Source organism: Elephas maximus, chromosome 9 (genome assembly GCF_024166365.1).
Source record: "Elephas maximus indicus isolate mEleMax1 chromosome 9, mEleMax1 primary haplotype, whole genome shotgun sequence".
Classification (NCBI taxonomy): Eukaryota; Metazoa; Chordata; class Mammalia; order Proboscidea; family Elephantidae; genus Elephas; species Elephas maximus.
The window spans coordinates 81,532,494-82,046,400 of record NC_064827.1 but is presented as its reverse complement, the minus strand read 5'-3'; the positions used below and the strand labels follow the sequence as shown (position 1 = coordinate 82,046,400).

General features: G+C 45.5%; 7 protein-coding genes across 16 annotated transcripts; 2 read left to right on the top strand and 5 right to left on the bottom strand.

Moving 5' to 3' along the window:
• Positions 1–2,740: 2,740 nt before the first annotated feature.
• LAMC3 (laminin subunit gamma 3) lies at positions 2,741–83,630 on the bottom strand. Of its 3 annotated transcripts, none has more exons than XM_049896163.1 (28): positions 83,189–83,630; positions 68,079–68,383; positions 62,674–62,804; positions 57,216–57,382; positions 54,756–54,944; positions 54,559–54,676; positions 52,257–52,355; positions 46,622–46,758; positions 44,177–44,287; positions 41,713–41,905; positions 41,408–41,526; positions 35,510–35,728; positions 33,310–33,498; positions 32,248–32,493; positions 31,116–31,269; positions 30,325–30,467; positions 29,537–29,715; positions 27,363–27,504; positions 26,148–26,353; positions 25,626–25,702; positions 24,096–24,230; positions 22,768–22,915; positions 20,558–20,707; positions 12,593–12,695; positions 9,665–9,864; positions 8,254–8,400; positions 8,067–8,166; positions 2,741–3,540 (listed from the first exon to the last, which is right to left on the bottom strand). In XM_049896163.1, exons 1-28 carry the CDS (start codon positions 83,559–83,561, stop codon positions 3,416–3,418), a joined length of 4,605 nt encoding a protein of 1,534 aa, XP_049752120.1. In that variant the 5' UTR covers positions 83,562–83,630; the 3' UTR covers positions 2,741–3,415. The 3 variants fall into 3 exon arrangements, with proteins under 3 accessions (XP_049752120.1, XP_049752119.1, XP_049752121.1); XM_049896162.1 differs by having other exon boundaries at positions 3,447–4,264; XM_049896164.1 differs by lacking the exon at positions 33,310–33,498 and having other exon boundaries at positions 3,447–4,264.
• A 59,560-nt stretch (positions 83,631–143,190) lies between these two features.
• Positions 143,191–180,618, top strand: FIBCD1 (fibrinogen C domain containing 1). The gene is made up of 7 exons (XM_049894998.1): positions 143,191–143,262; positions 153,430–153,909; positions 158,728–158,887; positions 159,393–159,529; positions 173,139–173,235; positions 179,561–179,740; positions 180,359–180,618. The coding sequence occupies exons 1-7, from the start codon at positions 143,191–143,193 to the stop codon at positions 180,616–180,618; spliced, it is 1,386 nt and encodes a 461-aa protein (XP_049750955.1).
• A 12,984-nt stretch (positions 180,619–193,602) lies between these two features.
• Positions 193,603–194,013, top strand: QRFP (pyroglutamylated RFamide peptide). Its single transcript, XM_049895143.1, has one exon. The coding sequence runs from the start codon at positions 193,603–193,605 to the stop codon at positions 194,011–194,013; it is 411 nt and encodes a 136-aa protein (XP_049751100.1).
• Positions 194,014–199,935: 5,922 nt separating this feature from the next.
• On the bottom strand, positions 199,936–395,733 carry ABL1 (ABL proto-oncogene 1, non-receptor tyrosine kinase). 4 transcript variants are annotated; one of them, XR_007518784.1, is made up of 12 exons: positions 394,129–395,733; positions 237,710–237,883; positions 236,829–237,124; positions 229,328–229,600; positions 216,837–216,921; positions 216,007–216,184; positions 213,749–213,933; positions 208,539–208,691; positions 206,673–206,762; positions 206,157–206,321; positions 200,755–203,712; positions 199,936–200,340 (listed from the first exon to the last, which is right to left on the bottom strand). XR_007518784.1 is itself a non-coding variant. In XM_049896982.1 (11 exons), the coding sequence occupies exons 1-11, from the start codon at positions 394,262–394,264 to the stop codon at positions 202,019–202,021; spliced, it is 3,429 nt and encodes a 1,142-aa protein (XP_049752939.1). In that variant the 5' UTR covers positions 394,265–395,733; the 3' UTR covers positions 199,936–202,018. The 4 variants fall into 4 exon arrangements, 2 of the variants coding, with proteins under 2 accessions (XP_049752939.1, XP_049752940.1); XR_007518785.1 differs by having other exon boundaries at positions 199,936–200,270; XM_049896982.1 differs by having other exon boundaries at positions 199,936–203,712.
• A 1,600-nt stretch (positions 395,734–397,333) lies between these two features.
• Positions 397,334–407,672, bottom strand: EXOSC2 (exosome component 2). Of its 3 annotated transcripts, XR_007518786.1 has the most exons (10): positions 407,515–407,672; positions 405,836–405,937; positions 404,311–404,356; positions 404,001–404,090; positions 402,806–402,871; positions 402,223–402,291; positions 401,008–401,184; positions 400,503–400,631; positions 399,503–399,803; positions 397,334–399,180 (listed from the first exon to the last, which is right to left on the bottom strand). XR_007518786.1 is itself a non-coding variant. In XM_049897005.1 (9 exons), exons 1-9 carry the CDS (start codon positions 407,634–407,636, stop codon positions 399,723–399,725), a joined length of 882 nt encoding a protein of 293 aa, XP_049752962.1. In that variant the 5' UTR covers positions 407,637–407,672; the 3' UTR covers positions 397,334–399,722. The 3 variants fall into 3 exon arrangements, 2 of the variants coding, with proteins under 2 accessions (XP_049752962.1, XP_049752961.1); XM_049897005.1 differs by having other exon boundaries at positions 397,334–399,803; XM_049897004.1 differs by lacking the exons at positions 397,334–399,180; positions 399,503–399,803 and having other exon boundaries at positions 399,817–400,631.
• A 6,909-nt stretch (positions 407,673–414,581) lies between these two features.
• Positions 414,582–427,726, bottom strand: PRDM12 (PR/SET domain 12). Its single transcript, XM_049897002.1, has 5 exons — positions 427,504–427,726; positions 425,545–425,735; positions 423,800–423,955; positions 416,411–416,522; positions 414,582–414,997 (listed from the first exon to the last, which is right to left on the bottom strand). The coding sequence occupies exons 1-5, from the start codon at positions 427,724–427,726 to the stop codon at positions 414,582–414,584; spliced, it is 1,098 nt and encodes a 365-aa protein (XP_049752959.1).
• Positions 427,727–454,130: 26,404 nt separating this feature from the next.
• On the bottom strand, positions 454,131–513,235 carry FUBP3 (far upstream element binding protein 3). 3 transcript variants are annotated; one of them, XM_049896993.1, is made up of 19 exons: positions 513,000–513,235; positions 500,223–500,328; positions 482,601–482,631; positions 480,083–480,132; positions 479,603–479,674; positions 478,265–478,322; positions 476,022–476,184; positions 472,877–472,975; positions 471,265–471,369; positions 470,716–470,818; positions 469,610–469,710; positions 467,114–467,255; positions 462,986–463,146; positions 462,163–462,236; positions 461,758–461,838; positions 461,441–461,517; positions 458,063–458,134; positions 456,586–456,713; positions 454,131–455,436 (listed from the first exon to the last, which is right to left on the bottom strand). In XM_049896993.1, exons 1-19 carry the CDS (start codon positions 513,081–513,083, stop codon positions 455,428–455,430), a joined length of 1,716 nt encoding a protein of 571 aa, XP_049752950.1. In that variant the 5' UTR covers positions 513,084–513,235; the 3' UTR covers positions 454,131–455,427. The 3 variants fall into 3 exon arrangements, with proteins under 3 accessions (XP_049752950.1, XP_049752949.1, XP_049752951.1); XM_049896992.1 differs by having other exon boundaries at positions 454,132–455,436; positions 482,601–482,634; positions 513,000–513,233; XM_049896994.1 differs by lacking the exon at positions 458,063–458,134 and having other exon boundaries at positions 454,132–455,436; positions 482,601–482,634; positions 513,000–513,232.
• Between the last annotated feature and the right edge of the window lie 672 nt (positions 513,236–513,907).

The following is a 513,907-nucleotide window of genomic DNA, read 5'->3' as shown; positions in this document are numbered from 1 at the left end:
GGAGAGATGAGCAGGGCCTTAGGTCACAGCACTCAGTTAAAGGGGGATCTGGAGGTCAAAAAAAGGTGCAGACTTAGAAAACAGTTCCCAATCCAGGCTGAGCTGGCCTGTTGCCCTTGTCAGTTGAGCTGATTAGCCCTGGCCAGCCAGGGGACCACCCCACCTTTCATTGCTCAGCCAGTGGGCTACATTGCTAACCAGATATTCAATAGCTGCCACATTCCACCCCCAGCAGCAGCCCCACCTCTGGGGCTGGAGAGTGGCTCAGCACGGACTAGTCATGATCACGAGATGTCAGGCATGTCAGGTATGAGATGTCAGGCCTGAGATAACGTCGCTGTAGAATGGAGAGGAAACCTGTTCTCCAACCGTCGGGGATGCTGGGACTGGGCTTTGCTGAGCCCCATGACTTGGGCAGATAAAGGTTGGATGCCAAGAGCAGACATCAGAATGCTGTGTACCCCTGTTAGTCTAGAAGCTGGGTGGAGCCCATCAGACCCCGCCCCAGAAATCTTCAAAGAATCTTCATTTCCTCAGCACCACCCAGACCAAATGTCAATCATCAGACTCACTGTAGAGCAACTGCTTCCCTGTCCTCACACCCCCCTCCATCTACCAAGTCACTCCCCAGGTCAGTGATGTCCACTATGTCAAACCTCTGCTCCCACCTGCCTGCTTTCCGATGTTCTCTGAACCCTCTCCTCCAGCAGGTTGGGGAGAGCACAACCCTGTATCTCATTATATGGTTCTAGGCTCTCCCCCACTCCCCCCCCCCAAAAAAAGTTGCCATGTCATTAATTCCAACTCACAGCAACCCTATAGGACAGAGTAGAGCTGCCCCATAGGGTTTCCAAGGCAGTAATCTTTCTGTTGTTGTTGCTGTTGTTGAAAACATATACAGCAAAACACACACTAATTCGTTTCTACATGTACAGTTCAGTGACACTGATTACATTCTTTGAGCTGTGCAACCATTCTCACCCTCCTTTTCTGAGTTGTTTCTCCCTCTCTGACATAGACTCACTGCCCCCTAAGGTTCCTATCTTCCAAGTTGTTGTTGTCAATATGATTTCATACGGATAGTTCTTAAAAGAGTATAATGCTCAAGGCAGACCTTTTTTACTAGTTAAGCTAAACTATTGTTTGGCTTTAAGAAGACTTCAGGGGATAATTTTGGTTTAAGATAAAAAGATTATCTCAGGGCAATAGTTTCAGGGGTTTATCTAACCTTCGTTGTTCCAGGAAGCCTGGAGTCTGTGAGAATGTGCAATTCTCTTCTTCATTTTCTCCTTTTTGATCAGGATTCTTCTCTGGAATCTTTGATCAAAATGCTCAGTAATGGTAGCCGGGTACCATCCAGTTCTTCTGGTCTCATGGAAAACAAGGCAGTTGTTCACAGAGGCAATTACCCACACAGTCCATATCCTCCTCCTATTCCTGACTCTCTTTCTTCCTCTGTTGCTCCAGGTGAATAGAGACCAATTGTTGTGCCTCAGATGGTCAGTTGCAAGCTTTTAAGACCCCAGGAACTACCCAATGAACTAGGAGGTAGAACAGAAGCACTAAATACCAAGGCTGTAGTCTTTATAGAAGCAGATTGCCACATCTTTCTCCTGCAGAGCAGCTGGTGAGTTCAAACCACCAACCTTTCAGTTAGCAGCTGAGCGCTTAACCACTGTTGACCAGAGCTTCTTCCTAGCCCCAGAGATCTGCATGGTTCTGAACGGAAGGACCAGACCTGAACAAAGGGGTCAAATGTATCCCCTCTCCCAGAAAGCTGGAACTGGGATGGTGTTTCCCACTTGCCTCTGTCAAGCACTTGGACTGATGATATATAAACCTGAGGGTCATGGTGGGGGAAGTCACAGCAGAGGGCAGTAAGCGGTTCTCTTCACCGAGTGGAAGAAGGGCAAAGAAAGCTCCTGTGCTTGGAGAAAAGAAGGAAGCAGAGGCAGAGACCAAAGGGAGGGGGAGGGAGATCGTCTGTCCCCTCCAGCCATGGGCCAGGCCGCCCAGGCAGTCTCCAAGGAGGCCTGGCAGCCTTTCTGCCCCAGGCTTCCAGGAGACCCTCCCATGTCCTCCCAGTGAACTCTTTTCTGCTTACACCAGCTTGGGAGGGGTTTAGTCCTGGTGGCTCCATACTCCCATCCTGGGTTCTCAGTGTGACCCCATGCTGCAGCAAGCCAGGCTCCCGCCCTATACACCCCAGTCTGCTGCCCACCCTCTTGCCTGGAATGTTCCCTTCCTCTGTGTCCCCACCCTTGGAGCCTAGCCTCAAGCCCTCCTCCTCCTCTATGTGGCTCTCCCTCTTTCGTCACTGGTGTCCTCTTCTGCCCCCACTGTGTCACTTGGTTGAGTTCATCGTTTCCTGTCTTAATGTCTCCAGACTGAGGCTCCTCCCTCCCCTTACCTCCAGCCCCAAACTCTCCTACCCCTAGACTTTGACTGATGAGCCCCCAAAGCAGAGAGGAGAGAACTGTGCCGTTGGTCACAGGACCCCTGCAAAGCCCACCAGTGGGAAGAGTTGCTGGCAAAGCCCGTGAACAGAAGAGACACTGGGACATCCTCCAAGTACTCCCTGGGCACTGGGTGTGTGCTCACACTCAGGTGTGCTCGTGTGTGCACCCTGCCCCAGGCTCTGTGTGGGTGGGGTGTAAGTCTGCATCCAGGGTGGCGCGTCTGTACCCACAGCAAGGACCTCAACCAGCATGGGAGGATCAAAGACACACCCAGCTCAGCAAAGAGGGCCTTTATTTCCATTAAACAGAAGAACTCCACACTGTCACCTGTCCCCTCTAGCCCCAGGTGCACTTTGGGGAATGGGGTACACTTGTGACTCAGGTAGGAGGAGCTGTGGAAGTGGGGTCCCAGCACCAAGACCCAGCAGCCTGGTTCTGTTGGCAGATGGCCCAGGAAAGGGGAAGGAGGAAGCGCCAGGAGGAAATGCTGAGACTCCTGGGCAGAGGCGGGCACAGGGCTGGCCACTGGAGGATTCCCCAGGCAGGACAACCTGGAACATCAGCCAGGACTCCCCACCCCTGGCAGCCTCCCTGGCAGCAGGTTGTTGAGGAAGTGGCATTCAAAGGCCAACCAGAGTCAGTGGGGTCACAAAGGGGTGGTCTTGGTAACCTATCTGAGCCCCTCAGGCCCCTGTAGTCTCCACTCTTTGGACAGGCCACAGGCTGAAAGGCCCAGGGCAGGGCAATTTCTTTGGTGAGCCTGGTCCAGTCCCAGGGTCCTGAGAGTGAGGCAGCTGATGAAGCCAATGGCACCCCTGCCAGGGGTGGGCCTTGCCCCTGGCCGACCTAGCAGCCTGTACCACATTACATTCCTTGGCCTGTCTGGTCGCTTGGCTGTGGAGGGCTGCTGGGTACGCGTGGTGGGTGATGGCTGTGTGTGTGGGTGGGGGGGGGAGCTACAGCAGGACAGACAGGGTCACTCTGAGACTGGGGGCTCTGGCTCTTGCTGAACGCATCCCAGATCTCTGTGCATGCTGTCCCGCAGCTTCCCAGGTGCCAAGCCTGCATGTGTCCTTGCTTTCTGGAATAAGAATGGGTACATTAGAGCCACAGAGTATTTAATATAAAAACTCACCCAGCATCCAGAGGGTGTGTAGCACAGAGCTGGCTCCCAATAAATACCTGTGGATTGACTGTAACGTGTGCGTATGCATGGATGGGCTTTGACACCTGTGCATCATACACATAGGCATGCATGCACAACAGGTACACGTGCGGGTGTGTACCTATTATTGACACTGGGTGAGGGCGCGCGCTGTGGATGCCTAGTGAAGCATGTGTGCACACTCACTCTGGTATGCTCATACTCTGCTGGCAGGACAGTGCTATGGGACAGACTTGGAGGGCATGTGAGTATTCACACGGGAGGGGAGGCAGCAGCAGGCTCTGGTAAGTGTGCCTGTATGGGTACACCTGTGGGGTGTGTGTGCATGCCCTGGGCCGCGTACACAAGGGGGACAGGTGAGGAAGTATGCACTGAGGTTTGGGTGGCCCTCACTGCCAGCTGGCACAGCCCTCAGGCAGGCTGTGCAGGATGGCTTCCAAGTTCTGCTTGTCAGCACGGATCTCAGCAAGGTCACTTTCAAAGTCCTGGATCTGCAGCTCCTGCTGCTCAGACTCCTGCTCCAAAAGCCTCAGTTTCCCCTGCAGGGCCCCTAGTGAGCCCAGCTGAAGCCTCAGGTGCTCCAGGGCTTGCTGGGTCTCATTCAGGGCCTGGGCTGGGGCTCGGTGGGTGTCCAATGACCCTGCAGAGGAGCAAAGGGTAGTCTTAGGATGGGCCAGCCCCCTTGTGGGCTCCAGGAGCCCATTTAGCCCTGAGACTTCCCAGCTCGAACCTTCCAGAATTCTGACTGCCGAGGCCTGCCAGAGAAAGCAGGGACCAAGAGGGCAGTGTGGTGAGGGTGGAGAGGACCGGGTCTGGGCATTTGTCCAGGCTCATATGCAGACTCGGCAATGTTGCCCCGGGTGGCACTGGGCCACTGTTAATTTTTGCTGTATCATTACTATTATTGTTAAAAATGGCAGCCTTGGGTGGGTCCTCAGTGAGCCCCAGTTTCCTTATGCATAAAGTGGTATGTGTGAGAGGTCCCCATGATTTCTGCTGGCTCAAGCATGCTGTGTCAATTCACCAAGAGCCACATTTACAGGCATGGCCTGAGCGCTGGGATGTAGGAGGATACCAGGCTGGACAGAAGGGTCTCTGCCCCAGGGAAGTTGGCTTCAGAATGATGGCTGGGCAGCAGATAGGGCAGGAAAGACTGTAGGCCTGGCAGCCAGGCAGCAGGGTTCTGGTCCTGGCCCTGCAGGTATTAGTACCATCTCTTGGGGTTAAGGACTTATCTGAGCCTCCCCAAGTGTAAAACAAGGAGGTAGGCAGGTGCTTCATAGGGGCCCTCCATAATTCATACTGGAAGTTGGTGGTGGCAATAATGGATTTTCCTGTACCTCAGTGCTCCCCAAGGCCCTGAATTTCCTGGGCATTGAAGGCCAGTTAGAAGGCAGGCCAGAGCCAAGCCAGAGGGCAGGAAGAGGCAGAGAGGAAATTGAAGTGATGGTAGGTGGGAACAGAGGTGATGGTGACTGGGAGTGGGGGTAATGGTGGGTGGGAATGGAGGTGATGGTGTGTGGGGGTGAAGGTGATGGTGGTGGGGAGTGGAGATGATAGTGACTAGGGGCAGAGGTGATGGTGACTGGGAGCAGAGGCCATGGTGGGTGGGAGTTGACATGATGGTGACTAAGAGTGGTGGTGGTGGTGGGAGTAGAGGCATGGAATCCACCAGCTGCCTCCCCCCTCTGGTCTTTGTTACCTTGTCACGAAGTGTGACATTCAGCAGAAAGATAGCTCAGCCACAATGGGGGAGGGGGAGTCCCAAGCTTCTAACCCCAGGGGATTTGCCTGGACCTCAGTGCTCCCCAAGGTCCTGAATTTCCTAGGCATTGAAGGCCAGTTAGAAGGCAGGTCAGAGCCGAGCCAAGGGGCAGGAAGAGGCAGAGAGGACGCTGAAACCATTCTCTGAAGTCACCTTTAAACTAAGAAACAGCCTGAAGAGTAAAGATTGTCACCCTTGAGTATTGCATTTAAAAAAAAAAATTATCTATATAATTTACCAAAGGGTCAAAAGCTATTTTAAAGCATACCTGAGAAGGCTGGGAGGCAGGGAAATAAAATAAATACGAGTGAAACAACTAGAACAGAAATAACGAGAATTTTGACACAATGTGAGGAATGTAACCCATGTCACTGATCATTGCATCTAGAAACTGTGGAATGGGAGCAGGTTTTGCTGTGTGTATTTTCATCAAAAGTAAAATAAAAACAAAATAACCCTATGGAGCCCAGCTTTACTCTGACACACATGGAGTCATCATGAGTCGGAGTCAACTAGAGGGCAACTGTTTTTTTTATGCCTATTTGTGGTGGACACACCTAAGGTGACCCCCCCCCCCCTTGTACAATCCCCTCCCTTTAAGTACGGGTGGAACCTGTGACTTGCTATTAACCAATAGAATATGAGGGAAATGATGGAACATCACTCCCTTGATAAGGTTATATTAGAGACTCCCTTGCTGGCTTTGAGAAATTGTCATGTAGTGAGGGCCACATGGCAAGGAGTGCAGGTGGCCTCTAGGAGCTGAGGGAAGCCTCAGCTGAGAACCAGCAAGAACTCAAGGACTCAGCTGTTACAACCACAAGGCAATGAATTCTTCCAACGACCCAAAGGAGCTTGGAAGCAGCATTTTCCCCAGTCAAGCCTCTGATGAGATCACAGCCCCGACCAACACCTGGACTACAGCCTTGTGAGCCCCTGAGCAAAGTACCCAGCTAATCCACACCCACACTTCTGACCTGCAGAAACTGTGAGATAGTAAACATGTGTTGTTTAAGATTTTAAAAAAGAAAGAGAGGCAGAGAGATGCTGAGGACCTGCTGCACCTGGGCAAGTCCTGCTCCCAGCAAAGACCTTGAGGGGTCTCACCACCCGCAGGGAAGTCTAAACGGCCCGACCTTTGAGGAGTTTCAGAATACAATCAAATTATGAAAACCTGTTGCTGTCAAGTCAATTCCAACTCATAGTGACCCAATAGAGCAGAGTAGAACTGCCCCATAGGGCTTCCAAGGAGTGCCTGGTGGATTTGAACTGCTGACCTTTTGGTTAGCAACCATGGTGCGCCTGCGTGGTGTAGTGGTTAAGTAACACAGCTGCTAACCAAAAGGTAAAAAAAAAAAACCAGTGCCGTTGAGTCGATTCCGAACTCATGCAGTTCATATCCACCAGGCACTCCTTGAAAACCCTATGGGGCAGTTCTACTCTGCCCTATAAGGTCGCTATGAGTCGGAATCAACTTGACAGCAATGGGTTTTTTTTATTTTGGTTTCACATTACAGTCAGTGCTCTACCTGCCCAGACCAAGGTTCCCAGGGGGAGGGGCCAGGTGTGTGTGGTTCACTCCCACATCTCCAGGTTAAGCACAATGCAGGCCCAGAGTTTGCTGAGTGAATGAATTAATAACGAGTGACAACAACAACTGCCAGGGTAGAACATGTGCCAAGTTCTTGAGTTAGGGGCAGTCTAATGGCCACGAGCACGCACTCTGACTCATGGCAGTGACTCACTGGCTGTGTGAGCCTAGTAATGCTGTGCTTTCTGTAAAACGAGCAAGAGAATAACAGTCCTCACCTGAAAAGGTTCTTATGAGAATTCTATAAGATCATGTGTGTGAATAATAGCTTAGTGTAGGCCTGGTGTCCAGACAGAATGCAGAACACAGAGATTCTTCCTCTTATTAGTAATAATAAAAACTAAATGTGTATGCTATTCACTTCAGCCCAACTCCTCTGACTATCGCCCCCTTCCACCCCGTCCCACACACCAGTGCCTCCAGAGCCTAAACACCTTGGCAGGTGCTGTCCCCTTCTTCTGAAATGTCTCCTTGTGAAAGTCAATCTCCAGTTCTACCTCCTCCATCAGAATTGCTATTTACTGAGTTTCTCATCACATACTAAGCACTGTGATTGCACTTTCTAAATCATTCTATTGTTACTCCCACTTTACAGATAGGGGAAGCGAGGCTCAGAGGGGTGGAGTGACTTGCCCAAGATCTCATGGGCAGGAAGAACAGAGCCAGCCTTGAATCCTAGTTTGTCTGATTCCAAAGCCAGCACTTGATTGTTGATGCCACACTAGCTTAATTGACGTTCTCTCTCTTTTTCTCAGGCCCTTCCTCACGGAGTATTGACCTGCTCATTGGGCACATAGCTCTGTACTTGTATGTGGTGGTTTTCTGTGCATCTCTCCCCCACCAGGCAAAAGCCTCTGGAGACACAGAGAATTATTCAAAGTGAATTCACTTCTGGATACTCACCCTGCGTCGTGTAGGGTACCTGGGGCAGCTACGAATGCTTGTGATTGACCACAGAATGGGAATGGCGGAAGCCATGGAGATGACAAGGAAGAAATCTTCCCCAGGACTGGGTGCCTTGCAGAAAGCTCCCAGGGGTGTCCCAGGGGCCCAGGGGTTCTGGACCCAGCCTCGGAGTCTCCTTACCCAGCCTGGCAAGTAGCTCCGACAAAGCCTTCATGTCCATTTCCAGGGATATGCGCGACTCCCGGATCTGCCACGCCAGCTCGCTCAGCCCGGCACCCACCTTCCGGGGAGAGGGAGGAACAGATGAGTGGTCCCCTCCTGGCTGTGGGGTAGGGGGAAATAGGGTGGGGGGCCTTGGCAAACATACCCACTCAGCTTCCTCAAGCTCCTGTCGGCGCGCTCCAGAGGCCAGCGCCTGCTGGGAGGCCTGGCAGAGCGTTGCCTTTGTCTGGCTGGTCAGCCGGCTGGCACGACGCCGCTCCTGTTTCCCTTTCCTCAGCAAAGCCTTGGCAAGCTATGGGGTGGGTGGTAGTGGCAGGGAGAGAAGGCGAGTTGAGTAAGTCCTCTACCTCGGGGGGTAGAGTGCTCTTGTGGCAATAATGCCAAGCAGGCATCTGCTTTGTGCACCAGATCATTAATTCATGCATTCAACACATACACACTGGATGCTCACTAGGTGCCAGGTGCTGTGTAAATTGCTGGATCTACTCATGTGTCCCCAGAGGAGAAATTCCAACTATTTTAAGGATGGGGAAACAGAAGCACAGAAAAGAGTAGGGGCTAGCCAAGGCCGAAGTGGCAGGAGCAGATATCAGTCCTCAGTATTCATACTTCGAATTCAGCACTTCCTCTAGACAACCATGAAGGAAGTTTACTTAGGGCCTGAGCAACAAAGTCAGTGACAGCACCAGGAGACACACATCATCAGAATTTGGCCCTAATTAAAAATGAAAGAAACTCTATGGGACAGCTCTACTCTGTCCTATAGGGTCGCTATGAGTCGGAATCGATTTGACAGCACTGGGTTTTTAAAAATGAAAAGCCTAGAAGTTTAGGCAGTCAAGTCAAACATTCTGGTGTGAGTCCTGATCAGGTGATTTAATTTACTGAATGTTCTGGGCCTCAATGTCCTTGACTGTAACATGGGCACAGCAACAACATATTTCATGAGGAATCAACAAGATCACCCATGTGAAGCCCCTAAGCTCAGAGCCTGGGATCCCTGAAAACTTGTAAGTGTGGAATAAGGAAGACTGAAGAAGAATTGATACCTTTGAATTATGGTGTTGGCAAAGAATATTGACTATACCATGGACTGCAAGAAGAACAAACAAGTCTGTCTTGGAAGAAGTACAGCCAGAATGCTCCTTAGATGTGAGGATGGTGAGACTTCGTCTCATGTACTTTGGACATATTAACAGAAGGGACCAGTTCCTGGAAAAGGACATCATGCTTGGTAGAGTAGAGGGTCAACGAAAGAGAAGAAGACCCTCAGCAAGACATATGGACACAGTGGCTGCAACAATGGGCTCAAACATAGCAACAACTGTGAGGTTGGCTCAGGATCAGGCAGCTTTTTGTTCTGTTGTACATGGGGTCACTATGAGTCAGAACCAACTCAATGGTACCTAACAAGAACAACATCCTGCATCAGACACAAGAAAGGGGGCAGATCTGCAGGGGCAATGTTTGTCCTACAAAAGGGTAGCTGTTATATGACAGTCCTCCCACAGGCCAAGGGGTAGGAAAGCTGCTGCCACCATGTCTGCAACCCTGACCTTAGCACTGTCCTTAGCCAGCAGCTCTGCTTCTCTGCCCTTCTTCTTGGCAGTAGAGGAGACAGATGCCACATTTCCCAGCATCCTCTCCACCTGCTTGGTCTTCTTCTTCGTGTCTGAAAGGAGCCGGTCCTGGATGATGCCTGCCTTCCTCCTCAGTGTGGCCTGGTCCTTGGGCTGAGGAAACTGCAGCTTCATTTCTGCAAATCCAGCAGAGGCTATGTCAGGAGAGCTGGGATCACATCTTAAGGGCCTGCCGGATGGTCACTGCAGATGCCTGACCAACCCCAGACCCTCAGACAATGTGATTCAAGATGCATGAGATCTGTGTGTAAACTTCTCAGGCTAATCCAAGAAACAGTGAGATATCATGCTCAATGTATTTAAAGATTTGTATTTTATTATAATACTTATTAAAGTCATGAAATTTTATGATGGCCAATGCCTGAGCTGGTGGCAGGAGTGGGGAGCCACAGTATTAATCCATCCAGTTCTTTATTTTTATATACTACCTATTTCTAAAAAAAAAAGGCTTTAAGGCAGCTTACAGTGACAGATAAATCAGTAATTGAATCATTAAAAAAAATAACAGTCATATATAATTGGGAGGATGGGGAAGGGAAGAGGAGAAGTGAGAAGTACCAGAAACTTAGGATATGACATTGCAGGAACCAAATACACTATTTACCTCTGAGCTTCCTAGCAGCCAAGACAAAAATGGAAATTCTACAATTCACATAGGTTTTATTGTCTAATAAGAAGTCATTTTCCTCTGTGTAAAGAAACAAGGATTTTTTTTCTTTCAGTAAATTCTAAGGGAAATTTATCATAAAGAATACTGAGTATAGTAGACAAAATCAAATTTTAAAAATAATCAAGCCTTCTAATTTTTAGGGACATAATAAGTGATCTACGAAGATAATTCAAAAATTAGATCTAATTTGATTTTTGTACAACAAATTTGTGTTTCTTAAAGTACATTCTGTGGAACACTAATTCTCAAAGTGTTAATAAATATTAGGGAGAAATGTCAGTTAAGTTTAAATAAAGTGAACCAGGTTTCTTTATAACAGGACTTCTCAGAGCCTTTAATATTCTAAAGCGTGCACTATGAGGTCTCCAGAGGGCGCTACAGCATGCAGCATTTCCTAAATTTCCTGGAACACAAACTCTCTCTTGGCAGAGCATACCAATGGCTAGGGGACTCCAGGCCATAGCCTGGGAAAGGCACCTCTAGGTTCCTTTTATCCTGAACAAGAACCGAGCACATGCCAACTGGTGGTACGAGAAGGTGTCTCTGAAATGGAGTGGGAATGGAAAAAGGAGGCTGTGGTTAGAGGATCAAGGTTGGTCCTTGTGTGGATTACTGCACCGCACCAGGTAGGCAACTTTCTGTTCAGAACATGTAAGAGCTTTCTCATTCTTAGAGCCATCCAACGATGAAAAGGTGATATTGTGTGAGACAGCTAATACTCTGTCACCAGAGGCAGGCAAACCGAGGGCAGTGAGCTCCATGCCTGGTGTGGGGTTATAGAAGGCGACTTTAAGAACCCTTATAATTCTAATGTTGTTGTGTGCCATCGAGTTGATTTTCAACTCACAGCGACCCCATGTGACACAGCAGAACTGCCCCGTAGGGTTTCCTAGGCTGTGATCTCTACAGAAGCAGATCACCAGGTCTTTCTCCCAAAGGTTGGGTTCAAATTGCCAGCCTTTCGGTTAACAGCCAAGGGCATAACCATTGCATCACCAGGACTCCTTGGTGCAAATTGTTAAGCGCTCAGCTACTGGATGAAAGGTTGGTGGTTTGAATCCACCCAGTGGCGACTCGGGGGACAGGCCTGGTAATCCACTTCTATAAAGATCACAGCCTTGAAAACTCTATGGAGCAGTTCTACTCCGCATACATAGGGTCGCTGTGAGTTAGAATCAACTTGATGGCAACTAATAGCTAATTAAATAACTCTAATGTTCTAAAATTCTGACATTTGCCACTACATATCTCATTTTTCTAGACCACTCTAGAGATGTAAAAGCATGTCCACACCTTTCCCATCAGAAGCCCCACACCAGTGGGTGACTAGGACTTCAATTCACCGAGGAAACTGGTGACTAGGAGGCACTGACCAGCTCACCTTCTGCACTGGAAGCCCTGGGTCCTTGGCTGGATCTATGTCACTGATGGGCGGGGAATAGAGGGTAGGGGGAAACTGTTGATCCAAGAAGATGACAGAGACTTCATCTGGGGCTCAGGGTGCATTCCTGCCTTACCCAGTGCTTTGGTACAGAGCCACAGATAAAGGGGGTGGACTTCTCTCTGAAGCAAAGAAAGCTTCTCAGAAGCCCATTACACAGGGGCACACTGAGGCTGAGAAATGTAATACTGCTGGTGTCTACTCCTGGCTCAGGTATGACCCAGGGATGTACATTAATTCCTTTCCTTAGCCTACTTATCTGTTAAATGGGGACATTTGACCTCATTTTCCCAAAGCTCAAAGTAAACCTTGACTGGCATCAGTCCATACCCCCTGTTAAAGAGAATCTCCCTTTCCCTCCTCTCAGCCCCAATTGGAGATTGGACCAGGGCAGCCATATTTGTACCAGGTAACCTGACCCTGGCCAGAGTGGACCAGACCGGGGGTGGACAGCTGACAGCATCAGATCCTCTTCACATCACGTCCTGAGGGACTCTGAACTGTGGTCTGATGACACTGGGTTTTGGAGGGAATGGCCACATGGGCAAGTCCTCAAGTGAGTGGTGGTATGTGAGGCCAGGAGAGATGAGCAGACATGGCAGAAGTCCTGAGAGGTGGAGGGAATGGACTTCTGTCCCTGGCAACCAAGCCTGCCCTGGCTAAGTTGAGACTCTAGGTAGCTGTCATGAATACCTGTGGGCCACAGAACCCGTGGCTCGGAAGGCACTCATACCTTCCAGGTCAGCCAGCAGTGTCCTGGCTCCCATGACGGTCACTGTGGCAGCCTGGACAGATGAGGAAGCCCGCGTCAGGGCGGCTCTGGCCTCCTGGTGCAGCTGTGCAGAGGAGAAGAGAGTGGCTCCAGGTTAGGTGACCACCTGAAAGCTGGTCAGGTGTGCACCAAACCCACATGTGGGGTCCCAAAATTTCACCAAAATACTGAAACTGTTTTTCAGAAGTACCTGATTTATTTTATTTTACAAATGTTAAACCCTTGAATATGTCTCCCAAGACATTACCTATCTCAGAAAAGCTCAGAAGAAAACTGGAGCACAAATAGTGAATCTGTTTATTAGGCAACATTTACTCTTAGAAAATCAATTTCTTTCCCACTCAGTAGCCTACACCAGTTGTTGTTGAGCCAATTCCGACTCACAGTGGCCTCAGAGTAGAACTATCCTCCACAGAGTTTTCAATGGCTAGTATTTGGAAGCAGATTGCCAGGCCCTTTCTTCCCCCAGTAAACTAGTGTAGACTAGGTATATAAAGAATGTGGACTTGACCAAGAGACAGAAAGAGCCACATAAGCCGGAGACTACATCAGCCTGAGACCAGAAGAACTAGATGGTGCCCAGCTACAACCGATGACTGCCCTGACAGGGAACACAACAGAGAATCCCTTAAGAAGCAGGAGAACAGTGGGATGCAGACCTCAAATTCTCATAAAAAGACCAGTCTTAACGGTCTGACTGAGACTAGAAGGACCCCAGAGGTCAAGGTCCCCAGACGTTCTGTTAGCCCAAGACAGGAACCATTCCCAAAGCCAACTCTTCAGACAGGGATTGGACAGGACTATAAGATAGAAAATGATACTGGTGAGGAGTGAGCCTCTTGGATCAAGTAGACACATGAGACTATGTGGGCAGCTCCTGTCTGGAGGGGAGATGTGAAGGCCGAGGAGGACAGAAGCTGGCTGAATGGACCAAGAAATACACGGTGAAGAGAAGGAGTGTGCTGTCTCATTAGGGAGAGAGCAACTAGGAGTATAGACTAAGGTGTATATAAGTTTTTGTGTAAGAGACTGACTTGATTTGTAAACTTTCATTTAAAGCACAATAAAAATTTAAAAAGAATATGTTCTGCATTGGTGAGTGGTGTCTGGGTCTTAAAAGCTATAGAGCAGCCATCTAAGATGCATCGATTTGTCCCAACCCACCTGGAGCAAAGGAGAATGAACACAAAAGACCCAAGGAAAATATGAGCCCAAGAGACAGAAAGGGCCACATAAACCAGAGACTCCACCAGCCTGAGACCAAAAGAACCTGATGGTGCCCAGCTGCCACCAATGACTGCCTTGACAGGGAACACAATACAGAGTCCCTTAAGAAGCAGGAGAAAAGCAGGGTGCAGAACTCAAATTCTAGTAAAAAAGACCAGACTTAATGGTCTGACTGAGACTGGAGGGACCCCAGAAGACATGGTCCCCGGACTCTTTGTTAGCCCAGAACTGAAACCATTCCTGAAGCCAACTCTTCAGACAAAGGTTAGACTGGAGTATAAGACAGAAAATGATACTCGTGAAGAGAGTGCTTCTTAGCTCAAGTAGGTATATAAGACTAAATGGGCAGCTCCTGACCAGCGGCGAGGTGAGAAGGCAGAAAGTTTCAGGAGCTGGTTGAACGGACTTGGGAAATTCAGGGTGGAAAGGAGGAGTGTGCTGTCACATTACAGGGAGACCAACCAGGGTCACATAACAACGTATGCACAAATTTTTGTATGAGAAACTAACTTGAATTGTAAACTTTCACTTAAAGCACAATAAAAAATAAAATATATATATTAAAAAAAAAAAAGAATGTGGACTTGAAGAGCCAGCATATGATGAGCCCTGAACACTTGAAGGATGCGAAAGACAGGAGGAAGGTGGGAGCATCATGGCGAGCTGGAAGAGCACTGGGCAAGCAGGCATCTGCACACCTGGAATCTCGACCTGACTCTGCTACAGCTCTCAGAGCAGCTGCGGGGATGAGGGCACCTCATCCACAGAGCAGGGTGTTGGACCAGATCGTTAGTACTACCTGTCTTAGCTATCTAGTGCTGCTATTGCAGGAAAACCGCAAGTGGATGGCTTCAACAAAAGGAAATTTATTCTCTCACTGCCTAGGAGGTTAGAAGTCTGAATTCAGGGTGCCAGCTCCAGGGGAAGGCTTTCTCTCTCTGTTGGCTCTGGGAGAAGGTCCTTGTCATCAATCTTTCCCTGGTCTAGGGGCTTCTCAGTGCAGGGGCCCCAGGTCTAAAAGACATGCTCTCTCCCAGCTGTTTCTTGGTGGTATGAGCTCCCTCTGTCTCTCTGCTCACTTCTCTCTTTTATATCTCAAAAGAGATTGACTCAAGACACAACCTAATCTTGTAAATGGAGTCCTGCCTCATTAACATAATTGCCTCTAATCCTGCCTCATTAACATCATAGAGGTAGGATTTACAACATATAGGATAATCACATCAGATCACAAAATGGACAACCACGCAATATTGGGAATCATGGCCTCACCAAATTGACATGCATTTTGGGGGGACACAGTTCTATCCATAACACTAACCCTGGGGACCCAACACAGCACAGTTCCCCCACTATGTGCTGAGCACTGGGCCTAGCTCTTCAGATAAAATCTCTCATAATCCTCACGAGGAGGGTTATACCCTATTTCCTAACTTTAAGGGAAAAGTAAAAATGGCTACCAAATTTTTCCTCCCCTGTTAATATAAATTTGCTGACCCCTAAGTTTCCTATCTAAAGTTTTGAGTTGCTATTGTCAATTTGATCCCATACAGATAGTACTTTAAAAGAGCTCAATGCTCAAGGCAGACATTCTTCACTAAAAAAAAAAAGCTAAATTGTTTGGTTTTGAGAAGATCTCAGGGGATATTTTTGGTTTAAGTCTTAGAGAGATCCATAGGGTTTTTATTGGCTGATTTTTCAGAAGTAGATTGCCAGGTCTTTCTTCCAAGTCTGTTGTGGTCTGGAATCTCTGCTGAAACCCGTTCAACATCATAGCAACATGCAAGCCTCCACTGACAGACGGTTGGTGGCCGTGCTTGAGATGCAGTGACCGGAAATCTAACCGGGGTTTCCCTCAAGGAAGGTGAGAATTCTATCACTGAACCACTCGAAAAGATCAGGGGCCGCAGGGGGATGAATAGGGAAAACAAAGAGCATTTTTAGGGCAGTGAAACTATTCTGCACAATACTGTAATGGTGGACACGTGACATTATGCAGTTTTCAAAACCTACAGAACTATCCAATACAAAGTGAGTCCTAGTGTAAACTGTGCACTTAAGCTAATGATAACGTATCAACATTGGTTCATCAATTGTAACAAATGTACCACATCAATGCAAGATGTTAATAATAGAGGAAATTGTGCTTTGGGTGGGGTCACAAAGGAACTCTCTATACTTTCTGGGCAATATTTCTGTAAAATTAAACTGCAGTGTATTAAAAAAAAAAAAGGCTACCAAATAAACAATCCCTGCAACAATTGACAGGATATGAATAAGGTGTATACACTAGTCTTTCGATTTTAATATTTACCATATTATATGCAAATAACACACACCTTCCATGTTTGTTTGCTAACTGTGCCCTCCTCCCTCAAGGTATTTTCGTAAGCATACTACGCTGAATTTTTTTACAGCAACATGTGAAAGAAAAAAAGTGGCATAGCAGCGCTTATGAAAATACCTTGTGGGGGGAGGGTGCAGATGGCAAACAAACATAGAAGGCACGAGTTATTTGTATAAAAGTACGATAGTTGCTGAGTTTAGGTAAAATGCCAATTTAAGGGGAATCTGGTGAAGAAGGGGGTAGGCATTCCTCACTTTATTACGCCTCACTTTATTGCTCTTTGCAGATACTGCATTTTTTACAAATTGCAGGTTTGTGGCAACCCTGCATCGAGCAGGTCTCTTAGTGCCATTTTTCCAACAGTATGTGCTCACTTCATGTCTCTATGTCATATTTTGGTAATTCTTGAAATATTTCAAACATTTTCATTATTATTATATCTGTTATAGTGATCTGTGATCAGTGATCTTTGATGATATTATTGCAATTATTTTGGGGTGCCATGAACTGCACCTATATAAAACAGTGAACTTAATAAATGTTGTGTGTGTTCTGACTGCCCCACCAACTGGCTGTTCCCCCATTTCTCTACCTCTCCTCAAGCCTCCCTACTCTCTGAGACATGACAATATTGAAGTTAGGCCAGTTAATAACCCTACAATGGCCTCTAAATGTTCAAGTGAAAGGGAAGAGGGGTAAATCCCTCAACATAAAAAAAAACCTAGAAATGATTAAGCTTAGTGAGGAAGACATATCGAACACCGATAGGCCAAAACTAGGCCTCTTGCACCAATTAGCCAAATTGTGAACGCAAAGGAAAAGTTCTTGAAGGAAATTAAAAGTACTACTCCAGGGGGACATCTAGCTCAACTGGCATAACACAGTTTATAAAGAAAATGTTCTACATCCTATTTCAGTGGGTAGCACCTGGGGTCTTAAAAACTTGTAAGCATCCATCTAAGATACTCCACTGGTCCCACCCCATCTGGTGCAAGGGAGAATAAAGCAGACTGAAGACACAGGGAAGGATTAGTCCAAAGGACTAATGGACTGCAACTACCACAGCCTCCACCAGACTGAGTCCAGCACAACTAGATGGTGCCTGGCTACTACCACCAACTGCACTGACAGGGATCACAGTAGAGGGTCCTGGACGAGCTGGAGAAAAATGTAAAACAAAATTCAAACTCACAAAAAAGACCAGACTTATTGGTCTAACAGAGACTGGAGAAACCCCAAAGGTATAGTCCCAGAATACTCTTTCAACTCAGTACTGAAGTCACTCTTGAGGTTCACTCTTCAGCCAAAGATTAGACAGGCCCATAAAACAAACAATAATATGTGTAACTCAACCATATGTGAGACTGAATGGGCACAGCAGCCCAGGGGCAAGGACAAGAATGCAGGAGGGACAGGAAAGCTGGGCGAGTGGAAATGGATAACCCAAGATCAAGAAGGGGAGGGTGTTGACACGTCACTGGGTTGGCAACTAATGTCAAAAAACAATATGCGTATTAATTGTCTAATGAGAAACTAATTTGCTCAGTAAACCTCCATCTAAATCACATTTTTAAAATAGTCCTACTCCAATGAACACACAAATGAAAAGAAAGTGAAACAGCCTTATTGATGATATGGAGGAATTTTTAATGCTCTGAATATAAAGATTAAGCCAGTCACAACATTGCCTTAAGCCAAAGCCTAATCCAGAGCAAGGCCCTCACTCTAACTGTACGAAGGCTGAGAGAGGTAAAGAAGCTACAGAAGAAAACTTGAGGCTAGCAGAGGTTGGTTCATGAGGTTTAAGGAAGGAGGGCATCTCCATAACATAAAAGTGCAAGGTGAGGCAGCAGCAAGATTTTCAATGCAGATCAAACAGCCTGGAAGAAGATGTCAGTCTAGGACTTGTATAGCCAGAGAGAAGTCAATGCCTGGCTTTGAAGCTTCAGAAGACAGGCTAATTCTCTTGTGATGGGCTAATGCAACTGGTGAATTTAAATTGAAGCCGTTTGGAAAATCCTAGGGCCCTTAAGAATTATGCTAAATTTACTTTGCCTGTGCTCTACAAATGGAACAACAAAGCCTGGATGACATCACATCTGTTTACAACATGGTTTACTGCATATTTTAAGTCCGCTGTTGAGACCTACTGCTTAGAAAAAAAGATTCCTTTCGAAATATTACTGCTCATTGACAATGCACCTGGTCACCCAAGAACTCTGTCTGATGGAGATGTACAAGGAGATTAATGTTTTCATGTCTGCTAACACAACATCCATTCTGCAGTCCATGGATCAAGGAGTAGTTCCAACTTTAAAGTCTTACTATTTAAGAAGTACATTTTGTAAGGCTGTAGCTGCCATAGACAGTAATTCTTCTGCTGAATCTGGGCAAAGTAAAGTGAAACCCTTCTGGAAAGGGTTCACTATCCTAGATACCATTAAGAACATTCATGATTCATGGGAGGAGGTCAAAACACCAACATTAACAGGAATTTGGAAGAAGTTAATTGCAACCCTCATGGATGACTTTGAGGGGTTCAAGACCAGTGGAGGAAGTAACTGCAGATGCGGGTGAGAATAGCAAGAGAACTAGAACTAGAAATGGAGCCTGAAAATGTGACTGAATTGCTGCAATCTCATGATAAAACTTTAACAGATGTTATGGATTGAATTGTGTACCCCCAAAATGGGTGTCACCTTGGCTAGGCCATGATTCCCAGTATTGTATGGTTGTCCACCATTTTGTGATCTGATGTGATGATACCATATGTTGTAAATCCTAACTAACTTGTATGTTGTTAATGAGGCAGAATTAGAGGCAGTTATATTAATGAGGCAGGGCTCAATCCATAGGATTAGGTTGTATTTTGAGTCAATCTCTTTTGAGATATAAAAGAGAGAAGCGAGGAGAGAGACCTCATACCACCAAGAATGAATAACCAGGAGGGGAACATGTTCTTTGAACCCTAGGTCCCTGCGCTGAGAAGCTCCTAGACCAGGGAAAGATTGATGATAAGGACCTTCCCCCGAAGCCAACAGACAGAAAAAACCTTCCCCTGGAGCCGGCACTCTGAATTCCGACTTCTAGCTTTCCAGGCTGTGAGGGAACAAATTTGTTAAAGCCACCCACTTGCGGTATTTCTGTTATAGTAGCACTAGATAAATAAAGATAAATAAGACAATGGAAAAGGAGTTGCTTCTTGTGAAGCAAAGAAGGTGGTTTCTTGGGATGGAATCTACTCCTGGTGAAGACGCTGTGAACATTTTTTAAATGACAACAAAGGATTTAGAATATTACATAAACTTAGTTGATAAAGAAGCGGCAGGGTTTAAGAGGATTGACTCCAATTTTGAAAGATGTTCTACTGTGGGTAAAATGCTAACAACCAGCATCGCCTGCTGCAGAGAAAACTTTCAGGAAAGGAATAGTCAGTTGATGTGACAAACTTCACTGCTGTCTTATTTTAAGAAAGTGCCACAGCCACCCCAACCCTCAGCAATCACCACCCTAATCAGGCAGCAGATATCAGCATGAACAACGCAAGACCCTCCACCAGCAAAAAGATTACAGCTCGCTGAAGGCTCAGATGATGGTTAGCATTTTTTAGCAATAATGTATTTTTTAATTATGGTATGTACATTGTTTTTTTAGACATAATGCTATTGCATACTTAACAGACTACAGTATAGTGTGAACATAACTTTTATATGCACTGGGAAGCCAAAAACCTCACGTGACTTGCTATATTCACTTTATAGCAGTGATCTGAAACTGAACCCACAATATCCCCAACGTATGCCTGCATATGGGAATTCTTTGTACTCTTTTTGCTACTTTTTTTGTTAAGTCTAAAATTATTTCCATCTGAAATGTTAAAAATAATTTTTAAGAGCAGGCCTGTATATTTTAATAGGCTGGAAACCACTGGACTAGACTAAATTCACCCTGTAATTCTTGAATTCCCATGATTCCCCTGCTGGACTGTAAATGTCAAACTGTGGTGTGGCACTATGAGCCCCAGTGACAGCTCAAAGTAGGTGCTCACTAAATATCTGGTGAACGAAGAGCCATGCTAGCTGTAACAGAGGCTGAATAAGTGTAAGGCGTGGTCCTCGAATGTCCTGGTGCTGCTGTCTGTCTGTCCCCACCCACCCGCCTCTCACAGTTCTACTCCCTTAATCTCAGGAAATCATAACTCCTGCCTTGGCTTTGGCTGCCTCTGAGGTTCCCTGGAGTTTTGGGGGAGGCACTGGAAAGAGCCACTTCCTGCCTTTGCTCCTCACTCTTCTGCAATCCTCCACCCCCCAGATCACCCGTGGCAGTCCTCCTCCAGGTTCCCTGCTTCAAACCTGTGTGAGGGGTTCTGTCTTCTGCAGCGCCTCCTGGGCAGTGGCTTGGAGGTCTTGGACAGCTTTGGTGGTCACACGCTCTCTGGCTGTAACTGTGTTCTCCAGGGTCTGCACCTTCAGGCCCAGGTCATGGGCCAGGGGCTTCTGAGGCTGCAGGGAGATGGGACGAAGCTCAAGCAAGGCCTTACAGGAAGAACTGCAGGGCAGATCCTCTACTTGGTGGGCAAGAGGCGCCATGCTGGGCTGCAGCTGAGGGTCTGCTCCTGGCTGCTGGCCCAGAACCCAGGCCTTCTCCCCCCTGAAAGCCCAGGGGGCTTCCCTGATGCCCCAGACACATCAGCAGCACCAGGGACAGGGGAACTGGGAAGGGGGCTGAATGTGGACTCAAGAGGCTGAGGAGCCAGGGCAAGAGAGCCCAGTTGGGGAGCCTGTCACTTTAGACTCAGATTCCATCCCCAACAATTTCTAGCTGCATGGCTTTGGGGAATTCCCTGAGCTATGGTTTCCTCACTGCAAGGTGAGACTCCTTGTCCAGGTCCACAATCCCTTGGGGCTAAAACCTTGGGGCCAGCTGTACTTCAGAATTCAGAACTTTCTGGAGATCAGAGAAGCAGGACTGAGCAGCTACTGCATTCAACATCCCCAGCAGGATCTGGGGCAGCACCTGGAAGCAAATACACTAATACTTGGGTATTGCCCCTCACATCCAGTGGGACAAGCAAAGACCATGAAGAAATAGTCTTAGGCCAGTCAGGGTCAGGTTTTGCCCCAAATACATTTGTAACAAGCTTCACCAGTTGCCATCAAGTCAATTCCGACTCATGGCGACCTCATGTGTGTCAGAATAGAACAGTGCTCCATAGGATTTTCAATGGTTCAATGGTTGATTTTTTGGAAATAGATTGCCAGGTCTTTCTTCTGAGGCACCTCTGGGTAGATTTGAACCAGCAACCTTTCAGTAAGCAGCTGAGCACATTAACTGTTTGTACCACCCAGGGACTCTGTATCAAGCTTAGCCTTTTCTTAAAGCTCAGTTTTCCTCAGGATTTCAGGACTACTGAGAGGGATGGTGGGCCCGACTTTTCCTGGAGGATGCACTGATGGCCGGAGGAAATGAATGCAGGGTGATGGGCAGCCAACAGGCATGAGGTCACCCTGTGCCAGAGCCCAGCTGGTGCTTTACATGCATTATGTGTGAATCCCCGCCACCATCAGTGCAGCCCTAAGATAACATTATGGGCGAGCCCCATCTGACAGACCAAGTAACTGAGGCTCAGGGTGGGAAAGTCTCAGCCAAGGTCACGGAGCTGAAGTGGAAGAGCTGGGATCTAATGCCATGTTCATCTGACTCCACCAGTCGGTGCTGGTACCTTTACCAGTGCCAGTATAATGCAGAAAAGGCCCTGTCTCAATATTATTATCAACAATAAGGACTGGCTGAGCCAGGAGGTACTCCACTGGGCTCTATAGGTAGATGACCTCATTTTAACCAACTGCTTTATAGTCGGTTAAAAGAAGCCACATCCAACTACCTGACACTTCAGAGAAGACAAAAAACTGTAGAAGCAGTAAAAAGATCAGTGGTTGCCAGGGGTTTGAGGTGGGGGGCAGGAGGAGGATGAATGGGAGGAGTACAGGGAATTTGTAGGGCAGTGAAACTATTCCACATGATACTGTAATGCTAGACACATGACACTATGCATTTGTCAAAATCCATAGGATTGTACCACACAGGGAGCCCTGGTGGTGCAGTGGTTAAGAGCTACAGCTGCTCACCAAAAGGTCAGCAGTTCGAATCCACCAGGCACTCCCTGGAAACTCTATGGGGCAGTTCTACTCTGGCTTATAGGGTTGCTATGTGTCAGAATAGACTCAGTGGCAATGGGTTTGGTTTGGTGTGGTACCACACAGAGTGAACCCTAACATAGACCACAGATTAGTTAATAATGACGTATCCATAATAATTCATCAATGGTAACAAGTGGACCACAATAGGAGAAACTGTGCAGGAGGGAGAGAGAGTATGTGGGAACTCTCTGCACTTTCTGCACAATTTTTCTGTAAACCTAAAATAGCTCTTAAAAAAAAAAGTCTAATCAAAAATAATAATAATAAACCAAGTCATCTGGCTCTGGCTGGGCCCCACCGGTTTCTCCGCTGCCAGATCCCCATCCCACCCCCAGGCAGAGCTCCAAGGAGGCCAGGCTGACCAGTGTCCCCGAGGCAGACAGTGAGACCAGGCTCAGGGCTCCGTCTGTGCTGACTTGCCGCACGGAGGCCAGCACCTCCTTGGCTTCAGGCAGCACCTCTGCCACAGCTGTGCCCAGTGCATTCTGGGCTCCCTGGACCTCCTGGTACCTAGGAAGAGAGAGGCAGGATGGCCCACAGAGCAGGGCACAGGGCCATTTCTCCCCATCGGTGCCGGGCTGGAGCTTCTCCCAACTTCTCTGGCAGTCACCCTCTGCAGGGTCAGTAGCCAGCAGCTGGCCTCAGAAACCGGCTGCTACTCTGCAGCTTTCAAATGAACATGAGAGGTAGTGAAGGGCCACTTCTTTTTCCATTCATTCAATTCAATCACACCATTCTGAAAGGCCTCACACTTCGTTTCCACTTGGGAATCACACATTTGGCAAATGGTTGGCTCCTCTGGATGAATCATGAAGAGGAGAATGGGGGCAGGGAGGGGCTGTGTGGTCTTATGCAAAGGACAGTGCCCAGGCCCTGGTCTGGGCTGGGCCACGCCCTTGCAGTGTGACCTTGGGTATGTCACTCTCCACGTGTAAATGGAGACCTGTGGACTAGACGATGTTGATGGGCCCCTTTAGCCCCGATGGCCTGTGGTTCTGAAATCGACCAGCTAGAACAGGTTCCTTGTCCTGTCCAGTTGTCCACATCCTGCTCTCCTCCCCACACCATGGGTATAGCTGGGGTGAAGACCTCCAGGTTCCTTGCCATCCTTCATTCCTTCTCAGAGAGCCAGTACCCACTGCCCCAGCAGGGGGTCATGTGACCTCATCCCAGCCATGCCGACTGGCTCTGGGCTGAACACCTGATCTGAGCTGGGCCAATCAGATCTTTTCAGAAACGTCAACTTGGGGCTCAGAGACATTGGTGGGTTGACCTTGAAATGACAGGGCTATAAGGGGGCCACCCAGAGCAGAGAAGCAGAACAAGCCGGTGCCAGAGAAAGCTGAGAGGAGATACTCCGTACTTGGGGTGGGGCTCAAGGGATGTTGCAAAGGGGAGAAAAAGGGGTCCACTGCTCTAGACCCTCCTGGTACAGTTCTTGTCCCCTTGTTCCAGAAGCTGAGCTGCATTCTCCAAGCATGAGAGGGCTCCTGTAACTCACCACCAAGAGGGCCCAAGATCCCATGGTTCAACCCTGAGTGGAATGCAGCCCCAGGCACCCCAACTAAACACCAACAGCATCAAGATGCAGGGAAGGAAGATGGTTCTAGAACCAGCAGCCTCTGGCCAGGCCCTGTAAGATCCCGGAGGCCAAACCCCAGTTTCTGCACCCACCTAAGGGAGGTCTCACCTGTCCTCCAGTTCCCGCTGAGTCTCCATGGCCATTCTACCCTCCACCAGATTCCAGAGGAGCGTGTAACTGGTGTTGGAGGCAAGCAGGGCCCTTTGAGCAGTGGCCTTGATCTTGATGGCGGTATCCCAGTGGCTGTGTGAAAATATCCACCTGACCATCATCGGGAATTCACAAAGAAGGAGGTCTAGGGTCTAAACCTACAATCCTGTCTGTATGGGCCTCTTGCCATCCCCTTCTCGGCCTCTCTGCCTGACACACAGGGAGAGCTTAATAGGAAGGGGGACACATACCCCCGTCCCTGTAATTATGATTAATGCCTGATGATTAATAATGATTAATAGGGTTTTGGGTTTTTTTTTCACCTGTAAAGTCATCCCAGTTTGGACAATGAATTATATGATCACCCTAGTAAAGACAGAATAAAAGAATGAGTGGTTATGACAGCCTGGGTTTGAATCCTGGTTCTATCACTTACAAACTGTGTGTTCTTAAGCAAGCAACCTAACTAACTTCTCTGAGCCTGTTTTCTCATACGTCTGACCTAAATGAGTCTAAGATCCCACAGTACAGCTAAAGGGGACAACTTCTGCAGACCTTGTGCTTTTAGAGTCTCGAGCTGCTTTTTAAAAGGCAGTGGGTGAAACAATCCAGATGTCCACCACCTGGTGAATGGATAAACAAAGTGTGGTACTATGCATAACAATGGAATATTATTTGGCCATAAAAAGGGAATGAAGTTCTGATTCCTGCTACAATATGAGTGAAACTTGCAAACATTATGCTAAATGAAGGAAGCCAATCACAAAAGACATTATGATTCCATTTATATGAAAGGTCCAGAACAAACCCATAGAGACAGAAAGTAGATTACTTGTTCCCTAAGGCTGCTAGGGAGGAGCCCTGGTGGTGCAGTGAGAAATTTCTTGGCTGCTAACCAAAAGGTCAGCAGTTCGAATCCACCAGCTGCTCTTTGGAAACCCTATGGGGCAATTCTTCTCTGTCTGTAGGGTTGCTATGAGTCAGAATTTACTCGACAGAAACAAGTTTGGTTTGGTTTTGGTTTTTAGGACTGCTGGGGGGCTGGGGGGAAAATGAGGAGGAAAATGGGGAACGACTGCTAATGAGAATGGGGATCTCTTTTGGAGTAATAAAAATGTTATAAAACTGTGATGGTCGTACAACTCTGAATATACTTAAAAGCCTTTGAATTGTGTATTTTAAATGGGTAAATTGTACGGTATGTGAATTCTATCTCAACAAAACTGTTATAAAAAAAGGCAGTCAACCTAGGCTTGCTTCCCCCACCTCAGGCAGTCTCTGGGCTCACGCTACCTCCACACACCTTTCCTTCCCATGACTGGTGACATTTCCCTCTACCAGGAAGCTCTTCTAATCATCTGATTCCACTCCTGGAGTGGGGGCCCATGTGGGCTAGCCCCGCCCCTGGAGCCCCCTGGAGAAGGGCTCTAGCTCCCTAGAAGATTGTGTGAGCAAGACCTCACCACACCCTGGGACCTTAGGGCTCACCTCCTGGCTAGAGCTCGGGCCTCTGTGGCCAGCTGGCTCCAGTTGGTAAGCTGACCGGGCCCTTCCTGAGGAATCACCTTTAGAGAAAAAAAGGAAAAGAGAAGGAAATTGATGGCCCATCCCTGAAGGGCTCTGGGCCAAACTGGACAGCATCAGTCATTTTATAAATGGAATGGAATATTTTTTAATTTTATAAATGCACAAAGCCAGTGCCAAAGTCAGCATCCAGTGAGCGGGGTGCACATAATGACAATGCCACTGACCGCTCACTGAGGACTCACTGTCAACCCAGAATGTGCCTCATTCTGTGCAAAGTTTACCTCCCAGAATCAACAAGGAGGAGCCACTGTATAATCCCCATTTTGCAGATGAGGAACTTGAGCCTTAGGCAAGGGGAAAGGTATGCCCAAGGTAACCAGATCAACAGCAGCACTGGGCAAGGACCTAGTCTCTCACTGCCCTGTCCAGAGTCCCTTCCATTGGCCAAGCTCAGTGGTGAGTGGTAGGGGGCCCCTGGGGTACCAGAGATGAGAGAACGGTGGCTGCGTGCAGAATCTCCTCCTCCGAGGACTCCAGCACCGCTGCAAGATCAGCCAGCTGGACGCAGGTCTTCTCAGCTCTGGCCTGGGCACAGCAGGCACTCCTGCTCAGCACCTGCAGCTGCTCCCGGGCAGCCTTCACAGAACCCTTGAGGTCTGTCATCTGCTCCAGAAAGGCTTCCCGGGACCCTGGAGGAAGCCCACAGCCCAGAGGTCACAGAGTGCTCTAGATTTTACACTGAAGACGCCACCCTCCTTAGCCCCATTGCCTGCCCTGAGCACCACGAATTTCAAAGCCAAAGCCTCCACATTTTACAGATGAAGACAGTGAGGCCTAGAGAAGGCAACCCATGACCCAAGCTCCTGAAGTAAGTCAACCACAGATGAGGGACTGGAAGGAACCAAGGCCTTCTAGGGCCACCACAAAAATTTCTTGAACCTGGGACAGCAAGGAAAACTCTGCCTCCAGTTAATTTTGTAATTTGCAACATGGCTAACTAACATCTAGGCATTTTAAAGATCGTTCCCTATTTTGAAACTATTCTTGCTGACAGGTGCTCACCTCACCTGTGACTGGCTATTAAAGGTGTACAGGTGCTTACAACACATTTCAGTAAAGAATCAATTCCCTTTTGCATACCTCTAAATTTCAATGGTCCAGGGCAAAATTGCAACCACTTGGCTTTAGTTATAATTCTCTTTCCCTTTTTTTTTTTTTTTTTATTTACTCATTTATATTCTACATGCTGAGCACTGTGCAGGGGATATGGCAGTGAGCGAAACAGCTAACAATCAAGGCGGTGGGTCTCTACCTATTCAGCACCTGGGACAGAGCCTCAATAATCATTTATTGGATGACAGAATAAATGAATGAATCCAGCCCCTGGCCTTACTGATCTTACACTCTTGTTGGAGCAATGGGGCTGGAGGATAGAAGCTATGGGCAAAGACTGGCATTCACAAAGCTACAAGTACGACTGGGCTAGGGACGTGAAGGAGAGGTCCATGGGGTAACAGGACTGTATCACCAGGGGCGCCCACTAGCCAAGAAGATGAGGCTAGCTTCCTAACCAAGCAAGCAGGAGGCCAGGGCCCTCAAAGCATCCAGGCAAGATGAGACTGAAGGGTTCCCTAGGGAAGCCTGAACCACCAGCCCTTTCCTTTTCCTCCTGGTCTTCTGGTCACTCTCCTGCCATACCTTGCACCAGGTGATGGCCCTGGTAGACATCTCCCTGTGGGGCCTCTCCCTGAAGAACATCCAGTGGTTCCCAAGGGATGCCACAGCTTGGCCCCTGCAGCCACCCCTCCATCAGGGTCAGCCTGGCCTTCAGCTTGGCAGCCTAGAGGCGAAAGGGAAGGGAGTGTGAGGCTGGGGACCTGGAAGTTCTGCCTGGACATGCGCCCCAGCTTCTGCCTGGCCTGCCTTCCCCAGGGGCTCCCTTTTCCAAATTCTACCCTGGACTTCAAAGCTAAGGTCACACCACACCTCCGAGAACAATGCCTGCCCACCTGCCGTAGCTGGCCCTTCCCATGCTCATGGCACTGTTGACATTCAGCCGTCCATATCTCTGTCCTAGTGAGGGAGGGCTGAAGGGAGCAATGGGAACAGAAGCTCCTGAGGATTTCTCCCCGTACCTGACACACAGCAGGTGCTATGTTGGACCCTTGCTGGTTGAGCAAGTATGGTCTGCAACGTCTCCTAGCACTGGTCTTTAATCATATGAACAAGAGCTGCATTTATGGGGCTCTTGCTAAGAGACAGCTGTGGTACAAATGCCTGCCACTTTGTAGCAACCCTAAGTGGCAGGGACCACAAGTCCCGAGCCCTCTGTTCTACTCAAAGTCTAAAATGCTTTGAAAACCTCATGGCTTTCTACTCTTTACAAGATGACAACAATCTGACCTGACCTGAACTCATCTAGAAGTAAAGTCTGTTTTGAAAAAGATTACTGTGGCCTTTTTTTACCCGCTTGATGTGAACATTCATCTGTTCTCCCACAGAAACATCAATGAGTTTGATTATGGGGGAACCCTGCTGGGGGTGTGAGGGTGAATTTTATGTGTCAACTTGGCTAGGCTGTGGTGCCCAGTTGTTTGGCCAAACACTAGTCTAGATGCTGCTGTGAAGGTATTTTGTAGATGTGATTAACATACACACAATCAGGTGACCCTAAGTAAAGGACATTGCCCTTGATGATATAGGTGGACTTCATCCAGTCAGTTGAAGGCCTTAAGAGCAAAAACTGAGGAATTCTGTGTCAAGACTGTAGCATAGATGCTATGGATTAAATAAAAATATGTTTTGAATTCCTTACCCTTGTTACTGTGGAAGAGACCCTATTTAGAAACAGAGTTTTAATTTGTTATGTTGATAAGGGCATACCAGTATAGGATGGATCCTAAGCCTAATCACTTCTTAGTTGTAAAAAGACACAAAGACACACACACACACACACACACACGGGGGAAGACAGACGCCACATGAGGACCCATCTACAAGCAATGATTGCCAGCAGTCACTAGAAACTAGAAGAGAGGGCCACAGAAGGAAATGATACAGCCAAGGCCCTGATTTGGACGTTTAACCTTCAGAACTGTGAGAAAAGAAATTGCTGTCCTTGAAAGCCACCCAGTTGTGGTATTTCTGTTACTGCAGCACTAGGAAGCCAAGACAAGAGATACCTTCTAGAGTTTCCAGCCTGCTGCTTGACCTACAGAGTTTAGACTTGCCAGCCCCAATAACTGTGTGAACAAGTTCCTTAAAATTAATCTCTCTCTCTCAATCTATACATATGTATACACACATATACATATAATAAAGTATATATGTCTATTATATACATGTATAACCCGCTGCTGTCGAGTTGATTCCGACTCACAGCGACCCTACAACTATTACCAGTTTTAGAATAGAGCAGCAACTCTGAGGCTTACCAAGGCTGTCACCTAACAACTAATGAGGCTAGTGGGGAGGAGGGGTAATCTAAACCTAGCACCCCTGACCCCTGCACCACACCCCTCCCCACAATTCTACTTGTGCCCCAGAAGTGGCATCGCCCTCCTCTTGACCCTCCCCATGAAGAAGTTATCAATGGTCACATTCCCACTGAACCTGAGAAACCCAGAGACCGGGACCCACAGAGGCATGGAAGGGCATGTGCCAAGAGGTGCCTTTTTCCCACCCTCCCAGGTAAAGGGGAAGGGCAGAGTGAGAGGTTGAGCTGGGCTGGAACAGGCCAGGGGTCTGGCTGGGCCTAGGAGGAGGTGGAGTGGACTCAGATCTGGTGCTCGCTGGGGCTCCGTCACTGTGTGTTGGTGAATGGGAAGGCGGAGCTGGGTGAGCCTAGGGTGGGAAAGGGTAAGGGGACTCACCTCCTCCTTCACCAGGATGTAGCAGGACGGGCACTCCTGGCAGTGCAAGCCACCGCCCGTGAGGAAGAAGTTGTCCTGGCAGCGGTCACACTTGTAGCCTACGAAGCCAGGCCTGCACACACACGTGCTGTTCTCATAGCACTGGATGGAGGCAGCGCCCAGCGGGGAGCACTTGCAGGCTGTGGGGGCCATGGCAGGGCCGCTGGGTGATGTGGGCTCTGCAGAGGTCTGGCTGGCACCTCCCAGAGACCCCCTGCATCGTCTGGGTTGCTCCTCTAAATTCTCATATCCGGCAGCTCCCCAGAACCCTCTGGGTAGCCTCAAATACAGATTCCTGCCCCTCCTGGGAGATTCCATTTCAAAAGATGGGAGGTGAGGACTAACAACCTAGCCTTATTTAAATACTCCCTGTGGTGGGAGAGAGGAGGGGACATCTGAGGACCAGCCAGATTCAGGAAGTGCCAATGCAGGCCAGCTGTACAAATGAGGAAACTGAGGCCCAGAGAGGGGGCATGATGGTTCCGGGCACACAGGGATTGCGCAGGAAGTCTGGAGCTAGATGCCCAGGCCACCATGAGGATGATGCCATTCTTCCCAGGCCTTGGGCCTTACTCGCTCTGCTCATGGCTGTTCCCAGGAGACCCACTTGGAGTCTAACCTTTCCCTCTCCTGCTGCACAGTCCTCTTCCCCTCAGTCCTCTGCTCAGAAACCTTCAGGCCTCAACTTCCATGCAGCCTCCCTCCTGCCCTCTGGAGCTAGAGCAGCCCAGAAGGACCCAGCTCCTTACCCCGGCAGCCCTTGGCGGAGAAGCCGAAGAAACCCTGCTGGCATATGTCACAGGCCTGGCCCCCCACGCCTGGTCGGCACGGACACTGCCCAGTCTTTGGGTGGCACTGGTCCTCCTGGGAGCCCAGCGGGTGGCACTTGCAGCTGTGATAAGGGATAGAGCCGGGGTCTGAGGCGAGCTCTGGGCTGCCTCACAGCTGGCAAGGGGCCTTCAGACCACGGCCCTCTGCTGACCGAGCCCGTTTTAATGGTGGTGCACGTGAAGTGATTTTCCCCAAGCCATGCTCTGGGGAACACAAGGTACTTGCAAAAAAAAAGGTTTTATGAATGAGTCTGTCCTGGACTACACCCCTTTGTTGGAGAGTCAAAATGCAATCAGCATATTAAAGGCTCTGAGCAGTCCTGCAAGGAAGAAACCTGTTTGCTTCACTTGGCATTTCCCTGGAGTCCTCTGCTGTGCCCTGAAGGCACTTGTCCAAGGTGCTATTGTGGCCAAAAAGGCAGCCCAGTGACGATGGTCACTGAGAAGGGAATCAGAGGTCAAACCAGCCACCTGTCCACCTGGATATCCCTTAGAGCTGCTCTTGGCTGGAATCCTGGGCTGGCAGGGGCTTGAGTTTGACCCCAAGGGACTGTCCCTTTGTTCCCCTTTGGTGAAGGGCACAGTGTCCCTGGCAGCGGGTTTGGGACAACCCATTCCAAATCAGGCTCCTCCCTGGATGCTCCTTGGCTCCTTCTTCCAGCCTAGCAGACACCCAGGTGCAGGGGCACCCATAGCCTCACCCCACCTACCTCCGGCAGCCCCTCCTGGGCTGAAGGTCATAGAAGCCAGGGCTGCAGTGGCTGCAATCCCGTCCAGTCACATGAGGCAGGCAAGAGCACTGGCCGGTCACTGGGTCGCAGGGTGGCTGCTCACTGACCGAGCCCCCCAGGGTGCAGCTACAGGCTGGGGAGGCGGGAAAGAGTATTGGGGAAGAAGGCAGATCATCAGCTGAGCCCTTGGGGGTCCAACAGAGGTACAGACGCTGGGAGAGCCCACAGAGATGCCTCCCATTCAAACCATCTGCTAAGTTCTTTCTGGAAGAAGGTTCTAGGGCAGAGCACACATCTAAACTCAGTTGCTATGTCCTTGAAGAAATGGCCTAGAATACTTGTGGCAGGATGGCCCTTCCCAGCTGCCCTCAGCCCTCACAGGCAGGAGAGAAGGCCAGAGACTCCCAGTGCCCCCCCTCACCCTCAGCCCTGGCTCGGTCAGGGATCACAGGCAGACCCTCTGCAGCCACTGCTTTGAGTCATGTGACCCAAGGGCAGCATCTAGTTCTGGGCCAGTACAGCATTTCCAGAAGGGGGTTCCATAAAACAAGAGGTCAGCAGGATGCCAACAGATGTTATGTGAAAAAAGGGTTCAGGGAGCAAATAAGTTTGGGGTGAATGCTAAGTGTCTGCCCTGCAGGACTTCTGAGAGCCTTCCAGAGGCTGAGGGGTGCTACGGCTCTGAGAAGGGTGCAGAGGTCTCAGTGGTAAACCAGCAGGTGGGGAGGAGGGAAGAGGAAGAGTGTCCTGAGGGATAGGGCACAGCTTGACTAGAAGCCCAGGGAATCCCAGGACCAAATATGATGAGGGCCTCTGTCTGGGATTGTCTTATGTGTTAACCGTGGAGCGTGAGATAAGTGTTAAATTATCAAGGAAGGAAAGAAAGTCACAAGATCACAGTTTATAAGATTTCAAGATTGAAAGAGATCTTGGAGAAGAGCAAAGCCTTATATTTCCTGAATGTGGAAATACAGGCAGTAAATAACCTGCCTGGGGTTGTACAGCCTCCCGGAGGGTTCCCTGGTCACTGTCTCTGGTCCCTGAGCCAGGGCAGGGGATGGGGGCCCACCATGCTCCACCCACCCCCGTGGCCCCGGGCATGGATACTCACGCACACACTTGTCTGCAGGCCGAGGGGCCAGGGCGCTCCCGTAGAAGCCCTCTTGACAGTGCTCACAGTGTGCCCCTGTCGTGTTGTGGAGGCAGCGCAGACAGCGGCCAGACAGGGGGTCACAATTGCCCACGGCGTTGGGGTCTATGTTCTCGCTGCACTGGCACTGCTGGCAGGGCTTGGGGGGCCCAGAGAGCCCCAGTGGGTCCCCAAAAAAGCCATCATCACAGACCTCACAGCGGCGCCCTGGGGAAGGAGAAGGCTGTGTGTGGAGGCAGCAGGTGCAGGGGCTGGTTATGGAAATGGAGGGGCAGTACAGTGGTAGGGTGGGGAGCAGGGCCCCAGCGGTGGAACTTGCTCCCATCTCCCAGCCCTGCCAGGCTGCTGGGAACTGCTTCTAGAGGGGGTCCCCTGGGAAGCTGGGCGCCAGGCAGTATCAATTCAATGGGCTGCTCTGATGCAGCCACAGGCACAAAATGTAAACCAGACGTCTAGGATGTCCCCGAGCTCCGGAGCGGGACTGAAGAGTGGGAAAAGACTTGGGAGGGGGTATATCTGTTTCACACACTACCTGATGACTTTTTTTAAAGCTGAAAGTTTAATCAGAGGTTTTCTACCTTAACTGGAGATTGGAAGCATCTAGGGAAGCTGTTAGGAATACAGGATCCTGGGCTCTGTCTCAAGCTACTAAGTCAGGCTCTATGCGACAGGGACCCATCTATGCGACAGGGACCCAACGTGGGTATTTTTAAAAGCTCATCTATGAGCTCGTTCTAAGGCATGACCATGTGGAGGACCACAGGGCCATGGTTTGTTTTTTAGGCCCCAGCAGTGTGCCTGGGTCCAAAGGTCACAGCTAGATGTGGTCAACGGTTTAAGCAGCCCAGGGCCCTTGGCTATAGGACTCAAGTGCCCCTAGAGGTCAGGCCTACCACCTATAAGCAGGGCCCACCCCCACCTGGCACACCCCAGACACGGGACCCACCCCTAGAGCCTGGTAGAAGCAAGGTATCAGGGCTTGGTCAACCCATGGGCCAGGGTTCCTGGGTACAAGCCACTCACCTCTCTGGCCTGGGGGGCAGTGGGTACACACCACCTCCCTGCTCTCTGGGATTGTCGCACAGGCCGACTGCCCAGGGCATGGACAGGGCTGGCAATCGTCGGCTTGGCCTGTGAAGGGGTTGCCATAGAAACCTGGCAGGCAGCGCTCACAGGATGGGCCCTCAGTGTGGTGGCCACACAAGCAGGTCCCTGAAGGGTATGACAGGCACCTGGTTACCAGCGCCTGAGCCCAGAACACCCCCGAGACAGCAGGCAGTGTGGGAGAGGGAGACTCCTACTCCTCCAGTATCTTGGTGGTGAGGTCATGGGGTGCATCCCAGGCAGACCTGGGAGGGGAACCCTTCCAAGGTGGAGGCAGGGTGGACCCAGGGATGAAAAGCCCAGGCCTGGAGCCAGACCACCTTCACATCCACTACTTACTATGTGAACCTGGGCAAATTGTCTAAGGCTTCTGGATCTCAGTGTCCTCACCTACCAAATGGATATAAGAACTAGACTGACTGCAAAGAAAGGGTTTTTGTCAGCATTCAGTGAGAGCATTCATTCAAAGTGCCTTTCATAGTCTCCAGCACACAAAATTACTATTATTGTCATCATTAGTATCTTGTATTCCAAAATGTATAACTGAATCCACAGTCAACAATGTTGGATTGGGGAGCCTCCTCCAGACTCGATTAGTGATGTCTGCCACAGGCAGGAGAAGGGAAGAGGCTCCACACCTTGCATGTGGTTGCCCTCCCTGGTTGGGTCTGCTGACTCCCGGGTTATGGTCCTTTCCACTGCCCTCAGCTCCATTGTTGACCCCAAGAAAAGCTGAGCAGGCATTTCCCTTCTAAGAGAGATCACATCTGCTCAAGGAGAGCCTCCCGCATCCTGGTGTGAGATGCCCATGAAGTAAGGGTACAAAGAAGCCTGCATGCCAGCCCCTGTTCAAAACCTTCCAACTGCAAGGCCTTGGGCAAGGTTTCCTGAGTTTCCTCAGCTGCAAGAGGGAACAACAGTAGTAGCTGGTTGTGAACAGTCAGCCTGGGAGTCCACAGATTTGTGGGAGGAGAAGCTCTGCCACCTACTGGCCATGGGACCTCTCTACACCTTACTCTGTCACCTGTACAATGGGACAACTATGGTCCCAGCACACCCAGGGGTTTTTTCGGGATTCAATGATGCATTATATGAAAAGGTACCTAATACATGGAGGAATACGGTGACATTATTTTATTAGTGTTGTCTATAGTGATCGCTCACACGTGCACAAAGCATCACTGCATACATCCACCAGTTTGGATTTCCCAATAGTCCTGTAAGGGAGGGACTTGCACTGTCTGCATTTTCCAGGTGAAGACCCTAAGTCTTACCCAGATAGTGATGGCTGAGCTTTGAGGCAAACCAGGTCTGTTTCAGAGCCTGGGTTCTTGACCTCTTGGTGGCCTTACTGTTATTATCCCCATTGTACAGGCTCAAGGAAGGGAGTGACTTCTCCAATGCCACAAGCCAGTAAGCAGTGGGGGTGGCAGGTCTCTGGCTCTATGTGATCCCTGTGTGCTGTGTGACCCTCACGAGAGCCCTCCTGCCATCACCTGGCCCCTTTCTCACAGCATCCCCCTGCATGGCAGGATCCCCCAAGGTCTTTTTCTGGTCTGTCCTGGGACCTTCCCTAGTGGGGGGACAGAGGGTGGACTCACAACACGCAGCCTACAGAGGGCTCAGCTTAAGACTCTAAGCTGATGCTACTGGGCAGCATCTGTAAACGAGGAGAATAACAGTAGCCAATAGGGGCAGAGTGGAGATTCAGTGAGAAGCTGTGTGCCCAGCTCTTCCCACAGTGCCTGAAATTCAGCAAGGGCCTATCCACCTGGTCATTACACTCTTAGCTGGGTTAAGAAGTAATTTTCTTGATCTTTGAGAGCTTCAACATTGGAATGATAATTATCTTAGGCCACAGAGTCATGTGAGGAGTTGAGATCCAGCATACGAAGTCCTAAGCACAGAGCCTGACACCTAAATAAATTCCAGTTACCACTTTTATAGGAATATAAGATGCCCAGGCAGCAGCTCGAGGGTGGTCCAGTGCCTGTGCTTCCCCACAGCTTCACAAACACTCCAGTGCCCATGCAGGCTGACCCTGTCCAGGTCAGTACCCATCTTGCAATTCTGGATGTAGCCCAGGTGGCTTTAAGATGGGGGTGCTGGGGTGGCTCACCTGTGTTGGGGTCACAGGTACCATGCTGGTTGCAGGTACAGGGGACACAGTTGGAATAGGGACCCCCCATTGGTGTCTCTCTCTTGTATCCTGGAGCACAAGATTCACAGAACTGGCCCACATACCCCTTGGGACATGAGCAAGTCTCCACCCAGGAGGCTGGGGGGAAACGTCCCTGCTGGGCTGACGTGAGCCGGACCTCAGTCAGGACCACTTGGCCTGTAGGGGGAGAAAAGAGAGAGGGTAAGAGTTACATGTGCATGTTTTTCCCCCAAACTTTCCCATTCACAGGTGTACCAGGCAAAGGGTTACTGCCCCACATATATAAAGGCAGACTATGAATCAATTGCAATTAAAAAATAAAAACAGTCTAGGGCAATGGAGACAAATAGGTAATTTTCAGAACAAGAAATAGATATGGTGGAGAATCTTGTAAAAAGACATCTTCTCTCACAGGTAATCAAAGATACGTAAATTAAAACTATTTGTACAATGGCATATTACTCTGCCATAAAGAGAAATGAAGTCTTGATACATGCTGCAACATAGATGAACCTTGAAAACATGCTGAGTGAAATGAGTCAATCACAAAAGGACAAATACTGTATGATATCACTAATATGAAATACTTAGAAGAAGTAAAGGTCTAGAGATTAGCGCTTAGTAGTGGCTACCAGGTGCAGGAGGGATGCAGAACCGGGGAATCATTGTTTTTAGGTAGCATAGAGTTTTTGTTTCTGGGGATGGAAAATTTGGCAATGGATGTCAGTGATGGTGGCACACATGACTGATGTGGTTGGTTTTACTGAACTGTATGTACATGTGAAAAATGCTGAACTGTAAAATGTTGTGTTCTTTATACTTTTATAACAACAACAAAAAAAAACTATAATGATAGCATTTACAGCCTTCACACTGGGGAACACCATAAAGCTCAGTTACAGTGAAACATGAAAGTCTGGGAAATTCACACATGTGCATGTATTAATATAAATTGGGAGGTAATAATAGAATAGTAATAAAGTAATAGAAGAGTAGCTTCTCTCAGGCCGACCTTCCCACAGATGGCAACTATAAACTCTGGACAAAATATAAAAACAACTGTCTGTAAACACTGGGGAGCAACCAGAAGCAGGCAGATAAAGGAGGAAGGTTGACACCTGGAAGAAGGGAGCAGCACTGGGCGATTTTCTGGTTTTTATGACTTTTAGCCAGAGGGAAGGCTCCAGACTGCACCATGTAGAATGGATAAAACTTAGAAACCCACAGTCTGACTGGATTGAAGACCCAGTAACAGAGATTGGGTGACTACAACAGCTAGAAAGTTGGGGAAGAAATTCCAGAAAGGAGAGAGCAAGAGATGGGGAGCCCCCAAACTCTGTATACAAACTCTACCCAAATCTCTGGCTGACTTCTGAATCACGTATGTACAAGACAAACTCCAAGCAGTTCAGCTAAGCCTAAAAGAACTGAACAGAAATTTTTGCTGCTTTCTATTCAGGGGCGATAAAGTCTACAGTAATTTAGTCAGATGTTGTATTGTACAGTTTGTCATTTTCAGTCAGAGGTTGTATTGTGCAGCGTATCGTTCATAATGACCAGGATACAATCCAAAATTATGTGACATACAAAGAAACACGAAAAAGCCACTCATACTTAAGGAACCCTGAGATGACCCAGATGTTGGAATTAGCAGACAAGGATTTTGAAGCAGCTATTATAACACACTTCAGGGACTTAAGAAGATATATGCTGTAATGAATGAAAAAAAAATCTCAGCAAGGAAATAGGAACTATAAAAAGGAATCCCACGGTTCTCCAAAGAAGATACACAAATAGCAAACAAGTACATGGAAAGATGCTCAACATCATTGGGCATTAAAACCAAGCCTGTTGCCATTGAGTCAATTCTGACTCATAGCAATCCTGTAGGAACCCCGTAGGACAGCTAGAACTGCCCCATAGGGTTTCCAAGGAGCGGCTGGTGGATTTGAACTGCTGACCCTTTTTTGGTTAGCAGCCATGTTCTTAACCATTACGCCACCAGGTAAATGCAAATCAAAACCACACTGAGATATCACTTCACCCCTACTAACCAAAACCAAATTCATTGTCATCGAGTTGATCCTGGCTCACCCCTACTAAAACCAAACCCATCGAGTCAATTCCGACTCATAGCGACCCTATAGGACAGAGTAGAACCATCCCACAGAGTTTCCAAGGAGTGCCTGGTGGACTCGAACTGCCGACCCTTTGGTTAGCAGCCGTAGCACTTAACCACTATGCCACCAGGGTTTCCTCACCCCTACTAGGACGTCTATAATCAAAAAAACAGAAAATAAGTGTTGGCAAGAATGTGTAGAAGTTGGAACCCTCATACGTTGCTGGTGGGAATGTAAACTGGTGCAGCCACTGTGAGAAAACTTGTACACAAATATTCATATCAGCACGAGTCACGATAGCCAAAAGGTGGAAACAGATCAAGTGTCCACCAAATTGATGAATGGATGAACAAAATGTGGTATACCCATTCAACGGAATATGATTCAGCAGTAAAGAGAAATGAACTTCTGATACATGCTATGACATGAATGAACCTTGAAAACATCATGCTGACAACAGACAACTCCTGAGGGAGCAGGAGACCAATGGGATACAGACCCCAAATTCCCATAAAAAGACCATACTTAATGGTATGACTGCGACTAGAGGAATCCCGGAGGCAATGGTCCCCAGACCTTCTGATGGCACAGGACAGGAACCATCCCCGAAGACAACTCATCAGACATGAAAAGGACTGGTCAGTGGGGGGGAGAGAGATGCTGATGAAGAGTGAGTTAATTAAATCAGGTGGACACTGGAGAGTGTGTTGGCAACTCTTGACTGGAGGGGGGAGGGGAAGATAGAGAGAGAGGGAAGACGGCAAAATTGGCATGAAACGAGAGACTGAAAGGGCTGACTCAATAGGGGGAGAGCAAGTGGGAGAAGGGAGTAAGATGTATGTAAACCTACATGTGACAGACTGATTGGAATGGTAAATGTTCACTTGAAGCTTAATAAAAATTAATTAAAAAAAAAAAGACCAGACTTAATGGTCTGACTGAGACTAGAAGGACCCCAGAGGTCACGGTCCCCAGATCTTCTGTTAGCCCAAGACAGGAACCATTTCCAAAGCCAGCTCTTCAGACAGGGATTGGACTGGGCTATCAGACAGAAAGTGGTGTAGTGGTTAAGTGCTACAGCTACTAACCAAAGGGTCGGCAGTTCAAATCCACCAGGCGCTCCTTGGAAACTCTATGGGGCAGTTCTACTCTGCCGTATAGGGTTGCTATGAGTCGGAATCGACTTGACAGCACTGGATTTTTTGGTATAAGACAGAAAAGGATACTGGTGAGGAGTGAGCTTCTTGGATCAAGTAGACACATGAGACTATGTATGCAATTCCTGTCTGAAGGGGAGATGTGAAGGTCGAGGGGGACAGAAGCTGGCTGAATGGACATGGAAATACAGGGTGGAAAGAAGGATTGTGCTGTCTCATTAGCAGGAGAGCAACTAGGAGTATACAGCAAGGTGTATATAAGGTTTTGTAGGAGAATCTGACTTGATTTGTAAACTTTCACTTAAAGCACAAAAAAAATTAAAAAAAAAAAAAACAACAAAAACATCATGCTGAGTGAAATAAGCCAGACACAAAGGGACAAATATTTTATGATCCCACTTACGTGAAATATCTAGAATAGGCAAATGCATAGAGACGAAGGTAGATTATTGGTTACCAGGGGTGGGTAGGAGGAGGAAATGGAGAATTCTTGCTCGATGAGTACCAAGTTTCTGCTTGGGTGGTGAAAAAGTTTTAGAAATAGATAGTGGTGATGGTTTGAATATAATTAATGTCTCCAAATTATACACTTAAAATGGTTAAAATGAAAAAAGGTTAAAATGGCAAGTTTTATGTTATATATATATATGTGTGTGTGTATGTATATACATATATATATGTATGGTTTTGGAAAGCCGGTGGCGTAGTGGTTAGGTGCTATGGCTGCTAACCGAAAGTTCAGCAGTTTGAATCCACCATGCGCTCCTTGGAAACTCTATGGGGCAGTTCTACTCTGTCCTACAGAGTCGCTATGAGTCGGAATCAACTTGACAGCAGTGGATGTATGTTTTTACAAAACAATAGAACATTACCAGAGAGAAGAGGAGGGCGTTCAGGCGTGGGAGTGGGATGAAGGCTCACAACCTTCACCCTGTCTACATCTCTAAGATTTACAGCATTCTCCACCAGCATGCTCTGATGCATCTCTTATGCCATTGAACTGTGGTTACCCTGTACCCCATCCATAACATGAGACCCCAGCAACTGGTAATCCCACCCAGAGAACCCCTCATGCGCTGACAGGAAAAGATGTCCATAATATGGAAGTGAAAAAAACATTTTTTTTTTCTGTACAATATACTCAACGGGATTTCATTTTGGAAAAACAAAACCTGTATGTGTGGGCCCACATCTGTTTTATGTCCTTGGATACACCCAAACTGTTAACTGTGACTCTCCTCTGAGGGGTGGATCTGGGGACAGGGGCTATTCGCTCTTAACTTTATAAAATGAAAACACAAGATATCACATTGGAGAGATGCCATTAAAGCAGTCCTTTGGGATGGGGAAAAATTATAGATTCAAATGCCTATATTGGAAAACAAGGTCTCAAATCCATGACCTCAGCTTCCACCTTAAGAAATTAGAAAAAGAGAGCAAATGAAGCCTGAAGTAGGAGAAAGAAAATAACTAAGATCAGAATGGAAATCCATGACATAGTAAATGAAAAAGCAATATTGAAAGGCAATGGAACCAATGCATTTATATCTTTAGAATTTTTACATGAGCCTGTATCGCTTTTGTAATTAAAACCAATGATCGAAAAAAAATTAAAAAGAACAATCAACAAACAAACCCATCCTGGGTTCTATTTGCCACTTCCACTGCAGACGGTCAAGGCCGTTTCTGCAGAGTGAAGACGTGCCTGGTCTGGGCCTCCACGCCAGCACTTGGCTGGGGAGGGATCAGGAGGAACAGGGAGAGCCCAGAGCTCCTGGCTGAGGCCCCATGGGATCCCTGGCCTAGGTACATACAGCTGTGGGGGGTAAGAAGGTGAGCTCGCAAGGAGGAGGGAAAAGTGCATGATGGGGAGAGGAAGAACTAGGGACAGGCCAGAGGACAATGATGTCAGTAAAGAATGGGATCCCTATGTGACCAGTTGCGAGGTGGGGGCAAATACTGGTCAATGATGTGGGTTGACTTAGCACCCTGCTTTGGGAAGAGGTACCCGTCCAGTGGCTCCATGGAATAAAGGCCTGGCAAACTGCTTCTGCAAAGACTACAGCTAAGAAAACCCCATGGAGAAGTTCTACTCTACAACACATGGGGTCACCATGAGTTGGAAGGAATCAGAAAGTGTAGAAAACCAGACCTGCTCATGAAGTGATTTAGATGTCATCCCACCAGTGACCAACAGGGGGACCGGCTCTTTCAGGGGAATCTTGGCTTGCCCCTTGCCATTAGCACTGACCAGGGCTCCCAGGGATCCATCCCCCTGGCAATGTGGATTCTGTGACAGTGGAGTGACTGCATCCAATGGTTCTTGGCTGCTTTGCTGGCCATAGATCTGTCCCTCTGAATCGTCCCTCCTCAGTACCCTCACCTGCCTAGTCCCCGCCTCTGTCCTCAGCATCCACCTCCACTGCCTGTATTGATTATAGGGCCTTGGGTAAGTGAGCCTGGGTAAATATGGGAAATAAGCACCCCGCTGTGAGGTTTCTACAGGACAGGGCCAGGAGGACCTGCTCCGAGGACCTGGTGATGCTCAGTTCTCTGGAGGCATCGTTATCATTACTGACCAGGAGGGTTTGAGCTTTGGCTGCTGGCCTGGATGCGCAGAACGGTGAGATTGGCGAGGAGCCGCTGAAAGTGGAAGGCGGGCAGCAGAGGGTTTGCGTCCTCAGAGGTTTCCTGCAACCTGGCAGGGAGAAGGGTCAAAACAAGAACTTGAGCATGGGGGCAGGGAGGGCAGCGGCCTTGGAATCATCACCGGTCCTCCAGGCCACAAGATGAATGTGAATTGTGCCCGAACCTCAGAGACCAGCTGAACACCCTGCCTCCCTTCCCACCACCCACCCCCCCCAGGGCAGAGGAAGACACTTACTGGAACCTAAGCTGCACCTCCCTGGGCTGCCCAGTATCCTGGGGGCTGGACAGGCTGAAGTGCCGCAGAGACAAGGCCAATCCTGCCCCTTCCAGCCACAGTTGCATGGGGAGTAGGGAGTGCCCAGGGGGCACCCTGAAAATCACTGTGAGGAGCTGCCCGTAGCTGAACCGCTGGTCTCCCAGGAACTTCTCTGCAGACAAAAGAAGGTGGCTTTAACGTTCTTATTTAATTAGCTTGACATTAAATGTCTATATTGGTTTTATTGGCAATTAATCATTCAAATAAGATAAAACTGCAGCAAGGCAGACATGAAGACTCCCTGCCCAGCAGTGTGAAGGGGGCCCACCCACATATCCTGGTCATAAATGTGAATGAGGAGCAACACACTGGGGTCATGCTTATTACATGTATCTCCTGCTCACTTGCATATGTGACAATCACACAGGGCCCCCATGCTTGGTTTAATGCTCTCTTGACACTTTTAGTAATTTTATCTTTGAACTTGTGTTTTGTAAGTGAAGTCCAATGAGACAACAGAGCGTGCATGTGAGTGAATATGTTAGGTTACATGGCAAGGGGGGATTTAAATTTCAGATGGAATTGAGGTTGCTAATCAGCTGACCTTAAAATAGGGAGATTATTCTGGATTATTCAGGTGGGTCCAATGTAATTACAAGGGTCCTCCAATGTGGAAGAGGGAGGCAGAAAAGTCAGTGTCAAAGGAACACAGCCTGAGAAAGGCTCAGCCCAGCACTGTTTTGAAGATGGAAGAGGACCACAAGGCAAGGAATGAGGGCAGCCTCCAGTTGCTGGAAAGGGCAAAGAAACAGATTCTTCCTTAAAGCCTCCAGAAGGAATGCAACCCTGCCAACACCTTGATTTTGGTCCAGTGAGACCATTTCGGACTTCTGACCTCCAGAACTGTAAGATGATAAATTTGTTGCGTAACAAAATGTATTAAGAAAACGTTCTGCATCCCACTTTGTTCAGAGGCATCTAGGGTCTTACCCATCTAAGATGCATCAATTGCTCTCAACCCACCCAGAGCAAAGGAGAATGAAGAACACCAAAGACATATGGTAAAGACGAGCCCAAGAGATAGAAACGGCCACATAAACCAGAGACTGCATCAGCCTGAGATCGGAAGAACTGGATGGTGCCTGGCTACAACTGATGACTGCCCAGACAGGCAACACAACAGAGAACCCCTGATGGAGCAGGAAAACAGTGGGACGCAGATCTCAAATTCTTGTAAAAAGACCAGGCTTAATGGTCTGACTGAGATTAGAGGGGCCCTGGAGGTCATGGTCCCCAGACCCTTTGTTAGCCCAAGTCTGGAACCATTCTCGAAGCCAACTCTTCAGACAGGGATTTGATAGATAGATAATGATACTGATAAGGAATGAGCTTCTGGGCTCAAGTAGACACATGAGACTATGTGGGCAGCTCCTGCCTGGAGGCAAGATGAGAAGAGGGGGACAGGAGCTGGATGAATGAACACGGGGAATAAAAGGGGGAGAGGAGGAATGTGCTGTCTCATTAGGAGGAGAGCAGCTAGGAGTACATAGCAAGCCGTGTGTAACTTTTTATAGGAGAGGCTGACTTCATTTGTAAACTTTCACTTAAAACCCTTAAAGTGCAATAAATAAATAAGAACTTTTTTCCAAGGGAATATAAGATTCATAGCATACCAATTAATTTGAAAAAAATCTTGTTGAAAAGGTCAGCAGTTCGAACCCACCAGTCGCGCTTCAGGAGAGAGATGTGTCAGTCTGCTTCAGTAAAGATTTACAATCTTGGAAACTTTATGCGGCAGTTCTACTCTGTCCTTTAGGGTGCCAATGAGTCATAATCAACTCGACAGCAACAGGTTTTAGATGAAATGGGCATATTTCTAGGAAAACTTTGAATATCAAAATTTATATAAGATGAAGTGGGAAGTTTGAATAGATCAATAATGAGAGGCTAATGTAAAGATTTTGAAAGATTTACATTAGAAAAAGTACAAGCAAGCTGGATTTATAAGAGAATTCGGTCAAGCCATCAAGGAACAGCTAATCCCTCTCTATATTATTCAAACTCTTCCAAAGATTAGGAAAAGACAGAACACCTCTCAAATTACTTTGTAAATCTAGCCTATCCCAGATTCAAAAACTTGATAAACATCACAAAATAGAAATTGTAGACCAAAATCATTTATGAATTCAGACACAAAAATTTCAAGTTGGCAAAGAGTCATACAACGCATTATGAAAATGAATCATGACTAAACTAGGTTTACTCCAAGAAGTTTGGATCAAAAGAAGCAACAAATGGTATTACTTTTATTTTTACTAAATGTTTTAAACAAAACGAGATGATAAATTTGTGTTGTTTTAAGCCACTGGTTTGTGTACTTTGCCACTGCAGCAAGAGGACACTGACACAGGGCAGTTCTGCCCCTGCCTGTGGCCGGTGGTACCTGGTGCTGTGAGCTCCTCCCCGGATTCTGGGCTCAGGATGATCCCCCTCGGGGTCCATCGTGCAGGGTACTCCAGGCCCCCCGCATTTCTGGCTCCCCAGCCCTCGGGTCCTAGGCAATAAACACAGACACACACATGCCCATCAGTGTGAGGCATGGAGCAGAAGGACACATTCAACAGGGCCCTGCCTCCCCTTCCACTTCACACCCTTCCCAGGGCCCCAAGGATGGCAGCCAGAGGGTACCCAGAGGGCCTTCTCTTGGACAAAGCCTGAACACAACACTGGGGACACAGCCTGGAGATCCCAGTATGGGGGTGTTGGGACATCAGGGCCATTTCAGAGAACTTTCTCACCTGTGACCTCACCATACCCATCATTCAAGATCATTTGAGTGCACGTGCCATTAGCCCCATTGTCTCCAGGAAGACCACCTGGTTAGGAAGTAGCAGAACGAGGACCAGAACCCAGCCCTTCTGGTCCCCAGTCCAAGTTCAGCCCACCCTCCCTCTGGCAACAGCAGGGTATGGAGCACAGGCCTCCACAGAGCAAATAATCTAAAGAGGGTGCTCTCCAGGGGGCAGCTAGGGAATGGGGTAGAGGTCAAATATCTGGGGCACCCAAAAGCTGAAAAAAGGAGAGGTCAGAAAGGGAGACACGGGGCTTTTTCAGTGCTGCACTAGCCTCTGTGACCTCCTGGATATGTACGTAACCCTGGGCAAGTTACTTAACCTCTCTGAAGCTGGTTTCTCGTCTGCAAAATGGGGGCAATGGTGTTCTTAAAGCCCTGGGTAGCAGTTCTCAGAGTATGGTCTGGATGCCCTGGGAGATCCCTGAGACCTTTTTAGGAAGCCTGTGAGTCAAAACCATTTTCTTAATAACACCAAGATGTCACGAGCACTTTTCATTCTGTCTCTTTCACAAGTGTACAGTGGAGTTTCTCAAGAGGGCAAAGTGTGTGATTTCGCAACGGATCTAATGGCAAGAGCCAATTGACTTCTATTAAGCCAGACCTTAAAGAGATTTGCAAAAATGTAAAACAAATGCCGCTTTCCTCATGAAATGTTTTGTTTTAAAAAAGATAGTTATTTTTCATAGAAGTATGTTATTTTCGTTATAACGTGATAGGTTTATTATTGTTCTTTTAAAATGAATTAAGAACTAAACATTTTTAAATGACTCGGGTTTGATTTTGAATACAAAAAATTTCCGTATAAATAATCACATGAACAAGAGCTCTTTGGGGTCTTCAACAATTTTCAAGACTGAATATAAAGGGATCCTGAGGCAAAAGAGTTTGATCATTAGGATAAAATAAGGTGATTCGAGTGAATTGCCAAACCCAGGAACAGGCGCAAAGTGAAAGGAGATAATAATGTTGTCCTTATGATCCTAAAATGAATTTCATGTGACAATAATATCCTAGACTCTATGGCCGTGCCCTGATCCCAAGCCCCTCTCGGGCTGGCTTTCCACGCGGCGTCCAGCAGAGGGCGTGCTGACCCTGTGTCTGGGGCACCTCAGAGCCTTCAACTAAATTTGTACCCAAGGCCAATGCCAGTTCCCAGGAGCCCAGTGGGGCCCCTGGTACCTCCCTAGGGCAGAGCCACCCTCCCACAGGCTCCTGTTAAACCAAGGTGAGTGGCTACTCCAGGGCAGAAAGGTGAGAGGGAGAGAGGGAGGGGACGATCAGCACACGTCACCCTCCGAAGACCCCTGGCCCATGGCAGGCTGTGACTTAATGCAGAGCTCAGAGCTCAGCCACTTTCCTGTGCCATGGTCTCACTGCCAATGCTCCAAAGTTGTGGCTGTGCCACCCTGGAGTCCCGGTCCCAGGTCACCACAGCACCCCTGGACTAGAGAGAGTCTGCATGTTGGTTAAGAGCAGAACTCAGGAGTTGACGGATCCAGGTACCAACTGAGTTATATGACCTCGGGCAAGGGACCTCCCTTTCCTGTGTCTTGGTGGCCCCATCTATAAGTATCTACCTGCCAGGGTCTCTGCGAGGTTCCACGCATGAAAAGAGCTTAGTATAGTACGTAGCATGAAGCAGGTGCTCAATAAATGGAGGCCGGGGGGTTGAGCTTGAACCTCTAGCATTTAGATACACCAAGGGAGGCCAATCTTGACAGGGTGATTGGCAATTTCTCTACAGGATACAAAGGATGGTACCCAGCCCCCAAACCTGCCAAATATAAACGCTGCTGGAGGCTGAGAACAAGGGCAGAGGCTGCGGAGGGAGCCAAGGGATGGACCACTCACAGCTGACTCATACTAAGTGTGCTCTGTGTGGGCATATGGAGACACTGCCTATCCCTCGGCTGTGGCCTTGGCTATTTCATGGCCACCTACACCAGCAACATAGGGTCCTCCCCAGGGTGGATCACTTGCCCACTCGGGTTAGAAGCAGACCCCTCCAAGGAGGCAGGAGGAGGCACCTCTTACCCTGGCGGAAGTCGGAGAGGACGTGGTGCTCTCGGAACTGGGTGGCGGCTGCACACACCTTGGAGTGGCCGTAGCAGAAGCAACTGCTGCACCCAGCTGGGTTGTGTGGCTGCAGGTTAAACGTCCCTGGGCGGCATCTGAAACAGAAGCAGGACAAGGCCACTGGGGCCAAATGAATAGGCCAGGGGTGGGGAAAGGGATGGCCAGACTGGCAGGTTTTGTGATCTCAACTAGATTATTGTCCAGAATCACTGGAAAAAAATTTTTTAAATAATTTTAGATTCACAGAAGAGTCACAAAGATAGTCCAGAGTTCCCATATACAGTCAATCCTCATCGTTCATGGGTTCTGCATTTGTGAATTTGCCCGTTTGTTATAATTTGTTTCTAGACCACAAATCAACGTTCATGGCACTTTTGTGGTCATTCGTGGACATGTGCAGAGCGGTGAAAACTGAGTCACCTGACGCACACGTTCGCCACTGATGTCTAACAAGGCAACACTCTCGTGCCGGTAAACAAGTGTCCTTTTTGTGAGTCTACTTAGTGCCACACTTTTTTGTATTTTTTTGCTTTTTTGGGTGATTTTGCTGTTTAAAGTGGCCCCCTGAGCACAGTGCTGAAGTGCTGTCTAGTGTTCCTAAGTGCTAGAAGGTTGTGATGTGAAAATATACATGTTGGGTAAGTTTCATTCAGGCATGAGTTACAGAGCTGTTGGCTGTGAGTTCAACGTTGATGAATCTAAAACATGCATTAAATAAACCAAACCAAACCTGTTGCCATCAAGTTGATTCTGACTCATAGCAACCCTACAGGACAGAGTAGAACTGTTTATAGGGTTTCCAAGGATTGGCTCGTAGGTTCAAACTGGTGACCTTCTGATTAGCAGCCAAGCTCTTAACCACTGTGCCACGAAGGCTCCATATATTAAATAAGCTATCTCTAAGCAGAAACACACACAAAACAAGGTTATGTAATGATAGGTTGACATAATTATTGTGACCAGAGGCTCTCAGGAACCTAACCCTGTATTTCCCTCGGAGCAATAGTTCAGTATTTGCTAATTCAGTGTTTGCAGTGACTATACGGAGCTGTTAACTGTGAATGATGAGAACTGACCGTACTCTTCACCCAGTTTCCCTAATGTTAACATCTTAACAACCATGGTACGTTTATCAAAGGTAAGAAGTTAACACTGATACAATGCTTTTAACTAAACTCCAGGCTTCATTTGGATTTCACCCTTTTTTTCCCCACTAATGTCCTTTTTCTGCTCCAGGATCCAATCTGGGATATGGCATTACATTTATTATCATGTTTTCTTACTCCCCTCCAATCTCTGCCAGTTTCTCAGGCTGTCTTTCATGACCTTGACTCGAGTACTGGTCACTTATTTTGTAGTCTGTTCCTCAGCTTGGGTTTGTCAGATGTCTTCTCATGATTAGTCCAAGGTTATGGGCTTTGGGAAGAATACACAGGGATGAAGCGTCCTCATCACATTGTATCAGGGGTATAGGATATCCAACGGAGCCCTGGTGGCACAATGGTTAGGCGCTCCACTGCTAACTAGGAGGTCGGTGGTTTGAACCCACCAGCCACTTTACAGGAGAAAGATGTGGCAGTCTGCTTCCATAAAGAGTTATAGCCTTGGAAACCCTATGGGGCAGTTCCACCCTGCCCTATAAAGTTGCTACGAGTTAGAATTGACTCGATGGCAATTTTTTTTTTTTTTACATATATGATAACCACATGATATCACCAGGGATGTTAACCTTCATCACTAGGCTAACCCTTTCATGTTCATGGGTACCTCTGGAGGCCAACTCCTTCTTCTGCCTCTGAAGGTTTACTGGGAAGCTGCTGTACCACTGACAGTGTGTGCTGCTTCAAGGCAGGGGCCTTTATGACTGTTTGAAACCAAAGAAACAGACAGGTGTGTACCACAAGCTACTGTTTTTACAGGGTATTGTATGAGGTGTCTGAATTTTTGGTAGGAAAAATAGAAATTTTGAAAATTTTAATTTGTTACACAGGTGTACCAATGGAAGCGCTGGTGGCGTAATGGTTAAGGGCTATGGCTGCTAACCAAAAGGCTGGTAGTTCGAATCCATCAGGCGCTCCTTGGAAACTCTATGGGGCAGTTCTGCTCTGTTCTATAGGGTCGCTATGAGTCAGAATCAACTTGACGGCAACAGGTTTGGTTTTGGTTCACGTACCAATAGACCCCGGTAGGGACACTGGGGTATAATTAGTGGTACTTTATATGTAACACTAAACACTTAGGGTAGGCTTGTGGGAGGGGGTAAGAAAAAAAAAATCCATACTACCTACAAAAATTCAAACACACTCAATGATTCAGCATGCTTCCATTAATGAAAACACATGGTATCAACAAAAAATTCAAAGCAGAAAATAACTGGTTCACAAAAGGGTTAAGGTGATGCCTGCCAGTTTTCTCCACTGTAAAATTTCTATATTCTAATCATTAGGAAGAAGCAAGTCACTAAGTCTAGCCCTAAACCAAGAAACCAAACCAGTTGCCATTGAGACGATTCAGACTTCTGGCGACCCCATGTGCTTCAGGGTAGAACTATGCTCCATCGGGTTTTCAATAGCTGCGATCTTTTGGAAGGAGATCTCCAGGCTTTTCTTCTGAAGTGCCTTTGTGTGGATTCAAACTGCCAACTTTTCAGTTAGTGGCCAAACGCTTACCCATTTGCACCACCCAGGGACACCAAACCCAGTCCAAAAGCAAAAAAAAAAAAAAAAAAAATTCCCGTCGAGTTGATTCTGATTCATAGCAATCCTATAGGACAGAGTAGAAATGCCCCATAGGATTTCCAAGGCTGTACATCTTTACAGAAGCAGGTTGTCAAATCTGTCTCCCTCGGAGTGGCTGGTGGGATTGAACAGATAACCTTTTGGTTAGCAGCCAAGCACTTAACTATTTCGCCACGAGGGCTCCTAATCCAGCCCAAGGGGAGGAGAATATAGCTCCCTCTCCTTGAGTGGGGGGAGTACAAAAAAATTGTAAATGTATGTTAAAACCATCATAGTAATTAATAAATCCTTTGAGGGAGATATTTTGAGTCTATGCAAATGTCCTGTTTCTCCTTAAAGTTTGGCGCATTCATTTTAACGTTCATCAGGGTGGTCTTGCCTGGAGCGATTATTACTGTGATGTTATAACAGTGATCTTCTATTTCACTCATTCCTTCCACATTTATTATTTGGAATTCTTCTGGAAGGAAGATGTGTCCTTTTGTCCCCAATTATTTATTTATTCAATAATCTATTTATATCAGTATGGACTCATGGGTATTTATTTTATTCTTTGGGCTATAATGCAATGCCATATCATTATTTATTTTGTGGCTTAAATTGTTCCAGCTTTGAGAACTCTTTCAGGTTGGCTCCTGTGTCCCTTTGACATGCCCCCATCCTGTTTTGTTGTTGTTCATTTGTTCTTGTTTGGTTTTGTTTTTAAGCACTTCCTTACTTTGTGGCTCTACAAGATGCTCCAGGAGCGTGTATTTTCTCTGCCCCAGTTCTAGAATCAGCCATTTCTCCAAAGAGCCCTGGGGAAACTTTTTTTGTTTTTAAATAATTTTTATTGTGCTTTAAGTGAAAGCTTACAAATCAAGTCAGTCTGTCACATAAAAACTTATATACACCTTACTACATACTCCCATTTACTCTCCCCCTAATGAGTCAGCCTGCTCCCTCCTTCCAGTCTCTCCTTTCATGAGCGTTTTGCCAGTTTCTAACCTTCTCTACCCTCCTATCTCCCCTCCAGACAGGAGATGCCAACACGGTCTCAAGTATCCACCTGATACAAGTAGCTCACTCTTCATCAGCATCTCTCTCCAACCCATTGTCCAGTCCCTTCCATGTCTGATGAGTTGTCTTTGGGAATGGTTCCTATCCTGGGTCAACAGAACATTTGGGACTATGACTGCCAGGATTCTTCTAGTCTCAGTCAGACCATTAAGTCTGGTCTTTTTATGAGAAATCTGGGGTCTGCATCCCACTGTTCTCCTGCTCCTCAGAGGTTCTCTGTTGTGCTCCCCGTCAGGGCAGTCATCGGTTGTGGCCGGGCACCATCTAGTTCTTCTGGTCTTAGGATGATGTAAGTCTCTAGTTCATGTGGCCCTTTCTGTCTCTTGGGCTCATAATTATCTTGTGACCTTGGTGTTCTTCATTTTCCTTTGATCCAGGTGGGTTGAGACCAATTAATGCATCTTAGATGGCCGCTTGTTAGCATTTAAGACCCCAGACACCACACTTCAAAATGGGATGCAGAATGTTTTCTTAATAGAATTTACTTTGCCAATTGACTTAGATGTCCCCTGTAGCCATAGTCCTGGGGAAACATTTTACATATACAGATTCCTGGTTTCTACTCCTGGAGGATCAGTATGAACAGGCTTGGGTGGAGGAATCTGATTCGTAAGAAGCTTTCTGACGACCCTGATGTCTAGCCAGTTCAGATGAACATATCTCAGCAAGCCCTCCCATTTCACAAATGTGCAAACTGGGGCTCAGAAGGGGAGGACCTACTCAAGGTCACAAGGCACTCGGGGCAGACTTGTGATGAGAAGCTTCCCAGCCACACTCTGGAGGAAGTTAGCCTCCCTCCCCACAGGCCCGTAGCCCACACATTTACAAGATGAGAGGGCAGCCTGGGTCTGGCCAGGGGACAGATAAGGCCAGTGACAGTTGAGACCAGGGACCAACCACACAGCTTTGGTACTGGCTTCTTCTTGAACTGGTAAAGCACCAACACATATTAATAAGAATAGAGTCCATAATAGAATACTATGTCAGGCACTTTACACACAGGGTCTGTGGCCAGCTCTGACCCTTAGGCTCAGTCACAGGACATCAAAGAGCTCCAGGCAGACCTAAGCTGGGTGCATTAAGGCTTCAAAGGTCCAAGACAAAGCCAGGAAGAGGAGATAGTGTATGTCCAAGGAGGTAAGCCCATGTTTGTTTGCTAACCCCACTGCTGGAGTAAGGAGGCCAGCTCCTGAATGCTTGAAATAGGAAGTTTAAAGACTGTGTGACCTTGGAAAAGTCCTTTCACCTCATTGAGCTTCAGACATCCCATCTGAAACATGATAGGGTTGCAAGGGTGGCAGATAGGCTTAACTCTCAGCTCAATTGGTAGGGCTTCTTAAAGTAGGAGATTAAGAAGGATTCTGAGGCTATTAGGGCTCATTGTAAAGACTGCTATGCTCCATTAGTGATGTCTGCCATGGGTATGAAATGGGAGGGCTGTGGTAGTGCTCCATTAGTGATGTCTGCCATGGGTGTGAAATCAGATGGTTGTGGTGCAAGTGTTACGTATTTGTTATCGCTGGATTAGATTCTCTCTCCTGTCCTTTCAGCTCTTTCTTTTTCAATATATTTTCATAGCTTATGTACTTACCAATGGTGCAGGGTCAAAGTATAAACAGTGTCATAAAGCCTTTGTATAACTCCTTGGATGGCAGATTCATGGGGTTCTAGGAAGTGTGTAGGGTGATGGGGATGTCCAAGTCTGTGACCTCCCCTGGCCCCACAGTCAATTGGTGCCTCCTCAGTGACACCTGATGTCACTTCCAGCAGGCTTTTTATCAAATCAGCTCACCCACCTGTCACACAGGTTGCCTTCCACATTCTCTTTGCAGGGGCAGTGTCCACCGCGGGGGTCACAGGTACCCAGACTGCCAGCAAGATTGCAGGTGCAGGGTCTGCCAAAGAGATAGGACAACTGAAAAAATGTCCAATGAGCAAGTCCAGAGTGGCAATAGCCCATTCTCCCTGGAAGAAATCTCCCTGTCCTTCACTGATCCTGAGAGGACCAGAAGCAGACTGACTGAAGAGCCTACCCCTGGCTTTATTATTCCCACCTTGCCAAGGAATTGACCCATCTACTAAGCCATATAGGGATCTATCTGCCCACCCACCCACTCATCCATCCATGCATCCGTCCACCCAGCCACTCATCCTTCCATCTATCCATCTACCTACACACACATCCTTCCATCTACCCATCCATCCACCCAACCACCCACCCACCCACCCTCTCACCCATCCACCCACCCACCCATCCATCCATCCATCCACTCATTCATTCACCAGGCACCCATTCATCCACCCTTCCAGCCATGTACTCATCCATTTATCCACCTTTCCATCTACCCATCAAAAAAGACACAGCTCCTACCCTCACAGTGCACACTGTTCAGTGAGAACAGACAGGTAAACAGGCAGACACTATACTGTGATACGTGCTATTGGAGGAGATTGTGGCAGCACCAAGGAGGCACATGTGCCCTGGTCTAGGAGTGGGAGCAAAGGGCAGGTGGAAGGGAAGACTTCCTGGGGGAGTGGCACTGTGGCTGAGAACTGAAGAACAAGTAGGAGTTTGCTAGACACAGATTGGGAGAGGCTTGGAGGATAAGGGGAGACCACTCCAGGCTAGGAAGAACAGCAGCAGTGTCACGGATTGAATTATGTCCCCCCAAAAATGTGTGTATCAGTTGGGCTGGGCCATGATTCCCTGTACTATGTGATTTTCCTGTATGTTGTAAAGCCTGCCTCTATGATGTTAATAAGGGAGGATGGGAGGCAGTTGTGTCAGTGAGATAGGACTCAACCTACAGGATTGGATTGTGTCTTGAGGCAATCTCTTGAGATATAAGAGATAGAAGCAAGCAGAGAGACAGGGGGACCTCCTACCACCAAGAAAGCAGCATCAGAAACAGAGCACATCCTTTGGACATGGGGTCCCTGTGCCTGAGAAGCTCCTCATCCAGGGAAAGATTGAGGACAAAGACCTTCCTCTAGAGCCAACAGAGAGAGAAAGCCTTCCCCTGGAGCTGCCATCCTGAATTTAGACTTGTAACCTACTAGACTGTGAGAGAATAAATTTCTCTTTGTTAAAGCCATCCACTTGTGTATTTCTGTTATGGCAGCACTGCATGACTAAGACAAGGCACAAAGGCCTAGAGACAGAGAGACGCTGGGGAATCAGACAGGTCCCCATCCAGTGGCCAGTTTTCTACCCAGAACCACTGAGTATTTTGCAAAGGATTGAAACTTCCCACACATCCCCAATACCATTGCACTGACTTTCAAACATACAAGGAGAGTGATGCAATTAATCAAAGCCAAATTCATTCAAAAGTGGTTCTGAATTTATAATAGCTGTACTTTTTTTGTCATTGTGCATTTTCTCAATCAAGTGATGACAAACGTCTCCTGTTAGACCCCTCTTCTGAGGGTCAGACCCCAGTAGCCCCCGTCCATCTCTCTCCTTGGATGTCCCATAGGCACCTGCTGACTCAGCACACCCCAGACTGCACTCAGCATCTCCATCCCCAGCTCCTTTTCTCATGCTGCCAGGATGCCTGAAGTAGAGCCCTGAAGTTGGCCTTGTCCCTCCTCCATCCTCAGCCTTCTGTGACCACATCCTGCCAACTCCGCCTTCCGAGAGGGGCTCTGGAATCTGTCCAGTTCTCTCCCTCTCCATGGCCAAACCCTAGTCCAGGCTGGCACCACTCCTAGGTGTTACTGCTGCAGCCCCTGCCCTGACCTTCAATCTCATCCCCTCCTGCTTCAGGTCAATCCACAGCTCCTCCTGAGACCCCTGAGGCCTCGCTGGACCCGGCCTCCTCTGCGCACCCTCTCTTCTTGCACTCCACATTCAGCTGTCAAGACCTCCCCCTGAAGGGCCCTGAGTGCACAAGGCTTGTTCACTTCAGGGCCTTCGCACATTCTCTGCCCCTGCCTGGAACACCTGCCCCTCCCTCTGCCCCTGCCTGGCCCTCATTCATCAGGTCTCAGGTAGAACTCAGCACCTGTTACGGGAAGCCTGTCCTCAACCCCCAAGACCAGCTGGTGGGCCAGTGGTGGGCCACCCATGCCCTACTCCTCCCCGGCCACCCTCACCTGCAGCCTCCCTCGCTGAGTGAGTGGAACCCAGGCAGGCAGCGGTCACACTTCCAGCCCGTCACAGTAGGTTTGCAGGTGCAGGCGCCCGAGCCATCACACTGGAGGTGCAGGGAGCCTGGTGGAGGGAGGACGCAGGGCAGCATGGACCGGGACAGGCAGGAGTGGGGGGCGGGGAGGGGCGGGGGCCTACTCACCTGCCAGGTGGCAGTCACAGGGCTGGCATGCCATCTGTGTGTCCCAGCGATAGAAGTTCTCCTGGCAGCGCTCGCAGTGTGGCCCGGCAGTGTGGTCGCGGCAGTGATGGCAGCGCCCGCCATGCCCTGTGCTGCGGAAGAGTTCCAGGTCAAAGGTGCATTCCTCTGAGCGGCCGCTGCACTTGCAGGCTGCAGGTGGGGGACAGGGGAGAGGGGGTGTGAGGGCCTGCCCAGCTCTCCCTTTGGTAGGTGCCTACAACAGCCGCTGGCACATGGTAGGAGGAGAGTGAGTGCCAGCCAACCTCCCTGTGCCAGACAAGCATGCAGCTCCATGGAGGGCAGGGTTCAAGCCTAGCTTGATCAAAGATTTGAAGACCAACTAATTGACCATCCAAACCAGGACACACTTAAAAGCAAAGGAGACACCATCAATAAACACACCAAAACATCAGGCCTAGACAGGACACCCCAGGGAAACCAGGATGTCTGGTCGCTGGGTCATGGATCGCACACTGACCACCTTCTAGAGATGCACTGTGGCTCACTCCGAGATGTCCTGCAGACTCTCCAAGACATGATAATTGTGTGAATCTGGTCTCCAGCACTTCAAAAAAAATCCCAGGTTATGCAGGCTCATGGAAAGCACAAGTCACCCTTCATTCACTCATTAATTCATTAAGAAAAAATACGTCCAAGGATCAGTTCTGTGTGGTGAGCCCAGGGGGATGTGCAGTGATAGACAGGGACGTTGTTCCTGTCCTGGAGTGACCCAGCCCTCACTCCTATGGTCACACCTCTGTCCAGAAGCCAGACACAGGGAGCGAGTGAAAAGCCCCATGGTGAGGCTCTGTGATAGAAGCATAGAGTGGGACTGGGGGGCTGGGACCTGAAAGGAGAGGAGGGGCCCCTACAACTGTCCTGGGGGTGATGCACCGAGCCTTCCTGGAGGAAATCATAGCTAAGCTGAACCTGAAGGATGAGCAGGAAATAGTTACCAGGTGAAAGGGGAGGGGATTTTCCAGGCAGGAGGTGAAAGCCCAGAGGATAAATAAATAAGATGTGCCCAGTGTCGGGGTGGCAAGCAGTGCACTACGGGGACACTGTGGGCGTGGCACACTACTGGCTATGAGCCAGGCTGGGTGGGGGTGGTATGCAGTGTGATGGGGCACAGAAGGGGGGCAGCTGTGAGGTCAGAGAGGTCAGAGAGGTCAGCAGAGCCTGCTCTGGGGAGGCCAGCAACGTGCTGAGTGGACTTTGCCTCTGAGCAAGGGGCCCATGGAAAGGTTTTGAGCAGGGGATGGGCATAATCTCCACTTCAGAAGGAGCCTCCAGCTGCAGGTGAAGGAGGACTAGAGGCAGGGAGATCAGGGAAGATGGGTGTACAGGCACCCAGTGGGGAGGCGATGGGGCCTGGACCAAGGACACAAGTTAGATGGATCAGAGGAATGCCAACAGAATCTGGGGCTCTGGGGCTGGCTGGCCTGGTGGGGGGGAGGGGGTGGCGCGGGCTCAAACACGAAGCCCTGGCTTCCAGGCTGGGTGGCTGGAGGACAGAGGTGTGACCACTGAGATACGGATGCGGCATAAGCCGCCTGGCCTTTTGTATCCCTGCTGTGGAGCCAGCCAGCACGGCCACCTGGGCCTGGAGGGGGCCCTGGTGGAGGCGGGCCAGAAAGGGCAGCAGGAACCCATTACGGCCAAGGCAGCACGAGGCAGCTCCTGCTGACAGCATTGCGTCCCAAGGAACAGGCTGTCCCTCCCCATCCCAGCCCTGGCCGCCAGCAGCCCAAGCCCAAACCCAAGAGGACAACAGGGACTGGAAGCCAGGCCAGTCAGAGGCGCCTCCGTATGAAAATACTTTTCCTCCTGGCAACAGTGCCAGTGCCTGGCGACAACAGAATACATGGGAGAACCTAAAGGAAACCAGATGGTGTCTGGGGAGAGAAAGGGCTGGGCTGGGGGTGGTAGAGGGCGTATGGGCAGGCCGGCACGCCAGGTGGCGGTGGGAAGAAGGCGGTGGTCCCCCACATGGCCCCATGTCACTGGAGAAGGTATGACGGCACCCTCCTCTCCTTGGCGCGTCTCTGAGGTTTGGCTGGCAAAGCCACATCACTCAAGGGGGTGTATATCAAAGGGCTGCCTGGGGCCATGGGAAAGGCTGGGGTGGGCAGGTCAGCACCCCCCTTGTAACTGGGGTGGCCTGGCTTTGATTAGCAACTGGGGTTGGAACAGTGAAGACAAAGGAACAAGTCGTTGGAGCCCACAGGCGCCTCTACTGGGGTGGACTTGGGTGGGGAAGCGGGGCTGCTGATGGGGGAGACAGGAGCTTAAAGGTCCCCCCAGTTTCCCCTCATCCCTGCAGTGGTGCGGAGGGCTCAGAGCCCCAGCTGTCAGCCAGGGCCACCCAGGCGCAGTCCCCACAGCCATGTTCAGGGGAGTCTGTCCTGCCTGGACACTCACGCAGACACTCGTTGGCAGCCTCGGCTGCACCTCGGGCCCACGGGCGGTCCTGGAAGAAGGGCAGGCAGCGCTCACAGTCTGGGCCGGTGGTGTTGTGCTCGCACCGGCAGGCTAGCTGGCCCTCCTCACTGGGGCCACACTCGCTGGCATGCCCATTACACTTGCACCTGGGAAGAGAGCATGGAGGAGGGGTATCCCAGGTTAATAGTCAGGTAGCTCCTGTGGGTGTGCGCTTTATTGAATGAATGCCTGCTATGTGCCCTGGGTAACAATACTAGAGAAATGGCTGCACTGGGCACTCGCTGTTCTAAGCTCTGTACTTACATAAACCCATTGTGTCTTCACAGCCCCTCATGGTCCCCACTTAACATATGAAAAAACTGAGGCACATTGACCAAGGCCACCAGCTAATAAGGGACAGAGTTAGCAAAGCTGCCACAAAAGGTTTCTGCCCGAGAGGAGCCCTCCTAGGAGCCAAGAGGGACCCAGGGAGAAATCATCTCTGTCTCCCATGGGGAAGGATGGGCTGGTGGTCTCGGGGTGGTGGGCGTGGGAAGGGGTGGCTAAGGAGGCTGCCTCATGTAGTTCTCTTTCAACTGTGTCTAAAAGGAGGAGAAAGAGGTTGTCCCTTACAGGGAACAGCTTGTCCCAAATCCCCAACAGACTCTGTCTTTGAGAGCAGCCCTGGGCCATGTCCCGACCCCCTCCTACCCTCTCACAGGATCAGGAGATGGGTGGACCCAGCAGGGACAAAGAGCTTTTCCGGGAACTGCATGACACGCTTCGCTGGCCTGAGCCTGTGTGGCCATTACCCCGTCCTGAGCAGCCAGACTGAGAAACTTAGAGGATGACCACAGCTCCCAGCTTGTGGAATTATTCTGTGCCTGGTCCCAGGCTGGGCAATCAGCTCACATCTTCTCTCTCCCTGGAACCTCACCACCAAGGCAGGAGGGGCTGTTATTATGCCCATTTCACAGATGAGGAAACTGAGGCTCAGGCCTGCAAAGTGACAGACACCAGGCAGCAGAGCTAGAGTTTGAACCCTGTATTCTGACTTCACACTGACCCTGAGCTCCTGGGCATGTCTCTGTAGTCATGTGGTAGCTCCCTAAAGTGGGTTGAATAGTGTCCCCTCCAAATTCATGTCTACCTGGAACCTCAGAATGTGACTTTATTTGGATATAGGGCCTTTGAAGATGTAATTAGTTAAGATGATATCATATTGGATTAGGGTGGGCCTAAATCCAATGACTGGTATCCTTACAAGAAGAGAAGAGGACAGACAGAGCCACACCGAGGAAAGACTGCCATGTGAAGATGGAGGCAGGGATTGGGGTCATGCAGCTGTAAGCTGAGGAACACCAAGGATTGCCGGGAGCCAACAAAAGCTAGGAAGAAGCAAGAAAGGATTCTCCCCTACAGCCTTTGGAAGGAGCGCAGCTAGGCCGACACTTCGATTTCAGACTTCTGGCCTCCAGAACTATGAGGAAGTAAGTTTCTGTTGTTTTGAGCCACCTAGTTTGTGGTGCTTTGTTAAAACATCTCCAGGAAACTCATACATTCCCCACAAGCCATATTCTACACTGTGTCCCCAGTGGGTGTTGAGGAATTGCTAACTACAGCCAGGACCCTGTGCTTTCTCTAACATGGGAAGACAGGGCTGGGGAAGGCTACGGGGCATCACTCCAGCAGGAGCCTGAAGTAGGGAGGCAGCACTCAGCACTTCTGGCACAGGTGAGGTGGGTGTCAGGCAGTCGTGGGGCACAGAAGCCCAGGGCAGTGACAAAGGACCACCCATGTCCTTGAAGGGGTGCTGCAAATGCCTCCCTCCTCCATTAAGCCCTCTGACCCCAAGGGAAGGAGAGTAAAATTCCTGGAGGCCACTGTGGAACACAGGCTGCTCGGGCCACCTGCACCCACCAGTGAGCTGCCTTCCCCAGCCAGCTGCCGGGCTGAGGGTGGTCCAGCTCCTCACGGCTGGGGCCCAGATATTCTCTGGCTCAAAGCCCCTGACAGCAGATGCTGGAGCTCACTGCTGCCTGCCAACCTTGGAGACCTCCCGTCCCAGGAGGTTAGAGCTGAGCCAAATGGGGCTGGCAGGGAGGAGAGCAGAGAGGGCCTCACCAATACCTCCCTTCACTCCCAAGCCCCAGCGTTCCCTGGCAGATGTAGACACCCCAAAGTTCAGGCAGTTGGGCCCATGGTCCACTTCCTTGCCTTCCGCATCTTGCTGAGCACCATCACCAGAATATAGAAACGGGAAGTATGGACATCATCCTGAGACTTCCTAACCCCATAGCCCATCACTTACACAAAAGAGCAGATTTTCTGTCCTAAATAGGTTTTGGACCTCTGTAAATACCCACCCCCCCAAGTCAATACCACTCCCTTCTTCCACTCCCCCTCACACTACCTTCACTGCCTCCCTGGCCCAAGCTGCCCTCATCTCCCAAATGACTCCTACGATGGCTGCCCCCGTCATCCAGGCTTCCTCTCATCTCTTACCTTTCTCCACACACATCAGGGGATTGAGATGCTTAAAAAATGTGACTCTGTTGCTTGCTTCTTATTGTTAGTTGCTGTCAAGACAACTCTGACTCACGGCAACCTTACATATAACAAAATTAAACGTTGCCCAGTCCTGTGCCATGTTCATGACTGTTTGCGTCCATGGTTGCAGCTATCGTGTCAATCCATCACATTGAGGGTTTCCCTCATTTTTGTTGGCCCTCTACTTTACCAAACATCATGTCCTTTTCCAGCAAATGGTGTTTCCAAAGTAAGTGAGTCAAAATCTCGCCATCCTCAATTCTAAGGAACCTTCTGACTATATTTCTTCTAAGACTGATTTGTTGGTTCTTTTTTTTTGGTAGTGGTGTGTCATTAAGTCGACTCCAACTTGGTAGTCCACAATATATTCAATGTTTTTCTCCAACACCACAGTTCATGCATCAATTCTTCTTTTTCATGGTCAAGTTTTCACATGCATTTTAGGTGAATGAAAAAGGCCATGGCTTGGGTCAGATGCACCTTATCATCAAAGTGATATCTTTGCTTTTCAAAACTTTAAAGAGCAACCCAGTTGCTACCCTGATCAAATCCTTCAACAGCTTCGCATTAACTGTGGGTTAAGAATAAACTTGGCCTGTGGTCCACAAGTCCTAAAAGTCTTCCAGCCTCATCTCCTGCCCTGCCCTGTACCACATCCTCACTCCAGCCACACCAACCATTTCCTAGCTCCTCAAGCCCCAGGATTCACACATGCTGATCCTCCTGCCTGGAATGCCCACCCCTCACCTCTGGCTCAGGCCTTGGCTCCATTCCACCAGCCTCCCTATTCTCATCATTCTGTACGTGTTTACACTTTTATTGGGGAGATACTCGGATTTGTGTCTGTTGCCCCAGAAGACTGGGGCAGGAACACATTCTGTCTTACTCTCTTAGGATCTCAGCCCCGGGCACTGGACTGGTGCACAGGAGGCCCTGGACAGATGTGCCCTGGATGTGCAAACAGGGCCGGCACTGACCCTCCTGGCTGCAGGGCTTTGGGTAAGTCACTCAAGCTCTCTGAGCCTCTGGTCTTTTGGTCGTAAAATGGGGACGATAACAAGTGATGGTTGTGGAGGTTCAAAGAAACCGTGGCTGCAAAGTGCTCAGCACGGGACCTTGCGAGCAGGATGTACCCTACAAAAACTGCTGGTTCATATGAGGAACGTGGCAGCGGCAGTCATCAAGGGTAGGCTTTTTCTCTCTGTTCATTCCATATTTTCCTTCCCCCAATGCCAAGAAGGCAGGCAGGCCTTGGTGTTCCTGGCTTTAGGGAAGCAGAAGTTACCTGGGGCTGCCACCATGCCCAGCTTTTGTATGCAGAAGTAGAGAGCAGGCTGAGGCAGGAAAGGAAAGGGGTTCTGAAGGCATAAGGACCCTGGTGGGCAGGGCTATGTGGGGCCCTGGGAGACGGGACCCCTGGCCTGGGATACTAAGTCTGGGTGTCCAAGCAGTCACCTGCCTCCCACCATGAGGCTTGCAGAATGGGCATGTCAGAGACCCAGAGTGGGCTGGGGGCTGGTAGGACCCCCCAGGTGTTCTGCTCTGGGTTCTTGAGAGGTGAGGGGCCTGAGAACCACCTGAGGCAGGGTGGCGTCTGGGGTGAGTAACCTGGCCCCCCCTTGCACATGGCATTTGTGGGATAAAATTCATGTGGACTGGGCATACCGCATTCAGTGGGCTGGCTGAAGTCACCGATGGAGATCAGGGCAGAGCTGGCCGGGACCAGGGTCTGCCAGCCACAGGGACAGCGTGGTGCCCCTCAGGAGAGGGGGAGATGAGCATCCCGCAGCAGGTCCAGCAGAGGGCAAAGTGGAAACAGCCTACATTTCCCAATAGCTGCAAGATGTGGCTGAGGGGCAGTCACTGGCACAGCCCTTCACCTCCTGCCCCAGCTAGTGGCTGATCAGTCGCAGCAGTAGGAGATACTGGGGGAGGGCTCATACAAGGGGTCGAACCCAGTCAGAGGGACTCTGGTGCCACTGGGCTGGGGGGAGAGGGGTGATAGGTGGCTCTTCAGGAACAAATGTCACACTCTGACCCACCCCCTCCACCTCCCCTCCTCCCTACCCCCTGCCCAAGCCCCCTGCCCAGGCAAAATCTGCATCCAGCAGACTTGTCTCCCACAAAGAAGGCGAGAGTTCCATCACTGAACCACCATTGCCATTGGGTACATAGCAGGTGCTGGACTAATGTTGCTTGTACAAGTGAATGATGAATGTCAGGGGTATGGGGTAGGGGCTTCCTCCATCTCTCTGACATGCTGTCAATCTTCTTCTCAAAGAAACAGGCTGTAAATGTTTATGGTGAAGACCACTGTCTGTGCCTTCACTCATGCCATGCCCTTATAGAGCCCCCAGGATGGGCAGCTGCATACATACAAGACAGGCTCTGGGGTGTAGAGATGAGAACCACCAGCCCCTGCCTTCTGGATAGCCCCTGCTTCTTGGAGATGGAGAGTCTCAAACAAACTACAACGTGCAGTGACCAAAGCTAAGAGAGGAATCTGGAACCCCGGGTGCAGACACAGAGTCCCTCTCTCTGGGGGCAGCGGGTAGGGGGCAGTAGTAGTTCCCACATGTGAAGAGGGAGGGGGAACTCCAGGCAGAAAAAGCAGCAGGGCAAAAGCCTGGGGTGTCTAGCCAGCAAACAGGGAGTAGCTCCATGGGGGGTGGGGAGGGGAGACACAGCTGATACCCCAGAGAAGCAGCAGGAAGCACACATCTGGGGTGGTGGGAGGGAGCCGGGCGAAGGCCTCAAAAGCCAGAGTCCTGGCTCCCTCCTCTCCCCTGGGGCACCAGAACTGGCTTCTCTGCCTCTCCACAGCTACCGCCAGGTGACTCCCACGTGGCCAGCCACCTCGCTTTACTCCTGCTTCCCCTCTAGGCCTCGGCACCCTGCCCTCACCTACCTGCCGCCCACGGAGAAGTCGGACACGGCATAGTAGTAGGACTGGAGCACTTTGGGGTCCTTGAAGATGTCGTCCCCAAATGTGTTGAGCCGGTCTAGGGAGATGAGGAGCTCAGTGCTGGTGACCCAGTCCTGGTGAGACGAAGGCGAGAAGAGATACCATTAACAGGTTCTTGAGTATATGCCCCGACCCCGCTCTGCTGGCAGGCCCGGCTGGCTGTGCTGGGGGGCTCCTGGGGCACAGGGACAGGCCAAACTCTGACCCTGAGAACACTGCAGAAATAAGCAGCCCGTGATTTGGGGTCATGCCAACCTGAGTTCCAGGCCACTCACTGGCTGTGCTTAATGTCTTAGAGCCTCTGTTTTTCCCATCTGTGAAATGGAACCAATGTGTCCACCCCACCAGGATGTTCGAAGGAGTAGATGGATGGTGAATGTAAGTGGTGGAGCTGTTGCTAGGGGGGCCAGGAGACCATATAAGATCCTGCCTGTGCTGGTCACCTGAATTCTCCTAGTGGCCCCCGAACTCCCATTCTAGAGCTCTGTGAGGGAGGGCATATCCCAGCACCCTTTTCCCCTGCTCCACGGGGCCTGGCTTAGGACAGTCCCCACAGACAAGTCACCTGCCCCAGGTGACATCTAAGCCCCAGGAGAGCAGGGACTTGGAGCTCCTTGATCTCACTACATCCCAAGCCCCTAGCCTCTGTCTGCCTGGCACGTAGCAGGCACTTGATAAATACTTGCTGATCAAACAGCTTCCCCATGGAAGAGCTTGATGGGGAAGTGGGGGAGGACTCACGTGAAGGCTGACATTTTGATCTGCCTGCTGTTATAATCAGAGGTAGCTCCCGCTGAATTTTAATCAACATTTTAATTCAGCCCAGGAGCCCCTGGTTTAGCAATCAGGCTCATCAGTACAGAAAAGGAGCTCCTGGAAACGTCTTTCTTCTCTCCCCAGCATAACTGGGACCAGAGGGGTCTCTCCAGCTCCCCCTGAGCTTGGCAACATGACAGCCCACTGCCTGGGATGGAGGGCCTCTGCCTGAGGGTGGGTGCTTTGGCGGGACCAGAAACCTTCAGTGGGCCTCTCCACACTGAGCTGAGTTTGTGCTTGAGTTTGCAAGTCCCCATCAGTCCTTGAATCACCTAACGCCGAGTTTTGTAAATGTTAGTGTACATTCAGCTCACCCAGGGAGCTGGTAAAATGCAGGTTCTGATCAGAGGTCTGGGGTGGGGCCCGAGATGCTGCCTCTCTAACAAGTGTCCAGGAGCTGCCGAAGCTGCTGCTGTCTGGATCTAAGGCCTGAGGTGGGAAAACCCAGCAGTCCACAGCTGAAAGCACTGCTGTTCTTTTCTTTCTCTAGAAAAAGTGCCACCTAGAGAACTCAAACCAGTTGGAAGTCAGAGTTGGACGACGCAGTAGCAGTGGCTGACGCTTACTGCATGGTTACTATGGGTTAGGCATGTTGCATTCTCCACCTCGTTGGGTCCTCACAGCAACCCTATGCGGCAGGTCCTGTTGTTATCACCATTTTACAGACAAGGAGACTGAGGCTCAGTGAGGGAAAGTATTCCGGTCCAAATTGCCCAACTTACCTGGCAGAACTGGGATTTAGCTCTGTCTGACCCCAGGGCCCAAGTCTTCACCACTAGACTAGCCTGTCTTCCAGCATCTACCCCAACATCCTCATCACACCAGTGGGGCCCAGAGATGGCAATGGCCTGCCCAAGGTCTCCTGGCCTGTGAGTGACAGAGCAGGCAAGTGCCCCTTCCTGCATCTGCTTTCTGGCCTGTGACCTGCTCTATCAGTCTGTAAAGAGGATGACATTAAAGGAACGAGGTAAAAGACACCAGGATGGGCGCTGGGAAAGAAATGAGCTTTGCTCCCTCAGCCCACATTGTAGAGGGCACTCCCGATGCCTTAAAGGTAAAGTCATTTAGGCAGACCGAAGCCCCACTGTACAAAGGCAAGGGCTTTTGCAATCTGTAATGGCCCAGCCACAACCATGGTGGGCTCAGGGTTTATCGTGGACAGATCCCTGGCTGCAGAACGTGGGGTTAAGGAGATGTGGAAGGTGTAGCACTTGGGTTCTAAGGAGCTGTGATTTTGCCCCATCCAGCACCACAGGGAGCCAGCCAGGGATGCTGCTGTTGCCCCTCACCTCTGGTGGCCTGATTATGGGTCGGCCAAGTAGACCTTCTCTCCAAGATCCCTGTACCCTCTGTGGGGGACAGAGGGACATGAGACCCAGCAGCCACATGCACACATCCTTTGTTACCTCCCAGCCTCCCACCCAAAAACACTCCACATCCTCGGAGAAAGCTCCATCCCTTGTGCCAGGAGGCGAGGACAAGGGAGAAGTGCCCGGGGTAGGGGTTGGGGGCTTGGCTTTCTTTGTCCTTCTTTGCCCTAGGCTTCTGCCCGGGAACAGCAGGGGGGACACTTCGATTTTCCAGGATGTATGTGGCAAGAGCTTCCGGTTAGAAACTGCCCCCTGCCAAGGGTCTCAGGTTAAGCCTGTCCCCGGGTGACAGCAACACAGATACACGCTGAGCAATAGCCTGGCCCTTCCTGCTTGCCCGCATCTGACCTTGGCCGATGTCCTCTACCCTAAAGAGCCTGGAGCCCCGTGGAGGAGAGACTGTAATTCTAAACAAAACCACGGCAATGACATGTGAACATTTTTAATGGGACAACAGAGCCTGGGCATCTAGAGATACGATCCAGGCAGGAGTGAACTAACCAGTGAACACACTATACACAGGCTTACAGTAAGCAAAATAGGCACCGGCTGAATCATGTTTACTTACTAATCTGTAGTGCACAATTTCACACGGGTTCCACCACATCTTTGATGTGAAATTGTGCACTACAGATTAGTAAGTAAGCACAATTAAGCCCATGCCTGCCTTGTTTATTGTGTAATCTGTCCCTGAATTGTCAAGTCTTGCTCTGCTGTGCAGCCCAGGCAGGGTACAGCTTCTTTCTGGGCCTCAGTGTCCCCTCTGAAGCCAGACAGTGCTCTAACCCCAGCCCCCTGGCTATCCCAGATAGGCAAATATATTCGTTTCCTAGGGCAGCCATAAAAAAACACCACAAACTGGGTGGCTTATAAAAATGGAAATTTATTGTCTCAGAGTTCTGGAGGCTGGAAGTCCAAAATCAGAGTATCAGCTGTGTTGATTTCTTCCTGAGGCTTTGAGGGAGAATCTGGTTTATGCCTCTCTCCTAGCTTCTGGTGGCTCCAGGCATTACCAGGCTTACAGCTGCAGCATCGCACGGCACCCTTCCTCTGCTTCCCATCTCTGTGCCCCTTCTCTTTTATAAGGACACCACTCAGGTTGAATTAGGACCCACCCTACTCCAGTATGACCTCATGCTAGCCTAACTGGTAACATCTTCAAAGACCCTATTTCCAAACAGGGTCACATTCACAGGTACAAGGTTTAGGACTTCAACTTATCTTTTGTGGGGGACGCAATTCAATCCATAACAGCAAAGAAATGCTTTGAAAGTCTCGAGGGAAGGAAGTGGCAGTTTTACTTGGTCAGAGGTCTGTTGGAACCCAGGGAAATGGACCAGAGGGCCTTCCAGCCCTTGGCTCCCTAAGAACACAAGCAACATCAAGCAGACCAACACGTCTGTAGGTGACGGAATTTAACACACATGAATGTAGGCATCTGTGGGTGCAGCCACCCATAGGGCCACAAGTCTGAGTTGACTCCCATGGGCTGGGCTTGGAGGGTCTGTATTGCTGGACACAGCCACAAGCCCACTGCTGTCTCTGCCGTGAGGATGAGAATGGCAAGTGCAGTGAACTCTCATATTCAAAGCAGGAACGAGCAGCTCCTGTATGCCCAGTCCTGTGCTGGCCACTGTGTAGACACTACCACTATCCCTTATCATGCTGGCCACTGTGTAGATACTACCACTATCCCTTAGCATGCTGGCCACTGTGTAGACACTACCACTAACCCTTAGCATGCTGGCCACTATGTAGACACTACCACTAACCCTTAGCATGCTGGCCACTGTGTAGACACTACCACTATCCCTTAGCATGTTGGCCACTGTGTAGACACTACCACTAACCCTTAGCATGCTGGCCACTGTGTAGACACTACTACTATCCCTTAGCATGTTGGCCACTGTGTAGACACTACCACTAACCCTTAGCATGCTGGCCACCGTGTAGACACTACCACTATCCCTTAGCAGGACTCTCCACAGAGCTGCTAGACACATATGGCTTGAAAATGAACTAAAATGTAAAGTTCAGTTCCTCAGTGTTATGGATTAAATTGTGCCTGTCCCCCCCCCCCCACTACCAAAGGTATGTTGACGTTCTAACCCCTGGTACCTGTGAATGTGATCTTGTTTGGAAATAGGGTCTTTGAAGATGCTCTCAATTAGCATGAGGTCATACTGGAGTAGGGTTGGTCCTAATCCAATCTGAGCGGTGCCCTTATAAAAAAGAATGGACTCAAAGACAGAGACAGAGAGGGAGGATGCTGGGTGATGAGGGAGGTAGAGAATGCTGCGGCTACAAGCCAAGGACTGCCTGGGGCTACCAGAAGCTGGGAGAGACAAGAAAGGATCCAACCCCCAGAGCCTTTGGAGAGAACATGGCACTGCCAACGCCTTGAATTCTGACAACTAGCCTCCAAAACTGTGAGACAATAGATTACTGTCATTTTAAGCCATCCAACTTGTAGTACTTTGTTCCAGCAGCCCTGGGAAACAAATACAGCTAGTCACATTAGTGACATTTCGGGTGCTCTATAGCCACCTGTGGCTGGTCGCTATGATACTGGACAATGCAGATATAGACCAATTCTATCATCACAGAAAGTTCTGTTGGATAGCGCTGCCTTACTATATTGAACCCAAGGCTATAGGATTCCAAAGCTCATGTTCTTTTCATGTTCTCCAGTTTATCCTCATGAAAGTCCTTGGAGACACACAGGGCAGGCGCTGTTAGCATTTCACAGAGGGAGGAAGGAGCTCTGTAGTATGGCATTCCAGAAGAGGACCGCCTGGGAGCCTGGAGACTCAGGTTCTGGTCTGGGCTCTTCCACCAACTCATGTGTTCCCCTGGCAAATCCCTTCCCTCTCCAGGCCTCGGTTTCCCCATTCATTTAAGGAAGGTTGCCACAGGGCTCCTGGGAACTGCAGGGCTCCGCTACAGGAGACAAAGGAAGGGGCACTTTTTATCTATTTCATTATCAGGTGTTCACAAAAGATTTAGACACAATAAAGATTCTGTTGCTTAATGTTTGGAAACCAGAAGATCTCACAGGGGCCCTGGTACATGACTAGTGTAGACTTTCCTGTGGTCCCCCTAACCCAGGCATCCCACCCCAAGCCCAGCTCCCATCCCCTCCCAGCCCCACTCCTCCCTGACCTGCAGCACGGGGCTCTCCTCGAAGTTGTAGGCGCTGGGCCGTCCCTCCAGGGTAGAGAAGGCCACGTTGCCTCCACTCAGCGGGGAGATGTCACTGAACTCGGAGGTGCAGAAGGCCACATGCTCGTCCTCGCCGGGGCGCAGGTCCAGCCTCTCGGGCCTGCCGTAGGTCTTCTCGCAGGAGGCACTATAGTACTGGTAGGGCTCCCACGGGCCACCGGCACGGCTGCGCTTGTAAATGGCAAAGCTCTCAGGGCGACTGGTGTGGAACTTCAGCCTCACATAAGTGATTTCATAAGCCTTCCCTGCAGCCAGGAAGAAACAGACCCCGTTTACAGAAGGGAAGGGAAAGTAGGAATCCTAGTCCAGGGGGAGTGGAAAGGCTGCATTGTATAAACTAACTTGGATGGATTGTCAGAGGCTGTCTCTTCTCTCTGGCCCTTAAGCCTGCCACACTGCTGCCACCTCTCACGGTCCACAGTCTTCCTTACATGCTGAGGAGAATCACTTTAGTTCTCTGCTTAAAAATCTTGGCCCTATGCAAGTGCTAAAACTACAAAACTCTTAGAAGAAAATACAGAAGTAAATCTTTGTGACCTGGGGTTAGGCAAAGCCTCCTTAGCTATGATACTAAAAGTGACAAAAGAAAACAGAAAAACGTGACTTCGTCAAAATAAAAATACCCGTATTTCAAAGGATACCACTGAGAAAATGAAAAAACAACCCACAGAAAGGGAAGAAATATTTGCCAAACATATATCTGATAAGGCACTCCTTTCTAGAATATATAAAGAACTCTTACAATTCAATAATAAAAAGACAAATAAACCAATTAAAAAACGGGCAAAGGATCTAAATAGATCTTTCCCCCAAAAATGATATACAAATGGCCAATAAGCACATGAAAAGATGCTCAACATCATTAGCTATCAGGGAAATGCCAATCAAAACTATAACAAGATATCACCCACTAGGATAGATAGAATCAAAGGATAATAATAAGTGCTGATGAGGATGTGGGGAAACTGGAAGCCTCAGGCACTGCTGGTGGGAATGTAAAATGGTGCAGCTACTTCGGAAAACAGTCTGATAGTTCCTCAAAATGTTAAAACACAGAGTTACTATGTTGTTGTTGTTGTTGTTAAGTGCCATCGAGTCGGTTCCGACTCATAGCGACCCTGTGCACAACAGAACGAAACACTGCCCAGTCCTGAGCCATCCTTACAATCGTTATGCTTGAGCTCATTGTTGCAGCCACTGTGTCAATCCACCCTGTTGAGCGTCTTCCTCTTTTCCGCTGACCCATCTGCCAAGCACGATGTCCTTCTCCAGGGACTGACCCCTCCTGACAACATGTCCAAAGTATGTAAGACGCAGTCTCACCATCCTTGCTTCTAAAGAGCATTCTGGTTGTACTTCTTCCAAGACAGATTTATTCATTCTTTTGGCAGTCCATGGTATATTCAATAATCTTCACCATCACCACAATTCAAAGGCGTCAACTCTTCTTTGGTCTTCCTTATTCACTGTCCAGCTTTCACATGCATATGATGCGATTGAAAATACCATGGCTTGGGTCAGGCACACCTTAGTCTTCAGGGTGACATCTTTGCTCTCCAACACTTTAAAGAGGTCCTTTGCAGCAGATTTGCCCAATGCAATAATACATTGTTTGAGTTCCTGACTGCTGTTTCCATGGCTGTTGATTGTGGATCCAAGTAAAATGAAATCCTTGTCAACTTCAATCTTTTCTCCATTTATCACGATGTTGCTCATTGGTCCAGTTGTGAGGATTTTTGTTTTCTTTATGTTGAGGTGCAATCCATAGTGAAGGCTGTGGTCTTTGATCTTCATTAGTAAGTGCTTCAAGTCCTCTTCACTTTCAGCAAGAAAGGTTGTGTCATCTGCATAACACAGGCTGTTAATGAGCCTTCCTCCAACCCTGATGCCCCATTCTTCTTCATATAGTCCAGCTTCTTGGATTATTTGCTCAGCAAACAGATTGAACAGGTATGGTGAAAGAATACAACCCTGACGCACACCTTTCCTGACTTTAAACCAATCAGCATCCCCTTGTTCTGTCCAAACAACTGCCTCTTGATCTATGTAAAGGTTCCTCATGAGCACGATTAAGTGTTCTGGAATTCCCATTCTTCGCTACATTATCTGTAATTTGTTATGATCCACACAGTTGAATGCCTTTGCATAGTCAACAAAACACAGGTAAACATCCTTCTGGTATTCTCTGCTTTCAGCCAGGATCCATCTGACATCAGCAATGATATCCCTGGTTCCACGTCCTCTTCTGAAACCGGCCTGAATTTCTGGCAGTTCCCCGTCGATATACTGCTGCAGTTGTTTTTGAATGATCTTCAGCAAAATTTTGCTTGTGTGTGATATTAATGATATTGTTCTATAATTTCACATTCAGTTGGATCACCTTTCTTGGGAATAGGCATAAATATGGATCTCTTCCAGTCAGTTGGCCAGGAAGCTGTCTTCCATATTTCTTGGCATAGACGAGTGAGCACCTCCAGCACTGCATCTGTTTGTTGAAAAACCTCAATTGATATTCCATCAATTCCTGGAGCCTTGTTTTTCGCCAATGCCTTCAGAGCAGCTTGGATTTCTTCCTTCAGTACCATTGGTTCCTGATCATATGCCACCTCTTGAAATGGTTGAACACTGACTAATTCTTTTTGGTATAATGACTCTGTATTCCTTCCATCTTCTTTTGATGCTTCCTGCATTATTTAATATTTTCCCCACAGAATCCTTCACTATTGCAACTCAAGGCTTGAATTTTTTCTTCAGTTCTTTCAGCTTGAGAAACGCCGAGCGCGTTCTTCCCTTTTGCTTTTACATCTCCAGCTCTTTGCGCATGTCATTATAATACTTTGTCTTCTTGAGCTGCCCTTTGAAATCTTCTGTTCGGTTCTTTTACTTCATCAATTCTTACTTTTGCTTTAGCTGCTCGACATTTGAGAGCAAGTTGCAGAGTTTCCTCTGACATCCATCTTGATCTTTTCTTTCTTTCCTGTCTTTTCAATGACCTCTTGTTTTCTTCATGGATGATGTCCTTGATGTCATTCCACAACTCATCTGGTCTTTGGTCACTAGTGTTCACTGCATCAAATCTATTCTTCAGATGGTCTCTAAATTCAGGTGGGATATACTTAAGGTTATATTTTTGCTCTTGTGGACTTGCTCTGATTTTCTTCAGTTTCAGCTTGAACTTGCACATGAGCAATTGATAGTCTGTTCCACAGTCGGCCCCTGGCCTTGTCCTGACTGATGATATTGAGTTTTTCCATCGTCTCTTTCCACAGATGTAGTCAATTTGATTTCTGTGTGTTCCATCTGGCAAGGTCCATGTGTATAGTCGCTGTTTATGTTGGTGAAAGAAGGTATTTGCAATGAAGTCGTTGGTCTTGCAAAATTCTATCATTTGATCTCTGGCATTGTTTCTATCACCAAGACCATATTTTCCAACTACCAATCCTTCTCCTTTGTTTCCAACTTTCGCATTCCAATCACCAGTAATTATCAGTGCATATCAATTGCATGCTCGATCAACTTCAGACTGCAGCAGCTGATAAAAATCTTCTATTTCTTCATCTTTGGCCCTAGTGGTTGGTGCATAAATTTGAATAATAGTCGTATTAGCTGGTCTTCCTTGTATGCGTATGGATATTATCCTATCACTGATAGCGTTGTACTTCAGGATAGATCTTGAAATGTTCTTTTTGACGATGAATGCCAACACCATTCCTCTTCAAGTTGTCATTCCCAGCATAGTAGACGATATGATTGTCCTATTAAAAATGGCCAATACCAGTCCATTTCAGCTCACTAATGCCTAGGATATTGATGTTTATGCATTCCATTTCATTTTTGACGATTTCCAATTTTCCTAGATTCACACTTCATACATTCTAGGTTCTGATTCTTAATGGATGTTTGCAGCTGTTTCTTCTCATTTTGAGTCGTGCCACATCAGCAAATGAAGGTCCTGAAAGCTTTACTCCACCCACATCATTAAGGTTGACTCTATTTTGAGAAGGCAGCTCTTCCCCAGTCATCTTTTGAGTGCCTTCCAACCTGGGGGGCTCATCTTCCAGCACCATATCAGACAATGTTCCGCTGGTATTCATAAGGTTTTCACTGGCTAACACTTTTCAGAAGTAGGCTGCCGGGTCCTTCTTCCTAGTCTGTCTTAGTCTGGAGGCTCACCTGAAACCTGTCCTCCGTGGGTGACCCTCCTGGTATCTGAATACCAGTGGCATAGCTTCCAGCATCACAGCAATACGCAAGCCCCCACAGTACGACAAACTGACAGACACGTGGGGGAGAGTTACTATATGACCCAGCAATTCTACTTCTATGTGGAGGAATGAAAACATAGGTCCATACAAAAATCTGTGCACAAACGTTGATAGCAGCATTATTTATAATAGCCAAAAAATGGCAACAATTCAAACATCTGTCGACTAATGAACGGATAAATAAAATCCGTTCAACCATACAAAGGAATATTATCTAGCAATAAACAGGTACAACCATACAAAGGAATATTATCTAGCAATAAACAGGAATGAAGTCCTGATACATGCTACAGCATGGAAGAACCTTGAAAACATTATGTTAAGTGAAAGAAGCCAGTCACAAAAGGTCACATATTGCATGATTCTATTTACATGAAATGCCTAGCATACGCTGGTGCAGAGTGAAGCACTTGACTTATAAATAAAAAGTTGATGGTCCAAACCACTGAGAGAAGCCTTGGGAGACAGGTTTGTCAATCTGCTTCCAAAAGGTCACAGCCTTAAAAAGCCTATGGAGTGTAGTTCTCTCTGCACACATGGGGTCACCATGAGTTGGACTGGACTCAACTCAACGGCAACTGCTTTTTTTTTTTTTTTTTTAGGGCTGGGAGTTGTTGGCTGGTAATGAGGAATGCCTTTTAGCAAAGACGTCACATTGAGGACTAAGGTACGTCTGACCCAAGCCATGGTATTTTCAGTCTCCTTATATGCATGTGAAAGCTGGACAATGAATAAGGAAGACCGAAGAAGAATGGATGTCTTTGAATTACATTACCGTGTTGGTGAAGAATATTGCCAGAAGAACAAACAAATCTGTCTCGGAAGAAGTACAGCCAGAATGTTCCTTATAAGCAAAGATGGCAAAACTTCATCTCACATACTCTGGGCATGTTATCAGGACGGACCAGTCCCTGGAGAAGGACATCATGCTTGGTAAAGTAGAGGGTCAGCAAAAAACAGGAAGATCCTCAAGGAGATGGATTGACACAACGGCTACAACCACGGGCTCAAGCATAACAGCGATTGTGCAGATGACGCGGGACTGGGCAGTGTTTCGTCTGTTGTACCTAGGGTCACTATGAGTTGGAATCAAATGGACTACTCCTAACAACAACAACAGTGAAAAGTGACTGTTAAAGGGTGCAAGGTTTCTTTTTGGGGTGAGGAAGATATTCTAAAATTCATTGTGATCACCGCAACTCTGTAAATATACTAAAACCCATTAAATCGTATACTTCAAGTGGATGCATTGTATGCTACATGAATTTTCTCTCAATATAGCTGTTATATTAAAGAAAAAAAATCTTGGCCCTTTGGCAAGGCAGTTGGGCAACACGGATGAAGAGCCATACAAATATTCCTGGCCTCCGACAGAGGAACTTCACTTCTGGGAATTCAAACAAGGAAAGGAGTCTAAATGCATGAAGATGCTCATAAAGGCATTTTTATACTAGGGAAAAATTGGAACCATAGGGAATAGCTAAGTAAATTGTAGGACATAAAGTCATGTGATGAGCGTAGCCATTGACACCGCTGGCAAAAAATACTTCAGAAAAGCTTAAGTTAAAATATTAAATGAAAAAAAAAGGCACAAGCTGATACACGTGGAATCACCAGATTTATATTTTAAAAATCCCAAGAGAATAGGCAGAAAAGAAAGACACAAACTGGTAGGTGCGGTGCTCTGCAGGGCGCAGGACTTTGAGTGACTTTTCTTCCCTTTTCCATTTTTCTACATTTTCCGAATTCTCTCTCATTAAGCTTGTTCTAATTTAAAAACGGAAGAAAACATTTTTTTTTTTAATTTTAAAAAAAGTAACTGCCTTGTCATGTTCTGTTTTAAGATGTTTTTTAAAGTGAAGTTGCAGCCCAGCTTGGCACTCTAAGTCCCTTAAAACAAAGCATGTGTAGCAAACGGAGCCAGTGTCTGGGAGTAGCGTGGTGTCTGCTTCGGTGACAAGCAGGCTTCAGGCCCCTGATCAAGGCAGGCTGCTTTGCCCCAGGTTCACATTCACTGAGGAGGCTGCTGTGGGGTCGCAGGCACAGACTGCTCAGTAAACATCTAGCAGCCAGACACCTCTCGGGAGGGGAGCTTGGAGCCACTTAAAAGGTAGCTGGCAGCTAGAAATCGCTATCGGGAAAAAGGCAGTCACTGGGATTTCATGCAAACAAGCAACATCACGTGCCATGAAATGGCTTTTCTTCTTCCCTGCCAAGCCAAGAGGTGAGAGAAGATACAGCAACATCACAGAGACACGGCAGGGACTTTTTGTTACAAGAGTTAATTAGACGGGCCAAGGCAGCATCTTAATCCCCGCTTTGTGATGAAAAGGTTTCTAGGGAAGGCAAACCAAAGGCTGAGGAAGCAAACAGCCTCAAGATCCTCTAAACAGCCACAAGAATTAGATTTGCAGCTCCAACCCAGACCCTCGCAAGTTCCAGGGTAATTTAGACAGATGCATTCCATAGGGAAAGTTGGCCCAAAACATCATCCCCAACTGTTAAGGGGGGGTGATGCTGCTTGGGAGCATGTAATTGCCTAACCGCCCAGCCACCCAATTCGCTGTTCCCTGTGCCTCGAATGCTTTCTGCCACTCCTCACCTGGCTGGCTCCCACTCATCCCTGCTCATCCCCCAGCTTAGCAGACTGACCAGATGCCCCAGCCTCACTCCTTGCCACTGCCCCCTCCTCCCGCTCCATGCTCCAGCCAGACTGAACCATGAAAAGGCCCTGGCTCTGGCAACACCTGGCCCAGCCCAGAACGCCCTTCCCTCTGCATTCCCTGGCTAACTGCTACTCATCCTTGCCACCTCAGCTCACGGAAGCCTTTCCTGATAGGTTTATGTAGCTCACCAGGGCTCCCAAAGCCTCTCTGTGATTCCCATGGGGCAGGGGCTGTGAATCCTTAGAGCTGAGCACAGCACCTAGCACACAGTAGGTGCTCAATAAATGCTGCCAATGAGCCAGCAAGGATGAAGCACAACTTGTAACTTTAAGGAACGAGTTGAGACAGGCAGGCCTGGCAAAATGGCTAAAACCGTAAGTGTGTGGACCAGTCACGATCTCCCAATGAGTCTATTTAACAAGAGTCAATATTTAGTGAGCACCTACTGTGTGGCAGGTAGCTGGATAAGAACTTTATGCCACTGTATCACTGAGATCCCCAAACAGTCCCATCACTGTGTGCATTTTCCCAATGAGGATACTGAGGCTCAGGGAGGAGAAAGGGAGCCGCCTGACGTCCTGCAGAGCACAACTGAGCCTCTCCTCCACCTTTAGCTTGTCTGCCCCAAAGTCGCTGCTCCGACTCAGGTTATCCTCCTATTCTCGCTGTGTATTCTCAGCGAGAAGGGGCTGCTGGGAAGGGGGTGCTGGTGTCCATGGAGACTGTGAAGGTCCCACTTTGCTCCCCAGCCTTCACCTGCCGCCTGGTCCAGCCACTGGCATGGTAGAGGCACACCCGAACCAAGCACTGGGCATGGCAAGCCATGTCTTTCCAACCAGCTGGGACATAAAGCCCATCAAGAATGACACGAGGGCCGGTCATAAAAACAAGCCGCCCACATCCGGCACTAACCAGAGAATGAGCTCGGAATGGGAGAGGCTTATTTTGAGAAGATGGAAACAAAACAAAGCCCTTTAATTGGAGCCATCTGGGGATCAGTGGCCTGGGAGTGGGGCTGGAGGGGGCAGGGTGGGGAGCAGATTGAGAATGCGTGGGCAAGGCCACCTTGCCCTCTGTGGGCATCAGGAACAGGCCAGGGAGCTGCTCCCAGCCTGTGGGGAGATCACACCGTGCTAGTCCTTCTCCTCGCATCCTACCTCTGGGTAATTCTGGGCATGATGAACTGCTGTCAGGAGCTGGGGACTCCCCATGACCATGGTGTCCAATACCACAAAAGCCTGGCTGAACTTAGGCTGAGCCCATTTCAGCCCTCCAGTCTCGAGATCAAGAGCCTGAGCCCCAATGAAGAATCGAGATCATCGAACCTATTGTCTCTCCTGGAGAGAGTACACAGGTTTCATCAGATAGAGTACTGCCTAGGGTTTTGTGTTGAGAAGGATTCAGAGGTCCAGTCTGAGCTGAGACATGACTGGAAAAACTACAATAAAAGGTAGCAGGGTATTCAGACCTGCACTAAGCCTGGGGCCAGATGAGGGGTTGAGTGGGGATAATGGGGAGGAGGAGGGCACACACAAGGGAGATTTCAGAGAACAATCTAGTTGTCTGGTGGATGCTAGAGTCAAAGAGCTGAAAAGAGAAAAGAATCACATTTGACTCCCAGGTTTCTGGCTTCAGTGCATGGATAGATGGGAGCGGGGAGGGAGGGACGAAGCCTTTCTTTGCTTTTGGACTCTAAGTCTAAGGCCCTCTTCTGACACTCAAAGTCTGATGTTTAGGAGGCTGCTCGAATACCTGGCCAAGGGCTCAGGTGGCAGACTGCATCTGGGCATGAGGTGCAGGTGGAGTCCTGAACGTTAGCCACAATTTCAACTGGTAAAGCCAAGGGCATGAGATAGGGTGAGGGCATGCCCGATGGAAGGCCTGGCACAGAGATGAGGGAGAGCGAGGAAGGGCGGTGGATGAAGTGGCTGTAGCCTGGGATGAGTGTGGGTGGAGTGTGGACAGGAAGGACAAGAAGGCCAGGAAGAAGACTGAGGCTATTTGGGAACACCACTGCTGAGGGGTCTGGGATATATCTGGAAGACTAGGGAACTTCATTCATTCATTCACTCATTCCTTCGCTCCTGGTGAGGAAATACAGTGTAGCTGTGTCGTGCTGGGGTTCACGTTTCAGTTCCACCACTTACTGGCTCTGGGGTAAAATTTCTAAAGTCCCTTGGGTTAACTAGGCAAGTGATTTGAACGTGATGCCTCAGTTTCCCCATTTGTAAAACCGCCAGAATAATGTTGCTTTTAGCTGCCATCGAGTTGGTCCCCAGCTCATGGCAACCCCATGCACAACAGAACAAAACACTGTCCTGTCCTGCACCATCCCCACAATCAGTTGCAGGTCAGGCAATTGTGATCCACAGTGTCTGCACTGGCTGATTTGCAGAACTAGGTCACCAGGCCCTTTTGCCTAGTTTACCTTAGTCTGGAAACTCCACTGAAACCTGTTCAGCATCACAGCAACACACAAGACTCCCCCTGCAGATGGGTGGTGGCACTTGGGGTGCATCTCTGGGCAGTTGAACCCGTGTCCCCCATATAGAAGGAGAGACATCTGCCACTGAACCACCACTGCCCTGAAAGGGCGTAATAACCGAGCTAAGTGAGCAAACACTGCAAAACACTCTCGAGAGCCCCAGGTATGGGGCATGCCAAACAAAAAACAAAACAAAACCCATTGCTGTCAAGAGGATTCTGACTCACAGCGACCCTATAGGACAGAGCAGAACTGCCCCACAGGGTTTCCAAGGCTGTAATCTTTACAGAAGCAGACTGCCACATCTTTCTCCTGTGGAGCTGCTGGTGGGTTCCAATACCAACCTCTGGTTACCAGCCGAGCACTTAACCACTGTGCCACCAGAACTCCTCATGAGGGGAGCATGCACACAGCAAAATTTGATCTGTTACTCCATTCACCCACTCGACAAATACTTATTGAGCACCTACCGTGCTGCAGGCCCTTTGCTGGGCACTGGGGGACAGCTGTGAAAACAGGCTCTCCCTCTGGTGGCTTGGAGCTTGTGATAGACACAAACAAACCCAAAACCTCAACAGAGCATGACCCGAACTGAGATGGGGGCGGGCAGGCGGGTGGCTGAAAGATTGCATGGGCGGGGCCTCTGCCTGATCCTGGAGGGGTGGGGGTGGGGAGCTGTCCAGAGGTGGTCACCTCTAAGCTGAGTGGGGCCGACAGGAGCTCATCCACTGCTGCCTCCCCAGGGATTGGCACAGGGACTTCAGCACAGTAGGTGCTCAACTGAGTTTTGTTGAGTGAAGGGGATATGGGCCAGCCAGAAGAAGGTGGGAAGGGAAAGGGTCCCAGCTGAAGCAGCAGCAAATCTAAAGGCCTGGAGGAAGGGAGGAACAGCCCCTCACAGCCCTGCTGAAGTGCATTTGGCTGCAGCCAGAGCGGTAGGGAGAGCAGAGATGATCCCAAGGCTGGGAAGGCCGACGGAAGGCCAACCTCCACCTGGTCAGTCCATACAGATGCCTGCATTTCCCACCTCTTTTTTTATAACTCCTGGGCCAGTACTCAGGGAGGCCCAGGGAGGGGCCAGGCAGCGAAGGCCACCTGGGCCCAGGCATCTTGGGGGCCACTTTTGTGGATGGAGGCTAACCAGGGCTGCTGCCTTGACCCCTCCCACTGGCCTGGGGCCCAACGTTCCAGACGGAACCCCCAGGGACAAGGAAAGAAGACTCGGCCCCCCAGCGCTGGCCCTAGCCAAAAGAAACAGCCTCCCACTCGACAGGAAGATGCAATGGTGCTAAAGCTCAGGGGACCCAGCTGGCTTTGGGGTGCCTCAGGGGCTGGCAGGGTCCTCTTGACATCCAGCCCTGCCTCACTGTGGCTGGCCAGGCCCCATTCTTTCCTCACTCCCTATGCTCCAGCGGTCAAGGCCCTGGGGATTCTAGAACACACCGAGCTGTCTCCTGCCTCCCCACATCTGTTCCCTTGGCTTGGAATGCCCTTCCCTCTTCTGTCAACTCCAAGCATCCTTCAGATCTCAGCAAAGCCCTTCCTGACCCCCAGACAAGGCTCCTTCACCCCACTATGAGCATCAGCCCTCATTCACAGAATTCCTGGGTACGACTTGTCTTCCAGGAAACTGTGAGCCCCACAGGGCCGGGACTGTGTGAGGGTCTTGCTCACAGCCATTTCTCTGTGGCCAGTGCAGTCGAGGTTCAGCAAATACTGAGTGAATGAGTGAAGGATACAACAAAGAAATCAGTTCTGCACATGGGAAATTAGGGACATGGGGCTGAGCCCACCCACCTTCTTCTTTGTACCTTCCTCTCGGCTCAGGGGCTCAGAACTCATCTGCTGGGGGACTCAGGGGTCTTTCTGATATTCTAGGAGATTCTTACGAATCCAAGCAAGCAGGATGCTGGGAGGAGAAATAGCCTCCCCCCCGCCCACCCTTGCCAAAAAGCCAAGACTTGGATTTGGTTCTTTCCAGGACCGAGGCTTGAATCACATGAATGCTCATCATTCCTAAGTGAAGCATAGTTAGTGATAGGGGCCCTGGGTCAGACTAGGCAGGGTTCAAAACCTGGCTCCATCATTTACTGACTATGTGACGCTAGGCACCTGATTTCATCCTCAGAGCCTCAGTTTCCCCATCTATAAAAGAATGAACTCTGCTAGGTTGGGGTACTGACTCAGTAGGGTTCCTGACATGTGTTGAGTGGCCCCCTGATGACCATTCACTTCCCCCTACTCCCCCTGCCAGTCACCTGGCCGCAGCCCAGCCTGCTTCCCTAGGCCTCGGTGGAGGCTAGGAGCAGCCAGACCCCACTGCTGCCTTTCATCCCAGACAGGAAGGCTCAGCTTAGCAACTCAAGGATTTAGAACAGATGTCTGGGAGCTCGCAGGGGGCTGGGAAAGCAGTGACCTCCATCCCAGCTGACCGGCAGACTCTCCCTCCCCTGCCCTTCACCGGACTCCCTCCAGGGCACCCCCAGCCAGAGCAGACCGCCCACTCTCCCTTCCCATGAGCCTTCAAGGAGTGGGGAGAGTGGGGGATGGAGCGAGTAGAGGTGGCCTGAGGACTGAGAGGAGAGGGCCTCCACTGGGGACAAGGGTCCCATCGCCAGGGGGACAGTGGCATAGCAGAGGGGATCTGGAGATAACCCTGACAGCCTCAAACCTCTCCTTCGCCCCAAAGTTATGCAATCCCTGGCTTAGCTTAGAGCTGACCAAAGTCATATGGAACCAAAAATGGGCTGAGTCTGGGGCTGCGTGGATCCCCAGCTCCCCGTGTGCATAAATGGGGCCCAGGGTCAGGGCGTCTCTTGGGGGCCAGGTTGGCCAGGTCCAGCATTTCTCAATCCTGACAGTAGAGCCTACCCTGCAGCGGAACCTCAGCTCTGAGCTATTCTCAGCAGAGTGACATTTTCCACACACAAGAACTATCACGGCACCTGTAAGTACTTGGCTGACCCAGCCAGGCTCATGGAACCCACACAACCACCTTGGGAGGTAATGATTCTTATCTCTATTTTACAGGTGAGAAAATTAAGGTGCAGAAAGGCAAAGTTGCTTGTCCAGTGGTGGCTGAGCTGGGCCTGAGTCCAGAGCCCTTGTTTTGTGATTTCTGTCCTATTCCATCTCCCAGAATAAGCAAAATAGAACTCTGAGCTGGGCCTAAAAGCCCCAGACAGGTGAGGTGACACCTTTATTTACTCACTCACTCATTTATTCACTCTCGCATTCCTCCATTCACGTACAAACACCCCTGGAGCATCTCCTGTGTGGCTGGAGCTGTACAACGTAATGGAAAGGACACCGGCTTAGGGTAAGACACGTCGGGGTGAAGTCTTGGTTCTGACCCTTACAGTGAGTGGCCTCTCTGAGCCTCAGGTTTTTTCGCTTATAGAGGGATAGGAACCACCCTGCCTCCAAGGGTTCTAGACAGAGTTCAACAAGGTCACCAGCTAAAGAACAGGGCCCAGCGCACAGCAAACACTTAGTAAATGGGACCCATTGATGTCAAGTCAATTTCAACCCATAGCTCCCCTACAGGAGAGTAGAACTGCCCCTGTAGGGTTTCCAAGACAGTAATCTTTACAGGAGCAGACTACTAAATCTTTCTCCCTAGGAGCCACTGGTAGGTTCGAACCACCAAAGTTTCAGTTAGCAGCCAAGGGCTTTAATCACTGAGCCACCAAATGACAACTGCCCCCAAATACAAAAACTTGGACGCCTCCCTCCCTCACCCCGCCCCTGCTTTGTTAGTGCCGGCCTGAGCCCCTTTCCCCTGCTGGCTCTGGATTCCACTGACACATGTAACATATCAGCAAAACCCACACCCTCTGCCACGGAACAATATGTCTCCCTTGCAAGCCCCCACCCTATCTCAGATTCCTTCCCCTGTGGCCTTGGGGTCCTGCCAGCACCATCCAGCCAGCACCTTCCTTAGCCTCTTCCCCCCATTGGCTTCCTGTCACCTCCACCTGGGTAGAGACCCCACCCCATCCAGAATTCCCACCTACTGGTCCAGACAAGTCAAGAGAAGTTGATGACACCCCAGGAAGTGAGCTTCACCAGCACTCCACCAGCAGCTGCCTGCTCTGACGAGGAGGGTCATGCTCCCCCCACTCCAGTATCACCTCCCAGTCCTCCCCATGGCACTGCCCCCTGGGCTAGGAACAGCCAACTTTGCTGACGAGTGGTGGAGTTTGTGTTAAGGACTTTGTACACAGGTTCATATCAACTCTCGAGTAGCAGCTGTGTGTCTTTGGGTAAAATACTTAACCTCTCTGAACCTCAATTTTCGCATCTGAAAAACGGGGATACAGTTCCAAAACGCCTTACCCGAACTCTTTGGATCCAGGTATGTTTTAGAATTCAGAATTGCTCAGATTTTAGGAGGATAATGCACTGCATTTATCATAGATTGTGTTAACACTCCCAGCAGGGTGTGGGGCTGCAGACTGTACTCAGATGAGATTTCAGTAGCAAATTGTATGAATATTCACATGAAGTGGGCTAAAATAGACTACAGATAGCCTCGGGTCAGATTTAGCAGTCAAAATGAGTTATTAAAAAATTTTTTTTTGGCTTTCAAAGCTTTGGGGGACTTTGACATTGCAGATAAAGGAGTGCGTGCTTGTGAAAATACTCCCTCCCCGGGACAGCTGTGGAGACTGCAACCAATACGATGCTTAGGGCAGTGTAGGGTTCAAGGAGGATGCTTGACTGGGCGGGTCCGGGGCGAGGGGCATTCCAGTTCCCTAAAATTGGGGGTGGCTGGAGAGTGAGGGCTGGACGCAGGCCTCTGAATTCTAATTCGCGGGTACGAAGGGGTAAGTTTTTGCCTACTAGCCAAAAGGTTGGTGCTTCAAATCCACTCAAGGTCACCTCAGAAGACAGGCCTGAGAATCTACTTCTGAAAAATCACAGCTTTGGAAAATCTATGGAGCACAGGTTCTACTTAGGGTCACCATGAGTCTGAATCAATTTGACGTCAATTGGTTTTAAGGCTCTCTGCACCTTAGCAAAAGGAGCCCTGGTGGCACAGAGGTTAAACACTAGAATATTAACTGAAAAGTTGGTAGTTTGAACCCACCAATGGCTCCTGCAGTTGGCTTCGGTAAAGATTACAGCCTTGGAAACCCTTTGGGGCAGTTCTACTCTGTCCTACAGGGTTGCTATGAGTCGGAATTGACTCAACGGCATTTGTTTCTTTGCACCTTAGCATGGGGTTGGGTGGAGGGAGGCATGGGCAGAGCAGAGGCCATGCCACCCAGTCAAGCTACCCAACAGCAGGATGAAACTTGGTCCTTCTACACAGAGGCTCAGCTTTTCTGGGTGATGAACACTTGGACTCCTCTCACCAGAAAAACACCCAAAGACTGCATGCAGCCATCACAGGGCACTGTAATTGTACGCAGACTCACCTCTAGGCAAAGAGCTCCTAGAGGCTTTAGGGCCCCTCTAGGCCCCAGGGGCACCCCCCAGTCAATCGTACCAGCCACTAAGGTGCACATGTCCTATTCTTGGGTCCCCCCATATCTTGGTCCTCCAACCGGGCGCACAGCAGCTGCTGCCTCTGCCTTCCGCCCAGGATGAGGACAGGGAAAGAGGTGGCTGTGCGCCGGTGGTGCTTACCCAGGCGGAGGGTAATGTTGACCGAAGTGGGGTACTGCACGCCAAAAACCATGGACGGGCTCTGCCACCAGGTGCTCTCATCCTGGCTGTGGAAGTCGGTGAGGTAGGAGGCGTTGTGGTGGCGATCAGGGTCTGCGGCGTCACAGCGCTGGCACTGAGCCGCAGCGCCCGGCGCTCCCACGTGCGGGCAGAAGTCCTCCGGAGGGTGGCCGCACGTGTGTGAGGCTTCCGCGCTCCTGCCAAAAGCCGCGTTCTCGAACACTGGCAGGCAGCGCTGCGGGCGCCCCTGGCCGTCGTAACACGCACCCATGCCGGCGCCAGCAGCCGGTGGAGCCAGCAGCGCCAGGCCGAGCAGGAGCGTGACCGCCCTCATGGTCAAGAGCACCGACGACCGCTCGCGCCCGGCTGTGCGCGCCTGGCTCTGCCTGCCGGGCTCCGTTCGGGTGGGATGGACAGTGCGCCGGGGTCCAGGACCCGCCTCCCCTGGCGGGCGGGACCGCGGCAGGGCTGGGAGCGCAGGAGGGAGGGGCCGACGACAGGCAGCACCCCTTGGGGGGACCACCTCCAAACTGCTCCGTCCCTTCGAGCTCACCCCCACCTGGCGGACGTGCTGGAGAGTGCCCGACTTTGGAGTGGCCCGACTTGCCTTCTGATCTTGGCTCTGCTAGGGGACCCTCGCCTCTTTCAGCCTCAGTTTTCTCATCCGTAAAATGGGGCTTGTAATGGCCAAACGGAAGGCTGGAGGCCAGACGATGTGGAATGTTGGGTGCCATGGCGATGAGCTGGGGCCCTGTCCTCTAGCGGTTTGCATGGGCTCTAGGCTGTGAGCTCCTGGCGGGCAAGGATGATATGTGCCTCATCCTGGTGCCCTCACGGCCTGTGCCAAGTGGAGTTCAGGAAATGTTTATGGAATAAACAGGATCAGGAGCCACACGGCTGGCAGAGGCTGACTCTATAAAGGTTGGACCAGAAGCTCCTTTAAGAGGTGCCGGTGGTGGCTGACATCACCCAGTTTCTGCCACAGCCCTTGGAGGGACCATCCTTTTCTGGCTAGCAACTTTAGTTGAGGTCTTTGACCACCTCCTCCCATACTCTTCGCTTCCTCCTGGATTCCCAGTTTCCCTTAGGCCTAGTGGTGAAGTGGTTGTAGTTAAGTGCTACGGCTGCTAACCAAAAGGTCGGCAGATTGAACCCACCAGCTGCTCCTTGGAAACCCTATGGGGCGGTTCTACTCTATGGGTCAGAATCGAGCCAACGGGTTTGATTTTTCCAGTTTTTCCCTATGCTCAAACCTCTCACTGAGCATGTTCACCCACTAGGTGGAGGCATTGGCCACCATACAGGGACTGGCCCTTTCGCCCCCTAGTGGCCAAGGACACCACCGGGAGCTGACCATCCTGGTCAGGCAAGGGGGCTCAACCGCCCTGACTCTCCTCTCCGCCTCTCTTTCCTTCAGCTGCCTTTAGCCCCAGACTGTTGTGTGTGGAGCAGCCAGGTCGATAGGAAGCCCAGATCTGGGTTGAGGGTGTAGGGGTAAGGCGCTCAGAGCAGGAGTGACTCCCAAGAACACACAGTGAGTAGAGGCCAGAGCCAGGACTAGAACCCAGGTGTCCCGCCTGCCTCAGGGCTCATTCTGCACTTGTCCAGGCCAAGGGATAGGGGTGGGGAGTGGTGGGGGAGTGGGTGGGACAGATACAGTGTCAGCCCCTCATGGGGAAAGGGAGGGAAAGAGACCTTGCCTCGCTTTGGGTCCACCCCTCTCCAGGTTCCACATATCAAAAAAAATCATTGGCCCCTCTGCCTTGCACCTGGGTGGCAGGGCAGCAGTCCCCTCAGCCCCCTCCCCTGAGTGCACCCCTGGCTCCATACAAGTGCTCTCTCCATGTGCCCATATGACAGCCACACTGGCACAGGGTCCCCAGACTCAGTAAGTGCCACACTTGGCACACTGGCTTTGAGTCCACAAAATGGGTTTGTCAGAGACCCGCTGGCTGAGGGTACTTGGACCAGCTCTGCCAGGAATGCCTTTCTCTGAGATCTTTCTGGATGCAGCCCATTGCCGTTGAGTCAATTCTGACTCATAGCAACCCTGTAGGACAGAGTAGAACTGCCTCCATGGGGTTTTCCAAGGCTGTAATCTTTACGGAAGCAGACTGCCACGTCTTTCTCCCTCAGAGCTGCTGGTGAGTTTGAACCACCAGCCTTTTGGTTAGCAGTCAAGTGCTTAACCTCTGCGCCACCAGGGATCCTTCTGGGCACAGAAGCCCCTAAACATTTTTGTGGCACTTCCATGGGGCAGACCCTGCCAGGCGCTAGTGCTTCAGGGAGTGCCCATCTGGCCTACTACCAGCAGAGAGAGCTGGGAAAATGGGCCTCGGGGTGGGAGGCGGGTGAGTGGAAAGGGCATGGCTGATGAAGTAACTGTGTGTGCAGAGCGGGGAGGTGGGAAGCATGGATTCTGAGGTTGGCGATTGGCAGAAATAAAGCCAACAGGGCTGGAGTTCTAGGTGAGGGGCTTGCCCTTTGCCCTAGCTGTGGCAGGGAGCCAGGGAAGGCTCTTGAGCAGCAGAGAGCCCCCTGCCAGAGTTTCTTTTAGGAAGATAGATGAAGTGGAGTCCAGGAGGCCTGCATGGAGGTGGTGAGGCCAGGGAGAGGAGACACTGCCCTCGCTGGGTTGTACTCTAGCTGGGGACTTGGGGAGTCCCTGCAGAGGCCTGGCCTCCCGCTTGGAGCCATGAGCTGGGTGGTGGGATCCCCTCCCTGCAGCCCACACACCAAGGGTTAAAACCTTCTGGGAGAAGGAAGGATGGAGGAAAACCCTGTAGTTCTGATTTGCTTAATGAACATTAATTAAGAAGACAGAAGATTCCTTCGGGACAGAGATGAAAGGCCCTTTAATTAAATCTGGGGAGAGGCAGCCAGGGCCCTGCTGATCCCACCTGACAGCCCCTGCAGCAGCCCCTTTGGAACCCAGAGTTGGGGAGGGGCACTCATCTGAGGGGAAAAGCAGGCCTTCAAGCCTTGGGGTCCAGACTCTGGAGGCTTAGGAAGGAGCCTGGGCTGGGACCAGCTTCACATTTGCTGCTAAGGTACCTTGATGGGCTCTGCCCCTCTGGGTTGCCTCGGTTTACCCATTGGACAGTGAGAGTGTTGGTCGAGGTAGTTTCTGATGACACCCTGTGGTGCAACGGACTTTCTAGCCGTGGTCTTATAACTCCTACCATAGGATTGGGTGAGACTGCTCACACAGGGATTGGCCAGCTTGCTAATAATGCAAACAAGGTGCATGGCACCCTTGTGGGGGGTGGGACCATGCAAATAAGGTATTTGGAACCCTAATGAAGAGATTGGTCAGTTTTGCCATTCCACTAGGCTTAAAATGAGCCATCCCAGAGGCAGAAAGGGGGGACTTTACTACCAGCAAGAAGAAGAGACAAGAGCAAAGTGCATCCTTTAGATCCACGGTTCCTGCACTGACCTAGACCCAGGAGACAGAGAGACAGCTGTAACACTGGAGATAGCCCCAGGCTGTGAGAAGCAGTGGCAGAGAAACAACAGACAGCCAAACGAGGAGACCAGTGAGAAAGGGCACAGTGAGCTTCCTCATCCACAGAGTAAGGCAGTTACGGTGGGCGTGCCGACCTATGGAACAACAGAACTGAGCATGGTTGCAGAGACTTAGTGGTGGAATGGGGTGCCCTGGGCACTTATTGGCAAAGTTAAAGAACTTTGTAACCTTTGCCCAAGCAGAGGCTGTTGAGGGGCCAAGAGGCCAAGCGCCAGAGAGGGGCCTGCCTGCAGGCACGGCTGAGAAGAGGCCGTCCTGATCGAATAACTGTATCCTGAGTCATCCCTGATCTTGAATTGTAATCTGTTACTTCCCTAATAAACCCCATACCTGTGAGTATGATCTATGAGTTCTGTGTGACCATTGCAATGAATTATGGAACTCAGCAGAGAGTGCCGTGGGAGGGATGGTTGGTGTCAGAATTGGTGAAGATGGTAGAGAGAGGAGGCATGTCTGACCTCCTCCTCACAGGAGTCAGCCTTGGGCTGTTGGTGTTGATAGTGATTCTCTCTCCTTCTCCATGTGAAGTCAGATGAGGAGGTCAGAGGCCTCCGCCTTGCCATTTTTACATACTCTATATGGCTCCAGGGTTGCGTAAGTCTGTGTTCTCTGTCCACATCCTGGACCTCAGTTTTGCTTCTGTCAAGTGGGGAAACTTCACCCACTTGCCAATAGGCTGCAAGGGCAGGAGGGAGGAACCAGGGATCTACAGAGGGTGTGTGGGGAACTGTGGGAAGAGGGAAGTCAGTAACTGACTATTCCCCAGCCCCCACTCCCTAGACCCCTGCTGCCATTCCTGAGCCTATCTGCATTGACCTCTGGGGTTCCATCTTGCATTTCTGAGCAAGGACACGGTGCTATCACAGAGGCTTGCTGGGCACCAAGCCTGGGCTGAGTGTTCCACCTGGATTAATATAATTATCGTTATCCCATATTGCAGCCAGGGAAACTGAGTCTCAGCCCAGGACCACCCAGCTAGTCAGCGACAGCCTGGATTTGAACCTGTGTGCCTGGCCCCAGAGCCGGTGCTCGTTTCTGCTTGCCTCTCACCTCATTTCATTCATTTACTCCATTAGCGAGTGTCTTCTCTGGGCCCACTCTGTGCTGGACACCAGGACACGGGTTCGCTAGGCCACGACCTCATGGGGCTTCCCCATGAGGCTCCTCTGGGGATCAAGGAGACAGAAAACAAACTGATGAATTAGGTAGTGGCTGATCATGATAAGAGCCACATAGGAAATAAACAAGGGGTCAACAGAGATAAACTCTGGGAGGGGGTGAGTTCAGTTTGGGCAATCAGGGGAGGCTTCTTGGAGGAGGTGACAGCTCAGAGAAGACCTGCAGGATGAGCTGGGAGGCTGGGTGTAGAGGGAGGGAGGGCTCATGCTGATGGAAGCTGACAAGGGGCCCCTCAGCTGTCACCATCACAGAGCATCTTCCCAGAGCACACATCCCCCAGGAGTTAACAAGTTCAGACAGGCTGAGGGACATGACTGGCCTTGGGGCATGCCACCACTCAGTCCAGCAACTTTCCCAACCCCCCTGCTGTGCCCAGCCAGAGTTGGACTCAAACCCTGGGATGGGTTAGCCCTGGGCAGCCCTTCCCATCAGGAGGGCCTAGAAGGCTAAAGAATGCCCCCCTTCTAGGTGGTGCAGGGGCCAGAGGCCAGGCTGGGGACGAGGGAACAGAGGCTATCCACTCATTCAGGGACTCACTTATTCCATCACCGGGCAGACATGCCAGGCCCTGGGCTGGGCACTGGGGACAGAGTGATGAATGACAGCAAAATTGTCCCTGCACTTGGGGGAGAGCCCAGACGATAAAGCAGTGATTTTAACACGGGGGGTGATCAGAGTAAACACCAGGGCTGTGAGAGAAAGAGGAGATGCCTAACCCAGCCTGGAGAGGTCAGGGAAGACTTTCCAGAGGTGATGGGGTCTCAGCTGATAGCTGGAGGAAGAGGAGGTAACCAGGGAAAGTGGAAGAGTGTTCCAGGTAGAGGGAACAGCATATGAAAGGCTCAGAGGCAAGATAGTGAGGAATTGAAGGAAGCCCAGTGTGACTGGAGCCTGGAGTTTGAGGAGGCAGGGTGGGGACAGGTAAGGGGTGAAGCTGGCGGGGTGGGTGAGGACCAGACCACAAAGGCCCCATGCCCTGGTGATGAACCCTGACTTTATCAGGGAGCCTCGGGAAGGTTTTCCGCAGAGACATGACCCAAGCAGGTTTGGTTTCGGAAAGTTCCCCCTAGTTGCTGTGGAGAGAACGAGTTGCAGGGAGCCAGCATGGAAGCAGAGTGACGGTGCAATGGTAGTTGCCGAAGGAGCCTTGGGAGACAGAGTGGTGGCCTGGCGCTGGTGATGTGGTCTGGGGCAGGGGCAGAGTGGCAAGTTCCAGAGATGGGAGCAAGAGTCCCCAGTTGGGCTAGGGGTGGGAGAGTGGGGGAAGATCAGGGTGGTGTCCAGGCCTCTGGCTGTGGCACCTTGGAGGGGCTGCCATCCTGAGACAGGGAGCCCAGCCCAAGGAGCAGGCCTGGGGAAGTCGGGGAGGTAAATTTTAAGCGTGTGCCCAGAGGTCATTCGGAGGAGGTATCCAGGAGGACCATCTTCTCCCAGCTTGGCCCCTCCCTCAGTGTGTCCTTGGGCAAGTCCCTTCCCCTTTGAGGGCCTCAGAATTCCCATCTGTACAATAAAGAGGTGGCAGAAGGTGGCCTCTGAGGCCTGTCTAGAGCAGCCTCTCCTCCCCAGACCTCTCCCAGGGGTCCAGGCTATCCGCTCCTCTGTGAGGGCCTCCAACCCTAGATCCAGCCTCTGGCCCCTGCTAGTTCCAGCTTCCATCTCCTCTGGGCACCCAGGGTCCTTGGTCCCCGAGAAGAGCTTGGCCCACATAGACATGGCCATGCCAAGGCCCAGAGGCTGCCCACACGCAGCCAGCATGTACAGATGGGCACAGGTCCTCTAGGCCTCAGCGTAATGTCATTTCCTGGGATGTCAGGAGCAAGGAGCCCATTCTGTGGGCAGATCAGACATCTTAGCTTCCCCACTGTGGGTTTTCTCATCTCTCCAGTCAGACTGTGAACTCTTTGATGGCGGGGGCTGGGTTGGCCTCGTGAGGCTGTGCCCCTCCACCCTCAGCACCCTCTGCACCCTGTGTAGACACTCATGGGCTGAATGATCTGAGGTGCAAGCAAGCAGCAGAACAGGGTGCAGAGTTCCCAACAGAGTAACCAGTTCCCAGAGGACACTGGCCCTCGCCGGTAGCTCTCACTCCAGGGAAGCTGTCCTCAAACAGTAATTTTGTTTCCGAGCTCTTTCTGCTGAGGACAAGGAAACAGTAGTTATAAGTCACCAGCAGAACCTAATGAGGGAGAGGAAGGTGCGAGAAAACAACAACCATACTCCAGCCGCCCTTGGGATTCTCAAATCTGAGTACCATGAGATCCCCGGGGACTGTTGGAAGGTCCAAGCCTGAGCCAGGCCGCTGTCCGTAACTCTAGCCACTCTTAAGGGTCCAAGTCTGGGGGTGCCTGCCTTGGCCTCCCCACCTCTGCTCATCCCCCTGCAATGCATCCCCACCCAGCAGGCAGTGGAGCTTTCTGCCCACCCATCTGCCCACCGAGGGTCTGGCACAACCCTGCAGGGACTCCTATGAGCCTTGAGAAAAGGCGACCTCTCAGGCCTCAATTCTTAAGACCCCTCCCAGAGCTCCTGTCTCACTGGCTGCTTCCTGACCTTCCAGTGCACCAGGGCTTTTGCACCTGCCAGTCCTCCTTCCTGAAATGCTCTTCTTCCTTTTCTCACCTCCTGCTGGTCCTCTCAGGCCTCAGCATAATGTCACTTCCTCAGGGAAGCCCTCCCTGATGCCCCCCTCTTTATTGTACTTCTAACACTCCTCATTCCCCCTTTCCCACCAGACTGCCGGTTCCAGAGAACAAGAACCCGTGGTTCCTACTGTGTCCCTGACATACACCCAGGCAAGGTATACACTAGGTGGTCAATAAATAGTGTGGAATGAATGAATGAGTAAATGAGTGAGTGTATGAAAGAAGCTGGGGAGGAAGAGGGCAGGGAGGGAAGGACAGAGGAAAGCAGGAAGGAAAGAAGGCAGGAAGGGAGGTAGGAAGGGAGGGAGGGAGGAAGGGAGAAGGAGAAGGAAGGGAAGGAGTGGGGTAGAAAGCAGGCGGCAGGCAGAGAGGAAGAAGTCTGGCAGAGAGAAGGGGGCTTGTGGTTGGGTTGCCACGATGGCGCTGGCCCTTTAAGGGGGAGATGAAGGCCAAGGGCAGGGAAAGAACTGGGAGGAAAGCCCAGGACAGGAGTGATCCATGAGTGCACCTCGCCTGCCCTTCACGTGGCTTTATTTTGAAAACGTGAACTTTACAAATGTCAGGGAAAGGCGGATTCTCGGCCTGGGACCATGCAGAGCTGATTAGCATTCCTGTATCCCCCACTAATGGGGCTCTGCAGAGGCCGTGGGAAATTTATGCTGCCTGCTGGGGCCTATGCAGAAGGCCATGGCAAGGCAGCCTAGAAAATAAAACCATAAGGATGCCGAATATATGCCTCCCCCAGGAGGGCCTGGGACAGTGGATATAGCATAACCCCCATAGATGGGTGGAAGCAGCGGGCCGACAGGGGGCGCTGTAGGGTGGGGAAGTCGGGTTGGAGGATATCTCTTTACTGCACCCCCTGAGACTTGGAGGGGTGTGTTGAACCTGGTGATCCCTCACCCCTACTCCTCTCCCTGCTCCCCCCCAAACGCATGCATTGGGTCAGGCTCTGTACCTAAGACCTCGCTACAGAATCATCTAGATTCACCCTCAGGACATCCTATTCAGGAGAGGGCATTAGCCCCATGCTACAGGTGAGGAAACTGAGGCTCAGGAAAGGGAAGTGATTTGCCCAAAGTTGCATGGCTGGAGATGTCAGAGCCAGGATTTGATCCCAGTTCTCTCTGATGTTCTTACCAACCTCTTTGTCCTGCCCACCTCCCTTATTTCTAGCATAAACCAGATTTCGGACGGTCTACACCATTGGTGCCTGATAAGAATTCCCCCTGCCAGTGCTAAGGGAGCTCTGCATAGGTCTTGGAGCCTTTATGCACACGCCATTCCCTCTGCCGCACACGCCATTCCCTGTGCCTGGAACACCCGTCCCTACGCACTCCTTTCCCTGGTTGTCTCCTCTTCTGTGTGTGCATGTGTGTGTGTGTGTGTGTGTGAGTCGTGGGCTGGGTGAGGACCCAGAAACAGCCTGAAGGCTGCAGAGACCTGTGGAGACCTGAAAGATCTGGGGTGAAGAGAGACCTGGCCTGGGAGTCAGCCAGGAGGAAGCTTCAGTGTGAGCCTGAGGGGGAACAGGGTTGGAACTGATGAAGAGGTGAGGCCCACAGAGCCTGGACCCCCGGGCGTAGCTGCGGGGTTGTCATAGATCCCTACATCCTGACCTGGACAGGGCACTGGACTTGGGGGAGCAAGAACACTCTTTGAGATGGGGGAGACCCAGAGTGTGGGAGCATCTGGGGGTGGGGGCCTCTAGGACGGAGGTTGGCTGGTGGCATCTCTCCAGGACAGTGTCTAACGGGGCACAGAGCAGGGGCACTCGAATCACAGGGTGCAGGAGTCAGCATGAGATGGGGGCCATGGACTGGCTGTGGAGGGCAGCCTCGAAGTCTGCCCCCTGAGCTCCGCAGCTGTGTCCTCCTCACAGGCTGGGGTCCTGCTGCAGCACGAGATGGGGACCTGTGTCAGCCACTGAGCCTTTCTGTACTCTCAGCACGGGGACTTATGGAGGCCAGGGACGATGTGCACTAGTGCCGCCACACCCAGCCCCTCCACAGAAAGTGCCCTGAACATATTTGCTGAGGAGCAGACATCTAGCCCCATGCCTTTGTTGTGCGCAGGACCTCCTCCCATCCTCCCTGCAACCCTGGGATAACGGCTGCTACACCCATTCTCAAGATGAGGGAACTGAGGCTCAGGGATGAGGTGACTTTCCCAGGGTCCCAGAGCCTGGACGTGCTGGCGCTTGGCTTTGAAGACATGGTCTGACTCCAAAGCAGAACTTGGTGGCCTGTCATGGAAGCAGGAAGTCATGTGGGGGTTCCCATGGGAGAGCTGGGTGGGGATAGACGTCTGTCGTGTTCTCTGAGAGCAGAAGAGCTGAGACACCCCTCCTGGGCCATGGGCAGAGGGAGGCCTCAGCGGTTCCTGCAAGCAAGTGGCAGAGCAGTGAGGGCTTGGTCCGAGTAGGGACTGTGAGGCCCAGTGGCAGGCAGAGGGCAGGGAGGGCAGCCTGCCAACGGAGGCCCCTAAATAACGGGGAGTGACCGGCACGTCTGCTCCCCATCCCAGCTGGGGGACAGGCTCCGGCTTCATAACGTGTGATGGATGGGCCTAATATGGGACTGGAGATGGTGGGCTGGCAGCCCCGGCCCGGCCTGCAGGCTGCCATTTGCCCATATATTTATTTATTTATGCATTCTCCTCCATGGCAAAAGCCCAAAAACAATAAAAGAAATTGAATTGCATATCAGATGGGACATCAGAGGGAGATACGGCCATAAATTGCATCGTATTTATTCCATAAATATCAGTGCCTCCCGAATAGCTAGGGCCCGTTATGAAGTTATAATCAGGGATCTGGTCCCATGGTGCTAGTTGCCAGCCCCTTACCCATTAGATAAACAAGCTGGGTCCCCAAAATAAACAACCACTTCCTCAGGCCACCTGTCCTCATTGAAGCAGGCAGCTGCTTACCCAGGCTGTCCCCACCCAAAGTCAGGGGCAGGGGCCTAGGGAAAGGGCGAGGTGGCTGGCATCACAAGGCAGTGAGGGCTGGTTCGCTCAGGCTAGAGGCAGAGAGCCAGGTCCTCTCCCTTCTCCCCAGCCCCGGGGGTTGCTTCAGGTTCCCCAGCCCCTCCGAGTCAGGCCTCTCTGCCCCCCACCTACCCACCTACCCCACTACTACCTGGTTGGAATCACCATTCTCTCTCTATGCCACTTTTCCCCCATATTACTGGTATTCATTTATTGTACTTTTTTTTTATTGTGGTAAAATACATATAACATAAATTTTTTCATTTTAATCATTTTTAAGTGTAAAATTCAGTACACAGTGTTGTGTAATATCACCCTCTATTTGCTTCCAAAACTTTTTCATTACCCCAAAGAGCAACTCAATACCCAAAGCAACGTTCCCCATTCCCCTGTCATGGTAACCACTACTTTCTGTCTCCATGCATTTGCGTATTCTAGATATTTCCTATAAGTGAGATCATACAATATTTGTTCGTTCATGTCTGACTTTTTTCACTCAGCATCATGTTTTCAAGGTACATCCATGTCATAGTATATATTAGAACTTCATTCCTATCCTTGGCCGAATAATATTCCATTGTGTGGATATACCACACTGTGTTTATCCATCTATTCATCTGCTGAAGGACACATGGGTCATTTCCACCCTTTGGTTATTATGGATAGTGCGGCCAATGAACATTGTTGTTGTTAGGTGCCGACGAGTCAGTTCTGACTCCTAGCCACCCTATGTACAGAAGGAAACACTGCCCAGTCCTTGCAATTGTTGTTATACTTGAGCCCATGGCTGCAGCCACTGTGTAAGTCCATCTCCTTAATGGTCCTCGTCTTTTTCGCTGACCCTCTACTTTACCAAGCATGATGTCGTTTTCTAGGGACTAAAAAACTAGCTCCTCCTAATAATATGTCTAAAGTATGTGAGATGAAGTCTTGCCATCTTTGCATCCGAGGGCCATTCTGGGTGTACTTCTTCCAAAACAGATTTGATCGTTCTTCTGGCAGTCCATGGTATATTCAGGCATCAATTCTTCTTCAGACTTCCTTATTCATTGTCCACCTTTTACATGTGTATGAGCCAATTGAAAATACCATGGCTTGGGTTAGGTGCACCTTAGTTGTCAAAGTGACATCTTTGCTTGCTAACACTTTAAAGAAGTCTTTCGCAGCAGATTTGCCCAATTCAATTTGTCATTTGATTTCTTGACTGCTGCTTCCATGGGCGTTAATCGTGGATTCAAGTAAAACGAAATCCTTAACAATTTCAATATTTTCTCCGTTTACGATGACTTTGCTTATTGGTCCAGTTGCAGGGATTTTTGTTTTCTTTATATCAAGGTGCAATCCATACTGAAGGCTATAGTCTTTGATCTTCATCAGTTAAGTGCTTCAAGTCCTCTTTGCTTTCAGCAAGCAAGGTTGTGTTATCTGCATATCACAGGTGATTAATGAGTCTTCCTCCAATCTTGATGCCTTCTTCTTCCTCACATAGTCCAGCTTCTCAGGTTATATGCTCAGCATACAAATTGAATAAGTACAGTGAAAGGATATAACCCTGATGCACACCTTTCCTGATTTTTAGCCACACAGTATCCCCTTGCTCTGTTTGAACCACTGCCTCTTGGTCTATGTACAGGTTCCTCATGAGCACAATTAAGTGTTCTGGAATTCCCATTCTCTGCAATGTTATCCATAATTTGTTATGATCCACACAGTCAAATGCTTTTGCATAGTCAATAAAACACAGGTAAACATCCCTCTGGTGTTCTCTACTTTCAGTCAAGATCCCTCTGACATCAGCAGTGATATCCCTTGTTCCACATCCATTTCTGAATTTGGCTTGAATTTCTGGCAGTTCCTTGTCAATGAATTATCTTCAGCAAAATTTTACTTGCGTGTGATATTAATGATATTGTTCAATAATTTCTGCATTCTGTTGGATCACCTTTCTTTGGAATGGGCACAGACTGGATCTTTTCCAGTTGGTTGGCCAGGTAGCTGTCTTCCAAATTTCTTGGCATAGACAAGTGAGCACCCCCAACACTGCATCTGTTTGTTCAAACATTTCAACTGGTATTCCATCAATTCCTGGGGCTCTGTTTTTCACCAATGCCTTCAGTGCAGTTTGGACCTCTTGCTATAGTACCATCAGTTCTTGATCATAAGCTACCTCCTGAAATAATTGAACACTGACCAATTCTTTTTGGTACAGTGACTCTATGTATTCCTTCCATCTTCTTTTGATGCTTCCTGTGTAATTCAGTATTCTCCCTGTAGGATCCTTAGTATTGCAACTTGAGGCTTGAATTTTTTCTTCAGTTCCTTCAGCATGAAAAACACTGAGCTTGTTCTTGGTTTTCTAACTTCAGTTGTTTGCGCATTTCATTATAATACTTTACTTTGTCTTCCCAGGCTGCCCTTTGAAATGTTCTGTTCATCTCTTTGACTTCATCATTGCTTCCTTTTGCTTTGCTTCCTACTTTCAGAGTCTCTTCCGACATCCATTTTGGTCTTCTTTCCTGTCTTTTTAATGACCTCTTGCTTTCTTCATGTATGATGTCTTTGCACAACTCTTCTGATCTCCAGTCATTAGTGTTCAGCGCATCAAATCTATTCTTCAGCTGGTCTCTAAATTCAGGTGGGATATACCCAAGGTCGTACTTTGGATCCGGTGAATTTATTCTAGTTTTCTTCAGCTTCAACTTGAACTTACATATGAGCAATTGATGGTCTGTTCCACAGTCAGCCCCTGGCCTTGTTCTGACTGATGATATTGAGCTTCTTCATCATCTCCTTCCACAGATGTAGTCGATTTGATTCCTGTGTACTCCATCTGGTGAGGTCCATGTGTAGTCACCGTTTATGTTGTTGCGAAAGTTATTTGTACTGAAGAAGTCGTTGGTCTTGCAAAATTCTATCATGTGATCTCCAGCATTGTTTTTATCACCAAGGCCATGTTTTCCAACTACCCATCCTTTGTCTTTGTTCACAACTTTCACATTCCAATTACCAGTAATTATCAATGCACCTTGGTTGCATGTTTGATCAGTTTTAGATTGCAGAAGTTGGTAAAAATCTTCAATTTGTTCATCTTTAACTTCGGTGGTTGGTGTATAAATTTTAATAATAGTCCTATTAACTGGTGTTCCTTGTAGGCACAGGGATAGTGTCCTATCATTGACAGCGTTGTACTTCAGAATAGATCTTGAAACATTCTTTTCGACGATGAATGCAAAGCCTTTCCTCTTCAATTTGTCATTCCCAGCATGGTAGACCATATGATTTGTCTAATTCAAAATGGCCAATACCAGTCCATTTCAGCTCACTGTTGCCTAGGATGTCAATCTTTACGCATTCCATTTCATTTTTGACAACTTCTAATTTTCCTAGATCCATACTTCGTACATTTCATATCCCAATTATTAATGAAAGTTTGCAGCTATTTCTTCTCATTTTGAGTCGTGCCACATCAGCAAATGAAGGCCCTGAAAGTTTGACTTCATCCATGTCATTAAGGTCAACACTACTTTGAGGAGGCAGCTCTTACCCAGTTATATTTCGAGTGCCTTCCAACCTGAGGGGCTCATCTTCTGGCACTATATCAGACAATGTTCTGCTGCTATTCGTAAGCTTTTCACTGGCCAATTTTTTCAGAAGTAGAACACCAGGTCCTTCTTCTTAGTCTATCTTAGTCTGGAAGCTCTGCTGAAGCCTCCTCCACCATGGGTGATCCTGCCGATATTTGAAATACTGGTGGCACAGCTTCCAGCATCACAGCAACCTGCAATCACCACAGTATGGCAAACTGACATTGGTGTACACCTATCTATTTGAGGTCCTGCTTTCAAGTCTCTTGGGTATATACCCAGGAATGGATCATATGGTAATTTTATGTTTAACTTTTTTAGGAAGCACCAAAAAAATTTACAACCACAGCAGCTGTACCATTTTACAGCCCTACCAGTAATACGAATATTTCAGTTCCACCACATCCTCTTAAAAAAAAAATTTTTTTTTCTTGACATTTTCCATTTTTCTGATAATAGCCATCCTATTGTTGGTTAGTTGTTGCTGAGTCAATTCCAACTCATAGCGACCCCATGTGTGTTCCATAGGCTTTTCAAGGCTGTGACATTTTGGAAGTAGATAGCCAGGCCTGTCTTCCAAGGCATGTCTGGATGGGCTTGAACCACTAACCTTTAAGCTAGTAATCGAGTGCTTAACTGTTTGAGCCACCCAGGGACTCCTAATAGGCACCCTAGTGGGTGTGAAGTAGTATCTCATTGTGGTTTTAATTTGACCATTTTTTTAGATCAATTTTACATTCAGTAAAATGCACAAATTATAATTGTAGAGCTTAATGAATGTCTACATATGTATGCACATGTAAAACCACCAATAATATCAAGATAAAGAACACTTCTGTCACCCTAGAAAGTTTTCTTGTGCCTCCTCCCTGTCCACTACCACTCCAAAGGAATCTGCAATTCTGTCTTCTACCACCATAGAAGACTAAGGTGCACCTGACCCAAGCCATGGTATTTTCAATCGCATCATATGCATGTGAAAGCTGGACAATGTATAAGGAAGACTGAAGAAGAATTGACGCCTTTGAATTGTGGTGTTGGTGAAGAATATTGAATATACCATGGACTGCCAAAAGAATGAATAAATCTGTCTTAGAAGAAGTACAACCAGAATGCTCCTTACAAGCCAGGATGGCGAGACTGCGTCTTACATACTTTGGACATGTTGTCAGGAGGGATCAGTCCCTGGAGAAGGACATCATGCTTGGCAGAGTACAGGGTCAGCGGCAAAGAGGAAGACCCTCAATGAGGTGGATTGACACAGTGTCTGCAACAATGAGCACAAGCATAACAACGATTGTAAGGATGGCTCAGGACCGGGCAGTGTTCCGTTCTGTTGCGCATAGGGTCGCTATGAGTCGGAACCGACTCGACGGCACCTAACAACGACCACCACCACCACCAGAGATCACTCTGCATGTTCTAGAACTTCAGATAAATGGAATCATGTAATATGCACGCTTGTGTCTGTTTTCTTGCTTGACATTAACGTATATGGGATTCATCCCTGTTATTATGTGTATCAGGGGTTTGCTCTATTTCATTGCTGTGTAGTATGCCAATGTGTAAATACACCACAATTTGTTTATGCATTCTCCTGTTGATGGATATTTGGCTTGCTTCTAATTTGGGGCCATTGTGAATCAAGCTGCTAAGAACATTCTTGTGCAAGTCTTTTTGTGAATATAAGCACTCATTTTTCTTTGGCATATACCCAGGAGTAGAATTGTTGGGTCATACGTTAGATGTATGTCTAACTTTATAAAACACTGCCAAATGGTTCTTCAAAGGGGCCAGTGCCATTTTATTCTCCCATAGCGGTGTTCCCAAAGGCATTCGACTGTGTGGATCATAACAAATTATGGGTAACTTTGGGAAGAACGGGAATTCCAGAACACTTAATTGTGCTCATGAGGAAGTTTTGCACAGATCAAGAGGCAGTTGTTCAGACAGAACAAGGAGATACTGAGTGGTTTAAAGTCAGGAAAGGTGTGTGCCAGGGTTGTATCCTTTCATCATACCTATTCAATCTGTATGCTAAGCAAATAATCTGAGAACCTGGACTATAGGAAGACAAACAGGGCATCAGGATTGGAGGAAGGCTCATTAACAACCTGTGTTATGCAGATGACACAATCTTGCCTGCTGAAAGTGAAGAGGACTTGAAGCACTTACTAATGAAGATCAAAGACCACAACCTTCAGTATGGATTGCACCTCAACATAAAGAAGACAAAAACCCTCACAACTGGACCAATGAGCAACATCATGATAAATGGAGAAAAGACTGAAGTTGTCAAGAATTTCATTTTACTTGGATCCACAATCAACAGCCATGGAAGCAGCAGTCAAGAAATCAAACAATGCATAGCACTGGGCAAATCTGCTGCAAAGAACCTCTTTAAAGTGTTGAAAAGCAGTTACCTTGAAGACTAAGGTGTGCCTGACCCAAGCCATGGTATTTTCAATTGCATCATATGCATGCAAAAGTTGGACAATGAAAACGGAAGACCGAAGAAGAATTGATGCCTTTGAATTGTGGTGTTGGTGAAGAATATTGAATATACCATGGACTGCCAAAAGAACGCACAAATTTGTCTCAGAAGAAGTACAACCAGAATGCTACTTAGAAGCAAGGATGGCGAGACTGCGTCTTACATACTCTGGACATGTTGTCAGGAAGGATCAATCCCTGGAGAAGGACATCATGCTTGGCAGAGTGCAGGGTCAGTGGAAAAGAGGAAGACCCTCAACGAGGTGGATTGACACAGTGGCTGCAACAATGAGCTCAAGCATAACAACGATTGTAAGGATGGCTCAGGACCGGGCTTTTCATTCTGTTGTGCACAGGGTAGCTACGCGTCGGAACAAACTTGATGGCACCTAACAACAACGACATGGCAGTGTGTGAGAGTTCCAGTTGCTCTATTTCTGTGCCAACGGTTGTTGTTATCTGTCTTTTTAATTCAGCCATTCTGGTGGCTGTGTACTGATACCTTTTTGTGGTTTAATTTGCATTCCCCTTCATTGACTATTATCTAGTTGGCTGTGTTGGCCACCCACCTGGAGTCCCTGTACCGGCCCTCGCCTCCCTACAGTCCATCCTGCACCCAGCAGCAGGGGCATCTTGTTGTCAGGTCACGCCCTTCCTCTGCTCTCAGCCCACTGAGAGTAAAATCTGAGGTCCTGATGGGCCCTGCTGTGCTGTCTCTGCTTCCGCCACACTGGGCCTCCTTGCTGTTTCAAGGACAAGGCGGGCACCTTCCCATTCCTGCCTCCGCACTTACCCGGATGTGTTTTCCTCCTTCTAGTCTCAGCTCAGATGTCACCTTCTCGGTGAGACCTGCTCTGGTCCCCACTCCCAGCCTCCCTTCCCTGCTTCGGTTTTCTCCCCAGCACTTAGCACCATCTAACATATCAGGTGGCGCATTTATTGTCCGTCTCCCCCTCTCTGAAGTCAGCGCCCAAGGACAGGATTTTTGTTTTGTTCATTGTTACATCCCAGGGTCCAGATCAGTACCTAGCACATAACAGAGGCTCAGTCAATACAGGTTGAACAATTGAAAACACAGGTAACATGGCATTACATCTTTTTTTAATAGAGGCGAAATTCACATAACATGAATTTAACTACTTTTTAGTGTGGTAAAAAGATATATAACAAGACATTTGCCATCTCAACATAAAATTAACCACTTTAAATTGAACTATTTAGCAGTATTTAGTACATTCATGACACTATGCAACCACCATTTCAATTTAGTTCCAAAATACTGTTATCACCCCAAAAGGAAACCCCATACCCATTAAGCAGTCAGTCTCTATTCGCCCTCCCCACAGGCCTGGCAACCACTAATCTGCTTTCTGTCTCTATGGATTTACCTTTTCTAGACATTTCATAAAAATGGAATCATACAATATGTGACCTTTTGTGTCTGGCTTCTTTCACTCAGCATGCTTTAGAGGTTCAGCTACACTGTAGCATGAATCAGCACTTCATTACTTTTTTGTGGCTGAATAATATCCTATTGCATAGATACAACATGCTTTTGTTTATCTATTCAGCCATTGATGGACACTTGGGTTGTTTTCACCTTTTAGCTATTGTAAATAACACTGCTATAAACACTTATGTACAAATGCTTGTTTGAACACCTGTTTTCAGTTCTTTGGGTATATGCCTAGTAGTGGGATTGCTGAGTCAGATGGTTATTCTATGCTGAATTTTGAGACACTGCCAAACTATTTTCTACCGTGTAACACGGCATTTTGACAGAGATGTTTTGACGTGGCCTCATCAGCCTCTAATGTGACCTGAATACTCTCTCTTTCCCTTTTCGCAATTAAATGTCTCTGAGCTTCTTTCCGACTCCCTCCCAACCCTGAGTCTTGCCACATCCGTGAGCCTCTCTCCAGCCTACAGGCAAAATGTCCCTCCTCCGTGGAATTGGGGTTGGTTGACCAGGCTTCCCATCCCAGTTGAGTGCCCCACAGCACCCCTCCCCATGTGACCATCCCTGGGGCCTGATCAGGAGATGGGGGTGGGAAGTGGCTAATCAGACTCTCTTCCTCCGTTAGGCACTCTGCCTGGGCCCACGGGTCCCCTGGAGGTGGGACAATCCCAGGTGTCACCCCACACCCTGGCCCCTCTCCCTTATGCCCCCTCGTCTCCCTCCTCCAATACACAAGAATCTTTCCTCTCCCTTAGCTAATAAGTGGGGGGAAGGGGAGATGACCCAATTTATGTGACAACAAATAAAGAGCTGCCATGATGGGGGGGGTTAAAGGATAAAAAATACCTTGGGTAATGCCATCTTCTGCATCTTTATTTTTTGAAATGGATCGTTCTGGACGCGGGCAGAAGGCCTGATTTAATATCCTCATGGAAAATACTGCACCTGATCCAATTACCACGGGAATTTTGATACAGTCAGCAGTCAAGATGAAAGATTCAGAGGCGCTCACTGCAGGAGTAAACACGGAGACCGAATTACTTGGGCTCCTCGGGGAGGAGTTAGGTGGTTCAGGTCGCTGTGAGGGTACCTCAGGCCATGCTGGGGGGCATGACTGGGGCTGGTTTGCCACAGCCTCTGATGGGGGCTCAGGGCCCATGCTTCTGTGTCCCATGGCCAGCCCACTGCACTCCCATCTGGGAGCTGGGGCTCAGGTGTGGCAGGCCAGGGGGTCCACGAGGAGAGATACCTGTGGCCCAGCCTGGCCTGGGGGTCGTCCATGATGCCTACCCTTACCAAACTCTGTCCAGGCTGCTTCTTAAACCCCTCTCTAGTGGAGCCACCCCACTCAGTCTCCGAGCTACCAGCCTAGCCCAGGCCCCAGACCCTCCCCTAGACACCAGTGGCAGCCCCTCTAACTTCCCTGTCTCGTCCTGCTGCTCTCCAATAAGGGGTCGCTTATAACCGCACGTCTGATGACCTCTTCCATGCTCAAATTCCTTCTGTACCCCCCAGTTGTTCTCAGGAGAAAGTCCAAAGTCATGATACACTTTCCTGGGGCTGCCAGACCTGGCCCTGCCCCTCTCCAGCCTGTCCCTCGCCTTGCTCCCTGTATCTACCTGGCCTCCACCCATGCTGGCCCCCCTCCAGCACCTTCCTGCCTCTAGGTCTTCACAGGTGCTGTTCCTCTGCTGGCACGGATGTTCTGCTCTCATACCTTTGTCTGTGCACATGGGTGTACACCCACACACACCTGTATGTACACATACACTCACGCACACACATACACTCTCATACACCGATATATACACATACACTCACACACACACACCTATATATACACATACACTCACTCACACACACACACACGCACACCTATATATATATATATATATGTATATATATACACTCACACACACACACATACACATACACACACACACACATTGCCCGGCAGGATCACAGTTGAAGTCTCGGCTTAAACACCACCTCCTCAGGCACACCTCCCCGAACCCAGACCAGACCAGGTCTCTCTGCTCTGTGCGCTCTGAGCCTCTGCCTTTTCCCTGCAAGATGCTGGCCACGGCTATAATCACAAAACTCTACAAGGAATGTCTATTGAAAGTCTGTCTCCCCCCACTGGACTCCTGCTGCACAGACATCAGAAGGACCAGAAGCTCCTGGTTCTCTGCCCTCCGCTGTCCCATGCTGGTCATACCACTTAGGGTAAGGTTCTAGACTCTGTGAGCCTCAGTTGACTGATCTGCAAAATGGAACAATAACATCTAGTTCACAGAGCTGGACGAAGTGAGATGCTGAAGAACAGGAGCGTGATGAAAAGCGTAGGTTCTACCGCCAGGCTGTTCAGGGTCACCTCCCAGCTCTGCCACACCCCAGCTCTGTATCTCAAGTTTCCTCGACTGAGAAACGGTCGTTATGAGGATTGCCTGAGTTAACTGTATGCAAAGCTTCAGCACCATAGCAATGTTAGCTGTTGGTATCTTCTTCAGTACCCTGAACACTTCCTGGATATTGTTCAAGTTCAATGACTTCCCCTGCTTGAATGGGACGGTTAACTAACGGCTCCTGGCAGAGTCCCCCCATTAGAGACCTGCTGGCTACCATCAGAAGGCCCTGATCGTTAAAGACCAAAGTGTTTCCCTCCGAGGCGAGATGTGGGCCACACGCCAATGCCTGAGGCTGAGTCTGTCCCCGGAGCGCACTTACCTCTGTTCCGTACACAGGAGCGGTAAGTTTTGAATAGGGACGCGAGTATGTCACGTGAGAGTTTGATGTTCCCTGGGGTGGCTTTTGTGCACAGAAAAGATAACTCAGACGATGACTTTGATTTTGAAAATTAACATTTGATTCATGAATGTTGCACATTCAAAAACGCTGTTCTTTCTCACGTTTTATATTCCCTCTACGTAGCTTGCTATTCTATTTATAAATCCAGCACAGCCAACAATCCCTTTTAAGGGCCGTTTGATTACTGCTTGGTCCCATTTACAGAACTAGCTAATAAACCCCTTTCAACATTTTAGACTACATAAATACATTTAATATATTCAGTTTTCTTTTTAAGTACTTCGAGTGCTTGACAGAGAAACCAACCTCTTTCCAGATTTAAGTACGTCTTTTGTGCTTCTAATAAACTGAACTTATCAATGTGGTGATTTCCTACACTGTTTACAAACTTCCTAAGGGTTCATCTTAAAATCCCAAGTCTAAATCAAGTAGTCCATCTCACATTTTAAATTAGAATCACAAGGCCGATCTAGTACTTCAGGTCAGCAAAAATCTCCTGAACGTTACAAATATTAAAACCCCCCAACGTGCACACACCTGAATAAAAATATTAATATTATTGTTTTGAGTCTCTTTAACATGTCTGTACAGTACTTGGTTCTAATATTTCCTGGGCTGAAAGATGCTTACCTACCATGGAAGTGTTTTTGTCATAGCCAGCAATTTTGGGGTTGCCCCCCCAGCTGGCTGAAGGTCATAAGGACCAGGGTAACCCACATCCTCACCCACAACCTCCAGTAGCACTGGAGCCCTGGTGCAGTCAAAATGTTGACATCCTCCAGAGAGGAGCTCCGGCCCTCCAGGATGAGTTCCCCAGCCCTTCATTCTCCTATCTGCTCACACCAGCTCACAGCCCCCTACCTGGACCCTCCCCCAGTTGATTGGATTCAGCTAATCGGTTTACTGCTTCATTCTGTCCTGAATTCTTTTCATATTCCTCCTCTCGGTTAGGGCCACCACTCTAGAGGACATTTCATGACGGGTGATTGGATTCTGTGTCTCTCCTGGGGTTTTGTCTGCGGCTGTGGTTATAGTTCTGAGGTCACACCAAGGACGGGGTGAGGGTAGGAAAGCATGGTAGGAAGAGGCCTGGAGGGAGGGGCGGCCGTGAGGAGCATGGGGCTCTCCTAGGGCTGCAGGGTGAAGGGGTGCCCCAGTCTCCTCACTTTTGCCAAGTGCAGGCTCTGCAGCAGGCTGCCACCAGGGGGCAGGAAAGATTTCTCTTCCCCAGTGGATGTGGTTTAGGGGAAGATCAGGGCCTTTGAATCAGGCTGGGAGCTGGCTGAGAGAGAATCGCACTTGCCCTACTTGCCCCGCCTTTCCTGCTGTGTGCTGTTGGGCAAATTGCTCGCTCTCTCGGAGCCTCACCTATTAAACAAACCAACGACACACAACCAAACACCAACCTCTTAAAATTAAAAAAAAAAAAAACCTGTTGCCATAGAGTCAATTCCAACTCATAGCGACCCTATAGGACTGAGTAGAACTGCCCCAAAGAGTAAGTCAGACATAAATGGACAAATATTGTATGATCCCACTTATATAAAGGCAAAAGTAGATTAGTGGTTACCAGGGCCATGTGGGAGAGCAAATGGGTTATTGCTTCAGTGGCTCTGAGTTTCTGTTTGGAAAACGGTTTAGAAATGGATAGTGGAAATGGTTGCACAACATGGTGAATGTAATTGATGTGGCTGAATGGTATGCCTAAAAGGGGTTAAAACAGCAAATGTTTTGTTGTGTATTTTTTTACCACAATAAAATTGAAAAAAAAAAAAAACAACCCTCACTTAGCACTGCCTCCTGGGCAGGGCAGGGGTGAGCAATGAGCTTAGGGCCTGGCGCCCTGTAAGCCCTTCATATATTCCAGCCTCCTTGCTGGGAACAGCTTCCTCCAGAGATCTGCCTATGGGGAGGCTGCAGCCGAAACAGACCTTACAAATGGTTAATGTGTTGCAACCCAAAAGGTTGGAGGCCTGAGTCCACCCAGAGGCAACTCAGAAGAGAGGCCTCATGATCTACTTCCAAAAAATCAGCCACTGAAAACTCTGTGGAACACAGTTCTCTTCTAATACATATGGGGTCACCGTGAGTTGGAATTGATTTGACGCAACTGGTTTTATTCCACAGCAGCCTTCGTTACTGAGCACTCACCAGGCGCCAGGCTCACAGGAGGGGCTGCCCATGCATTCTCACGTTTGATCGTCACCAAAAGCCTAGGAAGGCAGCATTAGTATGCGCTCAGTACTGGCACCCAGAGAGATTAAGTAACTTGCCCAAAGTCACACAGCTTAGAAACGATAGAGTCCAGGTTTGCACCCAAGTCAGTCTGATTCCTCAGTCCCCTCATCTTGGCCCCTGTCCTGTCCTTTCCCAGGGCTCTGGGACCCCAAATGCAGGCCTGGACTGAAAGAGGCAGCTGGAGGTAGGAAGAGGCAGGCGTGACCAAGCCTTTTCCACAGCGGAGAGGATTCCGTTCCATCTCCCGTCACTCCCTCCTCAATTATCTCGCCACAGGGAACCTGCAAGTATCAAATCCTCTGGGAAGGCAGCTTCTTACAGATGAAAGCCAAAGCCTGCAAACCCAGACTGACAGCCCTGTGGTGGGGGCACCACCAGCCCCTTGTCCGGCCCAGTCCGGCCTCTCCCTGTGTGACCGAGGGAAAGATGGGGGCTGTGGAGTGGGCCGGATAGGGTGGGGGTCTCCCCCACCTCTCCTCCTGTCCCCGCCACCAGTGGGAAGGGGAGGTTGTCTTGGTAACTCCGGCTAAGTTGACATTAGTCATCTTACCAGGGATTCTTTCCTGTGATGAAAGGTGCAGCGAGGAGGGAGGGAGGGAGAAGAAGGGAGCCTACGAGCCTAGGGCCCCCCTTCCTTGGGGCTGCTGATTTAATAAGACCCAAAGGCAGCTTTGAGGATTGTTTTCTGCAGGAAACCTCAACCTCAGGTTTGAGATGTATCCACAGGGTCTGGGGGAGCCAGGTCCGAGCTGGGGAGGGGGGTTGGGGTGCTTGTAGGGATGGCCTTTTCTGCCTCAGGCCTGGACCCCATGGGAAGGCATTCGGGTCATAACCCCCTCAAGAGCCAGGGCAGAGTCTGGGAAAGACCAAGTGTGGGTCTATGGCTCTGAGGTGGGGACAGGGAGAGGACCCTGGGAGGGTGGCCCCAATGGCCGGTGGTTGGACCTCAGGCCCTGAGGTGGGCTTGAGTCTCCTTTGATCTGGGCAAGTCACTTCCTGTTCCTCCTCAGTAAAGAGGGGAATAACACCTACCTGCCGATGCTTGTAAACAAAGGCCCTCCGCTCTCACAGATGGCCACTGTTGGCATTATCACAGATGAAGTGGGATGGCCAAGCCCAGCCTAACTAAGATGTCCACCCAAAGAGCTGAGCAGAAGGGAGACCAGGTCCCTTTTTCCTTCTCTGTTTTTAATCAGCTCACAATCACCTAACTCCCTTAGATTCGGAAAGAGATGCTGAGAAGAAGCTGGGCTGTGTCCTGGGCTGTGTCCTGCTCTCGGGCAAGAGTCCATTCCTGTCACTATCCATTATTCATTCGAGTGGGTCCTCTTTCACTGAAGCTCAGAGAGGTGAGGTGACTTGCCCTGGGCTGCCATGCCTAGGGGAGTGACTTGGGGGGGTAAGGGTGAGGAGGCATCTGCTGGCTGGCCCTTCCTCTGACAGCTCAGCTCTGTCCCCCCATGTGGAGAGACCCTCTGGTTTCCCCTGTAGGGGGGATGGCTTCACAGGAAAATGTCCGCACACTCTAATCCAATCCTTTTCATGATCTAGGCCACATCTCCAGGGAAGTCACTGTGTCGGAGACCAAACTTGGTCTAATAACTGATCACCCCAAGGCACCAGCCCATGACCTGAGTGGCGTGGGAGTTGTGTTATAAGCACAGAGCTGAGGACCAGCCGCCTGGGAGTACAGAAGCTTTCTAAAGTTGCTCTACTGTGCCGGAGACCCAGGCCACCCCCCACTGCCCCAGGGGCAACGCTTCCTTCCTCAGCGTCATTACTGACAAGGTTGCTACGAGTTCCATATTAATCAGAAGAGATTTCATTTACTGAGCACTTGCTACGTGCCAGCCCCTTTGTGCAATCTGCATGCTCTACAGAATGTTATTTCCATTTTACAGATGAGACACGTGGGCTCAGAGAGACAAAGTCACTTACTGTCTTAGTGAGTTTTCCCAGAAGTAGACCTGCATCAAGGATTTCAGGGCAAGAGACTTTATTAAAAAAGTGCTCCCAGGAGAAGCCTAGAAGGAGGTGAGAGAAGTCCAACAAGGGCGCAGTTTCAGGTGATGCCCCAGGCTTGGCCTGATCACCTGAGGATCACCAGAGCATAGGCTGCACCCTCAGCGTTTGTCCCATCCGGAGGCCAGAGCATAGGCTGCACCCTCAGCGTTTGTCCCATCCGGAGGCCAGAGCATAGGCTGCACCCTCAGCGTTTGTCCCATCCGGAGGCCAGAGCATAGGCTGCACCCTCAGCCTTTGTCCCATCCGGAGGCCAGCATCTGGCCATTTCACAGTTAGCAGCAAAGCCCTGAGATGCCGGGGGATGGTCTGCAACCCCAGTTCAAAAACCAAAGACCAAAACTGACTCAGCCTGTATCAGTTTCCTGGGGCTGCTGCTGCTGCAAAGCACAGCAATCTGGGTGGCTTAAAACCCCAGAAATACATTGTCTCATAGTTCTGGAGGCTAACTGTCTGAAATCAAGGGTCATGGTCTGGAAACCCTGGTGGCATAATGGTCAAGTGCTATCTATGGCTGCTAGCCAAAAAGTTGGCAGTTCAAATCCACTAGGCGCTCCTTGGAAATTCTTTGGGGCAGTTTACTCTGTCCTATAGGGTGGCTATGAGTTGGACTCGATAGCAATGGGTTTTTTTTGGTTTTGGTCTCTCTGAAGGTTCTAGGGGAAGGTCCTTCCTTGCCTCTTCCAGCTCTGGTGGTTCACTGGCTGGTAGATGAGTCACTCCAATCTCTGCTTCCATCTTCACACAGCTGTCCTCTCTCTGCATCTCTTTGTCTCTCTGTCTCTCCTCTTCTTATAAAGACACCAGCCATGGATTGGAACTCACCCTACTCCCTTTTAACTGATAACATCTTCAAAAGACCCTATTTCCAAACAACGTCACACTCGCAGATGCTGGGGTTAGGACTTCAACATATATTTGCGGGGGGCCGGGGCGGGGGGACAAAATTCAACTCATAAGAAGGACTCAAGGGGACCTGTGAGGGACACCAAAGGTCTCTACTGTACTTGCTCTAAGTCACACCTAGTAAATGGCCAGCCCTGCAAGGATGCTTAACCACTGCCCTACACCGCCGCTCCCTGGAGCTCGTTCACTGTCCTCACTCAGACCCCAGGCTTTCTCTTGGTTTCCGAATCTCTGCTTGGAAGCCAGCAGGCGTATTCTGGGTGCTGAAATGACAGGGGCATATTTTGCATGCTTTTATGATGCCATGTATTGTATCATACTCTAATGCATGGTCTCATCACAGAAAATATCGCACAGAAGCTCTCATGTATTATTTATGCTGCCAGATTCTTGGCTGGGGTAAAGGAAGGGCAGTCTTAGATATATACCCATGAGACTGCAAACTCGGAGAACTCCCTGTGCTCAGAGGAACAATTAGACATGCCTAAATTAGAGCCCCTCATCTTGGGTGGCAGAACAAACAAACAAAAAATTGAGATGGTTTAAAGAAAATGATGCTGTAAATGACACTGCAGTTGGCCCATGGATCTCGCCAGATCTAGACAGGGGACTGAGGTTTGGAAAACACTGACCCACATCAAACTTTCCATTTGAGGGATGAGGAAATGAGGACCACAGAGGGGGAGGCGGGTACAGCAATGTACCCCTATAATAATCACTTCTGCCCTTTACTGAGTGTCAATTATGTACTGGTCAATTTCATCTACAGTATCTCATTGGCTGCAATGCTCACAATAACCCTGTTGCTGTTGTTAGGTGCCATTGAGTCGGTTCCAACTCATAGCAACCCTATGTGCACGAGAATGAAACACTGCCCAATCCGGTGCCATCCTCACAATCGTTGCTATATTTAGACCCACTGTTGCAGCCACTGTGTCAATCTCTCTTGTTGAGAGCCTTCCTCATTTTCGCTGGCCCTCTACTTTACTAAGCATGATGCCCTTCTCTAGGGACTGGTCCCTCCTGGTTCCTAGGAAGTGGGATTCATTGAACCCACTCCTGATGGTCATTTCCACTCCCTTTATTATTCCACTCCCTTATTCCTGGAAGGAGCCCTGGTGGAGCAATGGGTAACGTTCGTTTGCTAACCTAAAGGTCAGTAGTTTGAACTCAGTATCAGTTCCGCAGTAGAAAACACCTAGCAATCTGCTCCCGTAAAGATTACAGCCTGGGAAACCCTATGCGGCAGTTCTACTCGGTCACATAGGGTCGCTATGAGTCAAAATTGATGTGACGGCACACAACAACAGTAACTAGTCCCTGAACAGTGCAAATGGTTAAGTGCTAGACTACTAGCTAAAAGGTTGGCAGTTCAAACCCACCCAGAGGCCTCAAAAGACAGGTATGGTGATCTATTTCTGAAAGGTCACAGCCTTGAAAACCTTATGGAGCCATTCTACTCTGCACACATGGGGTTTCCATGAGTCAGAATTGACTTGATGGCAGCTAACAACTACCAGGCACAGGAAGGCTCTTACTTCCTGGCCCTCTAGAAGTTGGGCATGGCCATGTGACTTGCTCTGACCAATGAAATATGGCTGTGGTGGGTGCTTTCTGGGCCAGAGCATTTAAGTGTTGGTGTGGGACCCTCGGACTCTGGTCTCCCCTCTATGTGGTAGACCTTCTGTGAGCCTGGTTCCCAAAGCTGATGTGGCATGGTTGTGTAGAATGAGCAAAGAACAGACCTTTGTGGTTCTAAGCCACTGAGATTCTGGGGCTGTTACCCAGCCTATTGGACTGATGTGGCATCTTAGAGCTATGCAAACAGTGAGATCCAGAGACACGAAGGGACTTGCCCAAGGTCACACTGCTAAGAAGTAGAGCAGCGGGGACTCAGAATCAATCCCTTAACCATCACCCCACACTGACTCCCTTCTATCTTTGGGGATAATTGGTTTTTCAAAAGACCAACCCGTTGCTAAGACCTACCGAGCCACATCTTAGCCTCTCGAGCCTCTCCAATCACCCCCATCTGCTCAGGCTTAGACCTCTGGGCCTGGGTGGGGGGGTGTGGAGGAGAGGAAAGGTCTTCCCTGGCCTTATCAAGGGCTTCTCCCCCATCTCCTGCTCCCCAAAATTCATTCTCTACAAGGGAGCCAGGATTATCTTTCCAAATTCTGAGTGTGCTTGCACCACTCACTGTTCAAAACCAGTCAGTGGCTCCCTAGTACCCTGAGGACAGAGTCTAAGCTCCCAGTGTGACTCACCAGGCCCCTGCTGGCCTCTAATCTCCCCCTCATCACTCCATTTCTTGCCAGATGCCACACTGGCTTCTTTCAGTCCCTCAGAAACACCACACTTGTCCTACTGCGGGGCCTTTGCACATACCGTTCCATCTGCCTGGAATGCTCCCCCATGCAATCTTAGCCTGGCTCACTCCTGCCCCTCCCTCAGGCCTCATCTCAAACACCGAAGAGGCCACTGCAGTACCAACTAATAAGTGTGATGGTGGAGGGTCCCCAGGAGCTTCAGAGTCCAGAGTCAGGGGTCCAGGAACAAACAGGGGTGTGTGTGTATGTGTGTGTGTGAACACCTGTGTGTGAGCTCCATGTTCCCCAATATCCCTCCCCAGATGCTCCAGTCTCTGCCCAGGTGCCTAACCCTCCTGTATCAAGCCATGCTATAGCTATTTGATCACGCCCATCTCTCCTACTAGAACATAAACTTGATGCAGGTGAGGACTTTGCCTTACTACTGTGTGTCTCTAGTACCTAGCCCAGTGCCTGGCATAAAGGAGGCATATTGCAAATAGTCACTGAATGAAAAAATGAATAAATGAATGAAGGCTTTCCACTGGTTGACACCATGAGTGGCCTTGAATCAATGAAGGTATATTTGAATATCTCTGCCTGTTCCAGTCAGGACATAAACCCAGCAGTCCCTCTGTTGTGGTCCACACCCAGGCCAAGGCTACTCATGGTCAAGCCACTGCCCTTCATGGGGTGACACAATGGGTGAACTCATTGTCCTTCCTGCCCACAGGCCTGGCTGCACCTGGAGCCCCTATGCTCAGGATCTGGGCTCCTTCGGGGTTCACGTTCAGAAAACTTCATCCTCTTCCAGGAGTCAGGTTTTGAGCCTGTCTCCCACTGGTGCAGTGCCATGGATGGTAAAGACTTTGGTCTTTGAGCCAGAGAAACCTCAGTTCCAGTGCCTCCTCCTAGCTGTGTGACCTTGGACAAGCCACCGAATGTCTTGGTGAAAACCTCACTTTTCTTCTCTGTAAACTGGGTATAATAATTGCACCCACCTCTAATGGCTGTCATGAAGATTCAGGGAACTGCCCAGAGCCTGTAGCTGTTACTGCTATGAAATCGGCCACCCAGCGCTGCCCTCTGGACCTGTATGCCCTACACTGGCACTGATGACTAAGAGATTCACAGGGTGTTAAAGATGGGTTAGCTCTCAGTGGAGACTTTCTCCTCAACAGAACTAACCAGAGGAACTGAAGGAGCCTTGATAAGGGAGTGTTTCCCACCTGGAAGAAACTGCTCACCTGTCTGCATTCCTGGGAAGGACATATCTATCAGAGGTGCAACAGCAGTGCCACTTGAGATTTGCCCACCCCCTGAGAGCCTAGAGGTCCCCACCTTGGAAGAAGTGGCCTGGTGTCCCACCAGGCTGGAAGCTGTCTCGAGCTGGGCTGTGTAGGGGGTAAACAGCAGTGTTTGGGGGTGAGAACCTGATGACCATTAGGTAAATGCTCTCTCTTCTCCCTAAGTTCGGGGAGAGGCTTGGCATTTTTAGACTGTCATCACAACTGTTTATATTAAAATCTGTTGTGGGTTGAATTGTGCTCCCCCAAAAGATATACTCAAGTCCTACTATAGTACCTGTGAATGTGGTCTTTTCTGAAATAGGGACTTTGGAGGTGTAAACAAGTTAAGATGGCATCATACTGGATTAGAGTGGGCCATAAATCCAATGACTGGCGTCCTTATAAGAAGAGAAAAATTTGGACACAGAGACCCAGGGAAGATGGCTATGTAGCCATGGAGGCGGAGAGTGGAGTGGTGCAGCCACAAGCCAAGGAACGCCTGGAGCCATCAGAACCTGGAAAAGGCAAGGAAGGATCCTCTCCTAGAAACTTCATAGGGAGCACAGCCCTGCAAACACCTTGATTTCAGACTTCCAGCCTCCAGAACTGTGAGAGAATAAATTTCTGTTGTTTGACGCTACCTAGTTTGTGGTCATTTGTAACAACAGCGAATACAAACTTCTTGCCATGTTTCCACCCCTGTGGCCCTCTTGCGATCATTAAGTAGAGATGATCTGAAGTCCCTCGAGGTTGGAGAGACGTGAGTGTTACTGGGAGGTGAGCAGCTGGGATTGCGGGGTGGGGGTAGCCTGAGCGGGTGCCCCATTGCCCTCATTCCTGCTGTCCCTGTGGGAACTCCCCTTGTGGCTGAGAGCCTGGCTGGAGTTGGCTCTCACACCAGGCACTGACATGCCCCAGGGGTGCTGGTAGTCGTAGGTTCTGTCCTCTGTGTCTCTCACTCCCTGCCTCCTCCCGCTCACCTGCACGTAGGGAGCCAGGCGGGAAGGATTGCTCTGCTCAGGCATCACAAGTCCCCTGGGGACGGAGGCAGACCCTTCCACAATGAGCTCAAAAGGCATTTCCATTCCTTCTCCAAAGAGGTCCACTCTGGGCCAGCCAGCACCACTGGGGATGGGGAGAAATAACAGGGAACCACACAGACAAGGTCTGGCCACCACAGCCCAAGGGCGGCAGACAGGCAATCAGATTTGTGGCCTGTGCTGTGATGAGAAGCTCCAGCCTGCACCTCAGAGCCCAGGGTCTGAGTCAGCTGCGGCAGGCAAGTGGGGGCAGGAGGAGAGTGTTCCCGGCAGAGGGAAGAGGGAACAGGTTGTGCAAAGGCCCAGGGGTAAGAAAGAGGCCAAGTGTTTCTGTCTAGGGAATGGAAGAAAGCCAGGGTAACTGGTCGCGGGGCCAGATGGAAGCGGGTGCTGGACATGGGAGCATGGGTTGCCCCCCAGGGCACCAGGAAGGAATTGGGGCTTTGAGGTGGCAGTGACCCAAGGAGGTGACACTATCTGCTTTGCCCTTCCTGTCCTGTCTGGGCAGGGGTCAGGGCCTGCATTGTCATCCCCCAACCTGGAGTCGCCCACTCCCTCTCCTCATCTCTAGAAGGTGGAGTAGGTCACTTGGAGCCCCTCGGAAGTCCCCAGAGAATAATGCCCACCGCAGTGTCCCCAAGCCTCCCAGGCCTGAGGGAGGAACTGTCATTTAAACAGCCATGGGATACTCAGGTCTGTTTGATGGCTGCTGGAAGTGGGGGCTCACCTCCTCCCTCCGCAGCCTGAGCTAGGATGGGCAGCTATGCTCGTAAGAAACACTGCCCTGAGGCTGGGCTGTGTTGATCGCTGTGTGCCTGATGCTCCAGTGCCTCAGTTTACCCATTGGGTGCCCACAGAACAAGGTTAATCCCCCTTCCACATGGCATAACTGAGTGGGGGTCAGACCCGGGGGAACTGTAAGCAAAACCCCAGCTGTGGTGGCAGGTTCAGTGACCACTGGGGACTCTCGGCCACACCACTTCCTCCTATAGCAATGCTTCCCAGCCCGAAGCTGCTCGAAAAGGAATGACTGCCTACATCCTGGGAGTGGCAGGAGATGGCCAGGTCTGGCGTCTGCACAAAGTGGGAGTGTGAGCTGGTCTGGGCAGCCCCCTCTGGTTGGGCCCCAGTGGACTGTGTGGCCTGAGCAGCCCAAGGCACTGGCCCAGGCCTGGCCCATCTGCCAAGATGGTGCAAAGGCAAATGTTCTGAGAAATAATGGGGCCTAATGAGCCAGGCTGATCGATATGCCATTGAAGAGGAGGAAGGGAGGGAAAGAAAGAGACCTAGAGAAACACAGAAAGAAACATATTCATACACAGAGACAACACAGCGGTAGACAGAGACGTGGAGAGAGGCAGAAACACAGTGAGAAAGCAGAAAAGAGAGAGACAGAGATAGATACAGAGACATATAACTAAACAGAGACAGGCAGACGAGAGACAGACACACACAGCACAGAGACATACAAAGACGTACACACAACAGAGGGGAAGAGACCAAGAGAGACCCCCCACACAGACACAAAAACAGACACACACAGCAGCAGCCAGACAGAGACACAGAGAGCACCCAGAGAATGGGAAGAGATCCAGAGGCTGTGTGGGGGGAAGCGTGGGAAGGAGCGGGAGGGAGAGCCTTGGGGTCTGAGCTCCTCAGGCGTTCAAGTGAAGCTGCTAAAGTTCTGGGCTTGCTGTCACCCTCACCCACTGGGCTTTGTCTTTGGTCCTCAGGCCTCTCAATGTGGGGTAGGGGAATATGTGGGTCACCCCATGTCCTGGCGCTCAGGACACACAATAACTGGGGCCTGGCCAGAGGGACTGGGAGGGGCCACCTCCCGCCCTGAGTAAGCCCTCCACCTCTTCAGCCTCAGGGTTCGTATATGTAAAACAGGGTCCCCCACTCCTATCATGAAGGGTGGCATTGAAGGTTAAATGAAATCAAAAGCTGTAACACTGAAAACAGCGACAGCTACCCTTTCTGGAACTTTCCAGTGTGCTAGGTCTATCCAACAACCCAACAATTAGCAACGAGTTAGGCATGGAAAATCCCCATTTTCCAGATGAGAAAACAGAGGTTGACACAGGAGAAGTGACTTGCCCAAGGTCACATAACTGGCCTTCCCAGAGATGGGATTTGGACACAGGCCTTTTTTGTTTTTTTTACAACTTTTGTGTGTGTATGTGCTTTAAGTGAAAGTTTACAATTCAAGTCAATTTCTCATACAAAACTTATACACACATTGTTATGTGACCCTAGTCGCTCTCCCTACAATGTGACAGCACATTCCTCCTCTCCACCCTGTATTTCCCATGTCCATTCAACCAGCTCCTGTCCCCTTCTGCCCTCTCATCTCACCTCGACAGGAGGTACCCATTTAGTCTCCCGTACCTGCTTGAACCACGAAGCACACTCTTCACCAGCATCATTTTATGCCTTATAGTCCAGTCTAATCTTTGTATGAAGAATTGGCTTCAGGAATGGTTTTAGTTCTGGGCTAACAGAGAGCCTGGGAACCATGTCTTCTGGGATCTCTCCAGTCTCAGTCAGACCATCAAGTCTGGTCTTTTTACTAAAATTTGAGTTCTGCACCCACTTTTCTCCTGCTCCATCAGGAACTCTCCGTTGTGTTCCCTGTCAGGGCAGTCATTGGTGGTAGCCGGGCACCATCTAGTTCTTCCGGTCTCAGTCTGATGGAGTCTCTAGTTTATGTGGCCCTTTCTGTCTCTTGGGCTCATATTTTCCTTATACCTTTGATGTTCTTCATTCTCCTTTGCTCCAGGTGGGTTGGGACAAATCGATGCATCTTAAATGGCCGCTTGCTAGCTTTTAAGACCCCAGACAGCACTCACCAAAGTAGGACGCAGAACATTTTAATACTCTGTTATGCCAATTGACCTAGATGTCCCCTGAAACCAGGGTCCCCAGAGCCCAGTGCCTGCTGCTCTGTCCCTCGAAGAGCTTGGTTGTATTCAGGAAACTTCTTAGCTTTTGCTTTAGTCCAGTTGTGCTGATTTCCCTGTATTGTGTGTTGCCTTTCCCTTCTCCTAAAATAAGTCTTGTCCACTATCTGGTTAGTGAATATCCTTCTCCCTCCCTCCCTCTGGAAGGCATTACACTAAGTGAAATCAGTCAGTCACAAAAGGACATACAATATTTGTCCTTTTGTGACTGACTGATTTCACTTAGTGTAATGCCTTCCAGATTCATCCATGTTGTTTCTCAGATTCATTGTTGTTCTTTATCGTCGCGTAGTATTCCATTGTGTGAATATACCATAATTCATTTATCCATTCGTCTGTTGGTAGGCACCTAGGTCGTTTCCATCTTTTTGCTATTGTGCACAGTGCTGCAATGAACATGGATGTGCGTATATCTATTCGTGTGTTGGCTCTTATTTCTCTAGGATATATTCCAAGGAGTGGGATTGCTGGATCGTATGATAGTTCTATTTCTAGCTTTTTAAGGAAGCGCCAAATCGATTTTCAAAGTGCTTATACCATTTTACATTCCCACCAGCAGTGTATAAGTGTTCCAGTCTCTCCACAACCTCTCCAACATTTATTATTTTGTGTTTTTTGGATTAAGGCTAGCCTTGTTGGGGTGAGATGGTATCTTATTGTAGTTTTGATTTGCATTTCTCTAATGGCTAATGATCGTGAGCATTTCCCCATGTATCTGTTAGCCACTTGAATGTCTACTTTGGTAAAGTGTCTGTTCATATCCTTTGCCAATTTTTTAATTGGGTTATTTGTCTTTTTGTTGTTGAGGTTTTGCAGTATCTTATAGATTTTAGAGATTAGAAACTGATCAGATTTGTCATAGCCAAATTTTTTGTTCCAGTCTGGCACTGGGTGTTGTTTTTTTTTTTTTTTGTAGTTGTCTTTTTACTCTTTTGGTGAAGTCTTTGGATGAGTGCGAGTGTTTAATTTTCAGAAGCTCCCAGTTACCTAGTTTCTCTTCTGGTGTTTACACATTGTTAGTAATGTTTTGCTAACTGTGTATGCCATGTATTAGGGCTCCTAGCATTGTCCCTATTTTTTCTCCCATGATCCTTATCATTTTAGGTTTTATACTTAGGTCTTTGATCTATTTTGAGTTAGTTTTCATGCGTGGTGTGAGGTATGAGTCTTATTTCATTTTTTTGCAGATGGATATCCAGTTATGCCAGCACCATTTTATTAGAGACTGTCTTTTCCCCAATGAATGGACCTTGGGCCTTTGTCAAATATCAGCTGCTCATAAGTGGATGAATTTATGTCTGGACTCCCAATTCTGTTCCATTGGTCTGTGTTTCTGTTGTTGTACCAGTAGCAGTTTGTTTTGACTACCATGGGGGTATAACAGGTTCTAAAATCAGGTAGTGCGAGACCTCCTACTTTATTCTTCTTCAGTAATGCTCTACTTATCCAGGGCTTCTTCCCTTTCCATACGAAGTTGGTGATTTGTTTCTCCGTCTCATTAAAAAATGCCATTGGAATTTGTATCGGGATTGCATTGTATCTATAGATCCCTTTGGGTAGAACAGACATTTTGACAGTGTTGAGTCTTCCTATCGATGAACAAGGTATGTTTTTCCACTTACATAGGTCTCTTTTGATTCTTGCAGTAGTATCTTGTAGTTTTCTTTGTAAAGGTCTTTTATATCTGTGGTTATATTTATTCCTAAGTGTTTTATCTTCTTGGGGGCTGTTGTAAATGGTATTGATTTGGTGATTTCCTCTTTGTTGGTGTGGAGGAATCCAAACGATTTTTCTATCTTTATCTTGTATCCTGATGTTTCACCGAATGCTTCTATTAGTTCCAGTAGTTTTCTTGTGGATTTTCTGTGTATAAGATCATATCATCTGCAAATAGAGGTACTTCCACTTCTTCCTTACTGGTCTGGATGCCCTTTATTTCTTTTTCTAGCCTAATTGCTCTGACTAGGACCTCCAGCACAATGTTGAACAAGAGTGGTGATAAAGGGCATCCTTGTGTTTTTACCACTTTTCGAACTTGAGTTTCTAACACCCAAGTCTGTGCTCTTTAAAGCTGTAGGTAGTCAGATCAGGCAGCAAAAACTCCTTTGTTAAGGATGGGCCATTGTCCCCCACTAGGGGGCAGAGCCATTCACTCACTCACTCATTCATTCATTCACTTTTAGAACATGTGTGAATGTTCTCGTACAGTGCTTAATTGTTGTAGATAATATTCTGAGTGTCCTTGTCCCCCCAGAGAGAGCTGGACCCCAGGCCTCCTTCTCCAAGGTCAGAACTCACATATATCCTCTGCTATCCAGGAGACCAATGCAGAGCAGCCAAGGCTGGGCTAGGAGGTGGGCATTCATTCTCCTGGGGGCCTCCTGGCACCACCAATCAGATCCACACCTGAATAATAGCCAGGGTGGTTATTATTCCAGCCACTACCAGGGACACTTACTGCATGCTTACCACATGCCTGGCACAAGGCTGCCTTCTTTAACCTTTGCCAGCACAGGAGGGAGGGCATTTTGGTGGCTTCATTGTAATGGCTGGGAGAGCAGGAGTGAGTCTGAGGATTTTGAACCTGAATCTGAACCTGTGTACTTAGCTGCCTTCTGGACAGGCTGGGCCCCCTCAAGAATCCCTGCTTCCCACCTGTGTGCCTGTATGGCCTCTCTCGTGGCTGTACACAGATGTGGCCACTCCAGGAGCCTCTCTGAAGCTTGGTTCCAGGGTGTTGCTCCACACAGTCAGAGGTCTCCCCAGTCTCCAGCATCTATAAATTGCCACCATCTCCTGTCAGAGCAGGATGCCACTTGCCCTGCCCTTTCTCGGCAGAATGCTGGACTCTTGAAAGCCCAGGTCTCCTATCTCAGAGGGCAGTGTCTACACTGCTGGGGGCCACTTGGCCACTGTCAGGCTGTCCACAATGTCCAGTGACCCACGGCCTTTCCTGCCTGGCTCCTGGGCTTAATAAAACAGAGAGTTTTAGACAAAGTGCTGTCCTCATTGTCCCATTTCAAACCAACCCTCATTCCTGAACCTCCTCTTCAAAACTTACCCTTCCTGAGAGCCATTCCCACAAGTTGCTGCAACCCAGCCTGACAATGTCCAGTACCAGCTATACAGCAGAATCACCTGGATGTTGTTAGTTACTGTTGGGTGGGCTCTGATTCATGGTGACCCTGTGTGCAACAGAATGAAACATTGTCCAATCCTGTGGCACCCTCACAATCATTGGTACGTTTCAGCCCACTGTTGTGGCTATTGTTCCAATTTGTCTCATGGAGGGTGTCTGTCATTTTGCTAATTCTCTACTTTACTAAACATGATGTCCTGAGGAAGATTCAAAACTCCAGATTCTTGGGTCTCACTCAGCAGATTCCAATTCAATCAGCCTAGGCATCTCTAGGAGCCTTGGTGGCCCAGTGGTTAAGAGCTCGGCTGTTAACCAAAAGGTCAGCAGTTCAAATCCACCAGCCGCTCCTTGGAAGCCCTATGGGGCTATTCTACTCTGTCCTGTAGGGTCGCTAGGGATTGGAATTGACTCCATTGCAATGGGTTTGGGCTTTTTTTTTTTTTTTTAAGGCATCTCTGTAGCATTGTTTCTTTTTTTGTTAGATGCCGTGGAGTCAGTTCCAGCTCATAGCAACGCTATGTACAACAGAACGAAACACTGCCCGGTCCTGCGCCATCCTCATAATCGTTGCTACGCTTGCGCCCATTGTTGCAGCCACTGTGTCAGTCCATCCAGTTGAGGTCTTCCTCTTTTTTGCTGACCCTCTACTTTACCAAGCATGATGTCCTTCTCCAGGGACTGAGCCCTCTTGATAACATGTCCAAAGTATGTGAGACGCAATCTCACCATTCTTGCTTCTAAGGACCACTCTGGCTACACTTCTTCTAAGACAGATTTGTTTGTTCTTTTGGCTGCCTGTGGTATATTCAATATTCTTTGCCAACACTACAATTCAAAGGTGTCAATTCTTCTTCTGTCTTCCTTATTCATTGTCCAGCTTTTGCATATACATGAGGCGACTGAAAACACCATGGCTTGGGTCAGTTGCACCTTAGTCCTCAAGGTGACATCTTTGCTTTTGAACACTTGCAGCCGCTTTGCACAATGCCGTGTGTCTTTTGGTTTCTTGACTGCTGCCTCCATGGGTGTTGATTGTGGATTGTAATATGAAATCTAGTATTTTAAAATGTAAAACTCAGTGGCATTTAGTACATGCACAATGTTGTGCAACCATCACCACTATCTAGTTCCAAAAGGAAACCCTGTACCCATTAAACAGTCACTCACCACTCCCTTTCCCACTTGTAACCACTACTCTCAGTCTCTGTGGATTTGCCTCTTCTGGACATTTCGCACAAAAGGAGTCATACAAGATGTGGCCTTTTGTGTCTGGCTTCTTTCATATGGTATGTTTTCAAGGTTCATCCATGTTGTTACATGTATCAGAACTTCATTCTTTTTTATGGCTGCATAATATTCCATTGCATGTGTATACCTCAAATGTGATCCAACAGAATGTGGAAATTATTGAACAATATCATTAATACCACACACAGGTAAAATTTTCCTGAAGATAGTTCATTGACAGGGAACTGCCAGAAATTCAAACCTGGATTCAGATCAGGGCATGGAATAAGGGATATCACTGCTGATGTCAGAGGGATCTTGACTGAAAGCAGAGAATATCAGAAAGATGTTTACTTGTGTTTTATTGACTATGCAAAGACATTCGGCTGTGTGAATCATAGCAAACTATGGATAACATTGCGAAGAATGGGAATTCCAGAACACTTAATTGTGTTCACGAGGAATCTGCACATAGACCAAGAGGCTGTCGTTCAAACAGAACAAGGGGATACTGCGTGGTTTAAAATCAGGAAAGGTGTGTACCAGAGTTGTAACATTTCACCATATTTATTCAATCTATATGCTTAGCAAATAATCCGAGAAGCTGGACTATATGAAGGATTGGAGAAAGACTCACTAACAACCTGCAGTATGCTAATGACACAACCTTGCTTGCTGAAAGTGAAGAGGACTTGAAGTGCTTACTGATGAAGATCAAAGGCTGCAGCCTTCGGTATGGATTACACCTCAACATAAAGAAAACAAAAATCCTCACAACTGGACCAATGGGCAACATCATGACTGAAGTTGTCAAAGATTTCATTTTACTTGGATCCACAATCAATGCCCATGGAAGCAGCAGTCAAGAAATCAAATGACATATTGCATTGGGCAAATCCGCTGCAAGACCTCTTTAAAGTGTTAAAAAGCAAAGATGTCACTTTGAAGACTAAGGTGGGCCTGGCTCAAGCCATGGTATTTTCAATTGCCTCATATACGTGTGAAAGCTGGACAATGAATAAGGAAAACTGAAGAAGAATTGATGCCTTTGAATTACGGTGTTGACAAAAAATACTAAATACACCAAGGACTGCCAGAAGAACAAACAAATCTGTGTTGGAAGAAGTACAGCCAGAATGCTCATTACAAGCAAGGATGGCGAGACTTTGTCTCATATACTTTGGATATGTTGTCAGGAGGGACCAGTTGCTGGAGGATATCACGCTTAGAAAAGTAGAGGGTCAGTGAAAACCAGGAAGACCCTAACAAGATGGATTGACAGTGTCTGCAACAACGGGCTCAAACATAGCTACAGTTGTGAGGATGGCGCAGGATTGGACACTGTTTCATCCTGTTGTACATGTGGTCACCATGAGTCAAAAGCGACTCAATGGCACCTGACAACAATAACAACATCTCACTTAATTCTCACGACAGTCTTTTGAGGCCCTCTTTGTGCGTTCATTTTATAGGGAGAAAACAGAGGCCCAGAGATGTGAGGGTCCCAAAGTAAGGAGCAGAGTCAGGAGGGTCCCAGGCAGATAAGATTTAGTTGCAAACACCTATTCTGATTGGCAGAAGCCAGAGGGACACAGATTGTTAAACATTTTCAATGTCACTGCTCCTGGCCTGTCTCTGTCTAATTCCAAAGCCCCTTTACTCCTTCCTCCCTTTCCAGGCAGGGTGTCTTAACCCCCAGGGGGTTGGCAAACTATGGCCCATGGGCCAAATCCACATTGCCTGCTTTTGTTCAGACTATGAGCTAAGAATGGCTTTTACATTTCTAAAGAGTGGTAAAAAGAAAACAAAGAGGGATATGTAACAGAGTCAAAATTTTTCGTGCTGCAAAGCCTAAAATGCCCATTGTCTGACCTTTTACAAGAGTTCCTGGGTAGTTAAGTGCTCAGCTACCAACCTAAAGGTTGGCGGCTCACACCCACTGAGAGGTACCTCCATAGAAAGGCCTGGCAATCTGCTTCCAAAAGATCACAGCCATGAAAACCCTGTGGAGTGCAGTTCTACTCTGCAATACATGGGGTCACCATGTGTCAGAATTTTTTTTTTTTTTTGGCCCTTCACAGGAAAAGTTTGCCATCGACCCCTGCTTAGCCCAGTGGGTAACTCTGATGGCAAGACCTCCAGCAGGAGGAAGTGAAGGGGCCTGAGGTTTGGGGCTTGGTCCCACCATACAGGCATCCCAAGCTGGGTCTTCTCCAAGGCCATGGTGGCCAAAGGGAGCCTAGCCAGGATCCCCCCAGCCCCAGCCCCTGCCTAGACCCCTAGTGCCACATCTCAGGCTCTCAGCAGCTCAACCCTCCCACATCCCAGGAGGAGGTGGAAAATGTGACACCTCAAAGTGGGACATTAAAGTTTAACAGGGGCTGATGCATATTTAATAGGACTTAACAAAGCATCTTTAAAGACATCCCAGACAGCCCCTGGGGGTGTGGGCAGGCTGCCTGGAGAGCCGCCCTGCCCAGCACAGCCGCAGCCCCGCTTGTTCATCTGTCTGCAGTGGCATCCCCGGGCTGACTTGGCATTCCACCTCCTGCCAGAGCTAAGCACGGCGCCTGCGGTCTCCAAGGGGGCTGCCCTTTCATTATTAATGTTATGAAGATGACTGATGTGCCATAAGAGCAGGGCCACAACTCCGGCTGTCTGGCGCCACTCCAAGAAGCATCCCCTCTGCAGGACAGACGCCGAGGCCTGCTCGTGTCCCTTTCTCCCTCCACCACTCTGATCTCCCTGCCTGTGTTAAGGGTCTCTGCTGGGGTGTTAAGGGTCTCTGCTGCACATTCTAAAGAAGCCACATTAGCCATAGGACCCTCATTTTGCTGACTGGGGCCCAATCTATACCACTTTGGGGCTGTAGCCTACACTCCAAGCCACCCTAGATATTTCTGGGGGTCCCTGAGAACGTCTCACAACAAACTCATCAGCCCTTACGATGTCCTCCCCGGGTCCCTTGACATAGGAAGCTTCTCGGTAACCGAAATTCTCAAGCTGCAAATCCCTAAGCCACCACCCATCTGTCAGTTTGTTGTACTGTGATGGCTCGTGTGTCCCTATGATGCTGGAAGCTAGGCCACCAGTATTTAAAATATCAGCAGGGTCACCTGTGCAACAGGTTTCAGTGGAGCTAAGACAGACGAGGAAGTAAGGCTTCGTGATCTACTTCCAAAAATCAGCCAGTGAAAGCCTTATAGATCATAGAATATCGTCCGAGACTTCGACTAGCCTACTTTGGATGTGTCATCAGGGACCTATGACTAGAGAAGGACATCATGTTTGGTAAAGTGGAGGGCTGTTGAAGGTGAGGGAAACCCTCAATGAGATGGACTGATACAATGGCTCCAACAATGGATTCAAACATACTGACAATCACAGAGACGGTGTAGACCAACCACGAAGTGTTTCGTTCTGTTGTACATGGGGTTGCCATCTTAAGTCTGTGCCGACTCAACAGCAGCTATCAATAAAGTCCCTGAGACTCAACTTTGACCCCGTCATTGTCTCATCCAGGTCCGTCACATCCTCTTTTGCCCCTTGTGCAGAGACACCTGTAGCCCGGCCACCTCCTATTTCCAGACCTTCTTGACTTCCCCTGTGTTTCAAAGGCTCCCCTTACCCAATATGTCCAATGTAGAACTTTGGGTCTCCTTTTCCAAGCTGGGACCTTGCCCAGGGTTCTCTGTAGAGGTGAATAGCACATTCATCTAAACGCTTGGACCAGAGGCTAGCCAAGGGGTTACCCTCGATGCCCCCCCTCCACCCATTTCAGGACCATAGCATGGTCCTTCCTAAGAACCCACTGACTCTATCCTTCCTGCTCCCTTGGCTCCTCTCCATCATGGTCCAAACCACCATCACCTCTCCTAGCCCATCACACTCAGAGTGAACTTCCTGTAGCACCCATCAAATCACATCAGCCCCTGTTTAAAACCCCTCAGCAGTGTTATGAATCGTGTTCCCCAAAAAGATAGCTTGAAGTCGTAACCCCTGGTACCTGTGAATGTGACCTTGTTTGGAAATAGGGTTTTGAGAATGCTATCAATTACCATGAGATCATACTGGAGCAGGGTGGGTACTATTCCAACCCAAGTGATGTCTTTATAAAAGAAGAGAAGAGACACAGAGAGACAGAGGGAAGATGTCCATGTGACTATGCTGTAGCCACAAGCCCAAGAATGGCTAGGGCTCCAGAAGCTAAAAGAGAACAAGACAGGATCTCTCCCCAAAACCTTGGGAGAGAAGACGGCTCTGCCTCCATTTGGACTCCTTGCCTCCAGAACTGCAAGACAACAAATTTCTGTTCTTATAAACCACCTACTTTCTGGTACTTTTTTATGGCAATCCTAGGAAACTAGCACAAGAAGTTCCTAGTTTGGGGACACACATCTTGCCGCTTCACGCCCTCCTCTCCATCACAGCTACACTGTCCTTCTTGTGCCCCTGTCTTCACCCTACCCCTCTTCCCACCTTGTTAACACCAGGTAGCTCTTTCCATCTTGTCCTTGTCACTTTGTAGGGGAGTAAGCCCTCCCTGACCAGGTCAGACCCCCGAGGGAGCTCCCCCAGCACCAGGTCTCTCTCCCTCAAGACAACTCATCACAGAGGCAACTTGGCCGCTCGGGGTGACCAGTGATTACGGTCTGACCCCTGGCACCAGACGTAAGCCCCGCTGACGCTCCCAGTTCTCAGGGACTCTGAACTCACTGCATCATCCAGGAGCCTGGGGTCAGGCAGAGATGCACAAGATTGGCTACCCCATGTCAGTGCCATCTACTCAACTGCTGTTTGTGGAGCACCTGCTGTGGGTTGGGCCTGGTCACCTGGACCCCAGAGCACACTGCATGGCCTCATGGGACCCAGAGTCCACCCTCAGAAGGGCCCCTTCACTGAGCAGACGACCCCACACCTCACCTTCTCTGATCTCTACACCATGCCCATGCTCTCCCCAGGAAGTAAGCACAAAGCTCTCTCCCCAGGCCACCCTCCCCACACTGTGGACACCTCCCCCAGGCCACCATCTGAGGGCCAGGGCTCAGCCATTTGTAGACACGGGCAGAATCTGAAGGTCCCAAGGTGGGATCCCAATTTAAGGATCCAAAATCAACATTCTCTGACTCGTGGGAGTTTGGGATGGCACCCCTACAGAGCGTTCATCTAAGCAGTGCTTAAAAATGCAGCCTGTGGTTTTAGGTTTCATGGAGCAACTTTGGGGTGCTGAAGGCAGGAGGGGCTGAGGAAGAAAAGAAACTGGGGGGTTAGCTGGGGGCCCTGGGCCCTTTAGCAACCCCCATCCTCAACTTGCACAGCTCTGGTGTTAGCCTAGGTAGTTCTGTATGAGATCTCGTTTGAACAGGGTATTACAGCTAATAAGGATTTGCAAGCCATTGATGGACTCCAGACACCTCATTGGACAGATGGGGAAAGTGTAGCTTCGAGGTTGCTCCTCCAGGTCACAGCAGAGTCCCAAGCTAGTGTGGACCCAGCAGCAGGGATGGAAATTAGCAGGAGAAAGTGGAGGAACTCGGGGACATCTGGAGTGGTGTGTCACATCTCTGGGTTCTTGCTCAAGAAGAAGCAGGTGTCCTGGCAGCCTCTAATGTCTCTCCAGCCCCCTTCATGTTCCCACTCCCTACCAGATACCCCACACCCACCCTCTGAGACGGCACAAAGAAACCAGCCGTCTTCACAAAGAAACCAGCCGTCTTCACATTTGGGAAGCATTTTCAAATTCTTTTGCCATTTGTTATCTCTCTCCCTCCCTGTTTTTTTTTTTTTTTCCCCTTTAATTTTCTCAAACATCCTGGGAGGCCTGTGATTTCATGATTCTAAGTTTCTCTGGTCCTGAGATTCCGATTCTAAGACTCTAGGAGTCAGAGATTCCTATTTCAAAGTCTAGGGGGATGGGCGGCCGCAGAGAAGTCAGTGATTCATCCAAGGCAAAAAGGCACATGGGCAGCGGAGTGCTTCCAACCACTCCCATGAGCTGAAAGAAAGTTCCAGGGTGAGATCCCAGCTGCTGGCTTTGGGACAAGGAGTTTGAAGACCTCCACTGCTACTTTCCCCATCCAGGGCATGGAAGAAACCTGTCCAGTCATCCAGACAGGCAGGTCCCAGGCCCTGGATGGAGCCACCTTGCTTGAGGGCAGTCACCGTGTATTGAACTGTCAGAACACACCACCACAGTTCTCCTCTTTTCCTTCCTGGGGTTCGAGAGTCCCCAGACTCGCATAAAGATTGAGGCCGTCGGCCCAGATGGGTGGTTCCAGGCAGGAGGGCAAAGCCAACCATCTCTGGCCTTAGTTCTCGGGCCTACTTCTCTTGGGGCCTATGGGTAGGAACTGATGCAAAGTGGGCATCTGGAGGTCAGGGAGCTGAGCTGCCTCTGGGCAGATTAGGCCTCAGTTGTTTGAAACTAGACAGAACAACGGCCAAGCCCCACTTCACCTCCCTGTCACTGTCATTGTCTCCCTCCAGGCCTGGATGACTCCCAGTTTCCTGGACAAACCATATCTAACAGTCTCACTCCTTTCTGTGTCCCCTGGGTCTCATCTGGTGCCTATCAGTGTCTTTGGGGTGGAACCATGGGCTGGTGATGACAACAGTTGATTCCATCCCGCCCTTTGTGAGCCTCCTCAGCGCTGACATCAATAATTTATGGAGAAATGTCAGGGGCACAGAGTGGTAGGTGGCGGTGTCAGTAGCAAATCTGGGTCAAAAATATGCACCTGCTTCATAATCAGGTCCCTCATGGGTGGGCCCAAGCCAGGATGGCTTTGGGGAGCCCAGTGATCAAGAAATCAATGGCTGGGCCCTGGGAGCAGAGCAGGGAGTTTTAACTCTTTGGGCACTGCTTGAGGGCCTGCTCAGGTTTGGTCCAGGCCCTGGGAGAGCGTCTATCTGAGAGGGGTCAGGGTGCAAGATGGGGAGTCAGGACCTTTTTGTAAAAGTCATGGGGAGGCGGTAATACTGGTGGTAGTGGTGGTAGTAGTAGTGTGACACTGACAGTGGTGACGGTGGTGAAGGTGGCAGTGGTAGACGTAATAGTAACGGGAATGGTGGTGGTAATGATAATAGTAGTCAGCGTTTATTGAGCCCTTGCTATTTGCCAAACCCTGTGCTTCTGGCATGTTCATGGCCACCCAAGGGGGTTTATTATTGTGTTATTATTATCAACTCCACTTCCAGATGAAGAAACTGAGGCTCAGAGAGGTGAAGTCACTTGCCTAAGTCAGGTAGTAAGTAGCAAGTCTGCGAATAGAGCCGACTTCTGTCTGCCTACACGGTACTGTGTTAACCACTCACATCTAGTCTGCGCTGCAGGGACACAAAGGGGTAGGCCCACTGGAGGAAGCTGGCACACCCGTGTTCCCAACCCTTGCAACTGACATTCCCTGGGCAATCACAAACACTTGGTCACCTTCCTGCCCTGTCAGCATCTGAGTCTGTGACTCCTCACTAACCCATTTGCAAAATGATCTCATGTCTCTATCTCTACTCACCTCCAAAATGGCCCTAAGGGGTAGGCCTGATTAACAGATGGGGAAACTGAGGCCAGAGAGGGGACATGACTGGATGGAGGAGGTCACAGAGCACATCTGAGGGGGTGATTGGCTAAGACCATAGTGCTTGATTCTCACCCAGGCTCTTCCCACATCCCTACCCAGGGCCATCGGCTTGACAGACTGTTCACTGTAGGGAGGAGAGATGCCCTGGATGGGGGCAGCATAAGGTAGTGATGAGGACACTTCTTGACTGTGCAACTCTAGACAAGTGTCTCAACCTCTCTGAGCCTCAGTCAAGATTCAGCAGGGCCTGGCACATGAGAAAAGCTCAGTCCACTGCAGCCTAGGAGGGGACACAGTGATGCCAGACACAAGCGGTGGTGACCCAGAACATCGGGATTGGTGAGGGCAGCCACCCCCGCCACTCCCTGCCCAGGATGGAATGTGCCCTCACTCCAGGAGGAGAGCAGTCCCAATATATTCCGCTGGGTGGCAGTTTTGTTGGCGACCATGCCCAAACTCTCCCTCTGGTACCAATTTTACAGGGGAGGAAACTCGGAGATAAAGCAAGCTTTCTGTGCTCACACAAGGAGTCGAGAGTGGCTGAGCCACAGTCCATGGGGACCCGGAATCACAGGGCTTTGCCCAGCCTGCTTGGAGGAGGTGAGTCCCCTTGTCCCACCCTAGTGGCCAGGCTGCCTGGCAGAACAGAAATCCAGGCTGGGCTGCAGCCCCTTCCACAGTGCCCAAGCTGTAGGTGATGGAGGAAATTAAGAAAATACAAAACCAGATGCTTCTTTGAACATTTCTGGCACTCAAAAGACAAGGAGTTTCATCCCAAATGCAGCTCGCTCCCTCCCCCCGCTGCCTCCGCCCACTGCAGGCCCCAGCCCAGAAGCATGGGCCTGTACCTCCCTGCAGTCTCAGTGGCCCACCTAAGCCTACAACCCCCATCCAGCCCCCAACTCTCTATCTGTCCATCCAAGTGCTCCATCTCTGCAGCTCTGATCTGGCTCCAGCCTCCCCCGGGAGCCACATTCCTGGCCAGTTGGTCTGCCCCTGTGCCTGGGCCCACATTTGACTGCTCCCCCCTTACCTGCCCCCTCCTCTGATCCAGAAAGGCCATGGCCTTTGCCAGCCCCCGGGGACCTCCTGCAGAGCAAATGGGGCCCTGGCTGTGCTCTGGAGAGAGGTGACTCATGACGTGGGGCTCTGGCTGCTGGCCCCCTTCCTGGGCTCAGCACAGCCGCAGAGAAGGGCCTGGGCCTCTGGGGACTTCAGCCTGCCTGCCTGCCCGGCACATTAACTTGGAGGGAATTTGAGTCGCCTGCCAACTAGCAGAGGGGCAAACACTGGGGCTCCAGGTCTAAAGCCTCCATAAGGCCCCACCCCAAGGTTTTCCTTGACACCCGTCCCAGGGTCTGGACTAGGAGGAACCGGGGAAGGACCCCTGCTGGGCATGCCTCTATCTCCCACCTGAAGGGGCTGAGCTACATGTCGCTAACAGCCCTTCCAGCCCTGCTACTGCAGGATTTTAGAAGAGTCCACCTCTCCACCATCGCCACCATCACTCCATCTCCATTACTAAAGAAAAATAAAAGGAAGGAAATAACACCCACCCCATCTAATCCTTTCCCAGCTTATACCACGCAGTTCAGCTCTCTCGCCGGCTCCTCTGGGGGATGATGGAAATGTGAATTTAAATAGAGTTATGTTGAAAGAACATTACCCAGCGCAGTCCCAGCAGGGAGAAGTCCTGCAGAGGCCGGGGCGTGTTTATGAGTGAGGCCAGCACCTTCGGACAATTACAATCAGGACAGCTTGATTAGCCTTCTTCCCCTCCTCACCCCCTCCCTATGAATCTCCCTAACAGCCTGCTTCCTTCTTTCCGGGCGCTGGGGCTGGCTGCTGGGGACTAGCTGGGTGTGGATAATCTCCTGGGTGGCACCACAGCACCATCCAAGACTAACCGGCACTCCAGACCTGCTCTCCTGGTGGCTAGTTCGCCCTCCCCGTTGGGGGTGGCCACCAGCCTGGGATAGGATTATTGCACTGTCTGCTCTGAGCTGAGGGCTCAGACTCAGGGCTCTGGGCAGAACAGAGCTGGTGCCAGGGAGCTGAGGGCATCCAGTCGGGCCTGAGCTGACTCCTTACGGCCCCTAGCTCATCACTGTCTCGTGGCCTGAGCATGGGAAGGGACAGAGTTGGCCTTGTTCACTGCCTAGGACAGGGTGGGAAGTCAGGGCTGGGGTGTTCCTCCCCGGCCCCATTTTGGAACATATAACTCAGCAAGATGGGCTACGGAGAGGTAGACAGGGCTGACAGGGTGGGCTGTCTTTAGAGGTGCACTCCTGGGGGCTTCTGACACTTCCAAGCTCAGGCCAAAGGGGCATGGCAAGCCCCCAGGAGGAGAGCCAGGAGCTGGGGCCCCATGGCATTGTGCCTGTGTGGACAGGCAGGTTGGAGCTGGGCCCCAGAACAGCTAAAAAAGGGGGAACAGGAAGAGAGCAGGTAAGCCCCAAGGACTGGGATTCTTACGGCTGTCAGAGCAAGGGTCCTCTGTCCACACGTGGGGTCCAGATGGGCACGGGTAAGGCCAGGTCTCTCAAGTAAACCCTCCCACAGTGCTTCCTGACACTGCAGGGCCTTCAGGGTGCCGCCAGCCCTGACATTTCTCCGCCGCCCCCTGCCTGCGGTTGTCCAGATGTTTTCCATTGAGGAGGCTCATGCCAGTGTGGGAAAGAAGGTGGGAAATTTCAAAAAGCAAGGCCAGAGCTGGGCAACAGGGATGAAGAATCTTAAAGTCATTCCTGCCCTTTGACCCAGTAATTCTCTTCCTGGGAATCCACCCTAAAGAAATAATTAGTGAGGCTGAGAGCAATTGAGGGCAAGGCTGTTCACTGCATGCTGTTTACAATAACCAGAAAATAGAAATAAATGTCCAAAAATAAGGAAGATTTACAAACACCACCACCCTCTGCCCCAACTCTGGAGTCAAATGACCTGGGTATAAATCTCCAGTCCACTAGATGCGTGGCCTCTGTGCCTCAGTTTCCTCATCTGTAAACAGGAATAAAAATAGGACTTAGCTACGGGTGGTGCAAATGCTTTGCACTTGACTACTAACCTAGAGGTTGGTGGTTTGAACCTACCCAGCAGCATCACGAAGTAAGGCCTGGCGATCTGCTACCATAAAGATTACAGCCAAGAAAACTCTATAGATCAGTTCTACTCTGAAACACACAGGGTCATCATGAGTCAGAATCGGCTCAACAACAATGGGTTTGGTTTTTGGTTTTATGGAGTCGCTGTAATGACTAGATGAGTCTGTATATGTAACACGCCAAGGTTAGCTCCTGGCATATGATAAGTGCTTGATACATATTAGCTAATTGTATTATTAAAAGGGCTTAACTTTTGAAAAACCAAACCCAAACTCACTGCCACCGAGTCAATTCCAACTCATAGCAACCCTATAGGACAGAGTAGAACTGCCCCATAGGGTTTCCAAGGCTGTAAATCTTTACGGAAGCAGACTGCCATATCTTTCTCCCATGGAGCTGCTGGTGGTTTCAAATCACTGAACTTGCTGTTAGCAGCTGAGCGCTTTAACCACTGCACCAAGGAGTTTATAAATTTTTAATAGCATGAGAAAGTTCTCACAATCAGGTCATAAGATGGTGTCTATTGTAGAACCTCAAGCTAATAAATCTTGATGTGTGCCAGAAACAACCACCTCTGCTTTAGCCTGAGGCCCTTCTATGGGTCAAGGGCAAGACCCGGTCCCTGGGGCACAAACACAATGTGGCCTCTATCACTACACCTAGAGTGGCTGGTGTCTGGCACATGGTAGCAGGAGGTGCTACAAAAACACAGGTTAGGTTAGAAGTTGGTGAATGACTGTGAGAAGGAATGGGAGATGTATGGAAAGGCTAGTGGCCTCATGCCAGCTTCCCCAAGAAGCAGATGCTGGGACAAAGATGTAAATACAAGTGGTTTACTTGGGAAGCAAATCCAGGAAGCAGTAGAGGAGGCGTGGGGGAGTGAGAGAAGGGGAAAAGCCAATATTGGGTGTTGTGTATCAGACTGCACCTGTGGGCAACTGGGGCTCAAGCCCACTGGGGGACTCAACATTGTAGAACACGCCCCTCAACATTATCCCACCCAAAGGGTGAGGAAGCTGACCTATTTATCCTCTAACTCTTCTAACACTCTCCATCAATGGCCAAGTGTTGCCCACAGGGGATGGGAGAGACAATTCAAGTCTTTACATGCTCTGGAATGGTGAATGCCAAGGGGATGTGGGCAGAGAACCAACAGTGTCTGCTGCACTGGTACATGGTAAATATTGAATAAATGCTGCTGATACTTTCCCATCATAACCCCAAAGGCTTGCCCCCAAAACTAACATCAAGATTCCCTTCCCCATTTATGCTGCATTTTAGAACATGCAAACAGATTCCCCAGAAGTCAACTAGGGCTGCAATAATGTGTGACAACCACCCCTATCACTCAATGTCGTACAACAGCATTTACTTTTCTGGCCTGTGGATCTGCTGGGTTCAGGCCTACACCACATGTTTCTCAAACTTCTGGGACAAGAGGCTTCCCAGGGCATGTTCTTCTCATGGCTCTGAGGGAAGTGCAGGAGGGCGTGCCTGTAAGTGTCTGGGCTCAGAATGGCATTCCATGCTACTGCCCACATTCCATAGGCCAAAGCAAATCACAAGGCCAAGTTCAATCTGATGGAGTGAGAGGCACAGTAGTCACCAGACAAAGGATACGGGTGTGTAATTTTCTAACAGGGTGAGAGGAATTGAGAGCAAAAATTCCATCTACCCCAGAGCCATAAAGAAAATAAAAATCCTCACTACTGGGTGAAGGATTTCATATTACTTTGATTCACAAACAACGCCCCTGGAAGCAGCAGTCAAGAAATCAAATGACCTATTGTGTTGGGCAAACCTGCTGCAAAAGACCTCTTTAAAGTGTTAAAAAGCAAAGATGTCACTTTGATGACTAAGGTGTGCCTGACCCAAACCATGGTGTTTTCAATTGCCTCATATCCATGCAAAAACTGGACGATAAATAAGTAAGACTGAAAAAGAATTGACGCATTTGAATTGTAATGTTGGCAAAGAATACTGAATATACCATGGACTGCCAGAAGACTGAACAAATCTGTCTTGGAGGAAGTACAGTCAGAATGCTCCTTAGAAGCAAGGATGGCAAGGTTGTCTCACTTACTTTGGTCATGTTATCAGGAAGGCCCAATCCCTGGAGAAGGACATCACGCTTGGTAAAGTCAGTGAAAAAGAGGAAGACCCTCGTTGAGGTGGATTGACACAGTGTCTGCAACAATAGATTCAAACATAGCAATGATTGTGAGGATGGCGCAGGATTGGGCAACATTTCCTTCTGTTATACATAAGGTTGCTATGAGTCAGAACTGACTCAAGGGCATCTAACAACAACAACAACAACCCCAGAGCCACCACCCACCCATCATCTAGTCTCACGGCTCAGAACTGATGAGGCCTCAACTTGTATCTCCAGGCTGGATCTCCCCGAGCCCCAGGCTCAGGTATTTGACTGCCTACTCCATGCCCTTCCTAGAGGTCTAATAGGCTTCTCAAACTTAACATGGGCAGAATAGAACTCCTGATTGCAGCCCCTCTTCCCCAGGTCAGTAAGTAGAACCCCAATCTTTCTGTGTCCTGGGACCTAAACCTGGGCATCATCTTTTTTCTCTTTCTTCACCCTATTCCCAACATTCACTCCATCAGCCAGACCTCTTGGCTCTACTTCAAAACTTGTCCCATGTCAGACCACTCTGAAACCTACTGGTAACAGCTCAGTCAGAGCTGCCTCCATCCTTCACCACGATGGCTGCGGCAGCCTCCTCACTGACCCTGCCCTGCAAGCCCCATGGACTCCATCCTTGACGTGGCAGCCAGAACGAACTTGCAAAAACATCAATCAGATCACCTCTGCGCCTGCCTACAATCCTCCAGTAGTTTCCCACTGCAGTCAGTGTGGAATCCAAATTCATTCCCTGGCTTGCAAGGCCCTGCATGCTCCATCCCTGCTTCCCTCTCTGACCTCACCTCCCTCCCCTTCCCCACTGAGCCCCAGTCACATGGTCTTTTGTCAAGTCCTAAAATATGCCAGTCTTGTTCCTGCCTCAGAGCCTTTGTACTTGCTGTTCCCTCAGCTTGGAGAGCTATTCCCTCAGAACCTCCCCCAGCGCCTCCTTCTTGTTGTTCAAACACCACCTCCTCTGCAGCTCCCCCACCAACTCTGTATGGCAGCACCCTGTTTCATTTCTCACAGCACATATCAGCATTTGAAAGTACCTTATTTGTCCACTAGAATTCTGCTCCGCATAGTAGGCGCTCAATGAGTACTTGCTAAAAGAGGTTGCTGGTGGATTGGACATGGAAAGTGAGGGAAGAGGTGAGTTAAGGATGGATGCTACAAGAGGTGAGAGATGGAGAGCTCTCCCTGGGAGCTCAGAAGGTGGGGGAAGATTCTGGTAAGTCTCCAGGACTGAGTATTGACTCCATGAGAGGCACAGCTCTTCGGTGCTAGGCCTCCCAAGGAGAGGTCCTAATTCCCATTGAGGCTTAGGTCTCACCCCGAGGAGCAGTAGAGGTGGGCTCTCACCTAGGCCAGCCTGACTGCCTGGCCCTCACTACACGGCCTCACCTGTCCCTCCAGGCAGGAGGGCCTGAGTGAGACCTGGAGCTTGATGTCCTGGATGTCAGTAAGTGCTGGGCAATGAAGCTGGCAAGGGGCTGAGCTGGGAAATATAATGGTGATTGGCAGCCCTTTCCATAGCACTGACACATTTCTGAGGTTTGACCAAGGCACCAACTTCCTTGGAGGCACAGATGACAGCCAAGCTTCTGCACCTGGAGACAGGCTGTCTCACCGACCCGCAAGCCTGGATTGTGCTCTGGCAAGGCAGGGTGGGCTGGCCTGCAGAGGAGGCACTCAGAAAATATTTGTGGAATGAATAAGTGAGTGAATGATGGGACACTTGGCAGACACACCATAACACCATCACTCACCATGGCACTCAAAGGAACACTGGGCAAAACTCAGTGTGAGATAAGGGGCACCTGGAGCCCCAGGCATTGCTAGTGGGACTGTCAAACAGTACAATCACGTTGGAAAGCAATCCGGCTGTTTCTTATAAAGCTAAACATACTCCCACCCTATGAGCCAGCCCAAACACTGTATACACACGTGCACCAAAGGATGGATATACAAAGGTTCACAGCATCACTATTCTTAACAGCCCCAAACTAGGGAAAAAAAAAAAAAAGTCCATCAAAAGGAAAATGGCTAAACAAATTGTAGCACAGCCATACAATGAAACACCATTGGCAATAAAAAAGAATGGATCACGGATACATAAAACAACGTGGATGAATTTCACAAACCTAACGTTGAGTTAAAGAAGCCAGACACAAAAGATGACACACTATCTGATTCCATTTACACAAAGTTTAAGAAATGGCAAAACTAAGCTATGGTGAAAGAAATCAGAACAGTGGTTACCTCTGGGGGTGCGGAGAGGTGTGACTAGAAAAAGCGTTAGGGAACTTTGTACCTACCCACTGCCATTGAGTCCATTCCAACTCGTAGCAACACTGTAGGACAGAGTAGAACTTCCCCCAAAGGATTTCCAAAGCTGTAAATCTTTATGGAAGCAGACTGCCACATCCTTCTCCCATGGAGCAGCTGGTGGGTTCTAACTGCTGACCTTTTGGTTAGTGGCCAAGGACTTAACCGCTGTGCCACCAGGGCTCAGGGAGTTTCCTAGGCTGATGGAAATGTTCTATATCTTGATTGAGGTCATGGTCAAGGCTCATTAAACTGTACCCTTAAGATCTGTGCATTTTATTATATGTCACTCAGACATTAATTATTTTTTAGGTTAAAAAAAGAAAAGAAAAATACACATGAGAGAAGAAGGAACTTTTGTTTTCGATAATATAGTAAACTAGACACCCACAACAAAAAACTCTACTACAACTGTTGGATATCACAAATATTCTTTTAACTGTATAGCTAAACTCACCAAAAAAAAAAAAAAAAAAAAATGAGAGAAATCAACAGAGGCCAGAAAACAAAGAAGGGGTCAGAAACCTGCTGCCCAGTGGCATTTGCCAGTTATGGGAACCATGTCTTTGTGTTTTCAGGGTCTAGGACACAAGACCTTAGGCTCCAACAAGGCGGGGAACCAGAAGTCAACACAAAGCCAGGGCTACACCATCAGTGAAGGGGCAGGGTAGGAGGAAAATTCATCTGCAAAAGAAGGACGATGACAAAGAAAAAATTCTCCCTACAAATTAGTAATCACAGGTATGTTCTCATGAAGATCTGGAGTTTGAATTTATTCTATGTGCAAGGTGAGAGAGCTCAACTTAGAGTGGTCCTGGGTTCAGAGTGCCCTGGGGTGCCTAGCAAAAACAAAAGAAAATCCCCCATGAAAGGACAAATTCCTGGCTCAGAACACACTGGATTCCCACAGATAAAGCACTGACAGTGATGAAATTCACAACCCAAAATTACAAATCATGTCAAAACTATGACACCATGAATGAAAGTCAGAATAACATTGAACGGGATTAGCACCTCAGGGGCCTCACACAGTATATCACAGTACATGGAATGTAAAAGAAGTATGAAACTAAGGCATGCTGGTTTTGAAAGCTTGTTCACTCGTAGGTTAGGATGTGGTCAATGGTTGCATCCAGACCTGTGAGTAAGGTTTTTGTTTTCTATGTCCAGTTCCTTTCATTCAACAGCAACATTGGTAACCCAAGTGTTTGCTGCCCAGGGTGGTACCAAATTCTGCAGTTATGAGGTTAGACTGGGTTCTAGAGTCAGATTTTAAGCTTTGAGTTCAACTTCAAGCTTTGAGGTTATGACACGTATAACCTTGAGCAAGGTACTTGACCTCCACATACTTCAGCTGTCTATCTGTAAAATGGGGATAATAAATAATAGGATTTGTTTCTTCTATTCTTGGGAGGATTTCAATGAGAATATCCAAGTACCGTGTACGGCACCTGGCACAGTAAAATGGCAGCTGTCATGATGCCTCTAAAATGTAAATTAAAAGAGCTCATGCTCATGTGTTCGCTCGTTGCCTCCTGGTCGGATTTCCTGCTTTCACTGTATCCTGGACCTCTGCAGCATCCCTCCTGTCCCCTGTGCTGACCTTGCTATGGGGCAGGGCCCTCTCCTTTCATTTCCCCAAAGCACCACAAACACAAGGCTGCCGGGCAGAGCCAACTTCTATGGAAGATTAGGGGATAACAGATGGGATTCCGCTGCAGCACAACACTGAAAACCACTTTCAATGCAGGCGCAAACATCTCTCTGCTCACCAGCACTGTGGTTCTCACTGCCCAGCCTTCTTCCCAGCCCCCCCCCACCCCCAGCTGCCTGGCCCCTTCCTCTCTCGCTCCCTCTTAGCCTCTCTTCTCTCTGCTCCTGAGCCCCTCCCCCTCCAGGTGCTTTTACCAAAAGCAAATTCCTCCCTGGGTTTCTTGCCTCACCCCTGTGTTCTGCCCTCTCCTCTGGGTCAGGCTTGAGCCTCATCTTTCTACACCTAAATAGTCCATCGGGCTGTTCTGCTAGATGAAAAACAGGTTTCTCCCTGAGAGGAACTCTGCTTCCAGCCTTTAGAACCACAATTTTTTCTTCCTACTACATATTTATTGAACACTAACTATGTGTCGGGAGGACCCGTGCCAACCGCTGGATCACAAAGACGAACGAGGTGGTTTGGTCCTTGTCTCTAAGGACCGCGCAGTCCTGCTCCTGGGTTCCAGTGTTAGCCTTGACACGGCCTGGCCTTGGCACACGTTTCTCCGGTTACATCTGGCAGACATGCCACAAGGTGCCACAGGTAGCTTCCCAGTGGACTCGGGGAGCAGGCCCACCACCCATGCACAGCATGTCAACACAAAGGCATGTGCGCACACACACACACACACACACTCGTTCACTCCACGCTAATTCTCGCCTTTGATTGTGGCCTCTAGTCTGTCATCATCAGTGTTGACAAAGCAAAATAAAAAATAAAAAGAAAGAAATTCACCCTGTCACTTGGACTCCCACCCCACTGGCCCCCACCTCGGGCTTGGCAGCCCCCACCCCGCCCCCGCCTTTGTATTATGGGTTTATGTCAAGGTATGTTGGATTCTAAATTAAATGTCAGCCCACTGTACATTTCTGGCTCCAGCCGCAGAAAATGAGGAGCTGACGTTGGAGACCATCCAGTTGTTCAGCTCCCCGTGCCTAACCGTGAGGGGTGACAAGCCCATTGAATCACTGCACAGTAGCTTTCCATGCCACAGGAAGCCAAGATAAATTTATTTTTAATGATAAATGTGACTGTCAGAGTTAAGTTGAAAGAGCTTTATGGTGAGAGCTGAGTGCCCTTGGCAGTGTCGGGCAGAGGCTGAGCAAATGAGGGCCAGAGATCCTGACCTCCTGGCCAGCTAGTTCTCCAGGCCCCAAGAGACAAGCGCATTCAACATCTGAGCCACGCTCGCTGAGCCTCCGCTGCACATCAGCTCGGTGTGTCTCAGCTTGGCTCTGGCAGACTAACAGGCATTTGAGAAAGAGAGATGGGATCTGGATGTACACACACCTGATTCAAATTCTGACCTCACTGATTGCTGTGTGACCTTGGGCAAGTTACATAACCTCTCTGAACTTCAGTTACTTCATCTATAGAATGCGGATATTCATAACACCCATAGGTTTTTGGTGAGGATTATGTGGAATAAGGTGGTGTCAGTATCCAGCACATGGAAAATTCTTATTGGATGGTAGCTATTAGTTATACCATATTTGTGATATATCACTATTACCCAAGTTACGTAACTTACTTTTCTGAGTCAGTGTCCTCATCCATAAAATGGGCATAACAACAGCTCCCAATTACTAGGGTCACTGGAAGATGACGCATGCCTAGCCCAGGGCTGAATACAGGAGTGAAGCTCAGCAAATAGGAGCTGGTCAAGTGGCCAGCATCCTGTTGTCACCCATCTCCAGCTGTTTTCTTATCTCTTTCACTGGCTCCCTTCCTTTCCATCTCCCAAATGTGGGCACACCTCACTACCTGCTCTGCACTTGCTCCCTGCTAAGGAGGGCGGTGTCCTGAGCCAGGCCCAGGACCCCAGAAGCCATGCTTGTAACACATTCTGCCTCCCAGCATTGGACCTGGATGGGCACCTGACAAAGACAGCCAACTCTGGTTAGCTGTAACCTATGATCAATATGCCCTAGCTCAAAATGAGGACCGGGATGGATCACAGCCTTTCTTGTTGGAATTTAAACTAAAAATCCCTGATGAGAATTGCCTGTTGATGGGGTCATCATGTCTAGGTGGTCACAGACAGGCAAGTTAGGTGGGTGCAGAATCTGCAAGCTAGAGAAAGGAGGAGGGTGAATGTGTAGAAAGCAGCCAAGGACCCAGGGCAGCTGCAGGTCTAACTTCATGCAGCCTAAGAGTCCTGGGTTTCAACTCCCCTGAGGTCGTGGCTGACCCCTGTCTTGGGCTAGCTGGAAAGCCCTGATCTTGCCCTGGGGAGACTGCCAAGCACAACTGGGCTCATCCCGGGTGCTCTGCAGCCACCAGCCTTGTCAAAGACAAATCAGAGCGTGGGAGACTGTTCGCTCTGTGTATCAGCGGCATCGTCTCTCACACAGATCTCAGGGTGGAGGGTAGAAATGGGTTGGGTCCCTGCCTGGGATCGAATTCCATCTCACTCCCTCTCCACCATGCCCCTAGGGTCCCATGAACAGGAGGCAGCCTTCCTCCTCTCCTGGAGGCAAGGCCCCAGGTGTATCAGGTGAGTGCTGCGTAAAGCACTGAGCAAATGCCAGAGCCGCGTCAGTGCTGTCCGTTCTCTTAGGGTACTGAGTAGAGGCATCACCACAAAGCGGGTGACAGGGTGAGAACACCCTGCCCACTCAAACGCATATTCACTACATTCCTGCTGACAGGAGAGTTGAGGAAACTGCAGCTGAACAGGTGAGATGACTGGACAGCAAACACTGCCAGGAGGAGCCGCTAGATGGCTCCAGCTTACCTGCCTACCCTCCCTTCTGCAGGCCTGAGAGATCTTCCAGAGAGTCCTTCTGTTTGCACCCTGCCTGCCCACCTCGCATCTTATCATTCCCTTTCTCTGCCTTTGCTTTGCAGCCCCACACCTGACGAGCCTGTTTCCTTCTCTGTCCAGAGACTCCTGGCCCTCACACTCTGGCTCATGCCCATCTCCTCCGGGATACCTTCCCTGACCATCCGGGAGCACAGCACACGAGACCTCCACTGGCCCTTCCCTGAATCCTCAGCTCAGGGTCTCCCCACCTAGACCGTCGGCTTTATGAGGCAGGGGTGGAGGGCAATCTCCTACTTGTGCGTAGGGCATGTCTGGCGTTTACATCCTCTCCCCAAACTGTAGAATCACAGCTTTACGGCCTCGTGCCTGCTTCTCACACTGGGCAGGGGCCTGCCAACCTCACATATCACCAGTAAGGGGGAGGGGAGGCTGCCGTTCCTTGTTTGAGGAGGAAGCGAGTCTCAGAGAGGCCATGAAATCTGGAAAGCGTGAGCTCTTACTTTGCACAGGCACATTGCTGAGTTGTTTGACCCAGTCTCTGAGAACCTCACAAGAGCCCTTCTGAAGAGGCCGCTGTTAAACCTTTGTTATACATGTGGAAACTGAGGCTCAGAGAGGTGCAGTCACTTGTCCCAGGCCACAGAGCCAGGGAGGTGTGCTTTCCACCACACCCCTCTGCCAGAGCAGGAAGGCCCTACAGCTCAGGAAAGAGGAAGAGGGCAAGAGAGCGTAAGGGCAGGTACCGTCTAGGAAGAGCTCTGGGGCACAAGTCTGCTGACTCTCAGCCAGTGTCCCCTCCCCCTGGGTAGCCCCCAAGTGGGCAGCCAAGCTGGGGCTGCAGATGAGGGAGATAAGGCAGGCAGGACGCCCTCCGAGGGGAGAGAGGGTTGTGGACAAACAGCAGGAGGGTGGTAAACCGAGCAGCTAGCAGGTGGTGACAGCCTCCTCAGAGGACATGGGACCACCCAACCCAACCGGCCTAGGCGCAGCACCACCACCTACCCCCCGCGCCCCGCGGCAGCCTGCACCGCCGGTATGGGGCTGAAAGGGGCCGGGAGGGATGAAGATGGGGCGACAGACTGGCAGCCGGTGGGGGAGAGACGAAGACAGTGCCAGGGAACAGCGTGGCGGGCCAAGGCGCCCCGGGAGTCGGAAAACATCTTTGGGGAGAAGCGGGAGGCGGAGAACGGGGGCGTCTATTCTAGAGGTAGAGGAGCAGTAGAAGATAGGGGGCTGCAGAAAGGGGCGCGGGAGGGGAAGTCGGCCAGAACGCGGCGTTGGACCGTGTGGGCGCCTCCGGTCAGAAACCACAATAGCAGCTCGTTAACAGCGCAGATTAAGGATTTTGTCAATTACCTCGGAAGGCTGCTCCCGGCGGATTAAACGTTTTTAAAAGTGCTGCGGACGGGAGGGGACGACAAACCCCCCCCTCCCGGCACAAATCCCTCCTCTCCCGGGCCGAGGAGGAGGCGGGGGCTGAGACGGCGCGGAGCGCGCCTGGGGAACGCGGGCAATCGGCCGGGAGCGCGGGCAGTGCGCGGAGCGGCTCGTACTCGAGACCGCCGCGGCCGCAGCTGTTGCAGCGACTGGGGGTCGCCCGTTCAGTCCGCGGGCTGGCTGGGCACGGAGGCGTCGGGGGGGCTCTCTGTCCGTGTGCGCCCGGGCGCAGGTCTAGGGACGCGGGCCGGGCTGCTCCCAGAGCTGTGGCCTGGAGGGAGGAGGGTCCCAGGGGCTGGAAGCTCCCAGGCTGCGCGCCCTTGCCCCGGGATGAGACTGAGACCTTGGAGACCCACAGGGGACGTGCCGCCGTCGTCCCACCTCCACTGCCCAGCCTGAGTCTCGGAGTGAGCACTGCGCCGTGAGCCCGTTGAGAGCTAGGAGGAGCGCGGTGCGAGTCGGCCTTGGGAGGAAGTTTGTGCAGAGGCGTCGCCGGGGGTTTCAGGCCCCCCCCCCAACCGCGAGCCGGCGAGAGCCCGGTCGCCGGCGGTTGTTTGCTGCCCTCCCGGGCTGCCGGGTGTGCTGAGGTAGGTGTTCTGCCCCCTTTATCCTGACCTTTTTGGAGGTGGAGTTTAACTCGGCCCGCGGGGTGTGTGTGTGTGTGTGTGTGGTGGGGAGATCGGGAGAGAAATAAAAGGCAAAGAGAGTCCGAGATAAAAAAGACAGCGAGATTGAGAAGAAGGGAGGGAGGGAGAGAAAAAAAGGAGGGAGGGAGAGGAGCGCGCAGGGGGAGGCGCGGGAGCGGAAAGCGGGGACCGCGCACAGCGCGAGCGGCAGGCGGGCAGCCGGCCGGCGCTCTAGCGCTCCTGCTGCCTCTCTCGCCCGCACTCACAGCCGCGCACACACTGGCGCACACGCACATTCACACACACCCTCACCCGCGTGCTCGCACGCCCAGGCCGCCCCAGCCTGCGCCCACTCGGCGCCTTTGCGCTCTGCAGCGGCGCGCCTAGCCGGGCGCCCCCACCACTCCTGCCGGAAGATGGTCAACGACCGGTGGAAGACCATGGGCGGCGCTTCCCAACTTGAGGACCGGCCGCAAGAGAAGCCGCAGGTACGCGCGGGCCCGGGGCACGGGACATGGGCCCGCGCGGCTGGCGAGGCGATGGCCGCTCCAGCCGGCGGGGCGGGCGCCGAAGCGCGGGGGTTGGAGTTTGGGGCGCACCCACGGAAGGCGCTGGAGGCTCGGAGCGGGCACTTTCCTCTCTTCCTCCTTCCACCGAGGCTTGAACTCAGGGTGCTTGTGGGCGGCGCCCGCAGCAGAGACCTCTGGTGCACGCGTGTGCGGAGGGGGAGGGGTTGTAATACTGGCCCTTTAGTTCACTGTGTTACCCCAGACAAATCACACTCCTTCATGAACCTCGTTTTCATCGCCTCTGTAATGGGTATATTAGTCTCTCACTAAGTCCCAACTCTGGGCGCAGTCTTGCGCGAGGCGCCTGGCATGGGTTACCTGAGCTTCAGGACCAGGACCTGACCCCTGTATCTCTGAATACTCAGGTTTTAGCCAACGCCCCCGCATACAGGAGGGATCAATAAATATTTGTCTTGTGTAAGACGCGGTGTATTGTGATTCTCTAGCTTTCACAGTCAAGGAAAGGGAGTCTTAGAGAGGGTTGGCTCCTGCCTGAGGCCACTCAGCTCTGCTGGGATTTGAACCCAAGTCTGTGTCTTCCAGGGCTGGTTCATTCCATACTTCCTGCTGCCTCTTCAGGGGCAGGGGAGGAGGGCTTGGAGGGTGCCTAGGGCAGTGTCCCACAAGGGGGTGAGAGCAGAGCACCAGGGCTGGCCAGAGAGGAGGCTGGAGAAGGGAAGCTGAGGTGGAGGGGCTGCCCTGGGGCTGCCCCAGGCCAAGCGCTAGGGGACGGGGGCAAGCAGGCAAAATGAGGAGGCCCTTTTTTTTTACTCGCTAAGGAGAAGAAATAATGGGCCTGCCCGTTTTAAATTTTAAATTTCTCCCAGACAGATGTCACTGGGGAAGGAACAGTTCGTGTTTGCAGAGGCAAGAGGGGGGCGGTGGTGTCGGGGCTTCACCACCCCTCATTCTCAGGAGCTGCAACCTGCTCATTCTTTCTGGGCTGACGCTGCCACGGTGTGGGGGGCCCAGGCCTCTACAGTTTGTAAATCCCTTTCCTATCCATGTGCACCACCTCCCTTCCCACAGCAGCCTGGGAGCTAGGCAAGGATGCACATTCTTATGTCACAGACCAGGGAATGGTTGCTCAGAGAGGTCATGGGCTGTGCCCAAGTCACACAGCATGTTAGAAGGAGAACTAGGATTCCAACCTGGGCTGAAGCCAAGCCTATCTCTCTGTACCTCCCAGGAATAGTCTGTTCCTCCTCCACTTCAGGTCCACACCCAGGCTGTCCCCAGATAATAAGTCACCCCCGACTGAGATCTGACTTTCTCCTCCCTTAGCAAAAGCAGTCTCAAATCCTGGACTTATCTTTCGAGGCTGTCCCTAGCCAGGCACATCCGTCCTTCCCGTTAGTCACCTTATATGTAGTGACTCCCTGGGCCCCACATCAGGCTGCCCCACCTCCAGATCTTTGCTTATCCTGTTGGCCCTATCAAGCTCCCCAACGTGCACACCACACACACACACACACACACACACACACCCCTTCACTCGGAAACTCTACATATACTTCAAAACCCAGTTCAAATGCCATCTCCTCAGGGAAGCCTTCCTTGATGCCTGGTGCCTGTGCCTTAATGTCCCTGGAGAGTTTAACCCTGCCTTTTGGCTGTCTTTATCTTATTGCCGTGTCCCCTAGTCCTGAGGCCCTGCCATGATCTGGAGCTCCTTTTGGACACTGCCCATCTCTAGGTCTCTACCTGGGCCCAGACTCTAGCCCTTCCATGCGCTCAGGTAGGGAACGGAGGGGTATTTGCAGAACTGAACTGTATGAAACCCGGGCAGGAGGAGCCTCAGGAGAGAAGGCAGCAATCCCTGCTCTGTCTGAAGGGAAGGTGGCTTCTGAGGAATCTGTTTGAAATGTGGCTTCAAGGCCTCTTGGGCTGGGCCCAGCCTCTCCCTGCTGCTCCCTGGGGGCACAGATTCCACCTGCCACCAGTCCAGAGCCCAGACATCTGCCCCCTGGCATCAGAGGTAGTCAAGAGCTGTGGCCCCAGGGGCTTGGGCCAATATCAACCACCCACCTCCCTTCCCCACCCCCTGGTGACCCAGCATTAGACAGGCTGTCCTTTATGCCAGCCCCAGGCTTGTATAAAGCTTCAGACAAGAGGCAAGGCCTTTCTTTTGCCCTCTTTTGGGCCAGCCCTTTCTTGGGTCCCACATTCTTTCCTCCCTTGCTTCTAGTTTCATCTCCACCACTGACAGGCTGTGTGACTCTGGGTAAGTTATTACTCCCCCTCCCTGGGCCTGGACCTGTAAAATGGGAACAGCAGTCCCTGCTTCCTCTTTACTTCACAAGGGCTGTTACGAGGGTCAAGGGAAATTCGCATGTGCTTTGCAGACTGTAAAGCACTTTGCACCTGTGAGGAGGACAGAAGCAGCCTGTCCCCTTTCACCAGCCATCAGTACGCTGGTCGCCCCTCCCCCCATCAGGGAAAGCAATGGATCCAACCAGCCAGCTCCCAGAGGAAGGACCTGGCAGAGGTTCTTTAAGGGCACTTCCTCTAGGGGAATAAAGGCCAATGCCCCACTCTGCACACCAGTTGGCCACACATCCACATTTGTCATTTCTTAGTCATAACCACTCTGGGAGGTTGGTGGTGCGATGATTAACCCATTTGGTAGATGAGGAAACCAAGGCTAAGAGAGCTGGAGCCAGGGCCCATGGCTCTGTGGGAAAATGTGGAAAGATGAGGGAAGAGAGGCTGGCTGTCCTTTCTCTATCCAGCCTGCGTTATGTAATTCATGAGGAGAGCCTTCGGTGTCAGGGCTGCGTGGTTCTCTGGGCACTCAGCACCACTGCCACAGAAGGGCCTGTGTCCAAGTGCTCCCACTCTCAGGAACTGCCTCAGGTCCGCTCTGCCCCACCCTGTCCAGCCTCAGCTACTCCTTTGCTGGGTGACCTTGGACAGGTTGCCTGACTTCATTAGTGTTCCTTCTCCACCTACAGAAGGAAGGGGCTCTCATACCCTTGGAGCAGGGAGATGACAGTGAAGTGATACTTGCCAGGAGTCTGGGGTTGCTTAGATGAAAGGATCTAGAAATAGACAGGATTATTCTACTCCCTGAGTTCGGGGCAGGAGTCATCCTGTAAACACCTCCTCCAGAGCCACCTTGTTTCTGAGCAGGTCTCAATCCACGCTACCTATAGGAAGTCAACCTTAGTGGTCCAAGACCACCCATCCCAAGCAGTGTATTTCTGATACATTTAAAACTTCTAAAAACATTCCAGAAAGAAAAAAAATCTTTTTTTTCTCATTGGGAAGTTCTTCCTGATGTCGAACTAAATCCCTTCTACATTTAATTCACTCAACTATTTATACAGTCCTGGAGCCCTGGTGGTACAGTGGTTAAGAGCTCAGCTGCTAACCAAAAGGTTGGCAGTTTGAATCTACCCGCTGCTCTGCAGAAGAAAGTCGCGGCAGCCTGCTTCTGTAAAGACTTAGAGCCTTGGAAACCTGATGTGGCAGTTCTATCCTGTCCTATAGGGTCCCCATGAGTTGGAATAGACTGGTTGGCATTGGGTTTGGTTTTGTTTTATAGAGTCCCTACCTTGAGCTAGGAGATACAGCCGTGAATCTGGTGGATATGGTCTGTGCTTCAGGGAACTTAGAGTCTCATGGGGGGAACAAATAAACCCACAAGTCAGGTATTACAAGCTGTGATGAGTGCCATAAAGAAAAAAATATGTGCGTCTTTCCTCCTGGTCCCTGTGGTTTGCACTGAGGTCACCAAATAGTCGTGAAATAAGGGAAGCAGAGGCCCATGGGGGATTAGAAGCCAAGAGTGTCTTCCTTCACTCATCATTACCCAAATGTCTAGTTCAGTGGTGTGGGCTGTGATGGGGGAGGCTGGGGAGGCCAGAAGCCCAGCTAGGGGCAGGGTGCACAGAAGGCTTCCTGGAGGAGGTGATTTCTAAGCTCAGCCAGAGTCTGGTTGGGTGGAGGGGGCCCCAGGAGAGAGAATAGCATGTGCCGAGTCTATACTCGAGGGAGGTCCAGGTGTGTTAGGGGGGAATGAAAAGAGATCAAGGCAGGCAGAGAGAACAAAGTAGGGGTGGAAGGTGAGGCTGGGGCTGGGGAGACTGAGGGTGCCTTAGGCCTTGCGGACAAACAATGCCTGCTCCTGAGGCCTTGGTAGCCCCAGAGGGGTTTAAGCTGGACAGTGTTCTGATCTGCTCTGCTTTTAGGAAAGGCCCTTAGGGGCCCACTAGAGAATGGGTTGACATCGCTAGGAGGCAGTAGGGAGCCAGTGGGGAGATGGTCCAAGTGATTTAGAGGCCAGTGATGTAGAAGCAGATGAGGGGACCTAGACCAGGGCAGGAGCTGGGGCCATAGGAACCTCTTTGACAGGGAATTGGAGGAGGTGGAGTGAACAGAACCAGGTGACTGGCTGGGCTTGGGGGTTGCAGGAGTGGAGTACAGGGAGGTACCTGACTTTGGAGGGGTAGCTGGTGGGTGTTGGGGCTATCCCCAGATTGGGAAACTCAGTGGGGCTCATGTTTCGGGGGAGAAATGCCTGGTTTGTGGGCATGAGACCCAGCTGGGCCATCCGGGAGGTCAAGTGCTGTGATGGCGGGGGGTGGAAGGGGGGAGGAAGGGGTGGGGAAGGTGGACAAGACTCTCACAGGAGACATCTGGAGACCCCTGAGAAATGGGCCTGGAGCCGACTGCTCCCTGGAGAGGGAGAGAGCTCGGGGAGCTTGGAGCCTCCAAGGGGGACAGCTCCCCAAGCCCTGCCTCTTTGTCCCCTTGGACACCTGCAGCTACTTCTCCCAGGACCCACCCTGGGACCTGAAGCTTCAGATGTCCCTAATTATCAGTTCCATTTAAAAGGCCCAGCAGGACAGGGGGCTCTCCCTCAAAGGCCTACAGACCCTCCCCCCTTCAGTCCCTAGGACCCTAGGATTTTGAGCCAGCCCCTCACTCTCAGGGGCTCTCCAGGACCTCCCACTGGGGCCCAGGGGCTCGGATTTCAACCAGGGTTCCAGCCATTTGTCCAGGGAGAGGTGAGGAAGAACCCCAGGAGCATTGGATTGGGGCAGGGATTGGTGCCCACCCTCCCCACTGATCCCACAGGCCATGCCAGAGTACCTGCTCAACCCCCTTAGTTTTCCAACCCAAAGCCCCAAGATGTGTTTTTGTTATGATGAGCAGCTATCCTGCCCTGGCTAGGGTACTCCTGGGAGACAGAGCGGGGAGGTGTTCAGATCAGCCTGCACCTAGATCAAACCTTGCCTGGCCTCCCTTTCAAGGCCAGCAGGGGGAGGAGACTTTCTTCTCACTTGAGTCCAAGGAATTTGATCTCTCAGTCCTGCCCAGGGGGATACCCAGCCCAGCTCCCTCAGAAAACAAGGAAGAAGGGGAGGGTGTGGGGCTAGGTAGGATTGTTTAGCAGGGCACTTTGGTGCCCAGTCTCTTTCTTCTGAGCCCTCCCTTCCTTTGCCAGACCCTCATGGTCTCTGCTGGAGGCTGGGGACTCAGAGGAGGCAGCCTCTGCAGATGTCATACTGCAATTGAGGACCCTCTGGGGATGCCTGCCTCTTGCCTCCACCCTGTCACCAGCTGCCCTTGTCCTTACTAAGACCAGGGTTTCCTGGGGAGCTGTTGACCCTGGGCCAGGGGCTGGGGGTCACCCAGGGAACAAAGCCAGGCACCCCCAGCTGGGAGCTCAGGCAGGAGTGGTAGGAATGGGTTTTGAACCCAGGGCTTCTGACTCCTCCCACGTCACGCTGCCTCAAAATGCCTTCCTGGGGAGGCAGAGTGTTTTGTGTGCCTCCCCAAGACCCCAGGCTGTGCACCTCGCTCTGCTGAGGCCGAAGGCTGATTAATAAGCTCCAGACTCAGTTGGGCTGCAAACCGCAAAAGCCCCCCCTTATTATCTCAGGCAGATTTCTTTGCGAGGCACGTAAAAGCCTATAAAAGCGAACAGTACTTCATCTTTAAGGTGGTCTCCAAAGACTAATTCTCCTCTGCTGAGTGGCCTGTTTCATCGCCAATCTCTATCATCCTCTGCTCACCCGCCTGCCCCTCTACAGACCCCCTGTGGCTTTCTCCAGCCCCTCTCTTCCTCCTCACCCTCTGCCCGTCCCCCAGTGGCTGGGATGGAGGTGGAAAGAGGACACCCGATAGGGCTGGCATCCCAGAGATGGAGACAGAGAGGAGAGATGCTGGCCCCTCTGCCAGCCCAACCCCTGCCTCACCGGCCGGGGGACCTTAATGCCATTCAGTCTGAGGATGCGCTCAGAGCCGCTTGCTCGGGGCAAGGTGTCTCTCTGGATGGACATACCTGGGGAGCGGGCACAACAGGGACTTGCTGACACAGAGCTTTGTCACTCAAATCCCAGCCATACGTTAGACAGAGGAGATAGCTCGGCAAGCAGCCCTGGCATAGATGGGCATGATTCCAGAGCCACCCAGCCTCTGGTTCAAGTCCCGGCTTTATCACTGGCTCCCAGTGTGACCTTGGGCAAGGGCCTTCCACTCTCGGAGCCTCAGTGTTCCTGTCTGCAAAATGAATTCAGCTGTAGCACCGACCGCAGAGGGTTTTGGAGGTTTCAATGGTGGGAACATAGTAATTGCCCAAGGGATGGTGGCGAGATTGTGATGCCAGCCTGTCTGGAAGCTGCTGTCTTGTGGTGGTTGGGGACTTGGGGCAGCCTGGAGGCTACCTTCATTCCATGCCATGCCATCTGGGCACAGAGTCAGAGGTGGCTTTGCCTGGGAATCCAGGGCTTAGCAGGGAGGTCCTGAGCCTCTGCCATGGCAAGTGCTGCAGGTCCCAGCAATGCCTCCACCTCCACCCCTTGCCAGCATCGTCTAGGAGACATGACCTAGTCCATCTGCTCTCTCTCCCTCCCTCTTTTCCTCTCTTTTTTCCATCCTTCCAGCAAACAGCCCTCAGGATTGCTCTGTACCCAGTGGTGAGCAGGACAGTACTCACCAGGTCTCTGCCCTCGGGGGGCTCACAATATATGGCCAGGTTCTTGGACCTGGGATTCACTGGCCTTCAGTCCCCAGAAATTGTGTCCACAGTCTTCATCAGATTTCCAGAGGGATCCACATTCCCCAAAAGGTTAAGGGTCACGATCCATGGGATATAAACTCCCTCAGGCAGGGGCCAGATCTGACTTGTCCACTGCTACCTCCTCAGAGAGTGGCCTAGAGCCTGGTTCATGTGAGACCCAGTGAATGTCGAATGGATGTTTGAATGAATAAACAGACAATGAATATCAGTCTTGATAAGCACCGCTACGCGGAAGCACAGAGGGTTGTGATCACAGAGGAGGAGTCCCTTATAAGTTGGGGAGAGGGATGATGAGATAGTCAAGGAAGGCTCCCTGGTAGAGGTGATATCTCGTCAACTGAGACCTGAAGGAAGAGAATAAGTAGGGCCTGTGGCGGGGGAATATGGAAACGGGCATGCTCCGGGCAAAGGATGCAGTGTGCAGAGCCAACCGAGGGAAACCGTAACATGTTCTGGTCTGGCTGGTGTAAATTGGTTGGTACCAACGTGGGCCCCAAGGAACCTGGGCAGTGTGTGGAGAGAGGAGGAGTGGAGCACTGAGCCAGGGGGCACTATCACTGCAGAGACAGGCCAAGGGATCCCCTCCCCTGCCAACAAAAAGGACCCCTTCCTTGGGGTTTGCTTGTCCCCTTCACCTCATGCCCCATCCACCTCTGGTGCCAAGTAGGGGATTCAGGAGAGACTTGTACAATTCAGATTTACGAAAGGAAGCTGTCTGTGCTACCGTATTTCCTCAGTAGTAAGCTGCGATGATGTAAGAGGCATTACTATTTTACGTCTCCAAAAAAAAGCTGCCAGTTGCAAGTGTAAGGTGCTCCCCAACATTGGGGATGTGCAAAAGAAGAAGGTGCACTCCAGCATCAAATACACACAGAACTAACACTTTGGGTGGAAAAAAAAAATCCCCTCCAGATGTGCTGTAAACATTGATCATGAGATAATAAAAACCGCTAATATTTATCGCTCACACACAATGTGCTGGGCTCAGCTCCAAGTGTTTTAATATACTAACTCACTTAAAGATGCATCTCGGATTCAGAAAGTTTAAAATGTGGGTGGAATTGTGTGTCTTAGAATTGAAGAAATAGAGCCTGGCCCTGGGAGAGAGGCAGGAGGCGTGGGGCCCAGTCTGAGCTCTGCCTCCAATTTTGCTGTGTGACTCTGGACAAGCCCCTTGAGCTCTCTGGGCCTCAGGTTCCTCAGGTGCCAAATGCTTAGTAGCTGCTCTCCACGCTCCCTTTGGGCTGTGAGTGATTCAATCCAGTGAATCTGGGCCCCCAAAGCATTTGCTTCCACATGTGGTACTGCCTGTAGATCGAGCTACCTGCTACATGCTTTGGGGACCATCCATAAACCCACTGCCATTGAGTCAATTCTGATACATAGTGACCCTGTAGGATAGAGTGGAACTGCCCCATAGGGTTTCCAAGGCTGTAATCTTTATGGAAGCAGACTGCCACATCTTTCTCCCTCGGAGGCAACTGGTGGGTTAGAACCACTGACCTTTCAGTTTCAGTTAGCAGCCAAGCACTTAACCACTGTGCCACCAGGGCTCCTTTTAGGGGCGACACCTAATTTAATTGCAAGTTGCATTTAGACTTCCTTTGCTGTTAGGGCCCATGTAAGCCCTGCCAGTCCCGGGAGCCAGTTTTTATCACGCCTGCACTGCCTCCACTCTCCCATTTTGCCTCATTGCTCTGTTCTGGGATTCCTGGTGCTCCACTGGCCAGCCCTGGCCTGGATGGAGGTGGGGACGCCCCTTTCTCCACAGTGGCCATAGCGCCACTCTGCCCAGCCCTTTGGTATTTGTCCTGCCAGGGGCATGCTCTGTGAAGGAGAGGAGGAAAGTGAAGGAAATAGGGGTTCAGTCAGCCACACTGTGCCCACGGGACGGGAGAGCCAGCCTCGGGGGCCTGCTGAGGCTGCTGGGGATTCCTGGGACGTGGATACCCCAGGTTGGAAGGGACCTTCAGTGATGGGCGCTCACTACCTCCAAGGCAGTCATCCTGCTGTGACAGTGTGATGGCTTTAACATCATCACCATTCCTGATCTCTTTTCCTGAGTCTGAATTACAGGTACTCGTGGGTTCTCAATAACCCGGAGAGGTGGGTATCATTATTGCTTCCATTTTACAGGTGAAGAAATGGAGCCTCAGAGAGGTGAGGTCCCTTGCTTGAGGTCACACAGATGGAAATGGGAGCGCAGGGTCCTAAACCCAGTCCCATCTGGCTACAGAGCCAGAGTCTTCACCTCCAGCCCTTACCAGACCTGGTAGGGCTCGAGGGATAGCTTTAAACCCATGCCTGCCTCCTGTCCACCCTCAGAGTTCCCTGGCCTCTTCCTGGCTTCCTCAAACCCTCAGCTCCTGTACACCTGCTAGGGACGCAGCCATTGCAGAGCACCTGATGCTCTTGGTCCCTACTGGCCACCTAAATACGTCACAGGCGCGTGCCCGTCTTCCCACCCAGCAAGCGGGGCTGCTCCTGCGTGCAGACACTATGTCTGCAGTTTTGTGTTTCTTCCCCCAATATCTGTGGCCTGCAGGAGCCAGAAGCAACAAAAGGGAGGGGAGGGAAGGGGTCACTGTGCTCACACCATGTGGGACACACACGGGGCAAGGCAGGTGCATCTCTCTCCATCGGTCTCCCTGTCTCTCTGCCTCAGTCTCTCTTTTCCGTCCCTTTCCATCTCTGCCTCCCTGTATCCCTCGCGCAGGATTTTTCCCTTTCTTCTCTGTCTCTTTCCCTCTGGGTGTCTCTCTCCATCTTCTCTGTCCACCTGTGGTCCTGCCTGCTCACTCTTGTTACATCCTGGTGTGTGGCCCTATCTGTCTCCCTCTGGTACTCTCTCTCTCACCTCTGCCTTTTCTGTAACTCCTTTCCCCTACCCCCAGGAAGGAGGTCCTCTGAGCCTTGTCCCGGCCTCACAAAGGCCAGAGGCTCATCCCTGGGGCTGCCTGCACCCTCCTGAGTGGAGCCAATGCCCAGCCTGCCTCTAACGTGGTGTCCCTTCTCTCCATCTGTCTGTCTGTCTGTGTGCCTGTGCGGGCCCGTAGCGGCCGAGCTGCGGGTATGTGCTGTGCACTGTGCTGCTTTCACTGGCTGTGCTGCTGGCCGTGGCTGTCACAGGCGCCGTGCTCTTCATGAACCACACACACACGCCGGGCACGGCCCCCCCACCCATCGTCAGCACCGGGCCGGCTGGGCCCAACAGTGCCCTGGTCACCGTGGAGAGGGCCGACAGCTCACGCCTCAGCATCCTCATCGACCCGCGCTGCCCTGACCTCGCTGACGGCTTCACCCGCCTGGAGGGCGCCCAGGCCTCGGTGCTACAGGCACTGACCGAGCACCAGGCTAGGCCACAGCTGGGCGGTGAGCAGGAGCAGGCGCTGCTGGACACGCTGGCTGACCAGCTGCCTCGGCTGCTGGCCCGGGCCTCGGAGCTGCAGGCAGAGTGTGTGGGGCTGCGGAAGGGGCATGGCATGCTGGGTCAGGGGCTCAACACCCTGCAAAGTGAGCAGGGCCGCCTCATCCAGGTAAGGGACAGGCTCTGCACCTCTGGGTCTTGGCGGGGGCATGGGGTTGCTGTCACCGCATGCTGGCCCTGTGCTGGCACCTGATGTCCACAACTTCCCTAAATCCCTAAGTGCTTGGGCACTGGGCTGGGGTTATTCCCATTCACAGACGAGCAAATGAGGCCAGAGAGGTAAAGACTCTTATCCAAGGCCACACAGCTCCTGGTTGGCAGCGCCAGCACTCAAACCCAATTTCTCTGCTCTCATGCTGCCCTGGTGGCCCTGGGGCATTCAATAGTCAGGCCAACCCCAAGGTCTGCTCCCCAGGTGCCCCGAGATGCAGGTGAGGGGGACAGTGACCCATCAATAGGTAAGTAAAATTGAGGCCCAAAGGGGAAGTGACTTGCTCAAGGACACAGGTTGGGCAGTGGCAAGCCCTCTTCCCAATGTCACCATACCAGAGAGAGCTGCACCCCCTCTCCCTTGCTCCTCTTGTCTACTGCCAAGTGATGCCCACGGTTTTCCAGGCAAGGAGAGACCAGTTGAGAGAGCCCAGCTGGACCCTTAGCCAGTCCTAAACTATCCCCAGCCCCACTCCTGAGCCAAGCCAGGGTTCTGGCAAGCATCAGGTGGGTGTAGGTGAAAGGTTTCCAATCTTGGCTCAGAGACCACACCAAAGTGCTAATAAGTTTCCCCTTCATGGAATCAGGGGTTTAGGATCATCTCATTTGCCTTCCCCATTTTCCAGAAGAAAACACTGAGGTCCAGATAAAACCAAATACCAAACCTGTTGCTGTCGAGTTGATTCCAACTCCTAGTGACCCTATAGGACAGAGTAGAACTGCCTGAACTGCTGACCTTTTGATTAGCAGCCAAAGCTCTTAACCACCACGCCACCAGGGTTTCTAAGGCCCAGGTAGGGGTGGTGATTTGTTCAAGGGTCAGTGGCTAGGTCAGCCTAGAATCTAATCTCCCGGCGCCCTGCCCAGCCTCCAACCCTGCACCCTGTCATCCCTCTAACTTGGATTCTTAGAGGGTGGGAGGCTTGCCTCCCACATTGCCCCGCAGTCCTGCCAGCCCAGCCGCCCCATCCTTTTCTGCCTGCCCCCTGCCTCCCCACCTAGACACTCTGATGACCAAGCAATCTGGTCACCCAACAGCTGGTGAGCAATGAGGCCTTTCCCCCCTTCTGAAGGCTACAGCTGGAGAAATTACAGTCCTCATCACCCTGTCTGAGTGACGGATGGGAAGGCGGCTTCCCGCTCCTGGGGTGGGGTGGGGGTGTTTAGTCGGCCTTTTCGCTGCCCCCTCCATCTGTGACTTCCCCAGGCATTGTCAGCAAGGCTCAGGGAGACCTCCAAACTTTCTGGGTGATCTGAGTCCCCACCATTCTCTCCAAAAGCTCATTCCCAGGTCAGCTTGAGGTCAGCCCATAAATGCTCACTCTTAATGATGGATGGGTGATGGGAGGGGTGGAGCCTTGGAATCCCCAGCCCCATAACCTATGAAAAGGCCTAGAACTATTCTTGAAAGACTAATGTCTTTTCTGGGCCACAGGAGTGCTCCGGCTCACCTGATGTATTTATTTCTCAAGGAATGTTTAATTTGACTCATTTCGCACAGACTCAGGATGATTTCAGAGACAGTTTGTCTTTGTGTCTCATTCAGAGGCAGCCAGCCAGCTCCTAACTCCTCTACTTCAAGTTTCCCAGACCCTCAGCTGATTGAGACCTGGGCTCCTCCAAGATATGCCCTTGGGTACCCTGGGCCAAATTGCCAGGGGTGCTTATTAATAGGCAAGTTCCTGGGCCTCATCCCTTAGATCCTAAGTAGGGGAAGAGGGCAGGAATCTGCATCTTAACAAGAGCGCCAGGTGATTCGTATATGCACTAACCTCTGAGGCCACTGCGAGTTCAAGTCAGCACACGTGGGATCCGATCCAGGCTCCAGCTGTGGGACCGCGGGTAGGTCCCGTCTCCTCTCTGGGCTGGGTTTTCCCACCTGTAAAATGGGGATGACGTGGTACACCTCTGATGAGATGCTCTGAGCACCATACTGTGCCAATGGGTTTGGCCAGCGTCTGGCCAGGGAGAGACGTTTCCTGTCTGTTATTATTTTCTATTTTCTGTTCTTAGGGTGGAAATTGTAAGCTGAAGTTTAGAGCTATGGGGAGATACCATTTAAAATCTCTTTTATAAGACCAGTTTACTAGTTGCCGCCGAGTTGACTCCGACTCACGGTGACCCCCTGTGTGCCAGGATAGAACTGTGCTCCATAGGGTTTTCAGTGACTGGTTTTTTGGAAGTAGATCGCCAGGCTTGTCTTCTGAGGCACCTCTGGGTGGACTCAAACCTCCCACCTTTCAGTTAGCGGCCGAGTGCATTACCGTTTGCATCACCCAGGGACTCCTTCGATTTTATAACAGTAATGGTGAAAATTACCACTTAAGAAAACCCTGGTGGCATAGTGGTTAAGTGCTACGGCTGCTAACCAAAAGGTCAGCAGTTCAAATCCACCAGCCTTTCCTTGGAAACTCTATGGGGCAGTTCTACTCTGATCTTTAGGGTCGCTATGAGTCGGAATTGACTTGGCAGCAACGGGGTTTGGAGCCCACACCATGTATTATACTCTTTGCTGCACAGTAACCCCAGGAAGTAAGTAGAATTATGGCCCCCATTCAATGGAGGGGCAGACTGAGGCTCCGAGCAGCAGAGTATCTTGTTTAAGTTTGGCCCCACAACTAAGTGCCAGAAGCAGTGATTCTGACTTCGCTGCCTCCAGAAGCCTTATCAAAGTCCACAGCTCAGCACTCAGGGACTGACTTCCCCATTAATGGGGTCATGCTTATACGTACATTTTCAAGTTTAATCATTTGCTTGTTTAAACCGAGGTCTTTCCTGCCCGTTAGCAAGAAGGGGCTGTGCCTGAGTTTCTAGAATGTGTCTTGGCCAAGCTCCTCCTCTGTGGCTGAGTCAGTTCAGAAGGATGGTTCTCAGACAGGAAAGGTGTAGTGGAAACCACTGAATCTTGAGCCCGAGGAGATCTTTGCCACCCACGCCTTGTAGGCTGGCTTCACCCCCAACCCACACGCGTCCCTCTGCAGGGCTCCCCTGAGGGCCTGTCTACAGGACTGTGCAGTGAAGCCCAGGGAGGAACCCCACCTGGCCAGGCTCTCCCTGTCCCTGTGCACACCTCTGCGCCCCCAGGCTCAGCCCTCACTGTATCACCTGCTCAGCAGAGGGGAAACTGGCAGGGAAACTAAAAGCTTTGCAGGGCGCCTGCCTGCGATAAGCTGGAGTATTATATTTTGTAAACTGCCGGTACTGTGTATTTCTAGTCTCCTTCCTCGGATGGGCTATTATCTGCCCAGTGACAGATCTGGTGTGTAAAGACCCAGCCAGCTCCATGCTCACTGGCCAGCCAGCTGCGGTCTGCCCGTGACCCTGCCTCCCCCTGCTGCTTCCTGGGCCCAGAGTGGGGAGGCAAGAGTCCCAGACCCCTCGGGCAGCTGGCACAGCTGAGAGGCCAGGGAGAAACTGTGCTGCACTTTGTGAGAAGAGACAGGCTCCGGTGATGGGAGGGGGCCGCAGTGGTGGGAGCAATAAGATAGGTAACGCTGCTGAGCACAAAGGCTCCAACACAGGTTATCATAAATCTCTGCCCCCCCAGAAAAATAAGTCTCATTATTCTGGTATATGGGAGGAGGAAAGTGAGGTGTGGAGGGCTTCGTTCACGCTCCCAGAATCACATGGGTAGTGAGTGAGGGAAGGAGTTGGAGTCAAAACCCAGGTGACCAACACTAGGGTCTGGCTCGAAACCACTGCCCCCAGGCCCTGTGCTGCCTGGAGCCTGGACTCGCTACACAGTGACCTCAGCCCTGGGTTCCGTTTCTACCAATCAGCCCTGGGGAACTGGTGTGAGTCCTGGTCCCGTGTTGTCCTTCACTCTCATGGCCTCTTCTTCTGGGCCTCAGTTTCCACATTTGTATCAAGGAGACAACTTAAGTCCTACCTGTTTAAAACATTGTGGGGGCGGGGGTGGACTGGTGAAGTCGTGGACATCAGAAAGCGGAGGACAGTCAAAGTGAGGTTTGCATGGGAGTAGATGGGATATCGCTGTCCTCATTTCTGGGCCCAGCTTGAGCACAGGGGCTGCACTAAGGCCCCCGCCCTCCCAAACCTCAGGGTTCCCATCTGTCAGGTGCAGATGAATCACCCTGCCTTCATGACCTTGAATGGGGCCCAGAAAGACCAAGGAAGGGAGGATGCTTCGTAACCTGCAGAGTGCCGTACAAATTCACATAACGAGATGGACTGTGGCACCAGCGCTATGCCAGGCACCACCCCCATGGTGTCACTGGTCCCTGTAGCAATTTGTCCAGGGAAGTCACATTACCCCTGTTTGCAGAGGAGAGAAGCCACCCACCCCAAGTCATATGACTGGTACAGGGATGAATTAAGGTTTGAGCCCACGTTTACCTGGTGCCAGGTGCTGTCTTAGCTGCACAGCAGCCCCCTACCAGTTTATTCTCACCTGGGCTGTGCACAGAAATGGCAAAAGGAACAGAGCTGGGGGGCAGCAGGAGCAGCAGGTGCCTGTTGGAGCCACCTTGTCCCTTTTTACCTGAGCCGTCTGTCCTCGGAGTGCTCACTGTCCCGACAAGTAGGCTCCATCCCAGCACAGCTGGCCCTTCAGACCCAGAGCAGGGCCAGGGCTGTTGTTACACCTGGAGTCCACATCTGTCTCGGGGAGGGCACAGAAGGCACAGGAAGACAGCCTGGGAGGTGATATGCTGTGGTCCCTGAGGTCCACCAGAGCCTCACCCCCTGTGCCCTGCAGCTTCTCTCTGAGAGCCAAGGCCACATGGCTCACCTGGTCAACTCCGTCAGCGATGTTCTGGATGCCCTGCAGAGAGACCGGGGGCTGGGCAGACCCCGAGTCAAGGCCGATCTTCAGAGGGCGCCTGCCAGGGGAGTTCGGCCCCGGGGCTGTGCCAATGGTGAGTGGGGGGGCTGCCTCCCTGGGGGCACTTGGGTGCCCAGCCCTGGGGAGCTGGAAAGCTGGGGTGATGGTTGCCCTGTCACAAGACATGTGGAGCCCAAACTTGGGTCCCACGGCCATCCACATTTTTACCCTCTAGCCTCCCCAACCCACCCCACAGCCCTGTGTTTTTTACTGAGCATTGACTACGGACCAGGCAGTACTTGAGCACATTATCTGCACCCTCCCATGGAGCCTCTCCCATACCCTACAAGGTGGAGTCATGATGCCCATTTCCCAAATGAGGAAAGCAAAGCTCAGAGAGGGTAATTCACTCACCCAAACTCACATAGGAAATGGCAGAGCCAATGCTCCCAACCCAGGCCTGCATTTTCAGCCACTCAGGACATTGCCCAATGATCAGACAAGTCAGAGAGACTCCAGGACAGTTTCAGAGGGAGGGGGGTGGGCAGGCACTCAGGAGCCTAGGCCCAGTGGCCCCTGACCAGTCTTCCCTGCTGCAGGCTCTAGGCCCCGTGACTGTCTTGACGTCTTCCTGAGCGGACAGCAGGAGGACGGCATCTACTCGGTCTTCCCCACCCACTATCCCGCTGGCTTCCAGGTCTACTGTGACATGAGCACTGACGGTGGCGGCTGGACGGTGAGTCTCCCTGCTGGTGGCAGCTCAGCCAGACCTGGCTTCCTCTCGGCTCTGCAGACAGTGGGGGCCCTGGAGGGGCCTAGAAGGCCATGCAGTTGGACCCAGGGTGTTCTGAGCAGCCTCTTCCCCAGTGTTTCTCCCTTGGTCGGGCTTTGCGCAGGTACTACTGCCCCAACCTCCACATGGCTTGGTCATAATCTCTCCAGAGAGCTCTGAAATGGAAAGAGTGGAGGGGTCTGCAACCTCTGGCTGCAAAGGGCCAGATAGTCCACATTTGAGGCTTTTGGTCCACACAGACTCGACAGTCTCTGTTGCAACTACCTACCTCTGCCGTGGTAGTGGCAAAGCAGCCAGAGACAACATGGAAACACGTGGGCCTGGCTATGTTCAGTAACACTGTATGTACGGACACCGAAATCGGAATTTCATATATTCTTTCAATTTTTGAAAAGTCATTTTAAAAAATGGTAAAAACCATTCTGAGCTCACAGGCACTACAAAAACAGGCAGCATGTAAAGGATATGGGGTTTCTTTTTGAGGTGATGAAAATCTTCTAAAACTGGCTGTGCGGATCATTGCAAAGCTCTGTGAATATACTGAGGGCCATGGAATTGAACACTTTAAATGATGAATTTATGGTATCTGAATTATACCTCAATAAAGATATCGAGATAAACACGCAGCAGGCAGGATTTGGCCCATAGGCGGTTTGCAAGCCCCCTTTGAAAGCCAGAGGATTCCTAACAGGGATGTGAGGAATTGGTGGGCTTCTGACCCTCTTCTGTGGCTCAGGCTTGGAGGTGGACCTACCACTGACCATCAGGTGACTTTGTGCACATTTTTAAAAATCCATATCCCTACCTTTGGGCAGGAGTAGACCATACTCAGTGCATGGCTTGGCAAGGAGGCAGATGTGGGCCATATTTGAACCCACTTTGTCCCCTGTGCCAAGTGCCCTTAAGCAGTGAACAACCTGTACCACCATCCCCGGAGGCCCGTGCACCACCCTGAAAGCTGTTTACCACCCCCCAACCCAAGGTGGCTGTGGCTGGGATACCCAGTGACAATGGGAAGCAGGACCAATAGGAACTGGTTCTTTAATGATTCTCAGCTTCACATGTAATTTCGACTGGACATACATGTTTGAGCACCTACTGGGTACCGGGTCCTAGACAAGTACAGAAATAGGGAAGCTCAGTCCCGGTTCTTCCAAGAAACTTAGAATCTTTGGGGATTTGGGGTACAGGAAGTCACTGTTAGCAGACGTGGGGGAGGCTCTGAACCCACTTCCTGGAGAACGAGGTGTTTCTGATGAGCCTTAGAGGGTGGGGAAGGTTTCTGAGTGTGCAGGAAAAAGAAGATATCCCAGGAAGAGGAAACAACATAATGAGGCCATGGGAGTCAGAAAGCACATGGCGTATTCAGGGAACAGGGAGTCTTCTGGGATATGTGGCGCACAGAAGGGATGAGGGTACGGTGGTCAGTATCCCAGGCTGTGGGGTTTGGGGCAGACACTGGGGAGCTATTGAGGGTGCTGGAAAGAGGAAAGATGGGATGAGAACTGTACTTCAGAACCATGACTGGACTGTGCCTGTCCTAGAGTGGTGAGAGAGAAGGGGAAGAGGCAGTTCACTTGTTCAGCTGACAGGCATTTAATAAGAGCCCTTCCACCAGAGAGGTTTACACACTTGGGCTCCATCATCCACGGAGAGAACGGGCTGTGGCTCTCAGTCCTGCTGTGTGAACTTGGGCAAGTTACTTAAGTTCTCTGAACCTCAGTTTCCCCAGCTATGAAACGGGGATACCCACTTACATCAGTTAGATGTTTTAACTGCAAGCAACAGAAAGTGGCTGATTTAATCAGAAAAGCAATGTACTTCAGGGAGACTGAGAAACCAGCTCAGGGCTATGCAGCCTGGAGCAGAGCCCCCCATACCAGGTCACACGTTGGTCTGGTGAGAACCCCACTTCCCCGGGGCTGCTGCCACTGAGCACTGGACACAGCTGACCCTGGACACGAATACCCCCACCAAGATTGCACCTGGGGCAAAATCTCACAGTTCTCTTTGGAAGGGATTCCCTTTGTCACTGCTTCTTAATTCAAAGTCAGTGGGTGTTTCTGATTGGTGCCTAGGTCACATGACTATAACCTTCACTGCAAGGCAGGCTGGGAAGGCAAGTGGCTGGTGTTTTTAGCAGCTGCAGTGGAGCCCTGGTGGTTAAGAGTTCAGCTGCTAACCAAAAGGTAGGCAGTTCGAATCTACCAGCTACTCCTTAGAAACCCTATGGGGCAGCTCTGTAGGGTCACTATGACTCAGAATTGACTTGATGACAACGGGTTTTAACAGTGGGGGTTGGTCTCTGCCTCCCACCAATCCTCAGAAGATGGGGAATTCCTCATAGGAAGGACAACCAAAAAGACACTTGTCCACTTTAGAGGTCCATAGGGTTGACCTAGGCTTCCATTACCAAATGTTTGTGGAGCATTTAGCATAGGAGCTGGTAACTGTTCAATTATGATTTATCACAATGAGCCATGCCCTGTGCAAGACACTGGCAACCCAACCATGACCAAGATGCATGTGACCCTGCCCTCACAGAGCTTTTACCAAGCAGGAGTCTACAGTGCTCCAGGGAACAGTCCACATTCCTCACAGGGGACATGAAGAGATGGGAGTTGGGGGTTCACTTGCTTCCAGAGGTGTTCAGTTAGAAGTTTCCGCAGCCTTCCATCTTGACACTTTGGGCATGAGGGAGGCCAGCAGGATGCATCACCTTCTCACCAAGGATCTTGGTGTTGACTATTTTTAGCATATTGATTTCCAGAGGAAGAGTTTAACTTCAGATAAAACAAGTGACTGAGAAGAAGAGGGGAGAGGGAAGCCTTGTGAGAGGATTACATGGTGGGATGCTAGGGCGAGGGCAGCCTGGGTGAGTTTTGAAAGGGGTTAGCTGGTCTGAGCAGGGGTGAGACATGAGTAAGGTGGGCCGCAGGGGCGAGGTGAGCTGACAGGGCAAAGCCAGCCATTTAGGAGCCAGTGAAAGAGCAGATGAGAATTCCACAAAGACCCCAAAGATAGACATATCTCTAAACTTGTCTTCAGACTCCAACGGAGAGCTTTTAAATGTGCTGGATCTGTGTCTGGGGGTTAAAAGCTCTTTGTTTTCCTAACTCTGAGAGCATCTGAGTTACGGCATTTGCCTCCGGAAAGCCCTTGGTGGGTAGAACAGTGCAAACATACCAGCTGGAGCCCAGACATCAGAGTTGAGGGTTAGGATAGACTTAATGAAGGACCGAGACACCAGTCAAGGCCATGTGTCTTCCACTTGGGTGGACTTGAAACTAATCTCTGGGGAAGTCAATCAGGATTTGGGCCAGGAGGTGGTAATTCTGACGGCCCGGGCTTCGGGGTGGGTAGAGAGGAGCTGATGAGGAACAGCACCCCACCGAACCCTGGTGCTCAGACACCTGGATCAGGGGCTCTGGGCCCTGAGTTGCCACGGAAGAAGCGCCATTACCATCTGAGAAGTGCTCGCACGGCCGATAAACGTTAATATCCATTTGGGCTTCTGTCAAAAGCAATCTTTTCCCAGGTACCTACGGGCATCTGTCAGCATCACTGCCCTGCCACATGGAATCTCTTGGAAACTCAATTGTTGTTTAGGAGGGAGTGGGCTGCTGCCTTTCTGAACCCCAATACCATCTATCCCCATTAGGCCTCATGTCCAAACTGCCTGGCCTCAAGTGCCCACACCAGGTCATCCTCCCTAGTGGACAGGCTGCCTAGAGCTGTGCCCCAGAGACCATGGGGCTGCTGGACACCTGCTATCCAGTGAGACTGAGTGGGCAAGGACAGCCGTGAGCCTCAGGCAGGCTAGCAGTCCTGTCAACCCAAGGGACCCTTTATACTTCATGTATCATTGTCCTTCCTGGCATTGCGTTGACTTCCCTCCAATCCCTGGAGGCTGGCAGGGCAGCCTTAGAGAGGGCAAGAGATTTGTCCAAGGTCACCCAGCAAGCAAGTGTCCAGGCTAGGGCAGCACCCAGGCCTCCTCCAGTAGAATTAACTGTCACATGGTAGGGGTCATTTATTTGGGTGTTCAACCACTGAGTGCGAGCAAGGTGCCCAGCACAGGGGATTCAACGGGGGATAAGGCGGACCAGTGAGCTCCCTGTCTGGTGGGGAGAAGGACAGGTTAGCTGACAATTTCCAAGTAGTGTGATGGCTGCAGGGCTGGGGGCCATGAGGGCTGGAAGAGGGGCCCCTAACCCAGCCTGGGGCAGCCAAGAGAGGCTTCCCAGATGAGCGGGGTCTTGCCACCCAGGGATGAGGCCGACTGAGATGGGGAAGAGTTTTCCAGGCAACGGGAACAGCAAGTGCTGATGATGTAGCTTGTTCTGGGGCCGTGGGTGGTTGCGTGCTGCTGGTATGTTGAGTATGAGGGGGCTTCTGATCTGGGAGGCAGGCAGGGGCTGGGGCATGTGGGTGATGCAGGCACGTTAGGAGTTGGGCTTTCTCCTGAAAGCAGAGTGGGCTCCTACTGCCCACTGGATTTCCAGTAGAGAAAGTAACCCAGACAGACGGGGCCTAGGGGTGCTGCGGGTGAGGGGGCAGTTCAGGAAGTGTGAATTCCACATCTCCCTGAGTCCTGGCTGCAGAGAGTAGGAGCTGCCACGTGGGAATGGGGCCACATATGGCTCCTTGGGGTGGGGAGTCCTCAGGGCTAATGGACAAACGCCTTAAGGTGGCCTTTCAGCCAATGTGGCTGCTGACCTTGGCTTAGCCGAAGCCCCCTCTCCAAACTCATCAAAGGCCACAGTGGCCCAGGCCCCACAAGTCACGCCGCTCATCAAGGCCACCCCTGAACTTGACATTCCCACCCGTCCCACCTTTGCCCCAGGAAGGGAGGAGGGAGAGGGGCCTGCTCCTCTTGGCAGAAGGCACCCTGGCCTCGAGTAGTAAACCCTTCACTCCTGCATGTCTGCGGCCAGGCTGGGTGTGTGACCCTGGGCAAGAGGCTTTCTTCTCCAGGCCCAGCTTGGTCACCCATCTGTCTGTGTGTTTACCTGTCTGTCTCCTAGCCAGAGTGTGAGTTCATGGAGCAGGGACCCCATCATCACACGGCCGGTATAGCATAGAGGTCAGCACTGTGCCTGCACACCATTAAAACTTATTGCTGTCGAGTCGATTCCGACTTATAGCGACCCTATAGGACAGAGTAGAACTGCCCCATAGGGTTTCCAAGGAGGACCTGGTGGATTCAAAGTGCCAACCTTTGGGTTAGGAGCCGAGCTCTTAACTACTGCACACCATTGGTACTCCCTAAACACGTGCTGGATAATATTGGCATCCTTTGGCAGTGCGACTTCATCTCTGTAAGCCTTACTTTTCTTATCTGTAAAATGGGGTAATACAGTGCTGTTTCACAGATGTGGGGAGAGTCTGAGTTCTCAGGCTGCTCATCTGTGAGGGACAAAGAGGAGGAGGGAAGGCCATGCTGAACACAGGGAATTTCAGTTAACCCAGCTCCACCCTCAAGGATCTTGCAATCTAGCTGTGTTCTTAAAGCCACAGGGAAGATTTCCTCATTTGCAGGTGATGGTGGGATGAAGTGGGCCATTTCCACCTCACCTCCTGCCAACTGTGTGAGACTGGGCAGTCATATCCCCTTGCAGAGTGTCCCTGTCCTCGGTCCTCCTCTGGCCACTGGGATAGCCTCATGCCCTGCGCTGCCGACCCGGAGGGACTGGGGAACAGGGTGGCTGTGCTCAGGTGGAGTTGCAGGTGTTGGGTGGGAGGATGGAGGATCTCTGCTCTGCGTCAGTGGATGCCCCACCACCCCCACTGCCCTGCCTCTCTGCCCCAGGGCCTGCCAGTCCCATTTTCTGGACTGCAGCACAGCCTACCCCTGCCAAGACCCTCCCAAGGCGGCAGTGCTAGCACCGGGGCCTAATTGCCAAGCCTTCGTCTTTGCATAATCACTGGCCAGGGTCACACAGATCAGGTCCATTTCCACATCGCTTTACAGCAGGGATTTGTGAGCGGAATCGATACGCTTCATGCTGCAGCTCGGTCAGCTTCCTTGTTGCCAGTGGCCCCAGCCCTCTCTGCACAGCAGCTGTGTCTACTGGGCGTTTTATTTTCGTGTGGGGTCAGCAGGTTCATATTCTCCTCTAATTGGTTATGTGTGAGCAAAGCGCCCTCCTCATGGCCCCCCAGCTCCCTACCTGGCCTCTCCAGGAGGGGAGGAAAATCCTTCTCTCACTTGGAAAACATCAAAGGAGCCGCCACTAAGCGGAGCCTGGCCAGCCACTGCTGTAACCAGGCCCTGGAGGTAAAAAACTCCCCAGCCCAGGCAGAGGCGGATGCAGACTCTGCCACATGAGACCTTGGCTTTCCCTGCTCAGGCCGAGGCTGCAGCTGACCCTCCTTGTCCTGAGGTTGGGTTGGGAGAGGGACCTGGTGTGACAGTAAGGGCCATGGTGTCCCCACACTGCTGCCTGGCTCTACACTGGTCCCTCACTGCTCTGGGGGAGTGGTCCTTGGAGCCCATACTCCTTAATAATGACCACGGTGACCATTGACAACACCCCACGTTCCTTGACCAATCCATGCAGAGAAAGCCAGCCTCCGTGGAGAGTGGTTTGGATTTTTCAAGCTTTTAGCGTAAATGGGGTAACATATGTGAAGTGCTCAGCCCAGTGCCTGGCACGTGGCTCAGTGTTTGATAAATGGCAACTCTGATGGGTACTTTGCCAAGAGCCAGCAGGCACTGGCTGCCAAGCCTGGGAAGTGTGGCAGGGTGCCAAGCCTGGGGGTACCATTTTCAGTCAAAAACAAGGAGTGGGCCTGATTTCCTTCTGGACTTGGCAGCTGGTTCTGAAGGGATAGGAGGGGGACATTAGTTAGACCTACTGTGCGCTGCCCAGCTGACTAAACCTTTGGTGCATCCTCACTGCAGCCCTGGAGGGGCTGCTTATGGTGCCTTTTTGTAGAAGGGAAACTGAGGCTCAGAAAGGTTCAGTGACTTGTCCAAGGTCACACAGCCAGTGAGAGGCAGAGCCAGGATTTGAATGCAGTTCTGCCTTATTCCGGAACCTGTGCCCGTGAAGACAGCCCAGCGGCCTCCAGAGGGCAGTTCCTAGAGGTGTCCAGGAAGGATTTAAGGAGCAGCAGCCTTCCAGGAATATGGGCAGAGCATCCTTGGGGGCTGCCTCTGAAGGACTGTTTTTGCCCACATGTCCAAGTTCTTTGTTCCGTAAAAAACAAGAATCTGCCTCTGCATGGTCTCTCCACCTCCCCTCCCAGAATCGCCTGCCCAGGAGGCCTGAGAGGCTGGTGGCCTCTGCTACACAACCAACATGGTCCTGCCTGTAACTGGTTTCTGCAGCCACTTCATCAGATCTAGGAAAAAAATCCCACACGCTGCCTCCTGGGGACCCTCCTAAGCTGGCAGTGACCCCCCAATCCATCTCATAGGGCCTGGACCTACCAGCCCCTGTCCCTTGGGCCTCAACGACTCTGACCACCGGCAAGCCCCTGCTCACATTGCAGTCCAGCCTTCTCAGAAGCCCTCTGGGACCACCCGCGCTCACCCCAGCAGGATGGCTCGCTCCTCCTCTGAGCTCCCGGCAAACATGGTTTGCCAACAAGGCTGGGACCTTTATGAAGAGTGGGCCAGCCCAGTCATTTAACCCTTACCATACCCTTCTGAGTAAACAAAACCAAACCTGTTGCCGTGGAGTCAATTCCAGCTCATGGCGACCCCATGTGTTACAGAGTAGAACTGCTCCATAGAGTTTTCTTGGCTGTAATCTTTTACAGAAATAGTTCTCCAGGCCTTTCTTCCAAGGAGCCTCTGAGGGGGTTTGAACCGCCAACCTTTAGGTTAGTGGCTAATCAAAAACTGCTTGCACCAAGCTCCTTACCTTCTGAGTAGAGGCTGTTACAATCTCCATGTCACAGATGAGAAAACCGAGGTGCAGGGGAGTGGGGACCTGCTCTGCTGTGTGATTAGCTGGTTTGTGTGTCCATCTGTCCTGGGGCAGTGAGCTTTCTGAGGGCTGGAGTCATCCCTGTAAGCCCAATTATGTACCCAGTGCCCTCTGGTTTGCAGAAGGGGAAGTCAAGAACTCAGTCACCCAGCCTTTGGCTGGAGTCTTGATAGAACTCGAGTCTTCTGGGTGCCACCCAAGGGCTTTCTGGGACCAGCTGGCTTAACCAACGATGAGGACTGGGATGGGCTCAGTGGGAAAAAAAGAATCACAGGCGTGGGGGAGCACCATCCATCCCTACTGAGCAGTTGGGGACCCCTCAGCTGCCTTCAGCTGATGCATTTCTGCACCTCCAGTACCGTTTTGTCCTTTTAGCCTTTTCAGGCACCTCCAGTTATGCATAAGTTGCCCTACCTCTTCAGGCCTTAGTCTCCCTGTCTGCCAAATGGGATCAAAACCCCTCCCTCAGGGACTGTGCTGGGGAGGGGTGTGGCTGTCTGTAAAGCACTGGCCAGTGCCTTTGATGACCGCAGACCCCGGCTCAGGCACTCAGCATCTCCAAGTCCCCTTGGCCCGCGGGCCCGTATGGCAAACACGGACGTCAGCTGCTCCTTCCTTTGAAGCCGCCCAGCACCATCTGCAGCACCATGTGGGCCCAAGGCTCCCTTGGCAGAGCCCCCCAGCAGGCACTTCGAAGACACGCCGGGTGGCAGGTGGCTGGCTTTTGAGAATCCACACCAGGAGAACACACACTGTCTGTCTGCCCACTCGTGGCTCTGGCCCAAGAGGGTGGTGGCGGTGGTGTCCAGGACAAGCACGTCTGCAGCGGGTGCTTTGTAGCAGAACCCAAGGGAGAAGCCCCCAGGCTGGACAAGTGAATATTTTAGCCTCAAAACTCATAATTATGTTTTTTCCTTTTTTGCCTAAGCAAACATTTTATGGGCAGGGCAGAGGAGGGAGAGGTGAACACGCTGGTCATTACTCGCCCCTCTTTTGGTGTCTTCCTGGCCGGCTGATTGCTGCTGTAATTAAAGGCCTTCCCACTGGGTGACATCCTGACATCCAGCATCACATCCAGATGTTTTCCGGAAATCAGAAGCCACAGCTGCAGTTCACCCTGGGCCTCGGAATCAGACAAGGCATGCCCATGTGCCTGGGAGCCTCGGAGAACCCACCTGACCTTCTGTGGGCACTGAGGCACCTGGTACTTGTTGGGTCACATTGGGCCATAATTGGCTGGAGGGCAAACCCAGGGTTTGCGGATTCTGAGATCCTAGCGTGGCGTCCAGCACGCTGTAGCCACTCAGTGTTTGAACCAATGAATGAGGACAGCTTGGTGCAAAGGTCGGCCACATGGAATACAGTGTTTCTCAAACTGCAGGTCGTGATCCATTGGAAGGTAGTGAACTCAACTTGATGGGTTGTGATCAATGCTATTTTTTAAAATAAAATAGAGCAGAATACAAAATATTAGAGGGTGTCTTTCTGAATACACTTAGTAAGGTAAGTATTTCGGGAAGCTTTTGTTTCATATATAAACGTCTGTGTGTGGTGATGATGATGATGTAAACTGTATTTTAACTCTGGGTCATGGTCAGAAAGTTTAAAAGTCATGTCCTGGATGTGGCTCAGCCCCTTGAGGAGGGTGGGTCACAATTGGTGCCCACACTAGCAAACAATCGCTATGGTTTCTAAGTTGAGGTAGAGTCAAACTATCTCAACAAGAATGTATATCCTGCTCATTTGATTTCAGATGTACTTTCTTAGGTGGGGAGCCCTGGTGGCACAGTGCTTAAGAGCTTAGCTGCTAACCAAAAGGTCAGCAGTTTGAATCCACCAGCCACTCCTTGGAAACCCAAGGCGGGGCAGTTCCACTCTGTCCTATAGGGTCACTATGAGTCGGAATCAACTCGATGACTACAGGTTTGGTTTTTGGTTTTTCTTGAGTGAAGGAGAAAAGCTGGGAGGCCCAGGCGGCCCCCAAGTATGTGCCCACGCTTATAGATCACGCACCTCCCTTACATGTGCCAAGCCCCAGAGGGGATTCAGGAGTCATGTTGTGGTTGGAACCCACCCCAGGACTGCAGGCTTGGAGGTCAGCTCTTGGCAGAGAGGCCTGGGCAGGGAGACAGGCCCCAGATTTCAGACACCCTGGCCAGTGGCAAACACGGGCAAAGACTTGGGTGGCAGGACTTGGGTCTTCAGATGCTGGCAGTAAGGACAAGTCCAGTCTGTCCTTAGGCTGAGGACCTGAGGTCCGAGTCTGACCATCCACTCCTCTACTCATGGCCACCTGTGTCTAAGCTTCCATCTGCTCACCTATAAGGGGGCACAGGGAACAGACCCCCAGCTCTGTTTGGTGAATGCGTGCACATAGTGAGGGAGGTTCAACCCTAGCTGCTGCTGTGATAGGCTCTTGACCACTATGTCCAGCAAGCCTGGCTTGAGCTCCCTGACCTGGAAGGCCCCTCCTGCTGCTTCATTCAGACTCTTAGACTGGGCTCATCAGAGGGAATATGTCCCTGGGTGGTACAAAGTTGATGGGATTGGCTGCTAACCTAAAGGTTGGCAGTTCAGGTGTGCCCAGAGGTGCCTCCGAAGAACCTGGTGGTCTACTTCTGAAAAATTAGCCACTGAAAACTCTATAGAGCACAGTTCTACTCTGACATACATGGGGTCCTCATGAGTTGGAGCCAACTCGATGGCAACTGGTTTTGGTCTATAGGGTCTGGGTGAGTCACCTGGATTACAGCATCGTAAGAGGCCCAAGCCTCTTCCATTCATTCACACTTTCCATTGAGCACCTCTGTGCCAGGTGCTGGCAGGGGAAACAAGTCAGAGGGCATGTGGCCAGGACCCTTTCCTCAGAGACCATAGAGGCAGAGGAACAAAGGGGAGAGATGGCAAGGGGTAAGGAGCCAGGCCTCCACTGAGCTCTGAGTAGGAGGCACAGCCCTGGAGGCTCAGTCTGGGACTACCAGGGCTCCTTGCCCTCTTTCTGGAAGGCTACACAGTCACCCTGAGCCTTCAGGAGGGCACAGCTGGACACCCGTGTAACCGGGTCCTACCTGCTCACAGCCTTGGCTGGGCATGGTGCTGGCTGCTGCAGACCCCCATTTGCCCTTCTCAGCCTTACCCCTCCATTCCCCTCACATCCCCTGTGTTTGCCTGTCTGGCTTGGACTTCCCAGTACCCAGGGTTCATCCCTTGCCCTTGCCTGGAAGCTAGTACACCCCTTTCTACTTTGTAACAGTAGTAGCAGGAAAAATAATAACCAATGACAGCGGTACTAATATCAGCCGTGTGCTGTGTGCTTTACACATTTCCTCATTCAATGCTAAGGAGGCCCTGAGAGGCTTCTCAGTAAGTGAGGAAAGTGAGGCTCAGAGATGAAGTGACTCACCCAGTCACATGGCAGGCAAACTTGGGATAGGACCCTGCCTTTCCTCCAGGTTCACCCTGGACTCCCTCCCGAAAGCCTGGCACCCTGAGCTTTCTCCTCACCCCCCAGGTCTGTCCTGCTTCCCACGGGGTGGGAGGCCCCCTGAGGACACACCTCTCCCCTCCATTCCTCTGCCTCTAAGATCCCTAAGGATAGGGCTCTGGCTACTTGTCCTCTGACTCAGTTTCCCCAGCCAGTGCCTGGCACGGAGGTGCTCAATGGAACGTTTGAATGAATGAAGAGGCTTGGATGGACCCCTCAGGAAGGCCCAGGGAGGGGATATGCAGGGCCTTCGGGGTCGGGGAGCTCCAGCCTGGCTGGTCGGGTGGAGCGGTGAAGAGCCACTGCAGCAGCTGCCTGTGGTTTGTCATCGATTCTAGAAGGAGGAGTAGGGTGTGACCTGGGTCAGGGGGCTGAGGGACCGGGAAGGAGAGGGGACCAGTGTGCCTCAACAGGGCTGGGCCCCATCAGCAGCAGTGGCCAGGCCTTCATCTCCATGATATTGATCATCAGCTCAAATTTACTGAGTACTTACTATGTACAGTTATGTGCAGTGTACTTAATCTTGGAGGATTATCAAAGCCCACAAGGATGTGCTTGTGACCCCCACTTTACAAATGAGGAAACTGGGACTCAGAGAGGTGGAGTGACTAGAACCCAAGTCCTTAACCGCTGTGATATTCCACCTGTCATGGGCCTCCGTTCAGCACCAGGGGTGCTCAGAGGCCTGACAGATGCCAGGAGGGCCGGAGTCCCCAGGACAGTGGCCCTGCAGCCCCGCTGGTCCCTCCAGCTCCCCTCCTCCGGCCAGGAACAGCCCTGGCTGCCTAGTTCCTTCTCCTGGGAGCACCTGAGTCTCTACCAGGATTAGGCCTTTCAAAGGGCGCGTGCTCAGGGTCCCAATGTGCAGCCATCAATATGGCTCTCCACTGCCTCTCAGATCTCACCAAGCCTTATCGAATTTCCTTTCGCGCCCGCCGAGCTGGTCCCTTCTGAAGACTTTCAGACTCCAGGGCTGGGCCTCGTTTGAGGTAGTGGAGCAAGAAAAAAGAGGTGTCATCTCCCTCCAGCTCCTTGACGTCAAAGCTGCCCATATGCTGTGACTGACATGTCCCCGCGGATGCGAAGCATCCGGCAAACACTCACCCAGCAGACATTGCTGGTCAGACTAGCACCCGGGGCGGTTCCGAGCGACTGAAATCAGGCTGCTTAGTAACGAAACTGGCAGCTCATTGCTGCCACAGCCAAATCTCTAAGACATCAAACACTGACACAGGTGGAGGCAGGTCAGGCTGAGGGATGGGCTGCTGTCTCGGCAAATGAGCTTGTTAAACAGGGAGTTTGCGGTGGCGAGGGGGCGAGGAGACAGCCGGAAACAGGACTGTCAGCGAATCTTGTAAATACTCAAGGCAGCTCTGGCCTGGACCATCATGGTACTTATTTCAAAGCAATTTAACCGATGGGATTCCTGACTCCCAAATCAAGAATGTTATTAAAATGAAGAACAGAGGCAGCTCAGAGGCTCATTGGCACCCGAGTCACAACCCAGCCCGGCTGCGGACGCCTCGTCTTCCCCCGAGAGGTGGCATGGGCTCTGGTTTCCCAAGCCCCCACTCATCCTTTTGCCTAGACTTTAAAAATTTTTTTTTGTGTGTGTGTGGGGGGGGGCGGTTATGACGCTGATGGACATGTGGAGAGATGGAACTCCGGAGGCCAAACTCAAGGGGTGTTTTTGGTTTTTAAAACCTCAAGAATGGGTTTTTGTTCACTTTTGTTTTGACCTGGAAAAAAAAAAACAGGATTCTTGCCCACCCCACCCCCCACTTCTCTTACAAGTGCAGAAATTGAGGCCCAGAGCAGGGGTGGGACCTGGATGGGTCCCATGGTGGGGCAGCAGGGGGGGGCGGGTTACCAGGTCTCCACCCCAGCCACAGTGATTCCTTCCTGAGAAGACATTTCAGGGACTTGGGGGTATCCGGTCAGTCCCACATGGGGCACCACCAGGCTCCTGAGCCCCTCCTCTGTCCCAGGCCCTGTGAGTCACCCAGCCCCTGCCCTTGCCAAGCAGGCAGGTGGGGAGTAGAGTGGGGGGAGAGTATGGGGCAGAGTGGGGGCTGGGGTTCCTAGGATGGTTAGCATAACTGTCCGCCTCCATCTTCTCCCCTGGCAGGTGTTTCAGCGCCGGGAGGATGGCTCTGTGAACTTCTTCCGTGGCTGGGAGGCGTACCGGGAAGGCTTCGGCAGGCTCACCGGGGAGCACTGGTTGGGTGAGACCCCTGGACCACCCCTTCTCCCGGTGCAGCAGGGCAGGTGGGGGGAGCAGGACCATTCCTGTCTGACTGAAACCCCCTCTATCAGTGTTGTGCATGTGGGTTTCTCCGGCCTTGCCATACCAGAGTCAGCTCAGGTGTGCTGCGTGTAAAGGTGAGAAATAAGTTTGATATGAATGAGGTCAATGAGAAAGAAGCCAAAGGCAATATGGCTGGTGGGGAATGAGCTAAGGGTGATGTGTGACTATAAACATGAACGGGGGAAAGGAAGATGAGAGCGTGAGGATCTCACACCCTCTAAACTGGGTGGGAGCTGTTGGAGTGACCTGAAGTAGAAAGCAGTGGGATCTTTGCCTGTTGGGGATGCCCTGGGATGCAGTCACTATCCTGGATCAAGTGGGCTATGGACAGATGCAGGCATCCTCCCAACAGCTGGAGGCCCCTGATGACCCAGTACTGTTCTGTCCCCAGGGCTCCTGCTGGGGAGCAAGACCTAAACTTGGGAGAATGTGCAGTGCCTGGTGGCTCAATGGATACCAAGGGCATAGTGGCCAACAGAGGGGCTGGACGGTGCTCTCACTTGGTTCCCAGCTCAGCCCGTCTGCACGTCCCCACATAGTCTGTGCTTGGCACTAAGCAAGGGCTCAAGAAGTGACATGAGTGTTACTGCAATTATTACTATTATTTACTTCATATTTATCTTTAAATTCATTATTGAAACATTTAAATGCCTTATTTAATTTCATTCTAAACAAGAATGTCCTAAAAAATCATAGGTCTGAGGTCCTAATTATATATAGGTGTATTGGGCGGGGGAGTTGTGGCTTGAACTGAGGTGGGTTTTTTGGAGATTGAATCATATATAGTACAATTCGTCATTTTACAATATACAATTCAGAGATGTGTAGTATATTCGTGAGGCTGCACAACCATCACCATGGATTCCAGGATATTTACCGCCAAAAAAACCCCATAAGCAGTTACTCCTCATTTATATATATATTTTTAATCATACTTTAGATGAAGGTTTACAGAGCAAATTAGTTTCTCATTAAACAGTCAATACATGTATTGTTTTGTGACATCGGCTGCCAGCCCTACAATATGTCAACATTCTGCCCTCCTTGACCTTGAGTTCCCCATTACTAGCTTTCCTGTGCCCTCCTGCCTTCTTGTCCTTGCCCCTGCGCTGGTGTGCCCATTTAGCCTCGTTTTGTTTTCTGGACCTGGCTTATCTTTGGCTTAAGGGTGAACCTCAGGTGTTACTTCAGTACTGAGTTAAAATGGTGTCCAGGGGTGCCATTTTCGGGGTTTCTCCAGTCTCTGTCAGACCCGTAAGTCTGGTCGTTTTTTGTGAGTTAGAATTTTGTTCTACATTTTTCTGCAGCTCTATCCGGGACCCTCTATTGTGATCCCTGTCAGAGCAGTCAGTGGTGGTAGCTGGGTGCCATCTTGTTGGGCTGGACTCAGTCTGGTGGAGGCTGTGGTAGTTGTGGTCCATTAGTCCTTGGGACTAATCTTTCCGTTATGTCTTTGGTTTTCTTCATTCTCCCTTGCTCCAGGTGGGGTGATCCCCATTTATATTTTTAATAGACATTAAAATAAATGCATAGGCCTTGGAATGAAATATTTGCCCGAGCCTCATGTGAATCACCTCCATGTCCCACGTGCACCTCCCACCCCACCCTCTTGCTTCCCCACATGGATATCTGGGAAGTTCCCCGATGAGGGGACGGGCAGAGGCCATTGTGGCTGCCAGGAAGCACCAGCTGGAGGGGCTGAGTAAGAGGTCTGGGCACCAGGTGGGGGCTTAGGAGTCCTGGTCTGTGGGATTTAACAGAAACCCCTGGGAGAGAGGAGTGGGTGGTCCTCACCCCTCCCCTGCATGCGCAGAGGTTGGGTAGTGATTTGTGCTGTCGTTTGCTTAATGCTCATCTCCCCTGGCCTGGGGTCCTTGAGGGCAGGATCCTCTCTGCCCTGACCTCCACTGTGTCCCTGGTATCCACATGGGTACCAGCTATAGGAGATGCCAGACACATAAATGTGTGACCTAGTGATCCCTGTGTGAACTCACTGTGCACCTACTGTGTCCCGTTTTATAGGTGAGGAAACTGAGGCTCAGAAAAGTGCTAGTGAGCGTGTATGTGTGTACATGTGTGTATGTGCTTATGTACGTGTACGTGCCTTTATGTGTATGGTATATGTGTGGGAATATGAGTGTGTACGTGTGTGTACATATGTGCCTTTGTGTGTATAGGTATGTGTCTTTGTGTGTATAGGTATGTGTAGGGGATATATGTGCCTATATGGGTATATACACATGTGTGCATATGTGTCTGGGTATAGGTGTGTGTGTATATTTAATGTATGCATGTGTGTATGCACTCATGTTGGGGTGGGGAAGTCAGGTAGGGTTCACACACCAGAGCCCAACCAAGCTTTTACCCTGTACTGAATGAATGAAAAGCCAGGGTAAGATGAGGGTCAAGGGAGAGAAGCTTCTCTGGTGGGGATATTCCTTCCCCTACCCCACCCAAGTGGGTGTGTAAAGACAGGGAGAAGATGGACAGGTGGGGGCTCTGTCCCCGCATCGCCTCCCACCCCCTTGGAGGAGTGTTGGTGTCTCTGTTGCTCCTTGTCATCTTAACTGAAATCTCTCAGCAGCCACAGAAGGTACAGGAGGAAGCATTTAAGTGGGTCCTTTTTTTTTTTGATTAGCTCCTGGCAGATGCTGCTAGAAGGGGAGCCCTGACAAGAGTGTCAACTCAAGACCCAGCCCTTCAATTTCCCTGCACTGTGGCCTCCCTTCTGCTTTCCACATTCCCCTGCCACCTTCCCACTGAGCATTTTGTCTTTTCCTATTGAGTTATCAGAGCTCTTTATATATTAAGGTTATTGATTCTTTGTCTGATACACATGATGTACACGTACTCCCAGCCATTCATCTTTCAGCTTTTTCTGTTTTTTTTTGTAACATTATTACTTATTTCCTAGAAGTTTTAAATTTTTATATGGTCAATTTGGCCAGTCTTTCTTCTTCATATCTTCTGGGTTTTTGGCTCTGCTTTCCCTTTACTGGTTTTATTAGAAAATATCTCCTATTGTATCTTTTTACCCTTTCTTATTTTTCTTTTTTAGGTTCAGCTCTTTAATCCATTAGAAAGTTCACCTGGGGTGATGGTGTGGGGAATGCCATGGGTCTAAGGGTTTTTTTTTTTTTCTCTCTTTTGGTCTGCCCGCTGGCTCTTCCCTCGCCCTCTATAATTTGAACTCTCAGGAAGGGTGGGGACTGCACTCTGCTCACCATCCAAGGGCCTAGGGAAGTGGGGAGATGCAGTTAACATGGAGGGTAGTAATCCTGGCAGATCAATAAGGATTGGAGAGACCTGGGACTCAATAGATGGTACTGGATAGAATGGGAGAAAAATGTAGAACAAAAATTAGATTCCTAAAAAACGTTCAGACTTATTGGACCAGTAGACACTAGATGAACCCTTGAGACTATCACCCTCAGATACTCTTTAAGCTTGGAACTGAAACAACCAGAGGTCACCTTTAAGCCAAATAACAGATTGGCCCATAAAATAAATACCACCTGTGAGTACTGTGTTCCTCAAAATAATCATCTAGATGAAACCAAATGATTAACATTTACCTTAGACCAAAGATGAGACGGCAAGGGGGGGACAGGGAGGCTAGATTAATGGAAACAGAACAACCAAAATGGAAATAACAGGAATGCTGATATATTGCAAAGAATGTAACCAATGTCACTAAACAATAAGTATAGAAATTGTTAAATGAGAACCTAATTTCTTATGTAAATGTTCACCAAAAACACAATAAAATACTAAAAAAAAAAGGACTGGAGAAACCTCCCACCTGGAGGAAGGGTGGAGATGAGAGTGAGCCCTGAATCATAAAGGAACCTGGAGGCCCCAGCATCTCCATCCTGCCCCTCCCTCAGGGGACACAGCCTGGCAGCCCCTCATGGAGACTGGGGAGGTACGTCAGGAGAAGGGCACTGCTTAACCCAAAGGAATTGTGTGCTAATGGTGCACCTTTGGGCACCAGCCACCATTTACCATTTAGTGGTGAGGAAAAGAGTCTTCCAGAATCCTCTCTGGGTTAGTCTCCCTCTTGCCCTATTCGTGGATATCATCTGCCCTGTGTACAAATGGAATACAAGCAAGGAGTCTGGGCCATTCTGCCTGAGTTCAAATCCCAGCTCTGCCACTTACCAACTGTGTGTCCTGGGCTGGTCACTTAACCTCCCTGTGCCTCAGTTTCCTCAGTGGCAAAAAGGGGGTAATAACAGCACCTGCCTCATCGGATCATAATGACAGCAGCAGCAAACACTGGGATCACACGTGTGATGGGCCAGCACAGTTCTAAGAGCTGTGCAGGGACTCTTTAATTAAATTTGACTCATTCTAATTCGCTTTGATTAATCTGCGTGAAGTACTCAGCACAGTGCCTGGCCAGCCTAAGTGCCAGCCGCCTGGTTGTGGTTGTCATCGTTACATCCTCTCTGCCCTATACAGTCTGTGAAGAAGCCCCTCTGGCCCTTCCCACCTTCCCCCCTCCCTTCAACCCTGTGAGGCACACTCTACAGGTGTTCGAGCTGGGGGCCCAGAGAGGGAGAGCAACTCGCCTGGAGACTCCAGCCTAGAGGGTGGCAGGAGAGGCAGGGAGACAGGGACCTTGACAAGACCCTTATGTTCTCCAAGTTATGTCCTCACTACCTGGCCAGATGCTAGGTGAGGAACCTGGGAGTGCAGGGAGAGTGCTGGGTGCAGTCTGCTGTTATCCCTGTTACTGCTCACAGCTACCTCTCCTTCTCCTGTTCCCTGGACTTAGAGGATGGGACAGAACAAAGACTTACTTCCTTCAGTGGCTGGGGGACGGGACGGGTACACACTGCCTTCACACAGGGGCAGACTATCCAATAAGCAAGGTAAGCACAGGCTTACTTGTGCTTACTTAATCATCTGTAGTGAACAATTTCACATTTTTTTCACCACATCAAAGTCTCTGCTTCTAGGTATAGCTGGCATCTGTCTCTCTCCCAACCCCACAGCACTTTCCTACAGAATCAAAACCGCTTTTCACATTTACAGTCCCTGACAGGGGCGGATGACTCAGTAAACAAGGTAAGTTCGGACTTTATTGGGCTTACTAATCTGTAGCGAACAATTTCACATGGGTTTCACTTTGATGTGGCGTGGCGAAACCCACATGAAGCTGTCCACTATGGATTAGTAAGTAAGCACAAGTAAACCCATGCTTACCTTGCTTATTGAATAATCCACCCCTGCCTTCACGCCCCTTGGGGATGCACACGCTAACCCACGGGGGGCTTGGAGCTTGGGAAAGGCAGGCAGTGGGGAGAGGCTGATGAAATGTCACTCACTGCTGCTAACTCGTAAGGCGTTTAATTAAATACCCTCTTAATCAAGAGGTAATCAGACCCACAGGGAAGTACCTTGAGAGAGCGTGTATGGGTTGGGGGGGTGGCTGGAGTAAGAACCCTAGGATGGGTATAGGATTGGTGAGGAGCAGAGGGAGAAGGGGGAGAAAGTGGATGGGGGGTGGTGGGGGTGCAGAATCAGCCCCTGGAGACAGCAGGAGGCCTTCCACCTCTCCTCCACTAAGCCAGCAAGCATTTATTGAGCACCTGTAATGTGCTGGGTCCCACCCCATCAGCAACATAGGACAGACATGCTACTCTGATGGAGCGTCCAGCCTGGAGGGAAGACAGACACAGAAACAGGCAGCTGGGACACCTAGGGGAACACCTGGATTGGCAGAGGGTTGGCAGTCTTCCTGAGGAGGTGAGACCTGGAAAATGAACAGGAGGTAGGCAGGTGGGGAGGAAGTGTCCCAGACAGAGGGAACAGGATGTGCAAAGCCAGGTTCAAAGCCAGGTTCAGGGAGGTGCAAGTACCAGACCTGGTCTGGCTGGAGCCCAGAGTGTGAGGGAGGATAAGGGGCAGTCACCCCCAACGCAGAAGATCCTCCAGACTCCTCCTGCAATCTTTCCACCAGCAATCAGCTAGGGACCCCCACGTTTGGAAAGCATAGCTCAGCTTAAAGAGAACAGAGAAAGCCAAAAACCATCAACTGTCAGTCCTCAGTTTTTTGCCAAACACAGACCTGCAGCAAGAAAGAAGTAGCTCAGGAACAAACTCACGCACCTGGTGGTGGTTGTCCCTTCCTGTCACCAACCACAGATGCATAGCTCTCATCTCTCCTCTGTTCTCTCCAGGGGGTCACCTTCTGAGCTCCCCAACTTCTCCTGCCATTCTCTCCCCTGCTGCAGGGCTCAAGAGGATCCACGCCCTGACCACACAGGCTGCCTATGAGCTGCACGTGGACCTGGAGGACTTTGACAACGGCACGGCCTATGCCCGCTATGGGAGCTTTGGCGTAGGTTTGTTCTCTGTGGACCCGGAGGAAGACGGGTACCCACTCACTGTGGCCGACTACTCAGGTACTGCAGGTAAGGCTCCAGGATGTAGCAGGGAATGGGGGAAGGGAAAAGGGTAGACCACCAGTCTCCTCACCTGGGAGGACAAAAGAGGTCCACTGAACCAAGCATCTCTGCCCTCTGGGGTCAGGATTAAAGCCTCTCACTCAGAGAGGCTGGTCTATACCTCAGCGACATGAAGCCACAAAGCAGAGCCAGATTGTTCACCCATTTTGCAGATGAGGAAACTGAGCCCAGTGGCAGGAATCAGGAGATGTGGGGTCTGGGCTTTGCTGGGCTTCTAAAGTGCAGTAGCTCAACCTCTTTGGACTGAGGTTTTTCATCTCTCAGCTGGTGTCAGGAAAGCAGGAAAGGGAGTGTGTCAAAGTCAGGAGGAAAAATCGAGGTTGCCTAGACCCCAGGGCTCCATTAGGACACCGTGTGTGCATGTGAGCCTGCATGGACACACTCAGGTGTGGAATGCAGGTGTGGGTGTACATTTGTGCAGTGGTGTACATGTCAGTGGGGCATGTGTGTACACACGGTGTGCCTGTGCTCATGCATGTAACAATGTGGGAGTGCACATGTGTCTATGCTGGCATGTGCGTACATGTGCCCCATGTGATCACACCTGTGTGCGTGCCTGCATAGGTGACTCCCTCTTGAAGCACAGCGGCATGAGGTTCACCACCAAGGACCGCGACAGTGACCACTCAGAGAACAACTGCGCTGCCTTCTACCGTGGCGCCTGGTGGTACCGCAACTGCCACACGTCCAACCTCAACGGGCAGTACCTGCGAGGCGCCCACGCCTCCTACGCTGATGGCGTCGAGTGGTCCTCCTGGACAGGCTGGCAGTACTCTCTCAAGTTCTCGGAGATGAAGATCCGGCCGGTCCGGGAGGACAGCTAGACTGGCCCCTCCCACCTTTCCGGCTCCGCCCACCTTCGGGTCCCGCCCCGACCCCGCCCACTCCGTCCCGACCCACCCCTTCCTGCTCGTCTGCCCTCTGGTCCATGCATGGCTGAGCCACTTTCCAGTCGGGGTGAGGCAGGCCAGCCCCCGACACTAAGACCCCTGGGTGGGTAAGGTCACACCTCACCTTATCACTGCTCTCATCCTGCAGTTTGGCAGCAAGCATTATCTCTTGCCTCTGTTCGTGGGAGGCAAACTTGACTACCAAAATTTTCTACCTGGCCAGACTGACTGCTCCGCGAAGTGTCTGACGTCTCCCGCCAGGACAAACAGGTCTTCACATGGCCAGAGGCCGGTGCCTCCCCCTCCCTTCCACCTCCCGTGACACCTTCACTTTGCCAGCCCATGCACTCAACATTATGGGGGTACAGAGAGTAGGGAGTGACCGCACCCCCGGACTTCCTCTAGCAAATTAGAGAGGGATTGTTTGGGCCTCGCTTAGGCCAGGCTTCTTTGGCTTTCACGCTCAGTTTCCATGGTACCTGGAGATCCCAACTCACCCTGGAGGACTGTGGAGTGGCTGGTGCTGAGGGCCACCAATGGTGGCCGTGGACTGGGCTGCCATGCCCCACCATGCCCCTAAAACGAGGCCGGGGCACAGCTGCCTGTGGGGACACAAGGTGGAGGCTGGTTCCCTGGAGCCCACCCACCCCTACGTCCTGCAGGCCAGGGAGGTCTCCAGCCTACTTGGCTGCTGTACCTGTCAACTGAGATTTAAGTCAGCTCCTACCCAGCCTCCTGCCTTCCTCCTGCCTGGGGCAGCAGGGGACCTCAGTGCCATGTTTTTCCTCCTCCCTCTGGAAGGCAGGGGCAGATCCCGCCAACTCTGGTCTGGCCTGAACCGTAAGGAATCTTTTGATTTTCCGGGCTGGGGCAGGGCATGTACCACCCCTCACCACTGCTTTAAAGGGGTTCCAGAATCCTTGGGAGCACAAGCCTGGAGAGTGGAGGCCTGGGCCTGGAGGGTTTCGTTGGTTGTTATCCCCCGCTCCCCACCCCGACAGGCTGCTGTGTCTGCGAAGAGGCTGCCCCCTGCTGGTGGCTATGCGCACTGCCACCTTTGCCAAACCTGGCCCAGTGGTCAGGGGGAAGGGAGGGCCCCACTGGGCAAACGGGGCAGGGGTGGTGGAGGGACTGAGGCACAAGGCCAAGCACCCCATAGACACTCTCTCATTTAACGCTTCCAACACCTGAGGTACTGTTATTGCCACCCACATAGGTGAGAAGCAAAGGCTCCAAGGGGGAGTGACAAGGCCACCAGCCAAGGACAGGACTGGGATCCTGGTCTGAGTCCAGAACTCCAGCCCTTAATCGCCTGCCCAACAGCCTTGGGTTCCAGCTTGTGGAGACCTGATGTGAAGGAGAGGCAGGGTCCCCAACAATGGGTAGCACCAGCTGACCCCTCTGCAGGCAGAAGGGAGTGAGTGCTGTCCTTTAAAGGCAAGTGCAGGCAGGTGGGGGGGGGGGGGGGTGGTGGCAGTGATGACAGGTGGTCCTGCTCTCCCTACCCTCCCATCAGTTTGTGCTTACATAAGAATAAGAATAAAATTGGGGTCGGCCAGAGGCACCAGGAAAGACCCAGGGTGCCTCTGCCTCACCACGGAGCCTGGGCAGTCCCTTCAAGCCCCGCCTGGTCATCAGTGTTAAGCAAATATTTGCTGGACATGTGCTGTATCGGGCAGAGATCTGGGTGCTGGACAAGACAGTCCCTGCCCTCTGGACACTCACAGCTGGAGGCAGAGATGGCCAAGGAACAGGCGATTACAGACCACTGTGACCAGAGCGGGAAGAGGGGAGAGATGCCCAGGGGCAGATGAGGTGGGAGTAGAGGCAGGGGAAGGTGTGTGCAGAAGGACCACACAAGGGCCAGAAGAAATTCCCACCCTCTGGCACCTCTCTTGTCTTCTAGAAAGCAAGAGAGACAGCCCAGCTTGGCTGCCGGCACCCTGTTCTCATCACAGAGCAGAGGTTAGGTGGGCCCCCAAGTTCCTGTCCCATGAGGTTGTCCTGCCCCTGGCCCTAGGCTGGAGCTGTCTGCTGCTGCCAGCTATGTCATGCCAGGTGCTATTTTGGAAGTACCAAGTGTTTTCTGATCTGTCATCAAACAAACTCCTGGTGAGTGTGATGCTAATGAGTTCACAGATGTGTGTTGCATCAGGAAACACAAAGTGGTGGTGCCAGGGTCTGGCTGTGGAACAGGCGTGCTGCAGCTCTGGGCCTGGCAGAGGGACGGGTGGGGTGGCCTTCAGGGGCCTGGGATCCAGATCTAGCTGCATAAGACCCCCATTCCTTCCAGAGTCCAGAACACCAACCCCACTCCCAGCTCAGGGCCAGCACCACTAGGGCCAAACGCTGGTTGGATGAACATATTCCCCCATGTTGTGGTGGGAAGAGCCAAGGCCAGGGGACCCACACCCCGCCACCTTCCTAAAGGGCAGTCCCTTCAGGGCTGGTGCTGAGACAAATGTTCACCACACACCTGCTCTCAGCCAGAGAGGCTGCAGCGAGCAAGGCCAACCTGGACCTTGGTTGACCTGGAGCTGTGGTCAGCACAAATGGCAGTCACCTGAGACACTCGAACACATGAGTTCTGCAGAACACAGCTTGGGAACCAGGGCCCAATCCTCTCGTTTTACATCCAAGGAAAAGGAGGTGCAGAGAGGGTCCAAGGCCTCACAGTGCGTTGGTGACCCACTGCTGGCTGCAACCCCTGGCTAGCCCTGCCCCATCCTCTGACCAGGAGGAAGAAGGAGATTCTAGGATAAGCAGGGAGGGAGGAGGAGCTCCACTGAGCCCTGAGGGATGAGTACTGGCAACCAGGCCCAGCAACCTGGCTCACCTGGGACCACGGTCACCGCTCCCAGGCTTTGTCTCGCTGGGCCCAGTCGGACGTTTAATGATAGGGCAACTGTGGTCCCCTGACCAAGTCCCCTCCCCCTTTCCTTCTTCCTCTGATGTCGAGAGCACACCAAGGTGGTGGTGGGGGGCTCCATACTGAGATCTTGAGGCGATGCACTTAGCCCCCTCCCCAGAAGCTTCCTCTTGACAAGCACAGGTATGGTGTTCAGAGTCAGCCAGTGTCCTCATTCCTGCCCCCAAACTTAGCACACACCTCAGAGTTGAACCAAAGCCCATCAGCTAGCTGGCTGAGCTCCAGAATCCAGAGGGTGGAGGGACCCTTAGTTTCTACCCTGGTGGCCTCAGTATGGGAGATAAGGACAGAGCTCTGAGTGGCTTTAAAATTGCGTTTTCCCCCTGAAGCTGCACGTAAATAGGTTTTATAATGTTTTTCTTCAGGGCAGAAACAATGTCATGCCCGCCCTCACCCATGCAGGCCCTCTGGCTGTCTGGGAGTTGGGAACTGGGAGCACGATGCCCTGTCATCCTGGGGGATGTCTTTGAGCAGGCAGAGATTTGGAGGGTTAGTGGGGGCGCGTCAACATGAACCACCAACCCGCATCTGCCAATGCAGCCTGGCACCTGGGAGGGGAGGGAGGAGGAAGGGAGCTGTGGCTGTGAGATGGTGGGCAGGGGGGATGTATGCAAGGCCCGTGGCCTAGTCACAGAGCTCTAACCTGTGGAGTTTTGGGAGGAGGGCACACAGAACCCAGAGCAAGGAGATGGGACACTCAGGTTACTGGGGCCTTAGTTTCTTCATCTCTTTGCAGGGACATGTTTCTCTCAAACCACTCCCCAAACTGTGAGTGGGCCAAGCAGCTGGCAGGACTCTGCTAACTCAGAAAAAAAAAAAAAAAAAAAAACCTCAGAGCTGAGATCAAATCCCTGTCGGGAAGGATGGAGGAGGGGCTCTGACCCGAGACCCATTACTTAAGCCTTCCCAAGGCACCAATGGGAGTGCCTGATCCTGGCCACACAAGGCCCGTTGGTGCATGGGGTGCAGGGCTGGTGAGGAAGTTCCAGGGCCAGGACAGCACCTGAGGCCCAATGGACAGATGGATGGGTGGAGCTGGCATGGAGCAGTGTTTAGTCTAGGCTGTGTGTGCTTGGTGTCTGTTCCCATCTCCAATAAAGTCTAGTGGTGATCTGTCTCTGCTCCCTGCTCTAAGCCCGCTTGGCACCCACATCAGAGCCCAGGTCAGACTCCCTCATGTTCCCAGACTGCCTTCTCTCTTCCCTAGAAATTTTTACTACAGCATCCAAACAAACTTTCCTAGATAGTTTTCTACCCCCAGGACTGTCCAGGATCCTCTGGCTAAGCCAGCTCTGGGTTTTGTAAAGGTAGATGGTGCCCAGGCCTGGCTGGCAGCCCAGGGGCCGCTCTGGCAGGTAGAAGTGAGGTCAGCCTTCTACACTAGCTGCACTGCAAGGGTTAATCCTCCTGAGGCTGGGCTTCTGGGATGCCCAGCTGTGCATCTGATCAGTCCGAGGGCAATAAACTGTCCCTGTGGGTCTCTCTTGTGACCAGGGCTGGAGTTCTGAGGAGTTAAGCCTTGTTATTAAGAACTAACAGTCCCTAATGGCTATTTATTCATAAAACCAATCTGAAGCTTAAGGACAAAACAATCCCCTGAGTTTATTTAATAGAATCCAATATTTATCAAGTGCAGTGTTGGAGGCCCTGTGCAGAGCCGGGGGGGAGAACCCATGACGAGTGTGTCATGAGCTCTGCCTGCCAGCAGTCTTGACGTCCTGGCCTCTGCTCCGCACCTGCATGGGGAGGGGCAGCTGGAGCCTCATCTTCACACCCAACCCTGCTGCGCAGAGAGGCCTCAGTCTGCACTACAAGAGATTCAGGAACCAAGGTCAGCAGTTTCCAAGTCCAGGTTCAGAGAACATTAATCCCACTATCTCTTCCCCTCCATGACGTGCTCTCGGTCAAACAAGTGTGGAGAGCCACATGGGCAGACATGTGTTCACAGCTCTGTCGGGGAAAGAGCCGTGTGGCTGTTTCATCTGGCATCTACCAGACGCACTTGACCGTGACTGCTCTCCACATGGAATGTGGAGAGGTTAGAGACCCAGCCAGGGAGTGATGGACATTCGCGCCACCACATCTCTCTGTCCTTCGCCAGGATCTGCTGCTGTGTGTGCAACATGTCACCAAACACTGCGCTCCTCACCCTGAGGCAGCCCCTTCCCTACATCTCCAGCCTCTGCCACTCTCCTACAGGCACTGGAAGTTTCCACTGGAATAAACCCTCTGCTCACACTGCATTCGTTCACTCCTGCTCTTTCCCCAGCTTCTTGGACTCCCTTCTCCTTCCACCCACCACCATGTTCAGCATTCTGCCTGCTCAGTGGCTCTGGAATCTGCCCCGTCTCCACCTCCATGACCAGCAGCCTCATCCAGGCCCCTCCTCTCTCACTTGGGTAGTTCCCCCTCTATCCTAACTGGTCCCCTGCTTCCATCTCAGGACCCCCTACTCTCCATCCCTATATGACAGCAAGAAGGATCTTCTCAAGTAACTCTGACCTTGCTCTGCCCAAACCTCCCGGCCATCCAGTGTCCCTGGGTGAAGCCCACTCACACTCCACTCTGGGCACCTCCCTGGCTCTTGCCGCTGTGCCTCTGGGTGTTTAGACTTGCAACTCTTTCTGACTTACCCAAGAGGCAATTTCCACAGCTCTGCTGAGGAGGCTGACCAGGTCCCTCTGCCCTGCTGCCTGTTTTCCTCTGAGTTCCATATGGGCTTACAAGGGTCTGATGGGGCAGATACAGGACGCTTGTGATGGGGCCCTGAGCCAGCCCACTGGGACTCACGGAGGTGGCCACTGCCACCAGCACCCTCCCTGGCTCTACCTCTTCCAGGCCACACCCACCCTGGGGGGGGGCAGTCCTCCCTTGCCCCCACCAGACCTTCCCCACGTCAAATCCAGAGCTAATTGAAAAGATTCAGTAAACTCAGCCACATGGAGGTTGTTACAGCTGGCAGGGGCTACCCCTCTCAGGGGTGCCAGCATTTTAGCCACAATATATAATACAGCATGGTAAGAAATTGCCCAAGGCGGGAAGGGGTTCAGCCAGCACAACAGGAGCTCTAAGAAGGAATGGCAGTTGCTAAAAGACCCCAGAAGGCTGGTGCTTGCCATGAAGGGCTGTCTGGGCTCTGGGTAGCAGCAGCAGCAGTCACTGACCCATGTGCCCATGTGCCCACCCCTCTCTGCCTCCCTAGGCTTATTCAATCCTCACACTCCAATGACGTGGGCGCTGCTGTCACCCTGTCCACAGGTGGAGAAGCGCAGCTCAGAGTGTGGAGGGATGCGCCCAGAGTCATAGCAGGTACATGGCCAAGTAGCACAGCCAGACTGGGTCAACCCAACAAGCCCTGCCCTCAACACCAGGTCTTGGCTCTCTCACCTGGACAAGCAAAGGGACAGAACTTGACAGGCCCAGGCTGCTGGTCAGCTTGGACATCCTGGGACTCACCCTGATGCGCCTCTGGAATGGCCACCACTGGACCCCCTCCCTCAAAGTGGCTTCCTGCACAGGTCTCAAGTCTTCCCTTGTGTTACCCTGATAACATGAAAGGCCTTTTTCCTGGAAGCTGGCCCTGAATGAATCCTGCCGCTCTGACTGACACAGCCTCGGCCACCCATGAATTTCCTGGAACCCAGGCCTATCCATCAGCTGCCACTGGAGACCCAGCATCTCAGGACGCACAAACAGTGGCACAGTTCTCATCTTCCCAGCTGCTCAATAGTGGCAGGTTCGTTCCCTGGGTGGGGGGCAGAGGCGTAGAAGATCCTAGGAAGTGCATTTGAAAACAATCTCTCAGGCCAGGTGGTCGGGTGGGGGGACACCTGACAAGCCCCTGGAATCAGAAAGTTTGGCACCAAATCAGGCATCTGTCTTGGTTCCAGGTACCCTTACCTGGAGGAGAATGGGAGTGGGTGGGGCTGATGTTGGGCTGAGGAATAGGTGAGGTACATGGTGGGGGGGCTCCTCATACTCACTCCCGAGGGGCCTTATGTTACTCAGCCCCCATTCCAAACCACACCTACCACTTGGGACTTTCTGTGGGCACTTCCAGAGCCACAGGCTTCAGTTCTGAATGGGGCACAGTGACCTGGGCCAGGGCTCTTTCCTCAACAGGGCCTTTTCTTGGAGCTTCTCTCCTGGGGGCAGTGGCCCACAGGGCTCGACCTCCTCACCTGCCTGCAGTCAGAGGAACCCTGCAGAACACAGGTTGGGAAGATCACTTTACATCCAAGGAAACTGAGATACAGAGAGGGCCCAAGGCCTTGCAGTGTAGTAGTGACCCACTGCTGGCTGCATCCCTGGCTAACCAATGTCAGTAGTAGCCCATGTCACAACCAACCAAAACTAACGAAGGCGATAAAATGACACCACCCATCACACACACACGTACACACACACACACACACATATACACACGGGGCTGAGAGAAAACTGGGAGGGAGCAGCAGGCACCTCAGAGGCAGCCCTTGCAACTGTGACAGGAGCCGGTTCTGGCCAGCGTGGCTCTGGTATTCCCTCTGCTTGGCAGACAGGTGTACCCTCTGCCCACATTCTGCCCAAGCTGGCCTCTCGCTCTCCAAAAAAGACGCCAGAGTACAACCCAAGGAAGGAGCCCAAAATCAACCCATGGCTGCCTGTCCTTTTCTTGACCCTGCTCTCTCCAGACAGAGGCATGGGGGAAACTGCTGGGGACAAGAAACGTGCTCACACTTTGTCAGGAGAGGGCGTCAGGCCTGCTGCTGCTCTGCCAGGTGCTCTAGCCCTCCGAACCTCCGTTTCCCCCAAATGGGGGGGGGGGGAGAAGAGAAAATCCAGCCTGAGCAGGAGAGATGGGTGTCCTCGAGGCTCCCTGTGTCCCAGGCTGAGGTCCTGAGGTGTGATTTTTCCAAACCCTCCCTACAGAGCTTTGGTGACAGGTCAGCTGGGTAAGCCCCCCGGGGAAAATCCTGTCTTAGTCCGTGGCCTGGTATGTGCAGCTGCCCTCAGACAATCCCAGGGTGGCGGCAGCCTCACAGCACCTGCTCACATGGCCCTGCTGTGTGGAGGAAAATATAGGTCAGAGGAGAAGCGGGGAAGAAATGCAGAGGCTGGGGTCACAAACTGGTGTCACTCCAGCTGGGCGTCCGCCATCTTGGTACCTCCTGCTGGTCTCCCCACAGGTGCTCCTCAGACACCACAGGGGGCCACCCAGGGCACAGGCCCAGCAGGACACCAGTCTGACAGGAGGAGGGGAGGGGGCTGGGGATGCCTCCTGGGCCAACCACCACCCAGGGCTCCCGCTTGCCCCTGCACTGGGGCCCCTCACCCTCCCATCCCTGCTGTCTGCTGAGGCCCCTCTGCCTGGAGGGGGCCCAAGGGGCGCTCCTGTTATCACACACAAGCAGGAGGAGGACACATCTATGCAAGAAACAAATCATGGGCCAAGCACCCCAAAACCTCTGCAGGATGCGTGGTCCGTGGCCCTGCCATGGGCTGTCAGCAGAGCTGGAGTGGATTCCACAGGCAGCTTCCACAGAGTGGTCCCCAATGACAGTTACGGGGTCCACAACTCAGGCCCCTCAAGCCCCATACTCCTCTGTAGAGATGCAGAGCAGATAAAGATATGCATCACTCCCCACCCTGGCCAGTGAACTCACCTGGGAGTAACTACCTGGGACAAGACATGATGTGTTTGTCAAAAGCCATAGACTGTACAACACAGTGAATCCTAATGTAAACTATGGGGTCTAGTTAATAATGATGTGTCAGTATTGGTTCATTAACTGTAACAAACATACCACCAAGGGAAGGTGTTAACAACAGGAGAAATAGTGTGAATGGTAAACGCTGGTGTCCTCCGCTACGGGTTCCCGCCTGGGGAGAGCTGGGAGCCAATAATCATCACAACCTTTACCACGCTCTTCCGGTGCTCCAGCACCGGACTAATGACAGCCTTGTCTCCTGACCTATCTCAGCCCAGCGAGGTGAATGCCGTCACTCCCCGGCTGAGGTCCGGAAACACAAAGGCACTGCCAGCTGGCTGAACACTGAGGGGAGAATATTCAGTCTCTAGTCTGTCCTTTCCCAAATGGGCATCAGGCACTGAGCTGGGCACGGGGGATGCCATGGTGAGGAAGACAGAGCAAACGGACTTGCTGATGGTGAGGCCATGGGCTCAAGACAGAGATGGCCTTGCTCCAGCAAACAGCCCTGTGCCCCGCTCCCACACACAGTGGATGTCCGCTCTCTCTCCAGAGCCCAAGCCTTACACACCTCCTGCCCAGGTCTTTGAACATCTGCAAGGGAACATTTGAGGATGATAACATCAGCTCTCACAGAAGCACGTGTCCCACTGCTGGGGGCAGCCACTCAGTGACACGTGCCTCTCGTGGATCCTGAGCAGGTGAAATATGGCCCCAAACAACAACTCTTCAACTTACTAAAAAGTGAGTGGCACAGCTGCATTCATAATTGCCCAAGACACGAAGCAACCAAGGTGTCCTCCAATAGGTGAATGGATAAACTGTGGTACATTCATGTAATGGAGTATTAGCCAGTGATGAAAAGAAATAAGCTACCAAGCCCTGAACCTTAAATACATATCACGAAGTGAAAGAAGCCAGTCTGAAAAGGCTACATACTGTATGATTCCAACTACATGTAGTCCTCGACTTATGACGTATTCAAGTTACAACGAACCACACGACCATCTTTTGTTTTGGGCACATCTTTAGAAACATGTACGACATACAATGTTGTCGTGCATAATTTGCTTTTTTTTTTTTTTTATCATTCTCAGGTGTTCACTTGCAGATGTTCAAAGATCAGATTTATAGATAATGATAATGCAAATTGAAAACTAAAAAATAAAGAGGTATTCGACTTATGTCAGAACCAACTTATAACACAGTCATCGGAACAGAACTTGTCATAAGCGGGGGCTACCTGTGTATGACATCCTGGAAAAGGCAAAACTATAGAGACAGTAAAACGATCAGAGGTTGCCGGGAGTTAGCAGGTGAGGATGCGCATAGGTGTAGCCAGGGGCATTTTGGGGGCAATGAAACTATCATGGATGATACTGTAATGTGGACATGAGACATTATGCATTTGTCAAAATCCACAGAACTGTATAACACAGAGTCCTAACGTAAACTATGGACTTTAGTTAATAATGACGTGTCAGTAACAGTTCATCAATGGTAACAAACGTATCACTAGTGCAAGATGTTAATAACAGGAGGTACTGTGTGCAGGGGGATTAGGAGGCTATGGGAGCGCTCTGAACTAGCTGCTTATTTTCTGTAAACCTAAAATTGCTCTAAAAAAATAGTCTACTAACTAAAAAAAAAAAGTGAATGGACTACCACTGGCTTCACAGGTATCAACTCAGACCATGAGAGTGGTCACGCTAGCTGGGCAGGAGGTGTGTAAGGTGTGGGCAGCCTCTCTGGAGAGTGAGGCTGACCCAGCAAAGGCAGGCTCATTAGGATCATTAAAGGTGGGCATCGATGCCTCCTCCAAGGGACTCAAGGGCCCAGGGGCTGCAATTCACAGTTAAGGGTGCTGCCAATCTTCTCCAAATGAGGCAGCCCGCTGGGCAAAGGGCAGCCCCACATGTCCCTCTCATCATACCATATCCTGTTTGTGCTGCGTCTTTTATCAACCCAATCAGCACTGCCCCCTCCTTCACCACCAGCTCCCCAGTGGAATCCCAGGGTCTGGAATGTGCAGCAATCAGGACACACAAGTGGCAAGTATACTCAGGAGGCCTATTTAAAGCAGGGAGAACCCAGGAGCCACATTTCCTGGACGAGAACACAGAGCAGCTCCACCCAGCCCAGCTGAGTCCAAAGATCCACCATCTCACCTGGAGAGGCCAGTAGCATGGTGAGTACAGCCACCCAGTCTCCAGTGGGAACCCTGGCTCCAGCCTTTGTCCAGATCAGGAGCTGGACACGGCCAGTCAGAGGGTTCACAGATCCACAGGGCTGGGGAGGTCCAAAGAGATAGGGACCAGTCCCTTATCTTGCCAACTGCCCGAAGCAGTGCAGATTGGCTCAAGGTACCCGCCAGGGCTGGAACCCTGGTCCTGTGCTTTTCCTTCCACATTGTGGACTTTGGGATCTGAAGCCCTGACTTGTGCTGGGGCCTGATTTTCAGTGGTGAGTGTCCTTAGCTTCTTTTAGATTCTCAAAGGGGCCCATGACCCCTCCAAAAGGGGAAGCCTGTTCCTACTAGCCTTTCTCAAGAACCAGAGGCCAGCCCTGGAGTGGATTCATCCACCAGGGTGGAACACTCCCCAGTCCAAGTGAAGTGCTTTCCATGGGGAGGAAGGGGTGACTCCCCCCAACAGAAAGCTACCTTTTGAGAAGCCCAGTCCCTCACTCCGCCCAGGTCCTGTGGAAAGGCTTTCCCCACAGCGGGCATCCTGGGGACCAGAGGGGCTTAGAAGGGCTGTGTTTGGGTAGAGACAAGGGCTGCTTTTATTATTTTTTTAAAGCTTTCTGGCTGAACTCACTTCTTTGAAAGGTTTTCAAGGGAACCGTTTCTGGAAATAGCTCTGGGGAGCCCTGTGCTATCGTCTTCAGAACTGGCTCTCTTTATTACAGCCTCAGTTTTACTCCTCAGAGGACGAGCCAGCTCCCATCTACTCCCTGGTCATTACCAAAAAGGCTTCTTTTGCAAGGGAAGGCAGCAATTACTGCCGAGGCAGGGGCACTCTGGGAAGCTCTATTTCTGTTTCAGAACCCCTAGGGCCGCCACACATGGTATAAGGTAGCGGTTTAGAGCAGCATCCTGGAGCCAAGCCCAGTCAGGTCTGGCCTTGAATTCCAGCTCTGTCACTTTAAAGCTGTGAGATCTTGGGCAAGTCACCTGCCCGTCTTTGATCCAGATTCCTCCTCTGTAAACCAAAAACCCAAACCAAACCCGTTCCATCGAGTAGATTCTGACTCATAGCAACCCTATATGACAGAGTAGTACTGCCCCATAGGGTTTTCAAGGCTGTATGTAAATCTTTACGGAAGCAGACTGCTACATCTTTAAGGCTGGTGGGTCTTTTGGTTAGCAGCTGAGTGCTTTAACCACTGCACCACTAGGGCTCCTCTCTTCTGTAAAGTGGGGATAAAATACTCCCTTCTGTAGGATTTTGCAAACGTTGCATCAGATATGTACAGAAAGCATTTCGCACAAATCTGGTGTGCCAAGAATCCCTCCCCACTAGAATCACGAATACCTGCCCCTCCACTTCCTAGCTGTGTGACCTGGGCAGAATCTCAGCCTTTCTCTCAGTTTTCTTGCCTGAAAAATGGGAATAAGAGTACCTATGAATTAGGTTTGTTGTGAAGGAGTGCAGTCACGCATGTCAAATTTGGGTCCACTCCCCCTCCCCCTCCCCCGTGCTCCCATGCTCCCCCCTGCCCCGTGCACATCTCTGAGTTAGGTCAGAACCACTAACTCTGTTTCCTGTGGTCAGGAGCAACTTGTTTCCACGTTAGAGACATTAGCAGAGTGTCCCAGCAAAACAGCTTAGCTAGACCTATTTATTACCAAGTTGAAAACTAAGAGAGATTGATGCTTTTAAAGCATTTCTATCTAATGCCTCTGAGATGATACGGCCCAAGAGTCAATAATTATAATAAAAGGAAAATGAATCCAGATTCGCTCGGCTTTCCCAGGAGCAGCCTGCGCACGGCTGTAAGCCATTCCGGCAGCTGTGGTATTATAGGGCTAAGCTGCCAAGGCAGCCAAATCCCGGGGATTTCAGGAGAATGAGAACCAGCCTAATTGGTGCAATCAGCTGCTGAGCCTGCTAAGAAAATAAAGGCCTGGTCCCAACCTAGAGACACTTCCTAATGCTCGCTGGAAGTCGGGCTCAGCGGAGTCACTGGCTTACGCCTCAATGGCTGCCCAAGTCTGGGGAAGTGCTGTTGACCAGCTGTTGTACATGGCCCACGTGTACAGCCTGTAACCTCCTCTCCTTTCTCCCTCTGGGTCAGATGATGCACCCTTACCCCCTGTCCTATCTCCTCCTCCTGCCGCTGGGAGTCTGCTTTCCTCTAGCAGACAGAGAAGAGTCTGGAGACACCCTGGGTGGCATCAGAGCCAAGACGAGCTGGGCTCACCTGGCCCAGTGGCACCGACCTAACTTTCGGTGGGGCTCCTCTTGGCAGCCAAGAGCTCCCCAGCCGCTGGCCCTGCTTGTCGTAGCTAAGGAGCTGCAAACGTCCGGCAAAGAACGTGCGGGCTTCAGGTTCCGGTTCGGCAGGCAAGATGATGGCGACGAGGCCACCAGGTTCCTCCCAGCAGATGGCGAGAAGACCAGTGGGCCACTGGGAAGCCTGGCTGAGGAGCTCACTGGCTACAGTAGGAAGAAAGGTGGCTTCAGCTTCCGCTTCGGCCGGCGGTGAAGGGACCGTGGCATGCTGGAAAGGGTGCCTCCTCGGACCCTCACCCATCTGATCTCACTCCAGTGTTCTCAAGGTTCAAAGACCAAAACATTGAGAAGACTTCAGTATTATTATCACAAGTCATCAGCAGTAGATTTGGTTAGGCGGGTGCTTACTTTTGATTTCCAACTTTGCTGAAGCAAAAAGACAAAAAGCAGATGGCATCACAAAGGTGACTAAAAGGAAGCGGTGTCCTGTTTAAGATAAAATGCCACCGTTGTTCCAGTTTGCCCGTGAAGTCTGTTGTCTTGCCTCTGCCTCCTCCCTCCCCTAGTGGTCTGATTCTGAGAGTAGTCCCCTGGCCCCAGCGGCAGGGAGCTGAGGATGCTGCTCAGCAATGAATAGGAATAGGCAGGGCTGGCTGTGCTGGCTCCACGTTGAAGGTAGGCAGACTGAGTGATTATAGTGGGGTAATTCAAGTTTTGACAGTCTCCACAGGGACGTCTGTAGGCGACATCCTCAATGCAACTGTGAGTGAGTACATTCCACTGGGTACAGAGTACGGTTCTGAACAATACAAATGAAAAAAAAAAAAAAAAAACCCTGTTCTCCATCCCATTAATGCAAGGTCCCTCTAGCAAGAAAGCACAGCTCTGGTGTCGAGATACCACTCTGACCAGGCTGCCCATCCCTGTCTGATAACCATCCTTCTCTGGGCTATGGTGTGTGCCAAGCCCAAAGTCCCCTGGGAGATGAACTAGGCGGGAATACATTTTTTGCTACTGCGAGGTTGCATTTCATATGTTCAAAACATGAATGTGTTGTGTGTGTCTTTTGAAATAAAAGTTGTAATAACTGCAAAACCATAATGGGAAGTTCAACTGACTTAACCACAGGTCTTCAGAGCCCTAGGAACTTCATTTTCCCGAGCTGCAAATGCCTTAACTTTGGGGAGATGGAAATTGGGCTGCATATACCCACACACCTCTCAGCAGCCCCTTAATTGGCAGCTGGTAAAATACACATGGTCAAAAGGTACAGGGAAGCACAGTGCAGGGTATGGTTTTCTCCTCCACTTGACTGCTCCTTCCCTGGTCTTCGCAGAGCCAAGTAGCATTTGGAAAACAACTTCTCTACCCGAGGATAGCTGCAGCTCGGCCTGGAGTGGCTGCAGGCCTGGGACGAGGCAGAGAAGCCCTTTCAAACTTGACTTTGGTGTCTCCTGCATCCCGTCCTGTGTCTGGTGCCAGTCTGATGCTACTCCACTGCTGAGATGGGAACTTATATTGATGTTACTATAGCAACATTTTCCCTCCTCTTTTCGAGCTGCAGCTTGCCCCTGTTCACAAATGAATAATTTTCTATTGAGCTGGCACAATTAATTGGTGGATTTTTATTAGCCTTTTAGAACCACACTGGGTTGGGCCCAGCTTGGCACCTCAGAGTATTTCAGTGTTTTCCATTCCATTAGTGACTTGCTTTCCCCAGAAACAGCTCTCAATCCTCAGCAGCCAGAAAGCCACTTCATTAGGGGGTGACAGATCAGAGCCACAAAAGGACCAAGCTGACTGGGGAGCAGAAACAGGGGTGGAAAGATGGGAGAGGAACACAGGAATCAGAACATCACCCTCAGTTAAAGCAAGCTGCCTTCTCGTGGAGCGTCTTGCTGCTTGTTACACAAAAACAGGGCTTCCCTATGCCTTGATACCTGTGCCGTGGGTCTTGGGGTGCTGGAATGGGGGCAAGACAATGGTACCAGTCTGGGGGGGCACATGACCTTTCTGGGATGATTCAGCAGGTCTCCCGCATAGGGGTGCTGTTACCACCTGCTAATGTGACATTCTGACAGGGATGGACACATCCCAGGGTTGTCTGTTGGTTAATAAGGCAAATGCTTGGCCCTTAAACCATGGAGGGCAAATCTCTAAGAAAACTAGTCCGTTTGTCAGTAAAAGTCAGCTCAGGCCCTGAATGCAAAGGCAAGTGGGATGCCAGCTGATACACTCGGCTGTGTGTGCTCACACCCGCTTTGTTTAAGGAAGGGCAGGAACCAGATCCACCCCTCCCTTAGCTCCTTCCCACACAAAGAAGCCAGATAACATGCCCAAGAGAAACCCAGTGAAACACAATGGACCGAAGACCAACAGAGGGACACCCTGGAGCAAGGGCCCCGGCCCACCTACTCTTGCCAATTTCCAGCCTTGTAGAAAAGGAGCTGCCCCATGGCCAACGGTTAACAGCACTTGGAGGCCACCTTGGCTGAGCTCCTCCTGCTTATCTTTACACACACCTCAGATATACACTGGCTGGTTTTTAATTTAGCAGCATTAGGTTAACCTCAACAGAGAAAACAGAGATAGAGGAAAGGAGGGATGAGACACCTTCAAAGCAGTGGATATACCGTCATTAGCCTTTCATCATTACAAGAATCAACAATGGAGATATTCTTTCCAGTTTGCTTGTACATTCATGCCCAATAACCCTGAAAATCCAGAACAACCAAACTGTTAAGTGCATTATCTGTTGAATCAACTCCCACTATATCTGGCTCAATTTAGTCTTTCATCCCCTGCCCCACTCTGTATCAACCCGCCTGGTTTCTGTCAAGGACTTTGGGCCTCCTCACACCACCCCACCGCCTCCCTTTCTCCTTGATGAGGAAGATGACTCTGATTAGTGCATTCATTTTGGAAGCAGAGATTAAGCTCCGAGTGACCGGTGCTCACTCCACCTCGAGTGGCGACTCTCACTCTTCCAAACCGGAGCCACTGGAGAGCTGTTTGTATCTGTTCGTATTTACTCAAGACACGAAAGTCTTCATCTTAGGTGGGAAAATCTAAAGGTATTTAGCTATTAAAAAGGGAAGAGAATATTTTTCTCTTTGTTGAAGTATGTTTGAAGTGTGAATAAAAACGTTTAAGAAAAAAGGGGGAGTACTGCCAGGGCCACTAAGCCGTAGGCAACCATTGTAGAAAACAGGGAAGCCACCTTTGTCTAGAACCCTGCTCCAATGCCACAGTTGCATGACAAAGCTCACTGAAGACCCCCACCCAACAAGGTGCTTTTCACCCCAAGGGCAGAGCAGGGCACTCGTCTGTGCTGTCGGTGCTGCTGTAACTGAAACCTCCCTCAGCTCCTTGGGGATGCCCTTGCAGGTTAATACCTGAGGTTTCTCTGATGATGTCGGTAACATTAACTGGACCAGGGGGTCCTGCCCACAGTGTTGGGTGACCACCAGGAACAAGGACATGCGCTGACAGGGACACACTCTGGTTACTAGTTCTCTCTTCACCTCATGTCTTCTGTACCAAGATGAAACGTAGAAACTGATTCCCCAGAGCGGCCAATTCAGGAACCCCTCGTCTACAGTATCTGAAACACCTGGAGAAGTTGGTCTAGCTGTAATTCTTGGCTTGTTTTCTTCCGTGACTGAGGGAGAAACCTGGTCCTGGAGCACAGATCTCTGCAGGTCATGTTGTGGCCATCTGCACTGTATACAAATCAGTCCAGCACAGTGGCTAAGGGCTTGGTGTCACAGAGCCAGACAGGCCTGCGGCAGGTCACAAGCTGTGTGACTTTGGACAAGTTGCTTCACATCTGAGCCTCAGTTTTCTCACCCATCAGATGAGGACAGTGACGTAACCTCCCTCGTAAAGGGGAGTGAAGGTTTCCTTGATGATGTAGCATGCCTGAAAATGCTGAAAGTGCTCAGATGTGGCCTAGTATTTTAAGGAAACTTTCATTAAAATGTAACATATATCTATGCACGAATTCTAAGTGTGTAGTTTGATAAATTTTCATCAAGTGACACACCCATCACCCAGTATCACCCAGATTAAGAAACAGAATATGACCTGTCCCCAAGTCCCCTTGTGCCCCAACCTGGCATGGCCCTGCTCCACCCTGGGTTATCCTCCATTCTGATTTCTAACACCACAGATGAGTTGTGTCTGTTTAAATAAATTGAAGCTTACAGCACAACTGTTTTGTGTCTGGCTTCTTTTGCTCAACATTGTTTATGAGATGCACCCATACTGTTTTGTGTGGCAACAGTTTACTCATTGATGTTGCTTATAATATTCTACTCCATGGACACTCCATAATTTATCCTCTCTTCTTTGATGGACATCTGGACGGTTCTCAGTTTTGGGGTTTTGTTTTTTATAGCTTTTTTAAAAAAAAAAAATTAGACACATTAGGTTCTTATTTTGTGATAATCACAATATCCACAGTAACCTGTTGGCCCTTTGGTGGACTTGGTCCTTGGAAACCTCCCTTGGTTCAGGACCTTGAGGGCGAGATTCAAAATTATCTAAAAACTGTTGTGTATGTGCACATGTGTTTTCTGGGGCTAGGATCCACACCTTCTATTAGATTCTCAAGGGGTCTGTGACCTAAAAAAGACTCAGAGCCACTGCCCCAGAATGGCTAGACCACACTAAGTTTCTTAAGCTCAGTTACATACATGGACGATTCTTATTTGGGAGACAAGGAATTTATCTCACAGGAGTGCGGCCAGCGTCCACTGCGCATTTGCCAAGGTGACTTGCGTTGTGTGTGGGCTGTATCCTGGTCTTACCACATGTGAGCTTTGACTCTGGACAAGGAACCTTGCTGCTGAGCCTTGTGAAATGGGATTACACGTACCCTGCCTAGGAAGGCTGCTGCGAGGACTCCACGAGTGGTCCACGTCTACCATGGAGGACGGACGAAGCTCGCCAACAGTTGCAGTTGTTGCTATAATCGTTCTGTGTCTTCTTTCAGTCTTGGGAGTAGTCACTCAGGGAAAGATCCTCTTACCAGTGGAAAAGCCCTGGACTTGAACTCAGGAGATACAGCATTCAGTTGTGCTTCAACTACATACCAGTGAACTACGTGACCCCAAGCTGGCTTTTGTCCTTGTGAACTGAGAGGGAAGACAATCTGGTCTCTAGTGCTGCCTGCCGCTGTTGAGTCTGAGCACAGTAACGTGGGTCCCCCAGCTCTCGTCCGGGGCTGGCGTTTCACCCCTATCTCCAGATGTTCGGCAGATCTTGCTGCCGAGGTTTCCTGTAAAGAGGCTTCACTGAACCGTGCTCTTCAATATGCTTTGCTGAGCAGGATCCACATGTGTCCTTGGACAAGTCTGCTGGCTTTAAGTATCATTATCAGAGGGCGCTACTCACTTCCCCAACTTCCACTTTCCAATCTGTCAGCTGGCGTTAAGTGGAGACCAAGCTGAGGAAGAGGCTGCACACCCTACCTGACAGTCCCCTTGGGGGCTAGGAGAGGTCCCAGCATGGCCCCCCCATGGCATTTCCAGCCTTCACAGGCCAGCACACCTCTGTTCCTCCTTGTTCACACAAAGAAATAAGATGCCCAGCCTGTAAAACACAAGTGAATGAAGGGCGCTTTAGCTGCTGAGGGCAGTGACAGGAAGTGCGTTCTAGGACGGAGAAGAAAAAAAAAAAATGCACTTGTGGAGGTAATTAACTCTTTCAGGCCAGCAAGGAATTCAGGACACTATCTCCTCTGCCCATTTAAATGACACTGTGATGGCCTGGAAGTCCGCACAGCCCGTGAGGCTGATCTTCCTGTCCACTGCCAGACAGGGTGGCCTGTACAGAGCCCCACTCTCAGTGAGCTAACAGGAGCCCGGGCTGCGGCAAGTAAGCACCAAGGGTGCAGGAAGGGCCTGAGCTCAGAGCAAAATTCTTGAGAAGTGGCTGCTAATGACGTAAGACCTGGGCAGGAAATCCCAGGCTCCTCAAGCTGGGAAGCCAGCATGGCTCCTGCCGCAATCTTGCTCTTGTTCTCTTCTGTTCTGCACACTGAGCCTCCAGCTCTGTCAGGAAAATAAGAGCTTTATCCCTTCCCCACACAACAATGGCTCTGAACAACACTGAAGAATTACAGATCAAAACCATCTGCCAAAAATTCTAAAGTTGTAAACACTTTATTTATTTAAAAAATACTACAAAGGAAAGATTGGATTCAAAAAACAGAGTCATATACAGAAACAAAATGTACTGGACCAAAGAAAAAAAAGACACCATAGGCATTCCCGAAGGGAAGACAGTAGAAAGCTATTTACACATCATTTATAAAAGACGAGGTCTATAAAATAGTGTAATACCAAGATATAAATGCAAAATATAGTGGCACATCATGTTAACAAAAAGAGACCAGTACCTCATAGAAAGTCAGTCTGGGGGAATCTGTGTGGCGTGGTTTTGCTTTGCTCTGCAATGCCGCTGGCGGTGTTCTAGCACCTCCCTCAGTCTGTGCAACACAGCAGTCTGGGGGGGCGGGGGGCAAAGAGGTGACGTGCTGTGAGAACAGCATAAAATGATCCAGAGGAAACCATCTCTACCAGAAAATAAAATACAAGTTTAGGTGAGTAGCATAAAAATAGTGCCTGTGTTAGTCACAGGCATGAGAAGGCAAGGGGAGCAGAAAGGGGGTCTTCTCCTGGTTTCTCTAAGGGTTGTTTCTAGACATCCGTGAGGCTCAGGTGGTTGCCTGCCTGCTTTTCAACTACCTGCTCTGGGTCAGGGTCAAGGAAACCAGGAGCCCTGCCCCACGAGGCACAGTCGCAGCACCTCAGCTCTGTTCCTGGGCAGTCCAGGGGGAGAAATGCATGACACCAAACGATGAGGGCTGCTCTCTGAAATACTTTCTGGGGCTTCATACTTTTGTGGTTTTCTGAACAATTCCTGACAAACCCCCCAAATATTAGGCTAAGTGTTGTTCATGGTAATTAAATAAAAGACATTTGCCCACCTCCAGAGTGCAGCCGCCACTGTTACGGCCTCGGGGCCAGCAGCTCTTTTCTTCCTGTTTGCGCTGGTGCCTGATGGTGGCTCATTTCTGTATCACAGGCAGCTGTGCCCAGTGAGGACAGAGCTTTGAAATGCTTCAAGAACTCCAGAAAACTGAAGACTGTCCTGTCACAAAGGAGAGGGCCTTGGAAGAATCTGTCTCAGAGGAGGAGTATAGCGAGGGGCAGAAGGCAGGGACAGGTCAGAAATGAAGACCTTTCCAGGACACTCAGGAATGTGAAAGGATGGTAACCCCAGGCCGCTGTGGAGCTGCTATGCCCAGCCCAGGGCTATCTCAGCACCAGGCTCCCCACCTGCCTAGCTACCTATCACCCACTGCCCTGCCCCCATTCTGCTCTGAGGTCTGCAGTGACAGCGACCATGCTACCCTTAAGACTCAAGCTTTCTAGCCAGGATTAACACTGTACTTCAAAAGAGCACAAGGACCTGGGCTTCAGGGATGTGGAGACAATGGATGACAAGAGCACTGGCCCACACTACAGTCCTCTTCAGCTTCCCTACCTCTGCTTGCTCTATCACCCTGCCTTATGCCCCCAGTCAGGAGCTGTCCTTCACATGAGAAAGTGGGGCCCTCAGACACCAGTGGAGGGGCAGAGTGACCACCTGGTAGCACAGGCTGGACACCCCCTTCTTCAGGATGTAGTTCTTGAAATGCGTCTTGACCTTATGAGGGTCAACTTGGGTAACTGAGTAGAAAGGCTTCCTCCACGTGGTGGGCAGGGGTGACTATTCACAAGGCCTTGGTGGAAAGGCTGAAGCTCAGGATGCTCACTCTTGGTTGGGGAGAGGGGGGCAGGGAGGGGAGTGGAGGGGGAAGATGTAGCCAGAGAGAAAAATAAAAACAAAAATCCTTATCTGCCATTCTCACTTGCCCTGAAAACCTCAGTTTTAAAGCAGTGTGTGTGAAAGAGCCTGGCGGAACCCTGGCACGCTGACTTCAGTCCACAGAGAAGGAACTCCACAGATACAACTCAGGGGACAGAGAGGGCTCAGGGAGCCGGGGCTGAGGAGGAGGAAAGTGCATGTGGACAGTTGGTGCACACATAGGTAGTAGGGCTGTACTCCATGGCGGCCTCTCAGCTCCGCCTGCGCAGAGCTCCTGGGCCAAGGTCCCAGTTCACTGGTCCTTCGTCCGTTACCATCACGGGCACGGGTAACCCTCACACGCTGCAGGCAGCTCTAGTTGGCTTGACACCTGGCTTCTGCTACCTCTGTACGATGTCACTGATTTCTTTCACTGAGCTGAGGAGTTTGCTAAAGTCCTGAGTGGCGGCTGGGCCACTCCCCGCAGTCGCCGGGCAGATCTGAAGCTCCCGGAGATTGTTCTCCAGTTTGTTGATGGCCTCACGGAAGGCGAATTTGTTCCTCATTTGCTGGATAGAATCCACGTAGCTCACACAGAACGTGTAGAGGTTTTTGCCAGCTTCCAGCACTGCACTGTGGCTGGCCATCTGTTCAGAGTTCTTGGAGATGGTGAGGCACAAGGCATTGGTGCTGTCCAGGACCACACCCTTGGTAATGGTGCCACTGGCAATCCGCTCCGGAAGCTGCCGGGTTTTCCGAAGAGAGACACGTGTAGAGATGAGAGGGATGAAGGCAGTGGAGGACTGCTGGTCGCCTCCCAGGGATGAGGATGCTGACGGCAATGATGAGGAAGCAGGGGCTGGGCTGGTTGGGGTCCCCGATGGCTTGGTAGATGACTGTGGCTTTGGTATGGAAGGGAGCACAGGCTTTTTGATGCCCTCTCCTAGCTGGTTTGGCTTGGTAGCCTCACTGCTCACAGCATCCACACCCAGGGTCATGGATTTTGCTTTAGCACCGGCTCCTGCCTCCCCAGCTGCTTCATGGCTCGGGCTCTGAGAGGACTTTCCAGCTTTCCCAACAGAGGCTGGGGGTGGGGGCGGTGGGGCAGGTTTGAGCCTGGACACTTTCCCCTTGTCTCTCCCCGGAGACTCGGAGGGCTGCTTGTGCCTCCTTACTCTGGACTCCTCAGTAGGGGCCTTGGTGCCACCTCCAGATGCACCTGACCCTGCTCTGCTGGTGGGGGGAACTGGCTCAGCTGTGACAGAGGTCCCTAAGGCACTGGATTTCCCGGCCTCCTCCTTCTGGGGGTGGCCAGAGGAAGGAGCCATCATGACTTGCCTGCGAACAAGTTTCGGAGTCAAACTGGGAGGACTGGAGCCTGGGCTGGACTCTGTGGTATCTTTGAAGACCTCATCAGCTGTTTCCTCGTTCTTCTTCACCAGTCTGGGTGGGGGTGTCACTGTGCCCCTGGTCACCTGGTCAGACCTGTTCTCACTTGCCCGTTTCCGAGGCAAGGCTGGCTTCTCACTTTTGTGCCCTCCAAAAGTGGACGAGTCAAACTGTCTTCCTGTGGACTGCAAATCCCGAGGCAGTGTGACTGACCTCCACTCTGTGTCCTTGGCTCCGTGGGGCACACAGGAGGCAGAGCAGGATCTTAGGAAGCGCTTGCTGGAGCTGCTGCCACTCTCCTCTTCACTGGCTGCTAATCGGTTGCTGGTCAGCATGTTGGACTTTTTCCACAGATGAGGAGACCGGAAGGCTCCATTGGGGACGCTGGTCCCATTGCTGGGCTTTGGGGACTTGCTTGGCTCGGTTGTGTCTGAGGGCATGACAGCCAGCGCCCCGTTGCTGATTTCTTGGCCCTCTTCCTCACCGCCCCCCTTGCGCTCTGGCTGGCCGTCCATCTCACGGAAGGAGCTGCTGCGTTTGGGAGGGGTGGGGGCTGTTTTCTTCTTCTTTTTGATTAAGGCGCTGAACAAGTTGGTCTTTTTGTCTTTGGGGAGAAGGCGCTCATCTTCATTTAGGCTGGCATCCTGGGGACCTCGCTCTTTCCGAGGGAGCAATGGGGACACAGTGGGCTCATGGTCCAGAGGATCTGAAAAATAGTGGGAAGAGTTTAAGAACTCCAGACCAAAGGCTCTTGAGTGGCTAACTTCAGGCTGGCCACCCAGTTCTCTAGGGGAGCAGCTAAGAGTTTGGCCTCTGGACTCTGATAGGCCTGGTCTGACTGCCAGCTCTGCCACTTGCTATAAGCCCCAGGCAAATTACTTCACTTTTCTCATCCTCAGCTTTCTCATCTATAAAATGGGGACCATAAATCTATCCATAGGATTGTTGTGAGAATGTAAATGAGATAATGAATGTGGAGTATTTATCATAGTTGTTGGCATATAGTTTCTCAATAATTGTAAACATCATTATTACTACTATTTGGAAAGGCTTAAGTTCACTCACTGAAGACAGAGGAACAAAAGCTGAGATGGCCCCAGCCTCCTTATCCTCTCACTAAAAAAAAAAAAAAAACCCATTGCTGTTCAGTTGACTCTACCTCATGCAACCCTAGACAGAGTAGAACTGCCTCATAGGGTTTCCAAGGAGTGGCTGGTGGATTTGAACTGCTGAGCTTCTGGTTAGCAGCCTGAACTCTTAACCACTGTGCCACCCCTAGTTTACTTTAAATCAGCACAGCCCCCCTCACCCTCTTCAACATCAGTATCTGGTGGATAAGAAACAATGACCAGGCCAAGCAAAGGATCAGAAACTGCGATGTTCAGACCACCTGGCCCTGTTGGAGGCTCCTACAAGGTATAATCTGGGAGGGATGGGGTCCTATGCTACAGGTGTGCAGCAACAATGGGCTATTATGCTTGGGAAACAAAAAGGGAACCTCTGAACATTTTAAAATGGAGACTCTTTAAATATGAATAATAGATCTTTTGGTGCTACCAAGCTCCCTGCTTAAAAAAAAAAGGAAACCCTGGTTGCATAGTGCTAGGCAATGACTCCCTGCTAAAAAAATTTCTCTCTCAGGGTTCGAGCTACAAGAAAAGGGGTTTCCTGTCAGCACTCTCTACTTCAGATCAGAGGTACAAGTGGGCATTTATCACAACATCAGGCATCACATAGGACACCTGAATTAGGGGAAGACAAAGACTACTAAAACTTTAATCCACTGGAAGAATGCAGAGAAAGTGAAATGTAACAAATTATATCCAGCTCTATTTCAGCGCTGAGCAGCTAACTGACACTCTTGGCTCCCCATGAGATTAGGTATCAAAATATTTCTCAGATGAATACTGACGGGCATAAACGAACATGATCGCTTATCATTAGGCTTTTCATAAGCACGTTTCCACAGCTGCCTCTCCTCCTCCCAGTGATTGGCTACCTGAAATCATGGCGACTAACGCAAGGACGAAGGGTGGAAGATTACAGATAGTCTGGGTGCCACAGCCTCCAAAGAGGGGTCAACCAAGATTATCCGGTAAGGTTTGAAAAGTATTATAATTTAGATTTATTTCTTATGTAAACCTTTTCAATGTACATCTTGGGTATATTTTATAACACACATAATGTATTTGTTTAGTAGTATATGTTTATAAATAAGTGCGTTAATACATAAATAAATAGGGGGCACATGTTCAGCTTTTTATTTTTTTACTAATATGGATACATGATTAAAAAAAAAATGGAGAACCACAGATCCTGCTGCAGCTAAACATCCCATAATTCCATATTAAAACTTAGTCTGTCCTGTTCCTTTCTACTTCCACAACCTGCAGTCCATTAGAGTCGAGTCTATCATCAGCATGCCCTGAGGAGCCTTTACAAACCCAGACGCTTGGCCCCACCCTCAGATATTTTCACTCAGCTGGTCTGCAGTAGAACCCTGACCTCTGGTTTTGGGGGGCAACCAATGTGTTAGAACAGCTTAACTCAGAAAAGAGCTAGGCACACAGGAAGCACTATATAAATGTTAGCGAGTTATTATTACTGATAGTATCTTGAGACCCCTCCTGAACCAATCCTATTTCCCTTGCTTGCCCAGGGAACAGCACCAGAAAGACACCCTTGCTAGAAGCCACCAGAAGACACTAGCTCTGTACACAGGACTCTCCTGGCTCTAGCCAGCCCCCGTGGGCTTTTCAATACCAGTGCTTTTACAAACTACTTTTCATTTGGTTCAATATTTATCATTGTTGTATTTGTCCCGAAAGAGCAACCACAAATGCTTTGAATAACAGATGAGAAGGTGGATTCATTTCTCAGTAGATTTCATAAGCCCCCTCTGCCTATTTGACCAAACTAACTGCCAAAGTCAATGGATCCTAGGTGATTCCCAGGAGGAGGGGAAGGGAGGTGTTGTGGGGGATGAGAACCTTCCTCTTTCCAAAAGATGGATCACTAACGTGGGATCTGCCTGCCCTTCCATGCAGGTTCCACTTACTGCTTTCCTTTTGCCTACACTGGCCCTTGAACCTCTGGTGAGAGGAGAGAGAAGAGCTGATGAGGGTAGAGGAGGTGGGAGGAGAGACATACCACTCTCTCCCTGGCCCTTGGAGTGGGGCGTCTCAGGCACGTCAGCCGAGTCTTTGTGCTCTGCAGCTCTCCTGGAGGTTCTCGTCTTGGTGGGCAGCTCTGGGGCCTGCAGCAAAGTACTTGCAACACCTCGTACGCCTTTTTTCCCCAGTTCCTTTTCCACTTCTGAAAACCACACACAAAACACCAAGGAGCCATCAGTAATGGTGTCATTTTGGTATGTTGGTGTTCTTTTTCTTTTAAAGATAATAATGGTTATCTACATAGTTACAGAAAAGAGACAGAGGTGCTGAAGAAACAGCATTTATTTTTCAGAAGAACTCTGCATGGTTATAAAAGACAAAGAGCTCAACACTTCACACCTCTGCCCAGCTTTCTGGTCTCAGATAACTTGCTTGCCCGGGTACTTCCACTGGGAAGTGAACTGAAGGACCAGAGACTTAGTCCCAACATGGCCACCCCTCCTGTCCCAACCTTCTATCCCACTGCAGAGCACCCTGGGAAAGGCAACTTTACCATCCGATATGCTGGATTCCTGAAACATTGTTTCAAAGGCTTGGTGGATTTCAGCAAAGGAGGGCCGGTCAGAGGGATTCCACTGCCAACCTAGATAGATGAGACCAGAATCAGACACCCATGAGGCCTTGTTAATGAGCTTAGGGCTAGCAATCCTCAAGGAGAAGTCTGAAAATTAAAGAAGCATACCAATCTTGCTAACCACCTTTTTCTGCAACAAGTTATAAGTGACAAATACTACTGTGTCCTATTACAGACATTAGGCATTCGAAAAGACTTTAGATACTGGTAAGAATATGGGTTGTAAAACCCCAGAGAGACATCTGACAGCAAGAACTTCATTTACAAATCTATTTTCCCCAACCCCACTGCCACTGGTGCAGGGAATTACTAAACCAAATAAATTGCCTTCTATTCCACCCTTACTTCATGGTTATCAAAGTCTGAAATCCTTATCAGGAAAGAAATGCTAATTAAAATGATTAAAAGGCTTGATTACACCTAGCTTCAGTGAAGATGTAGAGAAAGTCACTCATATACGCTTCTAAAAAAAAAACCAAACTCATTGCTGTCGAGTTGATTCCGACTAATAGTGATATAAAAAAAAAAAAAAAAAAAATAGCGACCCTATAGGACAGAGCAAAACTGCCCCCACAGGGTTTCCAAGGAGCAGCTGGTGGATTCAAACTGCTGACCTTTTTTGGTTAGCAGCCAAGCTCTTAACTACCACCCATGAGGGCTCCATACACTTCTGGTAGGAGTACAAACTGGTGCAATCTTTTTGGAGTATCATTTGGCAAAAATCTATCAAAATTTAAAATACACAAACCCCTCTGAATCAAGAAGTTAACTTTTAGAAATATTGGCATAAGTGGGCAGAGATATATTTACAAGGATGTTCATTCCTGCCTAGTTTGCAATGGGAACAAACAAATGTGTAAAACAATCAAATGCTCGTCGAAAGAGGACTGGACAAATGAATACATCATTTAATGGAATTCTCGGCAGCTATATGAATACGAAAGAGAGACCTAAATATACAAATATGAAAAGATACGCTTGCTATTCTAACAGGTGGAATAAGTTGAGAAAGTAACACAAAATCATACAAATATAATACTATAAATAACACCAGGAAGATAAGCATTACTTGGCATGTTTACCTACTATATTAGAATGTCTAGAGGTATGGCCCAGAAATCTGTATTTATTAATAAGAACCCTGGGTTTGGTATTGATCAATCCAATTTTTGCTTAAAAAAAAAAAAAAAAAACCAAAACTCTCACATACACAGGCAGTCTCCAGATTACAGACGTCCAACTTGCATACAACCCGTAGTTATGAACCAACCCATGTAAAAAGCCTATTATATTAAAAATGTGAGGTACATACAGTGGTTTATAACAAACGGGCGCTACTTTTAGACGCACATCAAAACATTATTATTATCACCACTGTATTCTTATGTTAATGATGTTTTATCTGGAAGTGTTTCTTTAATAGTTTTTATGCATAGAAAGGTACACTATATACCATATACTAAGGCAAACATTTGACTAATTAACATTAAATATGAACCATACCTAACTGTTCAGACTTATGTACCAATTTGACTTAAATACAGACTTAGGAATGGAACTCGTTTGTAATCCAGGGACTGCCTGTATATACCTATAAATAAAGGAACACAGAAGCACTGAAAAGAGTTTGGAAAAATAGGTACCAAAGTATTTTACTAGTTGCCTCTAAGAAGTAGGAATGAGGAAAGAAACAATACTTTAATTCTTCATGTGTATATTCCAGCATTGCTGAAATTTCTTAAAATGCTCATGCATAATTTTTAAAACTGGTTGGGGAAGGCTCACATGCTCGCATGAGTTCATAGACTTTGTCTGGGCAGCCTTCCGGGCGTTCCATGCGATAGTCTTTTTCCAGTAGCTCATACACCTGGGACAGGTCAATTCCTGGGTAAGGTGACATGCCATAGGTAGCTATTTCCCAAAGCAATACTCCAAATGCTAAAAGGAAAAAGAATGAAAAAAGTTGTTGAAGATGTGTAAGATTTAACTATTCTGCATTTAAATTTAGTTACCTGTGCAGAAGGTGTCAAAAGTTATACTTCAGAAGCAGTCCAGGCACTGACAGATTTTAACAGGCTTCTTAATTAGCCAACCCAGGACAGAACATGACAGTATTAGATTTTCAGTTTATTTACCACCACAGAGCAAATGCACTGAAAAAAATAAGAGGACTGTACTGACCAACCCCTATGTGGTCTTTTGGGTAATGTGACCATCTTGCTGGGATATGTCATGGAAGAAACATAGGGCTGAAAGTTAGGAGGTCAAGTTCTACTCACAGCTCTGTGTCCAACTAGCTATGTGACTAAGACAGGCCTTCATTCTTTCCTGGGTATACAAGATTATCTCTAAGGCCCCTTTTGATGCTAAAAAAAAAAAAAAAAAAAACCTTATGGAATATTTGGAAGTTTTCAATCAAAGTAAGTGTATTTCTTTCTCTCATGGTCCCCTATGTATATACAAAGCAGAGTAACTGAAACGATATATGTCAGGAGTCTAACAAAATCTAACACTCATTCATCTTAATAGGATCTGATGATACTTCCTTAATATAATTAAATATATGTACCTTAGACCAAAAGTAAGCACACTAATTAATAAGGAAAGACTAGAAGCTTTCCCATTAAAGTCAGGAACTAGACAAGGATGTCTTTTATCTCCTTTTCTATTTAACACTGCATGGAGCTATTATTCAATGCAATTAGACAAGAGAGAGAAACTACAAGTATAAGACTTGGAGACACAACTATCTCTATCTGCAGATGACATAATTATTCATCTCAAAAACACCAAAACATCAATGGAAAAACTCATACACACAATAGGAAAATTTAGTAAAGTACCAGCTTATAAAATTAACATGCAAAAAATCAGTAGCCTTCACTAGAATGAACCCTGCTGTACTAGATTAGGACCAGAGATATCAGTATAAACTCATGTTTAGTTTAATATACATACAGATGGAGAGATACAGAAGCAATTATCAATGTGTCTATACATAGGTTAGTTTACACACATTTATTACCTAGTTCTATACGTTCAGCAGACCTAGAAGGAGTGACACTCCAGGAGCAACAAGCACACCCAGAGTCCAGATCTTGGTTTCTAAATACCATTCTCCAAAAAAAGGAACCAGGGCTCCTTGGAGAAATGGCTGATTCTAGGGCTGGGACAGAGAAATACAACATGAGCCTGGATCATCCTATAGTACCAGAAAGTAAAGGAAGTACTCAAAAGCCAAAAAGATGGGGACATGTCACAGGGACATGGGAGGACAACCTAAATGAGCTTCCAAAAATCAAAGCTGGAACACTATGAACATGAAAAGAGTGTAGCATTGGAGTATAACCCAAAGTGTAAGTATACATGAGTTCATACTGACATAAATAGATGACTGAATAAATAAATGAGAAGACAAATTTTTACAGAAAAATTTCAAATAATATATATAAGTACTCTTCCAGGAGGTAAAGCTTAATCTCCCTACTCCATTAAGGGTGGGCTGGATTTAGTGACTTGATTCTAATAAACAGAGAAGGGAAAGGAAAACTGCTAACTTTACAGTGAAGAACCCTGGTAGTCCTTAACCAAGTAATGAAGGTTAACATAACCAGTAATGTGGATATCATGTACTCCTTCATATAATGTCACTTCTGCTATAGGCTTTCCAAAAACCCGTAATCCCAACCTAATCACAATAAAAACATCTCACAACCCCAGACTGTGGGATATTCTACAGTATACCTAGCTAGTACTCCTCAAAACTGTCAAAGTCGAGGAAAATAAGGGAAGACTGGAAGACCAGAGGACTCTAGGGAGACATGACAACTAAATACAATGTGGTACCCTAGAGGTGCCCTGAACTGGATTCTGGAGCAGAAAGAATATTAATAGAAAAACTGGTAAAACCCAAATAAAGTCTGGAGTTAAGTAAGTAACCAATGGTTATGACACACGTACTGTGGTAGTATAAGATGTTAACATCAATGGAAACTAGATGAGAGGTATATGGGAACCCTCTGTACTATCTTTGCAACTTTTTTATAAATCCAAAGTTATTCCACAGTAAAAAGTTTATTTAAAAAAAGCCAATAGCCTTCATATATAAAACAAATCAGACAATATGATGGAAGAGAAGACTCCATTTATGATAGCAATAAACAAATAAAGTACCTACACGTAAATTTAATAAGAAATGCCCCAAAACAGACTTAAACAAAGACAATATGTTCTTGGATGAGAAAATTCAAACTCACAAAGAGGTCAGTTCTCCCTCAGATAACTTATAAATTTAACATGATCTCATAAAACAATAAACTATGGTTCACCCACACAACAGAGTTCCATAAAACTAGAAAAAAGGAACCAGAGATGCTTCTACATACTACTATGAAACGATCTCCAGAACGCAAGGGAAAAAAGCACAATGGAGATAATTATGTCTAGTTTGCCACTGTTTCTAAGAAAGGGGGTCTATGAGTACACATACTGATCTGGACCATGAAAAAAAAAAAAAGATGGAAGGATAAACCTAAGTAAATAAACAAATGGATAAGTATGCATGTATGTTACCTACAGGGCTATGATGAAAACAGGATGAAGGGGTCAGGGATTGTTTTACATAATCATAAAACAAAATTAAATGGAAATTAATTTAATTTCCATTAATTGGAAAAAAAAATCCTTGAAAATAAAAATGAAAGTTAAGCAAATGAACCTAAATCTGTATCCAGTTGACGGCATATCCATGACAGATGACCCTGGCAAATAATTTTTCAACAAGTAATTTGATGGTACAACCCTAAGAGAATACACTTTAAGGATAAAAACTGCTGAAACAAAACAAAAACATCAAAAGCAAAACTTAACCTGCATAGTGTAACCATGCTGCTGGGAGCAGTGCTGGTATTGGTATTTGTGAGCTGTTGCATGTGTATTATGGGGATACAGCAAATGAATAATTCTATCTTTTCTGGTGATACTGAGAATCAGAATTTTTGGCATGGAAGAAAGGAGGTAAAGACAGAAGAGGCTAGATAAAAAACTATAATCCTAAATCTGAATTGAGAATATCAACATGAACTCATGACATACTTTATCCTTTTTAAAAAAAAAAACAAAAACTTCTTAAAAATAGAAAAGAAATCCTAAGTCTGGCCTCTGAAAATGCCCAGAAACAATATGGCAATAAGTACCCCTAGTGTCCAAATTATGGTCTTGAAATTACACTTTCCCTTAAAAGGAACCAGGACTCCTTGAAGAAATGCCTGATTCCAGTTCTGGGGCAGGAAATGTACAAGATGAACCTGGAACATTCCACCATTCCAGAGAGCACGGAAGCTATCAAAGACTACCAGTGTCTCGTCAAAAGGAGTAGGGGCTAATTTCAAGAGGTTCCCACTGGCCAAAGATGAGACAATTTGAATACCAAGAAGGAAAATAACCACAGTGATTGAAAGATATCAAAATAGTTAAAGCCCTGAGTTCATAATAATACTACCAAAGAAAAACAACTACAAAAACTTAATTGGTAGCCATTGGAGGGTATTAGGAAGCCAGCTCATTTTGAAAACTGGTACTTAAGGTGAAGAAGCAAGCCTTTATTCTTTTTTTTTTATCTTATATGAATTGTACCACTGAGTAACCAAAGCGTAGGTGAGGAGAGCTCCTTTTATAGATGTACTCAGCTAATAAGTAAGGAATGACAGGATTACAATATTACTACATTGAGACTTCTAATAAAGTAATGGATGTAGGCACTGGGTATCAACAACTGGTAAATCACAAAAAAAGAGAGAAAACCAAGCATTGTACACCTGATGATAAAAGAGCACACCACCACCTATGACATAATTTTACCAAAAGAAAAAATCAAATCTGAATGTGATCAAGCTGTCTGGACCCAACTACCAATTTACTAGAAACGTTTAAGATAAAAAAAAAAACCCGTTACCACTGAGTCGATGCCGACTCATAGCAACCCTATAGGACAGAGTAGAACTGCCCCATAGGGTTTTCCAAGGAGTACCTGGTGGATTTAAACCGCTGACCTTCTGGTTAGCAGCCGATCTCTTAACCACTGTGCCATCAGGGCTCCAAATGAAGATACAGGAACATATGAGATTACACCATCAAATTACACTCAGCAAAAATACAGATGTGGGAAACTTTAAAGGACAAATGACTGGGCTTCTTCAACAAATAAAACAGCAAAGGAATAAAGAGATGGAAAGAGAACCTAAAAGAGGCTTAAGAAACATATCAACTAATCACATTGTATGAACCATGTATGAATCAAAATCAAACTGTAAAAAAAAAAAAAAAGTGTGACTGTTATGATTCAATTAAAAAAATTAAACACTGGATATTTGATAATATTCAGAAATTACTGTCGATTTTGGGGGAGGGTATGGTGGTTATGCTAATTTTAAAAGTCATCTTTAAGAAACACATACTAAAATATTTATGGACAAAATAATATGTTGTCTGGGATTTCCTTCAAAATAATTAGTGTCAAGATGGGATATAGATTATTAAAGCTGGGTGACAGGCATATGAAAGTTCACTATGACTGTCTTCTTTAGCACATGCTTACAACTGTCCACAATAGAGTTAAAAAAACAATAAAAATAAATCACGTGAGGCTTCAGAGGGTAGTAGCCTGAAGACCAAACCAAGCTAACCAGCATTCTCTGCATAACCCAAGCAGCAGGCTTAGGATGAAGACATAAAGATGGTAAATGAAAAAAAAAAACGTTAATCTGCATCTGAATTACTCTGGAAAAGAAAGCTTACTTTTACTTCATTTTGGAGAGAAAACACAGGGGAGAAAAGATTTTATAATGAAAAAGAAAAAAAAATAATGAGTAGGAAAAAGGAAATAAAAGACGGCAAGAAAGAAGAGATAAAAAAGCAGGGAGAGGAAGAAAAAGAGGGAGAAAGGCACCCCACCCTGGCTGGCCCCGACTGTACAGAGCAGCAGCAGCAGCCCTTACCCCAGACATCAGACTTAATGGAAAACTTGTTGTAGGCCAGGCTTTCTGGGGCGGTCCATTTGATCGGGAACTTGGCTCCGGCGTGGGCTGTGTAGGTATCACCTGTCATTAACCTGCTCAGGCCAAAATCAGCCACCTTCACCAAGTGGTTTTCCCCTACCAGGCAGTTTCGGGCAGCAAGATCCCTGGGAAAGGAAAAAGTTCATCCATGAGAGCAGATTGACCACCATTGAGTAAAGGTATGATACTGACAAAGGGAAAATCCAGTCTGGTCGCCTGGAAACTTATGTTAACTCCCCACTGGGGAGCAGTGCTGTTCCTCAACAAACATACACTGAGCTCCCGCCACACTGAGAGGTGGCAGAGTATGGCACTGGAAGTGGGCTCCCAGCCCCATGACCTAGCAAATTAATACCCTGGGACTCAGTTATCTCATCCATAAAATGAAGGTAGTAATAACAGCACCTACCTGTTGTTATAATTAGTAATGAATTAATATGTAAAATGGTTCGACTGATGCCTTGAGCACAGTAAATGTTGGGGAGTTTGTGCAGTTATTACTAGTATATGCCAGGCATAGGGGAACGAACCTTACCCCAGTGCTTGATTAGAAGAAACTTAGAGCAGAGCGAGTCTCTCCTCTTGTCCCATCTAGAACCTAAAGCCCATGACATTTTTTTTTTTTTAATTTTTATTGTGCCTTAAGTGAAAGTTTACAAATCAAGTCAGTCTCATACAAAAATTTATATACACCTTGCTATATACTCCTAGTTGCTCTCCCCCTAAGCAGACAGCGCACTCCTTCTCTCCACCCTGTATCTGTGTCCATTTAGCCAGCTTCTGTCCCCCTCTGCCTTCTCGTCTCCCCTCCATACAGAAGCTGCCCACAGTCTCATGTGTCTACTTGAGCCAAGAAGCTCACTCCTCACCAATATCATTTTCTATCTTATAATCCAGTCCAAGCCCTGTCTGGAGAGTTAAACCCATAGCATTCTTAACCCGAACTCTGTTTCTTACTTCTTTCTTCCTGATGCTTACCCAAATGTATCCTAAAAACTCTGTCCTGTATAATCAGCTTCCTCTTGCTTCCTGATTCTCCCAGGGAGGTAGGAGTCTAATCTTTGGTTCATGGACATTTGCTGTGAAATCACAAGGCCAACTGGACAGAAGGAATGAGAAGTAGCAGTGGCTTACAGCGATGGCTGTGTAAGATAGCTTGATCATCAGCAATCAGAGAGAAATTAAATGCAGAAGAGTTGTGCCTAACAGGATTTTGGTAAAGCATTTTAAGTGTGCCTGAATGCCACGCTAGGCAAACCAGAAGTCAGGAAATCTCAATTTGCAGCATCAGAGGGCTCGCTCTCTTGAGTGACAGCAGCATCTGAATCGGGCTCTCCTGGAGCACAGAAGAGCTGTCTTAACAGGAACCGCCGACATCTCACACATGGTACTTACTCCTCACTATGAAATCTCATGCACAGATTTCATACTTCAGTTAATTGGGTAGGAAAGGTCACAACTGTGGTGTGGAGAACATCTTATATAAAATACTCCGGCAAAGCTCATCAGGCTCTGTCCTGTAGATGCCGTTACTTTGGTAGGAAGCCATCTCTACCAGCAAAGAATGCAAAGGCCAAGATAATTGTGGCACACTTGAAGGTCAAAACACTCCAGCCTTTAGATGCTTAATTTAGGCCTACACACATACAATTCTGACAATAGTGGAAACATCCCTGAATCAGATGACCGCAAGTGGAGAATGAAATGCTAATACAGAGAAGGAAAAAAAAAAAGCCACACACACACCACCCGCCCCCACACACACCCCTATAGTTTATGTAAAAGCAATGCCAACCGCTCCCAGGAAGAGGTCATTACTGATGAACACTGGCCTCGAAGGAACAATGAGCACTCAATTTCAGAGGGAGCTATGACTATTAGGAAGGATATGTTTTATGCACTTCATTTAATATGCCACTTAGTCCAAAATGGTTCAGAAGTGAAATACTTCTTACCCCAGGGATTAACTGCTTCACTGGTCCAGGGTCTAGGCCAGGCTGAATTGAGTCCTGGGTCCATGCCCAAAGCTGGCTATGTCAGGGACCTAGCGTTTGCCTTTGTTCCAAGGTCCAATGTGTTGCCAGCACTAAAGTCAGAAGCTGAGCCATAAAACCACGTAGGCTGGGGCTTTTTCGTAAAAGGACGCCCAAGTTCCACACACTGCCTCTGTGGGGAGGGATGCTTTGCCAGGCTCCTACCTGTGGATGAAGTTTTTCTTCTCCAGGTACTCCATGGCTGACGAGATCTGAGTGGCCATATACAGTAGCACCACAGCATTCACCTCCTGCCGATTGCACTCCCTCAGGTAATCCAACAGGTTCCCATAGGTCATGAACTCGGTGATTATGTAGAACGGGGGCTCCCGGGTACAGACGCCTGACAACAAGACACGAAGGGCTTCAGTGTGCTGCTTGGTTCCCGACTAAACAAGCACCAGAAAGGACAGGCACTAAAGAAAATGGCTTCTGAAATGGATTCTGACTCTGCTCCAAAGTCCTAGGCCCAGCCTCTATACGGTTTTGAGCACTTGTGGCTTGAGACTGTGCTCCTACGGGAGGGACACAAACCACCTTTTCGTTCTCCCAAGCCAATGAACTTGGGATTGTCATAGTAAGAGGCACTGCCAATGAGTTCAGAAGCAAAGACCAGGCCCCACACCAAATGATGTAAACCACTGTCAGGTTCACCCCCATCTGAGCTCTGATGGTTACATCTACTTACAGAATCATCGGAGCAAGAGAACTCTTGAAAATTCTTAAGTTTCAGAAACCAATTTGAGATTTGCATTCTCTGATGGCTTCTAGGTATCGATATGAAGTAATAACACTTTCCTCTCTCTCACATACACGTGTACATGCACACGTCCATACCATCCCACACAGACCTTTTACCCGGAGCTGAGTGTTGGTAAACGTGTCCAAATCAGAAATCTTAACGTAGTAAGCTGCTTATCTCTTTTTTAACAGCATCTGCATCACCTCAGAGGGTTTAATTAAAAGTCCCTCTCTTCAGAGCTCTGCACACCTACCGAGTAACTGCACTAGATTAGGGTGTTTGATCTCTTTCATTACTGCAGCTTCTTTCAAGAACTCTTCCACCTCCATGGTATCCTCCTGTGGAAAAAAGAAATAGTGACATTACTTCAGCAAGGAAAATGTTTAAGCGGGAGAATATGACTTGATTGGCTAATACGAACTGAAGCTTCAACATATGATCACCCTGGGCGACCATCTCCACTGCCGTGCCACTCTGGACATGTTCAGTGACAGCCGATCATCCCCCCAATGGCAGAGACTTCTCGCCTTCATTACTGAACTTTTTGAATGCTCACCCAGGGCAACAAATCAAAGTTGGTTTGTACATGCTGGCGACTTGTCTCTGGTGGCTCCTATGCAGAATGTATTTGTTTCCACCATTGTGTGAAGTTGGGTGTGGGGCGCGTGGAGGAGACGTACACGCAACACCATACACATGGTACTACTTTCCCTGAGATCAGCTTTGGCATCAAATCAACTAAGAAATATGATTTCCAAGGAGTCCTAACATTCTTAACATAAAAAACCAAAATGAAACAAACAAACAACTTGAAGAATCTGAAACATCTCCGATTTAAGAGAAGAGACTAGCTATGCCCTGGTGACACAAAAATATGTTGAGAAACTAATGAAGAATGATGTCTCGAAATACAGCAGAAACACAGGATGCTGAACTGCTTAGGAATGTGGTGTCATTGGACTCTTAATGAAGCAATCACCATTACCTGTCAGGTGAATTACTCAGATTCTAAAATCATCCTCACCAGCGGCTCCCTAACAACGGATTCGTAAGTATCATCAGTACATGTCATGTTTTAGCAAGTTCACAGTATTCAAATGCCAAGGGGGAGAAAAAGACATTAGTAAATGCCCAGAGCAAATATGCTAATATTTTTATATTTCCTCACTTATTTTCAGGCTTGACTCAAGTCAGAAGAGCTGTGGCCTGGTCCTGTGTAGACCCTATCACACGGGAGCCTTTGCTTCGGCTACAGATAGCTATCACTAAGGCTCTTTTTCACTTAAAAAAAAAAAAAAAAAAAGACAAGAAAGAAAACTGCTGTCCTATGAGCTCACCATCAAAACAAGAAGCAGGCGGTTGGTAAATAATAGGGTTTCTTCAGCTGTGAGAACCTGGCTATAAGGCCAAAGAAGGAATCAATATACCGACCCCCCCAAGTTTCACCATGGAATGTGTTTGTCTGAAGAGAAATGGGGGTTGGACTTCTTGAAAATTAGGCTCCCTGAGAAGGAACACTTTATCAACTTTATTTTAAATGTGTAACCCTATACATTGTACCTGCCTCTTGGGGGACAGCAAGTTAAAGTGTCCTTACTAAAGCACTTGCTGTGGCTGCTCTTGCACGTAGGAAAGACTCGCAGAGGACAGGTCAACCTTTACTTAGAACTTTCTTGCTTTGATCAATCATGTTTATAAGTGAAGCATGACCAGTGAGGATACGCATCAGCCTACTATCACTTAGCTTAGGGCTCCGTGAGACTGAAACTTAGCAACAATTTATTGCTCTTTCAAAATGGCGAGCTGCTCTTAATGTCAATTAAACATCGGCGGTAGTCACTGTGTCAAGCTGTACGGGGAAAGAGAACTCATCCCCGCAGCCACTCCGTTGGCTACTTAAGTCTTCTGAGTCCTCTCTGCTCCTTAACGTGCTCAGCAGACCATGCTGTTTTCGGCGTGGATGCTCTGATTTACCAGGTGACACATGAATGTCAAAGGCTGGAGAGAAGGCCTGCCAGGATCGGGGAATTCCATGCTGTTCACGTACAGAACTGGGGGCCTTGAGGGATTGTGCCTGGTCAACAATATGTTCAAAAAATAGTCCTGAAATGAAGCTTTCTAGACAGGTGGAGTCTGTTTTTTAAAGCACCACATAATAAACCACGTACAGTGAAATAATTTCAGAAACATCATTTGTTCTTAAGGCTACTGAGCCTTTCCTAAAAGAACTATGTTATAAATCTTAAGACGGTGTGGACAAGCAAAAGAACAATATGGCTCTGAAAGGCATTTCTCTTCTTTTTGTCTTTCCCATACACACACACACACACACACACACACACACACTGACAGTGTACATAATTTCTTATTTTTTTCTTTCAGGAAAATCAGTGTGAACTTGTCTCCCCCTGCTGGTATCAGACCTAATTCAATTATAATTTAAACTACTAGTAGCAACTTATGTTTATAGCTGTGTTAAGACTAGAAATGTCCCTGATGTTACCCTTTTACACTCCTTTACTTTAGTTAAAAATTTTCCATTATCCTTTTGAAGAGATTTTGTCTATCTAATTGGAAACACTGCAAAATCAGATTAATTAGGGTGAACAGAACACACTGAATTTTCGGCCCTTGTCTCTTCTGAGTCTGTATTAGGAAAGGAGACAGTTCACAAGGATTGACTGGCCGTGCCTAGATGTAGACAAACGTTTTTGATGATACAGTGAAGTGGTTAAGAGGGTAGCTTGTGAAGTACAGTACACGGAACTTAGCTCTGTTGCTGTGTGACCTTGGAAGTTACTTTCCCTCTCTAAACCTGTTTTCCTGTCTGCAAAATGGAGAAAATAGCCGTATCTACCTCATTCACTAAGAGTGCTGAGTACAGTACCCAGAATATGGTCAAATTCATCAGTGGTATTCACTTTTATTTTTAGTAAGACAGCTGATCTCTACTCCTGAAAGGTAGACTAAACATACTGCTTGTATATAAAGAAAGGATGGTTCTCAAATTAATATTGTGTTTGTTTCTTTCTTACAGATAAATTCTCCCAAACTCAATGTCTCATAGGTATTCTTTAAGTAGCTTCACCCTTTTTGCTCACTGGTCTCACCACGAAGTGTAGGTACATGAAAAAGGGAACTTTCTTAAAAAAGCCTCGGCATCCTCATTTTCTGCACAGGCTTTAGATAAACCTATAGACTCATCAGTCTCCACATCTGCTCTGCTTCTTAACCAAACGTTAGGTGAATGGTGCAGCACCATCCTTCACTGATCAGATGGACGAGCATCAACATGTTGAAAAGCACACTGTAGAGATGGGCTAGATGAGAAAAGGGTTCACAAACCAGATGTGGGACTTGAAGCCCAAGTTAAAAGTCCACAAGGAACAGCTTCACAGAAGAGCCCCAGAAACTCTGGTCCCTGAATAGTGCAACTGTATCTAGATTCACAACCAGAAGGCAACTCACTGCAAGGAAAGATTACTTTGCAAAAGCCAAGTGCTATATGGCAACAGCAGGCTGCTCTCTCCCTAATAAACAGTCCCCTTTGTAAAATCAGAGAAACCACTGCGACCGTCGAGTGTTAACGCTGTCATGGATCCCTTTCTCTCTGCTTCTTTCTGGAGCTCTCCAATAAAACCAATTTCCTGGGAACAAAACCAACAAAAAACACACTGTGTTGGTGACAGAAGGGCAAAAAGGCACTTTTCTAACACTGCCGAAAGAGTGCAAATTGGTACAAGTTCCTGGAAGGCACTTTGACAATGCTGATCAAATTCATAAATGCTCCCTGATCCAGTGGTTCCACTGTGGTTGGCCCACCAGGATACCCTTACATGGGTGCAAAGAAGGATAATCTCGGTGGTACCATTTATAACAGCAAAGTACCAGAAGCTACACAAATGCCCATTGAGGACTGCTGTTGTTAGGTGCTGTCGACTTGGTTCTGACTCATAGCGACCCTATGCACAACAGAATGAAACACTGCCTGGTCCTGCACCATCCTCGCAATTTTTGCTATCCTGGAGCCCACTGTTGCAGCAACTGTGTCAATCAATCTCATTGAGGGTCTTCCTCTTTTTCGCTGACCCTCTGCTTTACCAAGCATGGTGTCTTTCTCCAGGGACTGATCCCTCCTGATAACATGTCCAAAGTATGTGAAACTAAGTTTTGCCATCCTTGCTTCCAAGGAGCATTCTGGCTGTACTTCTTCCAAAACAGATTTGTTTGTTCTTTTCGCAGTCCCTGGTATACAACACTACAATTCGAATGTATCAATTCTTCGATCTTCCTTATTCATTGTCCAGCTTTCACATACATATGAGGAGACTGAAAATATCTGGTGCACCTTGGTCCCTAAAGTGACATCTTTGCTTTCGAACACTTTAAAGAGATCTTTTGCAACAGATTTGCCCAACGCAATATGTCATTTGATTTCCTGACTGCTGCTTCTATGGGCATTGATCGTGGATCCAAGTAAAATGAAATCCTAGATAACTTCAATATTTCTCCGTTTATCATGATGTTGCTTATTGGTGCAGCTGTGAGGATTTTTTTTTATGCCGAAGTGTAATCCACACTGAAGGCTGCGGTCTCTGATTTTCATCAGTGAGTGCTTCAAGTCCTTTTCACTTTCAGCAAGCAAGGTAGTATCATCTCCATAACGCAGCTTGTTAATGAGTCTTCCTCCAATCCTGATGCCCCATTCTTCTTCATATAGTCCAGCTTCTCAGACTATTTGCTCAGCATACAAACTGAATAAGTATGGTGGAAGGATACAACCCTGATGCACACCTTTCCTGACTTTAATCCCCTTGTTCTGTTCAAAAGACTGCCTCTTGGTCTATGTACAGGTTCAATATGAGCACAATTTTCCTGGCAGAATTCTTTGATATTACAACTCGAGGTCTCAATTTTTTCTTCAGTTTTTTTTTTTTTAAAATCAGCTTTAAGTGGAAGTTTACAAATCAAATCAGTCTCTCATACAAAAACTTATACATACCTTGCTATATACTCCTAGTTACTCTCCCCCTAATGAGACAGCACACTCCCTCTCTCCATCCTGTATTCCCTGTGTCCATTCAGCTAGCTTCTGTCCCCCTCTGCCTTCTCATCTCCCCTCTAGGCAGAAGCTTCCTACATAGTCTCATGTGTCTACTTGAGCCAAGAAGCTTACTCCTCACCAGTATCACTTTCTACCTTATAGTCCAGTCTGATCCCTGTTTTAAGAGTTGGCATGGGGAATGGTTCCTGTCTTGGGCTAACAGAAGGTCTGGGGACCATGACCTCTGGGGTCCTTCTAGTCTCAGTCAGACCATTAAGGCTGGTCTTTTTACGAGAACTTGAGGTCTGCATCCCACTGCTCTCCTGCTCCATCAGGGATTCTCTGTTGTGTCCCCTGTCAGGGCAGTCATTGGTTGTAGCCAGGTACCATCTAGTTCTTCTGGTCTCAGGCTGATGCAGTCTCTGATTTCTGTCTCTTGGGCTCATAATTACCTGTGTCTTTGGTGTTCTTCGTTCTTCATTCCCCTTTGCTCCAGGGGGGTTGAGACTGATGGAGGCATCTTAGATGGCCGCTTGCTAACGTTTAAGACCCCAGACGGCACTCACCGAAGTGGGATGCAGAATGTTTCCTTAATAAATTTTATTATGCCAACTGACCTAGATGTCCCCTGAAACCATGGTCCCCAGACCCCCGCCCCTGCCACTCTGGCCTTCGAACAGTTCGGTTCATTCAGGAAACTGCTTTGCTTTTGGTTTAGTCCAATTGTGGTGACCTCTCCTGTATTGTGTGTTGTCTTCCCTTCACCTAAAATAGTTCTTGTCTACTATCTAATTGTGAATACCCCCTTCCTCCCTCTCCACCCTCACAACCATCAAATAATATTTACTTCTGTGTTTAAATTATTTCTGGAGTTCTTATGATAGTGGTATCATAAAATATTTGTCCTTTGCAACTAGTTTCACTCAGCATAACGTCTTCCAGATTCCTCCATGCTATGAAATGTTTCACGGATTCATCACTGTTCTTTACTGATACACAATATTCCACTGTGTGAATATACAATAATTTATATACCCATTCATCCATTGATGGGCACCTTGGCTGCTTCCATCTTTTTGCTATTGTAAACAGTGCTGCAATGAACATGGGTGTGCATTCTTCAGTTCTTCCAATTTGAGAAATGCCAGATGTGTTTTTCCCTTTTGGTTTCCTATCTTCATGTCTTTGCACATCTCAGTATAATACTTTACACTTTGTCTTCTGTAGCCGCCCCTTGAAATCTTTTTCGCTTTAGTTACTCTACATTCAAGAGGAACTTTTAGAGTCTCTTCTGACATCCATTTTGGTCTCTTTCTGTTTTTTTTAATGACCTCTTACTTTCTTTTTGTATGAAGTCTTTGATGTCATTCCACAACTCATCTGGTCTCCAATCATCAGTGCTGAAAGCATCAAGTCTATTCTTGAGATGGTCTCTAAACTCAAGTGGGATATATTCAAGGTCCTAGTTTGGCTCTCTGGGCTTGTTCTAATTTTCTTCAACTTTAACTTGCATATGAGCAATCGATGGTCTGTTCTGCAGTCGGCCCCTGGTCTTGTTCTGACTATACTGAACTTTTCCAATGTCTCTTTCCACGGATGTAGTCGATTTTATTCCTGTGTATTCCATCTGGCGAGGTCCATGTGTATAGTAGCTGTTCATGCTACTGAAAAAAAAGTATTTGTAATGAAGTTGTTAGTGTTACAAAAACTTACCATGCAATCTCCAGTGTCGTTGCTCTCACCAAGGCCATGTATTCCAACTACCAATCCTTCTTTGTTTCCAACTTTTGTATTCCATTCTCCAGTAATTATCAATGCTTCTTGATTACATGTTTGACCAATTTCAGACTGCAGAAGTTGGTAAAAATCTTTAATTTCTGTCATCTTTGGTCTTAGTGGTTGGTGTATAAATCTGAATCACATTTGTATTAACTGGTCTTCCTTGTAGGCGTATGGATATTATCGTATCACTGACAGTGTTATACTTCAGGATAGATTTTGAAATGTTCTTTTTGATGATAAATCCAAGGACTTTCCTCTTCAATTTCTCATTCCCAGCATAGTGGGCCATATGATTGTCTGATTCAAAATGGCCAATAGCAGTCCATTTCAGTTCACTAATGCCTAGGATATCAATGGTTATGTGTTCCATTTCATTTTTGAAGACCTCCAATTTTCTTAGATTCACACTTTGTACATTCCACATTCCAATTATTAATAGATGTTTATAGTTGTATCTTCTCATTTTGAGTCATGCCACATCAGTGAATGAAGGTCCCGAAAGTTCGACTCTATCTATGTCATTAGATCAACTGTTTTGAGGAGGCAGCTCTTCCCCAGTTGTACTTGGAGTGCCTTCCAACCTGAAGGGCTGATCTCAGACAATGTTCTACTGCTATTCATAAGGTTTTCACTGGCCAATTTTTTCAGAAGTAGACTGCTAGGTCCTTCTTCCTAGTCTGTCTTAGTCTGGAAGCTCAGCTGAAACCTGTCCACCAAGGATGACCCTGCAGGTATTTGAATATAGGTGGCAAAGCTTTCAGTATCAGAGCAAGACTTAAGCCACTACAGTACAACAAACTGACAGACGCATAGCGGAACTGAGGACTAGTACAAATTAAAATATATCCATACGAAAATGAAACCGCCTTATAAGTACTAATAAGGAACAACTGCTCAGAAGTACGAAGTGGGAAATGGAAGATACAGGGCAGTGGCTACAGTATGCTGCCATGTGGGGTTAAAAAAAAGAACATACACACATGTGGACTGTCTCTGGAAAGGCAAAAATCAAGGGTGGGAGGATACTACAGCATATATTACCTATTTGAAAAGCATATAAAAAACATGAAATTTTACAACAATGTTACTTTCTACTATTTTGATGGTAAATCTGTTAGCTCATGTGTCAATCTTGATGCCACAACTAGGATACACTGTAAATCAAACCAAACCTACTGCTGTCCAGTAGATCCTGACTCATAGCGACCCTATAGGACAGAGTAAAACTGCTGTATAGGGTTTTCAAGGAGGTAATCTTTACGGAAGCCAACTGTCACATCTTCCTCCCGCGGAACAGCTGGTGGGCTCAAACCGTCGACCTTTTTGTTAGCAGCCAAGCACTGTAACCACTGCACCACCAGGGTTCCTAGAATATATAGTAGTCTTCTCTAAATTCTATTAATTACAGAACTGTTTCATAGAAAAAAACTGACTTACAAACTTTGAAATATAGCTGTTAAAAACAGAGGCTTCTTATACTTGAGAGCTGACTCTCTTACATACATCCTGCCTCTACATCCCAGTGCCGTCGAGTCAATTCCATAGACAGCACAAAGGTAAAGTTAAACCTAGATCCTGCTGAATATTGTCAAAATTCAAACTAGCAGTTCCAAATCAGTGGGCCTTGCTGTAATTCCAGTTTCCCATCTGTAGGGGTCAGTCTAGTACCCTCGTTTTTTTTCATGTTCTTTATGGTCTTCCTTATGTTCTAAACAAATATGACCCAATGCTGCCTAATGGTTCAATATAGTCATGTTTAAAAGTGGGGCCATCCTCCCCCTGGTGGTTAAACAGGATTCTGGTTCTGCCCACTTGGTTTCTTTTCTTTGCCTGCCCTTTGAGGTACCACCAATACAAATCAGGCAGAAAAGGGAGGCAGGGAGGAGACCTGGTAAGGGACCAGGCACCAAGAGGTACTCAGTGAGACTGTTGAACAAATGAAGGACTGAGCTAGAGCTGAAAGGGTTTCTCAAGGTGTTCTGAAGAAAAAGGTAGACTACAGCTACAGCTTGTGAGGGAAGTGAATGGCAGGGAGGAAGTGTTTTTTTTTTTAAAGATGCATAACTGCGGTCTATACGTATTTTTCATGGTGTTTGAGGAATAAGAATCTGAGTTACAACTAAAAAAAGGAGGAAGAGGAGGAGGGGGAGCAGGAGCTGTTAGGCTTTGGAGCCAGGTGCCTGGGTTTGAGTCCTGGTTCTGCCACTGCTAGCTGTGCAACCTCAGGCCAATCATTTAACCTCTCTCTGCTTCAGTTTCCTTAACCTTACGATGGAGATAATACTAGTACCCTTCTCTTAAGATGTTGTAATAATTAAATGAGATGCTATATGTAAAGCTCTCAGAACTCTGCGAGGCATACAGTAAAATCTGAACAAATGCTAGCCATTACTGAACCTTAGAGCTCACTCAAAGTTCTTAACTTTTTGAGTGGCGATTAAAGTCCCATACACATTGATGTTAATATTATTTGGCAAATGGGAAACACTACTGTACCGATGTTCTTGAGCTTGGTGAGGGAAAACGCGGGATAATTTAGCAGTTGCTTGGAACCATATTTTGGGATAACACACCTCTAGAAAGTGATGGATTCTCTTTTTCCCTAACTAGATACCACCTGGGGCGACTACTCACAGAAATCTATGCAACCAGATGCTCTGATCTCCGCAAACTGTGGGACCATTAAGTTAAGGCTCTTGGGAATATAAGGTTAGGGGAAAATCATTAAAAGTATAATAAAAAGTATAACAAAACAACATCAGTAAAGTATATTCTAAAAGATAGCCACTTCCAGACAATTCTGATTCACTGGCATAAGAAAACCACCACAACCGCTGGGTTCCAGTAGGTCCCCCTTCTCTGGAATCCCTTTCTTTGGTTGTTCAGAAAATACAGCAGCAGCATCTGCTAAGGTGGGTTTTTCCCCAATTTCAAGTTGTGCAAACTCTCTTTTTTAAAGTTTTAAATCAAGCCTTTACCAGGCTGAAATTTAGCATATTTTACGCTTTTACTTTTCCTTGCTCATTTTTGCAGACCTTAGAAAATGCATGCATAGTGCCTAGGCCTTTAACAGTTTATCGAGCTAGTCAAAACCACATTTTTCTGGACCTGGTCCTCAGCCCTGCGTCAGCTCGAGAAATTGGAGCACAAGTAGACCCCATCTCCCTGCACTTGCATGATCTGTGGGAGGTAGGGTGATGGGTGTTTTGTTCTTTCATTTAAGGAGATTGAACTAAACTGCAGATCTAAAAAGACAGTAACTGATTTAAAAAACTTGGCGTATGAGTTTAAAAACCTGTTATCTGAAAACCACGGGTAACTGACACTTGTGAGGAATTACTATATTATAATTCACTAGCCACAAGTGTTTTCCAAAGGAGTGATCTTTATTAAACTCAGATCTAATCAAGCTATTCCTGTGCATCAAACCCTTCAATGGCTCCAACTGCCTCCAGGATACAATCCCAGCTCCTTAGCTGGTGTTTGATGCCCTCTGTGATTTATTGGGCCACTCTGCCATTCCAGCTTCTCTCTCCCTGCCTCTAGTCCTTTGGTTAACTCCTGATCTTTCACAAAGGCCCCAGTTCACGATTTCCTTAGTGCTTTCTCCCCTACCAAGTGGCGTTCATCAGTCCCTCCTTCACTCACTCCGTTGCAATGCCGCGGTTCTGAGCACGTCTCTAATGCTGCACTTATCACACTGTACTACAATTGTTACACATCTATTTCTCCTACTACCTAGACTGTAAACTGCCTGAGACGAAGAACTCTAATTCATTTTCATAATCCCAGTGTTTAGCCAGAACCTAGCAAATAGAAGGGAGGACTCAGTAAGAGTTTACTCAATTTTAAAAGTCCTACCTGGAAAATATCCAACAGCCCTCAAGGCGACCCCAGGCCATGCCACAAAACCCACCAACAAACATCTGTCCCACCTCAGTGACAATCTAAGGGGATGCATTCAACATGACCATCAGGAAGCCACTTCTGGTTTTGGTTTCTAGGACTGAAGAATGTGATATGTCCTCTTGCGGTGTAATAAATTGCTTTTATATGGCCTTTCTAGCCATGGTCTTGCAACTACAATTAAATGACTGGCTGGGACTAGCAAATGAGGTGTGTGGAACGCTTGTGGGGACTGGACAGTCTGCTAATGCAAATAAGGTGCAATGGAACCTGTGGAGAGGACTGGTTAGTTGACAGTCTTGCGGGCTGGGGGTGGGGGGGCCATACCTTGAAATTGATAAGGAGCTTGCTATATAACCAGCTTTCCTGACAGAGGTTTTAAAGAGATATACAGAGAGAAAGGAGGAGCTATAACACTGAAGACAGCGAGAGACAGCCCAGCAGCAACAAGAGCGACAGTGACACAAAATAGTAAGAACCAGGAGACTGGTGCGAGACAGCTGCAGTGAGGCTTGCCAATCCATGGAGCTAGGAGCTGTAACACTTGCCCAAGCAGGGACCAGTGACAGCAGGTGAAAAAAGGCTGTACTGATCAAAATATTGTATCCTGAGTTGTTCCTGTTACTTCCGAGTTGATCCTGATCCTGAGTTGCAACCTGTTACTTCCCTAATAAACCCCATAATTTTAAGAATGGTCCGTGAGTTCTACGTGGCCATTGCAACAAATTACTGAACACAGCAGAAAAGTAGAGAGCGCCATGCGAGGGATGGCTGGTGTGACAACTGGTAACAAGGCTGGAAAGTGGAAGTATGTCTGACCTCCACCTCACAGGAATCAGCTCCCCACCTCCTGAAGTTAGAGGACCTCTGATGCTATGATTGTACAGCTCTAAACAGTAATTTTGTATCAGCCAGAAATCATTTCTCATTTTACTGTGCCTTTTTTTTTTTTTTTTTACGTGAGGGCATGAAGTAAGCAACTGAATCTCTAGAAAGGCAAGCGTGTGGGCTGTACCAGTTTCAGAGTGTGCTCCTGACTTTTTAAGAGGCATGCCCAAACCTGAGTCTTTTTCCCAGAGGTGGATGTGTCTTTTTTTTTTTTTTTTCACTTTTCTTTTCTAAATAAAAGCTACAGAAAGTGGCTCCCTCTCTCAATTTTCGCACACAGGTCAATGTAATCAGGCTTCATTTAGAAGTGAAAATAATGCAGGCCAACACTAGAGGACACTCTTGTCATAGGCAAAAGCATGGGACACATTCTGAAGAAAGCAGAGAGTTAAAAGTTAAAACTTCCTTCCCTTGAAGGAACCAACCTAACCATTTCAAAGAACTTCAAAAAAAAAAATTTTTTTTTTTTTTAAATCAGAAACCGTAACCACTATTTGTTAGTTGAGATGGTGAAATGACAGTTAACAAGAACGAATGGTTAATAGAAAGCTAGTTTCCCTTAAGCATTTTTAATGGGGGCACTTCTACATTTCTATTTCTAGAAGTCTGGGCACACATGCAGAGAAGTCAGAACCTGCCAGGAACACTCAATGCATTTGTCTTTCAAATCTGCCAATAAAAATCCACAGAAGAATCAAAGGCATTTTAGTTAAACATTTTTTTTTTTTTTTTTTTCAAAATGCAGAAAGCATTTCTTCTTTTTAACTCTCAATGGGAAGCAATCCCCGTGTCACATGGTCAAATCCTAATGGAGTAGAAACCCACGTCTTTAAAATAATCTTCCCATAGAATGAAAATAACTTCTCCAAATGACTAATCTTTTAACACCAAAAAACCATAGCACTTTTCAGCTCTCACCACATGTGGAAATATACTAAAACTATGTGAATGATTAGACCTGTACAGACAGACAATATTTAAGATGAAAGAGTCAATTGCCAGGCACTGATGAGCCCCTAGAAAGGCATACTACTGAACACCAGCAGACAGCTAACCATATGTGAGACACCATCAGCAGCGGTGGTTCTAACTGGGTGCCCCAACTAGGTGGTTCCCAGGCTTACCTTCAAGGTCTTTACTGCCACCGTCAGGCTATATTTCTTCCACACTCCTTCATATACCTCCCCATACTGGCCTCCTCCCAGTTTGTGCTTCATGGTGATGTCTGTGCGTTCCATCTCCCACTTGTCATAGTTGGGGGACACGCCATAGACAGTGGGCTTGTTGCGCTTGGGGGCTGGATAATGGAGAGTGGTAATCAGCCCGTCTGCCACTGTTGAATGGTGATGAACCAACTCGGCCAAAGTATTAAAGCGGCTCTCTGAGGAGACGTAGAGCTGAGGAAAATAGGGAATAATTTCAGTCCACAGACCAGATGTGAATTCAAACAATTCCAATAAACTAGCTTTGCTGAGGCTGCATTTAGTGCACAGCAAATCCCAGATAAACAGCTTTCCATGTAGGACTGAGCTTTCAGAAAATCACCTATATTGTCTTTCTCTACATGTGTTGTAATTTATTTGCTAAAGCAGGAAGATGACAATAAAATGTCTCAGGTCCTTTGCATCTGCTGCACTCCCTGCCTGAAATCCGCTACTCCTGTAATTTTCATATTCCCAGTTCTCTCTTATCATTCGGAGCTCAGTTTGAATGTTTATGAAATATTCTGTAATCATCCAATTCAAAGTTGCTGCCCACCACTAGTCATATCACCTGTTTTACTTCTCTGTACTGTACTTACCACTAGCAGATAATTTATTGATTTGCCCACCAGACTGTAAGCTTATGAGAGCAGAGCCCTAAACTGTCTTTTTTAAATCTTGTATCCCCAATGTTGAGAACAGAAAATGAGCACGTAACAGGTACTCAGTAATTGCTGATTAAATTAATGGATTGTTGATGTTGACTGCTGTCGAGCTGATTCCAACTCATAGGGACACCATGTGACAAAGTAGAACTACCTCACAGGGTTTTCTCTGCTGAAATCTTTACAGAAGCAGATCACTAGGCCTTTCTCCTTTGGAGCCTCTGGGTGGGTTTGAACTGCCAGCGTTGCAGTTTGCAGCTGAGTGCTTACCCGTTTTGCCACCAAAAACTCAAAAACCAAATCCACTGCTGTTGGGTCAATTCCGACTCATAGTAACCCTACAGGACAGAGTAGAACTGCCCCTTAGGGTTTCCAAGGAGTGGCTGGTGGATTCGAACTGCCTGACCTTTTGGTTAGCAGCTGTAGCTCTTAACCACTGCGTCACCAGGGCTCCTTAATGGATAGTAGAACTGAATACCTCTCTGCTGACTGGAAAAGAAAATCATTTATTTCATTTATATCATATTAAATGGATAAACCTAGAATGAACAGTGATCAGAAGATGAAAATCACTAAAAAACATAAGTCTCCTTTGTATTCCTACCCCGTCGCTTTGAGCCAAGTGGGAAGCATCGGAGGCCAAAAACTTGCAAATCCCAGGGTATGCCCCTGTAGAATGCTCCCATTAGCACTCTCGAGAACAGAGTGGAAGCATTCCTGTCACACAGTGGGGGCTTGCAGTGCCAAACAAGGAGATAATACACCCTTTTCCATCATGGGCAAATAAGTAGAAGGGCTTAAAACAGAGCACTTGAGTCTCAGATGGACAGCAGTGAGCCCCTCCACGTACATCCTGTCTGGATACAAGGGTAACAGGGAGGGAGGGAAAGGAGCAGGCTAGCTTTTCTTTTTTTCTTTCTCTCACTTTTTGTGTAAGTGATGTGGTGAGAGAATGCTTCCTTATCAGAAAATAATTGCAGATTAAACCCCACACAGAGTATCTAGCTCCAGGCACGAGACTGAATCTATTGGCTCACTAAGAGCAGCCAACGACCTTGAAGGTAGAAAGGACACTCAACATCATGACTAGGAGTTCAGAAGACCTGACCAAACTGCGAAGACATGGGATGATGAATGCAGATTTGGGACAGTGATGACACCTGGGGTGGGAGGGAGGGAAAAGGAACAGGGTCAGGACTCAGCTATAGCTGTAATGTTTTACTACTTAAAAAACAAAAAGAGAAGAAAAAGCCTGAAACACACGGCAAAATGGATGTGATAAAGCTGGGCCAAGGCCTTTGGCTGTTGGTTATGTTAGTCTCTATCACTTTTTTGTATAATAATAAATAATAAAAATATTTTTGCAAAGAAATAATGACAAAATACATAAGCTGATCCCATCTATAACCCTCAAGGGGGTAAAGAGGATTCATTAGCAAAGAGGTTTTACTTTCTTCCTTTGTTTTTGCTTGGGGAGGTAACAAAATCAAATGAATTTTTAAAAATCAGAGAAGTCAATGGCAAACTTTGTTGTTAGAATCTTTTGGTAACAATTTTACTAAAATAAAATTCTGAGAAATCCAAGACTGGTCCAGAAAGATTTCTTTGCTCTGGGGAACTTGCTCCTTATGCAAAGACAGTGGTCCTGAAGACATGAACTTGCCCCTCTGCAAGATGGTGTCTTTGAGTAGCAGGACCTTCCAGGAAAAGGAGGAGGCCACCAGGAGGCCCCACTTTTATACTTGAGAGCACCAAACAGAAACCACTAAGTGAACTTCTCTAGAAATGTTACGGGTCACACAGACCCAGGGAGATGCGTGGATATACGTAAGTGTGGGGTCGGCGGGGGGGGGGTTAATATCCACACAATGATATACACAGCACTCTCCTCAGTGTTGGCTGCCAATACAAGTGCAGCTGTCACAAAAAAAACTGAGTGGGACATGGGGACAGTTCCTAATCATTCCCACTGTTAGTCGCCCTATTACTTCACCGCAGGTTGCAAATACTCCAACCTCTCTTCTCTCGGGTTAGCTGAGGTAATGGTGTTCCATACCAAGAAGCGCAGAGGAGAGAGAAAAGCCATTCCAAGAAGACATTCCCTAGAATCAGAGCACCCCTCTTGACTGAGAAATCATCAGCATAGTATAGGGCAAAAGAGTCCATTTTGCTTGCTGGGCTCCTGGGGCAGGTTCACCTGGAAGCAAGGCCCATTACCCAAACCCTCTCCATCAGGGCATCAAGCACAGAGTTGGCTTGAGAGGAGCGCTTCAAGGTCAGAAGATCAAGTCCTTCTGACCATGTGGCATGCTAATGGCTCCTCCAAGCCCTAGTTTATGCAGAGTTCGTTCCTGGTCTCATATGAGTCCCTCTCAGGCTGCTCTGTTAGAGACTTTAAGAGTTTCAGGAGGTTTTATTGAATGGCAAACATTATCCCAACATAAAATTTACATACTGAAACTTATTATTAAAACTACTCTCCCTTAAATGCACAATATATTCAATTCACAGTCCTCTTTTAGCAGTCAAGTCTGGTGGCCTCCTCCTGATTAGTTCTAGGTTTTGAGCAGCATTATGCCAGCGACCTGGGTAATCTTCATCAGGAATTCATGGCATGTTCAGAGAAGAAAGTGAAATCAGCGTTATGAATGGCATGTCATCATGCTATGTACCCAGCTATATAAACACGCAGGGCGCTCGGCCAGGGCCGCTGCCTCTTCCTAATCGTGTAGGACTTGCCAAAGAAACTCACCAGAAACTGCTGTCCTCCTGACAGCCAGACCCACAGGCTTAACTGAGCCTAGATGTATACAACCTTTGGGTCCCTCAGACCCTGAAGTCCCACACACTACAGGCCACCTGGCCAGGAAGCTATGCGCCGCCTCCCCCCGCCCCCGCCCCCCACCAAGTGCTTCTCATAACCAGCAGGAAGGCAAAAGCCCAGCAATACTTAAATAATGTTCCAAGTCTCTTCTACCAGGGAAGATTAGCTCTGTTTTAGCAGGCTTTTCACCAGGATACCTGCACCTGCTAAGCCACTTTCAGCACCGGTAAATCTTTAAAAGTCAAGAAGTTGGCCCATCCTGCCACCTCTGCTAAAACTTAAATCCAAATTCCACTCTTGTCAACCTGAACCTGTTGAGGTTTTCAGCAGATCATGAAAATAAATGTCCACTGAGCCTCTCTGTCAAGAAAAACAAAGACTCTATCAGGGGCTGTAAGGACTTGTGGAACTTGACAGTGGCATCTCAAAGAAGTAAATCAGGTACAGGCACAACTAACCAGAACGAAAGATTTAGACGGGGCTGAGGAGAAAAAAAGTCTTTAATTCCACTACAGTGGCAGAGGATTACAAATTTTGAAAGAGCATCAGAACTACAATCAAATCCCAGGATATTTTAAGGTTTTTAAGAATGTCAAGGGTCCTAGAAAACAGGTATGGCTCAATTTGGTCCTTTCAAAAGTCCAGCTCAAAATTCCCAGAGTCCTCTGCTCTGGGCCCTTGAGCTGATGACCCTGGGATGACTGACTGGCCATGAACAGGAGGAGAGTGGTAAACAAAAGCCAAGAGGGTGGAGGCAGAAAGAAATTCTTTGAGGGCTTACAGAAGAAACTTCTAAATTCAGTTGTGTTTTCTAAAGATTAGCTAATACGAAAATAAGAACTAAACTTATTCAACCCCAGCCTACCCCTCCTACCAACCTTAAATTTTCCCTTTAGAAATCCAAAAAGGATTGCATCAAAGCTCTGCTATGTGAGAAGCATTTTTTCAATGCCGAGACACACTGTCCCACACGTAGTTTTAATACCCCCCCATTCTGATGCTGTTTCACTCGGCCCACTCAAATGTGGCCCTCACAGTGAGGAACTTCCACAAATGGTGAGCCTAATAATCCTACGGGCTGAGAAATCTCCAGGTGCTTGGATAACTGAACGGGGAGTCTTTGCTCAGGAGGGAGAAGAGCAAGATGTCCAGGGAAGTTTGATGAGTTGTCCAATGGCAGATACTGCTTGATAAAATGTGTTCCCTACGCTCTGCCTGGACTGAAAAGAGCCCACTTGAACATTTCTGGCTTTTAGACAAAGGGCTTGACTTCCTCTATGGATGAATCTCAAATTCTGCAAATCATGTATCCCACATATAGCCTCCCCCTCCCTTAACAGTACTTCGGTCCAACCCCCAGCTAATGGCTTGACAAAATAGATCATGCCTGTCTGCACCTGTTCCAAGGATGCTGATTAGACAACTCCTGGGAAAAGAAACCAATAACCTATTCAGTACAAACCTCAACTGATTACCCTGGTGCAGCACAATTTGCCTTAGATAAATTGTACAGATGGGAAGCAAGCTGTCAGTTCCAGAAAATTACCTCCCCATGAGGGTTACACCCTGAAGATGATTCACTACAAAGGTACCCTTACAGTCTGAAGGTTCTTTCAAAAGGCCCCACCACCCCAGAGTACATCCTACAAAATGGAATAACCTAGCCCAACATTTGGGATAAGAACAATGACCCAAAAAGTAAGCTGACTGATAAGGATCGTCTCTAGTCACCTATGAGCAACAGTCTGTGCTGCCTGTTGAATAAACCACAGCGTTGGTAGTAAAGACATGAGCAGTAACAGAAAGCATCAGATACTGGTATTAAGGACTTTAGCCAGAAGACTGAGACAAGTGAAGAAAATACCAGATAAGAACATTAAAAAAAGGAACTGTATGTATGTTCATATAGCAAAAATGAATGTGTTGGACTAGCCAGGAAAATGCTAAAAAGTTTAAGGGACTAGCCCTACCAGATATTAAAACATATTATAAAGCCAGAGCAATTATAACACTTTGGTATTGGCACATGAATAGACAGATCAATGGGACAGAACAGAAAGTAGATCAACAGACCCATATACATGTGAGAATTTGGTGTATTTCAAATACGTAGGAAACATGCATTTAACAAATGGCAGAAGGATAACTCAAAATATGACATATGCATATTAAATACAATGAGATTTCATTCTTTACCAGATTGATAAAGATGTTTTTAAAAGTCTGATAATATACTGTTGATGAGGGTGAGGATAAACAGGTACTCTCATATGTTGCCGGTGAGAGTATAAATTTGCACAGTTTTTTAGAGGCTAATCTGGCAGTATCTGCACAAATTTTAAATGCACATAACCTTCAATCCAGCAATTCCAGTTCTAGCAACTTACCCTGCAGACACTTATACTGCACACAAAGTACGTATAGGGTGTTTTCAAACTGCAGGCCATGACCTATTAGTGCGACCATCAAATAAATTTAGTGGGTTATGACCACAATTGAAAAAATAAAAAAGAAAGAGGAACAGAATGGAATATAAAATATCAGAGTGTATTACATACAATAAGGGTACCTATGGTTTCAGGAAACTTTTGTTACTAGTGTGAGTATTGGGTGGTGATGTAAAACGTTTTTCTTATAGTGGGCTGACATTTTTTAAAAAAGGTTTCAAAGCCACCTCCTAACAGTAGGATTTATAATAGCAAAAGATTGGAAACTGCCTAAAAGTCACCCAGTAGGGGACTGGTTAAATAAATGATGGTCCAGCCATCCTATGCAGTCATTTAGAATGAGGCAGCACTAACCATACTGCCATAAACCACCTCCAAAATATATTATTAGGTGCAAAAAGCAACACGCAGAACAGTATGTACAGAGCATGCATCATTCATGTGTGTTTTTAAATATAAACAAACATACATACATTGGGCAACTCTGAAAGAAATTAGTAACAGTGGTTACCTCTGCAAAGGGGAACTAAATTAGGAGACAGAATTGTTTTTCACTGTAGCACATTCTGTTGTATTGATTTTTTTTCTAACCATGTGCATGTATTACATATTATATTAAAAAAGAAATACATACACAATCTCATCTCCAACAATCCACATCTATAGACTCAACTACAGCATGGTGATACAGTAGACAGCGAGGTCAAAGTTTAGTTCCATCAGTTACTCACTATATGACTCTGGGCAAGAAACTTGACCCTCTTAAGCCTCTAGTTCCTTAATGCAAAAATGCAGATTACAGCAATACCTGTCCTGAAGACTGCAAAATGCCCCTGCAAGCAGGAGCTCAGTAAATGTGAACTCATCCCTTCCTCTTGGACTCTTAGGGACTGTTTATAAAAAAAAGGAAGACCACAAAACCACGAAGAAATAAATGTCAACTCCTTTATAAAACTATGATCTAGTTTCTTTTTTAAAATTGTGTGTTTATTATACATGAATGCAAGCATACATGCACATACATAAATGTGATTTTATCCACAGGAAGAAGGCCATATTCCAGACTTACTGTGGACAGGAGCTTTAAAAATATCTATTGTCTGAATTTTTCTTATTGAGGATGAATTTCTATCACAACAAGAGAAGATTTTTTTAAAAGGAAGAATCTTAATGTGGACAGTATATCCAAAACCCCAACAGATATTCCAATCTTAAGAAACTGCCAACAATGAAACTCCAGAGGAACAATAAAAGAATCACACCAGGTCCATGGACTTGTAATGGTCACATGGCTGGTACTTAGTAAACAGTCCTTCCTAAGGCTAATGGAATGATTATTGCAGTTTACTTGAAAGATTACTCAAACATCTTGGTTGCGTTATGTTGCAAAAACTTATCAACTTGGCAATAAGACCTCTGCGTTTTCCTGGCCAAAGACTAACTTCACCCCAACAACCTCCCTAAGCCCTTTCTCTGGGGTTCCCTACCTTGCCATCAGATGCAGTGTTGATCCTGTAGTGGTACACCCTTCCTTCATATCTCAGCGAGATGGACCTCTGGCCAGGACTGCTCTCGCTCTCTCGCACCAAGAAGCTGCCATTTATTCCGCTGCTCAGTAGGTATTCAGCAGCATTGCGTGACACAGGCCCATGGTACCAGGAATGTTTCTCCAGACTGTTGACAGGCGTGATGTAGTTGCTTGGAACCCACCCTTGGCCATTTTTGGTTTGGGCTTCACACCATTCACCATTGTGATTGTAGCCTAAGACCCGGAGCTTTTCACCTTAGAAAGAAGAACCAAATCAGACATGTTGGCTTTTTTAAAAAGCCTTTAAGGCTTAGTTCATTTTCATTTACTCTTGTGTGACTACTAAAAATCTCCAAATTCCTAAATACCTGCATCATTCTGAACAAATTCATATATATACACTTATAAGTGTATAAAAATATAAAAGTACACATTTATATACAAAAAGCTTTCTGTTTGTGCTGAATATACAGATAAATATATAGCCTCAATTTTTATAAATCTATTATGTTTATTCAAGTGTTCTACTCCTAACATAAAGAAGCTTTTGCAGAAAAAAAAAGCTTTTTCTGATACCTTTTCTTTCAGAATTTGGCCCACGTGGTCTTTTCCAGTATAAAATTTAAGGAAAGCTCTGCTTTTGTTAAGGACCACTGTACAGAAACTCTTCTCCTTCGGGAGACGTGACTCTCTTAGAAAGATGCTTTTATCTTTTTGGATGCCTCCACCATTCCAAACTTTAAAGCTGTTCTTTCAATTAGCAAAGGGTGACCAGCCAAGCCACAATCCACCCTGATTTCTGTCTCTTGCAACCACTACCAGCTGCCCAAAGCCTTTTACCTTTAGTTATGCTTAGAGTATTATCCCCACTGGCCACAAAATCATACAGTGCAACGAAAAGGTTGGGGTCATTTTCACTGGGACCAGCAAGAAGGTTTTCCTTGGAGTTCCAACGAGCTGCTTCGCTCAGACCTTGGGGCTCAAAATCTGATGCTACCGGCCTCTGAAGGGCTTCTGGAAAAGAAAGACGGGGGCAAAGAAGAAAGAGAGAAGAAGATTGGAAAACAAAATTAGTTCTACTCTCAGGAGCAAAAGAATCTGCGTTTCCAGCATTATATATTCCTAATTTCTCATTTTTTAACCTCTGTAAAAACATACTATATATTAAGAAAAGTGGTAAATATGGACTCTTCCTTTACCAAATCTTGTGGAAAAGAGTAAGTATTTTCATTCTGAGGTGGTAATAACCATTCCTAAACAGTTTAAGCTTTTCAGAGTCACTAATTCAAAATGAATTTAGTCAGGAATTCAAATCGTCCACCCTTATATGTCTTTGCTACTGCTTATGCTGTCACATGAACTAAAAACTTCTTGCTTTAAATATTTTTAAATGATCAAAGTTAATATATTCACATAATTAAAAAACCAAATAGTACAGAAGGGCTTGTGATAACAAACATTTTCTATCCCCCAGAGGCAACTTCTATTTTTTTGATGATCCCCTCCATCTCTCTACATATGAATTATATCACTCCATCCTCTACACACACACACACACACACACACACACACACACACACACACATACACTGCTTGGCATTCTCAACTCGTTACCTTTGTAATTTTAAATAATAGACTTACACCTTTATTTCCTGTTCTACCAACTAGAGACAGTCTCTCTCAACAACTGACTTCACAAATTAAGGATATTAACATCCCATTCTTGCTTCCATCTTTTCTACCCCTTCACCCACCTCTCAAATATGGTCTCTTCTTCGTATTTTCTTTAACCTTATGAAAATTAGTAATGGTTACTTCTATTCTGTAATAATAATAAAGTCTTTCATGTTTTGGGTCTAGGTAGATTCTAGAAGTTGAAAATCAATAAAGAGCTATTATAAAATGTGTGAATACTGCTTACTACAGGGTCTAATAGTTCATTGTTTTCTTCCTTTAACTTTTTCCTTGAACCATGTTCAAATTTTCTATAGAGTTTCTTTGTTAAAATGGCAATATACACAAAGGTTCTTCCAAACCAGCAAGTATACTCCAAGTAGACCTTACAGTTGCAGGACACTGTAAGTGAAATCTGTATGCTCATTTAAGAAAGCCATCATAAGAAATAAAACTTAAAAGGGGGGCGGGGGGAGAAAATTCTAATTTGAAAACACAGAAACAAAAAAAACCAAACCAAATCCACCGCTGTCGAAGTCAATTCCAACTCACAGCAACCCTACAGGACAGAGTAGAACTCCTCCCACAGGGTTTCCAAGGCAGTAAATCTTTAAGGAAGCAGATTGCCACATCCTTCTCCCTTGGATCAGGTGGTGGGCTCAAACTGCCTACCTTTGGGTTGGCAGCCAAGTGTTTTAACCACTGCGCCGCCAGGGCTACTTGAAAACACAGAAAGGGTCTACCATATGCTTCAGACAAACACAAAGGGTACCACAATGATAATTTAATTTTCCCTGTCTGTGGCTTTAGAGGACCCCCAGGCATCTTTTTCCTGGGTGGTACCCCCAATATCAGGGATGGGCTTGATTCTGCATTGTTGCCTAACAGCAACCCTATGTACCAGAACAAAACACTGCCTGGTCCTGCGCCATCCTCACAATTGTTGCTATGCTTGAGCCCACTGTTGCAGCCACTGTGTCAATCCATCTCACTGAGAGTCTTCCTCTTTTTTGCTAACCCTCCACTTTACCAAGCATGATGTCCTTCTCCAGGGACTAGTCTCTCCTGATAACATGTCCAAAGTACGGGAGACAAAGTCTCACCATCCTTGCTTCTAAGGAGCACTCTGGCTGTATTCCTTCCAAGACAGATGTGTTCATTTTTCTGGCAGTCCATGGTATATTCAATATTCTTCACCAACACCGTAATTCCAAGGCATCAATTCTTCTTCAGTTTTCCATATTCATTGTCCAGCTTTCACATGCATATGAGCCGAATAAAAATACCATGGCTTGGGTCAGGCGCACCTTAGTCCTCAAAGTGACATCCTTGTTTTTTTTTTTAAAACACCTTAAAGAGGTCTTTTGCAGCAGATTTGCCCAACGTCAAACATATCTGATGTCCTGACTGCTGCTTCCATGGGTGTTGATCGTGGATTCAAGTAAAATGAAATCCCTGACAACTTCAATGTTTTCTCCATTTATCATAATGTCGCTTACTGGTTCAGTTGTGAGGATTTCTGTTTTCTTTATGTTGAGGTGCAATCCATACTGAAGGCTGTGGTCTCTGATCTTCATCAGTAAGTGCTTCAAGGTTGTGTTATCTGCATAACACAGGTTGTTAATGAGTCTTCCTTCAATCCTGATGCTTCGATCTTCTTCATATAGTTCAGCTTCTTGGATTATTTGCTCAGCATACAGACTGAATCAGAATGGTGAAAGGATATAACTCTGATGCACACCTTTTCTCATCTTAAACCACAGAGCATCCCCTTGTTCTGTTCGAAGGGCTGCCTGCTGGTCTATGTACAGGTTCCTCATGAGCTCAATTAAGTATTCTGGAATTCCTATTCTTTTTAATGTTATCCCTAATTTGTCATGACTCACACAGTCAAATGCCTTTCCCTAGTCAATAAAATACAAGGTAAACATCTTTCTGGTATTCTTTGCTTTCAGCCAAGATCCACCTGACATTAGCTTTAAAAAAAAAATCAAAACACGGGAGATACCTGAAAGGCTGGGCTAAACTTGTAGAAATATTACTGGAGAGCTTTTAGAAATCGACATTCTTTTAAACATCTGTTTGGAATAAATCAACAGAACATAAATAACAAAGGTCTTTTAATTCTAGCTTTTCAAGTATTAACTGAAGTAAACCTTCGGAAAGTATTTTTCTAAAAGAGGCAAAGATAATTTCAAGGAAATGGGTCCTGTACCACTACCATTCCCTAAAATATGGAAAAGGCTTAGTGACATGTTAGGCTTTGCTCTCTGAATATTTACACTGAATAATAAAAACACATTATTATAAAAGTATGTCTGGCACAATCATGATCAGGGATTGATTAGCTAACCAAAAACAAACAAAAAACCTGGTTAAAGCAGGGAATGTTTCTTTTATTAGGATATGTGACCCCTCACCTCCACCTGAATGTCCTTCTGGTGTGCAACTGGAACTTGATGTTGTCCTTTTCTGGAAGTCCTATCTATAATGCATCATTTCACTTCTAGCTGCAATTTCCTTCAGGTGGAAACAGAACCGAGAGCCATCCGCTATGTAACTTCAGAGCAAAAACTCTGAGATTTTTACAATCCCTTCTAATCATTTATAGCTGTCTCACTCATGTCTAATTTAGCAGCAATTTTTAAAAGGCTACCTGCTGTTACTGAGTCTTTCTGAAACATTTCTCTTAATTTTGATAAAAACAATCCTCTTTTCACACTTGCATTTCATTGTTTTTTTTTTTTTTCCAATTAACCAAGAAGCATATCTAAACTAAACAGGTTTTGAAGCAAACACAACTGGCTCTTGGTATAGCTTCAACTTGGTCAACAGGAGCAGTGTGCAGACAGGGTAGAGTGGCTGCCCTATCCCATGTGACATGAGCACTAATGAGGCATATTTTATGAAGGAAGTGGAGCGTGCTGGTCAAGTTGAGTGGAAGCTAGTCAGAAGAGCTCCTATTGTAATATTGAGGACAGCTACTAGGCAGACGATTCTTAACATGAAAGAACTGTTTACATATCAACAAGAAGATAAATCCCTTGACTATTACAGAATGAACAAAAAACATAACTCACAGAAAATTAAAATGAACATGAAACATGTTAACTTCTCTAATAAAGGAATGCACATTCTTTGTCAAATTGGCAGAAACATTTTCTTGGGGACAACAGCCAATGTTGATAAGACTTCAATGAAACAGACACTCTCAGACAATACTAGTAGCTGTTAGCTGCCGTCCAGTCGATCCCCACTCATGGCGACCCCATGGATTCAGAGTAGAATCGCAGAGTAGGGCTGTGATTTTTCAGAATCAGACTGCCAGGGCTGTCTTTCGAGGTGCCTTTGGGTGGGTCTGAATCTCGAACGTTTTGATTAGCAGCCAAGTGCTTAACCATTGGCACCACCCAGGGACTCCCTATGGTAGTACTAGGTGCATAAATTGCTAAAACATTTTAGGAGGGCAACTGGAAATAGAAACCAAGAATCTTTAAAAATTTTCATAACCTTTGATCTACCTCTAGAAATTTATCCCGAAAGATCCACACAATGATTTGTACACACTGGTGGGTCTTGCAGGATGACTTTAAATAACAGCACTAAAGATAAAAAATACAAAATATCAAACAATATAAGTTAGTTTATGGATCATGCATAAAATAAAATATATTCATAAAACCATTCAAAATATTTTTTGGAAAAAATATTTAATGGCCTGGGAATATACTAATAATACATTGTTTAAGTGTTTACATCACAACCAGTACATACAGCATGATTCCAATTTTGTAAAAACTGAAAAAAGACCAGAAGAAACTAAACCAAAAGGTAAACAGTAGTTAACTTAGAGTGGTGGAATTTTAAGTATCTAAATACTTTTTTATATTTTGGAAACCCTGGTGGTGTAGTGGTTAAGTGCTGCTGCTGTTAACCAAAAGTTTGGCAGTTCAAATTCACCAGGCGCTCCCTGGAAACTCCATGGGGCAGTTCTACTCTGTCCTGTAGGGTCACTATGAGTCGGAATCAATTTGACGACAGTGGGTTTGGTTTTTTTTTTTTTTTTTTAATTTTGGCATATTTCTCACAACAAATATGGATTGTCTTTATGAGCAGAAAACAATTATAAAAACAGGAAAACTGCTATCATAAATAAAAGCCAACTGACACATAATTGATAACATAAAAAAGTATGTGTCGGGGGGGGTGTGGATCTCTTCAAGTTGCCCTGAAAAAGTATTTGTGCATTTCCTTTTAGTGTCCCAACCTCATGGCCACAAGCATACAACTTTGGCAGACCTGGTCCACACAGGAAATTAAACCAAAGTCATGAATACAGACATGCTTTTCTTCTGAAATGCCATTTGACCTCTCCTATCAAAACATTCTGTAGCATCTGGATTTGATCAAAGTTACATAATCAGGGGAAGTGGCCTAGAAAACACCTGGAATAAGCAGAATGCAGACTCGCCCAGAGGTAACTATTAATTTAAAATATGGGTTAAAGTGGGACTGTCCCTAAAAAGTAGATAGATGCTGGGAATTTTGTGCAAGAGATGAGATCTTTGTTAGGCAGGAAAGGGCCTCCCACTACTTTTTGATTCAACAGGACGTCAGGAAATCCAAGGCAGTCTCTCTGATTTTCCTCTCCAGTTTTTGCTTCATTCCACAAATTAATGGCCAAAACCCAAAGGGAAGTATTGCTCATGCATGCCTCTGGATCAAGACACTCAACTGTAGCCACAATCCAACACCAAAACCTTCCAGTCAATTCCCAATCCAGGGTGATGTCAAAATTGACTCACAATGTATAAATGCCAAGTTACTTGCTTCATCTCATAATGAACTATGCTCGCGAACCTTTAAAACGATCACAGCTTAGGAAGCCAAAGCTGCAGAATGTACTTAAATCTTCCTTGTTTAATACATGAACTTTCTGCAAGCATCAGTGTCAGGAAGTTATACCCCTAAAAGAAGTCCAAAGGCTTCATTCAAAAAAGATGCTCAAAATAACTCTTCTCTTTTGTTCTTCTGGGGGATCCTCTGGCTATTGTTAAAATCGTAGAAAATAAATAAATTTTCACATCTGTCGTTATTCTTAAATTTTTTAGTGAACATTTTCTGTAGCATCCTTTCTGAGTCATATTTTAAGTATATTAAAGATCTGTATCTTCAAAAGTGCCTCTAATCCCATTTAAAACCATTTTGTTATTTCACCATGTCAATGAAAAGGTTTCCTTTCCGCCCACCAACAGAACTCAGGAAAAGTCATTAGCCAGTTGAGCACCATGAATGGTGAAATCTAAAAAATGCCTCCAAACCTCTAAAAAGCTATGGCGCCAGATATGAGAATATCAAATTTTTTTCAGTAAGAACCATGCCACAAAATTCACTAGATCCATGCATGATTAACCTGTTGGAACAATATTCTAAGAAAATGGTTTGAGTCTTTAGGGTACAATTTAAAGATCATTTTATACAAAAATAATCCTTTCTTAAAGTTATGAGTCACTGATCAAAAATGTTTACAAAAGATTCTCCGACATGGCGTATCTGGTCTAGACTTCCAGGGGTTGCTGTTCAACCCAACACTGGCAACAGTGAGGGAAGCAGATTCTCATAAATCCCAGGGGCTGGCTACCTTCATGGAAACCCTGGCGGCACAGTGCTTAAGTGCTACTGCTGTAACCAAGAGGTCGGCAGTTCAAATCCACCAGGCACTCCTTGGAATCTCTACTCTGTCCTATAGGGTCACTATGAGTCAGAATCGACTTGATGGCAGTGGGTTTTGGTTGGTTTGGCTACTTCATAGTCCCAAGGGGAAGGAAGACTTCACCTCCAGGAAAAACATCCCAGCTAGTTCCCACTTCCCTGTTGGTACTTCTGCCCAAGATTGGGGTTTCCTCTGAAAGGCAGAGTTGTCAGCTAGGCAGCAGCCATTACTGTCCACTCTGTGGTCTCTCAGATCCTCATCAACATTTCAGTGTGAGGGAGGGGCAAGAAGGCAGGGGAGAGTCAGACAGGATAAACATTCCCTTTCCTTTTGGTCACATTTAATTATTTAAACTCTTGTTGCTTTATACTTATTTCTTCTGTGGGTCCTTTACTATTACCCTCTAGTTCAAGGAATCTCTGTAATTTAAAAATCTATAAAACAGATTCTTCTAAAAAGAAGGAAGGTTTCGTGTTTTATTTCATACTCTGTTCCAACTGATGAGATCATGCTCCAACTATTCTCAAGTCAGTTTGTAACGGTCTCATACAACTTTTTATAATATGAGCTTAGAGAAAAAGTATTATTTCCCACAAGTTGAACTTGATGAAAGTCATTTTATCTACATTCTATCCAGTCCTTTAATGTGTAATTTACACTCTCAGAGTTACTTAAAATTATTTAAAAAAAAAAAAACAAGTTTAGCTAGACACAGCCTTCACGTTAACTTCACATTTCTGAACAAAACTGGCAGAATATTTGCCCAGCACCCTAAAGCACTGTGTCAGCTGCTGGGGTGTGGGGTACAGCAGGGTGGTAATAACACAAAACATCATCACTCGACCTCAACTCCAAATGAGCGGATCACCTTGTGAGAGAAACACAGTTAATGAAAGTATGCATGGCCTCAAAGCAAAAGTCTAATAGATGGCAAGTGCTGCCTCTGAATTAATTTATAAATTACAGAATACAGACACTGAAGGCCAGGAGTTGGAGAGGGAGAGCTCACTGTGTTGGAAAGGAGGCAGACCATGAACAAGACAGCGCCTGGCAAGGGAGGAGGAGGACATGCAGATCCAAGGCTGGCCTGACACAGCGGCAACCAAGGCAGGGCTCTTCATCTGTGCAGTGCTGTGGATGCCTCCTGTGAAGCCTAGGGACTCCTCAGAATAAAGTTTGTAAATGCATAAAATACAGAAGGTTACCAAGGAAACTAATTATACTGAAATAGTCATGGAAATGCTTTAACGAATTTGTGATACAGCACTTCTTTATTAACGCATTAAATAGAAGCTTCTTTACTCACACACTAAGTAACAATGGCAATTGCTGTGTGCCATCAAGTCAATTCCAACTCATAGTGACCCTATATGACAGAGTTGAACTGCCCCATAGGGTTTCCTAGACAGTAATCTTTACGGGAGCAGATTGCCAGGTGGGTTCAAACTGCTGACCTTTCAGTTAGCAGCTGACGGCTTAATCACTGCGCTGCCTAACTACTACCATTTCAAAGTCCTGACCAGTGTAAATGACGCCGTCAACTGTTAGGTGACATGAAAGTATCTGAGATTTCTATTGGTGACAAAGTCACATGTACTGCTAATATTACTGTAGCTTGTTACCTATCTTTATTAAAATAAAAAAAAAGGAAAGAAAATGCTAAATTTCAGACAGAACTCAATAAAACAAAATTTTTAATTTTTTTCCCATCCAAGGACATGGAGTCCCTGAATTCTATCCCGGACTCCAAAGGTCTTTCAATTTGGTTCAGTAGAATCCCAGTAACCTTACAGGGAAAGGAGTCTAGAAATGAGGCCAGTATGAATTTAGGGAGAAGTCTGAATTATTTAAGTTTCTATTTAGAGAAATCCAGTTTTATTACTTTCTACTTAATGGCATTATAGGCAATAAATAGGTTTCTAGATAAATCTACTTTAAAAAATAATATTTGAATTAGCTCAAGTTTTAAGTATTTCCCCCTACATTCATTTTACATTATAATGTTCTTAGCCAGTCAGTTTTAAAAACAGAATCCTCCATCCTAACCCCTGTTCCCTATTAGCAGTTCAAACATTAACCTTTCTGATGACATACAGTCCCTATCCCCCTCCCTCTACCAAAATATAAAAAACTAAAAGGAATTCTAAGCACCCAGGAACCCTGGTGGCACAGTGGTTAAGAGCTTGGCTGTTAACCAAAAGGTCGGCAGTTTGAATCTACTAGGCGCTCCTTGGGAATGCTATGGGGCAGTCCTACTATGTTCTATAGGGTTGCTATGACTTGGAATCGATCCATGGCAATGGGTATGGTTTGGTTTACTATCAATGTCTATAATTACTGGAAACACCCTATACAATGAACGCCACCATCATCAAACCACCCTAAATATCTGTCATTCAAGCCTGCCAGAAACAGGTTTGAGGTAATCTTCATTGCCCCTCTAGCTCTCACCCCAGTTGTTCACACCCCACATCCTGGCCATTTTTCCTCTCAAATCTCTCCAATCTTTGATCTTCACTGTCCTTTTCATGCCCCACCACACCCTTGACTTCCCACTGGCTTCCCTGACTTTGACCCTGCCCCCCTTCACTCCACCCCCACATTGACACCAGAGGGATCCTTCTAAAACGCAAACCTGATCAAGTCACTCTCCTTTTTAAAAATCCCACTGAGATGGCTGGCGGCCGAGAGGCAGAAGAGAGAATGGGAGTCCTGTGGGTCAATGGTTCGTCACCATATACTGGCAGTGTCACCTGGGGCAATGCTTGAAGCCTCTGAAAACTACAGTTTCCTCTTTTGAAAACAGAAATATCATGTGTCTTGCACGGTAGTTGGGAGTTCGCAGAAAAAAAAATGGGAGACGCTGTGCTTCTGGCATGTAACAGACCACCAAAAAAATGGTAGGGGCTATTATTACCATTCCAACTACAGGAAACTCAGAGCTCCTGAAGTGGGCACAGAGATCCTTCAGGGTCTGCTCTAGAACCATCTTCCCCTGCTCTCCCTGCTTTTCATTCAGCCTCCTCACAAGCCTTGCAGTCTCCCCTATGGAAACTTGGTGCCTCACCTGTCCGTACCTCTACCGGTGCCATTTATTCTCCCTGGAATGTCCTTCCCAACCTACTCCTCATCCTCCTGGCCCTACCATGCCTATAAACCTTTTCTAACTGGTCCTTTTTCCTCCTCACCCTCAATTAATTACCTCCCCTTCACTCCATTTGTGTACTTGGTGTCAGTTTCTATTATCACCATGGCAGGGTATGGAATGTGTCAACATGTGACTTGCAGTACAATAAGCATGTGCTCTGAGGTGGACAAAGCTTACTCAAATCTCAGCACCACCATATCTTGAATGCTGCTGTTGTTGTTAGATGCCGTCGAGTCAGTTCCAACTCATAGCAACTCCACGTACAACAGAACGAAACACTGCCTGGTCCTGCACCATCCTTACAATCACTGTTATGCCTGAGCCCACTGTTGCAGCCGTTGTGTCAATCCATCTCATTGAGGGTCTTCCTCTTTTCTGCTGACCCTGTACTTTATCAAGCATGATATCCTTCTCCAAGAACTGATCCCTCCTGACAACATGTCCAAAGTATGTAAGACACAGTCTTGCCATCCTTGCTTCTAAGGAGCATTCTGGTTGTACTTTTCCCAAGACAGATTTGTTCGTTCTTTTGGCTGTCCACGGTGTATTCAATATTCTTCACCAACACCACCACTCAAAGGCGTCAACTCTTCTTCAGTCTTCCTTATTCACTGTCCAGCTTTCACATGCATATGATGTTACTGAAAATACCATGGCTTGGGTCAGGTGCACCTTAGTCTTCAACGTGACATCTTTGCTTTTCAACACTTTCTAGAGGTCCTTTGCAGCAGATTTGCCCAATGCAATGCGTCATTTGAGTTCCTGACTGCTGTTTTCATGGGCGTTGATTGTGGATCCAAGTAAAATGAAATCCTTGACAACTTCAATCTTTTCTCCGTTTATCATGATGCTGCTCCTTGGTCCAGTTGTGAGGATTTTTGTTTTCTTTATGTTGAGGTGTAATCCATACCGAAGGCTGTGGTCTTTGATCTTCATTAGTAACTGCTTCAAGCCCTCTTCACTTTCAGCAAGCAAGGTTGTGTCATCTACATAACACGGGTCGTTAATGAGTCTTCCTCCAATCTTGATGCCCTGTTCTTCATACAGTCCAGCTTCTCGAATTATTTGCTCAGCACACAGACTGAATAGGTATGGTAAAAGGATATACTTCTGACACACACTTTTCCAGACTTTAAACCACTCAGTGTCCCCTTGTTCTGTCTGGTAATATCTTGAATATATTATTTAATTTCTGAGCCTCAGTTTCTCAGTTGCAAAACAGCGGAAAAATGGTACTGACTTAAGTTGGATGGTTAGGTTGGATTCAATGGCATCCCGTACGCAAAGTACTTTTGCACAAGTGTCGTGTGTACCTGGCACTAGCACTAGCATACTGCACGACAGCGCAATTACTCCCTCTCTTACTGTTATAACAATGAAAACTCCTTTGGGGAGGAGATCAAGTCTTTTTTATCTCAGCATCTTCAGCACCTGCCTTGTTCAATGCAGGGCATATAGCACTGCCTGGTGTTTGTTAAAATGAACTCATTTGTAGAACACTCTGCACTTGTCTCTTTAGCAACAAAACAAAGTATTAAGTTGACCGAAAAGGGCACCTTAATAATCTGTTAACTTGTAATAACAGAACTAGAAATGATAGGCAATAAAGATGAAAAGCAAATGCAACTTGACTAGAAAAACCTTTATAAAGGTCTAGGAAATTCAATAATTTTTTTTTCCCCCAACGTATTGTAAACCATGGTCAAGATCCTTTAAAAAAGAAAAAAAAAAAGTGTAAAGTAAAAGTACATTTCTCTGTGCTTTCAAAAGAAAGGGGATTTGTTACAGACTCCTAAAGTAGCATAGTGAGGTCCCTGGATGGCTCCATGTACTTTCCCATCATTTCAGGAATCTCTGTGCAGGCCATAGATTCAAACTGTCCCCATGAGCCTGCTAACCATAAAAGCATTTTCATTCTGTCATAGGCCATTTGCAACAGACTAAAAAGCCTTTCCATCTGCCTGTCAGGCATGTGATGGTTTGAAAGCATTCGTTTCACATTTCTTGTGCTCCTTTAATGTTTCATCATGGACTCACAGGTCATCTTAGATCTGAGTCACTAGAGTAACGTTCCCAGAATATATTGTTATGTGGGTATTCCAAGGTGACCAAAAGGAGGAATTCTGAGTAAAGCAATAGCTAATGCCACTCACAGCCCACCTACAAATACAATTTTAAGGTATTTAATACACAATGCTATTTGCTAAATTTGAGAACTGGTAAGACTGATAAGGGTTAGGTCTCTAAAAAGAATTTAAGAGTAATGAGGATAAAATCTGTACAATTTAATGTGCTAAAATAATAGCTAATATGTATTGTGCCAGGCACTTTGTGTAGAATCCTCACCACCCCATCATGTAGACTCTATGATGACTCTATTTGATAGGGGAGGAAATGGAAGCAGGGACAGGTGAAGCTACTGATCTGTCTCTCCCTCCACTTGTCCATCCATCAGCTGTCTGGCTGTCCATCAGTCAGTCACTTTCACTCAGTCTCTTGTGCTCGTCTCTCCTCTCTCACGATCTGGCTCTTTCTCTCTTCTCATCTACCTGGATCTCTTTCTCAGCCCACCCTCTCCTCTGTCCCTGTCCCTTCTCCATCTTCGTTTTCCTTTTCCCATCTCAACATGTCTTTCTGTCTCCCAGTCTCTGTCTCATCCCCTTCTCTCTCTCTCTCCCGTTTTTCCCTCTCTCCCTCTCTCTCTACCTTCCATCTGTTTCTCTGTCTCCCCCGTCTGTCCACCTGTCCCCCTCATCAACACAACCTAATATGCACAATATAACAAAGTACCTATGGTATGGGTTAAGAAAGAAGAGTTTTAAGACCAGTTTCGGAGAGTAACAATGCTCAATATCTGAGGAAAAAGTTAAAATCTCAAAAAGAAGTAACTAGCAAGTTATTCTTCCTTATGGCTTTGAACCATAATTTTACTGTGGAAGAAAACAACCTCTAAGCTTGTTGAGATTTACTCCAAAATAATGGGGGGGGGGGGATATAGTTAAAATAAGATTGGCTATAAGCTGATAATTGTTAAAGCACGGTGATGAGTACATTGGAGTTCATTAGGCTGTCTACTTTTGATACAGGTTTAAAATTTCCCATTTAAAAAAAGTTTAAAAAAAAAAAACCTAAGAATTTATTTAATAAATGGTTCTGCAGTGTGTTTAATTATGATTCACCATTTACAGAAGAAAAATTAAATCCTTCCAATGTCCAATTTGATCTTAAGTTCTTGTTTTATACATATATATACATATACACACATATACATATGTAAAACCTATCCATTGATATTTTTTCCCGTTTCTATTTCATTTGGCAAAAATACAATGACTTGATTTCACAAAGGTATTAAGTAATGTAAGATTATCAGTTTTCATGTTTGGGGCTTGTGGAAAATTGCCTCTGGAGAAGAGAGATAAAATATTGATACCCATGAACCAATGGGATTTTTTTCTTCCACAATGAAAATATTCACCACAGAATAAGAGGGTCAGAGGAAGGGAAAATATTTTCCTGCTTAAAACCAAGCACGAAACCAACCAAACCAAACCCACTGCCGTCGAGTTGATTCTGACTCATAGCAACCCTACAGGACAGAGGAGAACTGCCCCGCAGAGTTTCCAAGGAGTGTCTGGCAGATTCAAACTGCCGACCTTTTGGTTAGCAGCCATACCACTTAACCATTACGCCACCAAGGTTTCCAAAAACCAAGCACAGGAAGTATTAATTATATGCATCAAAACAAATTTGAAAATGAATTGTTTTATAAAAAAAAAAAAAAAAAAGCTATGGGTGGGTTCAGCTCAATTCTATCGTTACCTCAGCCATTAGAGAAACTGGCAAACCTGACATTTTAGATTGCTAAATATTTGTTTAAAATAACAGCTAACATATGCTAAGCTCTTGTTCTATGCCAGACTCTGTGCTAAACAATTTATTTAAAATCTCTCATTTAAATTTCACAACAACTCAGTGAGGTAGGTGCTATTATGATCCTTATTTTAGAAATGAGAAAACTAAGGTTCAGAGAGCAACCTGCTCAAGATCATCAGGCAGCAGGCAGCACAGCTGGTATTTGGAGCCAGGCTGGCTGGCTCCAGAGTTGCCCTATCTACACATGAAAATGGTACCCTAACAATACTTGAGACAGCCATAAAACCGCAGAGATGCAGGGCATTTCGAAGGAATCTCATATTGATATAAATACATCTCCCAGTTTCTCAAAACAGTCCTGTCAGGGGGCTGGAGAGAGGATGTTATCTGTCTTAGAGGTAAGGAAATGGAAGCTCAGAGAGGTCAGAGGAAAACTTGGATCTCCTAACTCCAAATTCAATATTATTTCTAACCAAAGTGAACTGGAGCCCTTCTTCCTCCTCTTCTATAAAACAGGGTAGTATTAGAGTAATACCTAAACCTCCTAGCGTTCGTATGGAAATTAAAGGTACACCAAGCATTCGGTGCCAAGGCCCACCACATCAGAAATCAATAATGTGAATATAATCCAGAACAAAAAGCACTGACTGACTGTCTATGAGGTTACAGAAAAAGCCTTAAGTTTTCGTTGTTACTAAACCTGGGAGGTATCTGATGACCTCAGGAGAGCGTATTTAGAAAGACAGTATAAGCTTCTTCAAGCAAAAGTTCTAAAACTGTATCTGTGTGGCTGGCACCACATAAAGCAGTCACCAGAAAGCTAACTGCTGAAAAGAAGCACTTAAATAAAGGGTCCTTAAAATAAATGTTGAAAGTTCAAGAAGAGTTCATTTCACAGACATTACTTTTTGAATCCACACTATGGAACTAACACATTCATGTACAACATTTACGCACAATGTACTTAAATACAAACATATGAACAAATCAAAGTAAAATCGAATTCAAGTGCCTAACGTTCACGTTTTCTTTCACATCTCTAGGGGGAAGAAACAGAAAATTGAGTGTGTTCAATGTGGACCAAAGATCATAAAGCTAAATGTGGTCAAAGTGAACAGATACTGCTAAATATACATTTTCACAAAGTTGGATGGCAAGATTAAAATGTTATAATGCTTGTATATGCATAAAATATTTCTAGAAGCACACATAAGAAACGCCTGAGTGACTGCCTGTGGGTAGGGAAACTCAGTATGAAAGAGAATTACTTTCACTAAGTGATCTTTTAGAATTTATCATGTACAGGTGTTTTTTCATATACATTAAAAAAATTCTTAATTCTACTCTAAAAGTAACCACTTTACCAGCATTTCCAGAAGAGAAAGAGAGGGTGCCCTTTTTTCAGTCATTACTTGAGGTGTTTCTGAGGATACCATTGTAATATCCACAGTGAGTTCCAAAGGAAACAAATAATAACAGCTGGTAGAGGGGCTAAGAGTGGGCTCTCTGGAGCCAGACAGTACAGGTTCTAATCCCAGCACCAACACTTGCTAGCTCTGTGACCTTTTAGACAAGTTACCTAATCTTTTGGTGCCTTGTCTCATCTATAAAATTGAAATAACCATATGGTGAACATGAAAAATAAGTGAATTAAATCATGTGAAGTGCTTGGCATACAATGAGCATTTAATAACTGTTATCTATCATAAGGAACCCTGGTGGTGCAACAGTTCAGCACTTGGCTGCTAAATGAAAAGTTGGCAGTTTGAATCCACCCAGCAGCTCTGTGGAAGAAAGACGTGGCAATCTGCTTCCACAAAGATTACAGTCAAGGAAACTCTATAGGGCAGTTCTACTCTGTCCATGGGGTTGCTAGGAGTTGAAAATCAACTCGATGGCACCTAACGATAACATTGTCACAGTTATGGAGGCTTCCTGGACATATCCAAACAGCTTGAGGGATTGGTTTACTGGGTTAAAAGGCTTGGGGCCACAGTATCCAGGGACAACTTAATCAACTGGCACAACATAATTCACAAAGATAATGTTTCTACATCCTAGTTTGATGAGTAGTGTCTGGGGTTTTAAAAGCTTTAGAGGCCATGTAAAATACAACTATTGTTTCTACTCGTATAGAGCAAAAGAGAATGAAAGCAATCAAAGGCTCAAAGAAGAAACTAGTCCATGGGACTAACAGCCCACTACAGCCTCTGTTAACCTGAGACAAGAAGAACTAGATGGTGCCCGGTTCCCACTACTGACTGTTTTGACTAGGGACATAGAGAAGGTCCTGGACAGAACGTGAGAAAAATGTAGAACAAAATTCAAATTCCTAAAAAAAAAAAAGGCCAAACCTATTGGACTAATAGAGATAAGAGGAACCCCCCAAGACTTATTGCCCTATGATAACCTTTGAACTTAGAACTGAGGCTTTTTCTGCAGGTCACCTCTCAGCCAAATAATAGATTGGCCTATAAAATGAACAGTATCACCCGTGAGTAATGTGCTCCCTCCTTAAACAATTAACTCTGTGAGACCAAATGGCCAACATTTACTCAAAAGCAAAGATGAGAGGGTATGGAGGGGAAGGGAAGCTAAATCAATGGAAACAGAGCAAACAAGAATAGAAATAATGAGAATGCTGACACAGTGTAAAAATTGCAGCCAATGGCATGGAACAATTTGTATAAAAATTATTAAAGGGGAACCTAATTTGCTGTGTAAACTTTCACCTAAAACACAACAAAATATTATTTTAAAAAAACATTGTTATGTTTATACTATTGTTGTTTTGACAGCTAGGCCTGGTAGCAGGTAGCATGCTTGATCAAACTGGATTGATAGCTAAACCTTCTTCAACAGAACAAGGGTAAACTTGACAATATTTAACTCTCTATGACCTGGGATGCCTGGGCTCCAAACAGTTGTCAATTAATGTTGATTGATTAATTTAGGACGGCAATGAAAATGGAAGGCTGGATTACTTATCCAGATGTTGGCGATTGTTTTTCCGTAGAGATCAGAAGCACTTCCAGACCTTAAGAAACGACCACTGAGGTTTGTTAAATTCTCTCAGCTATGAAACAATAATTCCATTTATATCTTCTGATTAAATGTAACAGTGAAATAAGGAAAACTTATAACAAGAAAGAACTCTTAATAGTGATACTTTTCTAAAGCCTTAACCCAAGGGAATATGCTGTACTGGATTTTTTTTTTTTTTTGAAGATTTAAGCATAAACAATTCATTTTAAGACACCAGGTTGCTGGAGTAAGACCCTTTAGATTAATTTTTTTTTTTTCCCAAAATAGTAATTAAACCAATCAGGTATGCCCTAAATCTCCAATATACCCCCTGGAAAACAAAACAGTGTCGCAGCCAAGCTGTGACCTAAACTTTTCTCCAGTTCTGCAGTTATAAAAGTCCATTCATCAACTCCGCCTTAGGCATCCATCTGCAAAATGGAGATGATAATGGCTAACACTAACTGGTTACAGATGTAAATGAAAATGTGTTCAAAATTTTGAGCAACTTGGAAAATAAGCAACGTATTAACTTAAGAAGATTTTGGCTCTCAACCACCAACTTTCAGAGACAAATAAGCCATCTCTTCCCTCCAAATGCTCAACTTCTATGAGCCCACTCCATCTAGAAAGATCTCTGAGGCACTGGAAAAAAAAAGTCCTTAAAATTCCAGAGAGGAGAGGAGAGAAGGAGGTAGAGGTCTTGTGGCAAGAAGAGCAAACAGGTTTCATCTATATCACTGGCATTTATGGTCTGAGCTGCATATGCGACTCCAGGCAGCCCCTCAACTCAAAAAGTGGCAAAGGAAAGTAGATTAGAAAATTAACAAGGCTTCCGTTTATTTCTATTTCATTTCGAAACAGAAAAACATTAGAACTTCATTCATGGCACTATAGCAGAAATCCTACTCATTCGTTTACATTTCTTTTCCTATTTTAACTCCTAAATGACAAAGAAATCCAAGCATGATTATATCTCTGAAGTACAATTAGCCTTTCTGCTGAAGACAATAGTCCGAGGATGGCCAGTGCCCAAATCAAGTAATTTCATATACATCTTGAAGCTACAAACATGACGACCATTCATCATTCTCAATTCACTTTTCCAGTGTCATCTTATTAGAATGGGTAATTAAAAAAAAAAAAAGGGAAAAGAAATAAATGGGATTAGAGAAGAAAGGGAGAGTAGGGTGGAAGGAGGGAAAGGCAAAATGCTCCTGGTTCTAAGTTTTATAGAAGGAACCTAACATGAGGGTTTTTTCCCAAGTACTCTACTGGACTCACTGGAAATACCTTCTTAAATTTTGTGAAATTTCTCTTCCTCCCCCCCAAAAGAGAGAAAATTCCTAAGACCTATTCATGGTCTGTAGATAAGATTGAGTAGTCTGGTTGGGTGGGTGGGGGTGGTGGTGGAAGATCACTTGAAACTCTGTATCCATAAATGGTAGGGCCATGTTCTCTTTGTACACGATACTTAATGAAAATCATATGTTTTCCAAACGCAGATCGACCTTTTTGACACCTAATTCCCAATTAACAGCAGAAATTACACACGTGGAGTAACAAGAACATTAATGGTCTGTGAAGTTCGCTTTCTCAAACTATCTCCGGGAAGCCCGCTCTTAGCGGCTCCCTGACACCTCCAGCACAACGTCAACGCAGCAGCTAGAGATCGTGGGCTGCAGCACGCACTCTCTCCGTTCAGCCAGCAGCGCCCAGGGACTTTCGAGGGAAAGAAAGAGAAAGAAAGCGAGAGAGGGGGAGAGCGCGCGCGCGCGCAAGCGAAAGAGCGAGGCCTAAGCAGAGTCCCAGACGCTTGCCGCGCAGGGCAGGCCTTCCTTCAGAATTTACTCCGAAGTGCCTGGGCCTGAACTTACCTTCCAAGTAACAACTGGAGGACGAGGAGAGGCCTTTTTTTGATTTACAGCCTACCAACTTCAAGCAAATCTCCAACATCTTCGTGTGCGGACGGAGTCGCCGTCTGGCGGCGTCCGGGTCTGGCGCCCCCTCTCCCCACCTCCGCGGGCGTCGGGCAGGACCCGACTCGGGCCGGTGCCGCCCCGCTCCCCGATGGCGCTCTTCGCCCCGAGCCCCGCTGTGCTCTGCGCTCACCGCGGGTGACCGCGCCCGGACTCGGCCATCGCGCCCGTCCCGTCTCCACTCCGGGACGCGGCCAACAAAGGGCCCTGAAGCTCCGGCGCGCGGAAGGCCCGCCCCCGGCCCTTAACCCTCTCCTGGCCGGGCCGCCCTCCTCGCGCTCCCTCCCGAAGCGCAGCCGGTCGGAGTCTAGGACAGACTGAAAACTGAGACAGGGAGTGCGGACGAAGGTTCGCTTCTACGTTTTCAAGAGGCAAAACCCATCCCTAAAACAGTACCGCTTTCAACAACAATTCGACAGACAAATCCTATTTTAGCAGGGAGGGGAGGGGTGCAAGCCCAGCATTGAGGTGTTTCCAACGTTGGTAAAACAATCGTAACACCCAGAGAAAGACGTGGAGTTACTCAGCCTGTGAGAAATGCTGTTGCCCTCAGGGAGCACATGCTTTCCCGTTTCCAAGTTTGAAACATCTTACATCCCCGTTGTGACACAAGATTTCCCCAACCTGCCCCACATAAGGTCAAGTTGCACCACGCTCTGTGCCTAGGCAAACCCTATATTGTATATCCCAAGAATGCCGGTGAATAATGCAAATTCCTCTGGAATTACCTCTACTGCTCTCATTTATATTCACTGAGCTTACTGTGATTAAGGCCTACTCAATGGGTGTCTGAGGAATGAATAATCAAACTTGGACCCACAGAACAACTACACAGATATGCAGACTTGGAGAGGGCTGGTAACAGAAGAGTTGTGAGTTCAAATTCCAACATAATTTCCGATTATATGGGACAGAAATTTTGTCTCCACAATGAGAATTCATCAGAGGCAAGAAGTGCATTCCTTCTTTGCCTCATTTTCTTCAACAGAGAATGTTTTCCAGCCCTTTGGTGACTGTCATTCGGTACCATTGTTTAAAATCCATTTCATTGTGGTGTTGGGCTCAAATCTTTTATAACTCTGGGTAGGGCTAATCATAAACATTATAAAATACGATAAAATAACAATAATCAAAACAATGTATTACTGGCACAAAACCAGTAATCTAGATCAGTAGAAAACAATAGGGAACCCAATCATACCAAATAATTAAATAAAATCAGGTAAGTTCCAGTAACAATAAGAAAAGTTTATTAAATCATGTCAAATACAACAGGGAGAAAAATTAATTTAGTCCATCTTATAGCATATAAATAATAAAACCTAACATGTATTGAGATCTTACTATGTGCCAGAGATTTGTTTTAAGCATGTTACTTTCATTGCTGCATCACACTTTCACAACAATCCTGTGAGGAAAATAATTATCCCAATTCTTCAGGAAGAAAACTGAAGCTCAAGGAGGTCAAGCACCTTGCCCAAGGTCCTACAGCTGTAAACAGACAGAGCAAGACTCAAACCCTGATCTATCAGGCTCCTGACCAGTGGATTATGCTGACTCCTCACCCTGGTGGTATAGTGGTTAAGAGCTATGGCTGCTAACCAAAAGATCAGCAGTTTAAATCTACCAGGCGCTCCTTGGGAACACTATGGGACAGTTCTACTCTGTCCTATAGGGCTGCTATGAGTTGGAATCGACTTGACAGCAATGGGTTTTGGTTTTCCCACCAAGACTAAATTTCAAGTAAACTGAAGCTTTGGAGATGTATATCTGTATCTTTGGTCAAATAACTGAGATTGTCATATGTTTTGAGTCCCTGGGTGGTGCAAACTGTTAATGTGCTCGGCTGCTACCCAAAAGGTTGAAGTTCAAGTCCACCTAGAGGTGCCTGGGAAGAAAGGCCTGATGATCTACTTCTGAAAAATCAGCCACTGAAAACCCTATGGAGCACAGTTTTACTCTGACACACGTGGAGTTGCCACGAGCCAGAACCGACTCAACAGCAACTGGCCGGATGTTTCAGAGCGGATCTTGGTTAAGAGACCCTGACTACTGGGATCAGCCCCAGAAACCAAGTAGGATTCGCTTGTTATACTTTCCAGCCTATCCTGCAATGACAAAAACCTGAGTATCTTCAGTACACCAGGAATGGCTAAGTAACAAGATCTTCATTTAAGTTTGCCAAAAAATAGCGCACAAAAATTCAAGACTCTCAGCCACGGTGTCATTAAACTTTTAGAAGTGTCCTGCCAAATTCTGATCAATATACAAAATGTATGTTTACTTCAACTAATGGATCTACTGTTAGAGTGAGTAGGTCACATGTTGTGGTACCAGGTCAGAGAAGTACACAGTTCCCATCACCCTGAAACATAGGGCTACAAAACTACCAGGTGACAAGTGTGACTGTGAATGCTTTCTGCATTCTGGGAGACTCTCATTCTGCTGGACAGCTTGTGCGTAATGTGTACTGACTGACTTGTTTTGTGTTGTTTTGAACTCCAAGAGTAATGCCAAAAATAAAATTCAAAAAGGTGACCAACAGGAGCTAAAAAATATATCCTCTGCTATTATACAGTGTTTCAGATTTAAAGGGCTCCATTCAAACTGGCAGCTTAATGCCAATAACTGCACATTAATAGGCATTTGTTGGCATTTTAACCATATCTTTGAATATTTTCAGTTAATATAGGACAAGATATTTATCTGCAGGTACTGCACTTTTTATTGGAATATAATCTTATTTTAAAAAGCTGATAACTGTTACTAATATTCTGCTCTTGAGTCTAAAATGAAATGACCTTCATATCCCCTTAAAATGTGTAATGCTTATACACTGTGTCCAAATCTTTTAAAATTTAGTTATAAAACCACGCATTAACAAGGTTTAGCAAAACACTCAGAAGTAGTGGCAATGAATATTCAAAATATCAGCAAACTGTACACTACCATATCAAACCTGGGCTAGTCATGATTTCCAGAGCCAACCTGTTGTGTTTTGAAACTTACACCAAACAAAAAGCATTCTGTAACAAGCAAATGAAGGAGAGCTGAAATCATCTTAGGAGAGTGAAGAAAGGACCCAACAAAGATTTCCTCTTATCAACCTAAAACCTAAAAGCCATTAACTTAAAAAGAAAAAAGATCCTGAGCTCATTCAGTTTGGAAAAGGAACTGTCGTTTAATGTGTTCCTAGTATGTGCCAGACACTCTTAAGCCTCACAACAGTCCTATGAGTTTTGTGTAGTGTATTTCCATTTCTCAGGTAAGGAAACTGAGGAGTGAGCTAGGAGGTCCACAAACTCTTGAACTTTCCAAAATGTCACATAATTTCCAACTGAAGTGAATGGTGGATAATATGAGCAATACTAGAGGATGGAATAAAAATCATTAAATGTTGGAAAATGTTTTTAAAACAAAATAATTCAAGGGATTAAAGCTACGTAAGAGTATTTTAAAATATATTACGAATATTAAGAAAAAATAGAAAAACAACCCGTTGCTGTCGATTCCAACTCATGGTGACCCTAGAGGACAGAGTAGAACTGCCCCACAGAGTTTCCAAGGAGCAGCTGGTGGATTCAAACTGCAGACCTCTTGGTCAGCAGCTGTGCTCTTAAGCACTGCACCATCAACATTGCAAGAAAGAATAAACAATAAAGCTTCTTAATTATATTAAGGTATCTCAGCAGTGTTTCTAAAAGCACGATCCATGGACAACCTACTTAGAATCACCTGTGATTCTTGGTTTCCATTCTAGGCCTACAGAATTAGAATATCTGGAATGGGGCCCAGGGATCAGCATTTTAACAAGCTCCCCAGATGATCTGTGTGCATACTTCAGTTTGAAAACCACTGTTTTGGATGAGGAAAGAGAATTGGTTCTTCTTTTCACTTGGAATAGGACAAATAGGAATGGATATTTCTAAAACTTATTCATTTGAATGAAATTTCTGAATTTGAAATGTGTGACCGTTGAAGAAGTTATCAAAAGAGAACTCTTCTCTGAAGATTTCAGGATAAAGACTGAATTTTTTTAAAGTTTGTCATTCAGGTCAATTAAAAAAAAAAATAGAGCAGGGGCCCACAATAGAAGTGGGTCAAGGGAAAGATGCAGGATCCTGAGTACCACCACAAAGCAGCAGGATAAGGGAGTAGGGGGTGGGTATGGAAAGGGAGGTGGATGAGTGTGACACGAGGCCTGGTTTGGGGCCCTCCCCCCGCCCCCTTCAGATGACCCTAAGGCTGACTGACTTCTTCACTGTTTCCGGCTCAGCCAGTAACTTTACAGGGAAAGAGCAAAGGTCTTCAGGTAAGTGCATGCTATTTCACATGCACATCCCAACAAAATCCACTTCATCTGATTCTGCAAACACTGTTCAGTGCGAACTTGCCCAGTTCTCTAGCTCTGTGGGTACAGTGTGTGTCTAACTAAAGATAAGGTTACAGCTTAAAAGAAGACCTTGTCAATCATATCCATTTTTGCCACTGTATAAGGACGCATATGCATCCCTTTAAGTTATCTTAATTATTCAGTCAGATAGCCCCGCTTACGGGTCACAAAGGTCTGATGAATCTGGCCTGGGCAGACCAGGCATCGGGAGAGGCAACACAGTGGCGGCTGCATGGGCCGTGACACCACACAGCCTAGTTCTGAGTCTCAGATTTGCCATTCACCGTGGTGACTTAAGCAAGTGACTTTACCTCTCAGAGCCTCAACTTTTTCTTCCGCAAATGGGCGGTGGTCATAAGAGTAGCTATCTCACCGGGTTAGGAAGATTAGAAATAATGTATGGAAAATGTCCTGTGCATAGTAGGTACTCAAAAAAAAAGGTAGCTATTGTTATTTCCAAAAGAGGACTATTACTATATCAGGTGATGGTCTGTGTTCCTGACTAAGTCTTATTGGAACTAAGTCAAGAGCTAAAATTAACAAATGTGATACGTGAAAATGATTCCAGAAAGCACAGTCTGAGGGAGTGAAAGCAGAATCTGGAGGTTTTCCAAGGGACAAGGAAATTATTTGATTAAGGGAAAGAAACACTAGCTATGGGGAAGGAGTAGCAACCGAGGTTCCAATGTCGCAGAGAGTCCTACCTTTAATCCTAAAGCCAAGGTTCTGCAACCACAGCTCTGTAGCAAAACCCAAACTCCACACCCCCATATCTTTAATGGGAGCCTATTTCAGGCCCAGTACTTAGTGTGCAGAATGCATATACAACTGTCTTTCAGACCATACTGATTCTTTGTTAGTCCCCTTAGTATTTCCAAGGCTATAATTCTCAGTTGGGGCCCAAATCTGAACTGCCTTAGATCCACAATCTAGAATCTGAGCTGCCTTTTACTTTCCAGAAAATCTCATTATAGTAAGACTCTACTATATTTTTATAATTAACAAGTCTAAACATAACTGTTGAAAAATTTTTTCTCTAGAAAGGAACTGGTATTATTATGCACATTTTATTTTTTATCAAATGTTTAATGGTTAAAAATCAAATGATACTAAAAGTCTTATATAATAAAAAACAACAGTTCCCTGACTCCATTCCCAGACTGTTTTCTCAGAGGTAGCCTCCTTCAGATTTCTGAAGAATATGCTCAGATTGCTGTTTCTGGATTCATCAACTTTACACATTATCTATTAATTTTTTGGTAGTATCGGAATCAAATCGATGGCAGTGGGTCTGTTTTTTTTTTTTTGGTTTATTATACTATCTCCATTCCCAACCTCCAAAACAGTAACATCACAATTTTTGGTTAAGTAGAGTCAGAGTTTACACAACTATAACCATGTAAATATTGTTCACTGCTGGGCCAACAATACACTACGAATGTTTTCTTTATTACAAAACTTTGTTTATCCTGGAGATATTAACTGCCTATTTTTTTTTTCATTTGATTAGTCTTCTATGTACTTACTACTATTTTTCCCCAAATACTTCAAAGATCTATCAAACAATATTTTTTCAAACACACTTTAAATAGTCTCACTTCCATTTATTGATTTATTCTCATTTTACTGGAGAATAAATAAGTAACTTCCTTGGGAGGCAGCGAGAAGGAGGAAGGTGGATATCTAAAAAATGTCTTCCTTATATCTTGACAGTTTGGCTGGGTATAGAATTCTAGGTTGAAAATAATTTTCCCCACTTGAATTTTGAAGTGACTTCTCCACTATCTTCTATTTCCAGTATTTTTGTTTAGAAATGCAATTCCATTCCGATTCTTGATCCTTTACACAATAACTTGCTTTTCTCTCTGGAATCTACCAGAATCTTCTAATATTCCTGGTATTCTTAAATTTCACAATGATATGGCTTGGTATAAGTCTTTTTAGATATATTATGCCAGGGACTCAGAGGGCCCATTGAATCCAGAGATTTAAGTCATTTAGCCCTGGAAAACACTCACTTCAGTAAACTCTGATTTTTTTCCTTAAACTTTATCTGCTAGCTTCCTTTCCTCCATTTTTTTTCCCCCAGTTTTTTCTTTCCGGAATTCATAAAAGCAGTAACCAGTTCCTGTCAAGTTGACTGGGACTCTTGGTGACCTCATGTGTGTCAGAGTAGAACTGTGTTCCATAGGTTTTCAATGGCTGATGTTTTGGAAGTAGATAGCGAGGCCTTTTGAACCTCCAACATTTCTTGGTTAGCAGCCCTATGAACTGTTTGCACCATCCAGGAACTTCTCTGGAATTCTTACCAGATAGATACTGAAGTCCTTGGATTGAGTGTCTAATTTCCTTAACTTTTCTCTCTTACTGTCTACTTCTTTGTCTTTATGTTTTTGCTTTCTGAGACAGACTGTTTTCCAAGTCTTCTGTTGAATTTTAAATTTTGGCAACAATGTTTTCAATACTAAGGAGCTCACTCTTATTCTGATTGTTATTGTTCTTAATAGCATTCTGTTGTTTGATGGTTGCAATAGCTTTATCTGAGGAAAGCAAACATTAGTTTTTTGAACTCTTGTTTCCTACATTGTCTTTATTTCCACCAAGTTCCTGTTTTCTGTTTATTTCTTTTATCCTTTACCTTTCATGTTAGAAACTATTCTTTAATATCTAGAGAAATTTGGCTGTCCATTAAATAAATATATGAGTGAAGCACTAAAAAGTTAACTGGAAGCTCTGTATTCATAGAAGGGGCATACCCAAATAGAAGGGGCATAACTGGTGGATTTCAATGAAAAGAAGTGCTGAGCTCATTTTTCAACAAGAGAATCCCCAAATGTTAGTATATGTAAGGCTTTTCTCCAGGGCTGTTCAATCTCTTCCCCCCCAACCCCACCCCCTCCCCACCCACATAAGAGAATTTTCCCAACTCCTCTGTTAGGGTCCTGGCTAACAGGCATTAGAAGAGGGTTAGGAATCCGACTATTCAGTATACAGGCTTTTTTTTTTTTTTATTCCACTCTTGCCTATCCCACTGTTGTTAGCCCAATGCCTTACCCAGTCCCAGGCAGGGTAATGCCTGAGTCCAAAGCCTTTAGTGTCCAATTTCTCAATGTAATAGCTCTAGTCTCCTGCAGGTAGGAAAGAGACATAGGGTTGGGGAGGGGGTTGAGGAATCTAATCACTTTCAATTGCTCTCCCTGTTTTCAGCTACAGGCCTCACTCCCCGCTTACTGATGTCTCTAGTTTGAGCTTTTCCAAGGTTCGCAGGAACAAATTAACTCACTTCTAATCAATCTCTCTCTCAGAAGAGGTTAGGCTTTAGCTTCCTCAATTCTGCTAAGCTCTTTCGATTGTTTTCCATTTTCTAAAAATGTGTTGAACTTTCTTATGCACTATTTTCTCCTTCTGGGTCCTATAGGGTCGCTATGAGTTGGAATTGCCTCGATGGCACTGGGTTTTTTGGGGGTTCTTGTTGCCCTTTCGGAAACCCTGGTGGCGTGGTGAAGTGCTACGGCTGCTAACCAAGAGGTCGGCAATTCGAATCTGCCAGGTGCTCCTTGGAAACTCTATGGGGCAGTTCTACTCTGTCCTTAAGGGTCGCTAGGAGTCCGAATCGACTCAACGGCAGTGGGTTTTTTGGGTGGTATTGCCCTTATGCATTTACACCAAAAAAAATCTTTTTATTGTCATTTCAGTGGGGTCTGGGGTAGAAAAAAAGACAAATGCAGGTTTTCTAACTTTAATCATTTTTAATCAAGATCTATTTCGCCCATTTTACAGATGAGATAACTGACCAAAAAAAACAAACAAACCCATTGCCGTTGATTCTATTCTGACTCATAGTAACCCTACAGGACAGAGTAGAACTGCCCCACAGGGTTTCCAAGGAGCACCTGGTGGATTTGAACTACCAACCTTTTGGTTAGCAGCTGTAGCACTTAACCACCACACAACCAGGGTTTCCAGATAACTGACAGGTTAAATAATTTGTACAAGTTCACACAGCAAGTTAGCAGCAGAGCCAGAAGAAGAACCCAGGATCTCCAAACTCCCTGGTAAGATTATTTTCCATTACATGACACATACTAAAAAATCAAACCAAACCCACTGTCATAGAGGCGATTCTGACTCACAGGCAAGATTTAGGATACCAGGCTGAAAATTTACTTAAAATTTGTTGCAAATGACAGCTCTCAAATCTTAATTTTGCTGCTAGTGAAATCAGACAACTACACCCTGAATTCTTATATACAGTCACAACACTGTACCTTAAAGTTAAATTTTAAACAGAAATATTACTAAACAAAAAGTTTAAGATATTCTTATTAAGCTTTAAGTGCTTGAATTCAATTTAAAGAGGTTTTGCATGCTTTCGTGAAATCTTTGTCCCTTTGGTTAACTTTTGAAATAAATGCCAAAGAATTTCATTTTAATCACTGAAAGTCTTGTTTGTTTTTAATTTGAATATTGAATAATGATTAAGGCAGCTACAAAACAAACAAATAAAAAATTGTAGTGTCTCAACTTTGAAAAACCTTGAAGGCTTCAAACTATTACCCTGAAGTGTAACAAGATTTATAAGAAGATAAACTAAGCACACTAGAAGAAACAATGGATAAAGAAAAGCACAAGCACGGACTATTCAAAAGCACGACTTTAGTTTTGAAACACCAGCATCACTTCTGGCTTTTAAAGTTTGGTTAACTTTAAACCGGTAAGGCAGTAGTTAATCCCCGCCCCCCCCGCCCCCCCCCCCCCTTCTCTAAGACTACAAGAATCTGCAAAAGCAGCAGACCAGGCCTAGGAGATCACATTACATTTGGGGGTGAAGGGGGCGGGGTGGAGAAGGCAGCTGGAGGGGAATGTAGAGAGAAAGGCTAGAAGGGAAAGAAAACAAGTTGTCTGAACCTCCCCACAGTGTAAGACCCAGCAGGGATTAGGAGGTATGTGGAGGAGCCCATGTTTACCCAAGTTATCTCTGGGGCAGTTGAAATGGGCTGTAAAAATATAGGCTCCCTCAGTATTCAGATCCTCTCAGCAGCCTAGAGCTGTAACCGAGAAAGCAAATTTCTTGTTAATTGTTACCAACGCTTGAAAACCTAGAAATGAAAATGAAATACTAAAGGAGCCTGAGTGATTATTTCTTCAAAACATTCAGTATCAATTTGTTTTGTTGTCAAGGTTTTACCCATACACAAAGGGCAAATGGAACCCGAAGGTTTCTTCCGTACACTTGTTAGAAATCACTGTTATTCTTAGAGAAACAATAGCACCTCCAAATGAAACGGTACCTCATTTTTTCTTCCTTAAAGCAACAGATCTGGCGTATTAACCCAGAACCCAACCCATTGCTGTCAAAGTCGATTGTTAACTAGAAAAGAACTGCTGTAGTGAACACTGGCAAAACTGCTCATTTAAGTGGCATTATGGTGATGTCAAGAGGAGAGAGGCAGGTCCCTGGTCCCTGGACTTGAAGAGAAAACTACAAACAAAGGGACTGCTTTCAAAGTCAACCTGGAAGAAGCTATCCTCTTGTCTGCCACCCTTCCTATCAGCTGGCATGTAAGATCTATACACGGCAACTCCAAAATCTAATTCAATCTCTGAGTTATTTCCACATTCCCTAAGCAACAATAAGAGGAGCCCTGGTGGCAAAGTGGTTAAGCACTCCGCTGCTAACCAAAAGGGTGGCAGTTCAAACCCACTAGCTGCTCCGCAGAAGAAAGATGAGACAGTCTGCTTCGGTAAAGATTTACAGCCTGGGAAGCCCTATGGGGTCGTTCTACCTTGTCCTATAGGGTCACTGTGAGTCAGATTCAACTGGATAGCAATGGGTTTGGTTTGGTCTAAGCAACAATAAAGGAGCCCTGGCGCAACGGTTAAGAGCTCTGCTGGAAAGGTCTGCAGTTCAAACCCGCCAGCAGCTCTGTGGGAGAAGAGACCTGGCAATGCTCCCATAAAGATTACAGTCTAGGAAACCCTACAGGGCAGCCCAACTCTGTCCAAATGGTCCCTATGAATTGGAATCGATTCGACGACACAAAAACAACACAAGCAACAATAATTCATATTTATGGCTATTTCAGATAAAGAACATCCTGGTGTAATTCTAAAATAATTGTAAAATTAACTTCTCAAGAAGGTTTAGGTCAACAATTGCATATCAACTAGACTTTCTTTGATGAAAAATGAATGAGAACCATTTACAGGAACCTTCAAGCCCAACAATGGCCCTCAATATCTGTTCTCCTTTCCCACCTTCAATCCCTAGGTTTTAGGCCTTAACCCCTAAGGCTTACATGGACATATTGCCCCAGAAAAAATGACTAATTCTCCCAGCCTCTCTTGTAGCTAGGCATGACTAAGTTCTAACCAATGGTGTGTGAACAGAAGCTATGCATGCAACTTCTAGGTTAGTGATGCATGCAACTTCTGGGTTAGGGGTTTCAAAGGAAGGGGTATGCCTCTCTTCCCCCCTTTCCGCTTCCCACTGTCTATAAGGGGATTTGATGGCTGAAGTAGCCATTTTGGATCTTAAGGATGACAGGGTAACCAAATAGGAGCCTGACCTTACCCATCCACAGCCACCACACCCATCAGGGACTGTTAACATCAGCCTGTTAGAGGAGAGGGATATAAACATCTACCAGCTTAAACCGCTAGTATTTTGGATCTGTTGTAACAGCCATATGTCTATCCTAACTAACATATAGTCCTTGTAGTAATAATATTAAAAGACCAGTTGTAACTTGCATATATCTAAGAATTCCCAAATTCAACTGTTTTCTGCTTCTATATACTGATAATTAAAGAACAAGATTTGAAACTGTCCTAGAACTTTTAAAAAATGAGAAAATGGCTTAAGTAATCCTTGTGAAGCACTTAGCTCAGGTACAGCTCATAATAAATACTCAAATATTAAACATTAATTATTACTACTATTAACTGTCCCTTCCCCTTTCCATGATCTCTGGTACAAGTGTGAGCAAGATAAAAATCAATGTGTTCTATCATATATCTGATATAGAACTTGTATCCAGAAGATAAAGAGCCTACCACTCAATAATAAGATGATGCACAAATCAATTTTAAAATGCAGAAAAGATCTGAATTGGTATTTCACCAAAGAAAAAAAATGTAAATGCCTAATAAGCACATGAAAAGATGTTCAGCATCACTCCTAGGCATATATCCTAGAAAAATAAGAGCCGTCACACAAATAGACATATGCACGCCCATGTTCACTGCAGCACTGTTCACAAGAGCAAAAAGATGGAAACTACCTAAGTGCCCATCAACAAACGAATGGGTAAACAAATTATGGTACATACACACAATGGAATACTACGCAACAATAAAGAACAATGATGAATCCATGAAACATCTCACAACACGAATGAATCCAGAGGGCATTATGTTGAGTGAAGTAAGTCAATCACAAAAGAACAAATACTATACAAGACCACTATTATAAAAACACATGAAAATGTTTCCACACAGAAAAAAACAATCTTTGATGGTTACCAGGGAAGGGAGGGGTGGGGAGGGAAAAACAGTAACTAGATAGTAGATAAGCGCCAACTCTGGTAAAGGGTAAGACAGTATACAGTACTGGGGAAGTCAGCACAACTCGACCAGGGCAAAGTCAGAGAAGCTTCACAGACACATTCAAATGCCCTGAGAGACAGAGCTACTGGGCTGAGGGCCAGGAACCATGATCTCGGGGGACATCTGGCCCAACTGGCATAACATAGTCTATAAAGAAAATGTTCTACATCCAATTGTAATGAGTAGTGACTGGGGTCTTAAAAGTCTGCAAGCGGACAGTAAGATACATCTACTGGTCACATCCTGGCTGGAGCAAAAGAGAATGAAGAAGACCAAAGACATAAGGAAAAGATTAGTCCAAAGGACTAATGGACCACAACTATCACAACCTCCACCAGATTGAGCCCAGAACAACTTGATGGTGCCCATTTATCACCATCGACTGCTCTGGCAGGGATCAAAATACAGGGTCCCAGGTAGAGTGGAGAAAAATGTAGAACAAAATTCAAATTAAAAAAAAAAAAAAAAAAAAGACCAGGCTTGCTGGTCTGACAGAAACTGGAGAAATCCCAAGAATATGGCCTCTGGATACCCTTTTAACTCAGACTGAAGTCACTCCTAGGGTTCACCCTTTAGCCAAAGACTAGACAGGTCTGTTGGGCCAACAATAACACATATGAAGGACGTGCTTCATAATTCAACCATGTATACAGGACTAACGGGCACACCAGCCCAAAAGCAAAGACCAGAAGGCAGGAAGGGACAGGAAAACTGGATGAATGGAAACACGTAACTGGGTGGAGAAGGGGACAGTGTTGACACATTATGGGATTGGCAATCCATGTCACAAAACAATTTGTGTATTAACTGCTTAATGAGAAACTAATTTGCTACATAAACTTTCACCTAAACCACAATTAAAAAAAAAAAAAGTTCAGCATCATTAGACATTCAAGAAATGCAAACTAAAATCACAATGGGACTACTTCATACCCACTAAAAAAAAACTAGAAAGGCTATAATCAACAAGATGGGCAATACCAAGCGTTGGTGACGATGCGGAGAAATTGGAACACTCTCAAATGTTCTCACATAAAACTGTACAGTCACTTTCAAAGACAGTTCGGCAGTTTCTTTTTTGTGTGTGTGTGATTTAGGTGAAAGTTTACAGAGCAAATTAGTTTCTCATTAAACGGTTAATGCATAAATTGTTTTGTGACATTGGTTGCCAACCCACGATGTGTCAACACTCTCCCTTTCTCCCCTCCAGGTTCCCTGTTTCCATTTGTCCAGTTTTCCTGTCACTTCCTGCCTTCTGGTCTTTGCTTTTGGGCTGGTGTGCCCATTAGTCTCGTATACATGATTGAACTATGACGCACGTCCATCATGTGTGTTATTATTGTCTAATCTTTGGCTGAAGGGTAAACCTCAGGAGTGGCTTCGGTCTGAGTTAAAACGGTGTCCGGGGGTCATACTCTTGGGGTTTCTCTGGTCTCTGTCAGACCAGCAAGCCCGATTCTTTTTTTTTTTTTTTTTTAATTTTGTTCTACATTTTTCTCCCACTCTGTCTGGGACCCCTTATTGCAATCCCTGCCACGACAGTCGGTTGTGGTAGTTGTGGTCCATTTCAGCAGTTTCTTCAAAAATTAAAGACAAACTTTTTTTTTTTACCATAAGATCTAACAATTATACTTCTAGGAATCTGCTTAAGAGAAATGAAAATGTATCCACACAAAGGCTTATACACTAATATTCATAGCAGTATTATTCATAATGGTCAAAAATCAGAAACAATGCAAATGTCCATCAATTGGGGAATGAAGAAACAAAACATAGCTCCAAACAACAGACTACTATTCACCAGTAAAAAGAAACAAAGTACTGACATGTGTAGCAATACAGACAAACCTCAAAAGCACAAGGAGAGAAAGAAGCCAGTGACAAAAGATCACATACAATGTGATTCCACTTCCATGAAATGTGCAGGAAAGGCTTTCTACGGAGACAGAAAGCAGCTTCGTGACTACCTGGGAATGGGCATGGGAGCGAGGACTGACTGCAAAGGGGCACAGGGAATCTTCAGGGGGTGAGAGAAATGTTCTAAAACTGGATTGTGGTTATGGTTGCACAACCCTATAAATTTACTAGAAATCACTGAATTGTACACTAAAATGATACAACTTTATAACATGTACATTATATCTCAGAAAAACTGTTAATAGAAAGAGGTGGAAAATGAATGTATTCTGTAACACCTTTAATTGCTTGTCAAACAAAGGATAAGACAAAGGATTTTGAGTACACTCAGTTTGGGTCCACAATTCCACGCTGTGAACCTAAAAAGATTTTTATACATGCTGCTCCACTAGTCATCTGTCTGTTGTGCTGTGGTGGCTTGTGTTGCTGTGACGCTGGAAGTTATGCCACCAGAATTTCAAATATCAGCAGAGTCACCTATGGTGGACAGGTTTCAGCGGAGCTTCCAGAATAAGACAGGCAGGCTACGAAGAACGGCCTGGCAACCTACTTCTGAAAATTAGCCAATAAACACTCTATGGATCACAATATAATATTGTTGGATACAGTGCTAGAAGACGAGCCCCCTAGGCTGGAAGGCACTCAAAACACACAGTGGCCACAGCAATGGGTTCCAGCATACCAACGATCTGAAGATGGTGTAGGGCCAGGAAATGTTGCGTTCTGTTGTACACAGGGCTGCCGTGAATCAGAGCTGACTCAACAGCAACTAACAACAATATGTGTTGCTAGTACTTGGCATTTTATTTAGAGATGCTTCTAATGAGATCCATGTTCCTGGAGTAAGCATGGAACTATTCCATGCAGGTCTAATACCTCCTGACTCCCTGCATAATGTGTCTTCCAGCTAATGAGTATGTGTGGTGGGAGGTTTAAGGCAAAGACTACATGCAAACAACTAAGATGATCAAGACCTGGATGGGGGTGGATGATGTAGCTCAGGCTGATTAAAATAAAGACATCTGGGAAGCCACCAATCTGGTATACCAAATACCAAAATGCACAGAAACACAATTCCCATCCATTGGAAGCATGTGGAACTCTCACAAGCAACCTGCAGCTCTGTCTTCTTAGAAGCCTGCAGGGCTGTGACTTTGAGAGTTCCCAAATATACAACGTGGCCCCACCTGCACGTCCTAGACAATACAGTCCGAAACAGTTAAATCTCTCACAGAAATCAACTGCCATGGTGAATTGGTTGAGCTTAAAAGGTTAAGGAAGAATATTTAAGATGCCTTGTAGGAAAATTTCTAGGTGGTAAAAATTTATGGTTCTAAAGTGCTGGGAGAAAGAGAAGTAATCAATTACGTATTAGAATTAATTAACAATAAATACTTCATGAGTCTCAAGCTCCAATAAACACAGGAATTTCAAAAGTTAGTCAATCAGTAATTCTCAATACTGTCCAGCCTTTTCCCTTACATTTTCTCATTTGATTTCCACCACAACCAATGGATAGGAGGTAGGAATGATTCATTCCCACGGAAGCTGCAGTGACTGAAGCCCGGCAAAACGTAGTCATAAGGTAGCACAATATGGTGAATGAAACTAATGTCACTGAGTTGTTATACACTTAAAAATGGTTAAAATGCCGAACTTTTTGTTTCATATATATGTTGTTGTCACGTGCTGTTGAGTTGGGTTCGACTCACAGCAACCCTACGTACAACAGAACAAAACACTGCCAGAATAAAACATTTGGTATGTTTGAGCCCGTTGTCACAGCCACTGTGTCAATCCATCTGGTTGAGGGTCTTCCTCTTTTTCGCTGATCTTACACAAGCATGATGTCCTTTTCTAGGGATTGGTCCCTCCTGTTAACATGTCCAAGGTATGTGTGACCCAGTCTTGCCATCTTGCTTCCAAGGAGCATTCTGGCTGCACTTCTTTCTTCTAAGACAGATTTGTTTGTTCTTCTGACAGTTCATGGTATATTCAATACTCTTCGCCAACACCATAATTCAAATGAATCAATTCTTTAGTCTTCCTTATTCATTGTCCGGCTTTTGCATGCATATGAGGCAATTGAAAATATTATGGCTAGGGTCAGGCACACTTTAGTCCTCAAAGTGACATCTTTTCTTTTCAACACTTTAAAGAGGTACTTTGCAGTTTTTTATATATATGTATATGTTATGTGTGTCTATATATATACACACACACAATAAAATTTAAAAAAAAAGAAACAGGATGGTAGGAAATACTATCTGTTGACACTAATAGGGAGCTATTGGTATGAAGGCAAATTGATGTGAATTGCTGGTGGGAATCAGAATGGGACGTTTACCTTGACAGTCTGACAGTTTCTCGTAAGTTAAGTATATATGCTTAATATATAAGCTAGCAATTCCACTCCTAATTATTTAACCAAGAGAAATGAAAACCTATGTACACACAAAAACTTGTAGGTGAACATTTACAGTGTCTTTATTCATAACCATCAAAAACTGGAAATAATCCAAATGTCCTCCAACAAATGAATGGATTAAAAAAGTTGGTACCTGAAAACAACTAAATACTACTCAGCAATAAAAAGGAATGAACCACTGATACTTGCAACAACATGAATGAATCTTAAATGCACTATGACTCAAAAGTTCATACACAATACTTTGTAATTCTATTTATGTGACATGCTGTAATACGTAAAATTCTAAGGACAGAAAACAGAACAGTGGTTGCCCAGGGGTGGGAGGAGGGGTTAACAACAAAAGGAATGAAATAATTTTAGCGGTGACGGAAGGATTCTATTCTGTATCTGGAGTATGGTGGTAGTTACATGACTGTATGATTGTTAGAACTTATAGAACTGTACACTAAAATGGTGAATGTTAATGTATGTAAATTGTTGTTGTTGTTACTTGCCATCAAGTCAATTCTGACTCATGGGGATCCTATGTGTGCAGAGCAGAACTGCTCCACAGGGTGCGTGACCTTTTGGAAGCAGATCTCGAGGTCTGTCTTCCAAGGTGCCTCTGGGTGTGTTTGAACCGCCAACCTTTCAGCTTGTAGTCAAGTGCTTAAACGCTACTACACCCAGGGACTCCTCCTATGTAAATTATACCTCAATAATAATACTATTTTCCTTCCTCGAGGCTCCATTCTCAGGGCACTCTACTGCTAGGGCACAGGCTTGGGTGCCTCCCTATGAATGGTACCTCTCAGGGACTGAGAGGGTACTGCATTACTAGACTTAGAGCGATAAACTGGTAGGAATTATATTAACCATCTGAGGAGGGGTGCCTGTGGCCTATACCATTTAGTTTCTGACCCTCTGCTTTCTTCTGCCCTATAAGACCTTAAGTGGGATATAGACAAAATGTACAAACAGCACCAGTTAGCAGCTTTATCCACTGTTACTCCAATGTGTTAGAAATCCATCCTATGGGTTGTCTTTCTCTAATACAAATCTCCCTCCAATCTGGATGGAAGAACACTGGTGGCTGTGGAGAAGACGCAGCTGCAGATAATGGAGAGAAGCCCTGGAGGGAACTGAGGGCCCTAGGTTCTAGAGGGTTCTGTTAATTTGCATTAAATTTTGTATATGGTGTGAGGTATTGATAAGAGTTATTGTTTTGCATATGGGTGTTTTGAGTGAGGTACTTCCCTACTCTGAGCCTCAGAGCTCATCTAACAGAGGCTGAACCTGATGGCCGTTGTAATTTGTCCTGGCTCTGAGTCTGTGATCCGATTCAAGGTCTGTTTCTCTCCTCGTCAAGGGTTTTTATTTTTTTTTTTAAATTGTACTTTAGATGAAGGTTTATTGAGCAATGTATTTCTCATTAAACAATTAATACATATATTGTTTTGTGACACTGGCTGCCAACCCAACAATATGTCAACACTTTTCCCTTCTTAACCTTGGGTTCCCCATTACCAGCTTTCCTGTCCCCTCCTGCCTTCTCATCCTTGCCCCTGGGCTGGTGTGCCCATTTAGTCTCATTTTGCTTTATGGGCCTGTCTTATCTTTGCATGAAGGGTAAACCTCAGGAGTGACTTAAGTACTGAGGTAAAAGGGTGTCCAGGGGCCGTACTCTTGGGATTTCTCCAGTCTCTGCCAGACCAGTAAGTCTGGTGTTTTTTTGTGAGTTATAAATTTTGTTCTACATTTTCCTCCCACTCTGTCTGGGACCCTCTATTGTGATCCCTGTTGTCAAGGTTTTTTTTAAAAAACTACCATTGCAAAAAGATGGAAACAACCTAAGTGCCCATTAATGGATCAATGGATTGAAAAACTGTAGTATATACATATGATGGAATACTCTGCAACTATAAAGAATAATGACGAGTCCTTGAATAACATGGACGAACCTGGAGGACATTACACTGAGTGAAATAAAAAAAAAAAAAAAAATTTTTTTTTTTTTTTTTTTAATAAGTGAGCCACAAAAAGACAAATATTGTGTGGTCCCACTATTATAAAAACTCAAGAATAGATATACACACAGAAAGCAAAGTTCTTTGAAAGTTACCAGGAATGAGAGGGTGTAGAAGGGGGAATCACTTTGTAGATAGTAGACACTTGTTACTTTTGGTGATGGGAAAGCCAATCCTAAGTATGGGTGAAGTCAGCACAATGTAGCCAAGGTAAATGAAGTCACTAAGAAGTACAGGAGAAAAAGGGCCAATTTTGGTAATTGCTTTAACATATACAATTTTGCAACAATAGTAAAACCAACCAAAAAATACGTATATGATTACACAGGTAGATATGGATGCATATATGTGTCTAGGAAGGCAAACGTGAGGAAATGCACATGCATGTATAAATGTATCTGCAGGCGTATGTATACACACATTTGTGTGTGCCACATATATAACAAACTACATAGGGGGCACAGTTACAGAGGCACCCTAGACATAGCCAAACAACTCACAGGATTGGTTTACCAGGTTGAAGGGCTTGGGACCATAGTCCCAGGGTACAACTTAGTCAGTTGGCATAGTGTAGTTCACAAAGATAATGTTCTACATCCAAGTTTGGTGACTAGCATCTGGTGTCTTAAAGGCTCGTAAACAGCCATCTAAGATACAACTATTGGTCTCTACTTGTATAGAGCAAGAGAATGAAAGAAATCAAAGGCTCAAAGAAGAAACCAGTCCACAGGACTAAAAGCCCACACGAAACACAATTTTTCAAACCTGGGACTAGAATAACTAGACAGTGCCCAGCTAATATTACCAACCGTTCTGACCAGGGACACAATAGAAGGTCCTGGATAGAATGGGAGAAAAATGTAGAACAAAACTGCTATGGATTAAATTATGTCCCCCCCAAAATGTGTATCAACTTGGCTAGGCCATGATTCCCAGTATAGTATGGTTCTCCTCCATTTTGTGATGTGATGTAATTATCCTATGTGTTGTAAATCCTAATCTCTATGATGCTAATAAGGCAGGATTAGAGGCAGTTATGTTCATAAGGCAGGACTTAATCTACACGGTTAGGCTGTATCTTCAGTCAATCTCTTTTGAGATATAATAGAGAGAGGTGAGCAGAGAGGAGTGGGATCTCATGCCACCAAGAAAGAAGTGCCAGGAACAGAGCGTGTCCTTTGGATCTGGGGTCCCTGTGCTGAGAAGCTCTTAGACCAGAGGAAGACTGATGACAAGGACCTTCCCCCAGAGCTGACAGAGACAAAGCCATCCCCTGGAGCTGGTGTCCTGAATTTAGACTTTTAGCCTTCTAAGCTGTGACAGACTAAATTTCCGTTGGTTAAAGCCATCCGCTTGTGGTATTTCTGCTATGGCAGCTCTAGACAACTAAGACAGAGACTCATATTCCTAAAAAAGGCCAGACCTACTGGACCAATAGAGATTAGAGGAGATCCCAAGACTATATTGCCCTGTGATAATCTTTGAACTTGGAACTGCAGGTTACCTTTCAGCCAAATAATAGACTGGCTTATAAAATAAACAATATCACCTGTGAGTAATGCTCTCCCTTAAACAATTAACTATATGAGACTTGACAGTCAACATTTACCAAAAAAAACACATGAGATGGCTAGGAAGGGAAGAGAGCTAGAACAATGGAAACAGAAACAAACAGAATGGAAATAATGAAAATGCTGATACATCGTAAAAATTATAGCCAATGGCACAAAACAATTTGTATAAAAACTGTAAAAACCAAACCGGTTACTATCGAGTTGATTCCGACTCATAGAGACCCTATAGGTCAGGGTAGAACTGCCCCATAGAGTTTCCAAGGAGTGCATGGTGGATGTGAACTGCCAACCTTTTGGTTAGCAGCTGTAGCACTTAACCACTACGCCACCAGGACAGCTATGTAAACTTTCACCTAAAACATTAAAAAACAGAACAAACTACCACTGGTGGACATCTTCTTGACTAGAAAGAGTAAATTTGCTAACCCACAAATACCAACATGGAATCCAAAGACTGACTTCCTCTTATCAAGTCTGTATCCACAACCAAGCATATGCGAAGCTTCACAAAGGATTTAGGAGCCGTTGGGCCACAGGAGGATGAGGGGCAGGTCTCCGGTAAAATACACAAAGAAAACAGAAAATCAGCCCTAGGTGGCTGCAATCAAGAATCCTGACTCATATCTCATCACTTCCAGAGCAAGTGGGCCAGAAAACCTTAGGAAAAACAGTGTCCAGAACCCTGAGTGTTCATCTTTCTGCTACTAAGTAGCATAAAGACAGGGGAGAGAGGAGCTATCGGGCTTGTACAGGGTCTCTTAAAGACTGAAAGAGCACCACCTAATTAATTCCTTGGCTTTCCACTAAGATTACAAAAATGTCTTTAACTTTGTCCAACAGCTGCACATCACAAAGGGAAAGAGAGTTCCTGATCCCCCTTAGTGTTTGTTTGCATTTGTAATTCCCTGCTCTCAAGAAGACCCCACAGGGGAAATTTGGCAATATTCAATGTCTAAATTGCAAATACATGCACCCTTTGTACTCAACAATTCTACTTCTGGGGATTTACAGGCTTTTCAACATATATACAACTTTGGTATATATAATAATATATAAAAAGTCCCTGGGTGGCATAAGCAGTTGAGCACATGACTACTAGCTGAAAGGCTGATGGTTCCAACTCACCATCTGCTTACACAAGGTCACAACCTTGAAAACTCTACGGAGCGGTCCTACTCTGCACACACGGGGTAGCCCGGAGTCAGAATCAACTCAATGAAAACTAACAACAACAATATATGTGTGTGTGTGTGTATCTCCTCATTGTGACATTGATTAACTAGCAAAAGTTTCCATCATTAGATTAAATAAACTCTGGTTGTAGCCTTCAAACTGGGGTATACTGACATCTGGATGGGGACACATGAAGCTTCCCAAAAAGTATACAGGTTATTTTTTTTTTTAAGGAGTAAACTTTAAGGTCCTCAATTTCTGTACATAATTGTTTCTAAGAATGCTTTGCCTCAGAAGTCCTCTGCTAGTTCTCTTTTCCTAATGCCACTTTCACAATCATTCCCTCTCTTCCTCCCCACAAAGGATAGGAACATCTCTCACATATGCTCTTGGACACATGGATTTTAAAAAACTCCTATGCATCAAACTATGGGACAACCTGAGCATACATCACTTCTGAGGGAAAGTTTTGTTTGAGAGTAAAAACAACATCGTTAAGAAATAAACATTAAACAGTCTACAAATATTTATTGAATACCCAGTAAAAGCTAGGTACTATTCTAGGCTCCAGGGTTGTAACAGGGACAATAAAGGGGGGGAAAAAAAAAAACTACACTCTCCCCTAACTCACATCCTAGTGAAGGGAGACAAACGATTAACAAAACAAACTAATAAATTATAGAATATATAAGAAGGACATAAAAACTGCTAGGGAGAAAAAAGCAGGCAAGAGGGACAGGGATGCTGGGGCTGGGGAGTGGGGATGGGGATTGGGATTGAAATTTTAAGTAAGGTGATCAGAAGGCATCACTCCAGGCAAAGACACCGCAAAAAAAGAATATGACAGACCAGTATCTCTCATGAATATAAACACAAAAATTCTCAACAAAATTCTAGCCAACAGAGTTCAGCATCATATCAAAAAAATAATATACCATAACGAAGTAGGATTTACACCAGGTATGCAAGGATGGCTCAACATTAGAAAATCAATCGATGTAATCCACCACATAAATAAAAGGAAAGAATCATATGATCATCTCAATCAGTGCAGAAAAGGCATTCAACAAAGTCCAACACCCATTCCTGATTAAAAAAAAAAAAAAAAACTCTCAATAAAATAAGTATAGAAGGGAAATTTCTCAACATAACAAAGGGCATCTATGCAAAACCAATGGCCAACATCACTCATAACAGAGAGAGGCTGAAAACATTCTCCTTGAGAACAGCAACAAGACAAGGATGCCTTTTATCACCACTCCTATTTAACATTGTGCTGGAGGTTCTAGCTTGAGCAATGAGGCAAGAAAAAGAAATAAAGGGCATTCAAATTGGTAATGAAGAAGTTAAACTGGAGGCGGAGCCAAGATGGCGGAATAGACAGACGCTTCCCTCGAGCCCTCTTTACAACAAAGACTCAAAAAAACAAGTATATTTGTGACAAGCTGGCAGCCCTGAGCATCAAAGGCAAGCTTAGACAACGAACTGAGGGGCAGGGGAAGGAAGAGACCGTTCAGAAGCGGAGAGCAGTTGCCGGACCTGAATCACAGGAAGCCCTCAGCCACCATTCCCAGAGCGGCTGCAGCGGCAGCGCCGGCGGGCTGGTCCTAGCGTTTGGCCGCAGTTTCCTCAGGAAGCAGCAGCCAGCCACACAGCCCACTCACACCTCCGGAACCTGAGCAGAAGGGCGCTCTCAGCAAAAGGTAAGTACTTGCGTATATTTTACCGTGACCCCCACCCCCACCCCCAAGCCAGCTTCAGCGGCTGAATCCCTAGGCCTGAGATAGACCCTGGTGAGCACGTGGAGCCGTCCTCCCTGCCTTGGGGAAAGAAAAAATTTGCAACTGGGGGGAAAAGATAATCTGCCAGCTCCATTAACTGGGGGAGCTCAGGACAGAAGCGGCTCCTGTCCAGGCATAAACCGTCCGCGGACCTTGAGCACCTTTCCCTTCTGCATGGACCTGTGTGGGCCTATTTCGGAAGAATAGGCCCTCGCTGGCAAACTCCAACCATTTCAGCAGTGCGGTGGAGAGGTGGGTGTTTGATGTTTGACATTGCTTTCCCTATTAAACAACATCCTCACCTACCCACAACAGGGACCTAAGGACTGGTGGCTCCACTTGGGTCGCCCAGCCACCCGCAACAGGGGCCCAGGGATAACTGGTACCTCCCAGTCCTTAAAACAAAACCTTTGGATGCCCATGGTCCCTCTGCAGAGCCCACCCACCAGCACACTCTAGGGAACAGAGATGTGTTTTCCTCAGAGACACTGGGGGTCGGTTCTCAGCCCCCTGCCTTGCTCAGAGTGTGACCCCCTGCTGCAATCAGATACGGGTATATACACCAATCACCCCTGCCCCTCTAAGACTGTAGGACAGAGCCTGTATCACACACTTGATATCAGCTACCTGGAAACCTGAGCTGAATTCATACAAGAAAACTGAATGGACTCCTAGACTCATATACCTGATAACAGCTCTAGCCAGCTGGGGACAGGACACCAGAGCTCCAAAGGTGAAAATCATCAAGCTAGCTCACTCAAGCAGCCCACAGGGGTATACCAAAACAAAAGAAAGCAAGCACCTACGACACAGTAAGCGAGCATAAACTAATACAATAACTTATAGATGGCTCGGAGACAACAGTCAATATCAAGTCATGTAAAGAAACAGGCCATGATCACCTCAACAGGCTCTCAAAACAAAGAATCCAGGGATCTTTTAGATGAAAGTGCATTCCTGGAATTACCAGATGCAGAATTCAAAAGTTTAATATACAGAACCCTTCAAGGCATCAGGAAGGAAATGAGGAAATACGCAGAACAAGCCAAGGAACACACAGATAAAGCAACTGAAGAACTCAACAAGATTATTCAGGAACATAATGAAAAGTTTAATAGGCTGGAAAAATCCATAGACAGACAGCAATCAGAAATTCAGAAGATTAACAATAAAATTACAGAATTAGATAACTCAATAGAAAGTCAGAAGAGCAAAATTGAGCAAGCAGAAGCTAGAATTTCTGAACTCGAAGATAAATCACTTGGCGCTAATACATTTGAAGAAAAATCAGATAAAAGAAATAAAAAAAAATTGAAGAAACCTTAAGAATCACGTGGGACTCTATCAAGAGAAATAACCTACGAGTGATTGGAGTACCAGAACAGGGAGAGATAACAGAAAATACAGAGAAAATTGTTGAGGATTTGTTGGCAGAAAATTTCCCTGATATTATGAAAGATGAGAAGATATCCATCCAAGATGCTCATCGAACTCCACATAGGGTAGATCTTAGAAGAAAGTCACCAAGACATATTATAATCAAGCTTGCCAAAACCAAAGATAAGGAGACAATTATAAGAGCAGCGAGGGATAAAAGAAAAGTCACCTACAAGGGAGAGCCAATAAGAATAAGCTCGGACTACTCGACAGAGACCATGCAGGCAAGAAGGCAATGGGATGACATATTTAAAAAATTGAAGGAAAAAATTGCCTGCCAAGAATCATATATATCCATCAAAACTGTCTCTTAAATATGAAGGTGAAATTCAGACATTTCCAGATAAACACGAGTTGAATGGATTCGTAAAAACCAAACCAAAACTACAAGAAATGCTACAGGGAGTTCTTTGGTTAGAAAATCAATAATATCAGGTATCGACCCAAGGCTAGAACACTGGGCAGATAACCTGAAGTCAACCCAGACAGGGAAATCCAAAAAAAAAAAAAAAAAAACCAAGATCTAAAAAAAAGCCCAACACAGGGTAACTGCGATGTTATTATATAAAAGAAGACAACATTAAAACAACAAAGAGGGACTGAGAAATGTAATCACGCACCTTCCATATGGAGGGGAAGATATGGCGATACAAAGAAATAAAAGTTAGTTATAAATTTAGAAAAATAAGGGTAAATAATAAGGTAACCACAAAGGAGACAAACTATCCTACTCATCAAAATAAAATACAGGGGAAAAATACAGACTCAGCAGAAACAAAATCAACAACAACAAATATGAGGAAAGGACAATATAGAAAGAAAATCTACTCAGCACATAAAATGAAGTGGGAAAAAGAGGCTGTCAACACACAAAAAAAGACATCAAAATGATAGCACTAAATTCATACCTACCCATAATTTACCCTGAATGTGTAAATGGACTAAATGCACCAATAAAGACACAGAGAGTGGCAGAATGGATTAAAAAACAAGATCCGTCTATATGCTGCCTACAAGAGACACACCTTAGACTTAGAGACACGAACAAACTAAAACTCAAAGGATGGAAAAAAATATATCAAGCAAACAACAATCAAAAAAGAGCAGGAGTGGCAATATTAATTTCTGACAAAATAGGCTTTAAAGTTAAATCCATCATAAAGGATAAGGAAGGATATACTGTCCCTATATAATGATTAAAGGGATAATACGCCAAGAAGATATAACCATATTAAATATTTATGCACCCAATGACAGGGCTGCAAGATACATAAAACAAACTCTATCAGCATTGAAAAGTGAGATAGACAGCACCACAATAATAGTAGGAGACTTCAACACACCACTTTCGGTAAAGGACAGGACATCCAGAAAGAAGCTCAATAAAGACACGGAAGATCTAAATGCCACAATCAACCACCTTGACCTCGTAGACATATACAGAACACTCCACCCAACAGCAAGTATTCCTTCTTTTCCAGTGCACAAGGAACATTCTCTAGGATAGACCACATATTAGGTCATAAAGCAAGCCTTAACAGAATCCAAAACATTTGAAATATTACAAAGCATCTTCTCTGACCATAAGGCCATAAAAGTGGAAATCAATTACAGGAAATCAAACACTTGGAAACTGAACAGTACCCTGCTCAAAAAAGACTGGATTATAGAAGACATTAAGGATGGAATAAAGAAATTCCTAAAATCCAATGAGAATGAAAACACTTCCTATCAGAACCTTTGGGGCACAGCAAAAGCGGTGCTCAGAGACCAATTTATATCAGTAAATGCACACATCCAAAAAGAAGAAAGGGTCAAAATCAAAGAACTATCCCTACAACTTGAACAAATAGAAAGAGAGCAACAAAAGAAACCCACAGGCACCAGACGAAAACAAATACTAAAACTTAGAGCTGAACTAAATGAAACAGAAAACAGTTGAAAGAATTAACAAGACCAAAACCTGGTTTTTTGAAAAACTCAACCAAATTGATACACCATTGGCCAAACTGACAAAAGAAAAACAGGAGAGGAAGCAAATAACCCGAATAAGAAATGAGATGGGTGATATTACAATAGACCCAACTGAAATTAAAAGAATCCTATCAGATTACTATGAAAAACTATACTCAAACAAATTTGCAAAGCTAGAAGAAATGGATGAATTTCTAGAAACACACTACCTACCTAAACTAACACAAACAGAGGTAGAACAACTAAGTAGACCCATAACAAAAGACGACATTGAAAAGGTAATCAAAAAACTTCCAACAAAAAAAAGCCCTGGTCCAGACGGCTTCACTGCAGAGTTCTACCAAACTTTCAGAGAAGAGTTAACATCACTACTACTGAAGGTATTTCAGAGCATAGAAAACGATGGAATACTACCAAATTCATTCTATGAAGCCACCACATCCCCGATACCAAAACCAGGTAAAGACACCACAAGAAAAGAAAATTATAGACCTATATCCCTCATGCATGTAAACGCAAAAATCCTCAACAAAATTCTAGCCAATAGAATTCAACAACATATCAAAAAAATAATTCGCCATGACCAAGTGGGATTCATACCAGGTATGTAGAATGTAATCTACCATATAAATAAAACAAAAGACAAGAATCACATGATTTTATCAATTGATGCAGAAAAGGCATCTGACAAAGTTCAACACTCATTCATGATAAAAACTCTCAGCAAAATAGGAATAGAAGGAAAATTCCTCAACACAGTAAAGGGTGTTTATACAAAGCCAACAGCCAACATCACCCTAAATGGAGAGAGCCTGAAAACATTCCCATTGAGATCGGGAACCAGACAAGGATGCCCTTTATCATCACTCTTATTCAACATTGTGCTGAAAGTCCTAGCCAGAGCGATTACGCTAAATAAAGAAATAAAGGGCATCCAAATTGGCAAAGAAGTAGTAAAAGTATCTCTATTTGCAGATGACATGATCTCATATACAGAAAACCCTAAGAAATCCTCCAGAAAACTACTGAAACTAATAGAAGAGTTCAGCAGAGTATCGGGATACAAGATAAACATACAAAAATCAGTTGGATTCCTCTACACCAACAAAAAGAACATTGAAGAGGAAATCACCAAATCAATGCCATTTACAGTAGCCCCCAAGAAGATAAAATACTTAGGAATAAATCTTACCAGAGATGTAAAAGACTTACACAAAGAAAACTACAATACACTTCTGCAAGAAACCAAAAGGGACTTACATAAGTGGAAGAACATACCTTGCTCATGGATAGGAAGACTTAACATTATAAAAATGTCTATTCTACCAAAAGCGATCTATACATTTAATGCAATTTTGATCCAAATCCCGACATTCTTTAAGGAGATGGAGAAACAAATCACCAATTTCATATGGAAATGAAAGAGGCCCCGGATAAATAGGGCATTACTGAAAAAGAAGAACAAAGTAGGAGGCCTTACTTTACCTGATTTTAGAACCTATTATACCGCCACAGTAGCCAAAACAGCCTGGTACTGGTACAACAACAGATAAACATGGACCAATGGAACAGAATTGAGAATCCAGATATAAATCCATCCACATATGAGCAGTTGATATTTGACAAAGGCCCCAAAACAGTTAAATGGGGAAAAGACGGTCTTTTTAACAAATGGTGCTGGCATACCTGGATATCCATCTGCAAAAAAATGAAACAAGACCCATACCTCACTCCATGCACAAAAACCAACTCAAAATGGATCAAAGACCTAAATATAAAATCTAAAACGATAAAGATCATGGAAGAAAAAATAGGGACAACGTTAGGAGCCCTAATACATGACATAAACAGTATAGAAAACATTATAAAGAACGTAGAAGAAAAACTACATAACTGGGAGCTCCTAAAAATCAAACACGCTCATCCGAAGACTTCACCAAAAGAGTAAAAAGACCACCTACAGACTGGAAAAAAGTTTTTACCTATGACATTTCTGATCAGTGCCTGATGTCTGAAAATCTACATAATACTGCAAAAACTCAACTGCAAAAAGACAAATAACCCAATTAAAAAATGGGCAAAAGATATGAATAGACACTTCACTAAAGAAGACATTCAGGTAGCAAACAGATACATGAGGAAATGCTCACGATCATTAGCCATTAGAGAAATGCAGATCAAAACTACAACGAGATTTCATCTCACTCCAACAAGGCTGGCATCAACCCAAAAAATACAAAATAATAAATGTTGGATAGGCTGTGGAGAGATTGGAACACTTCTACACTGCTGGTGGGAATGTCAAATGGCACAACCACTTTGGAAATTGATTTGGCGCTTCCTTAAAAAGCCAGAAATAGAACTACCATACGATTCAGCAATCCCACTCCTTGGAATATACCCTAGAGAAATAAGAGCCTTTACACGAACAGATATATGCACACCCATGTTTACCGCAGCACTGTTTACAATAGCAAAAACATGGAAGCAACCAAGGTGCCCATCAAGAGATGAATAGATAAATAAATTATGGTATATTCACACAATGGAATACTACGCATCGAGAAAGAACAGTGAGGAATCTGTGAAACATTTCATAACATGGAGGAACCTGGAAGGCATTATGTTGAGTGAAATTAGTTGCAAAAGGACAAATATTGTATAAGACCACTATTATGAGAACTCGAGAAATAGTTTAAACTGAGAAGAAAACATTCTTTTGTGGTTACGAGAGGTGGGAGGGAGAGAGAGTGGGAAAGAGGTATTCACTAATTAGATAGTAGATAAGAACTACTTTGGGTGAAGGGAAGGACAGCACACAGTACAGGGGAGGTCAGCACAACGGGGCTAAGCCAAAAGCAAAGAAGCTTCCTGAATGAACTGAATGCTTAGAGGGCCAGTGTAGTTGGGGCAGGGGTCAGGGGACCATGGTTTCAGGGGACATCTAAGTCAATTGGCATAATAAAATCTATTAACAAAACATTCTGCATCCCACTTTGAAGAGTGGCGTCTGGGGTCTTAAACGCTAGCAAGCAGCCATCTACGATGCATCAATTGGTCTCAACCCACCTGGAGCAAAGGAGAATGAAGAACACCAAGGACACAAGGTGATTACGAGCCCAAGAGACAGAAAGGGCCACATGAACCAGCAACTACATCATCCTGAGACCAGAAGAACCAGATGGTGCCCGGCTACAACCAATGACTGCCCTGACAGGGAACACAACACAGAACCCCTGAGGGAGCAGGAGAGCAGTGGGATGCAGACCCCAAATTCTCATAAGACCAGACTTAATGGTCTGACTGAGACTGGAAGGGCCCTGGTGGTCATGGCCCCCAGACCTTCTGTTGCCCCAGGACAGGAACCATTCCTGAAGCCAACTCTCCAGGCATGAACTGGACTGGACAATGGGTTGGAGAGGGATGCTGGGGAGGAGTGAGCTTCTTGGATCAGGTGGACACTTGGGAGTATGTTGGCATCTCCTGCCTAGAGGGGAGATGAGAGGGTGGAGGGGGTTAGAAGCTGGTGAAAAGGACACGAAAAGAGAGAGTGGAGGGAGAGAGCAGACTGTCTCATTAGGGGGAGAGTAACTGGGAGTGCGTAGCAAGGCGTACATGGCTTTTTCTGTGAGAGACTGACTTGATTTGTAAACTTGCACTTAAAGCACAATAAAAATTATTAAAAAAAAAAAGTTCAACTGTCCATATTTGTGGATGACATAATAGTATACGCAGAAAACCCAAAAGACTCCATGAGGAAATTACTGAAACTAATAGATTCAGCAGAGTTGCAGGATAGAAGATAAATATACAAAAAACAGTTGGATTCCTCACATCAGTAAACAGAACGATGAAAAGGAAATCATGAAAACAATACCATTTATAACAGCCCCTAAAGAAATAAAATACTTAGGAATAAATCTAACCAGGGATGTAAAGGAACTATAGAAAGAAAACTACAAAACACTCCTTAAAGAAACAAAAGAGATTTACATAAATGGAAAAACATACCATGCTCATGGATAGGTAGACTCAACATTGTGAAAATGACAGTTCTACCCAAAGCGATTCTCAAATACAATGCAATCCTGATCCAAATACCAACAACATTCTTTAAAGAGATGGAAAAACTTATTGTTAACTTTCTACAGAAAGGGAAGATGTCCCGGATAAGTAAAGCACCATTGAAGAAGAAGAATAAAGTTGGAAGACTCAGACTACCTGACCTCAGAACCTACTATACAGCTACAGTAGTCAAGACAGCCTGGTACTGGTACAACAACAGATACACTGACCAATGGAAAAGAATTGAGAACCCAGATGTAAATCCATCCACCTATGGTTACCTGATCTTGGACAAGGGCCCAAAGTCCAGCAAATGAGGAAAAGACAGTCTTTTTAATAAATGCTGCTGGCAAAACTAGATGTCCACTGGCAAAAAAAAAGAAACAGGGCCCATACCTCACACCATATACAAAAACTAATTCTGAATAGATCGAAGACATAAATATAAAGCCCAAAACTATGAAGTTCATAGAAGAAAAAAATAGGATCAATGCTAGAGGCCCTAACCAAAAAAAAAAAAAAAAAAAACAAAAAAAAAACCCACTGCCATGGAGTCAATTCTGACTCATAGAGACCCTAACAGGACAGAGTAGAACTGCCCTGTAGAGTTTCCAAGAAGCGCCTCGCAGATTCAAACTGCCAACCTCTTGGTTAAGAGCCATAGCACTTAACCACTCCACCACCAGGGTTTCCAGAGGCCCTAATACATGCCATTAACAGGATACAAACCACAACCAACAACACATAAACTCAGAAGATAAGCTGGAAAACTAGAATCTTCTAAAAATTAAAGACTTATGCTCATCGAAAGATTGCACTAGAAGAGTAAAAAGAGAACCAACAGAACGGGGAAAATTTTTTTGGCTATTACAAGGCAAAGGTCTAATCTCTAAAATCTACAAGAAAATCCAACACCTCTACAACAAAAAGACAAATAATCCAATTAAAAAATGGGCAAAGGAAATAAAAAGACACTTCACCAAAGAAGACATTTAAGTGGCCAACAGACGCATGAGGAAACGCTCGCGATCACTAGCCATTAGAGAAATGCAAATCAAAACCACGATGAGATACCACCTCGACCCAGCATTACTGGCACGAATCAAAAAAACAAGAAACAACAAATATTGGAGAGGCTGTGGGGAGACTGAAACACTTATACACTGCTGGTGGAAATGCAAAATAATACAACTATTTTGGAAAATGATATGGCACTTCCTTAGAAAGCTAGAAATAGAAATACCATAGGATCCAACAATCCCACTCCTAGGAATATATCCTAGAGAAATAACCGTCGTCAAATGAATAGGCATATGCACACCCATGTTCGTTGCAGCACTGTTCACAATAGCAAAAAGATGGAAACAACCTAGATGCCCATCAACAGATGAATGGATAACCAAACTGTAGTGCATACATACAATGGAGTATTACGCAACGATAACGAACAATGATGAATCTGTGAAGCATCTCGTAACATGGATAAATCTGGAGGGCATTATGCTGAGTGAAATAAGTCAATCACGAAAGGACAAATATTGTATGAGACCACTATTGTAACAACTCATGAAAAGGTTTGCACACAAAAAGAAACAATCTTTGATGGTTACAAGGGAGGGGAGGGGTGGGGATGGAAAAATACTAAATAGACAATAGATAAGTAACTTTGATGAAGGGTAAGACAGTACGCGATACTGGGGAAGTCAGCACAACTTGTACAAGGCAAGGTCACGGAAGCTTCATAGACACATCCAAACTCCCTGAGGGAACGAATTGCTGGGCTGAGGGCTGTGGGGACCGTGGTCTCGGGGAACATCAAGCTCAACTGACATAACAATTGTTCTGCCTTCTACTTTGGTGAGTAGGGACTACAGTCTTAAAAGCCTGTAGGTGGCCATCTAGGATACTCCACTGGTCTCACCCCTTCGGAAGCAAGGAAGAATGAAGAAAACTAAATATACAAGGGAAAGATTAGCCCAAATGACTAATGGTCCACATCTACCCGGCCTCCACCAGACTGAGTCCAGTACAACTAAATGGTGCCTGCCTATCACCACTGACTGCTGTGACAGAGATCACAATAGAGAGTCCCAAACAGAACTGGAGAAAAATGTAGAACAAAATTTTAACTCGAAAAAGACCAGATTTGCTGGCCTGACAGGGACTGGAAAAACCCTGAGAGTATGGCCCCCGGACAACCTTATAGCTCAGTTATGAAGTCACTCCTGAGGTTCACCCTTCAGCCAAAGACTGGACAGGCCCATAAAACAAAACGAGACTAAAGGGGCACACCAGCCCAGGAGCAAGGACTAGAAGGCAGGAGGCAACAGAAAAGCTGGTAATAGGGAGCCCAAGGTTGAGAAGGAAGAGTGTTGACATGTCGGGTTGTTAACCAATGCCATAAAACAATGTATGTACTAACTGTTTAATGAGAAACTAGTTTGTTCTGTAAACCTTCATCTAAAGTAGAATAAAAAAAACTATAATATCACTGAACAATTCGTACAGAAATTGTCAAATGGAAACTTAGTTTACTATGTAAACATTCACCAAAAACACAATAAAAATATTATTAAAAAAAAAAAGAATCATGCTCGTGATATTGCATCTAAGAAATCTTTGCCCAGTCCGAGGTCACAAAGATTGTCTTCTCTGTTTTCTTTTTGTTGAAAAGACTATCTTTTCTCCATTGAATTGCTTTTGCACTTTTGTCAAAAATCAACTGAGCATGTATTTGAGGGTCCATTTCTGGGCTCTTTATTCTGTTCCACTGACATTTTTGTCTATTTTGATGCTAATACCACACTGTCTTATTTTAATCTATAGTTAAAAATAATCAATTTACTTTTAGTCAGTATAAATCTTCCAAATTTTTTGCTTTACTTCAAAGTTATTTTAGCCACTCTAGGTCCTTTGCATTTGCTTATGAATTTTAGAATCAGCTGACCAATTTCTACCAAAACTCTCCTGGGACTTTTGATTGAGATTGCATTGATTTTATTGTATTAATTTGAGAACAACTGGAGTCATCAATCCATGAATAGAGTACATCTCTCCATGAATTTGAAGCCCTGGTGGCTAACCAAAAGGCCAGCAGTTTGAATTCATCAGCCACTCCTCGGAAAACCTATGAGGCAGTTCTACTTTGTCCTATAGGGTCACTGTGAGCTGGAATCAACTCGACAGCCATGGGTTTGGTTTGGGTTTTTGTTCTCCATTAATTTAGATGCCCAACAATATTTTGTAGTTTTCATTATGAAGGTCTTACACTTCTGTCTTAGTTATCTAGTGCTGCTATAACAGAAATACCACAAGTGGATGGCTTTAACAAACAGAAATTTATTCTCTCACAGTCCAAATTCAGGGTGCCAGCTCTAGAGGAAGGATTTCTTTCTCTGTTAGTTCTGGAAGAAGGTCATGTCATCAATATGCCCCTGGGCTAGGAGCTTCTCAGCGCAGAGGCTCCTGGTCCAAAGGACGTGCTATCCTCCTAGCTCTTGTTTCTTGGTGGTATGAGGTCCCCTTGTCTCTCTGCTCGTTTCTCTCTTTTATATCTCAAGAAATTGACTTAAAACACAACCTAATCTTATAGATTGAGACTAGCCTCATTAACATAACTGTCTCGAATCCTGCTTCAGTAACATCACAGAGGTAAGATTTATAACAAATAGGAAAATTATATCAGGTCACAAAATGGTGGACAACCACACAATACTGGGAATCATGTGGTAGCCAAATTGACACACTTTTGGGGAACACAATTCAATCCATGACAATGTCTTTTGTCAGAATTATCTCTTAAAAGCATTTCTTGTATGCTATTGAAAATGATACTTTAATTTTAACTTCCAATTGTCATTTTTTTTTTTTATATCTGTTGCTGTTGAATCAATTCCAACTCACAGAGACCCTACAGGATAGAGTAGAACTACCCCCATAGAATTTTCAAGGCTATAATCTTCATGGAGGCAGACTGCCACAACTTTCTCCCATGGAACAACTGGTGGATTCGAACTGCTGGTGGGTGGAAAGGCTGGTGGCTTGGATAGCAGCCAAGTGCTTAACCACTGTGCAACCAAGCCTTCTGTTTGTTAGTATATAGAAATACAATTGCTTTTGTATATCTAATCTATATACCACAACTTGTTAAAACTTACTAGTTCTAACAGCTTTTTTTTTTATAGATTCCATCAGATCCATTCAAGCATAAAGACAATTTGCTTTTCTCTTTCAATATTGAAGCCTTTTATTCCTTTTTCTAGCCTTATTAGACTCTCTAGAACCACCAGTACAATGTTACATAGAAAAACGTAAGCAATGATATCCTTACTTTGCTTCTGATATTAGGGTTGGAAAGCATTTACTCTTATCATCAAGTATGATGTAAGCTGAAGGTTTTTCCACAGATGCTCTTTGTCTGGTTGAGGAAGTTCCTTTCCATTACTAATTTGAGAGTTTTTACCAAAAATGGTTATTGGATTTTGTTAAATGGTTTTTCAGTATTTATTGAATGATCCTAAAAACCAAAAACCCACTGCCGTTGAGTCGATTCCGACTATAGGGATGTATTTTCAGTCTGTTAAAGTGATAAATTACAATGACTGATTATCAAATGTTCGCTTCGACATGAGGTACTGTTCTTTTTATACATTATTGAGTGATTTTATTTGTTAAAATTTCGTTAAGAATTATTGAATCTCTGTTCATGAGGGATACTGGTCTCTAGTTTTCTTTTCCTATAATGTCTTTGTTTAGTATTAGTATCAGAGTAATAGTGACCTCATAGAATGTGCTGGGAAATGTTCCCTCCTTTTCTGTTTTCTGGAAAGATAGTGTAGAATTAATACTATTTTTTCTTTGAATGTTTGGTAGAATTCATCACCAAAGCCATTTGGACCTGGAGTTTTCTTTGTGGGAAGATTTTTAACTATAAATTTAATTTCATTAATAGATGTGGGGCTATTCAGGTTATCTACTTCTTCAGTAAATTTTGATAGTTCGTGTCTTTCAAGGAATTTTTCAGTTCCTTCCAGGTTGTTAAATAATATGCACTTACTATACTGTTTTATACTTTTAATATCTGAAGAGTCTGTAGTGATGTCATCTCTTTTATTCCTGATGTTGCAGCTTTTTTTACCTCAATCTTTTTTCCCTGATTACTCTGGCAAGAGGTTTATCAATTTCGTTGCTCTTCTCAAAGAACCAGTTTTGGGTTCACTGATTTCTGTATTGTTTTCTATCTCTTATTTTTCACATTAATTTTTATCATTCCTATTCTTTTGCTCAATTTGGATTTCACTTGCCTTCATTTTTTCTAGTTTCTTAAGGTGGAACCCCAGGTCATTGATTTGCAACCATTGCTCTTTTCTAATATAGGTGTTTAGTGCTATATAAATTTCTTTCCTTGAGCTCCACCTACAAACTGGCTATATTTTCCTGCTTCCTAGCATACCTGGTAATTTTTTATTCGGTGGCAGACATTGTTAATTTTACCTTGTCGGGTCCTCAATATTTTTGTATTCCTAAAAATATTCTTCAGCTTTGTTCTGAGATTCAGTTAAGTTACTTGGAAACAGTTTGATCCTTTTAGGTTTGCTCTTAAGCTTTGCTAGGTGGCACCAGAGCAGTAAGACGTCTCGATGTATAACTTTTTATACTATATTAATTTTTTAACTGTTGAATGCATTTTTTTTTAAAGTCCCCACAGAAAATATGGCTGGTTGGCTTACTAATATAAGCATGGGAATCCTAACATTCTATAGAATGCTGGAATCCACTATAGGCTATCTCTGAGATTAAAGTCTTATTGATGCAGCTACTTTACAATAACCACCTTGGATTGAGTCCAAGGCAGATTTATCTTATTATGAAGGCAACAACTTCATGGTATTTTGCTCAAAAGAAAAGCTAGACTGTAAGCTCCTCAAGGGTTGATACTATGTATGATCCATCTTTGTATAGCTGGGGCCTAGTCCTGTAAGCAGCTTCTCATTTTTGATTGGTTGGGTTTGTTGAATGAATGATCTAATTCTACTGTGAAGCAAATGGTTTTAAGCCATGGGGTTAATTAATGGTATTAAGCTCAGGGTTCCATAAGCCCTGTTTTCTAAGGATTGTGATAGACACCTCTTGTTAGAGGGTTCATTGGAATTTGCTTGGTGATGTCTGATCTTTGACCAGGTTCTAAAGACATGAGGTTTACATAAGCACCGTTCTCAGGGATTGTTGCAGTTCTCATGGGGTCTTCTGTCTGGTGCCCTGGACCAAACACCTGTTCCCTTCATATTTTAACTCACATGCATCTCTCTCTCCAACTGGTATAGCTCCACCAAACAATCTGAAATTGCAGTTGTTCATTTAAGAGATATACTAGATTTAGGACAGAAAAGGAAGAAGCCTTATGAGGAGATCCTTTGTCTTTCCTGTCCAAAAGACAGATCACACAGCTTAACATGGGAGACGGCCTTCATTTTTTCCTTACTTCAGGGATTAATAAGTATCAGCTTTTTAAGAATACAGCTTGATGGACTTGTCGAGGACCTGAATTACTATTTAAAGGAACTGTACTGACTTTAGCTCTTGTGCGCTTCAGCATGCATTTCAAAGTGGGTTTTCTTGCATCTAAGTCTTCTCCCTTCCTCCCAGAGGGAAGATACTTAGCCTTTCATATCTATATGAAGCCAGCTTCCTCTCACTTAGTTCTTCCTCTCTTTTCTTGGAAAACTATGGAGATTAATTAACCATAGACAATTGTTCTGTCATTATGACACAGTCAAGAAATATCTACTACAGATAAACAGTCTGAAATTTCCATAGAAAAGAGAAAAACAGTAAATTGTACTGCTTTTATATACTTTTCCCTTGCTAAAACTTAAACTCAAAAGAAAAATTTAGATGTGAAGTTGGGTAATGGTCTTGGTTCCAATGCTTAGAGCTGCTCACATGAATCCAAAAATCTTAAAAATACTTTTGGACGTATGATTATAGAAGGTTTACTTATATTAAAATGTTCGTGTAATATTCCTGATAATGAGATGACTCTTGGGACAAATAAGAGTGAATTACTGTTAGGTTAAAAACATGTTTCTTCCTAATTTTATCACAACGTAAAAATGTTAACACAAAAATTAATGCAAGGTTTGGGTTTAACGTTTCATGATTTAAACCTTTTAAATTAACTACATTAGTTACATGGATCCAAAAAGATCTCACTGTTTCCATAAATCATTTAAAATTACAAATATACAAAATTGTATTTAATTAAAAGAAATTATAAAAAATATCTTTTAAAAATGATGTAATCTTGAGAATTCTTATAATGCTTCAAACCATGAAGACTTACTGTATTTTTACACAAATGATGCACATTTTCTACGTTTGTTTGCCAACCACTCCATCCGCCTGTGAGGTATTTTCATAAGTAGCACTATGCCCAATTTTTTTACATGTTGCAGTAAAAAAAATTTTAGCATAGCACACTTATGAAAATACCTCACGGGGGAGGGTGTGGTTGGCATGCAAATGTAGGAGTACACATTACCACTGTAAAATATGGTAATGTGTTCACCTAAATTATAATTTCTAGATATTTTCCTAGCTTTAAGAACTCTTAAACTAATAATAAATTGAGTTAATTAATAATCCTTGGATACCTGGACAATTTCTAGTTAAGCAAAAGACACAAACACTGGCTACTGTACACTTTAAATTAACCTTACTCCATATTTTTATATTAAAAAAACACCCGGGGTCACCATGAATTAGAAACTACTCAACAACAACTAATAACAACAATGCTTTATTAACTGGATGTGCAAATTTCTCTAAATGATGTTACATTTATGCTTATTTGCCACCTTAAAACTTGTTACAGTGACATTAAAATATATGCTCATGAAAAAAAATTCCAGACAACCGGTTTCCTGTCTTCTAGTTTTCTCTTATCCAGAAACTTTAACTTTAGTTAAAGTTGGTGATTAATATAAATGGTTACAAAGAAATAGAAATATGTATATAAAATAATAAATGTGGTTTGTTTGTTCCTTAAGGAAACTGTTAAGTACCAATATAATATATATGTTTTTATTTAATGTGCTGATATAATTAAAGCTTGAATCATATCATCTATTCACAGAATTATATATTTTTGGTATATCTAAACACATACCCTAAAATGGTGTATTAAGATTAATTCAAAGCATTATAAATGATCATAGATAATAAAAGACAAATTTGAGGGTAAACTATTAATGGTAAATACAACAGGTTTGAGGAAAATGAATTGTTTGTCTGGATTTATAATACCTACAGATGGTGAATTTCAAGAAAATAATGTTAAAAAAATTTAGCAAAATTGGCTCAATATTAATAAATTTATTCATGAAGAAAAGGACTTACGAATCTTTTATTGCGAACTGTTGCATGGATGATATACAAAAAGTAAAATTGGAATCTGGGTTTTCTTTCTGTAAAATGACTGAGTTATTCCACTCCCAAATAACAGATTCCTTTCCTTTTTATCATCAAAAAATTATGTTAACTGTCTGAACTTTCTGGCATACTCAGGATCATTTTGACAAAATGTTACTTTTTTTTTTTTAAAGAAAGTTAATTTCCTATAATCATTATTACTTATTGCTGGGTGACTTCAAATTATTGCCTTTAACAATTTCTCATCTTTGGATACTGCGATTTATGTTGCACAAAGAGATGGTAGGGTAAAACATAGAAAAACTCAAAGTATTTCTGGCTTGGTAAACCAGAAGAATGAGGCTGGGAAACTATGAATGCTAAAGACAGTAGGGTAATCCCAGAAGGGACAAAGACAGGGAGATCTCTAAAATCTATGTGCTCACATCTCTGACTGACCCTTGAGCCACTAATGTGTGGAAAAGACTCAAAGCGGCTTGGTTAGAGACTAAAGATCTAAGTGACTAGAGCTTTGCTCTAAGAAACAAATTTGTAGTTCAAACCTGGCCAAGAAAATTACCTGATAAAACAACATAACACATATACAATAAAAACTACAGAATCTAGAATTTCCACAATTTGACATTCATAATATCCAAGACACAATTTAAAATTACCTAACACACAAAGAACCAAGACAATGGAACACATTTTAGTTCAGCCTCAATTCTAACCTATTGCTAAAACTACTGTTTTAAAACAGCTAAAAAAAAAAAAATATGACTATCTCGATGAAATGCAATAAAACTTGTTTTCAATGAATAAAAATCTCTAACAACAAAGTATGAAATCTCAAAAGAGAAACAAACACAGCAAAAAAGAATCAACTGGGAGAATACAAAATTCAATCATTTTTTATTAAAACAGCCATGTTTATAACCCATAAATGAGTCAGTCTGGAGAATGACCAATTTAATAATTTTTAATACTCTACTTGTTTTTTGTTCTATAAACCATTGCACGTTTAAAGATCTAAACATTTCTAAAACGCTTTTCTTCCCTACACTAGAACCTCTTTGCGCCTCAGTTTCTTCTCTAAAAAAGGGCTAATACATTAGCGTTGGCCTGGGAGTGTTTGAATACCAATGAGTTACACATGTGAATCACAGTAAATGCTAATTACAAGTGGGGGAAAAAAAGAATCAAATGGAAATTCTAAAACTGAAAAATACAAGTTTTGAAATAAAAGAATCACGAAATGGACTTTAACAGCTGAATGACAAGGAAAAGGAAAGAGTATGTGAACTTCAAGAAAGATAAGTAGAAATTATTCAAGAGGAAGAACAGAGGGAAAAGACTGGTGGAAAAAATGAAGAGAGACTTAGAGACTTGTTCCAAAAAGAAAACACCAAACCCTGTTAGAAGATGTCAAATGGTCTAACATGTGTAATTGGAATACCAAAATAAGAGAGACAGAATGGGGTAGGAAAAAAAACTGATGAAATAATGGCCAAAAATAGCCCAAACTTGATGAAATACAGAAATCTGAAGATGCAAAATACTAAATGAGTACTAAAAAGAAACAAAATAGTCTGCATATCATAATCAAATGCTTAAAAGCCAAAGGTAAAGAGCAAAGCTTGAAAGCAGCAAGACAAAAAGGGCTTATTAAATACATGGGAATGAGGGTCCAACTGATGACTGACTTTGCATCAGAAAACATGAAGCCCAAAAGAGAGTGGAACATCTTTAAAGGACCGAAACAAAAAAAAATTAAACTGTCAACTCAGAATTCCATATCCAGAAAAAATATCCTTTAAGAATGAAGGCAAACCTCCAAGACTGTTGCTCTGTGACACCCTTTAAACTTGGAACTGAAACCACTCCTAGAGGTCACCTTTCAACTAAGTAACAGGTTGGCTCATAAACAATATCACCAATAAGTACTGAGCCCCGTGTATAAATCATCTATATGAGACCAAAAGGTCCACATTTACCCTAAAGCAAAGATGAGAAAGTAAGGGGAGAACACAGAAGCTAGGTTAATGAAAATGGAACAACCAGAATGGAAATAATAGGAATGCTGACACATTGTGAAAAATGTAACCAATGTCACTGAATAATTTGTATAGAAATTTTTTACTGGGAACCTAATTTGCTGTGTAAGCTTTCACCAAAAGCCCAATTAAATATTATATATATATATATACATATATATATTAAAAAAAAAAAAAGAATGAAAGCAATAATTGTCTACATGAACCACAGTACCTCTACTACCCTGAGATCAGAAGAACTAGATGCTGGCTGGCTACCACTAACAAACATTCTGATCAGGACCACAACAGATGGATGGATCCTGATAGAAAGGGAGAAAAATGTGAAACGGAACTTCAAATTAAAAACAAACAAATAAACAGTAGATTTACTGGATCCACTGAGACATGAGGAACCCCTGAGACTACCACCCTGAGATAGTCTTTAAGCCTTGAACTGAAACTATCCCCTCAACTTACCTTTTAGCTAAATAGCAGGTTAGCTCATAAAGTAATGAAAATCACCCTTGAGTACTGTGCTGTTTTAAAAACCATCTATATGAGACCAAATGGTCAATGAACACTCTAAAGCATAGATGAGAAGGTTGGGGGACTGTGAGACTAGGTTAATGAGAATGGAACAACTAGAGTGTAAATAATGAAAATGTTGATTCAGTGTGAAGAATGTAACCAATATTACTCAACAATATGTGTAGAAATTGCTCAATGGGAGCCTGTTTTGCCATGTACACTTCCACTGAAATTAAAATAAAATATTATTAAAAAAAAGAATGAAGGCAAAGGAAAGACATTTTCAGATCACAAAGAAAAAAAATTCATTACTGGCAGATGTGCACTATAAAACATACTAAAGGAATTTCTTCAGGCTGAAAGTAAGTTATACCAGTGGCAAATGCAAATACTAAAAAAAGAATGATGAGCTTCAGAAATTGTAACTATCTTGGTAAACCCAAGAGTTTGTTTTGTTTTGTTTTTTTTACTTTTTCCTCTTAATTTCTTTATAAACCATTTGTTTAAAAGCAAGAATTGTAACAGTGTTGTGGGGTTTATAATGCATGAAGATGAACAAAATGTAATAACTATAGCATAAAGGACAAGAGAGATATGCATGTATATATTGAAAATTTCTATACTAAATATTAAATAGCACACTATTAACTATAAGTGGAACTGTGAACAAGTAAGGATGTATAATCCATAAGACAACTGCTAAAAAAATAATGCAAATAAGTAAAGCTAAAAGACAAACAGGAAAATTTAAATGGAAATCTAAAAACCATTCAAATACTTCAAATAAGTATACCCACTGCCATCGAGTCAATTCCGACTCACAGAGACCCTATAGGACAGAGCAGTTCCTCAGGGTTTCCAAGGCTGTAATCTTTATGAAAGCAAAGTGCCACATCTTTCTCCCGCGGGATGGCTGGTGGGTTCCAACTGCTGACTTTTCAGTTAACAGTTGAACACTTAACCACTGCGCCACCAGGATAGTACAGGAAAAGAAAAACAGAGAAATAAAGCAGAGAAAACAAGTAACAACAAATTAAAATGGTAGCTCCAAACCCAACCATATCAATATTTACATTAATCAATAATAGACTAAATACTCCACTTAAAAAGCAAAAGTTGTCAGAATGGATAAAAATACAAGGCCAATGTTATGCTTTTTGCAGAGATTAAATGTAAAGGTACAAATAGGTTAAAAGAAAACAAACAGAAAAAGAATATGCAAATATAGGCAAAAAAGACTAGAGTGGTTATATCAAATGCAATGATTTCAAAACAAAATGCATTGTCAGAAATAAAACAATAAAAGGGTCAATTTATCAAGGAGACATAACACACCTAAGTATGTACATACCTAACAACAGATTCAAAATACATGAAGCAAAGCTGAAAAATTAAAGGGAGACATAGACCATCCCACAATCACAGTGGGAGCTTTTAATTCTGTTCTTTCATCAACTGATAGAACTAGACAAGAAAGTCAGCAACTACATGGAAGATATGAGCAATGCTATGAAATACTGTGGAAACCCTGGTGGCATAGTGGTTAAGTGCTACGGCTGTGAACCCAAGGGTCGGCAGTTTGAATCCACCGGGCACTCCTTGGAAAGTCTATGGGGCAGTTCTACTCTGTCCTATAGGGTCACTATGAGTTGGAATCGACTTGACAGCACTGGGTTTGTTTTTTTTCTGGGTATGAACCACCTGGACTTAATATTTTTAGAACTCTATTCCCAAAGAAGGAACCCTGGTGGCGCAACAGTTAAGTCCTTGGTTGCTAACTGAAAGGCTGGTGGTTCGAACCCACCAGCGGTTCCATGGGAGAAAAGATCTTGTGATCTGCTCCCCTAAAAGATACAGCCTAGGAAATCCCACGGGGCAGTGTTACTCTGTTATACAGGGTCGTGATGAGTTGGAGTAGTCGATGGCACACAGCAACAACAAATTCCGTAGAACAAAAAGAATGCACATTCTTTTCTAGGGTACATGGTATATTTACCAAGACAGACCATATTCTGGGCAACAAAACGAGATCAGTAGATTTTCAAAGATTAAAATAATACAGAGTATGTTCTTTGACTACAATGGAATCAAACTACAAATGGAAAATAATAAGATAACCAGAAAAACTCCTAATATTTAGAAATTAAACAAAATGGTTCTAAATAATCATTGGTTCAAAGAAGGAATCACAAGAGAAATTAGACAGTATTTTGAACTGAATGATAATAAAAATTCAACCCACCAACTTTGTGAGATGCAGAAAAAGTTGTGTCTATAGGAAATTTTATAGCTTTAAATGCCTATATAAACATGACAATCCATATTAAATGGACAAATCCCTTGAGCAATGAAAATTACCAAAATTATCCAAGAAAAAATGGCGAGCTTCAACAGCTCTGCATCTATTAAAGAAATTGAATTTGTAATTAAAAAGATTTCCACAAAGAAAATTCCAGGCCAAGATGGCTTCACTGATGAAGAAACAATGCCAATCTTACACAAACTCTTTCAGACAATAGAGAAGGAAACACTTCCAAACTCTTTTTATGAAGCCACAATTACTCTGATTCCAAAACCAAAAAAAGGCATCACAAGAAAAAAGAACCACAAACCAATATCCCTCTCATCACCATAGATACAAAAATTCTTAACAAAATATTAGCAAATCAAATTCAGTAATATATTAAAATGATTAACATATCACAACCAAGTGGGGTTTAGCCTGAGAGTGCAAGGTTGGTTTAACATATGAAAATCAATATAATTCACCATATTGATAAAGAAAAACCATATGATCACTTAAATACTCAAAAAGCATTTGCCAAATTTTGACACCTTTGCATGATACAAAAACTCTCAATAAATTATGAGAAAAAGGGAATGTCATTAAGGGCATAGAGCTCAGCTGCTAACCAAATGGTTGGCATTTCTAATCCATCAGCTGCTCCTTGGAAACGCTATGGGATAGTTCTACTCCGTCCGATAGGGTCACTATGAGTCGGAATTGACTTGATGGCAACAGGTTAGGTTTGGTTTTGGTTTATAGCTAACACTATACTCAAAAGCGAAAGGCTCAAGGGTTTCTAGCTAAAATCAAGACTAAGGTAAGGATGTCCACTCTCGCAAATTCTATTTAATGTTGTATTCTTCTAGTGCAATAACATAAGAAAATGCATAACTATCCTTATTTGTAGATGGCATGATCTTTTATGTGGAAAACCCTAAGGAATCTATAAAAAACTACAAGAACTAATAAGTCAATTTAGCAAAGCTGCAGAATACAAGGTCAATATACAAGTCATTTGTATTTCTATACATTAGCAATAAAAAGTTAGAAAGTTAAATTTAAAAACAATCCCATTTACAACAGCATAAAAAACCAAAGTGCTTTGTAATAAATTTAATGAAAAGTGTGCAAGCCTTCTAACTGAAACCTACAAATATTGCAAAGGGAAATTATAAATTTTTTTAAACACATGGAGAAATAGACTATGTTCATGGCTGAAAAATACAGACTCCTCATGAAGTCAATATTAAGATGGCAATTCTGTAAACTGATTACAGATTTAATGAAATCCCAATCAAGATCTTAATAGGCTTTTTTGAAGAAACTGACAAGATGATTTTTTAATTTATATAAAAAGACAAAGAACCTAGTATAGCCAAACATTTTTTAAAAGAATGACAAAATTGGAGGATTTATATTTACGCCTATAATTATGAGTTTAATACACATTATAAAGCTATAATAATCAAGACAGTGTGGTAGTGGCAGAAGAACATATATATATATCAATAGAACATAACAGAATCCATATGTAGGCATATATTCATATAAGCAAACCCCAAATAGATTAAATCCAAAGAAATCCATACCAACACATGATAGTTGAACTTCTAAAAACAAAGGAATAATCTTGAAAGCAGGGAGACAGAAACAGTATCTCACCCGTAGGGGGAAAGCAATTTCATTAACAATGGATTTCTCATAAAAAAAAAAAAATCACAAAGGCTGGAGAAGCAAGGCCAAGGTGGCGGGGTAGTCAGATGCTTCTGGTGGTCCCTCTTACAACAAAGACCCAAAAAACAAGTGAATTGATTATATATGACAATCTAGGACCCCTGAACATCGAAGGCAAAATTGATGAATCAGACCGAGTGGTATCAGGAGGGAAAGGTGGTTCAGAAGCAGCAAGGAGTTGCCAGAACTGACCGGGCAGGAACTGGCACCCTGCAGGCCGGATCCACTGTCACGCACAGAGAGGCAAGCAGTGGCGCTCGAGATGCGTTTTCCACATTGGGAGAGACCGAGAAGCAGAGTCTACTCATGCCTCCAGAACCAGCGAGAAGTGGCGCTCAAATGGCAAAAGATAGGTACATGCATCTAACCTACCACGTAGATCAAAAAATACCCACTTTGGGAAGAACCTCTCTCCCATTTGCCTACCCCTTGCCTGCTCTGCACCAGGTCCCAGGCAGGCTTCAGCAACTGCTGTATCCCCTGGACCAGAAGTAGGACCCATCGCATGCCCTGAGCCATTCTCCCAGCTTTGGAGACAGAACAAATTAACAAACAGGAAAAAGTAATCTCCCAGCTCCCGTAAGATGGGAACTCGGGGCAGGCACAGCCCCTTTGCTTAGGCACAGACTAACAGGATCCACAGACTTTGAATGCCTTTTACCCCTGCATAGACCTGTGTGGGTGGGCCCATTTCAACAGCACAGGCCCTCATTATCACAGTCAACAGGGTATATGCCTGAAGCCTATTTTCAACTGTATCAGCTATAAGGTGGAGTGGCAGATTCATGACATTTGATACCACTCTGCCCATTAAGCAGGTTCCTCACCTACCCACATCAGATGTCTGAGGACTGGTGGCTCTACCCATGCCACCTAGCCACCCATGACAGGGGTGCAAGAATAAGTGGTGCCTCCCAATCCTTACAGCCAACAGCACTGGGTACCCGTAGTCTGGCTGCAAAACCCACCCACCTACATGCTCTAGGCAATAGGAGACGTTTTCCTCTCAGACGCTCAGGGGCAGCTGTCAGCTTGCCTTGCTCAGCGCATGACCCCGCCAGATACCTGTGCCTACTCCAATCACCCCTGCCCATCTAGGACTGTAGGTGAGAGCCTGCATTACATGCTTGGTGGCTGACTACCTGGACACCTGAGCTGAATCCGTACAAGAAAAGTAAATGGACTCCTGGGCTCACATACATAGTAACAGCTCTAACCACCTGGTGACCGGATGTCAGAGCTTCAAAGGTACCAGCAATCAAACTAGCTCACACAACCAGCCTATGTGGGTATATCAAAACAAAAGAAAACAAGAAGTTTAGGCACAGTAAGCAAACATAAAATAAATAAACACAATAACTTATTCATGGCTCTGAGACAACAGCCAGCATCTAATCACATAAAGAGATGGACCGTTATGGCGTCAACAAATGCCCAAAACAAAGATTCAAGAAACTGTCTGGAGGGCGAGAACTTCTTGGAATTACTGGAGGTAGAATTCAAAAGATTTATATATGGAGCTGTTCAAGAGATCAGGAAGGAGATTAGCCAAAATGCTGAATAAGCCAAGGAACGCACAGACAAAGCAATAGAGAAACTTAAGAGGGCTATACAAGAGTATAATAACAAATTTAACAGGCCGCAAGAATCCATACAGAGACAGCAAACAAATCTAAAAGATTAACAATAAAATTTCAAAATTACACAACTCAATAGAAAGTCACAGGAGCAGAACCGAGGCAGTGTAAGTCAGAAATAGTGAGACTGAAGATAAGCACTTGACACCAACTTATCTGAGGAAAAGCCAAATAATAGAATTAAAAAAAAATGAAGAAAACCTAAGGATTACGTGGCACTCTATCAAGAGGAATAACCTATGAGTGATGGGAGCACCAGAACAGGGGGCATAACAGAAAATACAGAGAGAATTGTTGAAGATTTGTTCACAGAAAACTTCCCTGATATTGTGAAAGATGAGAAGGTATCTATCCAAGAAGTTCATCAAAAACCACACAAGATAGATCCCCAAAGAAAATCACCAAGACATATTATAATAAATCTTGCCAAAACCAAAGATGAAGAGAGAATTTTGAGAGTGGCTAGGGATAAATGAAAAGTCACCTACAAAACAGAGTTAAGAAGACTAAGCTTGGACTACTCCACAGAAACCATGCAGGCAACAAGGCAATGGGATGTCATGTATAAAGCCTTGAAGGAAAAAAATTACCAGTCAAGAATTATATATCCAGCAAAACTGTCTCTCAAATACGATGGCAAAAATGAGAGGATTTCTAGATAAAGAGAAGTTTAGGCAATTTGTAAAAACCAAACCAAAATTACAAGAAATACTACAGGGAGTCGTCTGGTTAGAAAATCAATAACATAACCCAAGGTCAGAACACAGGACAAAACAACCAGATATCAACCCAGCAGGGAAGTCACAAATAAATCAAAGCTAAAACCCTGAAAACAGAGATGTCAATATGTAAGAGATGACAACATTAAAACAAAAAAAAAGAGACTAAATGATATAGTCACAGATTTTCCATATGAAGAGGAAGTAAAGGTGATAAAAAGAAATAAAAGACTGGTTTAAACTTAGAAAAATAGAGGCAGATATTAAGGTAACCACAAAGGAAACTAACAATCCTATACATCAAAATAAAAAAAACAAGAAAAACACAAAGACACAGCAAATAAAAAATCAGTAACAATCAACAGGATTAAAAAAAAATACATAAAGAAAAACAACTCAGCACAGAAAATTAAGTGGAACAAAGAAACTGGTAATAATACACAAAAAAAGGACATCAAAATGACATACCTATCCATAATTACGCTGAACGTAAAGGGACTAAACGCACCAATAAAGAGACAGAGAGTGGCAAAATGGATTTAAAAAAAAAAAAAAAGATCCATCTATATGCTGCCTACAAGAGACACACCTTACTTAGACTTAAAGACACAAACAAAAACTCAAAAGATGGAAAAAAATATATCAAGCAAATAACAATCAAAAAAGAGTGGGGGTGGTAATATTGATCTCTGGCAAAACAGACTTTAAAGTAAAATCCACGACAAAGGATAAAAAAGGACACTATGTAATGATTAAAGGGTCAATACACCAGGAGGACATAACCATAAGAAATACTTACACACCAAGTGAGAGGGCTCCAAAATACATAAAACAAACTCTAACAGCACTGAAAAGAGAAACAGATAGCTCCGCAATAATAGTATGAGACTCTAACACATCACTTTCAGTGAAGGACAGAACATCTCCAGAAAGAAGCTTAATAAAGACACGGGAAGATCAAAATCCACAATAAACCAACTTGATCTCATAGACATATACAGAACTCTCCACCTAACAGCAGCCAAGTATGCTTTCTTTCCCGATGCACACGGAAAATTCTCCAGAATAGACCACATATTAGGCCATAAAGCTAGGCATAACAGAATTCAAAGCAGCGAAATATTACAAAGCATCTTTTCTGACCATAAAGCCATAAGAGTAGAAATCAATAACATAAAACGCAAGGAAAAAAAAAAATCAAACTCATGGAAACTGAACAACTCCTTGCTCAAAAACCTACCCGGTTATACAAGAAATTAAGGACAGAATAAAGAAATTCACAGAATCGTATGAGAATGAAAAACACATCCTACCAGAACTTTTGGGACACAGTAAAAGCAGTGCTCAGGGGTCAATTTATAGCCATAAATGCAATATCCAAAAAGAAGGGCCAAAATCAAAACATTAACCCTACAACTTGAAAAAAACAGGAAGAGAGCACCAAAAGAAGCCCTCGAGCACCAGCAGAAAGCAAATAATAAAAATTAGAGCTGAATTAAATGAAATAGAGAACAGAAAAACAAGTGAAAGAGTTAACAAGACCAAAAGCTGGTTCTTTGAAAAGATCAACAAAACTGATAAACCACTGGCCAAACTGACAAAAGAAAAACAGGAAAGGAAGCAAATAACCCAAATAAGAAATGAGATGGGAGATATCACAACAAGATCAACTGAAATCAAAAGAATCATAACAGGATACTATGAAAAACCATACTCTAACATACTTGAAAACCTAGAGAAAATGGACAAATTTCTAGAGACACACTACCTACCTGAACTAGCACAAACAGAGGTAGAACTAAATAAACCTATAACAAAAGAGAGTGAAGAGGTAATTTAAAAACGCCAACAAAAAAAAGCCCTGGCCCTGACACTTTCACTGGAGAATTCTACCAAACTTTCAGAGAAGAGTTAACACCACTACTACTAAAGGTATTTCAGAGCATAAAAAAGGATGGAATACTCCCAAACTATGAAGCCAGCATAACCCTGACACCAAAACCAGGTAAAGACATCACAAAAAAAGAAAATTACAGACCAACAACCCTCATGTTGGGAACCCTCATGAATAGACACAAGAATTATCAACAAAATTCTAGCCAATAGAATTCAACAACGTACCAAAAAAGTCCATGACCAAGTGGGATTCATACCAGGTATGCAACGATGGTTTAACGTCAGAAAATCGATCAATGTATTCCATCATATAAATAAAACAAAAGAACCACATGATCTTATCAATTGATGCAGAAAAGGCATTTGACAAAGTCCAACACACATTCATGATAATAACTCTCAGCAAAATAGAAATAGAAGGGAAATTCCTCAACATAAAAAAAGGGCATTTATACAAAGCCAACAGCCAACATCATCCTAAATGGAGACAGTCTGAAAGCATTCCCCTTGAGAATGGGAACCAGAAAAGGATGCCTTTTATCAATACTCTTATTCAGCATTGTGCTGGACGTCCCACCTACAGCAATTAGGCTAGAAAAAGAAAGAAAGGGCACCAAATTCGTAAGGGAGAAGTAAAAGTATCTCTATTTGCAGATGATATGATCTTATATGCAGAAAACCCCAAAGAATCCACAAGAAAACTACTGGAACTAATAGAAGAGTTCAGCGAAGAATCAGAATACACGATAAATATAAAAAATCAGTTGGATTCCTCCACATCAACAGAGAGAACTTCGAAGAGGAAATCACCAAATCAATATCATTTACAATAGACCCCAAGAAGATAAAATACTTAGGAATAAATCCAACCAGAGAAATAAAAGACGTATACAAAGAAAACTACAAGACACTACTGCAAGACATCAAAAGGGGCCTACATAAGTAGAAAAACATACGTTGTTCATGGATAGGAAGACTCAACATTGTGAAAATGTCAATTCTACCTAAACTGATCGACAGATACAATGCAATCCCAAATCAAATTTCAACGGAATTTTTTAATGAGATGGAGAAACAAATCACCAACTTCATATGGAAAAGGAAGTGGCCTTGGATAAGTAAAGCATTATTAAAGAAGAACAACAAAGTGGGAGGCCTCACACTACCTGATTTTAGAACCTATTATACTGCAACAGTAGTCAAAACAGTCTGGTACTAGGACAACAACAGATACATAGATCAATGGAATACAAATGAGAATCCAGATGTGAACTCCACCTATGAGCGGCTAATATTTGAAAAAGGCCCAAAGTCTGTTAAATGGGGAAAAGACAGTCTCTTTAACACATAGTGCTGGCATAACTGGATATCCACCTGCAAAAAATGAAACAAGATACATACCTCATACCATGCACAAAAGCTAACTCAAAATGGATCAAAGACCTAAACATAAAATCTAAAATGATAAAGATCATGGAAGAAAAAATAGGGAAAATGCTAGAAGCCCTAACACATGGCATAAACAGAACACAAATAATTACTAACAATGCACAAACATCAGAAGAGAAACTAGATAACTGATAGCTCCTAAAAAAAACAAACACTTATGGTCACCAAAAGACTTCACCAAAAAAATAAAAAGACAACCTACAGACTTGGAAAAAAATTTTGGCTACGACATATCCGATCAGGGTCTAATCTCTAAAATCTACAAGATACTGCAAAACCTCAGCAACAAAAAGACAAATAACCCAATTAAAAAATGGGCAAAGGACATGAACAGACACTTCACCAAAGAAGACACTCAGGTGGCTAACAGATACATGAGGAAATGCTCAGGATCATTAGCCGTTGGAGATATGCAAATCAAAACTACAATGAGATACCATCTCACCTCACTCCACAAGGCTAGCATTAATCCAAAAAACAAAATAATAAATGTTGGAGAGATTGGAACACTTATACACCGCTGATGGGAATGTAAAATGGTACAACCACTTTGGAAATTGATCTGGCGTTTCCTTAAAAAGCTAGAAATAGAAGTACCATATGATCCAGCAATCCCACTCCTTGGAATACATTCTAGAGAAAAAAGAGCCATCACATGAATAGATATATGCACACCCATGTTCACTGCAGCACTGTTTACAATAGCAAAAAGATGGAAGCAACCAAGGTGCCCATCAATGGATGAATGGATAAATAAAATTATGGTATATTCATACAATGGAATACTACGCAATGATAAAGAACAACGACGAATCTGCAAAACATCTCATTACATGGATGAATCTGGAAAGCATGCTGAGTGAAATTAGTCAGTCACAAAAGGACAAATATTGTATGAGACCACTATTACAAGAACTCAAGAAAAGGTTTAAACACAGAAGAAAACATTCTTTGATGGTTACGAGGGCGGGGAGGGATGGAGAGGGGTATTCACTAACTGGAGAGTAGACAAGAATCCTCGTATGGTGAAGGGAAGGATAACACACAATACAGGGGAGTCAGCACAGCTTGACTAAACCCAAAGCTAAGAAGTTTCCTGAATACAACCAAACACTTCGAAAGACAGAGAAGCAGGGGTGGGGGTCTGGGGACCATAGTTTGAATGGACACCTAGGTCAACTGGTATAACAAAGTTTACTAAGAAAATGTTCTGCATCCCACTTTGGTGAGTGGCATCTGGGTCTTGGAGGCTAGGCAGCGGCATCAATTGGTCCCAGCCTACCTGGAGCAAAGGAGAATGAAGAATACCAAGGATACAAGGAAAATATTAGCCCAAGAGACAGCGAGGGCCACATAAGCTAGAGACTCCTTCAGCCTGAGACCGGAAGAACTAGATGGTGCCTGGCCTACCACCAATGACCACCCTGACAGGGACACAACAGAGGGTCCCCAGCAGAGCGGGAGAAAACTGGGGTGCAGAACTCAAATTCCAATAAAAAGACCAGACGTGGGCAGGTGGAGCAAAGCTGGCAGAATAGAGAGACGCTTCTGGCGAGCCCTCTTTACAACAAAGACCTGAAAAAACAGTGAAACGAGTATATTTGTGACAAGCTGGTAGCCCTGAGCTTCAAAGGCAAGTTAGAAAACGAACTGAGTGGCAGGGGGAGGAAGAGGCCATTCAGAAGCAGAGAGGAGTTACCGGACCTGAATCGTGGGGAGCCCTCAGGCACCATTCCCAGAGTGGTGGCAGCAGCGGACTGGTGCTAGCGTTCGGCCACACCTTCCTCAGACAGAAGCAGCAAGCCACACAGCTTACTCACACCTCTGGAACCAGAGAATAACTGCACCCTCGGCAAAAGCTAAGTACTTGCGTACATTTTAACACACCCCCCCACCCCCAAGCAGGCTTCAGCAGCTGAATTCCCTGGGACTGCCTGAGACATGCACTGTTGAGTGCCTAGAGCCATCCGCCAGCCTTGGGGAAGGAAAAAATTTGCAATTGGGGAAAAAGATAATTTGCCAGCTCCACTAACTGGGGGAACTCAGGACAGAAGTGGCTCCTGTCCAGGCGTAAACGGTCTGTGGACATTGAGCACCTTTCCCTTCTGCATGGACCTGTGTGGGCCTATTTTGGGAGAATAGGCCCTTGTTGACGGACTCCAAATATTTCAGCTGTGCGGTGGACAGGTGGGTGTTTGATGTTTGACATTGCTTTGCCTATTAAACAAGGTCCTCACCTACCCACATAAGGGGACTAAGGACTGGTAGCTCCACTCAGCTCACCCAGCTACCCACGACAGGGGTCCAAGGTTAACTGGTACCACACAGTTCTTACAACCAAAAACTTTGGGTGCCCATGGTCCGCCTACAGAACCCACCCACCTGCACGCTCTAGGGAATAGGGACGCGCTTTCCTCAGAGAAACTCGGGGCTCGGTTCTCAGCACCCTGCCTTGTTCAGAGCGTGACCTCCTGCAGCAATCAGATACCGGTACATACACCAATCACGCCTGCCCCTCTAAGACTGCAGGACAGAGCCTATACCACACACTTGATGATCAGCTACCTGGAAACGTGAGCTGAATTTCCACAAGAAAAGTGAATGGACTCCTAGACTAATATACCTGAAAACAGCTCTAGCCATCTGGGGACAGGATGTCAGAGCTCCAAAGACAAAAATCATCAAGTTAGCTCACTCAAGCAATCCACTGGGGCATATCAAAACAAAACAAACAAAGCAGCTACGACACAGTAAGCAAGTCAATATCAAGTCACATAAAGAAATAGACCATGATCACCTCAACGAACTCTCAAAACAAAGACTCCAAGGATCTTCTAGATGAAAGTGCATTCCTGGAATTACCAGAGCCAGAATACAAAACTTTACTATACAGAACCCCTTAAGACATCAGGAAGGAAATGAGGCAATATGCAGAGCAAGCCAAGGAACACACAGATAAAGCAACTGAAGAAATTAGAAAGATTATTCAGAAACATAATGAAAAGTTAAATAAACTGGAAAAATCCACAGACAGCAATCAGAAATTCAGAATATTAAAAATAAAATTACAAAAGCAGACAATTCAACAGAAAGTCAGAGGAGCAGAACTGAGCGACTAGAAGCCAGAATTTCTGAACTCGAAGCTAAATCACTTGGCACTAATATATTTGAAGAAAAATCAGATAAAAGAATTTTTTAAAAATGAAGAAACCTTAAAAATCATGTGGGACTCTATCAAGAGAAATAACCTATGAGTGATTGGAGTACCAGAACTGGGAGGGATAACAGAAAATACAGAGAGAACTGTCGAAGATTTGTTCGCAGAAAACATCCCCGATATTGTGAAAGATTAGAAGATATCTATCCAAGACGCTCATTGAACCCCACATAAGATAGATCTTAAAAGAAAGTCACCAAGACATATTATAATTAAGCTTGCCAAAACCAAAGATAAAGAGACAATTACAAGAGCAGCGCGGGATAAAAGAAAAGTCACCTACAAAGGAGAGCCAATACCAATAAGCTCAGACTACCTGGCAGAAACAACACAGGCAAGAAGGCAATGGGGTGACATATTTAAAAAATGAAAGGAAAAAAACTGCCTGCCAAGAATCATATATCCAGCAAAATGGTCTCTTAAATACGAAGGTGAAATTAAGACATTTCCAGGTAAACGCAAGTTTAGGGATTTCGTAAAAACCAAACCAAAACTACAAGAAATACTAAAGGGAGTTCTTTGCTTAGAAAATCAATAATATCAGGCATCAACCCAAGACTAGGACACTGAGCAGAGCAACCAGAAGTCAACCCAGACAGGGAAATCCAAAAAAACAAAGATCATTTAAAAAAAAAGCTGAAAACACGATAACAGCGATGATATTATATAAAAGAAGACAACATTAAAATAATAAAGAGGGACTAAGAAATGTAATCACAGACCTTCCATATAGAGGGGAAGGTACAGCGATACAAAGAAATAAAAGTTAGGTTTAAATTTAGAAAAATAGGGGTAAATAATAAGGTAACCACAAAGGAGAAAAGCTATCCTACTCACCAAAATAAAATACAAGAAAAAAATAGAGACTCAGCAGAAACAAAATCAACAACAACAAATATGAGAAAAGGACAACAAATAATCTACTCAGCACATAAAATTAAGTGGGAAAAAGAAACTGTCAACAACACACACAAAAAGACATCAAAATGATAGCACTAAATTCCACCTATCCATAATTACACTGAATGTAAATGGACTAAATGCACCAATAAAGAGACAGAGAGTGGCAAAATGGATTAAAAAACAAGATCCGTCTATATGCTGCCTACAAGAGACACACCTTAGACTTAGAGACACAAACTAAAACTCAAAGGATGGAAAAAAATATATCAAGCAAACAACAATCAAAAAAGAGTGGGAGTAACAATATTAATTTCTGACAAAATAGGCTTTAAAGTTAAATCCACCATAAAGGATAAGGAAGGACACTATATAATGATTAAAGGGACAATACACCAAGAAGATATAATCATATTAAATACTTATGCACCCAATGACAAGGCTGCAAGATACGTAAGACAAACTCTACCAGCAGTGAAAAGTGAGATAGACAGCTCCACAATTATATTAGGAGACTTCAACACACCACTTTCAGTGAAGAACAGAGCATCTAGAAAGAAGCTCAATAAAGACATGGAAGATCTAAATGCCACAGTGAACCAACTTGAGTTTATACACATATAAAGAGCACCCCACCCAACAGCAGCCAAATATACTTTCTTTTCTAGTGCACATGGAACATTCTCTAGAATAGACCACATATTATGTCATAAAGCAAGCCTTAGCAGAATCCAAAACACTGAAATATTACAACGCACCTTCTCTGACCATAAGGCCACAAAAGTGGAAATCAATAACAGGAAAAGCAGGGAAAAGAAATCAAACACTTGGAAACTGAAAAATACCCTGCTCAAAAAAGACTGGATTAGAGAAGAGATTAAGGATGGAATAAAGAAATTCATAGAATCCAGTAAGAATGAAAACACTGCTTATCAGAATATTTGGGACACAGCAAAGGCGGTGCTCAGAGGCCAATTTATATCAATAAATGCACACATCCAAAAAGAAGAAAGGGCCAAAATCAAAGAACTATCCCTAGAACTTGAACAGAAATAGAAAGAGAGCACCAAAAGAAACCGAAAGGCACCAGAAGAAAACAAATAATAAAAATTAGGGCAGAACTAAATGAAATAGAAAACAGAAAAACAACTGAAAGAGTTAACAAGACCAAAAGCTGATTCTTTGAAAAGATCACCAAAATTGATAAACCACTGGCCAAACTGACAAAAGAAAAACAGGAGAGGAAGCAAATAACCCAAATAAGAAGTAAGATGGGCGATATTAGAACAGACCCAACTGAAATTAAAAGAATCATATCAGATTACTATGAAAAATTGTACTCTAACAAATTTGAAAACCTAGGAGAAATGGATGAATTCCTAGAAACACACTACCTACCTAAACTAACACAAACAGAGGTATAACAACTAAATAGACCCATGACAAAAGAAGACATTGAAAACGTAATCAAAACCGACCCCCCACCCCCAAAAAAGCCCTGATCCGGACAGCTTCACTGCAGAGTTCTACCAAGCTTTCAGGGAAGAGTTAACACCACTGCTACTAAAGGTATTTCAGAGCATAGAAAAGGACGGAATACTACCAAACTCATTCTATGAAGCCACCACATCCCTGATACTAAAACCAGGTAAAGACACCACAAGAAAAGAAAATTATAGACCTATATCCCTCATGAACGTAGATGCAAAAATCCTCAACAAAATTCTAGCCAATAGCGTCTGGGCTCTTAAATGCTAACAAGCGGCCATCTAAGATGCATCAATTGGTCTCAACCCACCTGGAGCAAAGGAGAATGAAGAACACCAAGGTCACACGACAACTAAGAGCCCAAGAGACAGAAAGGGCCACATGAACTAGAGACCTACATCATCCTGAGACCAGAAGAACTAGTTGGTGCCTGGCCACAATCAATGACTGCCCTGACAGGGAGCACAACAGAGAACCCCTGAGGGAGCAGGAGATCAGTGGGATGCAGACCCCAAATTCTCATAAAAAGACCATACTTAATGGTCTGACTGAGACTAGAGGAATCCCGGCGGTCATGGTCCCCAAACCTTCTGTTGGCACAGGACAGGAACCATCCCCAAAGACAACTCATCAGACATGAAAGGGACTGGACAGTGGGTAGGAGAGAGATGCTGATAAAGAGTGAGCTAATTATATCAGGTGGACACTTGAGACTGTGTTGGCATCCCCTGTCTGGAGGGGGGATGGGAGGATAGAGAGAGTTGGAAGCAGGCAAAATTGTTACGAAAGGAGAGACTGGAAGGGCTGACTCATTAGGGGGAGAGTAAGTGGGAGTACGGAGTAAGATGTATATAAACTTATATGTGACAGACTGACTTGATTTGTAAACGTTCACTTGAAGCTCAATAAAAATCAATAAAAAAAAAATTCTAGCCAATAGAATTCAACAACATATCAAAAAAATAATTCACCATGACGAAGTGGGATTCATATCAGGTATGCAGGGATGCTTCAACATTAGAAAAACAATTAATGTAATCCACCACATAAATAAAACAAAAGAGAAGAATCACATGATTTTATCAATTGATGCAGAAAAGGCATTTGACAAAGTTCAACACTCATTCACAATAAAAACTCTCAGCAAAATAGGAGTAGAAGGAAAATTCCTCAACACAGTAAAGGGCGTTTATACAAACCCAACAGCCAACATCACCCTAAATGGAGAGAGACTGAAAGCATTCCCACTGAGATCGGGAACCAGACAAGGATGCCCTTTATCACCACTCTTATTCAACATTGTGTTGGAGGTCCTAGCCAGAGCAATTACGCTAGATAAAGAAATAAAGGGCACACAGATTGGCAAGGAAGAAGTAAAAGTATCTGTATTTGCAGATGACATGATCTTATATACAGAAAACTAAGGAATCCTCCAGAAAACTACTGAAACCAATAGAAGAATTCAACAGAGTATCGGGATACAAGACGAACATAAAAAAATCAGTTGGATTCCTCTATACCAACAAAAACAACACTGAAAAGGACATCACCAAATCAATACAATTTACAGTAGCCCCCAAGAAGATAAAATACTTAGGGCTATATCTTACCAGAGATGTAAAAGACTTATACAAAGAAAACTACAATACACTTCTGCAAGAAACCAAAAGGGACTTACATAAGTGGAAAAACATACCTTGCTCATGGATAGGAAGACCTAACATTATAAAAATGTCTATTCTACCAAAAGCGATCTATACATTTAATGCAATTCCAATCCAAATCCCAACGACATTCTTTAATGAGATGGAGAAACAAAGCACCAACTTCATATGGAAGGGAAGGAGACCCCGCATAAGTAAGACATTACTGAAAAAGATGAACAAAATGGAGTTGATTCTGACTCATAGCGACCCTATGTGACAAAGTAAAACTGCCCCATAAAGTTTCCTAGGCTGTAATCTTTACAGGAGCAGATCACCAGGTCTTTTCTCCCGTGGAGTCACTGGTTAGCAGCCAGAAGCTTAACCACTGCACCACAGGGCTCCTTAAAAACATTTTAGATAAACCAAAATGAAATTCTAAAAAAACATTCGAGTAACCCAACAGAAGACAGGAAAAAGAAAACAAAGAAATGAAAAACAGTCAGAACAAACAGAACAAAAAATAAAATGGCAGACTTAAGCCCTAACATGCCAGTAATTACATTAGATGTACATGGTCTAAATACACTAAGGACAGAGATTGGGAGAGTAGATTAATAAAGGTGACCCAACTATATGCTGCCTATAAGAAACTCACTTCAAATATAACAGTACAGATAGGTTGAAAATAAAAGAATGGAGAAAGATATATCATGCAAATTTTAATGACAAGAAAGCAGAAATGGACATATTAATATCAGATAAAATAGACTTTAAATCAAACAAAACTACAAGACACTGCATAATAATAAAAAGGGCCAATCCACTAATAGGCATAAATCCAGTGCCACTGAGTCATTTCTGACTCATAGAGACCCTATAGGACAGAGTACCATGTTTTTATGCAAATAACACTTGCCTTCTGCATTTGTCTACTGGCTGTACCCTCCCCCACAAGATATTTTTGTAAACACACTATGGTAATTTTTTTTACAGCAACTGTGTAAGAGGATTGTCATGGTAGCACCTGTGAGGATGCCTTGTAGGGAAGGGCATGTTATTAGTAGAAACATAGAGTAGAACTGCTTCATAAGGTTTCCAAGGCTGTAAATCTTCATGGAAACAGACTGCCACACCTTTCTCCTGCGGAGCAGCTGGCAGGTTCAAACCACCAACCTTCTGGTTATCAGCCAAGCACTTAACCACTATATCACCAGGGCTCCTCCAAGAAGGCAGAGCAATCCAAAATGTGTATGCACCAAACAACAGAGCTAGAAAATATTGGAAGGAAAAACTGACAGAACTGAAAGAAAAAACAGACAAATCCACAACTATGGTTAGATTTCAACACTCCTCTCTCAACAACTGACATAACTAGATTGAAAAAATCAATAAGGAAAAACAACTCAACACCACCAACCAACAGTATCTAACTGACATTTACTGAACAATCTACTCAACAACAGACTACACGTTCTTTTCAAGTGCCCATGGAACATACACCAAGATAGACCATACCCTGGGCGATAACACAAACCTCAACAAATTTAAAAGAATTGATATCAGGTATTGCATTCTCTGACCACAGTGGAAATCAATAATAATAACAGGATAATCTGCAAATACTTGGAACCTAAATAATGCACTTCTAAGTAATTCACTGGTCAAAGAGAAAGTCTCAAGAAATTAAAAAAAAAAATTGAACGAAACTACAAAAAATCAAAATCCATTCACTCTAAAAAATATGGCATTTATCTTATAAACATACACTTGTCCTATGAGCCAGAAATTCCACTTCTAGGTATTTACCCAACAGAAATGAATGCACACGTCTATACAATGATGAATACACAAATGTTCACAGCAGCGTTATTTATAATGGTCCAAAACTGAAAGTAACTTAAATGTCCACTGGTGAATGGATAAACAAATTATGGTGTATCCATATAATAACAGAACATTACTCAGCAATAGAAAGGGCAAATATCAGTACACACAACATGAATGAATCTCAAAAATACTACGTTAAGTGGAAGAAGTAAAATATTAAAGTCTATATATGTTATGATTCCATTTATATGAATTTCTTCAAAAGGTAAAACCATAGAATCTGAAAGCAGATCAGTGGTTGCCTGGGGCCAGACATTGGGGAATGAAATCAACTGGAAAGAGGCATAAATCTAACCAGAGGCACTTGGCATGACCAAAATGGCTGACAGCTAGTTCAATTTGGAAATCGTTTTGTTTTTCTTCTTCTCCTCTAGCTATAGAAGTCCTGCTTAGGCATTCTGCCTATGTACATTATGAGGAAGTTCATCTTTTTGTTATACTTAACAGAATGCTTCCAAAGGAATAGATGATAAATGCAGATAAGAAACTTTGCATAATGTCTTGTAACCACCTCATGACTGATAAGAAAAATGAATATCCTGTAATTGATGAAGCCTTGTTTTTAACTATCAACCAATCAGAAACATTCACTGTAAGTTCCTGATATTTTAAGTTCTTATAAAAGCTATGCCAAAACCTTTGTCAAATTGGGAGTGCTTCTGCCGACCCTTTGGTGACACTGCCCCAGTTCAAATTGTTCTATTCCCTCAATAACTCTCAATAAACTTGGATATTATTTTCTATAAAGGACTTATTGTCTCTGACATCATGTTCAGGGTTTTCCATTGCTACAGTAAACTTTCTTTGATCAACAGGTTTCCATGGAAATCTCTGAGGAGTTGACTATCAACAAAGTATTAACTATACTTATAAAAACCATTAGGTTTTACACTTTATTATGACATCAATAATGGTCAATATTTACTGTGCACTTACTGTTAGGAGCCCTGGTGGTGCAGGGATTAAGTACTCGGCTGCTAATCAAAAGGTTGGCGGTTTGAACCCACCAGCCTCTCTGCAGAAGAAAGATGTGGCAGTTTGCTTCCATAAAGATTTACAGCCTTGGAAATACTATGGGGCAGTTCTACTCTGTCCTATCTATAGGAGTATGAGTCGAAATCAACTCAACATCAATGGTTACTTATCATGTATTGAGCACTTTACATGCAATATCCCATTGAAGCCTGACATCAAAAGTGTTAAGGAAGAAGGAACCTGGGGTCACGGCCCCCAGACCTTCTGTTGGCCCAGGACAGGAACCATTCCCAAAGCCAACTCTTCAGACATGGATTGGACTGGACAATGGGTTGGAGAGGGATGCTGGTGAGGAATGAGCTTCTTGGATCAGGTGGACGCTTGAGACTACATTGGTATCTCCGCTTGGAGGGGAGATGAGAAGGAAGAGGGGGTTAGAAGCTGGTGAAAAGGACACGAAAAGAGAGAGTGGAGGGAGAGAGTGGGCTGTCTCACTAGGGGGAGAGTAACTGGGAGTATGTAGCAAGGTGTATATAAGTTTTTGTGTGGGAGGCTGACTTAATCTGTAAACTTTCACTTAAAGCACAATAAAAATTATTTTTAAAAAAAGTGTTAAGGAGGTACCATTATCATCCACATTTTTTTTTCGAAAATAAGAATAAACTTACTTATCTAAGGTCACAGCTAATACGTGGTAGAACCTAGATTAGAACCCAGACTTAGGCATGTGTACCCCGTGGGAGTACATGAAGACTTTCCGCAGGATATTGGACATGGATCTCTGTAAGAGAATAAATTCCCAAACCTCAGCATCCCTGTGTATTCTTTTCTTCAACCAATCTGTCTAGGTGACGCACCTGTAGCCCTCCCAGTAATTTTTTCCAATAGCGCTTTCACTGTCATCCTTCATGCACTTTAAAAAAGAAAAGCTTACTGCTTAAAAAAAAAAAAAATTTTTTTTTTTTTTTTTTTTACTTACCCTAAATCTCACTATGGAGCACTGCTTACAGGTGTAAACCTCTGGGAGGCCAAACACAACTCCAAATATAGGCATCAGTGAACTCAGCTTTCATCATGGCACCTTAAGTCCATAGCTGTATGATTCTCCTGGCCTTACACATTATTTCTACTAGAGGAAAGCATGGCGCTAGATAGAAAAGGAGCACTCGGGGATGTTCTGAATTCACATACACCAGAGTGTACGTATGAAGACAACTTTTTTTTAACCATCTTGCTTCTTCTATCCCCCTGCTATTTTTAAAAAATTCACTGCTACTGTGGGAAGAGGCCTGGAGAACAAAGCCGAGAAAGGGATGGTAGGAAATATTGAAAGCATGGGGGCCTTATTTCACCCAGATAACAAATGCATGGCAAAGTGCTGTAGAACGTTCAAGAAACAGAAAAAGCATGCTGGGAAATACCAATCAATCTCATAGCTTGACTACTCTGTATTTTCATTATTGTTAGTCCTAAGAAAGAGCTCAGGGATAACTATCTTGGTGATACTTGACAAAAGTAAAATAAGATACTGTAAATCCATATTTATTTTTTTACTTGGTCACAAGACTCCTGCTCCCTGTCACTTATCTGTCTTTAAAACCAAACCCACTGCCATTGAGTTGGTTCCCACTCATAGCAACCCTACAGGACAGAGTACAACTGCCCCATAGGGCTTCCAAGGAGTGGCTGGTCGATTTGAACTGCCAACTTTTTAGTTAGCAGCCGTAGCTCTTACTCACTTCACCACCAGGGCTCCTGTCTTTTCTGCTTATTTATTCTAATTATATACTTAGTAAATTTAGATTTACTTAATAAGAATATGTTATGGATTCTGTTGCAAACAATAACTCAATAACAATCATTAATGCAAAGTTCAAACATAACGATTGTGAGGATGGCGCAGGACCGGGCAGTGTTTCATTCTGTTGTACACAGGGTCGCTATGAGTCAGAACCAACTCAATGGTAGCTAACAACAACAATGCACCGTTTACAATTCCCATGCCTACTAATATACAATGTCTTTTCTGCCATTTATTAATAATGTCCACGAACTAAATGGAATTGTACTCTAAAAGCAGAACATCCATTTTTATATGCAGGTGTAAGAGAAAATGTTTCCAAATGTAACCTAAAATTGACTTAAACTTTCAAAGACCAGAAGAAAAAGATCTGAGAGAATATTCAACAAACTTGGCAGTGGTTACTCGTGAGGAGGGTGATCAAGAGAAAGAGATTTTTACTTAGTTTAGCTTGTTTTCCAATGAGTAAATAGTACCTTTGTGAGAAAAATTATTACAATAAAAAACTATTTATAAAAATAAGAATTAAAAGCTAAGCATGTGCCTACTACATATCCCCTGGAAGCTGTATAAATTCTGACCTGCTAAAGAAATGAAAATCACAGGAGGAACAAAACAGAAAGAAGGGGGGAAAAAGGAAAAAGCACCTGTTTCAATCTCTTGATGCAGTGTTTCAGCTTGAGAACAGGTCTATTTTCCTGGCAACAGAGACCTGCACCTGAAATCACAAACTAACCAGTCCTAAGAGTGGAAGAGTACCCTATGCTCTTCTATCTGGCAAAATATTTCTGTACGGAAAATGTCTGGAATTACTGCCAAATACAGACAATAAAGGTCTTGGCAACAAAAATTTAAATGTCAACCAATAAGCTGTTGTATGTTTTATATTCAGTCAGCACTCCATACTCAACAAATATGGAGTTAATATATGTAAAGCACTTAGGACAGTGTCTGACAGAAGTTAAATATGTTTGCTATTGTCATTACCCTGCAGTCTAGGGGAAAAGCACTTCATGCATCCATTTGCTCATTCAGTAAGTTTCTACTAAACAACTACCAGGTGCCAGGTATTGTGATGTGCTGGGATTTGATAAAGCGCAAGCTAGGCATGCTGCTAAGCGAGCTTACAGTACAGGCGGGGGGAGGCACTGAACAAAGTACCACATTAATTAGTGTATAATTAATATTGAGGTAACTTTTTCAAAGGATAAGAATAAATCCTAAGAGATAATATAAAAGTTGAAAATTTATATATCTCTTCTTAGTGAGCTGCATATGTGTTTTATAAATTCTTATTTTTAAAAAATTCAAATAGGAAGGCTTTCTACAAAAATTACAATAGAGAATACTATTTTTGAGAACAAGCCAAAACCCACTGCCGTGGAGTCGATTCCAACTCATAGCAACCCTACAGGAGAGAGTAGAAGTGCCCCGTAGGGTTTCTAAGGCTGTAATCTTTACAGAAGCAGACTGCCACATCTTTCTCCCACGGAGCGGCTGGTGGGTTTGAACAGCAGACCTTTCGGTTAGCAGTCGAGCAATTTAACCACTGTGCCGCCAGGACTCCTTCTTTTTGAGAATACTAGCTTCTTATTTCGCATCTGCAGCTAGTTTTTTTTTTTTTTTTCAACAGTTGTGGTACTATACCTAAAATAGAAATTTATATCCCACTTGAAAAATATATTATTTTTAATTAAGTAACAAATTTTTTTAATTTAAAAAAAAACAGTAAAAATAAATGAGCTCTGGCTTTTCTGTTAATTTTTTTCATGTTTACAAAGTGAAAAATACTCATTCTTTAATATATTTATTTTGTGAGTTGAGGTTTCTAGACATTAGAGTCCCTTAAAGGGGAATATACCTAAATAACAATATAGTAATTTGGTCAGTTTTGGAAAATAAAGGTGTCAGTTTCAATCTTTAAACTACCAAATACAATAACACGTCATCTGAGCACAACTCTGTTCTTAAGTACAATAACTCCAAGCAGAATTTTAGACTCCGTCATGTTCATGCCCTTACGATATCATTGGGAAAACATTTTTAAAAATAAGAGCAAAGGAACAGCTACAAGGAACAGACTATTCTGAAACTATTTCCAGGAACAGGGTTTGTTTAAACAAAACGTATTAAGTGAAACCAGCTGCATGAAGGGTTGATGCCATTCTGAAGCAGAATTCTAAAAATCGCCCACTCATACTATCAGGGTAATTATTACTTCCTGTTGCTATAAATGAACGATTCAATGGCAGACTAGCTCTAAGGGAGCATGGCAAGGAGCAGTTCACAAACTGACAGAAGGCCCATCGGTAGCACAAGTGGATGCTCACAAGAAAGCACGGAGTCACACTACCAGGACAACTAGCTTTATGCTTCTCAGCCACCACTAGCCAAAAGAAGTGCTGAAGAAATGTCAAGGATGTCAAGGGCAGCGAAAAACCAAAAAAAACCAAACCCAGTGCCGTCAAATCGATTCCGACTCATAGCGACCCTACAGGACAGAGTAGAACTGCCCCACAGAGCTTCCAAGGAGCGCCTGGCAGATTCAAACTGCCGACCCTTTGGTTAGTAGCTGTAGCACTTAACCACTATGCCACCAGGGTTTCCAAGGGCAGCAAAAGGGGAGGTTAATAGTTATCTTTGGGGCTCTTTCAAGGTTATCAGGAGAGAGGGTCCTACAGTGGGAATAGCATATTCTGCCAGAAAGTCAACTGGCGATGCTTTCACAAAAGCTGAAGGCCAAAAATCTCCTAATTAAAAACACACTCTAAGAGAATTCTAAAAGTCACACTTGTTCCTTACCTGAAAACTACAATAGATCCTAAGAAAAATGGAGTCTAAATCATAACTAAAGTTTCATTATTTAACATCATTTTCCTTAAATTTATAACAAAATAAGAAAGGTCTTCTGCAAAGAGCTTGTTCCTTTGGTAACTTCCTAGTAGCAACATATCTGGGTAAGCCTTTGTGATGTCACGTGACCCAGTCAACACTGATCACCAGTTATGAAAATGTTTCTGAATGCATCACCAGTACAGCTAGTAGGGCTGTAATAAAAACAATGCAGTTGAGAAATTCAGCCATTAATCATTTTATTTTGGAAACCAATTAGGGGATGATGAAGGAAGTAAAAGCAGTGATTCATTTGTTTTGATGAAATCTGGCCTTCAACAGACAGAACTGGCCAGGAAATACACATGTTTTTATGGTCTATGGTATCTTAAAACTTGGCCTTTTAGAAAAGATTCTTCCCCAGCTCACTAAATGAATAAAATAAATCAGCCAGTTCATAAAGCAAAGTCTCTTGACCATGACATATTCTGATAACTCTATGGATGTGAGCTCACAGGTGAAAAATATGGCCTAAGGGCAGTTACAAAGTGCAGTTTGCAGCACTTAAATCAACAAGATGGCAACGCGCCATGATCCAATGTCATCTATAGGATAATGGTAGCTTAGGTTTGAAACTGCACTCATTAGCTTGGTTTACCTGCCTCTTTAAAAAACAGGCAAAGCTCAGCGCTAAAATTCAAGTCAAAATGGGCAATTCACAACACAGCTTGCATGGATTCTTGAGCTGTTTCTCAGAAGAAAATAGTCTGAAACTTTAAAAGTCCATGAAGAGGATATCATCAATGTTTTAAAAGGTACAAAGAACGTTCCAGTTATAGGAAATCCTTATTGGTATAAATATAAACACTTTAAAATTAATAGTAATTCAGGCCCAGAATAGATTTCACAATATTTATGGAGAAGAAAGGGGGCAGGTGGTAACTAATGGTATAACCAACCATACTTGGAGAAGGTGGGGAAGAGGGGAGCAAAATAAATCTATGGAAAAAGAGTTTTTAAAAAATCATCATTATTCACAGAAATACTAAAAATAAGCTAATTCCATATGATTATTATTGGCTGACTAAAAACTGTTGATCCTTAGTAACATTTTATAAGCCATTACTATGTAGAGGTAAGATGGTATTGGTGGAGGGAGCACTGGATTAGAAAGCAGAGAGAGGCCATGAGGTCAAGTCCTGGGCTCTGCCACTTCCTAACTTCATGACTAGGGTCTGCCGCTTCCTAACTTCATGACTAAGGGCAAATCATTTAACTTCATTAAGCCCTATAGATTTTATCCATACAATAGGGATAATATCTGCATCTGATACAGCAGATGAGATGATGTCATAAGACTGAATTTGCGAAGTTCAACTATATAAATGGAAGGTACAGTATTCTTTGAAATATCTTTTAAAATATCCTATTCAACTTTTTGCATATATCTTAAACCCATTTATACCCTCCTCCAATTCAGCACTTCTCTTTGTGAAATCATATTTAACAAAGCTACAGGTTTGTTACAGCGAAAAGGGTAGAATTGTTAAGACTGTGCAAACAAACTTGTGGAGGACCAACAGGTACAGGAAGTGGCCAATGGAAACTGGAAAAGAGGGAAGTCAAGATGACAAACAATGAAATTAAAGCTGTTCTGCCCCTGGCAACACTGGAGAGGCTTTTGGTGACTAGTGGCCTTAAGCTATCATGTGGCTTCTTGAAGGGAAAAAAAAAAAAGTACAGTTCAGTTCTGGGAAAAAGGAAAAAAGACACATTTGCAGTGGGAAGCCCAGAGCAAAATTCCTGGAGGCTGTCAAGATTCAGTGAGAGCTAGAGAAAGAGAATGATAAAGAAAATGTATTGTGGCAAAATATTAAAAATGGATGAATCTAATGGACACGAAAAGAGAGAGTGGAGGGAGAGAGCGGGCTATCTCATTAGGGGGAAAGTAATTGGGAGTATGTAGCAAGGTACATACAAGTTTTTGTGTGAGAGACTGGATTTGTAAACTTTCACTTAAAGCACAATAAAAATCATAAAAAAATAATAAATGGATGAATCTACGTAAATGGTATATGAGAATTCTCTGTACTATTTTTTATAAATTTTCTGTAAGTTTGAAATTATTCCAAAATACAAAGTGAAAACTTCGAACCAGTAACAGACATGGAAAACAGAATAAATACACATGTTATGTTTGCATTAGCAAGCTGCACTGAACTGTGAGGAACCTAAAAATCTAATTTACTTATATAAATCTGCTGAGGAATAGGTCAAGAAATAATACAAGTTCCGCTGCCCCCTGGGATATAGAAAGCTATAAAAGAACATCATTTCCAATCTAACAACAAAAAAAGTCAGTCTACAATATCATAACTTTTCTTGAGACACTCATAGAGCTGAGTTCACAAGGTGACCACATAACTGAATTCTAAAGAGTGACAAATGACAAGTCCCTCCAAGGAGAGCTAAGACACACAAATTGTTTGACCTTTCACAGATTACAGGAGGTGGCCATCATAAAAATAGGCAAAAGGAAAACAGCTTAAATTTTCATAAATTCTTATAAAACTGAGTGTGGGCTAGCGTAACACTATCAAATCTTTGGAAGCCCCAGACACAAAGGTAGTACAAACTCACTTGCAAGCTCTTTTCATGGGGCCTTTACCAGGTGCTCATGAAGAAAGATTTGGAGCAAGGCAGGAGACTGGAGACACTGTCAATAGTGGATTAAGGTAATACCTTGCCCACTTCCTTGTCCTTTCTGTCATCAAATGAGAAAGTGTTAATCTACTGGGGGAACGGCAAGAACCCTCCCTAACCCCAGAATCCAGGCAAAGATCTACTGCTCCTAGGGGTGGGATAGAAGCAAAAGTCATTTCCTACTGATTCCTGCACTGGATACAAAGCAGAAATCTGCTACTATTGGGGGAGGAGGGACACATAGGAAATTCTATCCCACCCAAGATGTCCCCCCCCACACACACATACAGAAGGCAGAGTTTGGGTACCACGAAGGGTAGAAGTTCAGGAATGCAAAGAAAGCCCCACCTCTGAAGCCCAAGCATACAGGATCTGCCTAAGACTAAGCCAAGACTAAGAGAGCCAAGAAATTCCACCATGAGCCTTGCACCAAGTAAAAAAGCAACAGCAGTTTACCACTGCAGTAATAATATAGGTAGGCTAAAAGAAAAAGGATGGAAGAAAAGACAAACTATGCAAACATTATCAAAAGAAAGCTAGAATGGCTATATTAATATAAAAGTAAACTCCAAAACAAGGAATACTACCAGAGATAAGGTGGGACATTACGTAATGATAAAGGGGTCAATTCAGCAAGAAGGTATAACAATCTTAAATGTGTATGTACCTAATAACAGAGCTTCATAATACATAAAGAAATAACATAAAAGTGGTAACTTAGTCATTCCTTTAACTCTAGTTATTTCTTCACTTTTCTTTTATCTTTACTGCTCCATGGTAGCCTTTTCAATTATTAAATTACTATATAACAAGCTTCTTAAGCTAATGACTAATTTTAAACCATGTCATTTTTTCATTGCAGCACTGTGTTGGCAAAATAACTTAAATGTCTTCTATGACAAGCTGGCAGAGATGTTTACTGCACTACAGAAGAAGGAAAAAATGATATAAGAGGAGCTCCACCCAAAGAAAGAAGTAGTCAGTCCACCCCCTTTATCACATCAGAGTGGAAGAGAAGGAAGAGAGAAGAAGGAGAGGCAGACAGTCAAACAAGTGTGTCATTACTTTCCCTCTGCAAAATTTGAAGGGAAGAGATGACTGTATCAGTCAGGGTTCAGTCAGGAGACAGAAACCATAATTTGAACAGAAAAAACTTAACATAAGGAATGTTAGCTAACAGAAAGTGGTTAACTGCTAAGCAGGGTCTTAGGCTGGGTTCTCTAGAGAAGCAAAACCAGTGTAGTATACATATACATTTATATACAGAGAGAGATTTATCTCAAGGAAATGGCTCTCACAGTTGTAGAAGATGGAAAATCCCAAGTCCATGGGTCAGGCTGGAGGCTTCTCTGGACTCAATATAGCTGCAAAGGCTGACAAGCCCAAGACTGGCAGGTCAGATGGCAGGCTGCTGGCTCACAAGCTGCAGAGGCTGGTGAATCCAAGATCAGGAGGTAAGATGGCAGGCTGCTGGTTCACAGGCTGTGGAAGCCAGCGAATCCCATGATCAGCAGGCAATACAACAGGCCACTGGCTCAAGTCCCAAGAGCCAGAGGTCAGATGATGACAAACTGGATGCAAGATCCAGAGCAAGTAAAAGCCAGCAAGCTTTGTCATATATATTAGATGCAGGCCACGTCCCCTAAGAAACTCCCCTTACAATCGATTGGCTGATCACATCATGGAAGTGATTACATTGTATCACAAAATGGAAGATAATCACATCATTACATAACCACAAATTACTGAAAATCATGGCCCAGCCAAGTTGACACACAACCTTAACCATCACATGGGGTGAAAGAAGACTCTAAGGAATACTAAAGTAGCAGATGCAGAAAGCATCTACTACCTAGGACTGAGGGAGGGAGAATAAGAAAGGAACTAAGAACTTAGAAAAACAAAGAAAATATTGAAGTTGTCAAGGATTTCATTTTACTTGAACCCACAAACAACGTCCATGGGAACAGCAGTCAAGAAAACCAATGATGTATTGCACTGGGCAAAGCTGCTGCAAAAGACCTCTTTAAAGTGTAAAAAGCAAAGACTATCACCTCGAGGACTACGGTGCACCTGACCCAAGCCATGGTATCTTCAACTACCTCAATATGCATGTGAAAGCTGGACAATGAATAAGGAAGACCAAAGAAGAATTGTTGCATTTGATCTTCTAAAAATTAAACACTTGTGCTCATCAAAAGACTTTACCAAAAGAGTAAAAAGAAAACCTACAGAGTCGGAAAAATTTTTGGCCATGACATATCTGACAGAAGTCTAATCTCTCAAATCTACAGGAAAATCCAACACCTCTACAATAAAAAGGCAAATAATCCAATTTAAAAAAATGGGCAAAGGATATGAACACACAAAGAAGACATTCAGGTGGCTAACGGATACATGAGGAAATGCTTGGGATCACTAGCCATTAGCCATTAGAGAAATGCAAATCAAAACTACAATGAAATACTATCTCACCCAGATATTACTGGCACATATCAAAAAAACAAGAAAATAACAAATGTTGGAGAGGCTGCGGGGAGACGGGAACTCTTATGCACTGGTGGTGGGAATGCAAAATGGTACAACCGTTTTGAAAAATGATATGGTGCTTACTTAAAAAGCTAGAAAAAGAAGTACCGTAAGATTCAGCAATCCCACTCCTAGCACTACACCCTAGAGATGTAAGAGCCATCACATGAACAGACATATGTACACCCATGTTCACTGCAGGATTATTCACAATAGCAAAAAGATAGAAACAACCTAAGTACCCACCAGCAGATGAATGGATAAACAAACTATGGCACATACGATAGAATACCACACAACCATAAAGGATGACGAACCATGAAACATTTCACAATGTGGATGACTACGGAGGGCATTATGCTGAGCGAAATAAGTCAATCACAAAAGGACAAATACCGTACGAGACCACTATTATAAAAACTCACAAAAAGGTTTAGACACAGAAAGAAACTATCACTAATGGTTACGAGAGAGGGGAGGGGTAGCAAAGGAAAAACACTAACTAGACAATAGATAAGTGGTAACTTTGGTGAAGGGTAAGACAGTACACAATACTGGGGAAGTCAGTACAACTTGACCAAGGCAAAGTCATAGAAGCTTCAAAGACACATCCAAATTCCTTGAGGGACCGAATTACTGGGCTGTGGGCTGGGGACCATGGTGTCGGGGGATATTTAGCTCAACTGGCATAACATAGTTGATAATGAAAATGGTCTAAATCCAACTTTGGTGAGTAGGATCTGGGGTCTTAAAAGCTTGTGAGTGGCCATCTAAGATACTCTACTGGTCCCACCCTGTCTGGAGCAAGGGAGAATGAAGAAAACCAAAGACACAAGAGAAAGATTAGCCCAAAGGACTAATGGACTACAACTACCACAGCCTCCACCAGACAGCACCTAACAATGACAACAACAAGAACTTAGAAGAGTCTCCCCTCTACCCCAAAGCTGAAATTCAGGTGTCTTTAGAGAGGGCATAGCTGCCACAGGTCCACGCAGCCTGCTGATGGCAAAGACGCTTGCCAGAGGGTGTGATCCAGGTCTGCTCTATGGGAGTAGTCCGCCACGTAGTGGAGAAACTTGTTGCAGGGTGTAGATGGGTTGAAGGTGGTCCCGAGGTACAGACCACTGGAAGGCCTGGGAGGGCTCTTGAAGTAAGGGGTACTAGGCCTCCTGCACGCTCACTGAAAATCAGTGCAATAGAAATAGGAAAGGTAGTCCATCCTCCTCCTATGGCCTTGCAGTGTCCCTTCAGAACCCTCTACTGACAAAGCTTAACATTAAGCCAGCTGGCAAAGGAAAAACGTTTAGAGTCCAGCTCCCATGTCACAAAGCAGTGTAAAGAAGAATGGGTTTGGAGAGAATAGGTGATAACTTGATAAGTGGCCACAGACAGTCAGGGGAAGGGAGGGCAGACTGATAGTTGGATTGAGGGAATAGCAATGGGGCTTTTGCCCCACTTCCTAATTGAAACTCTGGGAGAAGGCTATCTACAAGATGCAACCTCCCACTCATACCAACATGGGATGGCCACAAAATAAAAATGATGGCATAACTAGGCAGAGAGATGATCTAAATTTTAGCACTCTGAGCCCCCCTTAGTCTCTGTGCATTAAGAAAGGTACCCAAATTCTGCCCCATGGAAAGTAATCAAGTTGAGCATCTCACTTATGACACAGGTTAAATGTACTGAAGGGCAAGCCAAGGACAGACAGTCCTCTGGACCTGATAGAGACAAAAATCCCCAACCACACCTCAAAGGACGTTTGCACAAAGGGCCCAAGGACCAGACCAGACTAGATCTCCCATAGCTAAGATCAGCAAAGGCAAGCAAGCATAGCTGAAGATTCCTCTCTCATCACAAGATCTCATGATTCCCAGGACTCATAGATGTCATTTTTTTAATGATGAACAAGAGAAAGGTAAAAAATATGTAAGACCCAAAATTCACCCAAAATATATACTATTTAAACCAAAAGAATACAAAACCTTGTTAACTGGCTAGTTAAAACACCCTTTACTTCTACTACAAGATGGTGACTTACGAGGAAGACAGATTGGTAATTAAAAAAAAAAAAAAAAAGCTGTATTTCTCTGCACAATTACTTTGCAGTATATAAGTCCAGGACCCTACTACACTAACATATGTCTTAAAAGGGGGAAAAAAGAACATAAAAACTTGTATATGCATAGAATACTATATATTTCATCAAATTTAAGATGTCATAAGAAAACCATTACCTTATGTACAATTAAAAAAAAATTCTGCCAAACTTCCCTGATATTGTGAAAGATGGGAAGATATCTATCCAAGATGCTCATCGAACTCCACATAAGGTAGATCTTAAAAGAAAGTCACCAAGACATATTATAATCAAGCTTGCCAAAACCAAAGATAAGGAGACAATTATAAGAGCAGCGAGGGATAAAAGAAAAGTCACCTACAAGGAAGAGCCAGTAAGAATAAGCTCGGACTACTCGACAGAAACCATGCAGCAAGAAGGCAATGGGATGACATATTTAAAACACTGAAGGAAAAAAACTGCTTGCCAAGAATCACATATTCAGCAAAACTGTCTCTTAAATATGAAGGTGAAATTAAGACATTTCCAGATAAACACAAGTTGAGGGAATTCGTAAAAACCAAACCAAAACTACAAGAAATACTAAAGGGAGTTCTTTGGTTAGAAAATCAATAATATCAGGTATCGACCCAAGATTAGGACACTGGGCAGAGCAACCAGAAGTCAACCCAGACGGGAATCCAAAAAAAAAAAAGCAAGATTTAAAAAAAACAAAAACAAAAAAGAAGCCCAACACAGGGTAACTGCGATGTTGTTATATAAAAGAAGACAACATTGAAATAATAAAAAGGGACTAAGATACGTAATTACACACCTTCCATATGGAAAGGAAGATACGGTGATACAAAGAAATAAGAGTTAGTTATAAATTTAGAAAAATAAGGGTAAATAATAAGGTAACCACAAAGGAGACAAACTATCCTCATCAAAATAAAATATGAGGGGAAAATACAGACTCAGCAGAAACAAAATCAACAACAACAAATATGAGGAAAGGACAATATAGAAAGAAAATCTACTCAGCACATAAAATGAAGTGGGAAAAAGAGGCTGTCAACACACAAAAAAAGACATCAAAATGATAGCACTAAATTCATACCTACCCATAATTTACCCTGAATGTGTAAATGGACTAAATGCACCAATAAAGACACAGAGAGTGGCAGAATGGATTAAAAAACAAGATCCGTCTATATGCTGCCTACAAGAGACACACCTTAGACTTAGAGACACGAACAAACTAAAACTCAAAGGATAGAAAAAAGTATATCAAGCAAACAACAATCAAAAAAGAGGAGTGGCAATATTAATCTCTGACAAAATAGGCTTTAAAGTTAAATCCATAATAAAGGATAAGGAAGGATATATTGTCCCTATATAATGATTAAAGGGATAATACACCAAGAAGATATAACCATATTAAATATTTATGCACCCAATGACAGGGCTGCAAGATACATAAAACAAACTCTATCAGCATTGAAAAGTGAGCTAGACAGCTCCACAATTATAGTAGGAGACTTCAACACACCACTTTCGGTGAAGGACAGGACATCCAGAAAGAAGCTCAATAAAGACACGGAAGATCTAAATGCCACTATCAACCAACTTGACCTCGTAGACATATACAGAACACTCCACCTAAAAGCAGCCAACTATACTTTCTTTTCTAGTGCACATGGAACATTCTCTAGAATAGACCACATATTAGGTCATAAAGCAAGCCTTAACAGAATCCAAAACACTGAAACATTACAAAGCATCTTCTCTGACCATAAGGCCATAAAAGTGGAAATCAATTACAGGAAAAGCAGGGAAAAGAAATCAAACACTTGGAAACTGAACAATACCCTGCTCAAAAAAGACTGGATTATAGAAGACATTAAGGGTGGAATAAAGAAATTCATAGAATACAATGAGAATGAAAACACTCCCTTATCAGAACCTTTGGGACACAGCAAAAGCGGTGCTCAGAGGCCAATTTATATCAATAAATGCATACATCCAAAAATAAGAAAGGGTCAAAATCAAAGAACTATCCCTACAACTTGAACAAATAGAAAGAGAGCAACAAAAGAAACCCACAGGCACCAGAAGAAAACAAATAATAAAAATTAGAGCTGAACTAAATGAAATAGAAAATAGAAAAACAATTGAAAGAATTAACAAGACCAAAACCTGGTTTTTTGAAAAACTCAACTACATTGATAAACCATTGGCCAAACTGAGAAAAGAAAAACAGGAGAGGAAGCAAATAACCCGAATAAGAAATGAGATGGGTAATATTACAACAGACCCAACTGAAATTAAAAGAATCCTATCAGATTACTATGAAAAACTATACTCAAACAAATTTGCAAAGCTAGAAGAAATGGATGAATTCCTAGAAACACACTACCTACCTAAACTAACACAAACAGAGGTAGAACAACTAAATAGATCCATAACAAAAGATGACATTGAAAAGGTAATCAAAAAACTGCCCCCCCCCCCAAAAAGCCCTGGTTCGGATGGCCTCACTGCAGAGTTCTACCAAACTTTCAGAGAAGAGTTAACACCACTACTACTGAAGGTATTTCAGAGCATAGAAAACGATGGAATACTACCAAATTCATTCTATGAAGCCACCATCTCCCTGATACCAAAACCAGGTAAAGACACCACAAGAAAAGAAAATTATAGACCTATATCCCTCATGCATGTACATGTAAAAATCCTCAACAAAATTCTAGCCAATAGAATTCAACAACATATCAAAAAAAAATAATTCACATGACCAAGGGGATTCATACCAGGTATGCAGGGATGCTTCAACATTAGAAAAACAATTAATGTAATCCACCACATAAATAAAAAAAAATTCTGCCAATTAAACCATGGCATTTTGTTGATTGTAAGAGCCATTCAGACTTTAGAGATGATTTTAAAATGTGCAATAATGTATATTTTAGACAAAGTAGTTCCAAAAAGATACAGAAGAAACAGGCAAGGTAGGACTTATTATTTTACAGAAAGCCCTTTTTTGTTGCTTGAATTTTCTTTCCATGTTCAAGTTTATTTAAAAAAAAAAAAAAAAAACTCCATGGTGTTCATCTTACATTTTCTCCTTAAAAGACATCTTTGTCATTCTCAATTTGAGGGTAGAATTTAAATTGCTGCCTAGACACATTCTACTTTCAACAAATATTGCCATTTCACAGCCGTTTAAATTCAAATGTAACCTAATGCTCTACCACTCTGTATTCTGGGATGTACCTTTTTGGCCACCCTTATTTTTTTTTTTAACAGAACAGATCTGTGTGTTCTAGCAAAGTAAAGGATGGAATCTTTAAGGCAGTTGTGAATACTGCCACACTAACTGTCCCACATAGACAACCACAACCTTGCTCTCATTGGCAATTTGGGGTTCACATAAAAAAAAAAACCAAACCCAGTGCCACTGACTCGATTCCGACTCATAGCGACCCTGAAGCATGCCAAAAAAGACGTCTGGGGTCTTAGAAGCTAGTGAGTGGCCATCTAAGATGCATCAATTGGTCCCAACCCACCTGGAACAAAGGAGAATGAAAAAAGCCAAAGACACAAGGAAAATATTAGCCCGAGAAACAAAAAGGGCCATCAGCCTGAGACCAGAAGAACCAGATGATACCCAGCTACCACCAATAACTGCCCTGACAGGGAAACCAACACAGAGTCCCTGACGGAGCAGGAAAAAGTGGAGTGCAGAACTCAAATTCTAGTAAAAATACAAGACTTAATGGTCTGACTGAGACTAGAGGAGCCCTGGAAGACATGGCCCTGGACTCTCTGTTAACTCAGAAATAAAACCATTCCTGAAGCCAACTCTTCAAACAAAGATTAGACTGGACTATATAAGACATAAGGAAACCCTGGTGGCATAGTGGTTAAGTGCTACGGCTGCTAACCAAAAGGCCGGCAGTTCGAATCCACCAGGCGCTCCTTGGAAACTCTATGGGGCAGTTCTACTCTGTCCTACAGGGTCACTATGAGTCGGAATCAACTTGATGGCAACACGTGTGTGTGTGTGTGTCTGTGTGTGTAAGACATGAAAAGAAACTTGTGAAGAGTGTGTTTCTTAGTTAAAGTAGATAAAATACATGAGACCAAATGGGCAGCTCCTGTCTGGATGTGAGATGAGAAGACTGAAACGGACTGGAGCTGGTTGAATGGACATGGGAAATTTGGGGTGGAAAAGATGAGTGTGCTAACATCACATAACAATGTGATAGCAACTAGGGTCACATAACAATGTGTATTTAAATTTCTGTATGAGAAACTAAATTGAGCTGTGAACTTTCACTTTAGAAAGAGTGGTGCTTTAAATCACAAAAAAAAAAAAAAGATGCCAAAAAGATACACAATCAATTTAATATTCCACATGAGAGTTACACTTAATACTGGGCATAATAGTTATGCTGTTATGGTTATTTTCTACTTCACAGGAATCTTCACGTCCATGAGGAACTTTATAGGCCGTCTCATCATAGTTCATATTTAAAGTGTTCATATTTAAAATATTGCTAATACTTGGGGAATTTCGAATATGGACTGTAAGTTAAATAATGTCATTGAATCAATATTGATTTTCTTAAGTATGGTAATGGTGTTATGGTGGTATAAGAGAATGCCCTTGTCCTTGAGTATCACGATGTCTGCAGCCATCTTCCAGGTGGTCTGGCAAAAGGGAAGTGCTTGTATGTAAAGAGAAATATGGAGAGGGTGGTATGAGAAGTGTTAAGAGTTAATGAATCTTGGTAAGGAGTATATAGGGGGTTCTTTGTACTGTTCTTTCAACTTTTTTTGGTTTAAAAATTTTCATAGTAAAAAAGATTTAATACAATTAAAAAAAAGAATAAATGCTCTTGACAAGTACAATGTATTCTTCTCAACATTCACAGGGAGTAGAATTCTCTAACTTCCCATGAAGCCAATGCAGCGGCAGCATCTCAGTAAGAACACTCACCAGCACCGCTGCAGCTTTTGCCATTGACTGGATGGTCTGAGCAGCAGTGCGCTAAGAGCTTTATGTGCATTATCTACTTGAATCTTCACAATCACCTTATGAGGTGGGTGCGTATTATCACCATTCTCATCTCACAGATATGGAGACCAAAGCTTTAGAGGGTAACACAGTAACTGTGATCTCACCCAAGTTAAAGGGTAGAATCAGGATTTAAACTTGGTAGACAAACTTTAGAGTCCCCATTCTTTCCTACTACCTGTCTCTTCAAACTTGGGTCAGGACCCATTCTGGTCACAAAATTCTGAATCACAACCAGTATTTTTCAAAACTGAAATAAAATAGAAAATATCACTCTGTCCCATGATAAGAAGAGAAAGTATTAATTCACAGATTTTCCTCCATTTTATCTATGTGTGTGTTGTGTGTCTATGTATTCCTAACAGTGAGTCACAAAGTTTGGAAGCCACTGCATTAGTCAATATTGCCGCCGCCTCTTTCATATCCTGCCTAGAAGCTTCACTATTTAGGAGACTAGAAAAAAGAAGGGGGGAAAAAAGCAACACAGGTTAGATGGTTGAGGGCAAAATTCCATTGGGAATTCTCTAATCTCAAGATAATCCAAAATAATATACTTTTAATACACACTAATGAATAATAACACAGCTGGCAAATATGCTAATGTAAAAGACATACTTTTTAGTAGGAATTTAGATAATCCTCTTGGAGTTTGTTATAGTAAGATGTTATCTGCAATTCTATTAAAAGACATCAATTTAACATTCAGGCAGAAACAGTATACATAAATATGGTCAATGGTTAAAACTAATGAAAAGATTCTTCTCTGGTGATTCTTCTCCACCAAAAATCCAAATGCACAGCAACGTAACTGAAAGTCAAGAATGACCAAGGAAAACCATACTTACATTGCCATAGAAGTCAAAAGCTGCATATATGTGCATATAAGGTGGGGATGGAGAACCTGTGCTGGGCAAATGAGTGGTGAGAAATTATTTTAATAGTGCTCTCCAAAACTGAGCACTCTACTGTATGTCCCATTTTAAAGGGTAAAATGGGAAAAGTGAAGAAAACAATCATTCCATATGTTTTTAAGGTCCACCATTAAAAAAGAGTTTTCTGTGAATTCATCTTACCAATACCAAATGAAGTCATAGGAAGAAAGTACTATGTCTTTAAATCCATGGCTATTTTTCATTCCAAGTTTCTGTTTGAGACCATTACTGCTCCCTTGGGACTGCGTTGACTCACTGCATTTTCAGAATGACGCAAGTGAGCTTCTCTGCACAACTTCAAAACAGATTGTGAATACATCCAGGCGAAGGCTGGCTTTTGAGCCAACAACAGGTCAGGCACCCATTCACAGTATCTCTAGAACCAGGCAGGTGACGAGGAGGTTCTTCTCATCTTCAATTTCATCACGTGATCTGGTTGCCTTCTTTAACTGGTAAAACAGCTTTATCATCTTTTCTAAAACTTTTCTTAACTTGTTCTATCCTTTGTGACCTCAGATCTACCTTTTTCACTGCCCACTGTATACTTTGAGTCCAATCTACTTTCTTGGACTTACTTGGTCATTGGTAAAAAAAAAAAAAAAGGAATGGAAAAAAGAAATCCAGTTCAAATTTCTCCACTGCTGGGTATCCCACACATCTGGAGTTCCCTCCTCTAAGCTTTCTTATCAAAAAAAGAGAGAGAGAGACAAAGAAAGAAAAATCCAAGTGGGAGAGTGATCTCAATTACCCATGCTCTCCTTCTACTATGAGTTGGAATCAACTTGATGGCAATGGGTTTTTCCTTCTACCCCATTTTTAGAAATAACTGAGAACTGCCTATAACTTAGTATTTCTTCCAGTCCTAACAGAGACACCACTGAATGGCTCACCTAACCTCATAAATCAGGGCCTGTCTGAGCTCATTCAAGACAGCTAGCCACGGATAACTGACAAAACTGCCAATGGCATATCATCAGAAAGCGTATAAGCAATGCATGGTATGTGCCAGGGTGAATGCAGGCACTGGGGATACAGCAAACTAAACAAGATAATCACAGCCCTTCCCCACATGGACAGTAGGAGTGGGAGTGGGAGTATAGTATAGTTCAGTATATAGTATAGTATAGTATTAGTATAGTACAGTGAAGGATTGTTGTTGTTAGTTAGCTGCTGTTGAGTCTCCCCCAACTCGTGGCAACCCCACACACAATGAAAGGAAATGCTGCCCACTCCTTCGCCATCCCCATGATCCATTTTGGATTGGACCATTGTGATCCATAGGGTTTTAACTGGCTGATTTTCAGAAGTAGATCACTAGGCCTTTTTTTCTAGTCCATTATAGTCTGGAAGCTCAACTGAAACTGTTTCAGCATCACAGCAACACACAGCTTCCACTGACAAATGAGTGGTAGCTGCACATGAGGGGTACTGGCCTGGACTCAAACCTGGGTCTCCTGCATGGAGGGTGAGAATTCTACCTCTGAACCACCAGTGTCCCCTATTGAAGGGGAGAGGCTTTAATTAACTACCAAACAGGCTTCATTACGATTATGAAAAGTGCCGAATGAGGGCTAGTACAGGGTGCTCCAGAACCTGACTTAGACTGAGGTGAGGAAAAGTCTCTGTGAAAGTGACAGTTAAGCTGAGACCTGTAGGATAAGTCTGTGTTTACAAACAGAGGTGGAGTGGAATATGGGACATGTCTGTGGGGAGATAGGTTGGGAGGGGACAGTTCACATAGAAATAGCAGGTAAAGAAGGACCTGGTGCGTGTACAGACATGAGGGGAGAAGAATCCAAAAACTAAAGCTGTACGAGGTCTCGTCTGTGGATTGGTCAGAAACAGAGAGTCCCAAGATCACCAACAATAAGCAAATGCAGCTACATCTGCACACCCTGTACCCAGATAACTTCAGTGTCATTTCCAAAAGGTCCTTCAGCTTCCTTCCTAAAACGGACAACCAAAACCCAGAGGACGAGCCAACATAAAATGTGTGCTTTTTTTTTTTTTTAAAAAAAGTAGTTTACATTTGGGGCTGAGCACTTTCACATAGTGTTCTTTTTGAGAACACTCAAATTATAAAAGGCATCTGTGGTGCCAGAAGGCAGAGTGGGCTTTGTTAATACAATAGCACAGCAGCTGTAAATAATCAAACTGCTAGTAATCAAGCTAAGTGTCAAGCTTTGCCAGTAGTATCCCTCAAGATCAAATGCAACTTCACCATATTTCTGTTTTATCCTTACCGATGAGATCCCACTCATAGCTTATTACAAGACATTGAACACGTCATCAGGAAGGACCAATTGCTAGAAAAGAACATCAGGTTTGATAAAGTGAAGGGTCAGCAAAAATGAGGGACACTCTCCATGAGATGGATTGACACAGTGGTTACAACAACGGGCTCAAACATACCAACAACTGTGAGGATAGCGAAGGATCAGGCAACATTTTGTTTTGTTATACATAAGGTTACCATGACTTGGAGTCAACTCAATGGCAACTAACAACAATAGTCACCTAAAAGCATCAAGAGTATGACACTGTTTTAAACCCAAAGTAAGTCCCCACATAACAGATTACTTACAAGGTAGGCAATTTCTTTTTTTTTCTGGAGGGGCCATGTTTGCTCAGTCTAGGCATTTCACCATCAAATGTACCACTGCAAATTAATTTATCTCGATAAATATGTAACACACATACACTGGCATAAAGGGCTAAATGTACCAAACAGTATAAGCTCCTCTCATGTCTCAGTGTTAGGAACTAAAGTCTTTAAAATATCTCAAGACTTCACAGACTTCATTTCAGAGGTGAAATTGTATTGCGTTAGACCATAAATCAGCAAACTCTGACATAAAGTTAAAAAAATGGTGGAGGGCAGCAAAGAGGCAGAGAAGAATGGAATTTTTATAGTAAACAACTTTGCCATTGTGAATAATGACTGTTATTAAAATGTGCTGCTGCTTTTCCAGTATCTCTTTCTTTTTCTCTCTGTTGATCTTTGTTGCCATAACTACCATTTGAATCATCTTAACAAACTGCACACATATCTCCAGTGCTGTTATTGCCACTCTGGGACTCCAGATCGGCTTTCATTCACCTGGCAGCTGCTTAGGCCAAAGGCTGATATCATATCACAACATGAGGACTGCTCTGTGAACAAGTGATTAGAAATTCTGAGATCAAATTTTTTACATGTCATAGTTCTCATCAATACTTGAAAATACTTAAACCTTGCTTAACTATAATTCTCAATTAACTACAAGGTTTTTTTCCTTCCCTAATTACCACTTTTAAATTTTTAAGGAGAAAATTCCAAATTTTCAAAATGCAAAGCATTTTTTTTTAACTCCTAAACAGGCTCTAGGTAATATCCTGGAGGTTAATATATATTTGGCTTAATGACCTATGTCTTCTTTCTTTACAGTAATCCATAATCATCAAAGGTATTAAAATAATGGCTCTTGGTTTCTGGGTCAAGATGGTGGACTGATATGTATTTATCTCCTCTCCTGTATATGACCCCTTTAAATTACAGCAAAGGAGTAAAAAAGGTATAAACCACAACAATGTAGAGGAACAGAAAAGTGGTTGTCATCATACAAGAGATTTTAACAAATTTTGGAATCTGGAAAGTGGATGGGCAATCGCAGCCTGGCAAAGCGGAGCAGAGAATATCACAGCTGTTTGTCTTGGAGGGGCTAGAGTGATAGAAGAAAGAAACCCAAAGGGACCCTAAACATGAAAATGGCAAGTATGATGGAGGGTGGGAGTGAGATACGAGGCTGAAAACTAGGGATTAGAAATCTGTATATAAAATGGTAGAAGGCCAAAACACATACCCAACCCACTTTCCACACCCAGTGGCTTTCAACCAGACATTTACCCTTAGTAATTGGAAGAATCTTGTCAAAGAAATTAAAGTCGGGAAAGTACTAATGCAGTATGTGACTACCATGCAAAGCCCTCCAGAAGGGGTCCTTGATTCTCCTGCCAATTAATCCAAATAATGTAACCAGCCAATCTAAAGTCCCTCTCACATACAGAGAATTACGAATCAACCTTCCCATTCTCACTTTCTTGAGTATGAATGCACAGCCAGGATCACTAGACTATTGAGGAAAGCCTAGAGATTCACAGAGAAAGACCAAGATAAACAGATTATCTAACCCTGAAGGAAACAGATAATTCAGGAAACTGGAGAGAATCCAAAAAACAATTCTCCTCAAATTCATCTCTCCTCAGAGAGACTCATAAAGATTATATGCCCAGAAATCAAGAATACAAGGCTATGAAAAAGATTTTAAAAATAAAAACCAGCTTTTGATAGTTAAAAATATGACTGCCAAAATAAAAACTTAATAGAAAATGAGCAAAAAATAGTCAAAGAAATCTCCCGAAATCCAGAAAAAAAAATACAAAGATCCATGAAAGCCAAGATTAAATTAGTAAGTGTAAAGATCCCCTTTTATGCAACAAGACCATTTTATTACTTCTGCAGCTGTGTTTCACCATCACTGCAACTCTGCCAAGCCCCTCCAGGGCCTTCTACTACATTCTTGCCCGTTAATGTGCAGCCTCCAAAGGCCTCAAGAAATCAGTTACCCACAGCTTCTTAATTTAGGTTAGCCTGAAGATCACTTAACTTGAATTTCACAGAAGACGTGCTACAGTCTGTGTAACTTCTTTAGATCCATCTCCCAATTTACTAAATCTCTCTTCAGCTGGATCTGACCTGTTGTTTAACATGATTCTAGGGTTTAACTCCTTAATCTCAGAGAGCTGGCTTAGCTTGCTGCAGGATACCACATGACTAATTCTCTACTCATTCTCCAATTTTTCTTTTTTTGCTCATCATTCCTTCCTGTATCTCATTCTTCCTTCTGGAGTCTTTTTTTTTTTTTTTTTTTTAATTTAAAATAAGCTCCTTGTGAGTGTCTGCTGGAGATAAAACTCTCCCAGTTTTTGTTTATCTGCAAATATCATTGACATGCCCTCATTATTGAATTATACTTTAGCTGAATTTAAAATTCTAGGTTAGTAATAATTTTCTGAGCACTTTTAAGATACTATTCCACCATCTTCTGGTTTTCAATGTTGCTGTGGAGAAGGCTCCTTTCAGTCTAAACGCTGTTCCTTGGGAGATAATCAGTTCTCTCTGATTGCTTTTAAGATCTTCTTTTTGTCTTTGGTGTTCTGTTTCACTTCGATTTACCTGGATAAGTTTTTTTTTTTTTAATTCTACTAGAGATTTGCTGTGATTCCTGAATCTAAAAATTTGTGTTTTTCAAAGTTCTTGGAAATTCTTAGCATTATCTGCTCAAATACTGCCTCTCCCCAGTTATCTCTATTCTCTTCTGCTTCTCCAAATAGGCTTATGTTAGACTTTCTTGTGCTATTTTCCATATCTTTAGTATTTTTTTTAGTTTCTATTCTACTTTAGATTTAATTTTCATATTCTTCATCTTTGTCTCTATGTGCTACATTCCTGTAATTTCTTCAGACCTATCTCTCCATCTAAATTTCTCTTCAGCTGTGTCTGAACTCTTGTTTAAGCCATTTACTGAGATTTTAATTTCACTGATTATATTTTCCATTTATTTTTCAATTCTTCCTGATTTTTCCTCATAGGATTTTAGTCCTTGCTTGTTTTCTATTCCACATTTTATTTCTTTAAATGTTTTTAAACCATTATTTTATGTTCTGAATCTTGTTGCTGTTGTTGTTAGGTGCCGTCAAGTCGGTTCCAACTCATAGCGACCCTATACACCACAGAACGAAACACTGCCTGGTCCTGCACCATCCTTACAACCGTTGATATGCTTGAGCTCACTGTTGCAGCCACTGTGTCAATCTACCTCATTGAGGGTCTTCCTCTTTTCTGCTGGCCCTGTACTCTGCCAAGCATGATGTCCTTCTCCAGGGGACTGATCCCTCCTCACAACATGTCCAAAGTATGGAAGACGCAGTCTTGCCATCCTTGCCTCTAAGGAGCATTCTGGCCGCACTTCTTCCAAGACAGATTTGTTCGTTCTTTTGGCAGTCCAGGGTATATTCAATATTCTTCACCAACACCACAATTCAAAGGCGTCAACTCTTCTTCGGTCTTCTTTATTCATTGTCCACCTTTCACATGCATATGATGCAATTGAAAATACCATGGCTTGGGTCAGATGCACCTTAGTCTTCAGGGTGACATCTTTGCTCTTCAAAACTTTCAAGAGGTCCTTTGCAGCAGATTTGCCCAATGCAATGCGTCTTTTGATTTCTTGACTGCCGCTTCCATGGCTGTGATTGTGGATCCAAGTAAAATGAAATCCTTGACAACTTCAATCTTTTCTCCATTTATCATGATGCCGCTCATTGGTCCAGTTGTGAGGATTTTTGTTTTCTTTATGTTAAGGTGCAATCCATACCGAAGGCTGTGGTCTTTGATCTTCATTAGCAAGTGCTTCAAGTCCTCTTCACTTTCAGCAAGGAAGATTGTGTCATCTGCAGGTTGTTAATGAGTCTTCCTCCAATCCTGATGCCCCATTCTTCTTCATATAGTCCAGCTTCTTGGATTATTTGTTCAGCATACAGATAACATAGGTATAGTGAAAGAATACAACCCTGACGCACACCTTTCCTGACTTGACCGAACAACTGCCTCCTGATCTATGTAAAGGTTCCTCATGAGCACAATTAAATGTTCTGGAATTCCCATTCTTCACAATGTTATCCATAGTTTGTTACGATCCACAGAGTCGAATGCCTTTGCGTAGTCAGTAAAACACAAGTAAACATCCTTCTGGTATTTTCTGTTTTCAGCCAGGATCCATCTGACATCAGCAATGACATCCCTGGTTCCACATCCTCTTCTGAAACCGGCCTGAATTTCTGGCAGTTCCCCGTCGATATACTGCCGCAGCCGTTTTTGAGTGATCTTCAGCAAAATTTTGCTTGCGTGTCATGTTAGTGATACTGTTCTATAATTTCCACATTCGGCTGGATCACCTTTCTTGGGAACAGGCATAAATATGGATCTCTTCCAGTCAGTTGGCCAGAAAGCTGTCTTCCATATTTCTTGGCATAGACGAGTAAGCACCTCCAGCACTGCATCTATTTGTTGAAACATCTCAATTGATATTCCATCAATTCCTGGAGCCTTGTTTTTCACCAATGCCTTCAGAGCAGCTTGGATTTCTTTCTTCAATACCATCGGTTCCTGATCATATGCCACCTCTTGAAATGGTTGAATATCGACTAATTCTTTTTGGTATAATGATTCTGTGTATTCCTTCCATCTTCTTTTGATGCTTCCTGCATCATTTAATATTTTCCCCATGGAATCCTTCACTATTGCAACTTGAGGCTTTAATTTTTTCTTCAGGTCTTTCAGCTTGAGAAATGCTGAGCGTGCTCTTCCCTTTTGGTTTTCCGTCTCCAGCTCTTTGCACATGTCATTATAATACTTTACTTTGTCTTCTCAAGAGACCCTTTGAAATCTTCTGTTTAGTTCTTTTACTTCATCAAGTCTTCCTTTTGCTTTAGCTGCTCGACGCTCAAGAGCAAGTTTCAGAGTCTCCTCTGACATCCATCTTGGTCTTTTCTTTCTTTTCAGTGACTTCTTGCTTTCTTCATGTATGATGTCCTTGATGTCATTCCACAACTCGTCTGGTCTTCGGTCACTAGTGTTCAATGCGTCAAATCTATTCTTCAGATGGTCTCTAAATTCAGGTGGGATATACTCATGGTCATATTTTGGCTCTCGTGGACTTGCTCTGATTTTCTTCAGTTTCAGCTTGAACTTGCATATGAGCAATTGATGGTCTGTTCCACAGTTAGCCCCTGGCCTTGTTCTGACTGATGATATTGAGCTTTTCCATCACCTCTTTCCACAGATGTAGTCAATTTGATTTCTGTGTGTTCCATCTGGCGAGGTCCATGTGTATAAAAAGAAAAAAATGTGTATAGTTGCCGTTTATGTTGGTGAAAGAAGGGATTTGCAATGAAGAAGTCGTTGGTCTTGCAAAATTCTATCATTTGATCTCCGGCATTGTTTCTATCACCAAGGCCATATTTTCCAACTACCGATCCTTCTTTTTTTCCAACTTGAGCATTCCAATCACCAGTAATTATCAATGTATCTTGATTGCATATTCGATCAATTTCAGGCTGCAGCAGGTGATAAAAATCTTCTATTTCTTCAACTTTGGCCCTAGTGGTTGGTGCATAAATTTTAATAACAGTCGTATTAACTGGTCTCCCTTGTAGCCGTATGGATATTATCCTATCACTGACAGCGTTGTACTTCAGGATAGATCTTGAAATGTTCTTTTTGATGACGAATGCAACACCATTCCTCTTTGAGTTGTCATTCCCAGCATAGTAGACTATATGATTGTCTGACAAAATGGCCAATACCAGTCCATTTCAGCTCACTAATGCCTAGGATATCGATGTTTACGTCTGAATTTTACCTAATATCTAAAGCTCTAATCTAGTTCTGTTGCTCCTTTTTTCTGTTGTCTTGCTCACGGTTGTTTGTTTCCTCATATTTTTAAGTTTTGGATTGTCAGTTTATGTTTAGAGAGGCTTTATCTATGGGGATCTTCATCTAAGGCTCAGATAAAGGAAGGTATATTCAAAGAAGAAATGTACTGGCTTCTGCCAAGTATCCAGGAACTCTGTTCCAGACGACACAGTAAGGCAAATTTACACAGAGTTCAAGAAAAGGCAGGCCTGGGGAAAAATCATCCAGGGAGATATTTTTTCTCCAATTCAAGGTGAAGGCGAAGTCGACAAATTTCTTTTTCAATATTCTGTCAATGTACTTATTTTTTCCAGTCTAGAGAGGTACTACAGTTCAATGATTGCAGCTTTGCTAAAGGTATGGCTGTTAAATGGCCTTAGAGACCTTATATGATGGTCTCTGGTTCTGCTTTCCATGGGTCCAATGCTTTGTCCTGTACCCTAAACAGCCTTTAAAATCAAGCCTCACAGATACCTAGCATATGACCCTATCATTCCACCCCAGGTATTCACCCAAGAGAATGAAAGTATATGTTCATACAAAGACTTGTTCACAAATTTTCTAGCAGCTTTATTTGCCATAGCCCAAAACTGGAAACAACCCAAATATTCCTCAACAGGTTAATGAATAATGATATATCCATACAACAGAATAGTACTCAGGAATAAAAATGAGTCAAGTATTGATATACATAAAAACATGGATGAATCTGGCAAAAAAGACAGTTATATACACAGTGTATAACTGAGTTTTATACTAATGAAAACTAATCTATGGCGACAGAAAACAGGTAAGTGGTTGCCTGAGAATACAGGGAGGTGGGCATAAGGAAACTTCTGAGGATGGTGGATATGTTCACTGTCTTAATTGTAGTGATGATTTTTCATAGGTGTATGTATGTCATAATTTATCCAATTTCTACATTTCAAATATATGCAGTTTATTATGTATCAATTTTACCTTAATAAAACTTTTTTGGGGGGGAAAAACAAGCCTCTTTGGTTACTAAAATCAGCAAATGATTCCAAGACAGCCATACTTTTAGTTTGCCCTTCTTATTTTCAGGTCATCCTTTACATCTGAGGCCCTAGGCATGTCCGTCTTTAGTTGCAAGTTGAGCTATACATTTAAAAAGATGTTTGTTATATTTTAGGCATCATGTGTAAGTGTTTTATCAGGTAGATTTTCAGGATAACTGGTGTGTCATACTGTTAGTGAAAGCCTCCCTCACAACTGTGCTTGAAAGGAATATTAAATTTCTCTAAAGCTCTTCAATCAAGTTGCCCCCATCCCACTTAAAATCCTTCAACAGCAAAACTCCTCAGGAAAGCATATAAAATTGGATCATAATCTAACCCCTATGTACCTTGTATCTTCCTTTTCTCATACTCTTGCTCAGGGCATTCCCTCTTCACAGAAACTGTGTCTCCTTCCTGTACCCTTTATCCCTTTCAGATTTAGAGTAGGGAGAAATTCTACATCATTACTCTAGGGCTCTTCATATCCCCAGATGTGCTCTTCCAGCATTTTCCCCTGCTAAAACACAGTTCCATGTTTTCTCCTGGTCAATCATCCTAGTGAGCAGCAGTCTCTCTTTCCTCTCAACCACTATAATTCTTCTTACCTACATTACTGTGTGCCTAGTGTTTGAATTAAATGTATGGATGTTTCATCTTCTCTATTTGATGGTGTATTTGTAAAATCAGGACCATCTTTGAATGTACCATAGCACTAGCACAATACCTTTACTCATGTAGACAAACAATAAATACTTGGTAAATGAATAAATGAACACATGCAGGAATGAAAATCCTTATGAGAAATTAGGATGTTCTGGAGAGATCTCCACTCCCTCCCAAAGATACAGGAGGGCCAACCAGTCTGATGTTCTGATGTAAATGACCTAAATCCAGGCAGCCACAGTAACACGAAGAAAACTGCTTAGAAGTATCCATTCCAAATCAGTAAGGCAGGTACACTTTGCTTCAAAGGAATCACAATAAAAATCTTAAAACTGGACTCCCTATAGTAATTACCAGGCAACATTTTTTAAAACACTTTTGAAGGAGAAATATGTATGATGCTATCTTTACATATGTACTTTTTCCCCTCTGTTAAGCACACAAACTTCTGAGTTTAAAAGTATAGCATCAGTCAAAGGAGAATGAAGAACACCAAGGTCACACGATAACTATGAGCCCAAGAGACAGAAAGGGTCACATAAACCAGAGACTTACATCATCCTGAGACCAGAAGAACTAGATGGTGCCCAGCCACAACTGATGACTGCTCTGACAGAGAGCACAACAGAGAATTCCTGAGGGAGCAGGAGAACAGTGGGATGCAGACCCCAAATTCTCATAAAAAGACCAGACTTAATGGTCTGACTGAGACTAGAGGAATCCCGGCGGTCATGGTCCCCAAACATTCTGTTGGCCCAGGACAGGAACCATTCCTGAAGACAACTCATCAGACATGGAAGGGACTGGACAATGGGTTGGAGAGAGATGCTGATAAAGAGTGAGCCACTTGTATCAGGTGGACATTTGAGACTGTGTTGGCATCTCTTGTCTGGAGGGGAGATAGGAGGGTAGAGAGGGTTAGAAACTGGCAAAATCGTCACAAAAGGAGAGACGGGCAGGAGGGAGCAGGCCGACTCATTAGGGGGAGAGTAAGTGGGAGTATGCAGTAAGGTATATATAAGCTTATATGTGACAGACTGACTTGATTTGTAAACTTTCACTTAAAGCACAATAAAAATTATTTAAAAAAAAAAAAGTATAGCATTGGTTAGGGTCAATAAGTATATGTAATGCCTAAAAAAGAACAAATGTTCCTATCTTCTGACAACTGCATAACTTACTGAGCCAATAAAATGATAAGACCCTATATTTCCCTATTTGTCCCCCAAAACTCAAAGCACAAATATATAGACATAAACTGGCACTCCAGCTGGCCCTAAATTAATTTCATATCTAAAAAAAAAAATACTCGATGCTGACCTATAATTTTTAAGTTTCATTTTCTAAGGGAGTGCCACCATGTGGTCAATATTTTTAGTACACTTGGTTTTGGGTAGGATGTGTCATATTAGAAAAAAGGAAAAGGAACAACTTATCCAGACCCAATATGAAATAAAATAAACAGATATAGTCATATTTTATAGGATATTTTATAATGGATTACTTTTGTAATGAACAAATTTTAGAGTTAAGATATTTCTGGTTCCCTTCAGAAAGACTTGATTACGATCCTCATTTCATATGTAAGTCAGTAAGGCCCAGAAAGAATTAATTAATCACCCAAAGCACCAGAATATATAACTGGGGGCAGGGATGGGGTGCGGAAGAGATAAGAGATATTAGTAGGGTCTAGAACCCTGGTCTCCTGCCTCTTTTTACTATCCCATGGTCCCGCTCTTCTCTGTATAAAATGCACATTATTTGGAGACTTTTACGCTTTTATTTACTTAACGAACACTTAATATGTGCCTGCAACTGTTTTAAAAATACTTGTTTTATAAATACTTGTAAAGCAATATTTAGAACTGCTCCTGGCACACAATAAGTACTATATGTGTCAAATAAATAAAATTTTAAAACCTCCAAATATTTCATATTTAATACAATTCTTTTCATGTGAGAATTGTGAAATAATAGACTGTGTTATAAATCTCAGTAATCTAGGGTTTTTAAAAAAGGCACAACTAATAGAAATAAAGGTAACAACAAAAGCCACAAGCTGTTTGTGCTCTAAAAGTCTACAGCACTGTCCTCTACCTGGTGAAAGGATAAACAAAGTGTGGTATAGCTACACAATGGAATACTACTCAGAGATATAAAGGAATGGACTACTGATAACGTACAAGAACCGCTGATAACATGTAACAACAATGGCGGTGACCAACTCTCAATGCATTATGTTAAATGAAAGAAAACAGGTTCCAAAGGCCACATACTCCATGATTCTGTTTATATAACATTTTAGAAAAATCAAAACTATAGGGCTAGAAAACAGATCAGTGGTTGCCAGGGGCTGGGGTTAGGGAGAAAAGCTAACTGCAAAGAGGCCTTACTAGCGAATTTTTTTTTGGATGATGGAACTGTTCTGTATCTTGAGTATACTGGTAATTTCACAACTGTATATATTCATCAAAATTCACAGAACTAATGGTGGTAGAAGAATGATGGCACAAACTGAAAAATGCAATCAATGTCATTGAATTATAAATGTGGAAGTTGTTTTGTTGGCAAACATCTGGTCTATACAATTTCACCACACACACACAAAATTCATAGAACTGTACGGTAAAAAGAGTCTTACTCTATGTAAATTGGAAGCCCTGGTGGCATAGTGATTAAGTGCTACGGCTGCTAACCAAAAGGTCAGCAGTTCAAATCCGCCAGGCGCTCCTTGGATACTCTATGGGGCAGTTCTACTCTGTCCTATAGGGTCGCTATGAGTCGGAATCAACTCGACGGCACTGGGTCTGGGTATGTGTAAATTATACCTCAATAAACCAAAAACAAAAAACCAGTGCCGTGGAGTCGATTCCGACTCATAGCGACCTTATAGGACAGAGTAGAACTGCCCTCTAGGGTTTCCAAGGCTATAATCCTTATGGAAGCAGACTGCCACATCTTTCTCCCGAAGAGCGGCTGGTGAGTTTGAACAAAGGTTGGCAGCCAACTGCTTAACCACTGCATCACCATGACTCCTTATACTCCAATAAACTTGACTGAAAAAAATAAAAAAGCCACAATTTGGCTCTTCAAATTAAAGGATGATTGTGTTTTCAGAAGCTAAAGAGGTTACATTCTGTGACAAACAAATACTGATTAGGCTGCTTTTTCTCTATAACTGGCCTACTCTAGTTAGTATTCTGGCCTTTACTAATTTTATAACTACTCTTTATGATAGTCACGATTTACTGAGTGCTAAGTACCATTTCTGGGTAAGGACCATTCTGTTTCTATAGGTTTACTGCTTAACTGTCAATTACAGATGTATGTAAAGAGTGAAAAATCCTCCCTCACCTCTCCATACCATACTTCCTATCCACTCTACTACCCAGAGGCAACCACTATCATAGACCTTTTTTTACACACAAGCCCACAATTTTCTCTGCAGTATGAATGGGATTGTGTTATGCCCTTGCTTTTCCACTGAACAAACCTTAAACATATCTTCATGTCAATCCACATAACCCAAAAAAAACACCAAACCTGTTACCGTCGAGTCAGTTCCAACTCATAGCAACCCTATAGGACAGAGCAGCAGAACTGCCCTGTACAGTTTCCAAGGAGCATCTGGTGGATTTAAACCGCTGACCTTTTGGTTAGCAGCTGTAGTTCTTAACCACTACGCCACCAGGGTTTCCCAATCCACATAAAGCTACCTCAATCTCTAATAGCTGCACAGTATTGCACAGAATGATGGCCACAATTTAATTAGCTTTGCCCTATTAATGAATATTTACGTTATTTCCAAATGTTCTATGTTAGGTTCTTCATAGAGGTTCTAATTTAATTCTCACAAGGACCGTATAACAAGGACCGTATAGAGTGGGCCTATTATCGATAAGGCCACCAAGACTCAAAAGGATGCACCAATTCGTTACTTTAACGGATACTACCAATCTTAGTGTTTTAGTGCTGTAACAGAAATACCACAACTGGGTGGCATTAGAGAACATAAACTGATTTTCTTATAGTTTAGGAGGCTAGGGGTCCAAATTCAGGACACTGGCTCTAGACGGACGCTCTCTCTGTCCACTCCTGGGGGAATTTCTTATCTCCTTCAGCTTCTCTTCCTGTGTTTCTCAGTGATCTCCATGTGGCATCAATCTTTTCCCATTTGTGCTTCCTTGTTTCTGTGCCTAATCTGCTCCTTTTATATCCCAAAAGTGGCTGGTTTAAAACATTTCCTACACAGATATAACCTTATTAATGTAACAAAGAAAACCCTATTCTTAAATGGGATTACATCCACAGGTATGTTGTTAGATGCTGTCAAATCAGTTCAGACTCAGGGACCCAATATACAACACAACGAAACACTGCCTGGTCCTGCGTCATCTTCACAATCGTTGCTATGTTTGAGCCCACTCTTGCACCCACTATGTCAACCCATCTTGTTGAGGGTCCTCCTCTTTTTTCGCTGATCCTCAACTTTGCCAAGCATGATGTCCTTCTCCAGAGACTGGTCCCTCCAGATAACATGTCCAAAGTACATGAGACGAAGTCTTGCCATCCTTGCTTCTAAGAAGCATTCTGGCTATACTTCTTCCAACACAGATTTGTTTGTTCTTTGGGCAGTCTATGGTATATTCAATATTCTTCATCAATACCATAATTCAAAGGCATCAATTCTTCTTCAGTCTTCCTTATTCAGCTTTTGCATGCATAAGGCGCACCTTAGTCTTCAGGGTGACATCTTGGCTTTTTAACTTTAAAGAAGTCTTTTGTAGCAGATTTGCCCAATTGTACAGGGGTTAGAATTTACAACACATATTTTTTAACACAATTCAACCCATAACGGTACCCTGTGTCATGAACACAACAGTGTACGGGGTCAGACATAGTCTCAGTCATCATATAACCTGTTACAACAATCCCCTCGACCAGTGTAAGTCAAGGGAGACTGGAGGAATCTGGTGACCTGGAGAGACTGGGGCAGGGATGATCACAAGGTGAAAGCTTCCCATTTCTGCTACGTGGTCCTGCCTCCCCTCCCTCACCATCAGATTGAGGACACACGGAGAATCAGTCACTAGCTCCATTATGGGGTTACCCCATTCAAAGGCTTTGTTCTCACCAATGCAAGTCTTCCATAAGCTCCATCATGCTGCTAAATGCCAGTTCACACCAAGCCACCCACAAACTTGTATACTTAGCAAAACATGAACTATTTTACATGTACACAAAAGTAGCAACCAAGTAAATCCTGCCTGCAATCTTTCTATCAAGAAGGAAACAGAAAAATAGAAGTTGCAAATTCAAATGCTTACAGGGGCCAGGCAATGGTACATGTGAGGGGACTGTGTAGGGAAGCCTCCCCATCTTAAGAAAGCAGTAGCCACTCAGCTCTGGCAGAGAGCCACCATGGGAAAATGCAAGGTATTTCTGTTTTGTTTTGGGAAGGAGGGATGTTGTTGTTAGGTGCCGTCGAGTCAGTTCTGACTCATAGCGACTGTACGCACAACAGAACGAAACACTGCCCGGTCCTGCACCATCCTTACAATCGTTGTTATGCTTGAGCTCACTGTTGCAGCCACTGTGTCAATCCACCTTATTGAGGGTCTTCCTCTTTTCTGCTAGCCCTGTACTCTGCCAAGCATGATGTCCTTCTCCAGGGGACTGATCCCTCCTCACAACATGTCCAAAGTATGGAAGACGCAGTCTCGCCATCCTTGCCTCTAAGGAGCATTCTGGCCGCACTTCTTCCAAGACAGATTTGTTCGTTCTTTTGGCAGTCCAGGGTATATTCAATATTCTTCGCCAACACCACAATTCAAAGACGTCAACTGTTCTTCAGTCTTCCTTATTCATTGTCCACCTTTCACATGCATATGATGCGATTGAAAATACCATGGCTTGGGTCAGGCGCACCTTAGTCTTCAGGGTGACATCTTTGCTCTTCAAAACTTTCAAGAGGTCCTTTGCAGCAGATTTACCCAATGCAATGCGTCTTTTGATTTCTTGACTGCTGCTTCCATGGCTGTTGATTGTGGATCCAAGTAAAATTAAATCCTTGACAACTTCAATCTTTTTTCCTAATTAAAAAAAACTGTTACGGAAATTTAAAAATACGTCCAAAAAGTAGAAAGAGTAGCATAAAGAACCCCCATGCACCATAATCTGGCTTCAACAAGTATCAACTCAGAGCTGATCATTTCAATAACCCAGACTGTTTTAAAGCAAATACCTGACACTGTGTTATTTCATCCTTAATTGTTTCAATGTATATTTTGAAAAGATAAAGGCTATTTTAAGCATAATGGTATCCTGGTTATCACATCTAAAAATTCTTAAAAATAAAACTTTAATATCATCCAGTAGCCAATCAGAGTTCAAATTTCACCAACTGGCTCATAAATGGTATTCTGCCCCTTTTATAGTTTGTTTGAATTCAGATCTTAATAAGATCCATACATTGCAACTGATTATCTCAAGTCTCTTTTAATCTATATACTCTCCTTCATTTCTTTCCCTGCAATGTATCTGTTAATTAAGCCAGGTCATTTGTTCTAGAGAGTTCCCCTCAGTCTAAATTTTGATGACTGAGTTTAACATGCCAGGAGCTGTATTAGAATGTTTTCTTCTGTGTGAAAACATTGCTTAAATGCCAGTAGCTATTTCTGTTTAAAAGACATGCCATACTGGGGTACGTGTGTGCAAGTACATGCACGTGTACACACGAGCATTTTATTTTGAAGGCCTGGACTTAGAACTAAAACTTGGAGTTCAGATTCTCCAGAGCATTCTGAGGTCATGTGAGCCCTCAGAACAATGAGATCACTCAGGTCCCCAGCCGGGCTTCTAGTAGGAGAGGCAGACAACTATACCAGTCAAGAACAAGGTGACTTCGGATGGCATGTGCTATGAAGAAATTCAGAGAGTAAGGAGATAAGGTGTGGCTACTCTGCATTGGGTTGTAGGGAAGGTTTTTCTGAAAAGACGTCCCATGAGCTGGGGCTGTATGATCTGGACAGGCCAGCAACAGATCTGGTGTTGAGTATTCCAGTGGAGCAAATGCAAGTCTGAGGCCCCGGTCAGGCCCTACCTAGGGAAAGGTACAGCTAGTGAACACAGGGAATGAAGGCCAAGAGGGATGCCAGGACCAGACCATGCAGGCCCCAGGGTTTACAGACAGGAGGTGGGGTTCTGTTTTAATTGAAATGGATACCCACTGGAGGACAGAAAACTAGGTAGTGAAAAGATCTAACGTAAATTTCTAAAAGGCCTCTCTGACGACGTAAGGAGAACAGACAACAGATGGCAACATGTAAGGCAAGAAGACCAGGCTGGGTGGCTGGCTGCAGATATCTCTCAGGACAGAGATGGTGGTGGTGTGGGCTAGGGTGGTAGCAGTGGTCTCCAGAGCACGGGGTGGATGTGGGATTTATTTTGGAGCGCTTGCTGCTGCATCGGATGTGGGGAGTGTCACCTAGGTGTGGGCAGGCACTTAAGGTGGTCACAGACTAGCCCTTGTCCCCAGGCCCTAAGCCATCAAAACAATGACAAGACTAAAATGTGAACAGCAGTTTGATGAGAACCCATTAACTCAAAAGGAAAAATCCCTGGAAGTGCTTTCACTTCTTCACCTTCATAATCATAGGATACATTTTCATTTGTATCCTGATGAGCCAAATCAAACCCATCCACCACATGCTGCCTACCTATTCAGCTCTCCAATTTTCTGTCAGAAGCCACCCTTGGTGGGGCTGCCTTTCCCTGCATCTTTACCATTCTCTTCTCAAGGTTCTATTCAGAAGTGTGTCTACACTCACCATTTCTCTCCCTGAGCCAATAGTAAGGCATCTGTCTTGCCCTGGTAAGACCCACTTTCCATGCTGTGGTCATGTGGGTTGCTCTGGTTATATAGCATGACCATGAGCAGGCCAGCAGAGGGGTACAGAGAGAGGCCAAGTGTGCCTGGTATGTATCTGTGAATGCCTCGGGCCACATTCTTCAGAGTGCACCAACGCATGCCATGGCCCCGAGTCTCTCACAATCAGAAGTTCGTGAGCAGCAGTTTCTCCACAACCCTGGGAAACTTGTCGTAGGCGATGACCTGCACCCACTTGGTCTCATTCTGCCAAACACAATCTGATGAATCAACCCAATTCTTTGCTTTATCTTTTCCCTCCTCAAGGAATCACTCAAAATGAGGCCAACCCCCTGACCTCGTGACTGTTTTCTTACCTAATTCTGCTGACAAATGGCTTTGCCACCAAACTACCACATACAAGTGCTTAGTTTGGTCAACGCCAGGATTGGGAAAATCTGCCAGACTATGATGCCCCATTAGATTGATTTACTGTAGTTTTAAAAAATTTCAGCATTTGTTAAAACATTAAACCTGTACCAGTAAAAAAGAAAGCAAAGAGGTGTCTCAGGGGGCCTAGAAGGCAGACTGGAAATACAAGAGCTGTCAGGGGTCTAACTGTGGATTTATCGCCAAATGACTTTGATTTTCTCCCTTGTAATGGGGAAATAAATACTGATATGTCATTGTTAATGGAGCAGTATATTGATATATCTTCTTGAGGGGAAGTTTAGCAATATGTATCAAAAACTTCTGAAAGTATCTATTCTTTTGATGGAGAAATTCCACTCCAAGAAACTTATCCTAAGGAAATAATTAGAATGCATGAAAATGGATCATGAAGAAGATTCCAAAGAAAAACTGTAAATAAGTGTTCATCAATAGAGGATGAGAAGAATCCACACATGACATGGATGTTCATATGTACCTGATCTCCTTCCTGCTACATTTCTGTACAGCACTCCCTCCTCCCTCAAGAACTCTGCAGAGAAGTAGGTGGGCAGGATCTAGGTGTACTGGCTGTAGCACTGTCATAACTGCCCCCAGAGCCTCACCTTGCACCTCTAACAAAACCCCCTTGAGAGGCTGATAAAGGCCATGGACCCCATTGCCGGAAAACACGTGTGAACACACAAATTTTTGTATGTAATTTTAGGATGGCCTAGAAAGTCTGGGAAAAGAATATCACTCACATTTAGCAATAAAAAAATAACCCTTACAAGCTAATAAATTCTAAAAATGGGCAACTCTGGCAAAAAAAAGGGGGGGGGAGGGGGATGGAGAACTTCAGTCTTTGGAGTGGCTGTTAATCAGGCAAACAAGCAGCTAAGCATACTAATTCTACTTGTATCCTTTGAAATAATAGCATAAATCCAAACCAAATGTGTCAGAAACACAAAACACAATATACTTGACCTTATACATAACAAGCAGAAGGAAACAATGTGCCATGAGGAACAAGAAATTTGTACAGATTTCCAAGTTTATTGAGAGCACTCAGGAACACAAATCTGCTTCTGCTAAATAAATACACTGTTGCAACAACAGCAACAAAAAAAAGTACAGTCCTCAAACGGAAAAGGGCATCTTCAACATGTGAGGAGGTCAGCAACAGAGTTCAGTCTAAATCAGAAGATTCAGATACCTGTTTCCCCTCCACCAGTAATGAAATAAAACATTAGCTCTGGGGAGATGCATGACACCCAAAAGCCTCACTTCACAGAATAAATGCATTCCAGAGAACTTGGCTCTTATTTCCTCCACTGATTTCCAGGGTAAGCTCAGCTACATTCCTGGAGAAGAAAATCTCCTTAAGGAACACAGGAATGGCCACATCCTGACCTCTGTAGCCCGCATGATCTAGCCCCTGCCCACCTCGTGACTTCCTTTGATGCCACTCTCCTCCTTCTACAATGTAATGTCCTAGTCACACTGGCCTTCCCACTCTGGTTGCCCACAGAGCAGAGACTACCCTTCACACAGGCTTCCCCCTTTGCTTAGAATGCTCTTGCCTCTCCAACATTGCTCATCTTTCCAGTCTCGGCTTAAATGTCACCTCCTCAGGGAAGATTTTCCTGCTCCCCCCTCACCCATTATGTTAGGTTCATCTTTCCCTTGTATGGAAAGAGTTGGTGGTGGTGGTAATAAACAAAACACAACTGCATTCATTCACTTTAAATACACTATCGCATTTAATCCTCATTTTTATAAGCCAAGTATACGGGAAACGTTATCATGTTCATTTTACAGGCCTGTGTTGGCCAGTCACCAAAATGAATCTCCTGTCACTCATTTAGTCTAGCCCCCCCTCACTAAATAGGGCTAACTTGTGTAACCAATAGGATACTGTAGAAATGACAGAGTGTGACTTCTGAGGCTAGGTCATAAAAGATATTGTAGCTTTTGCCTTATGTTCTCTTAGATTGCTTACTCTGGGAAAAGCAGCCGCCATGTGAGGACACTCAAACAGCATGTGGAAAGGCCCATGTGGAGAGGAACTGAGGCCTATCACCAACAGCCAGCACTGCCTTGTCAGCCATGTGCGTGAGCCATCTTGGAAGTGGATCCTCCAGTACCAGTCTAGCCTTCAGATGACTACAGCCACAGCTAACATATGACTGCAACCTCAAGAGGGAACATAAACTGAAAATAACCAGCTAAGCCACTTCTGAATTCCTTATTCACAGGAACTGTGAGATAATGCACATTTGTTGTTTTAAGCCACCACAATTTGAAGTGATTTGTTATACAGAAATAAATATTTAATATCAATGGGAAAACTGAGACTCCAAGTTTACGTAACTAGCTCACAGTCACACAATTTGTAAGTGGTAAAGCAAGGATTTTTGAATCCTGATAGTCTGACTCCAGAGTCTAAGTTCTTAACCATTATACCATACAAAACAAAATCTAGGAACAACAGATCTCTTGTTACCACAATTAATTATCAAGTTGGAAGGCTGCTTCTATTACGAGTCCAAGAGGAAAAGGAATCTTAATTGATAGCAATGTTCCTCTTAATTGGGTAGAGGCCCCACACTAAAGGACTGACTTAAGGAGGGAGTAAAAAATCAAATTGTTTATCCTTGGTACAGCAAAATGACATCTCTCAGCACCACGACCTGAGGGCTAGGCAATGACAAAATCAACCCCATCAGTCTGTGAACCAAGTATAAGGTGACCACATTTCAACCAGGTTAAATCTTTAAAACCAAATTACTGCCGTGTGATTTCTGTTATAGCTGTACTAAATAACTAGGACAGAATTTGGTACCGGGAGTGGGGTGCTTCTCTAACAGATACCTAAAATGTGGAAGCGGTTTTGAAACTGAACAGGTAGAGTTCCAACAGCAGCAGAGGACCAGCACATCAGAGAGCCTGCAGCGGCAGAGAAGCAGCAACAGCAGAACCAGGAGACCAGCGCAATATGGCGCTGGAGCCGACCCATGGAGAAAGAGAGCTGACTGCCTGTGCACAGGAGGGCTCCTGGTGAAGTGGGGTGCCTCCGGGCGCTTATTGGTAGAGCTAGGCCTGCCGACCCATGGTGCCAGAGAGCTGAGTGCCTGTGTGCAGGAGGCTTCCTGGCAGAGTGGGGTGCCTATGGGCAGTTATCGGTGGAGCTACAGAGCTTTAGAACACTTTCCCCACCAGGGCAGGTGTGGGTGTGAGGCCCCAGGAGCCGAGAGGCCAAGAAACCAGGAAACAGAAGCTGAAGAGACAAGGAGCACAAGAAGCTGAACTGCCTCAGTCTCAAAAGGTATGGCCATGACCTCAAGGGTTTCAAAGGTGGAGCCATGGCCACTGGTGTTTCTAAGGGTAGAGTCGCCACTCAGATGGTTGAGGAGAATTGTGTGCCTAAAGCCGGGGGAGCAGAATTGCTGTCCCAGTGGGCCTGGAAGGTGGGAACTGAAGCCCGGGGCTGAGGGGCCTCCACTCAGAATGCGGAGAGTATGGCCAATACCTACAGCCTGGAGGGCAGAGCTATTGTTTAAATTGTCTCAGAGAATAGAGGATTATTTTCAAGCCTTGACGGCTAATGTAATGTGTTCTGCTAACTTGTCTGGTGCCTGTTATGCCTTCCTTCTCTCCAATTTCTCCCATTTGTAATGGAAATGTCTAGCTTGTGCTTGTTCTGCCTTTGTACCTTTGGAAGCAGATAACTTGTATTCTAGATGTCACAGATGAAGAGGAATTTTTGGATTTTGGACTTGAAGTTAAGCCTTTTGCTATGATACGATAGGGTGAATATGTTTTGCATGTTGCAAGGATGTGATTTTGGGGGAGTCAAAGGGTGGAATGTCATGGATTGAATTATGTCCCCCCAAAAATGTGTATATTAACTTGGTTAGGCCATGGTTCCCAGTATTCTGTGGTTGTCTTCCATTTTGTGATTGTAATTTTATGTTAAAGAGGATTAGGGTGGGATTGTAACACCACCCTTACCCAAGTTATCTCCTTGATCCAAGTAAAGGGAGTTTCCCTGGGGTATGGACTGCACCCACCTTTTATCTCTCAAGAGATAAAAGGAAAGGGAAGCAAGCAGAGAGTTGGGGACCTCATACCACCAAGAATGCAGCACCTGGAGCAGAGCGTGTCCTTTGGACCTGGGGTCCCTGCACCTGAGGAGCTCCTCGACCAGGGGAAGATTGATGACAAAGAATCTTCCTCCAGAGCTGACAGAGAAAGCCTTCCCCTGGAGATGACACCCTGAATTTGGACTTGTAAACTACTAGACTGTGAGAGAATAACTTTCTTTTTGTTAAAACCACCCACTTGTGGTATTTCTGTTATAGAAGTACTAGGTAACCAAGACATAAGGGAAGGAACACGAGCATTCAAGACTATGACAGGAGCCTGGGTTCCAGTCCTGGCCCACCCAAGACAAGCTCTTTAAATCAGTTTCAGTAGACGAAGTGTGGCCCTGCAGGGCTATTGGGAGAATCTCAGACACACAATATATACCCAACAATTGTTACAATAAGTGGCTAGTATCCTGGGAAACACTCAGTCCTTGCTCCACAGGAGCCTGAAAGCTGTGAAGTTGCTCCCAAGCCTCCACAGCCCTGAAATCTTTGGAAAGCATTTTATGGGACCTCCCTCTATTCAGATGAATGAGATAATGCCCTCTCTTACTCTACCTCCCAAACCCAGTGAATAAGTATGATTTTGGCTGAAATAATAATCAGCAAGACCTGACAAGTAGTGAAGAACAGAGTCAAAACTCTAGCCCAGATCTGTCTGATTCCCTGGGCCCAAACTCTTGGCCACTGTGCAGACAGAGATCAAGATAATAGATGTCTAGAACCAAAAGCAATGCCCAACGCAGAGTAAGCACTTAATACAAATCAGTGAACTATCTAAGTAATACTAACAATATTCCTTCAAGGAAGGTATTATTAACCTCATATTACAGTTAAGGGGAACTAAGGTAAAACTCTTAGCTTTCTCATCTTCTTCATCAACTTTCTCCAGCTTTTTATATGAAATTCAGGTTTTCAACAGGAAAGTGGGGCTCCTCTGGCTTCCCACCACCTGGCATTCTCCTCCAGGAGTTGGATGAGCCCCTTCCCAAGTCAGTTAATGCGGCTGATCTCAGAGCCTATCTTTGAACAACTTGTTCTCGCCAAGTTCTGAGAGAGTGAGCATGGCGTGGCCTCAGTTTCTTCATTTATCAAGCAAGCTTCTAAAAGGGCCCCAAACTGCCTTCTCAGGGCCAGAACAGAATTCTGCAGACTACAACAGTCTGGGTGCCTCTTTCCATCCAATGCTCAATACTCCTTCCGTCCTCTTGCGTACAATTGTGAACTAGAGACAGCAAGCAGCTCCACAGGGGAGCCCACCTCTGCTCAGTCTGAGTGTTCGGAAGATTCCAAATGTCCAAATTCTATAACCATAGTTACAAGGCAAGAAGAGGGGCTTTGTTTTAACTTTCTTTTAAAGCATGCCCCCAAAAAAACCTTTTAGTCAAGTCAAAATGGATACAAACCAGTTATTACATATTAAAACACAGATGGCCACTGGTGACGTTGCTGAGGCCAGCAGCAGGCTGGCGTTGCATGTACAACAGTTTCTTTTATACACAGGAAGATAATTCGGCAAATAGCAACAATAGAAACATCCCCTTCCCCTCGACTCCCACAAATCCTAATTTCTTCACATTTCTGGCAAAACAGTATCAACTTGTTTTACACACTGTCAAAATAATCCCAAAGAAGAAAATATCAGAATAAGTACGTTTCAATGGCTTGGAATATAAAAATGTCCGTTTAAAGCAATGCTGAAAAGTAGTAGAAAGAGGTACCAACTTTGTGTTAGAAGATGTAAAATTTTTTTAAAGTTGTAAAGAATTAATTTCCCGACCCACTGAATTAGCTAATTTGAAATCTAAATGTTGCTACAATAGTGTACGCAAAATCTGAGGTAAATGGGTATCTTTCACTTGACCAAAAAATTAATTAAAATATCCATCCAGATGCTGAGGGCCAGAGAAGCAGCTCTCTCCCGGAGCAGAAATGAATGGGAAAGCCTTACTGGAAACTTAATTGGGTTTGCCAAAAATCAAGGAAAAAGGGAAGTGATAGAACACCAGGGCTCCCAAACTCAGCTGCTTTTCTAAATTGGTAAAAATTTTGAAACAGGATGCAGCAAGGAACCAACATACATCTATTGATGTTTTCGTTTCATAAATCTGTTCTTCTTTATTAAAAAAAAAAAAAAAGTAGTTGCCACTTTTCTTACAAAGAGGCTTGCTTCCTTTGAAATAATGCTAAACGGCTGAGGTCAATGTTTACAAGTCATTTTTTAATAACTGTGAAATGTGACCAACTCTCTTCCGTGTTTTGACATAAACTCATGCATGATACTGAAGAGTGCTATTTCTGCACCAATGAAGCTCTTTAAAAGACACAAGTCCCAGACAGTGAGTGTCCTCCTCCTCCTTGGTCACCACTCTCACAACTAGAATGGACATAGGCAGATGGTAGGTCACAGACCAGAACTCTGGAGGCCAGGGAGGGCAGCAATCAAGCAGAGGTCCCCAGTGCAGGTATTTGTGCAGACTGCCATCGTTCCACTAACCTCCCCCTGCACCCCCCCCCAAAAAAAAACCCCGAAAAAGAACTTTTGAGGGCCTATGATCCTTTTTTGGGTCCTCACAAAATTGGGTACAAAATTTTAGGGGTAGATGATTCCCTAAATTCTATCTATACACCTTAATATCAGGTTAAGACTGGGAGTGAATACAGTAGACTGATGCTCAGTATCTGTTCCATCCCCCCTTTAGTAGGCCACCTTACATTGCAGATGCTACAAAGCTAAAAACTACATCCCATTAACTCTTGCAGCTAGAGTCAGAATATGATTAAGAGTTTGTCAATCAGACACAACTGCACGGCATCACAAGACGGCACTCACTGCTATTGCTGTGGGCAAGCCCAGCAGTAGAAGCATTTAGCTTTTCTGAGGCAGAATTAGGAGGTCCCGTGTCCAGGCATTAGGTTCGTGGGTATCAGGTGGCAGAGCGCAGAACATATATTTTGGTGGCAGACGGCAGCCTGGCTTTGCATTCAGCAGCAGTAACGTCCTGAGGGTGGCAGTGATTTTGGAGTTGGCAGCTTCCCAATTACTGAAGAGACTGCTGCTTCCTTGGTAGCCTAAGCCTACGGTATGGCTTTTGGAATCATTCACGATGCTTAACCTACAATCTGCTTTTTCATTTCTCCTAATAATAATTGTTAGCCATATTTAAATTAACTATAGTGGGTTGTTTTCTCTGTAACTGAACCCAGGCCAAAACAAACACGTTCTAGATTTTTTTAAATAAATAGTTGCTATACCGAATTACAAATCCTAAGACACAAGTTCTAGTCTGTAGCTTCCGCTTTATTAACATTGAACCAAAAAAGTCCATGATCCACAATCACCGTAATTTAAACCTAAATGGCTCTCAAATAAAAACTTCAAAATTAATTTGAGGAAGAACTGATTGCCCCTCTGTTTGGAGGCTTGAGGATTAGTTTCGTAGTGTGTTATGTGCCCAATGTTAAATTGTATGTGGCTTCTAGATGTCTATCTTTGGTGGACATTACCAGTGCTCCCAAGCAACTGGTAATCCTTCCCTTTCCTGTACAAACAAAAGATGACATTTCCTAGATCTCTTGCAGTGAGGTGAGACCTTGTTCCTAATTCTGGATGTGGGATGTAACTGGAAGTGACCAGGTATCACTTCCTGGCTGAAAAACTTAGGAGTCTGTCAGTTGACAATTCTCCATGCTCATTTGCCCTACCTTGGATATCAAGGAGGCTGCACGTTCTAGGTTGTGCAGCTACAAAACAGGTGAGTGTCCCTCAATCTGGATCCTTGAAAAACTACGTAAAGCAGAATACTTGTCCCCTAACCATACCTAAGAGATAAACTTCTTGGTCAAGTAACTGGGATTTGAGGGTTGTTCATTACCATAGCAAAGTCTATCCTATCCTGCCTAATCCACCTCCTTAGAGAAACTCTCACACGTGTGCAGAAGGAGACAGCTTGAGGGACATTCACTGCAGCACTGTTCATAACAGTGGAAAATGTAGGAAAAACCTACTGGCCATAAACAGAAGAATGGATAAACTATGGTTTAATCATATAATGGAATACTAAACAGCAGTTAGAATAAGGACCTAGAACTACATGTACCAACACAGGTAAATCTTAAAACAAATTTGAATGAAAAAAGAAAGTTTCCAAAGGACAAGTACAGAATTATACCATTTGTGTATTCTCAAATATTATGTAATATTGTTTTGCACACTTCTAAACGTATTTTCAAGAAAGTATAGAATCTCTTCCCTATCCTATCAACAAGGAACCCTAGTGGCACAGTGGTTAAGCACTCAGCCACTAACCTAAAGGCCAGTGGTTCAAACCCACCAGTTGCTCCAGAGAGAAAGACGTGGCAGTCTGCTCCCATAAAGATTACAGCCTTGGAAACCCTATGGGGCAGTTCCACTCTGCCCTATAGGGTCACTATGAGTCAGAACCACCTTGACAGTAATGTGTTTTTTTATCCTATCAACACCCCCATCACCCAAACCCTTCCAAAAAAGTAGCTTAATAGAAAAAGGAGCATGTCACGGGTAAGATTTTTTTCCCTCTTTATCCTTATTATGCAATCTGAAAACCCTGGTGGCTTAGTAGTTAAGTCCTATGGCTGCTAACCAAAAGGTCGGCAGTTCAAACCCACCAGGCACTCCTTGGAAACTCTATGGAACAGTTCTAGTCTAACCTATAGGGTCGCTATGAGTCGGAATCGACTCCAGGGCAACGGGTTTTGTTTTGTTTTATTTTATTATGCGATCTACTTCTCACAGCCACTGAAAACCCTATGGACAGCAGTTCTACTCTTAAATACATGGGGTCGCTATGCGTCAAAATAAACTTGACAACTTTTTGTTTGCTTATTTAACTGTCAAAAGTCGGAAGAAATAAATTGAAAAGTCAGTAACAAAAAAGCCTTCATCAATCTATAAGTTTCTAATTTTACTTGGCAATTTTTTTTTAATTTTATTGTGCTTTACGTAAAAGTTTACTGTGCAAATTAGGTCTCATTCAAAAATTTATACACAAATTGTTTTGTAGCATTGGCTGCAATCCCCACACTGTGTCAGCACTCTCCCCCTTTTTCCCTTTCCACCCAGGCTCTGTGTCCATTCATCCGGTTTTCCTATCCCTTTCCACCTTTTCATCTTTGTTTTTGGGCAAGTGTTGCCCATTTGGTCTCCTATAGTTGTCTAACTAAGAAGCACGTTCCTCGTGTGTGTGTTATTGTTTGTTTTATAGGCCTGTCTAATCTTTGGCTGAAAGGTGGACTTTGGGAGTGGCTTCAGTTCTGAGTTAGCAGGGTCTCTGGAGGTCATAGTCTCAGGGGGTTCCTCCAGTCTCTGTCAGACCAGTAAGTCTAGTCTTTGTGTGTGTGTGTGAACTTGAATTTTGTTCTACGTTTTTTCTCTCATTCTGTTTGGCATCCTCTATTGTGATCCCTGTCAGAGTGATCAGTGATGGTAGCCAGGCACCATCTAGTTCTTCTGGGCACAGGCTGGTAGAGGCTGTAGTAGTCCTTTGGGCTACTATTTTCCTTGGGTCTTTGGTTTTCTTCATTCTCCTTTGCTCTGGACAGGATGGAACCAATAGAAATACCTTGGATGGCTGCTTGCAAGCTTTTAAGACCCTAGACTACTCACCGAAGTGGGATGTAGAACATTTTCTCTATGAACTACGTTATGCCAGTTGACCTAGATGTCTCCCAAGACAATGGTTCCCAGCCCTCAGCCCCAGTAACCCGGTCCCCTCAAGGTGTTGGGATGTGTCTAGGAAGCTTCTATGACTTTGTCTTGGTCAAGTTGTGCTGACTTCCCCTTCACCAAAGTTAACACTTGTCTACTATCTAGTTAATGATTTCCCTCCTCACCCCACTCCTCCCTTGTACCATTAAGGATTTTTTTTTCCCCGTTTGTAAATCGTTTCATGGGTCTTTATAATAGTGGTTTATACAATATTTGTCCTTTTGTGACTGACTTATTTTTTTATTTCACTTAGCATAATGCCCTCCAGATTCATTCATGCTGTGAGATGTTTCAAGGATTCATCATTGTGATGGTTAAGATTGTTTGTCAACGTGGCTGGGCCATGATTCTCAGTGTTTATATGTGATCACTCCCATGACTGAATTTGCTGTGAGTAGCCAATCACTTGAAAGGGAGTTTCCTTGGGAGTGCGGCCTGCATTCGAATATAAACAGACATTCTGGCTTTTTTGCTCACTCTGGATCCTGTGGCTGCCTCCTGTTTGTCTGGCCTCTAGCTCTTGGGACTTGAGCTATCAGCTTACCTACAGATCTTGGAATTCGTCAATCTTCACAGCCTAAGAGTGGGAGCCCCACTCTCCAACCTGCCAATCTTGGGTTCACCAGCCCCTGTGGCTACGTGAATTGAGAGAAGCCTCTATCTTGATACACGGGCTTGGGAAGTTTCAGCCTCTACAACTGCGTGAGCTGTTTCCTTAATATAAATCTCAAAAAAAAAAATTTTTTTTATATGTATATTTATATGCTTTACTGGTTTTGCTTCTCTAGAGAACCCAATCTAAGACAATCATTATTCCTCATCGTTACGTAGTATTCTACTGCGTATAAGAACCAAACCAAACCCATTGCCGTCCAGTCGATTCCGACTCATAGTGACCCTATAGGACAGAGTGGAACTGCCCCATACGGTTTCCAAAGAGCACCTGGTGAATTTGAACTGCCGACCTTTTGGTTAGCAGCCATAGCTCTTAACCACTATGCCACCAGGGTTTCTCCATTGTGTATCTTACCATAATTTGCTTATCCACCCACTGATGCACACTTAGGTTATTTCCATCTTTTTGCTAGTATAACTAATGCTGCAATGAACATGGGTGTTCATATGTCTATTCGTGTGATGGCTCTTATTTCTCTAGGATATAGTCCTAGGAGTGAGATTGCTGGATCATACGGTATTTCTATTTCCAACTTTTTAAGGTGGCACCATACCATTTTCCACATTTTATACTCCTACCAGCTATGCATAAGAGTCGCCACAACCTCTCCAACATTAGTTATTTTCTGTTTTTTTGATTCATGCCAGTAATGTCAGGTTGAGATGGTTATCTTATTGTAGTTTTGATTTGCATTTACTTGGCAATATTTTTAAAGTAGGTGACAAGAGTATGGCCTCCGGACACCCTTTCAACTCAGTAATGAGGCCACTCCTGAGGTTCACCCATCAGCCAAAGATTGAACAGGCCCATGGGAAAAAACAAGACTAAAGGGGCACACCAGCCCCCGGGCAGGGACTGGAAGGTAGGAGGGAATAGGAAAGCTAGTAATAGGGAACCCAAGGTTGAGAAGGGAGAGTGTTGACATGTCATGGGGCTGTTAACCAATGTCATACAACAATGTGTATACTGTTTGATGAGAAACTAGTTTGTTCTGCAAACCCTCATCTAAAGTTCAATAAAGAAGAAAAAAGAAAAGTAGGTGACAAGACCCTCCATAAGCATTAGCATTAAAATAGAGATCATGTATCTCAAATTATGATGCTAAATCAACAGTCCCATGAAATAATAATCCTGTACCTTCATAACACATTTTACAGTCCAAAGTTCCTTCACAGATAGCAGCTCATCTTGGTCTCTCATCCTCCTGGGAGAGAGCAAGGAAAGAGTGTATCATCACCCCCACTTGACAGGTGGGGAAAATGGTACTAAGTTTTCCCCCATCAACTAAATGATATCTCTGTCACATGGTTTATAAGTAGCAGGACCAGAACTAGAAGGAAATATTTATAAACAGTAAATGTTTGATCAAGTCAGCATACTCTAAAGCCCATACTACTGACAATAACTTAGCAGACCAGAAATGGAAACCCCTATAATCTTTGGAGGGGGTGCGCTCTGGTAGTTTTATGTGGAAATGCTATATAATCCTGTTTTCTGAGCCATGACCATTTTAAGGTTAAATGGTGAGTTCTTCAACTCCCAGAGATGGAAACCTGGTACTATTATCTTAAACCCAAAATGTCATTTTAAAAGGAACACAATTAGAATAACAATACTACTAAGATACATCATTTATCTTGCATCAGTTCATTTATTCTGTCTGCCATACCTGAGGTTTTTAATTCTCAGGCAATGGCCACCTGCATCCATTTAATTCCCCCTCATAACTCTACAAGAACTCATGCGACAGAAGCTACTGTGTTGGACTTAACAGAGGACCAAAAAGGATTTAGTACAATTTATTGCTACTTAACACTACAATATGAGAAAAGAAATGGTTAACAGTTAAAATTATAAAATCTGATATAAAAGATGATTAAACGTCCCTAAAAGTGACCTACAGCAACATAAAACCAGGGTGAACTACAGCCTAATAGCAGCAAAAAGACAAGCCCATTTCATGCTTTCGGTCATAGCGGTAGTGGGACTTTTATTAAACATTTTTCATTTACAAAGCTAATTTGGTACAGAATAAGCATGGTTTAAATTTTTTTAGAATTCATTAAAAAATTATATAAAAATCACCTCTTATTAGAATAAGCATATCAATTCAGACAAGACTTTATAAAGAAATTTAACAAGATAAAATGAAATAAGAGCAATTTGTAATGTAAAAAAAAAATTTTTTTTTTTATGGTACTGTACTGTATAGTACTGATAAGCAAGATTGTGTTGTAAGAGTGATGTTCTTCTCTTTATGATTCAGTTTACTCTTATGAAAAAATCAAAATAAAATGATATGAAGTGTTCATATGAAAACATACTCAACATCATTAGTGATCAGGGAAATGCAAATTAACACCATGATGAGATACTACTAAACACCCACTACCCACTGCCGTTGAGTCAATTTCGACTCGTAGCAACCCTACAGGAAGAGTAGAACTGCCCCCACAGGGTTTCCGAGGAGCAGCTGGTGGGTTCAAACTGCCGACCTCTTGGTTAGCAGCCTGAGCTCTTATCCACTGTGCCACCAGGGCTCCAAACACCCACTAGTATGGCTAAAATAAAAAAATACTGACAACACCAAGTTCTAGTGAAGAGACCAGGAATGCTGGCATGCCGGGGTACAGGTAGGAATGTAAAATCACAGCCCCACACTGCAAAACAGTGTGGCAATCTCTTTTAAAATTAAACACACATCCACCATATGACCCAACAATCCCATGTCTAGGTACTTACCAAGTGTTGTAGGCTGAAAAATGGCTCTCAAAAGATATCTATGTGCTAATCCTTGGCATCTATGAATTTTGCCCTGTATGGTAAAAAAGGATCTTTGCATATGTGATTAAGCTAAGGATCCTGAGATGGGAAGATTATCCTGGGATATTCAGGTGAGCCCTAAATACAATTACAAGTATCCTTATAAGTGGGAGGCAGAGAGAGATTTGACCTCACACACAGAAGAAGAGAAGGAAATGTGACCACAGAGGCAGAAATTCGTGATAGAGCCACAAGCCAAGGAATGCTGGCAGCCACCAGAAGTTGGAAGAGGCTAGGAATGGATTCCCCTAGAGCCTCCAGGGGAAGCATGCCCCTACTGACACCGAGGAATACTGATTTCAGACTTCTGGCTTCCAGAACTGTGAGGGAATAAATTTCTGCAGTTCAATAAAGCCATCTAGTTTGTAGTAGCTGACTACAGTAGCCACAGAAAATTCATACACCAAATGAACTGAGAATTTACAGTCCCACAAAAAACTGTACATGAACATCTATGGTAGCCCTATCCATAACCACCAGTAACTAGAAACAACCCAATGTCCTTCAATGGATAAACAAACGGTGGTACATTCATACAATGGAACACTACTTAGCAATAAAAAGGAACAATTGTTACACACAATATTTGATGGGTCTCAAAGGCACTGTGCTCAGCGAAAAAAGCTTGTCAAAAAGATTACATACTGTATGGTTCCACATATATGACATTCTCAAAAAAACAAAACATAGTGACAAGAACAAATCAGTGGTTGCCAGGAGACAGAAGTGGAGAGAAGGTGTGATTATGAAGGAATAGCACAAGGGAGATTTTTGGGATTATGGAATTATTTTATGTCCTGTTGTTGTGGTAGTTACACACATCTAGAATGTGCTAAAATTCAAAAAACTGTACATCAAAAGGCAATTTTACTGCTTATTAATTTAAAAATTTAAATTAGGAAAATCCACCAAAAAACCCCACGACATCCTTGAAACTTTGACCTAGCAAAAAGTAAGCAGAATTTGCCCTAACCAGAAGATCGAAAAGGGCAGGGTATGAATTCAGATAAAATTATGATCTTAATGTCATCCATGTAGGCGGGGCCAAGATGGCGGACTAGGTGGACGCTACCGCGGATTCCTCTTGCAACAAAAACTCGGAAAAACAAGGGAATCGATCACATACATAACAATCTACAAACTCTGAACAACAAGCACAGACTTAGAGACGGAAAACGAACAAATACGGGCAGACAGCGACCGTTTTCAGAACCAGGAGCCAGCGTACCAGCCGACTACCTGGAAAATCTAGTTTCCCAGTGATGGCTCGGAGACAGCAGTCCATATCAAACCACATAAAGAAACAGACCATGACAGCTTCTCCAACCCCCCAAACAAAAGAATTAATGTCATCCATGTCTCCTGTTTGCCAAGGAGATAGACAGTGAAGCAGGAAAAAAAAAAGACTGAGAACCATTATTGCTATGTGCCATTGAGGCAGTTCCAACTCACAGAGAACCTATGCACAACAGAACCAAACACTGCCTGGTCCTGCACCACACTCATAATCATTGTTACACTTGAGCCCATTGTTGCAGCCACTGTGTCAGTCCACCTTGTTGAGGGTCTTCTTCTTTTCCACTGACCCTGTACTTTACCAAGCATGATGTCGTTCTCCAGGGACTGGTCCCTCCGATAACATGTCCGAAGTATGTAAGACGCTTCTAAAGAGCATTCTGGTTGTACATCTTCCAAGACAGATTTGTTAGTTCTTTTTGGCAGTCCATGGTATATTCAATATTCTTCGCTAACACCACAATTCAAAGGCATCAAGTCTTCTTCAGTCTTCCTTATTCACTGTCCAGCTTTTGCATACATATAATGCAATTGAAAATACCATGGCTTGGGTCAGATGCACCTTAGTCTTCAAGGTGACATCTTTGCTTTTCAACACTTTCAAGAGGTCCTTTGCAGCAAACTTGCCCAATGCAATGGATCTTTTGATTTCTTGATGGCTGCATCCATGGGTGTTGATTGAGGATCCAAGTAAGACGAAATCCTCCACAACTTCGATCTTTTCTCTGTTTATCATGATGTTGCTTACCGATCCACTTGTGAGGATTTTTGTTTTCTTTATATTGAGGTGTAATCCATACTGAAGGCTGTGGTCTTTGATCTTCATTAGTAAGTGCTTCAAGTCCTCTTCACTTTCAGCAAGGAAGATTGTGTCATCTGCATAATGCAGGTTGTTAATGAGTCTTCCTCCAATCCTGATGCCCCGTTCTTCTTCATATAGTCCAGCTTCTCCGATTATTTGCTCAGCATACATATCGAATAAGTACAGTGAAAGAACACAACCCTGACGTATACCCTTCTTGCCTTTAAACCACTCAGTACCACCTTTTTCTGTCTGAACAACTGCCTCGTGATCTATGTACAGGTTCCTCACGAGCACAATTAAGTGTTCTGGAATTTCCATTCTTCGCAACGTTATCCATAATGTGTTATGATCCACAGAGTCGAATGCATTTGTATAGTCAATAAAACACAGGTAAACATCCTTCTGGTATTCTCTGCTTTCTTCCAGGATCCATCTGACATCAGCAATGATATTCCTGGTTCCAAGTCCTCTTCTGAATCCGGCCTGAATTTCCGGAAGTTCCCTGTCGACATACTGCTGCAGTCACTATTGAATGATCTCCAGCAAAATTTTGCTTGCATGTGATATTAATATTGTTATGTAATTTCCACGTTAGGTTGGATCACCTTTCTTGGGAATAGGCATAAATATGGATCTCTTCCAGTCAGTTGGCCAAGAAGCTGATTCCCATATTTCTTGGCATAGACAAGTAAGCATCTCCAGCACTGCATCCATTTGTTGAAACATCTCGATTGATATTGTCAATTCCTGGAGCCTTGTTTTTCACCAATGCCTTTAGAGAAGCTTGGACTTCTTCCTTCAGTACCATCGGTTCCTGATCATATGCCACCTCTTGAAATGGCTGAACATCAACTAATTCTTTTTGGTATAATGACTCTGTGTATTCCTTCCATCTCCTTTTGATGCTTCCTGTGTCGTTTAATATTTTTCCCCATAGAATCCTTCACTATTGCAACTCAAGGCTTGAATTTTTTCTTCAATTCTTTCAGCTTGAGAAATGCCAAGCGTGTTCTTCCCTTTCGGTTTTCTATCTCCAGCTCTTTGCACATGTCATTATAATACTTTGTCTTCTCAAGCTGCCCTTTGAAATTTTCTGTTCAGTTCTTTTACATCACCATTTCTTCTTTTTGCTTTAGCAGTTTGACATTCAAGAGCAAGTTTCAGAGTCTCTTCTGACAACCATCTTGGTCTTTTCTTTCTGTCCTGTCGTTTCAATGACTTCTTGCTTTCTTCATGTATGATGTCCTCGATGTCATTCCACAACTCGTCTGGTCTTCAGTCATTAGTGTCCAACATATCAAGTCTGTTCTTCAGATGGTCTCTAAATTCAGGTGGAATATACTCAAGGTCATATTTTGGCTCTCGTGGACTTGCTCTGATTTTCTTCAGTTTCAGCTTGAACTTGCATATGAGCAATTGATGGTCTGTTCCACAGTTGGCCTGATGTTGTGACTGATGATACTGAGCTTTTCCATCAAAAAACAAGTTTCAGGCCCGCTCCAATAGGAAAAACCTCTATTAGATATCAGGAATCATACCGTATTTATGATTTGATATCAAGTATCTTATAAACCAAGACCCAACACCCTGGGCTTTCTAAGCAATTTCTGGTACAGTTCACTTTTGATCCTCCACAGGAATGACAATAAGGGACAACACAGAAAAATAAAATCCATTTATTACAAATGGCTCCATTTACTCTCTATCCTCTCGGCAAAACTTGTGGCGTGGGGGCATCAGACCTCCTCGTCTAACTTCCCAAGGTGGGAGAAGGATCATTATCAGCATCAGCAGTGCAAAGCTGACTGCTATGAGGTAGAGGTCAGACATGCCTCCACCTCCAATCTTTTTACCAATTCGGACACCAGCCGTCCCTCCCACAACACTCTCTACTTCTCTGCTCGATTCGATAATTTGCTGCAGTGGCCACAAAGAACTCACAGACCATACTCAAAGTTATGGGGTTTATTAGGGAAGTAACAGGTTACAATTCAGGATCAGGAACGCTCAGGATACAGTTCTTCCATCACAACAGATTCTTCGCAGCCGTGCCAGCAGGCAGGCCTCTCTCTGGGCCTCAGGCCCTCAGCCTGGCCTCTGCCCTGCTTGGGCAAGTGTTACAAAACTGTTCAGTTCTGCCAATAAGCACCTGGGGGCACCCCACTCCATCAGTAAGCCCCAGCCCAAAGGCACTCAGCTCTCTTGCTCTGTTGGTCGGTACGCCTAGCACGTCTGCTGACAAACACCTGGAGGTACCACACTCCACCAAGAAGCCTCCTACCCGAAGGCGCTCAGCTCTGTCACTCCATGGTGTTGGCACATCCACTGTAACCACCTTGTTCCATGGGCCAGGAAGCCCACTGGGCCATCACATGCCAGCCTCCTGGTTCTGCTGCCACCATTTCTCTGCCGTTGCCTCTTGTCACCTTATGCCGTCTTCAGCCTTACAGCTCTTTCTGTCTCTCAGGTCTAGGAGGTTCTCAGGGCAGGGATCTCAGGTCCAAAGGATGTGCTCTACTCTCGTTTCTTCTTCTTGGTGGTAATGGAGTCCCCCCATCCACCTCTGGGATGGCTCATTTTAAGTCTAGCAGGGTGACAACGCTGGCCAATCCCCTCGTTAGGGTTGCATATACCTTATTTGCATGGTCCCACTCCACAAGGGTGCCATGCACCTTATGTGTATTATTAGCAAGCTGTCTAATCCCCTTGGTGGGCTACGAGTACCTTATTTGCATAGTCCCACCCAATCTTTTGGTGGGAATTACAAGACCATGGCTAGAAAGGCCATATAAAAGCAATTCATCACACTACACCCTCTTACTAAAATCAGAGCCAGCTTAGTAACAAAGGAGAATGAAATAACATTTGAGCCAGGAGGATTCTCCAGAGTTATCTGGCTGAGCCCACTTTCACTTTATAATTAACTACAAACTTGAGAACACTGCAGTCAAATAAGCTTAGTTTAAGACAATGAAATGCTCCTACATGGAAAGAACCTCAAAGAAATTCACCTGTTCTCTTCATCCTATGGCTAGTGAAGATGCTGGAGAAAAAGAACATGGCTAAATGATACAAGAAAGGAGAACACTCAAAACAAGAGCATGAATAACTGATCTCCAAATATCCAGCACAGAGCTTACGACTTTCTTTAAATTCCTTGACAGATTCCCAGAAAGTCATGAGGAGGGTTATCCATCACTACAACATAAATAGAAAATGCAAATACTCTGGTAAACCAGTAAATTTCTTGGGCTTTTGTCCAATCTATATAGTCTTCTGACCAAGCAAAATTAAGTTTGCTTTATTATTTAATTCCAGATTGGGTTGACAGCCACACACACTTATATACCTCAGAACTTACCTCCAGCAAACTAACCACCATGTATTACAAACAAACTGTGCTTCACAAATCCCTCTTTCACACAGGTTCATAAATAAAACCTATGTAGATTCTGATAAGGAGCCAGAGAAAAATGAAGTGTGCTAAACAAGAAGCAGCAAATATAAGGGTTAGATAATTTTGTCCTGAAAACATAAGAAATTACTTGAGGGAAAGAAAAACAGCCATCCGGTCAGAGGATGCTGTCTCTGACAAGAAGAATGGGCTGAAGCCATAGACAACAAGGAAATCCTCAGGGAAAAGGGGCAGAAATACAGAATTGCTGATTTCATGCAGCAGAGACGGAAAGATCTCTACAGCTCATATCCTCCAACCACCTTATAAAACCTGTTGCCGTTGAGTCAATTCCAACTCACAGCGACCCTACAGGACAGAGCAGAACTGCTCCACAGGCTTTCCAAGGAGCAGTTGGTGAATTTGAAATAGTGACATTTTGGTTAAGCGCCAAGCTCTTAACCACTGTACTACCATGGGAAACACAAAAAGAAAAAAAAAAAGTGTTTACAGGTCAAGTTGGGTTTTTTTTTGTTCTTTTTTTTTTTTTTACCATTTTCTTGCAGAATTGCATTCTAGTGTCATCCTATGTTCAGGTATAACCCATGGATTTTACAGATAATTTTTATTTATTACCAACATTGTACAACCTAGTCTCTGACAAGCTGTTCATCTCAGTGTTATTATTTCTTAATCTTCCTCTGATCTAGTCATTTTTGGCTTACTCTTTTTACGACAGATTATTTCTAGAGTTATAACATAATTACTGTTTTGGGGGGGGCCAATCAAGGTCCAGCTGGGGACATTGGTAGTTCAGTGGTGAATTCTTGCCTTCCATGCAGGAAACTTGGCTTCGATTCCCAGCCAATGTACCTTATGCACAGCTACCACCCGTCTGTCAGTGGTATGTCGCTATGATGCTCAACAGATTTCAGTGGAGCTTTCAGGCTAGGACAGACTAGGAAAAAAAGGCTTGGCGAGCTACTTCCGAAAATCAGCTAATGAAAACTCTATGGATCACAATGGCCCAAACCACAACTGATCGAAACCAGGCCATGTTTTGTTCCATTGTGCATGGGGTCACCATGAGTTGGTGACAACTCAATGGCAGCTAGCAACAACCACCACCACCAAGGGCTAGGTACCATTAGATATTTTATATTCTTCAGTTCATTTAATTCTTTCACCAATAGTACAACCAAGGTAAGTACCATAATTTCCATTTTGTAAATCAGGAGCTAGAGACTCAGAAAGGTTAAAAAGATTTGTTGTATTCCCAATACCTAGCAAAGTATGTGGCATAGAGGATATGCTCAACCAGTACCTATTATGTGAATGCTGGTACCTGCAGTCACAGCTAGGGTATAAATTCAGACAGAACCACGATCTTAATGTCACTCCTGTCTCCCTATTTGGCAAGGAGATAGACACGGAAGCGGAAATTGTCAAGAGACAACAGAACTTCTATACATTCTAGAATCTGTATTTTGAGTCTATTCTGCGTTGCAGGGAAGATGCAGTTAAACATACACTGTTAACACTGTCAAGCCTCATTTCCCCAGGTTCATTTTAGCTCGTTTTCTCTCTCTGTCACTGGCTCGTTCGCGCTCTCGCTCTTTTTTTTTTTTTCCTCCCTCCTCCCTTTCCCTTCCCTCTCCCCCTTTTCCTTTTGTTTCCTTTTAAAATACGTCAAGAGCTTTGCACAGTGCCTGGCACAGAGAAAGCATTCCTATGGCAGCTATACCAAGTAAGTAACATATTACAGCACTTGGTGACTAAGTAAGATGAGTTATTTATGCACAACACATCATCTGTGAATCAAGGAACTCCCTCCGGTTTCCCTAATGTACCTCCGAAGAGACGGAAGTGCTTTTGCAGAAATGAGCCTCAATTTCTAGCCAGCGGAGAAAAAGTTTTAAATGTAGTCATCAGCATTTCTCAGAAGTATGCCAGAAAAGTGAACTGTATTGGATTAATAACTGAAAAGCTATGTGTGCATCCCATCTGACTCACTGCCGAGCATACATCCTCAAAATGATATCCACTGCAGCTGGAGCATACAAGAGGTAAAAAATGCCAAGTGGTCAACCTTTGAATTCAGCCAAAACCAGGGCACCCAGGGAACATGCAGGAAGGGGGCCAGTACAACATTGTGGGCCTAGGAATGAGCCTCACACCGTAATAAGGACTAGGACTGCGGGGCAAATGATCACACAATCAGATTCCTTCCTCTTTACAACGTGGAATGGATTGGTCTGTAAAGATCGGAGAAGGTCTGGGCCAGATGTGCAATGGCCGCCCTGGCACTGATGCTGCTCGGTAGCTAGAGGCTAAAGCCGTTACCAATTCCAACCAACTCACTTTATCCTTTTTCCTAGTCCCCCATCAAATTTCCTTTTTCACTATTTTTCCTTGGCTCGCTTTTGTTTTTCCCTGCACTGGAATATAAATGCCTGAGGACAGGTGTAGTCTTGCCCCTTCTGTAGATCTTGGGCATAACATGCACTCCAGTGGTAACTGGTAACTGGTATTCCTCTTCTCCTCCCTCCACCACAGGTCTGCTGTGGCTCCCGTGGGTGCCAGGCAGCCCTACAACTTGCACTCACACATAACCACGCAGCCAACCCTTTAGTCTGGGAATTTTGTTACATAAATGCAGAGAAGTAGTGATCCTCCAGGACCTTACCAGCCCTGGGGATAAAGGACAGCCCAGATGCAATGACATGACTCCTTTGTGTCTTTGTGGCCATTCATTACACCACTCATGAATTTACCGATAACTCCTCTACAAGCCAATTTAAGGGAGAGAAAAAAACTTCATTTCAATTAAAAGATCATAATTTACCAACTCTTCTGACTCATCATTAACACCACGATTACACATTCTTACAAAGCAATGATGAGGACTTACAGACACTCAAAGAAAAAAGTCAGACCAGGGTTTGATCAACTTACAAAATCCATCCATTAACAATGACTTCCTAATTTGGAAAAACTGTCTCCAAAACATACCCTAAAAAATGTTCTCAGGACATCTACATTTCCCGTTACTTTGATTATGTATTACCTTGACTAATCAAAACCAAGTCACTCACTGTTGCGTCAACTCCGACTCACAGCGACCCCGTGTGTTTCAGAGTAGACCTACGCTCCGTAACGTTTTCAATAAACCAAGTCACTCACTGTTACGTCCACTCCGACTCACAGCGACCCCGTGTGTTTCAGAGTAGACCTACGCTCCGTAACGTTTTCAATAAACCAAGTCACTCACTGTTGCGTCCACTCTGACTCACAGCGACCCCGTGTGTTTCAGAGTAGACCTACGCTCCATAACGTTTTCAATAAACCAAGTCACTCACTGTTGCGTCAACTCCGACTCACAGCGACCCCGTGTGTTTCAGAGTAGACCTACGCTCCATAACGTTTTCAATAAACCAAGTCACTCACTGTTGCGTCAACTCCGACTCACAGCGACCCCGTGTGTTTCAGAGTAGACCTACGCTCCGTAACGTTTTCAATAAACCAAGTCACTCACTGTTGCGTCCACTCCGACTCACAGCGACCCCGTGTGTTTCAAAGTACACCTACGCTCCATACCGTTTTCAATAAACCAAGTCACTCACTGTTGCGTCAACTCTGACTCACAGCGACCCCGTGTGTTTCAGAGTAGACCTACGCTCCATAACGTTTTCAATAAACCAAGTCACTCACTGTTATGTCCACTCCGACTCACAGCGACCCCGTGTGTTTCAGAGTATACCTACGCTCCATAATCTTTTCAATAAACCAAGTCACTCACTGTTCCGTCAACTCCGACTCACAGCGACCCGTGTGTTTCAGAGAAGACCTACGCTCCATAACGTTTTCAATAAACCAAGTCACTCACTGTTGCGTCAACTCCGACTCACAGGGACCCCGTGTGTTTCAGAGTAGGCCTACGCTCCGTAATGTTTCCCGTGGCTGTGATCTTTGGGAAGTAGATCACCAGTGCTTTCTTCATGGGCACCTCTGGGGGGATTTGAACCGCCAACTTTTTGATTAGCAGCAGAGAGCTTAACCATCTTCACCCCCCGCCAGGGATGCCTATTACCTTGACTAAGATATGATTAATTTTAACAAAATTTAAAGTTTCACTAATCAGGCTAATTCAACTTCAAATGGCTTTCTGAATGAAATATTCCTGGATCGAATTTACAGAAATACATGTTATTTTTATTAAAAACTATTGTAAAAATAACAAATTTTCCCTTGTATTTATATTTTCTGAAGGCTTTTCTCCATTATATTCATGCCTTAATTATACTTTAAGAAGGAAAAAAAAAAGCCCTTAAAAATAACAAGACGGAGGCGGGGCCAAGATGGTGGACTAGGTAGACCCTACCTCGAATCCCTCTTGCAACAAAGACTCGGAAAAACAAGTGAATCGATCACATACATAACAATCTACAAACCCTGAACAACAAACACAGATTTAGAGACGGAGAACGAACAAATACGGGGAAGCAGCGACTGTTTTCAGAGCCTGGAGCCAGCGTACCATTCAGCGGATTTTCTGGAAAAACTAGTTTCCCAGTGATGGCGCGGAGACAGCAGTCCATATCAAACCACATAAAGAAGCAGACCATGACAGCTTCTCCAACTCCCAAAACAAAAGAATCAAAATCTTTCCCAAATGAAGATACAATCCTGGAATTATCAGATACAGAATATAAAAAACTAATTTACAGAATGCTTCAAGACATCACAAACGAAATAAGGCAAACTGCAGAAAAAGCCAAGGAACACACTGATAAAAGTGTTGAAGAACTCAAAAAGATTATTCAAGAACATAGTGGAAAAATTAATAAGTTGCAAGAATCCATAGAGAGACAGCATGTAGAAATCCAAAAGATTAACAATAAAATTACAGAATTAGACAATGCAATAGGAAGTCAGAGGAGCAGACTCGAGCAATTAGAATGCAGACTAGGACATCTGGAGGACCAGGGAATCAACACCAACATAGCTGAAAAAAAATCAGATAAAAGAATTAAAAAAAATGAAGAAACCCTAAGAATCATGTGGGACTCTATCAAGAAGGATAACTTGTGGGTGATTGGAGTCCCAGAACAGGGATGGGGGACAGAAAACACAGAGAAAATAGTTGAAGAACTCCTGACAGAAAACTTCCCTGACATCATGAAAGACGAAAGGGTATCCATCCAAGATGCTCATCGAACCCCATTTAAGATTGATCCAAAAAGAAAAACACCAAGACACATTATCATCAAACTCGCCAAAACCAAAGATAAACAGAAAATTTTAAAAGCAGCCAGGGAGAAAAGAAAGGTTTCCTTCAAGGGAGAATCAATAAGAATAAGTTCAGACTACTCAGCAGAAACCATGCAGGCAAGAAGGGAATGGGACGACATATACAGAGCACTGAAGGAGAAAAACTGCCAGCCAAGGATCATATATCCAGCAAAACTCTCTCTGAAATATGAAGGCAAAATTAAGATATTTACAGATAAACACAAGTTTAGAGAATTTGCAAAAACCAAACTAAAGCTACAAGAAATACTAAAGGATATTGTTTGGTCAGAGAACCAATAATATCAGATACCAGCACAACACAAGGTCACAAAACAGAACGTCCTGATATCAACTCAAATAGGGAGATCACAAAAACAAACAAATTAAGATTAATTAAAAAAAAAAAATACACATAACAGGGAATCATGGAGGTCAATAGGTAAAAGATCACAATAATCAAAAAGAGGGACTAAATACAGGAGGCATTGAACTGCCATATGGAGAGTGATACAAGGCGATATAGAACAATACAAGTTAGATTTTTACTTAGAAAAATAGGGGTAAATAATAAGGTAACCACAAAAAGGTATAACAACTCCATAACTCAAGATAAAAGCCAAGAAAAACATAACGACTCAAGTAACATAAAGTCAAACACTATGAAAATGAGGATCTCACAATTTACTAAGAAAAACGTCTCAGCACAAAAAAGTATGTGGAAAAATGAAATTGTCAACAACACACATAAAAAGGCATCAAAATGACAGCACTAAAAACTTATTTCTCTATAATTACGCTGAATGTAAATGGACTAAATGCACCAATAAAGAGACAGAGAGTCACGGACTGGATAAAGAAACACGATCCATCTATATGCTGCCTACAAGAGACACACCTTAGACTTAGAGACACAAACAAACTAAAACTCAAAGGATGGAAAAAAATATATCAAGCAAAAAAGAAGAGGAGTAGCAATATTAATTTCTGACAAAATAGACTTTAGACTTAAATCCACCACAAAGGATAAAGAAGGACACTATATAATGATAAAAGGGACAATTGATCAGGAACACATAACCATATTAAATATTTATGCACCCAATGACAGGGCTGCAAGATACATAAATCAAATTTTAACAGAATTGAAAAGTGAGATAGACACCTCCACAATTATAGTAGGAGACTTCAACACACCACTTTCAGAGAAGGACAGGACATCCAGTAAGAAGCTCAATAGAGACACACAAGACCTACTTACAACAATCAACCAACTTGACCTCATTGACTTATACAGAACTCTCCACCCAACTGCTGCAAAGTATACTTTTTTTTCTAGCACACATGGAACATTCTCTAGAATAGACCACATATTAGGTCATAAAACAAACCTTTGCAGAGTCCAAAACATCGAAATATTACAAAGCATCTTCTCAGACCACAAGGCAATAAAACTAGAAATCAATAACAGAAAAACTAGGGAAAAGAAATCAAATACTTGGAAACTGAACAATACCCTCCTGAAAAAAGACTGGGTTATAGAAGACATCAAGGAGGGAATAAGGAAATTCATAGAAAGCAACGAGAATGAAAATACTTCCTATCAAAACCTCTGGGACACAGCAAAAGCAGTGCTCAGAGGCCAATTTATATCAATAAATGCACACATACAAAAAAGAAGAAAGAGCCAAAATCAGAGAATTGTCCCTACAACTTGAACAAATAGAAAGTGAGCAACAAAAGAATCCATCAGGCACCAGAAGAAAACAAATAATAAAAATTAGAGCTGAACTAAATGAATTAGAGAACAGAAAAACAATTGAAAGAATTAACAAAGCCAAAAGCTGGTTCTTTGAAAAAATTAACAAAATTGATAAACCATTGGCTAAACTGACTAAAGAAATATAGGAAAGGAAACAAATAACCCAAATAAGAAACGAGAAAGACCACATCACAACAGAACCAAATGAAATTCAAAGAATCATTTCAGATTACTATGAAAAATTGTACTCTAACAAATTTGAAAACCTAGAAGAAATGGATGAATTCCTGGAAAAACACTACCTACCTAAACTAACACATTCAGAAGTGGAACAACTAAATAGACCCATAACAAAAAAAAGAGATTGAAACAGTAATCAAAAAACTCCCAACAAAAAAAAAGCCCTGGCCCGGACGGCTTCACTGCAGAGTTCTACCAAACTTTCAGAGAAGAGTTAACACCACTACTACTGAAGGTATTTCAAAGCATAGAAAATGACGGAATACTACCCAACTCATTCTATGAAGCCACCATCTCCCTGATACCAAAACCAGGTAAAGACATTACAAAAAAAGAAAATTATAGACCTATATCCCTCATGAACATTGATGCAAAAATCCTCAACAAAATTCTAGCCAATAGAATCCAACAACACATCAAAAAAATAATTCACCATGATCAAGTGGGATTTATACCAGGTATGCAAGGCTGGTTTAATATCAGAAAAACCATTAATGTAATCCATCACATAAATACAACAAAAGACAAAAACCACATGATCTTATCGATTGATGCAGAAAAGGCATTTGACAAAGTCCAACACCCATTTATGATAAAAACTCTTACCAAGATAGGAATTGAAGGAAAATTCCTCAACATAATAAAGGGCATCTATGCAAAGCCAACAGCCAATATCACCCTAAATGGAGAGAACCTGAGAGCATTTCCCTTGAGAACGGGAACCAGACAAGGATGCCCTTTATCACCGCTCTTATTCAACATCGTGCTAGAAGTCCTAGCCAGGGCAATTAGGCTAGACAAAGAAATAAAAGGTATCCGGATTGGCAAGGAGGAAGTAAAGTTATCACTATTTGCAGATGACATGATCTTATACACTGAAAACCCTAAGGAATCCTCCAGAAAACTACTGAAACTAATAGAAGAGTTTGGAAGAGTCTCAGGTTATAAAATAAACATACAAAAATCACTTGGATTCCTCTACATCAACAAAAAGAACACCGAAGAGGAAATAACCAAATCAATACCATTCACAGTAGCCCCCAAGAAGATAAAATACTTAGGAATAAATCTTACCAAGGATGTAAAAGACCTATACAATGAAAACTACAAAGCTCTACTACAAGAAATTCAAAAGGACATACTTCAGTGGAAAAACATACCTTGCTCATGGATAGGAAGACTTAACATAGTAAAAATGTCTATTCTACCAAAAGCCATCTATACATATAACGCACTTTCGATCCAAATTCCAATGTCACATTTTAAGGGGATAGAGAAACAAATCACCAATTCCATATGGAAGGGAAAGCAGCCCCGGATAAGCAAAGCATTACTGAAAAAGAAGAAAGTGGGAGGCCTCACTCTACCTGATTTCAGAAGCTATTACACAGCCACAGTAGTCAAAACAGCCTGGTACTGGTACAACAACAGGCACATAGACCAATGGAACAGAATTGAGAACCCAGATATAAATCCATGCACGTATGAGCAGCTGATATTTGACAAAGGACCAGTGTCAGTTAATTGGGGAAAAGACAGTCTTTTTAACAAATGGTGCTGGCATAACTGGATATCCATTTGCAAAAAAATGAAACAGGACCCATACCTCACACCATGTACAAAAACTAACTCCAAGTGGATCAAAGACCTAAACATAAAGACTAAAACGTTAAAGATCATGGAAGAAAAAATAGGGACAACCCTAGGACCCCTAATACAAGGCATGAACAGAATACAAAACATTACCAAAAATGATGAAGAGAAACCCGATAACTGGGAGCTCCTAAAAATCAAACACCTATGCTTATCTAAAGACTTCACCAAAAGAGTAAAAAGACCACCTACAGACTGGGAAAGAATTTTCAGCTATGACATCTCCGACCAGCACCTGATCTCTAAAATCTACATGATTCTGTCAAAACTCAACCACAAAAAGACAAACAACCCAATCAAGAAGTGGGCAAAGGATATGAACACACATTTCACTAAAGAAGATATTCAGGCAGCTAACAGATACATGAGAAAATGCTCTCGATCATTAGCCATTAGAGAAATGCAAATTAAAACTACGATGAGATTCCATCTCACACCAACAAGGCTGGCATTAATCCAAAAAACACAAAATAATAAATGTTGGAGAGGCTGCGGAGAGATTAGAACTCTTATACACTGCTGGTGGGAATGTAAAATGGTACACCACTTTGGAAATCTATCTGGCATTATCTTAAACAGTTAGAAATAGAACTACCATACAACCCAGAAATCCTACTCCTTGGAATATACCCTAGAGATACAAGAGCCTTCACACAAACAGATATATGCACACCCATGTTTATTGCAGCCCTGTTTACAATAGCAAAAAGCTGGAAGCAACCAAGGTGTCCATCAACGAATGAATGGGTAAATAAATTGTGGTATATTCACACAATGGAATACTACGCATCGATAAAGAACAGTGACGAATCTGTGAAACATTTCATAACATGGAGGAACCTGGAAGGCATTATGCTGAGCGAAATTAGTCAGAGGCAAAAGGACAAATATTGTATAAGACCACTATTATAAGATCTTGAGAAATAGTAAAAACTGAGAAGAACACATACTTCTGTGGTTATGAAGGGGAGAGGGAGGGAGGGAGAGGGTTTTTTATTGATTAATCAGTAGATAAGAACTGCTTTAGGTGAAGCGAAAGACAACACTCAATACATGGAAGGTCAACTCAATTGGACTGGACTAAAAGCAAAGAAGTTTCCGCGATAAAATGAATGCTTCAAAGGTCAGCGGAGCAAGGGCGGGGGTCTGGGGACCATGGTTTGAGGGGACTTCTAAGTCAATTGGCAAAATAATTCTATTATGAAAACATGCTGCATCCCACTTTGAAATGTGGCGTCTGGGGTCTTAAATGCTAACAAGCGGCCATCTAAGATGCATCAATTGGTCTCAACCCACCTGGAGCAAAGCAAAATGAAGAACATCAAGGTCACACGACAACTAAGAGCCCAAGAGACAGAAAAGGCCACACGAACCAGAGACCTACCTCATCCTGAGACCAGAAGAACTAGTTGGTGCCCGGCCACAATCGATGACTGCCCTGACAGGGAGCACAACAGAGAACTCCTGAGGGAGCAGGAGATCAGTGGGATGCAGACCCCAAATTCTCATAAAAAGACCATACTTAATGGTCTGACTGAGACTAGAGGAATCCCGGCGGTCATGGTCCCCAGACCTTCTGTTGGCACAGGACAGGAACCATCCCCGAAGACAACTCATCAGACATGAAAGGGACTGGTCAGCGGGTGGGAGAGAGATGCTGATGAAGAGTGAGCTAATTATATCAGGTGGACACTTGAGATTGTGTTGGCATCTCTTGTCTGGAGGAGGGATGGGAGGATAGAGAGAGAGGGAAGCTGGCAAAATTGTCACGAAAGGAGAGACTGAAAGGGCTGGCTCAATACGGGGAGAGCAAGTGGGAGTACGGAGTAAGATGTGATGTAAACTTATATGTGACAGACTGATTGGATTCATAAACATTCACTTGAAGCTTAATAAAAGTTAATAAAAAAAATATCAAGACACATTTAGTTTAACTGACAATGACAAGATCATGAATGAGTTAATGCTAAGGAAGATACTAACACAGGTCATCTGTCAAATTCCAACCAAAGTAATGGAGAGAGAGGTACAAAGGCAGCTTATTACTAAAAAACAGTACAAGCAATACACTTTCTGCTAGATTGAAAGGCTCATGTATCACAAAAAAGATACATCTCTCTGAGAGAAAAAAATTTCCTTGCATTGTATTCGGTGAACAACAGATTTTGTTTTGAATTAGGGTGTCCATGCTCAGCCACGCCATCTACCTCATTCCAACAACAACCTCAAATGTGCTTCTCAAGAAAAACAAACCCTCCAGGTGTGCTAATAATGTTCAATTCTTAGTTTTCAGCTTTTCCTTGCTGGAAAAAATATTGGAAAAATCGTTATATAATATATTAGAACTGATTAGACTAGTACCTGGAATATAGTAAACGCTCAATAAATGTTTTCTATTCATCGACGGCAGTGGGTTTATTATTATTGGAGCCCTGGTGGCACAGTGGTTAAAGAGCTCGACTGCTAGCCAAAAGGTCGGCAGTTCAAAGCCACCAGCGGCTCCTTTGAAGAATGTGGCAGTCTGTTTCTGTAGAGATTTACAGCCTTGAAAATCCTGTGGAGTTGCTATGAGTCAGGATCAACTTGACGGCAGTTTGGTTTTTTAGTTTATTATTAGTCTAGGTAAGGAAAGGCAACTGAAATACAAATGCTATCATATGGCATTTCTTTCCCCCTTAGGCAATGTGGAAACCCTGGTGGTGTACTAGTTAAGTGCTACAGCTGTTAACCAAAAAGGTCAGCAGTTGAAATCCACCAGGTACTCCTTGGAAACTATGGGGCAGTTCTACCCTGTCCTATAGGGTCGCTATCAGTTGGAATCAACTCAAAGGCAGCGGGTTTGGGGTTTTGGCAATGTTTTGATTCTTTCTTAGCAGGCTATGAGGTTCTTTGCATTGGGACCTCTTTTTTAGGTGTTTCCTTCTAAATAGATCAGTATTCCTCTACAAAGACCACTGTACTTGAAACAGAGGCTGTTTTAACACTAAAGCAAAGAAGGTGAGCAGTGGTCAAAAGCAAGCTTCAAGACCCTGGAATTGAGTTGAGCCCCATAAAAGATGCTTCAATCAGAGTTTCTGACCAGTCTTTGCCCCTTAAGCAGCAAGAACCAGCAGGCTTTACAATCCTACCCATTGCTTCCCCACAATGCAGCCTGGAACAATCATAAAGGCTCCTTAAACCAGAGGTCCCATGTTTCAAACATGATCAGGAGCTCAGTGGCATTAGCATGAGATACCAATTCCAGGAAGAAGCCAAGCAGTAGGAGCCGCTGGAAGGCTGGGACTGGCTGACCCTGTCAGTCTATGACAAGATGAAAAGCAAACTGGTGGCAGCAGCCAGGCCTCCCCATCATCCCAGGAATTGGGTTTTGAAGCAATACAAATAACAGTATCTCTAACAAAGTGTTGTTATCACAAGGCAGTTCCAACAATATATCTTGTGGATATGATTAGTACACTGTGACAAAAAGCTAGGACATCTTCATAATATAGGATTTTGTCAATTTCCCAAAACAGACAAGTGTGAAAGCATTATCCAAACTAGTGAGAGCTAAACAAATATAATGAATTATATAATTTGTCCATGGAATCTGCCATTTTTCTTACTAAAATATGGAGAGGGGAAAAAACTGATGAGGTTAAAATGTATTACTTTTTCTGTTAGAACGCTGGTGACTGACTACAAGAAATAGTAAACCCAACTCAAAAAAAAAAAAAATAATAAGATGGCTTAAACAGTAAGGAACTTTATTTTGTCACATAATTTCAAAGTCCAGAGGTGAGGCAGATTCTGTGGCTTCATACCGTGTTCACTCCCGACTCCCTTCCACAGTGACTCAGCTCCATCCTGAGGCCAGCTGTGCTCATGGGTTTATGCTGGCTACCAACAGAAAAGAGCACTTCATCCTCTCCTATCCACTCCAGTGGAAAGGTGGGACAGAAGCAAGGAGGGAACCCTCACTGCCAACACCACGGAATAGAAGTCCTTGCCTTGAGCCTGTCTCAGTTAATTTAGGGTGCATGCCCACTTTGCACCAAAAACAATCCTCAGGGTAGAGGGATTATTATGATTGGCTTCTCCCAGTGATGCACAATTATGTCTGTCCAGAATCACTTGGGGAGTTAACCACCACACATACATACAACTGGGTGTCAGGTCTTATCCCAGACCAATTAATTTCCGGGTGGAAACTGGACCCAAGTATTTTTAAGCTCTTGAGGAGATTCTAATGTATAGTCAGGGCTGAAAACCACCTAATCAGGACCCCACTCGAGAGTTTGGGATGGGACAGTTCCCGGTGACAGATGTTAGGAAGGCAACCAACTAGGCCTTCCTCAGCCAACTGTTTAAATAAATACCTGCCACATCTCACCTGGAGAAATGGTCCACAGAAAGATAAATACATATGGGCTCTATGTCCGTTTAGCTAAAATTTTAAAAGTGCTCAACCTTACTCATAAGAGAGCCACTAATTAAAACTGTATCAAAGTACTAGTTCTTAACTTACCAGACTGGTGAAAGTCCCAAAATCTCACAACACACTCTTGGCTAGGCTTTGAGCATATAGGTACTTCCCAGCATTACTAGTGGTGGGAATGAAAACTAGAACAACCCTTGTGGAACAAATTTGGGAATACGTTGGGAATTATAAATGCATTTACCCTTTAGCCCAGCAACTCCGCTTTTAGGAATCTCTCCGACAGATACACCTACCCAAGTATGAAATGACAAATATAAGGTTATTCTTGCAGTATTGTTTGTAATAGCTAAAGAGTGGAAACAATCCAAGTGTTCAGCAATAGGGACTGGGTGAAAAACCAATGGTACTTTCACACAGTGGAATACTATGCAGCTGTAAAAAAAAAAAAAAAGGAAGATATCTATATTGATAAGAAGAGATTCTGAGAATATATTAAGCGGGGAAACAAAAACAGAATAAGTTACGGAACAGTATATATTGTAGGTGATCCCATGTGTATCAGAGTAGAACTGTGCTCCATAGGGTTTTCAATGTCTCATTTTTCAGAAGTACATTACCAGGCCTTTCCTCTGGATGAACTCGAACATCCAATCTTTCACGCAGCAGCCAAGCACACGAACCACCTGCACCACCCAGAGACTCCAATGGTGGTTACAGGGGATTTACATTTTGTGATCATTCATCAAGCTGTACACTTACAGTTTGTGTCCCTTTCTATACGCATATTACACTTAATTTTTTTAAGACTATTTAAAAACATACACAAGTATACTCATTGGGGAAAGAACCCCAGGACAACGCTAGATAAACAGTCCTAGGATCCATAAGGAAAGAGGAAATCACTTAATTGAAAACTCTTCTATTCCTTGTAAGCAGATTAAAAAAATTCCACTTTCTTATTTAATCTATGTAATATAATTCTTATTAAACGAGGTTTTTTTTTTTTTTTTTTTTTAATTGAGGGCCTATTTCTTCAGCAGTGAGCTGAGATAATAGAAAATGAGGTGGATTCTGCCTTCAAAAGCTTACAGTTTACCTGGGGACTCAACTCACATAAAACTATTAGGAAATAACCTCAAGACAGTGTATGATTAAGGTTTTGTTTGTATGGCTGAGGCTTTATAAGAGCAGAATTTATAGAAAATTAATGAGGACCAGAAATGTTAAATATGATTTCAGGAAGGAGGAGGGACTCAAGCAGGTGACACGACTCAAGAGTTTTGAAGGATGGGTAGATTCTGAATACACAACGCAGAAATGAGCAAGGCGAGGGGTCAGGGAACTACACAAGAATAAGCACGAAGGCCTTCCTTTTACTGAAGCCAATCTTCTAAGTAGCAATTTTAATCTTTTCCCCCCTAGACTCAGATAATGTGACTGACATACTCCTATGGGTGTAATTCTCAGCTCAATATTGTTAATTCATCCCTTTCTCTTCCCCTCAAAAAGGCATCTATTTGCAACACACTTCACAACACACTAGTGTATATTACACAAAGACCGGAAGCACACCAATAAAAAATGATTTCATGTTGTCTCCAATTTCTACTACTTCCTTTGATGTTTCATTTAAATAAGAGGAAAGGTCTTCTTGGTTAAATCATTTTTGATCATTCTTCTTTACCTACCCCACTGCTAAAATTTCTGTTTTCTTCTATACTATAAGCATGGTTCTTAAAATGGACAATAAGGTTTCATGAAAGGTAAGAAGATCATACAAATGTATGCAAATGTGCGCAATTTTGCTTTTTCACAGTTTGTGTGCCACAACCCAATGGACTGGATGGATGGGTTGTGTAACAAAAATGGATGGATATAACCTTCTCAAACAATCTCTTTAAAAATTTGATTGAATTAACTTTAATGCCTATAAGACTCATAGTAGCCCTTTCTCCCACCTCCTAATCTATATGGATGTTTAGTATAATTTAACACTGATGGGAATTACATGGCTGATCTATCAAGTTCCTGTTATTACCTTGAATAAAGCTTTGAGAACGGTAAAGTACTGTTGAACTAATAGTAAACCATTTCTTAAAATCATTTTTCAGTTAAGCTCATAACAAAACAGTGGATACAAATAAATAAACAGTACCTTGAAGGATATAGACGGACCAACTCAAAATTAGAAAGTATACAATTTGTTTTTTTTTTCTTTTTTAAGTTTTGGCTTTTTTTTAAACATTAACTAAAAAGTCACTACAAAACTTAAAATTGAAATCATTTAATATTTAAGACATTCACTGCCAAGAAAAGGGGAAAATTTCTGTGCAAATTTTTCTTTTTTAAATCTGTACCTTCTTAATTTGGTGGAAAGACAATAATAATTCACAGAGAAACAGGATTTGAAACTTAAAGATGAGCTAAAATAATTCTCATGCAGAATTTGAATGCCATTCCCACCCCCCCAAAAAAAAGGATTCAAACTAATTTTATATAAAAATACAAAGTCTTAACTTCATAAGCTACTAGATGTTACCTTAGGTATATGAAAAACACATAGACAGAGACTTCTCCCTTGGCAATCTCATCCATTTGCACAACTTTAAATTACCATCTAACCTGATGACTCGTCATTTCTCTCTCTACCCTGGACTGCTTCCCTGAATTCAAGCTTATAGACCCAAGTATTTATTTAACATCTTCACTCAGATGCCTAATTGGTATCTCAAAGGCAGCGTGACCAAAAAGAATCTCCAGATTTTCATCTCCTCCCCACCCCCTCAAAAAACTCCACTCCCCTACTCTACATTTTGAGTCAAAGACAATTCGATTCTTCCAGTTAGCCAGTCCAAACACCTTGGAGTCACCCTTGACATCTCTCACATCTAATCCAAGAGTAAATCCAGTCAGCTTTACCTTCAAATATTTACAGAATCTGATCCCTTCACCCACTGCCCCCACCCTGGTCCGAGCCATCATCGTTCTCATCTGGATTGCTACAATCAACCCCTAAATGGACTCCCTGTTTCATTCCTTGGTCTCCTTCAGAACACAGCACCCAAAGAAATTTTATTAAACCAAAAATCAGGCCCATTACTCCTCTCTCAAAACCTTCCAAATGCTTCCCATTCCACACGAGTAAAAGTTAAAATCCTTGAATCGGCCAACAGGGCCACACTATTCTCCAGCCATTCTCTCCACCCACCCCATTTTATCTCCTACAACTCTCCTTTTGCTCTGTTCCTTGAACATGGTAAGCAAGCTTTGCCTCAGGACCTTTGCACCCTAATCCTCTCTGCCTGAAATGCTTTTACCCCATATGTCCACACAGCTTGCTCCCTCGCCAATTTTCACTAAGATTGCATGACTGTCACTAGTTAAAATATAAATAATTCAATTTTAAATCTTGAATTTGGGAAGTACCATCAGGTAACACATTACCATATTTGCCTGTCTAAAACCAATGCCAAACTAATGTTTCAGGACTTTACTCAAATGCCACTTTCTCAGTGGGGGCATTCTCTACCCTCCTTAACTAAAATTACACTTTTCCCCATGAGTCAGAATCAACTTGAGGGCAACTAACAACAACCAACATTCCCCATCCTCTATGTTATTTTTCTCCTTAGCACTTACTACCATCCAACATACTCTATATTTTATTTAGCTTATTTATAGTCTACTCCCACTATATGTTCTGGAAGGGAAGGGATATTTTTTTGTTCACTAACCTATCACCAAGACTACCTAGCACATAGTGTATGCTCAATAAATATTTGTTGAAGAATGAAGGAAATACTAAGGCTTACTAATGAATGCTTTCAATCTTGTTTTACCAACTCTTCTCAACGTGAATTTTTTTAGTCAAGGCACGGAAATTTGAAAGGAACATATGGTGCATGAAATAATATCATGGTTTCCATTTTTTTTCCTGGGTGTATGACCAGCCCTTTTGACCTTCAATGATCGTGGCAAAAAGATGCCATCTGTCCACACCACCACCAACAAAACAAAACAAAACAATATTATCCTTGGCTTCCAGATTCAACACTGTTTTTGGTTGCAAGTTTTTGAATTCCACCTGCATGGATATTAACCAACTCTATTCAAGCCCTGGTGGTTCATGGTTAAGAGCTCAGCTGCTAACCAAAAGATGAGCAGTGAACAGGAACTAACTTGACGGTAAGGGGTAATCACCATTAACCAACTCTAAACAGCCTATGAAAGATCAAGGGTAGTTTGTAACACAAAATAAGACTGTATTCCCCTAGAAAAAGAATATCCAGGGTCCAAAGGAACTGAACTTCAATAAAACATGACTTAGGCAAATTCTTTAAATAAGTGCTTCAAAGAAGTGATTACCTGATTGGGCTCTCATTGATTCATTTTTTTAAATCTTCATATATTTTGTATTATGAAAATAATACCTGTTTGTTATAAAAAGAAACTTGGAACATCACAAATGCAAAGAAGAAAGTCGAAGTCTTCTCCTAGCCCACGAAAATGCCAATTTCCTGGAGATAACTATTTAGGTCTGAATCCTTCCATACTTTTTTTCACACATACACAACTAAATACATATTTTTTGTATTACACAAATAGGGTCATATCATACATAACCCCCAAATTGGTTTTCTCCACTTACCACAGCACCGATATCTTTTGGTGTTAGTGCCTTACAGTATGCCTGCAATAAATACCCTTCTTGGTGGACTTCCTATAGTAACTGTTCTCAATCTTTTTGATGTCAGGACCTCTTTACGTATTTGAAAATCATTGAGGACCCCAGACAGCTTTCATTTATGCAGATTATCGCTATCGATATTTACCATGTAAGAAATTACAACTGAGAAAGGGCTACATGAACTAGAAACTACATGATCCTGAGACCAGAAGAACTAGATGGTGCCTGGCTACAACCAGTGACTGCCCTGACAGGGAACACTACAGAGAACCCCTAAGGCAGCAGGAGAACAGTGGGATGCAGATCCCAAATTCTCATAAAAAGACTAGGTTTAATGGTCTAGGACTAGAAGGACCCCGGCGGTCAGGGTCCCCAAATCTTCTGTTGCCCCAGGACAGGAACCATTCCCGAAGCCAACACCTCAGACATGGAATGGACTGGACAATGGGTTGGAGAGAGATGCTAATGAGGTGTAAGATACTTGCACCATGTGGACACTTGAGACCATGTTGGCATCTCCTGTCTGGAGGGGAGATGGGGGGGTAGAGGGGGTTAAAAACTGGAAAAATGGTCACAAAAGGAGAGACTGGAAGGAGGGAGTGGGCTGACTCATTAGGGGGAGAGTAAATGGGAGTATGTAGTAAGGTGTATACACAAGTTTCTATGTGACAGACTGACTTGATTTGTAAACTTTCACTTAAAGCACAATAAAAATTATTTAAAAAAAATTAAAACTGAAATTAAAAAAAATATTTATTCATTTAAAAATAAAAATAGTATCTTAATGGCAAATTACTTTTTCTTATAAGTAGCCCTTTCGAATAATTTTAAATATTCTTCTTTGATTCTACACCAAAACCTGGTAAGTGGTAGTTTCTTAAAGTTGGTTACAATGCAATGAACTTTTTGTTTTGTTTCATTAAAATCTATTGGTCTATTTTGAACTTTGAGTAAATCTTTTGCTGGTGTGTGATTTTAAATATTATGCATTGGTCATTCATAAAATATTAGTTCACTGAGGTGTGTAGATTTTCCAAATGATACATTAAATTACAAAACCAAACCCACTGCCATTGAGCCAATTCTGACTCATAGCGACCCTTGAGCACACAGTAGAAGTGTCCCACAGGGTTTCCAAGGCTGTAAATCTTTACAGAAGCAAACTGCCACATCTTTCTCCGTGGAAGCAGCTGGTGGGTTCGAACTGCCAACCTTTCAGTTAGCAGCTCAGTGCTTTAACCACTGAACCACCGGGGCTCCTTACATTTCATTATAAGATATCAAAATATTATATTTGTAAATATTACCACCTATCTCTGTATCCCAAATCTCTACATCACAGTAGCAGATACAAGTTTTACAAAATTCTAATTTTCCCTTGAATTTTATCACTGCCAACAAATACCATCAGTTGTTTTCTTTAAAGGGACAATCTCCATCATACATTGTTGAGAAAATATCTACCAAATACTTAAGTGTGAATAACCATGATTTGTCAGTCAATGTTTCAAGTAAAAATGCAGCTAGTTTAGCTTGCAACTCAGTCACCCCCGTGCTTTTCTTTCTTAGTATAACCACCACCATCCTTTAGTACACAGAAGTACTTCACACATACCTCCCATTTTGTCCCACAGAATACTAAACAGACATGTATTCAAGGGACAAGATTTAATAAAATTAGCAATTTTTACTGCTTCGTCAAAAACATTCTTAGGTGAAACTGACTTGTTTTTTGTTTTGTTTTGTTTGTTTTAAACAGTGGGTACATGGCATTAAGAATATAATGGCTATTTTTAGTACAGTTAGGTGCCCCTGTTTTGATTCATGCTAAGGTGCCTACATAAGTTTTGCACCATTAGCGCACACATCAGCACAGTGAAAGGGGCAAATACATCCTAGTATTGTATTAATACAAAAAGAGTTTAACGTCTTGATTGCCTGAAAGGGCATCAGGGACATCTAGGCACTATGCCATTCTATACTTGGTTAGTTTCCTAGAAGTGAGATTACTGGGTCACTGGTATGTGCATTTTAAATTCTGATAAATTCTGCCAAAGCTCTCCAAAATGTCTGTACCAATTTCTACTACTTAAGATTGCATGACCATGATTAATTAAAAAGTAAAGAATTCCATTTTTAAATCCTGACTTTAAGAAGCACCATAAGGTAATGGATTACCCTATTTGCATATCTAAAACCAATGTTAAAATATAACTAATGTTTCAAGGCAAAGTAAAATCCAACTACCCAGATTTAGTTAGATGAGGTGAATACCCGTCTGTAAAAAATTTAGTTAGATGAGGTGAATACCTGTCAACTACAAGTTCACTGAGCAGAGGCCTTTGTTTACTTGCATCATCCATTGTTAAGAAGTATTTGTGACAGAATTTCAAAGTACGTGTCACCTGCACATATCTTATATTTGCTTACAGGACTGGTGGGCTCAATGGATATTTAACATAAAACGCACAATACAAAAACAGCAGGCTGCAACAGCACTGGCCTCTGTTACAGACGTCAGTTTAAACCAACCCTTAGCTTTAATTTCACACAGAATTACTGGAAGCGAATGGTATAATTTGTACTGTCGGCATTATGTTCACAAAAACGTGAAATACAAACTATTTTGCCCAAAAAGTCATTCCCAACAGAGAGGGAGGAGGATGAACGCTCATTCAATGGGGAAAGGTTTATTCCTTCCGCTAAGGCAAAATAACTAGACGCTGTGTATTCTCAGTTCACAAGGAATGCTGCTTCCCCACTTGATTTTTCCCACATAGCTCCAAAGTGAGCTACTTACGACTGAAAAGGTCAAGGATATTAGTGTCAACTAGGTTTTACAATTCTTAAGCTTTTGGGGAGCACAAGCCACTTTGAAATATGATAAAAAGCTCTCTGTAGATAAAAGCACAGACAGCCCAGACATGTGTATGCACCTCAGGTGAAGAGCCCATGCCCTAGATTAGAGCAGAATCATAAAACTATGGTTCCTAAGAAACCACCGAAGTCCAACCCTCAGGAAAACTGAGGCCCTGGAACCACATGGTAGGGCTTGTCCAAGGTCAACAGTGAATTGAAATCACAATCAGGAAAGGCATAAGCAATTCAAAGAGATTTTGAATAAAACCATAGCTTTTTCTTACACAAAGAAAGTTCAACCAGAAACTAAGACTACAGTAACAGAAGCTTTAAGCAGTACTGGAATGAACTAGCACGAACACTATCCAAAAGTTCCTTGATGACCTAAGCTGCAGACATAAGGAAAAACACAACTTCAGGAACCTTAAAAAGCACTCACCATGTTCCACAAAAACATTGCAGTGTGGACCCCCATGCCTCGATGATTCCTTCTTCCCTGCTCCTTTGATAAAGTGCAGGGCAGGCAAACTTGGCCTTCGTTGGTCCCCAAGAACTTTTCCAGGCTGCTGCCCCATAAAGTAATGCTAGGCACCCAGAAAAGGGTTCAAGGTCTTCCAGAACAGTCAGTAAGCTTAAAAAGAAAATGGTATATATGTGGGATTTCACATTCACCGCATCTCCACAAGTCAGTAATTGAGGTCAATCACAAAAAGACACCTTCCAAAACAAGAGTGAAGCACAGTTCTTAGGTTGACTCTTGTAAACAGGAGTTCCAATAATTTTTGCGGTTAATCAATTTGAAGTAATGGAATTGTAATGTTACCCAAAAGTTTGACTTTAAGTGTCCTTTACTGACTGAATATCAACGTCTTTCTTTTCAAGAGGAAAAACTTAAAAATATTCACAGGGAATGTTGTAAAGGGTCAACAATACTAAAGTCATTTGAACTCCCACATGTAAAGGAAACGTTGATCTTCTTTAGATGCTCCTCCAGAACTTTTCCTGTGCAAGTCACCCACCCCCTATCTTAGTTTCTTCATCGTCCAACAAATTTCCTGCCGAACTGGCTGCTGCTCCCGCTTCTCTACCCTTCTGTCCGGAAAAGGACACGGATCACCCAGATTTCAGCGAGAGCTTGCCCTTCACTCTGTCGAGAAGGAATGCATTGCCAGCAACTTTTAAGTTCGCTTTTTAAAAGGCCTGTGAAACCAGTCCAGACTTTTCCTTTGCATTAAAGTTTTTGGCTGGGCTGAGACCGAGGGGGCCGTAGGTGACATTGGAAGTCAGGGCATTAGAGGCTTGCAGGAGCAACCTGGGGGGAAGGAGAGGTCACTTGACAGCAGAGAGGGAATCTGAATCTGGGGGGAACTCCACGGCCAAACCTGGAACCGGGAATGGGAGCAAGAGGCGGCTTGGGAGTAAGGAAGCTGCCGGGTCGGGGCACCGGCGGTTTACTCCGGGGCGATGCTCCTCCACCTCTCAGTAAACGGGGTGTTTCAGGTCTGGGGGGGAGCAGAGGCCACCCCCAGTACCCGAGAAGCCCGGACGGGCTGTATGGGACTAAGTACCCTCGCGGCCCCGAAGTCGGAAGCCGGTGTAGGGGCTAAGGAGGCCCGGCCGCCTCAGCTGCCCCGAGCCTAGGGGGCTCAGCCCGAGACACCCCCTCCCTCGGCCCCGGACGTTGCCACGGCTGCCGCCGCCACCAGGCAGTCACATCCCCCGAGTTCGGCCGCGGAACCCAGCCTCCCCCCGCCGGGAGGGGCTGTAGACAACGGAGGGGCTCCTCAGCTGCAGGACCCGGGAACCGGCTCCGGCTCCAGCGCTGCTCAGGGAAAGACATCGACCCCCGCGGCCGCCATGATGGATTACGAGCAGCTTCACAACGAGGCCAGGCTCCACCCCTGTCCCCGCCCCCTAGGGCTTCCGGAGCGCGCCTCTCAAAGACCGGGATGCCCCTGGACCAGCTTTCGAGGGACGCCGCCGCACTTTCCGGCTCTGGTCTCGCTGCCTGCGAGAATCTGGACCAACACAACCTCTTAGAAGTGGTTTATTCTGAGGGGCAAGGTGAGTAGTAAGGAAGCACCCGCCTCCTTTGTACTGCCATTGGTTCCCGAGAATCGGGGTCAGGCCTCTCTCCTCCATCCCATTGGCCAGAGGTGCAATGGTGCTAGAGCTCCCAACCAACCACTTTCGATGTATTCCGCAGGGCAGGCCGGGAGTTGTGGTTCTGCGAAGCCCGCTCTTGTTGGCCGGCACCCGGTACTTCTTGCCCTTTGCTCTCAACTCCTGAGCTTCGGTCCCGCCTTCCTGGGAGACCGTGGACTAGATGGCCTCGCGTAGGGCTGGCCAATGTCTCCCCTTCGCAAGTAATAAAACCGGCGAAGAGCCAAAGTAAGGGGAAAACTGCGGATTGGATTATCCCCCGAACCGGAGTTGGATTACTTCCTTAAGCTTCTTTAGGGGAAAAAATTTGGCTTGCTCCTGGAAACGAAGACTATTTGGTGCCTTTTTCACCTTTCCACCCAAATTTCCACCTTTTCCCCAAGAAGCATAAATATTAGAGCTAGTGAAAAATATAGCTGGAAAGCATCCGACGTATTGCTAACGAATGCAATTGTTTGCTTTCTCCGGGTATCACGAGGCTCACTCATTTAACAAACTGCAGTTGTTAAGCACCTCTCCAAGGCTTTGCCAGGCGCGTTCAAAGATGTTCGAGCTAGAATGAACCTTTAAGAGTGAACAACCTCGTTTCACAGATGAACTCGTATACCCATAAAAATATCCATGTTAGCTGAGGTAAAGCCCAGATCGTTGAGTTTCGCAGGGCTGCGGGGCTAATTAGTGACCCAGACACACCAAACACACCTGTCATAACCCATCTTCCGCAACTGAAAAGCACCCTGGCTCCCTATCCCTGTCTCCTCAAAGCATTGCATGTGGTCGGGATGTACTCATTTCTAAGGAGATCTACTTATCACAGCGCCTACTCTACGCCCAGCACTGTTACTAAGCACTTTTCATCAACTGCATTTTCACTTAATCCTCATTACAGTGCAATAATGCGTGGAATATTACTCCCCATTTTTTCACTATCAAATAACTGTTGATGCAATACTAAACAATAGATTTTTCAGAAGTTGCTGATTAGGGGGAAGCCACAGCCCCATTATAAGTGTTGTACATTCCCCTGCTATATGTAGGTGACACATTAGCCCAACAAATGAGTTATGTATTCTAGAAATATTTTTGCTGGAACGTAAAATGGTGCTGTGATTGCATAGGTATTACCTTCAGGGGGAAAGGAGTCACTTGGAGGTGAAGCTATGAAAACATGTGCCTAGATTTCTAACTAATGTACAAATTCAGATGTTAATTGGCTTAGCTTTGCTGTCGCAGAATATCTGACTGACGTCTAGTGTAGCAACTTTTGAGTCATTCTTCAAATTTTAACACCCTTGGTCCCCTTTATTTTCCCATAATCCTGATTATTCCCCTCCCCCCTCCCCCATTTTTGTTTTTGGAAAATTTGTTTTGATTCCTATTCATGCTTTACTCGTTTCCTCCACATCTTCATGTATCTTCATTCTCTAATTTAGCTTAAATTTGGGCAATCAAATCAGATCCAATACATGTTCCTTGAACAGTTTATTTACCATTCATTGAACAAGCATTTCTTGAGCACACATGATGTGCCAAGCACTGTTCTAGGAGCTGGAATACAGCAGTGGGGGAAAAAACATACTTGTCCTCATGAAGCATACATGGGAGAAAACCAGACCCAGTGGCATCGATTCCGACTCATAGCGAAGGGACAGCAAGTACACAAAGTAAGTAACAAACCCAAGTATCAGTCTCAACCCACACTCTAAAGAAGGGCTTTATAATACCTCTCTAAACCTTAAATATGTATCTTATTCACAATTGCTAATGGGCTTAAATCACTTTAATTCTCTCCATCTATTTCTTCGCCTATGAGTGGGGGTCCTATTTGCTTACTTTATGAGGTTATCATGAGGATCATCTTAGATACTGTTTGATTTTCCACAGTAAAAGACTGAGACCATGCTTCATGATAGGCAATGTAAAGATCAACTGCACTTCACCTAAAGGCTTATTACCGCTAATGTCCATTTTCCACTGCTTGTTAGTTTTAGGTGAACCCCAAGCCCAGGCTGTAATATTTTTCTCTAGAGAGGCACTATATTTTTTTACTTCCTGTATAGCACTACAGAATGATACTTTTGAGGACTGAAAGTTGGATCCAGAGCCCAGCAAATATCTGTCAAAAGCAAATAAATGTTACCAAATGTTGACTAAATCCCTTTAAGCTCAAAGCCTTTTCATAAACAATGATTTAGTTGAGTCTAATTTTGTTCTCGCTTTTATAAAGCAAAGCAAACCCACTAGGTTGCTAAAGAAATTCAGCACCAGTGTAAAATTTTCAGCTTTTTTAAACTTACTGAAATTATACTTAACAAGGGTGCCCTCTAGTGGGCCACAAAAAATAATCACCAAAAGGTGCTTTCAAACCTTCTATTAATTTCCACTTAATAGGCAATCACGATTCAACACTGAATGAGCAGCATAGGCCTGGCACCTTGGGAAAGACCAAGTGATAAGGATAAACTTTCAGTGAGCTTTCGCTATGGCCCTAGTCAAAACCAAAACTGGCACTCAGACACCAACCCTCCTGTTCCCTTCTAACAAAAGGCTTAAGGCCTGGAAATTTTTCTCAAAAATACAACAAATGAGAAAATCTAAAGTTAAAGCATAGCCTATAGAATCTTGATGAGTCTGCAAACTCATGAAAACCAGTGATACAAGGTGGGGTAGAAAAAAAGTGACATAAGAAGTTGCCCATTGAGTAATAAGAGGAAAAAAATACCATTTAATGAGATAGGGCGAATCTGTACTTCACATTTTTCAAGCGCAGTGCAGTGTTCAAAAGTTACTGCCATTGAAACTAACATAAGGCCAAATATTATTAGGTAACCCAAGTATAGTCAGGAGCTGTCAGAAGGAACTTATATTCACTAAATCCTCCTGTTATTACAATTATTACACAGAACACAAATCAATGGTGTTAACACCACCTTTGTAATATAAAAAAGTAGTTTACCACATATTTGAAATAAACAGCCCTTTAAAACAGCGCCTTTAAAAAATGTTTCCCAACAACCTAAATCAGGGCACCATTTTTAGGCAGTCGTCAGAAAAAACAATCCCTCGGTGAGAACATCAACACCTTGTTTTTATCTTTTAACCTCAAATTAATTCAAAAGTAAATGCATTACTTCAATGACAGGAGGAAAACAGCTTTTCTTTTTCTATCTGTTTTTCTTACTTTGTTTTCTTCATGTTTGTCACAACACCCAAAGGTACATGGATCCAGAACATTCATTCTCTCTGCTGTCGATAATAATTCAGCTTCTTACGACTCACCCCTCAAGGCAGGACAGAGGTTAAGGGGCGGATATATTTTCAGCCATCACTAGAAAAAACATTCAATGGGAAATAAGAGTCAAACCAAGCGAACAACGGCTTGGTTAACTTTATTATTCCATTTGACTGCTAGATTAACTGGAATGTTGTACTTGCACTTTAGAGCTGGAAATAGAGACAAAGACACTTTGGGGGTCAGAGATGCCATGTGTTTTATAGGGGCAATTTCATGGGGTATTGTGCACTTTGAATGATGGTGAGTGGAAGACAAAGGATCCTCCACATTATTCCAGGATGGAAGTCCATTTCGCTGGAACTCTGCACGCTTTCAAAGACCTGAAACTACCCCCTAGTGCTGGGACTCAGCCTACCAGAAGGGCCAGAGGCACTGTTCACCTCTCCACCCAGTCCTCTCTTAGAAGGAGGAAGCAGGTATGTAGGCTGGTGGCAGCCCACAGCTGTTGATGCACATCAAGTGATGAGTTTCTCAGCTCTTTACTGGGCTGCACATGGGGACCATCAATTTGATTCTTCACTTTCTAGAACGGCTTCAGCCAGGTACAGACAGTCCTGTCCTGCAGGTGCCTCTCCTTATCCTTCCTGTTCTAACAGCCTCTGGCGCGTTTCCATCACAATTTCTTCCATTATCTCTGGCTTTAAGATGTCTTTGATCTGAAAAAAGGAAAAAGGCATTTGACAGAAAAGAAACCAACCATAAGCAGATCACCAAGCCAATCCAAACTTAGAAACCAAACACAGTTAATATAAACCTTCTGTATGCCTTTCCCTTACAGAGGCTAAGTGTTTCAAGATATGATCTGCTAGAATTAGCTTAATACATCAGCAAGATTCTATGGGATATAGCTGACAAGAACAACTATTCTGACATTCATTAAATTTGGGATGGGCAAGATGAAGTCCAAAGGGTTGCTGTCATAAACTAATCCCATCTGGAACGTCCATCTCCCTAAATCTTCAGGTTGATACTTTTCTTGTTGTGTGCCATTGAGTTGATTTTGACTCATAGCAACTCTATAGGACAGAGTAGAACTGCTGTAATCTTCATGAGAGCAGATTACCAGGTCTTTTCTCTAGCAGAGGGGTTGGTGGCTTTGAACCATCAACCTTTCAGTTAGCAGCCAAGGGCTTAACCATTACCCCACAAGGCACTGAGAATAATGCAAGTATCTAGGGGAAGATCTACCACATGCTCATTAAGGCTGCCCCTCAGACCAATTCATACTGATGGACATGGTAAAGGTATTTGGGAAGATGTACTTTGTGTCACTGTGGAAACACTGGAGCTGACGGATGAACACCTAATGCCTGCTCACAGGTCGGCGAAGAAGAGGGAAGCCCTGAACGGAGTACCTGATGTGGAAGGGACGCTTCATAGCAGTACAGGATACTAGTATCATAGAGCATCATCCTCTGAGTTACCATCAAGACAATGCAGTTCCGAAGCCGGGATATCACCTCTCGATCAGCAAGAGATACAGGCTACAAAGTGGATGCAAAGAGCACCAGGAAGGAAAAGGAAATAGAAACAGGACCAAAATAAGTGAGTGGTCACAGTAAATCACAGAAACCATATGGTCGCCCTGGGACTCCAAACAAATCAAACAGCTAACCTCAAGGGAGATTAAAAAAGATAGTTTCTTCCATGGCTTTTCAGCTATTGCCAACACAACTCCGCCATCTCTGCCAACAGTCCCTTATTTCAACTATTCCAAAAAGAGAAGGCAATACAGTGTTCATGAACACACCTCAGTGGATATTCAAACTCACTCACACTATAGCAGTAATATAGTTTAAAAACACACCAATTATCAAGTGCCACTTCATCCCACCAAGATCAGCAGCGGGGTTTACTCACCTCCAGGTTTGCAATGAAGCCCCCTGCCTCTTCTTCTTTGTGCTCAGGTGTTGGGTAGATCCAGATGAAGCCATTGTTACCCAAAATCACTGAGGCACCACATGGCAAGTCATGGAAGTGAGTTTTCTGCCGTTTTACCAGGGAGGGGGAAACCTGGACCAACACACCCTGGCCTAGCTAAAAGAGAGAGATACACTGTAAGTTACTGAACAATCATCAGTGAGGAATGGAAAGTAGATTACATAGTAAGCATTCTCACAAAGAAAAATTCTAGATTCATAGATTTATACCTTCCAACAAAAGATAATTTTTAATACCCTTCTCTGTCGTTTGCCTTTGCAATCATTAATACATTCTAATCCAGGGCTGGTGAGCTGGCTTTTAGAAGCTGGAGCCAATGAGGGCTTGGGTTTGAGCTTCTTGTGGGCCAAGGAGCACTGTTCTGTTCCGTGACCCTGGATCATACCCTTAACCCCAACCAGCTATAGTGTACGTGAGATGTGTGCCCTGCCCCGGGAAGGGCAGCAAACGTAGGGCAGCTGCCCTGTCTCCTGTTTCAGGGACTTGAATGTTATTGGCTACAGCCACCCCATTAAGGGAGTTCCACCCAGAAAATGAAGTTTTACCCAGATAACGCCAAGAGACTAATAAATCATAATTTACTTTAGTATGCCATCATTTAAAAAAATAAATAAACAGCCTCAATAATGTAAACTCATACAAGAAAAACAGTGAGATTTCATTTAGGCACTCAAGTGACAAATCAATCTTTCCTAGAAATAATATCCATTTTATTGATTAGGCATTTCTCTAGGGGCCAAGACTGCCCTATTTCATCAGGCTGAGACCTCCCTTTGTTCCAAGATCTGCCTCTCAGCCCTGGCCCCGATACAAACCTGCAGCACCTCTTGGAAGGAGCAGAGTGAGCAGAGCCTCCCAACACATGGTCACAGGGGTCTCTTCTTCTGCCCCCCAACAATCTCCTCAGTAGGAAAGGGATGAAAGTTGTCATCCTGTACAATGCTACTGACCCATGACCGTGTGAATCCTGACCTTCCTTCCTCTAAATTCTGGGAACACTGACACAGTGGGATGCCAGCCTTACATGCTTAACTTCTGAGGGTCTTTGGGTCAGAATTTCACAAGGGTTTTAGGGATTCGGAAATGGACTTGAAATCTCGGTCAATAAACAGGAATAGCAAGCGCCCAACTTACTTTTCCATATTTTAGACTCCTCGTGTGAAGAGAAACAGCTCCATCAGAGAACACTGCCTGGACCTCAGCCTGGCCAGGGTGATGAAGGAAAAAACAGCAGCTTTGGCTCCCTTCTCTCATGTCGCTTCCCTCACCCACATCCCTGGCCCCATTGTCTCCATCCTTTCCTTCTGTCTCTGAGAGTCCCACTGGGCTGACTTAGAGCTGGAATGACCCAAAGGACATCACTGTGACTGACCTCTCCTCTCTGGATGTCATGAATTTCCTGATATGAAAAACACCTTTTCTAAGTCCTGGAATAAAAGTTAAACCATCATTAAGAAAACTTGAGTTTAGCCTATGCAGGGGCCACCATAAGTTACAAGACCCAAAGAAATGACTTAGCAGCAGGTCTGAACAGAGCTGGAGGTCAGCCTGAGTGAAGGAAACAGAGAAAGGCTGTGGCAGAGACCCCGGCACTTGGTCTAGGACTCAGACACCTGCCAGGACTATACATTTCTCCTGTCAGAGATACACAATTTCAGCCACATTTCCCAGCTCCATATAAAAGCATGAAGCTGCTGGAATGCAAGGTGCAGGATACACTGATAAGGTCCCCTTCCTGCAAGAAACCTCTCATTGCAAGCTCATCTTCCGCAGATCTTCTCCTCTGAAATACACAAAGAATGACGACATTACTTAAGTCAGATTCTCTCCATCTCTTCTCTTTCACTTCCTCTTGAGATCTTTGAAGCCAACCACAATATTCAAACACTAAGAACTATGTCAAGAGTAGATAACGTGTGCCACTCAAAGGAAACAAGAGTGATAACCACTACTTTTCAGCTTACAGACCTTTCAATTCTTCTTCCTCTCTCCTTCCCTCCTCTGATCCATCCCATTGCCATCGAGTCGATTCCGACTTATAGCAACCCTATGAATAATATTCAAATGCCTTACCTGATATTCAAAACCCTCCCAATCTAGGACAGCCTACTTTTCCACACTAACCTTGCATGACAGACCTCCATGCTCCAGCAGGACCAGACTACTTCCTACTTCACTGTATCTTTGCTCACACATTTCTCTTTATCTCAGAATCCGTGAACTCATCATTTAAATTCAATCCATCCTTCAAGGATCACCTCAGTGATCTACTCTCACTGAAATTAATTCATCCTTTTGTACAACTACACACTTGTATTTATTCTCCTACTGCCAGGTATTTGGATTCATTGTCTCATACCCCCTGCTAGTCTGTAAGTGCTTCAAGGAATCAATCGTGTCTCCTTTGCTTGGCATTTTCCACAGAACCTAACAGAGTAAGCCTCTATAAATATATGCTGGTCTGAAAATAAAGGTGAACCATGATATTTTACAAAAGACTACAGTTTAGTTACTGCAGTTGTCTGGAATAACCAAGTGCCACTCAGTTAACAAAAAAAAAAAAACTAATCTAAAAACAACTTTTCAAGGCACATCTTCACTGTGCAAAGTTGATATACCCAGAAAAGGAAAGTTGTTAGCACCAAGTATCTGGGACCTCTCTTTCCAACTTTATTTTAGGATTCTACCCCACAGACATTCCCGATATCACCACACACTGATTGTAGCCTACGCTGGGAGAACTAGGCCAGCTGAAAGACCTACATTTACATCCAGGCAGCAAATGTCACAGCAGACAAACAGGAGTAATAAAAGCAACCTCAGTGTAAAACGAAGTTCTCTAGTGGAACAGAGGGCCTCACAGCTCACCCTAGCACGCCGTACAGTACCAGTACCTTGCTGGAGACCCTTACCAGCTCTCCTCCAGGAAGGTTCATGGATGAGAGAAGCAAGACCGAATCCAGCCTGGAGTTGGTCTCCACCTTCCATCTCTTCTGTTGAACCTACAAAGAAATTCCACACCTGGATATGTACTCCAGGGGCAAGTGCTCACATCTTAAGTGACTGATAATCCCAAATATAACAAGCCAAATGTTTTCATCAAAGGTCACACAACAGCCAAATGGAATGAATGCCTCATTAATATAACTACACACAGAATGACTAAGCCATTCATTAAATCACCAGCTTGCCTTTCGAAAATCAATCTGATATCAATTTTACCTCTGTGATTCTCCCCACTACAATGTCTCCTACTTCACCATTATATCTGAAAGATAAAGCAAAAGGTCATCAGCGAACAGATTGTCTTACATGGCCAAGCACCATTTGAGATTTCAGTTACAACTGGATGAGGGCCTGATTAGGCACATTTAGCAAACTTACCTAACTAGGCTGTTCAGACTTATTTTCAGAAATTGATAACGCCAAACATTCCTACATGAATAAATTCTCTGTTAACTATTCTTAAACAAACTACTTATTGCCAAGTGGTTTAATAAGCCTGAAATCCCTATTTTATTAGGTCAATGTAAAGGATAGAATGTTTTCCTGTGGGCTCTGCACCAGCCAGAAGAGGAAAAAGGAGATTCTGAGACAGGATGCCACCCAAAGAGGCACTGATGCCAGTTAAATGGGCCTACTCGCCACCTCTCCTACCCGATGGCTGCCCTTTCGCAGGCCTCTTTGCTCTGATTCTAATGATGATATGTTCCAATGCTCAAGGTCAGTCCCTGGGCCTCTTCACTTTTCAGTTCACACTCATCTCTTGGTAAGTTCATTCAATCTAATGGCTTTAAATACTACTGATGACTACCCCACACACTCCATTTTAATGACTAATAGGCATTTTCAAATTTAACAAGCCCAAAACTAAGCTTGCAAGCAACCTCCTCTTCTCCTCTCCCCATCTCAGTAAGTGGTGACTTCATCCCACCAGATGCTCAAGCCAAAAACCTTGGAGAGGCATCCTTGATTCCTTTCTGTTTCTCATGCTCCATGATCAGTCCAGCGGCAAATCCTGCTAGCTCTACCTTCAAAATATATGCAGAATCAAATCACTACTCCCATTTCCACTTCTACTACTTCATTCCAAGCTACCCATTACTTCAGATGAATTCATCTTCCTAAATCTGCCCCGATTCCCCTTCAACTTCCTCATAGCAGCCAGACCAAAAAAAAAAAAAAAAAAACTCAGTGCCGTCGAGTCGATTCCGACTCACAGCAACTCTATAGGACAGATTTTATTAAAATATAAGTCGATCATGTCCCTCCTCTGCTCTACCCCTCCAATGTCTTCCCAGGTTACGCAAAGTGGAAGCCAAAATGCTTACAATGGCCTACAAGGCAAGCCAGACTGTCCTCCCACCTCAGCTCTCTCTCTGCCTGTATATGCTCCTACCGTCCCCCTCACTCACTGTTCCTGGGGCTAACCTTTACTTAGCCCTTCTAGGTACTAGGCTCTGTGCTAAGTATTTTACATAAATTCATCGCTTCGCTAAATTCTAACAAAAATTCTAGAAGGCAGTTTGTGTTTTTATCCTCATTTTGCAGAGGAAGTAACCAAGGCTTGGAAAGGTTAAGTAATGGGGGAAAACCTTACATATAATCTCCATACAATCTTTCTTACAGTCATGTTCAAAATCACAGACTCACAAAATGATAGGGCAATTGGGAGGAGGGAGACAGAATAGACTTGGTCACACAATATGTTGTCTCAAGAAAGAGAATACACACCTTTTGTCCTCACCTGGTTTTCAAAGCTTTCACACAAATCAACTTGTTTACTCTCTCCACAGAGCCAGCCACAGATGCTATGAGCTTCTCTTCCCCCATATACGTTCCATGACCCCTGTTGCAAGATACAGATACAAAGGATACTAGGGTAACACTTGAGGTGACCTCTCCCCTCAAGAACAATGTGTTCCTCAAACCTAACACGCTCCTTCTGCCTTAAAGCCTGGCTTTTGTACTGGTTACTCTACGGGCCTGCAACACTGCCTCTCCAGAGAGCTACACGGACGTCTCCCTCATCTTCGAGTCTGTTCAAACATCACTTTCTCCATCTGACCTACCTCATTTAAAACAGTAATCCACTCTGCTGCCCATACCACCACATTCCCAACCCCATTCCAATGACCCTGCTCTGCTTTTTGTTTTATTATTGCACTTTCACCAAACATTCTGCACAATTTATTTATTTGTTGTGATTACTTAATTATTATCTGTCTGTCCCTGTTAGAATTTAAACTCCGCCAGGACAGAGATTTTCATTTTGTTCATTGTTGTACCCCAACCGCACATAATATAAATGTATCGAATGCCAAGAACGCAGGAATGAGTTTTAAGATTTCCGAGAATTCAATAACCTCAAACTGGGCAAAAAGGTGGCGTAGTGGTTAAGTGCTATGGCTGCTAACCAAGGGGTCAGCAGTTCAAATCTGCCAGGTGCTCCTTGGAAACTCTATGGGGCAGTTCTACTCTGTTCTGTAGGGTTGCTATGAGTCGTAATCGACTTGACGGCAGTGGGTTCGGTTTTTTGGTTTTGGGCAAAAAGGCAATGTTGTAAATGCTGTATTCCTCATATATGTACATGTGTCTCCCCCACCCCCTGCAAAAAAAGAAACAAACAAACCAACTAAAATGTTAATAGTGTTTAAGGTGGGATTATATAGGGTCGCTATGAGTCGGAATCTACTCAAGGGCAATGGGTTTGGTTTTTTTTTTTTTTTGGTTTGGTGGGCTCTGTTTCTCTTTTTCACATTATAATCTCATTTAATCCTCACTACCTTCCCAGATAGCTACTGTCATCACTATTTTACAAACGAGGAAATAATGTTTCAGGAGATAATGCCGCTAATAATAAATGATGGCAGCACGACTGGAACCAGGACCGTTTCACTCAAGAGCCTGCCCTGTTAACCATAACAAACTACATTGCCTTTAGGTCAAAGATTGTATATTCCGATGCATGTAGCACAATATATTTGTCTGCCTTAACCCAAACTACTGACTCCAAAACCCAGCCCCTGGTCCCAAGATGACACTGAGGGAGATGGAAGCCAAATCAGAAACGCCCACCGTTCTCCTGAAAACTGGAAAGAGGCCCTTGTTCCAGACTCTCCCCAGTTTTCCAGGTCTCCAACGAGGAAGGCTTAGAGATCTGGGCCAAAGGCAGAGGACCCGAGAGACCACGGCCACCAGAGGTCAGGAGAAAAGGGCTTCAGGGGGCTGAGACAAACGCGAACACACAAAACAGAGAGTGAGAAGCCCGAGTCCTCGGAAACCCGGGGACTGGGGTGCTCTGGAGATCTGCGCTGAATGAAGGAAGGGCTTAGACTCTGCAGGCCGGGGTTTCGGACTAGTAGGCCACGTGCTGAGCCCTGCACTCGCTCACTGGAGTCCCGAGTCCCCCAGGTCCCTACATACCGCATGAAGCCCGTGTCTGTAGTGATCGTGTCTCCCGGCACTACCAGGTGTTTTTTAGTCTCGCGACCCAGGCTCTCGCTGAGAGGTTTGCGAGCCACTGGAAGTCTCATCTCCATCGCCATCTTGGCGCCAATGACTTGCGCAGGCGCAACCGGGCCCGGAGCCACGATATCCGTCCCCGCGATTCCCCGCGGACGCTCGCAGGGGCGGGGCAGAGCAGGGCCTTTGAGAAGCCGCCAATAGGCGGTCACGGGCTGGCGGCCATGTTGACTAGTGGCAACCCTTAGGTTAACTTGAAGGGAAAGAGGAGCCGAATTGCCATGTTTACTATTGGCAAGGCTGCGCCAGTGAAATAGCAAAGTTTCACGTTGTGTGACGCCTGGATTTTTACCAAAACTGCCTCGTACACACTATCCCGTTTACTGTTTACCAGGATTAGAGATATTTGAGAAATGGACCTCTGAGTTTCCTGACAACTCTAAGCCGCTAAGAGTCTGGTTCTTTTTTTTGTATGAAAGAATCTAGAAAGATCCATAGGTAAGATCTACAGAAAATAGTATTGGACAATAAGGAGAGCCCCTTTCCACATCGTTCCTAGTGGCTTATTTTACATTACAGCCAGTATTTTACATTACAGCCCCCGTGTAGGTTGCTGGTTCGGCACCAACCATCAACTCCTCCCAACAATGTTCCGCATTGTTCACTGGTTTTCTACTTTCCTTGTAACGTTCTTTGAGTGAGCTGATTTACTTTAACATTTCTTTTGAAAAAACAAGAAACTGTCTTAAAAAAAACCAGTCAGACCTTGCAGGGCAGGTATGTTTGGCAAGGAGAGCAAGTGCCCACATAACACAAAGATTCTCACCTGTATTTATACTTCTTGTGAATTGGCGCTTTCTGTGTGCCAGGCATCTTTCTAAGGATGCAGCGAACATGTGTATGTGGCTTCACCTCCACGTCCTACTTAATGCGAGCATTTCCCTCACCCATTTTTCCTGCCCCCCACTATGCTCTCCCTGGCCCTTGTCCTTCATGGTTTATAGCACAACAAACTTGTGTTTCAGCCTCGGGAAATTGGAGATTATAATTCTTCATGCACAGGGACCATTAAAAAAAAAAAATTTTTTTTTTTTTAAGGATTAAATGGAAGAACTGCCTGCATTAGCCACATACTGCTTGCTCTACTCAGTAGATCAGGCCCGCTGCTTCCTGAAGTTTTATCAGATCAATTGTTTTATGAATTTCCAAAAAGAGGACACTTCTTTCACCTAAGCAAGGCTCATGACTACCAACCCTGTGAGGCAATCTCTGATATAAATGCTAGAGCTCTGCTGGTCATTGGACAAGTGGGCAGGTCAGACCCTCACCCTCCTCCCTACCTTGAGGAAGGCACTGGAGCAGAAGAAAGTACAAGGGCCCATCTGTTGAGTCAAGCCTTGGCCATAAGAGGGCAGTGGTGCCCTGCGAGCCGACAGAGCCCAGCCAGTTCAGAGCAAGATTCTGCGTGCCCCTAGACCAAGGGGTGGGGTATAGTCTTGACATCTTGTTTTACACTAGGAAGGATGAACAAAACCTTAACTCCTTTAATTCTCACAGCACTCCTAGTTTACAGAGGGAGCCCTGGTGTTGCAGTGGTTAAGCACAATGGGCTGCTAACAGAAAGGCAGTTTGAACCCAACAGCCACTCTATGGGGGGAGAGATCGGCAGTCTGCTTCTGTAAAGATTTACAGCCTTAGTAACCCTATGGAGGGAGTTTTACTCTGTCCTATAGGGTTGCTATGAATTGGATTTGACTCAAGGGTAACAGGTTTTTTGTTTGGTCATCACGTTGGTATTAAAAGTGATTGCTGCGGAGTCGACTTTAAAGCCAAGTGTGTCAGTGTAGAATGGATGCTTTCTTATAGATGCACAGGGACTATACAGAGGATTAAATTATCAAAAAGGATGAGAATTCACACAGCAGATGGTGCCAGAGCCAGTGTTCCAACTGTACCTGCCTTACTCCGGGGCCTGCACCGTTTGCTAAACGTTTCCCAAAGGCCCGGGCCTTTGCTGGGCACTTTAAAAACATTGTGTTATTGATTCCTCACAACAACTTGGCCCATCATGGAGGTAGGCATTGTTAGTTCTGACAGTCATTTGGGGCCGTTAAGTCCCAAAAACAAACTGGCAGCTGGCCTTCCCACCCCAGGCTCTGCTCACTCTACCACACTTGCCTCTTCACTACCTTGTGGATGAGTAGACTCAGGAAACATGGCTGCACGTCCCAGAGGACTTGTTGAAAATACAAGCTCCAAGCCCAGATTTAGGCATTGAGGCTTTACAAGCGTGAGGCCCGCAGGTCTATCAGTATGTGTTTAACTCCCCATGTGATTTTAATCGTTGGTCATTTTAATTCTCGGATTCCTCCATCTACATCTCAATCTGTGCATCTCTGTGGCCACTACTCCAGGCCAATCAGTGTCACCACTCACTCGAGTGGCTACAATAACCTCCTAGTTTGCCTCTCTAATTGTGTATTTGCCCCTTCTACCATTTAGTCTCTGTACAAGGGCTAGAGGGATATTTTTAAATCAGATCAGATTAAATTTCTCCCTGCTTAAACTTCTGGTGGCTTCCCCTTACACTGAGAATAAAATCCAAACTCATCATCCTGGCGTTGAGGCCCTGTGGGACCTGGCCCCTGCCTGTCTCTGACCTCATTTGCCTATATATCTGTGCATAAACTTTGATTTCCACCCACATAACGTTCCTGCCCTGAGGCAGCCTTCTCTACATAACATCCCTACCCTGGGGCAGCCTTCTCTAGCCAGGAGCCCAGGAGTGGGGGGCCTGTCTTACAAAACAGATGTCAGGTGGTCATGGGTGGGAGCTATCTAGTCACACTCCATAATTTTCCCCACCCAACCACAGACACATACTCCTAGTGGGCCAGTTCCAAAGCAGGAAAGAAGCTGAAAACTTAGGATATATGATCCTCCAGTTTGAGAGACCCAAGGGTCATAAGTATAGAAAACAGTTGGGGGAAAGGGGTTTAACAGCTGCCTCAGATGCCCTCTTGGGGGTGTCTACAACCCCTGGCACACACCAAAGCATTCTTTTATTAATAACAGCTCCCATATATTGAGCATTTACTATGTACTGGACACTGAGCCATGTACTTTATTCATTTATATGCATTATTCCATCTAATCTCACAACATCCTTAGGAGCTAAGTATCACTCCATTTTCCATGTGAGGGAACTGAGACATAGAGACGTTAATTGACTTGCCCGAATTCACACAGCTAGTGAGTGGCACAGCTGGGATTTGAACCCAGCCTCTAGAGTCCTTCTACTACTGAAAGTCCTGGTCGATGACATAAGGCAAGAGAAAGAAATAAATGGCATCCAATTAGAAAGGAAGAAATAAAACTCTCTTTATTCACAAGCAACATGATACTGTACGTAGAAAGTACGAAAGAATCTACAAAACGCCACAGGAACTAATAGGTGAGTTTTACAAGGTCACATGAAACAAGGTCAGTGTACAATGCTGGTCTACACTGCACCCCTATGGGAAATGCAGCAGGTCCTTTGGACTGAATCTGTGGACTGAATGGGAAGTGGTGTGCCCTAAAGCTCCTGAGAGTCAGATGCCTGTGGTGGAACCCTGCTCTGCCACTCTTCCACTGAGTGATGTGGGCAAATGACTTGCTCTCTCTATGCCTCAGTTTTCTCATACCTCAAATGGACATAAAAAGAGCATTGGCCTTGTGGGGTTGTTGGCAGGGTTCCCAGAATGCATGCATCTAAATCCCTAAGCCTGGGCTGGCCCACAGAAATTGCTGTGATTGTGTTCACATGCTTTTGTCCAGGGAGTGCACGCTTGGGAAAGGGGGTCAAGGTCTCTGCTGGAAATGCAACCAAGGTGAGAGATAAGGCTTTCGGCGTCAAGCCTCCCAGCACCATGAGCCCTGTTTGTTCATCCTTGTTTCCCCAGTGCCTAGCACAGGCCCTGACACGTGTCTGTAGAAGCAGGTCAGCTGGCAAGCCAGTGGCACCTCGGTCTGCAATTACAGCTCACTGCCACCAGGTGGGTTCTGGAGCCTGGGTTGTGGCCCTGGTGTTAGCTGGGACTTAACTACCTATGGAGAACAATTTAAATTTTTGATCAAGGACGCCACTGACTTCTCTGAAGTCTGACTCCTGCAGGTTCTTCAGAAAGCCAGCATTTTACCTTATTTGGGCATTACTGTCTGGGAGGCATGAAGTGTGAGCCATGATGGTGTTTAATTCCACTTCACCCGTCATCATCCAGAGGGAAGGGGCCTCGGGACATACAAACTTTGGCTGTGGGGACAAGATGCCTGGGTGGGGGAGGCAGTGTGTGGAGGGTGGTACCAGGGGCTACCAGAGGCTTCGAAAGCCTAGTGGAGAGGCGTCAAAGGAGAGGCACTAGGCGAATGCATAGAGACAGAAAGTGGAATCGAGGTTACCAGGGTCAGGGGCAAGGGGTAATGTGGAGTTATCGCCTAATAAGTATAGAGTTTCTGGTAAGGATGATAAAAAAGGTTTGTAAAACTCACTTATTGGAAATAGCGGTGATGGTTACACAACATTGTGAATGTAATTAACATTACTGAACTGTACACTCGAAAGTGGTTAAAATGATAAATTTTGTTATATACATTTTACCACAATAAAAAAAAAAACTACCAAATAAATAACTGTATGAATAAAACTGGCTGCCTGTTTAAAAAAAAAAAAAAGGAGAGGCGAAGTTTGTGACCGGGGGTGGGAGGAATATCAAGGATGGCTCTGTCACCAGCCAGAGGCAGGAAACCCCAGATGGAGCCTGCATGTGAACACATCAGTGTACTTCCCTGCCTGTGCCCCACCAGCCAGGGCATGAGATGACTCCCACAAAGGAGGGTGTATGTGGGAGTACCATGTGAAGCTCCAGATGGAGGTGACCTGTGTGTCCAAGTATGAATTTCCAAGTTTTTGCAGGGGTATGTATGTGTGCATGTGCACACATCTGCAGGAGGATGCAAGGAGAGATGTACCCACAGGAAGCCTCCAGGCATGCTCACCCAGCGGGTTACAGGGGTAATACCCTCATGACTGGTATATGTGCAAACACAGGTGTGAATTCACAATCCCCAGTGCACACACCACCTTGGGCCAGGAAACCTGGAGAGAAAAGTTGGGTCCTGGCCCTTTATGGACAGAGAAGCCCCTTGGCCCTAACTTGATGGTCTCTCTGCTCCTTGGTCTCCTTCAAGGAGGGTCAAGTGACAGGTGCCTGAGTATTAGGAGATTCTAGCATTTGGAGGGCCCTTGGTGGTCACGTTGGCCCGCCCCACTGGCTGCTTGAGCCTCTTCAACCCCTTTCATTTTGGCCACAAAAATGGAAGAAAAAAAAAAAGTAAGTAAAGATTTTGGGGAAGTAAAGTGAGGCACCAATATTTGAGAAAAAGAGAGTCAGCTGAAAACCAGAAGAAATTTTCCTGGCTCCTCCCGAGATTTCCTGTTGCTTTGCACTGTAGCCAATCTCTTTGGGAGCTGACAGCTTGGTTGTGACAGATGGAGTTTTCCTAAGGGGCAACACAATGGTGACTTTCAAAACCAGTAAGTGGAACAACTCTTGCAGCCCCCTCTCCAGCTTCTAGGCCCTGTCTATATTTCCTTTTCAAGCAGACAAAAGTGTTCACCTATTCAGATGCTAAGTGATAAATGTTCCAAGTAATTTTTATTTTAGAATACGAGAGGTACAAATGTATTTACAGTTGTACATATACAATCAAATAATATATATCACAGTTTTGTAAATATCATTTTCGATAAATATTTACAAAGTTAAAGTGACCATTTTCTGGAAGTAGAACGCAGTTTCTTGAAAACTCTATACATTTTATATTTTTCATTAATATTATTATAGTTTCTGTATTTTACAAAACGCCCTACGAGAATTCCGGTAAATGACTGCAAAGTGGGAGAAGCGACACCAGAGGGCGCGAACGGCCGGAGTTTGGGGAAAGGGGAAGGGGCCAGGGTGTGGGCAGGCGCGGCTGAACCCTCTGGAATAGGGCACCGCTTGGAAGTGCTTTCCGGGCAGAGAAACCAGCTAGCCTCAAGAGCAGCGAAGCCAGTCTTGCCCTCCTCTTACTGGAGTGTGCTTTAAACCAGCCTTGAAGAGGAGGAGGGGAAACCTTCCCCTTCCTAAGAATGAAGTCAGAGCTGAAGAGGGGCGGCATTGGTCCAACTCCCTCGTTTCACAGGTGGGGAAACTGAGGCCCAGAGCGGGGCACGGACTTGCCCAGAGTCCCACAAGTGCATTTATGTGTTCCCTTCACCATCAACCTCCCTGGCACACTGCAAAGTATTTGTGCCTCCTTCATCCTCGGGGAGCCAGTTTTGGGGATAAGGTAGCCAGAGCAGTCGCCCTGACAAGGTCTCACCAGGGCTCTTCTGGCACGGATTCTTCTCCCCAGCTGCTTCTGGTCCCCATTATCCCCCCAACTCTCAAGGTCATGTGCGTGACTCCCAACGCTGCAAGGCACCAGTCCCAGGAGGCAGGAGGAGCAAACAGAGGTGAATGGCTTCCTCCTTTCCCGCCACCACCACGCCCCCAGGCCTCACAGGGATAGGGAGGTCGCGCTCCTTTACGAAGCAGGGAGCTTTCTGTGGGGGCAGTGGGGGCTCCCCCTTCCCTCCTGTGAGGCCCCTCGAAGACTCTCAGCCCTTCTCCTGACAGAGCGGAATGCCAACCTGGACGGCCGGTTGGACAGAAGGGAGTCTAGGGGTAGGGCTGGGCAGGTAAACTCCCCGAAGAGAAGAAGGCTTCCGGAAGAGATGAGAAGTTACACCGGCCGGGTGGCATGAGAAAAAGACGTCACCCCTCAGTGTCCTCATCTGTAAAATGGAGCGAAAAGTGTGCCGGGGAATCACTTCCGCAGCGCACCTGCTGCGCGGAGCCCCACAGCCGCACGGAAGGAAAGGAGCCACGCTCCCAGGCTCCCGCGCCGCGCCCCTCCAGGCGGGGAGGCGGGGACCCTTCCCGGCAGGCGCGCGGGCGCACCGCTCACAGCACCATGGCTGGCAGGTGGTGCGCGGCGGCGGCGGCGGCGGCAGCGGCGGCGAGCGCGGGCGCGTGAGCGTGCGGGGCGGGCAGCGCGGGCGAGTGCGCCTGCAGCGCGGCGCTGGGCGGCCGGTGGCGCGCGCTCTTCTGGTGGGCGCGCAGGCCGGCCAGCTGCGAGTAGGCGCTCTGGCACACCTGACACTTGTAGGGGCGCTCGCCCGTGTGCAGGCGCACGTGGTTGCGCAGCGTGGACGACTGGCTGAAGCGGCGGTTGCAGAAGCGGCACACGAAGGGCTTGTCCAGCGTGTGAATGCGCATGTGCGAGCGCAAGTTGCTGCGCGAGTTGAAGCCGCGGTGGCAGATGACGCAGCGCATGCGGCCCGCAGTGCCCGCCGCCGAGTCCGCCGGATGGAAGTCCTCTGGCCGCGCGGGCAGGGTTCGGGGGGGTGGCGGGAGAGGCCGGGGCAGGGCGGGAGGATGAGGGGAAGACAGACGGAGGAGGGAGAGAGAGAGCAGCCCCGTTAGAGCGGTGGCTGCCGTGGGCCAGACATCCCCACTTCCCTGCACTCACACGCACGCGCTGCGATCCCAGGGCCCAGCCCGTCTGATCGTGGGATGGTTGATGGATAGATTGGGGGCGCTGGCAGAGGTATGGGAGGGGCAGCGAAGGGCCCTGACCTGGGGTCAGATAGGAGTTGACACCGGATTGTCCCTATGTGACCTCGGGGAAGTGACGTAGCCTCACTAAAAAATAAACCTCTTTTTTTTCATTTGTAAACCGGGAACCTAGTACTACCTAAACAGGGCTATGCACTACAGGAAATAACCATAAAAAGCAGGCATCATTGAAGGCTTACTCTGTGCTAAGCCCTTTACATGTCTTCGCCCATGTATGGGAAGTGCCTGGCTCTTAGTAGGCTTTCCATAAAGAATAGCTATTATAACCACCACCACCCTCCACCCCCACACCAAATTTTTTAAATTCAGGTAGTGGTTGCTAACTAAAAGGTTGGCAGTTCGAATCCACCAGGCACTTCTTGGAAACATTATGGGGCAGTTCTACTCTGTCCTGTAGGGTCGCTATGAGTCAGAATCGACTCCACCACAGCAACGAGTTTTTTTTTTTTTTTTTTAATTCATCCCATAAATATTTACTGAGTGCCTACTGTGTACTAGGGAACAGCACTTCGGTTTTCTCATCCCTGAAATGGAGATAATAATAGCATCACCCCCATGGGCCTGTCGTTAGAATCAGTAGAGTTCATGTTAGTAAAACATTAGCTGCAGAGCAAGGGCTCAGCACACGGTAGTTCATGAGCCTCAGGTTCATTCCCTGTAAGGATAATCGGGCATCACAAGCATCTCTCCTGTGCCAGGCGCCAGGGACAGGGCGGTGATGTACAGATTGGCAGAGCTGGAAGGGCGTTTGACATCATCTTGCCCAACACCTTTCCTTTAAAATGGAGAGACTGAGGCACAAAGCTATTCCCAAGATTGCACAGCAGAGCTGGAACTCCAATCTAGGCTCCCTCTGCCCAGCCCCTTGCTCTTTATGCCATGACCTGCTACCTCTCTGGTGTCCCCCCACCTGGTCCCAGGACAGTCCATCTGGCCAGGAAGCAGGAGCACTTCCTTCACCCGTGCCACAATCATGGAGGCAGGCTCCAGGGGTATCAGCCTTCTTGGACCGGTAGGCCCCATCTGCTTGATGCTGCTAGGGGTTGAAGCAGGGTCCCCAGGAGCCAGAAGCCACCTTGCCTCACACATATTCTCTCCCTGGGTTCCCCCCTCCGTGAGTCCTTTGTCATCAATGCCTTTTGAAGAATACCTACCATGCTTGTTTTTTTTCTGCTCCTCCTCTAGCCCGGGCACACCCGGGATCCCCAGGAAAGTGTTGTGTGAGTTTCCGTACCACACCAGCAGTTCCTGGTCAGGAGGGATCATCTGCAGGGGAGGAGGAGAGAGGAGAGATCAGGGAGGCCGCGGCCAGGGGATGATAGTAGGAGGCCTCTGCACATCCCCTGCCTGCCGCCAGGAGACAGCTATCCTGGCTTCTGCCGTGGAGATGTGCAGCCAGCCTCTGCCTTGAGAGAGCCACATTTGGGTCCATTTCCACCAAGCATCCCTGGTGAGCTGCACAAACAGAGGTCTTTGGGCAGCTCTGCACTTCAGCTGCCCTCCCTGCCCAGGCCTTCTCATCAACTCTGTACTAGCTCTGCTGCTGGGAATAGAGCTGCCTCCCGGCCACAGCAGAACTTTTAAGCCAACAGCAACAAAACAGAAGCTTTGCAACCAGCAGAAGTAACAGAAGATCGAAAGCTAGAAAACTTTTCATTTCTTACCGAGGGGAACCAGAGTCACAGGGCTGAGCCAGATGTTTCCGAAGAGTGTGGGCTGTGGGGAACCCTAAAGCACTTGGTTACACCCTGCCTGATAATGTTGTGGAAACACATCTCTCATCCAAAGCACCCATAAGGCAGCACCATACCACGCATACTTCTCTACCCATTACAGGGCTCTGCGTGATCCCAGGCACACAGATTGATTGATGAACGCCTCCCACCTCAGGAAATATTGGGGAACACAGTCTTAAGCAAAATCCATTTCGCCGTGTCCTAGGTTGATGACAGGGATGACAGGGCTCTGCTGCTCTTTGGTGAGGACCTGCCCCAAGGAAGAGGTGAAGGCTGTCAGTAAAGAGGGCTTTGCAGTAACCATCAGGAAGGCTGTGAAAGGCCTGTTCCTGAGGCAGCACTGACCATAAACCCCACACTCCAAGGCATCCCCAAGAGATTGGAACTCCATTCCCTGGCCAGAGAGAAGCTCCCCTTCCCTCAGGTGGGTTCTGACCTCAGACTCCTGCCACACTTAGAATCCTGTCTGTTCACCACACCTTTCTTCCTCTGGAAGAATCCCAGCCTGGTCAGACCCAGGAAGACCCTCAGAGCATCACAGAGAGCTTGTGCAACCTCGAAAGGACAGGTAAGCAGAGAAAGAAGAGTGTGGGAGAGGGAAGAAGGGTCCAGGAAAGTGTGAGGGAGCCTAGGTGACTCCCATCCCCCTGTGACTTGGCCTGGAGTCACCAGCCCCTTCCCAGCTGAGCCCACAGCCTGTGGGGTGCCACATCAAGGCTCAGGATAAGTGGGTAATGAGAAGCCAGGCAGAATATACCACACCAACGCAGGGTGATGGGGGCTCAAATATGTAAAAGCAATGTGCGGTCCCTGAACTGTCAAAGACAGCAGGCAACTTAGAATCTGGTACTGCAGTGAGGCTTTGGGGACTCTCTGGTCATTTACAGTCATGGCCACTGTCCAGAAAGCCAGCAGGTCAGAGCTAGAGGCCCCCGCTGGAAAAGGGGCAGAGAAGAGAGAGGGTTTGTGAACCTCTTAGAAAAGTAGAAAAGTAGACAATGGAAATTCATGGTGAAGGAAGCCACTCTACACAAGATGGCGTGACAAGCCATCTGTCACCAGGTCCCTGCGTAACCTTGGTCAGATCACTTCACCGCTCTGAGCTTGTCTACTCTAATGAGGGGGTTGGGAGCATGATTCCTGAGGTCCCCCCAACTCTAAGACTGATTGTAAGACACCTCCAACATTGACCTGACCTCTGGCTTCAATTCTTAGATGAAAGCAGACATTTATTCATCACGATTCTTCTAAAGCAACTAAAAAAAAAAAAAAAAAACTAGCCCCCATCAAAAAGTCTGAACATAATCCCTCAGGGAATAACGCTGAAGAGGGTTCTGGTTCAAGGCCTAGAGTCAGACAGGACGGGGTCCATTCAGGCTCCCCACTTGGAAAGCGTGTTATGACTTTGGGTGAGATGCCGCATGTCATTGTGCCTCCGTTTCCTCAACTGTAAAATAAGGACGGTAACATAGCTCTTGCCTCACTGAGTGCTTGCTGGGGTTCAGCAGGTCCCCCACATAAAGCTCTTTACACAATCTTTACTCAGCAGCGCTTGTTATTATTTTCCCCAAGCCTGGACCTCTGGTCTTTCCTTGCTCCTGGGCACCTCTTATCCAGACACCCCTTGTGATCAAGCCCCAACCTCTCAGAGAATCTGACAGTGACCTCTGGCTACTGAGTTCCTATGGTATCCTCACAGAGCCCACAGGGTGACCAGGGCCTTGCCTTCAGTGTCCAACAAGAGCATAGCCTGGGGCCCGCATGCCCTGAGGACAGCAGCCACACTCAGGTGCCATTACTTCCCAGCTTCACCTTCCCTGGGGAGAGGAGCTGATTGCTCCAGGACAGATGTGGGATGGAAGGGTCAGAAACACAGCTGATGTTGCTCTTGAGCTACAACTTGACATCCAGACTCAATGTCTGGATCAAATGTCTAAGTCAACACCGATTTTTTTATTTTAACTGACAACAACAATTATTAAGTATAATGATGATGATGATGATAACAGTGACGATGAATGAGAGAGTCAGAGCCAAGAACTTCCAGGATTGCACAAACCCTGAATACTACTATTCATAATGGTTATTTAGAATATTATTTTTTAAATACGAGCTTCGATGGTGACTCTTTTAACATAAGAGTGAGTCATTTATTACTTACACATTTTTATTGTACTAAAATTAGTTTTACTAATTTTAAAAATGAAAACTGTAATGCAAACACACAGACAAAAATGTATAAACATGTAAAAGGGCGTATAATGAAAAGTAACTCTCCTTCCTACTCTCCATGCCCAGCCACTGTCACGGGTTTCTTGTGTGTCTTTCCCCAGAAAAGCTTGTCATTTTGAGATTATTTAAAAATGCTGATTTCAAGTTCACGGAGAGCAGTGTGATGGACAGAGAGACTTCCATTTTCTACATGATACATCTGACTTTTTAATAAGAATAATAAACACATAATACTTTTATACTTTTTTTTTTTAAGAATGAAAATCTATTAAGAAGAACCTACTGGAAATGAGTAACACATATCCCGAGACAGCTAGAAGCCACGGGCTCTTGAACCAGCGTCAGGGGAGGCAGCCGGCACCAAGCCAGGAGCCACCATCTCCAGAGCCAGGAGCCTCCGTCAGCCCTTCAGAGCCCTGAGAAGCCAGCTCCAGGCCCTCACCCTGATCTCTGATCTCTCTCTGCTCCCAGGCACCCTCTTGGAAACCCGAGAACCTGCAGTTTCTTGCCTGACATCGTGATACTACTGTCCAGAGGCTCCCACAGTTCTACGAGCTGACTGCTTAAGTTCCAAGAATGGCCACGCCATGTCCCCTCTCTAGCATTATTTCTTTACAGCCAACACTCAGGCCTAGCCAGCTGGTGCTCTTTTCAGGGACTCATCGGCTTTTTTTTCGGGAGCAGAGAGAGGCTCAGGACACACAGTAAACAAAGCAATTCTCAGAGAAACCAAGTCTTGTAGCAGAAAACCCATGCCACCAAAACTCTGGAGAACATCAGTGCCTAAATCTTTGGTTGACAAATTTCAAGATCTCTCAACTTATATTTCTTAACCTATATCAGCCCAGAAGTTCTATCGTGCCCAATTTCTGAGTTTTTATTATAAATCGAAAACGATGGTGGGGGGTTAGTTTGTTTTCCTAATAAAAATTCATGTCACACGATTAAACATTCTCCCAGAGGGGGCTAAGGCCCCATGTGGTGCAGAAGCCCTAGTCTAGAAGGATCTCAGTGTCATCTGGACAAACATCAATTTCCATTGTACCACAGATGTCCTGACACGGCAATTAATAGAGTTCCAACAAATAGCTATTGGCAAGGGAGGCCACACGGCATGATGATCAAGAGCTCCAGGTCGGGGGTCAGAGAGGCCTGGGTTCAAATCACAGCTCAACAATGGCATATCCACAAACCTTAGTTTTGTCATAGTAAAATGGGAGTAATAACAAAAAGCACCTAACAGGGCCAAAAGTATTCTACCTTTTTTAAAAAGTTGCAAAGGGTCTTAGCATGGTGGCTGGCACACGGTAAATGCTTCACAACAGTAGCGTTATTAATGGTGCTTATTATTAATAATCAGAGAGCCTTATCTGCAACCACTGATAAGCAAGATCAAAAGTAGCAAAAAAAAAAACTACATTCAGGGCACGGTATTTTGCCAAAGAACAGAGAGGAGAACATCTCTGAGAATTTTCTTCCCAATTACAATATCCAAAACATTGATATATTATTCTGAAATCCTTTTCTTATGCTAATTTTTGGACTCAGACAAGGTCTGGGACAACTAGTTCCCTTTTCCTGGAAGAAGTGGGTCCCCTGTTCCCCTTTCGACCCAGCTCCCATCACCTGCAGGAAGACTTTTATTCATTCGATATTTAGTGCCCACTTTATGTGCCTTTGGAGGGTTGCTATTTTGTATTTGTGGAAATTTTTAGAGAATCAATAGTATATGCTGCTTATGGAATAAAGATGTTCCTTCCCATTTCTGGCAATTAATAGGCTATTGTTATGCAATATAAATAGCAGTCTTGAGTTTCAGAAAGATTAAAAAAACAGTTCACGCAACGGTCCCTCTCCTGGGCTAACTCGCACACACACACAGAGCAAACACCTGTCTTATCCCAGAGACATCGAGAGAGTGGCCTGGGGGAGCAGCAGTATCTTCTGGTCACGCTGGAAGGGCTGCTTGAACTCAGAGTCTTGGCCCTGCCACATGAGTGGTCACATACACCCAGTCACACAGTTTGTTCAGTACATGGAATCTGAAGTCATGACAAAACCCAGGTGGGTTTGAAAAACTGTCACCAAGAAAAATGTCCCCAACTTTGCTTATTAAAAGTAAAATGGGTGATTTTTTTGTCCCCTTATCTCACGTTCAAATATCAGTATACGATCCTTCTTAGTAGGTTTACTAATTCTGTAAAAGCGTTCATAGCCAAATTGGTGGTATTTTATGTATACAGATATATATGTGGAAACCCTGGTGGCATAGTGGCTAAGACCTACGGCTGCTAACCAAAAGGTCAGCAGTTCAAATCCACCAGGTGCTCCTTGGAAACCCTATGGGGCAGTTCTACTCTATCCTATAGGGTTGCTATGAGTCGGAATTGACTCAACCATAACAGTTTTTTTTCTTAATATATATGTGTATATATATGTGTGTGTGTGTATATATACATATATATATGCTACAATATATATCTGGAGCCCTGTTGGCACAGTGCTTAAGAGCTTGGCTGCTAACCAGAAGGTCGGCAGTTTGAATCCACCAGCTGCTCCTCAGAAACTCTATGGGGCCGCTCTACTCTGTTCTACAAGGTCACTATGAGTCGGAAACAACTCGGTGGCAACGGGTTTGGTTTTTTGGGTTTATATCATATATATAATTCCTGATCTTCTTTTATCTACTTTAATTCCTGATCAAATGTAGAATATTTTTATTTTGTTTTCTTATCTTTTTGTTAATCTTATAATCAGATTCTTCCCTGGAGATATTCTTCAGCCATCTTTCCTCTGACTCTGAATTTCTGTATAAATGTCTGTCAATGCTTCCCGACTGTCCTGTTTTCAGCTGGCGTGACCTGCACAGTAAGCTGAGACTGAGTCCCCCTTGTCTGCCCCAGCTGGGAGCCCTTTGCCAAAAGGATGTAAAAGTTCTGGGTCTGTCTCCTAAGTCAGTGTGTGTGTGTGTGTGTGTGTGTGTGTGTGTGTGTGTTGCATGGGAGGGATGGGCTAAGCATGCGTCCTCTGTATCATCTGTATTAGGATGGCTGGAAGGAGTGTACGAATATGAGGATGTGTGTGTGTGTGCGCGCACGTGTGTGTGTGAAGGAGGGATGAGGATCTATGAAGAGGGTTTCAGATACACCTGAGGCCAATTCTAAGATGTCTGGTGGTGGAGATCCCTTGATGGCCACAGGAGCCACTCCTGCCCTGGGCTTGGGACACTTTCAGTCCTACCCTCACACTATCTCACTAGCCGTCTGACCTCACTTAACATCCATGCCATTTTTTTATCCTCCACTTCCTGGTCCCCCCTAGTATCACCCCCCTGGCCACACCAGGGCCCAGGCAAAGGCCTTTCCACTGTCATCTCTGGGAAATTCCCTGGGGCCTGGTTATTTAGGAACAAGGCTCACTCATGTTCCAGAAGCTGGTAGGCCCCAGCACTCCTGGGGGCTTTAGAGCCTGGGGCTCTGAGTTCCAGGGAGAAAATGGACCGCGGAACTACAGGAAATCATTTTCTGGCCCTGGGGAGGCTCTTCCAGACCACCCCAAAAACTCAACCAAGCTTCAACCACACTCCAAGGTGCATTGTCTTCCTCTCCATGGGGGAGCAGAGGCATAAAGTCCAGAAAGGTGTGATGGGAGCAGGGCCCACCAACACAGCACCCACAGCCAACTTGCCACAGGGAATTCAGGACAGCTTCACCTGCTCCTGAGCCAGCCACTGAGCCAAATGTCACATTTCCTGCCCAGGGAGGGTCTGAACAGCAGACAGTGTGGCCCGCCTCAGCTTTGCCATCAACCCTTCCCCACACACCTTGAGCTCTTCTGCCTCTGCCCAAGCATTTCCCTACTGGGAACCCTCTTTCTCCTTCCCACCTCCCCTCTGCCCACCCAACCTTCCCTTAGCCTTTACCTCCACTGTGGAAAGTGATAACTATCTGTCTGCACTTCACCCTTTCTCTCTCCTAACGAAGGAACAAATGCTCTGAAAGAGCTCCTTAGTCAGCCTGCCACCAAGTGAGACCCAGTTTCCCCTGCTGCAGAGTTGCATGAGCATTAAATAATGTATATACAGGGTCTAGGAGAAGCCTAACACAGGGAATGGTCAGTACATGATAGTTGTGATTGGAGTCATTATCCACATGCCACAGGTGCACCATGCTTGCAGAATGAAGGACAATGCACAGCTGAAATGCTTCAGACACAATGCTCTCTCCCACCCAAATGCATTCCTTGGGCTCCCTTCCTACACCTTGCCCTCTGTTCCTCTGTGACCTCTGAACCCCAGGACACCCTCAGCAGATACCCAAGGACATCACTGTTGAGGTGCTCATGACACTCACAACGGCATAAAGTCAAATGTTCCATCCTTTCTGATCTGCAGCAGAGAGCTTTCCACCGAGGCCACAGTCCTGGAGACCCTGACGCCTGGGGGCCTGGGCAGGGCTGACTGGACCAAAGTCAAGGCCCTTGAACCTCGACCCCCTGTCCACCATTGTCCCTGGACATAGTTGCCCCCCCTCCACACACAGACATGGCCGCCATACAACAGCACAACGAGCTCACCTCAATGGCCTTATAGAAGATGCTGGTGCCTATCTGGACCACCTCCAGGTTCTGCTCCTGCTCATTGCGTGCACACTTAATGTAGGTCATCCAGCTACGGTGGTCCTCTTGGCTGGCATCGATGAAGTAGCGCACTGTACCGTCCTCATTGAACACCTGGGTGCAGGCAGAACAAGGACCGGGTGAGGCGGGGCTGTGCCCACATGTGCCGCCTGTGTTCAGGGCCAGGTCCTGTGCTGAGTACGTCCTCGTACTCTCTCTCTCTCTCCATCCTCACCACAGTCCCAGGAAGCGGATATAGCTATTATCATCTGTTTTCCAGCTGAGGAAACGAAGGCTTGGACAGGAGAGATGACTTGCCTGAGCTCATGCAGCTAGAAGTGGCAACAGCAAGTTGACTCATGAGCTGACCACGATGTGCTCCTGCTGCCACACCCTCCCCATCCCCAGAAAAGGGCCTCCATGGCACTACTGACCAGGCTAAGTGGCCTCTAGCTAGCTCTCCTGGGGAGTGCATAGGTGCTCCCCACAGCAGTGGGAGCATTGGCTGGGACCTCAGAGGGGACACGAGAACCTGGAGATGGAGGCTGGCTCCCTGTGGCACCCTGGCCCAGATAGTCTTCCAATGGGCAAACCTTAGCCCTTTTGTTAGAGCTTCCAAGGGCACTCAGAGGCCAAACCTGACCCAGAAACATCCTGGAGAAGGTAACCAATAGCCCAGACCTACCAGGGAGGAGAAAGTGAGGTTGGGATAGGCCTCTGGGAGGTCCCCCTGTTCTCTTTCTCCTCCTCCCCTGCAGAGTTTGTTACACTGGACTCTGCTAGGGTCTACCAGATGGGGGCTGTGATGGAGAAGCAGCAGAGGGTAGTGGGCTAGAGGGAGTAAGGAGATGGAGGATAAGATTAGATAGGGGCAGGTGGGTGCACCAGCCTGGCCTCTGTGGGTTCCTGGCTCTGCAGGGTAACAACCCCAAGAAGAAGAAGGCTGCAGGACTGGGTTTATTCTAAGCTGGCTCTCCCTGGCATCCGAATGCTGGAAGTGGACAGTCAGAAGGACTGAGATGGAAGCCTCCCTGAATCTCAATTTCCTTCTGTAAAATGGGGATAATAGTACTATTCAGAGGGCTGTTGGAATCATGCACAGGGGGTCATGCAGGCGGGCATTTGGAAACTGACTCAGTGCCAGATCAGCAATAACCGTTTTCACTGTCATTATCTGCCTGGGGCTGGGAAGCTGATTCCCGGGAAGCACCAGCCCCTGCCATGGCCATTCTCCATTTTTGGCACTACCATCCCGAGCCCAGGGCTGGCTTTGACAGGCTTCCTTCAATGCTTCCTGGAGCCAGGGAAAGAATGTGAGTGATTGGGGGATCGTTCCCAGACACCCAGCCCAACCCAGTGGCTTCCCAGCTCACAATGGGACCCTGGAGAAGCTATATCACATCTCTGGGACTCAGTGCTCTCATCTGTGAAGTGGGGCCAACAGTAGTCTTGCTTGCAGGTTTGCCTGGAAGAATCGAATCTGATTTTTCAGAATCTGACTGTCCTTGCAGCACAGATTTGGGGACAGGGGATGTTATTTCAAAGTGCCTTTCGGCTTGGGGAGTGAGTTCCAGTCAAATGGCAGCAAAGGGTCCCGCCTCCAGGGGCATCCAGCCGGGAGCGTCTGTATCTCCCAGGGAGTGCTAAGCGGCCGCCGCGCTCCTAGCTGGCCTCCCGCAACCCTCTCCCCTGGCCCGCGCTACCTCCCACATGAGGTTGTTGTTCTTGCAAATGTCCACGTGCTCCGGGGCAATGACGCGGCCGGTGAAGGGGCCCATCTCGGTGCCCGCCTTGATCCAAGTCTTGGAGAAGATGCCAAGGCCCTCGCCCGGGATGGAACTCTGCGCAATGATCACCTCGGCCGGCAGCACCAGGCTGGACAGCTTCTGTACCTCTGCGGCCACGGAGGCAGAGAACGCGGTCAGAGACAGAGGCTGGGAAGGAGCGTTCATTTCCCCGCAGGGGACCCCTGCCCCAGTCCTATCCGTCCCGGCCAACCCCAAACGGACCCAACTCCAGAGAATTCACTCCGCTCTCTATGTGTGTGGCTGGAAGCTGGTAGTTTGGAGGCTCAGGGTCGCGATCTCCTCTGTTTGCATCCCGGGCACCTTTTGGTGCCCTCCAAATCTAGAGGTACGTTGGGGCTCGTTTCTACATTTTTTTGTTGTTGTTGTTACTCCATGAATTCTCAAAGCACAAACACGCACACACACCCAAAAAAGTTTAAGAGCTGCTGAGCCGACCGAACGTGTCGTTTTATAGATGGAGAAACAGGAGGAGGCGACGGCCACTCCGCGGCGGTTCCTCCTGTCACTCTGCGCCTACTGCGCATCCTGGCTCCTCACACAGGGCTCTGGAGGAGGACCTTTCGGGGTTCAGGGAGGCCCTGCACCCAAGGTGGGTTGGCAGCTCTGAGAACAGACCTCGGGCTGGGGAACTGCGGAGGCAGAAAAAAAAAACGACGGCGGCGGCTGGCCGGGCTCAGCACCTGCTGTGTGACCTAAGCGCGCCAGGGTCCCTCTCTTCTCTGCGCCCAGGGGCCCAGGTGCCAGAGACGGGGGTGCCCAGGCCTAAGCGAGCCGGGTAGTCGGCTCTCTGGACGGAGAAGAGCCGAGGCAACTCCTTACCCGCCGAAGCCCCCAGCGGGTCCTCAGCGGCCAGGGTGGGAGCAGCGAGGCTCACAGGGGCGGCCTCCGTGTCTTACAAGGTTCCCCTCTAAGCTACCTGGGAAAATACCCGGGGAGCGGGCCGGCTGAAAGGGGGGGTTAAACGATGTCCATTGCAGCGCGGCCGGCAATTTGTCACGCTGTTAAAGTGATCGCATTCATTCGGCTCCATTCGAAAGAAATTGCTAATTCTAAATTCATTAGCCCTGGAAGAATGCTGTAGCAGTAAATTGTAGCTCAATGCGGAGGGGACTTGTTTAAAAGGGGCCGAGGAATTCCCCTTACAAAAAGGGGGGATTAGATGGTTGACATAACGTGAATGGAAGTGGAATTAGTCTTCACGGTAAATTAAGAGAGGAACAGAAATCGTAAAGGGGGAAGAGAGGGCGACGCGCAGAGATGCCAGCACCGGGGAAAGATATTGTTTGCGGGTTGATGAATGAGGAATAAGAACTTGAGACATCTTAAAGAAAAGAAACTTTTCTCGCTCACTCTTTCTCTCCCTCGCTCTCTCCGCGGCTTTTTCTCCCGGACCGCCCGCCCTCCGCCCCCTCCGCAGCCCCGCTGCCTTTTAAAGTTCTTGGTTTAAGTGGGAACTTTCGCGGGTCAATCCCAAGTTAACTAAATGAATTTAAAACCCCTTCTTTTTGAGTCAACTGCTATTACACGCCTAGTAAGGTTTTAAATGCCGGGAACCCGCCGGCTGAAAAGGGAGAGGCCTGGCCAGGGAGGTGCAGGGGCAGAAGAGTCTGCAGGCCTGTACTCCCGGTCCCTTCTACCAGCCTTGCGGAGCGCAGGCCACAGCGTGACCTAGCTTGGCTGCACGCATCCTGGTTCCACGAACGGGGAAACTGAGGCGCACGAAGCGTCCAGAGCGCCCAGGTTGAGGCGAGAGTCGGCAAGGCCGGGTCTCCCCGCTGCATCCCGCGCATCGGACAGGCGAGGAATCGGGGCCTGGGAAGAAGGGACCCGGCTGGCCTCGACGGCGTGACTCACCGCCGGAGAAGGACTGCGCCAGGACCTCGGCGGTGAAGGCCGTCTTGGGGCTGGCGTGGTGGCTCTTGTCCTCGAAGAGCTGCTCACCCAGCACGTTGCGCCAGCGGCCATACAGGAAGCTGTGGAGGATGTCGGAGGTGATAACCTCGGCCAGCGCTAGCCCCGGCGCCTTCAGCCCTGTCTTGAGCACCAGGGCCTCAGCCGGGAGCACGGAGCCCATCATGGGCAGCCCGGGGCTCGCCGGCGCCTGGGACAGACGGCCGGGCGGTGCGCTGAAGTGGGAATGTGACGGGCGAAAGGGGAACAGAGGCGGGGAGAGGAGAGGGCTGCGAGTGAGGAGGAGAAAGAAGAGGAGCAGGGGGAGGACGATACAGGAGAGGGTGGCTGGGAGGAGAATGAACAAGAGGGAGAGAAGCAGAGAGAAATGGAGAAATCAGCAGAGGCGGCGCAAAGGGCTGGAGAGGCAAGGGGGAGGCGGAGGCAAGTGCAGGGGTGCCGGGTGGGTGGGAGGTGGATGGCTCTTGGACGCGCTCTCGCCTCTCGCACACCCAGTCGGAACGGTCTTCCCCTTGGCAAAATCTCAGCGCCTTTATAGGAGCCGCAGTGACCCTCCTAATTGGTTATTAATGACCCCCTGACGTCGGAGGACAGACTTGTACCCGGCCGAGCTGGAGGAGCCTTCGCCGCGAGAGCGCGAGGGGCGGGGACGCGCGGGCAGCTCAGCACCTTCTCCTCCCCTCCCGGCCCCTCCCGGGTCCTTCCTCCCCACTCCTCCTCCTCTCCCCGTGGGAAGCGCCGGGCAGGGAGGGCGGCTAAGCCCGCAGCTAGGAGAGGAGGGGACCAAGCAGGGGAGGGGGCCCGGCAGGGCCTGCTCCGGCTTCAGGGCCTGGACTCGGCAGGAGGGAACGCCCGGCTTCGGGCCCGGCGAGCCCCGCGCTCACCGCCCCACCCTCCTATTCACCTTCTTGGCTTTGCCCAGCCCAGCACGGCCTAGGCCAGCCCGCACTCCTCTCCTGGCGGGGCCCGGCCCTCCCTTCGGGGCTCTGCGCCCCAGGCTGCGAAGGTCGCTCTGAAAACCGGAGCCCCCGGTTCCAGCCGTGCTGACCTTCTGCGCAGAGGGCGCTGCAGAAGCCGGCGCTTCGCTTCAAACGGGCTGGCCAATCGCCCAGCTAGCTGCGCGCAGCCGGGCACTAGTCCCTTCCCCGGCTGAGCTGGCTGCCGGACCCGGGCAGCAGTCTCCGTCGGGCCTGGAGCAGGGCCTGGAACCGCTTCGCGGGAGGCGGTCTCCGGACACTAGAGGGCTACGCTAGGTCGGGGGTCGAAAAAGCGACTGGAACCAGCAAAGGTCGCCAGTTGTTCGGAAAAAGTTTTCCTGCGGGATACATCTTTGGGGCCTGGGAGCGGTCCCTGGACTGGTCCTTGAGGAGATGCAGCCCAGTTCCCCGAGTGAACACCCTCTGAACCTTCAGACAGTTCCGGGCTGAGTCGAGGTGCTGCTTGGTTTGCGGCTGGGGCCTCCGAGTTCCTGGTTCAGTCGCAACGTAGGGGAGCCGGTTTCTCCCGTCTCCGCATTCCTTCCTTCTTGACTCTTAGCTCTATTTCTTTCTCTTTCCGCCTCCCTCTTCTTCCATCCCTTCATTTCCCGCCTTCTTTCTCTCCCTTCAGTCCACCTCACCCTACTGGTAGAATTTCTGCGTGGCGGTTCCCAGGCATGTTGTCAGAGCACCTTCCACCTGGACCCTCTCGGGAGATGCTTTGCCCGAAGCTAAGGCAGGAAGGCCATCGCTTCCTGAAGGCTTTGCTGCCTCCCGGGGTTAGCTTCAAGTCCCCCGACTCCAGCCCGACACAGGGGAGTGATGGGGGCACCCCTCGCATCTGTGGAATCCCTTGGCTCCTCCCCCCCCCCACACCCACCACCATCACCGTGGGGCTGCAATCCCAGATGCGACTAATGGAGCCAGGTTTTCTAGACCTTCGGGGCGTAGGGTGGGCTCACAGGTTAGGTTTCAGCTGTGCAGCAGGGCTCCCCAGGCCTTTCCGTTAGTGCCGGTACTGGAGCTGAGGGACCGGGGCCTGGCCTCCCCACAAGCAAGCCCCTTGTCCGAATGCCCCTTGGCAAAGAGGCCCTTCCACCGCCGGGTCGGACCCTCGCTATACCATCCTCACACCCGGCGGCCACCGATCCCCAGGCCTGCACGCCCGGTTCCCCACAGCGGTTTCCTGGAACCCCAGACTAGCGTGGGGGCCCAGCAGAAAGAAGGCGGCAGCCGCCAGCACTCAGTCTCGGAACTGAGTTGGCCCGAGGCTGACGCCGGCGGGAGGCTGCACCAGGCAGAAGGCACGACCGTCGGACCCGGCACCAGCAGAGGGCAGCGCTGCAGAGGGGCGAACCCGCCTTGCAGGGTAGGAAATCGGAACCTCTGCTCCCTTTCAGAGAGTCATGCTGGCTCGCTTGTGAACTGCGGGTTCGTGCAGTCGGTTGGCTCCGGGCTTGGCGAGCCTCATCGGCGATTGGGCCTTGGCTTCTCCGAAGACTCCCTGGAGAGGTGAATGGCCAAAGACAGAGGAGACTACATCTCCCAAGCCCTGCAGCCAATCTAGGCGCCTCCAGGAGACTAAGAGGGCACGAGGACTACTGTGCATTCTTGGGAAATCCTTTCTCTCCGGGCCTCAGTTTACTTTTCTGTACAATGGTTTGGATTGAACTTCGTGACTTGAGGTTTCTTCCCCTAGTGTCTTTCTTTGGGTCAGGTCACTTTCTCCCCAAAGCTCCAAGGATTTCGCTAATTTCTGAGCGGCTCCCTAGTGAGAAAAACCCTAGGGTCTGTGCATCCTTCTATCCTAGGGCGCAGCATTTAGTTCGTGGAGCCCATCTGAAGGGCAAGAGGTGCAAAGCAATCCTTTCCCTGGGACCCGCGAATCTTGAGGAGCGGTGCTGGGGGCGGGGCGGGGCGGAAGCGGAGCCCCTAACTGCTTCCCAGCTAGTGCGCCCGCGTGTTTCTGGCCTAGCCACCGACCCCCCAGGACAGCACCCTAGGAGAGGGATATTTATAGGGAGTCATGGTCTATTGGAGCTGGGGAGCAAAGTCCCCGCGCTTCCCGCTTCCCCTTCTCCTCACTGAGATGGCGAAGGGCAAATGGCACGCTCCGGGGTCTACCCGCTGATGAACCGGACATTTTGCGCTGGGCCCAGGCACTGAGTGCGCCCGCCGAAACCCCCTCCTCTTTGCCCGGCCCGGCTCGGCCCGAGCTAGCAGGAGCCACCAGCCCTCGCGCCCGAGGGCTGCAACTCCGCGATCTCTTTAATATTCATGGGCGTTAATAGAGAGGCCCCCAGTATATCGGTCCATTGTGGACGGCTCGTAGGGCTTGAATAGGCCCCGGCCCCCTTTCTTCGGCGCAGCTTCCCGAGGGGCCAGGCCAGGAGTGAATGGCCCCGCTTCCCGCCCCGCGCCTCCTCCCCCTTATGGGGAGAACATCTTTATCCCCGCCGCTGCCGCGGCTGCTGCCGCCGGGGCCCCCATTCACGCCGCTCCGGCTCCGGGCGGAACGAATCAATTGGCTGCGGCTCTTCGGAGGTCATCCTCGAGATCGGGCTCCCCATTCCGCGGACCCACGGGAGTGGAGAAAGTGAGGCGGCGGCAGGTCCACAGGCCCACGGACTCAGGGACACTGGAAGGGGACGACAATGCTGGGAGGGTCGGAAGGAGTGACCGGGGCTGGCACAGGCGTAGAGGGACTCAGGGCCCCTCAGCCGTCCCGGGGCCGGTTGATTTCTACTTGTTTCCACGCGCAGGGTGGAGTGCAGATGGGGGGACCGGGGCAACGGTCCAAGCCGGGAGATCCGTCCTGCCTCCTCTCGAGGCACGGGCGCGCAACCCTGGTGGTTCTGCAGCCTCACCGTGTAAACCAGGGTGCAAGGGACAGCCGAAGTCTCCCTAGGCCCAGTGGCCCTGCCCACAGGGCACTTTCGTTGTCGCGCGTGCTCTCGGGCTCAGCTCGGCGACACCGAGGGAAAGTTTGGAGTAGAGGGGACCCGTGCGGTGTCCTCACTCAGCGGCGTAGGGCGGGGGTGGCGAGTCCGTCAGGCGGGGCCATAGGCGCACGGGTCCCCGCCCCTCCCACCCTGCCGGCCCTCGGAGGCTCAGAAAGGAGCCCATTGTCCTCCGAGAAATACATTTTTGGGGGCCGAGTGAAAGCCCGTCTTTCTTTTGAACTTTAGAGAAAGTCTCCTATCCTCGCCCTTGGGAGGGAGAGATTTGTCCTCCCTCCCGGGGGCCCCCGCGCGCCTCCTCCTCCCGAAACATCTGCCGGGGGAAAATCCACCCTGGAGGGCAAATCGCGCTTGCTCTAAGCCCAGCGAACTCATTAAAAAGATATTAGCGGCGGGGGCAGGTCCCGCGCAGGTATCGATCGGGCGGAATGAGCCGGAGGAAGAAAAGGCGAAGAATGTGGTCGCGCCGAGGCCCGCGCGCCTTGTCGCGACCCCCCGGGTCCGAGCTCCTGTGCCCCAGCCCCGCGGTAGGAGTGGGGCCCCAGCGCAGTCAGGCCCCGCGCCGCCTCCCGCCGTCCGTGCGACCCACAGCCTGCGCGCCTGGCGGCCTGCGGCGGTCCTCGGCCCTCTCCTTCCGCGCGCGGCCCTGCCCTCCCTTCGCCGCGGCCTGCCGGTCCTCGCCCTCGCTCGAATCCCGTTTTCTTCCTCCGCTTTCCGCCGCACTCTTCCGCTCGCCCCCTTGCAGCCGTCGTGCTTCCCGCACCCCGCCTCTCTCCCTGTCCCCCTCTCCTGCTCCTCCTTCCCCCGCGCTCTCTCCTCTTTCGCCTGCGCTCCGGCCCCCTCTCCAGCTTCCTCCTCCCACTTCTCTCTCCTGCTCCTGCTCTGCCTTTCTTGCCCCAGTCCCTGCCGTGGCCCAGGGAAATTCCTTCTTCGCGTGGGGCCCATCTCGCCTCCCGCCCCCACTTCCCGTTCCCGTAGGATGGTTCAGGACTCTAGGGCGCCCCCGCCGGCGCGTACAAAGGCGCCACGGGCCGCAGAGGTGGGCGGTGATGCCGAATGAATAAAATCTCCGCCTCGCGCGGCTTCAATAGACGTGACGCGGGACTGGCCTGCGCGGAGTGGCGGGCGCAGCGACAGCGGCCGTGGCGCAGTGAATAGAGACAGCCCCTCTCCCCCCCCCCATTAATTAGCCACTGAGGCCCGGAAAGAGACAAAGGCGCGCCCCGGGGCGTCCAAGTGGAGCCCGTCGGCGCGAGCCCGCGCCCGGCCGGCCGGCAGGTGACTGACACGCGAGTCTTCTCGGGTGCGGGGCGGGGGCCGTTGGCCCCTCCATCGCCCACGCCCGGGTCGCCAGGCCACCAAGTCCCAAAGCTGTTGCCCAGGAGGGCGGATCAATGCGGCAGGGTGGAGGGGAGGAGCGCCAGGGCGGCTTGAACTCCACGAGAGACGCTGAGGTGCGGGAGACAGAACGCGGCAACGATGCAGGGAGACTGAGACCAAGAGGCCAAGTTGAAAATAAATGTTTGGTGCGTGAAGACACAAAGATACCCCAAGATGGAGGAAGACGAGGCAGATAGAGACACGGATTGCAACACAACCGGAGGCCTGGAGAGGCAGCTAAGAAGCAGGAAAAAGGAGGAATGGCAGTGTCTCAATACAGAGATTGGTGTGCGTGAAAGAGGGGTCATGGGGGAAAGCAGGGAGGAAGGATGAAGAGAGGAGGCTGGGTGGGGCAGGTAGGAGGAAGGACCTCTTCCCTCCCTGTTCCTCCCTACCTCTCCAGGCCCACCTTTCTCCAGTCCCTCACCCTTACAAGCGTCCTGCTTGGTCTGAGGGTCTGTGGGTCTGAGGCAGCCAGAGAGAGTCCTCTCCAACTCACTGGGATTCTGTAGCTCCCACTCATGCTGTGCTCACAGCCTCCTTGTTTCACCAGCGCCCTTCTGGCTCCACACTTCAGCCCAGGCAGCCTTACCATGACCTGCCTCCCAACTCCCAGCCCTTGCACATGTTCATCCTGGCACCCAGGATGCCCTTTCTGCAGTTGTCCTGAGGGCATAAAGAGAGTCAGGCCCTAACTCTCCTGCTGCCTCAACAGCACCTGCTGCCATCCAGACCATCTCCTGTTCCACTGGGAATCCCAGATGCTTCTGGTCATTCCTTTGTTCAATGAGTATTTATTGAGTGCTTGTGTCCTGGGCCCTGTATAAGGCCCTGAGGTACGATGGTGACCAGGGCAGACTCAGTCCTTGGCCTCTGAGAGAGCTCCCCAACCATGGAAGAAGACCAACTGTCTGGAGGGGGCACCCTGGTGGGGCCAGAGGTTGTGGCAGCCTCTCCTAGGCCAGCTGCTGGGTCATTGCCCACCCCCCCCCCCGTGCCTCTCTAGACAGCCCTGTCAGAGTTCTCTTGTCACAGGGCTTCTCCCTCATCTGTAAAGTGGACACACTAGTTATGCCTGCCTAATAAAGCTTCCTCTGCTGGTGAGCAGGCTCCCATTCAGCATCAGAGTAAATGCTGAAGAGATGCTGTGGCTACCGTCTGTATTACTGCCTCCTCCCCAAGAAAATCCAACATTGTCACCTTACAACTCTGTTACCCTTCTCCAGAAAGATCGCTGTGTCCCCATATGTACAGATCCTCTGGGATCATCAGGAGATGGGCTGGGCCCTGGAGACTTGCCAATAGGCAAGGCACCCACTTCCCCTCTCTGAGCCTCAGCTTCCTCATCTGAAAAATTGGGATGACAAATAGAACCTGTGCTGGGAGGGTTGTGGGTTGTGGGATAGAAGACAATAAATGAAAAGCCCACGGGAACACATCGTGAAAAACGTAACCAATGTCACTGGCAATTTGTGTAGAAATTGTCAAATGGGAACCCAATTTGCTGCATAAATGTTCACTGAAAACACGATAAAATATTATTTTTTTAAAAAAAAAGCTCATGGGGCATAGGACGCACATAGTGTATGGAAACTATTAGCAACTTCATTAAATTTAAAAAGCAACATATGTGAGACTCTTTGGGGGTTCCTCAAAAAATTAGACCCAGAATTACTATATGACCCAGTAATTCCACTCTTAGGTATATACCCAAAATAACAGAAAGCAGGGACTCATAGAGATACTTGCTCAAGACTGTTCATAGCAGCTTTACTCACAGTAACCAAAAAATTAGAAACTCCAGAAGAACTAGATGGTGCCCGGCTACACCCAATGACTGCCCTGACAGGGAACACAACACAGAACCCCTGAGGGAGCAGGAGAGCAGTGGGATGCAGACTCGAAATTCTCATAAGACCAGACTTAATGGTCTGACTGAGACTGGAAGGACCCCAGTGATCATGGCCCCCAGACCTTCTGTTGCCCCAGGACAGGAACCATTCCTGAAGCCAACTCTTCAGACATGGATTGGACTGGACAATGGGTTGGAGAGGGATGCTGGGGAGGAGTGAGCTTCTTGGATCAGGTGGACACTTGAGACTAGGTTGGCATCTCCTGCCTGGAGGGGAGATGAGAGGGTGGAGGGGGTTAGAAGCTGGTGAAAAGGACACGAAAAGAGAGAGTGGAGGGAGAGAGCAGACTGTCTCATTAGGGGGAGAGTAATTGGGAGTGTGTAGCAAGGTGTATATGGTTTTTTGTGTGAGAGACTGACTTGATTTGTAAACTTTTACTTAAAGCACAATAAAAATTATTAAAAAAAAATTAGAAACTCAAATGTCCATCAAGGGATAATGGATAAACAAAATGTGGTAGAGCCGTACAATGGAATATTACTCAGCCATCCAAAGGAACGAAGTACTGCTGATAGACATACCATTGATGAACCTCCAAGACATGTTAAGTAAAAGAAACCAGACACAAAAGTTCACATACTGTATGATTTTTTTTTTTATCCAGAATAAGTAAGTCCATAGAGACAGAAGATTAGTGGTTGCCAGGAACTGGGGGAGAGAAAATGGAGAGTAACTGACTAATGGGTATGGGTTTTTAGCCTGGAATGATGGAAATGTTCTGGAATTAGATAAACGTGGTGGTTATACAACATTGTGAATGTACTAAATGCCACTGTATTGTTCACTATAAAATGGATAATTTTATGTTATATGAATTTCACTTCAATAAATTATTTTAAAAACAACAACATATGGCCATGCTTGAAAATGTAGGAAATATAGAAACTACAAAGTATCACCTATAAAGGGATATTGACAAGGAAGACCATATGCTGAGGAAGTTGACTAGGATGCTAAGGAGTCTGGGTCCCTGTCTTATAAAGAATGGTTGGAATAATAATAATAAATGCCTGTTAGACACTAAGTGCCAGGTGCTATTTTAGGTACTCTACATGGATCATCTCACCCAATTTTCACTTCAACACACTGATGTAGCTGCTATAATTACTTCCACTTCCCAGAAGGGGAAACTGAGCCACAGAGAAGTCAAGTGTTTCAGTCAGGAACACCTCTGGCCCCAAGCAACAGAGGACTTGAGGGATCTATTTTCTCACATAACACAGAGTGCAGAGGGGGGTGAACATCTGTTGGCCTTGACTCAGCAGCTCAAGGATGAGAGGCCTGAGGTTCCCCTACTTCTCATGATTACAAGATGGCTGCTGCAGCCCTGCCATCACATTTGAGGCAGGAAGGAGATAGTGGCCAAGTTTCATTGATGCACCCATAGCCATACACAGTGGGCAAGAAGTAGAGCTGAGACTCCAACCCAGGCAGACTAAATCTAGGGTTGAGGCCTTAACCACTGTCCCATACAGCCTTCTGGCTGGTGCCGCTGAAGTCTAAGGAGCTATGACTCAAGGGGACCTGTACACTATCTGCCAAACCCGAGAGGCTTTCTAGGACCAGGAAAGTAGCTTTCATTTACTGTGGAGGAACTACATTCCTTCTGACCCATCTCAGAGACCTGATGATTGGACCAGGACCTCCTTGAGAGCAGTGACTTTGTCTGAATCTTCCTTGGCCTCCAGGGCCAACATCAGGGTGTGGCACACAGTGACTACTCAGCCAGTGAATGAATGACAGGGTGAATGGAGGCATGAACAGACTTCAGAAGGGGAATGAAGTCACTACCTTGACCTCCTCAGGTTGTCATGAAAAGACTGTCTATATCCCATCCAGGTATTTCCATGATTTTGGAAAGTGTTATACCTGAGGAACTCCTCTCCCCTGTCAAGCTGGCACAGCCAACAGGCCAGGGTTGCCCAGCTCTCGGAGAAGCCTGGGGTGAAGTCAGGATGTGGGAGGAGATACTGAGGTCTGGTCATAAATATTCAGACCGGAGCAGACATGAATGGGTGGGATGATGTGTTCTCCAGCCTGAGAGCCAGAAACACATGGCCCCGCTGGGGTGGGCTGGGCCCACTCATGGATCTAACTCCCCTCCTCTCCCCCTACCAGAGCCTCAGACCCCTCTAGGCCTCCCCACCTCCAGCCTCTATCTGCCCCATCCACAGGACCCCATGGAGCATTTTCTCATCGTTGCTGCCCTAACCCCAAAACTGTCAACAGCACCCGTGATAATGGGAAGATGGTTCTGAGGGCACCATTTTTGTTCCGTGTGGAGTGTTGGGTGAAGCACATGCACACCTGACTTTGTTGCCAACTCATAACAACTCTGTGAGATATACTCCAATGTTCACCCCATTTTACAGCCTAGGGAACTGAGGCTCTGTGAGGCTAAAGAATACTCTTTCTTCTCTGCTGCCCTGGCTATGTTCACTGGCTCTCATTTTTTCTCCCAGAGATTAAAGCACCCAAGGGTTGTATCTTCTTAGCACTGTGCCCCCAGAGTAGAACTGCCCCATAGGGTTTTTTTTTTTTTTTTTAGTATTTCTTTTTAGGTGAAAGTTTACAGAGAAAATTAGTTTCTCATTCAACAAATTCTACACAAAGTGTTCCACGACATTGATTCCAATCCCGACACTGTGTCAGCACTCTCCCCATTTCAGCCCTGAGTTCCCCGTTTCCTTTCATCCGGTTTTCCTACCCCTTCCTGCTTTCTCATCTATGCTTTTGGCAAGTGTTGCCCTTTTGGTCTTGTGTAATTGTGTGTTCTATGCAGCATGTTCTTTTTGAGTGTTATTGCTTATTTTATAGACCTATGTATTGCTGTGCATTGCTTGGCTGGACGGTGGTCTCTGGGAATGGCTGCAGTTCCAAGTCAGAGGGGTGTTGTAAGGCATAGTCTTGGGGGTTCCTCCAGTCTCTATCAGGCCAGTAAGTCTGATCTCTTTTTTACAAATTTGATTTTTCATTTTACATTTTTCTCCCACTCTGTCTAGAATCCTCTATTGTGATCCCGGTCAGAGTGATTGGGGTAGCTGGATACCATCTAGTTCCTCTGATCTCGGGATCATGTGGGCTGTGGTGCATGTGGTTGTTTGGACTAATTGCACCCTTGAGTCTTGGGTTTTCTTCACTCTGGATGGGATGACACTACCAGTTTTATACCTTATATGGCTGCTCGCAAGCCTTTAAGACCCCAGACGCTACTCACCAAAGTAGGATATAGTATATTGTTTTTGTGCACTATGTTATGTAGATGTCCTTTGAGTCCCATAAGGTTTTTTAGGGTGTAATCTTTACAGGAATGAGCCCTGGTGGGGCAGTGGTGAAGCACTTGACTGCTAACTGAAAGGTCAATGGTTCAAACCCACCAGCCTCTCTAAGGGAGAAAGATGTGGCAGTCTGTTTCTGTAAAGATTTACAGCTTTGAAAACACCATCAGGCAGCTCTACTCTATGCTATAGGATCACTAGGAGTCAGAATCAACTTGATGACAATGGGTTTTTTTAAAAAAAAGCTTTGTAGGAGCAGACCCCAGGTCTTTCTCCCATGGAACCAACGGCTGGGTTAAATCTGACAACCTTTCAGTTAGCAGCCAAGCACTGAATCATTGCTCCACCAGAGCTCCTTCCAGCACGTAGAGAGCCTGGGTTATCACAGCTAGAGGAAACCAGTTCTGTTGCATCCTGGTCTCCCTCCTGCGACATTTATAAACTGGAGGATTTTGATTTATACAAAGGTGGCTTTGGGGGGCAGGGTGGTAGAATTGGGAGAGATACAAGTTGTTTCTGGAGAAAAATAGAGAAGCTCTGTGGACCAAGACCCACCACCTCTGTCTGCACGGAAGTTCTGCTGAATGGGAGGCTACATGCAGTGCGAGCATTCTGAGAAGAATCCACTCAGGGTGGAAGAGAGATGTGGGGATGGGAGCCATTGTAGGACTGCAGGCCCAGTGGGTCCCCCAACCCTCCCTTGACCATCAGAATTTTTACAGCATTCAGGGCAGGTGGATACAGCCCTGGAGCTGACTGCATAGGTGATGGGAGAGTGCCTGGTTGAGAAGGAGATGGTACCAGGGCAAAATAGGAGTTCCTTCCATGCCTGAGGACTCTGGAATGGGACACAAGGGAGGAACCAAACCCAGGTGGTTCCTCCTACACCATGCCAACCCAAACTCACACTAGGCTTGCTTTGGCACTTCCTTCAGTCTTCTGGGGACCCATTCTAAGACATGAACCTTAAATATGGAAGGTATAGCAGTCTGTGCAAAGGTGGGCAGGAAAGGAATGCTAACCACAGTGGAAGAATTTGAAGGAGCCTGATTGTCCAACAGCAGGGGATTTGATAACTCTACTCCTGGAGACAAACCCTCCTAGCTATTCAGAACAATGACAATATCGACGGTGTGAGACCTTCACGTCTTTTGCTGAGGGAAAAGCACTCGGGTGCAGCTCTTCAGCTCAGGCCAGGGCAGAAAGTCTCTATTACTGCAAGTGTGGAGCAGGACTGGTCTAGTGGGGCTAGAATCCTCCCCCTCCTCCTTCCAAGTCACTGAGCCCAGTGTCCCTCAGAGACTCATGCCAGCACCTCTCCCAGATCCCAAATGTGGGATCCCCTAAGTGATTTGGGGTGACTTAGTGTAGGTAAGGCACTTGTCCTCACTGAGTCTCCAGTTTCTCTGCTGGAGACATCCACCTCATAAGGGGCTGGTTGGAGAATTTGGTGAGAGTCCTCCAATTGCAGAGTGTAGGCTTGGCATATATACTCACAGACAGCAGCTCTTAAGATTGTTTTTTATTTATTTTAATTGTGCAAGTATTTAATGGTACCTGTAATGTGTGTCCCACCATGCACCTGTCAGTTTGTCGCACTGTGGTAGCTTGCATGTTGCTCTGATGCTGGAAGCTATGCCACTGGTATTTCAAAACCAGCAGGGTCACCCCTGGTGGACAGGTTTCAGCAGAGCTTGCAGACTTAGACAACCTAGGAAGCACTTGGCAGTCTACTTTCTGAAAAAACTGGCCAGTGAAAACCTTATGAGTTGGAAGATGAGCCCCTCAGGTTGGAAGGCACTGAAACTGTGACTGGAGAAGAGCTCCTTCCTCAAAATGGAGTTGATCTTAATGATGTGGATAGAGTCAAGCTTTTGGGACCTTCATTTGCTGATGTGGCACAACTCAAAATGAGAAGAAACAGCTACAAACATCCATTAATAATTGAAACATGGAATGTAAGAAGTATGAATCGAGGAAAATTGGAAGTCGTCAAAAATGAAAGGTTGTGAATAATGATTGATGTTCTAGGCATTAGTGAACTGAAATGGACTGGTATTGGCCATTTTGAATTGAATAATCATATGATCTACTATGCCTGAAATGATAAATTGAAGAGGAATGGCTTCACATTCACTGTCAAAAGGAACATTTCAAGATCTATCCTGAAGTACAATGCTGACAGCAATAGATAATATCCACACTCCTACAAGGAAGGCCAGTTAATGTGAATATTATTCAAATTTACATACCAACTAATGCCAAAGATGAGAAAATTTAAGGTTTTTTACCAACTTCTGCAGTCTGAAATTGATCAAACATGCAATCAAGATGCATTGATAATTACTGGTGATTGGAATGAGAAAGTTGGAAACAAAGGAAAAGGATCGGTAGTTGGAAAATATGACTTTGGTGATAGAAACAACGCTGGAATCACATGATAGAATTTTGCAAGACCAACGACTTATTCTTTGCAAATAAATAGCATTTTTAAACAACGTAAACAGTGACTATACACATGAACCTCACCGGATGGAAAACACGGGAATCAAATAGTCTACGTCTGTGGAAAGAGACTGTGAAAAAGCTCAATATCATCAGTCAGAGCAAGGCAAGGTGCCAACTGTGGAACAGATCATCAATTGCTCATATGCAAGTTCAAGTTGAAGCTGAAGAAAATTAAAACAAGTCTGAGACGGCCAAAGTACAGCCTTGAATATATCCCACCTGAATTTAGAGACCATCTCAAGAGCAGATTTTACACATTGAATACTAGTGACTGAAGATCAGACGAGTTGTGGAATGACATCAAGGAAATCATACATGAAGAAAGCAAGAAGGTCATTAAAAAGACAGGAAATAAAAGACCAAAATGGATGTCAGAAGAGACTCTGAAACTTGTTCTTTAACATAGGGTACTTAAAGTGAATGGAAGAAATGATCATGTAAAAGTGCGGAACAGATTTCAAAGGGTGGCTCAAGAAGACAAAGTATTCTAATGAAATGTGCAAAGACCTGGAGTTAGAAAACCAAAAGGGAAAAACACGCTCTGCATTTCTCAAGCTGAAAGAAATGAAGAAAAAATTCAAGCCTACAGTTACAATACTGAAGAATTCTATGGGCAAAATATCAAGCAAGCTACGCAGGACGCATCAAAAGGATACACAGAGTCACTGCACCAAAAAAAAAAAAAAAAAGGTTGACTTTCAACCATTTCAAGAGTAGCATATGATCAAGAACCGATGGTATTGAAGGAAGAAGTCCAAGCTTTACTGAAGACACTGGCAAAACACAAGGCTCCAGGAATTTACAGAACACCAACTGAGATGTTTCAACAAACAGCTGTGGAGGCGCTCACATGTGTATGCCAAGAAATTTGGAAGACAGCTACCTGGATGACTGACTGCAAGAGATCCATATTTGTGCTCATTCCAAAGAAAGGTCATGCAATGGAATGTGGAAATTACTGAACAATATCATTAATATCACACACAAGTAAAATTTTGCTAAAGATAATCCAAAAACAGTTGCAGCCGTACATCAACAGAGAACTGCCTGAAATTCAAGCCAGATTCAGAAAAGGACGTGTAACAAAGGTTATCACTACTGAAGTCAGATGGATCTTGACCGAAAGCAGAGTAGAGCAGAAAGATGTTTACCTGTGTTTTATTGACTATGCAAAGGCATTCAACTGTGTGGATCATAACAAATTATGGATAACACTACAAAAAATGGGAATTCCAAAACAATTGTGCTCATGTAGAATCTGTACCTAGCCAAGGGGCAGTCGTTCAAACAGGACAAGAGGATACTGCATGGTTTAAAATGAGGAAATGTGTGCATCAGGGTTGTATACTTTCACTATACTTAATCTGTGTGCTGAGCAAATAATTCGAGAAGCTGGACTATATGAAGAAGAACAGGACATCAAGATTGGAGGGAGACTCACTGACAAACTGCGTTACACAGATGACACAACCTTGCTTGCAGAAAGTGAAAGAACTTGAAGCACTTACTGATGAAGATCAAAGACTCTAGCCTTTAGTATGGATTACGCCTCAACATAAAGAAAACAAAAATCCTCACAACTGGACCGATAAGCAATATCACGATAAATGGAGAAGAGTGAAGTTATCAAGGATTTCATTTTAAATCCATTTTACTTGGATCCAGAATTAACGATCATGGAAGCAGCAGTCATGAAATCAGACGATGTGTTGAATTGAGGAAATCTGCTGCAAAAAACCTCTTGAAAGTGTTGAAAAGCAAAGATGTCACTTTGAGGACTAAAGTGCACCTGACCCAAGCCATGATATTTTCAATTGCCTCATATGCACGTGAAAGATGGACAATGAATAGGGAAGACCAAAGAAGAATTGATGCCTTTGAATTATGGTGTGGGCTAAGAATATTGAATATATCACGACTGCCAGATGAAAGAACAAGTCCGTCTTGGAAGAAATACAACCAGAGTGCTCCTTGGAAGCCAGGATGGTGAGACATACTTTGGACATGTTATCAGGAGGGACCAGTCCTTGGAGAAGGACATCATGCTTAGTAACACAGAGGGTCAGCGAAAAAGAGGAAGACCTTTGATGAGATGTATTGACACAGTGGCTGCAAGAATGGGCTTGAGCATAGCAATGATTGTGAGGATGGTGCAGGACTGGGCGAATGTTTCATTCTGTTGTACATAGGGTTTCTATGAGTTGGAACTGACAAGATGGCCCCTAACAACAACAACAAGGTGTGCCAGGTCCCTGGGTGGTGCAAACGGTTCGCTGTAGGGTACTAACTGAAAGGTTAGGGGTTTGAATTCACCCAGCAGGGCTATAGAAGAAAGGCCTGGTGATCTACTTCCATGAGATGGTTGTTGTTATGTGCTGTGGAGTCAGTTCTGACTCATAATGACTCTATGTACAACAGAACAACACACTACCTGATCCTGCACCATCCTCACAATCGTTGCTGTGCTTCAGCCCATCATTGCAGCCACTGTGTCAATCCATATCGTTGAGGGTCTTCCTCTTTTTTGTTGACCCTCTACTTTACCAAGCATGATGTTCTTCTCCAGGGAACTGGTCCCCCTGATAACATGTCCAAAATACGTGAGACGATATCTCGTCTTCCTCACTTCTAAGGAGTACTCTTGCTGTACTTCTTCCAAGACAGATTGGTTCGTTCTTCTGACAGTCCATGGTATATTTAATATTCTTTGCCAACACCATAATTCAAAGGCATTAATTCTTCTTTGGTCTTCCTTATTCGTTGTTCATGTTTCACATGCATATGAGGCAATTGAAAATATCATGGCTTGGGTCAGGTCTCAAAGTGACCTCTTTGCTTTTCAACACTTTCTTTTCTTTCTTTTTTATTATTGTACTTTATATGAAGGCTTACAGAACAAATTAGCTTCTCATTAAACTATTAGTACACATACTATTTTGTGATATTGGTTACCAACCCCACAACATGTCAACACTCTCCCTTCTCAACCTTGGGTTCCCTTTTACCACCTTTCTTGTCCCCTCCTGCCTTCTAGTCCTTGCCCCTGGTGTGCCTCTTTAGTCTCATTTTGTTTTATGGGCCTGTCTAATCTTTGACTGAAGGGTGAACCTCAGGAATGACTTCATCACTGAGGTAAAAGTGTATCTGGGGGCCATACTCTGAGCGTTTCTCCAGTCTCTGTCAGGCCAGTAAGTCTGGTCTTTTTTTTGTGACTTAGAATTCTGTTCTACATTTTCCTCCCACTCTGTCCATGACCCTGTATTGTGATCCCTGTCAGAGCAGTCAGTGGTGATAGCTGGTCACCATCTAGTTGTACTGGACTCAGTTTGGTGGAGGCTGTGGTAGTTGTGGTCCATTAGTCCTTTGGACTAATCTTTCCCTTGTGTCTTTGGTTTTCTTCATTCTCCCTTGCTCCTGACTTAGATGGCTACTCACAAGCTTTAAGACCCCAGACACTACACACCGAAGTAGAATGTAGAATATTTTCTTTACAAACTATGTTATGCCAATTCAGCTAGGTGTTTCCTGATACTATGGTTCCCACAGCGCTCAGCCCAGTAATTCATTTCCTCAGGGAGTTTGGATGTGTCTGTGCAGCTTCGATGACCTTGCCTTGGATAAGCTGTGGTGGCTTCCTCAGTATTGTGTACTGTCTTGCCCTTCACCAAAGTTACCACTTATCTATTGTCTATTTAGTTGCTTTTCAACATGTTCAAGAGGTCTTTTGCAGCAGATTTGCCTAGTGCAGTATGTTGTTTGATTTCTTGATTGCTGCTTCCATGGGTGTTAATTATGGATTCAAGTAAAATGAAATCCTTGACAACTTCAATCTTTTCTCTGTTTATCATGATGTTGTGTATTGGTCCAGTTGTGAGGATTTTTGTTTTCTTTATGTTGAGGTGTAATCCATACTGAGCTTTGTAATCTATGAGCTTCATCAATAAGTGCTTTAGGTCCTCTTTGCTTTCAGCAAGCAAGTTTGTGTCATTTGCATATTGCAGGGTTCTGTAAAATTACAGCCATTAAAAACTCTAGTGCACAGGTCTACTCTGAAACGTGAGGTTGCCATGAGTTAAAATTGATTCAGTGGCAATAGTCTTTTTTTTTTTTTTTTTTCTGATTTACAATGTGTGCCAGGTCCTGGGATATTATTCAGCTGGACTTGGGGCTTGGGGGCATTGAGCATGGATGAGTCATGCCCTGCAACATCAGCCCAGCATTTGCAGCTTCTGGTCCCTGGAGACTTTATTAGGTGAATTAAATCAGCTAGTGCCTACTGAAAACTTGCTAGAGCTGTCTAGAGCAGAAGCTGCTGGAGCCACAAACTGCTAGGAACATTTAAAGGGTAATTTTGATGAATTGCTGGAGGCTGAGTGTGGATTAGCCTAAAAGAGAGAAATTCTTGAAGTCCGAGTCTTAGAGGGCTCTTACAGTTTTGTGCATTTTATCTCCAGGAACCCCACAAGGTTCTCATGGTGAAGATCTGAGAAAGATTCCCTTCTGGCTCCAGTAGGGGCAGGGGAAGGGTAATCATTGTGAAATACTCCCAGAGCCTTCTCCATGATAAGGCTTATTCTCTAGGGAAAAGAGTTTACCAGAGCCTTATTCAATCTGGGAGGGGAGCATTTCCCTAAATCCAGCCCCCTCTAGCCCTCCTGTCTCACCTAAGGTAGAAAAAAATCACAGTCTACAGGGGTCAGGGCTTCCAGCAATTTCATCTGGAGTGCTGCTGCCAGGGAAGGGAGTAGGAAGAAAGGGGAGTGGGGAAGCTATACCATTGGAGAAACACTTGTGAAAGTCACATTCCACAGCCTTGACAGAGGTCCACTGAAAGACTAACACTTAACTGAAAGGCTATGGAACACTTCCCTGCCCTCACACCTAATCACCACACCAACAGGGCTGCATTATAATAACAATGTATTACAGATAAAATAGCTATAAGATGCAGAAGCCCAAAGTCAAGAGAGAAAACAAAAACAAGGACACTGGAGAAATCTGAAGTTTCTGGAACCTATAACTACAGAAAACATTAAACACAGCTCAACTCCCAGTCAGATGAACATACATCCTTACACTAAAGGCATTTTTACTTCGGCTCCTATTATCTAATACCATATGTCCAGATTTTAACAAAAAATTATAAGACATGCCAAAATGCAAGAAATAACTCAGTCTGAAGAGACAAAGCAAGCATCAGAACTAGATTCAGGCATGACATAGATGTTGGAATTATCAGACAAGGAATTTAAAATAACTATATGATTAAAATGCAGAGGGTCAGCAAAAGAGAGAAAGACCATCAACAACATGGATGGACATAATGGCCACAATAATGGGCTCAGACATACCTACTATTGTGAGGATGGCACAGGACCTGGCAATGTTTTATTCTGTTATATATAGGGCCTCTATGAATTAACTTAGAGCTGACTCAATGGCATCTAATGACAACAATAACATGATTAATATGTTAAGGGCTGTAATAGAAAAAGTAGACAACGTGCAAGCACAGAAGGATAATATAAGCAGAGAGATGGAAACCATAAGAAAAAAAAGGAAACGCTAGAAATAATAAACACTAAGAAAAATGAAGGATGCCTTTGATGTGTTCATCAGTAGACCAGACAGGGCTAAGGAAAGAATCAGTGAACTTGAAGATAGGTTGATAGCAACTTCCCAAACTGAAGTTCAAGGAGAAAAAAAAAAAGAATGAAAGAAACAGAATAGAACATTCAAGAATTGTGGGACATTTTCAAAAGATGTATCATATGCATATTTGGAATACCAGAAGGGAAAGAAAGAGAGTATAGAGAAAAGAAGTATTTTAAGTAATAATGACTGAGAACTTTCCAAACCACAGATCCAGGAAACTCAAAGAAGACAAAGCAGAATAAATACCAAAACATAAAACAAACAAACAATAACAAAAGTAACAAACAAAACAAAACAGCACCTAGGCATATCATATTCAAACTGTAGAAAACCAAAGAAAATAGATACAAGTGACATTTAAATAGTAATATATTCATAAGTTCATCTTTACCATATTTACTTGCTATAAAGTCAGACAACCAATGGCAATAATGAGGCTGTTTTGCTGATGATAGATTAGAAAAGAGGAGTTTTGAGTTTTCACATGAGCCTCAGCATCCAAGTTATTTCTGAACTGATTCAAACAAACAAGCAGTTGTCAATCATAACAACTTTTGGACTCTTTATCTTGTAATCTTGGATATTGTTTAATAAAACTGACTCAGAAAATTCAAAGAGAAGGTGTAGGAGGAGATTCTTGTTTCAAAGCTGAATTGCTAACTAACCACTACCAGACATAAACAAGCCCTATGACACAGCATGCTCCTTGAGGTGAGCAATGGCTTTGCACTATGCCCCTGGGACTGAGCACAGTACCTTGGGTCTAGCTGGTTCTCAAGCAGTATTGTGGGTTTTTTGTTTTTAAATAATTTTTATTGCGCTTTAAGTGAAAGTTTACAAATCAAGTCAGTCTGTCACATATAAGCTTATATATACCTTAGTACATACTCTCATTTACTCTCCCCCTAATGAGTCAGCCTGCTCCCTCCTTCCAGTCTCTCCTTTCGTGACCTTTTTGCCAGTTTCTAACCCTCTCTACCCTCCCATCTCCCCTCCAGACAGGAGATGCCAACACAGTCTCAAGTGTCCACCTGATACAAGTAGCTCACTCTTCATCAGCATCTCTCTCCAACCCATTGTCCAGTCCCTTCCATGTCTGATGAGTTGTCTTCGGGAATGGTTCCTGTCCTGGGCCAACAGAAGGTTTGGGGACCATGACCGCCGGGATTCCTCTAGTCTCAGTCAGACCATTAAGTATGGTCTTTCTATGAGGATTTGGGGTCTGCATCCCACTGTTCTCCTGCTCCCTCAGGGGTTCTCTGTTGTGCTCCCTGTCAGGGCAGTCATCAGTTGTGGCCAGGCACCATCTAGTTTTTCTGGTCTCAGGATGATGTAAGTCTCTAGTTCATGTGGCACTTTCTGTCTCTTGGGCTCATAGTTATCATGTGACCTTGGTGTTCTTCATTCTCCTTTGATCCAGGTGGGTTGAGACCAATTGATGCATCTTAGATGGCTGCTTGTTAGCGTTTAAGACCGCAGACGCCACACTTCAAAGTGGGATGCAGAATGTTTTCATAATAGAATTTATTTTGCCAATTGACTTAGGAGTCCCCTTAAGCCATAGTCCCCAACCCCCCCGCCCTTGCTCCGCTGACCTTCGAAGCATTCAGTTTATCTCGGAAATTTCTTTGCTTTTGGTCCAGTCCATTTGAGCTGACCTTCCCTGTATTGAATATTGTCCTTCCCTTCACCTAAAGTAGTTCTTATCTACTGACTAATCAGTAAATAACCCTCTCCCACCCTCCCTCCCTCAAAAGAATATGTTCTTCTCAGTATTGTGGGTTTTAATTGCATAATGACCACTGGCCAAGGTGAGACAATCTGCCTGGGGGAACCTTTCCCACAACCAACAGTGCATGGAACTCGGGCCCTGAGTAATACATTTTTTTGGTACAATTTTGCTGGAACGGATGCTTGCAGGGCTGAATTCAAGAAAAGACTGGTGCAGAGTTAGAATATTCTTCATCAGGGACTCAGGTGTGCACAGTGATGGCCCACCTGCACAGAAGTGAGTTAAGGTAATAGCACAAGTTGACATGTTGTGGGTCTTTAAAGGCTCAAAATATAGCATATACATATTATAGACCAATTATTCTCATGAATATAGACTCAAAAAGCTGACCCAAATATACTAGTAAATCAACCCAATGATATATAAAACTGAAGGATAATACGTACGACCAAATGAGGTTTATTCTAGGAATGCAAGGCTGGTTTAACATCTGAAAATCAATCAATGTGATTTGTTGTATTAAAATAAAAAAGGAGAGAAATCATATGATGACCTCTATGGTTTTTTTTTTTTTTTTTTTTTTTTATGGTTGCAGAAAAAGCATCTGAAAAAATTCAACACCACTCAAGGTAAAAACTCTTGGCAAACTAGAAGTATAAGTAACTTCCTTACCTGAAAAAAGGGATGTAAACAAACAGCAAACATAATTAATAAAAAAAAAATTAATGGTGAATTATTGAAAGCATTCCTTTTGAGACTGGAAACAAGACAAGGATGCTCACTCTCACCACTTCTAATCAACATCGTACTAGAGGCCTTGGCAACAGCAGTAAGGCAATAAAAAGAAGCAAATGGTATAAGGATTGAAAAGGAAAAAACAAAACATTTTTATAGATGATACAATGTGAACCTGGAAAATCCAAAAGAATCTAAAAACTATTAGAATTAATAAGTGAATTTAGCAGGGTCACTGAAATCAAGATCAATATACAAAAACATTATATTTCTATAACCAGGAACAGAGAAATTAAAATGAAATAAAAATACCCTTTTCAATAATAGCAAAACATCAAAAACCCAGGAATAAATGGGACAAAAGATGTGCAAGACCTCTATACTGAAAACTACCAAAATTATTGAGAGGAAATCAAAGCACTAAACAAATGAAGGGATATATTATGTTCATGGATTGGAAGATTCAATACTGATCAGTTGTTAATTCTCAAATTGATCTACAGATTAAATGCAATCCCAGTTAAAACTTCAGCCAGTTTAAAACTGTGTGTGTGTGTGGTGGGCGGTGGGGGAGTTGCGGGGGGAAAATGGGGGTTTGAGGGATTGGTAAACTGATTCTAAAATTTATATGGAAATGCAAATGGCTGAGAATAGCCAAGGCAATCTTGAGGAAAAACAAATCTGAAGGACTTACACTACCAATTATCACCTGTACCCCTTGGCATCAAGTCCATTCCAACTCATAGCAATCCTATAGGACAGAGTAGAAATGCCCCACAGGGTTTCCAAGGAGCGGCTGGTGAATTTGAACTGCCGACCTTTTGGTTAGCAGTCAAAGCTCTTAACTACTACGCCACCAGAGTTTCCACCAATTAGTAAGACTTACAATAAAGGTACAGTAATTAGTGTTGAATTGGTACAAGAATAGACAAACACAATAATAAAATGGAAATGTAGCACATAACATACTTGAGTGCATGGTAGCTTTTAAAAATTATTAAAAAGTCTGTAATATTAAATAGGTTAAATATATTAAAACAGATTTAATCTGTTTTGTTAAAATAGATTTAACACATTTTATTGAAATTTGAATCAAACAGCTGGAACCCTCAATCCCAACTTAACACAATTTGGCAACCATGGCTATGAGTCGACTTGATGGCAATGGATTTGTTTGTTTTTTGGTTTTTAGTGTGACCCAATCTAGAGGAAGAGAAACTGCGATCAGGAGAAGTGACCTGTTAGTTGCCCAAGTTGGAAATAAAGCCAGGTCGCTGGACATCCTAGTTGATCGTTCTCTCCCGTTGACTAAAGAGGAGGCAGGGTTGGGAAATAACCTTTCGAACATACACTCCAACAGGTGACCTTGTGGAATGACATCATTCCTGAGAACAAAACCATTATCCCCCTCCTGTCATCACCTGAAGTCCTGGTGGCACAGTGATTAAGAGTTTGGCTGCTACCAAAAGGTTAGCAGTTCGAATTCACCTATTGCTCCTTGGAAACCCTATGGGGCAGTTCTACTCTGTCCTACAGGGTTGCTATTAGTTGGAATCGACTCAATGGCAACGGGTTTGATATTTTTTTTGGTTTTGGTCATCACCCAGTGACTGCACCCAGTGATTGGCATGTACATGGATTTCTGAGACTTGGAGTGAACTTGATAGAGTGGCTGGCAGTGAGTGATGGTGGGGTCAGTTGGAGAGCCCAGGTCCCTGCTTGGGGGCCAAGACACCTGCTTCTCAGGGAAGTCAAGATTAGAGAAACTGCCACAAGAGGAGGAGACCTAAAGAATCTCAGACTCCTTTATAATGCGCTTCAAATAGGGTTTCCTTAAATGTTATCTTGTGAGCTGGTAATGAGCAGCCTTGATCCATTCAATCACTGGCCAAAGTTATCACCTACATACCTGTCACCCACAGCATCCATGTGTGGGGTCCTGACTTCTTCCAGAGTTGCCAGTCCTTGGAGGCTGTTCTGCCATGACTTGGGTCATGGCATCCTGAGAAGACCAGGATTGCCCAGGAGAAGGTGGAGGGTCAGTGCTGGGCCTGACATCTTTCCAAACTGCAGCTACCCTGGGGCTCATAGTGGAGCAGAAAAAGCCACCGGAGCAATCAGAAGCCTTGGACACAATTATTACTGTTAGCTGCCATTGTTTTGAGTGCTCATTACGAGCTAGGTGTCAAGTGCCTTACATACACATCAGCCCCATGGTCAGGCAGTAGTAGTCGTGTCCATATTGTAGATGATGAAACCAAGGCACAGAGAGTTAAATAACTTGCCTTATGTCACACAAATGTTGAGTGGTGGAGAGAAGATTCAAACCCAAGTTTGAGCTTGCAAACATTTACACCCTACACTCTTAGGTGGGCTGAATCCCTTGGGCAGCTCCAGAACCAAGACAGGTATACCTTGTACATGAGCCTGTTTCCACCCATGGGAGTGACTAAGAGGTCAAGTGTTGCAGTCAGTCTGAGGTTTGAGCCCTGGCTCTGTCACCTACATATCCGTGGTATGTCTCTGGCAAGATCTACTTAAACCTCTAAAATGGGATAATAGCATTTCCTCAACAGAAAATGAGATAATGCATTCACAGGGCCCGGCTCATGGTTGGTGCTCAACACTAACTTCTAGGACCGTTTCCCCATATCATCTACCTCACTTGGTGGCGACTGCAAAGCATCTCCCCTACTAGACTTCGACCTCCCTGTGGGCAGTTGTCATGCTTTGTCCTGAAGCCCCAGACGGACATAGAACTTGGCACAGAAGTGGCCCCTATATACTTGTGTGATTATGGGCAGGCCACTCAGCCTGACTCTGGGCTCTTATCTGTAAAATGGGAGGACTAGTTATGTCACCTCCCAGGGTATGAAGATCATCAGAGATGCCCAGAAAGGGGCTTAACTCCCTTGGTAGATCCTATGAAAAGACCATCAAGACAAAGGACAGCAAAGATTACCATCATTTCAAACTTGATGAGGGCTTCTTTTCATTTCCCCTTCCACCCCCCCAAGACACAGACCTGGGGCCAGGAGGCCCTGTGGAATTGAGTGTCAAGACACTTTCTGGCCATTAATCTCTAAGAGTCTATCAGGACCATTTGCATTAGCCCATCTTAAAAAACCCCAGCTGGTCCCCCGTGGACCAGAAGTGGAGCTTGGGAAATGGCACCACTGTAGCCACCTGGAAGCTGAAGCCCCATGGTGTCTGAACAGCTTCTTGGACCAGGCTCTGCAATGTGCCAATTGTGCCTCAGTCAACCCTGCTGTGGGGATGTCAGTCAACCTGGATGGTCGCCACTTGAGAGGGACACTGAGAAACAGTGCCTCCTACCTGATGTGAAGGCCAGGGGTATTGGTCAAGAAACCTTGGCTAGAGAACTCCCCAACCCCAGCCCAAACTCTTAGCTGGGGTTAGGGAGAGCCCAGCTGGGTCCTTGCTGAGTGCTGAACTTGGGTGGCTGGCAGAGGCCAAGTGTGCTGTGTGCCATGGTGGTGGTGGGGGGCAGGGCAAGAATTCTAAAGACAGCACTCGCCCTGCGCGCCCCCGCCCCCCCACTCCTAACACATAGACTGGCCTCTCAGTGATGACCATGCAGCTTTCTTAATGGAACAAATCGCTGAACTTGGTACATTTCAAGCACTTTAGCCTTCTAGGACACCAGACTGCTGATGAAAAGCCATCTTCCGCGGGCGCCATCTTAATGAGGCCAAATTTCATACGCTTGCAAACTTTCCCCCTGCCTCCTGCTGTACTGCACCCCGCACCCACCCCTCAATAAAAGGTTGCATCAGAGCAAGAGAGAGAGAGATTTCCATAATTTATAGTATGGGCATCTCACTGGGGACAAGAGCTAATCTGTACTTACCGATACATTTAAGAAAATGCATCCTCCCGCAAGCCTGCGCCATTTATGACTCTTGGCACAAACCGCAATGCTCAGTCTTCAATTAAGGGACACCTTAGGGTTCATTATCACACAGTCGCTCCCTGTGAACCATGCCAAATGCTGTTTTGGCACAGAGCTTGGAAGATGAATTAGAAGGAAGTCTTCTCTGTAATGCCCTCTCCCTAATTCCCATTACCATCATCAGCGTTTATGCCCTTCTCTGGCTCGACTCCCTCCCCCTTCTTTCCAAGTGGCTTTTACTATTCAATTTCTCAATGTCAAACGCGATTCTCTAGAGGTGTAGTTAAAGATGCCACATCTCCTTTTTGTCTTCCGGCACTCAACAGGCCTCGGAAGGGCTGCAGATGGGCTGCTCTCCACACCCTTTTTCGGCCTAAAGGAGCCACAGATGCTTTTTTCCCCTTCTCTTAAAGCTTGGGGTAAAAAAAAAGGGACCAGAATTGGAAAGATACACACAAGTATGAGCCAGGAGGGTTCTGAACAGGACAGAAACAAAACTATGCATCTAAATTAAGAGATGACTGAAGTGTACAGGCTGATAGCTAAGGCAGAGCACATTCAGATATTAAAGTGGAGACTGTGCTCAAGCCAGTTGCTTCAACCGATGGCAAAATGGGGGAAAAAAACTTATAGGCTGATCCTTCTCAACTATCTCTCGGGTCTAGGGTCCATACGGAGATAATGTGACCTGAAAATACAGGATCCTCCATGACTTAAACCTATAGGTAAGGACGCCTCTTTTTTTTTTCCCTTAATGAGAACAAAACCAAACTGTCACACTGGCTGCTACTCTCTAACTCTTCCGGCAATCTGGTGGTGAGAGAAGAAATGTCACCACCACCACCATCCAGCCATTGCCTGAACACTGGGGGCTGGGAGGGAGCAGGGTCACAGGCAGCTGCAGCCAGAGAAACATGAACCAGGCAACTTTGGAAGGAAGCAGCAGCCAAATGCACAAGACCTAGACCAGAAGATGACCACGTTTAGGTCATAATTTCCAGAGCAAGTATGTGTGCCGGAAAGGGGGCGGTAGGGACCGTGGTGGGAAGAGGGGCGCTGTGCTGACTCAGTTACAGGCATGTGTGCTCACGCAGCTGCAGAGCTGAGTACCATCTATTGATATGACCCCCTTAAGTGAATCTTCCAGCTCCACTTGGGATGACAGCGCCTCCGTGCGAGGAAACTCATTACTGACTTCTCGGTGTCACGCCACTTCGAGAGATGCTTAGATGTGTCAGGTAAAGGTCTGACCGTAACCAAGGTTCTCAAGTCTGACTATCGTTATTATACAAAGCCATTACATAAACTTAGCTTAACGAAGTAGCTAAAAGTCTAGGCTGTGTACCATCTAAGTCGGGCTAATGCAGGGCAAGACGATCGGCTAAGAGCTGCAAGAATCCTCTCTCTCTTTCCATTTCAGGTGGCAACGGGTAGGGGCAGAGGAAGGAACAAGCAAAGGGAAAGCAAACAGACTAAAAATACTTCACCCACAAGATGTCTTGTGGACATTTTATTATATAGAGTGTAAAATGAATTGTCAGTCAAATAAAAAGAACACTTTTTTTTTAAACATCATGCATAACATTTTCAAATTGTCTTTTTTAATAGTTAGACATTTCAAGCATTATAAGGAAGATAAGGAGAAAAAACCAGCAACTGTAACTTCAGTACATTTCAAACGGAATGTCCCTCAGGTCAATTAAAAACGCAAGAAAAAATAGCTTCAATTCCGTTTTTTTTCCTTTAAAAATACATGTTATCTGTACAAGATACACTACAGTAAACATTGAAAATCATATTATCCCTTTTATTAAATCAAAATTATTTAATTCATACTGTGGTTAATACTAGATTTATTTATTCATCTAGTTAATCTGACAAATATTAAGAAAATATTTAAAAGAAAAAAGCAAAAAACACCTTGGAATTAAAAAATAGTTACTACATTTTTATACGGTTTAATGTTCCACAGTGTTTGTTAAAAGTTATATCGAATTTCTTTTTAATATTAAAAATAACAGTATTTATATTTCTGAGAGAATAGAGAAAGGTTTTTTGTTTTGTTTTTAAAACAAGCTTGGAGGTCTTAGATACACAATTGCAACGGGTGATGGAGACATGAGAAAAATGTATGCTAAAAACATGAACACATTTTTATATTACCCCTTTAGAACTCTAGAAATTATACAAACCCTATAAAATGCCCCTCCCAGTTCCTGTTGGACAGCAATACAATTATCTGTCTCAATTCAGAATTCACATAATTAATTACAATACGTAATAGTTCAGTTTTTTAAAAAATGCAATAAAACCAGACAGCCAAGATACAAGAAATTAGAAGTAAAACATTAAACGAATTTACACATTTAATTAAATACTGTTTAAAATTTTTTAAAAAGGATTTGTTACATACCACCTAAGACTTCCAAGCCACTTTCTGTTGCAACAGAAAAAAACTGTAAATAAAAAGACACGCAAAAAAATAAAACAAAACAAAACAAAAAAACACCATGTTGAAATGTCACTGCTCTGAGGTACACTCTGGTGCCCGACTTTGTGCAGGTATTGCTCCAAAAAGAATCCCAGAGCTCACACATTTGAAATAACAACAAAATAATGAAACAAAAATTACCAGCGATTTTTAGTAACTAATTTTTCCCGATTTTTAGAAAAATTCTGTTAATCTAAATATAGTGTTTCACAGAACAAAACAAAGGTTCTTCATCAAAAGGTTTGCAAATCTAAAAACCTCTGTTACAAATAGGTTTTCTTTCACAATGATTTCAAGGGGAAAAAACAGCCGCAAGGACATTGTTCTACTGCTCCTGTGGAAAGAAGAGGAAAGAAGAAAGTTAGTCTGTGATGGCAAATTCTCAAGTCCTTGTGTCTGCGGCTTCCGTCGGTGGGAGGTGACAGGTCACCCTCTCTCCCCTCTGGCTCCACAACAGACGCCAACACACACAGACGAGCCAATGTCTAAGCACTTTCCCCGGGGGCTCATGTCACGGGATCTGGACCAGACAAAACCTCTCTTGAGCATGAGGTCCTAGGGCTTCTCTTTCCCTGGGGATACTGGACAAGAAGAGGGGTACGAGTGAGTGATACCTCTCCTCGGTCACTCACTAGCCCTGACACCTGTTCCCATGGGTCTCAAGCACAGACAGTCAATTTGGCGGTGAGATGCCCAACCAGCTTTTGGTCCAGGGCCTGAGGGGACTGGCATGGGAACCTGACCAGCATCAGGTCACCCTGAAGAATGTACCTGAAACATGCCCTTCAGGGGCCTTCTGCTTCCCTAATTTACTATGAACTCCGTCCTGGCCTCTGTGTGGACAGTGGTGGTGGTGGAAGTCCTCTGGGTTTGGGCGTGGGACAGTGAAGACGTGGTGCCCTGTCCCCTGCCCAATCCTCAGAAGGCGTGGGACAGTGAAGACGTGGTGCCCTGTCCCCTGCCCAATCCTCAGAACGCGTGAGCTCACCCTCCCCATGCCTCTCACTGCTGACCCAGGGCAAGGGCACAGCTGGCCACACCAGCATCTCGAGAATGGATGGCTGGGGGACACCCTCCACAGTCCCTACAAATACCACACAATGCCAGACTTACCCAGAGTCAATTATGCCTGGTGCTCTCACTTCACAGCTGGAAAAACTGAGGCCCAGAGAGAGAAAGAGTACCATCTAGCACTAAGGTTTGGGTCCTTGATTTGAGGGAAGATCAGGCACTTCCTTGAAGAGGCTGCCAAACCAATTCCCCACCCTACGTGGCCAAACTGTTCCTCTCTGGAGCTACGAGGGGGAAGAGAGGCTATAGCAGCTCTGAGCAGACAGTGGCCATGTTAAGCAGCCCTGGGGCCCAGGCTTTCCCTCTGCAGCCCAGTGCTCTTCCCCGGGGTCAGAAAACAGTGAAGGTTTGAGGGAAGGAGGCTAGGGGCTGGTCTGGGAAGTACCAGTAGCGCTGGTGATTGGCTACAGACCTGGCTGTGGGCCTGAGCTTGCCCTAGTGTCTGCCCGTAGAAAGCAACTTGCTGTCTGTAATATTCCGCCCAAGCCATTGTGTAGTCCGGTGGGGAGCTGGCCTGAGGAGCAGCGCTGGCAGCGTGACCTGATTGACAAAGGAAAAAACACGGGTTAGCAGAAGCAGGGATGCAATTGTAGGGGAGGAGAAGGACACTATGAGTTTGGTGGGTCCCTTCCCAAAGGGTTTTGGACCCCTGGAACAATGCCCGCTGCTCCCTCTGCACAGCTAGAAGGTGGTGGGGAGGCTGATGCTGAGGAGTGCTGGTGTAACGCTGGGCTACCTGGCACAGCAAAAGTGCTGTAACGCATCTGTCACCGGATCCCTGCTACGTCCTTAGGAAACCTGCGCATTAGTCATCTCTCTGTAGAATCACATTTTCTGCACCTGCCTACCTGCCCTCCTCAGCTCCCAGAGCTGGACGACAGAGAAAGGGGAGTTCGTGGCTTGTTTGTGTGTGTGCGTGCACATGTGCAATTCTGCCCTGGGAGAGCTTGAAATAAACAGAGGCCTATGTGGGTCTGGGAATCTGGGGTTGGGAGGCCTGGGGAAGACTGGAATCTGCCCTGTAACGCCCCCACCCCCCATCATGATGACATCTTGCAGCATACCACCTGCCAGGGTGAGTGTTTCTTTGACAACCTTTTGACCTGAGTGCTTCCAACCAGCAAGTAACATCCTTCAGAATCAAAACATATGAACATCTCTTCGAAGAATACCAAATACTCTGGTTCTGGGGGGGGTTTAGTACTAATTTCAAATGATTCATCAGGGTTTTTTTTTTTGTAGTTTCCCTGCCTCTCTTTTTTCAAAATTTGTTAGTTTCTGGTACGGTGAAAAAAAAGAAAAAGGGGGCTTACTTAAGAAGAAGAAAAAAAAAAAAACCACAGCCCAGTACCTATTCCAATTGTAGGCTCCCTTCATCATCTCTTTTCTCTTCACCTGCTCTGAAATGGCCACCAAGAGACAGGCAGCAGCAAGACAAAGTCAGAGAACAAGACCCCCAGGTGACCTGAATCCTGCTGCAGCAGTGCCCAGTGGGCTTGGAACCAGGTCTACGGGCCACACAGGAATCGTGTGGTTCTGAAAAGAGGAACAGCCCGGATAGAGATCTGATTCGTGCGTCTGGGTGCCATGTCCCTTTAGGCCCTTTAGAATCCAGCCTTGGGGACAGCAGAGAGGAGAACGAGAGGATGGCAAGCTTTGCCAGGGCAGAGACACAGCCCTGTGGTCAGCAACTACACTACGTCTCCCCTGACAGACAGACAGACAGACAGGGAGGAGAGGGAGACAAAGTTAGGTACTGAGATCAAGTCACATGGGGAAAATGCTGGGGGGAAAAAAAAATGACATCTAAGCATCGACACGTAAAGTCTACAGGAAAGAGGGGACTCTGTTACTGGAAACCTGCTTGTTAAGGAGGCCCATCCACTCACTCTGTTTTTTGTAATAGTCTTCCCAGGCCTTGCTGTAGTCAGGCTGGCTGCTCTGCGGCTGGCTCTGCTGGCCTGTGCGAAGAACACAAAAGCAGTCAGGCCTTCCTGGCTTTCTCACAGCCTCAGCCCCCAGTCCGGCTGACTCCAGCCCCTACTCTCTGCACTCACTCCAACTTGCCCGGGGGCCCTGTGACCTGGGAAGAAGGCGGCAGCAGGCTGGCCTCGGGAGAAGGCAACATCTTAACATGCAAGAGGGTCTCCGCCCAGGCCAAGGACTATAGGGGGAAGGGTGCAACTAAAATGCTGGCTTGGCTGATGGGAAACAGAAGTTCCCCATAAGGCTGGGGCTGGGCAGACTGGCTGCCCCTCCCAGGGCCATCAGTGGAATAGCCTGGCCTCCTTCAGAGGGAGCCTCATCTGGGAGAACCCTGAGGCCAGAGTGGCTGTTGTTCTGAGGCTCCCTGGATGTGGCCTTCAGATGGAACAAAGAACTCAAAGTGCTCTGAGCACACTCTCACCCTGGCCTTTCTGTTCAAAGACTGAGGGCTTTACCTCTGGACAAGCTGAATTGTAGGACACAGGTAAGGAAACTGTCTGGAGACTGTAATGAATATGATAGGAAGACAACGCACACACAGTAAACCAAAAACCAAACCCAGTGCCGTTGAGTCGATTCCGAGTGACCCTATGAGACAGAGTAGAACTGCCCCATAGAGATTCCAAGGAGCGCCTGGCGGACTTGAACCGCCGACCCTTTGGTTAGCAGCCATAGCACTTAACCACTACACCACCAGGGTTTCCGTATGCACAGCAGAGGGGATGAAAAGTCATGGCCAGCACCTGTGACCCGGCTCCAAGCCCTTCTGGGGTGGAAGGAGGGGGAAAGGGGACGTGTGGGGGTCCTTCTAGCCCTTTTCTCCATGCATAATTTAGAGCATCCTCTACACTGTGCGGGCTTGGAGCAGTAAAGGTGGGGGTGCACTCGGTGTGGGGGCACCGAGGAGCAGCAGCCTGCCCAGAGGCATAAAAGAGGGTGAAAAGATTTGACCAGAGGTACAAGTCAGGACCTTTCTTTCAGCAGAGGGCAGGGCTGGTTTGAGTATCCACCTGCTAAGGCTCACAAAAGGCCCCTTTCAGCGTCTTGTCTTCTATCCGAATGACAGTCGGCAGCAGGCGGACGGAAACATCTCCCAGCCAAGTGTTTTTCCCACTAGTTAATTTACTGAAGATCAAGGCGAACACGGACAAGAGGCCAATCATTACATTTAAATGCATGTGGGGCTGGGGAAAGGAGCAAGGGGGGGGGCACATAAAAAAGGGGAGAACACACCCTCCTCCTCCCACTGCGGCAGGGAAGGAATAGGATGCTAAAAACAGAATGACCTGGTTTCCGGGGAAGGCTAGGAGTGAGGAATCTGGGCAGCAAAAACATTTCCATCAGACATGGAGGGTGTGGGCAAGCAGGATTTTTCTTCCAAACAAGATTTTACTGACTAAAATCAATTCGCAATTCCCAAATCACACAAATAAGCAAGCAAGCAAGCAAACAAAGCCCAATAACACAAAACGAAGGCTGGAAAACAGTGGCAGCTGAACTTGACTGAGCTTTTTTTCACTCATCCTTGCACACCTTTGCCAACTCCTGGCCTGCCTGGGACTGGAGCTAGGCAACAGCTTCTGCCTTATGCCCTTTTTCACCCAGGGGCCCCTACAAAACCAGGCTCCCAGAGGTCAGCTCCCCCTTAATGAGAAGGGCACGTCCTCTCTCTCAGGCCTCAACACAAAGGCACAGACCCCTGATAGCCTAGGGCTTCTCATGTGTCTTCCTTTGCCCTGGCACAACTGGGGCAAATGTGACCTCGACCCTGGTCACCTTGCTTCTCGGGATGCTCCCTCATACGAGAACAGCGCTGTGAGAGGGCATCCCGTGTGAGCTAAGGAGACATGGGAGCAAAGTGAAGAAAACAATGGAGGAAACAGAACACATCTGGGCTATGGGATAAAGCAAGTACAGTAAAATGTTAATGGTCGAATCTAAGTGGTATGTAGGTGTTCGGGGTAAAATTCTCTCAAATATTCTGGATGTTTGGAAGTTTCACAATAACGTGTTCAGGAAAAAAGAGAAAACTACGACTATATGATTTCAGAACTTAAAGATACTTTAGGAATCAAACCCAAACCCTTCATTCCACAGATGAGAAATCTAGATCCCCAGAGAAGGAAAGAGGCGTGCCTAAGGCTGTAAGCATCGCCTGCAGACTGCCTGTGGCACGTCTGTCCTGCTGTGGAGTTTACTGGGGAGGCCCAGGGTTCCGTGCATAGGCAGCACTCCACTCAAGGATAAAGTGGTAAAACCCTAGAAACTGGGCTCAGACCCTGGCTACTGAAATCAAAATGCTTAGTCCTATAGCCTCTCCCGTTGCCACTGAGGTGATTCCAACTCATAGCGACCCTACTGGGCACAGTAAAACTGCCTCACAGAGTTTCCAAGGAGCACCTGGTGGATCTGAACTGCCGACATTTTGGTTGGCAGCCGTAGCACCTACACACTATGCCACCAGGGTTTCTGCATGCTGTAAACACAGTAACTTGCATACGCGTTCAAGAATGCTTTCCAGACACGAACAGCTTGGGAACTTCAGATGGGTCAAAACAACCTGAGTTTTACTGAGATTAGTGTTTGTTCTGATTTTTTTTGAAGGCTTGGAATGACTCCTGAAGCCAATGTGGGGGTGGGTTTGCACTCACACAAGGACTTCCTCTTTTATACTCAGTATTTCTGACAAGGCATCGCTCAGCCGAGCTAATTCTCTAATTGTTGGCTTTTTGAACAGTCCAGGAGACAGAATGAGACCCCTTCTGAGAAGGTGTTAAAGAGAAGAGAGGGAGATGGTCACTGGAGATAAGAAGAGGGGAAGAGTAAGGGTGCCTGACAAGCAGGAGGGTGCTGGGGAGAGGAGAATGTGAAGGATAGAGCTCTGGGCTGTGAGACAGGCCTAGCTCGGATCACAAGGAAGCTCAGGCTGGCCCACGGGTCTTATGAACCCATTTGTGAGGAACAAAAATGGCAGACGCCCACTGCTTGGAGAAGAAAAGAGTCGTAGAAGGGAAAGAAAGCTCTGAGAAGGTGGCCTGGAAAAAGCCATAATCTTTCTAGCCTTCCTCGACGCCTGACCACAAACTCCCCCAGTGCAGGGCCTCCTCGTGGCTCTCAGTGACACAATGTAGGTGCTTCTCTACAGTTCTGGGGAGGGGCATCCTGGACCTATCAGACCATAGTCCGAACAAGGGCATTTCAGGTCCATCACTCAAGACTTCCGCAAGCCTCAGCTTTTCTGTAGGGGTGTGCAAGTTGCCACCTCCACCTAAGTCACTTACTTGGGACCTGCTGTGTGGGCTGCTGCCATGCCTGGTAGGTGCTGCCCCACCCCTGGGTCAGGAAGGCCGGTGGACCACTGTGGATGACACAAGAGTCAGTCATTCCAGTCTAGGTCACAACCCCTCCTCTTTCTCACGTGGATCCACCTCTCGCCAGCCCTGCCATAGCTCTCCTTACTGCTTACTCTCTCCCCATCCCCCAGCCAACCATGATGATCTCCTTGTCTGCTGGCAACAGCAGTGGCCAGGTGATGACCCTAATCTTGTCTGTCTACCAAATGAGAACAGCATGGCTGCAATAACAGCAGGTGACTTACCTCAGAGGGGTGCTATGGGGGTTTCCGTTCACTTTAGCAGCAATGTTTGGGAAGCACCCTGAACTCCTTGGAGGAAAGGTGCTGTAAGAAGTTAAAAACAACAGGCTGAAATCCCAAACATAAGTAAGACTTTTGAAAAAATCCACCCCTAGCTTGCAAGTGGCGAGCTCCCCTCGGGGATGCTGGTGGTGACTAGAAAACCTCTGCTCTCTGGAAAGGCTCTCACCATCATTGGCCAGACTGGGCCAAGGACAGGGCTGAGGGACCATTATAACTGAGTCCCCCCCACAACGAGAGTTTCAGGCTTCTGGTTGGCATTCCCTAGAAGTAGCCGGAAAGGGGGAAAGTAGAACCTACTGGAGAAGTGATGAATTCTTCCAGTCAAGACCGATGCAAAAGACTTACTTTTGATGAGGTGCAGCAGGTGGCTGGCTGAAGGGGCTCTGTCCAAAGGCTCCAGGTGCTCCAAGGCTGGCACCCTGTCATGAACACAGAGGGAATTCTCACTTCCTGCTGGCTGCACCTGTGCCCTCTGCCCTCTGATCAGGCCCACCCCAAGGCAAACCACAGCTTTTGGGGAGATAGAGCCCAGTGAAATCAAGATGGCCTATGGCACTCACACTAGCCTTGCTTCCCCACAGGGGATTTTATCTGCCCCTTGAGTGACCAATAACAAAACACGGCCAATACTGGCACCACCACAGTTGCCCTGGCGTGTCAACCTGGGGGTAGGGACCAACCTGCTTGACTCTCCCGTCAATTTAGGCTGGCCCAAGGCTTTCTGTCATTCTACGTCCCCTTTGAGGTGAGCAGTGGCCAATCTGTCCTCCATCAACACTCCCTTTCTTTATCTGCTTTGAGGTGCCTGAAACTAAAGCCAGAGTCAATGAAAGCCGCCTGCAGGCCTGGCTGCCAGGCAATGCCAGCAGGAAGTCCAGGGCAGTGCTGGGGTGAGGCTGCTGCCCCAGCTGCTCATCTAAGCCTTGATGGGACCCGGCTCTGGGGACTGAGCTCTGTGGCCTCCTTCTGCCAGGAAGCTTCCTTCATTGCTTCTGGGCCTGGCCCAGGTATTCCCTGGGCCTCCGACCTTTCCCCTCTGCAAAGTTGTGATGTGAAGACTGAAACGCACAGGAAGAACAAAGTTCTTGGGAAAAACAGGTACCTTGGGCATCCAAAAGAAAATCCAGCTATTGTTAAGCCAGAGGTGGGGAAAGGACCTTGTACGTACACCAACTTTCTCATCTATGAGATGTCTGGCCACCTCGATCTGTTGAGGAACTCCCCTGATGGTGAATATTCGCAGGTTGGGGTCGGTATTTGGAGGGGGGTTCCGCTGAAGCTCCACGTGTGCTCCTGACTGTTGATTTATACTTTTGATATTCTCACCCCCTGTAGGCAGGAAAACACATGACAAAAGAATAAGTGACAATTGTGGCAAACTTAAACGTGCGAAACTCTCCTCCTTTGGCAGTATTTTGCTTCAGAAGATTAAATGGTATTTTCTGCACACCAGCACTAACCTTGAGAGCAGAGAAGTACTTTCTATTTACCTTAAAATGATTCTAACACAAACCATGGCACCTTGTAAAACAAGCTAAGCTGTGAGAACAAAGCCCACGGGGCCACGAATACCATGAGGCACCTGCATAGTTCCATTCCAACTTCCTTTCCAGAAGCACCGAGTTGGTTTGAGGCCCAAGCCCCTTCAGAAAGGAGGCCACCTCCAGCACATGGCACATGGATTTGCACACAGTGGTGTTCACTCCATGGAGGTCAGCTTGCAGTTGCTCCCACCCCGCCACGGGCCTCGGCCCAGGCAAAGCCCTCCATCCTGTCAACACAAGAATGGCATTCTGGTGGCCTCTGCAGGACACAATGGAGGCCTTCAGCCACGGTGTGGGCCACCGCACCTCTGCTTTCTCTCCCTCCCTCCCTCCACAGGTCAAACAGACAGCCACAGGCCTTAACAATGCCTTTAATAGCCCATCCTGCCACTTCTCAAGTCCCTGCCTCCTCTGTGGGGGACGGTTCTAGACAGAGGCAACTAGAGGCAGCCAGGGTTGGGGGGTGGGGGGCCACAGAGGCCTGGGTGGAGCAAGGCTAATGAAAATTTAGTTGGGCTCTTTGAAAAACCTGTGAGAGTCCCAGTCTCTTAATGAAATCTGCCTAACAAAAGCGCCACCAAAGTAACAATGGTTTGATTCTTCTTTAGAACTTACAGACCAGCTCCACTCAACTGGGCAGGGGAAGGGGGAAGAAGGCGGAATACAAGGAAAACTTACAGCACAGAATTTTGCAAAACCGGAAGAAGACAATCTGTGGAAAATCTGATATAGAGTAGCAGGAAGCCCCGAAGGATCAAAGTCAAACACCAATGGCTCGCCATGCCACCCCGTCCACCCAAAGTCAACACAAACTTAAAATGACATTCGCCTTTTCATTGTTCATCCACAATCCTTCAAACAGTCCACTTCCCCCTCCCACCCCACCCCACACTGGAGGGGCAGGAGAACAACGTCTTGAGTATGAACAACCTGTCAGGTGAGTAGGTAAAGAGGCGACATCCAGGGTGCACACACCATGCACATTCTTATCCTAGTCCTTCAACCTGCAAGGACAACAGGATTCTACAGGCCTGAACAAGAAAAAAGGATGCCCAGTTCAGAGACCCTTTCTGAAGGCAGTTTGAGCAGCCATTACATTTTAGGATGGAAACCAGAAGACTGGTTGAGAGTGTTCAGACAAAGCTTTATTTAACATTGGCTTGGGTAGTAGTGGGTTGGCATAGCTTAGGAGGGTTTTAAAAGTAAAAACAATACAAACAACAACCAAAACACCCAAAACAAAACGTGTGCTCAGCTTTTTTTTAAAACTATTTCCAGAGTTCAAGAAAAGCACCCCTACCCCTTGAACCTACCAACGTGAAGTCTCCTGCAACGTCATTTTGCCTCCAGATAAGGCACAAGCCCCATTTTGGCAATGTAAATGCGGACCTCACTCAGAGGTTGTAGGATTTTCCTCTTTGTACTGTAAAAAATGTGCAGCTTTGCTCCTGTGCAGGAGGCTTTTTAGGGAGCAGTGGCTAGCAAAGAATAAACACAGACTGTTTCTACCCACACCCAACCAAACAACTAACAAATCTGCCCAGAGGCCACTTGGTTCCAAGGCACAGATCTGGAGGCCAAAGCACAAAAGGGCGGTGTGTGCGCCTGAGAACCGCAGACCCAGACAGTCAAGCCCCCCAGGCCCTCCCCATTAGGCACTTGCACCAGCAGCCCCAGAGCCCCTTTTTCCCCAGGCCTTGGGAGCATGCTAATGAGGGGAGGCAGGCACCACAAAACTGCATGGGGCCGGAAGGAGTTAATTTAAGTTCATCTTCCTTCAAAATGAGGTCACCAGCTTGGCACATGGTGGCTGTCTATAGACTTATTCAGTAGCCTGCTCCATTCTTCCACCTGATGGGGGGCAGAAGCGACCCACCAGTGGCCCCGTGGCTGGACGTGAAATTGTAAAGCAATTAATCAAACCTACTAAAAGGCCTGGCTGACAAGTGCAGGGCTGGCCACACTATCTGTCAGGATTGCTGTGTTTATCATGGAAATCCAGCAGGGGCCTGCGAGGCTGCAGTGTCTGTCCAAGGCCCAGAGCAAGAGCCTGGAGCCTGGGGGGAGCAGGGCCTGATTCTGCACAGGCTCCTCTCCAGCTCACCAGGCTCCTTTCCCAAGAGGAAGAACTACCTCACACATGGGGAGGGCATAGAAAGATACCCAAAGAAGCTTCTCCTGGGCTTCTGGAGCCTGCTATCAGCGTGCCACCACGGCGATGACTTCCCGCCTCACTCTGCTGTCGCTTTCCTCTAAGCAACCACTCAGGATGATTCTGCAGAGGGCAAACGGAGGGGCTATTTTGTCAGCATGAAGATTTCACTGACTATAAGAAACTGTCACAGCGAAGAAAGCAAGGCTTTGCCAGTGTCTAAAGGAGATACACACTCAAATAAAAAACCTCATTGACAAAAAGGTTTTCAAAAGGCAAGGAAACCTAGATCTGATTCTCAACCAATGAGCAGCAACTGGATTTAAACTCCTGGCAGTCAGGCTGATGGTCTGACTTATGGCATTCTGAGCAGCTCACTATATCCATTCAACACTTAACAACATGAATACCCTGCCAGAAAAGAAAAATTGCTTCTGCCACCCCTGAGAGGTTAATAGTCTAAAAGACTACACAGAGATAGGAGATAAAAGTTCTGAAACAGCTTAAAACACACACTGTACACAAGCCGAGACAAGGGCAGATTCTGGGTGGTGAATGGAAGGTCAGGAAGAAGGCCCACCCTGCCCAGCTCTCTAGGACAGGCTCGGCAGCATCAGGCTTCTTTCTGTTAGTCAAGATGTTCCCGAATCATGTTCTGTGGAATACTAAGTATACCTCAAACAGCTAAGCGATGTTTGGTAATCAAAGAAATGTGAGGCACTCTGGGGAGAAGACTGTATTTATGTCCTCCATATGTTGTTAAATACATAATGAAGGCACATACAGAACAAAACCCAAAGCTAACGGCAGCTCCCTGCCAGCAGCAAGCCTTCACAGGGAGGCCTATTCATACCTCACAGAAAAGCCGAGCCCCACTGCCTTGGGAAGGGCCCCCATGGGCCACCACTCTGCTTTCAGCTGCTTTTCTTGGTCCCAAGGCCAGCCTAGATGAACCAGTAAGGACAGTCTAGAAAGTCGCCTGCTTCTCTCTCTTGTTTCTCATTGACGGACTGGAAGGCGTTACACTAGTCATTAATGAGGGCTTTTACCTAATGTTCTCTAAAATGCTTAGAAAAAACTAACAAATCCATTTTTATTTCCCTTTCCAGAGTCTGCTACTCATGGTAAACGTGTTGAAAGGATTAAAAGCCCTTTTCACAAGTTGTGTCAATAAAGACCAAATACTCAAACCCAGTAAGGGGAAGAAGCAAATTGCTCATCAGAAAGCAATCTTCACTTGAGAAAACTATCTGAAGTATTTCTCCTAGTTACCCGGAGGTGAATTAACTACTAATCAGTCAATCAGCAAGTACTCAAAGGCTCTCTACCACGTGCAGGGCAACTTTTCAACAACTTAAGTGGGGTTTCACTTAGAGTTTGTTTATACTAAAAAATGAAACACTCCTTTTGTCCCCATTCACGACAGGCTGGATCTGGACCTCAGAGAAGACCCATGCAGAAGGCAGCCGTACCATAGATATGGCAAGCTCAGTCAACTGCAACACAGACTTAAATTCATCCGCTGGAGGTTTCCGTCACCTATTTCCCTCAGGTGAAACAGCTGGAAAGGGAATGCAAAATTCCACCATCTGCCTCTTACCTTTACCTATGACGAGGCCACACTTATCTGCAGGCACCGTGTATGTTATCTCCTGCACGCCACCAGGGGTTCCCACACTCCAGTCACCTCGGCCTCGGCCTCTTCCTCTGGCTACCGAAAGGCCACCGAAGCCATCTCTTTCCTGGGAAGGAAGCAAGACTCTTGTGACACTTTCTGCCATGACCACCACCACCACTTTTCACCGTCTTCAGGGAGGAGGTTAAATGACAGGATGTAATCAATGCCACATATTAGAATACAGGGAACCAGAGCACCTTTCCACATTTCAAATTCTGAAGTGTTCTTTAAAACTAGAATTAACACAAATCACAGGTGCACTGGAGGAGAACATGTGCAGAGACACACGCATGGTTACATAAACAGCACAAATACATCCAACTAAACTAGGCAGTCAGATATAAATTTGAAAGTCTGAAGCCCAACTACCTTTTCCCTTGAGTTTTAATTACCGGGCCCTAATCTACAGGCACGAAGTGTCGGTTTTTCCCTCAAGACTGAGGCTGCTCTTTCCTGTGACTCTCACATGCTGGGACTATGAGAAGCCAGATACTAGATGCTAAGGAGCCATAGGCATTTGAATGTGACTCATGAGTGGCATGTGTGACTTCTGGCCCTCCCCTGACCAGGCTGCTAGAACAAACAATTCAGACACTGCTGTATGGGTCAGGATACCTTGCAATCCAACCAGCAAAAAGGATGAAAGGATTTTAAAGAAAAACTGGCTGTCCCACTTCTAAGAAAAAGCAGAAATATGTTCAAGAGTGACCATTCAAAGCTACTTCAGACGGGAAGGAGCGAGAGAACAAGCCAGGCCCTTTTGCCCACAGTCTGGGCTACGGAAGGCTTCTATGAACCATCCTCACACTGTTCAAGCAACAGAGAGTGAGCCTGAATCTAACACCCAATGGAGGAAGATTCCTTTCACTCAGAGGGTACAAATCTCAGCCTAGCCTTTGTCCTTTTTGTCCACTTTGGTGCCGTAACCCAAGAAAAACCCATTGCTGTCGAGTCGATTCTGGCTCATAGCAACCCTACAGGACAGAGTAGAACTGCCCCACACGGTTTCTAAGGAGCGCCTGTTGGATTCGAACTGTTGACCTTTTGGTTAGCAGCTGTAGCTCTTAACCACTATGCCACCAGGGTTTCCATTGGTGCTGTAATAGTTAAAAATTTTTTAAATGTTGAGGATAAATCTAGTCGAGCTGAGAGCTCCTTCAGGGAAGAGAGGAGTTGAATGCAAGTTCAATACAGTGAAAGAGTCTTTGACAAAATCTGCTAATGCTGATTAAAAATAAACTGAACATTTACCCAGAATCTAAACCAGCAGAGAGCTGAGAGAATTGGAGAACTTTTTCCCTGCACTCTGCTTTTATGACAGACAACTGACAAGTAAACAAGGTTTAGAGATTTATGCTAAAATACACATGCAGAGACAGACACACAGCGAACCTTCTGGGTATGTCTCAGATTCTCCAGGACAAAAACTCTCTCCCACACATGTCATATTCTCTGTAGTTCTAGGTTCTTAAAATCTTGCTAAAAATATGTTACAGATCATTTACTGACTGTTTCCTAAGCTTGTCTAGTCATAAAACTTTGCTGGGACTCTAGTTAAAACTTAACCCCTGGATATCCTGATCCAGTAGTTCTAGGGTGGTGGCCTAAAAACCTTTAATTTTAGCAAGTACTGCCAAATGATTTCTTAGGGGATCATGTGGGGAGCACTGCCCTGGTGAAAACCCTCAGTTTGCAAATCAGAAAACTAGGCTCAGAGAGGTTCAAAGGCCTGCCCAAGGTCACATGCCTAATGGCAAAGCTGTGACTATAATCCGAGACTCCCAATTTCCAATCTATTGCTTCTTCCTTCAACTCCAGGCATTCTTGACCTTTCTTCAGTTCTATATACCCAAGGGACCATCAGCTATAGCGGTTCACCAGAGCAATTTTTAATGGAGGCAGGTAGAATTTCTCGTGTTCAAAACAGGAGATGCTAACACTATCACAAAGTTCACACAAGTTCACTCATGTGCCAAAGATGAATCAAATGCTTGCAGACAGGTTTACGGCTTTGGAGGCTCCTGAAGTGCTCTTCAAAGCAAAGATTAGATTTTATTTAGCATAATTTTATATTAAGCATACTTGATTGTTTGAAACTTGGCAATCTGCATGGTATTTTCCCAAATAGTTTAGATAGTCCGAAATTTACTGTATAAAGAATTTAGATTCCGGGAGTAATAAAGACACAACGGCAATAAAGTAGCAAAAAAGATGAAAGTAGGAAAGAGGCAGATGTGGAGAAGATGTTGGTTATAAACCTGGAGGGAGACAACTGACAAGAGTGCTGGCTTCTAGTAACATGACTTTAGAGGCAGTAGCTGCTCTGTGGTGCAGCCCCCTCGCTCTCCGGGGTCCTGAGTGTCACCTTCCCTGTCTACATACAGGTGAGACATTTAGACTCCAGAGAGCTGGACCCACCTGGGCCGTCAGAATGAGCTCGTTGATGAAGTGTGCCGCATGCTGACATCGATCTGGAGGCCCCATGACCTGTGCGGCTCTTTCTGGACTAATCCCATCATCTGTGGAACGAGGTGAGAGTCGGGATTTAGGAAAGGCCAACTTCAAACGCGAACAAAGGTCAATGTGACTTGCAATCAATACTCTTATTAGTATCAAAAGGGGTAATAACACCAGTTCGGGGAATATACTGGAGTGGTTTTGTTGACAGGGAAATGTGTGACTATATCTTTTCCCATGTTCCATGTCAATAATCATTTCTTATGCAATTACAGCTACTTAAAAAAAGAAATCATTAAAGAAACAAAATAAAAACTTAAAAAAAAAAAAAAAGAGGGCAAAGTAAAATAGAGTTGAGCTATGGCAATGGTTCCCCAGAATCACTCTATCATGCTTTCTTGTGTTCCCAGAAATTAGGAAAATAAGGACCATGTAGAAAATTTTGCTTATAAAGATAAATTTACACAATTTAAAGAACTGTCATTTATTCTAAGATTTTGTCTTTTTCCTGGTTTTAAAATATCTTTAATTTCATAAAATTTATAAATATTATTAATTATGAAACAATAATAGATGGTGTTTTTTTAAAAAGTTCTTCTTGGCAAAAATAAAAGCTGGAAATGCTATGTTACCCCTTCTCTCCCTTCAATTTTACTAGTCCAAGTGGAGGAAAAAAGCTTGGAAACCCTTGGGCTAGAACATCTGGCATGGGAAAGGTAACCAAGCATATACAAAGAAAGAAATGAAGAAATTTAGATCAGTAATTTGGTAAAAGAATGTTGAGAGAGAGGAGCACATAAATGGGCTAATACCAAAACCCATATTTGGTCAGGTATTTCTTTTTTATTGTGTTTTAGGTGAAATTTTACAGAGCAAATTAGTTTCTCATTCAACAAATTGTACACCAAGTGTTCCATGCCATTGGTTGCAATCCCCACACTGTGTCAGCACTCACCCTGCTTCCATCCTGGGTTCCCCATTTCCTTTCATCTGGTTTTCCCACCCCTTGGTCAGATTTTTATAATCCTCCATAAAACTAAGGATTACTTAAAATCATTAAAACCAACCTGGTTTAAACTGAATCCTCACGCCAGCGTCATTCTGGATTTTTTTGATCATTTCTCCATTTCTTCCTATTACAATTCCAACAGCAAACCTAGGCACAGACACCTAGACACAGAGAAACAAAACCTCAATAGAGCTTTTACCAATCTGTTTTTTTTTATAGGGTAGATTTTTATTCCATTTCACCTCATCAATTAAACAGACTTCCAAATTTGATCCAGTCGCAATACAGGTCACCAGGAAAACCTGGACTTTGATCTGTTAACTGGGCAGCAGGATAAACTTTGAAGCAAAACCTTAAGACCAGCAAGAATGGCCCCCATGCCCTGGCTCCCCTTGCTATGGGTCAGCTCTGTCCTGGGCACTGCAGAGAGCAAGGGCAGACACTGTCCCAATCCATCCTCAGTCACCTTGGGAAATGGGTGTAGTCTTACGATTTTGAAGATAGACAAAAGTTAAATAGCTTGCTCAGGGTTAAACAGTTCATAGAAGTGAGACCTACATCTTTAAATCTAATCTTGTTTCCCTATAACCTTGTCATTACATCATACCTCTATACTGCCTCCTCCCATTCGAGAGCTGAAATCGCTGCGAACACCCCGAAAGTCAGCTTGGTCTTTTTCTCGGATGATCTCTAGTACCATTTCTCTTGCTTGCTGCATAAACACAAACAAAAGGCAGTATGAAAAGAAACGAACAGAAACCCTGAAAAAAGACATGATACCAGGTAACATTTCAAGAACTTCCCAACTTGGGCTTAAAAATTCAGCTGTTGGAGAGCTCATATGCTGTAACTTATGAGACAGGGATAGGCTTGTGGCGAGGGATGCATATACCAAACCTCAAATGAAATGTTCTTATTGCCCAATTGTTCACACAGATCAGGGTCCATCCTCTTTTAGGCCATAGTTGGGCCAACACATCCGTGCTTGACAGAGCATGATTATTATTAGCACAGCACTCTGGCGGGTGTCATCTACAATTCCTGACTGAGAATGCTAGGGGACAGCAGCACTAGAGTCCACAAGCCAGGGTGTATGAGCAATGTGAGGAACGACTACATGCAATCTGATTCTAAGGCTACCTGCTTATATCAAAAGAGGTTGGATTCTTTGCCAGGGGAAGACCCTTGGGTATGAGCCTGGTTTGCAGGAAGGAAATGAAGGGTTACCTCACTGACTGGAGTACAAGGAAAGATGTCAATCCTATTTTAAACCGTTACTTTATATATGTACCTTGATAAAAAAGAAACTACCAATCCTCTCAATTTGAGTTTAGCTAATGACAGTTAAGAATTGGGAAATATTTTGCCAGTGACTAGTAATCTTCACTGGATCAAAACCCAACGTTCCTAAAGAGGAACAGCTATCTGGCTCATCAAGGTGCACTACTGGGAGCTGCTGTAAATGCAGTGATGGAAAGGCAGGCATAGCCAGCGGGAAACAAAGTGCATTCGTACCTTCTTGGGAACAGGTACAATCCTACGTCCAGAGCCTATTCACATTCCTGCTAACAACAAGAACCAGAGTTGTGGAACTACTCCAAGTGATTTAAAACTAAGCCCCTTACTGATTTCAGCAACTGGGGCTGTCTTCTCTGGCAGGGAATTCAGGACATAAGACACATGCTACAAGCGCACACACACGCCTTGTACGGCTCTGGCACTTTTGCTCCCCTCTATCCCCAGGTGAAAATCCTACAAAAACGGACCACTGGGCTAGAAAGAGAACAAGCACACAGAAGCTAAAAAGAGCTGCCCTCTGAGCTGACCACAGGTCAACAAACGTAAAAGTACACATGATCAGCGCTAGCCAACAAAACCTGTTGTGATGTCAGAAACGTTCTGTACGTGCGCCGTCCGGTACAGCAGTCACTATCCTCATGTGGCTACCGAGCACTTGAAATATGGCCAGTGTAAACAAGGAACTGCACTTTAATTTAATTTTAATTAACTTAAATACCCCCATGTGGCTACTGGCTCCAGTACTGGGCAGCACAGCTCTAGATTGTTCTCATCACCAAACCTGGTTTGGGAAACAACTTATCTTAAATAAAAGAACATCTACTTTTATAATCACTTGAGGGAGATAAAAACTCTAGAGGTTACCATCAAGTTATACCCCCACATCCAGGATCAGCATGAATCCAAATTTTCTTTCCTACCTGTACTTTAAACGGGTCTCCAGTGATTCGAAGAGGCTTGTCTGCTCCCGTTGGCAACGGACCATCCTGGATCATGACCATTTTCACACCTGTCCGCTCCTGTGGGGGAATACACACCAGCACAGTCCTTACTGTCACGAATAAGAGAAGGCAGGAAGGCATGAGAAGCTGGACTGGGTCAGGTAATGTCCACAATAAATTCCAGGTCCCATCTACCACAAAACACTGCCACTCTGACCTGGACAACGGAGCCTGAATTCTTGAATGTGGACATATGGGTCATGCTAGAGAACTTCCTTTCCAAAACTATTCTTTCTCCTCTTTTTTTGGTGCCCAAAACATCTAAATATTTTTATTAAATGTTAGGCACTGAGCTCAGAGCTCTACTTAAATTATCTGATTAGAATGCACACACAATTACAAGAGGGAGGGGCTGTCATCTTGCTTTTTCACAGATGAATAGGGAGGGCTCTGACAGAAAGCTCCCAAGGTTACAGAGCTAATGAATGGTGAACCAAAATTTGGATTCTGGAATACCAAATCCTAAGTGCTTAGATATGACACTATAGTGCCTTTCATAATCCAAGGACGAGGTTATGAGAAAGCATGCAAGGCAAGCCACAACCCCTTACCTGCAGCTTCAAAATCCCAAATGCTCTGAGACCAAGTTCGTTCACAACTAATTTGGCAGCAAAACTAAACTGAATGCACATTAAGCATATTTTTAGTTTCTCTCACTGAGTGTGACTATTACTGAGTACATCCCACCTGAATTTAGAGGCCATCTCAAGAATAGATTTGATGCATTGAACACTAATGACCAAAGACCAGATGAGTTGTGGGATAACATCAAGGACATCATCTATGAAGAAAAGCTAAAGGTCATTAAAAGGATGGGAAAGAAAGAAAAGACACAATTGAGTGTCAGGAGAGACTCAGAAACTTGCTGTTGAACTTAGAGTAGCTAAAACGAATGGAAGAAATGATCACGTAAAAGACCTGAACAGATGATTTCAAAGGGCGGCTCGAGAACACAAAGTATTATAATGAAATGTGCAAAGACCTGGAGTTAGAAAACCAAAAGGCAAAAACATGCTCGGCATTTCTCAAGCTGAAAGAAATGTGGAAAAAATTCAAGCCTCAAGTTGCAATACTGAAGGATCCTATGGAGAAAATATTGAACTACGTAGGAAGCATCAAAAACTGGAGGGAATAACAGAGCCACTGTACCAAAAAAAACTGGTTGATGTTCAACCATTTCAGGAGGTAGCATATGATCAAGCACTTATGGTGCTGAAGAAGTCCAAGCTGCATGGAAGACACTGTCAAAAAACAAGGCTCCAGGAATTGACAGAATACCAGTTAAGATGTTTCAACAAACAGGTGCAGTGCTAGAGGTGCTCACTCATCTATGCCAAGAAATTTAGAACACAGCTACCTGGCTGACTGGCTGGAAGAGATTCATATTTGTGCCCAATCCAAAAAAAAGTGATCAACAGAATGCCGAAATTATTGAACAGTATCATTTATATCAAACACAAGTAAAATTTTGCTGAAGATCATTCAAAAGCAGCTGCAGCACTACACTGACAGGGAACTGCCAGGAATTCAGGCTGCGTTCAGAAGAGGATACGTAACGAGGGGTATCACAGCTGATGTCAGATGGATCCTGGCTGTAAGCAGAAAGATGCTGACCTGTGTTTTATTGACTATGCAAGGCATTTAACTCTGTGGATCATAACAAATTACGGATAACATTTCGAGGAATGGGAATTCCAGAACACTTGATTTTGCTCATGAGGAACGTGTACATAGACCAAAGGCAGTCGTTCAAACAAGGCGTAGCACATGGTTCAAAATCAGGAAAGGTGTATGTCAGGATTGTATTCTTTGACCATACTTATTCGATCTGTATGCTGAGCAAATAATATTTGAGAAGCTGGACTATATGAAGAACAGAGCATGAGGACTGGAGGAAGGCTCATTAACAACCTGCAATACGCAGATGACACAGCCTTGCTTGGTGAAAATGAAGAGGACTTGAACCACTTACTGATGAAGATCAAAGACCGCAGCCTTCAGTATGGATTACATCTCAACATAAAGAAAACAAAAACTCTTACAACTAGACCAAGATGCAACATCATGGTAAACAGAGAAAAAATTGAAGTTTTTAAGGATTTCATTTTACTTGGATCCACAATTAACGTCCACAGAAGCAGCAGTTAAGAAATCAAATAACATATTACACTAGGCCAATCTGCTACAAAAGACCTTTTTAAAGTGTTAAAAAAAAAAAAAAAAAAAAAAGACACCTTTTCAAAGATGTCACTTTCAGGACTAAGGTGAGCCTGACCCAAGCCATGGTATCTTCAATTGCCTCACAAGCATATGAAAACTGAACTATGAATAAGGAAGACCAAAGAACTGATGCCTTTGAATTACGCTGTTGGTGAAGAATATTGAGTATACCATGGACATGGACTGCCAGAAGAACGAACATATCTTTCTTGGAAGAAGTACAGCCGGAATGCTCCTTACAAGTGAGGATGGCGAGACTACGTCTCACATACTTTGGACATATTAACAGGAGGCATCAGTTGGTAGTGAAGGGCATCAAGCTTGGTAAAGTAGAAGGTCAGTGAAAAAGAGGAAGACCCTCAAAGAGATGGATTGATATGGTGGCTGCAACAATGGGCTCAAGTATAAAAACGATTGTGAAGATGGTGCAAGACCAGGCAGTGTTTCATTCTGTTGTACATACAGTTGCTGTGGGTTGGAACTGACTCGACAGCACCTAACAACAACTCACATTACAATCAAAGCAATCTTAACAGGGCTTCACCGCTATTATGGTTGCTGAGGGTTCACAGGTGTGCCCCCCAGGGCAAACTTGCCCCAGTACTTGACTTCATACTTGGCATCATGCCCAATTACAGGAAATGTTCAGAAAATATCTGTTGAGTGCTGACTCTCACAGCTGATGTGGGACCCCTTTGGCAGAGTCTTTGAGGGACATCTCTGCACCATGGTGTGCTCTGCCAGCCCAGCTAGGGAAGGTCAGTGCTTGGGCAAAACCTCCCAAATCAAGAAGGGGAAGACCTTTTTATAGGCAGCTGCTGTGCTTTGTTAAGGGCTCACATACCTGCAGCTGCTTTATTGTTTCCCCTCCTTTGCCGATGACCAGACCCACTTTAGATGCTGGGATGAGAATCTCCTGGATTGTGCTGTTTCCGTCTATGTCATTATGAAAGCCAGGTCCATTCCGACAGCGGTCCACAATCTGCCCCAGGAGCCGCTTGGCTTGTCTTTGGGAGGGAAAAGAACCACAAGAAAACCAACATTAAAGGCATCCTCTAGGAACTCAAGAAAGGGAAACTGTACCAGGGATAAACACGGAGTCAAGGCAGCCCTCCATCCGGCTCCAGCTCCTGCCACCACAACCTGGGAGGTCTCTTTGCCATCCGCCACACTACTAGGCTGGAATTTAAAAGCAAAGCACACCACAATACCAACATTCCAACATGGGCCTGAGAAGCAGGCTGTTGCCAGACACAGCCCACTCTCAACAGCTTGCCCTCACCCACGCGTAAGTCTTGTATTCATTCCACAAACATGTGTCATCTTCTATTAGAATGTTAGCTTCTCTGGGGTGGAGCCCACCTTTTATACCTTTGTGTATCCCTCTGTTCCCCCAATCCAGCACAACTCTTCTCACAGAGTATATACTCAAAACACATTGGTTAGGTAAGGGCAGGAGAGAGAACAATGAGAGAGATGGGAAGAAAGCAAGGGTTAGTAGTAGCCATCATCTGAACTCTTAAACACTAAATTTCTTGTCCAAAACCAACCAAACTGCTCTATGACTTTTAAGCTACGGCTACGAATCACCAGTTTGGTTTAAAGGGGTGGGAAAAGGAGGAGGCAGTGCTTCTGAGGCAGCTGTATATTCATATATGTCTGCTTTGTGCCTTTCGTGTCAGCAAATTCATGGCCCTGTATTTCATGAGGAATACTATTTCAAAATGGCTTTTGTGTTTTTTGGCGGGGGGAGGGATGGGGACAGAGACTGCAACGCTTAAATAGTACAATCCAGTCTACCAATGTCATTTGTTGGCCCAATTTCCTTTTCTGCACCAGAATCTTCCCTGGCCGTTATTTATATTATTTATTTTTCAAATTACCATACACAATCCATTTTTGGTTTTTCCTCTAATAGAGAAGAATTCAGCCACTAAACAGGCTGACTGTACTGCTCACTGAGGAAAACGGAACTGTTACTCTTGATGTTATAATCCTATTGCCTCAACTCCTTGGGTAGAACACGAAGTAGGAATGGTCAGAAGAGTAAGAAAGAGAAGGTAGGAAATAGATGTTGCCTTTTGTAGTCTTCAGCCCTTTGTGTACAGAATCAGCCTCAGGTATCTTCTTAGTTACAGCAGCTTTTTAATATTTTGCTTGTGTACTAGATTAACCTGTGTTGGAAGAAAAATGTCTTGACTCCAGCAAAACCATCCAGCTTGACCTATAATGCACACCTGCCAGTGATATTTATTCTGGTTCACTGGTTGCAATGTTACAGGAGAACAAGAGAATTCAAACTCATCTAGGCTCCCTGGGAAATGAAACAATAAAACAGCCCTACCTATTGAGCCAGACATAATCTTAGCACCCCGTCCCTAAATGCAACACTACTCAATAGATTGGAAAAGGAAAGCAAGCAGGTTCTAAGTTAGTATATCTCTTTTCCCCAGGAGGTTCTTGGATTTATGAGGCCTGCATCTGGTACAAGTCTCTGAGTGTGTGTGTACCATGGTAGGAAAGCAATGCCAGTCTTAAAGGCTGTTGCAAAGACCCCAAAAGTCAAGACACCTTTCTGGCCAGTCCGTTTGGCCCTCTGGAGTGGAGCGGCAGCCATGCAGAATCAAATTCATTTGGTTCACAAATATCAGAGAACGGCAGAGGAATCAGCCCAGGCAAAAGACCTGGTACTAGCAAACTTAATGGTTTACAAAGTGATAGGCTTACTAATTCAGACCTGCTCAGGTAAAGGAGGTGTTAACAAGAAAGAAGGTAAGTTGATTAGAGCATTCAGATGGGGTGAATGTACACTCTTGAGAACCTGGTTTATGAAGGAGATGTGACAGCAGCTATGAGAAATTTTGTAGGACTTGGAAAAAAAAAAAAAGTGGTATCCTGTATGTTTAAGGTAACAGAAAAACTCCCCTGGCGAGGCAACCTCCCAGATCTTCTTATATGTAAGCACCTGCTTTTGTGGTCAGGACTGCAGCACAGATCAACAGTGTTTAACAGCTTTGCCCTTCCATTTCTCCCCACTTGGGGAAGGAGGAAGAAGAGTAAAAGAAAAAGTAAATAAAATAAACTTACTCAATACTTTCTGGGGTTCCGGTAAGTACACAGGGCCTCTCTGGAATCCCAGAACTCTCTATAAGAAGAATCAAGAAGATGAGGTGTGTTGGTGGGCATCAGGCAACTGTGTACCTTTGCCTCTGTGTACAGACTGTCTCTCTGTCGCTGGTTTCTAAACCAGTCCCACAGAAGCCCAGTCTCCCAGAAAAAGACAGTCTGCTTCCATTTGTAGAGAGACTCATAAGCTGGTAGCTCTACAACAGATTCTCAAAGTAGAAACATGTCCAGCAGCGGAAGCTGGGAGGACAGCAGAGGTCTATGAGTTGGTCCTAATTTCCAGTCTCAGTATCATTTCTGACCGACTTGTGTGGTGATAACTGTGAGTCACTTTACCATGATACTCTTTAATTTCTCCATATGTAGAACAGTTTAATGTTCATTTGTTTCCAAATAGCTGAAGCACACTAGTAAAGAATTTAATGATACGCACGTCAGGATTATTACCAGTTACTGCATAAATATCCCAAGAGATCAGTGACAGCTAAGTGGACCATTTTACAAGAGAGAAAAATCTCATGTTCCAACACCACACATTATGCTTTACTTTGTTCCAAAAACAAACAAAAAAGGCTTCTTATAATTCTTCCTCAAAAAAAAAAAAAAAAAAAACAAAAAGGGAAATAGCTAATAGCAATTACTTGCCTTCAAGACACTGTAATATTTATCTTTTTAAATAACAAACATTCCTTTAGTCAAATGTCCTCCAAACACCCTCCTCCACCACTATGGAAAGAGGTTAAACTCAAATTAGATGATAAAACTTCAAATAAAATGAAAATTGTTCTTCAATCCGTATCTGCATGGTAAAAATGAGCCCAAGTGAGAAAGGGCCTAAAATGTGTTTAACTCATTCTAATTCAGCCGGCGCCCCTCCAGCTGGCCCCTGTCTACAAAGAGAAGGGATGATCTAATCCAGGGGAAGCCAGTGTGCAGTCCCCAGCAGTTACCCCAAAGCCACAGGACTCCTGCAGACCCTACTACGTCTGTGTAACATTCTGGTGCAGAAAACAGAGGTCCTAGAGTAGCAGGGGCTTGGGAAGGGGCCACGGCTGGCCACAGAACTGTGGGAGGATCTACCTGTGAAGCCAGATGGGAGGCCTTGTCTCTGGGCCTGCTTCTGCTCTGGGTTTTCTGTTTCTCACCTGGGAATCCAGCCCCAGAAGTGCAAGGAAACCAGCAGTTGCATATACTTACCCAAGCCCCTAAACTTTTAACCAACAAGCAAAGATTCTGAATGTGAAAATTTTGCAAAATCCAGATTTCTACTAAACTGAGATGTATGAAAAAAGCCCTTACCTGAAGCAATCTGAATTTTGCAACCAGATTCTGCTTGAATCCGTGAAATCTGCTCACCTCCCCTGCCGATAACTGAAACAAATCGAAAAAGGTCAGAAAATGCACCCTTCATTCCATATTCGACCATGCATGAATGAATGAATGAATGAATTCAGCAAACATTTACACTTGGCTCACGGCATTACAAATCAAATTGGCCTCGGTGAGCCCATCTCAACTCTTTAGGCGTTAAAGCAACAGAAACTTTATGTGAAACACAGCAGACAGATATAAGGTACTCTGGCTAAACGGGGAGGGGCCGGGGGATCTGTGCCCCAGAGCTCTGGTCTCTGCCTCAGCCTGCAGGCACTACAGCAGTGCTTCGGGCCCTCGGGAGCGCGGACTGAAGAGCACTCCACCACAGGCGGCACTTACAGTGAAACAACTTTACACAAAACAACAGACCGGGATTAGGGAAAAATGGATCATGTGGATACTTACTAAATCCAACCATTTTATCAGGCACTTTGAATTCTTCTGTTATTACTGCCCTAAAAACACAGAACATTTTGGGAATAAATAAATAAAGAGATTTGCACCCATTTTAGCTTCCTAAACTTTCCATTTGGCAATACTGGAAGATAAAGACTTAAATAATACCAACTTGGCTAACAAATCCAAAGGCACCCAGAAAAAAGTGTCATATAATGAATCCCTTGGTCAATCAGACCTTGGAAAAATCGAGCCTTCCTATCTCCTCTAGTTTTTCATTAAACCATCAACTCTAATGAGTACCTTTTTTTTCATATAGCTAATCTCAACGCTGCTTAATTTATTCCTTGTTAGGTCCTTTCTAATCAATGAGTCATTAATCCCAGGGCACTTAAAAGATCCTTGGGGGCTTTTGGAGATGTTTAGAGTTCTATTGCAGTAGCCTCTCCAGATGAAGAGAGATTCAACTTTTCTTCAACATTCCTTGTTTTCTGGTCTTTTTATTGCTTTCTGGCCTCCCTCTAATTTATCTGTCTGTTAAGGTGAGATGCCCCAAATGGAACCAGTATCCAACGGTGGCCTAATCAGTGTTGACCAGGATAGAATAATTACCTCACTTACTCTGCAAGGTACTTCTGTTAAATGCTATCCCATCCATTATGTGCCTTTATTTATTTATTTATTTATTTTAACAACCACTGTACTGGCTCTTTCAAACAAACCTTCAAATTTCCCATACAGTGTATTGTGGACAATATCCAATTTGCCCAACACCACAGAAAGCAATTAAATCTAAACATTTACCTTAGAAGGATGCTAAATGCAAGTAGTTAAAAAAAAAAAAAAAAAAGGCAGGCATTTTTAAACTTCTCTCACACAGCTGGATTTTTACCCGTCATGGAACGTATTTTTAAGGCAAGTGCAGCACTTAGAAGAAATGCAATAACATAAATAGCACTTGCCACTGTCTCATTTTGATGGGAGCAAACAGAGACTATTCTCCTTGTGGAGTTTACATCCTCAGGTTTACATATGTGCAGGAATTTTCTCTCCCTCTTGAGATACACACATTCACTCTAGAATCAGGTAATTTCAGATGTCCTAATTAGTAACACTGTGGACAGTAATGCCAAACCTTGGCTTGCCTGATATATCCTGAAACAGACACTGGGTCGCTGTTGGAATGTGTCTCCTTACACTGCTGTGCAGGATAGCAGCGTTCCTGTATGTTCGTGCTCCTGAGCAGCCACAAGGTTGCTGCTCACATCATGTGTAGCACAAGCCGCCTACTCTCAGAAAATGTTACTGAGGCATTTACTAGAAGGGGTTCAACGCTACAGCAATAGAAAAGGACACAAAACTCGGGCCTCGGAAACAACTTTAGCAGACTCTCTTTGAGGAAGAAATACCAAGATGAATTGCTTTGGGCTTCATGAGAAGACAAGGCTCTATTATAAATGCAAGTCTGAAACTTGTCTAATACACAAAGTACAAACATTTCGGAAAGTAAAATCCCAACTAATTATGGCCTTAGAGGGAAGTTAGCATTTTTTGATACTAACAATAACCTCAAGTTTAAATTAATTCATTAAAAAAAAAAAAAAAACAACAAAAAACTCCCAAAAACAACACAAAGAAAACAAACAACAACAACAAAAAAACCAGGATAAACCTCTTGGTTAATTAATGCCTGGTGATTTCTTGACCCCTTTTCCACCAACATTTATGTAGAACACAAGAGACATTAATTGTATCACTGGTAGTGAGAGTTAAGGATAATATGTTACAATACAGGATACATAGCACGAGATTTCATCCATTACAGAACAGAAGCTCTGGCATAAAGAGCTTCCTGTATATCTTATCCTTTTTGAAGGACAACATTGTTATCACAAATTTCCTACGTTATAGACTTTTTAAAGCTCAGAGGTCTTTATAGCTTCCCAAATCCGAAATGTTTAACAGAAGGCTGGGAACGGAAATTGAGACAGGGAAGAATCAATTGAGAACTTTCCCAAGGTTCTCTGGCACGTCCCTATTGCTACAGTAGGGGGTGGAACCTGGCTTCTGGCCTCCAAGACCCATGCACCAGCCATCTACCCACACTCCTTAAGTACCAAAAACATCTTGGAAAAGCCCAACAACTCAGACACTTCTCCAAGACTTCTTCGTTTTTTTCAAATGAAGAGCTAAGGATTCATAAAATACTGGGAAAATCATAAAACCAAGGGGTTCAAATTTTCTCCTTTTAAATTACATGTATGTCCGTAGAAAGAGCAACTCCAACATTCCGAAAGTCTTTTAAGTTTACATGTGATAATGGCTGATTTTTAAGACCTTCCATTAGTTTATTCCTTGAGCTCATACTGCCTTGGAAAGGGATAGCAAAAAACTTGGGTCTTAAAGAAATATAGCCCACGGTTTTTCACACTCTCAACCTCTGACTTTCTAACACTCTAGTACAGATGGTGGATCAATAAACAATTAGAAATGATCAATAAATAATAAAACATAACCCACTGCTTACCTTTGATGTACCAAGGCCCCTAACTGGTTACCTACTGTGGCAAAGAGAAAAGAAAAATCAAAGCATTAGCACGGACAAACTAACTTCATCCTTACACGAGTTCTTACCATTTCAGGGGGAAAAAAAAGACAGAAAAGAAAGCAAACAGTAATTTAGGCTCAGTGGCTGAAATGAATGCGTTACATGATATGAAACAGGAGGGGACGTCTTGATCAACACAGTCTCTAACCCAGTGTCCAGCTGAACGCAGGATAAGAAATTGATCTGTGTGTCCACATGCTGAGAGGCCTGGGAGAAAATCCTGCTCGCCTAAATCCCTCTAACTTCCTACCTCCCTCCTGCTCTCCATCCAAACTCAATGTGAAGACAGAGAGGATTCCTTCTTTCTCTTTTTTAAAACAAATTAGAAGATTTAACCTCCTCGGAAGCATTGTTAAGGACTGCCCCATGGCAGCTGTAGTCACTAAGAACAGACAACATATGTCCCTGCTAGCCACGGGGGAGGGAACATCCCTCCGTCCACCCCTCGCCCCCTGCAGGAGAATAAGTATCTCAAGGAGAGGATCTGGCCTCCTCCCTCCCTGGGCCTCTTCACTGACCTCACCCACCAGAGCAGGCCTTATGCAGTGAGCACTAAGAGTGAGCAACTACCTTTCAAGCCCGTTTCACAGAGACAACAGTGCCAAACAGCCTCTTATTACTAAAACCAACTCTGTAATCACATTTCCTCAAAACCACTTTAGCTATGCTTTTTGTTCCAGTTTCTCCTCTTTCAGCTATTGATGAGTGTCTCCTTCGCCAGTCATCAGCAAAAAGGATTCCGTGGTGTTTCTCTTTTGGAAAATGCAGCCCAAGAAATATAGTCAGCAGACAAGGAAGGGTATAAAACCAGACACATTACAAGGCGAAGGAATGAACCTTACAATATACTGAAAAGAGTATTCACAAATTTATCTTTGGGGAAATTTATTATAAGGACAGATTTGAGGTTAGCAGGAAAGGACAAATTACATCAACTTCAAGACAAAGAGAGAAATGACTTGACATCTGAAATGTAAGATTCCAATGCTAGTCTTTCTGTTTAAACTTAACCTTGTCATCCTTTGACTGGACAGTAGTTGGTCAGGAAAGGACAAGGGAAGAGAAATCAGATCATGACATTTTAAAAGGAAAAGAAAAAGCATAGAGGAATAGTGTTAGCAAAAAGTAAACGAAGCTACTGAGTCAATACCATATTTCTTCTGGATCAATAGGAAGATAATGGTCTGCAGCCAAAATATTGACACTACACACTTATTAATCTGCTTATCTCAGGGATAAGAGAATTTTTTTTTACTGACTCTTAAAATTTTCTTTTTGCATATCCAGTTTGAACATAACAAATGTTCTTGCTTGGGATAGGTAGTCTTCAAGTGTTCCATTCCACACGAAAGCTGGACAATTACCAGCTGAGGAAAGGAATCCTCATTATACACTCAGCCCCCAAAGGAAGTGAGAGGAAATGTCTACCACCTAAGGCAGAGGGTATGAAAAAACTTACTCAAAAGAGGATGTCAATGGCAGAGTGTCTTCTCATTTGGTAGAATGTTTTTTTCCCATGTAAGGGACAAACTTAGCTTTCCTGGTTACTGTCCAAATCCCTCTCTTAGTGGATAAAGAATACACGGGAAACAGAGAAAATGTCTTGTAATGATGAGAACACAAAGGAAAGGCACCTATTCCCCAAATAGGGCAATGTGCTTGGACCTCAGCTCCTGGTCCACTGTGTGTTTGTAAGAGATGTCAAAAGGCTGATGATCGTCAAATATTTCTGCTTCAGTCAGAAAAGCCAGAGAAACAGAATAAAGACAATGCTACCACAAAGAACGTCACGAGATTCACGACAACATTCACAAGGCTCCTGTTCAAAAACTACTCAAAATTTTGTGTTCATCACAAAAATGGAAATTCCTTTTGTTCGCAAAGTACACGTCACAGGTGCTGCACACATGGTATCATTTCTGACAGCCAACTGCTCCGCTGACAAAGGAGGTGCTTACAAGGATCGAAAATAAAAGTGCATGCACCATCATCCCACAAATAGATGGACTGCTGAGAGCCACACCACCAAAGAATGAAATCAAATTCAAATCCAGATTCAGCTCTGAGTTGGCGGACTCTTAAGAAGGACAAATCATCTCCCTCCTCCATGCGAGAGGATGTAGCCCAAGGCTGAAATGCATGATTGAAAGTTTCATTCCTTTCGGAAACATTCCCATTTGGTGCCTAAAAATGAGAACCAGCAGTTAGATAAGTGGGCACTGGGCACTCATACAGCAAACTGAAAATGTCCAACTCTGGGAACAGGGGACCTTTCCCTAGTCTTCATGGTGGAGAGGGGTCAAACTAGGGAGGCATACGGGAACACCTATCATGGTCAATTTAATGGTAACTACAGCCATTTTACTACCAAAAAGGAAAAATACTGAATAAAATCAGCCCTATTTCCTGTGGATGGTGCATGCTGGCTGACAACGCTTCATCTTGCTTCCAAAGCTCACCTTAGCTGGATTCTGGCACATGTGCGTGCACCCACACACCCAGAGTTTTCATTTCATTGTCTTGCACACTATAGAATAGCAAGCTGCCTGGGTTAGGGAAAAATGAGCTTCCCATAGAAAATGTTCATCCCACAATATAAGAAATTCTTTCTGAAAAGTTATACTCTGCCAAATTCAATAATGATCTTTTAAAAAATAAGGCAGCCACACATTTTTTCCCGCTAGTGAGGAGACAAAGAAGTCTTCATTTTTCTCCCCCAAAAGAAATGCCAAGAAAATATTACCAGGAAATACACCCAACTTTATAACATCATCTATTTTAATGGTAAAACTGCTCCCCCGCAAAAGTCCAAGCTACAAAAGCACCAACTGCTTCCCACAACAGCACACCAACGGTGCGCAGAGCACTGCACACAGAAGAGTAGACCAGGGGCAGGTAAGCGAACTGGTCAGTATGGAAAATGCCCGCAGTTTGTTATAAAGGCTGGCAACCAGAAATAGATAAATCAAACCTTCCTCCTCAGATTTTGAAAACATTTCTCCCTCAAGCCTCTTCCTTGGATTCTGTCTCTTTTGACTCTGACCAATGCCTTTCCAAACCCTGGCTAAGGGGAGTAATGCTCAGTTATCTGTAGGGATTTCTACAGTTTTCAAAGCATTTTTAAGAAGTTTTTCTCCCAGAAACAATACAAAGGCTTCCTGTGTTTGAAGGCCGAAACTCTCGCCCCAGGGCCACTAAACACTAGTATGTGGAGTTCAGCTTTAAAGGCCCTGGGTAAATAATCTGTCACCAATTTTGCAAATAATTTTTTTTTAAAAGTGAGAGCGAATTCAAGTTGATCTCAATAATGTCATTCTCACTTGCAGTCTAATGTGCTTTTGAATGGAAAAGAATAACACTCGCTAACAATAGGGGCCTTAACTACATTAACTCAGTCCTGAAAGCCCGAGGGACAGTGCTGTTGTTCCCAGTCCCTTTTACTGATGAGAAAGGTGCAATTACACCTGAGCCCTCAGAACAGTGCACAGACACGGTGCCCACGTAAGCTCTGTACTCATTCATGCTTCCCTGCCCTTTATTTTGGGAGTTTCAACACTATCATTGTTTAATTCTGCAATATTAATTCTTTGGGTCATTCATCCCACAAATCGGTGCCTTCCACATGCTGGGAACTGTGCCAGGATCTGGGGATAAAATGGTGAGCAAGGCAGTCTTTGCCCTCAAGGAGCCTGGCATCTAGCAGGGAAAACATTAAGCTAAACCCCCCATCAGGAGCAACCTAACCTAGTCCCCACGGATGCTGATGTGTGAAGAAACCCACTCCCCAGTTCAAACGCCTATCCAAGGCCTGATGCAAGGAGTACTCCTGGAGTAACATTAAGAGTAAAAATACTTTACGATATTATAGCAGTAAGAACTTTACATGCATTATTTTCATTTAATCTAGTGGTCATGAAATCAATTTAGGAGGTCATGACCAGCTTTACTAAAAAATGAGATAAAAAATAGGATGTACCACATATAGGAACGGCATGTGTTTCATAAATTTTTTATTTCAGTTATGTATTTATGTGTTTAATACATGTGTACTAAGTCTGATGGAAATGAGAGTATTTCTCACACTGTGAGAGGTATTTTTAAAAGCTTGAAAATAATTTTTTATGAGAATATATGAAATAAGTATTATTATTTCCATTTTAAACGTGAGGAAAACAGAGGCTCAGAGAGGTTAAACAATCTGCCCAAAGTCACACAGCTAACAACTGACAGAGCTGGGATTCAGACCCTGATCTATTTGACTTTGGAGTTTACATTTTCAAGTACTACACTTTTCTGATATATGAGACAGAAATATGGGTTTGAGTCTTCCTTCTGTCACTTATTTGTCCTTGGTCAAGTCACTTATTTCTCAGACTTTAGTTTCCTCATCTATGTGGTAAGGAAGTTAAGCTCCAGGGTCCCTTCTAGCTATGATCCTTTCTTATTCTAAACAGAGATTTCCATACCTCCCATCCCTAATTCCTGGCAACCACTAATCTGGTCTCCATTTTAAAAATGTTATATAAATGGAATTATACAGAATGTAACCTTTGGGGATTGAGTTTTTTTCACTTGGTATATTTCTCTGGAGATTCAACCAAAGTTGAGTGTATCCATAGTTTGTTTCTTACTACTCAGCAATAAAAGAAGCAAACTATGGATACACTCAACACTGGATGAATCTCCAGGGAATCATGTTGAGTGAAACAAACAAAAACAAAAAACTGTCAGTTTGTCATATTGTGGGGGCTTGCATGTTGCTGTGATGCTGGAAGCTTTGCCACTGGTATTCAGGTACCGGTAAGGTCACCCATGGAGGACAGGTTTCAGCTGAGCTTCCAGACTAAGACAGACTAGGAAAAAGGACCCAGCAGTCTACTTCTGAAAAGAATTAGCCACTGAAAACCTTATGAATAGCAGCAGAACACTGCCTGGTACAAGCGCCGGAAGATGCGCCCCGCGGGTTGGAAGGCACTCAAAAGACGATTGGGGAAGAGCTGCCTCCTCAAAGTAGAATTGACCTTAATGACATGGATGGAGTCAAGCTTTCGGGACCTTTGTTTGCTGATGTGGCATGACTCAAAATGAGAAGAAACAGCCGCAAACATCCATTAATAATCGAGACGTGGAATGTATGAAGTACGAATCTAGGAAAACAGGACATTGTCAAAAATGAAATGGAACACATAAACATCAATATCCTAAGCATTAGTGAGTTGAAATGGACTGGTAATGGCCATTCTGAATCAAACAATCATATGGTCTACTATGCCAGGAATGACAACTTGAAGAGGAATGATGTTGCATTCATCACCAAAGAGAACATTTCAAGATCTATCCTGAAGTACAACGCTGTCAGTAATAGGATAATACCCACAAGTCTACAACGAAGATCAGTAAATACGACTATTATTCAAATTTACACACCAACCAAGATGAAGAAATTGAAGATTTCTACCAGCTTCTGCAATCTGAAATTGACTGAACATGCAATCAGGATGCATTGATAATTACTGGTGACTGGAATGTGAAAGCTGGAAACAAAGAAGGCTTGGTAGTTGGAAAATATGGCATTGGCGATAGAAACCATGCCAGAGATCACATGATAGAATTTTGCAAGACCAATGACTTCTTCGTTGCAAATGCCTTTTTTCACCAACATGAACGATGACTACATGGACCTCACCAGATGGGATACACAGGAATCAAGTCAACTACATCTGTGGAAAGAGATGATAGAAAAGCTCAATATCATCAGTCAGAACAAGGCCAGGGGCCGACTGTGGAACAGACTATCAATTACTCATATGCAAGTTCAAATTGAAACTGAAGAAAATCAGAACAAGTCCATGAGAGCCAAAGTACAACCTTGAGTATATCCCACCTGAATTTAGAGACCGTCTCAAAAATAGATTTGACGCATTGAACACTAATGACCAATGACCAGATGAGTTGTGAAATGACATCATACGTGAAGAAAGTAAGAGGTCATTAAAGACGGGAAAGAAAGAAAAGACCAAGATGGATGTCAAAGCAGACTCTGAAACTTGCTCTTGAACGTCGAACAGCTAAAGCAAAAGGAAGAATGATCAAGTAAAAGAGCTAAATAGAAGATTCAAAGATGTCAAAGGAGACTCTGAAACTTGCTCTTGAACATCGAACAGCTAAAGCAAAAGGAAGAATGATCAAGTAAAAGAGCTAAACAGAAGATTTCAAAGGGTGGCTCAAGAAGACAAAGTAAAGTACTATAATGACCTGTGCAATGAGCTGGAGATAGAAAACCATAAGGGAGGAAAACGCTCAGCATTTCTCAAGCTGAAATAACTGAAGAAAAAATTCAAGCCTCAAGTTGCAATAGTGAAGGATTCTATGGGGAAAATATTAAATAATGCAGGAAGCATCAAAAGAAGATGGAAGGAATATACAGAGTCATTATACCAAAAAAGAATTGGTCGATGTTCAACCATTTCAAGAGGTAGCATATGATCAGGAGCCGATGGTAATGAAGGAAGAAGTCCAAGCTGCACTGAAGGCACTGGTGAAAAACAAGGCTCCAGGAATTCATGGAATATCAATTGAGATGTTTCAACAAATAGATGCAGCGCTGAAAGTGCTCACTCATCTATGCCAAGAAATCTGGAAGACACCTACCCGGCCAACTGACTGGAAGAGGTCCATACTGATGCCTATTCCCAAGAAAGGTGATCCAACCGAATGTGGAAATTATAGAACAATATCATTAACATCACACACAAGCAAAATTTTGTTGAAGATCATTCAAAAGCAGCTGCAGCAGTATATCGACAGGGAACTGGCAGAAATTCACGCTGGATTCAGAAGAGGATGTGGAACCAGGGATATCACTGCTGATGTCAGATGGATCCTGGCTGAAGGCAGAGAATACCAGCAGGATGTTTACCTGTGTTTTACTGACTATGCAAAAGCATTTGACTATGTGGATCATAACAAATTATGGATAACACTGCGAAGAATGGGAACTCCAGAACACTTAATTGTGCTCATGAGAAAACTGTACATACATCAAGACACAGTTATTTAGACAACAAGGGGATGCTGCATGGTCTCAAGTCAGGAAAGGTGTGTGTCAGAGTTGTATCCTTTCACCATACCTACTCAATCTGTATGTTGAGCAAACAATCTGAGAAGCTGGACTCTATGAAGAAGAACAGGGCATTAGGATTGGAGGAAGACTCATTAACAACCTGAGATATGCAGATGACACAACTGTGCTTGCTGAAAAAGTGAAAAGGACATGAAGCACTTGTTGATGAAGATCAAAGACCACAGCCTTCAGTATGGGTTAAACCTCAACATAAAGAAAACAAAAATCCTCACAACTGGGCCAATAAGCAACATCATGATAAACAGAGGAAAGATTGAAGTTGTCAAGGATTTCATTTTCCTTGGATTCACAATCAACACCCATGGAAGCAGCAGTCAAGAAATCAAAAGGCAGTGAAATTAGTCAGTTGCAAAAGGACAAATTATGTATAAGACCACTATTACAAGAACTTGAGAAATAGTTACAACTGAGAAGAAAACATGCTTTTGTGGTTATGAGACGGGGGAGGGAAGGAGGATGGGAGAGGGACATTCACTAATTAGATAGTAGATAAGAACTACTTTAGGTGAAGGGAAATACAACACACAAGGGAGGTCAGCACAACTGGACTAAACCAAAAGCAAAGAGGTTTCCTGAATAAACTGAATGCTTCAAAGGCCAGTGAAGTAGGGGCAGGGGTCTGGGGACCGTGGTTTCAGGGGACATCTAAGTCAATTGGCATAATAAAATCTCTTAAGAAAACATTCTGCATCTCACTTTGAAGAGAAGCATTTGGGGTCTTAAATGCTAGCAAGCAGCCATCTAAAATAACACAAGCAGCCATCTATGATGCATCAATTGGTCTCAACCCACCTGGATCAAAGGAGAATGAAGAACACCAAGGACACAAGGCGATTACGAGCCCAAGAGACAGAAAGGGCCACATGAACCAGAGACTACATCGTCCTGAGACCAGAAGAACTAGATGGTGCCCAGCTATAACTGATGACTGCCCTGACAGGGAACACAACACAGAACCCCTGAGGGAGCAGGAGAGCAGTCGGATGCAGGCCCCAAATTCTCATAAAAAGACCAGACTTAATGGTCTGACTGAGACTAGAAGGACCCCAGTGGTCATGGCCCCAGACCTTCTGTTGCCCCAGGACAGGAACCATTCCCAAAGCCAACTCTTCAGACATGGATTGGACTGGACAATGGGTTGGAGAGGGATGCTGGTGAGGAGTGAGCTTCTTGGATCAGGTGGACACTTGAGACTAGGTTGGCATCTCCTGCCTGGAGGGGAGATGAGAGGGTAGAGGGGGTTAGAAGCTGGTGAAATGGATACAAAAAGAGAGAGTGGAGGGAGGGAGCGGGTTGTATCATTAGGGGGAGAGTAATTGGGAGTGTGTAACAAGGTGTATATGGGTTTTTGTGTGAGAGACTGACTTGATTTGTAAACTTTCACTTAAAGCACAATAAAAATTAAAAAAAAAAAAAAACTACCAAAAGATACATTGCATTGGGCAAATCTGCTGCAAAGGGCCTCTTTAAAGTGTTGAAAAGCAAGGATGTCACCTTGAAGACTACGGTGTACCTGACCCAAACCATGGTATTTTCAATTGCATCATATGAATGGGAAAGCTGGACAATGAATAAAGAAGACTGAAGAATTGATGCCTTTGAATTGTGGAGCTGGCAAAGAATACTGAATATACCATGGACTGCCAAAATAACAAACAAGTCTGTCTTGGAGGAAGTACAAACCAGAATGCTCCTTAGAAGCAAGGACAGCAAGACTGTGTCTTACATACTTTGGACATGTTGTCAGGAGGGATCAGTCCCTGGAGAATGACATCATGCCTGCTAAAGTACAAGGTCAGCAGAAAAGAAGATGACCCTCCATGAGATGGACTGACACAGTGGCTGCCAACAATGGGCTCAAGCATAACAACGATTGTGAACATGGTGCAAGATCGGGCAGTGTTTTGTTCTGCTGTATAGAGGGTCACTATGAGTCGGAACCAACTCGACGGCATCTAACAACAACAGGATTCCATTGTTTGGATGTACCACCATTTAACCACCTGTTGAAGGACATAAAGGCAATTTCCAGTTTGAGGCTATTATGAATAAAGTTACTATGACAATTCATGGACAAGTTTTTGTGTGAAACCAAGTTTCCATTTCTTTGGGGGTAAATGCCCAGGAGTGCAATTTTGGGCCGTACGGTAAATGCATGTTTAGTTTTATAGGACGCTGCCGAATTGTTTTCTACAGTGGCTGTACCATCAAGATGTGTTTTTAAAAGTTGCTTAGGGAATTCAGGTGCCCAGCCACAGTAGACAGCCCCTTTAGTTCATATGTTCCTGGAAAGAATTTTGAAAAACTATGAATCCCCTTTTAACTTGACATCTAATTCCCGCCTCCAGCCCCACAGGTTTAAAACTTGCAAAGAATGTGACAGATACTGCACATGAGCTTCAATTATTTTTCACTGAAACACTGATGTAGCAGATTTTGCTCATTCGTTTTTATGGAAAATGTTCACTATTCAACCTACTTTGCTAAGGCAACTGTCAAACCAATCAGATTATATTTTGCCAAGAAAAAAATCATACTTCCTTTTTTCAACTCACGTGTACGTGTTAGTATGCATTCCCATGACTACCACCTCACTTCTGAATTCTAATTCCCAAGTGGATGAATAGAAGGACGGAGGGAGAGAGGCATGAAGCTTTTGCCATCAGTTGTTATCTACATAAAATTAGACCCTGATCCTCTCAATATTTCTTAGCAAAGCTCTCTATGCTTTGCTATCTTGCGATTTTCCACCCAGAATTCTTGACCAGCTCTTCTGTTTGAGGATTCTACCATTCCAGGTGATGTATCACCACAAACGAAAGAAGGAAAATGTAAAAAGGAGCACAGAGAAGAGAGGGGCAAAATGTCTAGCACAGGCCCACTTCTCGGGAAGACCAGATTTAGGGAAGAGGACGTTCGGAAGCTGAAGTGCTGAAAATTGATTCCTTTAAGCCTATTCATGCCGACCTAACCCCCGTGAAGTCTTCACGTACCCGGGCTTGAAGATCACTGCTCGACGTCCCTGATTCATTTTACCTACTTCGTAAAAGGCAAACTGTCCCCCTACCCCACCAACCCGCAGGAGCTGGGTTTTGGTCTTGGCTTTTCATCCCTGCAGCATCCTTCATTCAGGAAAGCATTTAACAACTCTGAGCATCACTTTTCTCTTTCCAAAATGGAGACTGGTACTTACAGGCAGCAAGAATCTCGATCCTCATCACTGTCTACCGTTGGCACCTCTCACCCCTTCTTTGCCCCTTGCCAGGAGGTTTTTTTTTTAACTGTCCTCCTCACTCCCCTCCCGTTTTCCTCCTCCTCTTTGCTCTGTGTCACATGTGCTGAAACAACACTTGGAAGGGACCATATAAACATTCTATTGTGGTCTTCCTTGCAAGTAATTCATTGGACAGTATACCTAAGAAGGCTTCTTTCTTCACCCTACAAGGATATACTCAAGATAAAACAAAACTAAAATGTATGGTGCTATATAACAATCAAAAGTTGTCTTTGGGAAAAAAGACAATGCAGGCATACCTTCAAAGTCCCCTGTGCTGCCTTCCTTCAACCCAATGGCTGAATAGTGCTGTATTTATCAGCCTTCTAGTCCCAGTGCCATTCCCTATATAGAGAGCAGAGAGAGCCCTCAAGAATGAGTGAGGCCTGTTTGGTCCAATTATAAAAAGGTCAAGGGGGTGGGAATGTAAAATGGTACAACCACTTTGGAAATCTATCTGGCGTTATCTTAAACAGTTAGAAATAGAACTACCATACAACCAGAAATCCCACTCCTCGGAACATACCCTAGAGAAATAAGAGCCTTCACACAAACAGATATATGCACACCCATGTTTATTGCAGCTCTGTTTACAATAGCAAAAAGCTGGAAGCAACCAAGGTGTCCATCAACGGATGAATGGTTAAATAAATTGTGGTATATTCACACAACGGAATACTACGCATCGATAAAGAATAGTGACGAATCTGTGAAACATTTCATAACATGGAGGAACCTGGAAGGCATTATGCTGAGCGAAATTAGTCAGAGGCAAAAGGACAAATATTGTATAAGACCACTATTATAAGATCTTGAGAAATAGTATAAACTGAGAAGAACACATACTTTTGTGGTTACGAGGTGGGGAGGGAGGGAGGGTGGGAGAGGGTTTTCTACTGATTAGTTAGTAGATAAGAACTGCTTTAGGTGAAGGGAAGGACAACACTCAATACATGGAAGGTCAGCTCAACTGGACTGGACCAAAAGCAAAGAAGTTTCTGGGATAAACTGAATGCTTCAAAGGTCAGCGGAGCAAGGGCGGGGGTTTGGGGACCAGGGTTTAAGGGGACTTCTAATTGGCAAAATAATTCTATTATGAAAACATTCTGCATCCCACTTTGAAATGTGGCATCTGGGGTCTTAAATGCTAACAAGTGGCCATCTAAGATGCATCAATTGGTCTCAACCTACCTGGCTCAAAGAAGAATGAAGAACACCAAGGTCACACGATAACTAAGAGCCCAAGAGAAAGAAAGGGCCACATGAACCAGAGACCTACATCATTCTGAGACCAGAAGAACTAGTTGGTGCCCGGCCACAACCGATGACTGCCCTGATAGGGAGCACAACAGAGAACCCCTGAGGGAGCAGGAGAACAGTGGGATGCAGACCCCAAATTCTCACAAAAAGACCATACTTAATGGTCTGACTGAGACTAGAGGAATCCTGGCGGTCATGGTCCCCAAACCTTCTGTTGGCCAAGGACAGGAACCATTCCCGAAGACAACTCATCAGACATGAAAGGGACTGGACAGTGGGTAGCAGAGAGATGCTGATGAAGAGTGAGCTATTTGTATCAGGTGGACACCTGAGACTGTGTTGGCATCTCCTGTCTAAAGCGGGGATGGAAGGATAGAGAGAGTTGGAAGCTGGCAAAATTGTCACAAGAGACTGGAAGGGCTGACTCATTATGGGGAGAGCAAGTGGGAGTACGGAGTAAGGTGTATATAAACTTATATGTGACAGTTGAAAAAAAAAAAGGTCAAGGGGCATGACTACCTAAATGTCTTCAGGGCGAAGGGCAAAAGACCACAGAGGATGCTTTCCTTATTCACTAGAAATGCAGACAGGAAGATGAGAAGTGACTCACTGATCTGTCACCCAGCTCTAGGTAAAACATTGGAAATCACTTTTTTTTTTTCCCCAAGCAGTTGGGGCAATTAGAACCTGAGAATAGGGAGATTTGTTTAAGGAAATTGGGGGTATGTGGGGGGTACCCTCTGTACACATCCCTACCTGAAGATTAAGAATGTGTTACAGCTAATTGTAAGAAGAGAATGATTAAATCAGGGGTTGGTAAACTAGGCCTGAGGGCCAGCAGCCCATTTTCGTAAATAAAACAATACAGGAACACAGCCATGCCCATTCATTTATATATTACCGTCTATGGCTGCTTTTGAGGTCCCAAACCAGAGCTAAGTAGGTGGGATAGAGGCCCTATGGCAGACAAGCCTAAAACACTTAATATCTAGTCCTTTGAGAGAAAGCTTGCCAACCCCCAATTAAATTTAAGTTCACATTTCTAAATAACTTAGCTAATAAGATTCTCTTAAATTCGAAGCTTATTTGTCACATTTTATACAAGCCAGCTGTAGAATACCAAGAAGGAGAGCTTAAACATCAAGAGATTATTCATTCACTATATGTAGGGAAATAAAGAAATCGCCCCTATGATTGTAGCATGGTGAATCTAGCAGGAGAGGTACACGAAGTACCCTGGGTAACTACCGAAGAATGAAGATCACACATGCCCTGAGAAGACAAATGAACTGCTTCAGAAGTGCAGAGGAGAATGTGATTTATTGTTCACTGGTGAGGTGGTGTGTGGGAAAGGGGGGAAATGGCGGGGGGTGGGCAGGGAGCGAGAGAAGAGAGAAGAAAAAGCGGCTTTGTGGCAAGGGAGGCAAACTACAGAAAGTCCAAAGATGAGGATGAGGACAGAGTTCCAGGAGGAAGTTTTAACACGTCTGCCACCTGAGTAGGAGTTGGCCAGGTAAACAGCTGGGACAGGGATATGCTCTGGAAGAGTGAAGAGAAACAACAGATGACTGGCTGTTGCAGAGAGTACAGAACATGGGGGAGAGGAGGAACGAGACCAGAAGGGCAGGTAGGTGACAAGTGACAAGCAGGTTAGGAAGTTCAGCCCTCCCTGGTTAACAGGAAAATGCCAAGGTCTTAGAGGCCAGGAATGGAATAGGGCAGACTGGCTCCGGGGAAGAAGCTCCTGCTGTAGCACGAAGAAAGTACCAGATGGAAAAGGTGCCAAGGCCAAGACCAGTAGGAGAGATTCCTGAATTGACAGGCTGCCAAGCGTACACCTCAAAGACTGTTGGAAAGTGTGGATGCTGAGACTAAAGATGTTAATAGTTACAATTACCTGATCTGAAGCGGGGTGGGGTGGTGGAGGGCAGTAGAATGACTGCTCTTCCCAGATAAGGGCACTGAGGCGGGCTTTGAGAAAAAAACAAAAAACTCCATTGCTGTCGAATCCATCTTGACCCATAGCAACCCTACAGGACAGAGCAGAACTGCCCCACAGGGTTTCCAAGGCTGTAAATCTTCATGGAAGCCGACTGCCAAATCTTCTCCCCCAGAACGGCTGGTGGGTTCGAATCACCGATCTTTCAGTTAGCAGCTGTGTGCTTAACCACTGCGCCACCAGGGCTCCTTTGGGCTTTGAAAGCTGAGCTCTAAATCCCTCTTGCTGGGTTTCAAATCAGGCTCAGGAACCAGCAATCTGACAGCTTAAATCACCACTCCTTGGAACACAACTGACCAAAATCCTTTCTACAGCAGGAACAAATCTTTCCCTTGTTTTGCCGCTTAGCACATTTTTTAATCCTTCAATACATACGATGGTTGCAAATCTCAATGTCCTGAATAAGCCCGTGTTATGGTTCTTTCTGGTTGGCTTAAGAGTTGAAGTATTTTTAAACAGATGTGAATAATGCTTCTGGAAAGTTCTAAGGGACTAACTTTAACCTCCTAAAGGTTAAAGAACCCTGCTTCACAGGAAAGTTAGAAAGCTCATATTGCTAAAGAAGCGATCCAGTGAGCTGCTGTCAAAAACCTAAACCAAACCAACAAAAACACCTCATCTGTGACCGCAAAAAAGGAGCCCTGGTGGCACAATAGTTAAGCAGTCAGCTGCTAACTGGAAGGTTGGCAGTTCAAATTCACCCAGCGACGATCTGCTTCCGTAAAGATTACAGCCAAGAAAATCCTATGGGGCAGTTCCACTCTGTCACACGGGTCACTGTGAGTTTGAATCGACTTGATGGTATCTAACAACAACATGACTGCAAAGCTTTGGAAGTCTTCACAGTTAAGAAAAAAGTGCCAGAACTCCTGCTTGTTATTCTATATCTACTTTTCTAAACTTTTATTGCACAAACAGCAAGACTGTGACCCTTAGAAAGCTGTCAGGTAAACATGAACATTGCTTCCCTTGACAGGATCCGTTTATTCACATATTTATTCAAGAGAACAGATCTGGCCCTGTTACCCTATCCCCATCAGAAGGCAAGTGACAAAACAAGGTTGTGGGAGGCCCCAAACTTACAGGCCTCTCCCTAAGCTCAACAGTAAATTGCAAATTCTACATGTGGAAACCATTCTGGAAAAAAACAGTGAGTGTAAATCTGTTATTTAAATGGTGCTTCACAGAAGAGAGAGCTAATTTTAATCAAACTGTATTGCATAATGTTAGAAACCTGAAGACAATTTCTTGTTCTTCAAATAGTCTGTTGTTATATAAGACCCAAGCACCCACAGATGACCAGAGATCTGTCCTGATACAGAAAGATTCATTCTCAGTTCTTTCCTACTATGAAACCAAAAAACCAAACTCATTGATGTCAAGTTGATTCTGAGTCCTAGTGACCTTATAGGACAGAGAAGAACTGCCCCATAGGGTTTCCAAGGCTGTAAACTTTACAGAAGCAGACTGCCACATCTTTCCCCTGAGGAGCAGCTGGTGGGTTTGAACCAGTGACCTCTTAGTTAGCAGCTGAGTGTTTAGTCACTGCGCTACCAAGTCTCCTTTTTTTTCTACAAGCACACTTAATATTTAGAAGAAAGAAAAAGAGGAAACATGTATTTTCTGTTTACAAGGACTTAGTCCCTGTCTTAGTTATCTACTGCTTCTGTAACAGAAATACCACAAGTGGAATGCTTTAACAAAGAAAAATTTATTTCCTCACAGTAAAGTAAGCTAAAAGTCCAAATTCAGGGCATTGGCTCCAGGGGAAGGTTTTCTCTCTCTGATGGCTCTGTAGAAAGGTCGTTCTCATCAATCTTCCCCTGGACTAGGAGCTTCTCTGTGCAGGGACCCCAGATCCAAAGGGCACACTCTGCTTCCAGCATTGCTTTCTTGGTGGTATGAGGTCCCCCGTCTCTCTGCTCTTTTCTTTTATATCCCAAAAGAAACCAGCTCAAGACACAATTCTATCCCTGTAGATTGAGTCCTGCCTTATCAACACAGCTGCTGACCATCCCCCTCATTAATATCATAGGGGCAGGATTTACAACACATAGGAAAATCATGTCAGATGACAAAATGGTGGACAATTATACATTACTGGGACTCATGGCCCAGTAAAACTGCAGGGGACACAACTTTTTTATGGGAGACACAATTCAATCATGTAAAAAACTATGATTATCAAAAAAGAGGTAAAAATACACAACATAATAATGAACTGGGGTCTCCAGTGTTTCAGGTGACATTCTGAATTACTGGTGACTTAACTGGGTGATCCTGACTGAGTCAGCTAATATCTGCCTACTCCCCAGATCTCTTTATCAATAAGTTCAGTTTTTTACTAATTTCCCTCAAATGTGTGTGCAAAAACTTATGGAAGAAAAATCTGCAAAAGGCCAGAGGGTTTCATCTGCAAATATTCTAGGTGTTCCTTAAGCAAAGGGCGCTGTGGCTAGAAATAAGGCTGGGAGTTGTGAAATGCATTGATCTACATTTCTGGTAACAGTGGGCCAGAGAGAGATATTGTCCATTAATATGATATGTGCTCAGAGCCAAACAATGTATTTTTATTTTTACATTGATGTCTCCTAAGAGGACCCAAAGCATTACTTCCCTGAAAAGGTAAAAAGGTTACTTTGTAGTATAGCTTTCATGAAGGCAAAAATGCAGGTAATGTAATCAGTGACATTTGGTCTAAGAAAACACTAACACTAGTCAAATATAAAAAGATCAAAGGGTACCATTTTGGAGAAGCAGTTTAAATTGTCACCTTAGCTCCGACAGCCCTGGGGTGGATTTTCTGTATGATCAGTTTTTTAAATAAAAGAACTTTTATTCCCAAAATGAGTTCTGTCCCCTTAAAATCCTCACAGTGCAAGTCTACACAATTATTTCGAAAAGGCCCACATCTAAAAACAACAGAGATCTCCTCTTTTAGAATTCCCAAAGGGACCAGAGAAATCACAGTCACACCAAATTATTTTTCTATGCGCATAAAAACATGTACTCTTCTTGGAAAAGGAGATGACACAATATGTATTGCTCTGCACTTCGATTTTTTTTCAACTTAATACACCACAAATGTATGTACACGCTTGGATGTGCCTGCAGACCAACAGCAAGAATGACGGAGATGACACTGACTCAGCCACCTGACTAGTACACGCAGACACATGTGCAGTTCAACGTGTTTCAGAATCCCTTTTATAGTTATACTCTGCAGGAGACAAAACATGACAAAGGAAATTCTTAGCTCTCCACAGAAACACATCTGATAACTGCCAAAAGAGGCTGGTAACGGGCACTCGTAAGTGGTCTCGAATTCTTCTGGGGATAGGGTAAAGTATAAAAACCAACCAACAAAATAATCAATGAATGAATGAAAGAGAAACAGATACTTCTAGAAAGAGCCTGTCATAAATGGGAATGGTGAAAAACCTGGCAGGCAGACTGCAGAAAGGACACCATCTCCCCTCTCCTTTCTTTAGAGTCAAGATGTAGCCACAGGTTCCTCAGAGGCACACATCAAATCCTAGCTTTTCTTTGGAGCTCAATTCCCACACGCACACTGGAAGAACAAAGGGCTAAATCAAACCAAATTCTTGAATCTTAAATTACTTCAAAGCTGATGCTCCAAGGCCAAGCCTTTACCTCAGAGTCCAGCTGAAAAGATTCCTGTATTATCAAGGCAAGTAAGAACTCGAATGCCAGAGAACTGCTGAGAAAAATCATCCTAAATATTTCCTCTCAACCAGAGTGTGACGTTTGAAAGAGCCATTCAGGAAATGGCTGACACAGATTCAAACTTAACTGGCAGGTGTGCTATTACCCAGAAGGCAAAGACACTTTACAGCAACTTACCTCCATCATCCAAGGGCCGTTTTTGTACTCCATATCCATACACTGAGGGGTCCACCAGAGGTGTGGAATTATTCAAGTGAGGAATTGAATCAATTTTAGCAGCAATCTACAGAGAGAATCAGATTTTAAAGAAATCAGTAACAAATCATGGCTCTCTTTGAGGGAGAGAGACTGTTCTCCTATTTCTCCCCTGACCTAGATTAATGTAAGGCAATGTTCTGATAGGACAAATGCTTTTCACTATTAATTTTTCTTTTGGTCTTCATGAGTCTTAAGGAATAAAACAATTCAAAAAATGTGTTTTCTACAAGCAAATTTGTATTTTAAAGTTATCATTTAAGGTATAGGTATGCCACATTTTAAGACAAAAAAAAAAGCAGGCCAACAATGTGAAGAACTTTGTTCAAAAGGCTTTTATCACAGGGTTCTCCTAAGAAACAAATTCCCCAAGAATATTTAAGAGGCACTGTTTTGCTCAGATACGACCATTCTTTAGGAATATGTCTATCCTATTAGCTTTAACATCTATAAACCAATGATACAATCTATAGGGATATAAAACACTAAGCTGCTCTTCATTGGAAGTGTCCAACCAACACAGCAATGATACAATCTATAGGGATATAAAACACTAAGCTGCTCTTCATTGGAAGTGTCCAATCAACATGGGGATGCCATCTGCCTAGACTATTTCAGAATTGAGATGATCTGAAAGGTATTTCAACTTTAATATTTATTATCAAAGAACAGAACACAGCCATTAAAGATTTTCCCAGGAACAAATGCTATCTATGTATGTGAACGTAAAAAGTAGAACTTATTTATCTACTTCGTTCTCATAGGAAATGTGATGTTTATAATAAATTAACTCTTTCATTTAGCCAAAAGAGTATTTACAGCAGCTCCTCTTGATGTCAGTTCCTTAGTAACGTTTAACAAGTAGGGTGGGTTAAGAGGCAGCTGGCACAGCTGTCTGACACAGCAAAGTCTTTAGTGGTAGTTCTCCCAAGCTACCAAACGTGCCCAGAAGTCTGAGGCCTTCTGGGACCAGCATAAAGATAAATTACCTTAAACAAATAGTTTTGATACTGAAAATTAAACTCTCAGGATTTAAATGTCAGACATCCTGGGGCCAAGTGTTGTCCTTTCCATTTATTAGTTTTATGATGTTGGGCAAATCTCTTTTCCCTTTGCATAAGATCCCCAGGGTAGAGCACCACTTGCTTCATAATTTTGGAAAGTGTAACAGGATACCCTGGATGAAGATCTTTGTATACCAGAAAGCACTACAAAAGTATCACGGTTGTAAAACAAGTGATTCACTCAACAAATGGTGAGCGCCAACTACGTGATAAGCACTTCTCTAGGAAATAGGGCTACTGCGGTGAGCAAGAACAAGATGGCCCCTACACTGCTGGAGTTCACTATCTGATGGGAAGTCACACAGTAAACAAGTTAATCAATCAACATGATCAACTCAGTGGATGATGAGCATTAGATGACAAGATAATGACAGAGAGATTGTGCTTAGAAGGCTGTTGTTGGTTGGTAGGTGCTGTTGAGTCGGTTCTGACTCATAGTGACCCTTTGTACCACAGAATGAAACACTGCCTGGTTCTGTGTCATGCTCACAATTGTTGTCATGCTTGAGTCCATTGTTGTGGCCACTGTGTCAATCCATCTTGTTGAGGGTCTTCCTCTTTTTCACTGACCCTCTACCAAACATGATGTCTTTCTCCAGGGACTGATCCCTCCTAACAACATGTCCAAAGTATGTAAGATGCAGTCTTGCCGTTCTTGCTTCTAAGGAGCATTCTGGTTGTACTTCTTCTAAGACAGAGTTGTTCATTCTTTTTGGCAGTCCATGGTATATTCAATATTCTTTGACAACACAAATCAAAAGCGTCAAATCTTCTTCGGTCTTCCTTATTCATTGTCCAGCTTTTGCATGCATATGATGCGACTGAAAATACTATGGCTTGGGTCAGGCACACCTTTGTCTTCAAGGTGACATCTTTGCTTTTCAACACTTTAAAGAGGTCTTTTGCAGCACATTCGCCCAACGCAGTGCTACTTTAAATAGGATGATCACGGAAGGCCTCTCTCAGGAGATGGCATCTGATCTGAGACCTAAATGAAGAGAAGGAGCTGGCCATATAAAAATCACAGTAAGTGTTCCAGGCAGAAGGAACAGCTTGGACAAAGGCCTAAGAAGCAAGCTTGGTGGACATGAGGTTGGAAGAAAGGAAGTCAACATTACTAGAGTGGAAGAAACCAGGTGTGTATCAAGAGGTAGATAGGAGCCAGTTCACATAGGGCCTTATAGGTCATAGCAAAGGGCTTGAATTTTATAGGAAGGATGATAGGAAGTTACTAGAAAGTCTTAAATCAGAGGAGTGACATGCCAGTTTACATTTTTAAAGATCCCCCTGGAATGGAGTTATTGCTTAATGGATAGAGTTTCTGTCTGGAATGACGAAAAAGTACTGGAAATAAATAGTGGTAATGGTTGCACAACATTGTGAATGCAATTAGTGTCACTAGATGTACACTTTAAAAATGGCTACAATGGCAAATTCTGTATGTATTTCAACACAATAAATTAAAAAAAAAAAAAAAAAACCCCTTTGCCTGCTATAAGAAAAACAGACTGTAAGGGGAAAAGGATGAAGAGGACATTTAAGAAATACTGCTATAGTCCAGGCCAGAGGTTGGCAAACTGGCAAGAGAACCACCTGTTTTTTAAGCCAAGCCCATTTGTTTGTATTGTCTGTGGCTACCTTGGCACTACAACCGTAAAAGTGAGGAGTTGTGACAGAGATGATATGGCCCACAAACTTTACATATAACATTTACTATCTGGCTCTTTAAAACAAAAGTTTGCTGACATCAGTCTGTGCCCAAGATAATGGTAGCCTGGAAAGGGGTTTGTTGAAAAAATTTTTTTTTACAAACTAGATAATTAGAATACAAAAATACACTGGTGATATAAAGCTCATCTCCTATGGCCAAGTCTCAGGGCAAGCGGTCACTTGCTTTAAAACAAAATGCTGTATAAATCTTGCCAAACAGCATTCAACCACAGATTTGCAATCTTGCTCTCCATATCTGTTTTGGATGAGCTTGTGAAAGTTGACTAATTTAAGATCTAAATGCTACGTCAGCTGATAAAGCAGGTGGATTTAAAGGGTGGGAAGGCTGCAATGGCTGGTGTCCCAAGGAGACCCTTTCATCTACTGCAGTAAAAGGCTGCTTGGGGGCTTTCAAGATTATTGGTCTAGTTGTTTTGAAAGACTGCTGAAAATGTTAACAGCAGATAGTAAAGATGACCCCAAACCAGACAAAAAAAAGGAGTGCAGGGGCTTCTGGTTATCAGTGAGTCCCTCAAGAGTGTGCACATCGAACAACATGCAAAGACAGGACCCCAAACCTATGCTCTACACATGAGGTATTCTCCCTACTCCCTTTTGAGGGTGTCTCTTGGCTTCCTGGTCTTTTTCCTTCCTTCCAAAGTTGTTAAAATGTTATTCCTGAGTCCTTGGCCTTCCTTAAAATTTATATAGTATGTGTCTTTTGTTGCTAGGATATTATCTTCTTTCCCAAAGCCGATACACCAGAAGTGTTACAAAAGACTCCTGTTGCTAACTTTGATTAAATCAACACATGTTCTTCTAAAATGTGACTGAAGTGGTCAGGTCTGTGCCTAATTCATGCTTGCTTCACTCATCTACAATTTGGGAAATTTCCACTAAGAGAAGCAGTACAGAATAATGGTTAAGAGGTGAAGCTCCGAAGTCAGGTAGACCACATTTGAATTCTGTAAGTTGCACCGTTACAGTATCTATTACATTGTATTTTATATTTGTTATGTTGTAACTTATAATTTCCACATAGTGTAAAGAAACAATATATTCCATTATTCATATAAATACAACCTTGTTCTAAGAAATGATTTAAAATGTTTAATAAGTTTTACTGAGTGCTGATGATGTGCTTTTTGTTGTTATTAGCTGACATCAAGTCAGCCCCTGACTCAAGGCAACCCTGTGCACTTTCAAAATATTCTCATTTATCCTTCAAGATGACTGCCTAGGAGGTAGGTATTATTTCCATTTTAAGACAAAGAAAACTAGGGCTCCGGAGAGCCTGAGTGACCTGCCTGAACATCTTGTAAGTGGCAGTAATAATATCTAAACCCAGAGCTGCAGGACTCCAGAGTCTATGCTCTTAACCACTGCATAGAATGCCTCCATTTCTTCCACATTTCTTTTTTTTTTTTTTTAAATGTATTTCCTGAGGACTTAAAACCTAATGATTTCTAGTGCATAGAGCTCAAACAATTCCTCATGTCATAACTGGTAATTCTGAATAGTAACTGATGTAAGAGAAGGCAGGGTCTTCAGTTAATAATGGTGTAGGCCAGAAGAAAAGAAAGTCACTGAAGCCAGAATTTTCCAACAAAAACTTCAGTCCTTATTTGAATGCACGACCTTGAGGAGGCCCTGTTAGTGATTTTTTGCCACAGGAGTTCCATTTTGGGGGACAGGGTGAGTAGAGAATGGGTTATCACACTACCTGTGCTATTTTAAGCACAGCGATAGATGAAAAATAAATCAACGTCAGACACTTATGTCTATGCCTTCACTGCCAGTAGTTAGTGGAAACATGGGGGAGGGGAGCACTAGATCAGGAGTCAGTCAAGAGTCCTGGTTTTCCAACCAGCTCTTCAGGTGTGTGCTGTTGGGCAAATCCTTCAAGGGCCTCACTCTTTGGTGTCCACACCTGTGAAACGTGGAGGCAGACTGAAGCAGTATTTTTCCAGAGTACTACACAAGGTGATTTGGGGAGGTACATGTAGGAACATATATATTTGTTCTTACAGTTACATTCTATGCATGGAAGTTTCCCATTTGTGATAGTTTTATTTTTAAAATGTTTTAAATAAATCTTTTTATTTAATATTAAGTAAATAACATATGATAGCATTCACTGATGTGGCATAAAGGTGGTATGCAAATCACTAAAGTTAGAGATAATGGCAATTATTCTCAGTGCTCATTTTCAGGACTAATATCTCTGAAAAACAGGTTTCATAATCAGAGGAGTTCACTTTATAAATTTAAGTATTAAGCTGTGAATATTTCCACAACTTCATGCTTACTAGAACTCTATAATAAACAGAAATAGGAAAAACCACCTGACTGCTGGAAGTCATCCATATACTATGTCCAGGCTACTACATGTAGCTATTGTCAATCCTCAGGGATCTAGCAAGCAGAGAAGACAGCTCGCACCAGCAGCTAGGAAGCGGGAATCTAACTTGCTTCCCTGGAACCTCTGTTCCACCGTCACCCAGAGCGGCACTGCCTGGGCCCTGGAGAATAAATACATGGGCTGAGCTGAAAGTCTCTGCTCCCCACACCAAGAGAAAACAGCATGTGGCAGGGCTAAGAGTAACTCCCAGAAGACAGTTTCTGGGATCATAGTGAATGTGAGAGTGGGGGAGACAAGTCCTAATTCTGTATCCTACTACTTCATCTGTTACACCGAAGACAGCAGCATATAAGATTCAAAATGCACTTATAGCGCTTGACAGCGCCCTTATCTAAGCTACATAGTGACCTCATGAGGGAGCTACTATTTTCATTATTTCTGTGGGATCTGGAGCCAGTCTGCCTGGAACTGTACCCGTGGGGATAAGGAGATAACAAATGTAAAATACCCAGAACAATGTTGGGCACACAGTAAGGAACAAAAATGCTTGCTATTTTTTTTTTAAACCTTTTATTGAAATATAATAACAGTAACGATAATACAGAAAAGTACATGAACTGTAAGTTTGTAGCTTGCTGAATTTTCACACGCTAAACGTCTCTATGTCAATAACACCTAATCAAGAAACGGCTCCCCGGAAGCCTGTTTCATGTCCCCTTCAATCACTACCCATCCACCCGCCATGCCAAGGATAATCTCCTAACTTCTCCTATTAGCCGCTGTTACAAAAGTTACTACTATCATCAACAATTCCCATCTTACAGATGAGGAAACTGAGGCTTAGAGAAGTTAAATAACTTGTCCAAAGTCATCAAGATAGCAAGTGGCAGAACCAGGATTTGTGCAGTCTGAATTCCAAGCCTACCCTCTTAACCACTTCACTCTAGCACCCCCTGGGGATTTTGTGACCATCAAATGAGAACATATACAAGAGTGCTTGCCCAGCACATGGCTTCTGTGAATGGTAGCTATTGTTGTCACCAGAGATGAGGCCCTGGCTTATCCTGCCCTATTTACAGGCATTAACGAAAACAAGGAATTCTGTATGGCAATCAAATAAGATGACAACTTTTCTAAGTAGTTTTTCCTGACAACCTCATTCCACTCATGCTTGGAAAGAATTAAATACTCTCATATTTGTGTTTGCAAAACACTTTATAAACTACCTCTAAATAGCACTCACCTTATTGAAGAAGTTATTGGTTATACTGTCTCTCTACTATAGACAGCTCTTTAAAGAGTGGGTTTTTCTCAATCATTTTGGTACCCCCTAGGACAAACATTCCTTAACTGGGAGCTTTAGGGTTTATCTTCTAGAGAATTCATGAATTTCCTGAAATCACGTACATAACTATTTAAATACGTCTTGGGAAAGGTCCAGTGCTTTCCAGAGTCCCAAAAGGAACAACTTCCCTAACGCATAGCAAAGGAACATACATGGCACACAGAAGACGCTCATTAACTGTGTGCTGAATATGAAGTGGGTATAAAGAAGTCCATCTATAGGCAAAAAGCCAAGATGACCAGTTATGACTCTAAGCTGAAATACAGTTCTGGCTGGAACCCCCCTGCCCCCCTCAAAAGGCAAATCCATTAGTTTTGCATTTGAATCTTGGCTCTGACACTCACTGTGGGCAAGTCAACATGTCCCTTAAGTTTTCTCCTCTATGTTCTGTCTGATTTCTACTAGTATCTCTTAAATGCTTTGTTTGGATTTTATTGCAGCGACCTCAAAACTACTGAAGTCCCTCTGCTTAGAAACCAGGTTCTTCTTAGAACACAGAAGACACGGGTACGAGAACTACCGCATACATTAACTATTTGTGTGCCTCTGAGAAAACTGCTTTATTTCCCTTTGGCTCATAATTTTCAAATATGAAATGTCCCTGTCCTATCTCACCTGGTTGTTGTGAGGATCTAAGTTCATGATAAGACAAAACCAGCTGCAAATTTGTCTTATTTATCTTTGCACAGACCCAGTCCTAGCAAGAAACCATGGACTCAAACAATGATCGGTAATGTGGATCACATCACTACTTCCATTAACACTACTCAGTCTTGCAAGTGATTTGTTATCATCTGGGTGGGCACTGTAATAAAGCTGTAGCTCGTGTGTCCAAAGGATGTACAGGCAGCCCCTGGGTTACGAAGGAGAGCTGTTCATAAATCCGTCTTTAAGTCAAATTCATAGGTAAGTTGGAACAGGTACATATGGTTCTTATTCAGCATCAGTTAGTGTATGTTTGTCTTGGTAAATATTTTACCTTTCTATGCATATATAATACTTATGAAACACTTGCAAACTGTGCAATGTTTTCATGAACATCACATGCATGAATTCATTATTATGAACCATGGTATATATTTAACTCAAATTTTTAATATAATAGGCTTTATTGCAGTCTATTCTTAAGTACGAGTTGTCAGTAAGTTGGATGTTTGTTTGTAACCCAGGAACGGCCTGTATTGGCTATTCTTTCCCAAGTGTCTTTACACCAAACTCTGAATGCAGAATATTTTCAAGAGGGATGATTCCAAGGTAAGCAATAGAGTAAAAGGATTGCAAAGAAAAGCTGGGGGGCGGGGGGGGGGAGGACAATGGGGGAGGTTAATCTCATACAACTCATAGCAGTCCTGTAGGACAGAGTAGAACTGTCCCATAGGGTTTTCAAGGCTGTAAAGCTTTATGGAAGGAGACTGCCACATCTTTCTCCCACAGGGTGGCTGGTGGGTTTAAACGGCCAACGTTCCAGGTCACTGTGAGCCAGAATCAACTCAACAATGGGTAGGCGAGATATCCAATGTAACCATTAGAAAGCAAAAGAACCAACATAACATGATCAACATTTTTTCCAGATTCAACTAGATGGAAGCCCTGAATGTTAAGGCTTGAAGGGACTGTTGAGATGACCTAGCTCAACATTTCTTGAACTTTGACCCATAAGATGTGATTTGGTTCCATGAAACAGAGGATATGAAGTCCCACAACTTCAGGTTATTTACAATGCATACCCTATACTCTCATAGTAGCCAATGCACATAAGCACATTAAAGGTTCCGAGAAGTCCTGTAGTAAAGAAGCCAATTCACCTTTATTTAACTCTGCATTTTCCCAAATTTATTTGTTCATGAACCCTTTTCCATAGAAGGTATATTAACAGCCTGTAGATCAAATGTCATGAAAGGGCGGCCCAGCCCAAGGTCACGCAGCTACTTGCAAGAGACTCAGATCTCCTAATTCTCCATCCAGAGTGCTTTCCATTAGAAACTTCAAATGAAAACCACAGGTGACCGGCTCACAATTTGGAAAACGATCAGGAAAAAAGCTGTCCACTAGGCACCCCAATGGGCAGTGTAAAACAACAGCAAGGTGGCAAGAATGAAGGCAAACTGGAGGGTCAAAGCCTTGTGCAGTGGGCAGCTGCTGCCACGCAGCATGTGAGAGCAGTGTGGCCAGATCTTTCTTAGGGAAGCTAGAGACCTTAATTTTTACGTGAAATCACTCTCATCTCTAAGTGTCGTTACTGTGTGGGTCAAGCAAAGCATGCTTGCAGGCCCACTGTGCACCATTCTCTAGCCTTATATCTTAAAGATAACTGTGACCTCAGAAGAAAACAAAGTTTGATAGTATACATGGCTTTCATATTTTAAAATAGACATCACAGCTGAAAATGCGAAAAGCCTTGGAGGCATACAGTTCATTTACCTTTTACTTTTCGATAACAAACATTAAGTTCAGAACTTCCATTAACGTGGGCAGTGACCCAAATGGGCTCTGCGACACAACCAAAACCCTTTACTGAGGACTCACTCTTTGCAGAGTACTCTACTGGGTCCCATCAAAGCAATGATACAGAAGCAGCCCATGGATTTTCTGCAGACACTGGTTTTCTTCAGTGTTTGGGAAAGCTAAAATGACTGTGCATGCAGGAGTTAATCCCTCATGAAATGCTGACTTGAGATATCCAACCACTGGGCAGGCACAACACAGTCCTCAGCATACCCACTAAACCTACTGCCCTCGAGTCGATTCCGACTCACGGCATGACTTAAATCTGTTGAGCATTCAGCACACCTGCCTTTGCCATGAGTCAGATACTGCATATATTAAATGAGCAAAGGCACCTCTCAAGGAGTATCCAATACCGAATGAATGGAAACTTTTTCTTTTACTGGTGGATGTACAATGTTCTCTTAAAGAAAATTCAGTGCTTATGTAAAAAAGCCAGCATCTTAAACCACGGAAGTCCCAAATCTACCCAAAGTATACAGCACACACCCCAAACCATCTACTACTCTGGTTCAAAGTGTGCCTCTGGGAGGCATCTTCTGGAGGACTGTGGAACTTCTGTGGCACCATACGAACCAACATTTCCAAAAAGATGTCAGTAAAGAGTAAGGTGCAGGTCCAGAAATCTGTCAAAAGGTTGCTTTCCAGTGACCACGCAACAGACAGTAACCTTGATTACAATTAATTGGGTGCAGGGCTGCCATGATGCCCAACTCCATGAAGCACCATTTTTATTGTATTCTACATGAAGAAAATATTCTGGAGTTGTGCAATGCAGAGGCACTGACTGGGTCTGGATCAAAACAGGAGCTTAAAGTCATAAAAAGCATTAGCAGTTTGGCAAGAGAACTTCTTCTGTTTAGGTGATGAGCAGCAGACAGCTGGCCCAGCTCATGGAAGGCTGCTGGAAATCTACAATATACTACTACAGAGTTACACCATCCTCTTAACATGCGATTGCACTCAATGATGGATGCTATTAAACTACTGGCAGTGGATTTTCTGGGAACATTTTTATATTTAGAAAAACTAAACAAAATAGATTTGCATCTATCATCTCCTCATCCTTGTAACTTAGGCAGACAGTCAGGACAGAGGTGCAGGATGTGGCCAGGGAACAAAATGATCTACTCTGCACTTGAGCCTACATTCTGCCCTCATTAGGACCCTGCCCTCTCTAAGCAATTAGTGGAAGATACACTTTCTGCTAACCAGCCAATGACTTGGGAGAAACAGACAAGATGTTTTTTAATTGCCAGCAGTTTTAGATCTTCATCCATGGGATCAAATCAGATCACATTTCCATACTTCCGACTTTCCTACAGAATGTATATAAATTACCCATCTGTGCCATCGGACTTCACACTGTTGGGGTAAATTTTTAATTTTCTATGACATCTTCAGAGATTCTTTTCCAGTCTAAGACTATCGAGCTCTAGCGAACTAAAAATAACAAGTGGTTCACTTTGTCAGAAAGAATCCATAGGCTATATGAGGCCTTAAGATGCCAGAAGGGAAGCTTAGTGGATTAGGTGCTAGGCTCTACACATCAGGCTTAACAGAAACTGGAGGTTCAAATCCCACCATGGTTAGCTCAGGCTCTATCATGCTCACTAGGTAAACTGAGTATTAAATATCTTACAGCTCTACCACAAACTTATGAAGGTCTTGCAGATTAAGTCCCCAGCATGTGATGATCATACCTAAGAGCTTTACACGTTTGACAGCTCTGACAGCGCAAAGTTTTGCAATCATTTAAATAATAGCACATACTGCCTTTTATCCCCACTTTTACCTGGGGAAAAACTGTATCTCTATTACGTGTGCACACAGTGGAGTAGAACTACCACCATTCAGATACCCAAATTATATAAGATCTTATTACGTAAACTCTACTATAAGCACACATTACAGATTTCTAACATTTCATTTTTAGCCAATGCAAATCTATAAACCTAAAATTACCCACAAATCTATTTTTTGTTTAGTTTTTAAAGACCACCAAATCCTTGGAGATAGTATTGACCTCCAGCTGTTAACATTCAGAAGTAATACATTTACAGTACTGTCTCCATTAGCCTTATTACTGCTCCAGTCAACGATGCATTTCAGAGCTGGGAACACTTCCAAGGAAGTTTTCCACTGCTAGTAGTAAACACCACTGCTTCAACAATTCACATTAGGTCAGCATTTAACAACGGGGTCTCCCTCTCTCTTGAGCAGGCTGTCCAACACAAATTCAACCTCTGGCTCAAGAGAAGCGGAAAGTCTTCACAATGGTTCAAAATTCATTTTATGTTCAACTACAGGCTTTTTGCAAACTGAGGATCTGAGCTCTTTTGAGATAGTAACTAGGATTCTTCCTTGACACAGAAGGCCAACAAGATGATTGTCACTTATCAGCACAGAGGAAAAGACATTCCATATTAGTAACCAGTAGCAAACAAGGTTCAGGACCTGCATCGTAGGGAGGACTGTAGTGCACTGGCAAGAAGAGTGGTGGAAGGTGAGCTGGATGGCATGTTCATCCACTATAGCCACTGGGCGACTCTGACATCTAAGGAAGATGGATACTCGCTAACGTACTGGCTGGTGCCTAGGCAGCAAGTAACAAAGCCTCAGATAAATTTTAGGTGGAACTACCGGTTTGTAAAGTTCTGGGATCTGATATAATGTCTACACGAGCATCAGTATTAAAATAAAAAGTCAGTGTCTGAAAAACAGGGTTCCCTCCCCTGGAAAACTGGAAAGAGATGTAGAGACCTATCTTCAAGTGCCCAAGTGGAGACCTTCTCCTGACACAATGAGTCCTGCGGCTTTCTGTCGGGAACCTAGTGGTAACGAGTTACAGTTTAACTTTCAAAGTCTCGGTTAGTGCACCTACAATTAAATAGGAAAAGTGATGAATGTAAGACACTCAGCAGACGAAGTTTAAGTGTTAGCGCTAACTTGTCAGTAAGTTTTACACAACACAAGGACAAAGTCTGTTCTAAGCACCATGCCAGAAGCCAGAGTATTTTGGCAGGTCCCATATTCATTCTCCAGGGAAGCCTGCAACCTCTTAAAAACCCGTTTAACTCTGACAAATTGTACAAAGTTGTCAGATGATAAAGTTTCTCTCTTGGAATGAATCCGTACCACTTACAGTGCCCACACAGAGGTAAAACTATGGCCATAGAAACCTATCTCTTGGAGACCACTCACACCCATTTAGCACTCCTCCCCTCCAAAAAGTACCCATAAAAATAAAATACCCTCAAGTTTCTTCCACCCCACCTTCGAAATACACAGAGTCCAAGAAGGATGTTTTTTCAAGTTTTAAGAAGCTACTGGGCCTGGAACGGCTGCCTTCTGTCTACACCCGGATCCTCACCGTCAGCTCTCCAGCCCCCTCCCCTCATGAACTTCAGAATCCCACGCTGACTGCCCTATGAGTCCGGTTCCGGCGCGGGGGCGCGACGGGGGCCAGGCACCCCAGGCAAATCCTTTCTCAGCGGCTGCAGGCACCTGGGATACTCGCCCGACAGGCTGGGCCTGGGCCTCCCCGTGGCGCCTCGTCCCCCGACTCCTCCCGGCTGCAAGAACCCCACGGAACGGCCTGGCCCAGCTGAGGCGTCGGCCCAAGCTACCTCCCGCCCCCAGGCCCGACCCCCTTCTCCCCACTCGGCCCCGCCTCGGCCTCTCGTGCTCCCACCAGCCGGCAGAGCCCGTACCTGCCGGACCCGGTGCAGAGCGTCCACGAAGCCCTCGGCCTTCATCCCCACCGGAGCGCTCTGCCCCTGCACCAGCTCCGCCATTACCGCCCCCGCCGCCGCCGCCGCCGCCGCCGCCGCTCGCCTCCCCCGTCCGGCCTCCCGCTCCGCTTGGGGACCCGTAGCCGGAAAGGGAAAATCACTCTACTTCCGGCGGAAGGGAAGCCGGGACCCTGGATGCGAGAGGAGCCGCGTTTGCGAGGCGGGGTCAGGGCGAGCGACTGGAATCCGGACGGATACTGGGGGCGGGGCCAAGGGCGCGGGAGGCGGGCCCAACGCGCGAGGTAGCGGTCGGATCCCGAGGGGCGTTTCCCAGACGCGATTTTGTCCAGGGCCAGCGATAATGTTGTGACAGCTCCTTTAGGTTCCGAGGTGTCCCCGAGGTGTCTAGCTGTTGACCGTTTGGAATCTCAGAGAGGAGTGCCTTGGCTTTCCCATGACAGCACCCAGCAGCCGTGGTTCGCTAAAAACCTGACCCCTGCAACCACTCCTCGCAATAGCCATTGGCTTGGAATATGGGGACCCAGAATGAGTTGTGGAGGGGAAGGGACAGCACCACAAAATGCCAGTGTTGCACATTTGTAGGGAGTTCCCGGCCCGAGTTCTTGTATGGTATTCAGCCTGCACGAGGATGGGCCAATGCTACTTCCCTGGGGTTGTCTGGTGACAGTGCTCAGGAAGGACGCTACTACTGGAAAGCCAGCATGGTGTTCTGTTACGTATTCCTTCACCAACTCTGAGACTCTGGGGCAACAGGAAATACCACAGGACCATCATTGCTTCCTTGCCTGCTGAATCAAAACCATTTTGCAAGAGGGCTTCTTGGAATGCTTAGGTAATGATTTGTCCCCATGGTAGTGACTAACTAG

Excerpts from the sequence above, each read along its gene's own strand:
- QRFP (XM_049895143.1), top strand. The coding sequence starts at position 193,603 with ATGATGCACCCTTACCCCCTGTCCTATCTCCTCCTCCTGCCGCTGGGA.
- FIBCD1 (XM_049894998.1), top strand. The coding sequence starts at position 143,191 with ATGGTCAACGACCGGTGGAAGACCATGGGCGGCGCTTCCCAACTTGAG. Across the intron at positions 158,888-159,392 it reads GCCCCGGGGCTGTGCCAATG|GCTCTAGGCCCCGTGACTGT; the intron begins GTGAGTGGGGGG and ends TCCCTGCTGCAG. Across the intron at positions 179,741-180,358 it reads CGACTACTCAGGTACTGCAG|GTGACTCCCTCTTGAAGCAC; the intron begins GTAAGGCTCCAG and ends GTGCCTGCATAG.
- EXOSC2 (XM_049897004.1), bottom strand. The coding sequence starts at position 407,636 with ATGGCGATGGAGATGAGACTTCCAGTGGCTCGCAAACCTCTCAGCGAG. Across the intron at positions 405,938-407,514 it reads ACAGACACGGGCTTCATGCG|GGGTCATGGAACGTATATGG; the intron begins GTATGTAGGGAC and ends ATCTTGCAACAG. Across the intron at positions 402,292-402,805 it reads AGGAAGGGGACCTTATCAGT|GCTGAGGTCCAGGCAGTGTT; the intron begins GTATCCTGCACC and ends CACCCTGGCCAG.
- FUBP3 (XM_049896992.1), bottom strand. The coding sequence starts at position 513,083 with ATGGCGGAGCTGGTGCAGGGGCAGAGCGCTCCGGTGGGGATGAAGGCC. Across the intron at positions 482,635-500,222 it reads ACGGCCCTTGGATGATGGAG|TAGGTAACCAGTTAGGGGCC; the intron begins GTAAGTTGCTGT and ends TCTTTGCCACAG. Across the intron at positions 469,711-470,715 it reads GAGGATTCAGTTTAAACCAG|ATGATGGGATTAGTCCAGAA; the intron begins GTTGGTTTTAAT and ends CTCGTTCCACAG.
- PRDM12 (XM_049897002.1), bottom strand. The coding sequence starts at position 427,726 with ATGATGGGCTCCGTGCTCCCGGCTGAGGCCCTGGTGCTCAAGACAGGG. Across the intron at positions 425,736-427,503 it reads GGCGCAGTCCTTCTCCGGCG|AGGTACAGAAGCTGTCCAGC; the intron begins GTGAGTCACGCC and ends CCGTGGCCGCAG. Across the intron at positions 423,956-425,544 it reads ACAACAACCTCATGTGGGAG|GTGTTCAATGAGGACGGTAC; the intron begins GTAGCGCGGGCC and ends GCCTGCACCCAG.
- ABL1 (XM_049896982.1), bottom strand. The coding sequence starts at position 394,264 with ATGGGGCAGCAGCCTGGAAAAGTTCTTGGGGACCAACGAAGGCCAAGT. Across the intron at positions 237,884-394,128 it reads CAATGTTTTTGTGGAACATG|AAGCCCTTCAGAGGCCGGTA; the intron begins GTGAGTGCTTTT and ends TTTCTTTTCCAG. Across the intron at positions 216,922-229,327 it reads TGGCAGTAAAGACCTTGAAG|GAGGATACCATGGAGGTGGA; the intron begins GTAAGCCTGGGA and ends TTTTTTCCACAG.
- LAMC3 (XM_049896162.1), bottom strand. The coding sequence starts at position 83,561 with ATGAGGGCGGTCACGCTCCTGCTCGGCCTGGCGCTGCTGGCTCCACCG. Across the intron at positions 54,677-54,755 it reads CTGTGACTGCCACCTGGCAG|GCTCCCTGCACCTCCAGTGT; the intron begins GTGAGTAGGCCC and ends TCCCTCCACCAG. Across the intron at positions 27,505-29,536 it reads ACATCCTGGTGAAGGAGGAG|GCTGCCAAGCTGAAGGCCAG; the intron begins GTGAGTCCCCTT and ends TTTCGCCTCTAG.